The sequence below is a fragment of the Ranitomeya variabilis genome, chromosome 4, assembly GCF_051348905.1.
Source record: "Ranitomeya variabilis isolate aRanVar5 chromosome 4, aRanVar5.hap1, whole genome shotgun sequence".
Classification (NCBI taxonomy): Eukaryota; Metazoa; Chordata; class Amphibia; order Anura; family Dendrobatidae; genus Ranitomeya; species Ranitomeya variabilis.
In genome coordinates this window covers 187,402,719-187,837,046 of record NC_135235.1, presented here as the reverse complement: position 1 = coordinate 187,837,046, position 434,328 = coordinate 187,402,719, and the positions used below count along the sequence as shown (strand labels likewise).

Genomic DNA, 434,328 nt, shown 5'->3' with positions numbered 1-434,328 from the left:
CATTAATAAAATTAAAAGAACTTGATGTTGAGACTATAAATACATGTGTACGTCAGACACATTAGCAGAAAAATTATATCAGAAAAAAAGAGAAAATGCAGGATAACTGCCTTTAGTTGGTGTAATACAAAAGATTAGCATAAACATAAATAGTTTGATGTCAATAAGATAAATATAAGGCAGTAATGGACCTGTAATAAGTGTCCCCAATACAATGTGTAATGTGAGTGCAAAGGATATTAAAACAAGATAAATCATGGTTCATATCATAGCACAAAAAATCCCTACTATTCCGACAGCCGTCCTCACCCGACACATGTTTCGCATTCACCACTTCATCTGGGGGTGAACTGTATTCCCTCTTTTTTCTTTTAGATTTTTTTTCTGACATTATTAGGTCTCTGACTTACATATATAGTTATTTTCTTAATATTGTGTTCTTTTACAATCATTATCATATTTGGACATAGCAAAAAAAAACTTCTGACAGGCTGCAATCCACATCACAACTGATGTGTGGACACGGACAGAAAGGGAGATTTTATTGCCCCTCTGCATCTCAAACTTGGCATAACAAAAGTTGCAAAATCTTTAGCAAGTGATGGGTTGCGCAAAAGATTTTGTAATTCTTGTCATTTTGCTATAGTCCCATAACTTTTCAAAAAGTCGGGGGGGCTTAGAAAAAGGGGATATATTCTATTTCCATGCAACAAATTTAGTATTGAAAATTTGAGTACATTACAGTTGACTAGTGATGAGCGAGTGCGCTCGTTGCTCAAGTTTTCCGAGCATGCTCAGGTGATCTCCGAGTATTTTGGGCGTGCTCGTAGATTATGTTTGTGTCCCTACAGCTGTATGATTTGTGGCAGTTAGACAACCTGAACACACGCAGGGATTGCCTGTTTGTTAGGGATTCCCCACATGTATTCAGGTTGTCTAGCAGCCACAAATCATGCAGCTGCAGAGACAAAAACATAATCTACCATGCCCAAAATACTCGGAGAACACCCGAGCATGCTCGGAAAACTCGAGTAACGAGCGCACTCGCTCATTGCTACAGTTGACATCTATAACAGCTCATATCTGGCATAAGTTTCACTTTCTACACATAGACAGCCCAAAGGAAGAACCAAATTATTAAGAGGCATGAGACTCTTCTAGAGTTTGGTGCACCTTACGCCATCGGTGTACAAGTTTTGCTAAACTTCCGCCTATAGTGTTTAGACATCTTGTGGCAGAAAACCTAAAAATCATGATTTTCAAAGCTCTCAGGCCATGTATCTTAATCTATATGCGTTATATGTAAATAACCCTATAGTATAGGCTATCTGCATGATATTTCCACTGATCCAGAATATTTTAGAACATGGAATGTAGCCTAATTCATTAAATCGAATTTTACAGTATTCATCACACATTATGAGGTCACTATATACTCTTTTTCTGAAAATGGCTAAAAGAAGTGAGAGGTCCATTCTTTAGGTGTCTTCCAATTGGAAGACTCTATTTTACTATACAAGTCAATGGAAAGGCTCAAAAGATGCCTGGTAGGTGTTCCGACATCTTTTTAAGCATTTCAAAAGCATTTTCGCTTTAGAAACTATTACTGGTTACTTCATTGTTGAATTGAGGGAAAACGAATGTCTCGAAAATGATAAAAAATTATTAAAAAATACCAAAGCAAGTGTTCAGGTAGTGATCAAATAATGCAAAAAAAGCATGTTTGGAAATGTCTTCCACCTGGAAAAGTCACCCAAGTTTAAAAGATATCATATACACATACCCCTATGAAAAAGGAATATACAAATTTTGGAAATGAGAGAAAATTAAATAGACCTGTGAGTAGAGGGAGAGACCTGTCAGTCAAGTGAAGAGAGTCGGGAAGAAGCCGCCAGTATCTAACCTTGGGCTAGTCATCCGAGATGCATAGTCTATGGCTTCTTATGAAACACCAAAGCATTTCAGGGTAAAGCCTACATTGTTCAAATTACTCAACTGGTCTCTAGTTTTTGCTGTCCATAGTTGCATGGATCTCATGTTAAGTTCTGTTAAAAGGAAGTCAAACTAAGCACAGGTGCTCGGTGCACTCTTGGCGTGGCCAAATATTGAAGTACACCTTCCCACCTACTTATTTTGCCTCCATATTCACCCTTCTCTTGGTCTATAAAGCCAGAGCTGTCAATCAAACCAATAATACCTATATAACAAGGGGAATTATGCATTATGATGAGTTATTGCACTGAAAATATCCCAGATATTGTGTATATATTCTGTATCATGGTAACTTATCTATTTTTTAGAAGGGCTATACCTAATCTGTATTATGGGAACTTGTAGCTGCGGGCAGTAAGTGCAACAATGACAGTGTATTATGGAATGACAGCTAGATCAACCTTCATATATAAGGCATATAGCAGGCACTGAGATGGATCATGAGAGTCACTGGGAAACCATGCTCATAAGCCTTCCACCACAGGGGTTATGGAGAACATTAGGAGAGCAACATATATCAGTTGAAGGTGTGAAATAAATTAAGAATGATTATGATAGACACAAAGTTTATATATTAGGCCAGGTGTGGGACCAGATGTCTTTACCATCGCTGTGCTGGGAAATAACCTCTGCGGTGAATGCGGTAATGATGAAGTGCACGGAAATCTACCTCCGCCAGTACCCGCTGAGACTCATCCTTTTTATTGGCATAATAGTCATCTATCTCTCTTGTCAAAATAATGTAATGCTAAGGGAAATATGTGTGAAGCTATTACGGTACTTCAGATTTTTACCGGAGTGGTACAAAATATCACAGCAGAGCAGCAATGCCAGGATCACCGGGAAAGGTGCATCACTCAGGATAGAGAGATTCTTACGGGAAATTACGCTAAAATGATTGTAACACTTATTTCCAATGAGCGTATGAAGAGCAACAGAGCAGGAAGCTCAAAAGAGCAAAACCAAAGGGGACATGGAGAAATGGAGAAATAGAAGTAAATTATTCCATCTTATTATGAAAGATACATCTTTACATGTTGTATTATTCCATGTTTATTGGTAGTTGCCAATTTGCCAATCAGTGGCTGATTTTTTCAGTATTACCTAGTATGACGACTCATTGAGTATATTTGCCCTTTCTAGGAAAACATAAGCTGCAGTTCCCTGAGTAGCACAAAAAAAGTGAATTTCCTGTCCATGCTCTACTAACCCTACACTTTTACCATCCAGCATATGGTCTACCCCTCTGTAGACCATACGGTGGAATGGCACATTGATGGCATAGTCTTGAGCCACCATGGAAGCAGCACAGATTATAATTACCTAAAATTGAAGCAGTCATGTTGAAAATGGTATCTCATGTGCAGATGGTATAGAGCTGGAGGAGCTGATCAGATGAATATACATTTTTGTGGGGAATGTTTCAGTAAAACTTAAAATTTATTCATTGAAATCGCTGGCGTTTTTGTGTATATAAGTCCAGTGGGTGGTTCTATGTATATAAGATCAGTGGGCAGTTCTATATATATGAGTTTGGTGGGCAGTTCTATATATATATGAGTTTGGTCGGCGGTTCTATGTATATGAATTCGGTGGGCAGTCCTATGTATATGAGTTTGGTGGGGGGTTCTATGTTTATGAGTTTGGTCGCTGGTTCAATATATATGAGCTTGGTGGGTGGGTCTATGTATATGAGTTTGGTGGGTGGTTGTATGTATATGAGTTCGGTGGGCAGTTCTATGTATATGAGTTTGGTGGGCGGTTCTATATATATGAATTCGGTGGGCAGTTCTATGTATATGAGTTTGGTGGGGGGTTCTATGTATATGAGTTTGGTCGCTGGTTCAATATATATGAGCTTGGTGGGTGGGTCTATGTATATGAGTTTGGTGGGTGGTTGTATGTATATGAGTTCGATGGGCGGTTCTATATATACATGAGTTTGGTGGGCGGTTCTATGTATATGGGTTTGGTGGGCGGTTCTATGTATATGAATTCGGTGGGCAGTCCTATGTATATGAGTTTGGTGGGGGGTTCTATGTATATGAGTTTGGTTGCAAGTTCAATATATGAGCTTGGTGGGTGGGTCTATGTATATGAGTTTGGTGGGTGGTTGTATGTATATGAGTTTGGTAGGCGGTTCTATGTATATGGGTTTGGTGGGCAGTTCTATGTATATGAATTCGGTGGGCAGTTCTATGTATATGAGTTTGGTGGGCGGTTCCATGTATATGAGTTTGGTCGCCGGTTCAATATATATGAGCTTGGTAGGTGGGTCTATGTATATGAGTTTGGTGGGTGGCTGTATGTATATGAGTTTGGTGGGCAGTTCTACGTATATGAGTTTGGTGGGCAGTTCTATATATATGAGTTTGGTTGGCAGTTCTATGTATATGAAATCGGTGGGCAGTTTAATGTATGAGTTTGGTCACCGGTTCTATATATATGAGCTTGGTGGGTGGGTCTATGTATATGAGTTTGGTGGGTGGTTGTATGTATATGAGTTCGGTGGGCAGTTCTATGTATATGAGTTTGGTGAGCGGTTCTATATATGAGTTTGGTGGGCGGTTCTATGTATATGAGTTTGGTGGGCCGTTCTATGTATATGAATTTGGTGGGCAGTTTAATGTATGAGTTTGGTCACCGGTTCTATATATATGAGCTTGGTGGGTGGGTCTATGTATATGAGTTTGGTGGGCAGTTCTATGTATATGAGTTTGGTGGGTGGTTGCATGTATATGAGTTCAGTGGGCAGTTCTATGTGTATGAGTTTGGTTGCCGGTTCTCTATATATGAGCTTGGTATGTGGATCTATGTATATGAGTTTGATCGCCGGTTCTATATATATGAGCTTGGTGGGTGGGTCTATGTATATGAGTTTGGTGGGTGGTTGTATGTATATGAGTTCGGTGGGCAGTTCTATGTATATGAGTTTGGTGGGCAGTTCTATATATATGAGTTTGGTGGGTGGTTCTATGTATATGAGTTTGGTGGGCCGTTCTATGTATATGAATTCGGTGGGCAGTTTAATGTATGAGTTTGGTCGCCGGTTCTATATATATGAACTTGGTGGGTGGGTCTATGTATATGAGTTTGGTGGGTGGTTGTATGTACATGAGTTCGGTGGGCAGTTCTATGTATACGAGTTTGGTGGGCGGTTCTATATATATGAGTTTGGTGGGCGGTTCTATGTATATGAGTTTGGTGGGCCGTTCTATGTATAGGAAATTCGGTGGGCAGTTTAATGTATGAGTTTGGTCGCTGGTTCTATATATATGAGCTTGGTGGGTGGGTCTATATATATGAGTTTGGTGGGTGGTTCTATGTATATGAGTTTGGTGGGCCATTCTATGTATATGAATTCGGTGGGCAGTTTTATGTATGAGTTTGGTTGCCGGTTCTATATATATGAGCTTGGTGGGTGGGTCTCTGTATATGATTTTGGTGGGCAGTTCTATGTATATGAGTTTGGTGGGTGGTTGTATGTATATGAGTTCAGTGGGCAGTTCTATGTATATGAGTTTGGTTGCCAGTTCTCTATATATGAGCTTGGTATGTGGATCTATGTATATGAGTTTGGTGGGTGGTTCTATGTATATGAATTCAGTGGGCGGTTCTATGTATACGAGTCCATTGGGCGGTTCTATATATAGGAGTCCACTGGGCGGTTCTATGTATATGAGTTCAGTGGGCAGTTCTATGTATATGAGTTCAGTGGGCGGTTCTGTGTATATGAGTTCAATGGGTGGTTCTATGTATATGAGTCCAGTGGGTGGTTCCATGTATATGAGTTTAGTGGGCGGTTCTATGTATATGAGTCCAGTGGGAAGTTCTATGTATATCAGTCCTCTGGGTGTTTCTATTCAGTAAATGCCAGTAATCCCTGTTTAACTGTTGATGCAGGCATAGCTGTCAATCACTTAATAGGACCACCCACTGGAGTCATTTACAAACAAACATCAATAGAAAAATCCAAGGTTTACTGAAGTGTTTCCCCAAAAATATGTATCAATCTGATAAACTCCTCTTGCTTTACAACACATCCACAGGTCAGGCTACATATGGAATGTATAAGGTTCCTTTTAAGTCTTTACTGCCCGGTTATGGGCACAATTTCTTGTGATTGAAATGAAGGTATTATCAGAAAATACTTGTTTTCAACCTGATTTGAAACTTCCTTATTTCCCAATAGTCTGTGGTGGTTCCAACATATAGGAAAAATATATTTCATGCAGCATTTAGGCAATGCATTGTGCAAGTGCCATATGGTGGAAGAGGGGGAACTCATGGTATTGCTGTGCGAATGAGACCCAATGCAAATTTGATATCACATTATCTTACAGATCAGTACATATTCTAAACAGACCTTTTTAGCACCCCCCATCAGTGTTTGCGGCTTCTGAGATGGTCAGATGTAAACAGTGTACAAAGCTGGAACAGCACCGTGGCATTCACTGTTCACGTAACCAGAGGCCGACTTACATACATACACCACTCCATACACTGTTTACATTGAGATTGATCGGTGATTGGTGGGGTTGTTAGGCATCAGATTCTATCTGTAGGCCTGAAATACCCCATTAAGTGTAAGACTTGATACTTTTGACAAATAATGATCCTATTATTGAGAAGCAAAAACTAAAATACATGAGTCAAAAGCTCAGATGATGTAATGCACTGTAGCACGTAGCGTAAAATTCCACTACCTCATATGGGGTAATAAAGCTGAATGAAAGTAAAATCTCACATATTTTGCAAATATAAATATATGCACTAGCATGCCTTCATATGTATTTCAAAAAGTGCATGGATCTCGGTATTTCAGTCCTGTTGTTCCTGGTAGTGGTGCTTCCTCCCATTCTGTTGGTGACATTCCTGTAGGCGGTCAGCAGTTTGAGTTCAGCGGCTGAGCCAGCACCTCTAAATCCGCCATAATGGAAAAAGTGGGCTGTTTTAGTTAATATACTGAGCCAGTTATGGTGCATTTACACTGCTAGATAATAGTGAAGGAACATTCTTAATAATGATTGTTCTACGATTTTCTTGTCATGTAATTAGGCTGTTAATAACCCTATCAACAAGCAAAATGTTCTTCGGTAAAATATTTTGCTGAAAACCATGGCAGCCTGCGAGATCTATTAAAAATTGCTCAGTTCACCTCATTTACTTCTGTCTGCTTCTATAAAAAGGCTATTAAAGGATTGTCAGGGACTTTAACATTGATGACCTATCTTTAAGAATAGGTAGTCAATATCTGATTGGTGAGGAAGCAAGACCCAGCACCCCCCACCGATCAGCTGTTCCCAATGTTGGTGGCAGTTGGAACTGCTCAGTTACTGCAGCAGATAAGTACTCTACATCTGCCCCTATTGATTTGAACAGGGGGTGAAAGTGCAGTACCTGGCTGTGGCCACTCTACAGATGATGGCGCTGTGCTGTGCAGCTCCATAACAGTTTTGGCACCGCCTAATCAGCGAGGATGCCAGGTGTCACACACCCACTGATCAGTTATTGATGACCATTCATAAATGATTGGCCATCAATGTTAAAGTCCCAGATAACCCCTTTAAAATGGTAGCCAATCGGGAAAGTTTACCGATTGTCACTTGTTTAGTGCCCCTGGTTCAGTGTCAGCTGACCCTTAAACCCCTTCAAGCCTATCATGTAGAGAAGAGGGAAGAAAGTGTCAGAATTTACAGTAACAGTTGCACAAAGGATGCTCTACTTCTAAAAAACAGCTGACGGGATTGAAATTCAGCGATATATGCACCTTTGAAAGCTAAAGGGAACCTGTCACCAGGTTTGGCCAATAAGAGATGCGGCCATCACCTTTTAGGGCTGATATACAGCATTCTATAAGGCTGTGTATCTGACCCCAAGCTGACCTGTAAGAGAAGAAAAATAACTTTTATTATACTCACCTGCGGGACGGTCCGATTTATGTCACTGGTCTTGGTGCGACACCACTCATCTTCTTACGATCCCCGTCGTGTTGCTTGCTTCATGTGGATGATGCATCTCTTCATCATCCACACAATCTCCTCGGCACAGCGCTCCTGCGCATGTGTACTTCTCTTCCCGGTTGAGAGCAGAGAAAGTACTGCAGTGCGCAAGTGCCGGGGCTCTTTGACCTTTCGCGTCTCCTGCGCACTGTAGTACTTTGCTCTTCCCTCAACAGGGCAGAGAAGTACATCTGCGCAGGAGCGCGATGCCTAGGAGACGCATCATCTACATGAAGCAAGCAGGAGGGCGGCATCACAAGAGGAAGGGATGCGCCGGACTAAGAAGAACGACACCCACTGGACTGGACCACCCTGCAGGTGAGTATAATAAGAGTTATTTTTCTTCTTTTACAGGTTGGGTTGGGGGCATATATACAGCATTATACTGTAGAATGCTGTACATCATCCCTAATAGTTGATGGCGGTATCTCTTATCAGCCAAATCTGGTGACAGGTTCCCTTTAAAGTTAGTTAAAATTGTGCAAATTGTCTCTTCAGAGAGGAAGAGGACTAGAACTCCAGTGCTACCTATTGGAAGTAGCAATCCTAACAGTCAATGTTGACCCTTTAACGAGCCTTGTCACATTAAAAATTGTGCATTCATTTTATGTTTTTCGAAAAATGTTGCTTTTTTTCTCTAGTTGGACAATCTTGTTAAGAACAGTACTGGAAACAAGCAGAAATATCTTCCTGTAGATCTCAAATGACTTGAGCTAATGCAGTGAGTGGTGTCCAAGACCAGGTCTTAGCTGGTTGAACAGTCATCTGTCAGCCATGATCATTTATAATGTCCTCCCGAAAATAACAAGCAGAGAAAGAATTGGTGGTGAGGTCTGGAATCTGCCAAGTTCTCAAGTAAGAGATCTCCTGCTGGTCTACTATTTTAGAACTGTATAAAGGCTCGAGGAAGAAGTGAAGAGAGCGGATATTGAAAATGTGGGTGCTGTTACCAGAAGAATGCTTTTCATGATGAGGTCATTTGCCAATTATTTATGTTCGGTGCATATGGAAGTCTCTAATATGTATAATATGATAAAACTAGTAGTACTGCCTGAAAGGGACATGTCAGCTCTTTTGTCATGTGTGTTTTAGACAGATCCTCAAAAGTAGGCAAATTTAACACATCTTTTCTTTTCTTACATTGTGCTTTCCTATGTTTCTTCTCCTGCAAACACATTATCATTACCCTTGTCAGCCATGTATGTCCCCATAGTGTGTACAAGAAGATTGATAATAAAAATTTTTTAATTAGGGCTTATGTGGATGTTCTGCAAACACGGACCAAGCACGGGCCGAAGAGCGCGGACTGGCCGCGAGTATCTCGACCTGAGCGTGACAGCTTCATATATTTTCCAGGAGGCTATCACGCTTATATTGAGGGATTCATGGCCAGTTCGTGCCTGGCAGTTCGTGCTCGAACTGTGTTACACAAACATCTGCATGAGCCCTAAATTTCATCAATTTCCAGGAGAATAGCACAGCACAAAATTCTAACATTCCTTACAATTCTTACTAAAACAGTCTGATACATATTTTTAATATTAATATTAATGATACTACTTTTACTAATAATTTTAATTTGTATTAATATTAGTTTCCATGTGTCCAATTATAATCTGTAAACTCATATTATCTCCTCTTTTCAATATTTTGAGACCTTTGTGCATATAAAATCTGATAGTCAGTTTATATTTTGTCACTGTGTAATGACTCCGGCCAATCGACTTTGATCGCCTGCTATCTAGTTTCCTGCAAGAACATGAAATTCAATCTTTAGTGCTGAAATGTAAAGCCAGAGCAGTGTCTTGGGTTCTTTTGCCTCACTTGACCTAACCCAACAACCTGAGTCTGCAGCACAAACAATCACCGAGTTCATAAGATCAAAACAGAAATTAAAAAAAATATATAGCTTACATTTCTTTATTTTAATAGACAGGATGGTATTTAATTTTTTTTTCTGGTGTAAATGTGAAAGATTGACATGATGGATTGGGCAATTCTCAACTGTGAAAATAAAGTAAAATATACCTCTTCTGCATAGGGCGAATATCAAAAATCTAAAAATGAGAAAACCGTAGGGACCATAAAACGACGGTACTACAGGGACAATTCAGTGCCTTTTCTTTTATGCCAACACAGCATGCACTTTAGTATCACATGCCTAGATGTGTGCCGGCATCGTTCCCGGGGCTCATGAGATCATATCATGCACATTTCAATAGGTACATAATTAAAGTTAAAAAAATGCATTTACATCAGGGAGCAATACACCATTCCCAATTATAATTTTTCCCAACTTCCCTTCCGATTGATACAGCGATTTACTACAGATCAGACTCATGTCATGGAGAATTGGAATGTTACATAAGGAAAACATTACTGAATATGATACACGTCTGACTGATCTTCTCTGATAGGCAAGAAAAGCTGGCAGCTTGCTTGCTCTACAAATAAATCATCTGAATGTATCATTACGTGTTTCACAAACACGTTTCTCCATCTGGCCAACACGTTTCTCCATCCGGCCAACACGTTTCGCCAACACCTTTCTCCATCAGGCCAACACGTTTTGCCAACACGTTTCTCCATCAGGCCAACACGTTTCGCTAACATGTTTCTCCATCCGGCCAACACGTTTAGCCAACACGTTTCTCCATCCGGCCAACACGTTTCGCCAACACTTTTCTCCATCCGGCCAACACGTTTCGTCAACACATTTCTCCATCCGGCCAACACGTTTCGCCAACACGGTTCTCCATCCGGCCAACACGTTTCACCATCTGGAGGATTTCATCTGCGACCAAGTTTTTTTTTGTTTATTTTTCTCTTGAAATGGAAATTTATTTTATGACTCTGATTCCTGATTGTGGCATTAATGGTGCAGCCTCAGTGCAAAAATAAAAAAAGACTATGTCATGTTTGCCCTGTTAAACTGTGAATATAAAATATACTTAGGGCATGGTAAGCAGTGAGAGTGCACATAGCTGGATGTGGAGGGTGAATGAGTAACATGCGTGTGTTTGTAAAATATGATTACACGTTAACTTAAGCAACCAGTATACTATTACATGGGCTCTCTCTTTCTTTTTCTCAGATAATATTGTTTTTTTGGGTTTTTTTTCATGGCTTGCTAATACATCTTTTAAATATTCATTTGATTTTAGGGACTTTTTTTGGTATCCTATAATGTCTGGTACAGGTCAAAAAAATTCTGTATCTTAGAACTTCTACAAATATATATATATATATAAAAATAAATAAAATAAAAAATGTTCAGAAAAAAAAGCAAAGTAATGGTATAAAATCGACATTAGATTGCACTTTTGCATTGTTGTCATAAGATTTTGTTTTCCATTGTTCTGTTCTCAGTTCTGGTTTGTAGATGTCTGCCCGATTGGGCCATTAAATTGTGATTATTTTCCTTGTAATCGATTTAAGACTATGTGCCAAACTACAAAATACAGCCACATTTTGATGATATATCTCATGCGAACTCTTTGTGTGTACTAAGCATAGGAACAAAACCATTTGCGAAAAAATATATTTTTCCAATCCGATGTAACACAGGATTTCAAATATAAAAATGTGAATTAAAAAGGTTTTAAAGGGGCAAATTTGCATAAAAATGTTTAACGTGGCCACATTCAAAAAGCTATTTTTCATGCAGATATTGTGAGCAGTCTGCAGGTGAAAAGCTAATAAATCATATTAGGCTGGTTTACTGGAAATGCGACTGCAGGGAGAAAGTTAACTTATATTCTCCCTGCAGCCACTCGTGTGCAGTCATCAGGGCAATCCCGAAGGCTGTAACAATTCAGCACACACACTGTATAATGAACAGTGACTTTTACAGCTTCCAGCACCACCCTGATAAATGGAAGCAAGCAGCTTCAAGGAGAATATAGTTCATTTTCTTCCTGTAGCCGCTGTTTAGCTAAACTGCTTAAAATGTTTAACCATATGTGCCTGCATTACCGCTATATCTTACACAGTATTTTTTTAGGTGACAGATTCACTTTAAAATAGATGCACTTTCATAGAAAGACACCGATTTGGCAGTGTTGAGTTTTTGCACCTTTGTGGCATTTTTAAGTTAAAAGAACATTCCAGGCAAAACTGATACATTGTAGATTTGGATTTGTACAGACATTTTTTCTTTTTTTTATGCCACTTTTTCTATGCCTTACTCCGAAGGGTATAATAAGTCAAAATTTTGTCGAATGCATTAAAGAATATGCATCAGCTGATTTTTGCTTTGTAATCAAAGAGCAGCATGATTTCTGGGTAAAGACCCTGGTTCCAGCCATGTGTCAACTGCTAGGCTGTGTGATACAGTTTTAATAAATCCAGTGTTTTATCAGCAGGAAATTATCACTACAGGACAAGTTGACTCGTGCCATGTAGTCCTTCCCTGTATTACCCCACCCCCACTACTGATTGGCAGCTTTCTGATTATGCACAGTGTACATAGAAAGCGTCCAATCAGTGGAGTGGGCAGGGTTATACAGGGCTCAGCATTCAGAGCACTCTGAGATATGCAGCAGATACAACACTGATTTTTTTCAATGCAGTTTTGGCTGAACCCAGGCAACACATTGGAAATGTTTTCTGTACTTTTCTATCTATAAAAGTGTCAGACTACAATTTCAGGTCATAGTTTGCAGCCGACCCAGATTTATCAACATGACGGGCATCCTAAAAGTGTTCAAGATGCCAGCACACCCGATGTCACCAGTTTTAATACATCTCACTCAACGTATATCATTTGCTTTATGTTCCTTTATGGGAAACCAGAGTAGCACATTATAATATGATAATGAGTTGTGCCAAATGACAAATTAATTTTTGCTGTAATTTTAAAGCATTTTTATTTCAGGATTTCTAACAGTATTTTGTAAGATCCACAACATTTAAAGGAATATCCAAACCTTCATATCGAGGAGAACTTTTTCATTGTCTCAGAAGATCACTAACCTCCGTAAAAAAAGAAAATGGAATATTAATGCTAATCGTTAGAATAATAAAACATCTCTTCACATTCTAAATAATGCGGATATATTAAGAACATGTTCTTATTGTAACAATGGAACCAATGTATGACTCATTGTAATCTGCTTAAAAGATTCCTTTTTATGGACATAAAAAGGACTGTTTGTTATATTAAAGCTTACGAACAAGGTGGAGTGATCTCCAAGTCAGAGATTTGTTTCGTTTGTAAAATTGCAAAAATCTTAAAAAAACACCAGTTGGAGCATCTTCTTGAATGTCCTTGTTATGACCTTGTAACCAGACACTACAAATACACTGGTATCGTACTTACCATGAGAGGTTGAATGGGACATATTTGATTTTCTGACAGATGGTCATCAAAATGATCGTTCTGTGATGATAGAATATAATCGTTCTCGGCAGCATATGTCCTGGATTATAGGGCAATGTGCTGCCAAGAATGACTGATTTTTCAAGAGAGCATAAAAATCATTTCATGGAACAAACTTGCATTTTGCTCCCTCATCAGATGGAGATCAGTCTATAGTTTACTAAGGGCAATTCCTAAAGATGGAGTCTACTCATGTAGAACACAACGACTCGTGGCGTGGCACTTACATAGCTAAGTTTTTCAAATAAAATAGAAGCATTCATAGCATATTTTTAAGACTTCATAGTGCTGATGAAATGTTTGCTGAACGTCCGTTGGTCAGGACCCATCACTAAAGAAGGGGGCATTTACGGCATTTACATCGGCCTATGGTGACCGTTAAATGACCTCAATAGGATACATGTAAGACAATCAGTGGTAGTTGAATACCCTATTCAGACAGGCCAATTGCACTTTCATGCTCAGAAAATGATGGTCAATATGATCATTCTTTGATCATAGAATCTATTTGTTCTCAGCAGCACATATTCTGGACTACAGGATAACGTGCTGCCAAGAATGATTGATTTTCAAGATAGCGTAAAAATAATTTCACCCGACATACAAGCATTTTTCTCAGTTGTTAGATAATTAGCAGTCTACAATTTACAATGGTTTCCTGAAGATGGAGTCTACTCACGTGGAACACAATGACTAGGTGAACTTATATATCTTAGCTTTTCACATCACAATATCATAAAAGCATTCATGGTGAAACAGGGTTTATGTGTCCAATTCTGCGCTGCTGATAAAGATGTACGGCAGATGATATTCTTCAAAGCTTTATTTCAAACTGGTTAATAGTCAACGCATTTCAAGGTCATGCAGGACCTCTTCCTCAGGACAAAACCTTACCTTCTGTAAAAGCATTTATAGCATAGCGGAATATTTTTGAGGCTTCCTTAGTATTGGAGAAATTTTTGATAAACGTTAGTTTGGTCAGAACTAGTGTTGAGCGATACCGTCCGATACTTGAAAGTATCGGTATCGGAAAGTATCGGCCGATACCGGCAAAATATCGGATCCAATCCGATACCGATACCCGATACCAATACAAGTCAATGGGACTCAAGTATCGGACGGTATTCCTGATGGTTCCCAGGGTCTGAAGGAGAGGAAACTCTCCTTCAGGCCCTAGGAACCATATAAATGTGTAAAAGAAAGAATTAAAATAAAAAATATCGCTATACTCACCTGTCCGACGCAGCCGGGACTTCAGCGAGGGAACCGGCAGCGTTGTTTGTTTAAAATTCGCGCTATTACTTGGTTACGTGAATTCCCGGCTTGTGATTGGTCAGGTCGGCCATGTTGCCGGGACGCGGACCAATCACAGCAAGCCGTGACGAAATTACGTCACGGCTTGCTGTGATTGGTCCGCGTCCCGGCAATATGGCCGCCCTGACCAATCACAAGCCGTGACGTCACGGGAGGCTGGACACGCGCTCATTTTAAAATGGGCGCGTGTCCAGCCTCCCGTGACGTCACGGCTTGTGATTGGTTGCGCCGCGGTCAACCAATCACAAGCCGGGAGGCTGGACGCGCTCATTTTAAAATGGGCGCGTGTCCAGCCTCCCGTGACGTCACGGCTTGTGATTGGTCAGGGCGGCCATATTGCCGGGACGCGGACCAATCACAGCAAGCCGTGGCGTAATTTCGTCACGGCTTGCTGTGATTGGTCCGCGTCCCGGCAACATGGCCGACCTGACCAATCACAAGCCGGGAATTCACGTAACCAAGTAATAGCGCGAATTTTAAACAAACAACGCTGCCGGTTCCCTCGCTGAAGTCCCGGCTGCGTCGGAGAGGTGAGTATAGCGATATTTTTTATTTTAATTCTCTCTTTTACACATTTTAACATTAATGTTGTTGCGATACCCGATACCCGATACCACAAGAGTATCGGAATCCCGGTATCGGAATTCCGATACAGCAAGTATCGGCCGATACCCGATACTTGCAGCATCGGAATGCTCAACACTAGTCAGAACCCATCACTGAATAAGAGTGTACTTACAGTGACATTAAAACACTGGCAATCCAGTTCATGGAAGCCAATCAGTGGTCAATTAATATCCTATTCAAACAGGCCAAATGTACTGCTATCCACAGAGAAGGATTATCAATACTGTGATCATGGAATCTAAGGCTGCTTTCATACTGTTAGGGCTAGCGGAACACACCAAATTATAAGAGAGATGGTATAAGGTGTGTTCGCAGCCCGGGGTCCACCGTGCAGAGATGGAACCTGCTGCTGAGTAATGACGGACTATATGGCGGTACAATGTGGATACACACACAGGTTAACTTCACCCTGTGTGAAGGAAGCAAACCCTGTTGCATCACAGGGCCGCGGTACCACACCAAGAGCGCAAGCAAGGAGTCTCAGGACTCTATCCCAAGATTCAGGATTAGAGTACGTTAAGACCACTTGCGCTCGACACCGCAACTGGGGTGTCAAAGTAAAAGAAAATATAACAAAGCACAAAAGTGCGTGCTGTGCCGCTTTGGCGGACGCCACTAACCACCCAGACTTAGGATAGGAAAGCGCTCTATAAGCGCACGGTGCTGCACTGGAGGTTACAGCAATAGACGCTTTATCATGTGTCTTTATGTTGACAGCTTAGTCGGGCGCTAGACAGCAAGCATCTGGAGCGGCCCCCAGGACGCAGGGCAGCGGGGTATTCGGTACCGGGTCTCTCTTGGTTCTGGGGGGATCACGGTGGCCTGACCCGGTCCGTGGCCCTGATCAGGGGCGTCCAATTAAAGATGTAGGTGATGGTGTAGGTCACAGTAAATAACGAGGACACAGGGTTGCAGTTTCTTTACTGAAGGCGTCAGCATCCGCAATCCAGAGCACTGCTAACAGGGCTGGCTGAGACCGGCCGGTCCGAAGGCATATCCAGAGTTCCCTTTGCAGGTGGAAATCAGTAGCCTACCTACTAGCGCCTGGGTGTTGTAGTACTTCCCTGCTGAGCACCACGGGATAGTCCTCACAACTGTCATGTATGTTTCTGTTCTTTCTCTCCGTCCCCCAGATGATATGGATAGGACACACCCGTATGATGGGGTAGGCCTGGAGTTATTTTATAGGGACCCTAGAGACGCCCTTCTCCCACAATTGCCTCCGTTGTCTTCATTAGGTGTAAAAGGTGAGACAGCCAACCTAAACTTAACTGCCTTGCCGTAGTTCAAAGTAATGCGTAGAGTCTATTACTTCCTCGGCGTTCCGGCCGCCGGCTACGCGCCTCAGAAGGATGATGCCGATCTCGGGGCATGACTCCTTCTGGTTCTATCGCCTTTGTGCTGTGATCTTGTTTCTCACTTCTCCACAATATACTTTGCTTCATGTCCTTTCTTAAGATGCCGCCGCAATGAGGTGCAGGCACGGCTCCGTAATGATCTATCCTTTGCTAGGCCTCTGCCAGGATCCCACCCCTGACAGGGACCCCCCTTAATCTTCCCAAGTAACGCTCTCCTCTCACAAGATGTTACCTGGGCAAAACCCAGTCAGCTTCTCCCTAACTTCCTATCCAACCCCCAGTTTTACCAGAGTGTGAGGAGTGGCCTAATACATAGAACCTTTTGCTCCCCCTGGTGGACAGAGTGTGAAGTGTAATGTGTGACTATGATACCTGGTCAGGTGAACTCTTTTAGTGCAATCAGACGTACCATCATTCCCCTTAGCGGCAGAGCGATGCCACTGCAACGACCAGGTCTCTGGGGCGCTGCACTCCCCCCCCCCTGTTAAATCCAGTACTCCCGGACTGGGAAAGAAGAACAACAATACATGTTAGCAAAAGACATACAAAATTTTGAAATGCTGTAAACAAGTAAATTTTAACAGTGCTTCCCTTTATGGGAGGTGAGGACACTTGAACGTTACAAACAGAAACATATTTACATTGTGCTTAAGATTTTAAATAACACTTATTAAATAACTGACTATAAATAAGTATCATTACCCAGCTGGGCATTCTATCTACTAAGTGCAAATTCGGAACAATAATTTAACTCTTCCTTTAAGGGCGTAAGGGCAGGTACCCACTAAAGGCATACTATAAAACACTATAGTGCAAATTAACTTTTCTCTATCTTCCTAAGTACAGATTCACCAACCATCTTCTTATGGCTTTCCGGAGGACTCACTAACCGCTATGGGTTCACTTTATTGAAACTCAGTTTTCAACTTTCCTTTGTCCTAAATCTCTAAAGTACGTCATTCATCATTTTTTCTATTACTAGCTAACTACATACTATTCCTATGTAAACATTATTACCATTTAACTTTCCTAAGGCAATGTTATATTTTGGCTAAGTGCAACAATGAACATTCCCTTTAAGAGGGACATCTCAAGTCTCTTTGAGGTAGTGCAAACTATCAATTTGCAAGTCTGCGGTAAACAAGAACTTCTGCACTGTATCCAGGAACAGTCTCTTCAAAAAGCTCTTCTTCTTGTAAAACCAGTAGGGGGCACCTTTAAGAAGGTGCAAACTATATACAGCAACAGTTTGTGAATCATTCACCGTCCATGATTTGGCAGTCTTTTAGAACACTGATGAAGTTGTGCAAAAACAAACATAAAACAATAGGGATCCCGCGTAAACGAAGGGATCCCTTTAAGAACTAACCCTGGTCGGGTTTTAGCAGCAAAAACAGGAAAAATAGTTTTAAAGAACTATTTACAGTTGCGTTGCTCCATGGCTTACTCCGGTAAATCAGGAGGTGGCCTCCACCAGGGCCTTACCTGACAGGTGGCCCTCAGCGGTTTAGGAAGGCTTGACTCCAAGTCCACTCCCGGCGTCAGGTGCACTCCATGAGTTTGTCCTTTCTGCACGACCAGGTCGTGCGCTGCAATGTGTGTCTGAGTGGGCCGGTGGATAACACTGGCAGTGGCGGCAGCTGCTGCAGCCGCTTCAGCGGCGAGCTCTTCTCCTTCGGCTCTAGATACCGCCAGGATGGCTGTACATCTCTGCATATCTCGGGCCCACCAGCGACTCCCCTTGAGATATCGGTGATAAGTCACCACATCTCCAGGCTTCAGGATGGATCTGGCACCGTCTCCGCACAGGCAAGGCTCTACCTCATCCTGGGTAATGCGAACCCTTATTGTCGTCCCAATCTCCAGAACAAAGCCTTTTCCTTCTTGAGGTTGGTAGATGATTACAACACCCCATTTCGGCAGGGAGCTGTCCCGCAGCTCGGCTCATGCTTCCCGCTCCACTTCCCACCAGAACTCCGCAATCAGGTGATTCCGGTACTCTCCCCAAGGGAAGGGCCCAAGGTCAGGCCCCCCCGGTGGTCTGGGGTCAGGCGACGGGTACTCCGGGGCTCCAGCAGTCGCGGCGATAACCGGATCAGGTGCGGAGGGGGGATGGTCCTCCAGATAGCCGCGGCACCGGGTACTTGCGCTTAAGGCGGCTCCTTCCACGCCACTCCTCTGAGGAAGGCGCCAGGACTGGTGTCGACACAGGCAGCGGACTCTCCATCGGCAGCTCCCAGGGGTCCAGGCTCTCCAGCGGTGGCATGTCGGAGTAGTCCTCCGGTGATGGGGGTCTGTGCGGGGCCATTCTTTGTCGGAGGTTCCCTCTGGTTACCGGCTCCGTTCCTTCTGAGTCATAGTTTCGTTTCTTCGGACTCCGCCCACCATAGAGAATTAGGAGGCGTACCTCGGCTGCTGACGGATACGTCCTCAGGATACAGAAATATTTAGACTGGGTGGCCATGGTTCTTCGCACTCTTCAGTCTGTCCACGCCCACAAATCCACGCCCTTCTTCTTCTCCTGCTCTCCTCGTGGCGCTGTAAAGGCGGCGGTTTTGGCTGGAATTTTTGGCGGCAAATAGCAATACACAGTCTTTGCAATAAATCACGATTCAAGCACAATTCAGTCACAGTTCCAAGGCACACATGACCTGATTCCTCAGGCTTAAGTAGATCCTGTTCGTGACGCCAAGTTGGAGCGGCCCCCAGACACAGGGCAGCGGGGTACTCGGTACCGGGTCTCTCTCGGTTCTGGGGATGTCACGGTGGCCTGACCCAGTCCGTGGCCCTGCTAAGGGGCGTCCAATTAAAGATGTAGGTGATGGTGTAGGTCGCAGTATATAACGAGGACACAGGGTTGCAGTCTCTTTACCTCTTTACTGAAGGCTTCGGCATCTGCAATCCAGAGCACTGCTAACAGAGCTGGCTGAGACCGGCCGGTCCAAAGGCACATCCAGAGTTCCCTTTGCAGGTGGAAATCAGTAGCCTTCCTACTAGCTCCTGGGTGTTGTAGTACTTCCCTGCTGAGCACCACGGGATAGTCCTCACAACTTTCGTGTATGTATCTGTTCTTTCTCTCCGTCCCCCAGATGATATGGATAGGACGCACCCGTATGGCGGGGTAGGCCTGGAGTAATTTTATAGGGACCCTAGAGTCGCCCCTCTCCCACAATTGCCTCCGTTGTCTTCATTAGGTGTAAAAGGTGAGACAGCCAACCTAAAGTTAACTGCCCTGCCGTAGTTCAAAGTAGTGCGTAGAGTCTATTGCTTCCTCGGCGTTCCGGCCGCTGGCTACGCGGCTCAGAAGGATGTTGCCGATCTCAGGGCACGACTCCTTCTGGTTCTATCGCCTTTGTACTGTGATCTCGTTTCTCACTTCTCCACAATATACTTCGCTTCGTGCCCTTTCTTAAGATGCCGCCACAATGAGGTGTAGGCACGGCTCCGTAATGATCTATCCTTTGCTAAGTCTCTGCCAGGATCCCACCCCTGACAGGGACCCCCCTGAATCTTCCCAAGTAACGCTCTCCTCTCACTAGATGTTACCTGGGCAAAACCCAGTCAGCTTCTCCCTAACTTCCTATCCAACCCCCAGTTTTACCAGAGTGTGAGGAGTGGCCTAATACATAGAACCTTTTGCTCCCCTTGGTGGCCAGAGTGTGAAGTGTAATGTGTGACTGTGATACCTGGTCAGGTTAACTCTTTTAGTGCAATCAGACGTACCATCACTCCCCTTAGCGGCAGAGCGACGCCACTGCAACGACCAGGTCTCTGGGGCGCTGCACATCCACCTTTTGCGAACAGTCATACACAAGGGAGGGGATTTTAAAGAATAACTTGCACTAATCAACATACACACAATTCCAAATGTACACTAGCGCATGGCCATGCGGCCATGTGAACCTTTTATAGCTACAGCAAGAACAGGACCTTCCCAGAAGGACCAATGGGAGTCAGCCACAGAAGAAGAACACCTTCAGGACCTTCCTAAAGGACCAATGGGATTTGCTGCAGTAACTAAGCATGTGACCCTTAATCTCCAACGAGAGATCTTGCCCTGGGCATGCTCAGAAAGGGAAGAGCAGGACTTAGTCCCAAACACGTCTGCTCGCTGCTGCCCAGTACTGGCTACAATGGCAGAAACTGGAAAGGCAGCAGTAACCAGTCGTCCAGTATCAGCCTGAGCTAGACGCTGGGACCGAAGTCTCCGCTGAGCAGACTCCACTGCGGCTGGAGAAGAATGGGAGACCGCAGCGGGGATGGTTCGAGATTCCCCCTGTGCAGAGGCGGGATCTCGACATCTAACATTGCCCCCCTCCTTGGACCTCACTACGCTCGAAGGCAGCAATGAGCTGTGGAGCTCAAATGTGTTCAGCAGGCTCCCAGGACCTGTCCTCTGGGCCATAACCCTTCCAATCCACCAAATAGAATTTTTTGCCACGTACCACCTTGCACCCCAAAATAGCGTTCACCATGTAACCATCCGTAGATGAACCCGATGTCCCGGCAGATGACTCGGAAAACCGGGACATGTATACGGGCTTCAAGAGGGACACAAGAAAGGTGTCGGTGATACCCAGGCATGGAGGAAGGGCCAGACGGTAGACCACAGGGTTAACCTGTTCGAGGACTTTGAAGGGACCCAAGTAGCGAGGTGCAAACTTAGTGGACTCAACTTGCAGCCTGATGTTATGGGCGGAGAGCCACACCAAGTGGCCAGGAGCAAAGGTCGGAGCGGGGCGCCGAGAGGTCCTCATTCTCTCCTTGGAGGTCCAAATGCCATCCTGAGTGCGGTCCCAAATGTCCCATGCCTCCACAGCCCAGTCTGCCTCTCTGGAGTCAGCAGAAGACATGGGTATGGGCAAAGGTACACGCGGATGCTGGCCGTAATTTAGGAGGAATGGAGTCTGACCGGTGGAGTCAGCTACAGCGTTCTTAAGCGCAAACTCTGCCCATGGTAGCGAGGATGCCCAATCATCCTGCCAGGCAGACACAAAATGTCGTAAATATGTGACCAGGGACTGGTTGGCCCTCTCAAACAAACCATTCGTCTCAGGATGATATGCCGAGGACAGATTCAACTCAATACTGAGTAGATGACAAAGCTCTCTCCAGAATCGAGATGCAAACTGGGGACCCCGGTCACTGACAATTTTGTCCGGCATACCGTGTAGGCAAAAGATATGCTTGATGAACAACACTTCCAGAGCCCGTGCAGAAGATAGCCGTGGAAGAGGCACCAAGTGCACCATTTTGGAAAAATGGTAGGTGATCACCCAGATAATGGTGCAGCTACGAGACTTGGGTAAGCCCACCACAAAGTCTATCCCGACCATCTCCCAGGGCCTGTCCGCCACCGGCAGGGGGTAAAGCAACCCAGCTGGCCGTTGCAGAGGAGACTTGTTCTTGGCGCAAGAGACACATGCCCGAACATAATCTGTGACGTCACGAGCCATATGCAGCCACCAATATGTCCTCGCCAGTAGCTCAGATGTCCTTTTGGACCCAAAATGTCCACCCACCCTGGATGAGTGAGCCCAAGAGACAACCTCCGGACGCAGATTGGATGGTATGAAAGTCTTGCCCGGAGGCACAGACTCGAGCAAAATTGGGGCCACAGTTCTCAGGCTCTCGGTGGGGAAAATAAGCCGAGGCTCCTCTTCCTCCTCCTCAGATGATGCAACGGAGCGAGAGAGAGTGTCGGCACGAATGTTCTTCTCCCCAGAAAGAAAATGGAGGGTGAAATGGAACCAGGAGAAGAACAAGGACCATCTTGCCTGGCGAGAATTTAACCGCTGGGCTGTCTGCAGGTACACCAAATTCTTGTGATCTGTGAAGATTTGGAAGGGAAAATGAGCTCCCTCTAAGAGATGTCTCCACTTCGAGATGGCCAACTTCATGGCTAGCAACTCCCTGTCCCCGATGGAATAATTCCTCTCTGCTGGTGAGAAGGTCTTAGAAAAAAGAAGCAAGGATGCTTCAGACCTTGAGCATCCTTTTGGAAAAGGACTGCTCCAGCACCAATGGATGAGGCATCCACCTCCATTATAAATGGCTCATCTACATCGGGGCGATGTGGGATGGGAGCGCTAGCGAAGTGTGACTTAATGGAGAGAAAGGCCTTGGAGACCTCCTCAGACCACTATTTGGGATTTGCTCCCTTCTTGGTGAGGGCAACCAAGGCAGCTACCAAAGTTGAGAAGTGTGGAATGCACTGGCAATAGTAATTAATGAACCCCATAAAGCGCTGCACCGCTTTAAGAGCATGGGGTTCCTGCCAGACCATCACAGCCTGTAGTTTGTCAGGATCCATAGCCAATCCCTGGGCGGAGATGATATAGCCCAGGAAAGGTAAGGACTCCTTCTCAAACACACATTTCTCCAACTTTGCGTAGAGGGAATTTGCCCATAAGAGGTCGAAGACTCTACAAACATCTCTCCGGTGGGAGTCAATATCTGGAGAGTAGATGAGAATATCATCCAGATAGACTACGACCAAGGTGGAGAGCATATCCCAGAAGATGTCATTCACAAAGTCTTGGAAAATGGCTGGGGCATTACAGAGCCTGAAGGGCATCACCAGATATTCATAGTGCCCATCCCTGGTGTTAAAAGCCGTCTTCTATTCGTCCTCCTCACGGATGCGAATCAGGTTGTAAGCACCCCGCAGATCTAATTTTGTAAATACCCTTGCTCTCCGAAGCCTATCAAAGAGCTCAGATATCAGGGGCAAAGGATACTTATTCTTAACAGTGATGGCGTTAAGACCCCTGCAATCTATGCATGGACATAGTTCCCCGTTCTTCTTCCGCACGAAGAAGAACCCAGCCCCTACAGGTGACACTGACTTCCTAAAGAATCCTCTTGCCAGATTTTCCTGGATGTACTGTGACATCACCTCTGTCTCCGGGAGAGATAACGGATAGACTTGACCCCGGGCAGGCTCAGCACCAGGCAAGAGGTCAATAGGACAGTCATAGGGGCAGTGAGGCGGAAGGGTTTCTGCAGCTCTTCTGGAGAACACGTCCGCATAGGGCCAATATTGCTTGGGGAGAGAGGATAGATCTGCGGGTACCTCAGTAGTAGCAACCTGAACACATTCCCTCTGACATCTACCCAAAGAAGATTCACCCCATCCCAAAATTATGCCTGTGAACCACTCAATATGAGGAGAATGGTACCGTAGCCAAGGCATCCAAAACAGGATCTCGTCAATTCCCTCAGGAATGACAAGCAGAGATATAATCTCCTGATGAGATGGTGAAATGGACAGAGTGAAAGGAATGGTCTGGTGTGTTATCTGTGAGGGCTGTGTCGACCTATTTACGTTGGGCGAAGGCAGATGGCATAAAATTGCCCTCCGCCCCAGAATCCATGCAGAGCTCTACCAAGTGGGAAAATAAGCCTATAGTAATTGTCCCCTAAAAGGACAATTTGGAGGCAAACGTCGCCGTGTCTAGTGTACCTCCACCTACTACCACTAGACGCTGACGTTTCCTCGACCGCTGGGAACATCTGGTGGCAAGATGTCCTGACTGCTGGCAAACATGACAAACCTTGAGTGCACGAGCGGTCCGGGACTTAGATCCCGCTCGTGACACTTCCATGGCTTCATGTGACTCAGAGGCCTGGACTGGAGATTCCAAAGGTTTGGCGAAGGTGGGAGCCAGCCGAAACCTCTGCCTACACTGGGCTCGCTCTAACCTCCGCTCATGAAAACAGAGGTCAATATGAGTGGACACTGCTATTAACTCCTCCAGTGTGGCGGGAATCTCCCTAGTGGCCAGAGCGTCCTTCACGTGCTCAGCCAGCCCCCTCCAAAATATCGGAATAAGGGCTTTATCCGACCACTCCAGCTCAGATGCTAGGGTGCGAAAGTGGACGGCAAAATGGCTGACAAAGGACTAGCCCTGAGTCAATGCCAACAGTTGGAGCGCCGTATCATGGGTGACACGAGCGGCGTAGCCCACTCCAACTCCCTGTCCGACAGGAGAGACACAATAAATCCCACCTTAGCCCACTCTGTGGGGAAACGTGTGACCAGAAGCTCGAGATGTATAGAGCACTGACTCTCGAAACCCCTACAAGACTTACTATCACCAGAAAATTTTTCTGGCAGTGGGAGGCGAGATAGAGTCAGAACAGGGGTGGCAGTGCACAAGGTTGCTGCAGCCATGCTAGCAGCCTGAACAGCAACTGTGGTTACATCCACAACTGAGGTTGTGCGCTCGAGAGCCGCCAACCTACCCTCCAGCTGCTGGATGTATAGCAAGGATTGCTGTTTGTCCGTTGTTACTAGCCAGACCCTGGCGCTAGTGTAATGTTAGGGCTAGAGGAACACACCAAATTATAAGAGAGATGTATAAGGTGCGTTTGCAGCCCGGGGTCCACCGTGCAGAGATAGAACCTGCTGCTGACTAATGATAGACTATATGGCGGTACAATGTGGATACACACACGGGTTAACTTCACCCTGTGTGAAGGAAGCAAACCCTGTTGCGTCACAGGGCCGCGGTACCGCACCAAGAGCGCAAGCAAGGAGTCTCAGGACTCTATCCCAAGACACAGGATTAGAGTACGTTAAAGGGCCACTGTCACCCCCCCCCAGCCGTTATAAACTAAAAGAGCCACCTTGTGCAGCAGTAATGCTGCAGTCTAACAAGGTGGCTCTTTTAGTTTTTGATTCATTTATTACCTCAAAAAAGCGTTTTAAAAATTGGCCACACATACCAGATATTATACCTGGAGGAGGTCCGAAGCGTCCTGTATGAATCCCCCAACTGCCGTCACTCATCTCTTCAGGGCCGATGGTCCCCGTCCCCTGAGCACTGTTATCGTCTGAAATCCGGCGCCTGCGCTGTGCGTGCCTGCCTGGGGCCTGCGCAGTGTTCATTGTCAGTGCAGCCACCCTGTTACTGAATCCCCGCCCCGCACTGTGTTATTCATTATGCACAGTGCGGGGCTGGGGTTCCTGGGCATGCGCACTGCGCTGTTTAGACGCTCCCCAGCTCCGACGCTCCCCAGCTCCCCCGCCTTCCCAGGAACCCCAGCCCCGCACTGTGCATAATGAATAACAGTGCGGGGCGGGGGATTCAGCAACAGTGTGGCCGCACTGACAATGAACACTGCGCAGGCCCCAGGCAGGCACGCACAGCGCAGGCGCCGGATTTCAGAAGATAACAGCGCTCAGGGGGCGGGTACCATCGGCCCTGAAGAGAAGAGTGACGGGCGGCAGTTGGGGGATTCATACAGGACGCTTCGGACCGCCTCCTGGTATAATATCTGGTATGTGTGGCCAATTTTTAAAACGCTTTTTTGAGGTAATAAATGAATCAAAAACTAAAAGAGCCACCTTGTTAGACTGCAGCATTACTGCTGCACAAGGTGGCGCTTTTAGTTTATAACGGCTGGGGGGGGGGTGACAGTGGCCCTTTAAGACCACTTGCACTTGACACCGCAACTGGGGTGTCAAAGTAAAAGAAAATATAACTTAAAGCATAAGAGTGTGTGCTGTGCCACTTTGGCGGACGCCACTAACCACCCAGACTTGGGATAGGAAAGCGCTCTATAAGCGCAAGGCGCCGCACTGGCGGTTACAGCAATAGACGCTGTATCATGTGTCTTTATGTTGACAGCTTAGTCGGGCGCTTGACAGCAAGCATTCACCTTTTGTGAACAGTCATACACAAGGGAGGGGATTTTAAAGAACGACTTGCACTCATCAACACACACACACGATTCCAAATGTACACTAGCGCATGGCCATGCGGCCATGCAAACCTTTTATAGCTGCAGCAAGAACAGGACCTTCCCAGAAGGACCAATGGGAGTCAGCCACAGAAGAAGAACACCTTCAGGATCTTCCTAAAGGACCAATGGGATTTGCTGCAGTATCTTAAGCATGTGACCCTTGATCTCCAACGAGAGATCTTGCCCTGGGCATGCTCATTAAGGGAAGAGCAGGACTTAGTCCCAAACACGTCTGCTCACCGCTGCCCAGTACTGGCTACAATGGCAGAAGCTGGAAAGGCAGCAGTAACCAGTCGTCCAGTATCAGCCTGAGCAAGACGCTGGGACCGACGTCTCCGCTGAGCAGACTCCACTGCGGCTGGAGAAGAATTGGATACCGCAGTGGGGATGGTTCGAGATTCCCCCCTGTGCAGAGGTGGGATCTCAACACCTAACACACACATACGGTTTTTGCTGTCAGGCTCAATCTGGAAATTTTTGAAAAAAAACGGATCCATCACAAATTGTCAAAAACTAATGTGACAGATCCATTTTTTCTCCGGATCTGACTAGCTTATCTGGTCTGGAGCTGAACAGCTGGGTGAAAGAGAGAGAGAGGCTGCTTTGACACATCAGGTTTTTGCTGTCAGGCACAATCCGGCAAATTTTGAAAAAAATGGGTCTAGCAAAAATTGCCACAGGATCCGTTTTTTCTCATAGACTTGTATTAGCAACGGATTGCAACGGATGGTCTCACATTTCATCCGTTTTTCACCGGATCCGTCGCTGTCCGTTTCTTCGCCGGACACAAAAAACAGACATAGTAAAGATTTTTGTGTCCATCAAAAAAACGGACGGAATATGGATATGATATGGATATGATGGAATCCGGCTACGGAGTCCATTTTTTAAACTAAGCATGCATTTTCCATTCTGGGGTCTCTCTCTCTATCTCTCTCTCTCCGGAACAGCTATTCGGCTTCGGACCAGAAAAGCCGGCGAAAACACGGATCCGTCGCATCAGTTTTTCACAATTTGCAACAGATCCTTTTTTTTCAAAATTCGCCGGATTGAGTCTGATGGCAAAAACCTGATGTGTGAAAGCAGCCTAAGGGTATGGCTCCACGGTACGGAGGGGCGGCGGTATCGCCGCAGCGGCGAAGCCGCTCGGCGCTAAGCCCCGCCCCCTTCCTGGGACGCGATCATGCCGGATGTGTTAACTCTTCACATCCGGGATGATCGCTCGCTCCCATAGGGCCCTGTGATATGCCTTGCGGGGACGCTGCGTCCCCGCAAGGTGTACGGACATGCTGCGATCTGAAAAGACGCGCAGCATGTCCGGAGTCGCAGGGCCGCCGCGTGCGGGTTTCCACGCAGAGTGGAGACGGGATTTCATACAATCCCCTCCACTATGCTGGAACATCTGGACGCTGCTTTTTTGACGCTGCAGCTCTGCACAGTGTCAAAAAAGCAGCGTTTCCTGACCTTGGAAACATACCCTTATTGTTCTCAGCAGCATATTTCCTGAACTACAGGACAATGTGCTGTCAAGAATAATGATTTTTAAGTGAGTGTAAAAATAATTTCACCCAGCAAAAAATCATTTTGCTCACTCGTCAGGTGATTAGTCGGCTGTTTAGAAAGGCCCATAATCATGAAACAGGTGATTCTGTGATAGCTTGTTCTCAATCATCACTGTAAAAACACCCAATTTTAGCTTCTTTTAGCCTTATCTATTATGTGATTATTTTTCTACATCATTTTGCTTACTGTACACATACAGGCCTCATTGTGTCCTCCTAACACTGGAAATAATTTATAAGATAACATTCTTGTTATTTGAAAACACCACGAGAGGGCTCATTAAAACTTACTGAATATTGCTTTATTATTGAGTTTGTAATAAATATCATTATGATGTTAGCTTGTCAATTCCGTCTAGTGGTGACTGCAAGCAGATAACATATTAAAGGGGGTGTCCTATGAACAGCAAACATGATATGAACAAAAGTATAGAGACACAAGCACAGAACACCTGCAGGAGATTCTATTATATTCCATTCTAATTCCATAATAATTAGTATGGAGTAAATCCCTATTTTTGGAGCAAAAAACAGCTTCCACTCTTCTGACACTGACATTGGACGAGACATCCTGTCCTCCATTTCCATTCAAATTCATCCCATAGGTAATCGCTGGGGAGGTAGGTGAGTTCTGGACTAGAGATGGGCATACACGGTGGAGTTCGGCCGAACAATTACAAAAAGTTTGGGCTCCCGTACCGGAACTTGAACCTCATTAACTTGACATCCAGTGCTTACCATGCTGTCATGCAGTAGATACTGCTTCTTATTGGTGGTAAAATCATCACTGCCAGTCAGATAGTCGTGGTTCCTATGCTGTCAAATGATAGCATGAGCCTGCAGCTATGACCAGAGGTATAAAGTTTACGTCCAGCCACTGGTGTCAGCTGATGGGACTACTATTCCAATCACCTGCCGCGTGCTGCCACTAATAACAGATTCAGAAATGCTGGTTATCAAGAAATGCTGCCATATTTTTTAATTATTTAAATAAATAATTTAAAAAAATGGATTTCCCCACCCCATTTTTGACAACTAGCCAAGCTAAAGTAGACAGCTGGGGGCTGGTGTTCTCAGACTGGTAAGAGGCCATGGATATTGCCCCCCAGCCTAAAATAACAGCCTGCAACCATCCAGAAAAGGTGCATATATTCTGGCACTTTGCCCGGTTCTTCCCACTTGCCCTGTAGCAATGGCAAGTGGGGTTCATATTTGTGGAGTTGATGTGACCTTTGCATTGTCCGGTGACATTAAGCCTGCAGATAAGTAATGGAGAGGCATCTATAAGACACCTATCCATTACTAATCCTATAGTTAAATGGTAAATAAAGAAACTGACATAACAAAGTTATTAATTTGAAATAAAACAAAACAACAAGCTTTTCCATTTTTATTTAAAAATAACAAACACAGTTATACTCACCTAATGCCTAATTCCACTGCATATCGTGTCTCCTGTAATAAAACAAAAATATAAAACAACAATATCCCTCACTTGTCCATCGCTCTTTCCCATATCATAACCAGAGTCTGGGGATTAGACAGTTTTCAACCTGGACGGGGTCAAGATGCAACTGTCCAGACTGAGAACCACTGATGAATGAGCTGCTGCAAGCTCAGCCTCAGTGACTAGCGGTGACATCATTGATGTCACCTCCGGTCACTGAAGCTGCGTTCCTAGCCTGGCTGAATTGCGGTTACCTCGAGGAAATCCCAGCTAGCACTGTGTGAAAGTCTCAAGGTGCAGAGGCGAGCTCACAGCAGTTTAAATTCACTTCAGTGAAATTCTCAGAGTGAACTCGGCTCTGCACCGTGAGACTTTCTCATGGTGCTAGCTGGGATCTTACCAAGGTCAGACCAACCTTTCTTACAGAAGATGAGGGATTTGGTGGAATTAGGCGTTAGGTGAGTATAACTGTGCTTGTTGCTTTTAACCCCTTAATCCCATATGACGTACTATACCGTCAAGGTGACGTGGGACTTAATTCCCAGTGACGGGATAGTACGTCACATGCGATCGGCCGCGCTGACTATCGCAGCTGACATCCGGCACTATGTGCCAGGAGCGGTCACGGACCGCTCCCGGCACATTAACCCCAGGCACACTGCGATCAAACATGATCGCAGTGTTCCTGCAGTACAGGGAAGCATCGCGCAGGGAGGGGGCTCCCTGTGTGCTTCCCTGAGACGATCGGTACAAGGCGATGTGCTCACCTTGTACCGAGCGTCTCCCACCTGCAAGCCCCGGATCCATAATGGCCGCGGGGCTACTTCCGGGTCCTGCAGGGAGGTGGCTTACCAAGTGCCTGCTCAGAGCAGGCGATGGTAAGCCAGGAGCAGAGCACGTCAGATCGCTGATCTGACACAGTGCTCTGCAAAGTGTCAGATGAGCGATCTGTCACTATACAGTGATGTCCCCCCTGGGACAAAGTAAAAGTAAAAAAAAAAAAATTTAAATGTGTAAAAAAAAACAAAAAACAAATTCCTAAATAAAGAAGAAAATATATATACAGTGGGGCAAAAAAGTATTTAGTCATTCAGCAATAGTGCAAATTCCACCACTTAAAAAGATGAGAGGCGTCTGTAATTTACATCATAGGTAGACCTCAACTATGGGAGACAAACTGAGAAATAAAAATCCAGAAAATCACATTGTCTGTTTTTTTTTATCATTTTATTTGCATATTATGGTGGAAAATAAGTATTTGGTCAGAAACAAACAATCAAGATTTCTGGCTCTCACAGACCTGTAACTTCTTCTTTAAGAGTCTCCTCTTTCCTCCACTCATTACCTGTAGTAATGGCACCTGTTTAAACTTGTTATCAGTACAAAAAGACACCTGTGCACACCCTCAAACAGTCTGACTCCAAACTCCACTATGGTGAAGACCAAAGAGCTGTCAAAGGACACCAGAAACAAAATTGTAGCCCTGCACCAGGCTGGGAAGACTGAATCTGCAATAGCCAACCAGCTTGGAGTGAAGAAATCAACAGTGGGAGCAATAATTAGAAAATGGAAGACATTCAAGACCACTGATAATCTCCCTCGATCTGGGGCTCCACGCAAAATCCCACCCCGTGGGGTCAGAATGATCACAAGAACGGTGAGCAAAAATCCCAGAACCACGCGGGTGGACCTAGTGAATGAACTGCAGAGAGCTGGGACCAATGTAACAAGGCCTACCATAAGTAACACACTACGCCACCATGGACTCAGATCCTGCAGTGCCAGACGTGTCCCACTGCTTAAGCCAGTACATGTCCGGGCCCGTCTGAAGTTTGCTAGAGAGCATTTGGATGATCCAGAGGAGTTTTGGGAGAATGTCCTATGGTCTGATGAAACCAAACTGGAACTGTTTGGAAGAAACACAACTTGTCATGTTTGGAGGAAAAAGAATACTGAGTTGCATCCATCAAACACCATACCTACTGTAAAGCATGGTGGTGGAAACATCATGCTTTGGGGCTGTTTCTCTGCAAAGGGGCCAGGACGACTGATCCGGGTGCATGAAAGAATGAATGGGGCCATGTATCGTGATTTTGAGTGCAAACCTCCTTCCATCAGCAAGGGCATTGAAGATGAAACGTGGCTGGGTCTTTCAACATGACAATGATCCAAAGCACACCGCCAGGGCAACGAAGGAGTGGCTTCGTAAGAAGCATTTCAAGGTCCTGGAGTGGCCTAGCCAGTCTCCAGATCTCAACCCTATAGAAAACCTTTGGAGGGAGTTGAAAGTCCGTGTTGCCAAGCGAAAAGCCAAAAAAATCACTGCTCTAGAGGAGATCTGCATGGAGGAATGGGCCAACATACCAACAACAGTGTGTGGCAACCTTGTGAAGACTTACAGAAAACGTTTGACCTCTGTCATTGCCAACAAAGGATATATTACAAAGTATTGAGATGAAATTTTGTTTCTGACCAAATACTTATTTTCCACCATAATATGCAAATAAAATGATAAAAAAACAGACAATGTGATTTTCTGGATTTTTTTTTCTCAGTTTGTCTCCCATAGTTGATGTCTACCTATGATGTAAATTACAGACGCCTCTCATCTTTTTAAGTGGTGGAGCTTGCACTATTGCTGAATGACTAAATACTTTTTTGCCCCACTGTATATTGTTCCCATAAATACATTTCTTTATCTAAATAATAACAAAAACAGTAAAAGTACACATATTTAGTATCGCCGCGTCCGTAACGAGCCGACCTATAAAACTGTCCCACTAGTTAACTCCTTCAGTAAGCACCGTAAAAAAAAAAACGAGGCAAAAAACAACGCTTTATTATCATACCGCCGAACAAAAAGTGGAATAACACGCGATCAAAAAGACGGATATAAATAACCATGGTACCGCTGAAAACGACATCTTGTCCCGCAAAAAACGAGCTGCAAGACAGCATCATCAGCAAAAAAATAAAAAAGTTATAGTCCTCAGAATAAAGAGAGGCAAAAATGATTATTTTTTCTATAAAATATTTTTTATCGTATAAAAGTGCCAAAACATAAAAAAATTATGTTAATGAGGAATCACTGTAATTGTACTGACCCGAGGAATAAAACTGCTTTATCCATTTTACCAAACGTGGAATGGTATAAACGCCCCCCCAAAAAAAGTAATTCATTAATAGCTGGTTTTTCGTCATTCTGCCTCACAAAAATCGGAATAAAAAGCGATAAAAAAAGTCACGTGCCCAAAGATGGTACCAATAAAAATGACAACTTGTCCTGCAAAAAACAAGACCTCATGTGACTCTGTGGACCAAAATATGGAAAAATTATAGCTCTCCAAATGTGGTAATGCAAAAAATATTTTTTGAAATAAAAAGCGTCTTTTAGTGTGTGACAGCTGTCAATAATAAAAATCCGCTAAAAAACCCGCTATAAAAGTAAATCAATTCCCCCTTCATCACCCCCTTAGTTAGGGTAAAATAAAAAAATAAAAAAATGTATTTATTTCCATTTTCCCATTAGGGCTAAGGTTAGGGTTAGGGCTAGGGTTAGGGTTAGGGTTAGGGTTAGGGCTAGGGTTAGGATTAGGGCTAGGGTTAGGGCTAGGTTTAGGGCTAGGGTTAGGGTTAGGGCTAGGGTTAGGGCTAGGGTTAGGGCTAGGGCTAGGGCTAGGGTTAGGGCTAGGGTTAGGGTTAGGGCTAGGGTTGGGGTTGGGATTAGGGTTGGGGTTAGGGGTGGGGCTAGGGTTAGGGTTGGGGCTAGGGTTAGGGCTACAATTAGGGTTTGGTCTAAAGTTAGGGTTAGGGTTGGGGCTAAAGTTTGAGTTAGGGTTGGGGCTAAAGTTAAGGTTAGGGTTGGGGCTAAAGTTAGGGTTGGGGCTAAAGTTAGGGTTAGGGTTTGGATTACATTTACGGTTGGGATTAGGGTTAGGGGTGTGTCAGGGTTAGGGGTGTGGTTAGGGTTATGGTTGGGATTAGGGTTAGGGGTGTGTTTGGGATAGGGTGTCAGTTAGAATTGGGGGTTTCCACTGTTTAGCCACATCAGGGCTCTACAAACGCGACATGGCGTCCGATCTCAATTCCAGCCAATTCTGCGTTGAAAAAGTAAAACAGTGCTCCTTCCCTTCCGAGCTCTCCTGTGCGCCGAAACAGGGGTTTACCCCAACATATGGGGTATCAGCATACTCAGGACAAATTGGACAACAACTATTGGGGTCCAATTTCTCTTGTTACCCTTGGGAAAATAAAAATTTGGGGGGCTAAAAAAACATTTTTGTGGGAAAAAAATTAATTTTTATTTTCATGACTCTGTGTTATAAACTGTAGTGAAACACTTGGGGGTTCAAAGTTCTCACAACACATCTAGATAAGTTCCTTGGGGGGTCTAGTTTCCAATATGAGGTCACTTGTGGGGGATTTCTACTGTTTAGGTGCATCAGGGGCTCTGCAAATGCAACATGATGCCTGCAGACCAATCCATCTAAGTCTGCATTCCAAATGGCGCTCTTTCCCTTCCAAGCTCTGCCATGTGCCCAAACGGTGGTTCCCCCCTACATATGGGGTATCAGCGTACTCAGGACAAATTGGACAACAACTTTTGGGGTCCAATTTCTCCTGTTACCTTTGGAAAAATATAAAACGGGGCTAAAAAATAATTTTTGTGGAAACAAAATTATTTTTTATTTTCACGGCTCTGTGTTATAAACTGTAGTGAAACACTTGGGGGTTCAAAGTTTTCACAACACATCTAGATAAGTTCTATGGGGGGTCTAGTTTCCAATATGGGGTCACTCATGGGGGGTTTCTACTGTTTAGGTGCATCAGGGGCTCTGCAAATGCAACTAATCTATCTAAGTCTGCATTCCAAATGGCGCTCCTTCCCTTCCGAGCTCTGCTATGCGCCCAAACGGTGGTTCCCCCCCACATATGAGGTATCAGCGTACTCAGGACAAATTGAATAACAACATTTTGGGTCGAATTTCTCCTGCTACCCTTGGGAAAATACAAAGCTGGGGGCCAAAAAATAATTTTTGTGAAAAAAAAAAAAGAATTTTTATTTTCACGGCTCTGCGTTATAAACTGTAGTGAAACACTTGGGGGTTCAAAGCTGTCAAAACACATCTAGATAAGTTCCTTAGGGGGTCTACTTTCCAAAATGGTGTCACTTGTGGGGGGTTTCTGTTGTGAATTCTGCTTTTGGGCTCCCTCCGGTGGTTGTAGGTGGTAATGCAGTTGCCCCTGAGTTGCAGTCCTGGTCAGGTGTATCTGCTGATTGCAGTTCTGACTGGGGTATTTAGGCGTGCAGGATTCATTAGTCCTTGCCAGTTGTCAATTGTTGTTGGGAGGTGTAGGACCTCTGCCTGGTTCCTCCTGCCTTTCTGCCAAATCAGCAAAGATAAGTGTCTGTTTTTTTTTTCCTGTGGCACATATGTTGTGTGCTTCACAATTCAGTGCTATTCTTTGTGTTTTCTTGTCCAGCTTAGATTGTGTCAGTATTTTCTCAGTCTTGTTGGATTCTCTGGAGTGGCAGATATACATTCCATGTCTTTAGTTAGATTGTGGAACTTTTTGTATTATCTGCTGTGGATATTTTTGGAAGGGTTTTAATACTGACCGCCTAGTAATCTGTCCTATCCTTTCCTATTTAGCTAGAGTGGCCTCTTTTGCTAAATCCTGTTTTCTACCTGCGTGTGTCTATTCTTCTCCTACTCACAGTCATTATTCGTGGAGGGCTGCCTATCCTTTGGGGGTCTGCTCTAAGGCAAGGTAGCATTCCTATTTCCATCTATAGGGGTATTTAGTCCTCCGGCTGTGTCGAGGTGTCTAGGGTATGTTAGGCACACCCCACGGCTACTTCTAGTTGCGGTGTTAGTTCAGGATTTGCGGTCAGTATAGGTTCCACCGACTCCAGAAAAAGTTTCATGCGGCTCCAAGGTCACCAGATCATAACAGTACAACTGGCCCAAAATGAGTTAAATACATCTCAGAAGAAGGGAAGAAAGGTGTTGAGACATTTTTTTTCTGCAGTGTGTTTTGACTTTTTTTCCCTCTTTATTAATGGGTGGCTGAGGAGTCTTGTGCCAGCATGGATGTTCAGGAATTAGCTGCTCATGTAGACCAGCTTGCTGCTAGGGTACAGGGTATTTCTGATTATATTGTTCAGACTCCTGCTTTAGAGCCGAAGATTCCTACTCCTGATTTGTTTTTTGGTGATAGGTCCAAATTTTTGGGTTTCAAAAATAATTGTAAACTGTTTTTTGCTCTGAGACCGCGATCCTCCGGTGATTCCATTCAGCAGGTTAAAATTGTCATCTCCCTGCTGCGTGGCGATCCACAGGATTGGGCATTTTCCCTGGAATCTGGGAATCTGGCCTTGCTTAATGTAGACGCCTTTTTTTCAGGCTTTAGGATTATTATATGATGAACTGAATTCTGTGGATCAAGTGGAGAAAACCTTGTTGGCCCTGTCTCAGGGTCAAGAGGCGGCAGAATTGTTTTGTCAGAAATTTAGAAAATGGTCTGTGTTGACTAAATGGAATGATGATGCATTGGCGGCAGTTTTCAGAAAGGGTCTTTCTGAATCCGTTAAAAATGTTATGGTGGGGTTTCCCACGCCTTCCGGTCTGAGTGATTCTATGTCTCTGGCCATTCAGATTGATCGGCGCTTGCGGGTGCGTCAAACTGTGCGCGCTGTGGCGTCGTCCTTAGAGCAAAGTCATTGTGGCGACGCTTCTCATGTCATTTCAGTCTGCCCTAAGCGGACAAAAAGGATCGCTAGTTCATTTACTATCAGTACTGTACAACCTAAATTTCTGTTATCGGTGTCCTTGATCTGCTCATTGTCACCATTTTCTGTCATGGCGTTTGTGGATTCAGGCGCCGCATTGAACTTAATGGATTTTGAGTTTGCCAGGCGTTGTGGTTTTCCCTTGCAGCCTTTGCAGAACCCTATTCCTTTAAGGGGGATTGATTCTACACCTTTGGCTAAAAATAAGCCCCAGTTTTGGACACATGCACATGGCGCCAGCCCATCAGGAAGATTGTCGATTTCTGGTGTTGCATAATTTGCATGATGTTATTGTGCTGGGTTTCCCGTGGTTGCAGGTACATAATCCTGTGTTGGATTGGAAATCTATGTCTGTGCCTAGTTGGGGTTGTCAGGGGGTTCATAATGATGTTCCTTTGATGTCAATCTCCTCTTCTTCCTCTTCTGAAATTCCAGAGTTTTTGTCTGATTTTCAGGATGTATTCGATGAGCCCAAGTCCAGTTCCCTTCCACCGCACAGGGACTGTGATTGTGCGATTGACTTGATTCCAGGCAGTAAGTTTCCTAAGGGCCGACTTTTCAACCTGTCTGTGCCTGAACATACCGCCATGCGGAGTTATGTTTAGGAGTCTTTGGAGAAAGGGCATATTCGGCCATCTTCTTCACCATTGGGAGCAGGTTTTTTTTTTGTTGCTAAGAAGGATGGCTCCTTGAGACCTTGTATTGATTATCGCCTCTTGAATAAGATCACGGTCAAGTTTCAATACCCTTTACCTTTGCTTTCCGATTTGTTTGCTAGGATTAAGGGGGCTAGTTGGTTTACGAAGATTGACCTTCGGGGGGCATATAATCTTGTTCGTATTAAACAGGGTGATGAATGGAAAACTGCGTTTAATACGCCCGAAGGCCATTTTGAATACCTTGTGATGCCATTCGGGCTCACTAACGCGCCATCTGTTTTTCAATCCTTCATGCATGATATCTTCCGGACTTATATTGATAAATTCTTGATTGTATATTTGGACGATATTTTGATTTTTTCTGATGATTGGAAGTCTCATGTGGAAAAGGTCAGGATGGTATTTCAGATCCTTCGTGACAATGCTTTGTTTGTGAAGGGGTCTAAGTGTCTCTTTGGGAGGCAGAAGGTTTCTTTTTTGGGCTTTATTTTTTCTCCCTCATCTATGGAGATGGATCCAGTTAAGGTTCAGGCCATTCATGATTGGATTCAACCCACATCCGTGAAGAGCCTTCAGAAATTTTTGGGTTTTGCAAATTTTTATCGCCGTTTCATTGCTAACTTCTCCAGCGTGGTTAAACCCTTGACTGATTTGATGAAAAAAGGCGCTGATGTGGCGAATTGGTCCTCTGCAGCTGTCTCTGCCTTTCAGGAGCTTAAACGCTGATTTACTTCTGCTCCGGTGTTGCGCCAACCAGATGTTTCTCTTCCGTTTCAGGTTGAGATTGATGCTTCTGAGATTGGGGCAGGGGCCATTTTGTCTCAGAGGGATTCTGTTGGTTCTTTGATAAAACCGTGTGCCTTCTTCTCCCGCAAGTTTTCGCCTGCTGAACGCAATTATGATGTCGGCAATCGGGAGTTGTTGGCTATGAAGTGGGCGTTTGAGGAGTGGCGACATTGGCTTGAGGGAGCTAAGCACCGTATTGTGGTCCTGACCGATCATAAGAATTTGATTTACCTCGAGTCTGCCAAACGGCTGAGTCCTAGACAGGCTCGATGGTCCTTGTTTTTTTCCCGTTTTGATTTCGTGGTTTCGTATCTTCCGGGTTCTAAGAATATTAAGGCTGAAGCCCTTTCTAGGAGTTTTTAGCCTGATTCTCCTGAGGTCCTTGAACCGGTCGGCATTCTGAAAGAAGGGGTGGTCCTTTCTGCTATTTCCCCTGATTTACGGCGGGTTCTTCAGGAATTTCAGGCTGATAGACCTGACCGCTGTCCTGTGGGGAAATTGTTTGTTCCTGACAGATGGACTAGTAGAGTGATTTCTGACGTTCACTGTTCTGTGTTGTCTGGTCATCCTGGTATTTTTGGTACCAGAGATTTGGTTGGTAGGTCCTTTTGGTGGCCTTCGTTGTCACGTGATGTGCGTTCTTTTGTGCAGTCCTGTGGGACTTGTGCGCGGGCCAAGCCTTGTTGTTCCCGTGCTAGTGGGTTACTTTTGCCATTGCTGGTCCCTGAGAGGCCCTGGATGCATATTTCTATGGATTTTATTTCTGATCTTCCGGTTTCCCAGAGGATGTCGGTTATCTGGGTTGTTTGTGACCGGTTTTCTAAGATGGTTCATTTGGTGCCTTTGCCTAAATTGCCTTCCTCTTCAGAGTTGGTTCCGTTGTTTTTTCAGCATGTGGTTCATTTGCATGGTATTCCGGAGAATATTGTGTCCGACAGAGGTTCCCAGTTTGTTTCTAGGTTTTGGCGGGCCTTTTGTGCTAGGCTGGGCATTGATTTGTCTTTTTCTTCTGCATTTCATCCTCAGACAAATGGCCAGACCGAGCGAACTAATCAGACTTTGGAGACTTATTTGAGATGCTTTGTGTCTGCCGATCAGGATGATTGGGAGGCCTTTTTGCCATTGGCCAAGTTTGCCCTTAATAATCGGGCTAGTTCGGCTACTTTGGTTTCGCCTTTTTTTGTAATTTTGGTTTTCATCCTCGTTTTTCTTCTGGGCAGGTTGAGCCTTCTGACTGTCCTGGTGTGGATTCTGTGGTTGACAGGTTGCAGCAGATTTGGGCTCATGTGGTGGACAATTTGGTGTTGTCTCAGGAGGAGGCTCAACGTTTTGCTAACCATCGTCGGTGTGTTGGGTCCCGGCTTCGGGTTGGGGATTTGGTTTGGTTGTCTTCCCGTCATGTTCCTATGAAGGTCTCTTCCCCTAAGTTTAAGCCTCGGTTTATTGGTCCTTATAGGATTTCTGAGATTATTAATCCGGTGTCTTTTCGATTGGCGCTTCCGGCCTCATTTGCTATCCATAATGTCTTCCATAGATCTTTATTGCGGAAATATGTGGTGCCCGTTGTTCCCTCTGTTGATCCTCCGGCCCCTGTTTTGTTGATGGGGAGTTGGAGTATGTGGTTGAGAAGATTTTGGATTCTCGTTTTTCGAGGCGGAGGCTTCAGTACCTTGTCAAATGGAAGGGTTATGGCCAGGAGGATAATTCTTGGGTTTTTGCTTCTGATGTCCATGCTGCTGATTTGGTTCATGCTTTTCATCTGGCTCGTCCTGATCGGCCTGGGGGCTATGGTGAGGGTTCGGTGACCCCTCCTCAAGGGATGGGTTCTGTTGTGAATTCTGCTTTGGGGCCCCCTCTGGTGGTTGTAGGTGGTAATGCAGTTGCCCCTGAGTTGCAGTCCTGGTCAGGTGTATCTGCTGATTGCAGTTCTGACTGGGGTATTTAGGCGTGCAGGATTCATTAGTCCTTGCCAGTTGTCAATTGTTGTTGTGAGGTGTAGGACCTCTGCCTGGTTCCTCCTGCCTTTCTGCCAAATCAGCAAAGATAAGTGTCTGTTTTTTTTTTCCTGTGGCACACATGTTGTGTGCTTCACAATTCAGTGCTATTCTTTGTGTTTTCTTGTCCAGCTTAGATTGTGTCAGTATTTTCTCAGTCTTGTTGGATTCTCTGGAGTGGCAGATATACATTCCATGTCTTTAGTTAGATTGTGGAACTTTTTGTATTATCTGCTGTGGATATTTTTGGAAGGGTTTTAATACTGACCGCCTAGTAATCTGTCCTATCCTTTCCTATTTAGCTAGAGTGGCCTCTTTTGCTTAATCCTGTTACATAGTTACATAGTTATTAGTTACATAGTTATTAAGGTTGAAGGAAGACTGTAAGTCCATCTAGTTCAACCCATAGCCTAACCTAACATGCCCTAACATGTTGATCCAGAGGAAGGCAAAAAAAACCCATGTGGCAAAGAGTAACTCCACCATGGGGAAAAAAATTCCTTCCCGACTCCACATACGGCAATCAGAATAGTTCCCTGGATCAACGCCTTATCAAGGAATCTAGTGTATATACCCTGTAACATTATACTTTTCCAGAAAGGTATCCAGTCCCCTCTTAAATTTAATTAATGAATCACTCATTACAACATCATACGGCAGAGAGTTCCATAGTCTCACTGCTCTTACAGTAAAGAATCCACGTCTGTTATTATGCTTAAACCTTCTTTCCTCCAGACGTAGAGGATGCCCCCTTGTCCCTGTCTCAGGTCTATGATTAAAAAGATCATCAGAAAGGTTTTTGTACTGTCCCCTCATATATTTATACATTAAAATAAGATCACCCCTTAGTCTTCGTTTTTCCAAACTAAATAGCCCCAAGTGTAATAACCTATCTTGGTATTGCAGACCCCCCAGTCCTCTAATAACCTTGGTCGCTCTTCTCTGCACCCGCTCCAGTTCAGCTATGTCTTTCTTATACACCGGAGACCAGAACTGTGCACAGTATTCTAAGTGTGGTCTAACTAGTGACTTGTATAGAGGTAAAATTATGTTCTCCTCATGAGCATCTATGCCTCTTTTAATACATCCCATTATTTTATTTGCCTTTGTAGCAGCTGCCTGACACTGGCCACTGAATATGAGTTTCCTCATGAGTTTGTGTTCTTAGTCTTCAGTAGGAAGACTAAGAACACAATAGTGTTTGAAACGCGTTCAGTGAGGGCTGTTATGTGATCCTCTTTTCAGCCACTTGTTATTGGGATTTATATCATGTTATTCAAAATAAAATTTGGATTTTAACTAAACATATTTCTTTCTCCTGGAGCTGGATTTTTTCAAGTTTTATCAGCGTACTCAGGACAAATTGTACAACAACTTTTGGGGTCCATTATCTCCTGTTACCCTTGGTAAAATAAAACAAATTGGAGCTGAAGGAAATTTTTACCTTTACCATGTAACTATAGGATTAGCAATGGATAGGTGTCTTATAGACTACTCTCCATTTGTAATCCATGGGCTTGATGACAATATAAAGGTGACATCAACCCCACAAATATGAACCCCACTTGCCACCGCTACAGGGCAAGTGGGAAGAGCTGGGCAAAGCACCATAATTGGAGCATCTAATAGATAACTTTTACTGGGCGGCTGCGGGCTGCTATTTTTAGGCTGAGGGTAATATCCATGGCCCCTCACCATCCTGAGAATACCATCCCCCAGCTGTCTGCTTTACCTTGGCTGGTTGTCAAAAATGGGTGGAAACCCACGCCTTTTAATATTATTTATTTAAATAATTAAAACATACAGAGTGGGGACCCTCTATTCTTGATAAGCAGCCTTGCTGAAGCTGACAGCTGAGGGTTGCAGCCCCCAGCTGTCAGCTTTGCTTGGCCAGTTATATAAAATGCAGGGGAACCCATGCCATTTTTGTATTATTTATTTATTCTTCAGGTGCCGACTGATGAATACTCCCATCAGCCCTTCCTGCTCTCACTGTTATTAGCAGCAGCAGGCTTCAGATGATGAGAGCGGTAGTCCCATCAGCCAACACCAATGAACTGATGTCAACTTTTTACCTCTGATTACAGCTGCGGGCTCATGCTGTCATCTGACAGCCTTTGAACTGCGGCTATCTCACTGGCAGTGATGATTTTACTGCCAATCCGAAGCAGTGTTTGCCGCGCTGCCATGACAAACACCCGGTGTTCGGGGGCTCGAACCTGAATGGTAACACGGCCTATTGGTGATGTCCGTGTTCAGTGTCCGTGCCTGAACAGTAGGTACGGACAACGAACTTTACTGTTTGGGTTTGCCCATCTATATTCTGGACTCAGCCAATTTCCTCCACGCAATACTCACCCAATTATGCTTTTATGAATCTTGACTTGTCACTGGGGTGCACTCATACTGAGACAGAAATGGGCCTTCTGTAGAATGTTGAAAGCATACAACTGGAAACATTTAGATTTTGCATCACTTGAACTAAGGAGCCTAGGCCAATTTTCGAAAAATAACACAATAGCATAATCCCTTCTCCATCAAACATTGCAGTTGGCGAAATGCTGTAATGTTCTCCGGGCAATGGACAAATCCAGACTCATCCATCAGATACCAGTTAGAAAAGCATATTCCATCACTCTGCAAAACACATTTCTACTGCTCCAGTGACCAGCAGTGGTGGCTTTAAGTCACTCCATTGAAAGCTTTATTTTGTGCTTGACGATGAATGGCTTGAAAGCAGTTTGATCAACTATGCAAACCCACACCATGAAGCATGACGGTCTTGTGTTGATGTTAATGCCATGCGAGAGTTGGAACTCAGAGCTTTTTCTGCAATTTGCACCTCAGTGATTCACTGTGGAACTTTACGTGGTCTGCTGCTGCTGTGGTTCCTAACCACTTTCACTATTTGCTTATACCACTTACAGTTCATCGTGAAATAATCAGGAGGTAATAAAATCACAAGCTTGTGTTTTACACATGGGGCATCATATTAAAGCATATTAATGTATCACACTCTAATTCAGAGAGCTCTTTAGAAAAATTCACTGTTTCACAAATGCTTGTGAAGGCAGACTGCATGGTTAGGTGCTTTTTATATACAGCTCTGGAAAAAATTAAGAGACCACCACATCAAAACCCTATCATGGGCAGCCCAATATCCAGACCTGAGCCCCATTGAAAACCTCTGGAATGTAATCAAGAGGATGATGGATACTCATAAGCCATCAAACAAAGAAGAACTGCTTACATTTTTTGTGCCAGAAGCAGTGTGAAATACTGGTGAAAGCATGCCAAGACGCATCAAAGCTAAGATTAAAAATCATGGTTATTCCACAAATTATTGATTTCTGAACTCTTCCTGAGTTAAAACATTAGTATTGTTGTTTCTAAATGATTATGAACTTATTTTCTTTGCATTATTTGAGGTCTGAAAGCACTTTTTTAAAACATTTTTTTGACCATTTCTCCTTTTCAGACAGAAAATACAAAATGTATTGCTTGGAAATTCGGAGATATGTTGTCAGAAGTTTATAGAATAAATGAAAAATGTACATTTTACTCAAAAATATACCAATAAAGAGAAAAATTAGACAAACTGAAAATTTTGCAGAAGTCTCTCAATTTTTGCCAGAGCTATATTTGGCATGATAGGTCTGTCTCTCTTTGAATTTAACAATACGGCTACTTTTCCTCACTAAAAAAATCTGAAATATTTCTCCCAATGAGTAAGGATGAGCGAACCCGAAGGCAGACTTCTTACTGTAAGTCCGTGTTACTGTTTGGGTTCGGCAGCCTAATAAAGTTTGTTGAAAGGGTGCAGCCGAGCCAATTAACAAGATTTAAGGCTGTGGGAACTTCCGGTTCCGTCACCGCCTTGCCAAATAATGGCATGACTGATTGGCCAGCCCACCACATGACCTGGCCTGACAGTGTGAAACAAATAAATCAATTTTAACCCATTACTTGCCAAATTAAAATTTTTACAAGTACGGATTTTTCAGAAAAGGGCGTCCCAATATTCAATTAAAAATGACAATGACATGATTTCCTATTTTGAAAACATTCATTTTACAAACACAACACAAAAAATTGGACCTAATTATAAAAATTATAAAATCTTAGTTGCTAGAAGCTAAAGATTAGGCGTCCCAAAAAAAGGACATTGGTAGATAATGGGTTAAGAAAAATAAGTGGTCCCCCCTTTTTTTTAACCAGCCAAGTGAACTCAGACGGCTGTGAGATGGTCTAATTATGCTGGGAAGGGGACACTATCCATGCACTTCCAGCTCATTAATATCAGCCCCTGCTTTGCATTTGCTTGATATTAAAAATGAGACCCTAAATAAAATGACAGTAAAACACAAATGTAAGGCATTCCTCCACTTGGACCTCCACTTCCTGGTTGACTTTTTTTTTTTTTAATTCTGTTATTTTATGTCATTTTCGTATTAACATTTGTTTGCAGGGCAATTATCCTGCTTTTACCCCCATTTTGCTTCCTTTTTCTACCCCCTAGCCCTTACTATGACTATTTTACATCACTAAAACTTGGGTGTGGGGTCAAGTTGACATATATGGTTTCAGGTCCAGGGTCAAGTTTGGGTATCCGAACAGAACTTTGGACTCAAGTTCGACCGCACTCTCCGAACCAGAATTCGCAAAGGTTAGCTCATCCTTACCAGCAAGCTCTAGATTTAAATATGAGTGCAGAAGTAAACTGATCATTCATGATTTTATTCAACAGATGAACCTTTTTTAGGTTGGCCAGATATTATTTAAGGTAAGTGAGATGTGTTACAGCATAACACCCATTAAGATTTCATTCTTGGCTAAGAACATGCAAGTCAACAGGGCATCTACTGCAACCTCCTTCTCTGTGGCCTCCCCTCTAACACTCTCGCACCCCTCCAATCTATTCTAAACTCTGCTGCCCGACTAATCCACCTGTCCCCCCGCTATTCCCTCCCCTCTGTCAATCCCTTCACTGGCTCCCCATTGCCCAAAGACTCCACTACAAAACCCTAACCATGATGTACAAAGCCATCCACAACCTGTCTCCTCCATACATCTGTGACCTCGTCTCCCGGTACTTACCTACACGTAACCTCCGATCCTCACAAGATCCCCTTCTCTACTCCCCTCTTATCTCCTCTTCCCACAATCGTATACAAGATTTCTCTCGCGTATCACCCCTACTCTGGAACTCTCTACCACAACACATCAGACTCTCGCCTACCATCGAAACCTTCAAAAAGAGCCTGAAGACCCACCTCTTCCAACAAGCCTACAACCTGCAGTAACCACCGATCAACCAAACTGCTGCATGACCAGCTCTATCCTCACCTACTGTATTCTCACCCATCCCTTGTAGATTGTGAGCCTTCGCGGGCAGGGTCCTCTCTCCTCCTGTACCAGTTATGACTTGTATTGTTTAAAATTATTGTACTTGTTTTTATTATGTATACCCCTCCTCACATGTAAAGCCCATGGAATAAATGGCGCTATAACAATAAATAATAATAATAATAATAATAATAATAATAATAATCAAGTGATAAGATCATAACCTTGGAGAAAATGTGTTTTATAAAAATTGAATACTTATATCTCCATTTTTACATGGAAGATTAATTAATTGTCATAGTGGAAAATTATCCCAGACTGAAGAGAAAAAATGTAAAGTGATTCAATGAAATATTGCCTTTAACTTTCTCCCATATTTTAATTATCAACATCATAACTGGATAATTTCTAAGTTCTGCATAATTCAGTTGCACTGTTATAAGACATGACAAATATTCTCCTTGTGAAGAATTTTACAGAGATTACTTAAACAGAATGAAGGTAAGTCATTAATCAAACACTTGATCTGAGAAGCCAAAAAGTAAAAGATTGACAATATCAATAATTACAAATTTAAAAGATGTTGTAAAATAAAATAAAAAATCTTTATTTGGAGCTTTTCCTCCTTCAAATCAAATAACTAAGAAGACAATTGAAAAATGTAAAAACTGTGTCCTCACACCAAAATGAGTAATTCCTACGAATAAAAAGGATGTATGGAAATAAGATAATTTTAGGCAGGCTAATCTGTCAATCTTTGATAGGGGAAGAATCCTCCAAGTCTTGATCTTTACTTGAAATAATTTAAGCAGTGGCCTAGCATTAAGTTCTAAATACTCTTCAGGTTTAGTTCAGATGATAATCCCTAAATAACATAAAAAGCTGCTTGGTTCAATTATTTTTATTAATATCAAATCATCTTTGACTAACAGGGAAAACAACAGAAGTAATGAAGACTTCCGACACTTGATTTCAATACCTAAAAATATTTCAAATCTGGCTACCTTATCCAACAAAATTGGCAAATCATCTGGGGAATTAGGAGAGATAAAGCAATGCATTAACTGCATACAATGAGTTTTGTCCTCCCTCTCCACATGTCCACATGATTAATTCTTACAATTTTGCAGTACCAGAATTATCAATTTTTCATGTAATTTGTTATAAGTAGTGATGAGTGAGTATACTCGTTGCTTGGGTTTTCCCAAGCTCGCTCGGGTGACCTCCGAGTATTTGTTAGTGTTTGAAGATTAAGTTTTCATCGCCTCATCTGAATGATTTACAGCTATTAGCCAGGCTGAGCACATGTGGGGGTTGCCTGGTTGCTAGGGAATCCTCACATGTAATCAAGCTGGATAATAGCTGTAAATCATTCAGCTGCCATGATGAAAACTTAATCTCCGAACACTAACAAAATACTCGGAGGTCACCCGAGCGTGCTCGGGAAAACCTGAGCAACGAGTACACTTACTCATCACTAGTTATAAGTAGTGTTGAGCGATACCTTCCGATATGCAAAGGCATCGGTATCGGATTGGATCGGCCGATATCCCAAAAATATCGGATATCGCCGATACCGATACCCGATACCAATGCATATCAATGGGACACAAAATATCGGAATGGTTCCCAGGGTCTGAAGGAGAAGAAACTCTCCTTCAGGCCCTGGGATCCATATTCATGTATAAAATAAAGAATAAAAATAAAAAATATTGATATGCTCACCCCTCCGACGGCCCCGGTTCTCACCGGTCCAAGCGTCTGCCTCCGTTCCTAAGAATGCAGAGTGAAGGACCTTCGATGACGTCGCGGCTTGTGATTGGTCACATGACCGCTCATGTGACCGCTCACGCGACCAATCACAAGCCGCGACGTCATCGAAGGTCCTTCAGTCCCTGCATTCTTAGGAACGGAGGCACCGCTAAGAGCCAGGGTCCGCCGGAGGGGTGAGTATATCAATATTTTTTATTTTTATTCTTTATTTTTTACATGAATATGGATCCCAGGGCCTGAAGGAGAGTCTCCTCTCCTCCAGACCCTGGGAACCATACGCACCGCACACTTCCGATTCCGATTTCCGATATCGCAAAAATATCGGAACTCGGTATCGGAATTCCGATACAGCAAATATCGGCCGATACCCGATATTTGCAGTATCGGAATGCTCAACACTAGTTATAAGCTATTGGAATATTTTTTCCAGAAAATGACTGGATTTCTCCTTTGTATGCCGATGCTCACCAAATTAAAGCAGGACAGGTATTTATCTGTGCTGAGGATTGGTGGCTACTACAAATTTGGTGAGCTGGATATTTGATCTTCCTAGTAAAAATACCATTGTTTGCTGCTCGTATAATAATTTAAGTCATCAAAGCCACCAAAACTGCTTTCCTTTAGAACTGCCCAGAGGAAGGACTACTCCATTCTTTCAAAACTATTAAGAGCGTCAGAATACAGAAGAGAGTAGTCCTTCTTTGCCCCATACTACTGAAGATTATAAAATAGCCTTTTTAAATTAAAATTTGCCAACATATTACTGACAAACTCAGGCTGATCTTCATGGATCAGACCAATGATGATCTCAAATAGTCTGGTTGCTAGAACTTTTGCCAATAGTGTCACATAACAGTTTAATAATGAAAAAGGATAGCATGAATCCATCATAAGTGAGTTTTTTACCATTTTAATGAGTAGAATGGTCACCACCTCTGTCATAGGGTAGAAGTGATTCACTCCCAAAGGCCAATTTTAAGGTCTTCAAAAGTGCTGGCAGTAAGATTGCCTTAAATCTTGAATACATCTCAAATGGAATGCCATCATGGCCCAGTGATTCATAGCTGAGACCTTTGATGACTATTCTACGTTTAACAGGCTTCAAGTAGATCTTTTTGGCTGAATGACATAATTTCACATTGTATACCTGACTGTAATGCTTTTGAGAAATATGCAGTTTGGTATTTATTTATTCCATTTAAAGGCCTTATGCTCAATCTCGAGCCATAGTGACTTCATGGATTAAAGACCTGTAGGAAGACCAATCTTGTACAAGCGTAGATAGGTTTGCCAGTGTCCTCTCCACCATTATCTTGATTGCATAAAGCCATCAGGTTACTGGTCTTCCTCTTTGCCTTGTTCCTTCTTGTCTTCCCACCATGATATCCTTCTTGAGTGATTGCTTTCTTCATATTATTAAAAGAAGGCAAGTTGTAGCTTGGTGATCCTTGCTTCGAGTGGCATGTCTGGCATCTGGCTTGTCTTGTCCCAAAATTGATTTGTATTTTCTCCTTGCCATCCATGGTATTGATAACATCCTTCTCCAGCACCTTTTTTGAAGGCGTAAATTCTTCTGTCTAATGATGAGCGAGCACTAAAATGCTTGGGTGCTCATTATTCGAGTCCAGCAAATCGCAATGCTCGGGTTCTCCACCCGAGTATAACAGAGGTCAATGGGAAAATCAAGCATTTTTTGCCAAGGTCGGAATGGGTCTAATAATTTCTCATTCAATGGAAACAGTGGAAATGGCAGGGGAATGGGGAAGACCCCTGGAAGCATCTATAATCCCCAGGTTGCTGCTGGGAACAATATTGTCAGAGTATTACACCACTTTTACAGACTGATAATAAAACATGTAAAACCAAAGATAAAATGGATTATACTGTAAAAAATGTTAAGAAACATTCTTTCCAGGATAATGACTTATGTATAAGGCAAAATAAATAAGAGGGAAAAAATGCTCCTCCACACCTTAGGTTATGTTCACACAGTGTTTTTGCTGCGTTTTTGCACATTTGCATTGCTTTCAATGGTAAAAAAACATTCATCAGGAAATTTTATTTTAACATGTTACTACCTTATATGGCCATTCAGTGTGTGAGACATGATGAGACACATCCTGTTTAACTTATGAAAGAAGGACTCAAAGAAACAATGTTTTAATTTTCAGGGCCATCAGGTAGCCCTTACTATTTGTAGAGTGCCATCAGGTGGCTCTTACTATTGTTAGTGGGCCAGCAGTTGGCCCTCACTATTGTTATAGGCCTCATTATTGTCAGAGGGCCATCAGGCAGCTCTCACTCTAATAGTAAAGTGCCAGCAGCCTGCCCTCTCTCATCAGTGTTAGAGGGTCAGTAGCCAGCCCTCACTAAGCATTTTTGGAGGGCCAGCAGACGTCTATGCTTTGCATATCTGTATATTGCTACTGCAATATAATTCATACATCTGAGGTGGGCAAAATTTATTTTTCGTATTAATACTGTGAAGTTTGAAACTTGAAAAGCTAGCAAGTGGCCCTCACAATTTAAAGAGGGACAGAAGGAGTCTCCCACTATTTTTAGAGGGCCAGCAGGCGTCTTATGGATAGATGAGATCAAGATAGAGCTTTTTGGTAAAGCACATCATTCTTCTGTTTACTGTAAATGGAATTAGGTCTGCAAATAAAAGAACACAGTGGAGACAATCAAATATGGTCACAATGTAGTACCCAGTGTCAGCGGGTTTGTATCCTAGGTCATGGGTCTTTCAGCAGGACCATGTATTCAACATTTTTCAATAAGCACCCAGAAATGGATGGAATCAAAGCACTGAAAAGTTCAGAAATGGTAATTGCAGCTCTAGTAGCATAGTCTCCCACGGCTACCTGTTATATACAGATGCTACAGAGAAACTGTGAATGGACACATTAAATCAGTTAATTTTGCCTGCTCTGATGAATTTGTCAGTACAGATCACTGTAAAAAATATGATTATGTCAATGAGTGTATGGAAAAACACAATCAAGTTATGGACTGTGGAAGAGATGTATGTGACCAGAATGAACACTCATTTCAAGCAGATGATAACTTACATCTATCCCTACACTAAACACAGCTAACTGTGGCATTAATAGGAAATAGAATAAATGTTACCTTGATTTTCTTTCAGGTTGCATCAGCAATAGTGTTGAGCGATACCGTCCGATACTTGAAAGTATCGGTATCGGAAAGTATCGGCCGATACCGGCAAAGTATCGGATCTAATCCGATACCGATACCCGATACCAATACAAGTCAATGGGACTCATGTATCGGACGGTATTCCTGATGGTTCCCAGGGTCTGAAGGAGAGGAAACTCTCCTTCAGGCCCTGGGAACCATATTAATGTGCAAAATAAAGAATTAAAATAAAAAATATTGCTATACTCACCTCTCCGACGCAGCCTGGACTTCAGCGAGGGAACCGGCAGCGTTGTTTGCTTAAAATTCGCGCTTTAACTTCCTTACTTGAAGTCCCGGCTTGTGATTGGTCGCGCGCCGCCCATGTGACCGCGACGCGACCAATCACAGCAAGCCGTGACGTAATTTTAGGTCCTTCAGGATTTTAAAATTACGTTCCGGCGTTGTGATTGGTTGCGTCGCGGTCACATGGGCGACGCGACCAATCACAAGCCGTGACGTCACGGGAGGCAGGAGACGCGCGCATTTTAAAATGCGCGCGTCTCCTGCCTCCCGTGACGTCACGGCTTGTGATTGGTCGCGTCGCCCATGTGACCGCGACACAACCAATCACAACGCCGGAACGTAATTTTAAAATCCTGAAGGACCTAAAATTACGTCACGGCTTGCTGTGTTTGGTTGCGTCGCGGTCACATGGGCGGCGCGCGACCAATCACAAGCCGGGACTTCAAGTAAGGAAGTTAAAGTGCGAATTTTAAGCAAACAACGCTGCCGGTTCCCTCGGTAAGGTGCAGGCTGCGTCGGAGAGGTGAGTATAGCAATATTTTTTATTTTAATTCTTTATTTTACACATTAATGTTGTTTCGATACCGATACCCGATACCACAAAAGTATCGGATCTCGGTATCGGAATTCCGATACAGCAAATATCGGCCGATACCCGATACTTGCGGTATCGGAATGCTCAACACTAATCAGCAAGGATTATAATTTATAAGGCAATCATCCCTGACTAGATGTTTGTAATAGGCTATCCCTACTGGCACACATCACTGTAGACGAATTGCAAATAAGAGTCGCATTATTATAACAGAATAGAATCTATTTGAATTACAGTGGGTACGGAAAGTATTCAGACCCCTTTACATTTTTCACTTTTTGTTTCATTGCAGTCATTTAGTAAATTCAAAAAGTTCATTTTTACACATTAATGTACACTCTGCACCCCATCTTGACTAAAAAAAGAGAAATGTAGAAATTTGTGCAAATTTAATAAAACTGAAAAACTGAAAAATCACATGGTATTCAGACCCTTTGCTCAGACTCTCATATTTAAGTCCCATGCTGTCCATTTCCTTGTGATCCTTCTTCATTTGAGTCGAGCTATATTAAACTGATAGGGCTTGATTTGGAAAGGCACAAACTTGTCTATATTAGACCTCACAACTTACAGTGCATGTCAGACCAAATGAGAATCATGAGGTCAAAGGAACTGGCCAAGGAGCTCAGAAGCAGAATTGTGGCAAGGCACAGATCTGGCCAATGTGGCCATGGTTACAACAGAATTTCTGCAGTACTCAAAGTTCCTAAGAGATCAGTGGCCTCCATAATCCTTAAATGGAAGAAGTTTGGGACCACCAGAAGCCTTCCTAGACCTGGCCATCCAGCCAAACTGAGTAATCGTGAGAGAAGAGCCTTGGTGAGAGAGGTAAAGAAGAACCCCAAGATAATTTCGGCTGAGCTCCAGAGATGCAGTAGGGATATGGGAGAAAGTTTTACAAAAGTCAACTATCACTGCAGTCCTCCACCATTTGGGCATTTATGGCACAGTGGCCCGACCGAAGCCTCTCCTCAGTGCAAGACATACGAAAGCCCTCATAGTGTTTGCTACACAACACATGAAGGTATGATAAATAAGATTCTCTGGTCTGATGAGACAAAGATAGACCTTTTTGGCGACAGTTCTAAGTGGTATGTGTGGAGAAAACCAGGCACTGCTAATCACCTGCCCAATACAATGCCAACAGTGAAATATGGTGGTGGCAGCATCATGCTATAGGGGTGTTTTTCAGCTGCAGGGACAGGACGACTGGTTGTCATTGAATGAAACATTCTGCATGAAAACCTCTTCCAGAGTGCTCTGGACCTCAGACTTGGCTGAAGGTTCACCTTCCAACAAGACAATGACCCTAAGCACACAGCTAAAATAACAAAGGAGTGACTTCAGAACAACTCTGTGACTATTCTTGACTGGCCCAGCCAGAGCCCTGACCTAAACCCAATTGAGCATCTCTGGAGAGACCTGAAAATGGCTGTCCACCAACATTCACCATCCAACCTGATGGAACTGGGGAGGATCTGCAAGGAAGAATGGCAGAGGATCCCCAAATCCAGGTGTGAAAAACTTGTTGCATTATTCCCAAGAAGAGTCATGGCTGTAGTATCTCAAAAGGGTGCTTCTACTCAATACCGAGCAAAGGGTCTGAATACTTATGATCATTTGATATTTCAGTTTTTCTTTTTTAAAACATTTGCAAAAATTACTACATGTCTGTTTTTTTCAGTCAAGATGGGGTGCAGAGTGTACATTAATGAGAAAAAAATGAACTTTTTTGAATTTACCAAATGTCTGCAATGTAACAAACAGTGAAAAATGTAAAGGGGTATGAATACTTTCAGTACCCACTGTAGCTCTGAAAAAAGCGATTAGTTTAATGTAGCAGAATCAAGGACTATTATTTCATCAACCCTGCTGGGAAATATAGTCGTTTCACATCTACTCAGCCTGATATGGAGGAGACCTGGATCTTCTCTACTTACTGTACAAACTCTCCTATCCCAGCTGTGAAATCCTGTATGCAGCGTGAGAACTCCCTTTGTGATGACCACCTGATGGCCCACAAGAAGGCACTGGATCATATACTAATAGAACCTATTGGTTCAAAAAAATGTTCCTTCAAATCGAAGGAGCATCCGCAGAAAAGCATTTTTTCCTATTATTAAGGAGTAGGGCTCCTACACTGGTAAAACATATGCACTAAAATGCTTGGATGCCGTTTTGAGTAACAAGTATAATGGGAGTCAATAGGAAATCTGAGAATTTTTCTGGCAAACCCAAAATGGAGGTCTGGGGTTGGCAGTGAAAATGTTGGAATGGATGATGTGAGACCAGAGGTGTATCAAGGTTTTCTGGCACCCCGGACAAGAATTCAGTTTGGCGCCCCCCTTACCCCCCAGCACACATTCAATTTGCACAGTCAATGATCAGTGAAAAACTGAAAGAAGAAGGAAGAAAAGCTCATTGTCACAGGACCATAAGTATGAAAATCGCATATGAGTGAAGTGTCCATGTGATGACTACGGGAACCTGCAGAGCTGAATCCTGGCATCACAGGCTTCTGAATTCTCACAACTAATGCACTATACATTTTTTGGATTCTCCCTTGCCAGCGCATGGTCATGTCAGCACAAACATGTGATTTGTTTACTTCTGACCACTCTCCGACTAGATGTGCCCGGCCTCGCTCAGTTGATTTTCATTGAGTGAGGCGACACATGTCTAGTCGGTACATGACCGCATGTTACCACTGGCACCAGAGAATCCTGACAGCATGCAGGGCGCACTGTAAGAATTCAGAAGTCTGCAGTCACAAAGAATGACTGCAGACTCATTACAAACCTGGACATTCCCTTTAATGCTCCTAACAAATAAAAACATGAGAATTAGTTAGTATCACAAATAACATTTACATCCAGGTACCTTATAGATGATGTCGTCTCTGGAGTCATTCTCCTTCTTTTCTTCATCTCGTCCAGACCCTTTGATGAGTTTTCTCATCCACAACCATCTCTGCAGACTTCTATCTTCTCTGGTCTTCTGCAGTACACCCTCACATGATGCCCTTAAAGATAGAAGTGACATTATAATGCTCCTGAATAAAAAATTGCCCCTTACTATATTGGTGTATATTGTCTGTACAAAATATTACTCCCCATGCTATCCCCCTTATGGTACATGCTCTTCACACTGTCCTCTCACACTGTGTCCCCCTATAGGGCCCAGTATTTATACTGTACTCTCTCATTACACTCCCACCTCCTTGGTATACTGCTCCCTCCTGGCTATGCCCTTACACTGTCCCCCCATGCTACGCCTCCACTACTCAGTTTCTATTCTGTGCCAACTCACTTTTCTCCCCCCATATACTGCCTCCTCACACTATTCCCCTCCCACCTCATACTGTCTCCACCCACATTCCTCCTGTTCACCATACTGTCTCCTCATATATCTATCCCCTCAATTTCTATACTGCCTGCTCATACATATCCTCACTGTGTCTGCACACATCCCATCACCCACACTCCCCGTACTCTGTCCACATACATTTTTCACATCACTACTTATACTGTGTCCGCATACATTGCCCCGTACACTCCCCATACTGTCTGAACCCCTCCCCACTCACCATACTTTGTCTGCACCCATCTCCCCATACTATTTCATCATACATGCCCCCCATTCTGCCATACTGTTTCCTCATACATGCTTCCCATTCTCCTGTACTGTTTGCTCATACATGCCCTGAATCTCCCCTTTTGCACCTCATTTTGTGTCCTCAAATCTCCCCACACACATTAAATCCCCCATCCCCACTCCAAATCTCCTCACACACATTAAATCCCCCAATACCCAATCCAAATCTGCCCACACACATCAAATCCCTCCATCCCATCTCCAAATCTCCCCCCACACATTAAATCACCCATCCTCACTCCAAATCTCCCCCCACACATTAAATCCCCCATCCCCATGCCAAATCTCCCCACACACATTAAATACAACCATCCCCACTCCAAATGTCCCAACACACATTAAATCCCCCCATTTCCCACACAGCCCCTCATCATCCCCCCATTCCCCACACAGCCCGTCAACTTTCCCCAGTTCCCCACACAGCCCGTCAACATTCTCCAATTCCCCACACAGCCCCTCATCACCCCCCCAATTTCCCACACAGCCCCTCATCATCCTTCAATTCCACAGAGCCCCTCATCATCCCCATTCCCCACACAGCACCTCATCATCCCCCCATTTCCCACACAGCACCTCATTATCCCCACTATTCCCCACATAGCCCCTCATCCCCCAATTCCCCACACAGCCCCTCATAATCCTCTCATTCCCCACAGCCTCTCATCATCCCCATTCCCTACACAGCACCTCAACATCCCCCCATTCCCCACACAGCACATCATCACCCCCATTCCCCGCACAGCCCTTCATCATCCCCCCATTCCCTACACAGACCCTCATCAGCCCCCATTCCCCACACAGCCCCTCATAATCCTCTCATTCCCCACAGCCTCTCATCATCCCCATTCCCTACACAGCACCTCAACATCCCCCCATTCCCCACCCAGCACATCATCACCCCCATTCCCTACACAGCCCCTCATCATCCCCCATTCCCCACACAGCCCCTCATAATCCTCTCATTCCCCACAGCCTCTCATCATCCCCATTCCCTACACAGCACCTCAACATCCCCCCATTCCCCACACAGCACATCATCACCCCCCATTCCCCACACAGCACCTCATCATCCCCCCATTTCCCACACAGCACCTCATCATCCCCACTATTCCCCACACAGCCCCTCATCACCCAATTCCCCACATAGCCCCTCATCACCCCCAATTCCCCACACAGCCCCTCATAATCCTCTCATTCCCCACAGCCTCTCATCATCCCCATTCCCTACACAGCACCTCAACATCCCCCCATTCCCCACACAGCACATCATCACCCCCCATTCCCCACACAGCCCCTCATTATCCCCCCATTCCCTACACAGCCCCGCATCATCCCCATTCCTCACACAGCACCTCATCGCCCCCCATTCCCCACACAGCACCTCATCATAATCTTCTCTTTGCAGCCCCACTCAAGTAACATTAACCGCTTTCCAAAATCCATCCTCACACTGAGTCCTGGGTCCTGATTCCCTTGTACAAGGGTCCATGGTGCAGCCCCTCAGTCCTCTCCTCACACAGCTCCATGGTGCAGCCCCTTGGTCCTCTCCTCACATGGCTCCATGATGCAGCCCCTCATTTCCTGCTTCTCTTCTCCAGCAGCCTCAGCAGCTTCCTGCTCTCAGGTCTTCACTGGACTGAAGGAGGCCCTGCCCCTTCTGGTGACATCATCGCCTCAAAAAATAAACTCTGTTCTAGTCTCTATCATCATAGCTTCAATTGCACTCACATCTTACAGACACAAGTACAATTGGGAGCCAGCGCGCTGCAGCTTCTCTGTGCCAAGTTCTCTCAATTTGCAACAGGAACAGCATAGCCGGTCTCAGGAGTGCTGAAGGAGAACACAGACATCAGTTAGGGTAAATTTCTCTCAATTTGACAGCCGACACAGAGAACAGCTGGCTCCCTGTCCAGGGGGCATCAGAATGCAGCCGCCGGGGGAGACACTGTGGACCTCCGCATTAGGTGGCCTGACTGCGCCTCCCTGCCGGCTGCGCCCGGGGCACATGCCCTGGCTGCCTCCCCTATATACGCCTCTGTGTGAGGCAGTGAGTGGGATCATATACGAAGGTCGATACGTATCCTGCAGGATTCGGACAGAGGCCTATTAGATGTGCTGGAGTGCCTTGTAATCACGGCAGGAAGCCTGTGAGTCACAAGACAAAGTAAAAGTAAGTGTGGACCTGGTCATGCTATCTGGCCAAGGCAATGTTCAGGAAAACCCAGTAAAGGCTTTTATTGTTGAAGAGGACTACAGCATGGTAGTGGGGTGATCCGATTCCTCCAAATCGGATCTTACAAGTGGCCCATGACCACAGATTCCAGTTAAAAACCCTACAGCATAGGGTTTGTGTGTGTCAGTGTTTGTTTGCAAGTAGCAGAGCAGGTGGCTCTGCAGCGTCCCGCCTGTTTGAGGTAACACAGAGCCAAGAGAAGCAAATGCCTGGCACACCGCAGTGTGATATGGTGTTGCAGTCACCCTTGGAAACCAGTTTTGTGCACGGACTGTTGCGACGCCCCGACTGTGATCCGGAGGATACTTTGTGCAGTGTACTGTGTGAGTTGTTTGGACATTAAACACATTTGCTGTGAACTTTCCTGTGGTCCCTGCCTATCTGCCACACTGCACCAACCCCGCTGCACTACATTTGGTTGGAGAATGTGGGCAGTTTAAATTGAGGCATACCCCAATGTCAGCTGCATGTCTGTCATTAGGCTTGCCACACTGCAACACAGGCCTGCGGACAAAGTGGAAGAAAACCTGAGGCAGCTGGTCTTCACTCAGCAACAGACCAATAACCTGTTCCTTCGAAAATTGCAACCCTGCATGAGGCACCTCCAGCGCCAACCCCGGAATGTCACGAGGCTCAAGACAAGGACCGCTCCGCGGAAACTGAGTCTGGAAGATGATGTGGAAGCTTTCCTCACCGTATATAAGTGCACGGCAGAGCGAGAGAACCTGCCAACTTCCCAGTGGGCCGAAGTGGTGGCTCTGTTCCTGAGGGGTGACATTCTAAAGGCCTATTTTGACCTTAGTCAGGAGTACACCCAATACTACGCCAAGCTAAAAGGTGAGATGCTTGCCCGTCTGGGGGTTAATACCTATGTGAGAGACCAACTGGTGTTTTCATGGACTTTTGTGAAGGCCCAGCTTGCTCGGTCTCAGGTGTATGACTTACTGCAGCTTGTGAAAATGTGGCTCTAACCTAAGACTTTGACTCCAGCCCAGATGGTGGAGATGGTGGAGAAGGGTGTGGTTGACCAGCTGGGGAGAGCTCTGTCAGCGGCCATACAGCATTTGGTGGGGCAATGGGACTCGGGCACTCTGGACAAGGTGGTGAGACTGAGCGGTACACGGCCACTCAGGACTTTATACGGGACATGTCTCCACTACTGCTGTCATGTTGGGCCCCACCAAAGTCCACAACCCTTTACTGGGGCTAATCAGGACGAAGCCCATACTGAGGGGGTATCCTGAAGGGGGAGTGACAGCAGACCCGTGTCCTCTAAGTCGGTCCCAAGGTCCAATTGCACCACAGCTATCAAGTGTTGGTGGTGTCAGGGCCCCAGACATGTGGCTGCCAACTGCCCCCTGCGGGTATACGCATCATGTGTCTATGTATGCTCAGCCAGTATTATTATTATTATTATTGTTATTTATTTATATAGCACCATTAATTCCATGGTGCTGTACATGAGAAAGGGGTTACATACAGAGTTATAGATATCATTTACAGTAAACAGGTTTACAGTGACACACTGGTACAGAGGGGAGAGGACCCTGTCCTTGCGGACTTACATTCTATGGGATAGTGGGGAAGAGACAGAAGGTAGGGGTGAGGCGGCGGCGGCTCTGGCGGTGGTGAGGCGGCGGCTCAGTTATTGTAGGCTGTAGGCTTTCCTGAAGAGATGGGTTTTCAGGTTCCGTCTGAAGGATCCGAGGGTGGTGGATAATCGGACATGTTGAGGCATGGAATTCCAGAGGATGTGGGATATTCGGGAGAAATCTTGGAGGCGATTGTGTGAGAAACGAATAAGTGTGGAGGAGAGTAGGAGGTCTTGGGATGAATGAAGATTACGTGAGGGAAGATAGTGGGAGATTAGTTCAGAGATATAGGGAGGGGACAGGTTGTGGATGGCTTTGTAGATCAGTGTTAGTAGTTTGAACTGGATTCGTTGGGGGATTGGGAGCCAGTGGAGGGATTTGCAGAGGGGAGAAGCAGGGGAGTAGCGAGGAGAGAGGTGGATTAGGTGGGCAGCAGAGTTGAGGACAGACTGGAGTGGTGCAAAAGAGTTAGCGGGGAGGCCACAGAGGAGGGTGTTGCAGTAATCGAGTCCGGAGATGATGAGAGCATGCACAAGAGTTTTGGTAGATTGTGGACTGAGGAAGGAATGGATTCTGGCAATATTTTTGAGTTGGAGGCGACAGGAGGTGGCAAGAGCTTGGATGTGAGGTTTGAAGGACAGAGCAGAGTCAAGAGTTACTCCGAGGCAGCGGATTTCAGGAGCGGGAGAGAGCGTGATGCCGTTCACCATAATAGATAGATTGGGTAGGGGGGATACGTGAGGGTGGGAAAGATGATGAATTCGGTTTTGTCTACATTGAGTTTTAGGAAGCGAGAGGTGAAGAAGGAGGATATGGCTGACAGACACTTCGGGATTCTGGACAGCAGGGAGGTGACATCTGGGCCAGAGAGGTAGATCTGAGTGTCGTCTGCATATAGGTGGTACTGGAAGCCATGGGACTTTATGAGTTGTCCTAGGCCAAGGGTATAGATGGAAAAAAGTAGGGGTCCTAGGATAGAGCCTTGAGGGACTCCAACAGAGAGAGGGTGGGATGAGGAGGTAGTGTGGGAGTGGGAAACGCTAAATGTGCGGTTGGATAGGTATGAGGCAATCCAGGACAGGGCGAGGTCTTTGATGCCAAGGGAAGAAAGAATCTGTAGCAGTAGGCAGTGATCGACTGTGTCGAAAGCAGAGGACAGGTCAAGAAGGAGGAGGATGGAGAACTGTCTGTTAGCTTTGGCTGTGACTAGGTCATTAGTAATTTTTGTCAGGGCAGTTTCGGTGGAGTGGTGGGGGCGGAAGCCAGATTGGAGGTTGTCAAGGAGAGAGTTAGATGAGAGGTGGGAGGAAAGTTGACCATGGACATGCTGCTCAAGGAATTTTGAAGCAAACGGGAGCAGTGATATGGGGCGAGCCAGTATGCATCATAACTACAGGCAATGCCAGCAGCGAACCCCAACTGTGCCAGGTACTTGTCAACGGGTATCAAATGGAGGCTCTCTTGGACTCGGGGAGGTTAGTGACTCTGGTCCATGGGTCTTTTGTTGTTGGGGAGAACCCCAATGGACAGAAAGTGGGGGTGGCGTGCATACATGGGGAACTCCGAGATTACATTTTACACACCATGTGGAGAAATAAAAAATGTGGTGGGAGTGGTAAAGACCCTTCCATATGGGACTGGGCTGTGGAGAGACTTGCCCCTGTTCTGGTCCCTGTGGGAGACCAGTGTAAACCCTCCCAGGGTAAATGTTGTTCTGGGTGCAGAACCCGAATATCCTGAGTCAGGGATGCCTGCCATAGGGATCACCAACCTAGGGACAGAGTGTAACCCAGATAGGTTCCCCTAGAGGTATTGGCAGGAGAAGTCGAGGAGACCCACCGATCCCTGAGCTAGAATTGTTCCCTTGTAAGTTCCGGACAGCTCAGCTCCAGCATCCCTCTCTGATCAGGGCATGGGAAAGAGTAATTGAGGTTAATGGGGTGGCTCAACACCCGGTTGCGGAGACAGTGTTCCCACATATGGCGATCAACCAGGAGTTACAGGGTTGATAAAATCCAGGATGAGATGGTAGAACAATTGGTAGTGCCCCAAGCCTACCGTCGGGCGGTGCTCGACATGGCACACACCCATATGCTGGGAGGGCATTTGCAGGCCAAAAAGATGCAGGACCGCATACATATTTTTGGGCCTGGGGCCTACGCTGATGTCCAGAGGTATGGTGATAGGTGTTGGGAGTGCCAACTAACCTCGCCCATCGCAAACTACTGGAGTCCATTGGAGCCTCTGCCAATTAAATAGGTACCATATGAGTGGATTGCGATGGATCTGTTAGAGCCAATAGTAAATTCTGCCAGGGGCCACCAACACATATTAGTAGTCATAAACTACGCCACCTGGTACCCGGAGGCCATTCCGATTCAGCACACCTCAGCTAAGCTTATCACCCTGGAGCTTATCACCCTGGAGTTGTTTGCCATGTTCTGTCGCCTTGGGCTACCGAAGGATAAGCTCACTGATCAGGGGACTCCTTTCATGTCCAAGGTGACGAAGGAACTGTGCAGGCTCCTCAAGATAAAGCCGTTACACACGTCGGTGTACCACCCTCAGACCGATGGATTAGTCGAGCACTTCAACAAAACCCTCAAATCCATGTTGAAGTAGGTAATCTCCAATGATGGAAGGGATTGGGACATGTTGTTGTCCTACTTGATGTTCGCCATTCGCGATGTAACGCAGGCTTCCACAGGATTTTCACCCTTTCAGCTACTGTATGGCAGACATCCTAGGGGTCTGCTGGATGTAACAAAAGAGATGTGGGAGCAGGAGCCTACGCCACATAGGAGTGTCATTGAGCATATGGCCAATATGCAGGACCAAATTGCAGCTGTCATGCCTATTGTAAAAGAGCATTTGGTGGATGCTCAGGCAGCGGAGGGCCGCGTATATATCAAAAAGGCCATGGCCTGCTCCTTTAAAGCAGGAGATCGGGTGTTGGTTTTGGTGCCCACCACCGAAAGCAAGCTTATGGCAAAGTGGAAAGGGCCATATGAAGTTCGGGAAAAAGTGGTGGAAGTAAACTACCGTGTTTACCAGCCTGGGAAAAGGAAACCTGAACAGTTCTATCACGTTAATTTGTTTAAAGCGTGGAAGTATCGGGAGTGTATGCTTACTGTGGTGACTCCTGACATGTCATCTGGGGACCCTCCTAGGTTGGTCCGGATGGAGGCCGAGGGAGAGGTAAAGATAGGAGACACCCTCTCGAAACAGTGGTGAGAGGGGCGGAAATTGGTACATGAGAATACGGATGTATTCTTAGGATTACCCAGTCATACATCTGTCATCCAGCATGACATTGTCACTGAGCCTCATGTAAGGGTATGAATGAAACCGCACCGTGTGCCTGAGGCCTGGAGACAAGTGACCGCGAGTGAGGTAAAACAAATGCTCCAACTGGGAGTAATTGAGGAATCCCAGAGTGACTGGGCTTGCCCAATTGTGCTAATCCTGAAACCGGAAGGATCATTAGGATTCTGTAATGACTTCTGTAAATTAAATGAGGTGTCGAAGTTCGACCTGTACCCAATGCCCTGGGTGGACAAGCTGATTGAGTGACTAGGTCAGGCCCATTACTTTACCACGCTCGAGCTGACCAAGGGTTATTGTTGGCAAGTGCCTCTTAGGAGTCAGCAAAGAAAAAGACCACCTTCATAACACCAGAGGGTCTGTGTTATGATCCGGTGGTAGGATCACCAAACTGACCTGATAGGTAAACCAGAATATTAGGACGAGCTCTGGGGATGTGGAAACTATACTGACCGCAACACTAAACCTATCCAATACACACTAAAGGCAGCCGTGGAGCGTTACCTAAAAACTTAGACGCCTCGTCACAGCCTGAGGAACTAACTACCCCTAGAGAGAAAGCCAAGCCTCATTTGCCTCAGAGAAATGACCCCAAAGTTTAGACAGCCCCCACAAATAATATCGGTGAGTTAAGGGGAAAATACAAACGTAGTAATGAAAAACAGGTTTAAGCAAACGAGGCCCGCTAAAGCTAAATAGACTGAAGATAGCAAGGGATCTGTGCGGTCAGTACAAAACTATCAAAAACTATCCACGCAGAAAATACAAGAACCCCCACATCGACTCACGATGTGAGGGGCGCACTCTGCACCCCAGAACTTCCAGCAAGCAAAAAATCACATATAAGCAAGCTGGACTGAACTCATCATATAATGAAACATATTTTCAAGAGAAAAATGAGCAACATGAACTAGCAAGACTTAGCTTCTCCGGATGGAGACAGGTCACAAGGACGTCCAGAGAGATCAGAACCAGTACTGAATACAACGACAGCAGGCAACAAACAAAGGTGCAGGTGGAGTTAAATAGGAACCAGCAAAGCAGGAAATGAGGCAGCTGAGCCCATCTCCAGACCCGCAGTATCGCTAAAGGCCACCAGAGGGAGCCCAGACGGAATTCACAACAGTACCTTCCCCTTGAGGAGGGGTCACCGAACCCTCACCAGAGCCCCCAGGCCGATGAGGACGAGCCGAATGAAAGGCACGAACCAAATCGGCCGCATGGACATCAGAGGCGACAACCCAGGAATTATCCTCCTGACCATAGCCCTTCCATTTAACTAAGTACTGAAGCCTTCGTCTCGGAACACGAGAATCCAAGATCTTCTCCACCACATACTCCAGTTCTCCCTCGACCAAGACCGGAGCAGGAGGATCAACAGAAGGAACTACAGGCACCACATATCTCCGCAACAATGACCTATGGAACACATTGTGAATGGCAAATGATGCTGGGAGGTCCAAACGAAATGACACAGGGTTGAGGATTTCCAAAATCTTATAAGGACCGATGAAACAAGGCTTGAACTTAGGAGAGGAAACCTTCATCGGAACATAACGAGAAGACAACCACACCAAATCCCCCACACGAAGTCGGGGACCCACATAGCGACGGCGGTTAGCAAAGCGCTGAGCCTTCTCTTGTGACAACGTCAAATTGTCCACCACGTGGTTCCAAATCTGCTGCAACCTATCCACCACAGAATCCACCCCAGGACAGTCAGAAGGCTCAACCTGACCCGAGGAAAAACGAGGATGAAAACCAGAATTGCAAAAAAAAGGCGAAACCAAAGTAGCAGAACTAGCCCGATTATTGAGGGCGAACTCAGCCAATGGCAAAAAAGTCACCCAGTCATCCTGATCAGCAGAAACAAAACATCTCAGATAAGTCTCCAAGGTCTGATTAGTACGTTCGGTTTGGCCATTTGTCTGAGGATGGAAAGCCGATGAAAAAGACAATTCAATGCCCATCTTAGCACAAAAGGACCGCCAAAATCTGGACACAAACTGGGATCCTCTATCAGACTCAATATTCTCAGGAATACCATGCAAACGAACCACATTCTGAAAAAACAGTGGAACCAAATCAGAGGAGGAAGGCAGCTTAGGCAAGGGCACCAAATGGACCATTTTAGAAAAACGATCACAAACCACCCAGATAACAGACATCTTCTGAGAGACTGGAAGATCCGAAATAAAATCCATGGAAATATGCGTCCAGGGCCTCTTGGGGACAGGCAAAGGCAAAAGCAAACCACTGGCACGAGAACAGCAAGGCTTGGCCCGAGCACAAATCCCACAGGACTGCACAAAGGAACGCACATCCCGCAACAAGGAAGGCCACCAAAAGGACCTAGCCACCAAATCCCTGGTACCAAAAATCCCAGGGTGACCTGCCAACACCGAAGAATGAACCTCGGAAATGACTCTACTGGTCCATCTATCCGAGACAAACAGTCTCTCCGGTGGACAACGATCAGGTCTATTGGCCTGAAATTCCTGCAGTACCCGTCGTAAATCAGGGGAGATGGCAGACAAAATCACCTCTTCTCTGAGGACACCAGCCGGTTCAGAAACTCCCGGAGAGTCAGGCACAAAGCTTCTAGAAAGAGCATCAGCCTTCACGTTCTTCGAACCCGGAAGGTATGAAACCACGGAATTGAAACGGGAGAAAAACAGCGACCATCGAGCCTGTCTAGGATTTAGCCGTTTAGCAGACTCGAGATAAGTCAAATTCTTGTGATCAGTCAAGACCACCACACGATGTTTGGCTCCCTCAAGCCAATGTCGCCACTCCTCAAATGCCCACTTCATTGCCAACAACTCCCGATTACCAACATCATAATTCCGCTCGGCAGGCGAAAACTTTCTTGAAAAGAAAGCACATGGCCTCATCACAGAGCCATCAGAGTTTCTCTGTGACAAGACAGCCCCTGCTCCAATCTCAGAAGCATCAACCTCGACCTGGAATGGTAGAGAGACATCCGGCTGACGCAAGACAGGAGCTGAAGAGAACCGACGTTTGAGCTCCTGAAAGGCCTCCACGGCCGCAGGAGACCAATTCGTCTCATCAGAACCCTTCTTAGTCAAATCCGTCAAAGGCTTAACCACACTGGAAAAATTAGTGATGAAGCGACTGTAAAAATTAGCAAAACCCAAGAACTTCTGAAGACTTTTTACCGATGTAGGTTGAGTCCAGTCATGAATAGCCTGGACCTTGACTGGATCCATCTCAATGGTAGAAGGAGAAAAAATAAAGCCCAAAAAGGAAACCTTCTGGACTCCGAAGAGACATTTAGAGCCCTTCACAAACAAGGCATTGGCTCGCAGGACCCAAAATACCATGCGGACCTGCTTCACATGAGATTCCCAATCATCAGAAAAGACCAAAATATCATCCAGGTACACAATCATAAACCTATCCAGATACTCTCGGAAGATGTCGTGCATGGACTGGAACACAGAAGGGGCATTAGAAAGCCCAAAAGGCATCACCAAGTACTCAAAATGGCCTTCGGGCGTATTAAATGCTGTTTTCCATTCATCGCCCTGCTTTATACGCACAAGATTATATGCTCCACGAAGATCTATCTTGGTGAACCAACTGGCCCCCCTAATCCGAGCAAACAGATGGGACAACAGTGGCAAAGGATACTGAAATTTGACCGTGATGTTATTTAGAAGGCGATAATCTATACAGGGTCTTAGAGAACCATCCTTCTTGGCCACAAAAAAGAACCCCGCACCCAAAGGGGACGAGGACGGGCGAATATGCCTCTTCTCCAAAGGCTCCTTGATATAACTCCGCATAGCGGCATGTTCTGGTACAGACAAATTAAAAAGTCGTCCCTTAGGGAACTTACTACCAGGAATCAAATTTATGGCGCAATCACAATCCCTATGAGGAGGTAGGGCACTGGACTTGGGCTCATCAAATACATCCTGGTAGTCCGACAAAAATTCAGGGACTTCAGAAGGAGTAGAAGAAGCAATTGACACCAAAGGAGCATCGCCATGAATCCCCTGGCAACCCCAACTTGACACAGACATTGCTTTCCAATCCAGGACTGGATTATGAGCCTGCAGCCATGGCAGACCCAACGCGACAACATCATGCAAATTATGTAACACAAGAAAGCGAATCACCTCCTGATGTGCAGGAGTCATGCACATAGTCATTTGAGCCCAGTACTGAGGTTTATTCTTGGCCAATCGCGTGGCATCAATTCCCTTTAGTGGAATAGGGAATTGCAAAGGCTCCAAGACAAAACCACAGCGCCTGGCAAAAGACAAATCCATCAAATTCAGGGCGGCACCTGAATCCACAAAAGCCATAACTGAGTAGGATGACAGAGAGCAAACTAAAGTAACAGACAAAATGAATTTAGGTTGTACAGTACCAATGGTGACAGACCTAGCGAAGTTTTTTGTGCGCTAAGAACAATCTGAGATAACATGAGCAGAATCACCACAGTAAAAGCACAACCCATTCTGGCGTCTGTGATTTTGCCGTTCAATTCTGGTCAGAATCCTGTCACATTGCATAGACTCAGGCTTCTGCTCAGAAAATACCGCCAGATGGTGCACTGGTTTGCGCTCCCACAAACGCCGATCAATCTGAATGGCCAAAGACATTGACTCACTCAGACCTGCAGGCGTGGGAAACCCCACCATACATCCTTAATGGCTTCAGAAAGACCCTTTCTGAAAATCACTGCCAGGGCACACTCATTCCATTGAGTGAGCACAGACCATTTCCTAAACTTCTGACAGTAAACCTCTGCTTCATCCTGACCCTGACACAAAGCCAGCAAGATTTTCTCTGCCTGATCCACAGAATTAGGTTCATCATAAAGCAAACCCAGCGCCAGAAAAAAACGCATCTACATTACGCAATGCAGGATCTCCTGGCGCCAGGGCGAATGCCCAGTCTTGAGGGTCGCCACGCAACAAAGAAATAATAATTTTAACTTGCTGAACCGGATCACCAGAGGAACGAGGTCTCAGAGAAAGAAATAATTTGCAATTATTTTTAAAGTTCAAAAACCTAGATCTGTCTCCGGAGAACAACTCAGGAATAGGTATCTTAGGCTCTGACATAGGACTGCGAACTACATAATCCTGAATGTCTTGTACTCTAGCAGTGAGATGATCCACACTAGAAGACAGACTCTGAAGGTCCATAGCTGCAGCTGAATTCTGAACCACCCAGAGATTAAGGGGAGGAGAGAGGCAAGACACACTGCAGAAAAAAAAAAATGAACTCAGGATTTCTCTTATCCCTCTTTTGCGATGCATTAACTCTTTACTGGCCTGCTGTACTGTTATGATCCGGTGGTAGGATCACCAAACTGACCTGATAGGTAAACCAGAATATTAGGACGAGCTCTGGGGATGTGGAAACTATACTGACCGCAACACTGAACCTATCCAATACACACTAAAGGCAGCCGTGGAGCGTTACCTAAAAACCTAGACGCCTCGTCACAGCCTGAGGAACTAACTACCCCTAGAGAGAAAGCCAAGCCTCACTTGCCTCAGAGAAATGACCCCAAAGTTTAGACAGCCCCCACAAATAATAACGGTGAGTTAAGGGGAAAATACAAACGTAGTAATGAAAAACAGGTTTAAGCAAATGAGGCCCGCTAAAGCTAAATAGACTGAAGATAGCAAGGGATCTGTGCGGTCAGTACAAAAACTATCCACGCGGAAAATACAAGAACCCCCACACCGACTCACGATGTGAGGGGCGCACTCTGCACCCCAGAACTTCCAGCAAGCAAAAAATCACATATAAGCAAGCTGGACTGAACTCATCATATAATGAAACATATTTTCAAGAGAAAAATGAGCAACATGAACTAGCAAGACTTAGCTTCTCCAGATGGAGACAGGTCACAAGGAAGTCCAGAGAGATCAGAACCAGTACTGAATACAACGACAGCAGGCAACAAACAAAGGTGCAGGTGGAGTTAAATAGGAACCAGCAAAGCAGGAAATGAGGCAGCTGAGCCCATCTCCAGACCCGCAGTATCGCTAAAGGCCACCAGAGGGAGCCCAGACGGAATTCACAACAGGTCTGTACCACTATGTCGTCTTGCCCTTTGGACTACATGGGGCCCCAGCCATGTTCCAGAGGCTGATGGACTTAGTGCTGGAACCCCATCGGAAGTATGATTCCAGTCAAAAGCTCTGCAGTATGGGGTTTGTGTGTGTCAGTGTTTGTTTGCAAGTAGCAGAGCAGGTGGATCTGCGGCATCCAGCCTGTGTGAGGTAGCACAGAGCCAAGAGCAGCGAATGCCTGGCACACTGCAGCGTGATATGGTGGTGCAGTCACCCTCAGGCAACCGGTCTTGTGTATTGACTGTTGCAAGCCCCGGCTTTGATCCAGAGGATACCTTGTGCTGTGCACTGTGTGAGTTGTTTGAACACATTTGCTGTGAACTTTCCTGGGGTCCCTGCCTATTTGTCACACTCCACCAACCCCGCTGCACTACAATGGAAAAAGTGCTAAATAGTTAGAGAACAGCATGAGAAAGACCCCTGGAAGCATCTCTGACTCCTAGATCGTTGCTGAGAATAATAGTGTCACACCTTTACTCCACTTTAAGAACTGACAATACAACATTCAAAATTGAAGAGAACTTGGAGTTTACAGAAAAAAAACATGTTAAGAAACATTTTTTCCTGTATGAGAACCTTTATATAAAGCAAAATGTAAAAGGATTTTAAAAAATAATAATTTGAGGCTGCAGGGCTGCTTCTCTCAGATGTCTGCTTTCCTTTAGCTGGTTATTAGGGGGAAACCTACAACTTTTTTTCATTTATTTCTTGCTAATATAAATAATTAAATGGAAACAAAATGTGGGCTCCCTCCTATTTTTAATAACCAGCTGATAGAAAGCTGATAGCCAGGGGGCTGATGTTAATATTCTGAGAAAAGGCAGATATCTATATAGGTTCCCATGCTATTAATATCAGCTCACAGCTGTTTGCTAAGCTTTTACTAGTTATCATTGGAGAGACCCCCCCAACAAAAATGATGTGGAGTCCGCCCATATTAAATAACCAGAAAAGGTAAACAAACCATTGCAGGTTGATATTAATAGCTTAGGAAAGGGCCATGGATATTGGCACCCTCCCAGATTAATAACATAAGCCCCCAACCTACCCAGATATGGCACATACATTAGATGCACCAATTCTAGCTTCTAGCCTTGCTCTTCCCACTTGCCCTTGTATGGTGGCAAGTGGGGAAATATTTCTGGGGTTGATGTCAGCTTTGACATTCCAGCTGATATCTAACCCTGAGGTTAGTAATGGAGAGGCGTCAATAAGAGGCCACCATTGCTAACCTCATAGTCTTATTGCAATAAAGACACAACAAGAAAAACGTCTGGCTGGTGGGAGCCCTCTATTTTTGATAACCAGCTAAATAACTCTGACAGCTAATACCTGTAGCCCACAGATGTCAGTTTTGCCTGCACTGATTAGCAAAAATAGAGGAAATTCCACAACAATTTTTTATTTTATTCATTTATTGCACAAGTGTCGGCTGATGAATATTCTCATGATCATACGCCTGCTTTCGCTGCTATCAGTACTCTCATCGGCTGACACTTGTTACCGGCGGTAACCTTTTTACGACCAGTCACAGCTGTCGGTTCACACGCTGTCATCTGTATGACAGCATGGGAACCATAGCGCTGTGACTGGCGGTAACCTTTTTACCGCCGGTCACAGCTGCTGGCTTACACGCTGTCTTCTGCAAGACAGTTTGGGAACTGCAGTGCTCTGACGAACTCGAACAATAACATGGACTACAGTGAGGAATTCATGTTCGGGGTCCATGCACGTACACTTGGCATGGACCCTGAACTTTAACATTCGGGTTTGCCCATCCCTAATTATCTCATCACAAACCTATATTTTTGAACCAATTCCAAAATGCATTTGAGACAATTTACACAGTGATGATAAATGGCATTGACAGTCCCTTATTTAACATCAAATTCACAGCGATTCACTACATTGACATCATATTGATATGGTCCAATTTATTGCTCAAATGCCATATGACACTTGATTAATAGAAAATGATTATTGGAAAAAAACTACAGACATTTTGATTGGAAACAAAGCTATTAGTAAAATATTTAAGAATTACAGTAATTGGATCGTAATCCACAAGAAGAATCAACTCTGCTGGAAAGGTATTCATGGAATGACTGTAACATAACGATAATAAAGGCCAAATAGAAGACTGCACAATGTTATATCAAAGCCGAGCTAGTTATTACAATTGCATCCAGTAAATGTCTCAGAGTGCCCTTTGACTCTTCATTTGTACCTCCTTTTATAGCATTATGTTGCAGCCGCAAAAGACTTAGATCTGATGCCAGGAGACAGAGCAAGCATTCCTCTACTAAAGACAAAAGTAACAAGCCGGAAGCCTTTCCTGCAATGCACTTATTACTATAGAAGCTTAGCAGGAAAGGCTTGTGATTCTTTTTATGCCATTTGTACAGATTTAAAGGGATTGTATATTTTCTATTATAGTATGTTAAGCGAATGTAAAACATGCAGATAGATAATTTACCAATTATCCCTCTTTGTCAGGAACTAGTTCTCTTTCCTAAGAAGCAGCACGAATATAGTGATCTATGGTTTCATTATCCAAGTGAAATTAGAAGAGAAAGAGAAGACATGTAATATCCAAACGTGCATTATTGTTTCCACTGCCCATAGCTGTGAATTAGTTTTTGCAGATGCTGAATTATAGTTTACTGTGTAGGATGCATAAGCACAAATAGGAGATATGTGATCCTTTATGTGTATTATGTGCTCATGCAGTAGGTGTAAAAGGCAGCAATAGTGCAAAGGAATCCCGAGCAGTGACAACGGGTTAAGTGATAGCAGGGTCTGACACTTGGTATCCCCAACAATCAGCTATTATCAGTGTCGGTGGATGACGGAAGTACGCACTTGCCAAGCTGCTCCTTCTGCTTGGTTTGGCTGTGGCAGGGTACTACACATCTGCCTCCTTTTCAAATCTATAGCAGATGGATGTGTAGTAGCCCGTGGCAGCCACTACAAGTAGACAGAGTAGCTTGGCAAGTGAGTACTTCTGTCAGCCGCCAACACCGATAACAGCTTATCGATGGGGGTGCTGGATGTCCGATCTCGGACGATCTATCCTAATAATAGGTTATCAATGTAAAAGTATTGGATGTGGTGGTGTCAGGCCTGAGCATTCCTACATGAACAATTTCCTGGAAAGTGGATTGATCATCGTGGGCCAGTTGAATGGCCACCAAGGTCTCCTGATCTGACCCCATTAGACTTTTTTCTTTGGGGTCATCTGAAGGCAATAGCCTATGCTGTGAAGATACAAGATGTGCAACATCTGAAACAACGGATACTGGAAGCCTGTGCTAGCATTTCTTCTGCCGTGTTGCTATCAGTGTGTCAAGAGTGGGAGAAGAGGGTTGCATTGACAATCCAACACAATGGGCAGCACTTTGAACACATTTTATAAGTGGTCTAAAACTTGGAAATAACTCATGAAAGAATAAAGTTAGGTTAAAAGCAAGCACACCATTGTTTTTCTTGTGAAATTCTCAATAAGTTGGATGTGTCACATGACCCTCTTCCCATTGAAAAAAATAAAGTTGGATCCAAATGGCCGACTTCAAAATGGCCACCATGGTCACCACCCATCTTGAAAAGTTTCCTCCCTCTCATATACTGATGTACCACAAACAGGAAGTTGATATCACCAAACATTCCCATTTTATTTAGGTGTATCCATATAAATGGCCCACACTGTATAACGTTAAGCCGCGAAAATTAGAAAATCACATTTTTCCCACAAGTATATTTTTCAGCTCCAAATTTAGTAATTTCACAAACGGTAACAGGAGAAAATGGACCCCAAAATTTTTTTTGCAATTTCTCCTGAGTTCACTGATGTAGTTGAACATTAGTTTTGAGGCACAGTGCAAATCTCATCAGGGAAGAAATGCCATATTACAGTGCAGATTTTGCTACACTAGTTTGGGGGTGCCATGTCATATTAGCAGAACTCCTGAGGTGCCAGAACAGCAGCACCTCCATAAGTGACCCCAGTTTACAAACTAAACCTCTCAATGTATTCATCAAGGGGTGCAGTGATTATATTGACACTACAGGTGTGTCACAGAATTCTATACCATTGAGTAGTGAAGAAAAAATAATTTACATTTTTACCACCAAAATTGTGTTAGCTCCAAACTTTACATTTTCACACTGGGAAATGGTAACAATGGCACCAAAACTTGTCCCACAATTTCTGCTGAATGTAGAAATACCCCATATGTGGCTGTGCAGTACTGCTTAGCCATGCGGAGAGACTCGGGAGGGATAGAGAGCTATTTGCCTCCTGGAGCGCAGATTTTCCTAGAATAGTTTACGGACTCCATATACAGAAAACTTAAGTGCTAGAAAAGAAGAATCCTGCCTCAAGTGACCCCATTTGGAAATGGTACTCCTTTGGGAATGTATTTACAGGTGTAGTGCCGATTTTGACTCCATGTGTGTTGTCCAGAAATAAGCAATAGTGGATGTTGCTGAGTGGAAATTGCAAACTGTCATTGTAATGACCAGTATATTAGGCCCATCTCCTGCTTCTGGAAACACGCACCTGTAAATTAGGTGGACTCTCATCACTACAGAAATGCCAAACATGTGGTTTAGGTGCACTGGGGCTAAGCAGGGAGAGGGGCAATTGGATTTGGGAGCTTAGAATATAAATTTCTTTTGGGTGAGGAGCCATTTTGCTTTTCCAGAGCCTTTTGTGCTAACAGTAACATGGAAGCCTCCTACATTTCCGTTAACAGATGAATGACCTGAGTGAGGGCTTGCTTTTTTGTGGATTGAGTGGAAGCTTTTATTGGGAACAATTTACATAACATTTATCACATTTATCCGGCGCTATACGCTGAGAACTTACATTGGGTTTTCCATCTAAATCTCCGAGTGATGTGACAGATGAAACCCCCCGATGGATCCATTCACTGTAATGAGGCAGTAGAGTTACTCTGGACTCTGTGTGGCCTCTGCTTAGCAGTGTCCTTTTCAGAAGTGCACAAAACTGTGCACTTTTAGGCAATCCTAAAAAGATGGACACCACCAGATCACAGGTCCTAAGGCATCCACAGTGCTTCCATCTGCCTCATTATAGGGAATCTTCCATCAGAGGTTCCATCTGAATTACATATTTCAAAGATTTAAACGTAAAACAGGTGTAAGCACTCAGCGCAGAGAGCAGGATAAATGTGCGCTGAGCCATACTGCGATCTTTGGGAGGCAGAATAAAAAAATCAGCAGCATGTGAAGAATTGGATTTATTTTTTACACCGTTCCTGGTGTGGTTAAATGATTAGATAACTTTATTCTTCGGGTTGGTGCGATTACAGCGATACCAGATTTATATTGGGTTTTTGTAAAAATTATAATGGATGACCCAGGAGTCTTCTTGCGTGAAGCAAAGACACTACAGAACACATTTTAAAGGTGAGAAAATCTTTATTATAAACACATCGTGTTGCAAAACAAGTGCAGAGGAAAACTCAAAGTCCATAAACACTCAGTGCTAATATTGAATGAAAACTTAACAAAGTCTGTTGGAAACCTCCGAGTAAAATGCAAACAGCGGAGCAGTCTGTGAAGCGCAGTTTATACATGAGGATGAATGAAGCAAGTCCTTGACTAGTCCATACACGGATATATATATCTATATATATATATCTATATATATCTATATATATTGTAGCATGGCTAAAGGGTGTGTAGTCGACGGGAGATATGTGTCGCATAGGTGGCTTGTTGCTGTAATGTAGCCCGGAGTGTTTCTTTGTTGCACGTAACCATGTATATACTGTATATGTGTTTCAGGACCTGTGGTGATGTCAGACCACATGGCTAATCATGTGATGGGTTACTGCGTGTGGTTAGCTCTATATAAGACAGGCTAATGCTTAACACAGTAGATATGTGTGGAGGTGAAACCCTCCTGAGTGTGTTAAGGCTCCAGGACTGAGCCTGGTGGATTGGACACTTTGTTTTTCTTTTTCTGAACTAAAGGCTATTTGCTTGCTGTTATCTTGCCATGTGGTTTATGAAGTAATAAACCCTGTGAACTCTTAAAGGAACGTGCCTCCTGAGTGTCAGCCATCGCACCTGATTGAGTGAAATCCCTACAATATATATATATATATATATATATAAACACGTAAGTCCATATAGAATAGCAGATGATCCAGGAAGGCCTGGGTAGGAAGTCTCAGATAGTGCAGAACAGCACCGTGCTCTGCATCGACTTAGTAGAAGGAAGAGTCAGAATAGTAACCAGCTTACATGCTTAGCAAATGCAGGTGGGGTCAGAGGCACGGAGGGAGCAGCAAGAGCAGCCAGAAGCAGAAGAAATATTGGGGCTACTTTCACACTTTCGTCGGTACGGGGCCGTCGCAAACCGTCGGCCCGACGTACCGACGGATGTTGTGCTAAATTTAGCACAACGTGGGCAGCGGTCGGAAATGGCGGATCCGACGGACAAAAAAAACATTACATTGAACGTTTTTTTGTCACGATGGACCGCTAAAACACGATGCATCCGATGCACGACAGATGCGACGTGTGGCCATCCGTCGCAATCTGTCGTCCATTAACCCCTTCCCGACCTGTGACACAGCGTATGCGTCATGAAAGTCGGTGCCAATCTGACCTGTGACACATATGCTGTGTCACAGAATGTTCGCGTCCCTGCAGGCCGGGTGAAAGGGTTAACTCCAATTTCACCCGACCTACAGGGACAGGGGTAGTGGTACTTCAGCCCAGGGGGGTGGCTTCGCCCCCCCGTGGCTACGATCGCTCAGATTGGCTGGTGAAAGTGAAACAGCCAATCAGAGCAATCTGTAATATTTCACCTATGAAAGTTGGTGAAATATTACAATCCAGCCATGGCCGATGCTGCAATAGCATCTGCCATGGCTGGAGACCCCGATCTGCCCACCCCCACGATCTCCTCCTCTCCTTCCTGTCATGTCCCATGCTCCCCTCCGTCCTCCTGTCCACTCCCCCATCCTCCTGTCTGCTCCCCCCGTGCTCCGATCCCCCCCCCGTGCTCCGATGGCACCCCCCATACTTACCGAGCTCTGATGTCCCTCCCGGTGTCCTCGGTCTTCTCCATGGGCGCCACCATCTTCCAAAATGGCGGGCGCATGCGCAGTGCCGGCCGGCAGATTCTTTCCAGATACATTTTGATCGCTGTGATAGGTTCTATCACAGCGATCAAAATAAAAAAAATAGTAAATAAACCTCCCCCTTTATCACCCCCATAGGTAGGGACAATAATAAAATACAGAAATTATATTTATTTTCATTTTTCCATTAGGGTTAGGGGTAGGGTTAGGGGTAGGGTTGGGGGTAGGGTTAAGGTTGCACTTAGGGTTAGGGTTGCACTTAGGGTTAGGGTTGCACTTAGGGTTAGAGTTGCACTTAGGGTTAGAGTTGCACTTAGGGTTAGAGTTGCACTTAGGGTTGCACTTAGGGTTAGGGTTGCACTTAGGGTTGCACTTAGGGCTAGGGTTGCACTTAGGGTTGCACTTAGGGATAGGGTTGCACTTAGGGTTGCACTTAGGGATAGGGTTGCACTTAGGGTTGCACTTGGGGTTAGGGTTGCACTTAGGGTTAGGGTTGCACTTAGGGCTAAGGTTGCACTTAGGGCTAAGGTTGCACTTAGGGTTAGGGTTAGAATTAGGGTTAGAATTAGGGTTAGAATTAGGGTTAGGGTTTCAATTAGGGTTAGGTTTACAATTAGGGTTAGGGTTGGAATTAGGGTTAGAACTAGGCTATGTGCACACGGTGCAGATTTGGCTGCGGATCCGCAGCGGATTGGTTGCTGCGGATTCGTAGCAGTTTTCCATCACATTTACAGTATCACGTAAACCTATGGAAAACCAAATCCGCTGTGCCCATGGTGCGGAAAATACAGCGCGGAAACGCTGCGTTGTATTTTCCGCAGCATGTCAATTCTGCTCCATAATAGAAATCCGCAGGTGAAATCCACACAAAAAACACTGGAAATCCGCGGTAAATCCGCAGGTCAAGCGCAGTGCGTTTTACCTGCAGATTTTTCAAAAACGGTGCGAAAAATCCACACACAAATTCGCAACGTGGGCACATAGCCTTAGGGTTAGAGTTGGAATTAGAGTTAGGGTTGGAATTAGGGTTAAGACTAGGGTTAGGGGTGTGTTGGGGTTAGTGTTGGAGTTAGAATTGAGGTGTTTCCACTGTTTAGGCACATCAGGGGGTCTCCAAACGCGACATGGCGCCACCATTAATTCCAGCCAATCTTGCGTTGAAAAAGTCAAATGGTGCTCTCTCCCTTCCGAGTCCCGACGTGTGCCCAAACAGTGGTTTACCCCCACATATGGGGTACCAGCGTGCTCAGGAGAAACTGGACAACAACTTTTGGGGTCCAATTTCTCCTGTAACCCTTGGGAAAATAAAAAATTGGGGGCTAAAAAATTATTTTTGAGGAAAGAAAAATTATTTTTTATTTTCACAGCTCTGCGTTATAAACTTCTGTGAAGCACTTGGGGGTTCAAAGTGCTCACCACACATCTAGATAAGTTCCTTTGGGGGTCTATTTTCCAAAATGGGGTCACTTTTTGGGGGTTTCTACTGTTTAGGCACATCAGGGGCTCTGCAAACACAACGTGACGCCCGCAGAGCATTCCATCAAAGTCTGCATTTCAAAATGTCACTACTTCACTTCCGAGCCCCGGCATGTGCCCAACCAGTGGTTTACCCCCACATATGGGGTATCAGCGTACTCAGGAGAAACAGAACAACAACTTTTGGGGTCAAATTTCTCCTGTTACCCTTGGGAAATAAAAAATTGCGGGCTAAAAAATCATTTTTTAGGAAAGAAAAATTATTTTTTATTTTCACGGCTCTGCGTTATAAACTTCTGTGAAGCACCTGGGGGTTTAAAGTGCTCATTATGCATCTAGATAAGTTCCTTGGGCAGTCTAGTTTCCAAAATTTTCCATTCAAAAAGTCAAATGGCGCGCCTTCCCTTCCGAGCCTTGCCGTGCGCCCAAACAGTGGTTTACCCCCACATGTGAGGTATCGGTATACTCAGGAGAAATTGCGCAAGAAATTTTAGGATTTTATCCTGTTGCCCATGTGAAAATGAAAAAATTGAGGCTAAAAGAAATTTTTTGTGAAAAAAAAAGTACCGTATATACTCGAGTATAAGCCGAGATTTTCAGCCCAAATTTTTGGGCTGAAAGTGCCCTTCTTGGCTTATACTCGAGTCACGGTCGGCGGCAGGGTCAGCGGGTGAGGGGGAGAGGGCGCTGAGGCATACTTACCTGCTTCCGGGGCTCCTGGCGCTGTCCCTGCAGTCCCACGGTCTCCGGGTGCCGCAGCTCTTCCCCTGTTCAGCGGTCACGTGGGACCGCTCATTAGAGAAATGAATATGGACTCCACTCCCATAGGGGCGGAGCCGCCTATTCATTTCTCTAATCAGCTGTGCCGGTGACCGCTGACAGAGGAAGAGGCTGCGGCACCGAAGACCAGCTGTCCGGGGGAAGGAGCGGGACGCCGGGAGCAGGTAAGTATTACATATTCACCTGTCCGCGTTCCACACGCCGGGCGCCGCTCTGTCTTCGCGTCCTCTTGCTCTGACAGGTCAGAGGGCGCGATGACGCATATAGTGTGCGCGGCACCCTCTGCCTGATCAGTCAGTGCAGAGAGACACCGGGACGGGACGCTGAGGAGCTGCAAGCAAGAGAGGTGAGTATGTGTTTTATTACTTTTATTGCAGCAGCAGCAGCACAGCTTTCTATGGCACAGCTTTCTATGGCACATCTATGGGGCAGTAATGAACGGTGCAGAGCACTATATGGCACAGCTATGGGGCAATAATGAACAGTGCAGAGCACTATATGGCACAGCTATGGGGCAATAATGAACAGTGCAGAGCACTATATGGCACAGCTATGGGGCAATAATGAACGGTGCAGAGCACTATATGGCACAGCTATGGGGCAATAATGAACGGTGAGAGCACTATATGCCACAGCTATGGGGCAATAATGAATGGTGCAGAGCACTATATGGCACAGCTTTCTATGGTACAGCTATGGGGCAATAATGAACGGTGCAGAGCACTATATGGCACAGCTTTCTATGGTACAGCTATGGGGCAATAATGAACGGTGCAGAGCACTATATGGCACAGCTATGGGGCAATAATGAACGGTGCAGAGCACTATATGGCACAGCTTTCTATGGTACAGCTATGGGGCAATAATGAACGGTGCAGAGCACTATTTGGCACAGCTATGGGGCCATAATGAATGGTATGGAGCATCTATTTTTATTTTTGAAATTCACCGGTAGCTGCTACATTTTCCACCCTAGGCTTATACTCGAGTCAATAAGTTTTCCCAGTTTTTTGTGGCAAAATTAGGGGGGTCGGCTTATACTCAGGTCGACTTATACTCGAGTATATACGGTACTTTTTCATTTTTACGGATCAATTTGTGAAGCACCTGAGGGTTTAAAGTTCTCACTATGCATGTAGATAAGTTCCTTGGAGGGTCTAGTTTCCAAAATGGGGTTATGTATGGGGGAGCTCCAATGTTTAGGCACACAGGGGCTCTCAAAACGCGACATGGTGTCCGCTAACGATGGAGATAATTTTTAATTCAAAAAGTCAAATGGTGCTCCTTCCCTTCTGAGCCTTACCATGTGCCCAAACAGTGGTTTACCCCCACATGTGAGGTATCAGTGTACTCAGGAGAAATTGCACAACAAATTTTAGGATCCATTTTATCCTGTTGCCCATGTGAAAATGAAAAAATTGAGGCAAAAAGAATTTTTTTGTGAAAAAAAAGTACTTTTTGATTTTTACGGATCAATTTGTGAAGCACCTGGGGGTTTAAAGTGCTCACTATGCATCTAGATTAGTTCCTTGGGGTGTCTAGTTTCCAAAATGGGGTCACTTGTGGGGGAGCTCCAATGTTTAGGCACACGGGGGCTCTCCAAATGTGACATGGTGTCCGCTAAAGATTGGAGCCAATTTTTCATTCAAAAAGTCAAATGGCGCTCATTCCCTTCCAAGCCCTGCCGTGCACCCAAACAGTGGTTTACCCCCACATATGAGGTATCAGCGTACTCAGGACAAATTGCACAACAACGTTTGTGGTCCAGTTTCTCCTTTTACCCTTGGGAAAATAAAAAATTGTTGCTAAAAGTTCATTTTTGAGACTAAAAAGTTAAATGTTCATTTTTTCCTTCCATGTTGCTTCTGCTGCTGTGAAACACCCGAAGGGTTAATAAACTTCTTGAATGTGGTTTTGAGCACCTTGAGGGGTGCAGTTTTTAGAATGGTGTCACTTTTGGGTATTTTCAGCCATTTAGACCCCTCAAACTGACTTCAAATGTGAGGTGGTCCCTAAAAAAATGGTTTTGTAAATTTTGTTGTAAAAATGAGAAATCACTGGTCAAATTTTAACCCTTATAACTTCCTAGCAAAAAAAAATGTTGTTTCCAAAATTGTGCTGATGTAAAGTAGATATGTGGGAAATGTTATTTATTAACTATTTTGTGTCACATAACTCTCTGGTTTAACAGAATAAAAATTCAAAATGTAATGTTATTTGTGAATAATTTCACAAATAAACGCAGAAATTATTGACCTTAATTTTCCACTAACATGAAGCCCAATATGTCACGAAAAAACAATCTCAGAATCGCTACGATCCTTTGAAGCGTTCCTGAGTTATTACCTCATAAAGGGACACTGGTCAGAATTGCAAAAATGGCCAGGTCATTAAGGTCAAAATAGGCTGGGTCATGAAGGGGTTAAAGTGTATGGCAAAAAAAACGGATCCTGCGGGCACATTTGCAGGATCCATTTTTTTGCCATAATGACGGATTGTGATGGAGGCAAAAAGACAGAAGTGTGACAGTAGCCTAACAGGTTTATACAGCAGAATCTCTGAGGGAGGGAAAACCGGATAGCCACACAGGTTTGCAGGAGCAGACAGGAAACCAGGAACAGAGCACAGGCAGAATACTCTAGCACTGACTAGAGGCTGTGGTGGAGTTATAAAGCAGGAAGACAGAGCATATGAGGCAAAGGACACCATCTGGAAAGAGGGCAAGAATGCCCAAAAAGTAATCAAAAATATTCAAAGTCCTGACAGTTTTTATGTTTGGCTTCTGTCACACACTAAGAGATGCTTTTGATGGCGAAAACTGGTTTTTGTATCACCACATTTTGAGAGCTATAATTTTTCCATATTTCGGCCAACAGAGTCATGTTATGGCTTGTTTTTTGCGGCACGAGCTGATGTTTTAATTGGTACCATTTTCAGACACATGACATTTTTTGATCTCTTTCTATTCTGATTTTTGTGGACACAATGAACAAAAACCAGCAATTTAGGAATTGCTTTTTGGTTGTTTTTTTTTAATACCGTTCCGCTTGTGGTAAAATTGGTAAGGCAGTTTAATTCTTCAGTTCAGTACTATTATAGTGATACCATAGTTATATGTTTTTATGTTTTGGCGTTTTTACACAATAAAAACTATTGTATAGAAAAAAAATATTTTTGCATCACTTTATTCTGGGAGCTATAACTTATTTATTTTTCTTCTAACGGAGCTGTGTGATGGCTTGTTTTTCGTGGGACAAGATGACATTTTCAGTGGTACCATTTTTATTTACATTCGTCTTTTTGATTGCGTTTTATTACACTTTTTGTTCAGCAGTATGATGATAGTGTTGAGCATTCCGATACCGCAAGTATCGGGTATCGGCCGATACTTGCGGGTATCGGAATTCCGATACCGAGATCCGATACTTTTGTGGTATCGGGTATCGGTATCGAAACAACATTAATGTAAAAATGTGTAAAAGAGAGAATTAAAATAAAAAATATTGCTATACTCACCTCTCCGACGCAGCCTGCACCTTACCGAGGGAAGCGGCAGCGTTCTTTGTTTAAAATTCGCGCTTTTCTTTCCTTACGTGAAGTCCCGGCTTGTGATTGGTCGCATGCCGCCCATGTGGCGGCGACGCAACCAATCACAGCAAGCCGTGACGTAATTTCAGGTCATTCAGTATTTTAAAATTACGCTCCGGCTTTGTGATTGGTTGCGTCGCAGTCACATGGGCGACGCAACCAATCACAGCAAGCCGTGACGTAATTTCAGGTCCTTAAGGATTTTAAAATTATGTCCCGGCTTTGTGATTGGTTGCGTCGCAGTCACATGGGCGACGCAACCAATCACAAGCCGTGACGTCACGGGAGGCTGGACACGCGCGCATTTTAAAATGGGCGCGTGTCCAGCCTCCCGTGACGTCCCGGCTTGTGATTGGTTGCGGCGCGGTCAACCAATCACAAGCCGGGAGGCTGGACACACGCGCATTTTAAAATGGGCGCGTGTCCAGCCTCCCGTGACGTCCTGGCTTGTGATTGGTTGCGGCGCGGTCAACCAATCACAAGCCGGGAGGCTGGACACGCGCGCATTTTAAAATGGCTTCCCGGCTTGTGATTGGTTGACCGCGCCGCAACCAATCACAAGCCGGGACGTCACGGGAGGCTGGACACGCGCGCATTTTAAAATGGGCGCGTGTCCAGCCTCCCGTGACGTCCCGGCTTGTGATTGGTTGCGGCGCGGTCAACCAATCACAAGCCGGGAGGCTGGACACACGCGCATTTTAAAATGGGCGCGTGTCCAGCCTCCCGTGACGTCCTGGCTTGTGATTGGTTGCGGCGCGGTCAACCAATCACAAGCCGGGAGGCTGGACACGCGCGCATTTTAAAATGGCTTCCCGGCTTGTGATTGGTTGACCGCGCCGCAACCAATCACAAGCCGGGACGTCACGGGAGGCTGGACACGCGCCCATTTTAAAATGCGCGCGTGTCCAGCCTCCCGGCTTGTGATTGGTTGACCGCGCCGCAACCAATCACAAGCCGGGACGTCACGGGAGGCTGGACACGCGCCCATTTTAAAATGCGCGCATGTCCAGCCTCCCGTGACGTCACGGCTTGTGATTGGTTGCGTCGCCCATGTGACTGCGACGCAACCAATCACAAAGCCGGGACGTAATTTTAAAATCCTTAAGGACCTGAAATTACGTCACGGCTTGCTGTGATTGGTTGCGTCGCCCATGTGACTGCGACGCAACCAATCACAAAGCCGGAGCGTAATTTTAAAATACTGAATGACCTGAAATTACATCACGGCTTGCTGTGATTGGTTGCGTCGCCGCCACATGGGCGGCATGCGACCAATCACAAGCCGGGACTTCACGTAAGGAAAGAAAAGCGCGAATTTTAAACAAAGAACGCTGCCGCTTCCCTCGGTAAGGTGCAGGCTGCGTCGGAGAGGTGAGTATAGCAATATTTTTTATTTTAATTCTTTCTTTTACACATTAATATGGATCCCAGGGCCTGAAGGAGAGTTTCCTCTCCTTCAGACCCTGAGAACCATCAGGAATACCGTCCGATACTTGAGTCCCATTGACTTGTATTGGTATCGGGTATCGGTATCGGATTGGATCCGATACTTTGCCGGTATCGGCCGATACTTTCCGATACCGATACTTTCAAGTATCGGACGGTATCGCTCAACACTAATGATAAACCATTGTTTTTTCCTCTTTTTTTATTTATTTTTTATGGTGTTTACTGAAGGGGTAAACTATAGTGTTTTAGAGCAGGTCGTTACAGACGTGGCGATACCAAATATGTGTACTTTTATTGTTTCTTTTTTTATTTATATAAATAAATGTATTTATTTGAAAAATATTTGATTCTTTTTTTCTTTACTGGGGATTTTGTGAAAAGTATTTTAACACTTGTTAATGTTTTTTCTTTTTACTTTTTTACATTGTATTACATCATATCGTTGATCTGATGTTCTGTATTACATCTGCACCGCAGAACATCAGAGCAGCGACTGACAGGCAGAGAAGGCTGCGTCTCAGGTCCTGCCACTGGGAAGCCACCTTCCCTGCAGGACCTCTATGGAGACCATCAGGACAACACGATTGCATTGCGTTGTCCTGATGGAAGCGCGCAGGGAAAACAACATCAGATGGGTTAAATGCCCACAATCGGTGCTAGTACCGATCGTGGAAATTGCTGTGTGATGTCAGCTCTCACACAGGGCTGACACATGCACATGATCGCCGCGGTGCTCAGTGTGAGGCCGTGCAATTGTGCCGCCATACATGTACTGCACCTCCCACAGAGCAGTACATGTACGCAGACCTCCCAACCATCGCAGATCCAGCGGAACAGTCCCGACTTTGAGACTCTGTCCCACTGTCCTGGCCGGGATCTTACTTTTCCCGCACTGCACTGAGGTTGTACCAGCCTCAGGAGAAACTACAGAAGCAGTGCAGTGCGCACGAACACATTGGTCACATGTGTCAGTCTGCAATTAATCAGAACTTGTCTAGTTGGGAACCTGAACACCACCACCTCTAGTGACATCACTCACCTATTTCCGCCACATCTGGAAGCTACAGGAGCTCAGAGTCACTGATAAGGAGTCTTCATTCTCCTCACACGGTGCCTGGTTTTGTCTCTGTTACCGGGGGTGCTGTGTAGTTACCGGAGCCACTCCTGACGCGCTCCCTCCTGAAATGAAGAAGCTTACAACCTGGAGTGAGGTATGTGGGCATGTAAGGGGTCTCGTGGTGTACACATCAGTGTTGTTGTACCACACATTACTAGCACAGCATGCAGTGTCAGTAATCTGTGGTTCACTACTACTCCCAGCATGCAGTGTCAGTAATCTGTGATAAATCTACTACTCCCATCATGTGTGGCGCCTCAGGGTCCTGGTTGTCACAGTGGTATTGCTTTCCTCCAGGGGAGCGTGATGCTACGTTTGGAGGCAAGGAAGGATAACTGCATCCAGGTACCACAAACATGCAACACGTTCACACTCCAGGCCACCAGGAGGAGCTTTTGATCCTATTTACTAGGTGACTCCCCATTTATATATATAACTGGTAGTCTGTAGGGAAAGTTAGTTAGTTCCAGACATCCATCTGAGAAGGACAGAGAGTTAACTGAGCTGTACATGCCCCCAGAGCTGCAGCTCCCAGAAAGAGAAATTTTGAAAGCAGAATTGATTGCAGTGAGCGTGAAGGAAAGCAAATAACAGTAGAGGATACCAGAAGGGGACCAGCCCCGAGCAGTTTGCCTCTTTCTGAGGCGCAGATAACCGGTAGCCAGAACACCGAGGTAGTAAGGACCTCTACGCCTTACTTCAGAGACCGGCAGGACAGCTAATTGCACGTTACCTGTCCGCACCTACACGGCACGGTGACACCCCACAGAGCCGGGTTATCTAAGAGACCAATAAACAGGCTCAAGTCACCAGTCATATGGGTTTTGTCCTATTCTATACAGGGGACAGAGAGAGAGAGATAACAGCTGTGAGGATGTTATTTGAAGCTAAGCAGTAAGGGACTACACCATTACAGCACAAGGGAAGGCTTATATTTCCACCTGGCCAAAGGGGACTCCCAGTGGCGTAACTACAAAGTTATGGGCCCCGGTGCAAACTTCCAAATGGGCCCCCCCCCCGCCCCGCCATACAATTCAATGTAACCCCCATAGAATACAATGCAGCGCCCCTCATAGTATAATGCAGCCCCTCCATACAGGAGCAGTGAGAAAGACACGAGCAAATGGTGACGAGGCGGCAGGGGATAGGGCAAGGAAGACAGGCACAAGGGGACACATGGGGGCTAGGAGGCAGGGGAGAAGGTTACAAGGGGACTAGTGGGCAAGGGAGACTGACACAAGGGGACAAGGGAGACTGACACAAGGGGACTAGTGGGCAAGGGAGCCTGACACAAGGGGCACACGGGGACAAGTGAGCAAGGGAGACTGACACAAGGGGCACACGGGGACTAGTGGACAAGGGAGACTGGCACAAGGGGACACAGGGACTAGTGGGCAAGGGAGACTGGCACATGGGGACAAGGGACACAAGCATAAAGGAGACAGGCTCAAGTGGACACACGGCCCCCTGACCTGCCAGAGCCGCTTGCAGCTGCGACCGTGGTAGTTACGCCCCTGCCTCACACACACTACAGATATCACACACACATCATACTACAGATATTACACACACACACACACACACACACACACACATACTACAGTTATCACACACACACTACAGATAACACACACACACACATACTACAGATATCACACACACACACCAGATACCAGCTCATATACACAACTCACAATCTCCTCTCTGGTACAGGGGTGGCTGATGTAAACCGGCTGCAGCTCCTCAGCTTCTCCTGACTAAAGCAGCTCTGTCCCGCACCTCCCCCCTGCTCTCGCCTTCTATCCCGGGGTTATTTTGGCTTTCTCTTAAATACGATCTCATTCAGAAGTACATGAGATGTATGAGGGGGGAAAAATACAGACTGAGAAGCTGTCTCACCGTGATGACTGGAGCTGCTTCCTGTCTCCCACGTGCCCCGGCTGCCCCCTTCCCCTAGATACGCCTCGGACTGTTGCCGTGCAGGAGGAATCTCCTGCACTGCAACATGGTGTTGGGTGCCAGCACAGCCCACAAAGTAGTATATACAGCACAGCCCGCACAGTGGTATATCCAGCACAGCCCACACAGTGGTCTATCCAGCACAGCCCGCACAGTGGTCTATCCAGCACAGCCCGCACAGTGGTCTATCCAGCACAGCCCGCACAGTGGTCTATCCAGCACAGCCCGCACAGTGGTCTATCCAGCACAGCCCGCACAGTGGTCTATCCAGCACAGCCCGCACAGTGGTCTATCCAGCACAGCCCGCACAGTGGTCTATCCAGCACAGCCCGCACAGTGGTCTATCCAGCACAGCCCGCTGTTGTGAACTCTGTGTTCAGGCTCCCTCTTGTGGTCACTGGTGGTATGGTGTGACTTTTGCTTTGGGCTCCCCCTGGTGGCTTTGCCTGTTATCCTGCTGGTCTCTGGCTATCAGCTGGTTTGTTATCCTCTGGGAGGTTCCTATATAGCTCTGTTTTGCTTCCACTTGTTGCCGGCTGTCGATGTAATCAGTGCTACTCAGATTCCTTCTGACTACCTTGCTCCCAGTCCATCCAGGATAAGCTAAGTTTTGTTTGCTCATTTTTTGATCAGCAGTGTTTATCATGTTTTCTGTTCCAGCTTGCTAAAATGTAATTCCCTCGCTTGCTGGTTGCTCTAGTGGGCTGAGTTTCTCCCCACACACCGTTAGTTGGTGTGTGGGTTCTTGAAATCTCAGGATGGATATTTTGTAAGGGTTTTTTATTGATCGCATAGACCCCTGCTCTATTTTCTGCTTTCTAGTACTAGTGGGCCTCTTTTGCTGAATCTGATTTCATCCCTATGTATGTACCTTCTTCTTACTTCACCGTTAATATTTGTTGGGGGCTTCTATATCTTTGGGGATTATTTCTCTGGAGGCAAGCGAGGTCTTTCTTTCTCTTTAGGGGTAGCTAGTTCCTCAGGCTGGCTCGAGACGTCTAGGAATTTTTTAGGCACGTTCACCGGCTACCTCTAGTTGTTTTGGATAGGTTCAGATTTGCGATCAGTCCAGTTACCATCTCCCTAGAGCTCGTCCTTAGTTTAATCACTTGCTGATCTATCTGTGATCCTCAGCCACTAGGGATCATAACAGTACAGCTGGCCCGCAAAGTGTTAATTGCATGGCAGAAGCAGGAGAAAAGAAGCCTTGAGAATATTTTTTTTTTTCTTGTTGTTGCCGTGTGTCTAGCTGCTGTGCTAACTTCTCTCCTCCTCTTAATCTTGGTGTGGCTCTGAGTTCAGCTGCTGACATGGATGTCCAGAGCTTGGCTTCCAGTCTGGATCATCTTGCTGCTAGAGTTCAGAGTATTCAGGATTTTGTTGTTCACAGTCCTATGTCTGAGCCTAGGATACCTATTCCGGAGTTGTTTTCTGGAGATAGATCTAGGTTCCTAAATTTTAAGAACAATTGTAAGTTGTTTCTTTCTTTGAAACCTCGTTCCTCTGGTGATGCCGTTCAGCAAGATAGGATTATTATTTCCTTTTTGCGTGGTGACCCTCAAGATTGGGCCTTCGCATTGGCGCCAGGGGATCCTGCATTGCTCAGTGTGGATGCGTTTTTTCTGGCCCTTGGATTGCTCTATGAGGAACCTAATCTTGAGAACCAGGCTGAAAAAGCATTATTGGCCCTCTCGCAGGGGCAAGATGAAGCAGAGGTGTTCTGCCAGAAATTTCGGAAATGGTCGGTGCTTACTCAGTGGAATGAGTGTGCCCTGGCTGCAAATTTCAGAGAAGGTCTTTCTGAAGCCATTAAGAATGTCATGGTTGGGTTCCCTACGCCTGCAGGTCTGAATGAGTCAATGACTCTGGCCATTCAGATTGATCGGCGGTTGCGGGAGCACAAACCTGTGCACCATTTGGCGGTGTCTTCTGGACAGACACCTGAATCTATGCAATGTGACAGAATTCTGACCAGAAGTGAACGGCAAAATTATAGACGGCAAAATGGGTTGTGCTTTTACTGTGGTGACTCAGCTCATGTTATCTCAGCATGCTCTAAGCGCAAAAAAAAGGTTGATAAATCTGTCACCATTGGTACTTTACAGCCTAAGTTCATTTTGTCTGTTACCCTGATTTGTTCCCTGTCATCTTACCCGGTTTATGCCTTTGTAGATTCAGGTGCTGCCCTGAGTCTGATGGATTGGTCATTTGCCAGGCGCTGTGGTTTTGATTTGGAGCCTTTAAAATTCCCTATTCCACTAAGGGGAATTGACTCTACGCCATTGGCTACGAATAGACCTCAGTACTGGACACAAGTGACCATGTGCATGACTCCTGTTCATCAGGAGGTGATTCGCTTTCTTGTATTGCATAATTTGCATGATGTTGTCATGTTGGGTCTACCATGGTTGCAGACTCATAATCCAGTCCTGGATTGGAAAGCTATGTCTGTGTCAAGTTGGGGTTGTCAGGGAATTCATGGTGACGCTCCTGTGGTGTCAATTGCTTCGTCCACTCCTTCTGAAGTCCCTACGTTTTTGTCAGACTACCAGGATGTATTTGAGGAGCCCAAACTCATTTCTCTACCTCCTCATAGGGACTGTGATTGTGCTATAAATTTGATTCCTGGTAGTAAGTTTCCTAAGGGACGACTTTTCAATTTATCTGTGCCGGAGCATGCTGCCATGCGGAGATATATAAAGGAGTCTTTGGAGAAGGGACATATTCGCCCGTCCTCTTCCCCTCTTGGTGCGGGATTCTTTTTTGTGGCTAAGAAGGATGGTTCCCTGAGACCTTGTATTGATTATCGCCTTTTGAATAAAATCACGGTCAAATTTCAGTATCCTTTGCCATTGTTAACTGATTTGTTTGCTCGCATTAGGCGGTCTAGTTGGTTCACCAAGATAGATCTTTGTGGTGCGTATAACCTTGTGCGTATAAAACAGGGTGATGAATGGAAAACTGCATTTAATACGCCTGAAGGCCATTTTGAGTACCTGGTGATGCCTTTTGGACTTTCTAATGCTCCTTCAGTCTTTCAGTCCTTTATGCACGACATCTTCCGTGAATATCTGGATAAGTTTATGATTGTGTATCTGGATGATATTCTGTTTTTTTCGGATGATTGGGAGTCTCATGTTAAGCAGGTCAGGATGGTCTTTCAGGTCCTGCGTGACAATGCTTTATTTGTGAAGGGCTCAAAATGTCTTTTTGGAGTCCAGAAGATTTCTTTTTTGGGTTTCATTTTTTCTCCTTCTACTATTGAGATGGACCCAGTCAAGGTTCAGGCTATTCATGACTGGACGCAACCTACATCGGTTAAGAGTCTTCAGAAGTTCTTGGGTTTTGCTAATTTTTACCGTCGCTTCACAGCTAATTTTTCTGGTGTTGTTAAGCCTTTGACGGATTTGACCAAGAAAGGTTCTGATGTGACTAATTGGTCCTCTGCGGCTGTGGAGGCCTTTCGGGAGCTGAAGCGCCGGTTTTCTTCGGCTCCGGTCTTATGTCAGCCAGATGTCTCACTTCCCTTCCAGGTGGAGGTTGATGCTTCCGAGATTGGAGCGGGGGCTGTTTTGTCGCAGAGAAGCTCCGATGACTCTGTGATGAAGCCATGTGCTTTCTTTTCAAGAAAGTTTTCGCCTGCCGAGCGGAATTATGATGTCGGTAATCGGGAGTTGTTGGCTATGAAGTGGGCATTTGAGGAGTGGCGACATTGGCTCAAGGGAGCTAAGCATCGTGTGGTGGTCTTGACTGATCACAAGAATTTGATTTATCTCAAGTCGGCCAAGCGGCTGAATCCCAGACAGGCTCGTTGGTCGTTGTTTTTCTCTCGTTTTGATTTCGTGGTTTCGTACCTGCCTGGTTCGAAGAATGTGAAGGCTGATGCTCTTTCTAGGAGTTTTGTGCCTGACTCTCCTGGAGATTCAGAGCCGGCTGGTATTCTTAGAGAAGGGGTGATTTTGTCTGCCATCTCCCCAGATTTGCGACGTGTGCTGCAAGAGTTTCAGGCGGATAGACCTGATCGCTGTCCACCGGAGAGACTGTTTGTCCCGGATAGATGGACCAACAGAGTCATCTCCGAAGGTTCATTCTTCGGTGTTGGCGGGCCATCCTGGAATATTTGGTACCAGAGACTTGGTGGCCAGGTCTTTTTGGTGGCCTTCCTTGTCGCGGGATGTGCGTTCCTTTGTGCAGTCTTGTGGAATTTGTGCTTGGGCTAAGCCTTGCTGTTCTCGAGCCAGTGGTTTGCTGTTACCTTTGCCTGTCCCGAAGAGGCCTTGGACGCACATTTCCATGGATTTTATTTCAGATCTCCCTGTCTCTCAGAGAATGTCTGTCATCTGGGTGGTGTGTGATCGTTTTTCTAAGATGGTCCATTTGGTGCCCTTGCCTAAGTTGCCTTCCTCCTCCGAGTTGGTTCCACTGTTTTTTCAAAATGTGGTTCATTTGCACGGGATTCCTGAGAACATTGTTTCTGACAGAGGATCCCAGTTTGTGTCTAGATTTTGGCGGACCTTTTGTGCTAAATTGGGCATTGATTTGTCTTTTTCGTCGGCCTTCCATCCTCAGACGAATGGCCAAACCGAGCGAACTAATCAGACCTTGGAGACTTATTTAAGATGTTTTGTTTCTGCTGATCAGGACGACTGGGTTATTTTTTTGCCGTTGGCCGAGTTTGCCCTTAATAATCGGGCTAGTTCTGCTACTTTGCTTTCTCCTTTCTTTTGTAATGCGGGGTTTCATCCTCATTTTTCCTCGGGTCAGGTGGAGCCTTCTGACTGTCCTGGAGTGGATGTTGTGGTTGATAGGTTGTATCAGATTTGGAATCATGTGGTGGACAATTTGAAGCTGTCTCAAGAGAAGGCTCAGCTCTTTGCCAACCGCCGTCGCTGTGTGGGTCCCCGACTTTGCGTTGGGGACTTGGTGTGGGTGTCTTCTCACTTCGTTCCTATGAAGGTCTCCTCTCCTAAGTTCAAGCCTCGGTTTATCGGTCCTTATAAGATTCTGGAAGTCCTTGGCCCTGTGTCATTTCGTCTGGACCTCCCAGCATCATTTGCTATTCATAATGTGTTCCATCGCTCGTTGTTGCGAAGGTATGTGGTGCCTGTGGTTCCTCCGGTTGAGCCTCCTGCCCCGGTGCTGGTTGAGGGAGAATTGGAATACGTGGTGGAGAAGATCTTGGATTCTCGTATTTCTAGACGGAGGCTCCAGTATTTGGTTAAATGGAAGGGCTATGGTCAGGAGGATAATTCTTGGGTTGTCGCCTCTGATGTTCATGCAGCCGATTTGGTTCGTGCCTTCCATGTGGCTCATCCTGATTGCCCTGGTGGTTTTCATGAGGGTTCGGTGACCCCTCCTCAAGGGGGGGGTACTGTTGTGAATTCTGTGTTCAGGCTCCCTCTTGTGGTCACTGGTGGTATGGTGTGACTTTTGCTTTGGGCTCCCCCTGGTGGCTTTGCCTGTTATCCTGCTGGTCTCTGGCTATCAGCTGGTTCGTTATCCTCTGGGAGGTTCCTATATAGCTCTGTTTTGCTTCCACTTGTTGCCGGCTGTCGATGTAATCAGTGCTACTCAGATTCCTTCTGACTACCTTGCTCCCAGTCCATCCAGGATAAACTAAGTTTTGTTTGCACATTTTTTGATCAGCAGTGTTTATCATGTTTTCTGTTCCAGCTTGCTAAAATGTAATTCCCTCGCTTGCTGGTTGCTCTAGTGGGCTGAGTTTCTCCCCACACACCGTTAGTTGGTGTGTGGGTTCTTGAAATCTCAGGATGGATATTTTGTAAGGGTTTTTTATTGATCGCATAGACCCCTGCTCTATTTTCTGCTTTCTAGTACTAGTGGGCCTCTTTTGCTGAATCTGATTTCATCCCTATGTATGTGCCTTCTTCTTACTTCACCGTTAATATTTGTTGGGGACTTCTATATCTTTGGGGATTATTTCTCTGGATGCAAGCGAGGTCTTTCTTTCTCTTTAGGGGTAGCTAGTTCCTCAGGCTGGCTCGAGACGTCTAGGAATTTTTTAGGCACGTTCACCGGCTACCTCTAGTTGTTTTGGATAGGTTCAGATTTGCGATTAGTCCAGTTACCATCTCCCTAGAGCTCGTCCTTAGTTTAATCACATGCTGATCTATCTGTGATCCTCAGCCACTAGGGATCATAACAGCCCGCACAGTGGTCTATCCAGCACAGCCCGCACAGTGGTCTATCCAGCACAGCCCGCACAGTGGTCTATCCAGCACAGCCCGCACAGTGGTATATCCTGCACAGCCCGCATCTCTCCTCCTCCTTCCCCCCCCTGAGAATGTGCCCACAGTCCAGTAAAAAAAAAAAAAACACTCTCCTCACCTTTCCTCTTGCCAGCGTTGCTTCCTGCTCCGGTCTCAGTGGCCACAGTCTACCCGGGACACAGCAGGTGCGCGATGATATGACGTCATCGCGCACCCGCAGTGTCAGAGGCAGAGCGGGGAATGATGCGAGAGGGGGCATCTGTAGACGCTCTCTCCTCCATCATTGCATTCAACTGTATAGTTGAATGTGACGGCAGGGGGGTGAGTCGGTGGCGGCGGATCGAGCGGCCCACGACTGGCACCGGCTGGCTCTTCTGGCATTTGCCAGAAGAGCCGGGTTCCAGTCGTGGGCCGCTCGATCCGCCTCCCCCCGCCGCCACCGACTCACCCCCCTGCCGTCGCATTTAACTATACCGGCGTCTATGTACAGTTGAATGCAATGATGGAGGAGAGAGCGTCTACAGTGTGCTGTATATACCACTGTGCGGGCTGTGCTGTATATACCACTGTGCGGGCTGTGGTGGATAGACCACTGTGCGGGCTGTGCTGGATAGACCACTGTGCGGGCTGTGCGGTATATACCACTGTGCGGGCTGTGCGGTATATACCACTGTGCGGGCTGTAAAATAAAGAGGAGAAATTACGCTGCAGCCGATCACAGCTATGGGCCCCAGGGGCCTGAGCTCCTGCTGCACTGTGCCCCCGTACCTGTCCCTGGTGGTCGATGTAGTAGAAGTACTCCCTGGTCTGGGGGTCGGGGTTCTGGCCCTGGACATAATGAAGGCTCCTGCGGGGGCCCCTGAGGGCCGAGGACAGGCGGCAGAGTCGGAGCCGCAGTGCACGACAGGACATGGCTAGGACGGCCGCGGGTCACTATGGAAACAGGTGCTGCCGCTTCCGGGCACCGCCGGAAACATGGGAACTGAAGAAAGCATCCGCACGCGAGAGCTGGAAGTGCCGGACGCCTCACCAGTCTGTGTAGTGGGCGTGTCAGGGGCGTGGCGGCGGATACAGAGAGCCACCCCCTGCTATGGATGGGAGGAGCCGCTCTGCAGCGTCAGTGAGCCTGCGCACTGCTGCTTATCTATAGATAGAAGTAAGTGACGGAAGTGTGCGGGAGCAGGAGGCGGACATAGTGCGGTGACCAGGGGCGTCTCACCTGCCGGCCCTGGGCCCCTGACCTACCGGGCCCGGTCGCAATGGCGACCGCTGCGACCACGGTAGTTACGCCCCTGGGGACTCCTAACTTGCCTCCAAGCCGACTGGACTCTGCCGGCCATGTGGTCTGCTGCCCTAGACTGTGGCTGCTGAAACCAACAGTAAACAAGGTAAAGAGACTGCAATCCTCTCCCCATATCACCATCTACACACCGGGAGCCCTGGGGATATACTTCACCTGTGGGAAGTTATACCATCTAGCTGCTATAACATTACCCCAGCGGACCCCTTAAAGCAGCGTCGGTCACCCTGACCGAACACCACAGGTGGCGTCACAAACATAAACTTTATCCCTTTAAAGACCTTTCCCTTTTACATGGGTGCCCAGGGCCACGGACCGGGTCGCAGCCACCGTGACATCCCCCTGTGAACAGCAGGACCCAGTACCGAGTAACCCCTAGCTCGTGGGGCGACTCACATGCAGTGTCAGTAATCTGTAATAAATCTACTACTCCCAGCATGCAGGGTCAGTAATCTGTGGTAAAACTACTACTTCCAGCATGCAGAATCAGTAATCTGTGGTAAAGCTACTACTCCCAGCATGCTGTGCTTGTAATACATGATAAAACTACAATTCCCAGCATGCTATGTCAGTAATCTGTGATAAATGTACTACTCCCAGCATGCAGTGTCAGTAATCTGTGGTAAAACTACTACTCCCAGCATGCTGTGCTCGTAATCCATGATAAAAATACAACTCCCAGTATGGTAAAACTACTCAGGGAGTAGTAGCTTTTTCACAGATTACTGACCCTGCATGCTGGGAGTAGTAGTTTTATCATGGTTTACAAGCACAGCATGCTGGGAGTAATAGCTTTACCACAGATTACTGACCTAGCATGCTTGGAGTAATAGCTTTACCACAGATTACTGACATAGCATGCTGGAAACAGTAGTTTTACAACAGATTACTGACATAGCATGCTGGGAGTAGTAGCTTTACCACAGATTACTGACATAGCATGCTGGGAGTAGTAGCTTTACCACAGATTACTGACATAGCATGCTGGGAGCAGTAGTTTTACAACAGATTACTGACATAGCATGCTGGGATTAGTAGTTTTATATATAGTGTAGAGGGTATATGTACAGAGGAAGGGGAATAGTGTGAGGAGACAGTATGTGGGAGAAAAGTGAATGGGCATAGAATAGAAACTGAGTAGTGGGAGCGTAGCACGTACTTGTAAATAAATTTATTTTTTTCTGATTAGAATTATTGTTTATGAAACAGTGTGATCAGCAGTCCTAAATGGGTGTGGTATGGGACAAACTTTGTCCCTCTTTCCCTTCTTCAAGAGTTGGGAGGTATGCATGTACGGCACATGTCGGGAAGGGATTAAAGTTCCGACGCCAGCTTACCTCAGGGTATGTGGTGTTGTGATATCGGGGGGTTTACAATGTCCGCCCACTACTGTGATCTCTGTGATTGCATGTTCAATTTTGAACGGCCGATCGCAGCATTTCTCAGTGTTTCAGGCAATCAGATTGTCTGAAATACTGATGTCCAGCCTAGGATCAGTGCTGTAAGAGCACTGATTATAGGCTGTTGCTTGGCATTGCCAGAATCACCAGGGCTAGCTCTGATCGGTGCGATCGACGATGACATTGATCGCACTAATCAGAGCGCACAGACGCGATCTGACCTTTTTGTGACTGCCCTGTAATTCCTCATTCTAGCTTCAGATTTATACAGGGTGGTCACTCTGTCCATTGCCTGTGACATCAGAGATCCTGCTACTGCTGCTGCTGCCTGTGCATAGCTGCTGAAGAACAAAGAAAGAAATATGAAGACAGAAGTAAAAAGAGTTCCTGATCTCTCCTCACCTCCTCCAATACCCCTCTCACCCTTTCTCAATTAGCCCCTGTACCAGTCTACCCCCTCCCCATCATCCTCTGCTGCCGAGTGCTGATCTGTACTTGATTGCTTGATTTTTGGCAGTTTTTTCTTTTCCTCATGTCTTGCAGTGGCCGAGAGCTGATCAGTGACGCAAATCACTGTTCAACATCCGTGCTCGCTGTTTTCCATAAGTTTTTTTTGTCCCTGTCTATGTTTCTCCCTCCCTTTGCATTACCTCCATGCATGCATGAGTCGCCCGCCAGGGCCGTGGGGTACTCGGTACTGGGTCCTGTGTTCACAGGGGGATGTCACAGTGGCTGCGACCCGGTCCATGGCCCTAGGCGCCCATGTAAAAGGGTAAAGGTCTTTAAAGGGAATAAAGTTTATGTTCGTGATGCCACCTGTGGTATTTGGTCAGTGGGGACCGACACTGCTTTAAGGGGTTCTCTGGGGTGATGTTATGGCAGCTAGATGGTATAACTTCCCACCGGTTAAGTGTATTCCCAGGGCTCCCGGTGTGTAGATGAAAGATGGTGAATGACGCAGTAAAGAACGAGGACGCAGGTTTGCAGTCTCTTTACCTTGTTTACTGAAGACTTCAGACAACCACAGTCCAGAGCACCAGATCATGGCAGGCAGGGTCCAGCCGGCTTGGAGGCAAGTTAGGAGTCCCCTTATCCAGGTGGAAATCAAAGCCTTCCTCTAGCGCCATGGTGTTGTAGTCCCTTACTGTCTATGGCTTCAGATAAGGTCCTCACAGATGTTCTCTCTCTCTTTGTCCCCTATATAGGATAGGACACGACCCGTATGACTGGTGGTGACTTGAGCCTGTTTATAGGGACTCTAGCATGCCCCAGGCTCTAAGGGTGTCACCGTGCCTCCAGGGTACTAAGGCAGACAGGTAACTTGGAGTTCAGCTGTCCTGCCTGTCTCTGATGTAAATTGTGGAGGGCCTTAAATTTTTGCCAAGGACTTTTTGTTTCCTGTCATTTTTAATACGCTTTTTTCAGCACATCCGTGTGTTCATCCTACAGTGCGAGGGCTAATCATTGATGCATATCAAAGGCTGGCATCCAATTGGTGTTTTTTTTCTTTAGAAAAAGTATAAATGTTTGCACCAAGTACTCACACATACACACACAAATAACATTTTAAACAAACATCACATATGTAAAAAAAAAATGTCATCCCACTTGTCCCAAACCTGGTATTCAGTGGAGGAGGCATACGTGTTCCTTGCTGCCGACACTGACAAAGAGGGAGAGGATCCCAACTTCCTTCATTTTTCCTCTGCCTTCTCCTTTTCCTCCAGTGACTCCGAACCACCACATACGTGCCCCAAGACATAGACTGAACCTGCGCGCATCGTTTCTGACCCTGTATGGATTTCACTATCCGAAGATTATGAGCAACTGATTCCTGAATTGTGGCACAATCAGGACTAAAATATGACACCACCAGCCTCACAGAAATAGTCTTTTTGAAGTATTTTTCTCCGAGGAATTTGTAAAACTTGCGGTGAGCCAAACAAATTTGTACGCCTAGCAATTTTTGGTACAAAACTGCCCTTCATCATTTTCTAACTTGACTCCCAGATCAATACCTGGTCATCTAACGGTTAGACGGAGACCTGGAGAGGCGTACAAGCCACAGTGTCTTGCACCCACTGTGAAATTTGGTGGGGGATCGGTGATGATCTGGGGATGTTTCAGCAAGGCTGGAATTGGGCAGGTTGTTCTTTGCGAAGGACGTATGAATCAAACGACATACAAGGTTATCCCGGAAAAACAGTTGATTCCTTCTGCTCAAGCAATGTTCCCCAACTCTGAGGACTGTTTTTTCCAGAAGGACAATACGCCATGCCACACAGCTAGGTCAATCAATTTTTTTCTTGTTTTGCTCTACTATTTACGTGATGACTGCACGGTATCCGAGCTTCCCCACAGCACATGCCTAGCAGGTGAGCTGGTTTCATTTTTTTTTTTTTTTTTTCTTTTGCCAGGTCAATCAAGGTGTGGATGAAGAACCACCACATCAAATCCCTGTCATGGGCAGCCCAATCTCCAGAACTGAACCCCATTGAAAACCTCTGGAATATAACTAAGAAGAAGATGAATAATCACATGCATCAAATTAAGAAGAACTGCTTACATTTTTGTACCAGGAGTGGCATAAGGTCACCCAAAAGCAGTGTGAACCATTGGTGAAAAGCCTGTCAAGACGCATGAAAGCTGTGATTAAAACTCATGGTTATTCCACAAAATATTGATTTCTGAACTCTTCTTGAGTAAAAACATTAGTATTGTTGTTTCTAAATGATTATGAACTTGGTTTTTATGCATTATTTGAGGTTTGCAAGCAATGCATTTTGTTGTTATTTTGACCATTTTTCAGTTTCAGAAAATAAATATAAAATGTATTGCTTGGAACTTTGGAGACATGTTGTCAGTAGTTTATAGAATAAAAGAACAATTTATATTTTACTAAAAAATATACCTATATAGAGAAAAATCATAGAAACTGAAAACTTTGCAGTGGTCTCTTAATTTTTGCCAGAGCTGTATATATTTTTTTCTTAAAATACAAAGAAAATGTGTTATCTTTAACTTTAGGCCTTTTGGAGATCATTTAATCATCAACTTGCTTAACTGCTCATAACAGTAATTTTGAACAGGGGTACCCAATGTTTTACATGTCACTGTAACGTGAAGGAGCTGGAGCAGTTTTGCCTTGAGGAATGGGCAAAAATCCCATTGGCAAGATGTGGAAAGCTCATAGAGATGTATCTAAAGCAACTTGCAGCTGTAATTGCTGCCAAAGGAGGCTCTACAAAGTACTGACTTTAAGGGTGTGAATAGTTATGCACATTGAAGTTTTTTGTTGTTGTTTGCTTTACAAAAATAGAAAATCAAATGTTCACAGTTCTGGATTTTTTTATATGAACTGATGCAAACCCTAAAAAAAGTTAAATTTCAGATTTTGAGGTATCAAACCATGGACAAAGCCAAGGGGGTGAATACTTTTGCAAGCCACTGTATATAGTCCTAACTTGTGTGATACCGTCTGATGAGCCATGTATGTAATCATATCACGTGTGATATGATCCATGTGTCTCATTCGGTCATATGTAATACTGTCCATGTATCTAATCCAATCATGTGTGATACAGTCCATGTATCTAATCCAATCATGTGTGATACAGTCCATGTATATAATCCAATCATGTGTGATACAGTGAGCAGCGTAGTGCCAGCTAACAGAATTTACTGTGTTAGAGCTGGCACCCTGCAGCAACGCCCATGATCGGTGCTAGCACCAAACGCAGTAATTTAACCCCTCTGATGTCGCTGTCAATAATGACAGCGACATGGAGGAGATCGCACGCAGGGAGGGGGCTCCCTGAGGGCTCCCATCAGAACAATATGATGCAATTGCATTATTCTGATGGTCTCCAAGGAGACCCTCAGCCCCAAGATGGCCGTGGGGTCCTTTTGAGACCTGCAGGGAAGGTGGCTTATGAGCACATGATGAGATGCCTCCTTCCCTTCCTGTTTGTTGCTGATCTGATGTTCTGCAGTGCAAAAGCATTGCAGAGTATCAGATCAGTGATCTGTTACTGTACAGTGATGTCCCATAGTGGGACAATGTAAAAAAGTATAAAAAAATTATTAAAAAGTGTAAAAATATTTTTCTAAAACCCCAAAGGAAGAACAATATATATATATATATATATATATATATATATATATATATATATATATATATATTTCCAGTAAATACATTTATTTATGTAAAAAAATGAACAGAAAAAGTACACATATTTGGTATCGCTGCATCCTTAATGACCCGCTCTATAAAACTGTCCCACTAGTTAACCCCTTCGGTGAACACAGTAAAAAAATAAATAAAAGTGAGGCAAAAAAAAATTCTTTATCATTATACCACTGAGCAAAAAGTGCAAAAAAGATGAATGTAAATAAAAATGGTGCCGTTGAAATCATCATCTTGTTCCGCAAAGAACAAGCTGCCAAACAGCTCTATGAGCAGAAAAATAAAAAAGTTATAGCTCTCAGGATAAAGCGATGCAAAATAACTCTTTTTTCTATAAAATAGTTTTTATTGTGTAAAAGTGCCAAAATATAAAAAAAATAAATGAGATATCGCTGTAAACATACTGACTCAAAGAATAAAACTGCTTTATAAATTTTACCACACATGGAACAACAGCAACAACAAAAACAATTCCTGAATTGCTGGTTTTTGTTCATTCTGGATTCCACAAATCAGAATAGAAAGCGATCAAAAAAGGCTTGTGCTCGAAAATGGTTCCAATAAAAACGTCAGCTCGTCCCACAAAATACAAGCCATAACATGACGCTGTCGGCTGAAATATGGAAAAAGTATAGCTCTCAAAATATGGCGATGCAAAAATTAGTTTTTTGCAATAAAAGGCGTCTTTTAGTGTGTGACAGCAGCCAAGCATAAAAACCTGCTATAAATCTGGTATTGCTGTAATAGCACTGACACAAAGAATAAAGTCACCTAATCACTTATACTGCACAAGGAATGGCGTAAAATATAAATAAAACCAATTCTTCACCCGCAGTTCATATGTTCATTCTGCATCTCAAAGATCGCAGTAAGGCTCAGCCCACATTTATCCTGTGCTCTATGCTGAGCGTTTACACCGGGGTTTCCGTGTATAACTCTGAAGTATGTGATTCAGATGGAACCCCCAGAGGAAGATTCCCTATAATGAGGCAGATGGAAGCACAGTGGATGCCATAGGACCTGTGATCCGTCGGTGTCCGTATTTTCAGGATTCATAAAAGTGCCATCAGCCACAGTTTTGTGCACTTTGGAAAAGAAGGACAAAGCTAAACAGAGGCTAGATGGAGTCCAGAGTAACTCTGTTGCCTCATTATAGTGAATGGATCCCTCGGTGTTACATCGGAATCACGTCACTCAGATTTAGATGGACACAGCAAAGTAAGTGCTCTGCATAGCACGCCAGATAAATGTGATCCCCAATGTTATGTAAAATGTTCCCAATAAAAACTTCAACTCAATCCCCAAAAAAGCAAATCCAACCTCAGATGTGTCATCTGTTAACAGAAATATAGGGGGCATCCACGTTACTGGTAGTAAAAAGGCTCTGGAAATGCAAAATGGCTTCTCATCCTCCAAAAGAAATTCAGCAAATTCTGTGCTCTCAAGTCCAAATGCTGCCTACCTTCTGGGCCCCAGTGTGCCTAAAACACATATAGCATTCCCATGTTTGTCATTTGTGTAGTGATGAGTAGAGATGAGCGGTGTTCGAGTCAAACTGTTCCCCAATTTCAAATTCGAGCTGTTTTGGGCAGTGTTCGAGTAGTTCGACGAACCCGAACAATTTGCTTAAAATTCGGCTGTTCGAGTTTCTGTTCGATAACTGTTCATTCACCAAAAGCCTAGCTTGATTTGCACATTAAAACTGTTTATCATTGTTAATGGACTGTTTCAGTGTATAGTGGGCGGGGGATAGATCTGTGCTGAAATAACGCCGATCTCCATTTTTTTTTTCTTTCCCGCATTTACAGAGGGGCGGTGCAGTCTCTCGGCCTATCAGCAGTGCGCACACACACAGCAATGTGCATGTGATGCACACAAGCAAGGGCATGTGTCATTGGCTGTGTATGTCACATGTCCTTGCCCTATAAAAACCAGCCATTTGCCCCGTCGCCACCATTTCCTCACTGCTGCAGCTTAGTGTTAGACGGCACCGCTGCTGCTGTGGGAGCTATACAGTCAAAGAGTCTTTTTTGCCAGCAAATTTTCTGAGAGATAGGTTTAGAGAGTCGGGAGTTGGGACTAGTTGTAATATCAGCCCTTTTCAGGGTAAGTTACAGCAGTTCATAGCACTGTTTGCCAGGCAGGTCTGAGCCAGTGCTGTGCAAGTGTTAGTCACAGCATTTGGTGTAATCTAGCTCAGCCAATCCTTTTGGGCTAGTAGCATTGTCTGATAGTCATCTGAGAAGCCCGCCTGTGAAGCTAGCTACTCCGCCTGTGTATCTCAATTTTTACTGCATCTTATCCAGTTAATAGTTTTGGGGTTTTGGGCTTGGTAGCAGTGTTTGCACGTCAGCAGAGTAGCCCGCCTGTGAAACAAACTACGCCGCCTGTGTATCTCAGTTTTCACTGCATCTAATCCAGTTAATAGTTTTGGGCCTAGGAGCAGTGTCTGCACGTAAGCAGAGTAGCCCGCCTGTGAAACAAACTATACCGCATGCGTATCTCAATTTTTACTGCATCTAATCCAGTTGATAGTTTGGGGGTTTTGGGCTTAGTAGCAGTGTTTGCACGTCAGCAGAGTAGCCCGCCTGTGAAACAAACTATACCGCCTGTATATCTAAATTTTTACTGCATCTAATCCAGTTAATAGTTTTGGGGTTTTGGGCTTAGTAGCAGTGTTTGCACGTCAGCAGAGTAGCTGGCCTGTGAAACAAAATATACTGCCTGTGTATCTCAAATTTTTACTGCATCTAATCCAGTTAATAGTTTTGGGCCTAGGAGTAATGTCTGCACGTAAGCAGAGTAGCCCGCCTGTGAAACAAACTATATCGCCTGTGTACAGGGCCGGCTCCAGGTTTTTGAGGGCCCCGGGCGAAAGAGTCTCAGTGGGCCCCCCCTTTAACACATACCACAATTCATGATCACATATAAACACAGCCATGTAGTATATAACACAGCCCACGTAGTATATAGCACAGCCAACGTATCATATAACAGCCCATATAGTATATAGCACAGCCACATAGTATATAACAAAGCCCACGTAGTTTATAGAACAGCCATGTAGTATACAGCACAGCCCACATAGTAGTATACAGCACTGCCCACACAGTAGTATACAGTACAGCCCACACAGTAGTATATAGCACAGCCCACACAGTAGTATATAGCACAGCCCACACAGTATTATATAGCACAGCCCACACAGTAGTATATAGCACAGCCCACACAGTAGTATATAGCACAGCCCACACAGTAGTATACAGCACTGCCCACATAGTAGTACATAGCACAGCCACATAGTAGTATACAGCACAGCCCACGTAGTATATAGCAGCCCACGTAGTATATAGCAGCCCAGGTAGCATATAGCTGCCCAGGTAGCATATAGCAGCCCACGTAGTATATAGCAGCCCACGTAGTATATAGCACAGCCCACGTAGAAGTATATAGCAGCCCATGTAGTATATAGCAGCCCAGCCCACGTAGTATATAGCAGCGCAGCCCATGTAGTATATAGCAGCCAATGTAGTATATAGCACACCCACGTAGAAGTATATAGTAGCCCACGTAGTATATAGCAGCACAGCCCATGTAGTATATAGCAGCGCAGCCCATGTAGTATATAGCAGCCAACGGAGTATATAGCACAGCCCACGTAGAAGTATATAGTAGCCCACGTAGTATATAGCAGCCCAGCCCACGTAGTATATAGCAGCCCATGTAGTATATAGCACAGCCCACGTAGAAGTATATAGCAGCCCACGTAGTATATAGCAGCCCAGCCCACGTAGTATATAGACAAATAAGCCCAAAATGAAGGGTATATTGGTCAAATAAACCACCATGCTCCGAAACACACTGGAATGAGCACATGGAGGAGAAATAGGTACCAGTAACATGTACCAGGACACTCCAGGCAATTGAATTTAACAGAAAAAATGGAGTAGATGTCCATCAACTAATTAAATAGTAAATTTATTAGATCAATAAGTTACAAAGAATCAATGCATAAGTTACAAACACACAGGTAGTATTACAGATTCATTCAGCTAGAGAAAGCCAGGTAGCACAGATAGAAAACTAGTGTGGAAACAAACAAGACGCCCACTGCATATCATAAAGTGCATAGTGCAACCATGTATAAGTGCATTCCCCTGGGGTATGGTAACAAGGTGATATATGCGCTCACATGAGCCCTGTACACAGGCTCAAAGATAAAATGTGCATAGTAAATAACCTCCAGGTTCTTACCCAGATGCCAGTGTCAGGTAGGGATCCACACCGTTGCCCCAACGCGCGTTTCGCGTCGACTTCATCAGGGGGCCCCCTGACGAAGCCGACGCGAAACGCGCGTTGGGGCAACGGTGTGGATCCCTACCTGACGCTGGCATCTGGGTAAGAACCTGGAGGTTATTTACTATGCACATTTTATCTTTGAGCCTGTGTACAGGGCTCATGTGAGCGCATATATCACCTTGTTACCATACCCCAGGGGAATGCACTTATACATGGTTGCACTATGCACTTTATGATATGCAGTGGGCGTCTTGTTTGTTTCCACACTAGTTTTCTATCTGTGCTACCCGGCTTTCTCTAGCTGAATGAATCTGTAATACTACCTGTGTGTTTGTAACTTATGCATTGATTCTTTGTAACTTATTGATCTAATAAATTTACTATTTAATTAGTTGATGGACATCTACTCCATTTTTTCTGTTAAATCCACGTAGTATATAGCAGTGCAGCCCATGTAGTATATAGCAGCCAACGTAGTATATAGCACAGCCCACGTAGAAGTATATAGCAGCCCACGTAGTATATAGCAGCCCACATAGTATATAGCAGCCCACATAGTATATAGCACAGCCCACGTAGTATATAGCAGCCCACATAGTATATAGCAGCACAGCCCACGTAGTATATAGCAGCGCAGCCCATGTAGTATATAGCAGCCAACGTAGTATATAGCACAGCCCATGTAGTATATAGCAGCCCACGTAGAAGTATATAGCAGCCCACGTAGTATATAGCAGGCCACATAGTATATAGCAGCCCAAGTAGTATATAGCACAGCCCATGTAGTATATAGCAGCCCACGTAGTATATAGCAGCCCAGCCAACGTAGTATATAGCAGCGCAGCCCATGTAGTATATAGCAGCCAATGTAGTATATAGCAGCCCAGCCCACGTAGTATATAGCAGCGCAGCCCATGTAGTATATAGCAGCCAATGTAGCATATAGCAGCCCAGCCCACGTAGTATATAACACAACCCAATCAGTATATAAGAGCCCATACCTTGTCCTCCCAGCCAGGCTCTGCATCCCCCCGGCCCCCGCAATTCTTTGTTCCAGGTGGCAGGTGCTGCACACTTCCTGTTTGGCGACGCTCGGCTCATTCTCCAGGCACTGGACAGTCGGAAGTCACTCTGCTCTGCTGCGTATCCATGGCGACGGATTGTGGGTGGCTCTCCAGCAGCTGCAAAAGTTCCAGAGCTCCGTGCTGCCTCTGCCTCCTCTCTTCTAGCTTGCACCTCAGACCGCAGATGCCTGCCTCAGGGGCCGCATGCAGGCAGCCTGCCCCTAACGCCGGCCCTAAATGGGCCCCCCTGTCTCGCCAGGGCCCCGGCACTTGCCCGGGTACGCCGGGTGCTGACGCCGGCCCTGCCTGTGTATCTCAATATTTACTGCATCTAATCCAGTTAATAGTTTGGGGGTTTTGGGTTTAGTAGCAGTGTTTGCATGTCAGCAGAGTAGCCCGCCTGTGAAACAAACTATACTGCCTGTGTTTCTCAATTTTTACTGTATCTAATCCAGTTAATAGTTTTGGGGTTTTGGGCTTAGTAGCAGTGTTTGCACATCAGCAGAGTAGCCCGCCTGTGAAACAAACTATACCGCCTGTGTATCTCAAATTTTTACTACATCTAATCCAGTTAATAGTTTTGGGGTTTGGGGCTTAGTAGCAGTGTTTGCACGACAGCAGAGTGGCCCGCCTGTGAAACAAACTATACCGCCTGTGTATCTCAATTTTCACTGCATCTAATCAAGTTAATAGTTTTTGGCCTAGGAGCAGTGTCTGCACGTCAGCAGAGTAGCCTGCCTGTGAAACTAACTATACCGCCTGTGTATCTCAATTTTCACTGCATCTAATCCAGTTAATTGTTTTGGGCCTAGTACCACAGTTTGGTCACTCAGTTCTGCTCGGTTTTCATCCATCGGTTGTTGTGCCAACAACTACAGATACAGAGTTGCCAATTAGTTAAGCACTAAAATGAGTGGCAAAAGGCCTGCTGCTGGTGGAATGGGGAATAGGAGTGTTGGAAAAGGAAAGAAAGGTTGTGTCCGTGGGGTAGGTGGTAAAGCAACAGTAACATCTGCAGAAGAAAGACCATCTTCCAGCCAAAATAAGATGTCTACTTCTTTTCGTGGACAATCTGATATGATCCCTTTCTTACGACCATCGCTACAAGCATCGCCAAAAAATCCAGATGAGGCACAAATACAGCAGGTGCTTGAACGGATATCAAGTGCTCGTTCAAGTGGGCTCTCCTCCATGTCAACTTCAACATCACAACTACTCCAGTCCTCAGAGTTGTCACCCCAATCGCACTTGCTTCCTCACAGCTCCCAAGTCTCCAGCTGACTGTCTGAGCATGGGGTAACACACATGGTTGAGTCTGTAGAGCTGTTTACGCATACTATAGCCTGGGAATCAGAGGTCTGCTCCAGAGCTTCTGTGAATCCAGAAGAGAAAATTATCTGCACTGATGCCCAGAATCTTTGTGAGTCAGATCCAGGCCCAGATGAAGAAGGTTCTAAGCATAATGTAGACCCTCGTTCCCAAACTGTAACTCCTGTTGGTGGAGACAATGAGGAAGATGATGATGAAACTGAGATACCTGATTGGAACGAAAACTTGACTTTTCAGTCGGGGCAGGAAGAGGTTGGCACTGAGGACGACAGGTGTGAGAACACACAGAATGATGATTACGAGGTTGTAGACCCCACTTACTGTCAACTCCCAGTCCGCCAGTCCATGAGGTCAGCAGAGGAGGTGGCGGAGGATGCTAGTGACGAGTCTGACAACGAGGTAATGGTGCACCTTCCTGGACAGAGACGGAGTACTGGAAGCACGTCATCAACTGCATCCTCAACTCCAACTGTGCCTCAGACAAAAGTCGTGGTGGCTCTTCAGGTCGCACGGGCTCTAAGCCTTGCATAGCCTGGGCATTTTTTGACATTGCAAAGGATGACCCAACTCATGTTGTCTGTAAGATTTGTCAACAAAATCTCAGTAGAGGCCAAAAAAATCACTAGCTTGAGTACTTCATGCATGAACCGTCACATGGATATGAGGCATAAGTTGCAGTGGGAAGCTCACTGTGCTATAATGTGGCCTAGTGGGCCAGGTCAACCACTGTCTGCCCCATAAAGTGCATCCGCATCCTCTTCATCCTCTGTGACTGAGGGGACAGCAGTCGCACTTGGTTTTGGATGCAGACTATCCATCTCTTTACCCGCAACAGCCAGTGTGATTGGCAAGTCGTCAGGACATTTGCAAGTGGAAACACCTGCTTGTGTTGAGCGCTCTCCGACATCGACACCACATTTTGATCAAGGCAACATAACATCTCCGCCTGCACCTTCCTCACAGACCAGCAGTTTGCTGGGGACACCTTACTCAACTCCGTCTAAGCACGGCAGCCAGCCCTCAGTCCCTCAGATGTGGACAAGTAAAAGGCCATTTCCTCCTAGCCATGACAAAGCTAAGAGGTTGAATTTCTCCATCTGCAAGCTGTTGGCTACAGAAATGCTGCCTTTCCGCCTGGTGGACACAGAGGATTTTCGAGACCTTATGTCCGTCGCAGTGCCCCAGTACCAGATGCCCAGTCGCCACTACTTCTCAAAGAAAGCTGTGCCTGCGCTACACCAGCATGTCGCACACAACATCACCGCTTCCTTGAGAAACTCTGTGTGTGACAGGGTGCATTTCACCACAGACACTTGGATGAGTAGACATGGACAGGGGAGTTACATGTCGGTGACTGGGCACTGGGTAACTACGGCGACATCAGGAGAAGGGGCTGCTGTCCAAGTCTTGCCGACCTCATGAGTTGCTCATCGATCCTCTGCATCTAGAAGTTCCTCCACTGCTTCTGCCTCCTCAACCTCCTCTTGGTCCTCCACCTGCACCCAAAGCCTGTCTGGTAATGCCACCCGCATTGTAACTGCGCAGAAGGAATCCTGCACACCTCCTTACTATGCTGTCACCAGGGCTCAACGGCATCAGGCAGTGTTTACATTGTAATGTCTGGGAAATGTGAGTCACACAGCTGAGGAGTTGTGGTCAGCTCTGGAGACCGAGTTCCATCAATGGTTGTCTCCACTCAACCTGCAGCCAGGGAAGGCTGTGTGCGACAATGCTGAAAACCTGGGTGTGGCCCTTCGCCGGGGCAATGTCACACATGTGCCTTGTATGGCTCATGTTTTGAACCTGGTTGTCCAGCAATTTTTATCCCACTATCCCGGGCTAGATGGGCTTCTGCAGAGGGCACGGTCGCTGTGTGCTCACTTCCGCCATTCGCATCACGCTGCTCGATGACTTGCATCTCTACAGAAGTCGTTGGGCCTGCCAGTTCACCAGCTGAAATGTGATGTGCCCACACGGTGGAATTCAACTCTGCACATGTTGCAGCGACTGTGGCAGCACCGACGAGCCCTGGTGCAATACGTTATCGTATAGCCTGGGCCAACGAGACCAAGAGGTGGGGCAAATCATGCTGCAGGAGTGGTCTCAGATCAGGGACCTATGCACCCTTCTGCACAGTTTTGAAATAGCAACGAAGATGTTTAGTGCTGACGATGCCATTATCAGCATGACCATTCCGGTGATTTACATGCTGGAGCACACCTTACACAGTGTTCAGAGTCAGGTGGTGGAACAAGAGGAGGAGGAGGAACAGGAGGAGTCGTATGCCAAAGGGATCATATCTCCAAGGTCAAGAAGGTTGGCAGCACCAAGGTGGCTGGCATTGGAGGCTGGGGGAGAGGGATAACCAAGGGCACATGGTAGCAGCCAAACTGTTGAGGAAGGTGCAGGAGGAGAGGAAGAAGTGGAGGACGAACTGGCACTGGGCATGGAAGACTCATTAGATGAGGGAGACCTTGATCAAATTTCTGTTGTGCGAGGTTGGGGGGAGAGGGCAGACGAAGGAAGCATGATTCTCACCTCGCCACCACCAAGACAACAAGGACTTGGTCCTCCTGGATGCGCAAGACACATGAGTGCCTTCTTGCTGCACTACCTGCAACATGACCCTCGGATTGTCAGAATCCGAAGTAATGCCGACTCTGGGTTGCCACACTCTTAGATCCCCGGTACAAAAGCAAATTTGGTGAAATAATTCCTGCCATAGAAAGGGATTCACGCATGCAAGAGTATCAGCAGAGACTGTTACAGAATCTAACATTTGCTTTTCCACAAAACACCAGTGGTGCACATAGTCAATCTCTGAGTTCTAACTTGCCAACCGTGGGACTATCGAGTCATCACTCTAACCGTAACAGTAACATCGTATGTGGTGGTAACAGCAATTTTTTCCAATCGTTTCAAGATTTTTTTAGACCATCCTTTGCAAGGCCACAGGAGACAAGAAGTCTGAGGCACAGCCAACGCCTAGAGAGGATGGTACAAGAGTATCTCCAAGTTAACATCGATGCCATGACTGTGGAACTGGACCCTTGCTCATTTTGGGCTTCCAATCTTGAAAAATGGCCTGAGCTCGCCACTCACGCCTTGGAGATCTTGTCGTGCCCCGCAGCCAGCGTTCTCTCTGAATGTGTGTTCAGCGCTGCTGGTGGTGTGCTGACAGATAAGCGCACGCGGCTGTCCAGTGACAATGTAGACAGACTAACGTTCATCAAGATGAACAAGTCCTGGATCCGCAAGAACTTTTCTACCCCTGTGTCATCTTGGGGAGACTAAAAGCTTGATGATTTTTGAAAATCACCTCACCAACCATTTTAAAAAACTCTGGCGAAATTGATGCCACTTAAGTGGTGTCTGTGGCTGATTTTTTTGAAAATATGGAGACTCTTTTATTTAGTCCCCTTGCTGAGTTTTACATGATGTTGCCATCATCAATTCCAGGTGGGTGGGGTCGTCTGCAGAGTTGTTTACTCATACTATGGCCTGGGATTCAGAGGTCAGCTCCAAAGCTTCAGTGTCTGCTAGTCAGCAGAGTAGCCCAGCCACCCACCACCTGTTTACCTAAGTACTATTTTTAACGGCATCTGGCCCATGAAATCCTTTTGGGCCTAGTAGAATTTGGTGCTACTCAGCAGCATACCCCACCCATGAAGCAAGCTACACCGCCTGTTTACCTAACTACTATTTTGTAACAGCATCTAGCCTGGGAAATCCTTTTGGGCCTAGTAGAATGTAGTGCTACTCAGCAGCGTACCCCACCCATGCAGCAAGCTACACCGCCTGTTTACCTAACTACTAATTTGTAACGGCATCTAGCCCGGGAAATCCTTTTGGGCCTAGTAGAATGTAGTGCTATTCAGCAGGGTACCCCACCCATGAAGCAAGCTACACCGCCTGTTTACCTAACTACTATTTTGAAATGGCATCTAGCCCAGGAAATCCTTTTGGGCCTAGTAGAATTTGGTGCTACCCAGCAGCGTACCCCACCCATGAAGCAAGCTACACCATCTGTTTACTTAAGTACTATTTTTTAACGGCATCTAGCCCAGGAAATCCTTTTGGGCCTAGTGAAATTTGGTGCAACTCAGCAGCGTACCCCACCCATGAAGCAAGCTACACCGCCTGTTTACCTAAGTACTATTTTTTAACGGCATCTAGCCCAGGAAATCCTTTTGGGCCTAGTAGAATTTAGCGTCAGTCAGCAGCGTACCCCACCCATGAAGTAAGCTACACCGCCTGTTTACCTAAGTATTATTTTTTAATGGCATCTAGCCCAGGAAATCCTTTTGGGCCTAGTAGAATTTGGTGCTACTCAGCAGTGTACTTCACCCATGAAGCATGCTACACCGCCTGTTTACCTAACTACTATTTTGTAATGGCATCTAGCCTGGGAAATCCTTTTGGCACAATTCCAAACGGGGGTACCACTACGTCTTCTAAGGAAAGTGTTCTGAATGGACCCGCCGCCATTCTACCTAAAGATATTTCTTTTTTTATTTTTTTTTATCAAGATGTCTGGGTGTTGGTAGAGTGAGTTTAGATTTTTACTCCAGCATTTCTTGATTTTAGAAGGGCATGACATGCCTATATCTGTGTTTCCTCCTCCTTTTACTCCTCCACCTCTTTTCTTTTCACAGGACTATATGTAGTTGTGCCTTTTCCATGTGTTTGATGCGTCTTCTGAGCAGTTTGTGAGCTTTTGGACACCTTTTAAGGTGTTTTCTATGTGTTTTCCATGTGTTTGTATGTGTTTGTGTTTGCCTGCCATTGGTTTCAATGGGGTTTGACAGTGTTCGTCGAACGTTCGATGAACAGTTCGTCGAACATCTCCCTGTTCGACGAACCGAACCGAACCCAAACACTAGGGAGGTGGCTCATCTCTAGTGATGAGAGCCCACCTAATGTATGGGTACATGTCTCCTGAAGCACAGTCTGGGCATAATGAACTGGTAACTGCTACGTACTGGTCACTACAACGGCAGTTTGAAATTTTCAGTCAGCAACATCTACTACTGTTTGTTTCTGGAATACACCCATGGAGTCAAAATCGTCATTACATCTGTAGATAAATTTCCAAAGGGTTATAATTTCCAAAATGGGGTCACCTGAATTAGGATTTTGTTTTTCTAGCAATTATGGGCTCTGTATATGGAGTCCACAAACTATTCTAGGAAAATCTGCACTTCAAGAGTAAAATAGTGCTCCATACCCCCTGAGTTTGGCTAAGCAGTACTGTGCAGCTGCATATGGGGTGTTACTACATTCAGCAGAAATTGTAAGACAAATTTTGGAGCCATTTTTACAGTTTTCTCAGTAAGAATATTTAAAATTTGGGGCTAACACAATTTTGGTGGTAATAATGTAAATTATATTTTCTTCACTGCCCAATGGTATAAAATTCTGTGACACACCTGTGGTGTCAAGGTGATCACTGCACTTCTAGATGAATTAATTGAGTGGTTTTGTTTGTAAAATGGGGTCACTTATGGGGGGTTCTGCTGTTCTGGCACCTCAGGGGCTCTGCCAATGTGACATGGCACCCTCAAACCAGAGCAGCAAAATCAGCATTATGACACTACTTCCCTTCTGACCTTTGAACTGTGACTCAAAAGTAGTTTTTGACCACATATGAGGTATTAGTGAAATCAGAAGAAATTAAACAACAAAATATGGTATCCATTGTCTCCTGTTACCTTTGTGAAAATATAAAATTTTGGGCTAAAAAAACATTTTAGTATTTTCACAGCTCAACAATATAAATTTCTGAGAAGCACCTGGGGGTTCAAGGGGCTCAACACACATCTAAATAAGTTCCCCGAGGGGTCTAATTTCCAAAATGGTGTCAATTGTGGGAGGTTTCAACTGTCTAGTCACATCAGGGGCTTTCCAAGCATGACATTGCATCGGCTTATTATTTCATCAAATTTTACATAGTAAAATAGGTAGCCGAGACCCCGGAGAAATTAATTAGTGGCACTGTGCTTTAAGTACCCTTAACTGACGCCGTTAAAAAGCATATCGGTGGTCATTAAGGGGTTAAAGGAGTCTGTGTCATTTTTTCAATTAAAGGACTTTATTCTTGGTGTGTGTATTTTTATGCAATGTGACTTTGGGTATGGAGTTAGTAATGTGGGCGTTTTATTGATGCCTCTCCATTACTATCCTAAGGGCTTGATGTCACCTAACAATACAAATGTGACATCAACCCCACAAATATGAACCACACTTGCCACAGCTACAGGGCAAATGGGAAGAGCCGAGCAAAGCATTGGCGCATCTAATAGATGTGCCTTTTCTGGGCAGCTGCAGGCTGCTCTTTTTAGGCTGGGGGTAAAAAACCAATGCCCCTTACCAGCCTGAGAATACCAGCCTCCAGCTGTGAGCTTTAGCAAGGCTGGTTGTCAAAAATTGTGATTGCCGGCAGAGTAGGGGAGAATGATGAGAGCCTTCTTCAGCACCCAGCGCTGGGGAACAGCACCTACTATAAGGCTTCTACCCTGGCTCCCGTCTGTGTGGTACTGATGCGGCACACGTATTACAAACACGGACACGGACATCTCCTGTACCGCAAATATCAGGATGTGTGAAAAAGGCCTTATAGCGGGTTTTTATGTTTGGCTGCTACCACACACTAAACATGTTTTTTATTGCAAAAATTAGTTTTTGTATCACCACATTTTGAGAGCTACAATTTTTCCATATTTTGGCCCACAGAGTAATGTGAGGTCTGTTTTTTTGCGGAACGAGTTGACGTTTTTATTGGTACAATTTTTTTATCCTTTTTTTATCGCTTTTGGGTGGCAGAATGAACAAACAACAGCAATTCATAAATTTATTTTTTGGGGGGAGGTTTACGCCACACCGTGTGTGTTAAAATTGATAAGGCAATTTTATTCTTCAAGTAAGTACGATTACAGAGATGCCTCATTCATATCTTTTTTATGTTTTGGTGCTTTTATACAATAAAAACTACCTTATAGAAAAAAAAAATATTTTTGCATCACTTTATTCTGAGACCTATAACTTTTTAATTTTTATGCTGATGGAGCTGTATTGTAGCTTGTTTTTTGCAGGACAAGATGACATTTTCAGTGATATGATGGTAAGATGATAAAGCATTGTTTTTTGCCTTGTTTTTTATTTATTTTTTTATGGTGTTCACTAGGGTTGAGCGACTTTTATTTTTATAGGATCGGGTCGGGTTTCACGAAACCCGACTTTCTCAAAAGTCGGGTCGAGTGAAATCGGCCGATCCTATAAAAAAGTCGGGGTCGGGGTCGGCTGAAACACGAAACCCAATGCAGTGCAAAGGGATACTATGGTTCCCAGGGTCTGAAGGAGAGGAAACTCTCCTTCAGGCCCTGGGATCCATATTTAAGTGTAAAATAAAGAATCAAAATAAAAAATATTGATATACTCACCCTCGGACGCGCCCTGGTACTAACTGGCAGCCTTCCTTCCTAAGAATGAGCGCGTGAATGACCTGCGGTGACGTCACGGCTTGTGATTGGTCGTGTGAGCGGTCACATGGGCGGCCGCGACCAATCACAAGCCGTGACATCATCTAAGGCCCTTCACGCGCTCATTCTTAGGAAGGAAGGCTGCCGGAAAGAAGCCGAGGGTGAGTATATTCCTATTAGGTATATACTCACCCTCGGACGCGCCCTGCTTCTTTCCGGCAGCCTTCCTTCTTAAGAATGAGCGTGTGAAGGGCCTTAGATGATGTCACGGCTTGTGATTGGTCGCGTGAGGGGTCACATGGGAGGCCGCGACCAATCACAAGCCGTGACGTCATCTAAGGCCCTTCACGCGCTCATTCTCCCCTCCCTGCATGTTTGGAGCTCATTAGAGAGCCAATGAACATGCAGAGTTTGTCTGCCACACACTGTAATGCCACAGCTATGTTGGTTGTGACATTATAGTGATTGGCTGGCTGCACAGCGTCATCAGGTATATATCAGACCTGGCCCCGTCATGCTCATCACAGACTACTCCGGAATCAGGCAGAGTAGGAAGAGGTGCTGCTGAGCTAGGGAGAGATTTGCTTGTTTCTTAGTTAGTGTAGGTATGCCACAATATATTATACACATATCCATTTCAACTAACAGTCCTTCTGAGGACTAGTCCAGCTGCATAGATATCAGTGCTAGGCAGGCAGGCAGTGTATGTGGCTGACTGCATTGCATATAGCAAGAGGGTTCATTCCAGTTCTGTCTGCTGCTGCTTTTACAGATATTTCTAGACATAGCCCCAGGTATCAGGGGCCAGGTACAATTTTTGGGGGGATTTTAATCCTGATTATTTGCTTAAAAAGCAATATAGAAAACAACGTATCTCTGCTCAATTTGCTTGTTGGCACTGCAGAATACAGCCAGATCATTTCCATATTACAGCACTAAAAATCCATCTATTTAAAACTGTGGTTTGTCCGTCACACAGATCACCTATAAGTTCGCTTCAAATTCAGCCATTTGTAGTGAACATGGAAAATGTTGTTCCTCACTTAAAATGGGCAAGGAGTGTGGGAAGGGACGAGGAACTGGATGAAATGGTGATGTGCATGCAGAGGCTGAGGCCATGGGCAAACTGAAATTGTGCCACAACAAACACCCACATCTTCTAGCCCAACATTTCTGTCCCAATTACTAGGGGGCCACAGCACACCACTATTGAACCCAGAGCAGTGTCAAAAGGTTGTTGATTGGATAGTGAATACTGCTTCCAGTCACTTTGCCACCATGACCATCGTCCTGTCTTCCACACGGTCAAGTCTCAGTAGCCTTGAATCTGGACCGCATATTCCTGACTAGGGTTGAGCGACTTTCATTTTTTTAAGATCGAGTAGGGTTTTGGGAAACCCGATTTTGTCCAGAGTCGAGTCGAGTGCAGTCGGCCGATTATCGCTAAAAGTCGGGGATCGACCGAAACACGAAACCCAATGCAAGTCAATGGGGAAGCATAGTCGGCAGTGAGTGGAGGCCAGGAAAACACCTACAGTGCCCATTTTAATGCCAAAAACATCCATTCTTGTTTCTGAAGCTTGCCAATCTTAATTAACTGTATAATAATAGTTGGGCATAGGGAATTGGGGGAAAGTTGTGGGGGGAGTAGGGCTGGCTCAAGTTTTTCGTGGGCCCAGGAAATGCGGACTACGTCACGGCGGTGTTGCAGGGAAAGGTAAGTATTTAAAAGTTGCAAGTGCTGTGATCCTGAGCAAGCAGGGGGGGGGCCCACTCGTTCGCATTGCCACTGGCACAGGGCCCCTCAAAGTACGGCGGTGTGTTTGCATGGCGGGGGCGCCTCCCACCAGCAGCGACACTTTTGCGTACTCTGAGGGGCCCTGTGCCAGTGACGTCGCCAACGAGTATGCCCCCCCACCTGATGAAGGAACCTGCACTTTCATCTGCACCTTCCTCTTTGTCCCTGTGTAAGGTGGTATAACATGCGGGAAGGGGAACCTTACTTTCAGCAGGGACAGATTCTGGCTGTGTAGAGTACAAGGGGAATGTAGTGGTCTAGGTCAATGTACCAGCAGACTCATTTAGCAGTGGCTGGGCAATGGGCAGGATGAGGAGGAAACAGATATAGGGCCAAAGAATAAAGTAGGCTACATGCAGTTCAAAATTGGTAACAGGACTAAACAGGCGGCATTGCTTTGTTCAGTGGAGTAGCAAACCCAAGAGCAGCAGACACTGTTTCAAGGGCCTAACCACACTAGTAGGCCAAATGCAGTTTAATATCTGATAGTATAGGGCGAAAGCCAGAATGTGGAAGCTCAGCTTTGTTCAGTTGAGGACAACACCAGGGAGGGGCAGACACCTTTAGTAGGCCGGAAAAGCCTATTGCATTTTTTAAAATGGTAATTTGGAGCAGAAGGTTGAAGCTCAGCTTTATTTAGTTGAGGGCAACACCAGGCAGGGGCACACAGACAGACACCTTTAGTAGGCCTGAAAAGCCTATTGCATTTTTCAAAATGGTAATTTGGAGCAGAAGGTTGAAGCTCAGCTTTATTTAGTTGAGGGCAACACCAGGGAGGGGCAGAAGCCGTTAGTAGGCCCTAACCACCATTTTTTTTTTTAAAACCACATAATGAGAGCCGGAAGGTTGAAGCTCAGCTTTATTTAGTTGAGGACAACACCAGGGAGGGGCAGAAGCCGTTAGTAGGCCCTAACCACCATTTTTTTTTTTAAAACCACATAATGAGAGCCGGAAGGTTGAAGCTCAGCTTTATTTAGTTGAGGACAACACCAGGGAGGGGCACACAGACAGACACCTTTAGTAGGCCTGAAAAGCCTATTGCATTTTTCAAAATGGTAATTTGGAGCAGAAGGTTGAAGCTCAGCTTTATTTAGTTGAGGGCAACACCAGGGAGGGGCAGAAGCCGTTAGTAGGCCCTAACCACCATTTTTTTTTTTAAAACCACATAATGAGAGCCGGAAGGTTGAAGCTCAGCTTTATTTAGTTGAGGACAACACCAGGGAGGGGCAGAAGCCGTTAGTAGGCCCTAACCACCATTTTTTTTTTTAAAACCACATAATGAGAGCCGGAAGGTTGAAGCTCAGCTTTATTTAGTTGAGGACAACACCAGGGAGGGGCACACAGACAGACACCTTTTGTAGGCCTGAAAAGCCTATTGCATTTTTCAAAATGGTAATTTGGAGCAGAAGGTTGAAGCTCAGCTTTATTTAGTTGAGGGCAACACCAGGGAGGGGCAGAAGCCGTTAGTAGGCCCTAACCACCATTTTTTTTTTTAAAACCACATAATGAGAGCCGGAAGGTTGAAGCTCAGCTTTATTTAGTTGAGGACAACACCAGGGAGGGGCAGACAGACAGACACCTTTTGTAGGCCTGAAAAGCCTATTGCATTTTTCAAAATGGTAATTTGGAGCAGAAGGTTGAAGCTCAGCTTTATTTAGTTGAGGGCAACACCAGGGAGGGGCAGAAGCCGTTAGTAGGCCCTAACCACCATTTTTTTTTTTAAAACCACATAATGAGAGCCGGAAGGTTGAAGCTCAGCTTTATTTAGTTGAGGACAACACCAGGGAGGGGCAGAAGCCGTTAGTAGGCCCTAACCACCATTTTTTTTTTTAAAACCACATAATGAGAGCCGGAAGGTTGAAGCTCAGCTTTATTTAGTTGAGGACAACACCAGGGAGGGGCAGAAGCCGTTAGTAGGCCCTAACCACCATTTTTTTTTTTAAAACCACATAATGAGAGCCGGAAGGTTGAAGCTCAGCTTTATTTAGTTGAGGACAACACCAGGGAGGGGCACACAGACAGACACCTTTAGTAGGCCGGAAAAGCCTATTGCATTTTTCAAAATGGTAATTTGGAGCAGAAGGTTGAAGCTCAGCTTTATTTAGTTGAGGGCAACACCAGGGAGGGGCAGAAGCCGTTAGTAGGCCCTAACCACCATTTTTTTTTTTAAAACCACATAATGAGAGCCGGAAGGTTGAAGCTCAGCTTTATTTAGTTGAGGACAACACCAGGGAGGGGCAGAAGCCGTTAGTAGGCCCTAACCACCATTTTTTTTTTTAAAACCACATAATGAGAGCCGGAAGGTTGAAGCTCAGCTTTATTTAGTTGAGGACAACACCAGGGAGGGGCAGAAGCCGTTAGTAGGCCCTAACCACCATTTTTTTTTTTAAAACCACATAATGAGAGCCGGAAGGTTGAAGCTCAGCTTTATTTAGTTGAGGACAACACCAGGGAGGGGCACACAGACAGACACCTTTAGTAGGCCGGAAAAGCCTATTGCATTTTTCAAAATGGTAATTTGGAGCAGAAGGTTGAAGCTCAGCTTTATTTAGTTGAGGGCAACACCAGGGAGGGGCAGAAGCCGTTAGTAGGCCCTAACCACCATTTTTTTTTTTTAAAACCACATAATGAGAGCCGGAAGGTTGAAGCTCAGCTTTATTTAGTTGAGGACAACACCAGGGAGGGGCAGAAGCCGTTAGTAGGCCCTAGCCACCATTTTTTTTTTTAAAACCACATAATGAGAGCCGGAAGGTTGAAGCTCAGCTTTATTTAGTTGAGGACAACACCAGGGAGGGGCACACAGACAGACACCTTTAGTAGGCCGGAAAAGCCTATTGCATTTTTCAAAATGGTAATTTGGAGCAGAAGGTTGAAGCTCAGCTTTATTTAGTTGAGGGCAACACCAGGGAGGGGCAGAAGCCGTTAGTAGGCCCTAACCACCATTTTTTTTTTTTAAAACCACATAATGAGAGCCGGAAGGTTGAAGCTCAGCTTTATTTAGTTGAGGACAACACCAGGGAGGGGCAGAAGCCGTTAGTAGGCCCTAACCACCATTTTTTTTTTTAAAACCACATAATGAGAGCCGGAAGGTTGAAGCTCAGCTTTATTTAGTTGAGGACAACACCAGGGAGGGGCAGAAGCCGTTAGTAGGCCCTAACCACCATTTTTTTTTTAAAAACCACATAATGAGAGCCGGAAGGTTGAAGCTCAGCTTTATTTAGTTGAGGACAACACCAGGGAGGGGCACACAGACAGACACCTTTAGTAGGCCGGAAAAGCCTATTGCATTTTTCAAAATGGTAATTTGGAGCAGAAGGTTGAAGCTCAGCTTTATTTAGTTGAGGGCAACACCAGGGAGGGGCAGAAGCCGTTAGTAGGCCCTAACCACCATTTTTTTTTTTAAAACCACATAATGAGAGCCGGAAGGTTGAAGCTCAGCTTTATTTAGTTGAGGACAACACCAGGGAGGGGCAGAAGCCGTTAGTAGGCCCTAACCACCATTTTTTTTTTTAAAACCACATAATGAGAGCCGGAAGGTTGAAGCTCAGCTTTATTTAGTTGAGGACAACACCAGGGAGGGGCAGAAGCCGTTAGTAGGCCCTAACCACCATTTTTTTTTTTAAAACCACATAATGAGAGCCGGAAGGTTGAAGCTCAGCTTTATTTAGTTGAGGACAACACCAGGGAGGGGCACACAGACAGACACCTTTAGTAGGCCGGAAAAGCCTATTGCATTTTTCAAAATGGTAATTTGGAGCAGAAGGTTGAAGCTCAGCTTTATTTAGTTGAGGGCAACACCAGGGAGGGGCAGAAGCCGTTAGTAGGCCCTAACCACCATTTTTTTTTTTAAAACCACATAATGAGAGCCGGAAGGTTGAAGCTCAGCTTTATTTAGTTGAGGACAACACCATGGAGGGGCAGAAGCCGTTAGTAGGCCCTAACCACCATTTTTTTTTTTTAAAACCACTTAATGAGAGCCGGAAGGTTGAAGCTCAGCTTTATTTAGTTGAGGACAACACCAGGGAGGGGCAGAAGCCGTTAGTAGGCCCTAACCACCATTTTTTTTTTTAAAACCACATAATGAGAGCCGGAAGGTTGAAGCTCAGCTTTATTTAGTTGAGGACAACACCAGGGAGGGGCAGAAGCCGTTAGTAGGCCCTAACCACCATTTTTTTTTTAAAAACCACATAATGAGAGCCGGAAGGTTGAAGCTCAGCTTTATTTAGTTGAGGACAACACCAGGGAGGGGCAGAAGCCGTTAGTAGGCCCTAACCACCATTTTTTTTTTTTAAAACCACATAATGAGAGCCGGAAGGTTGAAGCTCAGCTTTATTTAGTTGAGGACAACACCAGGGAGGGGCAGAAGCCGTTAGTAGGCCCTAACCACCATTTTTTTTTTTAAAACCACATAATGAGAGCCGGAAGGTTGAAGCTCAGCTTTATTTAGTTGAGGACAACACCAGGGAGGGGCACACAGACAGACACCTTTTGTAGGCCTGAAAAGCCTATTGCATTTTTCAAAATGGTAATTTGGAGCAGAAGGTTGAAGCTCAGCTTTATTTAGTTGAGGGCAACACCAGGGAGGGGCAGAAGCCGTTAGTAGGCCCTAACCAAAGTTGAAGGCCAAATGCAGTTTAATTTCTGATACTATAGGCCGAAAGCCAGAAGGTGGAAGTTCCGATTTAGACAGTGGAGGACAATTTGAATTAGGGACTGCAGACAGACTTAGTAGGCTGTCCCCTGTGGACCATGCATCCACCACATTAACCCATTGCGCCGTAATGGACACGTAATCTTCCGTGGCCATGCCTACAGGTCCATGCGTCTGTTGTCAGGTGCACCTTTGTACTCACAGATTGCCAGAGTGCATGGACAATGCGGTCTTCTACATGCTGGTGGAGGGTTGGGATGGCTTTTCTCGCAAAAGAAGTGTCGACTGGTTAGCTTGTAGCGTGGTACAGCGTAGTCCATCATGGCCTTATTAATAGTAAATAAAATATATAACTAGGCTCTATGAACTTTTAAATAGGTTCCAGGGGTACACGGGCAGCATTGGTGTGGTCAGTGGAGGAGTATTGCAAGTAGGGGCTGCAGACAGGCTATCAAAGGCCTAACATAACAAACAATAGGCTCATGGCAGTTTCACAGCGGTTACATGGATACACGGGCAGGCAGCTTGGTGGTGGTGAGTGGAGGAGTATTTAAAGTAGGGACCGCAGACAGGCTTCAAAGGCCTAACATAAGAAAATGGGCTGGCTGTAGGCACTTTATAATTGGTTCCAGGGGTACACGGGCAGCAGTGGTCTGGTCAGTGGAGGAGTATTTAAAGTAGGGACTGCAGACAGGCTTCAAAGGCCTAACATAAGAAAATGGGCTGGCTGTAGGCACTTTATAATTGGTTCCAGGGGTACACGGGCAGCAGTGGTCTGGTCAGTGGAGGAGTATTTAAAGTAGGGACCGCAGACAGGCTTCAAAGGCCTAACATAAGAAAATGGGCTGGCTGTAGGCACTTTATAATTTGTTCCAGGGGTACACGGGCAGCAGTGGTCTGGTCAGTGGAGGAGTATTTAAAGTAGGGACCGCAGACAGGCTATCAAAGGCCTAACATAACAAACAATAGGCTCATGGCAGTTTCACAGCGGTTACATGGATACACGGGCAGGCAGCTTGGTGGTCAGTGGAGGAGTATTTAAAGTAGGGACCGCAGACAGGCTATCAAAGGCCTAAAATAACAAACAATAGGCTCATGGCAGTTTTACAGCGGTTACATGGATACACGGGCAGGCAGCTTGGTGGTCAGTGGAGGAGTATTGCAAGTAGGGGCCGCAGACAGGCTATCAAAGGCCTAAAATAACAAACAATAGGCTCATGGCAGTTTTACAGCGGTTACATGGATACACAGGCAGCTTGGTGGTGAGTGGAGGAGTAGTGCAAGGAGTGTCTGTCCCAGTACTCCCAAAATATAAATAGATGTTAATGTCTCGCAAAACAACCAAAACAAAAAAAAAAGGTGGCATACTTAGGTACAGGGGTGGGCTCATCTACTGAGTTTCTGACATAGTAATTTGGCAGTAACTATTTAATGGTGCCAATATAGGACACAGACACAGACTACTTTAAGTTGCATCATAGATGTCTACAAATTTGTATTGTCAGTGCCAGACATTGAATGATGTCAGCGAATAGACTAAAGATTGGTGGAGCTGTGCGACATAATTTTGCACGTGGTAGAGCACATTTTGAGCTGGGGTAGGGGGGAACTCTCTTGAGGCCGGCGGGACCGCCCCAGGGCCCCTCATGTTACAACGGTGTGTCTGACGTTGGGTGCGCACCACCACCGCCAGAGACACTACATTGTACTATGAGGGACCCAGTAGCAATGCCGTCAACCAAAAGCGAGCACACCCACCTCTTCAGACAAACAGCAGTCTCACGGGTGCTTGCGCCAAGTCGCGATACCACGGCCCCGTGTGGGGAGTTTTGCCATTTAGGGAGGTGTAAACATGTCGTATGCTGTACAATCAGCTGCAGCAAATTAGACATTAGAAAAGTAATTCACAGGCAAGAGCTTTTCATAGGAAAGCTAGGTGTCGGCCGGGCAAGGTGGGGCAAAAGATTTCGAAATCCAGTTGTGGTTCATTTTAATGAATGTTAGATCGTCAACATTTTGGGTAGCCAGACGAGTCCTTTTTTCGGTTAATATTGAACCTGCAGCACTGAATACTCTTTCTGATAGGACACTTGCTGCCGGGCAAGCAAGCTCCTGCAATGCATATTCTGCCAATTCTGGCCAGGTGTCTAATTTGGAGGCCCAGTAATCAAATGGGAATGACGGTTGAGGGAGAACATCGATAAGGGATGAAAAATAGTTAGTAACCATACTGGACAAATGTTGTCTCCTGTCACTTTCAATTGATGCAGCAGTACCTGTCCTGTCTGCGGTCATAGCAAAATCACTCCACAACCTGGTCAGAAAACCCCTCTGTCCAACGCCACTTCTGATGTGTGCACCCCTAACACTCCTAGTCTGCTGCCCCCTGGAGCTCGTGTGAGAACGATCACGTGCGCTGTGTGCTGGGAATGCCTGAAGCAAACGGTCAACAAGAGTTGATTGTTTGGTTGCTAATATTAGTTCCAAGTTCTCATGTGGCATAATATTTTGCAATTTGCCTTTATAGCGTGGATCAAGGAGGCAGGCCAACCAGTAATCGTCATCGTTCATCATTTTCGTAATGCGTGTGTCCCTTTTTAGGATACGTAAGGCATAATCCGCCATGTGGGCCAAAGTTCCAGTTGTCAAATCTCCGGTTGTGATTGGTTGAGGGGCAGTTGCAGGCAAATCTACGTCACTTGTGTCCCTCAAAAAACCAGAACCCGGCCGTGACACGCAACCAATTTCCTGTGCCCCCGGGAAAGGTTCGGCATTAAAAATATACTCATCCCCATCATCCTCCTCGTCCTCCACCTCCTCTTCGCCCGCTACCTCGTCCTGTACACTGCCCTGACCAGACAATGGCTGACTGTCATCAAGGCTTTCCTCTTCCTCTGGTGCAGACGCCTGCTCCTTTATGTGCGTCAAACTTTGCATCAGCAGACGCATTAGGGGGATGCTCATGCTTATTACGGCGTTGTCTGCACTAACCAGCCGTGTGCATTCCTCAAAGCACTGAAGGACTTGACACATGTCTTGTATCTTAGACCACTGCACACCTGACAACTCCATGTCTGCCATCCTACTGCCTGCCCGTGTATCCTCCCACAAATAAATAACAGCACGCCTCTGTTCGCACAGTCTCTGAAGCATGTGCAGTGTTGAGTTCCACCTTGTTGCAACGTCTATGATTAGGCGATGCTGGGGAAGGTTCAAAGACCGCTGATAGGTCTGCATACGGCTGGCGTGTACAGGCGAACGTCGGATATGTGAGCAAAGTGCACGCACTTTGAGGAGCAGGTCGGAGAACCCAGGATAAGTTTTCAATAAGCACTGCACCACCAGGTTTAAGGTGTGAGCCAGGCAAGGAATGTGTTTCAGTTGGGAAAGGGAGATGGCAGCCATGAAATTCCTTCCGTTATCACTCACTACCTTGCCTGCCTCAAGATCTACTGTGCCCAGCCACGACTGCGTTTCTTGTTGCAAGAACTCGGACAGAACTTCCGCGGTGTGTCTATTGTCGCCCAAGCACTTCATAGCCAATACAGCCTGCTGACGCTTGGCAGTAGCTGGCCCATAATGGGACAACTGGTGTGCAACAGTGTCATCTGCCGATGGAGTGGTTGGCAGACTGCGTTCTGTGGAAGAGCTGTAGCTTCTGCAGGAGGACGAGGAGGAGGAGGAGGAGGGGGTGCGAACGCCTACAGCCAACTGTTTCCTAGACCGTGGGCTAGGCACAACTGTCCCTAAATTGATGTCGCCTGTGGACCCTGCATCCACCACATTCACCCAGTGTGCCGTGATGGACACATAACGTCCCTGGCCATGCCTACTGGTCCATGCATCTGTAGTCAGGTGCACCTTTGTACTCACAGATTGCCTGAGTGCATGGACGATGCGCTGTTTAACATGCTGGTGCAGGGCTGGGATGGCTTTTCTGGAAAAAAAGTGTCGACTGGGTAGCTCGTATCGTGGTTCAGCGTACTCCATCAGGGCTTTGAAAGCTTCGCTTTCAACTAACCGGTAGGGCATCATCTCTAACGAGATTAGTCTAGCTATGTGGGCGTTAAAACCCTGTGTACGCGGATGCGAGGATAAGTACTTCCTTTTTCTAACCAGAGTCTCATGTAGGGTGAGCTGGACTGGAGAGCTGGAGATCGTGGAACTTTCGGGTGTGCCGGTGTACATGGCAGACTGAGAGACGGTTGGAGACGGTATTGTTTCCGCCGGTGCCCTAGATGCAATATTTCCTCCTACAAAACTGGTGATTCCCTGACCCTGACTGCTTTTGGCTGGCAAAGAAACCTGCACAGATACTGCCGGTGGTGCGGAAAATGGTGGCCTTACAGTGACGGAAGGGATGTTGCGTTGCTGACTAGCTTCATTGGCCGAGGGTGCTACAACCTTGAGGGACGTTTGGTAGTTAGTCCAGGCTTGAAAATGCATGGTGGTTAAGTGTCTATGCATGCAACTAGTATTTAGACTTTTCAGATTCTGACCTCTGCTTAAGCTAGTTGAACATTTTTGACAGATGACTTTGTGCTGATCAGTTGGATGTTGTTTAACCCCTTAAGCCCCGAGGGTGGTTTGCACGTTAATGACCGGGCCAATTTTTACAATTCTGACCACTGTCCCTTTATGAGGCTATAACTCTGGAACGCTTTGACGGATCTTGGCGATTCTGACATTGTTTTCTCGTGACATATTGTACTTCATGTTAGTCGTAAAATTTATTCGATATAACTTGCGTTTATTTGTGAAAAAAATGGAAATTTGGCGAAAATTTTGAAAATTTTGCAATTTTCCAACTTTGAATTTTTATGCCCTTAAATCACAGACATATGTCATGCAAAATACTTAATAAGTAACATTTCCCACATGTCTACTTTACATCAGTACAATTTTGGAACCAAAATTTTTTTTTGTGACGGAGTTATAAGGGTTAAAAGTTGACCAGCAATTTCTCATTTTTACAACACCATTTTTTTTTAGGGACCACATCTTATTTGAAGTCATTTTGAGGGGTCTATATGATAGAAAATACCCAAGTGTGACACCATTCTAAAAACTGCACCCCTCAAGGTGCTCAAAACCACATTCAAGAAGTTTATTAACCCTTCAGGTGTTTCACAGGAATTTTTGGAATGTTTAAATAAAAATGAACATTTAACTTTTTTTCACACAAAATTTATTTCAGCTCCAATTTGTTTTATTTTACCAAGGGTAACAGGAGAAAATGGACCCCCAAAGTTGTTGTACAATTTGTCCTGAGTACGCTGATACCCCATATGTGGGGGTAAACCACTGTTTGGGCGTATGGCAGAGCTCGGAAGGAAAGGAGCGCCATTTGACTTTTCAATGCAAAATTGACTGGAATTGAGATGGGACGCCATGTTGCGTTTGGAGAGCCCCTGATGTGCCTAAACACTGAAACCCCCTACAAGTGACACCATTTTGGAAAGTAGACCCCCTAAGGAACTTATATTGATGTGTGGTGAGCACTTTGACCCACCAAGTGCTTCACAGAAGTTTATAATGCAGAGCCGTAAAAATAAAAAATCATATTTTTTCACAAAAATGATCTTTTCGCCCCCAATTTTTTATTTTCCCAAGGGTAAGAGAAGAAATTGGACCGCAAAAAATGTTGTGCAATTTGTCCTGAGTACGCTGATACCCCATATGTGGGGGTAAACCACTGTTTAGGCGTATGGCAGAGCTCGGAAGGAAAGGAGCGCCATTTGACTTTTCAATGCAAAATTGACTGGAATTGAGATGGGACGCCATGTTGCGTTTGGAGAGCCCCTGATGTGCCTAAACACTGAAACCCCCTACAAGTGACACCATTTTGGAAAGTAGACCCCCTAAGGAACTTATCTTGATGTGTGGTGAGCACTTTGACCCACCAAGTGCTTCACAGAAGTTTATAATGCAGAGCCGTAAAAATAAAAAATCATATTTTTTCACAAAAATGATCTTTTTGCCCCCAATTTTTTATTTTCTCAAGGGTAAGAGAAGAAATTGGACCACAAAAAATGTTGTGCAATTTGTCCTGAGTACGCTGATACCCCATATGTGGGTGTAAACCATTGTTTGGGCGCATGGCAGAGCTTGGAAGGGAAGGAGCGCCATTTGACTTTTCAATGCAAAATTGACTGGAATTGAGATGGGACGCCATGTTGCGTTTGGAGAGCCCCTGATGTGCCTAAACATTGAAACTCCCTACAAGTGACACCATTTTGGAAAGTAGACCCCCTAAGGAACTTATCTAGATGTGTGGTGAGCACTTTGACCCACCAAGTGCTTCACAGAAGTTTATAATGCAGAGCCGTAAAAATAAAAAATCATATTTTTTCACAAAAATGATCTTTTTGCCCCCAATTTTTTATTTTCCCAAGGGTAAGAGAAGAAATTGGACATCAAAAAATGTTGTGCAATTTGTCCTGAGTACGCTGATACCCCATATGTCGGTGTAAACCATTGTTTGGGCGCATGGCAGAGCTTGGAAGGGAAGGAGCGCCATTTGACTTTTCAATGCAAAATTGACTGGAATTGAGATGGGACGCCATGTTGCGTTTGGAGAGCCCCTGATGTGCCTAAACATTGAAACCCCCCACAATTGACACCATTTTGGAAAGTAGACCCCCTAAGGAACTTATCTAGATGTGTTTTGAGAGCTTTGAACCCCCAAGTGTTTCACTACAGATTATAACGCAGAGCCGTGAAAATAATTTTTTTTTTTTTCTCAAAAATGATTTTTTAGCCCCCAGCTTTGTATTTTTACAAGGGTAACAGAATAAATTGGACCCCAAAATTTGTTTTTCAATTTGTCCTGAGTACGCTGATACCCCATATGTGGGGGGGAACCACTGTTTGGGCGCATGACAGAGCTCGGAAGGGAAGGAGCGCCATTTGGAATGCAGACTTAAATGGATTGGTCAGCAGCCGTCACGTTGCATTTGCAGAGCCCCTGATGTACCCAAACAGTACAAACCCCCCACAAGTGACCCCATATTGGAAACTAGACCTCCCAAGGAACTTATCTAGATGTGTTTTGAGAACTTTGAACCCCCAAGTGTTTCACTAAAGTTTATAGCGCAAAGCCGTGAAAATAAAAATTCCTTTTTTTTTTCACAAAAATGATTTTTTAGCCCCCAGTTTTGTATTTTCACAAGGGTAACAGGATAAATTAGACCCCAAAAGTTGTTGTCCAATTTGTCCTGAGTACGCTGATACCCCATATGTGGGGGGGAACCACTGTTTGGGTGCATGACAGAGCTCGGAAGGGAAGGAGCGCCATTTGGAATGCAGCCTTAAATGGATTGGTCTGCAGGCGTCACGTTGCATTTGCAGAGCCCCTGATGTACCCAAACAGTACAAACCCCCCACAAGTGACCCCATATTGGAAACTAGACCTCCCAAGGAACTTATCTAGATGTGTTGTGAGAACTTTGAACCCCCAAGTGTTTCACTACAGTTTATAACGCAGAGCCGTGAAAATAAAACATCTTTTTTTTCCCACAAAAATGATTTTTAGCCCCCCAAATTTTTATTTTCCTAAGGATAACAAGAGAACTTGGACCCCAGAAGTTGTTGTTCAATTTGTCCCGAGTACGCTGATAACACATATGTTGGGGTAAACCCCTTTTTGGGCGCACGGGAGAGCTCGGAAGGGAAGGAGCACTGTTTTACTTTTTCAACGCAGAATTGGCTGGAATTGAGATTGGACGCCATGTCGCGCTTGGAGAGCCCCTGATGTGCCTGGACAGTGGAAACTCCCCAATTCTACCTGAAACCCTAACCCAAACACACCCCTAACCCTAATCCCAACGGTAACCCTAACCACACCCCTAGCCCTGACACACCCATAATTCTAGTCCCAACCCTAATCCAAACCGTAAATGTAATCCAAACCCTAACCCTAACTTTAGCCCCAACCCTAACTTTACCTCCAACCCTAGCCCTAACCCTACCCCTAACCCTAACCCTAAACGTGACTGAAATATGTGGCACTGAAATACGTGGCACTGAAATACGTGGCACTTAAATACGTGGCACTGAAACACGTGGCACTGAAATACGTGATACGTGGCACTGAAATACGTGGCACTGAAATACGTGGCACTGAAATACGTGGCACTTAAATACGTGATACGTGGCACTTAAATACGTGGCACTGAAACACGTGGCACTGAAATACGTGATACGTGGCACTGAAATACGTGGCACTGAAATACGTGGCACTGAAATACGTGGCACTGAAATACGTGGTACTAAAATATGTGACACTGAAATACGTGATACGTGGCACTGAAATACGTGATACGTGGCACTGAAATACGTGATACGTGGCACTGAAATACGTGATACGTGGCACTTAAATACGTGGCACTGAAACACGTGGCACTGAAATACGTGATACGTGGCACTGAAATACGTGGCACTGAAATACGTGGCACTGAAATACGTGGCACTGAAATACGTGGTACTAAAATATGTGACACTGAAATACGTGATACGTGGCACTGAAATACGTGATACGTGGCACTGAAATACGTGATACGTGGCACTGAAATACGTGATACGTGGCACTTAAATACGTGGCACTGAAACACGTGGCACTGAAATACGTGATACGTGGCACTGAAATACGTGGCACTGAAATACGTGGCACTGAAATACGTGGTACTGAAATACGTGGCACTTAAATACGTGGCACTTAAATACGTGGCACTATGACTGTCAGAAAATGTTCATTAAACGGTTAGGGGTAGAGTTAGGGTTAGGGTTTGGATCCCTTTATCACAATGATGGTGGTGGGTGGCTTTTCAGTGTGTTTTCTGTTTTTTTCCAATAAAAACGCATGCGTTTTTAACGCAAACGCATGTGCTTAAAAACGCAAGAAAATACTGCAGGTTGTATTTCTGAAAATGAACGCATGCAGAAAAAAAACGCATGCGTTTGAAAACGCGACCAAACGCGTACAAAAAACGCATGCGTTTTCAATGTTAAATATAGGGAAAAAACGCATGCGTTTTTTTGTGCAAAAAACGCTGCAGACAAACGCAAGTGTGAAACCAGCGACGCTTTTTATAGCAAAAAAGTTTTTGCGTCTCCACATTTTGAGACCTATAATTTTTCCACATTTTGCTCCACAGAGTCATGTGAGGTCTTGTTTTTTGCGGGACGAGTTGACGTTTTTATTGGTAACATTTTCGGACACGTGACCGCTTTTGATCGCTTTTTATTCCGATTTTTGTGAGGCAGAATTACCAAAAACCTGCTATTCATGAATTTGTTTTGGGAGAGGCGTTTATACCGTTCCGCGTTTGGTAAAATTGATAAAGCGGTTTTATTCGACGGGTCAGTACGATTACAGCGATACCTCATTTATATCATTTTTTTATGTTTTGGCGCTTTTATATGATAAAAACTATTTTATAGAAAAAATAATTATTTTGGTATCGCTTTATTCTCAGGACTATAACTTTTTTATTTTTTTGCTGATGATGCTGTATGGCGGCTTGTTTTTTGCGGGACAAGATGACGTTTTCAGCGGTACCATGGATATTTATATCAGTCTTTTTGATCGCGTGTTATTCCACTTTTTGTTCGCCGGTATGGTAATAAAGCGTTGTTTTTTGCCTCGTTTTTTTTTTTTTTTTCTTACGGTGTTTACTGAAGGGGTTAACTAGTGGGGCAGTTTTATAGGTTGGGTCGTTACGGACGCGGCGATACTAAATATGTGTACTTTTATTGTTTTGTTTTTTTTATTTAGATAAAGAAATGTATTTATGGGAATAATATATATTTTTTTTTTATTATTTATTTAGGAATTTTTTTCTTTTTTTTTTACACATGTGGAAAATGTTTTTTTTTACTTTTTTACTTTGTCCCAGGGGGGGACATCACAGATCATTGATCTGGCAGTGTGCACAGCACTCTGCCAGATCTGCGATCTGCTGTGCAGGGCTGCAGGCTTACCAAGTGTCTGCACTGAGCAGACACTCGGTAAGCCACCTCCTTCCCTGCAGGACCCGGATGCCGCGGCCATCTTGGATCCGGGACCTGCAGCCAGGAAGGAGGTAGGAGACCCTCGCAGCAACGCGATCACATCGCGTTGCTCCGGGGGTCTCAGGGAAGCCCGCAGGGAGCCCCCTCCCTGCGCGATGCTTCCCTGCACCGCCGGCACATCGCGATCATGTTTGATCGCGGTGTGCCGGGGGTTAATGTGCCGGGGGCGGTCCGTGACCGCTCCTGGCACATAGTGCCGGATGTCAGCTGCGATAGGCAGCTGACACCCGGCCGCGATCGGCCGCGCTCCCCCCGTGAGCGCGGCCGATCGCGTATGACGTACTATCCCGTCACCCGGAATTAAGTCCCAGGTCACCTTGACGGGATAGTACGTCAAACGGGATTAAGGGGTTAAAAAAATGCCAGACTGCACTCTTCCTAGACTCGGATCCCTTTTCAGGGATTGCAGACTGAGCTTTAACCGGATGGCAACGCTGTGCTCCAACAGGTTTTGGCTTTGACACGCGTTTTGGTCCAGATACGGGCCCGGCAGATGGAACCTGTTGCGATGTTGATGCCTGCTGCGGCCCCTCCTCCACCTCCGCTTCTGAACTACTGCCGCCTGCACCCTGTTCCCCCAATGGCTGCCAATCGGGGTCAATAACTGGGTCATCTATTACCTCCTCTTCGAGCTCGTGTGCAACTTCGTCTGTGTCACTGTGTCGGTCGGTGGTATAGCGTTCGTGGCGGGGCAACATAGTCTCATCAGGGTCTGATTGTGGATCTGTACCCTGAGAGGGCAATGTGGTGGTCTGAGTCAAAGGAGCAGCATAGTACTCTGGCTGTGGCTGTGCATCAGTGCACTCCATGTCAGAATATACTTGTAATGGGCATGGCCTGTTAAATGTTTCACTTTCTAAGCCAGGGACGGTATGTGTAAAGAGCTCCATGGAGTGACCCGTTGTGTCGCCTGCTGCATCCTTCTCTCTTGTTGTAGTTTTTGCTGAGGAGGACAAGGAAGCGACTTGTCCCTGACCGTGAACATCCACAAGCGACGCGCTGCTTTTACATTTACCAGTTTCGGAAGAGGAGGCAAAAGAGCTAGAGGCTGAGTCTGCAATGTAAGCCAAAACTTGCTGTTGCTGCTCCGCCTTTAAAAGCGGTTTTCCTACTCCCAGAAAAGAGAGCGTTCGAGGCCTTGTGTAGCCTGACGACGAAACTGGCTCCACAGCTCCAGACTTAGGTGGAATATTTTTATCCCCACGACCACCTGATGCTCCACTACCACTACCATCATTACCAGCTGACAATGAACGCCCACGACGACCTCTTGCACCAGACTTCCTCATTGTTTTAAAATCTTAACCAAAGTAACTTTATTTGTTGCTGTCAAACAACTTACATGGTGAGCTATAACTTCAGTATGATTTCAATATCCCTTAACAGGTTGGTGAGACCACAAGGAAAATCAGGCACAATGTTACACACTCTGTTTTCTGTGGCACAAAATCACAGAGATGACACACACGCAGGACTGTCACTCAAGCACTAATGTCAATATTAATCTCCCACCTAATTTATTTTTTTTTTTTTCTCAGGGAGACTTTAGAAACCAAATAATATTAAAAAAAAAAAAATAAAAGGCTTTCTATGGCCCACAATTAGAGAGAGAGAGGTGGCACAACCAGGAGTCAAGACTGGCGCACAAGCTGAAAGGGCAATATTACTCTCCCACTGTTTTTTATGTTTTTTTTGTTTTTTTCAGGGAGACTTTAGAAACCAAATAATATTAAAAAAACCAAAAAAAAAAAAGGCTTTCTATGGCCCACTGAATGAGAGGGAGAGAGGTGGCACACCCAGGAGTCAAGACTGGCACACAAGCTGAAAGGGCAATATTACTCTCCCACTGTTTTTTTATGTATTTTTTGTTTTTTCAGGGAGACTTTAGAAACCCAATAATATTTAAAAAAAAAAATAAATAGGCTTTCTATGGCCCACTGAATGAGAGGGAGAGAGGTGGCACACCCAGGAGTCAAGACTGGCACACAAGCTGAAAGGGCAATATTATTCTCCCACTGTTTTTTTAGGTTTTTTTTTTTTTTTTCAGGGAGAATTAGAAACCAAATAATATTAAAAAAAAAAAAAATAAATAGGCTTTCTATGGCCCACTGAATGAGAGGGAGAGAGGTGGCACACCCAGGAGTCAAGACTGGCACACAAGCTGAAAGGGCAATATTACTCTCCCACTGTTTTTTTAGGTTTTTTTTTTTTTTTCAGGGAGACTTTAGAAACCAAATAATATTAAAAAAAAAAAAAAAAAAAAAAAAAATAGGCTTGCTATAGCCCACTGAATGAGAGATAGCACACACAGCAGTGGCACACAAGCCCTGACTGAGGCCAATATTTTTCTCCCACTGATTGATGTAGTGTTTTTGTGTTGAGGTAGAATTTAGAACACAAATCACGGAAAAAATAAATAGGCTTTCTATGGCCCACTGAATGAAAGGGAGAGAGGTGGCACACCCAGGAGTCAAGACTGGCACACAAGCTGAAAGGGCAATATTACTCTCCCACTGTTTTTTATGTTTTTTTTGTTTTTTTCAGGGAGACTTTAGAAACCAAATAATATTAAAAAAACCAAAAAAAAAAAAGGCTTTCTATGGCCCACTGAATGAGAGGGAGAGAGGTGGCACACCCAGGAGTCAAGACTGGCACACAAGCTGAAAGGGCAATATTACTCTCCCACTGTTTTTTTATGTATTTTTTGTTTTTTCAGGGAGACTTTAGAAACCCAATAATATTTAAAAAAATAAATAAATAGGCTTTCTATGGCCCACTGAATGAGAGGGAGAGAGGTGGCACACCCAGGAGTCAAGACTGGCACACAAGCTGAAAGGGCAATATTACTCTCCCACTGTTTTTTTATGTATTTTTTGTTTTTTAAGGGAGACTTTAGAAACCCAATAATATTTTAAAAAAAAAATAAATAGGCTTTCTATGGCCCACTGAATGAGAGGGAGAGAGGTGGCACACCCAGGAGTCAAGACTGGCACACAAGCTGAAAGGGCAATATTATTCTCCCACTGTTTTTTTAGGTTTTTTTTTTTTTTTTCAGGGAGAATTAGAAACCAAATAATATTAAAAAAAATAAATAAATAGGCTTTCTATGGCCCACTGAATGAGAGGGAGAGAGGTGGCACACCCAGGAGTCAAGACTGGCACACAAGCTGAAAGGGCAATATTACTCTCCCACTGTTTTTTTAGGTTTTTTTTTTTTTTTCAGGGAGACTTTAGAAACCAAATAATATTAAAAAAAAAAAAAAAAAAAAAAAATAGGCTTGCTATAGCCCACTGAATGAGAGATAGCACACACAGCAGTGGCACACAAGCCCTGACTGAGGCCAATATTTTTCTCCCACTGATTGATGTAGTGTTTTTGTGTTGAGGTAGAATTTAGAACACAAATCACGGAAAAAATAAATAGGCTTTCTATGGCCCACTGAATGAAAGGGAGAGAGGTGGCACACCCAGGAGTCAAGACTGGCACACAAGCTGAAAGGGCAATATTACTCTCCCACTGTTTTTTATGTTTTTTTTGTTTTTTTCAGGGAGACTTTAGAAACCAAATAATATTAAAAAAACCAAAAAAAAAAAAGGCTTTCTATGGCCCACTGAATGAGAGGGAGAGAGGTGGCACACCCAGGAGTCAAGACTGGCACACAAGCTGAAAGGGCAATATTACTCTCCCACTGTTTTTTTATGTATTTTTTGTTTTTTCAGGGAGACTTTAGAAACCCAATAATATTTAAAAAAAAAAATAAATAGGCTTTCTATGGCCCACTGAATGAGAGGGAGAGAGGTGGCACACCCAGGAGTCAAGACTGGCACACAAGCTGAAAGGGCAATATTACTCTCCCACTGTTTTTTTATGTATTTTTTGTTTTTTAAGGGAGACTTTAGAAACCCAATAATATTTAAAAAAAAAAATAAATAGGCTTTCTATGGCCCACTGAATGAGAGGGAGAGAGGTGGCACACCCAGGAGTCAAGACTGGCACACAAGCTGAAAGGGCAATATTATTCTCCCACTGTTTTTTTAGGTTTTTTTTTTTTTTTTCAGGGAGAATTAGAAACCAAATAATATTAAAAAAAATAAATAAATAGGCTTTCTATGGCCCACTGAATGAGAGGGAGAGAGGTGGCACACCCAGGAGTCAAGACTGGCACACAAGCTGAAAGGGCAATATTACTCTCCCACTGTTTTTTTAGGTTTTTTTTTTTTTTTCAGGGAGACTTTAGAAACCAAATAATATTAAAAAAAAAAAAAAAAAAAAAAAATAGGCTTGCTATAGCCCACTGAATGAGAGATAGCACACACAGCAGTGGCACACAAGCCCTGACTGAGGCCAATATTTTTCTCCCACTGATTGATGTAGTGTTTTTGTGTTGAGGTAGAATTTAGAACACAAATCACGGAAAAAATAAATAGGCTTTCTATGGCCCACTGAATGAAAGGGAGAGAGGTGGCACACCCAGGAGTCAAGACTGGCACACAAGCTGAAAGGGCAATATTACTCTCCCACTGTTTTTTATGTTTTTTTTGTTTTTTTCAGGGAGACTTTAGAAACCAAATAATATTAAAAAAACCAAAAAAAAAAAAGGCTTTCTATGGCCCACTGAATGAGAGGGAGAGAGGTGGCACACCCAGGAGTCAAGACTGGCACACAAGCTGAAAGGGCAATATTACTCTCCCACTGTTTTTTTATGTATTTTTTGTTTTTTCAGGGAGACTTTAGAAACCCAATAATATTTTTTAAAAAAAATAAATAGGCTTTCTATGGCCCACTGAATGAGAGGGAGAGAGGTGGCACACCCAGGAGTCAAGACTGGCACACAAGCTGAAAGGGCAATATTACTCTCCCACTGTTTTTTTAGGTTTTTTTTTTTTTTCAGGGAGACTTTAGAAACCAAATAATATTAAAAAAAAAAAAAAAAAATAGGCTTGCTATAGCCCACTGAATGAGAGATAGCACACACAGCAGTGGCACACAAGCCCTGACTGAGGCCAATATTTTTCTCCCACTGATTGATGTAGTGTTTTTGTGTTGAGGTAGATTTTAGAACACAAATCACGGAAAAAATAAATAGGCTTTCTATGGCCCACTCAGTGAGAGATGGCACACACAGGGATGGCACTGTAGCAGAAATGCCAATCTTAATCTCCCACAAAAAACAAACAAAAAAAAAAAAAAAACTGTCCTACAATTACTATCTCCCTGCAGTAATGTAAGCCAGGTATGGCAGGCAGCAATAGGAGTGGACTGATGCACAAATTAAATAAAAAGTGTGGACAAACAAAAAAGATAGCTGTGCAGAAAGGAAGGAACAAGAGGATATGTGCTTTGAAAAAAGCAGTTGGTTTCCACAGTGGCGTACACACAGCAATACAGCTATCACGGAGCCTTCTAGGGCAGCCCAATGAGCTACAGCGCTGAGGGGAAAAAAAAAAAAAATAGCTTCCACAGTCCCTGCACACCGAAGGTGGTGTTGGACAGTGGAAATCGCTGCAGCACAAGCGGTTTGGTGGTTAGTGGACCCTGCCTAACGCTCTCCCTGCTTCTGACGAAGCGGCAGCAACCTGTCCCTAAGCTCAGATCAGCAGCAGTAAGATGGCGGTCGGCGGGAACGCCCCTTTATAGCCCCTGTGACGCCGCAGACAGCAAGCCAATCACTGCAATGCCCTTCTCTAAGATGGTGGGGACCAGGATCTATGTCATCACGCTGCCCACACTCTGCGTTCACCTTCATTGGCTGAGAAATGGCGCTTTTCGCGTCATTGAAACGCGACTTTGGCGCGAAAGTCGCGTACCGCATGGCCGACAAGCACAGGGGTCGGATCGGGTTTCATGAGACGCCGACTTAGCCAAAAGTCGGCGACTTTTGAAAATGATCGACCCGTTTCGCTCAACCCTATTCCTGACCCTGATCCTCCTTCCTCCCACCGTGCCAAGTGCCCAGGGACAACTGATTCCAGACTTGGACACTCTGAAGAGCTGTTCATTTATACATTTTGGCCTCTCACCCGGTCCACTTGAAGCGGGGCAAGAGGAGATCGCAAGTAGCGATGCCCAAATATTTGAGCAGCCATGGTCACAGAAAGACGACGGTGGAAAAGTGTTACAAGAGGTGGATGAAGATAAGACACAATTGCTAGAAAGTCAGGAGGATTACCAGGGTGTGAAAGTGAAAGATGAGGTGGTGGATGATACAGTAACTGACCCAACCTGGCAGGAGGACATGCAGAGTGAGGACAGCAGCACACAGAGGGAGGCGAAGCACCCCAACAGGCAGGAAGAAGCAGTGTGGTGGCCACAGACAGAAGGCAACCATTCCCCACAACCACAACGCCAACACAATGGACATTGCCAGTACAACTGTTAGGTCTTCCCGGTTGTTTTTTAATGAATCAGCTTATAACCCTAAAAAGGCCATTTGAACCACCTGCCAAGTGTCCAACAACATTAGCCATGCCCTCAACAATGCAGTTACTGGGAAAGTCCACCTTACCATGGACACGTGGACAACTGCTAGTGGGCAGGGATGGTACATCTCACTGATGGCACACTGGGTTAAAATAGTGGAAGCCGGGACCCAGTCAGACCTTGGGATTAGGGTTGAGCGAAACGGGTCATCCATTTTCAGAAGTCGCCGACTTTTGGCAAAGTCAGGTTTCATGAAACCCGACCCGACCCCTGTGTGGGGTCGGCCATGAGGTCGGCGATCTTCTGAATCTGGTATCGGAATTCCGATACTGAGTTCCGATATGTTTGCGATATCGGAAATCGGTATCGGAATCCACATTTAAGTGTAAAATAAAGAATTAAAATAAAAAATATTGATATACTCACCTCTCCAGAGGCCCCTGGACATCGCCGCTGGTAACCGGCAGCCTTCTTTGCTTAAAATGAGCGCGTTTACGGCCTTCCATGACGTCACGGCTTCTGATTGGTCGCGTGCCGCTCATGTGACCGCCACGCGACCAATCACAAGCCGTGACGTAATTCTCAGGTCCTAAATTCCTAATTCTAGGAATTTAGGACCTGAGAATTACGTCACGGCTTGTGATTGGTTGCGTGAGCGGTCACATGGGCGGCCGCAACCAATCACAAGCCGTGACGTCATCTAAGGCCCTGAACGCGCTCATTCTTAAGAAGGAAGGCTGCCGGAAAGAAGCAGGGCGCGTCCGAGGGTGAGTATATACCTAATAGGAATATACTCACCCTCGGCTTCTTTCCGGCATTCTAGGAATTTAGGACCTGAGAATTACGTCACGGCTTGTGATTGGTCGCGTGGCGGTCACATGAGCGGCACGCGACCAATCAGAAGCCGTGACGTCATGGAAGTCCCTGAACGCGCTCATTTTAAGCAAAGAAGGCTGCCGGTTACCAGCGGTAAGGTCCAGGCTGCGTCGGAAAGGTGAGTATATCAATATTTTTTATTTTAATTCTTTATTTTACACATTAATATGGATCCCAGGGCCTGAAGGAGAGTTTCCTCTCCTTCAGACCCTGGGAACCATAGTATCCCATTGCACTGCATTGGGTTTCGTGTTTCGGCCGACCCCGACTTTTTTATAGGATCGGCCGATTTCACTCGACCCGACTTTTGAGAAAGTCGGGTTTTGTGAAACCCGACCCGATCCTATAAAAATAAAAGTCGCTCAACCCTACTTGGAATGGAACACGTCCTCCCAATGCCAAGGATTTAAAGCCCTAGGTCAATCAGGGTTGCCCCCACAGTCCCTTTAAAAGCAATATATTTATTAATTACTCATTAAAAATCACCACCCAGTGTGAAGACAAAAACCGTGTTCAGAAGAACACCAAATAATAAACAATACATAGACTGATACTCTAAAAAATACCTAATAGTCCTTGAGTCATCCCTATATGACCCCTACCTGGCTGTGGGGTTTGGCACCCTAAAAGATATGCTCCACGGCTAGTGTTGAGCAATACCATCCGATACTTGAAAGTATCGGTATCGGATAGTATCGGGCGATACCCGAAAAGTATCGGATATCGCCGATACCGATACCCGATACCAATACAAGTCAATGGGACACCAAGTATCGGAAGGTATCCTGATGGTTCCCAGGGTCTGAAGGAGAGGAAACTCTCCTTCAGGCCCTGGGATCCATATTACTATGTAAAATAAAGAATTAAAATAAAAAATATTGATATACTCACCTCTCCGGAGGCCCCTGGACATCACCGCTGGTAACCGGCAGCCTTCTTTGCTTAAAATGAGCGCGTTTAGGGCCTTCCATGATGTCACGGCTTCTGATTGGTCGCGTGCCGCTCATGTGACCGCCACACGACCAATCACAAGCCACGACGTCATTCTCAGGTCCTAAATTCCTAGAATGAGGAGTTTAGGGCCTGAGAATAACGTCACGGCTTGTGATTGGTCGCGTGGCAGTCACATGAGCGGCACGCGACCAATCAGAAGCCGTGACATCATGGAAGGCCCTAAACGCGCTCATTTTAAGCAAAGAAGGCTGCCGGTTACCAGCGGTGATGTCCAGGGGCCTCCGGAGAGGTGAGTATATCAATATTTTTTATTTTAATTCTTTATTTTACACAGTAATATGGATCCGATACCGATTCCCGATACCACAAAAGTATCGGATCTCGGTATCGGAATTCCGATACCGCAAGTATCGGCCGATACCCGATACTTGCGGTATCGGAATGCTCAACACTATCCGCGGCGGCTATCCCAACCTATCCTTAAAAGACCCTGTCGTTAATGCAGATGGGAAAACATTCAGCCTTAAAAGAGATGAAGTATAGAAAAAATACAAGGTAAATGACAGTTTTTGTATTTATGAATAGACAAAACTCGGAACCTTGCGGTATACATGCCCTGAGGTACAATTAAAACCTTAGGGTATGCTTGAAAATCACAGAAATATTTTTAATAATATACCCTCTTCTATCAGAGTAAATAATTGTAATAATCCTAATTGACCTAAAATGAGAAAGGCTTATTCTGATTTAATGTCAAAAACTGAGAAAAACATGCAGATGTGTCTTTTTATATAGTGTTTGTAAACTTCTGGTTTCAACTGTAAATCGTGACAAAGACATGACTAAAAGTCTACAATAAGATAGCATTGGTAGTGTGACTTTGTTTTGGAACAGTCTTTAGATTTTGTTGACAACATTTAATAAGAGTGCTATAAGACCCATTCATCTGAAATTCTGCAATACAATCCAGGAAGACATAGATAACATTTGCCCAGTTATTCTGGTTTGTATTTCTGTATCACTGGAGCTGGAGGCGGTTTTGTTTCTAACAGTGCATTACTGAGATGCTCTACCATTTTGTGAGAGCTCACACACTTTTAACCACACAGTCACAGTGAAAGCTATTTCTTCCTATTAGCAGCTTAGGTTTTCCCTTGAGTATTTATCCAGATTAAAAGAAAAATCTTAAGAGTCTGTTTGTTCCATGTATTCGCCAATCAGTCTGAATGTCCTCCATTGAAATCAATAAATAATCTGCCGAGAGACATTTCACAAACAAGCAGCCAAGATACTTGCTTGTGTTTTCTCCAAAGTGCATTTATTTTCATTCTATGTTTGGTTTTCATAAATTAGAGATGGAAGTCTAAATCAATATTCGGTCCAAGGAAGTGTGGACGCCAGGAGAAAATAAGGTCCTTCTGATCTCCAAAGAAGCTACAGTTACGTGTGACTGTGAAGTGTGAGTTGCTCTGAGATTTCAGCTCTACTGCAAGAAGCTGAAATGATAGTAGGAGCAGAATACAATCCAGCATAGATACAGCAGATAACCATGAGAACATGAAGCACAGATACAGAAAGATACAAGGCAGGTGCACATATTATTGAAGGCTGGACCGGGATAAGTGAACTTCATTTTGTCTTAGCCTCATTCTGATCTCTGTCGCCTGTGCACGAGGCAAGTGCCTTTAAGGGAACCTTAAAATAACAGCTCTGCCTCGGAGATGTGATGAATGTAACAGGTGCAGAGATTATTTCCAGGCCATGTGTGTGCGTCTGTGTGTAACAGCAAGAGGGGGAGAGAGAATGCAGAAAAGGAGAGAGCACATTGATGTCCCTGCTACGTCTCCTTAGCCTGTGAAACTTACAGCAGATTGCCTTCGAGCAACCTAAATACTAAAGAAAAAAAGAGAAGAAAGATCGGAGAAGAGAAGAGGGTGTACACATCAAGGGTTATTTACATCAATTTCTTGCTATTGACGGAAAAAAAGCCTCACCACACAAATGATGTGGCCTAATTTTTTCATGCAAGAGGAGGAGCAGCGCTTCTCGGGAAGAGGTAGAGGACAACGTGGAAAAGGCTTGACTGATGCACAAGAGGGCAAGATCAAATTGGCCTTTTTTGTGGCCCTTGTTGGGGTGACACTGTCTGTGCTAGCTGTTGGGACAGAGTTTTGGGTGGAGGTGAATACCTATAAGCAGAACCACAGTATGACATGTGAAGCTGCCCATTTTGGGCTATGGAAGTTCTGCTACAAGAAACTGTGGATCTCGGATGTGGATGAATACCGTCCAACTTGTGGCCCGGCAGAGCTACCTGGAGGTATAGTACTTTTATTACATGTTGTAGTTGTGCTGTTGTTATACAAGACCCCACACAACTGGCATTGTAAAGTTTAGAGGTGAGTAGATCAATCTCACAAAAGTAAATGTCCAAATAGATAAACCCACTGAATTCGAATGTAACAAATTAAGCAAAATGGTCCATAAACTAACGAAAGAATTCAGTGTTATTTCTATTTCATGCATTCAGTGATTCTAATTATAACTTACGGATAAATCTTTGTGGATGGCTTGTTGGATGACTGTGGATTCTAAACATGTCTTGTTAAAGATGGATAAGAATACAGTTGTTAGGGATGGATTTAATGGACAGAATAATTCAGCTCTAGTTGCTCTGCAAAATAACCTTTCTAGCAATCTACACATGTATTTTTGCATACACAACATTTGACAATGCACCTGTTGATGTTCTTTTGCAATGTGTTTGTCCAAAGAGCGTTGCTAGGTTTCAATATTTCTCATCGAATACTTATTTTTAATCATTTCAAAATAGTCAGTCGGAGGATTCCTAAAAGTGGTCATGAAAAATGAAGAAGTAAACTGAGTAGGTGCCATATCAGAAGCTTATTCTTTAAAAAGAAAAAAAAAAAAAAAGTAGAGTCAAGCTATTCCCTCCGTTGTGGCTGTTTTCTTTTGCTATTTAAAGCAGGTTCCTACATAAAATAGCTTGACATATGTTCATCCAGATGCACCTTGTTTGCCTTTCAAGATGCTACATATACCATGGTAAATATGTTGAGAAAGTATCTCGAATATACTGGGTATGTGAATTAAGGTTTCAAACGGGCAACCAGTTTTTGTTAAGGTAAAATTGTAGGAGTATAGAATCCAAAATACTCCAATGTTCCCCATGGAGAAAAGGAATTTTGAAACAATCACAAAAACTGCGACATTAGTGGTAGTAAGCGCTTACAACTTCTACGAAGAAGGACAGAAGTCACACTGACCTCAATAGTCGATATCCACGAATAATCACTAGGTAGCATTCTTCACATTCCACATGGCATGTATTTTCTGTCCTGCAAGGCAAATTCTTGTGTGTCTTTGTTTGAATTCAAGTTACCATAATAAAATTTTAAATAATGGAACATTTTCAACATTTTGCTGCATTCAGTTTTGACTTTAACCTAGAATTTCTTAAGCTATTTTTCTTTTGGTTGGGAAGTTACCCATTTTTTTCCCTTCGGTAATACTCCTCCGATCCCTTGTGACAGCTTTTATTCATATGTCTATAATAATCATTAAAGGAAAGTTCATAATAAGAGAATATTTCATCTTTTATCATTTTACGAAAGAATATCCTATTTCATCTTAGAATGATAATAATGTGAAGCTATAAAGCAGTAATGTGGGAAAATTGTCTAAATATTTCACATTCATATATCTAAATGGATGAAATATGTCAAGAACTGATGCTTCTAGGTGACCTGAAAAGACTCCCAGGAAGTTTTAGTGCCTCAACAGTTGTAAAGTAATATGTACAACATCAGAAATGTTTCTAAACACTTAATAAAAGTTAGCCTACTATTTTTGACATGTTGAAATGGAAACAATTGATATTTGAGAAGCACTTGTAGTTTCTAGTACACCTTTATTGTGAGCAAGAATTCGATATTGGTGATAACCCAAGAGATTATTTCACAGAAAGAAAATGTGAATTCGGTTCCATGCATACACTCACTAAAGAGAAACCAAGTTAAAAGGAAGCTATTACTCAAGAAGGTGAACTATTTAAATATCAAAATATTTTTCATAAATGACAAATTTCCTTTTCTGGTGGTCGGGACACCTAAAGTATATATTGTGTCAAATAAATGTATATATTTATAAGGCAATAAGCAAACAAAAACGGCACTGTCTGAGCAAAGCTGAGGCTACTCCACTCCTGGAGCCAGGTGTCATTCAACAGCCATTAGGCTATCAGCCACACATCGTAAAACCGGGTGCTCTTCAAAAGAAAAAACAGACGATTCCACTGGTGAATGCAAGAAAAAAGAATATGCTGACCCGTAGAAGTGCAAGCACAGCACGAAACGGCCGTCGTTTGCTCCTGCTCACAAGAGCTCCTTTCCTCACTCCCCCGGCCATGAAGTTTTTATGAAGATGAAATAAAGTTGGGAATTTTAGACCAGTGAGTGCATTCCCTTTTTTCTTGCAAATACCAGTATATATTTATAAGTTAGAATAGATGTTAGATTAATATTGTTCTAATAGTCATAGAGATAGTGAAAAATTTGTGAAAATTCTTTTTTTTTATTTTTTTTATTCTGAAATGATTTATGCAAAAAAATGACATATTAATTAAAGATTCTGGGTGACTTGGGATTCTGGTGCTTTCAATTTCTCAAAAAAAAAAAGAAAAAATTATGAGCCATGCCTGACCTGGCTTGTGATGGCAACCAACAGAGGAGAATCCAAAGCAGTGTCCACTCGGTTAGGTTTACACGACCTAATAAGGCTGATGGAAGGGTTTTTCTACTCTAGTCTCCATTTCACTATCAATTATTATATTTGTGGTTATAAGATATAAGGCACAACAGCTTACCCATGACCGAGAAGTCCTGGTTTATATGATCCTGGAGGATATTTGTCCAGCCGGTGATTGCGGCAAAGTAGAAGCACATGAGGGGGAGGGTGAGGTTCAGCCCGACCATCCAGGTGATGAAATTCAAAATTTTATTGGGTGAAAAACATAAAATTTAAAAACAAAACCTGACGCATTTCTGGTACGTAGGACTAAGGGCAATGCCGTACCAGAAATATGTCAGGTTTTGTTTTTAAATTTTATGTTTTTCACCCAATAAAATTTTGAATTGTATCCCTTGAATGGTCATGCTTGACCTCCCCCTCCCCTCCTGTGCTCCTATTATATCTGTGCTACAATATATTTGAGTATTAACCAAAATGAAGTAAGGATTGGCACAGTAAAATGTTAAAATGTCACTTTTATTATGATATAAAAATTGGTTAATATTTTTGCACATGTCACAGTACATAGAGTAGTTATAACCTATGATGATAACCTATCAAAAACCTAATATCACATTTACATCCATAACCAAACCTAATAATTCAACATGTCTTTTAGCTTGCTGTTGTGCAACCTTACCCTACTCTTTTTGGTAGAAATCTGTTATGTTAGACTCATTTATAATTTTACATTCATGAATTGCTCATGCAAGGGCTTGGCTCTCGGCCTTTATTGGTTTTATATCTAGACTTTGATTATGGCAATCTGAATGTTTACTTATGATTTTTTCAGATTTGTTTTTTAAATAGAAGAGACCAATTTGCTTTTTTAAAGAAATATTCCTTTCTGATATGGGTTGGCTTAAGTTCTACCTTTCAATCATTCATGAACTTGTTATCAAAAATGAATTGATGGCTTAGGGTACGTTCACACAGGACTTTTTTGCTGCGTATTTTTGCTGCGTTTTTTTATGCTAATTTTCAGCTGCTTTTTACAGTACCAGCAAAGCCTATGAGATTTCAGAAATCTCATGCACACACATTGGGTTTTTGTTTGATCAGTATTTTCTGCTTTGCTGCGTTTTTTGGACATAGGGCATGTCACTTCTTTCAGCGTTTTTGCTGCGTTTTTGCAGCGTTTTTTCACCCATTGACATGAATGGGTGATGGAAAAAACGCTGCAAAAACGCTGCAAAAACGCATGTAGCATTATTTGCTGCGGTTTTTGTGCAGAAAAATCATGGCCAGCAGGAAGTGATCTCACAGCCAAGAGCTTAGGGGTGTGGTTAGTGAGGTGTGAAGAGCCATTGTGAGCCATAGTGAGGTGTGAAGAGCCATTGTGAGCCATTGTGAGGTGTGAAGAGCCATTGTGAGGTGTCCTGACTGTGATCTATTGTGAGGGAGTTTCTGGTAGTGAGGTGTTAGCCATGTCTTGGTATAGGAGGATGAGCATTAATGTTTCCCAACTAATCATGGAGGTAATATTTTTTTTAATTTGTGATATATCTATCTATCTATCCGATTGTTTGCAATGGTACACTTTGCGATGCTCATGTGCTGTTATGTACATGTTCATGTGTTCTGCATGTGTATGTTTGTATCTTCCTTGCCATGAATGTTGGCTTCATTTCATCTTGCATTTGGTAATTACTTTTTCATTTATTTTTCCAAGGTGGAAGCAATGCCTGTAATTTGGGATGTAGCTTGCCCAAACTACAGTGATCGTCAAAAAAAGGCCGATGCATGGCATGTAATTCGCCGTAAATTGTTCCCCCGCTGGGATGAAGGAAGCGATGCTAAGCTCCACTGGGGTCACTCAACTTTATTATCATGCACAAATAGACAAAAAAAAACACCAAAACCGCACAAAAAATGCATCTATAAGCAGCTGAAAATTGGCATAAAAAAACGCAGCAAAAATACGCAGCAAAAAAGTCCTGTGTGAACTTACCCTTATAGTTACATAGTTACATAGTTAGTAAGGCAGAAAAAAGACATTTGTCCATCCAGTTCAGCCTATATTCCATCTTAATAAATCCCCAGATCTACGTCCTTCTACAGAACCTAATAATTGTATGATACAATATTGTTCTGCTCCAGGAAGACATACAGGCCTCTCCTGAACCCCTTGACTGAGTTCGCCATCACCGCCTCCTCAGGCAAGCAATTCCAGATTCTCACTGCCCTAACAGTAAAGAATCCTCTTCTATATTGCTGGATAAACCTTCACTCCTCCAGACGCAGAGAATGCCCCCTTGTGCCCGTCACCTTCCTTGGTATAAACAGATCCTCAGCGAGATATTTGTATTGTCCCCTTATATACTTATACATGGTTATTAGATCGCCCCTCAGTCGTCTTTTTTCTAGACTAAATAATCCTAATTTTGCTAATCTCTCTGGGTATTGTAGTTCCCCATCCCCTTTATTAATTTTGTTGCCCTCCTTTGTACTCGCTCTAGTTCCATTATATCCTTCTTGAGCACCGGTGCCCAAAACTGGACACAGTACTCCATGATAACCACCCATACTTTTGCAGTGTCGGCTTCATCATGGAGTTCAGAGAAGCCTGTTGTTATTTGGATATTTCCGGTTGTGTTGGCCTTGACATGAGCCTGCTTTTGGCAAGTAGATCAATGTTCCAAGCACTTTACTTTAGGAGATGATGACTTCCATCGTCAAGTCCCCAAATCTTCTAAAGGCCTTTGTAACCTTTTCCAGCCTGATGTCTTACAAGATATATTTCTCTTTTCTTTTTGCATTCCTTTAAATCACGGCAGCGTTTTTGTGGGAAGAAAATTTGTAGGTTTAATCAACAAGGATTACAATTAGTATTATAATGAAGATTAAATAAAATTATAGGAAGAATTTAGTCTCAGATCTTGAAGTGGTAAAGTTAGTTGACAAATTTAAAAGGAGTTATTATTTTTTTACAATGATTACATGAGTGTTAACTTACACAAAGTCATTAACGTTACATCAATCTTATTTGTTACCCTATATGTGATAAAAGAACATACTTTGCTAGGCTGAAAAAAGGTCTATCCTACAATGTTGGTCCAAAGTACCGTATATTTTGTACTGCAGGACCTCAGGTAATTAAAATTTCTCTGTTGGTGTAAAGAATTGGATATTACAAATTTCAATGCAGGACGGTAGGATAGGGAGGTAACAGATATATTGCAGATCTATTGAAATATGTTTATTATACACTTAATATGCACAACATTTCTGCATGTACCATCAACTCACATTGATGCCATATACACATACAGCGTTGCTACATACACACAAACATGCAGTACTGGTACACACAATTCTGCTACATACACAGCTCAGTTACATGCGCACACCCACAGCTCTGCTAAATACACACACTTTGTTACATCAACACACAGCTATGCTACATCAACACACTCACGCACATCAAAACTCATACTTATGATGCAATTTACATTTTGAACTTCTTTCTAGACATGTGACTGATCACCTAAATGGCCCTTATAAATAGTCAGGACCTAAACAATCTGTGCTTTAGTGATGTGCAAGTCCTGATAGCAATCTCTCCTGCCCTGCAATGATCAGGCTGATACTTGTTGGACATAGCTCTTTCAGTGTTCACCATTCTCCTCAATTATAGAGAATTGCCTCCGGACTGTACGATGCCTACTTTTTTTGGCAAGATTATTTTTAGAGTCCAAAAATACAGTAATTTAAACTCTCTCCTTAGACAAAGGCCAACATTTCTCATGTTAGAATCCACAAATTCCTAAATCAACAACCTTTCTTTGGGAATCTTGTAACCATAACTGGCAATATTATTGTAATCAAGAACACTTTTAATCTCTTTCAGTACTATGTGCTTTCCTTTACAAGGAAAAAGGTAAAAAAATGTTTACTTCTGTCACCCAATTCTATGATGTTGTAGAAACATTCTTTCTCCTACACAAACAATGCCTATTGTTACAGTTACAGTCCTGGGAATAAACAGATGATGGGAGAGATTTATGTCGATTTTTGGACTGTATGTGCAATAATTATAGTTCATTTTTAACATATAAAATATTGATCTGTTGTGATCTGGCAGTGATATATTTTTCTTTTAATGAAAATAACACATAACTCAGTTTTAAAAACAATTGTCTGTCTGATAATGAAATGACAGGCTAAGTCTCCCCAGATCGAGATACACTTTTTATAGTCACTGTTGGTTCTGGTAAAATATTAGGATCCTATAACTGGGTGTGACGCTGGTCGCTTCTCAAGGCTAAGCCATGAGTCAGAGTGGTCAGGGAGTCCAAGGTCAGAAGCCAGGAGGGTACGTCATAAACAGAAGGAAGAGACAAAAGCGTAGTCAGGGAACGTTCTGAGGTCAGAGTACCGGGAGGATAACGGATCAGAGCTTAAGGGGTTAAACAGGTGGATGTTCAGAATAAAGTCCAAGGTCAAGCAACAGATCAAGCTTATAGAACTCAAGGTACAGGGAGCACAAAGCACAAACCTCACAAGATAAATGTACGTCTGGCAGTGGTCTGAGAGAAGCTGCTCAGTTAAGTAGCATGGCAATTACCTGGGATAGTGAACACCTGGAGACAGCCGACGCCTCCCAGTCACAGATTGGATAGTTGAGCTGTCAATAAACACACTGACAGCTCAGCACATGCCTGTACAAGATTGGATGGTCATGCTGTCAATCAAAGTACTGACAGCTTCAACACACCCCTGTACCAGATTGGATGGCCGAGCTGTCAGTAGCTGCATCCCAGACACCATGAGGGGTGGAACCATGACACCAGGGCTGTTAATTATTTAGAAACAAACCTTTACCTGTTACAATGACAGAACTATTGACATGAGATCACCAAACGTGATATTAAGTGAGTTAAACTTGCTACTAAAATCCGACCCAATGAATATCGGCCAAGGTGCACAATACCAGGGCAGAATAGAACAGCACTTTTGAGTTTTTTAGAGTCACGTGTTGTATCCTACGATCGAGCCAGCAAGCAGCTTTTAGGAAGATCATATGACATGTTCTCCATGGATCATCACAAGATCCTTTTAAGTGCTGTTGATGATGAGCTTTATTAGAAGTTCTCGTGTTTGGCACTTTGAGTGACTTTTTATTTTGTTTTACTACTATAATTTTGCCCTAATTTACAGAGGCCTGCCTCTTTGTCTATAAACAGGCTAAAGCAAGATAATCCGAGAAAGGTATTTATTAATATCAGCAATACCTCTTTAGGCTATGTGCACACGTCAGGATTCCTTGCAGAAATTTCCTAAACAAAACCGGACATTTTCTGCAAGAAATCTGCATGCTTTTTTTTCATGTATTTCTCATGTGTTTTGCGCGTTTTTTTGCGGATTTTTTGCGTTTGCTTTCGGAGGTTCCCAATGCAATAATAAGTGGGAAATCCGCAAAAAATTCGCAAAATTAATGAACATGCTGCGTTTTTTTACTGTGATGCGTTTTTTTAGTGGAAAAAAAATGCAACATATGCACAAAAATTGCGGAATGCATTATAAATGATGGGATGCATATGTATGCGTTTTTTAAGCGTTTTTATCGCGTTTTTACAGCGGAAAAACCTGAATGCATGCACACAGCCTTAATCAATTGCACATATTCAGTACCAAACCAAAAAAGTACATGAGAACAAAAAACAAAACAATTTTCATACAGCATTACTAGGGAGGGCTAACATTACATTGCATTCCTATCACAAGATACATACTGTGTAAAGCAGCTCAAAGTTAATATTTCCGCCATGCCAAGTCTGGTTGTAAATCAACACAGTATACTAAATGTGAAAAGGTGCAGTTACTTAGAAGTTATGAATTAAAGTGGCTCCTGTCCGACCCCACATTTTCTTACAGCCTACATCAAAAATCCATGAAGTTAAAATGTCCACATTGCTACACTCCAGATCTCATCCCATCCTTGGCCATCCGCAGATGTAGTACAATGGGTCTTCATCTTCATTTTGCAACTTTTCTCTCTACATGTTTTGCTCTCTCCATGTTTTCCAAGTAGGTGGGCTCTTTCCTCATAACATGCAGTCTCACACAATTGAAGGAAAGATATTGCAGCTGCATCTCCCCATTATGCAGAAAAGTGAATCTTTCACCAGGATTTTGGTACTTTATCTGAGAGCATCATAATGTAGGAAAAGAAACCCTGAATCCAGTGATGTGTCACTTTGATTACCAGGTGCAGCAGTTGTGATATAATCAGAGTTTTTAGCAGTAGTCAGAAAGCTAACCCCACCCACACCCCTGATTAGCAGCTTTCTGTTTACATTGTTTTTTTACAGTAACCTGCTAATCAGAGCTTGGGGGCAGAGGTGGACTAGATTTACAGGGGCGCCTAGTCCAGCAGTGATAATCTCCTGCTGATAAAACACTCACTGTATTGGACCAGCAGGAAACAGCCTAATAAGTGACACATCCCTGAAATCAGTGTCTTAGTCTCTACCTCACGCTGCCCTCAGATTACATAGCAAAAGCTGCAGAAAGATTCCCTTAACATTTACAGAGAAGCACTAAAAAGTAAAGTAACAGGCTGTTGGAAGGTAAAAGGGCAGTATCCCCTACATAGATAGCAGCTGTTTGTTAGGGGTACAATAAGGGAAGCATTTTGTGATCTGTAATTTGATTAAGGGTCAACAATGTTGGAATGTTCAAAGACAGAACTTCTTTAACCCCTTTACCCCCAAGGGTGGTTTGCACATTAATGACCGGGCCAATTTTTACAATTCTGAGCACTGTCCCTTTATGAGGTTATAACTCTGGAACGCTTCAACGGATCTTGATGATTCTGACATTGTTTTCTCATAACATATTGCACTTCATGATAGTGGAAACATTTATTTGATATAACCTGCTTTTATTTCTAAAAAAAATGGAAATTTGGCAAAAAATTTAAAAATTTCGCAGTTTTCCAACTTTGAAGTTTTATGCCCTTAAATCACAGAGATACAGTACAGACCAAAAGTTTGGACACACCTTCTCATTTAAAGATTTTTCTGTATTTTCATGACTATGAAAATTGTACATTCACACTGAAGGCATCAAAACTATGAATTAGCACATGTGGAATTATATACTTAACAAAAAAGTGTGAAACAACTGAAATGATGTCTTATATTCTAGGTTCTTCAAAGTAGCCACCTTTTGCTTTGATGACTGCTTTGCACACTCTTGGCATTCTCTTGATGAGCTTCAAGAGGTAGTCACTGGGAATGGTTTTCACTTCACAGGTGTGCCCTGTCAGGTTTAATAAGTGGGATTTCTTGCCTTATAAATGAGGTTGGGACCATCAGTTGTGTTGTGCAGAAGTCTGGTGGATACACAGCTGATAGTCCTACTGAGTAGACTATTAGGCTATGTGCACACATCGCTTTTTTTCCGTGTTTTTTTGCCGTTTTTCGCTATAAAAACGCTATAAAACCACTAAAAAAACGCTCACATTAAGCATCCTACTTAATAGAATGCAATCTGCATTTTTTGTGCACATGCTGCGTTGTTTTCCTGAGCAGAAGCGCTTTCCAGAAAAAAATGCAGCATGTTCATTAATTTGCAGATTCCGCACACCTAGGAATGCATTGATCTGCTTTCTTCCCGCATGGGGCTATGCCCACCATGCGGGAAGTAAGCAGATCATGTGCGGTTGGTACCCAGGGTGGAGGAGAGGAGACTTTCCTCCACGGACTGGGGACCATATAATTGGTAAATAAAAAAAGAATTAAAATAAAAAATTGTGATATACTCACCTTCTGATGGCCCTGGAGTCTTCCCGCCTCTCAGTGGTGCATGCTGCCGCTTCCGTTCCCAGGGATGCTGTGTGTGTGAAGGACCTGTGATGACGTCGCGGACCGCGATGACGTCACGGTCACGTGACCGTGATGTCATCGCAGGTCCTGCACACACAGTATCTATAGGAACGGAAGCCGCTGAGGAGATCGGGGGCCATCAGAAGGTGAGTATAACCATTTTTTTATTTTTTTATTATTTTTAACATTATATCTTTTTACTGCTGATGCTGCATAAGCAGCATCAACAGTAAAAAGTTGGTCACACTTGTCAAACACTATGTTTGACAAGTGTGACCAACCTGTCAATCAGTTTTCCAAGCGATGCTACAGATCGCTTGGAAAACGCTAGCATTATGCAAGCTAATTATGCTTGCAAAATGCTAGGAATATGCATGCAATTCCGCATGCGATATACCCACAGCAGGAGTTGCAGAATTTCCCCGGAAATTTCCGCGGCAATTCTGCAACGTGTGCACTTAGCCTTAGAATTTGTATTATGGCAAGAAATGTCAGAAAGGGGTTAAAGCATATGTGTCACAAGATAGCACAATACAAACTATGTACATTACTACATACACTTCAAAAGGAGCCTGGAGACCCACCTCTTCGGACAAGCCTACAACCTGCAGTAACCACCGATCGACCAAACCACTGCACAACCAGCTCTATCCTCACCTACTGTATCCTCACCCATCCCTTGTAGATTGTGAGCCTTCGCGGGCAGGGTCCTCTCTCCTCCTGTACCAGATATGACTTGTATTGTTTAAGATTATTGTACTTGTCTGTATTATGTATACCCCTCCTCACATGTAAAGCGCCATGGAATAAATGGTGCTATAACAATAAATAATAATAATAATAGATATCTTAGAAAATATGTTGCTGTGTATTTACTTTGAAAAGCAATGGGGATAAATAATCCATTCTGACTATTAAAACCCTTAACCCATGGAGCATTTTCCTTTTTTGCATTTTCGTTTTTTGCTCCTTTTCTTCTCACAGCCATAACTTTTTTTATTTTCATATCACGATGTGTGGCTTGTTTTTTGCGGGACAAGTTGCACTTTTGAACAGCACAATAGGTTTTAACATATCGTTTACTGGAAAACGGGAAAAAAAGTTCCATTTGTGGTGAAATTACAAAAAAGTGAAATTCCACAGGGGTTTTTTTGCTAGGTTCACTAAATTCTAAAACTGACCTGCCATTTTGATTCTCCAGGTCATTACGAGTTCATAGACACCAAACATGTCTACGTTATTTTTTATTCAAATGGAGAAAGAAAAATCCACAATTTGTTAAAAAATAAATGGCGCCATTTTCCAAAACCTGTAGTGTCTCCAGTTTTCATGATCTCGGGTTGAGTGAGGGCTTATTTTTTGTGCGCCGGGTTGGTGTTTTTATTGATAAATTTTGGTTTTTTTCTTGTTACGTCGTTTACCGATGGTTGAGGTTAATTTTTTTATATTTATTAATCGGGCGACTCTGAATGTGGTGATACCAAATATGTGTGTATTTCATGTTTTTATTGTTTTATTTTTAATGGGGCAAAAGTGTGGTGATTTGAACTTTCACATTTTTTAAACTTTTTTCAAAAACATTTTTTCTACTTTTTTCATGCTTTAATAGTCACCATGGGAGACTAGAAGCTGCAGTTGTCTGATTGCCTCTGATACACACAGGCGATGATCAGACCATAGCAATCTGGCAATGTCAATCACAGTGGTCTGCTCCATACTTGTCATTAGTAAATAGATCAACTGACCGAACAATATATATATATATATATATATATATATATATATATATATATATATATATATAAATAGTTTGTAGCCAAAAAAAGTCAAATATACAATAGATCAATGGCCAAACTTATATGTGCTAAAAAACAGGGAAATGTGAAATATGTGAAATATGAATAGCATACTGGCTTATGAACTTTATGAACAAACACATGAGATTTTTAGCACAAGATTTGCAAACGTTGTGAGCCCATTCACCAAAACGTCAAGGTAATCTCAGATCGAATGGGTAACTACACTGACTGTCTGGTGTGAACACTTACCTATGGTATCTGAGCTGAATGCCTAATGTGAACACTTGCTTATGGCTAATGACAGGGTAAAGCCTACTTATATAGGAGGCTCAGAACCAACTGTGTTGTGATGTAATACTTGTCATTGTCATGCCGACCCATCGGTGAATAGCGATTATGTGACGTGGTCACCGATAAGCGGAGCAAGTGATGTGCTCCCTGCAAGCGTGAGTTAAACGTTCCTGTCAGAAATTGACAGCGGCATCTAACTAGTTAACAGCCACTGGTGGATCGCGATTCCACCCCTGGCTGTTGCGGGCACATGTCAGCTGTATAGATCAGGTGTCATGTGCCAGGAAAGGTGTGGGCTCAGCACCAGAGCTCGCACAAAACAGAGGGAATCCGACATATGTGTATTATTAAGGCACATGTCAGAAAGGGGTTAAACTTATTCTTCGCCCACCGAGCATGAGTGACAGCTCTTCAGTCTTCCTCCAAGTCAGTAAAAGCTGCAGCGATCAATCACAACGGGTGGGCGGAGACCACATAAACACCTATAGCAGATCTATTTATTAAAGGGGTTATCTATAACTTTACCATTGATGGCCTTTCCTTCATATGTCATCAATGTCTAATAAGTGGAGGTGTGGCACCTGACACCCCTATTGATGAGCTTCTCCCAGTATTGGTGGTGGCACAGTTCTGTCAATGGAATAGTGTCCATGGCTGGGGACTACTATTGATATGAATACGGGGCAGATATGCAGTATCAGGCCATGGCCACTATACAGTAGACAGAACTGTGCAGCTCAGTAACTGAGTAGTTCTGGCCACCATCAACAGCAGGAATGGCTGATCGGCAGGGCTGCTGGGTACCACACTCCCAACAATCTGACATTGACGACCAATTCTAAGGATTGGCCATCAGTGTTAAAGTCTGCAACCCTTTTAATGTGACAGATGACAGATCGTCATTAAAGGAGTAACCAACCACTACTGTACAACTCCTACTTAATGAATTCAGTGCTCCACAGAAAATGAAAACAATATATACGTATATATCTTCCAGCAACATCATTCCAGGAAAGTCGGGGCAGATATTCTTGCCTGGTAAAATCACATTGTTGTATTCTGTGACCACTGCAGCCAATCAGTGGTCACTGTTGATCAATCATTCCATCAGAATGCTCCAATCTGACAAAATAGAAAAGTCTGCATCCAGTCAGCCACAGTCGATAATTAAAGGGAAAGGTGTGCACTCTGTTGGAGTGAAGCTGGTGCAGGCTGAACCTGGATTGGATCCAGTAAATTCATAGATTTGGACAAACAACCGCACTCAGACAATGTATTCAGATTGCATCAGAAGTGTGAAGTATTTATTGAGTAACACCACAGTGGTCAATAGAGTTCTGAGGTAACGTTTCGACCCTTTGGGTCTTTATCAACCCTCACACAAAGTATCCAAGAAAGCTGGGAAGTGCGGGGGTCCGGTATGGCACGGACAGGGGGCAGCGTTCCTAGAGGCACTGTGGGTCCAGCAGGAGGGAGGAAGGCGGTAGTCGATACACAGTCGATAGGCTGCAATGATCATGTGACACCATAATGTCACATCACTCACTGGGAACAGAAAATCTGAATAAGGTGGAACGGTCTTGCTGTGGGAGGTGAATATACATACATTTTATTTTCTAAGGGGACCTGAGTTCATTAAGAGATAGACAAGCACTTTAAAGTTCAGGTGCATCTCTCTTACAAATTAAATAGCTTGTTTTTGAATATTATTAACCATTTCACGACATGCGCCATACTAGTATTGCTCATGTTGTGTCTCCCCGTTTGATGCAGACTCCTGTGCTGAGCCAACATCTTATCCGGCACATGTTAGTTGTTTTGAACAGCTGACATGTGCCCGTAACAGCCGTGGGTGGAATCGTGATCCACCCACTGCTATTAACCCATTAAATGACGCTGTCCAACTCTGACAGCAGCAGTTAACATGCGTTTACGGCAATTGTGCCAGAAATCTGCCCATCGATGAACACTGTCAAGTGGTCGTGGGTCACCGATGAGTAGGCATGACAACCAGAGGTCTCCTGCTGTCCTCTATGTTGTCAATGCTGGGTTGCTATGAGCGCCGCCCGATGATCGGTGCTCATAGCAACTGAGGTATTCTGCTACATTAGGCGATTACCAGTGATCAAAAGATCGAATCTACACTAAAATGGCATCATTAAAAACGTCAGCTCAGCATGCAAAAAATAATCCCTCACCCAACCCCAGATAATGAAAAATTGAGACGGTACGTGTATCAAATAATGACGCAATTTCTTATTTTTTTTTTACAAATTTTGGATTTTTTTTCACCACTTAAATAAAAAAGAACCAAGACATGTTTGGCTTTTATGAACTCGTAATGATCTGGAGAATCATAATGGCAGGTCAGTTTTAGTATTTGGTGAACAGGGTAAAACCAAATCCAAAAAACTGCTGTGGAATTGCCCTTTTTTTGCAATTTCACCGCACTTTGGAATTTTTCTTTCCATTTTTGAGTGCAAGATATGGTAAAATCAATGGTGTCGTTCAAAAGTACAACAAAAAACAAGCCCTCACAAGGCCACATTCACCGTAGTCAGTGATGTTTACTCAATTTTGGTGAGATATATATCTGGTTTTGGGGTGCCAATTTCAGTGATATTCTCACAAGGCCATATTGACAGAAAAATAAAAAAAGTTATGACTCTGGGAATAAGGGGAGCGAAAAACAGAAACGCAAAAACGAAAAAGGGCTCATTCTTAAAGGGGTTAAAATTAGTAATTACATGTCTATGGCTCTGGAATACCAGATGAACTAGTAAACTTTTCCTGAAGTAATTTATTTACATTTGTAGCAGTTTCTCAGTTATCTATTTTACAAAATGTGAATTAATTACTTAACTTACAGAATCACATTTTTCATGAAACCGTTTAACTGCTTTTTTTCTCATTTGTCCTCATGTCAATTTTAAAATGGCGCCAGCCGCGCCCAAGGCAGTATCAGCTATTGGTATATGTAGAGGGGATCGCCGATAGCTGCTACTGTGCAGGAATGGGTGGTGCCATCTTGGAGAAGGAATTTTTTTTTCTTGTTCTGCCTGTGCAATACAAGCTAACAGATCACTTCTATATACATCGATAGCTGATACTGCGCAAGCATGGCGGGCGCTATTTTAAGATTGATCAGGTATCACTGTTTGTAGGTTACTGTGCACAATCCTGTGTGTGAAAATGTGTTTGCCCCCTTCTTGATTTTCTATTCTTTTGCATGTTTATCACATTTAAATGTTTCAGATCAACAAACAAATGTAAATATTAGACAAAGATAACACAAGTAATCACAAACTGCAGTTTTTAAATGAAGGTCTTTATTAGTGTTGAGCGATACCGTCCGATACTTGAAAGTATCGGTATCGGAAAGTATCGGCCGATACCGGCAAAGTATCGGATCCAATCCGATACCGATACCCGATACCAATACAAGTCAATGGGACTCAAGTATCGGACGGTATCCTGTATGGTTCCCAGGGTCTGAAGGAGAGGAAACTCTCCTTCAGGCCCTGGGATCCATATAAATGTGTAAAAGTAAGAATTAAAATAAAAAATATCGCTATACTCACCTCTCCGACGCAGCCTGGACCTCAGCGAGGGAACCGGCAGCGTTGTTTGTTTAAAATTCGCGCTTTTACTTGGTTACGTGAAGTCCCGGCTTGTGATTGGTCAGGGCGGCCATGTTGCCGGGACGCGGACCAATCACAGCAAGCCGTGACGAAATTACGTCACGGCTTGCTGTGATTGGTCCGCGTCCCGGCAACATGGCCGCCATTAACCAATCACAAGCCGGGACGTCACGGGAGGCTGGACACGCGCCCATTTTAAAAAGCGCGCGTGTCCAGCCTCCAGTGACGTCTCGGCTTATGATTGGTCACGGCGCCATGTTGCCGGGACGCGGACCAATCACAGCAAGCCGTGACGAAATTACGTCACGGCTTGCTGTGATTGGTCCGCGTCCCGGCAACATGGCCGCCATTAACCAATCACAAGCCGTGACGTCACGGGAGGCTGGACACGCGCGCATTTTAAAATGGGCGCGTGTCCAGCCTCCCGTGACGTCCCGGCTTGGGATTGGTTGCGCCGCGGTCAACCAATCACAAGCCGGGAGGCTGGACACGCGCGCATTTTAAAATTTTAAAATGGGCGCGTGTCCAGCCTCCCGGCTTGTGATTGGTTGATCGCGGCGCAACCAATCACAAGCCGGGACGTCACGGGAGGCTGGACACGCGCCCATTTTAAAATGCGCGCGTGTCCAGCCTCCCGTGACGTCACGGCTTGTGATTGGTTGCGTCTCCCATGTGACTGCGACGCAACCAATCACAAAGCCGGGACGTAATTTTAAAATCCTTAAGGACCTGAAATTACGTCACGGCTTGCTGTGATTGGTTGCGTCCCGGTCACATGGGCGGCACGCAACCAATCACAAGCCGGGACTCACGTAAAGGAAAGAAAAGCGCGAATTTTAAACAAAGAACGCTGCCGCTTCCCTCGGTAAGGTGCAGGCTGCGTCGGAGAGGTGAGTATAGCAATATTTTTTATTTTAATTCTCTCTTTTACACATTTTTACATTAATGTTGTTTCGATACCGATACCCGATATCACAAAAATATCGGATCTCGGTATCGGAATTCCGATACAGCAAGTATCGGCCGATACCCGATACTTGCAGTATCGGAATGCTCAACACTAGTCTTTATTATTAAGGAAAATAGAAATCCAAACCTACAGGGCCCTGTGTGAAAAAATGATTGCCCCCTAAACCTAATAACTGGTTGGGCCAATCTTAGCAGCAAAAATTGCAACCAAGCATTTGCGATAACTGGCAAAGAGTCTTTTACAATGCTCTGGAGAAATTTTGGCCACTCATTCTTGTAGAATTGTTGTAATTCAGCTACATTGGAGGGTTTACAACCATGAACCACCTTTTTATGGTCATGCCAAAGCATTTTTATAGGATTAAGGCCAGGACTTTGACTAGGCCACTCCAAAGTCTTAGTTTTGTTTTTCTTAAGCCATTCAGGGGTGGAATTGCTGGTGTGTTTTGCATCAGTGTCCTGCTAAGTAACCCAAGTGCGCTTTAGCTTGAGGTCACGAACAGATGGGCGGACATTCTCCTTCAGGATTTTATGGCAGACATCAGAATTTATGGTTCCTTTTACCAAGGCAAGTCTTGCAGGTCCTGAAGCAGCAAACAGCCCCAGACCATCATGCTACCACCATTTTACAGTCGGTATGATGTTCCTTTTCTGAAATGCTGTGTTACTTCTACACCAGATGTAATGGGATATAAACTTTTCAAAAGTTTAACTTTTGTTTTATCAGTTCACAGATTATTCTCCCAAAAGTCTTGGGGATCAACAAGATTTTTTTTTGCTAAACTGAGATGAACCTTAATATTGTTATTGCTTAGCACAGGTTTCTGTCTTGGAGCTCTGCCATGCAGGCCATTTCTGATCAGAATCTTTATTATGGTGGAGTCATGAACACTGACCTTAACTGAAGCAAGGGAGGTCTGCAGTTCCTTGGATGTTGTTGTAGGGTCTTTGTGACCTCTTAGATGAGTCACTCGCTGCTCTCTTGGGGTAATTTTGGTCAGTTGGCCACTCCTAGGAAGGTTCATCACCACTGTTCCATGTTTTTGCCATTTGTGAATAATGACTTTCACTGTTGTCCGCTGGAGCTCCAAAGCTTGAGAAATGGCTTTATAACCTTTTCCAGACTGGTAGATTTCAATTATTTTGTTTCTCACTTGTTCCAGAATTTCTTTGCATCGCGACATGATGTTTAGCTTTTGAGAATCTTTTGATCTTCTTCACTTTCTCCGGCAGGTCCTATTTAAGTGATTGCTTGATTGAGAACAGGTGTGGCAGTAATCAGGCATGCATGTGGCTAGGGAATTTGATCTCCGCTTCCCAAAGATGTGAGAAACTCCAGTTAATTTATGTTTTAAGAAGGAAGTAAATCACTTTTTCACACAGAACCCTGTAGGTTTAGATTTATTTTTACCTTATTAATGAAGACCTTCATTTAAAACTGCATTTTGTGATTACTTGTGTTATCTTTATCTAATATTTAAATTTGTTTGTCAATCTGAAACATTTAAGTGTGGCAAACATGCAAAAGAATAGGAAATCAGGATGGGGCAAACACTTTTTCACACAACTGTACATCTATATATATGTAGTATGATTAGTCTATTTTAAAACAATTAATTAAAGGCTAAGTTTTATTAGTATCCAACCGCTATAGTTGTTCTATATATATATACTAGATGTTTCCAGCCAGCTAACGCTCGGCATGCTCATTGCTATCTAATTAACGCTGCTGGTGATTAAACTAAAGTAAATAATGACAACAATCAATAGCGTTTACGCAGGTGGTAAATTAACTTAAAACAAAGTTAATAACAATAGTGTGGTGATGTGTTGGGGGCAGGATTATGTGTGGTGATGTGATGGGGCGGGATTATGTGTGGTAATGGGGTGGGGGGCAGGATTATGTGTAGTAATGTGGTGGGGGCGGGATTATGTGTGGTGATGTAATAAGGGGGCAGGATTATGTGTGGTGATGTGGTGGGGGCAGGATTATGTGTGGTGATGGGGTGGGAGGTGGGATTAAGTGTGGTGATGGGGTGGGGGCGGGATTATGTGTGGTGATGGGTGGGGGGCGGGATTATGTGTGTTGATTTGGTGGGGGGCGGGATTATGTGTGGTGATGAGGTGGGGGGGCGGGATTATGTGTGGTGATGGGGTGTGGGGGCGGGATTATGTGTGGTGATGGGATGGGGGCAGGATTGTGTGTGGTGATGTGGTGGGGGGCGGGATTATGTGTGGTGATGTGGTGGGCAGGCGGGATTGTGTCGTGATGTGGTGGTCGGGCGGGATTATGTGTGGTGATGTGGTGGGGGTGGGATTATGTGTGGTAATGTGGTGGGGGGGTGGGAATTATGTGTGGTAATGTGGTGGGGGGCTGGATTATGTGTGGTAATGTGGTGGGGAGAGGATTATCTGTGGTAATATGGTGGGGGCGGGATTATGTGTGGTAATGTGGTGGGGGTGGGATTATCAGTAGTAATGTGGTGGGGGCGGGATTATCAGTAGTACTGTGGTGGGGGGTTAGGATTATCTGTGGTAATGTGGTGGGGGGGCAGGATTATGTGTGGTAATGGGGTGGGGGTGGGGTTATGTGTGGTGATGTGTTGGAGGGTGGGATTATGTGTGGTGATGTGGTGGGGGTGGGATTATGTGTGGTAATGTGGTGAGGGGCAGGATTATGTGTGGTAATGTGGTGGGGGGTGGGATTATGTGTGGTGATGGGCAGGATTATGTGTGGTGTTGGGGTGTAGGGGTGGAGTTATGTGTGGTAATGTGGTGGGGGCGGGATTATGTGTAGTAATGTGGTGGGGGAGCGGGATTATGTTTGGTGATGTGGTGGGGGCCGGATTATGTGTGGTGAGGTGGTGGGGGGTGGGATTATGTGTGGTAATGTGGTGGGGGGCGGGATTATGTGTGGTAATGTGGTGGGTGGGGATTATGTGTGGTAATGTGGTGGGGGGCAGGATTATGTGTGGTAATGTGATGGGGGGGCGGGATTATCTGTGGTAATGTGGTGGGGGGTGGGATTATATGTGGCATTGTGGTGGTGGGTGGGATTTTCTGTGGTAATGTGGTGGGGGGCAGGATTATGTGTGGTAATGTGGTGGGGGTGTGATTATGTGTGGTAATGTGGTGGGGGGCGGGATTATGTGTGGTAATGTGGTGGGGGGCGGGATTATCTGTGGTAATGTGGTGGGGGGTGGGATTATGTGTAGTAATGTGGTGGGGTGGCGGAATTATGTGTGGTGATGTGGTGGGGGGCGGGATTATGTGTGGTAATGTGGTGGGGGGCGGGTTTATGTTTGGTAATGTGGTGGGGGCGGGATTATGTGTGGTAATGTGGTGGGGGGCGGGATTATGTGTGGTAATGTGGTGGAGGGACAGGATTATGTGTAGTAATGTGGTGGGGGGGCGGGCTTATCTGTAGTAATGTGGTGGAGGGCGGGATTATGTGTGGTAATGTGGTGGGGGCAGGATTATGTGTTGGTAATGTGGTGGGGGGGCAGGATTATCTGTGGTAATGTGGTGGGGGGCGAGATTATGTGTATTAATGTGGTGGGGTGGCGGGATTATGTGTGGTAATGGGGTGAGGGGGTGGGATTATGTAGGTCATGTGTTGGGGGGCGGGATTGTGTGGTGATGTGTTGGGGGGCGGGATTATGTGTGGTGATGTGTTGAAGGGGCGGGATTATGTGTGGTGATGTGGTGGGGAGGCAGGATTATGTGTGGTGAATTGGTGGGGGGTGGAATTTGTGGGGGCGGGATTTGTGGGGGGCGAGATTGTGTGTGGTGATGTGGTGCGGATTGTGTGTGGTAATGTTGTTGGGGTTGGATTGTGTGCGGTGATGTGGTGGGGGGCGGAGCTACTGTGCAGGTGTCTGGATTAGCGAGTAATCACGATGCCTCTTATATATATAGATTGCCTAACTTTTCACCCCACATCTATTTGGCTCAGTTTGATTTGTATTATCAAACATGTCAATTAACCCTTTTCTGCCATTAGACGTATTATTCCGTCCATGTCACCCGGGCCCTACTTCCCATGGATAGAACAGTACATCATAGGCAATTGGCTGCGCTCCTGGGGGGAGCATGGCCGATCGCCACTGGGTGTCAGCTGATTATTACAGCTGACATCCGGCTCTATGTGCCAGGAGCGGTCATGGACCACTCCCGACACATTAACCCCCGGAACACTGTGATCAAACACGATCGAAATCAAATAAAGTCCAGCTCACCATGGTTGACATCCTTGGAAACTTGGAGCATGGAACCGCTGTGTCAGGGCATGGAGGAATCAAAGAAATTATGAGGAATCCAGCTCAACGAGGTAGTGAAAAAAAGGGTGACTAAGGGTGCTTGATCACCAGAAAGACGTTGATATCTCATTTTATTCTCTGTTATTGCTGATGTTTTTATCCTCCACTGAACACATTTTTCAAGTGAATAAAGAAAAGGTTTTTTTCACTACCTCATCGAACTGGATTTCTCATAATTTCTTTGATCAAACATGATTGCAGCATTCCGGCGGCATAGAAAAGCATCGTGCTTCCCTGAGACCCTCAGAACAACGCGATGTGATTGCGTTGTTTAGAGGTTCTCCTATTTCCTAATGCCTGCAGGCCCCGGATCCAAAATGGCCACGGGGCTCCTTCCGGGTCCTGCAGGGAGGTGGCTTGCAAGCGCTTGCTCAGAGCAGGTGTCGGCAAGCCTGGAGCACTGCCTGTCAGATCACTGATCTGACAGTGCTTTGAAAAGTGTCAGATTAGCGATCTGACACTAGCATGATGTCCCACCCTGGGCCAATGTAAAAAAGTAAAAAAAAAATATGTACGTGTGTAAAAAAAATAAAAAAATTCCTAAATAATGAAAAAACAAATATTGTTCCAATAAATACCTTTCTTTATCTAAATAAAAAACAATAAAAGTACACATATTTAGTATCACCGCATCCATAATGACCCAACCTATGAAACTGTCTCACTAGTTAACCCCTTCATTGAACACCGTAAAAAAAGATGCAAAAAAACAACGCTTTACTATCATACCGCCGAACAAAAAGTGGAATAACACGCGATCAAAAAGACAGATATAAATAAACATGGTACTGCTGAATACATCATCTTGTCCCGCAAAAAACGAGCCACCATACAGCATTATCAGCAAAAAAATAAAAAAGATATAGTCCTCAGAATAAAGCGATGAAAAATAATTAGTTTTTGTATAAAATAGTTTTTATAGTATAAAACTGTCAAAACATAAAAAATTATATAAATGAGGTATCGCTGTAATCGTACTGACCCGAAGAATAAAATTGCTTTATCAATTTTATCAAAAGTGGAACAGTATAAACTCCCCCCCAAAAGAAATTCATGAATAGCTGGATTTTGGTCATTCTCCCTCACAAAAATCGGAATAAAAAGCGATCAAAAAATGTCACGTGCCCGAAATTGATACCAATAAAAACGTCAACTCATCCCACAAAAAAAAAGACCTCACATGACTCTGAGGACCAAAATATGTAAAATGTATAGCTCTCAAAATGTGGAGACTAGTGTTGAGCGATACCGTCCGATACTTGAAAGTATCGGTATCGGAAAGTATCGGCCGATACCGGCAAAGTATCGGATCCAATCCGATACCGATACCCGATACCAATACAAGTCAATGGGACTCAAGTATCGGACGGTATTCCTGATGGTTCCCAGGGTCTGAAGGAGAGGAAACTCTCCTTCAGGCCCTGGGATCCATATAAATGTGTAAAAGAAAGAATTAAAATAAAAAATATCGCTATACTCACCTCTCCGACGCAGCCTGGACCTCAGCGAGGGAACCGGCAGCGTTGTTTGTTTAAAATTCGCGCTTTTACTTGGTTACGTGAAGTCCCGGCTTGTGATTGGTCAGGGCGGCCATGTTGCCGGGACGCGGACCAATCACAGCAAGCCGTGACAAAATTACGTCACGGCTTGCTGTGATTGGTCCGCGTCCCGGCAACATGGCCGCCATTAACCAATCACAAGCCGTGACGTCACGGGAGGCTGGACACGCGCGCTTTTTAAAATGGGCGCGTGTCCAGCCTCCCGTGACGTCCCGGCTTGTGATTGGTTGCGCCGCGGTCAACCAATCACAAGCCGGGAGGCTGGACACGCGCGCATTTTAAAATTTTAAAATGGGCGCGTGTCCAGCCTCCCGGCTTGTGATTGGTTGACCGCGGCGCAACCAATCACAAGCCGTGACGTCACGGGAGGCTGGACACGCGCCCATTTTAAAAAGCGCGCGTGTCCAGCCTCCCGTGACGTCACGGCTTGTGATTGGTTAATGGCGGCCATGTTGCCGGGACGCGGACCAATCACAAAGCCGGGACGTAATTTTAAAATCCTTAAGGACCTGAAATTACGTCACGGCTTGCTGTGATTGGTTGCGTCTCCCATGTGACTGCGACGCAACCAATCACAACGCCGGAACGTAATTTTAAAATCCTGAAGGACCTGAAATTACGTCACGGCTTGCTGTGATTGGTTGCGTCCCGGTCACATGGGCGGCACGCAACCAATCACAAGCCGGGACTCACGTAAAGGAAAGAAAAGCGCGAATTTTAAACAAAGAACGCTGCCGCTTCCCTCGGTAAGGTGCAGGCTGCGTCGGAGAGGTGAGTATAGCAATATTTTTTATTTTAATTCTCTCTTTTACACATTTTTACATTAATGTTGTTTCGATACCAATACCCGATATCACAAAAATATCGGATCTCGGTATCGGAATTCCGATACAGCAAGTATCGGCCGATACCCGATACTTGCAGTATCGGAATGCTCAACACTAGTGGAGACGCAAAAACTATTTTTTGCAATAAAAAGCGTCTTTTAGTGTGTGACAACTGCCAATCATAAAAATCCGCTAAAAAACCTGCTATAAAAGTAAATCAAACCCCCCTTTATCACTACCTTAGTTAGGGAAAAATAATAAAAATTAAAAAAAAAAAATATTTCCATTTTCCCATAAGGGTTAGGGTTAGGTTTGGGGCTAAAGTTAGGGTTAGGGTTGGCGCTAAAGTTAGGGTTAGTGTTGGGGCTAAAGTTAGGGTTAGGGTTGGGGCTTAAGTTAGGGTTAAGGTTTGGGCTAAATTTAGGGTTAGGGTTGGGGCTAAAGTTAGGGTTAGGGTTGGGGCTAATTTAGGGTTGATCCTAAAGTTAGGGTTAGGGTTTGGATTACATTTACGGTTGAGAGTAGGGTTGAGATTAGGGTTAGGGGTGTGTCAGGGTTAGGGGTGTGGTTAGGGTTTTGGTTGGGATTCGGGTTAGGGGTGTGTTGGAGTTAGGGGTGTGGTTAGGGTTGGGGTTAGGGTTAGGGGTTTGTTGGGGTTAGGGGTGTGGTTGGGATTAGGGTTAGGGGCATGTTCGTGTTAGGGGTGTGGTTAGGATTATGGTTAGGGTTGGGATGAAGGTTAGGGGTGTGTTTGGGTTAGGGTTTTAGTTAGAATTGGGGGGTTTCCACTGTTTAGGCACATCAGGGGCTCTCCAAACATGGCGTCTGATCTCAATTCCAGCCAATTCTGCGTTCAAAAAGTAAAACAGTGCTCCTTCCCTTCCGAGCTCTGCCATGCGCCCAAACTGTGGTTCCCCACATATGGGGTATCAGCGTACTCAGGACAAATTGGACAACAACTTTTATGGTCCAATTTCTTCTGTTACCCTTGGGAAAATACAAAACTGGGGGCTAAAAAATAATTTTTGTGGAAAAAAAAAAGAATTTTTATTTTCACGGCTCTGCGTTGTAAACTGTAGTGAAACACTTGGGGGTTCAAAGTTCTCACAAAACATCTAAATAAGTTCCTTAGGGGGTCTACTTTCCAAAATGGTGTCACTTGTGGGGTATTTCAATGTTTAGGCACATCAGGGGCTCTCCAAACGTGACATGGTGTCCTATCTCAATTCCGTTCAAGTTTGCATTGAAAAGTCCAACGGCGCTCTTTCTCTTCTGAGCTCTGCCATGCAGCCAAACAGAGGTTTACCCCCACATGTGGGGTATCAGTGTACTCAGGACAAATTGCACAACAAATGTTGGGGTCCAATTTCTTCTGTTACCCTGGGGACAAAAAATTGGGGGCGAAAAGATCATTTTTGTGAAAAATATGATTTTTATTTTTACAGTTCTATATTATAAACTTCTGTGAATCAAATGGTGGGTCAAAGTGCTCACCACACATCTAGATAAGTTCCTTAGGGGGTCTACTTTCAAAATAGTGTAACTTGTGGGGGTTTTCAATATTTAGGCACATCTCAATTCCAGTCAATTTTGCATTGAAAAGTCAAATGGCACTCCTTCCCTTCCGAGCTCTGCCAAGCGCCCAAACAGTGGTTTACCCCCACATATGGGAAATTAGCATACCCAGGACAAATTGCAAAACAACTTTTGTGGTCTAATTTCTTCTGTTACCCTTGGTAAAATAAAACAAATTGGAGCTGAAGTAAATTTTTTGTGACAAAAAGTTGTGTCCATTTTTTTTAATATGCAAATTGCCTCTTCTGAGAAAAAGAGGACTTGACTCTATAGCACCACCTGTTGTAAGTAGCGATCCTACAAGTCACAATCAACCCTTTAACGAGTCGTGCAATATGACAAAAGACTCGTTAAAGGGTTGATTGTGACTTGTAGGATCGCTACTTCCAACAGGTGGCGCTATAGAGTTAAGTCCTCTTTTTCTCAGAAGAGGCAATTTGCATATTTAAATTCCCAGAGGAGCATTGCACGGCAAATAAGCCTCCTTACCTTGACAAGCCAGCCAGTATGTCACTCTCCATAAGAAGAAACGTTACCCATTTTTTAAAAAACATTCCAAAAATTCCTGTGAAATACCTGAAGGGTTAACAAACTTCTTGAATGTGGTTTTGAGCACCTTGAGGGGTGCAGTTTTTAGAATGTTGTCACACTTGGGTATTTTCTATCATATAGACCCCTCAAATGTGATGTGGTCTCTAAAAATAAATGGTGTTGTAAAAATGAGAAATTGTTGGTCAACTTTTAACTCTTATAACTCCCTAACAAAAAAAAATGTTTTTCCAAAATTGTGCTGATGTAAAGTAGACATGTGGGAAATGTTACTTATTAAGTATTTTGTCTGACATATCTCTGTGATTTAAGGGCATAAAAATTCAAAGTTGGAAAATTGCAAAATTTTCAAAATTTTTACCAAATTTCCTTTTTTTTCACAAATAAACGCAGGTAATATCAAAGAAATTGCACAGCTGTCATGAAGTACAATATGTCACAAATAGTGTTGAGCAATACCGTCTGATACTTGAAAGTATCGGTATCGGATAGTATCGGCCGATACCCAAAAAGTATCGGATATCGCCGATACCGATACCCGATACCAATACAAGTCAATGGGACACCAAGTATCGGAAGGTATCCTGATGGTTCCCAGGGTCTGAAGGAGAGGCCCTGGGATCCATATTAATGTGTAAAATAAAGAATAAAAAAAAAAATATTGATATACTCACCTCTCCGACGCAGCATGGACCTTACCGATGTAACCGCTAGCCTCCGTTCATAAGAATGAGCGCTTGAAAGTCCTTAGATGATGTCACGGCTTGTGATTGGTCGTGTTGCGGTCACGTGACCGCTCCGCGACCAATCACAGGCCGCGACGTCATCTAAGGACTTTCAAGCGCTCATTCTTATGAACGGAGGCTGGCGGTTACATCGGTAAGGTCCAGGCTGCGTCGGAGAGGTGAGTATATCAATATTTTTTATTTTATTTTACACAATAATATCGATCCCGATACCGATTCCCGATATCACAAAAGTTTCGGATCTCGGTATCGGAATTCCGATACAGCAAATATCGGCCGATACCCGATACTTGCGGTATCGGAATGCTCAACACTAGTTACAAGAAAAGAATCTCAGAATCATCAAGATCCGTTGAAACGTTCCAGAGTTATAACCTCATAAAGGGACAGTGGTCAGAATTGTAAAAATTGGCTTTACCCATGGGGGTAAAGGGGTTAAATGGCGTAAAAGTATGATTACATTTTTCTATAGAAAGAGATCTTGGTAGAATAGTTATGTATCAGAGTGCACGTTTTTACAATAGGAGTAAATAGAAGGCATACAGAATAAAACTATATAGGACACACATGCAGAAGTAGCTATGTGTATTGGGACACTTTACATTAGCTTCTATGACTTTATCCCAATCAGCGGTCCAGCATGGCAAGTCAGCACCCTGGCAGCCTCAGATCCATTATCATGATGACGGCATGTCAGGGCAGCACTCAGCTATTAATACCTTTGGCAGATTTGCTATTACACATCTGTGCTTCCAAGTTTTTAGGGCAAAGGAATTCCAAGACAGTGCTAAAGTACATGGGTGTTGTTAATCCAACATGGAGATGGAAATACGGAGAGCAGATGACATCTCAATTACAAAATGTCATAGCAATTAGAAAGGTTTAGAACACTTTGCTACCAAGATGCCATGTCAGATAAACATACTTATTGTCAGGGACAAAACTGCAGGAAAAAACGGTTCCTTATGCAATAGATGTAACATGAATAAACTAAAATTTACTATATTGTTATTAGTAAAGTATACTCATATTGTTTCACTGTTAATTGCTGTGTATTTCATATCCAGCAAGGTTAAAAAAAATATGCTTGTACTAGAGCCTAGTTGGTGTTTTTTTGTGAAAGCAGATCAGTGACTACTGTTGATGTGATAATACACATGAATCAGTAACCGCTAGTCCTATAAGCCACCTGACAATATGTGACTTTAGGAATTACCTACTTAAAATATGCTGTTATGCTTGAATGGCGCACCCTGAAGAAGCTTTTATGTGAAACGCATCTTGGATAGTGTAGCCTATGAGCAGACTTTCTGAGAGATGGGCAAAACTTTCAATCTGAATCTCTGACCAAACCTTTTTTCGATTTACTGTTACTTAATGAGAATCTATCACCTACTTTATGATTCTTAATATCAGAACAGCATAATGTAGAGAAAGAGACCCTGATATCAGCAATGAGTCATTTACTGGGCTGTTTGCTGTAGTTTTGATAAAATCACTATTTTATCCGTTGGAGATTATCACTAGAAGACTTAGAGGGCAAATAAACCTGCTACAATGAAGTCATCCATAGTCAGCAGCTTTGTATAGCTTCTCCTCCTCACTGATTCCAGCTTTCTGCCTATGTACAGTGTACACAGAAAACTGTCCAACAATAATGTGGGCAGAGTTATACGTAGCTCAGCATTTTGATAACTGATAGATCTGCCTTAAGCAGCCTGGTAAGCGATATATCACTGAAATCAGTGTCTTTCAGATGGTGTAGCAAAAACCTCCTGACAGACACCGTTTAAGTGGCCAGTAGTGTTGAGCGATACCTTCCGATACTCAAAGGTATCGGATGGGATACCCGATACCAATGCAAGTCAATGGGACACAAGTATCGGAAGGTATCCTGGATGGTTCCCAGGGTCTGAAGGAGAGGAAACTCACCTTCGGGCCCTGGGATCCATATTCATGTAAAAAATAAAGAATTAAAATAAAAAATATGGATATACTCACCCCTCCGGCGGCCCCTGGACCTTAGCGATGTAACCGGCAGCCTCCGTTCCTAAGAATGAGGAGTGAAGGACCTTCGATGACGTCGCGGCTTGTGATTGGTCGCGTGACCGCTCATGTGACCGCTCACGCGACCAATCACAAGCCACGACGTCATTGCAGGTCCTAAACTCACTGCATTCTTAGGAACGGAGGCTGCCGGTTACATCGCTAAGGTCCAGGGGCCGCCGGAGGGGTGAGTATATCCATATTTTTTATTTTAATTCTTTATTTTTTACATGAATATGGATCCCAGGGCCTGAAGGAGAGTCTCCTCTCCTGCAGACCCTGGGAACCATACACTGGGAACTTCCGATTCCGATTTCCGATATCACAAAAATATCGGAACTCGGTATCGGAATTCCGATACAGCAAATATCGGCCGATACCCGATACTTGTGGTATCGGAATGCTCAACACTAGGTCAGGTTATGCTACAAAAAGTATTTTTGGGGGGAAGATCTTTGGTATAGCACTAAAATACCATTTATTACTGAGTTTTTGGTACTGTAAAGGTTTTTTACTGTTATTGAATACCAAAGGAAACATTTCTCTCTTTTGCTACTTTACTTTGCTTTGGTCCCACTTTGCCGTATTCTGTGTTAGCCATTACATTTTTGCCACTCCACCTGTTATGATGCTGTGACCTCATGTTCTGACCTGGCTTATGTTTTACTAATTCTCCGGATTAACCTCTGAATACCAATACCTACTTGAACTCTGAATTAACATACCGGTATGTTTCTGATTATGTCCTTGTAGATAAATTCTATACTTTTGCGTTATTATTTCTCGCTTAACGTCTTAAGGGTGAATGATAGGGAACTCCTTCGACTCGAAACAGAGTGGCCATTGAAAAATATGTATCTATATAGACCAGTATGTTTAAGGTCGTTGTCCTGCTGAAAGATGAGCCTATACCCCAGTCTAAAGTATATGCAGCCTCTAAAAGGTTTTCCTCCAGGATTGTCAAGTATTTAGCTCCATCCTTCTTCCTATAAACTCTGACCATCTTCCCTGTCTCTGCTGAAAAAAAGCATCCCCTCATCATGATGCTGCCACCACCATGTTTGGCAGTGGTGATAGTGTTTTCAAGGTGATGTGCAGAGTTAGTTTTCTGCCTCACCATTTTGCACTTAGCCCCAAAAGTTCTAATCTGATCAGAGCACATTCTTCCACATTCTAGCTGTGTCCCCTAAGTGACTTTTTACAAACTCCAAATGGAACTTCTCATGACTTTCTTTCAAGAATGGTTTTCTTCTTACCACTTTTCCATAGAGACTAGATTTGTGGAGCATACGACTAATAGTTGCCCTGTGGACAGATTCTCACTCCTGTCCTGAGCTGAAGATCTTCGCAGCTTCTCCAGAGTGACCATGGGCTTCTTGGCTGCTTCTCTAATTTGTGCTTTCCTTGCTTGGGATGTCAGTTTAGGTGGACCACCATGTCTTGGTAGGTTTGCCGTTGTGGCATACTCCTTCCATTTTTGGATGATGGATTGAACTGTGCTTCATGAAATGTTTAGAGTTTTGGCTATTTTTTATAACCTCACTCTTCTCCACAACTTTATCCCTGACCTGTCTTGTGTGTTCTTCTGTTTTCATGATACTGTTTCATCCCTATTATTCTGAAACAAACCTCTGAGACCTTCACAGAACAGCTGTAGTTATACTAAGAAGAAATTACACATACGTGGATTCAATTTACTAATTATGCAATTTCTGGAGGCAATTGGTCACATAGGATTTTATTGAGAGGTATGAGATTACAGAGGGCGGAATACAAATGCATGTCACAATTTTCAGATTTATATTTATAAAATAATTATAAAATCATGTATCATTTACTTTATGTTTCAGAAATACTTATTACTTTGTCTGGTGTTGCCCCCCAAAAATAAGACCAAAAATGTAGTTAACCAATGTGAATAGTTCCATTCATCCTTGCTTTATACTAAAATACCAGTTGTCTGGTAAGGTATGTGAGATGGATATTCTGTCGATATTACAGATACTTGTCAACCAGCATCTGGTAAACCGATGGTGGATGAGATCATATTTCTGCTGTCTAGTAGAAAAGGTGGGTTTTATGACTTCCAATGAGGGATCAGATAAGGTAATAATTAGTGTTGAGCGATATCGTCCGATACTTGAAAGTATCGGTATCGGATAGTATCGGCCGATACCCAAAAAGTATCGGATTTCGCCGATACCGATACCCGATACCAATACAAGTCAATGGGACACCAAGTATCGGAAGGTATCCTGATGGTTCCCAGGGTCTGAAGGAGAGTAAACTCTCCTTCAGGCCCTGGGATCCATATTACTGTGTAAAATAAAGAATTAAAATAAAAAATATTGATATACTCACCTCTCCGGAGGCCCCTGGACATCACCGCTGGTAACCGGCAGCCTTCTTTGCTTAAAATGAGCGCGTTTAGGGCCTTCCATGATGTCACGGCTTCTGATTGGTTGCGTGCCGCTCATGTGACCACCACGCGACCAATCACAAGCCGTGACGTAATTCTCAGGTCCTAAATTCCGAATTCTAGGAATTTAGGACCTGAGAATTACGTCACGGCTTGTGATTGGTCGCGTGGCGGTCACATGAGCGGCACGCGGCCAATCAGAAGCCGTGACGTCATGGAAGGTGCTGAACGCGCTCATTTTAAGCAAAGCAGGCTGATGGTTACCAGCGGTGATGTCCAGGGGCCTCTGGAGAGGTGAGTATATCAATATTTTTTATTTTAATTCTTTATTTTTTACATGGATATGGATCCCAGGGCCTGAAGGAGAGTTTCCTCTCCTTCAGACCCTGGGAACCATACACTGGGAACTTCCGATTCCGATTCCCGATACCACAAAAGTATCGCATCTCGGTATCGGAATTCCGATATCGCAAGTATCGGCCGATACCCGATACTTGCGGTATCGGAATGCTCAACACTAGTAATAATTGCTGTGTTGGAAGAACATGTAAATACATTTTTGTTTGGTAGGTGTACTGTGGTTGTAAATAGATAGCTCCTCAATGCCTATTGGAGGATAGATTTATATATTATAGTAGATCATTTCACTGGGCTGCTTAATGAGGTAGTCACAGGAATGCTTTACGCTTAAATTTTCAACTGGTTTATTAAAAAGAAAGGCTTTATAAACCTGTGGAAACAAAATAATTAGACATTCTCAGTCTTCTAGACATAAACAAAAAGAATAGCACTCACTGTAGTCCTTGTTACTGCTGAGATCCGCCCGCCTAGGCTGCAGCTCTGCTTACCAACAGTCCAGCTCTGGAGGTCAGCTCCTTCAAAGTACACAGAACACTGAATGATCACAAAGGCTCCACATTTTGCTTTTGGACCACACCCTGGGGTGGAGATAAGGTGAACAGCCTCCTACCAACTCTTCAGATGTTCACTAAAACCCAGCATTTAACATGGCTGATTAACCCTTCTCAGCGCTTAGTATGCTGGAGCATTTTCCAGGTTCATATCACTGAGTGATACACATTTCTGTGGCACCCCAGGAGTTTGGGTACCACAGTGGCATTGCCTTCCTTTTGAGGAGGGCGATGCCATGCCTGGAAAAGAGGAAGATCCCTTTAACAGGTAGCACAATACATGCAACATGTTCTGACTCCAGGCCAGAAGGGTGAGCTCTGAACCCGGTTTCAGGTGAGCTGCCCTAGATTTGTGTTCTGGCTTGGAGGAGGAGTTAGGATAGTCTGTAGAGAGTGTGTAGGAGGAAGGAGCTCAGGAGAAGTGAGGACCTGGAGGGGAGCTGCGACTGGGCTCCCTCCACGCTGAAGAGCAGGAATGGACACTGGGAGTCCAAGACTGTGTGGGACTGTATGCCCCACAGCAGAAACCGGAGGGCAGGAGATTGAAAGTTAATTGACCACATCTACACCTGAAGGCACAACAGCACACAGAGCCTGCAGTCATAGTAAATACAGACACCTGTAAAAAGGCTCGTGCTGACTGCTATGCGGGTACTGTCCTAGAACAGAGAGAGAGAAAGAGAGAGGACATTGTAAGAAGCCATAGGCAGCAAGGGACGCACCTTACAGCGCAGCAACGAAGGCTCCTAATCCCACCTGGCTAAAGGGATCCCTATTCATTTCCAGGCTGCCTGGACCTCACCATCACCTGTTACCGGTATCCTGGACTGTGGCCATAAACCACCAGTAAACAGGTGAAGAGACTGCAACCTTGTGTCCTCTGAATCTTTGTGGCACCACACCATCTTTGCCTATTACATTGGGAGACCTGGAGACCCAGCTTCACCTGTGGGAAGCCATACCATCTGCAGTGCCATCACCCCCAGAAGACCCCTTTTAAGCAGTGTCGGTTATCCCTGACCGAACACCACAGGTGGCGTCGCGAACACTCTTTATTCAAATAACCCTTTAAAGTCCTTTTCTTTTTCTTGGACACCCAGGGCCACAGACCGGGTCACTGCCACCTTGACCACCCCTTTAACGACCACCGTACCCGGCCCAAGTACCCCAGGGCCCTAGCAGGCACTCCATTTCCATTCCAGTATTTTACCAGTGACCATCTCACAATATTTTCAATGCTAGTCTTAATGATTCAAGGCCTTGATATTCAGTCAACTGAAGGTTTAATGAGATAAGCAAAAATTGACCAAGCACTTTGTTTCTAATTGGGAGAAATGTATTGCAACTCAACCTTTAGCTTTGAGGCAAGCATCACTCAACTATTTTTAATTCACTGGTTGGCATATGAGGAAACTTTAACTGGAAAGAATCCCATATTGATACTACAGGGTGGGCTATTTATATGGATACACCTGGGTGGGCCATTTATAAAGTTGGATCCAAAATGGCCAACTTCAAAATGGCCGTCATGGTCACCACCCATCTTGAAAAGTTTTCCCTTTCCCACATATTAATGGTCCACAAAGAGGAAATTGATATCACCAACCATTCCCATTTTATTTAGGTATATCCATATACATGGCTCACCCAGGTGTATCCATTTAAATAGCCCACCCTGTATAATACTTATTACATTGAAAGGAGTTTGCGAATATCAATATTCTCCTTATGGTTTGGGCTTGTTATTTTACACTCCAAATGACATTACTCTTCATAATATTTCCATTTGGGTTCACTGAGGAGGGTTGGATGTATATGAATACGTAAAATTTTATAACCACCTAAATTGTTGTATCTTTGTTGGATGACCAGATAAAGAGAAGGTAGAATGGCATTGTGTCCACTGGTTTCCACCCATTGTTTGCTCTGCCATTGGATTAGATATCTGGTACTAGCAATGTCATTATGTACAGTGCTTTCATGATGATATCAGATCATGTACACAAAACAATTAACAGGACAAGTGAAAACGGATCTGCTGCTCTGCCACGCTAGCCTTTGAACTATGTTTAAGCTTTAAGTATAAATGTCCTGACCAGGATTTCTCTACTGATATGATCAGCACGTTACCGAAATTACTTTTTTCCTTGCTCCAATGCATTTAAAATAAAAATAAGTAACTTTTCAAACCTTATAAACTATAAATCAAATCCCGTGAATCTGTTTTTACAAAAATGCTGGCTGCTTGGGTGCCATATAGGGCATCCAGAGTGGTGTCAGAAGAGACGCTTAAGGGAAAGCACTGTCGTTTTCGTGAAGCATCTTCTGCATAAAAAACAATGTACACTGACATCAAAAATATGCTATGTCCCCATGCGCTAAAGATGTCCTGTGCTATATGGGGCTAAACATTCACGACAAGAGCAGAAAGTTCATGGATTGGATTTTTCCAAAGATTCCTAAGGTGCTCTCTTTAACTCCTTTCTGACATTAGACATACTATCCCGTCGAGGTGGGGTGGGCCCGTATGACCACCGATGGGATAGTACGTCATATGTGATCGGCCGCGCTCACGGGGGGAGCGCGGCCGATCGCGGCCAGGTGTCAGCTGACTATCGTAGCTGACATCCAGCACTATGTGCCAGGAGCAGTCACGGACCACCCCCGGCACATTAACTCCCGGCACACTGCGATCAAACATGAATGCAGTGTTCCTGCGGTATAGGGAAGCATCGCGCAAGGAGGGGGCTCCCTGCGTGCTTCCCCGAGACTCCCAGAGCAACGCGATGTGATCGCGTTGCTCCGAGGGTCTCTTACCTCCTCCTCCCTGCAGCAGGCTCGGATCCAAAATGGCCGCTGCATCCGGGTCCTGCAGGGAGGTGGCTTCACAGCGCCTGCTCAGAGCAGGTGCCGGGAAGCTTGGATCTGTGCACGTCAGATCGCCGATCTGACACAGTGCACAGCAAAGTGTCAGATCAGCGATCTTACACTATAACATGATGCCCCCCCCCCGGGGGCCTGAAGAACAGATGTGGGTATAAAAAGGGACCTCTATGCTGCATAGAGACTCTACAGAACAGCAGCCAGAGAACCATGGCTCCAACCATGGCTCCATAGAGACAGGCTACAGGAGGGAGTCAGCCCTGGAAGCTCCAAAGTCGCAGCTGCTCTAATCCCGGTGAGCCAGCAGAAGGGTGAGACTCTAATTTCCACCATCTTGTGTACTTGCTGTTACTGTACTGCATGTTACTGTCTGTTGGTGGTTCAATAAAATATTGCCAAACTGTTTTATCCTCACCCTATGTTGTCTGAGTAGTCTTATGCCCATGGGAAAGAAGTACAGACATTCAGTGGGATGAGCCGTGGTCCATGCGGTCTTTCAAAAGGCAGTCGAGCCAGTGGACGAGAGCACCCACTTACCCTCGTGTCTCCACAACTTAATTTTAAGGCCGATTAGCATTTTTTTAATAATTTTAGATATAATAAAGCAGATGTGGACATACCCTTTAAATGGGAATTAGTTTAACCCCTTCACGACCAAAGGTATTTCCATTTTCACGTTTTCATTTTTTGCTCCTCTCCTTCCCAGAGCCAAAACTTTATTATTTTTCTGTCAAAATGGGCATGCAAGACCTTTTTTTGGCAGGACAAGTTATCCTTTTGAACAACAACATTGGTTTTAACTTATCGTGTACTGGAAAACGGGAAAAAAATTTCAAGTGCGGTGAAATTGCAAAAAAAAGTGCACAGTTGTTTTACTTTTCACCATGTTCACTAAATGCTAAAACTGACCTGTCATTATGATTCTATAGGTCATTATGAGTTCATACACACCAAACATGTCTAGGTTATTTTTTATGTAAGTGGTGAAAAAAAGTCCAAAATTTGGTAAAAGAAAAAAAATGGTACCATTTTCCGAGACCCGTAGCGTCTCCATTTTTTGTGATCTGCATGAGGGCTTATCTTTTTGCGCGCCGAGCTGATGTTTTTATTAACACCATTTTGGTCTAGATATGATCTTTTGATCACCCGTTATTGCATTTTATTGCAATGTAGCGGCAACCAAATAAAGTAATTCTGACTTTTTGAATTTTTTTCTCTTTACGCCTTTTAGTGATTGGACTAACTCTTTTTTTTATATTGATAGATTGGGTATATTTGATATTTTGTTATATTTTTGATATTGTGTATATTTGATTTTTTTATGGCTTTATTTTGAATGGGGCAAAACTTTGAGCTTTTATATATATATTTTATATTTTTTTAAACTTTTTTTTACTTTTTGCATGCTTCAATAGTCTCCATGGGAGACTAGAAGCTGCAGTACTTCGATCACCTCTGCTACACACAGGCAATTATCAAATCACCTCTGTGTAGCAGAAATGCTTACTTGCTATGAGCACCAACCACGGAGCAGCGCTCATAGCAATCTGGCAATGACAACCATAGAGGTCTGCTTCAGACTTCTGGTTGTCATGCCAACCCATCTGTGACCTCTTATTATGTGATGGGGTCGTCGATGGGCGGGATTTATGACGTGCTTCCGGTAAGTGCAAGTTAAATACAGCTGTCAGAGACTGGCAGCTTTTAACTAGTTAGCAGCCGCGGGTGGATTGCGATTCCATCCACGGCTATTGTGGGCACATGTCAGCTGTATAGATCAGCTGTCTTGTGCCCAAAATGGTACTGTCTCAGTGCAGGAGCCCGCACCAAACTGGGGGAGACCGACATCGACTTACTATGATGCCCAATGTCGTAAAGAGGTTAATAATAATTGTGTTCATCATGAAATAACAATTCTGTAACATCCTAAAATTATTTGTTGTTCTGCTCTTCTGATATTCCTCCTAGCAATGTATGAATTAATTAACAACACTGTGTTTGTGTTTTTGAAGAGCCGAGATTGCCGCCCATAAGAATTTTATGAAAGTTGTGTATATAGTGTGTACATAAAAGATAATAGAAGAAAAAAATTAAAAAGGTGAATGTGAAGCTTAGGAATGTGAGTATTGTATGCCTGTTCTAAAAACAATGATAGATGCCAGTGTGTAGCTGTAGAATCATCATCTGGTAGTCTAGTAATATTTGTCCAGTAGTGCAGCGTGTAAGGTTATTTCAGGTCTAAGTGACATAATGAGTACCAATGTGAGGTCCAAAAATAACTAAATTTGTTTATGGCATAATAATATCCCTCATAATTGTCAACAACTGGAATTATTCTAATCATCCTCCTAATTTAGAAGTCATTCTGCCATACAATCATTATCATCCATCTACTGAATTTCCAAAGACTATAAAGTACTGTATGTTTTTATATACAAATGTGGAATTTCTATTTATTATGGACAGATATTTAACAATGTGGGTATGGAGGGACAGAGTGGGTGGAAGGTATGCAATACTGGGTATGAATTATGTTACTATTGAACCAGCTACATACTTTACAAGGCAGTGAAGGGTGAAAGGAGAAAGGGTGAACTGGTTTTAGGTTACATATCATGCAACTCTTCCCCAGCGCCTGCCCCATACTCCTGATCAACAACCTCCTCAAATATCAAGCAGAATTCTTACTCTGAGAAGTAGGAGTCAAGTGCACCATGCCAATGTTATATTCAATTATATTCACATGTTGTCTGTGACCACTGATGATGCAGTTTACTTACTCTAATGGTATTACAGTAGTATGAATGCCTTTATTTCCCAGGAGGCCTCTCAGTGGTATTATGATGGACTCTGGACCACTAACCTATACCTTACACTAAGCACTTTAATCTGGGATTTGGTACCATATTTTAGGTACATCAAGAATCAATACACTTGATACTGCATTTTTTCACTTTACTTATTTATTGTTTTTAGAGATGAGCGAATCTTTAGAAATTCAAAATGGCCGACTAGCTTGAATTTTACCCCAAAATTTGATTTGAGGCAAATAAATTAGCACAAATTTCAATATTGAAAGGCTTGTAATTGCCTACAAAACACACGTGGGGAAGAGAAGAGAAAGAGAATTGCATTTATCATAAGAGCTTTACAGCTTAAAATTTACAGGCAAGAGAAATAGAGAGAGGAACCTGCTGTCTATAAGAGCTTACACTCTACAGGAGAGAGAGAGAGATAGAGAGGACCCCATTGACCATTAGAGCTTACACTCTACAGGATAGAGGACCCCACTGACCATAAGAGCTTAGACACTATAGGAGAGAGAGTAACTCACTGACCATAAGAAATTACACTCTACAGGAGAGAGAAAGAGAGAGAAAGAGAGGGGACACTAGTGACCATAAGAGCTTACACTCTACAGGAGAGAGGACCCCACTGACCATAAGAGCTTACACTATACAGGAAAGAGAGAGGACTCCACTGACCATAAGAGCTTACACTATACAGGGGAGAGAGAGAGAGAAACAGACTGACCATAGCAGCTTACAGTATAGAGGAGAGAGAGAGGATCCCACTGACAATAAGAGCTTCCACTCTAAAGGAGAGAGAGAGGGGACCCCACTGACCATAAGAGCTTACACTGTACAGGAGAGAGAGGACCACACTGACCATGAGAGCTTACACTCTACAGGAGAGAGAGAGGGGACCCCACTTACCATAAGAGATTACACTCTACAGAAAAGAGAGAGAGGACCCCACTAACCATAAGAGCTTACACTCTACAGGAAAGAGAGGACCCCACTGACCATAAGAGCTTACACACTTCAGTAGAGAGAGGACCTCGCTGACCATAAGAGCTTACAGTCTAAAGGAGAGAGACTTACCCAGTGACTCTGGAGATGCAAAACAACTTTACAGGAGAGAGAACCCCACTGACCGTAAGAGCTTAGACACTACAGGAGAGAGAGGACCCTGCTGACCATAAGAGCTTACACTCTACAGGAGAGAGATGACCCCAGTGACCATAAAAGCTTAAACTCTACAGGAGATAGAGGACCTAACTGACCATAAGAGCTTACATTCTACAGGAGAGAGAGGACCCCACTGACCATAAGAGTTTACACTCTACAGGAGAGAGAGGACACCGCTGACCATAAGAGCTTAAACTCTACAGGAGAGAGTACCCCACTGACCATAAGAGCTTACAATCTACAGGAGAGAGAAGACCCCAGTGACCACAAGAGCTTACACTCTACAGGAGAGAGGCCCCCACTTACCATAAGAGCTTACACTCTACAGGAGAGAGGCCCCCACTTACCATAAGAGCTTACACTCTACAGGAGAGAGAGGACTTCACTGACCATAAGAGCTTACACTCTACAGGAGAGAGAGAGGACCCCACTGACCATAAAATCTTACACTCTACAGGAGAGAGAGGAACCCAATGACCATAAGAGCTTACACTCTACAGGAGAGAGAGGACCCCGCTGACCATAAGAGCTTACACTCTACAGGAGAGAGAGAGAGGACCCCACTGACCATAAGAGCTTACACTCTACAGGAAAGAGAAAGAGGACCCCACTGACCATAAGAGCTTACACTCTACAGGAAGGAGAGAACCCCGCTGACCATAAGAGCTTACAAACTACAGGAGAGGAGGACATCGCTGACCATTAGAGCTTACACCCTACAGGAGAGAGAGGACCCTGCTGACCATAAGAGCTTACACTCTACAGGCGAGAGAGGACCCCACTGACCATAAGAGCTTACACTCTACAGGGAAGAGAGAGAGGATTCCACTGACCATAAGAGCTTACACTCTATAGGAGAGAGAGGACCCCGCTGACCATAAGAGCTTACACTCTACAGGAAAGAGAGAGAGGACCCCACTGACCATAAGAGCTTACACTCTACAGGAAAGAGAGGACCTTGCTGACCATAAGAGCTTACACTCTACAGGAGAGAGAGGAGCGCACTGACTATAAGAGTTTACACTCTACAGGAGAGAGAGGACCCCGTTGACCATAAGAGCTAACAGTCTACAGTAGAGAGTCTTACCCAGTGACCATAAAAGCTTACACTCTACAGGAGAGAGAGGACCCCACTGACCATAAGAGCTTACACTCTACAGGTGAGACTACCCCACTGACCATAAGGGTTTACACTCTACAGGAGAGAGAGGACCCCACTGACCATAAGAGCTTACACTCTACAGGAGAGAGAGGACCCCACTAACCATAAGAGCTTACACTCTACAGGAGAGAGAGGACCCCGCTGGCCATAAGAGCTTACACTCTACAGGAAAGAGAGAGAGGACCCCACTGACTATAAGAGCTTACACTCTACAGGAAAGAGAGGACCTTGCTGACCATAAGAGCTTACACTCTACAGGAGAGAGAGGAGCCCACTGACCATAAGAGTTTACACTCTACAGGAGAAAGAGGACCCCGTTGACCATAAGAGCTTACAGTCTACAGTAGAGAGTCTTACCCAGTGACCATAAAAGCTTACACTCTACAGGAGAGAGAGGACCCCACTGACCATAAGAGCTTACACTCTACAGGTGAGACTACCCCACTGACCATAAGGGTTTACACTCTACAGGAGAGAGAGGACCCCACTGACCATAAGAGCTTACACTCTACAGGAGAGAGAGGACCCCACTAACCATAAGAGCTTACACTCTACAGGAGAGAGAGGACCCCGCTGGCCATAAGAGCTTACACTCTACAGGAAAGAGAGAGAGGACCCCACTGACTATAAGAGCTTACACTCTACAGGAAAGAGAGGACCTTGCTGACCATAAGAGCTTACACTCTACAGGAGAGAGAGGAGCCCACTGACCATAAGAGTTTACACTCTACAGGAGAAAGAGGACCCCGTTGACCATAAGAGCTTACAGTCTACAGTAGATAGTCTTACCCAGTGACCATAAAAGCTTACACTCTACAGGAGAGAGAGGACCCCACTGACCATAAGAGCTTACACTCTACAGGTGAGACTACCCCACTGACCATAAGAGCTTACACTTTACAGGAGAGAGAGGACCCCACTGACCATAAGAGCTTACACTCTACAGGAGAGAGAGGACCCCACTGACCATAAAAGCTTACACTCTACAGGGAAGAGAGAGAGGACCCCACTGACCATAAGAGCTTACACTCTACAGGGAAGAGAGAGAGGACCCCAATGATCATAAGAGCTTACACTCTACAGGAGAGAGAGGACCCCACTGGCCATAAGAGCTTACACTCTACAGGGAAGAGAGAGGACCCCACTGACCATAAGAGTTTACACTCTACAGGAGAGAGAGGACCCCGCTGACCATAAGAGCTTACACTCTACAGGAGAGAGGACCCCACTGACCATAAAAGCTTACACTCTACAGGCGAAAGAGGACCCCACTGACTATAAAAGCTTACACTCTACAGGGAAGAGAGAGAGGGCCCCACTGATCATAAGAGCTTACACTCTACAGGAGAGAGAGGACCCCGCTGACCATAAGAGCTTACACTCTACAGGAAAGAGAGAGAGGACCCCACTGACCATAAGAGCTTACACTCTACAGGAAAGAGAGGACCTTGCTGACCATAAGAGCTTACACTCTACAGGAGAGAGACTTACCCAGTGACTCTGGAGATGCAAAACAACTCTACCATAAAACTGTGCTGCTCTGAGTACTGCTGATTTCTGATGACTCAGATACTGACCACCACTGTACTAGATATGATAAGCCATATGATGCCATTGCTACAAGAATTATGGAGAACAATACACGTAAACCCAGACTCATCTTGCAAGATGTCCAGGAACCATATCCTGGCCACTATGAATACTACTCTCAACAAATACTTATACAACAAGGAGGAAACAGGAGCTTTCAATGTTTGTATGAAAAATTGATGTACAAAAGTTTATGTATAAAAAATTGATGTAAAAAAGTTTGACTTCCCCTTGATAAAGCGAGCAAACACTTGAGCAAAACGTGCGTCAGGGTGTCACCCAATTGAGTCTGACTCCTGTAATCGGTAAGAAGGTTAATATGGTTTTCTTATGACAACTCTTTACGCCAGTTGGCATGTCATTAATATTATGTTATGGGTTTTTCCATAGTCCACTCTGAACCCTGGATCCATCGACCTTTATAGGTCTAGATATATGCCAGACTAAGCACTGATCATGGACAGTATTATAAATTGATCCTTATGTGGGTTTCGGATGGGGTACACCTTCTTATCTAGGTTAACATATGATCTATGGGCTGGGTATTATTCATTGTATTGACTTTATTACTGGGGTCAGCTTTTGGTGTTCTGTTTTATGTATGTATATGTGTGTTTTTTGTCTTACTTTTTTCAAAGTAAACTTTTGTACATCAATTTTTTATACAAACACTGAACACTCCTGTTTCCTCCTTGTTGTATAAGAATTATGGAGAAGTCCGCGTTGCCGCACATAATGACATTTGCTTGCTCTTTGGTGCTTCAGAAGTGTGGGAAATGTTGCCATGCAAGTTTTTTTTGTGAACCATGAATATAATGTTAAATTGATCGAATTGGCTTGAAACCACAAACTTAAGGAAATTTGACTGAAATTCAATCTTTCGCGAACTGATCCACTTATCTCTGATTATTTTCTATATTGCACTATTCCACTGTCTCTATTGTGGCTTTAATACATTGTGGATTTGTTGTATAAGGTTGTCCATCATGTATGTTGTACACTGGGTTGGTCTTTTTTGGCAGGATCAAAGGCTTTGTTTTTCTTCTTTTGCTGTTTCACTATTTTCAAATCTTTTAGTTTATCTACTATTCCTGCACTATTTTGTTTTTCTTTAGTTTTGTAATAAAGCGTCATTTCCTGTGTTTTGATGTGCGGCTCCCAAAGTGTTTGTTATCTGTTTTCTTTTGTAGGTTTTTGGACTATGTTGTACCTAAGGCCTGCACTCAATTTTTTTATATAATATTGGGATGCTTATTTTATTCATACTTTGGTTGTATACTCCTAGAAAACATACATTTGGTAGGTCAACAAGGCAGGATGAACAGATGGAAGGGAATATGACTGAAGAATTGGATTTTTTTTAGACTATACTCCATCTGAGAGCAGCATGATGTGGGGGCAGGGACCCTGATTCCAGTAATGTGTGACTTATTAGACTTCTTGCAGCAGTTTTATTTACTGCAAATCATGCAGTTCTCTGAATGATGAGCCCTTTATAACCCTGCCCACACCACTGATTGGCAGATATCTGTGAACGCTGTGCATAGGCAGAAAGCTGCCAATCAGTGGTGGGGCGGGGTTATACAGAACTCATGACTATGGAAGACTACCTGGCATTGGGTTAAGGTCACCTAGTGATAATCTCCTTCTGATAAAACACTGATTTTATCAAAACTATAGCAAGCAGCCCCGTGGCACATAAATGGAATCAGGGTCTTTGTCTCTATATTGTGTTGCTCTTTCATTAGGTGTTAACAAATTCCCTTTAAGAGAATTTGGACAAAAAAAGAGTTTTCTCTTGCAAAGATGCATTGATAGACTTAAATTTCCCTCTTTTTTTTAATAAAATATGTATAAATTAGCAATTGGAAACACGTTAAACTATTGTACAATAAGTTATACAGCTTCAATATTAGATTTGTAATAATAAAGGACAACAGTTACATTTTTTTTTGCTTAACTTTATGACAGTACCAAATATGTATAGCTTTCTTTTTTCTGTCATTGTAGCTATTAAAGCTTTATTTTTGAGCAAGACATTTTTTTTTTTAAAAAAAGAACATTTTTACAGCAAATATAAATTATTGAATAACTTTTATTATTGTGATTTATATAGCAATATTACTTTATTTCTATAGGTCATTCTGACTGGCAATACTAAATACTGAATCTTATTTATTCTAGCATTTTTGCAATAAAAACAATAGTTAACGAAATGTTCTTTTATTTACTGTGAACACTTCAACTTAATCTTATTAAACTTTAATAATTCTTGTTAATCCCACTAATTGAATTATTTAATTACTTCTATAAGACTTTGGTATACTTGGTCCATTAAAGCATTATTCCCTATCAGTAATAATCCAACAGGCTTTTGCGTCCTTCGATCACCATGACGTGCTGGGATTTCCTCCCACGCTCCAATATATACTCAGGGGTTAATTGCTTTTCAGTGGAAATCGTGTCTGGGATAGGAAATCAGATATTCGAATAGGAATACGGGCTGATGGGAGTAATTTATTTGTGAACATAGCTGTTACATATGTCATACACACTAAGTAACAATGGAAAAAGGTTTAGGAAAAAAATTCTGAAAGTGAAGCTGCCATTATTGGAATGGCTGAGACTTTGTATTTTGCATCTGCTTTTTTATTTTTTATATTGAAATAATATTGATAACACTGGTCAACAGCATTTTTGGTGCCAAAGATATTTCATCGAATTTAGGGTATTTTTGGGGTCCTGATTCTGAATATGTCATCAGTTTTGCCAGATTGGCTCAAGTTTTTGAGATTTTTGGTATCTTATTTATAGCACTTGTTGGTAAATGCGACGCATCATCTCATTAATTTCTTTGGATTAGTACTTGAACTGAGCAGTTCTCAATATAGTTTTGTGTTAATTAGTGTTCTAAAAGTTTGTTCATAGCTTGATTTTTGCACTAACTTTATGTTGTTGTCTATTTTCCAGTGAAAAGCATGAACTCATCAAGAAGAAGTTGTCTTAACGATCCAGACTCATTCTGTTACATTTGTGGTGAATACACACTGCCAAAACATAGAAGAAACATAACAGACTTCGTAAAAAAAGTGTATTTTGCCTATTTTGGGGTTATGCTTGGGGACCAAGACAAGTTTTGGGCACCACACATAGTGTGCAAAGCATGTATCGAATTATTACGAAAATGGAGCAAAGGACAAAGAAAAAGCTTCAAATTTGGTGTTCCAATGGTGTGGAGAGAGCCAAAAAATCATCATGATGACTGCTATTTATGGTAAACACAGGTACAGGCACATCTTCACAATGAGGGACAGGCCTTCTTGCAGATTCCATGTTACTCCCATTTTCGTTTCTTATGCTTATTGAATCCTTGCACTTGCACTGCACAGAAATAACAGTCATCATGATGATTTTTTGGCTCTCTCCACACCATTGGAACACCAAATTTGAAGCTTTTTCTTTGTCCTTTGCTCCATTTTCGTAATAATTCGATACATGCTTTGCACACTATGTGTGGTGCCCAAAACTTGTCTTGGTCCCCAAGCATAACCCCAAAATAGGCAAAATACACTTTTTTTTACGAAGTCTGTTATGTTTCTTCTATGTTTTGGCAGTGTGTATTCACCACAAATGTAACAGAATGAGTCTGGATTGTTAAGACAACTTCTTCTTGATGAGTTCATGCTTTTCACTGGAAAACAGACAACAACATAAAGTTAGTGCAAAAATCAAGCTATGAACAAACTTTTAGAACACTAATTAACACTAAACTATATTGAGAACTGCTCAGTTCAAGTACTAATCCAAAGAAATTAATGAGATGATGCGTCGCATTTACCAACAAGTGCTATAAATAAGATACCAAAAATCTCAAAAACTTGAGCCAATCTGGCAAAACTGATAGCATATTCAGAATCAGCACCCCAAAAATACCCCAAATTCATTAAAATATTTTGGACATCAGAAAAAAAAAAATTTTTTGTTGACCTGTGTAATCTGTGTGTAGTGCTTCATTATTCTAAATGTTTTCTTGTATGCAATTTTACGATGAATTGACAGAATGGTTTTCATAGTGCAGATTTGTGAGAATAAAAGTAAGAAGAGTTTTATCCGATAGATGCTACTGCACACCGTTGGCGCTATCTTGGTGGAGACAATTATTTTTTTATTCTAGGAAGATGGTGCCGGCGGCGCCTGCGCAGTAACATCTATCAGATCACCGGCGCCATTATGAGAAATATTTTTTTTTTCAGAATCAATGTATTTGACTAAATAAAAAAAATTAATGCACATCATACATGTGATTATGAACAGCATATGTGCCTACTTAAGGGGATTTTTTTTATCAATACATATAATAGTCAGTGTGTAAAATAGGGGGCTAATCAGAGCACCACATAAAGCCCCCATCCATGGGCCGCCCCGGAGCATGAGCATATCATTAACTCAATACTGAAAATAAAGATTAAACAACAACCACAAGATGGATTTCATCACCAGTATCATTAATCTGTATAACGGCGCCGACCTGACACTGTCTGTAGGTTACTGTGCACAATCCTGCTGACAGGTTCCCTTTAAAATGATTCTGTCATCAGGATTTCAGCCCCCGAATTATTTATATGCACATGTGGCTCTTTCTAAGACAAGTCCAGTAATACCTTTAAATGGCAAGTCCATTCCTCTGTTACTGAGAAATCAGTGCTAGAATTGAAATGCAAATGAGGCTGTAGATCTAAAGCCTCTGTCAATCCAACTCTATTTCCTTTCCAGTGTCTCCTCCTGCTGCTTGACAGCCACCTCATTTGTCTGAAGTCCAGCATACAGGCTGCCAGTCAAGCAAAAGGAGGTGATCAAATTTGGGGCAATTGGTGTGACAGAGGCTTCACATCTACAACAGTTCTTCAGACTCCTTAACATACCAATTAACAAGCTGATTTCTTAGTAACAAAGCAATGGACTGATCATATAAAGATAATGCCAAACTTGCCTTAATAGCTCTATAGTCACATAAAAACAGTATGAGCGGTGAAGTCCTGCTGACAGATTTCCTATAAATGTTGTAAAACTATTGCACAAAGTAATAACACTGGTCACTATGATCATTATTACCAGGGGTGGACATACTGCATGTACAGCTGGTGCGGCTGCACTGGGGCCCAGAGGCTCTGTAGGGCTTCTTCAGGGTGGCTAATAATGAGGGCAATTGCCCTTATGTGCAGCGGGCAGGGAGATATCCCTGCAGCTCCACTGCCTGCAAGAGAAAATGGCAGTGGAGCTGCAGCGATCCGTCCTGCTTCCTGCCTGCACTTCCTGTCTCACACAGCAGTCAGCAGTGTGGCTGGATGACATCATCATTCAGCGCTGCGGCCACTGTGCCAGTGAGAGGAAGCTGCTGGTAATGGTGATGCTGTAGCTGTGGGAGAGCGTGCGGAGAGGTGAGAGGTGCTGTCTGCTGTGTGTGTGTGTACGTACGTGTGTGTGTGTAGAGATGAGTGGTTGTGTGCCTGTTTGCGTGCATGTGTATCGCTGTGGGGAACATACAGAGAGGTGAATGGTGCTGTGTGCATCTGTGTGTGTGTAGGTGAAGGAGAGGGCAATGATGGGGGTGATGGGGAGAAGGCAATGATGGGGGTGATGGAGAGGGAAATGATGGGGTGGTGGGGGAGAAAGCACTGATGGGTGTGGTGGAAAGGGCAATAATGTGGTGTGGTGGAGGAGGAAATGATGGAGGTGGTGGAATGGGCAATGATGGGGGTGGTTGGGGGAAAAGGCAATGATGATGGTAGTGGAAAGGACAATGATAGTGGAAAGGGCAATGATGGGGGTGATAGGGGAGGAGGAAATGATGGAAGTGTGGAATGGCCAATGATGGGGGTGGTGGGGAGAAAGCAAAGATAGTGGTGGTGGAAAGGGCAATGATGGGGTGCTGTGGAGAAGGCAGTGATGGGGTGGGGGAGTGGACAATAATAGGTGTCATGATCTCTGCGGGCAGAGATCATAGCAAGCCTATAGAGGGACAAGCTCTCGGAAGATGGAACTATACTGACCATGAACTAAGCCTGCCGCGCAACTAGAAATAGCCAGGTAGCATTTCCTATTTATAGCTAGATGCCCAGCTCTGGCCTAAGACCTAAATAGCTAGCAGAGGGAAATATAAGACCTGGCTCACCTCTAGAGAAATATTCCAAAGAAGACAGTAGTCCCCCACATATAATGACGGTGAGTTCAGATGAAACAACAAACGCAGCAGGAAAATAGTCTTAGCAAATTTGAGGTCCGCTTACTAGATAGCAGAAGACAGATAGTATACTTTCATGGTCAGCAGAAAAACACTAACAAAACACCATCCAGAGATTACCTTAAACTCTGGCATTAACTCATAACGCCAGAGTAGCAATCCCTGATCAACGAGAGCTTTCCAGACACAGTAACAAAACTTCAGCTGTGAACTGGAACAAATAGGCAAAATGAAACATGGACAAAAGTCCAACTTATCTAGTAGTTGTCAGAAGCAGGAACAAGCACTGAGAGGCATCAGATAACATTGTTGACCGGCAAGAAACCACCAGAGAAATGAGCTTAAATAGCGACACCCACTACTGATGGAACCAGGTGAAACAGGAAAGAGGATGACAAGTCCAATTCCACAAGCGGCCACCGGGGGAGCCCAGAATCCAAATTCACAACAGTACCCCCCCCTCAAGGAGGGGGCACCGAACCCTCACCAGATCCACCAGGGCGACCAGGATGAGCCCTATGGAAGGCACGAACAAGATCAGAAGCATGAACATCAGATGCATTGACCCAAGAATTATCCTCCTGGCCGTAACCCTTCCAGTTGACCAGATACTGGAGTCTCCGTCTGGAAACACGAGAGTCCAAAATTTTCTCCACAACGTACTCCAACTCACCCTCAACCAACACCGGAGCAGGAGGCTCAACTGAAGGTACAACAGGTACCTCATACCTGCGCAATAACGACCGATGAAAAACGTTATGAATGGAAAAGGACGCAGGGAGGTCCAAACGGAAAGAAACAGGATTAAGAATCTCCAATATTCTATAAGGGCCGATGAACCGAGGTTTAAACTTAGGAGAAGAGACCCTCATAGGGACAAAACGAGAAGACAACCACACCAAATCTCCAACACAAAGCCGAGAACCAACACGACGATGACGGTTGGCAAAACGCTGAGTCTTCTCCTGGGACAACTTCAAATTGTCCATAACCTGCCCCCAGATGTGATGCAATCTCTCCACCACCGCATCCACTCCAGGACAATCCGAGGATTCCACCTGACCGGAGGAAAATCGAGGGTGAAACCCCGAATTACAGAAAAACGGGGACACCAAGGTGGAAGAGCTGGCCCGATTATTGAGGGCGAACTCTGCCAATGGCAAAAAAGCAACCCAATCATCCTGGTCAGCAGAGACAAAACACCTCAGATATGTCTCCAGGGTCTGATTAGTCCGCTCGGTCTGGCCATTAGTCTGAGGGTGAAAAGCAGATGAAAAAGACAAATCTATGCCCATCCTAGCACAGAATGCCCGCCAAAATCTAGACACAAATTGGGTACCTCTGTCAGAAACAATATTCTCAGGAATACCGTGCAATCGGACAACATTCTGAAAAAACAGAGGAACCAACTCAGAAGAAGAAGGCAACTTGGGCAGAGGAACCAAATGGACCATTTTAGAGAAACGGTCACAGACCACCCAGATGACAGACATCTTCTGGGAAACAGGCAGATCTGAAATAAAATCCATCGAGATGTGTGTCCAAGGCCTCTTAGGAATAGGCAAGGGCAACAGCAGTCCGCTAGCCCGAGAACTACAAGACTTGGCCCGAGCACAAATGTCACATGACTGCACAAAGACTCGCACATCTCGTGAGAGGGAAGGCCACCAGAAGGATCTTGCCACCAAATCCCTGGTACCAAAAATTCCGGGATGACCTGCCAATGCAGAAGAATGTACCTCAGAGATGACTCTACTGGTCCAATCATCCGGAACAAACAGTCTATCAGGCGGACAACGATCCGGTCTATCCGCCTGAAACTCTTGCAAGGACCGCCGCAGATCAGGAGAAACGGCCGACAAAATTACTCCCTCCCTAAGGATACCTGTGGGTTCAGCATTACCAGGAGAGTCCGGGTCAAAACTCCTAGAAAGGGCATCTGCCTTAACATTCTTAGAACCCGGTAGGTATGACACCACAAAATTAAAGCGAGAAAAAAATAAAGACCAGCGCGCCTGTCTAGGATTCAGGCGCCTGGCAGTCTCAAGATAAATCAAATTTTTGTGGTCAGTCAATACCACCACCTGATGCTTAGCCCCCTCTAGCCAATGGCGCCACTCCTCAAACGCCCACTTCATGGCCAAAAGCTCCCTATTCCCAACATCATAATTCCGCTCTGCGGGCGAAAATTTGCGAGAAAAGAAAGCACAAGGCCTAATGACGGAGCAGTCGGAACCTTTCTGCGACAACACTGCCCCAGCTCCGATCTCCGAAGCGTCAACCTCAACCTGAAAAGGCAGATTCACATCAGGCTGACGTAACACAGGGGCAGAGGCAAAACGGTGCTTAAGCTCCTGAAAGGCCTCTACAGCATGAGGGGACCAATTAGCAACATCAGCGCCATGTCTGGTCAAATCAGTCAGTGGTTTAACGACATCCGAAAAACCAGCAATAAATCGGCGGTAAAAGTTGGCAAAGCCCAAAAATCTCTGAAGACCCTTAAGAGAGGAGGGCTGAGTCCAGTCACAAATAGCTTGCACCTTGACGGGATCCATCTCAATGGAAGAGGGAGAAAAAATATACCCCAAAAAGGAAATTTTCTGGACCCCAAAAACGCACTTAGACCCCTTCACACATAAAGAATTAGACCGCAGAACCTGAAAAACTCTCCTGACCTGCTGGACATGAGAGTCCCAGTCATCAGAAAAAATCAGAATATCATCCAGATATATTATCATAAATTTATCCAGAAAATCGCGGAAAATATCATGCATAAAAGACTGGAAAACTGAAGGGGCATTAGAAAGACCAAAAGGCATGACCAAATACTCAAAGTGGCCCTCGGGCGTATTAAATGCGGTCTTCCACTCATCCCCCTGCCTGATCCGCACCAAATTATACGCCCCACGAAGATCAATTTTGGAGAACCACTTAGCACCCTCTATACGAGCAAACAAATCAGTAAGCAATGGCAATGGGTATTGGTACTTAACAGTGATCTTATTCAGAAGCCGATAATCAATACATGGTCTCAAAGAGCCGTCCTTTTTTGAGACAAAGAAAAACCCAGCTCCCAAGGGAGAAGAAGATGGACGAATATGTCCCTTTTCCAAAGACTCCTTTATATATTCCCGCATAGCAGCATGTTCCGGCACAGACAGATTAAACAAACGACCCTTTGGATATTTGCAACCCGGTATCAAATCTATGGCACAATCGCACTCACGGTGCGGAGGTAACGACCCAAGCTTGGGTTCGTCAAAGACGTCTTGATAATCAGAGAGGAACTCAGGGACTTCAGAGAGAATGGACGACGAAATAGAAACCAAAGGTAAGTCCCCATGAATACCCTTACATCCCCAGCTCAACACAGACATTGCTCTCCAGTCCAAGACTGGATTGTGAGACTGCAACCATGGCAATCCCAGTACCAAATCGTCATGTAAATTATACAGCACCAGGAAACGAATAATCTCCTGGTGATCCGGATTGATACGCATGGTTACTTGTGTCCAGTATTGTGGTTTATTATTAGCCAATGGGGTGGAGTCAATCCCCTTCAGAGGAATAAGAGTCTCCAAAGGCTCTAAATCAAAACCACAACGATTGGCAAAGGACCAATCCATAAGACTCAGAGCGGCGCCAGAGTCAACATAGGCGTCCGTGGCAATGGATGACAAAGAGCAAATCAGGGTTACAGACAAAATAAACTTAGACTGAATGGTGCCAATGGAAACAGACTTATCAAGCTTCTTTGTACGCCTAGAGCATGCTGATATAACATGAGTAGAATCCCCACAATAGAAGCACAATCCATTCTTCCGTCTAAAATTCTGTCGCTCGCTCCTGGACAGAATTCTATCACACTGCATACTTTCTGGCGTCTTTTCCATAGACACCGCCAGATGGTGCACCGGTTTGCGCTCCCGCAGACGCCTATCAATCTGAATAGCCATTGTCATGGACTCATTCAGACCTGCAGGCACAGGGAACCCCACCATAACATCCTTAACGGCATCAGAGAGACCTTCTCTGAAAGTTGCCGCCAAGGCACACTCATTCCACTGAGTAAGCACAGACCATTTACGGAATTTTTGGCAGTAAACCTCAGCTTCGTCTTGCCCCTGAGATAGTGCCATCAAAGTTTTTTCTGCCTGAAGTTCCAAATGAGGTTCCTCATAAAGCAAGCCCAAGGCCAGAAAAAACGCATCCACATCGCGCAACGCAGGATCCCCTGCTGGCAATGAGAAGGCCCAATCTTGAGGGTCACCCCTGAGCAAGGAAATCACAATCCTAACCTGCTGAGCAGGGTCTCCAGCTGAACGAGACTTCAGGGACAAATAAAGCTTACAATTATTTCGGAAATTCTGGAAGCTAGCTCTATTCCCTGTGAAGAACTCCGGCAAAGGAATTCTCGGCTCAGATACTGGAGCATGTACCACAAAATCTTGTAAATTTTGTACTTTCGTGATGAGATTATTCAAACCCGCAGTTACACTCTGAAGATCCATTATCGTCAGGTGCACACAGAGCAATACAGAGATTAGGAGGAGAGGGAGAAAAAAGACTGCAGCAAGGCAAACTGGAGAAAAAAAAAAAAAAAAAAATTCCAGCAGACTTCTAATAACTCTCCTTTCTCAACCTGGGTCTTTAACACTTTACGGGCCGGTCAAACTGTCATGATCTCTGCGGGCAGAGATCATAGCAAGCCTATAGAGGGACAAGCTCTCGGAAGATGGAACTATACTGACCATGAACTAAGCCTGCCGCGCAACTAGAAATAGCCAGGTAGCATTTCCTATTTATAGCTAGATGCCCAGCTCTGGCCTAAGACCTAAATAGCTAGCAGAGGGAAATATAAGACCTGGCTCACCTCTAGAGAAATATTCCAAAGAAGACAGTAGTCCCCCACATATAATGACGGTGAGTTCAGATGAAACAACAAACGCAGCAGGAAAATAGTCTTAGCAAATTTGAGGTCCGCTTACTAGATAGCAGAAGACAGATAGTATACTTTCATGGTCAGCAGAAAAACACTAACAAAACACCATCCAGAGATTACCTTAAACTCTGGCATTAACTCATAACGCCAGAGTAGCAATCCCTGATCAACGAGAGCTTTCCAGACACAGTAACAAAACTTCAGCTGTGAACTGTAACAAATAGGCAAAATGAAACATGGACAAAAGTCCAACTTATCTAGTAGTTGTCAGAAGCAGGAACAAGCACTGAGAGGCATCAGATAACATTGTTGACCGGCAAGAAACCACCAGAGAAATGAGCTTAAATAGCGACACCCACTACTGATGGAACCAGGTGAAACAGGAAAGAGGATGACAAGTCCAATTCCACAAGCGGCCACCGGGGGAGCCCAGAATCCAAATTCACAACAAATAGGATGTTGGGGGGAGGAAGATAATGAGGGGTGTGTGGGATTGGGAGGGGAGAAAGGGGGATTTATAATGGATTTAGGAACAGGAGGAGGTCGAGGAAGACGTTATCGCTTATTATGTTTAACACAGTCCCTTAGTATTTATTGTACTCACTTATTATTCATAGCACAGCCCCTTAGTATATAGTGTACTCACTTATTATGTACAGTACAGTCCTTTAGCATATAGTGTACTCACTTATTATGTATAGCGCCATCTCTCAGTATATAGTGTAGTCACTTTTTATTTATAGCACAGTCCCTTAGTATATAGTGTACTCACTTATGTATCTACTATAAAATTGTCTAAGGGTCACTTCCGTCTTTCTGTCCTTCTGTCCTTCTGTCTTTCTTTCTGTCATGGATATTCATTGGTCGAGGCCTCTGTCTGCCATGGAATCCAAGTCGCTGATTCGTCTCGCCAGCTGCCTGCCATGGCTGCCGCGACCAATCAGCAATGGCCACTGTCCGATTAGTCCCTCCCTACTCCCCTGCAGTCAGTGCCCAACGCCCGCTCCACACTCCCCTCCAGTCACCACTCACACAGGGTTAATGCCGGTGGTAATGGACCGCGTTATGCCGCGGGTAACTCACTCAGTTACCGCTGCTATTAACCCTGTGTGACCAAGTTTTTACTATTGATGCTGCCTATGCAGCGTCAATAGTAAAAACATCTAATGTTTAAAAATAATAAAAATAATAAAAAATCATTATATACTCACCTTTCCCACTCCTCCCGATGCTCCGGTGACCGCTCCATGCAAGCGGCAGGTTCCGGTGGCAAGGATGGTCTGCGAGAAGGACCTGCCATGACGTCACGGTCATGTGACCGCAAAGTCATCACAGGTCCTGCGCTTGCGCGAGAAGGACTTGCGTGATGTCACGGTCATATGACCGTGACACAGTCATGTGACCGCGACGTCATCACAGGTCCTGCGCGCCTGCGCGAGAAGGAGGCGACAGGACTACAAGGGGCCCTGGAAGGTGAGTATATGTTTATTTTTTATTTTTTAACCTGTGACATACGTGGCTGGGCAATATACTACGTAGCTGGGCAGTATACTACGTGACTGGCCAATATACTACGTGGCTCTGTGCTGGATACTACTTCGCTGTGCAATATACTATGTGGCTCTGTACTGTATACTAGGTCACTGGGCAATATGCTACGTAACTGGGCAATATACTATGTGGCTCTGTGCCGTATACTACGTCACTGTGCAATATTCTACGTGGTTGGGCAATATACTACGTGGCTGGGCAATATACTACATGACTGGCCAATATGCTACGTAGCTGGGCAATATACTATGTGGCTCTGTGCTGTATACTACGTCACTGGGCAATATACTACGTTACTGGGCAATACACTACGTGGCTGGGCAATATACTACGTCACTGGGCAATATACTATGTCACTGGGCAATATACTGCGTCACTGGGCAATATACTACGTGGCTGGGCAATATACTACGTGGGCTGTGCAATATACTACGTGGGCTGGGCAATATACTAGGTTGGCTGGGCAATATACTACGTGGGCTGTGCAATATACTACGCGGACATGCATATTCTAGAATACCCGATACGTTAGAATCGGGCCACCATCTAGTAACACCATAATTAGTTACATAGTTTCCTCTTTTATCATGTATAACACCATCCCTTATTACATACAATCCTCTCTAGTTATATATGGTGCTGTACCTTATTATATAGCTTCCTCTGCTGTTATGTACAGTGCTATCTACATAGTGTATTCTTGTTATTTTTATTATTCACAGTGCCCTCTTTTATTACTTAGTCCGCTCTCTTGTAGATATAAAATGACTGCTGACGGAGGAGCCAGTGACCAGACGACCAGTCCATCATCTCCTCCATTAGAAAAGAAGCTTTCCCATGCTCCATCAGCCATCATTGCATTATATATCTAACAAGAGAGGATGGTATGTAATAAAAACAGGGCTCTATATAATCCAATATGTAAGGGAGGGTGCTGTACATAACAAGATGGGCACTGTATAAGGGACAGCAATATACATAATAAAGGAGACTATGTAATATATATACATGTATGTATGTCTGGATATACACTGTGTGCAGAATTTTTAGGCAAGTTGTATTTTAGAGGATTATTTTCATTATTGATCAACAGCTATATTCTCAATCAACCCAAAAGACTCATAAATATCAAAGCTTAAAATTTTTTTTAGTTGGAGCGTTTTTTTTTTTAGATTTGGCTATCTTAGGAGGACATTTGTTTGTGCAGGTAACTATTACTGTGCAGAATTATTAGGCAACTTAGTAAAAACCAAATATATTCCCATCTCACTTGTTTATTTTCACCAGTTAAACCAATATAACTGCACAAAATTTAGAAATAAACATTTCTGACATGCAAAAACAAAACCCCCCAAAAATAGTGACCAATATAGCCACCTTTCTTTATGATGACACTCAGCAGCCTTCCGTCTATAGATTCTGTCAGTTGCTTGATATGTTTACGATCAACATTGCGTGTAGCAGCCACCACAGCCTCCCAGACACTGTTCTGAGAGGTGTACTGTTTTCCCTCCCTGTAGATCTCACATTTTATGAGGGACCACAGGTTCCCTATGGGGTTTAGTTCAGGTGAACAAGGGGGCCATGCCATTATTTTTTCTTCTTTGAGACCTTTACTGGCCAGCCACGCTGTGGAGTAGTTGGAGGCATGTGATGGAGCATTGTCCTGCATGAAAATCCTGTTCTTCTTGAACGATACCGACTTCTTCCTGCACCACTGCTTGAAGAAGTTGTTTTCCAGAAACTGGCAGTAGGTCTGGGAGTTGAGCTTCACTCCATCCTCAACCCGAAAAGGTCCCACAAGTTCATCTTTGATGATACCAGCACATACCAGTACCCCACTTCCACCTTGCTGGCGTCTGAGTCGGAGTGGAGCTCTCTGCCCTTTACTGATCCAGCCTCTGGCCCATTCATCTGGCCCATCAAGAGTCACTCTCATTTCATCAGTCCATAAAACCTTTGAAAAGTCAGTCTTAAGATATTTCTTGGCCCAGTCTTGACGTTTTAACTTATGTTTCTTGATCAAAGGTGGTCGTTTTTCAGCCTTCCTTACCTTGGCCATGTCCCTGAGTATAGCACACCTTGTGCTTTTTGTTTCTCCAGTAACGTTGCAGCTCTGAAATATGGCAAAACTGGCATCTTGGCAGCTTCACGCTTGATTTTCCTCAATTCATGGGCAGTTATTTTGCGCCTTTTTTGCCCAACAAGCTTCTTACGACCCTGTTGGTTATTTGCCATGAAACGCGTGATTGTTCGGTGATCACGCTTCAAAAGTTTGGCAATTTCAAGACTGCTGCATCCCTCTGCAAGACATCTCACAATTTTGGACTTTTCAGAGCCCGTCAAATCTCTCTTCTGACCCATTTTGCCAAAGAAAGTAAGTTGCCTAATAATTAAGCACACCTTATATAGGGTTTTGATGTCATTAGACAACTCCCCTCCTCATTACAGAGATGCACATCACCTGATTTACTTAATTGGTAGTTGGCTCTCAAGCCTGAACAGCTTGGAGTAGGACAACATGTACAAAATGTATCATGTGATCAAAATACAACTTGCCTAATAATTCTGCACACAATGTATATATGTTTATATATGTAGATTTGTTGCCATTAAAGGAGAGGGCCCAGACACATTTCTTGCAAAGGGGCCCCAACCTGTCTGTGTCCACCCCTGATTATTACTATTATCACTCAATAGTGAATCAAAAATATTTCCATAGTGTTACTGAATAACAAAACTAAACAAAGACCAGTATTACCAACATATCATGACCATATAGTGTTAAGCAATCAGATCTACAAACATGCTCTGCGGACCATTTGATGATGAGGAATCTGTCAGCTGGTTTTTACTATGTAATCTGAGGACTAGTGTTGAGCATTCCGATACCGCAATATAGGGTATCGGCCGATATTTGCTGTATCGGAATTCCGATACCGAGATCCGATACTTTTGTGATATCGGGAATCGGTATCGGGATCGATATTAATGTGTAAAATAAAGAATAAAAAAAAAAATATTGATATACTCACCTCTCCGACGCAGCCTGGACCTTACCGATGTAATCGGCAGCTTCCGTTCCTAAGAATGAGCGCTTGAAAGACCTTAGATGACGTCGCGGCCTGTGATTGGTCGCATGAGCGGTCACGCCATTACCATCTAATTAATTTTAACCATTTGTAATTTTTTAGTCCTGTTGTGCGCACAATTGTTGTATTTATATGGCCAATCAGATATAATAAAGGCATTTTTATATCTACTTTCTGTTTGGTGGTCTTTCTGGGTATCTATATTTTGGTTGTGTTTGTTTTCTCCTTGTACAAGTGGTTCCTCACTTTTTTTCACTGAGCACCAATTACTGGGTTGTGATTTATAATATATTTTCCTACTATTGAGGATTTTATTCAGTATTTATTGGTGAAGTGTTTGGTCCATCTGTGTTCTTTTTAACCTTTTTTAACCCTGGCACGGTATGTGTAAAGAGCTCCATGGAGTAACCTGTAGTGTCGCCTGCAGCATCCTTCACTTTTGCTTTGGGTGAAGGATACAAGGAAGCGACTTGTTCCTGCCCGGGAGCATCCACTTACGACTCGCTGCTTTTATATTTCGAACTTTCAGAAGAGGAGGCGAGAGAGCTAGAGGCTGAGTCAGCAATGAAAGCCAAAACTTGTTCCTGCTGCTCCGGCTTTAAAAGCGGTTTTCCTACTCCCAGATAAGGGAGCCTTCGAGGCCTTGTGTAGCCAGACGATGATGCTGTCTGAACAACTCGAGCCTTAGGTGCTATTGTGCTTTTCCCACTACCACCAGATGCTCCACCACCACCACCACCATCATTACCAGCTGGCAATGACCGCCCACGGCCTCTTCCACCAGACTTCCTCATTTTTGGGACAACATTTTTTGGGGAGACTGCACCCAAACTCAGGCCCTGCGTATTACACTACACAATGTAAGTGGCAGAAAGTGGCTGACAGATATACAACAAACAGAACTGACGCAGATCCACTTAGTGGCAATTTAAATCTCCCTTTTTGGGGGGTTAAACTGCAGCAAAACTCAAGCCCTGTGTCTTACAGAACACAATTTAAGTGGCTGAACGTGGCTGGCAGATAAACGACAAACAGAACTGACGCAGATTCAGTTAGTGGCAATTTAAATCTCCCTTTTTTGGGGGTGACACTGCACCCAAACTCAGGCCCAGTGTATTACACTACACAATGCAAGTGGCAGAACGTGGCTGGCAGATATACGACAAACAGAACTGACGCAGATTCACTTAGTGGCAATTTAAATCTCCCTTTTTGGGGGGTTAAACTGCAGCAAAACTCAAGCCCTGTGTCTTACAGAACACAATTTAAGTGGCTAAACGTGGCTGGCAGATATATGACAAACAGAACTGACGTAGATCCACTTAGTGGCAATTTAAATCTCCCTTTTTTGGGTGGGAGACTGCTGCAACAATCAGGCCCAGTGTATTACACTACACAATGTAAGTGGCAGAAAGTGGCTGGCAGATATACGACAAACAGAACTGACGCAGATTCACTTAGTGGCAATTTAAATCTCCCTTTTTGGGGGGTTAAACTGCAGCAAAACTCAGGCCCTGTGTCTTACAGAACACAATGTAAGTGGCAGAACGTGGCTGGCAGATATACGACAAACAGAACTGACGCAGATTCACTTAGTGGCAATTTAAATCTCCCTTTTTTGGGGGGAGACTGCACCCAAACTCAGGCCCAGTGTATTACACTACACCATGTAAAATGGCAGAACGTGGCTGGCAGATATACGGCAAACAGAACTGACGCAGATTCACTTAGTGGCAATTTAAATTTCCCTTTTTTGGGGGTGACACTGCACCCAAACTCAGGCCCAGTGTATTACACTACACGATGTAAAGGGCAGAACGTGGCTGGCAGATATACGGCAAATAGAACTGACGCAGATTCACTTAGTGGCAATTTAAATCTCCCTTTTTTGGGGGTTAAACTGCAGCAAAACTCAGGCCCTGTGTCTTACAGAACACAATGTAAGTGGCAGAACGTGGCTGGCAGATATACGACAAACAGAACTGACGTAGATCCACTTAGTGGCAATTTAAATCTCCCTTTTTTGGGTGGGAGACTGCTGCAAAAATCAGGTCCAGTGTATTACACTACAAAATGTAAGTGGCAGAACGTAGCTGGAATTCTTATAAAAAAAGGGACTGTACTACAATAACAATCTCCCTACAATGATCTCAGGACAAGTATGGCAGCCAGCAATAAAAAGGACTGCTGCACACAAAAGTGTGGACAAATAAACAATAGAACTGTGCAGAAAGGAGCAACAGGATTTTTGCTTTTAAAAAAGCAGCTGGTTTGCACAGTGGTGTACAAACAGCAATGCAGCTATCAGGGAGCCTTATAAAGCAGCCTAATTAGCTACAGAGCTGATGCACAAAAACTAGCCTCCACTGTCCCTGCAAAGAAAAGGTGATGTTGGACAGTGGAAATCGCTACAGCACAAGCAGTTTGGGGGTTAATCTTCCCTCCCTTATTATATCCCTGCTTCTGACGAAGCTGCAGCAACCTCTCCCTATGCTCAGATCGGCAGAAGTAAGATGGCGGTCGGCGTGCACACCCCTTTATAGCCCCTGTGATGCCGCAGAAAGCAAGCCAATCACTGTCATGCCCTTCTCTAAGATGGTGGGGACCGAGACCTATGTCATCATGCTGCCCACACTCTGCGTCCTCCTTCATTGGCTGAGAAATGGCGCTGAAAGCGTCATACGAAACGCGACTTTGGCGCAAAGATCGCCGACAGCATGGCCGATCCCACACTGGGATCGGGTCGGGTTTCATGAAACTCGACTTTGCCGAAAGTCGGCGATTTTTGAAATTGTCCGATCCGTTTCGCTCAACCCTATTTATGGTAGTTAGATGGTATACCTTCCCACAGGTGAAGTGTATCCCCAGGGCTTCCCGGTGTGTAGATGATGGTATGGTGAGAGGCGCAGAGAAGAACGAGGACACAAGGTTGAAGTCTCTTTACCTTTACTGAAGACTTCAGCATCCACAGTCCAAGGCACCAGATCACAGGGCAGGCAGAGTCCGGCCGGTTTGAAGGCAAGTCCAGAGTCCCCTTGTCCAGGTGGAAATAAAAGCTTTTCTCTAGCGCCGTGGTGTTGTAGTCCCTTACTGCTAAGCATCTCATAAGGTCCTCACAACTGTTGTAGATGTTCTGTCTTTCCCTGTCCCCCAGATAGGATAGGACAAACCCGTATGACTGGTGGCTTGAGGCGGTTTATAGGGACTCTAGCATGCCCCAGCCTCTGAGGGGTGCCACCGTGCCTCCTGGGTGTAGGGGCGGACAGGTAACTTGCAATTAGCTGTCCTGCCGGTCTCTGGAGCAAAGCATAAAGGTCCGTACTCCCTCGGAGTTCCGGCTACCGACATCCTGCACCTCAGAAGGAGGCAGCCTGTGCAGGGCTGGTCCCCTTCTGGTATCCCCTCCTTTGCTCTGACTTCCTTCACGCTCACTGCAATATGTTCGGCTTTCTGAATATCTCTTTCAAGGAGCTGTTGCACTTCAGGCTGCACGGCTCCTCTGCCTCCTTTTCCTCTATCTTTCTGACAGGAAGTGACTCTTTCCCTCCAGATCAGGATGTTCTTATAGGGAGTTCACCTAAAACAGGCTTAGAGCTCCCCCTTCTGGTCTGGAGTGTGAACATGTTGTATGCATTGTGTTACCTGGATGCAGTTATCCTTCATTGCCTCCAAACGTAGCATCACTCTCCTTGAGAGGAAAGCAATACCACTGCAACGACCAAGACCCTGGGGCACCACATAACTATAACCTACAATGTTATGTGTATTGAGGAAATCATCCAGCCCTTTTTTAAAGCTGTTATAGTGTCAGCCATTACTACCTCTTGTGGTCGGCATTCCACAATCTGACCGCTGTAACTGTAAAGGACCCTTTCCTGTTTAGCTGTCAGAATCACCTTTTTCCATCCGTAATAAGTGCCCCCTGGTCATTAGTATGTTCTTTGGAATGAATACATCATGTGCCAGACTGCCAGTCCTTTGTGCTGACCACACATGTATAAACACATATAAATGAGATCTCCTCTGAGGCGTCTTTTTTCTAAGCTAAACAAGCCCAATTTTTCCAACCTTTCATCATTTGAGAGAGACCTTCCATCCCTTGGAGTAATCTAGTTGCCGCCTTTGAGCTGATGCTAACTTCTGAATATGATTTTTAAATTGTGGAGAATAAAACTGGTTGCCATATTGTATATGTGGCCTGACCAGTGATTTATAAAGGGGTAATAATACGTTGGGATCGCAGGATTTTATCTCTTTTTATACACCCTAAAATCTTGTTTGCATTTGCAGCTTCTGCTAGACATTGATGACTACTGCTCAGCTTATGTGTAACGAGAATCCCCAAGTCATTCTCCTGTTCTGTATTCACACGAGTATGGTCCCATCTTAATATATACTTACCTTATAATGTCTTCACATCCTGTTCCATCCAGATGTGTCCGTATCCCCGAATTCCAAGCGGTGGAAGTTCACCGACCGCCATATTGGGACACCCAATTGATGGGTGTCTCAATATGGAAACTGCTTGTGGTACCAGCCCCTTGCGCGGGCTGGTACCCATACGCACCACACACACACAAACACACACTGTGTATGCCGTACGTACCACACACACACACACACACACACACACACTGTATATGCCATACGCAGCCTCTTGTTCTGTACCACCAGTGGAACACCGTCGCGACCACGCTGCCGCTGGGATCAGCCAAATGATTCACTGACCGTCGCCATCTTTGTTCAGGAGGAGCGCATGTGCAGTTTTAATGTGACCGCTGCTATCTGTCTCCACAAAAATGGCGGTGGTCTGATTTATTGCGCCTGCGCGAATTCTGCGCAGGTGCAGTGAATCATTCGGCTGATCCTGGCTGCCGTTGCGCAACGTGTCCACAGGCAGAGGAAGCTGGTCACATTAAAGGGGTTTTCCCATGAACAAAAGTTAATTTTAAAAATTGTCTGTGTCTGACCGTGTACGAGAGCTCATGGGGTACACAGGTCAAAGAAGAGATGACATGAAAGGAGAAGTGTTGTAATTTACCTTTTGGCTCCCTCTAGTGGCTACTAGTGATTTGACTCTGGGTATGTCATTCATCCCTTGTATGCTCACCTGGGTCGTTAGGTCAGGGGTGTTGCTATATAAGCTCCCTGGACCTTCAGTTCAATGCCTGGCAACGTTGATATCAGAGCTATCTGTAGTGCTCTTGTCTACTGATCCTGGTTCCTGTGTTGATTAAGCTAAGTCCGCTTTCTTGCTTTTTGCTATTTTGTTTTTGTTTGCATTTCTGTCCAGCTTGTATATAATCTGTATCCTGACCTTGCTGGAAGCTCTAGGGTGGCTGGTGTTCTCCCCCCGGGCCGTTAGACGGTTCGGGGGTTCTTGAATCTCCAGTGTGGATTTTTGATAGGGTTTTTGTTGACCATATAAGTTATCTTACTACATTCTGCTATTAGTAAGTGGGCCTCTCTTTGCTAAACCTAGTTCATCCCTGTGTTTGTCATTTCCTCTTACCTCACCGTTATTATTTGTGGGGGGCTTGTATCCTACTTTTGGGGTCCTTTCTCTGGAGGCAAGAGAGGTCTTGTTTTCCTCTTCTAGGGGTAGTTAGCTCTCCGGCTGGCGCGAGACATATAGCGACCAACGTAGGCATGTTCCCCGGCTACTTCTAGTGTTGGCGTTAGGAGTAGATATATGGTCAACCCAGTTACCACTGCCCTATGAGCTGGATTTTTGTACTTCGCAGACTTGCTGATATTTCTGAGACCCTCGCCATTGGGGTCATAACAGTTTGCCAGGCCAGTATTAAATGTTAAATGCATTGCAGAAGCGGGATTATAAGAAAGAAAGTTCTGAGTTTTTTTTTCTCTCTCTCATTTTTTTTTCTTTTCCCCTTTACCTCTGAGTGGCTTGTGATTGCTGCAGACATGAATGTCCAGACCTTGATTACAAGTGTGGACCAGCTTGCTGCTCGTGTGCAGGGCATACAAGATTATGTTACCAGAAATCCTATGTCAGAACCTAAGATACCGATTCCTGAACTGTTTTCCGGAGACCGATTTAAGTTTAGAAATTTCAGGAATAATTGTAAATTGTTTTTGTCCCTGAGACCCTGTTCCTCTGGAGACTCCGCTCAGCAAGTGAAAATTGTTATTTCTTTTTTACGGGGCGACCCTCAGGATTGGGCTTTCTCGCTGGCGCCAGGAGATCCGGCATTGGCTGATATTGATGCGTTTTTTCTGGCGCTCGCTTTGCTTTATGAGGAACCCAATCTTGAGATTCAGGCAGAAAAAGCCTTGCTGGCTATGTCTCAGGGCCAGGACGAGGCTGAAGTGTATTGCCAAAAATTTTGGAAATGGTCCGTGCTGACCCAGTGGAACGAGTGTGCATTGGCTGCAAATTTTAGAAATGGCCTTTCTGAAGCCATTAAGAATGTGATGGTGGGTTTTCCCATTCCCACAGGTCTGAATGATTCCATGGCCCTGGCAATTCAAATTGACCGGCGGTTGCGGGAGCGCAAAACCGCAAATTCCCTCATGGTGTTGTCTGAACAGGCACCTGATTTAATGCAATGTGATAGAATCCTGACTAGAAGTGAGCGGAAAATTCATAGACGCCAGAATGGCTTGTGTTACTACTGTGGTGATTCTACACATGTTATCTCAGCATGCTCTAAACGTCTTACTAAGGTTGTTAGTCCGGTCGCCATTGGTAATTTGCAACCTAAATTTATTCTATCTGTAACTTTGATTTGCTCACTGTCATCGTATCCTGTCATGGCGTTTGTGGACTCAGGTGCTGCCCTGAGCCTTATGGATCTGTCATTTGCCAAGCGCTGCGGATTTGTTCTTGAGCCATTGGAAAATCCTATCCCTCTTAGGGGTATTGATTCTACGCCATTGGCAAAAAATAAACCGCAGTTTTGGACACAGGTTACCATGTGCATGACTCCCGAACATCGGGAGGTAATACGTTTTCTTGTTCTGCATAAAATGCATGATTTGGTTGTTTTGGGTTTGCCATGGTTACAGACCCATAATCCAGTCTTGGACTGGAAGGCTATGTCAGTGTCTAGTTGGGGCTGCCATGGAATTCATGGAGATTCCCTGCCCTTGTCTATTGCTTCTTCTACGCCTTCGGAAGTTCCGGCGTATTTGTCTGATTATCAGGATGTCTTCAGCGAGTCTAAGTCCAGTGCACTGCCTCCTCATAGAGAATGTGACTGTGCAATTGATCTGATTCCTGGCAGTAAGTTTCCTAAGGGGAGACTGTTTAATCTGTCGGTACCTGAACATACTGCGATGCGTTCATATATCAAGGAGTCTCTTGAGAAGGGGCATATCCGTCCTTCTTCTTCCCCTCTTGGTGCAGGATTCTTTTTTGTGGCCAAAAAGGACGGATCTTTGAGGCCTTGTATTGACTATCGGCTTTTAAATAAGATCACTGTCAAATTTCAGTATCCTTTGCCGCTGTTGTCAGATTTGTTTGCCCGGATTAAAGGTGCCAAGTGGTTCACCAAGATAGACCTTCGTGGTGCGTACAACCTTGTGCGCATTAGGCAGGGCGATGAATGGAAAACCGCATTCAATACGCCCGAAGGTCATTTTGAGTACTTGGTGATGCCATTTGGGCTCTCTAATGCACCTTCAGTTTTTCAGTCCTTCATGCATGACATTTTCCGGAAGTATCTGGATAAATTTTTGATTGTTTATCTGGATGATATTCTGGTTTTTTCTGATGATTGGGACTCGCATGTGGAGCAGGTCAGGATGGTTTTTGAGATTTTGCGTGAAAATTCTTTGTTTGTAAAAGGCTCAAAGTGTCTCTTTGGTGTACAGAAGGTTCCCTTTTTGGGGTTCATTTTTTCCCCTTCTGCTGTGGAGATGGATCCAGTCAAGGTCCGAGCTATTCATGATTGGACTCAACCCTCGTCAGTTAAGAGTCTTCAGAAGTTCTTGGGTTTTGCTAACTTCTACCGTCGTTTTATCGCAAATTTCTCTAGCGTTGTTAAACCGCTGACGGATATGACCAAGAAAGGCTCTGATGTAGCTAACTGGGCTCCTGCTGCCGTGGAGGCTTTCCAGGAGTTGAAACGCCGGTTTACTTCGGCGCCTGTTTTGTGCCAGCCTGACGTCTCACTTCCCTTTCAGGTTGAGGTGGATGCTTCGGAGATTGGGGCAGGGGCCGTTTTGTCGCAGAGAGGCCCTGGTTGCTCTCCTATGAGACCTTGTGCCTTTTTCTCTAGGAAGTTTTCGCTGGCAGAGCGAAATTATGATGTGGGCAATCGGGAGTTGTTGGCCATGAAGTGGGCATTTGAGGAGTGGCGTCATTGGCTCGAGGGTGCTAAGCATCGTGTGGTGGTCTTGACTGATCACAAAAATCTGATGTATCTCGAGTCTGCTAAACGCCTTAATCCTAGACAGGCCCGCTGGTCATTGTTTTTCTCCCGTTTTGACTTTGTGGTCTCGTATTTACCAGGTTCTAAGAATGTGAAGGCCGATGCTCTGTCTAGGAGCTTTGTGCCTGATGCTCCTGGAGTCGCTGAACCTGTGGGTATTCTTAAGGAAGGAGTTATCTTGTCAGCTATTTCTCCAGATCTGCGACGTGTGTTGCAGAGATTTCAGGCTGGTAGGCCTGACTCTTGTCCACCTGACAGATTGTTTGTGCCTGCTAAATGGACCAGCAGAGTCATTTCCGAGGTTCATTCCTCAGTGTTGGCAGGGCACCCGGGAATTTTTGGCACCAGAGATCTGGTGGCCAGGTCCTTTTGGTGGCCTTCCTTGTCAAGGGATGTGCGGTCATTTGTGCAGTCCTGTGGTACTTGCTTGCTGTGGTACAGCGGGTTGCTCTTGCCCTTGCCTGTCCCGAAGAGACCTTGGACACACATCTCTATGGATTTCATTTCGGATCTTCCGGTGTCTCAGGGCATGTCTGTCATCTGGGTGATATGTGATCGTTTCTCCAAGATGGTCCATCTGGTTCCTTTGCCTAAGCTGCCTTCCTCTTCTGATCTGGTTCCTGTGTTCTTCCAGAACGTGGTTCGTTTGCATGGCATTCCTGAGAATATTGTGTTGGACAGAGGATCCCAGTTTGTTTCCAGGTTCTGGCGATCCTTTTGTGGTAGGATGGGCATTGATTTGTCGTTTTCGTCCGCTTTTCATCCACAGACTAACGGACAAACGGAACGAACTAATCAGACTCTGGAGGCGTATTTGAGGTGTTTTGTCTCTTCTGATCAGGATGATTGGGTGACCTTCTTGCCGTTGGCTGAATTTGCCCTTAATAACCGGGCTAGTTCTGCCACCTTGGTTTCGCCATTTTTCTGCAACTCTGGTTTCCATCCTCGTTTTTCCTCGGGACATGTGGAGCCTTCTGACTGTCCTGGAGTGGATTCTGTGGTGGATAGGTTGCAGCGGATCTGGAATCATGTGGTGGACAACCTGAAGTTGTCACAGGAGAAGGCTCAGCGTTTTGCCAACCGCCGCCGCGGTGTGGGTCCCCGACTTCGTGTTGGGGATTTGGTATGGCTGTCTTCTCGATTTGTTCCTATGAAGGTCTCCTCTCCCAAATTTAAGCCTCGATTCATTGGTCCTTACAAGATATTGGAGATCCTTAATCCTGTATCCTTTCGCCTGGATCTTCCGGTGTCGTTTGCCATTCACAACGTATTTCATAGGTCCTTGTTGCGGCGGTACATTGTGCCTGTGGTTCCTTCTGCTGAGCCTCCTGCTCCGGTGTTGGTTGAGGGCGAGTTGGAGTACGTGGTGGAGAAGATCTTAGATTCTCGTCTCTCCAGGCGGAGGCTTCAGTACCTGGTCAAGTGGAAGGGCTATGGTCAGGAGGATAATTCCTGGGTGGTCGCCTCTGATGTGCATGCGGCCGATTTAGTTCGTGCCTTTCACGCCGCTCATCCTGATCGCCCTGGTGGTCTTGGTGAGGGTTCGGTGACCCCTCACTAAGGGGGGGGTACTGTTGTAATTTACCTTTTGGCTCCCTCTAGTGGCTACTAGTGATTTGACTCTGGGTATGTCATTCATCCCTTGTATGCTCACCTGGGTCGTTAGGTCAGGGGTGTTGCTATATAAGCTCCCTGGACCTTCAGTTCAATGCCTGGCAACGTTGATATCAGAGCTATCTGTAGTGCTCTTGTCTACTGATCCTGGTTCCTGTGTTGATTAAGCTAAGTCCGCTTTCTTGCTTTTTGCTATTTTGTTTTTGTTTGCATTTCTGTCCAGCTTGTATATAATCTGTATCCTGACCTTGCTGGAAGCTCTAGGGTGGCTGGTGTTCTCCCCCCGGGCCGTTAGAAGGTTCGGGGGTTCTTGAATCTCCAGTGTGGATTTTTGATAGGGTTTTTGTTGACCATATAAGTTATCTTACTACATTCTGCTATTAGTAAGTGGGCCTCTCTTTGCTAAACCTAGTTCATCCCTGTGTTTGTCATTTCCTCTTACCTCACCGTTATTATTTGTGGGGGGCTTGTATCCTACTTTTGGGGTCCTTTCTCTGGAGGCAAGAGAGGTCTTGTTTTCCTCTTCTAGGGGTAGTTAGCTCTCCGGCTGGCGCGAGACATATAGCGACCAACGTAGGCATGTTCCCCGGCTACTTCTAGTGTTGGCGTTAGGAGTAGATATATGGTCAACCCAGTTACCACTGCCCTATGAGCTGGATTTTTGTACTTCGCAGACTTGCTGATATTTCTGAGACCCTCGCCATTGGGGTCATAACAGAGAAGACAGCAGATGGGGGAGAGAGAAAGCGCACAGGGGTGAGAGAGAAACAGCACAGGGGGGAGACAGCTCAAATGGGACAGCACATGAGGGGAGAACACAGCACAGGAAGGAGAGAGACAGCAGACAAGGGGGATAGCTGTTATGACCCCAATGGCAGAGGGTCTCAGAAGTAATTACCAAGTCTGCAAACACAAAAAAACAGCTCATAGGACAGTGGTAACTGGGCCGACCGTATAACTAATCCTAGCACCACAAATAGCAGCAGCCGGGGAACGTGCCTACGTTGGTTCTAGACGTCTCGCGCCAGCCAGAGAACTAACTAACCCTAGAAGGGAAAAGATAGACCTTTCTTGCCTCCAGAGAAAAGACCCCAAAAGTTGGATACAAGCCCCCAACAAATAATAACGGTGAGGTAAGAAGAAAAGACAAACGTAAGAATGAACTAGATATTTAGCAAAGAGAGGCCCACTGACTAATAGCAGAATATAGTAAGATGACTTATACGGTCAGCAAAAACCCTATCAAAATTTCCACGCTGGATATACAAGAACCCCCGAACCGTCTAACGGCCCGGGGGGAGGATACCAGCCACCTAGAGCTTCCAGCAAAATCAGGAATCACATTTAGTACAAGCTGGACAAATAAATAAGAGCAATGCAAATAACCAAAAAACAAGGAAGCAGGACTTAGCTTAATTTTGCAAGAACCACGACCAGCAGACAGGAGCAAACAGAAAGGAACTGATTACAACGATGCCAGGCACCAGACTGAGAATTCAGGAAGTTTATATAGCAACACCCCTGGACTAACGACCCAGGTGGGTGCCAAACTAGGGAAAAACAATCCCAGAGTCATATCACTAGTGACCACAAGAGGGAGCCAAAAAAGTCTAATTCACAACAGTACCCCCCCTTTAAGGAGGGGTCACCGAACCCTCACCAAGACCACCAGGGCGATCAGGATGAGCAGCGTGAAAGGCACAAACTAAATCGGCCGCATGCACATCAGAGGCAACCACCCAGGAATTATCCTCCTGACCATAGCCCTTCCACTTGACCAGATACTGAAGCCTCCGCCTGGAGAGACAAGAATCCAAGATCTTCTCCACCACGTACTCCAACTCGCCCTCAACCAAAACCGGAGCAGGAGGCTCAACAGAAGGAACCACAGGTACAACGTACCGCCGCAACAAAGACCTATGGAACACGTTGTGAATGGCAAACGACACAGGAAGATCCAAGCGAAAGGACACGGGATTAAGGATTTCCAATATCTTGTAAGGACCGATGAAGCGAGGCTTAAATTTAGGAGAGGAGACCTTCATAGGAACAAATCGAGAAGACAGCCATACCAAATCCCCAACACGAAGTCAGGGACCCACACCGCGGTGGCGGTTGGCAAAACGCTGAGCCTTCTCCTGTGACAACTTTAAGTTGTCCACCACATGATTCCAAATCTGCTGCAACCTATCCACCACAGAATCTACCCCAGGACAGTCAGAAGGCTCCACATGTCCCGAGGATAAACGAGGATGGAAACCAGAGTTGCAGAAAAATGGCGAAACCAAAGTAGCGGAACTAGCCCGATTATTAAGGGCAAACTCAGCCAACGGCAAGAAGGTCACCCAATCATCCTGATCTGCAGAAACAAAACACCTCAAATAAGCCTCCAGAGTCTGATTAGTTCGCTCCGTTTGTCCATTAGTCTGAGGATGAAAGGCAGACGAAAACGACAAATCAATGCCCATCTTAGCACAGAAGGATCGCCAGAACCTGGAAACAAACTGGGATCCTCTGTCAGACACGATATTCTCAGGAATGCCGTGTAAACGAACCACATTCTGAATGAACAAAGGAACCAGATCGGAAGAGGAAGGCAGCTTAGGCAAAGATACCAAATGGACCATCTTGGAAAAGCGATCACATACCACCCAGATGACAGACATGCCCTGAGACACCGGAAGATCTGAAATGAAATCCATGGAAATGTGTGTCCAAGGCCTCTTCGGGACAGGCAAGGGCAAGAGCAACCCGCTGGCACGAGAACAGCAAGGCTTAGCTCGAGCACAAGTCCCACAGGACTGCACAAATGACCGCACATCCCGTGACAAAGAAGGCCACCAAAAGGACCTAGCCACCAAATCTCTGGTGCCAAAAATTCCCGGATGCCCTGCCAACACCGAGGAATGAACCTCGGAAATGACTCTGCTGGTCCACTTATCAGGAACAAACAGTCTGTCAGGTTGACAAGAGTCAGGTCTACCAGCCTGAAATCTCTGCAACACACGTCGCAAATCCGGAGAAATGGCTGACAAGATTACTCCCTCTTTAAGAATACCAACAGGTTCTGCGACTCCAGGAGAGTCAGGCACAAAGCTCCTTGAAAGAGCATCAGCCTTCACATTCTTTGAACCTGGTAAATACGAGACCACAAAGTCAAAACGGGAGAAAAACAATGACCAACGGGCCTGTCTAGGATTCAGGCGTTTAGCAGACTCGAGATACATCAGATTTTTGTGATCAGTCAAGACCACCACACGATGCTTAGCACCCTCGAGCCAATGACGCCACTCCTCAAATGCCCACTTCATGGCCAACAACTCCCGATTGCCAACATCATAATTCCGCTCAGCGGGCGAAAACTTCCTAGAGAAAAAAGCACATGGTCTCATTACAGAGCAACCAGGGCCTCTCTGCGACAAAACGGCCCCTGCCCCAATCTCAGAAGCATCCACTTCAACCTGAAAGGGAAGTGAGACATCAGGCTGGCACAAAACAGGCGCCGAAGTAAACCGGCGCTTCAACTCTTGGAAAGCTTCCACGGCTGCAGGAGCCCAGTTAGCAACATCAGAACCTTTCTTGGTCATATCCATCAAAGGTTTAACAACGCTAGAAAAATTAGCGATAAAACGACGGTAGAAGTTAGCAAAACCCAAGAACTTCTGAAGACTCTTAACTGACGTGGGTTGAGTCCAATCATGAATAGCTCGGACCTTGACTGGGTCCATCTCCACCGCAGAAGAGGAAAAAATAAAACCCAAAAAGGGAACCTTCTGTACTCCAAAGAGATACTTTGAGCCCTTAACAAACAAAGCATTCTCACGCAAAACCTGAAACACCATCCTGACCTGCTCTACATGCGAGTCCCAATCATCAGAAAAAAACAGAATATCATCCAGATAAACAATCATAAATTTATCCAGATACTTCCGGAAAATATCATGCATAAAGGACTGAAACACTGAAGGAGCATTAGAGAGCCCAAAAGGCATCACCAAGTACTCAAAATGACCTTCGGGCGTATTAAATGCAGTTTTCCATTCATCTCCTTGCTTAATGCGCACAAGGTTGTACGCACCACGAAGATCTATCTTGGTGAACCACTTGGCACCTTTAATCCGGGCAAACAAGTCCGACAACAGAGGCAAAGGATACTGAAATTTAACAGTGATTTTATTCAGAAGCCAATAGTCAATACAAGGTCTCAAAGATCCGTCCTTCTTGGCCACAAAAAAGAATCCCGCACCAAGAGGGGAAGAGGATGGACGGATATGCCCCTTCTCCAGAGATTCCTTGATATACGAACGCATTGCGGTATGCTTAGGTACAGACAGATTAAATAATCTTCCCTTAGGAAATTTACTACCTGGAATCAAATCTATAGCGCAGTCACAGTCCCTATGAGGAGGGAGAGCACTGGACCTGGACTCGCTGAATACATCCTGATAATCAGACAAATACTCAGGAACTTCCGAAGGAGTAGAGGAAGCAATAGACACCGGGGGGGAATCACCATGAATTCCCTGACAGCCCCAACTTGACACAGACATTGCCTTCCAATCCAAGACTGGATTATGGGTCTGTAACCATGGCAGACCCAAAACGACCAAATCATGCATTTTATGCAGCACAAGAAAACGAATCACCTCCCGATGTTCAGGAGTCATGCACATGGTTACCTGTGTCCAAAACTGCGGTTTATTTTCCGCCAATGGCGTAGCATCAATACCTCTAAGAGGGATAGGATTTACCAACGGCTCAAGAACAAAACCACAGCGCTTGGCAAATGACAGATCCATAAGACTCAGGGCAGCACCTGAATCCACAAACGCCATAACAGGGTAGGAGGACAATGAGCAAATTAAAGTCACAGACAAAATAAATTTAGGTTGCAAATTACCAATGGCGACAGGACTAACAACCCTTGTTAGGCGTTTAGAGCATGCTGATATAACATGTGTAGAATCACCACAGTAAAAACACAACCCATTCTGACGTCTATGATTTTTCCGTTCATTTCTAGTCTGAATTCTACCACATTGCATTAAATCAGGTGTTTGTTCAGACACCACCAGAGGATTAGCGGCTTTGCGCTCCCGCAAACGCCGGTCAATTTGAATAGCCAGCGCCATGGAATCATTCAGACTTGTAGGAATGGAGAAACCCACCATCACATTCTTAATGGCTTCTGAAAGGCCATTTCTGAAATTAGCGGCCAGAGCACACTCATTCCACTGAGTAAGCACGGACCATTTCCGAAATTTTTGGCAATACACTTCAGCTTCATCCTGGCCCTGAGAAATAGCCAGCAAGGCTTTTTCTGCCTGAATTTCAAGATTGGGTTCCTCGTAAAGCAATCCGAGCGCCAGAAAAAACGCATCAATATTTGCCAATGCCGGATCTCCTGGCGCTAGCGAGAAAGCCCAATCCTGAGGGTCGCCCCGCAAAAAAGAGATAACAATTTTAACTTGCTGAGCTGAGTCTCCAGATGAACGGGGTCTCAGAGACAGAAACAATTTACAATTATTCCTGAAATTCCCAAACTTAAATCGGTCTCCAGAGAACAGTTCAGGAATAGGTATTTTAGGTTCAGACATAGGACTACTAGTAACAAAATCTTGTATGCCCTGCACACGAGCAGCAAGCTGATCTACACTTGTAATCAAGGTCTGGACATTCATGTCTGCAGCAAGCACAAGCCACTCAGAGGTAAAGGGGAGGAAGAAAGAAAAAAAAAAAAAAAAAAACTCAGAATTTCCTTTCTTATTATCCCACTTCTGCAATGCATTAAACATTCAACTTTGGCCTGGCATACTGTTATGACCCCAATGGCAGAGGGTCTCAGAAGTAATTACCAAGTCTGCAAACACAAAAAACCAGCTCATAGGAAAGTGGTAACTGGGCTGACCGTATAACTAATCCTAGCACCACAAATAGCAGCAGCCGGGGAACGTGCCTACGTTGGTTCTAGACGTCTCGCGCCAGCCGGAGAACTAACTAACCCTAGAAGGGAAAAGATAGACCTTTCTTGCCTCCAGAGAAAAGACCCCAAAAGTTGGATACAAGCCCCCAACAAATAATAACGGTGAGGTAAGAAGAAAAGACAAACGTAAGAATGAACTAGATATTTAGCAAAGAGAGGCCCACTGACTAATAGCAGAATATAGTAAGATGACTTATACGGTCAGCAAAAACCCTATCAAAATTTCCACGCTGGATATACAAGAACCCCCGAACCGTCTAACGGCCCGGGGGGAGGATACCAGCCACCTAGAGCTTCCAGCAAAATCAGGAATCACATTTAGTACAAGCTGGACAAATAAATAAGAGCAATGCAAATAACCAAAAAACAAGGAAGCAGGACTTAGCTTAATTTTGCAAGAACCACGACCAGCAGACAGGAGCAAACAGAAAGGAACTGATTACAATGATGCCAGGCACCAGACTGAGAATTCAGGAAGTTTATATAGCAACACCCCTGGACTAACGACACAGGTGGGTGCCAAACTAGGGAAAAACAATCCCAGAGTCATATCACTAGTGACCACAAGAGGGAGCCAAAAAAGTCTAATTCACAACAGATAGCACATGGGGTAGACAGGTCAAAGAAGAGAGCACAGACAGGAGAAGTCAGCACATGGGGAAATAGAAAGTGGATAGGTGGGTGAGCACATGGGGGAGAGATTCTCAACGCTGCAAAGCCTGCCCCATAGCGACATTACCGCCCTCCCGATGCGATAGCTTTGGGCCTCCATCTAGATTAATGTATATTCAGCAATAGGATTACTCCTTCCATGGTGCATTACTTTACATTTATGAACATTAAATCTCATTTTCAAGTGTTTGCCCATTCAGACACCTTATTCAGATAGTTTTGCAATATTGTACTGTCAGATTTTAGTATCCTCCATAGTCTAGTGTCATTGGCAAAGACTGACACTTTACTCTCAATCTCATCCACAAGGTCATTAATAAAGAGGTTACAATTTCATACAATAAAGGTTTTATTACAGGGAGATAATTACTGCTCGAACTACAATGCATACCAGTTCTGCACACAACAAGCCCTCCTCTGATTAGCAGCTTACTGTCAATAGACAATGTGCAGAGAAAGCTGTGGCGTAGAAGGTGTCAGCTTTCTGAGCTCTGCTACATGTTACATCTAAGAACTTTGATTGTGTCACAACTGCAGCACTCAGAAAACTAAATCGTATATTGTTGGAATCAGGGTCTCCGCCCTTACAATGAGCTGCTCTCAAGTGAGGTAGCAAAAACATGGTGACATATTCTCTTTAAATGTAGAATTGTTACATTTAATGACTCATGTTTTTTTTTTTTCTATGAAGCTCAGGCAGCCAAAAACATTTCTCCCAGTCATCATATACGTACCTGTAACGACTCAGCTTATTCCAGAGCAATCCACACTTTTCTTAATATGTAAATGAGCTGTTAAGATCTATGGGCCGGACACATATCTACCTGAGAATCTGCCTCCAAAGATATGTAGATCAGGAGAGCAAACTGTCAGATATTACATGTCTCAAATAGGTAACTCGCCCTTTTATTTAAAATAAGCTCTGGAGGCAGATTCTCAGTGAGATCTATGTCTGGCCCAGAGATCTTACCAGCTCATTTACATATTAAGAAAAGTGTGGTTTTCTCGATAATAAAATATCATATCACAGGTGTCAAGGTATCATTTTATTCATCTTCCTATGACCTACATGCCCATATAGATGGCTTAGGAGGGTTGATCCTACTGGCAGACGTCTTTTAATAGTGTAACATAAAATTATGCTGTAAAGAAGCTAAATGTAAGTAGGAATTACTGTATCTAACTGTCCAGCACTAAATACATTTAGAAGATATCCGTGCTATCAGTCCATGTAACAGTTTCTGTTTACTTTTCTAATATTTGCCTTCGTAAATGCTTCATTTGCCGACCTAAATTGAAATTTAAATATAAGTTCATATCTAATTTAGATCCTGTGAAATCTAGAAGCAAATTGGTTTACTTCTGACCTTCATAGCTGAAAGATTTATTGCTCAACTAATTGCTTCCAAAGAAGTCAACAAAAAAGGAAGGAAGAGAGATTTACACATTTAAACGATCCTGTACTTATTTTCTCAAGGGCTCAAACGAGATTATAGAGTTATAGCATGCAATTCCTTGTACTGCTTCCTGGAAGCTTAAACCTACTTGCTAGGCGGACCGAATTCTAAAGATGATGTCATTCGCTAAGTTGCCGTATAAAGGGCTCGCTGATGTTACCATGGCAACAACGATTCTGAAATTAACCCGAGAAAGACGAGATAATCAATGCAAGACGCTGCAAAGAGCTACAGTTTCTGAGTGTCGGAATTGCAACCATAGGGTGACGCTCAAAGTGGAATTTAGGGGGCGAAAATTCTTTTCATAACGAATGTTGGCGCAGAATGTAAAATATGTAAATGATTAAAAGGTGATTAAAATACAAACAAACCAAAATGTTACAATAAATGAGCGCAGGATATATAAAATGCTCAGGTTTGCCTCTTTTTCCCGGATGTCTGAGCTGAATTTTCCCTGGTTTAGGCTCCGCGGTAAGTGAACAAGCACAGTCCAACTGAACGGTAACATGACATCCAGTTACCATGGAGACACAAATAAAACAGTCGGATTCCATTCAGCCGATACCATATATGGTCATCAGACTTATCCACAGGAACCAGGACACAAAACAACTTTTCTTCAGGGCAAACAATTGGCATTATTACAGCTCACATGACATGAGGGTTCGTCACCGGCATCAGAACACGGAAGTGCTTCGGATGGAGACAGATACATAGCAGGACATGAAATGTGGCAGCATTAGATTGCACTGGTTCAGCACTTTCCATGATAGCAGCAGTCCCCATATGCAGATAACACTAATTGCAATATTTCTTTATATGTCAGCTCTAAAATATTGGCAATATGCATAAAAATAATAATCAGCAAGGAATGCATCCGGTATGGAAACAATCCATGAATGTCTTAAAATAGGTGTTTAAAGTTTTGGGTGCTGATTCATGAAGTCGTGAGTCAGGGTACGCGTTAGTAAGGTACGGCAAATTAAAGGGAAATTTGCTACGAACAGCACCATCCCAGATGATTGACAGATCCTGCATTAAGTGCACAACTGAGAAAGACCGGTCAATCATCTAGAGCAGTACGGGGAGAAGCTCATCTTTTCCCATGGTCCACAGCTAGATTTTCAAAGCAAAGCAAAGTTTTCTGAAATGCCGGAGCGTTCATACTACCCATGGTTTTGACAATGTGCATCAACTGACCGGTCAGAAATGTGCTTCAGGCTTTTCTATTTAAAAATGTCAGTTGTAAAATTTTGGTGCAACTACAAATTGCGCAAACATCTTGCAACGTCTCAGTTTTTTTTTATGCCAAATTTATGGTGGAGATGTTTTGATGAATCGGATCCTTTTCTGAAAGAAAAAATATCTACACTTTAAATTAAAAAAAAACTCCCAAAGGCAAGAAGTATTAAATGCTTACCTAAATACAACATGTTCGTACACATACTTGTTTTTGCAATAACAACGGTCTTCTGCGAAGAGCTGCCCTACTCTGCATGACTTAGGCCAGATTGTTATATACAGAAATACTCTGGATCTGATTCTTTAAGACTTGGGTTCTGCACACTGGTCTTAATGATGGGAATCATAGAATGAGATGTGCCTAATTCATTAATAGGCGCGTGTCAATGAATGAGTTCTCAAATCTTACAAAACAGATTGTGCTTCCATCAGAAATGTTCTTCCAGAGACTGGAAAGACTGGAGTAACATTTGGGGTGTACGGTATGCCACAACTTTTCATGAAGTTATCAGGTGGGTTTTTCCACGCCCCTTACCACTTTTGCTCTATTTTATAAAAGGGCATTATGTAATGTCATATTTCTTCTGTAGTGGCCTGAAACTTTATAACAGCCAAAGGTGTAATGAGAAAGTACTAACCCACATTATAACCACTTGTTTCTAGAACTGACAATCTTTCCGCAGTGTAAAAGGTCAAAACTGTCATGTCGGACGTTATTCACACTAGGGCGTCCGACAGACAGCAGTAATTCCACATTCGTCCACTATACGCTCAGTGGCGCCGGCTAGACTTTATCCAGGTTGTTCGGGGTTAATCTAGCTGGTAATCAGGTTGTAGGCTGGGTCACGCCCGTGGCCTTTAAATAGTCATTCTGGACTTTGGGCATCACCGATTATAGCTTGTGTCTTGTGCCTGGTGATTTCGGTCTGGAGTGGTGGTCTTGGAGAAATATTATCGTATCTGGTGGTGTATTATCCTTTGTCATATTTCTCCTTCCTATATTTGTATTTGTTTTGCCCTGTGCACATTATAGTGTTTTCCTGTGTGTCTGCGTGGTGGTGCGTTTTTAGTTTTCCCTGTCTGTGCTTTCTGTAGGGGTTGGTGTGTGGTCTTATCACTGGGTGGCGGGTGGAGGTTTCAGCATAGGACTGAAACAGGAGTCAGGGTCAGGCCTGGTGGCCCAGACAAGCACACCATCAGTGTAAATTCTGGGAGAGGGACAGACAGGGTTTTCCCTAGTCAGAGGGATATCGCAGGGGCCCGGGTAATCAGCCGTAGTCTACCCAGTACCCGCATGACAAAAACGCGTAAAATGCGCAAAGACTGCTCTCACTAACCTGATTAAGAACAATTAAAGCTGTGATCTGATTAGCCGGTATAACAACTCTACTATTAGTTGTAAGACATAAGTTACCAAATAAGTCAATGGCGTGCCTTTTTCTGAAGGAACACGGAACACACCGGATTCAAAATGTCTTCACTTGTGGGCACTATCTTCACCAAAATAAAAAGTCATGCCAGAGCTAAAAAGCCTGATTGTCTGACATATATGGTGTAACCCTGGAAAACATAGTCACCTGTAGTGTTGGGGATGTAGGCTTAATCTAAAAGAGCTATCACAATGGTCAATGAAAGTTGACTGCTATATTGCTTCCTTGTAATGACTCACAAAAAGAGCAAGAAAGCTCACTGAGTATAATTCTAAAATAATATTTATTAAAGTTGAATTAAAATACAAAAACAGATTAAAAAACAGACTACTACGCAAAGTGCTGGAAGCATGGAGACTGACCAACTAAAGTGCACAGTGCATCATGATAGATAATTCAGCCATATAAAACTGCAGGAAATATACCTGGAAAAAGTGATAGGTAAGTACAGAAAAATGGAGTCCACATAATAAATGCACAAATTAAGCACTGCTATGACCTAACACAAGGTGGCTGGATAAAACCAGGCACCATAGGGACCGGCAGAAAGGGTCTCTAGGCTGAGACAATCAAAGACACTGGAGAAATCACGATGTCATGAAATCAAGCCGGGAGGGCTTCAGGAAATGAAGTACTTACAAACAATAGTGTCAGTCAATGCACGCTTAGTCAAAACTTCATCAGGAGACCCACTCACAGCTGCTTTCACTGTGACTAATTATGCTATAGATATCAATTGCTGGAGCCATGATGGTTAGTTGCTCTCATGTAGAGGAGTAGTGGTTATTACTTTTCTTAAAATATCTGAATTTATGAGTATCCTGCACTGATCACAAGCACTTCACCTACATATTTAATGGTGTACATTTATTTTAGAATTGCAGGGTTTAGTCTGCTCAGCTGAAAGCTTCTAGAAGCTTTCCTGCATGAAGGCTCTCAGATGTGCACTGTTAGTCACTCCCATCTCCTATATAAACTGGGTCTTGCCTAGCACTCATTGTCAGATAGCTTATGCTGCATGGCTGGAGGTTGTTGTTGATTATCATTGGAAAAGGCATTTGGTGGATTTATCTGTGACTGTTGCTAGGTTTTGAGTGTGTGATAATTCCCTTTCTTCTCTTACTTTGGTTTAACCCCATCCTCCACTCCCCGATGCATTCCTCAGTTATATGGATGAGTATATTGCATGATTGGTAATTTTGTTATCCTTGTTCGCATTACCTTGTAGGTCTCGTTGATGTATTAAGGTTCACTACTACTACGCTCTTCCCTGGGTGGGGGAAGGGTACAGACTGAGTGCGGATTCAGAAGCAAAGGCAAGATAAGTGGCCCCGGCATCTTCACCATCAGAATTGATCCAGGTAGCAGGGCGAGCAAGGGCATCCCTAGCATTAGGTACCGGGAACCCCAACAACAGAGTCGTGACATGTGAGCTTTACACTAAATTCAGTAATAAATAAGAAGGCCAAATATTTGGTGACAGATTTTTTTTATCTAAATAAAAAACTTATGCAGCTTTGTCAAATGTATCCAAACTTGCCAGGTTTCCTGCCATAAGATATTTCTTGGTGATCCAGACGCTAAAAGCAACAATCAGTTGCCTTCATTGGAGAAATTCAATGTTTATGCTTAATTTTACTCCAATGATGTAACACGGAAAGCAAAGCATGACCAAGGATCACAATGTGTTCTATAAAAACCCATGCAATCCATTATTTTTTTAAACTTTCTTTACTTCCTCAGTGCTGACACCCAAGTCAAACCTAGCTTACAGAAGGAAACCATGTAAAGGACCTTATGGTTTTGGTAAACATTGGCTAGACATAGATATAGCCATAGAAATAATTCATATTGCCAAATTTTAAATGGATGCTCTTTTATTAGAAAACCAACGACACACTGGATTTCCTTTTTTACAATTTGTTGTTCCGAATACAGCCAAGGAAAACGCTGCCAAAAAGTTAAAAAAATGCAATGTATAAAGGAGAGGAGATTTGAGATTAGTGAGCCTAATTTTCTAGCAATTCATCTTGAAGCACCACTGGAGGTTCTACTTTACTGTGATCATCAAGATTTATGAGAGCAATTATTAGGAGCTGTACATATCCTACATGGCAATAAAGGCGCATTCACGCCTACAGATATATGTTCAGTGGTCTTGCGCTGCTTTGTAGCCTTATTGTTTTCTCATATAAACTCCAATAAACTTTTACTGCTTTCACAATTAAGCATCAAATCCATAATCCTTATACCTAACACAGCAGGTTTCCCAACCATCTCCTTTCATTTTCATCCACTCTTTACATTGTGGGAATAATGATTGTAAAGAGTCCATGTTGAGAGTTTAAATTCAGCAATTTTACTTTTCCCTCGTTGTGAGTTACAAAGGATACTTGATAAATAAGCAGCAATTATTTATTTCATTTTCAATGTATTTGACAGGTTTATATATTGCCTATTGAAGAGCTTGGTTTTATGTGGTTCTGTGTTCTGACCACAGCGGTCAAGCCTGATCTCCATGATTTATTGAAATAAATGTTTATTACTATAACTAGAGGTTTTTCAGCTTATCAGCCATTTAAACAAAGACCGTGATGTTTACCGGTATTTATTCCATCGATTTCATGGATGGAGTCCAAACTAGGAAGCAGCTGGCAGTTTATAAAGTCAATGTTACTAGCATATACAATTTCCAGACCATCTTGCTAGTATTAGCACTAAAAAACCATCCCTCGATCAAAACTGTGCCGCTAGTTATAGACCTGTCTCTAGTCTTCCCTTCATCTCTAAACTCTTCGAATTGCTGGTCCACTCCCGTCTTACCCGCTATCTCTCAGATAACTCTCTTCTCGACTCTCTTCAATCTGGTTTCTGCTCTTTACACTCTACTGAAACTGCCCTCACTAAAGTCTCTAATGATCTACTAACAGCTATATCTAATGGTCACTACGCCATGCTAAATCTCTTGGATCTCTCCACAGAATTCGACACTGTGGACCATCAGCTCCTCCTCACTATGCTCCGCTCCATTGGCCTCAAGGACACCGTTCTCTCCTGGTTCTCCTCCTATCTCTATGATCGCTCCTTCACTGTATCTTTTGCTGGTTCCTCCTCCTCTCACCTTCCCTTTACTGTTGGGGTTCCTCAAGGATCAGTCCTAGGCCCCCTCCTCTTCTCTTTGTATAGTGCCCCTATTGGACAAACAATCAGTAGATTTGGGTTCCAGTACCATCTCAATGCTGATGACACACAATTATACACTTCTTCTCCTGATCTCATGCCTGCCTTTTTAGAAAACACCAGTGATTGTCTTACCGCTGTCTCTAACATCATGTCCTCCCTCTATCTGAAACTGAACCTGTCAAAAACTGAATTCCTCATGTTCTCTCCCTCTACTAACCTACCGTTGCCTGACATTGCCATCTCCGTGTGTGGTGGTTCCACCATTACTCCCAAGCAACATGCCCACTGCCTTAGGGTAATACTTGATTCCGAGCTTTCCTTCACCCCCCACATCCGATCATTGGCTCGCTCTTCTTATCTGCATCTCAAAAACATTTCTAGAATTCGCCCTTTTCTTTCTTTAGACTCTGCAAAAACTTACTGTTTCACTTATTCATTCTTGTCTGGACTATTGTAACTCTCTCCTAACCGGCCTCCCTCTTACCAAACTCTTCCCGCTCCAAACTGTACTGAATGCAGCTGCCAGGATTATATTCCTCACCAACCATTACACCGATGCCTCTACTCTGTGCCAGTCATTACACTGGCTACCCATCCACTCCAGAATCCAGTGCAAAACTATTACCCTCATTCACAAAGCACTCCATGGCTCAGCACCACCCTACATATCCTCCCTGGTCTCAGCCTACCACCCTACCCGTGCTCTCTGTTCTGCTAATGACCTGAGGTTAGCATCCTCAATAATCAGAACCTCCCACTCCCGTCTCCAAGACTTTTCACGTGCTTCACCAATTCTTTGGAATGCACTACCCAGGATAATATGATTAATCCCCACAGTTTTAAGCGTGCCCTAAAAATGCATTTGTTCAGACTAACCTACCGCATGAACGCATTAACCTAATTATCCCTGTGTGGCCCATTCATATAAGTTAAACCAAAATCAGGTTCCTCGCATCATGTTCTCATGCAATTTATGCAGTTAATATCCCTCTGTGTCTGTACTGCTACATACTTAGGCTGTTAACTGGTTCATGCATCTTTACATGAACACTCGATCCTTACACTATGGCTGGTCCGAACAACGAAAGCAATTGCTACCATCCACCTCTCGTGTCTCCCCTTTTTCCTCATAGTTTGTAAGCTTGCGAGCAGGGCCCTCACTCCTGTTGGTATCTGTTTTGAACTGTGATTTTTGTTATGCTGTAATGTCTATTGTCTGTACAAATCCCCTCTATAATTTGTAAAGGAGTGTGGAATATGTTGACGCTATATAAATAAGATTATTATTATTATTATTAGATGGAGAAGGACAAGAATCCATTTTGCTTAGTGGTTGACCAAACTGGTATTTATATTAGTAGATGTGGCTGTTACAATTAAATAGCCAATGATGGTCAAAAATGGGTGAGAATGTTGTCTCCTAGTTAGCAACAGTTTTGTCATGTGCTTAAAATTTTACATTGTAAAAGTCCATAATCTCCCCTAATTCTTTCACTCTTTTGCATTTTGCTCCATTATAGAGATATTCACATTTGTTTGTTTTGCAGCACAGTATGTGAAATCTCTGGTTGTAATGCACTTGGGGGTTTCTTCAGCGTTTTCTCTGGGGGCATACACTTTCATTTCTCCCTCCAAGCTGTTGCCCATAACAGCTTAGCAGTATATCTAGAAATCTCAGACACTACCAAGCTACAATTCACAGTGTATAAAAGGGGTGAAAGAGCCTACCCTAGAGAAGAATCTGAAGAAATGCCCAATTTAAACACAAACAGAGATTTCACATAATGCATTCCAAAAACAACAAATGTGATTATCTCAGCAATGAAACGACACTGTGCAAAATGGTAACCAATAGAAGAATCAGGAGAGTCCAGGAATTTTTATCAAACATGTGTAATGAAAGGAAAAAAGAAATACACTGACAAAAATCCTTGGCACCTCAAACAATACATTTTTTTTATTATACAATAAAAGAATATTGAACAAGAAAATTCTCATTAAAAACATTTAATTTAGCAAAAGAAGCCAAAAAATTTCTATTTTAGCATATAATAAAGCTAAAAAATGGTAATAATACCCACATTTTATGTCCAAAAATATGGACTAATAAATATGCAAATCCGTATACTGATATTAGGCATCAAAGAATATAACATGAAATAATCACAAAATATACACTGCTCAAAAAATATAGGGAACACAACTTTAAAATACCACATCCTAGATATAACTGAAGGCAATATCATATGGTGTACTGGCCTGTTTCCAGGTATCTGCTCCATGCTATGGACAGTGTGCTGAAAGACACAGCTACCCTTCTTGCCATAACTTGAACTGATGTGCCACCATGGATGAGCTGCACTACCTGAGCAACTTGTGTGGGTTGCAGACACTACCTCATGCTACTGTACCTTTAGTGGTGAGAGCATTTACACTACTGAGCATGATTTCCTTGTCTTGAGGCATTTTCACCGAAGTTGAATCTTCCTGTAATTTGATTTTCCACTTTGATTTTGAGTGTGAACTCAAATCCAGACCCCCATGGGATATTGATTTTGATTTACATTGATCATTTTTATGTTTTATTGTTCTCAACTAGAGATGGGCGAACCAAACAGTAAAGTTCGGTGTCCGTACCGAACACCTACTGTTCGGGCATGGACATAGAACACTAACTTCATCAGGAAGACTGTGTTACTGTTCAGGTTCAGCCCCCCGAACACAAGGTGTTTCTCATGCTGTCATGTGCATGACAGCGCAGCAAACACTGCTTATGACCAGTGGTAATGACAGTGTGAGTCCGCAGCTATGGTCGGAGGTATAAAGTTTACCTCCGGTCACTTTCGTCGGCTGATGGGACTACTGCTCCCATCGGCCTACGCTTGCTGCCGCTAATAACAGCAAGAACAGGAGCAGCTGGTGGGAGTATTCATCAGCCAGGGCATGTGCTCTCAACAAACAATTAAAAGAAAAAAACAGGTGAGTTCCCCTGTATTTTTACTAACCAGCCAGGCAAAACTGACAGCTAAGGGCTGCAACCCTCAGCTGTCAGCGTTAGCAAGGTTAGTTATCAAAATAGAGGGGTCCTCACATTGTCTTTTTAAATTATTTAAATAAATAATTTGAAAAAAAAAATGATGTGAAGTCCCCCTATTTTTGGCAATCTGCCTTTCTAAAACAGTCAGCTGGGGGCTGGTATTGTCAGGCTGTTAAGTGGCCATTGATATTGACCCCAAGCCTAAAATCAGCAGCCTGCAGCCACCCAGAAAAAACACATCTATTAGATGCACCAATTTTAGTGCTTTGCCTGGCTCTCCCCACTTGCCCTGTATCGGTGGCAAGTGGGGTTCATATTTATGGGGGTTGATGTCACCTTTATATTGTGCGGTGACATCAACTCGACTCCTGTAATTAAAACAAAACAAAAAACAACCATATCCCTCACATGTCCATCATTCTGTCCCACATAGTAATTCATGTCTGGGTATAAACAGGTTTCAACCATTACGTTGACAAGATGTGACTGTCCATGCTTAGAACAACCAATGAGTGATCTGCTGCGAGCGCAGCATCAGTGAGCAGTGGTGACTTAATTAAGGTTACCGCAGGTCATTAAGTCTACATTCCCAGCTGGGCCCCTGAACTGCGGGGGCCTAGGTGAGATCCACTGTGCTCAGAGAGTTCACCGCATTTCACTGTGAGGAATTTCTTCTAGTGAACTCTTTGCTGCACCGTGAGGCTTTTTCTCACTGTGTTAGCAGGGATCTCACTGAGATCATCGCAGTTCAGGGGCTCAGCTGGGAATGCAGCCTCAGTGACCTGTGGTAACCTCGATGATGTCACCGCTAGTCACTGATGCTGTCCTCGCAGCAGCTCATTCTCCCAGTGGCATCTTGGCACCATCCAGGTTGAAAACTGTTTATCCCCAGACATGGATTACTGCACTGAACAGATGGACAAGTGAGGGATATGGTTGATTTTTATTTTTGCTTTATTACTGGAGACGATGGCTTCAATGGGTGATTACATGGGCATGGATTAATTTAGATTCATTAAAGGAGTCTGTGTCATTCTTTCAATTATAGGACTTTATTTTGGCTGTGTGTTTCTTTACAATACAACTATAGGATTAGTAATGGACAGGTGTCTTATAGACGCCTCTCCATTACTAAGCCATGGGCTTGATGTCACCAGACAATACAAAGGTGACATCAACACCACAAATATGAACCTATGAAACCCACTTGCCACCACTACAGGGCAAAGCACCAGAATTGGTGCTTCTAATAGATGTGCCTTTTCAGGGCGAATGTGGGCTGCTGTTTTTAGCTGGGAGGGAAAAATATCAATGGCTCCTTAATAGCCTGAAAACACCAGCCCCCAGCTGTCTGCTTAAGCAAGGCTTGTTGTCAAAACTGGGGGGAGCCCATGCCATTATTTAAAATTATTTATTTAAAAAACAGCATGGTGACCCCCTCTTTTCTTGATATCCAGACCCCCTGCTGTCAGTTTTGCCTGGCTGGTTATGAAAAATACAGCAAAACTCACGTCTTTTTTTTTTACATTATGTATTTAGATCGCAGGCGCTGGCTGATGAATACTCCCATTAGCCGTTAGCAGCAGCAGGCATAGGCTGATGGAAGAAGTAGTCCCGTCAACTGATGCCAGTGACCGGAGGTAAACTTTATACCTCCGATCACAACTGCAGGCTCACACTGTCATTTGACAGCGAGGGAACCGCGGCTGTCTGACCAGCGGTAATGATTTTACTGCTGATCAGAAGTGGTGTTTGCCACGCTCTCATGCAGATGACAATGTGGCAAACCCTGCATGTTTGGGCCCCCCATTCAAGTGAATCATTTGCTATTTTTGCTATTTAAAATATTTTTAATGAGATTTGTCCTTGTTTTTCAATATTCTCTGATTGCATAATAAAAATGTGAGTCTTGGATGGGCCAAGATTTCTGTGGATATATCTCTTATCTCTTTTCTCCTTTTATCCCAAATACACCCTTACCTGTGCACTCCTGCTACATGCATTATCATCCATGCTGCCCACTTAAGCTTCTTTGTCTATTTTCACAAAAATAGTAAACTCAATTTTTTTTTAGCAAATCTTAAGGCCTCAATGATGGCACATCCACTCACTATGGCTCAAGTCAATACTAACACCCAAAGGCAGACCATGTATGAAGCCAAGGTGCTGTGTGTGGCATTGTATTACAGGGACTATAAAAGAATATATCCTTATTATGAAACCTAGTGCAGTATAACAACTTTTTTTCTCTATTGGATTCTGTATGTTTAACTTAAAAAAACTTAGCTTAACCTTAACTTAAAAAAAACATGGCATGCTCTATCTGAGACATACAATGTGTAGTAACAGTGAGACCTCACAGAAGAATATAAGTGGTCCATTACATCTTATGGTTTGTCCATGAGGCCATTATTAGACGGTCAATGTTAATAGTAATCCCTGGGGAAAAAAAACTCTTAATTTTCTAGAGCACTATAATAGTCTATTGTGCAAAGAAAATAAAAGTAGTTCATATTACATAAGTTACATTAACACTTTTTTTTTAACTTGCTCTTCTTTTGATGTTAGTCATGACTAGAGGTAGGTAAAATATAATTTAGATTATATCTTTTGGCTAAATAACCAGAAAGAAAATGATAAAATTGATGTCTCTGTCTATTCAGATATAGCTAATATTCTAGTTGTTCAGGTTTCTCCTGTATACAACGCATGGTTCTGTAGAAAGGTTGCATAATATAGCTCCAACTTTCACCACAAATATGATGAATATTTAGCAAATTGCTTTAAAGTGACACTGTCCTTTACATGCCACCACATGATTGACATCTCCAACCTTTGGCGTGCAGAACATTCCTGTAATTTCTCCCTGTACTATTAAGGGATAAGGCGCGCCAGTTTTGCTCCCAATCATAGACACCCTCTTATAATAGAGACCAAAGAGTCCTCTAACTTCCACAGCTAACCCCTTTGCAGGGCTGCAACTTGCTTTTTTCACTTAAATAGTACTGTTTTGTTTTTAAAAAGCCATCAATAGCAATTATAAGAAGAAATTTGAAGGTGTTCCTACTTGTACTGTCTGGTATTGTGAATTCTGGTCTGGGGTTCACAAAGGCAATCTGACCAGATGGAAGCTACATCCTAAAATATTGACTCTTTTACGACTCTTGTCTCATGACTTAGGTTAAAGAGCCAAACTAGACACTCCATTTGCAGACACATGTTGTGGGGTATTTGCCACTCATCAGTGCAAAGCAAGAGGTCAGATTTGGCTGCCAGAAACTTTTGGCAGGGAGTCTATGGAGGACATTTTTTCCTTGTAGAGAGAACCATCTAGTGTAAACACACTTATATGCCATGCAGTGCTCCTCTGGGAAAAACTGTTCTATAGACAATGTTTCTCCATGTGAAAATTGCCAAGCTGACTTAAAAAGCAATTCAATCAAAGTTTTTTCCTCTTAATATATTGCAATAATTTGAAAACAGAAGTCAAAACAATGCTAATAAAACCAGCTATGCCAACAGTACTAGCAATACTAACAATGCCAACTATGCCAACAGTACTGACTATATCACATGTACCAATAGTAGTGACCATGCCAAGTGCACCGATAGTTCTGCCAATACCACCTGTAGCAACAATACCAAAAGTACTCTTTCACCATTCGTTGTCTATATCCTTGAGCATAGAATCTTTGTTTTAGGTTGATAGTGTGTTTTTCAAAATCCTATAAACAAATTTGTCCCAGACGAAGGAATTGTCCGGTGGGAATAGAATGAATCATGAACCGTGGATGCAAGGAGGAGGCATAAAGTACAGTATTGGCAGAAGTCGGTTTCCGATAGATATCTGTCTGTAAATTATTAGTGGATTCTGATTTCATTAGCACATCAAGGAAATCAATCATATGGGATCACAATGACAAGTGATATAAATATTATGATCATTTGTATTTACCATGGTCATGAATTCGTGAAGAGACTATGTCGAACCCTGCCAGATCGAAAAAATGTTGTTGGTGTACCACGCCCAAAAGAGAATGCGACTAATCGATGAACAAATATCTCTTAAACAGCCCAAGGAACTGGGTTTTTTAATCTTATATATTATAGATATTTTTCATCTTACATTTTTTGTTTATTTTTTCTCCATGTATTCATTTTTATTTGCATTTGCAAATGAAACCAGGCTTCTTTCTCCAATTGATTATGCTGTGATACCCGAGGAAGCAATATGTAACATCACTATCACAATATAGATGTTTTCCTTTCTGTAAATGGACTGACCGGGGAGTACGTATGCTTGCCTTGGACCCAGGATCCCTGGCTGTAGCTGTGTCTTTATGTGGTTTGTGATGTCGGGTCACATGAGTCTCGAGTGATCTCAAAGTCATGGGTCACATGACAAGGGTAATGGCAAATCTCCCGACTTCCTTGGTGATGCATGCGTCTCACCATGTCCAGCCACTCCATTAGTCGGTGACTCTTTTTCATACTCCTGCCACCTTGATGATGCCACCCCTGAAGAAGCAAAGCAACGAAAATATCAACAATCTAAATAACAGATGGATGATGATTAGTGATGAGCGAGCATACTCTGGTCCTATTAGAGCATCTTGCGCATGCTCAAATAATATATTCAAGTCTCTGTGGATGCATGCAGGGATTGCCTGTTTGTTTGCCATCCCCGCTTGTGTTGCGGCTGTCTAACGCCGCAACACATGCAGCCGTAAGGACTCGAATATATTATCCTTACATGCCCAAGATACTCTAATAATGCCCAAGCCCATGTTATCCGAGCCCATTCGCTCATCACTAGTGATGAGCGAGTGTGCTCGTTACTCGAGATTTCCGAGCATGCTCGGGTGTTCTCAGAGTATCTTGGGCGTGCTCGTAGATTTTGTTTGTGTCGCCGAAGCTGCATGATTTACAGCTGCTTGAAAGCCTGAATACATGTGGGGATTGTCTAACAAACAGGCAATCCCTGTATGTGTTCAGGTTGTCTAACAGCTGCAAGTCATGCAGCTGTGGGGACATAAACATAATCTACGAGCACGCCCAAAATACTCGGAGAACATCTAATCATGTTTGGAAAACTCGAGTAACGAGCACACTCGCTCATCACTACTCATCACTAGTGAGGATTTAATAAAAGATGATAAACGGTAGCCTAACCTGTTTTAGCTTGAATAATACTATTCTCAGTTTTTGTATTTACACTACAATTACATTATTGTTTAACTGCTTGATATTGTGTGCATCTTTTTTGTGTTTCTGTTATGGGAAGAGTCATGCATTAGTAATTGTTCAATCAATTTTCAATAGTCCCTTGATAGCCTGCCACGAAGAACAAAAGATGCTTGCATGGCGCACAGAATGTCCCAGCTTTAATTAATGACTTATTATCAGGAAAACGGATGCAATACATCCTGCAAATGATTATACCAAACTGTTTACTGCACAATCTCACCGGATGAGAAGATAGAGCTTCTTTTTCAGCAAAATGCCCTTTACACCTAGTTTCACACACAGCACTTAAAAAAATTTTTTTTTTTCATTGTGTTCTTTTATATGTAAAATATTCATGTATGTGTCTGTGTGTGTGAGATCGCAAATGTTGCCATCCAACCTAATACTAGCTCTTGATCATGGCCTTGGGGTAGAGTGATGTAATTTATTTAATAAGCATTACTTGACATCGAAACATTGACACTTTCATTCTCTGGTGCGATAACTATATAAAAGATGGCATAAAAGGGTTAATAATCTATATAGCCAACATGGATTTAATCCAGTTTTATGTCTAAATCTAGCCATAACTGGTCATAACCATGCTTTACTCGGAATATTCACCATGCCACCTAATTATTAGTCCACAAATTATTAACGCACCTGAAAAACTGTGGATATTTAAAAAAAAAAAAATGCAGCAGAACAAATTTTGTTTTTGAATTCAAATGCAAATCTGCCACAGAAATCCTGAGCTTTGGAGACAGATATCTTCCATTAATTTAACTGAAAGTGTAACTAATGTTTTGAAACAGTTTTTATGTATTACAGGCACTGCACACTGTTACTGATTGGTGGGGCTCCAGGTTCTGAGACCTTTACCAATCAGTCAAACAAGCTCTATCAAGTACACAGAGCAGTGCATGTGCTCAATAGTAAGTCTATCGGTCTTTAAGTTGTGTCTAAATTTTGCAACTTTTGGCATCTTCGCTCCAGTTCCTCTGAACTCTGCCAAAATGGGCAAAGCTGGGGTGAGACAGGGTCATCACAATTCGTCTAAATTATTCTGAGCAGTGACATTCCCCAGGCCAGAAATCTCAGTGCAGTACATGGCTGGAGTGAGATTTCTCTTGTAGCTCATGAAGGTCCATGCCACTTGCCAAACTGAGTGTGCATGCACCTCTTTTTGAGTCAAGAACATATGACTCCAGCTCATCAAGACCAGCATGAACAACGCCAGACTTGATGAATTGGACCCTATGTTTTTCAGTAGAGAGACCTTATGTGAGTGGAAATTAGTCATAAACATTCAATGACTTGATAAATCTCTACTTAAACATTTTCCAAAAATGGAACGCATCAGCATGTGCTAGGTCAGGAGCCAGCTCTAACACAAAAGTACAAAGCTGCTGTCAATCTTTGAACTGTTGTTTTTAAGTCAACTTACCTCTCCCCAAAATGCAATGAAACGCATTTTTGTTATACAATATATACTTCAAAATGGTACCAGTAAAAACAACAACCTTCTGGAATGTTTTTCAGTACATACTGTAATTTCAAACTGGCCAAAAGAGTGACAGATGAACCCCCTGATGGACCCTGTTATGACCCCAATGGCGAGGGTCTCAGAGAAATAGGTAAGTCTGCGAAGTACAAAAATCCGGCTCATAGGGCAGTGGTAACTGGGTTGACCATATATCTACTCCTAACGCCAACACTAGAAGTAGCCGGGGAACATGCCTACGTTGGTCGCTAGATGTCTCGCGCCAGCCGGAGAACTAACTACCCCTAGAAGAGGAAAACAAAGACCTCTCTTGCCTCCAGAGAAAGGACCCCAAAAGTAGGATACAAGCCCCCCACAAATAATAACGGTGAGGTAAGAGGAAATGACAAACATAGAAATGAACTTGGTTTAGCAAAGAGAGGCCCGCTTACTAATAGCAGAATGTAGTAAGATAACTTATATGGTCAACAAAAACCCTATCAAACATCCACGCTGGAAATTCAAGAACCCCCGAACCGTCTAACGGCCCGGGGGGAGAACACCAGCTCCCTAGAGCTTCCAGCAAGGACAGGATACAGATTAAGTACAAGCTGGACAAAAATGCAAACAAAAACAAATAACAAAAAGCAAGAAAGCAGACTTAGCTTAATCTAGCAGGAACCAGGATCAGTAGACAAGAGCACAACAGATTAGCTCTGATTACAACGTTGCCAGGCATTGAACTGAAGGTCCAGGGAGCTTATATAGCAACACCCCTGAACTAACGGCCCAGGTGAGCATACAAGGGATGACTGACATACCCAGAGTCAAATCACTAGTAACCACTAGAGGGAGCCAAAAAACAAATTCACAACAGTACCCCCCCCTTAGTGAGGGGTCACCGAACCCTCACCAAGACCACCAGGGCGATCAGGATGAGCGGCGTGAAAGGCCCAAACTAAATCGGCCGCATGCACATCAGAGGCGACCACCCAGGAATTATCCTCCTGACCATAGCCCTTCCACTTGACCAGGTACTGAAGCCTCCGCCTGGAGAGACGAGAATCTAAGATCTTCTCCACCACGTACTCCAACTCGCCCTCAACCAACACCGGAGCAGGAGGCTCAGCAGAAGGAACCACAGGCACAACGTACCGCCGCAACAAGGACCTATGAAATACGTTGTGAATGGCAAACGACACCGGAAGATCCAGGCGAAAGGACACAGGATTAAGGATTTCCAATATCTTGTACGGACCAATGAATCGAGGCTTAAATTTGGGAGAGGAGACCTTCATAGGAACAAATCGAGAAGACAGCCATACCAAATCCCCAACACGAAGTCGGGGACCCACACCGCGGTGGCGGTTGGCAAAACGCTGAGCCTTCTCCTGTGACAACTTCAAGTTGTCCACCACATGATTCCAGATCTGCTGCAACCTATCTACCACAGAATCCACCCCAGGACAGTCAGAAGGCTCCACATGTCCCGAGGAAAAACGAGGATGGAAACCAGAGTTGCAGAAAAATGGCGAAACCAAGGTGGCGGAACTAGCCCGATTATTAAGGGCAAATTCAGCCAACGGCAAGAAGGTCACCCAATCATCCTGATCAGAAGAGACAAAACACCTCAAATAAGCCTCCAGAGTCTGATTAGTTCGCTCCGTTTGTCCATTAGTCTGTGGATGAAAAGCGGACGAAAACGACAAATCAATGCCCATCCTACCACAAAAGGATCGCCAGAACCTGGAAACAAACTGGGATCCTCTGTCCGACACAATATTCTCAGGAATGCCATGTAAACGGACCACGTTCTGGAGGAACACAGGAACCAGATCGGAAGAGGAAGGCAGCTTAGGCAAAGGAACCAAATGGACCATCTTGGAGAAACGATCACATATCACCCAGATGACAGACATGCCCCGAGACACTGGAAGATCAGAAATGAAATCCATAGAGATGTGTGTCCAAGGTCTCTTTGGGACAGGCAAGGGCAAGAGCAACCCGCTGGCACGAGAACAGCAAGGCTTAGCTCGAGCACAAGTCCCACAGGACTGCACAAAAGACCGCACATCCCTTGACAAGGACGGCCACCAAAAGGACCTGGCCACCAGATCCCTGGTGCCAAAAATTCCCGGGTGCCCTGCCAACACCGAGGAATGAACCTCGGAAATGACTCTACTGGTCCACCTAGCAGGCACAAACAATCTGTCAGGTGGACAAGAGTCAGGCCTACCAGCCTGAAATCTCTGCAACACACGTCGCAGATCCGGAGAAATAGCTGACAAGATAACTCCTTCCCTAAGAATACCCACAGGTTCAGCGACTCCAGGAGCATCAGGCACAAAGCTCCTAGACAGAGCATCGGCCTTCACATTCTTCGAACCTGGTAAATACGAGACCAAAAAGTCAAAACGGGAGAAAAACAATGACCAGCGGGCCTGCCTAGGATTCAGGCGTTTAGCAGACTCGAGATACATCAGATTTTTGTGATCAGTCAAAACCACCACACGATGCTTAGCACCCTCGAGCCAATGACGCCACTCCTCAAATGCCCACTTCATGGCCAACAACTCCCGATTGCCCACATCATAATTTCGCTCTGCAGGCGAAAACTTCATAGAGAAAAAGGCACAAGGTCTCATAGTAGAGCAACCAGGACCTCTCTGAGACAAAACGGCCCCTGCCCCAATCTCCGAAGCATCCACCTCAACCTGAAAGGGCAGTGAGACATCAGGCTGGCACAAAACAGGCGCCGAAGTAAACCGGCGTTTCAACTCCTGGAAAGCCTCCACGGCAGCAGGAGCCCAGTTAGCTACATCAGAGCCTTTCTTGGTCATATCCGTCAAAGGTTTAACAACGCTAGAAAAATTAGCGATAAAACGACGGTAAAAGTTAGCAAAACCCAAGAACTTCTGAAGACTCTTAACTGACGAGGGCTGAGTCCAATCATGAATAGCTCGGACCTTGACTGGGTCCATCTCCACAGCAGAAGGGGAAAAAATGAACCCTAAAAAGGGAACCTTCTGTACACCAAAGAGACACTTTGAGCCTTTAACAAACAAAGAATTTTCACGCAAAATCTTGAAAACCATCCTGACCTGTTCTACATGCGAGTCCCAATCATCAGAAAAAACCAGAATATCGTCCAGATAAACGATCAAAAATTTATCCAGATACTTCCGGAAAATGTCATGCATAAAGGACTGAAAAACTGAAGGCGCATTAGAGAGCCCAAAAGGCATCACCAAGTACTCAAAATGACCTTCGGGCGTATTGAATGCGGTTTTCCATTCATCTCCTTGCTTAATGCGCACAAGGTTGTACGCACCACGAAGATCTATCTTGGTGAACCACTTGGCACCTTTAATCCGGGCAAACAAGTCTGACAACAGCGGCAAAGGATACTGAAATTTGACAGTGATCTTATTTAAGAGCCGATAGTCAATACAAGGCCTCAAAGATCCGTCCTTTTTGGCCACAAAAAAGAATCCCGCACCAAGAGGGGAAGAAGACGGACGAATATGCCCCTTCTCCAGAGACTCTCTAATATATGAACGCATAGCGGTATGTTCAGGTACCGACAGGTTAAATAATCTTCCCTTAGGAAACTTACTGCCTGGAATCAACTCTATTGCGCAGTCACACTCCCTATGAGGAGGCAGTGCACTGGACCTGGACTCGCTGAAAACATCCTGATAATCAGACAAATACTCCGGAACTTCCGAAGGCGTAGAAGAAGCAATAGACACGGGCAGGGAATCCCCATGATTTCCACGGCATCCCCAACTTGACACTGACATGGCCTTCCAATCCAAGACTGGATTATGGGTCTGCAACCATGGCAACCCCAAAACAACCAAATCATGCATTTTATGCAAAACAAGAAAACGTATAACCTCCCGATGTTCAGGAGTCATACACATGGTAACCTGTGTCCAAAACTGCGGTTTATTTTCTGCCAACGGCGTAGCATCAATACCTCTAAGAGGGATAGGATTTTCTAATGGCTCAAGAACAAAACCACAGCGCTTGGCAAATGACAGATCCATAAGACTCAGGGCAGCACCTGAATCTACAAACGCCATGGCAGGATAAGATGACAGTGAACAAATCAAAGTTACAGATAGAATAAATTTAGGTTGCAAATTACCAACGGTGACAGGACTAACAACCTTAGTTAGACGTTTAGAGCATGCTGAGATAACATGTGCAGAATCACCACAGTAGTAACACAAGCCATTCTGGCGTCTATGAATTTTCCGCTCATTTCTAGTCAGGATTCTATCACATTGCATTAAATCAGGTGTTTGTTCAGACAGCACCATAGGTGAATTTGCGGTTTTTCTATCACATTGCCTTAAATCAGGTGCCTGTTCAGACAACACCATAAGGGAATTTGCGGTTTTGCGCTCCCGCAACCGCCGGTCAATTTGAATAGCCAGGGCCATGGAATCATTTAGACCTGTGGGAATAGGGAAACCCACCATCACATTCTTAATGGCTTCAGAAAGGCCATTTCTAAAATTTGCGGCCAGTGCACACTCGTTCCACTGAGTCAGCACGGACCATTTCCGAAATTTTTGGCAATACACTTCAGCCTCGTCCTGGCACTGAGACATAGCCAGCAAGGCTTTTTCTGCCTGAATCTCAAGACTGGGTTCCTCATAAAGTAAACCGAGCGCCAGAAAAAACGCATCAATATCCGCCAATGCCGGAACTCCTGGCGCCAGCGAGAAGGCCCAATCCTGAGGGTCGCCCCGTAAAAAAGAAATAACAATTTTCACTTGCTGAGCGGAGTCTCCAGATGAACAGGGTCTCAGGGACAAAAATAATTTACAATTATTCCTGAAATTTCTAAACTTAAATCGGTCTCCGAAAAACAATTCAGGAATCGGTATCTTAGGTTCTGACATAGGATTTCTGGTAACATAATCTTGTATGCCCTGCACACGAGCAGCAAGCTGGTCCACACTTGTAATCAAGGTCTGGACATTCATGTCTACAGCAAGCTTGAGCCACTCAGAGGTAAAGGGGAAAAGAAAAAAAAATGAGAGAGAGGAAAAAAAAAAACTCAGAATTTTCTTTCTTATAATCCCGCTTCTGCAATGCATTTAACATTTAATACTGGCCTGGCAAACTGTTATGACCCCAATGGCGAGGGTCTCAGAGAAATAGGTAAGTCTGCGAAGTACAAAAATCCGGCTCATAGGGCAGTGGTAACTGGGTTGACCATATATCTACTCCTAACGCCAACACTAGAAGTAGCCGGGGAACATGCCTATGTTGGTCGCTAGATGTCTCGCGCCAGCCGGAGAACTAACTACCCCTAGAAGAGGAAAACAAAGACCTCTCTTGCCTCCAGAGAAAGGACCCCAAAAGTAGGATACAAGCCCCCCACAAATAATAACGGTGAGGTAAGAGGAAATGACAAACATAGAAATGAACTTGGTTTAGCAAAGAGAGGCCCGCTTACTAATAGCAGAATGTAGTAAGATAACTTATATGGTCAACAAAAACCCTATCAAACATCCACGCTGGAAATTCAAGAACCCCCGAACCGTCTAACGGCCCGGGGGGAGAACACCAGCTCCCTAGAGCTTCCAGCAAGGACAGGATACAGATTAAGTACAAGCTGGACAAAAATGCAAACAAAAACAAATAACAAAAAGCAAGATAGCAGACTTAGCTTAATCTAGCAGGAACCAGGATCAGTAGACAAGAGCACAACAGATTAGCTCTGATTACAACGTTGCCAGGCATTGAACTGAAGGTCCAGGGAGCTTATATAGCAACACCCCTGAACTAACGGCCCAGGTGAGCATACAAGGGATGACTGACATACCCAGAGTCAAATCACTAGTAACCACTAGAGGGAGCCAAAAAACAAATTCACAACAGGACCCCTTGTGCAGTAGTGTGCCCCACTTTACTCCCACATGAGCATATGTGTAGGCTGAGATTATATAAACATGCAGTGACAGATTACAAACCATATCCATCTTCCACATGATACAATGGTCTCAGTTTCAGCAATCATCGTACATCTTGTTATTGCTTAAAGTGGTTATTCAGCATTATCCAGAGTGGTTGTCCTTGGGATCGGAGATGTCTTGTTGATTCATGGGATTATGCTCAAGAATTGAGCCATTCATTTGCTATGGGGCTGTTGTCCACTGCGCTATTTCCAGCAGCCTCTTAGAAAAGTGATGGAGCTGGGCTTGAGCATCTGAGCCATTTTTGTAATAGAGATTAAATACTGCCCATCAGGGATAATATCTTCTTGATCTGCTGATTGGTGTGGCTCCCAGCTGTGGAATGACCACTGATCAGTGAATGGATTCTTAATCTTACTGCAGATAGGTAATAAGTAACTTGTTTTAGCTAGAGAATACTATTATGCTTGCTGCTGACTGACAGTGTGAGCATGTACCCTTAACTCATAAAGTTAAGAGGCCCTTAGGGTACCGTCACACATTGAAATTTCCATCGCTACGACGTTACGATTCGTGACGTTCTAGTGATATCGTTACGATATCGCTGTGTCTGACACGCTACTGCGATCAGACACCCTGCTGAGAATCGTACGTCGTAGCAGATCGTTTGGAACTTTCTTTCGTCGCTTGATCACCCGCTGACATCGCTGGATCGTTGTGTGTGACAGCGATCCAGCGATGTCTTCGCTTGTAACCAGGGTAAACATCGGGTAACTAAGCGCAGGGCCGCGCTTAGTAACCCGATGTTTACCCTGGTTACAAGCGAAAACGTAAAAAAACAAACCGTGCATACTCACCCGTCGGTGTCCTTCAGGTCCCTTGCCGTCTGCTTCCTGCTCTGAGTGCCGGCCGGAAAGTGAGAGCAGAGCGCAGCGGTGCGCTGGTAACCAGGGTAAACATCGGGTTACTAAGCGCGGCCCTGCGCTTAGTTACCCGATGTTTACCCTGGTTACCCGGGGACTTCGGCATCGCTCCAGCGCCGTGATTGCAACGTGTGACCGCAGTCTACGACGCTGGAGCGATGATTATACGACGCTGCGATGTCACGAATCGTGCCGTCGCAGCGATGAAAATTTCAATGTGTGACGGTACCCTTAGGCCAAGACAGGAGTAGGCAATATTTTAACAATGAAAAAAGTGAGTGTCCTTTCTCTTTTGGATTTAGAATAAATTCACATTCTTAAATAGGGGAACTGATTTTGTTTATCAAACGTAGCATAAAACAAAAGTACAAGATAATGTGAGAAAGTTTATTATCTTTTTATCAGAGAAATGTTCTTTCTTCACTTCTGAGTCACTTCCTGCTCTCCCCTCACTCCCTGAATTCATCTGCTTTGAAAAAAACAGCTCAAATACATCTTGTTGAAGACAAAACAAACTGCTAGCCTACCTACAACTCATATTATACTCTATGGAGGGAGGAGGAAGGAGTGAGAAAACAGGGACAGGAAGATAAGGCTGAGCATTCTAACAAGTCTTTTACCTCCAATCAGAGCTGTATTCACATCCACATTGATTAGTACTGCTACATAATTTCTGTCTGTGTGCTAATTAAGGAATAAAAAGCAGGAATGCATGCCATGGCAGGTATGGGAGACTTCATAGCAACTAGAGTTTGATTCGTTAAGTAGTTTTTTTTTATATAAATCTTCTTGAAATAATGTTTGTGGTTTTTATGCCAGCTCTGCAAACTCCCTAACACTGTTATATTGCATGACCTATCCAGCCAGTCAGCAGAGCTTGTGACATGGGCTAGAGAAAACTGCATGTGATCAGTAAATGCTAATTAGCTGCAGCAGTCATGTGATGTTATAATGTCACATGACAGCAAAGAGACATAGCACCAATATTGAAGGAGCATCTCTGCTGACTATTCTAGTAGAAAACAACCTCGTTAAGGTGAAGTTTCAATCATAAAGGATTTTTGCACACATTTGGGGGCTGAACCCCTTGAATAGTGCCACAGACCATCTGTTGATAGTTTTTAATTGCTAAAGAAAAGGTTAAGCTATAGAGTTTTGGTTTATTTTTATTTGTCACTTTTAACTAGTACTTAAACCCTTCATGGGTTCTACCAATTCAACCCTTGGTGGAGGAGTTTAAAGGGTTTGTATGAGATATGTAAAATGCTGCACACAGGCAGCAATGGTGGTAAAACATTGAAATACTATTCACCGTTCATTCCAGTGCTGTGTCCCGACGTTACAGCCAGTATATCCCACATGGTGTCTGCAGTCTTTCACTGGCCTTCATGGCATAAATCTCCAAACATTACATGGGGTATGTGCATGTGATATCTGCAGCCAAAGAAAACAGTATACTGGCTGGGAGCCTTGGGGCATAACGCTCGTAAGGAGGGTGAGTATTATTTCATTGTTTGAGCCCTACAACCGCCTGCTTGCAGCTTTTTACATACATCAAACAACTCTTTCATCCTTCACTGTGTTCTTCTGGAGAAGGTTTGGGTGGAGGAAAGTTGTCATCAAGCTGAAGAAGAAGTGAGAGCTGTCACCATTACTGTCAGTTATAACACTCTTAACTCCCATTTAGAAGAGCATATCATATGAACATATGCTGTCAGTGTTAAAATCAGACAGCGCACAGACCGATGTAATTCAATAGGGCTGTTCAGATAACAGTTTTGTCACGCAGACTGTGTGTCCAAGTGAAAAAAAAATCGCAGTGTGCACTATTCCCTTCCATATCTCACGTTGCAATTTTTGACATAGGAAATTGTATTTGTACATGTATTTTTTTTAATTGTTTCTGTATAAGAACGTCTTTCATATTGTCACAGTGTCAGACTGGGATGTCAAGGGCCCACCAGTAACCAACTCCAGGGCCCCACTTTTCAGCTTCATGCAAATTTAACATTATCCTCAATCACAAATGTATATAACAATGAACTGGGTAGATTGTTAAATTATTAAGAAGCTGCCTTTGTCTATATATATATAGCGAATCAAGTATATTGTGCCAAGTACTGCACATAATAGAGGGTGGTGGCACACTCTTGGACAGGGGCCCACCAGAGGATTCTCTTGCTATCCAGTGAGCCAGTCCAAGCCTGCATATTGATGTCATACAGATTTCAAACTTACAATTTAAATGAGCAAATATATTCGAGTGCAATAGAATTCTATTTGAATTTTACAAAAATCAAAATTCGACAAAATGCTGATTTTATTTTTGTCATATGCTTCTGCGTAAAGTCTGCAAAATAGCTGCCATTTTACCGAACCAGAAAAATCCATCGAAAGGCTAAAAGTAAATAAAAATCCTCTTTACCACCTTACCGCTCACCTCATCAGCCTTTCTGATCCTCAACTTTACCAGTCCAGTTCTCATTGCATCTTCTTACTGTTGCCACGAGTGATGAAATCCTGGGCCCCATTGTGTTAAGCTTGGAACGCTGACCCTTTTGAGGCCTCGATGGGTCTGTAAATTTGCACGTGAAGTCACAAAATGAGCCGTGACTTTACCTGAATCATCCCAAGCCTCATCAGACTCAGAAGTCCTGACCTGGTGCGAAGAGGATTTCCAAGCTCAAGGTGATGATAAGAAAATGCGACAAGGACCAGTCAGCTTATGGTGAGGAGCTCAGGGGCCGGAAAGGTGAGTGGTAAGGTGAGTGTAAGTACTGTTTTTATTTTACATGCTACATTTCATATGCTCGGGGAGCTAGAGAGAGCATAACACAGGACATTAAATTAGTAGAGAATAACTTGCTGTGAACAGGCTCGGACTGGCCCATAGGGGAACAGGGAATCCCCTGGTGGGCCCCTGTGCAAATCTGGACCCCCAACCTTACTGTATGGGCATTACTTGTCATAATTCACTTAATTCACTTTGTACAGAAAAAAAGCAGCATCTCATTCATTAACGAAACTACCCAGTTTATTATTATATAGCGATATAGGTAAATGCCTGAACCAGGGTCATGTAATATTTGCATGCAGTTGAAAATTTGGCCCCCAAAGTAAATGTTACTGGTGGGCCCTTGGCACCCCAGTCCGACACTGGCTGTGAATATAGCATATACTGTGTATAAAGCACAGATTGCATATAGGATGGACTGTCTCTATATTGTAGCATGCACAGAATATAGCACAGACTGTGTTTATAGCCTAGATTGTATATATTGCATACATAGCATTAAATTTTATAAAGTATAAAATGCGTATATAGCATAGATTGTGTAAAGCGCGAGCCTTGTATATAGCATAGATTTTCTACACAGCATAGATTGACTTGAGTTGAGATGAGCCACAGTAGGCAGAATGTTGTTGTCAGAGCAATACTTAGTAGAAAATAAGGCTTACAGCTCCAAGCAGTCTGTTAGCATTTAAGAAAATAGTTTAACAGTTTCATTTGGAAAACTCTGTTCTGTGCTGCAGTGTGATATTTGTTTGTCTTTCCTCTAATGGTATTTGGTGCTGCGCTGGGGTAATTCTTTATTTCTACTAGGAAAGGATTTTATTCTGCACTGAGATATTTTGGTGACATTGTGAAAGTATTTCATACTTCACTGCGGTATTTGATGCATCTGAAGAGGTATGTTGTGCTGGGCTAGAGAATACGCATGTTCTGACAACTCTACACTGTGACGCTAGACAGGACTAGAAAGTAGGGATGAGCGGACCCAGGGTAAGGCAGGTTCAGCCAAACTTGAATCCAAAGTTCAGCTCGGGTAACCCGAACTGACCTAAATATGACCCTGGACCTGAACCCCTATATAAGTCAATTGGGACCCAAGCTTTGATGTTGTAAAATAGCTGTAAAATGGTCAGAGTAAGGGCTAGGGGTCTGCAAAGAAAAGCAAAATTGAGCTAATAGCACGACAGTTGCCCTGAAAACACATTAAAATGACTTGTAATAACAGAATAAAAAAAAATAATAGTAATCATGAACTAGGAAGCAAATGTCCAAGTGGAAGAGTGAAGCAGTGCCTTGAGTGTGTATTTTACTGTACTTGTAACAATAAATAAATGAAAAAAACACTTGAGGTCTCCCTATTTTAATACACAGCCAAGGGAAAGCAGACCACTGTGAGCTGGTCTTATTATGCTGGGAAAGGGCCAATATCCATGGAGCTTCCCAGAATATTAATATCAGCAAACAGCTTTCTGCTTTGCCTTTGCTGGTTATTAAAAATGTGGGAACCTTAAAAAAGGATGTGAGGTCCCCCTTATTTTTTATAACCAGCTAAGGCAAAGCAGAAAGCTGGGGGCTGATGCTAATAGGCTGGCAAGGTCCATGGATTTAATCCAAAAATCTAAACATGGATGCAGGCCCCCATCTTTCTACTTAACAAAGAAGAACAGGCAAAGAGGAACGTCTAATATATCCCTTAGCAAGATTCAAAGATGTAATCTTTCATGGCCTGCCTTTCAGGACCAGATAGATTGTATAATCTGGTAGAAAACTTGGCACTTAGGTAAATATTACCAGAATATAATTTTATTGTGTTCAGGCAATACAAAAATAAAAGAAAATGTTTTGGTCTTATGACCTTTATTAGTCAGACAGATTGCAGTGTGCAAAAGAACACAAGTAATAAAGATTGCTCTGGATCAGCAACATGTGCTGCGTCAGTATGTGTGTTCAACAACAATTCTCATAAGGGTAGCTTGAGTACCGGATTTATGAACGGTCAATTCACCTTTCATTAGTCTGGTGCTCTTGCTTCCCTTGTGAGAATTGCCCACTGTGAACTGAGGTAACCTTAATGATGTCAACTCAGTTCACAGTGGCCGGGTCTCACTGAGTATAGCGTGAGACCCGGCAGCAGCTGCTGCTCCAGTCTATGGAGCTTTGTTCTCTGAATGAAGCTCCATACACTGAATGACAAAAACAGATATCATTGTGAGACCTCCATTTGGATTCAGCTGGACCCTGTTGATTACTTTTTTTGCTAATAAATGGTTAAGAGTGGGAAATAGGTTTTATTTACAAATAAAGAGCATTTGCAAGCTTGTACTTATCTATTTTGACTACGGGGTAATTAATGGTGGTGTCTAGACACCTCTCCATTACTAATCCTTGGGTTTGATGTCAGCGGACATTACACAGCTGAAGTCAATCCCAAAACAATTACCCCAATACCCACTGCACCAAAGCAATCGGAAAAGGCCGAGGCTAAAAGTCAGAATTTTGTGCATCTAATGGATATGCCAAGTCTGGTGCAGTTGAGGGCTGGTCTTATTAGGCTGGGAAGGGGCCAATATCCATGGACCTTCCCAGCCTACTAATATCATTCCCCAGCTGACTGCTTTGCTTTAGCTTTTTATTAAAAAATAGGGTGAACCCACATCATTTATTTATGGTCCACAGATTTTTATTAACCAGCAAATGGAAAGTCTGTGGACTGATAATAATAAGCTTGGAAGGTCCATGGATATTGGCCCATTCCCAGCATAATAAGACCAACTCACAGCTGTCTGATTTCTCTTGGCTGGTTATAAAAAAATAGGGGGGACCGTAGGTGGTTTGTTTAAATTAATTAATTATTTCATGTCAGGCGTGGTCACATGCTGCACCAGTCAATCACAGCCACACTAATACTTGGCATTGCTCTGAAGACGGCACATGTGCCCACAGTCTAAATGCTTGTTGATTGGCTGAGCTGCAACCTTCTAGCAAGATTTATTAGGCTGTCAAACCTGAACAGTAAGGCTGCTTTCACACTAGCGTCGCTTGCTGTACGTTGCAATGCGTCGTTTTGGAGAAAAAAAGCATCCTGCAAAGTTGCCCGCAGGATGCGTTTTTTCTCCATAGGCTTGCATTAGCGACGCATTGCGACGTATGGCCACACGTCACATCCGTCGAGCGACGGATGCGTCGTGTTTTGACAGACCGTCGGCACAAAAAAACATTACATGTAATGCTTTTTTGTGCGTCGTGTCCGCCATTTCCGACCGCGCATGTGCTGCCGGAACTCCGCCCTCTCCTCCCCGGGCATTACAATGGGGCAGCGGATGCGTTGAAAAACTGCATTCGCTGCCCCCGTTGTGCTACTTAACACACTGTCCGTCAGGCCGACGGTTTGCGATGGCCCGTACCAACGGACTAGTGTGAAAGTAGCCTTAAATGGAAGTACAGCGAAAGTCCGTGTTTGGGATTTAGTACTGGACACCCGGTAATTGGTGCGAACCCCAAACTTTAGACTTCGGGTTTGCTTATCCCTACTAGAGAGGTCAAAAACATGTTTTTATGAGAAATTTAGGGTTCAGCAATAGGACCTACATCTCACAGATATTTATGGCATATTTATATGATGTCTAATATGACAATTCGGATTTAACCATTTAACAGATGTGTCAGAAAAGAAGACAGAACTTATCAATTATCTACACTTTGTGTGTTGTTACAGTATCTCTCTGTGATGGACAGTGGAAATTTATTATGTGGGCTGGTGAGGTTTATGTGCGAGGGCTGCTATTTAATCTTGACCTTGGTTTAAGTGTCCTGCGGACTACGAAGCTCTGATCCTGCCACCTACGCAATACCTTTTGCCCATATTTATTACTTGCTGCACTACTGTAAAGTTTATGTTAACAAGTACGATACAAGCAAAAAAAAACATTTAAAAAACATTTAATGATATTAAGCTTCTTTTCTTATAGAAAAAATATAGAATTTTCCTTCGGAACAAACGTCATTGCAGAAAATAACAGGAAATGCATTTTGCTTTTAACTTGTCTTCTTTTCTTCTTTTTTACTGTAATTTTCCAAAGCAGCGAACACACTTCCTTAACATTCCAGTTGTCATGGCAACATGAGCTAGTTCCAGTGCACTCTGGGTAATTCCAAGATGATGTCAGCAAGGTACACACAGTGTACATATATATATGTACGGTATATGCTGCTGTATACGCAATGAACACTAAAAATACAATACTATGAGATACACGTACTTGCAATCATCTACACATTCAATTTATGTGAAAGATAATGTTGGGGTTAGAAAGATTATCAAAATACGCAGCAGGAGTCTGAAGCCATAACTCTGCATTGCTGATAACAAAGACTCACAAAAACATGGCAATGTTATCATCAGCTGCTGTGAGGTTATTAGGCTTAAAAATGTAGCTTAAAGTATGGGTATTATTTGGTGTTCATGCTGCCCTAGGCAACTGAAGTTGTCACAATGCCTACTGGTATGTCAGACTAAGGGTGTGCACACTACATCTTTTTCTGGTGAATCTGCTCTGTAACGTGCCAGAAAAAGTGCTAAGTCAATTTTAAAAAGACTAAGTATATGTGCTGCAGAGTAAAATTTATTTGCTGTTAACTCATACTGTTGGTGGTTCTGTGATGTATTCATGTATTGACAGTGATTCTGGTGATGTATTCATGCACTGACAATGGTTTTGGTAATGCACTTATGTACAAACGATGGTCCTGGTAATGTATTTATGTACTGATAATGGTTCTGGTGATATATTTATGTACTGATACTGCTTCTGTAATGTAGTTGTGTACTGATCATGGTTCTAGTGATTTATTACTGTAGATTTTGTAATCATTAATTTATTAGACATGATACTTGGTCATTATAGGGTCAATGTGCTGACCTGAAAATTCAGCTGCCTGAGTTTGGCTGTATTTTTTAGCCAAAAAAGTGTCTGACTAATGCCTCCATACATTGTACACAGCTGTCTGATCTTCTGACCGGAAGCTATCCCACCCAGTCAGGTGAGATAGCTTCCTGTCAAAAGATCAGACAGCTGTATAAAATGTATTCAGGCATTAGTAAAACACTTGTTTGACAGCTCCAATATACAGGATTATTACCTTTGCCTAGTGCTAAGTGCTAATGCATTCTCTATGTGAGAAGCGCTGCCAGAAATCTAATTAAGAGAACAATAGGATCTTGAGTCCTAATTAGGAAATACCGGATCCTTATCTTCCTTGACATACAGTCAGAGCCACCCATATGCATTAGACTGTAGGTTAAACTGGTCAATATTGGAGGAATAAAGGTACCGTCACATTAATCGACGCTGCAGCGATATAGACAACGATGCTGATCGCTGCAGCGTCGCTGTTTCGTCGTTGTGTGGTCGCTGGAGAGCTGTCACACAGACAGCTCTCCAGCGACCAACGATGCCGAAGTCCCCGGGTAACCAGGGTAAACATCGGGTTACTAAGCGCAGGACCGCGCTTAGTAACCCAATGTTTACCCTGGTTACCAGTGTAAATGTAAAAAAAAAAAAACACTACATACTTACATTCCGGTGTCTGTCGCGTTCCCTGCCGTCCGCTTCCCTGCACTGTGTAAGCGCCGGCCGTAAAGCAGAGCGGTGAAGTCACCGCTGTGCTCTGCTTTACGGCCGGCCGGCGCTGACACAGTGCAGGGAAGCAGACGCCGGGGGACGCGACAGACACCGGAATGTAAGTATGTAGTGTTTGGTTTTTTTTACATTTACATTTACTCAGCGATGTCAGCGGGTGATCCAGCAACGAAATAAGGTGCTGGCCTTCTAGCTCCGACCAATGATATCACAGCAGGATCCTGATCGCTGCTGCGTGTCAAACACAACGATATCGCTATGCAGGACGCTGCAACGTCACGGATCACTATCGTTATCGTTGTTAAGTTGTTCAGTGTGAAGGTACCTTTAGACAACTTCAGTCTCATGTATGGGAGGGTTTAACTGCTATCTAAAGTGTAGGGCACCTTTTAGATGTCTCCAAATTCAATGGTATAAGAGGCAAGTTTTCTCCTTGTGGAGATTGACATACCAGCTCTGGCTTGTCAAGGTAAGGGAGGCTTATTCGCCGTGCAATGCTCCTTTGGGAAATTTAATATGCAAATTGCCTTTTCAGAGAAAAAGAGGACTTGAACTCTATAGCGCTACCTATTGGAAGTAGCAATCCTACAAGTCACAATCAACCCTTTAACTAGTCTTGCAATATGACTTAGGATAAGAGCCAAATCAGTATCTCATTTCGCAACCACAGTGTTTTGGGCTGTTGGCCCTCGTCAGTGCGAAGCATGAGAGCTGATTTGGCTAGGTGAGAGGCTCTGGACTGAGGTCTAAGGGGTAAGGTTTCTCCTTGTGGAGAGTGACTTACCAGCTGATTTGGCTCTTATCCTAAGTCATATTGCAAGACTCGTTAAGGCCGGTTTCACATTTGCGGTTGTGTCTGCAGCGTTTCTTCTGCAATTATCCGCATGCGTTGTGTATTCCTATATTTAGCATTAGGGACACATGTGTCTGCGTTCGGTTGCGTTTTGCCGCGTTTGGCGACGCATGCATCGTTTCATCGTCTGCGGTTTGGCGCGGTAATCGCTACATGTAGTAATTTTAGAGGCGTCAATTTGCCGCCTAGAAACGTATGCGGTTGTTAGCGGATGGAATGAGGCCAAAAAACACATTGCTGTCTATGTGAACGCATGCGGCCGCAAGCACATGCGTTTACTTGCGTTTGTGAACGCATGCGTTGCACCAGAGAAAAACATGTCTAGACACTAATTAGCCACCCCCCACATACAAGGTGATAAAGGGAGGGAGTGGAGATTTACAGGTCACTACTCAGCAGACAGAGAACCAGACCAGAATGCAAAAAGCAGCTTGGAGGAAACAAGACTGAACATTGTGAGCATATTCTAGCCAATGCCTTTATTTTCTATTTTCTGTCTCTACGTGTCCTAATTTCTGCCATTTCTTTCTTTCTGCATACATCAGAATGTCATCTTCTTCTGATGAGGAGCAACGCCATGGGCCTTCTCAAGACGAACATGTCAGTGAAGTGAGTACTCAACTCCTCAGATTGGTAAGTATTCACTGTCACATCTACACATGTGACAATTTTTTTTTCCTTTTTTTAGAGTCCTTCTTCCACTGCGGCAGAGGGTGAGCAGGAGCAGTAGGGTCACGGTCGGGTGGCAAGGTGGCAGCGTGTAAGTATACCTGGCTGACTGTTTACTGTATACTCACTTTAGTATTCTTGAATCTTCCTTTCTTTACTTTCCTCTTTCTTTACATTTTTCTTCTGGACTTTTTTATCTTGACTTTCATTATTCATGCATTTCTCAGCCTCTGCTTTCTTTCTTTTCCTTATGTTAATGTATCCAACATTAATGTCTTCATTTATTTTTTAGGTATCAAAACGGGATGAGGACCTCAATAACAACGATATCCTCATCTCCCTGGTCCATGAGCGAGTCCCGTTGTGGGACACCTGGGTTCCACAGCACTCGGACAACGTGACGATCCGGTGGCTATGGAATGAGGTGGCCAAAGCGATGTTGGATGGCTGGAACAATGCCCCGACTCGGGTCCGAAATGCATTTTGTAAGTATTGCAGTGCCGTGTGAAGCAGACAACTTGGCCGTGCTCACACAACTGTGTGTGATGAGAGAAACTCTCAGGAGTTTCTCTCATCACACACAGTTGTGTGAGCACGGCCAAAAGTCCATTGTCTAACCATTATTTTTTGTTTTTTTCAACAGTGCTCAAAGTCAAAACATGTTGGCGTTCGATGAAGGACCACTTCAACAAGGACCTGCGTCAAGACAGCTGTGTTCCCAGTGGTTCTGGAGCAAGGATCCGAAAGTATAAATACCACCACATTCTGGCATTTTTAAGATCGGTCCTTGCCCAGAGAACGTAAGTATTTTTCCAGTGTATTAGGTTGTGTTGTATTGCCATAATCTGTATGTTTCTATTCAACAGGAATTGGCGTTTTTTAAGTTTTTGGTATTATTTTTTTTCCTTTTTTCACAGCACATGGAGCAGCACTGTTGACCCAGGTTCTGGAGCGGTCCTTCATCAGACAGCCACGGACCCGTCCCAGCCATCCAGCAGTGCTGCAGCAAGTGGGCCTGCCACACTAACTGTAGACCAGGAAGCTGGTCCATCAGGTGTTCCCCTTTCCCAGTCCTCTGCCTCTGCCCCTTTTTTTGGGGGCTCCTCCCGGCAGCAGCACAGGGCATCGGACAGGTCACTCATATCCGAGTTTTTGCACTTGAGCTCGGTTTTTCACGATGGACTCAAGGCTTTGGGTGACTGATTGGATACTGCCATTAGCCATATGAATACACGTATCCAGGAGGTCAACAAAAGCCGTGACCAAGTAAAAGCGGACCTCCAGAGGCCAGCACATCATTTTTTTAACCAAATTGAACAGGGCATGTCGGAACACCTTACTCCTGATCTCCAGATTAGTGTCATGCAGGCCTGCAATGCTGCTTACCTGCAGGCTATGCAGCAGAGTCAGTATTTTCAGCAGACACTGGCAGCATATCCACCTGTGCCTACACTGTCACGCTTGACCTCAATGCCGACCTCTGCTGTATACCACTGCATGGCCACCTCCATTCCAAGCACTGCCAGACACCACTACAGCACCACCACCATGCCGAGTGCTGTAGGACAGCCCACCGCCACCACCATGACAACTGCTGCTCCTGCTTGGACCTCCTCCACTGACACCACCATGCAGCAGCAGGACCCAGGCATGGCCTCCTGCTCCACCACCACGATGCAGCAGGACCCTGGCATGGCCTTCTGCTCCACCACCACGATGCAGCAGGACCCTGGCATGGCCTTCCGCTCCACCACCATGATGCAGCAGGACCCTGGCATGGCCTTCCAACCTGCTACCGCAACCATGCAACAGCAGCAGCGGGACAAAGTCACTGACAGTTCGGCCACTATGACCAGGCCGCAAGAAATGAGCCTGCCGAGGTTCCCTAGACCGCAGCGCCGATCCCAAAAAGGGAACAAAAAAAGCGGACTATTTCTATTCCTCCCCCCTCATCTCCCAATGTGTCTGTAATGTCAGGTTTGTCTCACCCTTCCAGTGTGTCTCAGCCCTCTCATGCGTCGAGCCCCATCGCTGATCTGCCAGACCCCAGTAACTTAATTGCCCCTTCTCCTGCCACCCCTGTGTCATCCACAGTTAGTCAAGCTTCACAGCTACATACCCCCTGTTTCCAGCACTCTACCCCAAGCAGGCGCAGTTAATTTTTTTATTTTTGTTAACAAAATAAATAATAATTTTTTTGCCCCCCAAACTGTTTGGTTAATTGTGTATTTCGCCGCCGGCAACACACACCATGCGCCAAATAAAACACTGCGCCACACACTTTATTTTTTGGCCACATCATAGCTCCAGTAGTTAGCAGGTACAACACTGCAGCTTTGTGTGTCTTTAGTATACAGATATGAGCTGGGCCAAAAAATTTATACTTGTATTTTCTCCATAATCTCTTCCTTCTGCTTAGTCTGTGACTAGTGTTGCAGACTGAAGAGAAAATGGCGGCAATACAATGCAGAACTATACTCAACAGGTCATGTGTCCAAAAACTAATTAGTTAGGACACCTGACCTGGTGAGTAGAGAACTGCCTTGTATAACCTACATTTTCTCTTCTGTGTACGTTATCTATTTCACACAAAGTGAAGGGACGATGGCGGTAATACAAGGCATATCTACGCTCACATGGCCATGTGTCAGAAATAGTGAATTCATGAGGCTGTTATATGTGCATCATGAATTCACTATACTGTTTTGTATTAAACAGCCATCGTCTCTTCAGTCTGCGTCCAATAGATACTGCAGAACAGAATCGGGCCGCAATGATGTCAACAACCTTAGCACTAACAACCTAAGGCTGCCGTCACACTAGCAGTATTTGGTCAGTATTTTTCATCAGTACTTGTAAACCAAAACAAGAAGTGGAACAATTAGAGGAAAAGTATAATAGAAACATATTTACCACTTCTGCATTTATCACCCACTCCTGGTTTTGGCTTACAAATACTAATGTAAAATACTGACCAAATACTGCTAGTGTGATGGCAGTCTTGATTTTTAGAGGAAATACATAGGAGACACGGTCAAGATACCAAAAAATACAGTTTATTAACAACAAATATTAGGAACATTTAAAAAAATAACTGATACAGACCAAATCCCAACAGGACATTAACACAGCATTGTCCTGCCATGACACACGTCCAATATCAGAATCAAAAAAGGCAGCAAATTGGTCCCGCATGTGGCCAACTTCAGCAGTTTACCGCAGCGGGTGATGCTGGTAATCTGGCAATGGGTTTCCAACTGGTTCATCCAGTTCAATATTGGGTTGCTCCTTAGCCATTATGTAATTGTGGAGAACCACACAGGCTTTGACCACCTCATCGACTGTCTCCATTTTTAGATTAATGGCTGTTGCAAGAATGCGCCATTTTGAGACTAGAATCGCAAAGGTACACTCTACTGTTCTTCGTGCCCTGGTCAGTCTGTAGTTAAAGATCATTTTAGTGTGGTTCAAGTCCCAACTGGAATATGGCTTCAGTAGGTTTTCACACATCTGAAAGGCCTCATCCCCAGCCATAACAAATGGCATCGGTGGACCTTGAGTGTTGGGAAGAGGTCGTGGCCGTGGAAAATTAAAATTTTTGCCATACACACGGCGCCCCATATCCGAGTTCCTGAATATCTGGGAATCGTTGCCACGGCCAAAAGCTCCAATGTCCACGGCGATGAAGCGACAGTCCGCATCTGCTATTGCCATGAGCACAACAGAAAAATATTTTTTATAGTTGAAGTACTCCAATCCTGTTCTGGCTGGTTTGATAATGCGGATGTGCTTTCCATCCACCGCTCCCAAAGTGGAGGGATGATAAATTCTCTATGGTTGCCAGAAAGCTGTAATAAAATAAATTAAAAAAAAATTAGCAATCAATTCTATTTATGGTGTTGTTCTGCTAAAAACATCTAGGAAAATACAAAGAATACATGTCAGAACAACCAAAATTAGGACTGGCATTTGTTTAGAATTGTTACGTACCTTAATGTAACCAGCAGACGTTCCTGTGGTGGAATCGCTCTACGGAGCTGGGTGTCCTGTCTCCGGATGGCTTCTTGGACAAGACCAAGCAAAATCCGGAGAGAGTCTTGCAACATACTTGTATATTCTGGGAATTTGTCCGGGTTGGCATTAAGCTCGCCATATAGCGTGTGATAGGCTCCATGGTTCTAACGTAGTTCGATAATGGGGTGTCGCCAAAAACGCCTACGCTGTGTCCTTCTCCATCTTTCGTGATTTATGTGTTGCTCCCAAGCAAACGCACAGGCAAGAAACAGCCTGATGCTTAAATCCAAGTTGAAATAAAAGCTCTCTATGTGAAGATCCATCATGACACAGGATACAGTAGCACACTGTTAAGATTTCAGCAGTCCTAGGGTCTATATATTAATATCCCATAATATACGCCCTCTATAGTCCCATTGGCGGTGTCTGGTTATTGAGATTTTTCTCTTGTAAAATTTTCCACCATGCGCACAAAAAACGCAAATGCATGACAAAACGCATGGAAAAGCGTGAAAACGCAGCGTTTTATTAACTGCATACTTTCCCGCATACGTCTAAAAAATGCTGCATTTGTCTGTGTTTCTATTGGTTTTTCCTGCACTTGCGGATGCGAGTTAAATGCTGCGGATTCGAACGCAAATGTGAAACTAGCCTAAGGGGTTGATTGTGACTTGTAGGATCGCTACTTCCAACAGGTGGCACTATAGAGTTCAAGTCCTCTTTTTCTCTGAAGAGGCAATTTGCATATTAAATTTCCCAGAGGAGCATTGCATGGCGAATAAGCCTCCTTACCTTGACAAGCCAGCTGGTATGTCACTCTCCACATGGAGAAACCTTACCCCTTAGACCTCGGTCCAGAGCCTCTCACCTAGCCAAATCAGTTCTCATGTTTCGCACTGACGAGGGCCAACAGCCCGAAACACCGTGTCTGCGAGCTGAGATACTGATTTGGCTATTTATCCTGTCATATTGCAAGACTTGTTAAAGGGTTGATTGTGACTCGTAGGATCACTACTTCCAATAGGTGGCGCAATAGAGTTCAAGTCCTCTTTTTCTCTGAAGAGGCAATTTCCAAATTCAATGAATTTTCCAGGCAGAAGATGCTTCAAGACTGAATCTTTTGCACTAAAGCTACTTTTTTAATTCTTCTTTTCAGTCTTCTTTTCCAACATCTTTTGGCCACTGGTTTTAATTAAATTGCATTCAATAAACTAGTGAGCATCTTCCAAAGCAGAATTCACCCGAGGAATGGTCAGGTCACTTCATTTAATAGCTTTGCATCTTTGGAAACCTGATGCGGTTAAAAGACATTCAAAAGACTAAATATAAGTGATTAAACTAAAATATTTTTCATAGTCATTTAGGCCCCCGTCACAGGTCCATTTTTTTGTGTCCGTATGAGGTCCGTTTTTTAAGGGCCATGAATACAGACACACGCACACCCTTTGTATTCAGTGGTGGTGTGCACGTGTCCCATTTCTCACATGGACCATGTGTCTATGTGAAAACCTGCAGACATGTCAGTTTTTTTATCAGCAGAACAATCAAAATGTGTGCCGCACACTTGCACAATGACGACACATGAATGAGATCTGTATGTCATCAGCATGACACATACCGGTGCCTGGGAAGAAGCGGTACAGTGCATGCTGTTCCCAGGTGCCGGCTGCTGAACGAGCTCTCATTATTGTCGCTTGCTCCTCCAGAAATCAGCATGACCAGGCGACAATGATGGAAGTTGTATTCAGCACCTGATGTGTCCCTCCTGTGTAGAATAAAGATTTAAAAGTAAAAAAAATGATGTGGGCTTATGCGCAATTTTCATAATGAGCAGAGGGAAAGCTCACAGCTGGGGGCTGATGTTTATAATCTGGGAGAGAGGACAATATCGTAAAAGGTTCCCAAGCTATTAATAACAGCTCACAGCTGTTTACTTAGCCTTTACCGGTGAATTTACAGAGGACCCCAGAAAAAAAAATTCATAGGGTCCCCTGTAAGTTCAAACCAGCAAAGGCTAAACATACATTTATGGGTTGATATTACACTGTGTTCCAAATTATTACGCAAATAATATTTCCTCATATTTTCTCTAAATTACCTATCTGAATTGCAGTCATTGTTATTTTCCAGTCATCTACTATTCTATTATAATTGCAATGTTTTGGAACAAACTGCCTATGAAAACAGTATCTTTAAAAAAAAAAATAAACACTCACAATGCATGTTCCAAATTATTATGCACAGCAGAGTTGTCAACCTTTTTTTTTTATTTTGAACAAAAAAATGGTCAATTGTGAAGATATAAGCATTATCAGCTTAAGTTATTACAAAATGAAATCAAACAGTTTTCAAGTGAAAACTTTATTCTAGGTGATGTTACATTTGCACATAGGACCCCTTGTTTGAAAGAAGCTTCTGAACTCTCTCGTCCATTGAATTTGTCAGTTTTTGGATGGTTTCTGCTTCAATTGTTTTGCATGTTGACAGAATACCCTCCCAGAGCTGTTGCTTAGATGTGAACGGCCTCCCGCCATTATAGACACTCCTTTTGATGATGCTCCAGAGGTTCCCAATGGGGTTGAGGTCAGGGGAAGATGGTGGCCACACCATAAGTTTGTCCTCTTTTATGCCCATAGCAGCCAGAGATGCAGAAGAGTTTTTTGCAGCATGAGACGGTGCATTATCATGCATGAAAATGATCTTGCTGCGGAAAGCACGGTTCTTCCTCTTGAACCATGGCAGGAAGTGTTGTTTTAGAAACTCCACATAGATTATGGAGTTCATCTTTACCCCTTCAGGGATCATAAAGGGGCTGACAATCTCTCTCCCCATGATTCCAGCCCAAAACATTACTCCACCTCCTCCTTGTTGGCGCCTTAGCCGTGTTTTCATGGGGTGTCCATCAACCAGCCATCCTCCACTCCATCCATCTGGACCATCGAGCGTTGCACGGCACTCATCGGTGAACAAAACAGTTTGGAAGTCAGTCTTCATGTATCGTTTGGCCCACTGGAGCCGTTTCTGCTTGTGTGCAGTGGATAGAGGTGGGCGACAGGATGGCTTACGCACAGCTGCAAACCTCTGAAGGACCCTGCATCTTGTTGTTCTGGGGATGTTGGAGGCACTAGCAGCTCCAAAAACGTGTCTGCTGCTATGACAAGGCATTTTTGCAGCTGCTCTTTTAACCTTATGCAATTGCCTGTTGGAAAGAGTCCTCAATTTTTCCTTATCAGCACGCACACGTGTGTGCTGGGAATCAGCTACATACTTCTTGATTGTGCGATGATCACGATGAAGTGTCTTGGCTAGGGTTGAGCGACACGGATTGGACAAATTAAAAAAACGCCGACTTTCGGCAAAGTCAGGTTTCATGAAACCCGACATGATCCTAGTGTGGGATCGGCCATGCGGTCGGCGATCAGCGTGCCAAAGTCACGTTTCGTATGACGCTTTCAGCGCCATTTTTCAGCCAATGAAGTAGGACGCAGAGAGTGGGAAGCGTGATGACATAGGTCTCGGTCCCCACCATCATAGAGAAGGGCATGACAGTGATTGGCTTGCTTTCTGCGGCGTCACAGGGGCTATAAAGGGGTGTGCACATCTTACTTCTGCCGATCGTAGCATAGGGAGAGATTGCTGCAGCTTCATCAGAAGAAGGGATATAGTTAGGGAGGAAAGATTAACCCACAAACTGCTTGTGATGTAGCGATTTCCACTGTCCAACACCACCTTTTTTTTGCAGGGACAGTGGAGGCTATATCTTTGTGCATCAGCTCTGTAGCTTATTAGGCTGCCTTATAAGGCTCCCTGATAGATGCATTGCTGTTTGCACGCCGCTGTGCAAACCAACTGCTTTTTTAAAAGCAAAAATCCTGTTGCTCCTTTCTGCACAGTTATCTTGTTTATTTGTCCACACTTTTGTGTGCAGCAGTCCTTTTTGTTGCTGCCATACTTGTCCTGAGATCATTGTAGGGAGATTGAAATTGTACTACAGTCCTTGTATTTTTTCATACATCTTCCAGCCACTTTCTGCCACTTACATTGTGTTGTTTTATACACTGGGCCTGAGTTTTGGTTCAGTCACCAAAAAAAAGGGAGATTCAAATTCTCACAAAGTGGATATATTTCAGTCATTTTAGTATGTCGTATATCAGCCAGCCACTTTCTGCCACTTACATTGCGTTGTTTTATACACTGGGCCTGAGTTTTGGTTCATTCTCCCCCCAAAAAAGGGAGATTATAATTCTCACAAAGTGGATATATTTCAGTCCTGTTAGTTTGTCATATATATCAGCCAGTCACTTGCTGCCACTTACATTGCGTTGTTTTATGCACTGGTCCTGAGTTTTGGTTCAGTCTCCCCCCCAAAAAAGGGAGATTCAAGTTCTCACAAAGTGGATATATTTCAGTACTGTTAGTTTGTCGTATATCAGCCAGCCACTTTCTGCCACTTACATTGCGTTGTTTTATACACTGGGCCTGAGTGTTGGTTCAGTCTCTAAAAAAAAGGGTGATTTAAATTCTCAACAAGTTTATATACACCTTCTACCTTGTTTTACAGTACCATATAAGGGTTGTTATTTTGCTTAGATTTTCCCCAAAATGAGGAAGTCTGGTGGAAGAGCCCGTGGGCATAGGTTGCCAGCTGGTACTGATGGTGGAGGTGGTGCATCTGGTGGTAGTGGCAAAAGCACAATAGCACCTATGGCTGGAGGTGTAGAGCCAGCGTCATCATCCGGCTACACAAGGCATTGAAGGCTCACTTATCTGGGAGTAGGAAAATAGATTTTAAAGCCGGAGCAGCAGGAAAAAGTTTTGGCTTTCCTTGCTGACTCAGCCTCTAGCTCTTTCGCCTCCTCTTCAGAAAGTTAAAAAGCAGCGAGTCATCAGTGGATGCTCCCGATCGGGAACAAGACATTTCCTTGTGTCCTTCACCCAAACTGAAAGTGAAGGATGCGTCAGGCGATACTACAGGTTAGTCCATGGAGCTCTTTACACATACCATGCCTGGGTTAGAAAGGGAAATTGTTAACTGCCCATTACAAGATGAATCGGACATGGAGTGCACTGATGCACAGCCACAGCTTGATTATTATGCTGTTCCATTGACTCAGATCACTACATTGCCCTCGCAGTGTACTGAGCCAGAATCTGACCCTGATGAGACTATGGTGCCCCGTCTCGAACGCTATAGCACCTTACACGGTGACACAGAGGAAGGTGCACATGACATTGAATAGGAGGTGATAGATGACCCAGTTGTTGACCCAGATTGGCAGCCATCGGGGGAAGAGGGTGCCGCTGCCAGTAGCTAAGAAGCGGAGGGGGATGATCCGCAGCAGCCATCTACATCGCAACAGCTGTCATCTGGCAGGCCCGTATCAGGCCAAAAATGTTTGTCAAAAACAAAAACAATTTTAGGACAGCGTGGCCATCCGATGAAAGTAGCACAGCGTGCAATGCCTGAAAAGGTATTCCATAGTAGGAAGAGTGTAGTGTGGCAATTTTTTTACCAAGATCCGTATGATCAGTGCAAAGTTATCTGTTAGAAATGCTCAAAGACCTTTAGCAGAGGGAAGAGTCTTCAAAATTTAAATACAACGTGCATGCTTAGACATTTAACTAGCATGCACTTGCAAGCCTGGACTAACTACCAAATGTCCCGTACCGTTGGTGCACCTGCTCAGAATGAAGGTAGTCAGCAACACTACATTGCTTCCATCACTGTAAGCCCACCGGTTAGGACACCACCAGCAGCAAATGTGGAGGTATCATCGCAAGGCCAAAGCAGTCAGGGAATCACAAGGTTCTTGGTAGGAAACACTGTATATAGGCCAACATCAAGAATACCATCACCAACCCTCTCTAAATCCGCCATGTACACCACCCCCACCGCTAGTTCCATCATATGCAGCTCTCCAGTCCAGCTTACCCTACAAGAGACTCTCGTTAGGAAGAGAAAATACTCATCCTCTCATCTGCGTACACAGGGTTTGAACGCCCACATTGCTATACTAATCTCGTTCGAGATGATGCCCTACCAGTTGGTTGAAAGCGAAGCATACAAAGACCTAATGGCCTACGCAGTACCACGCTATGACCTACCCAGTCGGCACATCTTTGCGAGAAAAGCCATCCCAGCCCTCCACCAGCATGTCAAAGACCACATTGTCCATGCACTGAGGCAATCAGTCAGTGGAAAGGTGCACCTCACAACAGATGCATGGACCAGTAGGCATGGCCAGGGACGTTACATGTCCATCACGGCGCACTGGGTTAATGTGGTGGATGCAGGGTCCACAGGGGACAGCCATAGTGGGACAGTTCTACCCAGCCCACGATCTAGGAAACAGTTGGCTGTAGGCATTCGCCACCCCTCCTCCTCCTCCTCCTCCCCCTACAGAAGCGAAAGCTCATCCACAGAGCGCAGTAGCACGACCACTCCATCCGCAGCTGCCAGTGTTGCACACGAGGTGTCCCATTATCGAACAGCTAGTGATAAGCATCAGCAGGCTGTGTTACAAATGAAGTGTTTGGGCTACAACAGACACACCGCGGAAGTACTGGCCGAGTACTTGCAGCAACAAACACAGTCATGGCTGGGCAGTGTACATCTTGAGGCAGGCAAGGTAGTCAGTGATAACGGAAGGAATTTTATGGCTGCCATAGCCCTTTCAGAACTGAAACACATACCTTGCCTTGCTCAAACCTTGAACCTGGTGGTGCAGTGCTTCCTCAAAAATTATCCAGAGTTACCAGCCCTGCTCCTGAAGGTGCGAAGTCTTTGCTCGCACATCCGCCAGTCGCCCGTACACTCCAGCCGTATGCAGAACCATCAGCAATCGCTGAATCTTCCCCAGCCCCGCCTAGTAATCGACGTTGCAACAAGGTGGAACTCCACACTGCACATGGTTCAGAGGCTGTGTGAACAGAGGCGTGCTGTAATTAATTTGTGGGAGGATACACATACACGGGCAGGCACTTGGATGGCAGACATGGAGTTGTCTGGTGTGCAGTGGTCGAAGCTACAAGACCTCTGTCAAGTCCTTCAGTGTTTTGAGGAATGCACATGGCTGGTAAGTGCAGACGACGCCATCATAAGCATGAGCATCCCACTAATGCATCTGCTGATGCAAAGTTTGACGCACATGAAGGAGCAGGCGTCTGTAGCCAAAGGAGGAGGGAAGCCTTGATGACAGTCAGCCATTGTCTGCTCAGGGAACTCTCCTGGACGAGGTGGCGGATGAAGAGGAGGAGGAGGAGGATGATGGAGATGAATATTTATGGGAGGAGGATGCTTCTCAGGGGGCAATAGAAACTGGTGGTGTTGCAAGGTCAGGTACAGGGTTTTTGCGGGACACAAGTGATGTTAATTTGCAAGAAAGTGCTCCTCAACCCAGCACAAGCACTGAATTGACACCTGGAACATTGGCCCACAAGGCTGAGTATGCCTTGCGTATCCTTAAAAGGGACCCCCACATTATCAAAATGATGACCGATGACGATTACTGGTTGGCCTGCCTCCTGGATCCATGATATAAAGGAAAATTACAAAATATCATGCCACATGAGAACCTTGAGCAAATATTGGCTACCAAGCAAGCAATTCTTGTAGACCGTTTGTTCAGGCATTCACAGCACACAGCGGTGGTGATGGTTCTCACACGAGCCGTAGGGGGCAACATGGCAGAGGTGTTAGAGGTGCACAAATCTGAAGTGGCGTTGGACAGAGGGGTTTTATGACCAGGTTGTGGAGTGATTTCGCAATGACAGGTACTGCTGCATCGATTCAAAGTGACAGGAGACAGCATTTGTCCTGTATGGTTACGAACTACTTTTCCTCCCTTATCGATGTTCTCCTTCACAGGTCATTCCCCTTTGCTTACTGGGCATCTAAAATAGACACCTGGCCTGAATTGGCAGAATATGCATTGCAGGAGCTCGCTTGCCCTGCTGCTAGTGTGCTATCAGAAAGAGTCTTCAGTGCTGCTGGTTCAATACTGACCAAAAAAAGGACACGTCTGGCTACCCGAAATGTTGATGATCTAACCTTCATTAAAATGAACCAATCATGGATTTCAAATTATTTTGCCCCACCTTCCCCTGCTGACACATAGCTTGCCTGAAAAATGTCTTGCTTTTGGCCTCCTCTTACTGACTGCTCCAATTCCTCCATTTGCAGCTGCTGAATGTCCACCATAGGCCATTTTTATACCTCCCTAAATGGGCTGACTCCCCCCACAGGGCCGTGGTCACCACCTGGCGCAAGCACCCGTGCGAGTGCCGTTTGCCTGGACAGGTGGGTGTGCCCACTCTTGGGCGACGGCACTGGCACAGGGTCCCTCATAGTACAATGAAGTGTCTCTGATGGTAGTGGTGCACAACCAACATCAGACACACCATCGGAATATGAGGGGCCCTGTGCCAGTACCGCCACCCACGAGAGAGTGTTCCCCCCAGCTCGAACAGTGCTCTACCACTTGCAATACTTCCCTCTCCCTGCTCCATCACTGTGTAGTCTGTGCTGTTAAATCCTTCAATGGCACTGCCAATACAAATTTGTTGAAATGATAGATGATAGTTAAAATATACAGGGGCCCTGGCCTCCATTTAGACCAGTTAAAACTTTGCGCCTACTACCACTGTCTGCTACTCAGCAGAGGAGCCCACCCCTGTACCTAGCTATGCCACCTGTTTATTTATGAATAGTGTTGAGCGATACCTTCCGATATGCAAAGGTATCGGTATCGGATTGGATCGGCCGATATCCAAAAAATATCGGATATCGCCGATACCGATACCAGATACCAATGCATATCAATGGGACACAAAATATCGGAATGGTTCCCAGGGTCTGAAGGAGAGGAAACTCTCCTTCAGGCCCTGGGATCCATATTCATGTATAAAATAAAGAATAAAAATAAAAAATATTGAAATACTCACCCCTCCGACGGCCCCGGCTCTCACCGGTCCAAGCGTCTGCCTCCGTTCCTAAGAATGCAGAGTGAAGGACCTTCGATGACGTCGCGGCTTGTGATTGGTCGCGTGACCGCTCATGTGACCGCTCACGCGACCAATCACAAGCCGCGACATCATCGAAGGTCCTTCACTCCCTGCATTCTTAGGAACGGAGGCACCGCTAAGAGCCAGGGTCCGCCGGATGGGTGAGTATATCAATATTTTTTTTTTTTATTATTTATTTTTTACATGAATATGGATCCCAGGGCCTGAAGGAGAGTCTCCTCTCCTCCAGACCCTGGGAACCATACGCACCGCACACTTCCGATACCGATTTCCGATATCGCAAAAATATCGGAACTCGGTATCGGAATTCCGATACAGCAAATATCGGAATGCTCAACACTATTTATGAACAATTTTTTGGCAGACATTTAGCCCACTTTATTATTTGGGCCTACTGACTGTGTCTGCCACTCATTACAGTTGTTCTCCACTGAACAAAGCAATGCCGCCTGTTTAGTCCTGTTACCAATTTTGAACTGCATTTAGGCTACTTTATTATTTGGGCCTACTAACTGTGTTTGCCACTCATTACAGTTGTCCTCCACTGAATAAAGCAACGCCGCTTGTTTAGTCCTGTTACCAATTTTGAACTGCATTTAGGCTACTTTATTATTTGGGCCTACTAACTGTGTCTGCCACTCATTACAGTTGTCCTGCACTGAACAAAGCAATGCCGCCTGTTTAGTCCTGTTACCAATTTTGAACTGCATTTAGGCTACTTTATTATTTGGGCGTACTAACTGTGTCTGCCACTCATTACAGTTGTCCTGCACTGACCAAAGCAATGCCGCCTGTTTAGTCCTGTTACCAATTTTGAACTGCATTTAGGCTACTTTATTATTTGGGCCTACTAACTGTGTCTGACACTCATTACAGTTGTCCTCCACTGAACAAAGCAATGCCGCCTGTTTAGTCCTGTTACCACATTTGAACTGCATTTAGCCCACTTTATTATTTGGGCCTATATATATATTTGTTTCCTCCTCATCCTGGCCATTGTCCAGCCACTGCTAGATGAGTCTGCTGGTACATTGACCCAGACCACTACATTCCCCTTGCACTCTACACAGCCAGAATCTGACCCTGCTGAAAGACAGGTTCCCCTTCCCGTATACTATACCACCTTACACGGGGACAAAGAGGAAGGTGCAGATGAAAGTGCAGGTTCCTTCATCAGAAGGGGGTGCTAACTCGTTGGCAACGTCACTGGCACAGGGCCCCTCAAAGTACGCAATAGTGTCTCTGCCGGTGGGAGGCGCCACCTGCCGTCAAACACACCGCCGTACTATGAGGGGCCCTGTGCCAGTGCCAATGCCAACGAGTGGGCCCCCCCTGCTTGCTCAGGTCACAGCACTTGCAAAGTTGAAATACTTACCTCTCCCTGCTCCGCCGCCGTGACGTATTCCGCGTTTCCTGGGCCCACGAAAATCTTGAGCCAGCCCTACCCCCCCACAACTTTAGCCAAATGACCCCCAGTTCTCAATGCCTAACTATTATTATAAAGTAAATTAAGATTGACAAGCTTCAGTAATAAGAATTGATGTTTTTGGCATTAAAATGGGCACTGTAGGTGTTTTCCTGTCCTCCACTCACTGCCGACTTTAATTCCCCATTGACTTGCATCGGGCTTCGTGTTTCAGTCGGCCCCCGACTTTTCGCAATAATCGGCCGATTTCACCCGACCCGACTTTTGACAAAGTCGGGTTTCGCGAAACACGACTCGATCCAAAAAAATTAAGTCGCTCAACTCTAGTCTTGACAATGTTGATTGTAGTCATGCCTTGACCTAAATACTCCACAATTTGTTGCTTCTCAGCAGCCGAAACATCTTTTTTCTTTCCCATTTTGGCAAAAAATGTAGGCTGCTTAATAATGTGGAACAGCCTTCTTAATTAGTCTTGCCTTTATTTGGACACACCTGCCAAACTAATTTACACAGGTATCTGCAATTGCTTTCAGTGATATAAAGAGCCCTGACACACATCACCATCAATGAGTTTAAATGACAAACAAAAAATTCTAACCTTATCACTCCTAAACTCTTTGTGCATAATAATTTGGAACACAGTGTAATAGCCTGGGAAGGGACCACAGATATTGACACCCCTCCCAGGCTACCAATATCAGCTCTCAGCCGCCTCAGAAATGGCGCATCCATAAGATATGCCAAATCTGGCACTTAGCCTCATTCTTTCCACTTGCCCTGTGGCATTGGCAAGTGGTGTAAGAGGGTTGGGGTTGCTGTTCTCTATGTATTATAGTCCGGGCACAACTCCTTTGTCCAACCCATCCTATTGAAGTAGCTGTACATCTTCCTCCAGTAAGTAACTTCACATAAGGAATTATAAAAAACATTGTCAGCAAGATGCCAATCCGTGGTGAGGGTAGGGTTCCCACAGATTAGCTGAACTGCCTGGCACATAACACTTTCCTGAGGACAAAACACTGATTGTTTTAAAACTACAGCAAGCTGCTAAACAAGTGACATCCATACATACATTATGGGTCTCTTAGATTACTTAGCATAAGTCTGCTGACAGATTCCCTTTAACAATGGATTAGTGAAAGACAGATGAAACATGGATAAAACAGTGAAATAAAAATTATGTATTTTGCTCTTCAAACCTGCTTAACAGCATTGTACATGCCAACAGAGCCGAGACAAGGTATTTTGGTGCCTCAGGCCAATGAAGCTGATGGGGTCCCCCTTCACTCCAATAAACCCTCAGCCCCCAAGTAAAAGAATGGTTTAGAAAATAAGCTAACAGGACCCTTAATACACCCCCTCCCTCTCCGATGGGTCAGCAAACAAGCTCTGATGACCACTTCCAATAGAATTGTTATCTTTTTTACCAAACAATACCAGCAAAAGTAAAAAGAAAAGTGACATATTTTAGGGGTGAGACTCAACATGGAGTTTGTTTTTCAAATTTGATATAGAATTAATCATTGTTTGGGAACCATTTACACTATATCAGAGACAAATAGCGACATTCATCCCTGACATACTATATTTTATATGTCAGACACAAGGACAATCATTTCAACTAATATTACTTAAATACAATGGGGGACAATTGTATTCATTTAAGGGGTCCAGCATCCATCATAGATAAAGGCATACATTGTTAGGGCTGGCGGAAGTAATAAGGTGCATTCGCAGCCCGGGGTCCACCGTGCAGTGATGTTACCTGCTGCTCGGTAATAGCGGACGCTATATGGCGGTATAATAGATGAACACACGTCACCCTGTGTGAACAGAAGCGGACTCTGTTGCTTCACAGAACCGCACCACCCAGGAATCTACAAGGCCGTAACCTGATAAAGCTCACAGAGCTAGGAAAAGTGGGCGCTAGTGTATAGTCACAGGGCTCTACCCTAAGGACACAGGGTTAGAGTCCCTCTAGACCCACAAGCACTTGGCGCCACAGCTGCAGTGCCAGGGAGAGACTATGCTAAAGATTTAGCGCACTACGTGCATGCAGCGCCGCTCTGGCAGATGCCACTAACCACCCTGACTAAGGCCTGGAAAGAGCATTAATTGCGCACGGCGCCGCACTGAGGGTCGCTGCTTGATATTACGCAGTATACTCGTGCCTAGTGCTGGATGGCACAGTCTGGCGCTAGTTAGCTCAATCTGCCAAGTACATGCAACAACGCTAGGGAGGGGAATGATTAGGAGCTTTCACCAGAACAATTACACATACACACACATACGAGTTCAGTTTTATACTAGCGCATGCCTGAGCGGCCATGCAAGCCTTTTATAGATGTAGCCTTCCAGGACCCCATTAATGGTCCAATCGGAGCTGCTACAAGACCTGAGCATGTGAACCACGAACTCCAGTGAGAGGTCGTCCCACAGGCATGATCTGAAGATGAAAAGCAGGACTTAGTCCCTGGAACGTCTGCTCGCTGCTGATCAATACCGGTTCCAAAGGACTGAACCGGGGGCGGCATCCGTAACCAGACTCACAGTATCAGCTTGAGCCAGACGCTGGGACCGACGTCCTGCTGAGCAGACTTTACTTGTAAATACACACCTGTACTTTGTATTTTCCCCACGTCATTGTAGATTGTAAGCTCTCACGAGCAGGGTTGACTAATTTTGATTTAATTATTGCATTGTTTACATTATTAAATATGACTTGTGTTTCGAAACTGTTAAACTGTAAAATGCTGCGGAATATGTTGGCGCTATGTAAATAAAGATTATTATTATTGTTATTATGTAGTCATGAAGTTATGGTTGTTCTGGTGCTGTTGTTATGTACTACTGATGGCTCTGGTGATATATTCATGTATTGATTATGGTTATTGTGATGTAATACAAAACAAGAATCATCACTAGTACATAATAGAACACCAGACCCATCAACAGTACATGAATATGGTACCAGAACCACTATCAGTACATGAATCTATATGTAGATTAATGAGTCACCAAAACCTCAATCAGTACATGAATACATCACAAGAACCATCGTTAGTAAATAAGTACAACACCAGTGTCACGATTCCTTTGCTCAGTGCATCTTGGATGCAGTGAGTGACAGCTCAGCCATCCAATCTAATGCAGGAGCATGATGAGCTGTCGGTATTTTAATTGACAACTCAGCCATCCAATTTGAGACTGGGAGGTGCTGAGCTTTCTTCAAGTGGTCCTTGTTCTAAGTGAGTACCTAGTTACGTAGATAAGCTGTCAGTCATAGATCTCTGCCAATCACAGCATTTGCTCGGTGGTGCATGTTTGCTTTGTATTCTTGTGCTTTGTGTGTTCATCTATTGTTGCCTGACCTTGAACCTTGTTCTGATCATTCGTTTGCCTAGCCCATTTGCTCTGATCCTCTATCTTCCTGGTATTCTGACCTTGGACCATAGCCTGATTACACCTATGTCTTTCGCCTTTAGTTTACAAAGTGCTCTCTTGGTATCTGAGCCAGGAACATTTGACTACCCTGCGTCATGGATTGTTTGTGTTTAGTGACTAGCATCACAACCAGTACATGTATATTTGACTAGAACCACCATCAGTACAAGAATACAGAACCAGAACCACCATCAATACATTAGTGCATCACTAGTACCTCAATCAGTATATGAATATATCACAGGAGCAACCATTAGTATATCAATACAAGACTAGTACCATCATCAGTACACGTGTACGTCATCAGAACCACCATCAGTAAATTAATATATCACCAAACAACTTATTGCAATGATCAATTGTAATGTCAAGTCAGGCCCATATACATTTGTATCTCAAGAACTTACAACTCCCAGTATGTCCTTAACAAGGGTAAGGAGATGCTGGGAGTTGTTGCTATCAGTCTTTATCAGACTGCAGACCATACAAGAACCACAGCACTGATGAAACATTATTAGTATCAAGAAGTTAATATTTACATCCAGGTACCTTATAGATGACCTCTGATCTCTAATTTAATAATTTCTTGTTTTTTGTCTCTGCCCTTTTCTGACGCAATGATGACTTTTCATATCCACAGCTCTTGTCTCAAGATTCCCTCTTCTCTGGTGTTCTGTAACACATCCCAACATACTGGCCTTAAAAATAAGAGTGTTGTTAAAAGGCCCTGTGCATAAAAAGATATGTCCATATTTCTACCTAAATAAGCCTCATATGGTATATGGCCTCCACACTGTCCATCTTAATGAGCTATAACCAACATACTGTTCAACATTATCAGCTATAACAGCATCCGACCTTTTGAACCATAGCCAATACCATAGCTGTCCCCTCTCTATCGTTCGACTTGTACTCTCTATATCTCCACACTGTCCCCCACCATGCTAAATTCTTCCCATACTGTGTCCCCATTTCACACTGCCCTCTCTTCATATCTATTCTGTGCCCCCTTTTCACACCATGCCCTCATACTGCCCACAACACTTTGTCCTCTCCAAACTGTACCCCCTCCTCAAACTGTCCCTACATGGTATGATGGTCACCACAGCCGTCCATACAGTATGATATCGACAACAGCCCCCCAATATACAGTATGATGTGCACCACAGCCACATATACAAATGGTCATCACAGACCCCTTTATAATATGGTGACCACAGCCCCCTATACAGTATAATGTCCTCAACAGCCCCGATACAGTATGGTCACTATAGCCCCCTTTACAGTATGATGTCTCCAGAGCCCCCAGTGCAATAGTCCACACAGTCTCCCATATATTATGATGTCCCCCACAGCCCCTATTGTAATGTCCCCACAGCCAGCCCCATTTGTTGTCACCACAGTTAGTCCCACGTATGTCTCCACAGCCAGCCCCACATGCATCTCTTCAGCCAACCCCAACTTTGTCTCCTCAGTCAGACCCACTTATGTCACACAGCCAGCCCCATATACAGATGAAACCAGAAGTTTACATACACTATATAAACAGACACATATGCATGTTTTCTCAATATCTGACATGAAATCAGAATAAACCTTTCCCGTTTTAGGTCACTTAGCATTACCATAATTACTAATATTTGCCAAATGTCAGAATAATGAGAGAGAGAATCTTTTAAAGCATTTTATTACATACTGCAAAGTCAAAAGTTTACATACATTTCATTATTATTTGGTACCATGGCCCTTAAACTGAAAGACTTGGGTCAAACGTTTGGGATATTCTTCCACAAGCTTATCACAATAGTTGGTCAGAATTTGGGCCCATTCCTCCTGACAAAACTGGTGTAACTGATCCAGGCTTGTTGGTCGCCTTCCTTGCACCGGCCTTTTCAGCTTTGCCCATACATTTTCAATAGGATTGAGATCAGGGCTTTGTGATGGCCGCTCCAAAACATTGACTTTGTTATTCTTAAGCCACTTTGTTACCATTTTGGCAGTATACTTTGGGTTATTGTCCATTTGGATTACACAAGCTTTAACTTCCTGCTTGATGTCTTGAGACGTTGCTTCAATATTGTCACATAATCTTCTTTCCTCATGATGCCATCAATTTTGTGAAGTGCACCAGTCCCTCCTGCAGCAAAGAACCCCACAACATGATGCTGCACCCCCGTGTTTCATAGATGGGATGTGTTCTTAGACTTCCAAGCTTCTCCCTTTTTCCTCTAAATGTAGCAATGGTTATTATGCCGAAAAAGTTCAATTTTAGTTTCATCAGACCACAGGACGCCTTCAAAAATTAAGGTCTTTGTTCCTGTGTGCATTTGCAAACATTAATCTGACTTTTGTATGTTTCTTTTGGAGCAATGGCTTCTTCTTGGCAGAGTGGCCTTTCAGACCATGTTGATACAGTAATCGTTTCACTGAGGATATTGACAGAGTCTTACCAGCTTCTGCCATCATCTTCACAAGGTCTTTTACTTTTGTACTTTTGTTGATATGCACATGTCAAACCAGAGCACATTAATTTCTGGGACACAGAATCTGTCTCCTTCCTGAGCGGTATGATGGCTGGATATTCCCATCTTGTTTGTACTTGTGTATAATTGTTTGTACAGATGAACGAGGTACCTTCAGGTATCTTGACATAGTACCCAAGGATGAGCCAGACTTGTGCAAGTCCACAATTCTCTTCCTGATAAATTAGCTGATTTCTTTAGACTTTCCCATAATGCTACACAAAGAAGCAGAGTGTTTCAGGTGTGCATTAATATACATCCACAAGTGTGTCTCTAATTTACTCAGATGTTGTCAAAAAACCAGAAGCTTCCAAACATATGACATCATCATATGGGCAGTCCAGAATCATTTAAAGGCATAGTTATCTTAGTGTATGTAAACTTTTGATTTTGCAGTAAGTAATAAAAATGTGTTAAACATTCACTCTCTCTCATTAGTCTGACATTTGGGAAATATTAATAATTATGGTAATCCTAATTGACTTAAAGGTAAGGTTTATTCTGATTTCATGTTAGAAATTGAGAAAAACATGCATATGTGTCTTTTTATATAGTGTATGTAAACTTCTGGTTTCAACTGTATGTCCCTATAGCCAGCTCCACTTATGTCCCTATAGCCAGCTTCACATATGTCCCCACAGCCAGTCCTACTTATGTGCCCCTCAGCCAGGCCTACGTATATATCTCCACAGTCAGGCCCATGTATGTCCCTACAGCCCCACATTTGTCTCAACAGACAGCCCCATGTATGTCCCCACAGACAGTCCTACGTTTGTCAAAGTAGGCAACCCCACGTATGTCACACTAGTATCTGTAGCCAGCCCCAGATACAGTGTGTCCCCACAGCTAGTTCTATAGTCAGCCACTCATACGTCCCCACAACCAGCCCCACTAATGTCTGCACATGTAGCCCACATATGTCACCACAGCCAGCCCCACATATGTCTCCACAGCCAGACCCTCTGATATCACCACAGCCAGTCTCTCTTGTAATGTTCCCAATTAATTGGCAAAGTTATTTAAGATAAATAAAAAAAAAGGCTTTTACTCACCTTGTCGTGCGCAACTCCAGCTCCCCTTCTATCCTGTACAGCAGTTGGCGCTGGATGGCTCAATTACAATACTGCATCACGCCACCCTACGCCCTCTGCATGCACCATCTCACTTTCAGTGTGAAAGCTGGAACTGGCCTGCATTCTGCTGGAGTTCATGGCAGAAGAGGAAGTTTGTTACAACTCTTCTGCTCCTGTGCCGCTGCCAGGCAGCACTCAAAGCAATTATATTCATGTCTGACAGATGGGCATATAAGGCTGCCATCACACTAGCAGTATTTGGTCAGTATTTTACGTCAGTATTTGTAAGCCAAAACCAGGAGTGAGTGATAAATGCAGAAGTTGTGCATATGTTTCTATTATACTTTTCCTCTAATTGTTCCACTCCTGGTTTTGGCTTACAAACAATGATGTAAAATACTGACCAAATACTGCTAGTGTGATGGCAGCCTAATTGAGAGCAGGGAGGGAGCGACGGCCATGGTGCAGGCATGAGGGGGTGACACCGCTCACTTGTGTGCCTGTGCCCCAGCTATCAATGTGCTGAATGCCTGCGGCCAGAGGAAGGGACAGGACGGCCACAGGCATTCAGCATTGTCAGTTTTTTTTACTCCCAAAGTGCACCTACCCTCAAATAGGGAGGTCGTAAGCACCCTAGTAGGGTTCCCATCCTGCCTACCCCTTGTTACAGCTCTGCTTGCCAAGATATATGCCAAGTGTCACTTTTCTGGATCAGGGTTTGGCTACATTGTGGGATGTAAATCTTATGTTGCTGTGGACCCTCTCATCCCTTAGCATCACAGACTTGGCCCTATCCTGGATCTCGTCATACCTAACTGACCGGACATTCAGCGTCTCCAAGTCACACACCACCTCCTCACCTCGCCACCTATCTGTCGGAGTCCCGCAAGGCTCAGTTCTAGGGCCCCTGCTTTTCTCCATTTACACTTTTGGCCTGGGACAGCTCATAGAATCTCCCAGTTTTCAGTATCATCTCTATGTTGACAATGCACAGATCTACATCTCTGGACCAGATATCACCACCCTACTAACCAGAATCCTTCAATGTCTATCTGCTATTTCATCCTTCTTCTCCACTAGATTTCTAAAACTTAACATGGACAAAACAGAATTCATCGTCTTTCCCCCATCTCATGCGACCCCCCCAATGAACTTATCCATTACAGTAAACGGCTGCCCACTCTCCCCAGTCCCACAAGCTCGCTGTCTCGGGGTAATCCTTGACACTGATCTCTCCTTGAAACCGCATATCCAAGCCCTTTCCACTTCCTGCCACCTTCAACTCAAAAATATTTAATGGATCTGTACATTCCTAAACTGCATAAACCCTAGTCCATGCCCTCATCCTTTCCTGACCTCGACTACTGTAACCTCCTGCTCTGTGGCCTCCCCTCTAACACTCTCGCACCCTTCCAATCTATTCTAAACTCAGCTGCCCGACTAATCCACCTGTCCCCCCGCTATTCCCCTGCCTCTCCCCTCAGTCAATCCCTTCACTGGCTCCCTATTACCCAGAGACTCCAGTACAAAAGCCTAACCATGACATGCAAAGCTATCCACAACCTTTCTCCTCCATACATCTGTGACCTCGTCTCCCGGTACTTTCCTGCACACAACCTCCAATCCTCACAAGATCTCCTTCTCTACTCCCCTCTTATCTCCTCTTCCCACAATCGCATACAAGATTTCTCTCACGCATCATCCCTACTCTGGAGCTCTCTACCACAACATATCAGACTCTCATCTACCATCAAAACATTCAAAAAGAACCTGAAGACCCACCTCTTCCGACAAGCCTACAACCTGCAGTAACCACCAATCGACCAAACCACTGCACAGCCAGCTCTATCCTCACCTATTGTATCCTCACCCATCCCTTGTAGATTGTGAGCCCTTGCGGGCAGGATCCTCTCTCCTCCTGTACCCAGTTGTGACTTGTAGTGTTCAAGATTATTGTACCGTATATACTCGAGTATAAGCCGAGATTTTCAGCCCAAATTTTTGGGCTGAAAGTGCCCCTCTCGGCTTATACTCGAGTCATGATCAGTGGTGGGGTCGGCGGGTGAGCACTGTCATATACTTACCTGCTTCCGGGGCTCCTGGCGCTCCCCCTGCCCGTCACACTGTCTCCGGGTGCTGCAGCCTCTTCCCCTGAGCGGTCACGTGGGACCGCTCATTAGAGAAATGAATAGGCGGCTCCACCTCCCATAGGGGCGGAGCCGCCTATTCATTTCTCTAATCAGCGGTGCCGGAGGAAGAGGCTGCGGCACCGAAGACAGCTGTCCGGGGGAAGGAGCGGGACGCCGGGAGCAGGTAAGTATCGCATATTCACCTGTCCTCGTTCCACACGCCGGGCGTCGCGCCATATTCCCGGCGTCTCTCTGCACTGACTGTGCAGGTCAGAGGGCGCGATGACGCATATAGTGTGCGCGCCGCCCTCTGCCTGATCAGTCAGTGCGGAGAGACGCCGGGAAGATGGCACCGAGGAGCTGCAAGCAAGACAGGTGAGTATGTGTTTTTTTTTTTTTTTTATTGCAGCAGCAGCACAGACTTATGTGGAACATCTATGGGGCAACGGTGCAGAGCACTATATGGCACAGCTATCTATGGGGCAACGGTGCAGAGCACTATATGGCACAGCTATGGGGCAACGGTGCAGAGCACTATATGGCAGAGCTATGGGGCAACGGTGCAGAGCACTATATGGCACAGCTATGGGGCAATGGTGCAGAGCACTATATGGCACAGCTATGGGGCAACGGTGCAGAGAACTATATGGCACAGCTATGGGGCAACGGTGCAGAGCACTATATGGCACAGCTATGGGGCAACGGTGCAGAGCACTATATATATGGCACAGCTATGGGGCAACGGTGCAGAGCATTATATATATGGCACAGCTATCTATGGGGCAACGGTGCAGAGCATTGTATATATGGCACAGCTTTCTATGGAGCATCTATGGGGCCATAATGAACGGTGCAGAGCATTATATATGGCACAGCTTTATGTGGAGCATCTATGGGGCCATAATGAATGGTATGGAGTATCTTTCTAATTTTGAAATTCAGCGGTACCTGCTGCATTTTCCACCCTAGGCTTATACTCGAGTCAATAAGTTTTCCCAGTTTTTTGTGGCAAAATTAGGGGGGTCGGCTTATACTCGGGTCGGCTTATACTCGAGTATATACGGTACTTGTTTTTATTATGTATACCCCTCCTCACATGTAAAGCGCTATGGAATAAATGGCGCTATAATAATAATAAATAATAATAATAATATGTAGGAATTGTAAAATCTGTATTTGCTATGAGTTGCTTTTCACCCATCACTTTTATTCTTATCATACAGTAAATCCAATTCTGATCAGATACATTGAGGCAAAATAATTATTTACATTTAATAACTTATAGGTGACATCTCCACTGATTTGAATTTGTTCTCTTTTTGAAAAGGTACAAGTTATTCTCATTTTGGAAACTATACCAGGTAATGAATTTATATAGGGCAGTGTTTCCCAAATTTCAGCCCTCACAGCCCCCAACAGATCATGTTTTCAGGATTTTCTTTGTATTGCATAGATGATGGAATTGCTATCAAGATATCAGAAATTGATGCAGGTTCTCTCACCTGCGCAATACTAAGGAAATCCTGAAAACATGATGTATTGGAGGCCATGAGGAGTGGAGTATAGGAAACACCGATATAGGAGTTGTAGTAAAGCCAGGTAGGCTAGGATTAAATTCTAGCACTACAAGTACTGACTAGATGCCCCTGGTTAGCTATGACTAGAACCAGGTCAACTTTTCAATGGCCTTTCAGATGTGGGAAGCAGAGCAGAGTGGGTTGTGTTGGAGTTGGAGATCAACAAGTTCAATCTTTCTCTAAGAATAGTCTACACAGGCCATGTGTACCAAATTGCAAGTATTACTGGTTGCTAAGGCTAGGTTCACATTGCGTTAGGGCAATCCGTTTAGCGCTAGCGCTAGCGGATTGCGCTAACGCAATGTATTTGTAGGGGTCGCGTTTAGGGGTCGCGTTAACATCCCCGCTCTCGCAGATCCCCGAACTGCGAGAGCGGGGAACGGACCTTGCAGCGTCCGCGGCGCGCCACAAAAGAACGGCACATCGCTAGCGCGAGCCGAAAAAGGCACGCGCTAGCGATGCGCTTCAGGCAGAAACAACATTGCTGTCAATGGGTGCGCTAACGGACCCGTTGCATGGCGTTAATTGCGACATTTTCGCCGTGCAACACTGTCCGTTAGTGATCACCCAATAACGCAATGTGAACCTAGCCTAAGACTGATAGCTGCTTTGTGTGACTTAACTGGGACTACCCCAGCAGTGTCGCAAGTAGCCAGGGCTTGTATTGTTTCCAAAGATATACTGATAGGGAATTTAGATTGTGAGCCCCATTGGGGACAGCGATGATAATGTCTGCAAACTGTAAAGCGCTGCGGAAAATGTTAGTGCTGTATAAAAATAAAGATTATTATTATTATTATTATTAGTGCCTGGTCAAGGCTAGAGATATTTTGATTATGGTTTCGTTTTGGTGCTGTACAACCTGTGTAAATAAACATTATTCAGTGTGTGATATCAAAACCCTGTGGCTTGATGTTCCAAGTGGCTACCTAAAAGTTTGAACCCCTACAGGGTGTAGGGAGCATTTTCAACTGACAGGTGCTTCACGGAATTTTATGACATTGCAAAATGAAAATGTTAAAAAACCAACTAAAATGTTGCTTTATCCCTAATTTTTCTTTTCAATTTCACAAGAGATAAATGGAGAAAAAGGATTTTACAATATGTTATGAAATTTCTCACAAATGCGGCAATACCCCATATGTTGTCAGAAACTACTATTTGGACACATGTAGGGCTTGGAAGTTAAAAAGCGCTATGGGACTATTGTAGTACTAATTTGTCTAGATTGTGGATGTCATGTTACATTTACATAAACCCTTAAGGTTCGAGAATTACATACCGTATATACTCGAGTATAAGCCGACCCGAGTATAAGTCGAGGCATCTACTTTTGCCACGGAAAACTGGGTAAGCTTATTGACTCAAGTATAAGCCATGTATGCATTGTTCCCTCATCCCTGTCCTGCTACGCATGGCTCCCTTTTCCATGTCTTGGTATGAATGTCTCCCCATCCCTGTCCCAGTCTGCATGCTTCCCATGTCCCTGTCAATGTATGCATGTCTTCCTCTTCCCTGTTCTGTTATGAATGCCTTGCCCGTTCCGTCCCTGTATGCATGCCTCCCCCGTTCAGTCCCTGAATGCATGCCTCCCCCTTCCCTATCCTGGTATAAATGCCTCCCCGAATCTGTCACTGTATGCATGCCTCTTTATCCCCTATCCCTGTTTGCATGTTTCCTATTGAAAACATCATACTCACCAACCTGCGCGCCCTTGGTGCTGGCACTGCATCTCGTTCTGGCTGCCGGTGCCTGTCTGCAGCTCTTCCTGTGCTCAGTGGTCATGTGGTACCACTCATTAAGGTGATGAATATGCGCTCCATGCCTATGGGAGTGGAGACACATCTATATTCATCACCTTAATGAGCAGCACCACGTGACCACTGAGCACAGGAAGAGCTGCAGACAGGTGCCGGCGGCCGGAACGAGATGCAGTGGCAGCACCGAGGGTGTGCAGGTAGGTGAGTATGATGTGTGCGTCTGCTCCTGAACCCGCTGCTTCGCCACCCCCCTCCCCTGCCCGCTTTCTGTACCGTGACTCATCTATAAGCCGAGGGGGGGCGTTTTCAGCACAAAAAAAGTGCTGAAAAACTCTGCTTATACACAAGTGACTCCATTTTATAAACGAAACCGCTCAAAGAACTAAACCAGAAGTGTAGTGAGCATTTGGAGCCACAGGTATTTAAACAGTATTTTATAGCATTGGGCCATGAAAACGAAAACATAAGTTTTATATCCACTACAATGTTGCTTTAGCCTTAAATTTTTCATTTTCTACTAGCAGCACTGTATGAGGACTTGATTTTTGATGTGCTGAAGCTTTTGTTGGTACCAATTTGGGTTAAAGAAATTTTTTTGATCATTTTCTATTCTGATTTTTGTGAGGCAGAATGAACTAAAAAGCAATAAAGGTATTGCTTTTTTTTTCCTTTTACGCTGTCCATCATGTGGTAGTAGTTTTTAAATTTTGTTGTTTGTTTTCTGCAGATTGAGGTAACATTTTTAATGATACCACTTTTCATTGCATAAAACATTTTGATCACATTTTATTCCACTGTTTATGTGAAGGTATGATGAAAAAATTGCTGCTTTTTTCATTTATTCTTTATAGCATTCAAATGCAGTTTATTTATATTTTTACATAAAAAATGCTTTTTTTAACTTGTAAAATATTTTACTGTTAGTTTTAGTAATTTACTACTTTACTTAGTCCCACTCTGAAACTTGAGCACTGAATAATCTGATCTCTGCTCTAAAACAATGCAACAATTATGCATTACAGTACATAGGACCTGTCAGTTCGATCAGACAGACCATTATACCTACAGATTTGGAGGTCATTGTTTGACCTCTGGTTGCGAGGACAGCCATCAGCACCACATAATCATAGTGGGGGGGGGGGACCATTGAGATTAAACAGGGAGTTGTCATAAAACTTCTAGATAGAGTTGTCATTACTAACCATGGCAGGTAAAGGGTTAAACAGCAAGGATTGGTTCTGGCCTCAAACTTGATTTTGCTGCGGCAGCTCGGCTGTCATTTAAGATGAGCTCCCATGGTGATCACACCAGGTACAGTCCCAGAGTGATTGGGTCTGCCTGTCCCAATTTGTGGGAACACCTATTAGGTCCAGTTTTGGAAAGGGTTTAGACCTTCACCAAAGGCTGCCAGATCACAATGTTCATCTTCAGACTCAACGAGAAACAAATATTTTATTCTGAGTCTATAATTTTGCAAAGCATGGCTCAAAAAGTTTTTTTTTATATATATGCTGCTTTTATGTACTTGACCATTAACCCTTGAGACTATATCAAAGACGGCCTGTCACCAAGAGAAGCAGATGGATGTGACAATATTCCAATAGAACTAGAAAAGTCTTCTGAAGCAGCAGTTGATGTCACCTCATGCCAGTGTAAACAAATATGGACAACAGGTAAATGTCCCAATGATTGAACAAGATTAGTGGGTTTCTTTTATTTCGAAGAAACGAGATGCAACAGACTGTGGAAACTATCGAACTATTGCACTAATACCTCATGGCAGCAAAATACTACTGAAGATCCTACAAAGATGGTCACAGCCTTGCTATGACAAAGAACTGCCAGAGGAACAAGTAGGATTCAGAAAAGGCAGAGGAGCAGGAGAGATGATTGCCAACATTAGATGGATAATAAAAAAGGCCAAAGTATACAACAAGGAGTTCTATTTTTGCTTCATTGACTACATCAAAGCCTTTGACTGAGTTGATAACCAAAACCTTTGGAGTACCATGAAGGATTTGGGTGTGCCAAACCATCTGATCAGCTTCATTATGAACCTTTACGCCAAATAAGAAGCTATAGTCCAAACGGAACATGGTGACACAGCATGGTTCAAAGTACAGCGAGGCGTACTACAAACTCTGATAGCAGCATTTACAAGCGCTTCCGACAATCGTGCCAGAAATCCACCCACTGGTGACCTGCGTAACGTGATTGTGGGTCACCGGTGTGTTGGCATGACAACAGGAGGTCTCCTGGAAACCTCTATGGTTATCAGTGCTAGATTGCTGTGAGCTCCACTCTGTGGTCAGCGCCCACAGGCAAGTGAGCAATTCTTCTACATAGAGGCGATCTGATCATCGTCTCTATGCAGTAGAGCTGATCAGGTTATGGCAGCTTCTAGCCTCCCATGGATACTAGTGAAGCATGCCAAAAGTAAAAAAAAAAGTTTTAAATATAAAAAAAATATATAAAAGTTCAAATCACCCCCCTTTCGCCCCATTCAAAATAAAACAATAAAAAATTCAAACCTACACATATTTGAAATCGTTGCATTCAGAATAGTCAGATCTATCAATAAAAAAAAGATTAACCTGATCACTAAACGGTGTAGTCAAAATGCCAGAATTAAATTTTTTTAGTCAACGTGACATTTAATTAAAATGTAATAACGCGCGATCAAAAGATCATATATGCACCAAAATTGTATCATTAAAAACGTCAGCTCAGCACACAAAAAATAAGCCCTCACCCAACCCCAGATCACGAAAAATGGAGACGCAACGGGTATCGGAAAATTGCACATTTTTTTTTTTTTTAACAAAGTTTGGAATTTTTTTTCACCACTTAGATAAAAAAGAACCTAGACATGTTTGATATCTATGAACTCGTAATAACCTGAATAATCATAATGCGGTAGAGTAAATGATAAGCACAGTCCAAGGGTGGAGGTGCCGAAAGAGTAGGTGCCCAGACCTTGAAATATAGTTTAGGATATACTTGGCACACTTGTATGGGTCTGATGCAAAAATGTGTTTATTATATACATACAGTATTCACAAGATTCAAACGTTTCGTTCTACCAAGGACCTTCATCAGTGTGCTCTATGGAGAGCAGGAAGAGGGTATAAAGCATAGACCCTTGAGAGTGATGTTGCATCAAGATAGTAGGATAAACAGGAAATCCTGAAATAGAGGGCTCTAAACCAGCCAATCAAGCGGCTGCCATTCAGCTTCTGAGACCCGCGGTGGATGCCACGTCTGTTCCTCTCTTCAAACCTTCCTCCAAGGCTTGATCGGCTGGTTTAGAGCCCTCTATTTCAGGATTTCCTGTTTATCCTACTATCTTGATGCAACATCACTCTTAAGGGTCTATGCTTTATACCCTCTTCCTGCTCTCCATAGAGCACACTGATGAAGGTCCTTGGTAGACCGAAACGTTTGAATCTTGTGAATACTGTATGTATATAATAAACACATTTTTGCATCAGACCCATACGAGTGTGCCAAGAATATCCTATACTGAATAATCATAATGGCAGGTCAGTTTTAGAATTTAGTGAACCTAGTAAAAAAGTCAAACAAAAAACAAGTGCGGGATTGCACTTTTTTGCAATTTCACCGCACTTGGAATTTTTTTTCCCGTTTTCTAGTGCTCGACATGGTAAAACCAATGGTGTCAAAAGTACAACTCGTCCCGCAAAAAACAAGCCCTCACACGGCCATATTGACGGAAAAATACAAAAAATTATGGCTCTGAGAAGAAGAAGAGCAAAAAACAAAAACGCAAAACTGAAAAAAGCTGCAGGGGTTAAAATTATTTATTTATTAAAACCAGGCTAAAAACATCTGCATAAATGCACTTACGATACATGTGCTCTTTCTTTAACTGCGGATTTACCACATCTAATCCAAGTCTATGGTAAAATTCTGCACAGAAGGATGAGCGTTCCCGCAAGAGAAATTGACATGCTGTGGCTCGGAAACCCACACCGCAGGTCAGTTTACGCAGTGTAAAAAAGAAGCACAGTGGGCATAAGGTTTCTATTAGTCCCATCCACTGTACTTGTACTGCACAATGCAGTGTTTTGGATGCAGCTAAAATACTTTGCATCCAGAATGCTAGTAATCCTGATCGTGGCCACGCAGTCTAAAGGGTGGGGAAGGCGTTTTTTTCTCTCTTTTAAATTATGCCTTATTTACAAGCCATTATACAGTAAATAATATTTCCTAACTTTTTCTTATAAAATCCATTTTGTATTCTTTATTGTTAGAGTGGAGTAATATTTTGACAACATTGTTCCCAGCAGTCACCTGGGAGTCTTCCCCTTGCTGTTCCCTTACCATTTGAGCACTGTTTCCATCCATTCAGTTATTTTCCTGCCTCCCCAGTCCTCCCGTTAGGTTCTCCAGGAAAAATGCTTGAGTTTCCCATTGTCTTCCATTATACTCAGTACTCGAGTTGTGCCCTTCCCGAGCGTCCGACCTGCTCAATTCGAGTACCGAGCACTTGAGCATATATGTAGTGTTTGATTATCACTAGATACTATTAATGAAAGCAAGTATCTGAACAGGGTAGGAGAACTGTTTTCTGGGTTGTGTACTGATATTGGTCCAACGATAGACTCTGAGAAGTCACACATTTCTCAGTTTATGCAGAGATGTAACATAATATGCCGTAACTACAGAAAATATTTGGGGAATTGAATTACCAAATCTACAAATTTAGCCTTGCTGCTTCTTTGTATTTTAATACCATGACTTGAGCACTGACATCATTATCGTATATATCCAAAGCACACAGATGACCTCCATACTATTATGGCACCCATCTCACGGAGGCAGAGAAACCCCCAATTTCTGAGCAGCAATATTTAGTCAAATTAAATATGATTGTTATAATAATGACATTTATTGCACAATAGGACATGGGCAAACGGGAGGCCTCTTTTCAGAGAACCCAGAAATTATATTGGTAGCCAGCCAAGATACTTGCTTGCCTTGTAATAGCAAGACATACTTGAACAATGTCAGGGTTTCAGTAGAGGATTTAAACTGATTAAAAGATTATTACATTCTATTTTTGAGAATTTGTTGGTTTAATTCAGAATTCATTGTTTCATCAATGATGGCAAGCCATCCTGGCCCAGATGCAGCAAAAGATGCCCAATCCATGTTGCTACCACCAATGTGTTTTATTGACAGTGTTAGGACTTTATATTGTAATGCAATGGGTTTTTCTTGTCCAAACGTAACATTTCTTATTTAAACAAAAAACAACAACACTTTTTTAGTCTCATCTTCCTACTAAACATTGTTCCAGTAGATTTCCATTTTGTCCAGTTGATCTTCAGCAAACTTCAGACAGGCAATAATGTTCTTTTTGGAGAGCAATCCTCATGCACACAATTGTTTTTCAGTGTCCTCCTCATGGTGGACTCATGAACATTGACATTATCTAATGTGAGAAAGACCTTTAGTTGCTTAGTGGTTAACTTGGGTTCCTTTTTGACCTTGTAAATTATTATACATCTTACTTTTGGAGTGATCTTGGTTGGTTGACCACTTCTGGAGAGAGTAATAATGCACTCAAATTTCCTCCATTTCTACTCAATCTGTCTGAGTGTGGATTGGTGGAATTAAACATTTTTATAGACTGTTTCGTAAACTTTTCAAGCCTGATGAGCATCAACTATTCTTCTTTTGAGGTCCATTGAAATCTTCTGATGTGAAGATTGTACTTTGATAGATCCCTGTTCTTGACATAAAACAGGTTGCCTACTCACACCTGATTGTCATCCCATTGATTGAAAACATTAGGCTCTTAATTTGACTTTCAAATTATCTGTTAATCCTGTAGATTCACATGCTTTTGACATTCACAGACATGATATGTTGGATCATCTTTTTCAAAATAAAATGACAAAGTCTAACATCTGCAGAAATAATGAAAAATGTGAAGGGTTTATAAAACTCTCAAGCACCAATGTATATGTTTGACATTATGCGTATAGAAAATTCCTGACTAATAAAGTAATCCTATCTTTACTAGTCCCATTAGACATTTGCAGTGCATGATTTCTGGCAAAGTGTGTAATTTTCTGAAGAAATGTTGTTTTCGAATAACATTCTAAAAGATAATTTAGTACTGACGATGTTAATATAAACTACGTAACGTCTGAAATTCTATTAAACAGGGTGTTAATTCTCTGGTATGAAATCTGGTATTCTGCAGCAATGTGTGGCACTTTATGATATACTATTACCTCTTTATATATGTGACATAATAAACAGAAACATAATGTTTATAATCAGAGAGTCCATGTCATGGCTTATATGCAGTGAACTGATGTAAGCGCTTTACAATTCATTAGATACAGCAGTCTATTGGAAGGCAGAACGCCCCGCAGCGAAGATTATAGGCAGTAGCTACTGCTCTCCGTGCATTGTATGGAAGCGCCTGGCCTGTGGCACTGTCATATATGCAGGATCCAATCCCCAATGACTTCGAATTTTGTAATTTATACTTACCAGCAGCATACACAATTCATATCAAAAGAAAAGCTTGTAGAATCTGGAAGAAAAGTCAATGTAAAAAAATCACATCACAATAACGTTCATTGTATTTCAAATGAAAGTAGAAATATAAAAGGAATAAACTGATATAAATGCTTTCGGTGCAAATGAAAGGTTCTTTTTCAGAAAAATATATTTTGTATTCTTATTACTCTTAAATAGTGGGGTAAATACAATGTTTTAATCCCTTAACCCCCGGAGCTTTTTTTGGTTTTGCGTTTTCGTATTTCGTTCCCCTTCTTCCCAGAGCCATAACTTTTCTATTTTTCCATCAATATGGCCATGTGAGGGCTTGTTTTTTGCAGGACAAGTTGTACTTTTGAATTACACCATCAGTTTTACCATGTTATGTACTAGAAAAAGGTAAAAAAATTCCAAGTGCGGTGAAATTGCAAAAAAGTGCAATCCCACACTTGTTTTTTGTTTGGCTTTTTTGCTAGGTTCACTAAGTGTTAAAACTTGTAGGATAGCTGCGGAGACACCATCACGTGTTTCTCAACGCAAGCAGTGAATAGCCAGACCTTTCCCCGGGAAGGAACAACCACGGGAAGGGCAGCACCCAATAAAGGAAAACATCCAATACAGGAAAACCACCTATGCCAAGCATGGTATCCATCCACAGACAGCTGTTTCGGGGTGTTTGCCCCTCATCAGTGTGGAGTAGGAATCTGGCTATTAGGAGCAGTGCCTAGTAAAAGGCTGTGAAGGAACAGATGATTGGCCTCGGGGAGACCAAAACATCCAACACCGCGGAGACACCATCACGTGTTTCTCAATGCTGTTATCCAGAACACTGCCCCCATCCCTTATGGGAAATATGCAAATGCATGTAGGATAGCTGCGGAGACACCATCACGTGTTTCTCAACGCAAGTAGTGAATAGCCAGACCTTTCCCCGGGAAGGAACAACCACGGGAAGGGCAGCATCCAATAAAGGAAAACATCCAATACAGGAAAACCACCTATGCCAAGCATGGTATCCATCCACAGACAGCTGTTTCGGGGTGTTTGCCCCTCATCAGTGTGGAGTAGGAATCTGGCTATTAGGAGCAGTGCCTAGTAAAAGGCTGTCAAGGAACAGATGATTGGCCTTGGGGAGCCAAAACATCCAACACCGCGGAGACACCATCAGGTGTTTCTCAACGCAGTGATCCAGAACACTGCCCCCATCCCTTATGGGAAATATGCAAATGCATGTAGGATAGCTGCGGAGACACCATCACGTGTTTCTCAACGCAAGCAGTGAATAGCCAGACCTTTCCCCGGGAAGGAACAACCACGGGAAGGGCAGCATCCAATAAAGGAAAACATCCAATACAGGAAAACCACCTATGCCAAGCATGGTATCCATCCACAGACAGCTGTTTCGGGGTGTTTGCCCCTCATCAGTGTGGAGTAGGAGTCTCCGCAGCTATCCTACATGCATTTGCATATTTCCCATAAGGGATGGGGGCAGTGTTCTGGATCACTTCGTTGAGAAACACGTGATGGTGTCTCCGCGGTGTTGGATGTTTTGGTCTCCCCGAGGCCAATCATCTGTTCCTTCACAGCCTTTTACTAGGCACTGCTCCTAATAGCCAGATTCCTACTCCACACTGATGAGGGGCAAACACCCCGAAACAGCTGTCTGTGGATGGATACCATTCTTGGCATAGGTGGTTTTCCTGTATTGGATGTTTTCCTTTATTGGATGCTGCCCTTCCCGTGGTTGTTCCTTCCCGGGGAAAGGTCTGGCTATTCACTGCTTGCGTTGAGAAACACGTGATGGTGTCTCCGCAGCTATCCTACATGCATTTGCTTATTTCCCATAAGGGATGGGGGCAGTGTTCTGGATCACTGCGTTGAGAAACACGTGATGGTGTCTCCGCGGTGTTGGATGTTTTGGTCTCCCCGAGGCCAATCATCTGTTCCTTCACTAAGTGTTAAAACTGACCTACCATTATGATTCTCCAGGTCATTACGAGTTCATAGACACCAAACATGTCTAGGTTCTTTTTTATCTAAGTGGTGAAGAAAAATTCCAAACTTTGTTAGAAAAAAAATTGCGCTATTTTCCAATACCCGTAGCGTCTCTATTTTTTGTGATCTCGGGTTGGGTGAGGGCTTATTTGTTGCACGTCGAGCTGATGTTTTTATTGATATCAGATTTGTGCAGATACGTTCTTTTCATTGCCCATTATTGCATTTTAATACAATGTCACAGCAACCAAAAATATGTAATTCTGGCGGTTTTACTTTTTTCTCCCTACGCCGTTTAGCGATCAGGTTAATCCTTTTTTTATTGCTAGATTGGCGATTCTGAACACAGCGATACTGAATATGTGTATGCTTGATTTTTTTATTGTTTTATTTTGAATGGGGCGAAAGGGGGGTGATTTAAACTTTTATATATTTTTTTGTGTTTTTAAAAACATTTTTTTTACTTTTAGCATGCTTCAATAGTCTCCATGGGAGACTAGAAGCTGCTATAACCTGATCAGCTCTGCTACATAGAGGAGATGATCAGATCGCCTCAGTGTAGTAGAATTACTCACTTGCTATGAGCACCAACCACCAGGTGGCGCTCAGAGCAATACTCTGGTTGTCATGCCAACCCACCAGGGACTCATTATCACGTGACGGGGGTCATTGTTAGGTGGATTTCTGGCACAATTGCTGGAAGTACTTGTTAAATGCCGCTGTCAGCATTTGACAGCAGCATTTTACGGGTTAAAAGCTGTGGGTGGATTACGATTCCACCCGCGGCTGTTCCGGGCACATGTCAGCTGTTCAAAACAGCTGACTTGTATCTGGAAAGATGTGGGCTCACCGCCGGAGCCCACATCAAAGGGAGGAAGGCCGACAATGGCATACAAAAAAAGTCTGATGTCGGAAAGGGGTTAAAAGGGTTTTCCAGGGTTTCTCAATGTGTATATAGAACGTTGTAGTAAGAAATATCTACCCCTTTGATTATCCTGGTGTTTCGCTCTGGCATTCTGGAAGTCCCTATTGCTTCCACTAGTGATGATGTCCTATCCATCCTGATCAATTAGCCACATTGGTTATGTTTGTGCATAAAGTACGTTAATGGCTGAGGTCATGATTGGCTGCAGTGGTCACATGCAACCACTGAGGCCCGTGATTTGTTAGTGTGATTGTGCACGACAATGGCTTATCATGCCGGTAGCCAATTATTCAGCGACTGTCTGGGAGCACCAAATATGTTTCTTACTCTAAAAGAAAATTTACTTTGCACTTTAAATGCATAAGGGTAAATTCATCTAAATCGGCTCTAAATAGAAATAAAAGGGTTTTCTGGCATCAGCTCAATTTTTACAGTCACGCTATGCAACCTGGTGACTATTGGTGAATCCTGACAGCATGCATTATGCACACCATCAGGATTCCTCTTGATTGCCAAATTGAGTAGATGGTCATGTGACTACCAGCATGGGGTTTCCGTATTTTTTTTAAAAGAAGCTGATGAGAATCTACTTGATTTGAGACTACCACTATGCAAATCGCATATTGGCTGTCATGTGATAGAAATATATATATCATGTAGATCTCACTTGCATGTATACTCCTCTATAATCATATATACTCACAGCTAATATATACATTATAATCAATGGCTTAAAATGGCTGACATAAACTGATATAAGCCAGACTGACTGTATGGGGGTTTTCCAGGCAAAAGCGGAACAACGCCAGATGTATTAAGTGCTGATCAGATGTCTCAACTCTGTCCTAGATGCAGAAAGATGCAGAGAGCTCAATTTTAGTTGCTTAATCAGCATTCATATGTGCATTAATCACAATATTCCATATACATTTAGCCAATAACAGAGGAGCTAGATAATATGGTAATTAACTAACCACCCCTAACCACCCCTTTCTATATGCAATTATAAAACCATGTATGTACAATAAATCGGCAGTATTGATGGAATGTTATTGACACAATGTTGTGCAGTCTCATTCTTGAGCGCTCAAAATACTCAGTCTTATTGGGAACGGCCGCAGCACACACAGGGATTAATTTATCCAAACCAAATTTCCATGACAGTCACATGACCACTTGCTCAATCTGGCAATTAAAGGGAATCCAGTGTGCATGATGCACACTGTCTGGAATCGCCAATCTGCAGTCATGTATAGTTACTGTAGAAATTTATCTAAAGCCACTTTTAAGTTAAGTGACAATTTGAAATGCTTAGAATATGCCTTATAGATGTTTTGTTATGTAATCTGACAGCAGTATAATGTATGGGCAGATACCCTGATTCTAGTCATGTCTCCCTTGCCCAGCAGCTTGTTTCAATAAAATCAGTCTCCTCATTGAAGTTGTCTTCCTGCTCTGTGTAACTCTGCCAACACCACTGATTGGCAGCTTTCTGCCTATGCACAGTGTACACAGAAAACTACCAATCAGTGATGTGGTTGGGGTTATACAGAGCTCAGCATTTGAGCACTGGTGAATCTGCTGTAGACAAAGCTGTGATTTCATCAAGCAGCCCAGTATGTGCTACATCACTGGACTTAGAGTCTCTAACCTTCAGTATGCTTCTATCAGATTACATAGCAAAAATATGCTGACAGATTCCTTTTAAAGAGCAGCCATCATCAGATCTCAAGTGGCTTGCTTTTTTCTCTTGTTTTAATTCCTACTGCCCTCTTCATAACTCTAAAATCGTATGACAGATATATTTTTTTTTAAATGGATTACACAGAGAGCAGCAGGAAAAAAAATATACCAGAAAGCAGCCACTTTTGTCCTGGTGATGGGTCCTCATCTTGTAAATGAGCTCCTTTGTGTGGTCTTACGTTTTCCAAAATTGTCCTTAAATCTTATAAAAGCAGTTTTGACGATGCGGAGACCAGCGTAGGACGCAGCTTGTGGCATTTTTTTTTCCGTATCGTCAAAACGACGCATGCGGAAGCATCCGCATACTGCGGCACGACCTGCGTACCTAATGTTAAATATAGGTACACAGGCTGCATGCCGGCCGCATGCAGAAATAGGCGGAGCTAGCGGCGGAGGGCGGGGCTTCACGGAGGAAGTCCGCAGCCCTCCGCAGCTGCTACAAACGCCAGTGTGAAACCGGCCTGGGGCTTATTTTTCAATATTTGCCTTTTAGTTCTTACTTTTTTGTCATGATTCCGCCACTCACTGTGTTCTAGAAATTTTTGAGACAGTTCAGCTGCCCTATGGAAAGCTGGGGCATGTTGGGCTGTCAGTGCTGTGAGTGAGAGCTCAGCTGCCCTATGGATAGCTGGGGCATGTTGGGCTGTCAGTGCTGTGAGTGAGAGCTCAGCTGCCCTATGGATAGCTGGGGCATGTTGGGCTGTCAGTGCTGTGAGTGAGAGCTCAGCCGCCCTATGGATAGCTGGGGCATGTTGGGCTGTCAGTGCTGTGAGTGAGAGCTCAGCTGCCCTATGGATAGCTGGGGCATGTTGGGCTGTCAGTGCTGTGAGTGATAGCTTGGCCATTCTATGGATAGCTGGGGCATGTTGGGCTGTCAGTGCTGTGAGTGAGAGCTCAGCCGCCCTATGGATAGCTGGGGCATGTTGGGCTGTCAGTGCTGTGAGTGAGAGCTCAGCCGCCCTATGGATAGCTGGGGCATGTTGGGCTGTCAGTGCTGTGAGTGAGAGCTCAGCCGCCCTATGGATAGCTGGGGCATGTTGGGCTGTCAGTGCTGTGAGTGATAGCTTGGCCATTCTATGGAAAGCTGGGGCATGTTGGGCTGTCAGTGCTGTGAGTGAGAGCTCAGCCGCCCTATGGATAGCTGGGGCATGTTGGGCTGTCAGTGCTGTGAGTGAGAGCTCAGCCGCCCTATGGATAGCTGGGGCATATTGGGCTGTCAGTGCTGTGAGTGAGAGCTCAGCCGCCCTATGGATAGCTGGGGCATGTTGGGCTGTCAGTGCTGTGAGTGATAGCTTGGCCATTCTATGGATAGCTGGGGCATGTTGGGCTGTCAGTGCTGTGAGTGACAGCTTGGCCATTCTATGGATAGCTGGGGCATGTCGGGCTGTCAGTGCTGAGAGTGACAGCTCAGTTGCCCTATGGATAGCTGGGGCATGTTGGGCTGCCAGTGCTGTGAGTGAGAGCTCAGCTGTCCTATGGGTATCAGGGGCATGTCAGACTGTCAGTGCTAATAATCGCCAAACATAAATTCGGCACAAATATGGCACATTCGGATTCGTTATCGGAAACACGAGCACATTTTCATAAAATCAGGAAAAATCTGTAAATTTTGGTAAAAGTGCAGGAAAATATTTGTGCTGCCACTAAAGTATTTTTAACCCCTTAATCTCATATGACGTACTATCCCGTCAAGGTGACCTGGGAATTCCCAGGGACGGGATAGTATGTCGTAGCGATCGGCCGTGCTCTCGGTGGGAGCGCGGCCGATCGCGGCTGGGTGTCAGCTAACTATCGCAGCTGACATCCTGCACTATGTGCCAGGAGTGGTCACGGACCGCCCCCGACACATTAACCCCCGGCACATTGCGATCAAACATGATTGCAGCGTTCCGGGGGAATAGGGAAGCATCGCGCAGGGAGGAGGCTCCCTGCGTGCTTCCCTGAGACCCTCGGTACAAGGCGATGTGCTCACCTTGTACCAAGCGTCTCCTCCCTGCAGGCCCTGGATCCAAAATGGCCACAGGGCTGCATCCGGGTCCTGCAGGGAGGTGGCATACCAAGCGCCTGCTCAGAGCAGGCGCTGGTAAGCCAGGAGCAGTGCATGTCAGATCGCTGATCTGACACGATGCATTGCAAAGTGTCAGATCAGCGATCTGACCTTATAACATGATGCCCCCCCCCCCCCCCCCCTGGGGCAATGTTATAAAGTAAAAAAAAAAATATTTAGATGTGAAAAAAAAAAAAATGTTCCCATAAATACATTCCTTTATCTAAATAAAAAAAACAATAAAAGTATGCATATTTAGTATCGCCGCGTCCGTAACAACCCGACCTATAAAACTGTCCCACTAGTTAACCCCTTGAGTGAACACCGTAAAAAAAAAAACGAGGCAAAAAACAACGCTTTGTTATCATACCGCCGAACAAAAAGTGGAATAGCACGCAATCAAAAAGACAGATATAAATAACCATGGTACCGCTGAAAACGTCATCTTGTTCTGCAAAAAACGAGCTGCCATACATCGTCATCAGAAAAAAATTAAAAAAGTTATAGTCCTCAGAATAAAGCGATGCAAAAATAAATCTTTTTTCTATAAAATAGTTTTTATCGTATAAAAGCGCCAAAACATAAAAAATGATATAAATGAGGTATTGCTGTAATCATACTGACCCAAAGAAAAAGGCTATGTGCACATGTAGGAAATGTGGTGCAGAATTTTCTGCACTAAATCTGCATCTCCTGGCAGAATCCGCAGGTGTGGTTTTGATGCGTTTTTATGCAGTTTTAGTGCATTTTTTGTGTGGAATTGATGCGGATTTTGTGCAGTTTTTGTGCAGTTTTTACCACTGCGGATTTCTATTCATGGAGGGGTGCAGAAACGCACAAAAGAAGTGACATGCACTTCTTTGAAATCTGCAGCATTTCTGCGCAGATTTTTCTGCACCATGTGCACACCTTTTTTTTTTCACATTGATTTACATTGTACTGTAAATCACAGTGCAGTTCTGCAGCGTTTCTGCAGCAGAAAAATCCGCTGCAGATCTGCACTAATTCTGCACTAAACCTGCATCGTGTGCACACAGCCTAAAACTGCTTTATCCATTTTACCAAACGCAGAAAGGTATAAACGCCCCCCCCAAAAGAAATTTATGGATAGCTGGTTTTTGGTCATAATGCCTCAGAAAATTCGGAATAAAAAGCGATCAAAAAATGTCACGTGCCCGAAAATGATACCAAATGTTACCAAAAACGTCAACTCGTCCTGCAAAAAACAAGACCTCACATGACTCTGTGGACCAAAATATGGAAAAATTATAGCTCTCACAATGTGGTAACGCAAAAAAAAATTTTTTGAAATAAAAAGCGTCTTTTAGTGTGTGACAGTTGCCACTCATAAAAATCCGCTAAAAACCCACTATAAAAGTAAATCAAGCCCCCCTTTATCACCCCCTTAGTTAGGGAAAAATAAAAAAATAAAAAAATGTATTTATTTTCATTTTCCCATTAGGGTTAGGGCTAGGATTAGGGTTAGGGCTAGGGTTAGGGCTAGGGTTAGGGCTAGGGTTAGGGCTAGGGTTAGGGTTGGGACCAGGGTTAGGGTTATGGCTAAGGTTAGGACTAGGGTTAGGGTTAGGGTTGGGGCTAGTGTTAGGGTTGGGGCTAGGGTTAGGGTTTGGTTTTGGTTTACATTTACGGTTGGGATTAGGGTTAAGGGTGTGTCCGGGTTAGGGTTGTGGTTAGGGTTATGGTTGGGATTAGGGTTAGGGGTGTGCTGGAGTTAGGGGTGTGGTTAGGGTTGGGGTTATGGGTGTGGTTGGGATTAGGGGTGTGTTGGGGTTATGGTTTCAGTTAGAAATGGGGGTTTCCACTGTTTAGGCACATCAGGGCTCTCCAAATGCGACATGGCGTCCGATCTCAATTCCAGCCAATTCTGCATTGAAAAAGAAAAACAGTGCTCCTTCCCTTCCGAGCTCTCCCATGCGCCCAAACAGGGGTTTACCCCAACATATGGGGTATCAGCGTACTCAGGATAAATTGGAAAACAATGTCTGGGGACCAATTTCTCTTGTTAACCTTGGGAAAATAAAAATTTGAGGGGCTAAAAAACCATTTTTGTGGAAAAAAAATGTTTTTATTTTTATTTTCATGGCTCTGCATTATAAACTGTAGTGAAATACTTGGGGGTTCAACGTTCTCACAACACATCTAGATATGTTCCTTGGGGGTCTAGTTTCCAATATGGGATCACTTGTGGGGGGTTTCCACTGTTTAGGTACATCAGGAGCTCTGCAAATGCAACGTGACGCCTGCAGACCAATTCATCTAAGTCTGCATTCCAAACGGCGCTCCTTCCCTTCCGAGCTCTGCCATGCGCCAAAACAGTGATTCCCCCCACATATGGGGTATTAGCATACTCAGGACAATTTGGACAACAATTTTTGGGGACCAATTTCTCCTGTTACTCTTTGGAAAATACAAAACTGGGTGTTAAAGATAATTTTTGTGGAAAAAAAAGGATTTTTTATTTTCACGGCTCTGCGTTATTATCTGTGGTGAAACACTTGGGGGTTCAAAGTTCTCACAACACAGCTAGATACATTCCTTGGGGGGTCTAGTTTCCAAAATGGGGTCACTTGTGGGGGGTTTCTACTGTTTAGGTACATCAGGGGCTCAGCAAATGCAACGTGACGTCCCATCTCAATTCCAGCCAATTTAGCATTGCAAAGTCAAATGGCGCTCCTTCCTTTCCGAGGTCTGCCATGCACCCAAACAGTGGTTTACCCCACGTATGGGGTATCAGGGTACTCAGGACAAATTGTACAACTTTTGGGGTCCATTTTCTCCTGTTACCCTTGGTAAAATAAAACAACTTGGAGCTGAAGTGAATTTTTTGTGAAAAAAATTAAATGTTCATTTTTTTTAAACATTCCAAAAACTCCTGTGAAACACCTGAAGGGTTAATAAACTTCTTGAATGTGGTTTTGAGCACCTTGAGGGGTGCAGTTTTGAGAATGGTGTCACACTTGGTTATTTGCTATCATATACAGTGGACCCCTCAAAATGGCTTCAAATGTGATGTGGTCAATAAAAAAATGGTGTTGCAAAAATGAGAAATTGCTGGTCAACTTTTAACCCTTATAACTCCCTAACAAAAAAAATGTTGTTTACAAAATTGTGCTGATGTAAAGTAGACAAGTAGGAAATGTTACTTATTAAGTATTTTGTGTGACATATCTCTGTGATTTAAGGGCATAAAAATTCAAATTTGGAAAATTGCGAAATTTTCTAAATTTTCACCAAATTTTCATTTTTTAACAAATAAACACAGGTAATATCTAAGAAATGTTACCGCTATCATGAAGCCCAATATGTCATAAGAAAACATTGTCAGAATCACCGGGATTCATTGAAGCGTTCCAGAGTTATAACCTCATAAAGGGACAGTGGTCAGAATTGTAAAAATTGGCCCGGTCATTAACGTGCAAACCACCCTCGGGGCTTTAGCGTTAACACTTTGGCTAGGATAATGATGGTGTGTGAAGAGCGGGGTGCACGTGTTTGATGAGGGGAGGGGTTGGGGAGAGCTCAGAGTAGCAATGTGCTTGAAAATGTATTTTTTTATAACTTTTTGTATACACTTTGCGGCTAGCCAATCATGGCTCAGGAAACATCCACAATATTCAGACACAACAGCTTGTGCCATTGGCTGTTGAAATTACATGTCCCTCTCTATGTAAAGAGTGGACATCTTTGTTTAGCACCCTTTGGTCAGTATAAAAGCACAGGGAGGCTGCCCCAACGCTGCTCCTGGGTGCTGATAGGTTTTAGCTAGTTAGCTAGGCGTTTGTTTCTATGTCAGATAGTTCAGATAGCTAATGTTGTGTGTGGCTGTGAAACTGACTTCCAGATTTTGTGCCATTAGTGAAGCCCACACATAAAGACAGTAGGGCACATTTCATAGAATTGTGTTGTGCACTGCTTCTATTGTGCTGCATGCACAAAACCTACTTTTTCAGTTGCTAAACATGATTCAGCAAGGCATATGTCACCTTCTCATTTAGTGCCACAGAACTTAATCTGTGTGCAGAGCTGTTGCAGAGTAAAAAAAACTTTTTTTGTTACAAATGTGATACAGCATGCCATATTACACCTGTCATTTAGTGGCAATGAAAATAATCTTTGTGCAGAGCTGTTTCAGAGTAAAAAAAAACTATTTTTTTCTGTTACTAGCGTGATACAGCATGCCATATCCCTCCTTCTAATTTTGTGTTGGTGAAATTCAGCTGTGTGCAGAGCTCATCCAGAGAAATGTTTTTTCTTTCTGTGTCAAACATGACACAGAAGGCTAGATCTGAGTTTGAAATTGTTTGAGTATATATTCTATTGTATACAAGCCTCATCCACACTAAAAAGACTTTCTTCTGTTACAAAAGTAATACAGTAAGAGAGATCTCTGTTTAAAATTGTTTAGAGCATATCTTCTTTGTCATATAGGCTTCATCCCCAGTCAAAAAATTATTTCTTCTGTTACTAACGTGATACAGTAGGGGAGATGTCACTTTGAAATTGTTTGGAGCATATATTCTTTGTTATACAGGTCTCATCCACACTGAAACTATTCTTTCTTCTGTTACTAATGTGATACAGTAAAGGAGATCTCTGTTTAAAATTGTTTGGAGAACATATTCTTTGTTATACATGCCTCATCCAAACTAAAGCTGCCATGCCATTCTAAAATTTGTACTGTGCATCAATTGAGGCCACTTTCCTGTCTTTAAGTTGATGTGTTTTAACAGCATTGGGGCCCGTTTGAAGGTGTTGTGTATGTGTTTTTATGTCTCCCTCTGAGTCAGTGAATATTCGTTGAATAATTAGGCGAATATTGCAAATTCGGCGATCGTAATCCGAATCGAATTTTGAAATATTAGCTCATCTCTAATTCTGGTATTTTGTTGCCGGACCTTTGATTTGCCTTTTGACTACTCGTTTGTATAACCCCTTTTGCCATTGGCATATTCTGTCTTTAGATAACAAACCCTTGACTAACCATTTGTCGTATCCCTCTGTCTTTGACATATACTTCCTGGCTTTTGACTTTGGATCATTTGACCACTCTGCTTCATGGCTGGTCCATGGGTATTTACTAATGTCACATCTTTGTTGTGACAGTTCCATATAATCATGAAAGGTTGTTTTAGGCTTTTTCTGTGCACAAACTGTTTCTTTAAAAAAAATCATATATCATATAAAATCATGCTTTCCCTTTAAGAATGTTAAAGATGATCATGGGAAGAATTTTATAGTAGGATGCCACATGCAGAGAAGTAAGCAAGTGACAAGCTGTAAAACACTTTTCATAGAACAGATATTGTCCCATAGCTTTCCTAATCCTTTCTGTTAGATGTATGACATACCATCGAATCTAAAGCCAGCAGTACAGCTGTTTTACTGTTAGTGGAGATGGATGTCTTACATTTACGTGTTCACATTTTTTGGAAGAGGACAATAGAAAATACAGACAGACGACTAATACGGGATTAATATATTTCTGAAATGACGAGATGCAAAGAAAAATAGCAGAGCTGTAGTTTAGGATTTTTTTCTTTAAGGCAAAGATTCTATTTGCCATTTCCCATCAATAATACACAAAGTCTTAAATGGAAATTAACAAAATTTAATTACACCATAACTAAAACTTAATATACAATACATGTCCCCATTCCGCACACATGCACAATACGCCTATAATACACACAAACATAAAACCACTATGCCACTATACCAAGTATAGAAAGCTGCTGTCCGTAACATAAATACATTATTTACACACAAATACCAAGCCTCCCAACAAACCCAAATCTACCAGAGATACAGTGGGGAAAATAAGTATTTGATACACTGTCGATTTTGCAATTTTCCCCACCTACAAAGTATAGAGAGGTCTGTAATTTTTATTGTAGGTACATTTCAAGTGTGATAGACAGAATCTTAAAAAAAATCCAGAAAATCACATTGTATGATTTTTACACAATTAATTTGCATATTATTGCATGAAATAAGTATTTAATTTAACACAAAAATAGAACTTAATATCAGGTACAGAAACCTTTGTTTGCACTCACAGAGGTCAGATGTTTCCTGCAGTTCTTGACCAAATTTGCACACACTGCAATAGGAATTTTGGCCCACTCCTCCTTGCAGATCTTCTCCATATCTTTCAGGTTTTGGTGCTGTCACTGGGCAGCATTGAGTTTTAGCTCACTCTAAAGATTTTCTATTGGGTTCAGGTCTGGACACTAGCTATGCCACTACAGGACCTTTAAATATTTCTTACAGAGTCACTCCTGAGTTACCCTGGCTGTGTGTTTTGGGTCATAGCCATGCTGGAAGACCCAGCCTTGACCCATCTTCACAATTCTTACTGGATGTTTCCCCCACTTTGCATGGTTGGGAAAGTGTTCCTGGGGTTGTACTCATACTTTTTCTGCATCCAAACACAGCGAGTGGAGTTGATGCCAAAAAGTTCTATTTTGGTTTCATTTGACCACATGACCTTCTCCCATGCCTCCTCTGGATCATCTACATGGTCATTGGCGAACTTCAAGCGAGCATGGACATGTACTGGCATGAGAAGAGGGACCTTGTGTTCCCTGCTGGATTTTAATTCATGACAGCGTAGTGCTTTACTAATGGGGATAATTGATTCTGTGGTCCCATCTCTCTTCAGGTCATTGACAAGGACTTCCCATGTAGTTCTGGGCTGATTCCTGACTTTTCTCAGAATCATCCTTACCCCACGAGGCGAGATCTTGCATGAAGCCCGAGACAAAGGATGACTGACAGTCATGTTTCTTCCACTTTCAAATAATTGTGTCAACGGTTGTTGCCTTCTCACCAAGCCGCTTGCCTATTGTCCTGTAGCCCTTGCGTAGGTCTACAATTTTGCCCCGGTGTCCTTATACAGCTCTTTGGTCTTGGTCATGGTGGAGAGGTTGGAGTGTGGTTGAATGTGTGCAATTAATACAGGCAATATGTGCAGAGTAGGAGGGATTCTTAAAGAACAACTAGCAGGTCGGTGAGAGCCGCCAGAATTCTTACTGGTTGAAGTGTACCTACAATAAAAATCACAGACCTCTCCATTCTTTGTAGATGGGAAAACTTGCAAAATCGGCAATGTATCAAATACTTATTTTTCCCACTGTAGCCTAAATTTGGGAGGTTAGGAGTATATCCAAAATTCAACTGTACAAAAATGTATCTTTGTCTATTTAAAACAGATCTAGCTGAATGGAATAATGGTCAAGAGGGAAAATGTCAGATCCCTGCTCTATTATCTCATCTTGTAAAGACTGAAGGAATTGCAAGGATTCTCCATCTTCTACTGTTTGTAGTAAGAGAAGACAAAGCTAGTGAAGAAACCAATGATTAAGGATAAGCCTACTCAAGGTTGTACTCTTACTATTGAGAAGCATAAATCACAAATATAAAATAATGTGATCATTTTCATGGAGACTCGTTTGTAATTTAACCCCTTAACGACCGCCGATACGCCTTTTAACAGCGGCAGTTAAAGGTACTTAAACCACAGCACAATTAACGGCGCTGTGGAAAAAGTGAATAGCACCCCCCAGACTCAGATTTTCTCTGGGGTCTCAGTTACCGGGGGTAGTCAAGACCCCAGAGAACAGGTTTCGGTGGTTGTTTACCAACCCGTGGGTTGCGATCGCTGGTAATTAACCGTTTACCGGCGGTCGCAAAAAAAAAACAACGCGATTTCCCATTTAATTTCTCTGTCCTCCAATGTGATCGCACATCAGAGGACAGAGAAATGGGGTCCCCGATCGCTCCCCGATCGCCCCCCGATACTCACCTGTCTCCCCCGGTGCTCCTCGTGGCTTCCGATGGGCGCCGCCATCTTGTTACGGACAAAAAATGGCGGGCGCATGCGCAGTGCGCCCGCCGGCCAGCACCAGGAAGATCTTTGGGGTCTCAGCTGCTGAAGGTAGCCGAGACCCCAAAGAACATGATCGGGGTCGGTTTTTACCGACCCCTGTTTTGCGATCGCCGGTAATTAACTGTTTACCGGCGACCGCAAAAAAAAAAGCGATGTGTCATTCTCTGTCCTCTGATGTGATTGTACAACAGAGGACAGAGAAATAGGGGGATTCGGGGACTCTGCTATACTTACCGGTGTCCCTGGGTCCTCTATGGGAGGTGGAGCCGCATATTCATCACTGTAATGAGCGGCACCACGTGACCACTCATACAGGATTAGCTGCGGCGCTGAGAGGAAGCATCGAGGGAGCTGGGTGAGTATTTTATTTCCAGCGGGCGGGCGCACAGGGGGTGGGAGGGGGGAGGTGACAAGGAACTTGATTTTAAAGGCAAAAAGAATAAAAAAAAATAGATTTTTCATTCCTTCTCTCCAGCGAACGCTGCTGGAGAGAAGGGATGAATGGTGGCTTCAGCACCACGATGGGGACAGCGCTTACTGTAGCACTGTCTCCTGCACGGCACACGGATGGCACACGGACAGCATCCGTGTGCGGTACGTGTTTTACACGGACCCATTGACTTTAATGGGTCCGCGTGATCCGTGCGCTCCCACGAACACTGACATGTCTCCTTGTTTTTCAAACGGACACACCGTCATGAAGAGGTTAATATAGAGCAAGTGGCAAGAGAAACCTGAGAGGGAAAAACTCAGAAACCACGAATTTGGTGAAATTGTTCCTGTACTGTGCATCTTATCTGAAAATCATATTTTTTTTCCCCTGGCTTTTTTGAGCCAAATATTATTTGCATGTTATTGACTTATTAGTACTCTATGGTGTTGAGAAAGCATATCTTCCCTTACAGGAATAAGGGCTTTGTTTGTATATGTTTTATATACTGTATATGTTTTGTGTGTTACTGTAGGCCATATTTTTTGATATAGACTCATTTTAAATTATTTAGTAAAAGTTAAGTTTAAGTTCCTCATTTTATGCTGTCTTCCACCTACATGTTCATCCAACTAGATCCAGCTTTCCAAATAGTCTTCATTAAAGGGAACCTGTCACCTGAATTTGGCGGGACCAGTTTTGGGTCATATGGGCGGGGTTTTCATGTGTTTGATTCACCCTTTCCTTACCCGCTGGCTGCATGCTGGCCGCAATATTGGATTGAAGTTCATTCTCTGTCCTCCGGAGTACACGCCTGCGTAAGGCAATATTGCCTTGCGCAGGCGTGTACTCCGGAGGACAGAGAATGAACTTCAATCCAATACTGCGGCCAGCATGCAGCCAGCAGGTAAGGAAAGGGTGAATCAAACACCCGAAAACCCCGCCCATATGACCCAAAACTGATCCCACCAAATTCAGGTGACAGGTTCCCTTTAAGAAAAATCTACTGCTTTGCATCTGTAAATCATATATCTAACTGAATTATTTTGCAAAATTTACACAAATCCTTCAGAGTTCCTTCTTCATGTTCCATTGGCATTTTATGGTCTCCTTTCCCTTCTCTCAGTGTTAAAGATAGCAGCAGGGAGGGGGTGGTGGTTGCACACAGATCTCCAATGTAGAGGAAAAAACTGTACAGTCATAGGGAAAGGAAAAAAACAGGCTACAGATAAGGAGAAATGCGGGTGAAGAGAAAATAAGTGCAGGAAAGAAGCTGTGCTTATAAAAAGGAACTAAGTACCGGATAGAAGCTGTGCTTATAAAAAGGAAATAAGTGCAGGATAGAAGCTGTGCTTATAAAGAGAAAATAAGTGCAGGATAGAAGCTGTGCTTATAAAAAGGAAATAAGTGCATGATAGAAGCTGTGCTTGTAAAGAGGAAATAAGTGCAGGATAGAAGCTGTGCTTATAAGGAGGAAATAAGTGCAGGATAGAAGCTGTGCTTATAAAGAGAAAATAAGTGCAGGATAGAAGCTGTGCTTATAAAGAGGAAATAAGGGCAGGATAGAAGCTGTGCTTATAAAGAGGAAATGAGTGCAGGATAGAAGCTGTGCTTATAAAGAGGAAATAAGTGCAGGAAAGAAGCTGTGCTTATAAAGAGAAAATAAGTGCAGGATAGAAGCTGTGCTTATAAAGAGGAAATAAGTGCAGGATAGAAGCTGTGCTTATAAAAAGGAAAAAAGTGCAGGATAGAAGCTGTGCTTATAAAGAGAAAATAAATACAGGATAGAAGCTGTGCTTATAAAGAGGAAATAAGGGCAGGATAGAAGTTTTGCCTATATATAGTTAATGAAGCACCCTGCAGCACCCAAGATAAAACTTTCTATTCGGCCTATATAACAAGGAGGGTCGTTCATACAAGATAAAAATCTATAGCTTCAATTAGGCTGCAGACTGCATATCAGAATGGCTGAAAAGACATGAAGGAATGAAATTTGCAGGCTTAAACTAAAATTGTATTAACTAAAGGTAGCCTCTAACATATGTGAACAATATTTTTATGTCAAAGGTGTTCATACCTTTTAAAGCCAAATCTAATGTTTAGTTTTCATGCTAGAAAAGAAAAAGGGAGACAGCAAGATGCACATCATGAAATAATGTATTTTACAAGTGAACTCCGGGTTGAGAGGGTTGTTCACCTGATTGGGTTGTATATGTCACAGTTGCCGCAGTCAAATCTGCAAGTAACAGAGGAACTTCTGCTTGTACGGTACATTAAGGAGAAGTAGGAGAGAAAGGTTCTGGTAGACCCAGCTGCTGTGAAAAAGGGTAACTCCAGGTGTGGTATTAATTTTAGTAGCATGTATTAACGCATTTCAGATTTGCACTTAGTTTTTATGCTAAACATATTTTCTGAATTAACATCACCGTATATAACATTTTTTTATTAAATCTAAATCCTTTAGTTAAAGGTGTAACATACGTATTGTTAAGATGCACGTTATTGTAGGATGTTACCCAGTTAGACATAAACTGGTGCATTCTGATTCATAAACACACAACTCTGCGGTATACGTATGTATACACACACTGTTGAATGTAAACGCATATATATACTATATATGAATACACACATACAGTATACAGATGTGCTCAGAAGCTTACATACCCCGGCAGAATTTTTGCTTTCTTGGCCTTTTTTCAGAGAATATGAATGATAACACCAAAACCTTTTCTCCACTCATGGTTAGTGGTTGGGTGAAGCCATTTATTGTCAAATTACTGTGTTTTCTGTGTATAAATCATAATGACAACCCAAAACATCCAAATGATCCTGATCAAAAGTTCACATAACCCATTTCTTAATACCATGTATTATTGCCTCCTCTAACATCAATGACAGCTTGAAGTCTTTTGTGGTAGTTGTGGATGAGGTTCTTTATTTTCCCAGCTGATAAAGCTGCCCACTTTTCTTGGCAAAAACCCTCCAGTTCCTGTAAATTCCTGGGCTATCTAGCATGAACTGTGCGCTTGAGATCTCCCAAGAGTGGCTCAATGATATTGAGGTCAGGAGATTGATATGGCCACTCCAGAACCTTCACTTTGTTCTGCTGTAGCCAATGACAGGTCGACTTGGCCTTGTGTTTTGGATCGTTGTCATGGTGGAATGTCCAAGTACTTCCCATGTACAACTTCAGTGATGATGAGTGCAAATTTGCCTTCAGTATTTGCTGATAAGGTTTTGCATTCATCTTTCCTTCAACTTTGACCACGTTTCCTGTGCCTTTGTAGCTCACACATCCCCAAAACATCAGCGGTCCACCTCTTTGCTTTATAGTAGGAATGGTGATCCTTTCATCATAGGTCTTTTTGACCTCTCTCCAAATGTAACGTTTATGGTTGTGGTCAAAAAATTCAATTTTGGTCTCATCACTCCAAATTACCTTGTTCCGGAAGTTTTGAGGCTTGTCTCTGTGCTGTTTTGCGCATTGTAGGTGAGATACTTTGTGGCATTTGCACAGTAATTGCTTTCTTCTGGCAACTCGACCATGCAGCCCATTTTTTTTAAGTCCCTCCTTATTGTGCATCTTGGAACAGCCACACTGCTGGCTTTCAGAGAGTCCTGTATTTCAGCCGATGTTATTTGTGGATTTTCCTTTGCATCCCAAACAATTTTCCTGGCAGTTGTTGACAACATTTTTGTTGGTCTACCTGACCGTGGTTTTGTTTTTACAGAGCCCCTGATTTTCCATTTGTTAATCACAGTTTGAACGCTGCTGACTGGCATTATCAATTCCTTGGATTTTTGTATCCCTTTCCTGTTTTATACAGTTCAGCTACCTATTACTGTAGATCTGCTGACAATTCTTTTGCTTTCCCATGTCTCACAATCCAGAAACGTCAGTGGCTGGATGAAAGATGCAAGAGTCTGTCTGGATCACAGACACTCACTCAGCTTTTATGCACATGTAGGGGACAGGGACCTGGTGAGCTGTGCAGACGGGTGGAACCATTGTTGCCGGGAGTCGGGGTTCCGGGGGACGGATTTGAGGGGCGCATGGGAAGCCAGGCTCAGGTGACAGGAGGCAGAGTGACGCAGGGAGAGAAGAGGATAAAAAGAAAAACGCGCGAAAGCAGGGACAGAGAAGCGCGGGAAAACTCTGAGGAGAGGAAACTGCAGCGCAGTTGTCGTGTGTGTGCAGGCCGCAGTGAGACTTGCTGGAAGCAGGGGGAAAACGTACAACAGACACTGCGGGCAATTACCAGAGCCCCCAAAAAGAGGCGCATTCGTCGTCAGCGACCCCCCAGGCAGAGGGGTAGTGCTGATCAGCTCGGGGACAGTATTACCGCGCTCCCCGGGAGCATCTTGCCACAGAGTGCTCCGGATCCTCCTGGGTTTTTCTTAGCTGTGACTGATACTGATAATTCTGCTAATTCTCCTCAAAAAGACTCCTCTCTGGACGTGGAAATGGTTATCCCGGATCAACGTCCGCCTGCGGGAGGTAACGCAGCACCGCAAAAGACATTCTGGACTCGAATCTACACCTGGGTTCGACGTCGGAGGACACCGCCTTCCCTCACCACTAGGACTACGTCGCTGACGGAGCCTCACCACCGGGACTACATCGCTGAGACAGCACTGATAAGTGAACGTTGTTGACTTTACCTTAGTAGGAGAGGTACTAGTGAGGCGCGGCCGCGTTCTTCGGGTATAGTTCAGGCCTCCTATATAGTAGTTAGGATTTACTGTGATATTGTATACTTGTACTCAAGTTCCCTGCGTGGAAAACTGTTGTTATATTTTTGGGTTGGGAGTTAAAAGAAAAGTTAAAAACGCTGTTTGCTTTCTGGCTCCCATTTGTCCCTGCATCCTTCTTTACCTGCGGTCTCTACATTTGGCGTAGTCGGCAGGATGCAGGATCCAAAGAGGGAGCCAGAAGATACGGAGGATGGGGCTGGCCCGAGAGCGTCTCTCTCATTGGGGGCCATGTTGAATAACCTGCCCAAGTTTAATGGGAGCAACATGTTGTTGTGGAGTTGGACTGAAAGGATGCGGGGGCTGCTGAGGATGCATCCTATGACCCCGGCCCTGGAAGCAGAGGTGGCCATTATGGCCTTAGACGGAGAGGCCCGAGATTCAGTGATGTTGAGACCCCCCACAGAGCGGAATACTTTTACCGGGGTGTTAAATGTGTTAGAGGGGACGCACGGGGATCCCACCGACGTGGGAGAGCTGCGGGCCCGGTTGTTTGGACGGCGACAAAAAGAAGGCGAGACTGTCACTCAGTACATGAATGCTCTGCAAGAGCTAAACATTGCAATCGTGCGGAAAGATGGTATGGGGATGGGACATGTTGACGTGACCCTGCGCGACCAACTGGTGACGGGACTGCGAGATGAGTTGACCAAACAGGCTCTACGTGAACGAGTGCGGGTCGACCCGCGCCTGACTTTCTCCGACATAGGCAATGAGGCCCGCACCCGGGAGCAAGAGAGGGGGGTGACGGTCCTGACAGGAGAGACTCGGGTTATCCAGACCGCTGCACCAGGAGGGGGTGAGCCGTCGTGGGTTCAGGAGATGCGGCAGGAGCTCAAACAAATCAGGGACGAACTGGCTGAAGTTAAAAAGAATGCGCGAAGCCCAAGGGAGCTACCCCGGGGGCAAGGGTCTGGGAGTCCAGCTCGTGGCGCTCATCCAGGATATTATCCGGTCCCCGGTGCTTGTTATGGTTGCGGGGAGGCAGGACATTTCGCACGGGAGTGCCCCCGGAGAGGGAGGGCCTCGTCCCGTCAGGCGTTAAACTAGAGGGCTCCGAGCTAAGGGGACGACGCTCGGAGCCAGAGTCCCCGCGAATGGGTGGTGAAAGTCCCGGAAATTTGGTTGCCAGCTGCCCCCTGGTTTGGGCAGAGTTTGAAGGGCGGGCTGTCCGTTGTCTGGTGGACACCGGGTCCCAAGTCACGACTATGCCCGAGGCTTATTTTAGAAAACACTTTCCTTTGACAGTCAGACCCCAATGGGGTCCCGTAATTCGGTTACAGGCCGCCAATCAGCTGCCCATCCCAGTGGAAGGGGTCACCTGGATGCAAATATCTTTATGTGGGAAGGACCAGGGCCGCCGGGGGGTTGTGTTAACTCGGGGAGATCCCAGCCCACAACATACCGTGACCTTGGGGATGAACGTATTGAAAGATTTTGGCAGTTTTCTGTTAGGGGAGACTACGCAAGAGACACTCAATCAGTGGGGGACCAGTACACCTCAGGGCTCCGTGTTCAGACAGTTAGTGAGAGAAGTCCGGGTACAAGAGACCTGTCAAGAGGGAGACATACTAGGGAGAGTGATTACTTCCCCGACACCTAAGGTGACGTTCCCCCCAGGACAGACTGTTATATCCCTGCCCATACGAGCCCGCATCCCTCTAGAAGGAGTACAAGTACAGATTGAGCCCACCTTTACATCCCCTTTGCCCACAGGACTGCTGGTGGCCCGATCTCTGGCTACTGTTAAAAATGGAGCCATACCAGTGCGATGTGTGAATGTGGACGAATACGATGTCGTGCTACGGGTCCGAAGTGAGATGGCCAAAGTGTTACGACCTTTAGAAGTGATGCCCCCTCCAGATACTTTGCAGTTAACGGTGGATTCCCCTGATCCCTGGATTGTCAGAGTCCGGTCTACGCAGGATCCTGAGCCAATAGCGTTTGAAAGGGTCAAACTATTCTGGAGCACATGCGGACGGAATTGTCGGGCCTGGATCCATCACAGATCTCACAAGTGCAGTGACTCCTTGGACATTATGCTAAAGTGTTCGCACAACATGAAGATGATTTTGGCTGTACCACGGACATCGAACATGGAATTCCGACCGGAGATACAGTGCCCATCAGGGAGCGGTACAGACAGATTCCCCCGCAGATGTACCAGGAAGTAAAGACGTTGTTAGGCCAGATGCTACAAAAGGGAGTGATCCGCGAGAGTCAGAGCCCATGGGCTGCCCCGATCGTGCTGGTGCGGAAAAAGGACGGCACGCTCCGGTTCTGTGTGGACTATCGTAAGCTAAATGCATGCACCGTCCGAGACTCTTATCCACTTCCCCATATCGAGGAGTCTCTCTCCGTGCTGGGTCGGGCCAAATATTTTTCCACCTTAGACCTAGCCAGCGGATACTGGCAGGTCCCGATGACAGAAGCAGATCGTCCTAAGACAGCGTTTATCCTTCCCATGGGACTATTCGAGTTCAATCGAATGCCGTTTGGGCTGGCCAACGCTCCAGGCACCTTCCAACGATTAATGGAGCGGTGTCTGGGGGATTTGAACTTCGAGGCCACTCTCATTTATCTGGATGACATCATCATCTATGCTCCAACATTCGAGGAACATCTGTGCCGACTGGAGCAAGTACTAGACCGGTTGCTGCAATACGGGCTTAAGGTGAAGCCCCAGAAGTGTCACTTGTTCCGGGAACAGATCGAGTACCTGGGGCATGTGGTGTCCGCCGAAGGAGTCCGGCCATCGCAGGAGAAGATTGCCGCAATCCAGGAGTGGCCCACACCGGAGACCGCCAAGGATGTACGGGCGTTCTTGGGCCTCGCTGGGTACTACCGGCGCTTCGTGAAGAACTTTGCTCGCCGTTCTCACAATCTACAAGTCCTGCTGAAAGGAAGCTCCCCCAAGGAACGGGGAAAGAAGATACAACGGCAGGAGCCACAAGAAGCAGCGTTCCGGGACTTGAAGACAGCTCTCATGGAGCCGCCGGTGTTGGCTTATGCGGACTATTCGCAACCGTTCATCCTACACACCGACGGCAGCTCTCAGGGATTGGGGGCTGTGTTGTCTCAGGTTCAGGATGGGCGGGAGAGAGTGATCGCCTATGCGAGTCGGTCTCTTCATGACTCTGAGTTGAACCCGGACAATTATAGTTCTTTCAAGGTGGAGCTGTTGGCCGTGGTGTGGGCTATGACGGAGCGGTTCGCTGAGTACCTGGCCGGTTCCAAGGTGCTGATACGCACGGATAACAACCCATTGGCACATCTGGAAAATGCGAAATTGGGTGCCCTGGAACAGCGCTGGGTAGCCCGGATGGCCAAGTACAGATACCGTATCCTCTACAAGCGAGGAGCGGAGAATGTTCATGCTGACGCGTTATCTCGTCTGCGGAAGAACCCCCCAAGAACTAACCGAGATGAGGAGCTGGAGGGAGAAGAAATCCCCTACGCCATCGGGGGCGCTGCTCGGACGGCTGTGAGCCGGGAACAGACCGGGAACGGAACGGCTACAGGACTGTTGGTTCAGAGTCGGGACGAATGGATACGGCTGCAACAGGAAGACCAGGAACTAGCTCCATTGCGACAGTGGATAACGAATGGTCTATTGCCCGTGAGAACCCCTGGACAAACTCTCCCGTCAGACCTGAACCTTCTTCTGCGGCAGTGGGAGCGCCTAACTCTGCAGGACGGGCTCTTATGCCACTTAACCATGGCTCAGGCAGATTCCGAGCCGACCTGGCAGATGGTCTTACCAGGGCCCGTGGTGGCCGCAGTTGCTAAAGAAGCTCATGAGTCCGGGGCACACTTCGGAGTGAAGAGGACGTTTAAGTGGCTGCAAACTCGGTTCTATCATCCTCGGCTGCTTGCGGAAGTACAAACTGCCTGTAGACAATGTCGACAATGTGAGCTAACCAAGTCACCGGAGGAAAGGGCGCCTGTGCAGAGCATCACGACGTCTGCCCCTTTTGAAGTATTATTGATAGACTACATTACCATTGGAGCAGCGCATCAAGGCTACGAACACTGCCTCGTTATGGTAGATCATTTTTCAAAATTTGCGGTAGTCACCCCTACCCGTGATCAGACGGCTGAGTCGGCGGCGAGCGCTATCTGTAAGAACTTTATTCAAGTTTACGGCTGTCTGAGGCGAATACATTCGGATCAAGGCGCCTGTTTCTTGGGCAAAGTCATGGAAGAGCTGCATCGCCTCTACGGCATTGATAAGTCACGCACCACACCGTATCACCCCCAGAGAAATGGGGCTTGTGAGCGGTTTAACCGGACTTTGCTTCAAATGCTGCGTGCGCTAGAACAAGATCAGAAGGCCCGCTGGCCGGAGTATGTGTCTGACCTAGTGTGGGTCTACAACAATAGAGTTCATCAAGTCACAGGACGCACCCCGTATGAAGTGGTTTTTGGGCGCCCAGGAAAAGGCATGACAGATCTGGAACTGTCTTCGGAGGAAGAAGGCCCCCGAACAGGGATGGCTTCGTGGGTGCGTGATCATCGGCATCGGCTGCAGACCTTACACCGACTGGTACACACTCGAATTCGGGAAGTGGAGCATCGGAGCACCCCTACAGCAAAACCCCCAGAGTTCCGGCCAGGTGATCGAGTACTCGTTCGAGAGCAAAGACCGCAAAACAAGTTAGACCATCGTTGGGAAAAAACACCCTATTGGGTGCTTCGCCGTATAGACCCGCATGGACCTGTATATGAAGTGCAGTCTGAGGCCCACGGAAGTACAGGTACTCGCATTCTTCATCGCAACATGCTCCGGTTGTGTCGCTCTGTTGACTCGGACACCCCGGAATCCGCAATCAGGGAAGAGCCACCTACGACTGAGTCCCCCAACAACCATTGGTGGGATGAAGAAGATGATGAAGAAGAAGAACGGCGTCAAAATACTCCCCCTATCTCGACTACTACACTACCCCTGACCAGTCACCCTTCCGCTGACGACATTCCCCCAACACCCCCTACACAGGGACCCGAGCCACGACGTTCTGAACGTTCTACTGCCGGTAGACCCCCAACTCGCTACAGTCCTGACTTACACACTAGACAGACCCAAGTGTGGAACAACCCGTCAGATGGGCGACCTGTCAGTGCGAAGGCCTCGCCCGGGGACTGGCGAGCATACAGGGTGGGGGAATGTAGGGGACAGGGACCTGGTGAGCTGTGCAGACGGGTGGAACCATTGTTGCCGGGAGTCGGGGTTCCGGGGGACGGATTTGAGGGGCGCATGGGAAGCCAGGCTCAGGTGACAGGAGGCAGAGTGACGCAGGGAGAGAAGAGGATAAAAAGAAAAACGCGCGAAAGCAGGGACAGAGAAGCGCGGGAAAACTCTGAGGAGAGGAAACTGCAGCGCAGTTGTCGTGTGTGTGCAGGCCGCAGTGAGACTTGCTGGAAGCAGGGGGAAAACGTACAACAGACACTGCGGGCAATTACCAGAGCCCCCAAAAAGAGGCGCATTCGTCGTCAGCGACTCCCCAGGCAGAGGGGTAGTGCTGATCAGCTCGGGGACAGTATTACCGCGCTCCCCGGGAGCATCTTGCCACAGAGTGCTCCGGATCCTCCTGGGTTTTTCTTAGCTGTGACTGATACTGATAATTCTGCTAATTCTCTTCAAAAAGACTCCTCTCTGGACGTGGAAACGGTTATCCCGGATCAACGTCCGCCTGCGGGAGGTAACGCAGCACCGCAAAAGACATTCTGGACTCGAATCTACACCTGGGTTCGACGTCGGAGGACACCGCCTTCCCTCACCACTAGGACTACGTCACTGACGGAGCCTCACCACCGGGACTACATCGCTGAGACAGCACTGATAAGTGAACGTTGTTGACTTTACCTTAGTAGGAGAGGTACTAGTGAGGCGCGGCCGCGTTCTTCGGGTATAGTTCAGGCCTCCTATATAGTAGTTAGGATTTACTGTGATATTGTATACTTGTACTCAAGTTCCCTGCGTGGAAAACTGTTGTTATATTTTTGGGTTGGGAGTTAAAAGAAAAGTTAAAAACGCTGTTTGCTTTCTGGCTCCCATTTGTCCCTGCATCCTTCTTTACCTGCGGTCTCTACACACACACACACTGATTACGACCAAACAGGTCACAAGTGAGGATGTTAACTTTAGTAGCCATTCAAACCCATTTGTGTCAACTTCTGTGCATGTTATCAGGCCAAAATCACCAGGGTATGTAAACTTTTGATCAGGGTCATTTGAATGTTTTTGGTTGGCATTATGATTTAAAAAGAGAAAACACAGTAGTTTGACAATAAATGGCTTCACCCAACCACTAACCATGAGTGGAGAAAATGTTTTGGTGTTATCATTCATATTCTCTGAATAAAAGGCTAAGAAAGCAAAAAGTCTGCCAGGGTTTGTAAACTTTTGAGCACAGCTGTACATCTATACTGCAACCTAATTTTTCCCTGTTCTTTCCAGTTTTCTCAAGGCCTGCCAGTTCAATCCTGTGCTTTTTCAGAACCTGTAGCATAGTGAGGGCTGCGTGTCCTGTTCAAAGCCAGTAAAATGAATGTTCAGCTTCCTCTTCTGACCTGCACTGATCAGGTAGATTATTGGTAGACAGGATACAAGAGAACTGTGCTGTTGCATAATTTTCTCAGTGATTGGAAAATACACAATATGAGTTTTCATCTTGATCTAAGATGCACACACTTTTTAGCAAGATTTTTACTTGCTAAAAAGTATGTCCTGTGGTCAGAAAATTGCCAGTATTTTTTGCTACTACAAATTCTATTAGCAATTATTCATGAAAACTTGAATGCATACATGCTGTACAGTCTTAAAAAGTATTTACTGACATTATTAGCAAATGATTACATGTGGATATGTGTCTCTACAGAATATTGCCATTTATAAATTTGTAAGACATGTAAATGACATGTTCACGCAGTTGAATCATTTGCACGCTAGGCAATCATGCTGTATTGTATTTCCTGTGACTTTTCTAAATCTTGGTAACACGGTTGCAATTTTCTCATAATTTCCAAAATCGCAGTAAAAATTATTTAACTCGATTTTGGAAAAACATAGCAAAAACGTAGTGAAAATTAATTGTGTGCACACCCTTATTAAAGAGAATCTGTTGGTAGGATCATCCCTCTTAAGCTATTTGGGCATCTAAGTAATAGAAAGTTGAATAAAATGATACCTCAATATCTGAGATCCGATGTCATATTGCAGAGAAATCCTTATTTTTCTTCATATGTATATGAGCTGTTAAGATCTATGGTCAGGACATAGATCTCCCTGAGAATTTGACTCCAGAGATTATTTTAAATCAAAGGTGACATTACCAGTGTGAGACCTAGAATTACAGACAGATATATATGTATCACATTGGTAATGCCCCCTTTAATTTTAAATAGGATCTAGAGGCAGATTCTTGGGGAGATTTGTGTCCCGCCCATAGATCTTAACATTTCATTTACATAGATTGCATTTACAAGACATTGGATCACAGATATCAAGGTATCATTTTATTCAGCTTCCTATCATCTACCTACCCATTTGCCTTGGGAGGTTTATCCTACTGACAAATTCCCTTTAGAGAAATAGGTTTGCATTTTTACCAGAGCATCATAGGCATGAATTCTGTTCCTTTTAGGGTATATTTATACATAAGTATCTACTGTAAGAGGCATGAAGCATAAGGAGGAACATGTCTCATTCTGAAGAGTGCCAAGACAGTGTAAGAAGACTTTTAGGTCATACAACTGGTACACCCGCCAGGGCCGTGAGGTACTCGGTACTGGGTCCGGTACTTAAAGGGATGTGTCACGGTGGTGGTGACCCAGTCCTTGGCCCTGGGTGCCCAAGTAAAAGGAACGGTTAAAGGAGTTTGTGAAATAATAAAAGTTTGTGACGCCACCTGTGGTACTTGGTCAGGGGTGACTGACACTGCATAAAAGGGATGATGGGGTGATGTTATGGCGGCTGGGATGATATAGCTTCCCAAAGATGAAGCTGGGTCCCCTGGGCTCCCGGTGTAGTAGGGACAGGTGGTAGGTGGTGTAAAAAGAAATGGAGGACACAGGGTTGCAGTCTCTTTACCTCTTTACTGATGAATTAAGGCAGCCACAGTCCAGGGTACCTGATCACAGGTACAGGTACGGTCCGGCTGGCTTGGAAGTGAATCTGGACTCTCCTTTACCAGGAGGGGTTGGAAGCCTTCCTACTACCGCTGTGGTGTAGTCCCTTGCTGCCTTAGGCCTCACACAAGGTCCTCACGTTTCTTCTCTGTCCCCCTTATTGGTAGGATACTACCCGTATGACATGTAACCTGAGCCTTTTTACATGATCTCTATCATGACCCAGGCTCTATCTGCTACTGTGTCCTCAGGTGTCAATGGTAGACAGGTAACTTGCAGTCCACTGTCCGCCAGTTTCTGCCATGGGGCATAGAGTTACTTCCACATCCGCAGTCTTCCGCTACCGGTATCTGTGCTCAGCATGGAGGAAGCCCAGTCGCAGCTTCTCTCTCCAGCTCTTAACTCTCCTTTGCTCCTTTCTCTTCTTCACTGTCTCTACAGACTGTTCTGTTCTCATTCCTTCTAGGAGCTGCAGCACCTCTTGTGGCTGCACGGCCCCCTCCTCTCCCTCAGACTCTCACCGTCTGCTTTCTCTCTGTTCTGTTCCTCTGACAGACTGTCTAACTCTTTCCCCAGACCAGAAACCAGAATTATATATATATATATATATATATATATATATATATATATATACAGGTAAGCTCCCCTGAAACTGAGCTCAGAGCTCCCCCTTCTGGCCTGGAGTCAGAACTGTGTTGCATGTATGTGAATACCTGATAAAAGGGATCCTTCCTCGCTTCCAAGCATGACATCACTCTCCCCGTGAGGAAAGCAAAGACACTGTAACAACCAGGAACCTGGGGTGTTACACAATGCTGCTGTGAGAATTTAAACATGCAAACAGCCTCTTCAGAGAAGAAGTGAACAGGAACTTTAGTGCCACATTTTGAAAGGTAGCAATCCTGAAAGTCAATATCAACCTGTAAATGAGACTTCTGCATGACTTAGGATAAGACGCAAAATCATAGACTCCATTTGAAATCACATTTCTGGGTATTTGAACCTCATCAGTGCAAAGCAAGAGGTCTTATTTGGCTAGATGAAACTGCATAAACCACAGTGGATTTCTAGTCCATTCATACCTAAAATAAGAATTAGATGTTCCTACTTGCTTCCATTTGACGAGAAAATTAAGTGTTTTGCTGAATAGAATTGCAATATGCATTATTAGGAATGGAAAGAATTCTGTGTAGCAACCAATCGTGACCAGAGAGTGTAAATGAGATGTACATGGCGTACCAAAAGAAAGGAAAGGATGTCATTTTTTATAGTTAACAAAAAAAAAAGTACAGCTACTGTGCAATCCAGAGAACATGTGTAATCGGGGTAGGAAAAGATAAGGCTTCAGAAAGTGCTGTGATTGTACTTCCTGCCATAACAAAGTTGCTTGCTCTTCCATTTTCTCCTATTCTGATGAATGCTTTTCTACTTGGACTTCCGACTGCAGTAGTGTGCTATTATCTCTTGTGCTGCCTGCAGGTGAAGCTTTACGCAGGACGCCCACTCAAGCCAACAAGCATAGTAGGACATAGAGCGGGGAAGCGAGCAGCAAGAATGACTAAGCTCTGAATGAGCAATGGGCCTAATTTCCATTCACTCACATCCCAGCAATGATTGAGCTTTGCATACAAATACTTTTTAAATGTAAATCCCATGGAAATTGTTTAAGTTGCTTTTTGCCTGAAAATTAGAGGAAATGTGTTCAACATTGAATTGTTTTTTTGTCGTGATGACATAAAGTCATTCTACTTAAGAAGTTGGACTTCAGACGCCGGATTTTGTTTCAATTCTCTCCTGAGCACACAATTAAATAACTTTTACTGAAGTAATCATTAAGTTTCCCAATTTTAAACCCTTCACTATGAGGCAAATTTGCATTTTTAGTTTTTGCTTTATCCTCCCTTTCTTTTTGATTTTTCTGTCCACTGTGATGGCGTCACTGGCGCTGTATCTGAGTGGAGACATGTGTCGCAAAGATTGTTATCCTGCTTGATGTGAAACCCATGAGTGTCCTTCCATCATGATATACTATGGTAAGCATAAACCAGTTGTTATCAGGGTCCGTTTCATGGTGAGTAGGTGTAAGAGATGGGAGGGGACACCTACTCACCATATCTCCACCTCAAGGGTGTGGATGTAGGGAGTTAAATGTCCAGTCAGGGCCCATATCTGTAGAACAATATTGGTGGATTTACAGAAAACAGAATATTTTGGCGAATAATGGGAAAGAAATAAGAGAAAACTTAACCACTTTTGTCCTGATGACAGATCCTCTTTAATATCTACAATCACAATGTTAATTCATTTTTACGCTTAGTGATGGCCTATATTCTCTCATCTTAAGTGAATATTTATTTACTTTCCAGCTTCTCTAAATCCCACTGTGAGTTATAATCTTCTTGTGCTAATTTTTCTGCATGATTTAGCTTCCTATTTTAGCTTCTAAAAATTCATTAACATGTACACATGCAGCAAGACTAAATACAATTTCACATAATAAACAGGAGCAAAATCATTTCACTTTATCATGGAAATAGTGGAGCCCATTAACTGTAAAATGGCACAACAAAATGACTGAGCGTATTTTTCTTAAAGGGCTCATATTTTCAATAGCAGCAAGTCATATCTACTAATTCATGAAGGGCAAACTTTCCGAGTGTTAAAGGGATTCATCACCAGATGTTTGCTACCCATCTGACATCAGCGTAGTATAGGAGCAGAGATCCTACTTTCAGTGATGTGTCACTTACTGGGCTGTTTGCTGCAGTTTTGATAAAATCACACTTTTATCTGCTGCAGATCTAGCAGTTCTCTGAGCTGAATTATGTGTAACTCCGCCCACACACCACTGATTGGCAGCGTTCTGTGTATACTGTGCATAGGCAGAAAGCTGCCAATCAGTTATGGGGGTGGGGTTATACAGAGGTCATGAGTTTGAAGGCTACATGGCAGCAGGTGTATTATTAGTTAATAATGGGGGAGTCTTATTGATGCCTCAACGTTATTAACCTCAGGGCTTGATGTCAGCTGACAATATAAAGGTGACATCACCCCCCCCCCCAACTCTCACCCCACTTGCCATCCCTACGGGGCAAGTGGGAAGAGCGAGGCTAAGTGCCAGAATTGGTGTATCTTAGAGATGTGTGTTATGACCCCAATGGCGAGGGTCTCAGAGGAACGTGGAAGTCTGCAGAATACAAAAATCCAGCTCATAGGGCAGTGGTAACTGGGTTGACCATATATCTACTCCTAACGCCAACACTAGAAGTAGCCGGGGATCATTCCTACGTTGATTCTAGATGACACGCGCCAGCCGGAGAATCTAGCTACCCCTAGTAGAGGAAAACAAAGACCTTTCTTGCCTCCAGAGAAGGGGACCCCAAAGCTGGATAGAAGCCCCCCACAAATAATGACGGTGAGGTAAGAGGAAATGACAAACACAGAAATGAACCAGGTTTAGCACAGAGAGGCCCGCTTACTGATAGCAGAATAAAGAAAGGTAACTTATATGGTCAACAAAAACACTATCAAAATCCACACTGGAAATTCAAGAACCCCCGAACCGTCTAACGGTCCGGGGGGAGAACACCAGCCCCCTAGAGCTTCCAGAAAAGGTCAGGATATAGATTAGGAACAAGCTGGACAAAAATACAAAACCAAAACAAATAGCAAAAAGCAAAGGCAGACTTAGCTGATATAACTGGAACCAGGATCAGTAGACAAGAGCACAGCAGACTAGCTCTGATAACTACGTTGCCAGGCATAGAACTGAAGGTCCAGGGAGCTTATATAGCAACACCCCTAACTAACGACCCAGGTGCGGATAAAAGGAATGACAGAAAAACCAGAGTCAAAAAACTAGTAACCACTAGAGGGAGCAAAAAGCAAATTCACAACAGTACCCCCCCCTTAGTGAGGGGTCACCGAACCCTCACCACGACCACCAGGGCGATCAGGATGAGCGGCATGAAAGGCACGAACTAAATCGGCCGCATGAACATCAGAGGCGACCACCCAGGAATTATCTTCCTGACCATAGCCCTTCCACTTGACCAGGTACTGAAGCCTCCGCCTGGAGAGGCGAGAATCCAAGATCTTCTCCACCACGTACTCCAACTCGCCCTCAACCAACACCGGAGCAGGAGGCTCAGCAGAAGGAACTACAGGCACAATGTACCGCCGCAACAAGGACCTATGAAATACATTGTGAATAGCAAACGACACAGGAAGATCCAGACGAAAAGATACAGGATTAAGGATTTCCAATATCTTGTAAGGCCCAATAAAACGAGGTTTAAATTTGGGAGAGGAGACCTTCATAGGAACAAAGCGGGAAGAAAGCCATACCAAATCCCCAACGCGTAGTCGGGGACCCACACCGCGGCGGCGGTTGGCAAAGCGCTGAGCCTTCTCCTGTGACAACTTCAAGTTGTCCACCACATGATTCCAGATCTGCTGCAACCTATCCACCACAGAATCCACCCCAGGACAGTCAGAAGGCTCCACATGACCCGAAGAAAAACGAGGATGGAAACCAGAGTTGCAGAAAAAAGGCGAAACCAAGGTGGCGGAACTAGCCCGATTATTAAGGGCAAACTCAGCCAACGGCAAGAATGTCACCCAATCGTCCTGATCAGCAGAGACAAAACACCTCAAATAAGCCTCCAAAGTCTGATTAGTTCGCTCCGTCTGTCCATTAGTCTGAGGATGGAAAGCAGACGAAAACGACAAATCAATGCCCATCCTACCACAAAAGGATCGCCAGAACCTGGAAACGAACTGGGATCCTCTGTCTGACACAATATTCTCAGGGATGCCGTGCAAACGAACCACGTTCTGGAAAAACACAGGAACCATATCGGAAGAGGAAGGCAGCTTAGGCAAAGGAACCAAATGGACCATCTTGGAAAAGCGATCACATATCACCCAGATAACGGACATGCCCCGAGACAGCGGAAGATCAGAAATGAAATCCATGGAGATATGTGTCCAAGGTCTCTTCGGGACAGGCAAGGGCAAGAGCAAACCGCTGGCACGAGAACAGCAAGGCTTAGCTCGAGCACAAGTCCCACAGGACTGCACAAATGACCGCACATCCCTTGACAAGGAAGGCCACCAAAAGGACCTGGCCACCAGATCTCTGGTGCCAAAAATTCCCGGGTGACCTGCCAACACCGAGGAATGAACCTCGGAAATGACTCTGCTGGTCCACTTATCCGGGACAAACAGTCTGTCAGGTGGACAAGACTCAGGCCTATCAGCCTGAAATCTCTGCAACACACGTCGCAGATCCGGAGAAATAGCTGACAAGATAACTCCATCTTTAAGAATACCAACAGGATCAGCGACTCCAGGAGCATCAGGCACAAAGCTCCTAGAAAGAGCATCGGCCTTCACATTCTTTGAACCTGGTAAATACGAGACAACAAAATCAAAGCGGGAGAAAAACAATGACCAGCGGGCCTGTCTCGGATTAAGGCGTTTAGCAGACTCGAGATACATCAGATTTTTGTGATCAGTCAAGACCACCACACGATGCTTAGCACCCTCGAGCCAATGACGCCACTCCTCAAATGCCCATTTCATGGCCAACAACTCCCGATTGCCCACATCATAATTTCGCTCGGCAGGCGAAAACTTCCTAGAGAAAAAGGCACAAGGTTTCATAACAGAGCAACCAGGGCCTCTCTGCGACAAAACGGCCCCTGCCCCAATCTCCGAAGCATCCACCTCAACCTGAAAGGGAAGTGAGACGTCAGGCTGGCACAAAACAGGCGCCGAAGTAAACCGGCGTTTCAACTCCTGGAAAGCCTCCACGGCAGCAGGAGCCCAGTTAGCTACATCGGAGCCCTTCTTGGTCATATCCGTCAAAGGTTTCACAATGCTAGAAAAATTAGCGATAAAACGACGGTAGAAGTTAGCGAAGCCCAAGAACTTCTGAAGACTCTTAACTGACGAGGGCTGAGTCCAATCAAGAATAGCTCGGACCTTGACTGGGTCCATCTCCACAGCAGAAGGGGAAAAAATGAACCCCAAAAAGGGAACCTTCTGTACACCAAAGAGACACTTTGAGCCCTTGACAAACAAAGAATTTTCACGCAAAATTTTAAAGACCAACCTGACCTGCTCCACATGCGAATCCCAATTATCAGAAAAAACCAAAATATCATCCAGATAAACAATCAAAAATTTATCCAGATACTTCCGGAAAATGTCATGCATAAAGGACTGAAAAACTGAAGGCGCATTGGAGAGCCCAAAAGGCATCACCAAGTACTCAAAATGACCTTCGGGCGTATTGAATGCGGTTTTCCATTCATCACCTTGCTTAATGCGCACAAGGTTGTACGCACCACGAAGGTCTATCTTGGTGAACCACTTGGCACCCTTAATCCGGGCAAACAAGTCAGACAACAGCGGTAAAGGATACTGAAACTTGACAGTGATCTTATTTAAAAGCCGATAATCAATACAAGGTCTCAAAGATCCGTCCTTTTTTGCCACAAAAAAGAATCCCGCACCAAGAGGGGAAGAAGACGGACGAATATGTCCTTTCTCCAGAGACTCCTTGATATATGAACGCATAGCGGTATGTTCAGGTACCGACAGATTAAACAGTCTTCCCTTAGGAAATTTACTGCCTGGGATCAAATCTATAGCACAGTCACAGTCCCTATGAGGAGGCAGTGCACTGGACTCAGACTCACTGAAGACATCCTGATAATCAGACAAATACTCCGGAACTTCCGAAGGCGTAGAAGAAGCAATAGACACAGGCAGGGAATCCCCATGAATACCACGACAGCCCCAACTTGAGACTGACATAGCCTTCCAGTCCAGGACTGGATTATGGGTCTGTAACCATGGCAGCCCTAAAACAACCAAATCATGCATTTTATGTAAAACCAGGAAACGTATCACCTCGCGGTGTTCAGGAGTCATGCACATGGTAACCTGTGTCCAATACTGCGGTTTATTTGCTGCCAATGGTGTAGCATCAATACCCCTAAGAGGAATAGGATTTTCTAATGGTTCAAGAGTAAAACCACAGCGCTTAGCAAATGAGAGATCCATGAGACTCAGGGCAGCACCTGAATCTACAAACGCCATGACAGGATAAGATGACAGTGAGCAAATCAAAGTTACAGACAGAATAAATTTAGGTTGCAAATTACCAACGGTGACAGGACTAACAACCTTAGCTATACGTTTAGAGCATGCTGAGATAACATGTGTAGAATCACCACAGTAGTAGCACAAGCCATTCCGGCGTCTATGAATTTTCCGCTCATTTCTAGTCAGGATTCTATCACATTGCATTAAATCAGGAACACCATGAGGGAATTTGCGGTTTTGCGCTCCCGCAACCGCCGGTCAATTTGAATAGCCAGTGCCATATGGTATCATTGAGACCTGTGGGAATGGGAAAACCCACCATAACATTCTTAATGGCTTCAGAAAGGCCATTTCTAAAATTAGCGGCCAGTGCACACTCGTTCCAATGTGTCAGCACGGACCATTTCCGAAATTTTTGGCAATACACTTCAGCCTCGTCCTGCCCCTGAGACATAGCCAGCAAGGCCTTTTCTGCCTGAATCTCAAGATTGGGTTCCTCATAAAGTAAACCGAGCGCCAGAAAAAACGCATCAAGATCAGCCAATGCCGGATCTCCTGGCGCCAGCGAAAAAGCCCAATCCTGAGGGTCGCCCCGTAAGAACGAAATAACAATTTTTACTTGCTGAGCAGAATCTCCAGATGAACAGGGTCTCAGGGACAAAAACAATTTACAATTATTCACGAAATTCCTAAACTTAAACCTGTCTCCGGAAAACAGTTCAAGAATCGGTATTTTAGGTTCTGACCTAGGATTTCTGATAACATAATCTTGTATGCCCTGCACACGAGTAGCCAGCTGGTCCACACTTGTAATCAAGGTCTGGACATTCATGTCTGCAGCAAGCATAGCCACTCTGAGGTAAAGGGGAAGGAGAAAGAAAAAAAAAAAAACTCAGAATCTTCTTTCTTATAATCCCTCTTCTGCAATGCATTAAACATTTAATACTGGCCTGGCAAACTGTTATGACCCCAATGGCGAGGGTCTCAGAGGAACGTGGAAGTCTGCAGAATACAAAAATCCAGCTCATAGGGCAGTGGTAACTGGGTTGACCATATATCTACTCCTAACGCCAACACTAGAAGTAGCCGGGGATCATTCCTACGTTGATTCTAGATGACACGCGCCAGCCGGAGAATCTAGCTACCCCTAGTAGAGGAAAACAAAGACCTTTCTTGCCTCCAGAGAAGGGGACCCCAAAGCTGGATAGAAGCCCCCACAAATAATGACGGTGAGGTAAGAGGAAATGACAAACACAGAAATGAACCAGGTTTAGCACAGAGAGGCCCGCTTACTGATAGCAGAATAAAGAAAGGTAACTTATATGGTCAACAAAAACACTATCAAAATCCACACTGGAAATTCAAGAACCCCCGAACCGTCTAACGGTCCGGGGGGAGAACACCAGCCCCCTAGAGCTTCCAGAAAAGGTCAGGATATAGATTAGGAACAAGCTGGACAAAAATACAAAACCAAAACAAATAGCAAAAAGCAAAGGCAGACTTAGCTGATATAACTGGAACCAGGATCAGTAGACAAGAGCACAGCAGACTAGCTCTGATAACTACGTTGCCAGGCATAGAACTGAAGGTCCAGGGAGCTTATATAGCAACACCCCTAACTAACGACCCAGGTGCGGATAAAAGGAATGACAGAAAAACCAGAGTCAAAAAACTAGTAACCACTAGAGGGAGCAAAAAGCAAATTCACAACAGATGTGCCTTTTCTGGGGTGGCTGAGAGCTGATGTTTTCAGACTGAAGGTGCAGTATCTATGGCCCTATCCTAGGCTATTAATATCAGCCTGCAACTGACTGTATAGCCTTTGCTGGTTATTAATTATAGTGGGTCCCTACATCTTTTTTTTTTAGGGCCAGTAAAGGATAACTATACAGTTGTGAGCTGATATTAATAACCTGGGAAGCTGAATGGGTATTACCCCCTTCCTAGGCTACAAACATCTGCCCCCAGCCATTGGCTTTCCCTCTTCTGGTTATGAAAATTGCACGGGAGCCCATGCGATTATTTTTCAAAAATGAATCTTTTATTAATTAAATACATGTAATGTAATTTGCGCACACACTGCACTAATAGTATTTGTCACAGACATCTATATATCTACCTATTCTGTTTGCATTTACTGTATGTAATCCATCTCTTCTATCCTGTCAGCTCCTGAAGAGATTTTACAGTACACAGCCCATGAATTGCTGGCTATTCTTCTATCTATCTATGCAATATAAAACACATATATATACAGTACAGACCAATAGTTTGCACACACCTTCTCATTTAAAGATTTTTCTGTATTTTCATGACTATGAAAGTTGTAAATTCACACTGAAGGCATCAAAACTATGAATTTTTCTTGGTCAGCTAGCCCTTACACAGCCTGGAGGTGTGTTTGGGGTCATTGTCCTGTTGAAAAATAAATGATGGTCCAACTAAACGCAAACCGGATGGAATAGCATGCCGCTGCAAGATGCTGTGGTAGCCATGCTCAGTAAGCTCAGTATGCCTTCAATTTCGAATAAATCCCCAGCAGTGTCACCAGCAAAGCACCCCCACACCATCACACCTCCTCCTTCATGCTTCACGGTGGGAACCAGGCATGTAGAGTCCATCCATTCACCTTTTCTGCGTCGCACAAAGACACGGTAGTTGGAACTAAAGATCTCAAATTTGGACTCATCAGTCCAAAGCACAGATTTCCACTGGTCTAATGTCCATTCCTTCTGTTCTTTAGCCCAAGCAAGCCTCTTCTGCTTGTTGCCTGTCCTTAGCAGTGGTTTCCTAGCAGCTATTTTACCATGAAGGCCTGCTGCACAAAGTCTCCTCTTAATAGTTGTAGAGATGTGTCTGCTGCTAGAACACTGTGTGGCATTGACCTGGTCTCTAATCTGAGCTGCTGTTAACCTGCGATTTCTGAGGCTGGTGACTCTGATAAACTTATCCTCAGAAGCAGAGGTGACTCTTGGTCTTCCTTTCCTGGGGCGGTCCCCATGTGAGCCAGTTTCTTTGTAGTGCTTGATGGTTTTTGCCACTGGACTTGGGGACACTTTCAAAGTTTTCCCAATTTTTCAGACTGATTGACATTCATTTCTTAAAGTAATGATGGCCACTCGTTTTTCTCTACTTAGCTGTTTTTTTTTTGCCATAATACAAATTCTAACAGTCTATTCATTAGGACTATCAGCTGTGTATCCACCAGACTTCTGCACAACACAACTGATGATCCCAACCCCATTTATAAGGCAAGAAATCCCACTTATTAAACCTGACAGGGCACACCTGTGAAGTGAAAACCATTCCGGGTGACTACCTCTTGAAGCTCATCAAGAGAATGCCAAGATTGTGCAAAGCAATCATCAAAGCAAAAGGTGGCTACTTTGAAGAACCTAGAATATAAGACATATTTTCAGTTGTTTCACACTTTTTTGTTAAATATATAATTCCACATAGTTTTGATGCCTTCAGTGTGAATTTACAATTTTCACAGTCATGAAAATACAGAAAAATCTTTAAATGAGAAGGTGTGTCAAAACTTTTGGTCTGTACTGTATATATATATATATATATATATATATATATATATATATATATATATATACATACATATATCTATATATAATTGTCTAAGGGTTTTTCCGTCTGTCTGTCTGTCTGTCTGTCTTTCTGTCTGTCTGTCTGTCCTGGAAATCCCGCGTCTCTGATTGGTCGAGGCCGCCAGGCCTCGACCAATCAGCGACGGGCACAGCATGGCGACGATGATGTCATAATGGAAAACCCGGCCTCGACCAATCAGCGACGGGCACAGTATCGACGTAGATGTCATAATGGTTGCCATGGCGACGATGATGTCATAAAGGTTGCCTCGACCAATCAGCGACGGGCACAGTCTGCCGCGAATTCTGGAATCATCATTGTCCATATACTACGGGGACATGCATATTCTAGAATACCCGATGCGTTAGAATCGGGCCACAATCTAGTCTATATATAATTGTCTAAGGGTTTTTCCGTCTGTCTGTCTGTCTGTCTGTCTGTCTTTCTGTCTGTCTGTCCTGGAAATCCCGCGTCTCTGATTGGTCGAGGCCGCCAGGCCTCGACCAATCAGCGACGGGCACGGCATGGCGACGATGATGTCATAAAGTTTGCCTCGACCAATCAGCGACAGGCACAGTCTGCCGCGCATTCGCCTCGACCAATCAGCGACGGGCACAGTATCGACGTAGATGTCATAATGGTTGCCATGGCGACTATGATGTCATAAAGGTTGCCTCGACCAATCAGCGACGGGCACAGTCTGCCGCGAATTCTGGAATCATCATTGTCCATATACTACGGGGACATGCATATTCTAGAACACCCGATGCGTTAGAATCGGGCCACAGTCTAGTATATATATATATATATATATATATATATATATATACATATATATATATATATGTATATATATATATATTTATGTGTGTGTCACTGACATCTATAAATCTATGTATTCTATGTGTATTTATCTATTCTATCTATTCTATTCTAACCTGTCAGAGTGATTTTACTGTATGCGGCACATGAATTGCTGACTTTTCAAAGGATACTGGTGCATAAAAATCGGACAGCACTCGCATGGTCCGAGTGCTGTGCCATTTTTGTTTTCTCGCACCCATAGGTTTGCATTGGTGAGTCTTGGCTGAGTCTCAGTGACAATCGCAACATGCTGTGATTTTACACGCACGCTAAATACGCTCAAGAAAATAAATGGTGATGTAAGCTGCCCCATAGATTAACACTGGTCCGAGTGCTATGCGATGTTTTCTCGCATAGCACTCGCCCGTATTCTACGGTAGTGTGACGCCAGCCTGCCTCATGCACATTAGACTAAAAGAAACAGTCTGTGGATAGACATAATTCAAGTCAAGAGGGTAATGAGGCTCAAAGAGGATCAAGTTCCCTAAAGCACAAAGGGTAGGAACCCACATCTGTCTTTTTGGTCCCAGTGCTATCCGTTAAAAACCACCCCGCACTCGAACCAATGCTATTCATCAGGGCTGTGCAGATGAGCGATTATTTTTACTGATTGTGGAAAAACAATGGTTGATTTTACCATACAGTTTATTGAGTAACAGGAAAAAAGTGCAATTCCACAGCTGATTTTTGTTTTTTTTATTTTACCATGTTCACTAAATGCTAAAACTGATTTGCCATTATGATTCTGCAGGTCATTTCAAGTTCACAGATACCGAACATGTATAAGTTATTTTTTATTTAAGTGGTGAAAAATCCAAATTTACAAGAAAAAATAACCCTGAGACCCATAGCTTCTCTATTTTTCGTGCTCTGAGGCTGAGTAAGGGCTTATTTTTTGCGTGCCAAGCTGACGTTTTTACTGATACCATTTTAGGGTAGGTACGACGTTTTGATCGCCTGTTACAGTGTTTTGATTTTTTTCTCTTTACTTGGTTTGCCATTTGGATTAATTCTTGATATATTTTGGTAGAGCGGGTGTTTCTGAAGGCAGCGATACCAAATGTGTTAATTTTTTATTGTTTTATTTTGAATGGTGTAAAAGTGGGGCGATTTGAAATTATATATTTTTTTTTTCTATTTTGAAAAAGGATTTTTTTTCATATATTTTTAAAGACGTTTCCATAAGATGCACCAATTCTAGCACTTAGCCTCATTCTTCCCACTTGCCTTGGTGCAGTGGCAAGAGGGGTGATAATATTCGGGTTCATGTCATCTTTGTATTGTCAGGTGACATCATACTCAGGGGTTAGTAATGGAGAGGTGTCTATAACAGGCAAGGCTAAGTGTCAGAATTGGTGCATCGTAAGGATACCCCTTTTCTGGGGCAGCTGAGAGCTGATGTTTTTATCCATATCCATGGCCCCTTCCTAGTCTATTAATATCAGCCTGCAGCTATCTGTCTAGCCCTTGCTGGTTATTAAATATTATAATATATTATATTAAATACATTATTTTTTCTGGGGTCCCCCATTTTAATTACCAGGAAAGGCTGAGAGTTGATATTAATAGCCTAGGAAGATCCCCTTCCCATGCTATAAACTCTGCTGGTTAATAAAATGTCAGGGGATCCCACACAATTTTTTTCAGAATATAATTTACAGAGTAATAAAATACATATACAGCAAGCTACACAAGCACTGTACTAATTATTTATGTGCCTGACATCTTTTTATCTATCTATTCTATGTGTATATATGTATTCTATCTATTCTATTTTGTTGGTTCATCCAGCATGCTGCAATTTTTTTCCCATCCTGATCTGTGCTGAGAAAAAAATTGCAGATGAGCAGGGACTCATAGATTAACAATGGTCAGGATTTACTGCATATATTGTTTAGGTCATTTTACTCTGCTTCAATTACTAATCCTACTGGCACCACTATTACCCTGATGACAAATGGAAGCAAAGAGAAATGTCTGCTTTAATGTCAGTGATTACAAGGTCAGACAGTGTGAAATTTCATCATGACCAGTGACTGACAAGTTGTACCCAGTTTATGGCGCTCAGCCGATTTAACAATTTTTACATCATTATAAGATAAACATTATAAGATTTTATTTCTTAAAAGTGAAATTGAAACCTATATAGTCATAGACATCACTTATTATAGGGCCTTAATATCCTTTATAATTTTTGTGTTTCGAATCTTCATAATTTTTCAGTATACGTTTGCCAGCCTTAGGTAGGGGCGAAATGAAAGCTATTAAATCTGTATGAAATTGATTTTAAAAAAAGAACAACAAACATAGAAAAGGTCTCTTTTTTTCAGGAACTTTTCTATATATAATTAGGTTGCTTAATTTTTCAATTTTTCGAAATTATTGTATGATTCACAGATATCCTTGATAAAGGCCATAAGCCTAAACGTTGGATCATTTTGTCTGTATTTCCATATGGTTGGTAAATTTTTGAATAAAACTTTCAATATCCGTTTACTGTCTCATCTGCTGTACCAAAAGTTATAAATTTTCTAAGGGGTGATAAGTCTTCTTTAAGGCGCAACTGTGAAACATGATCATGCTCAAATAGACAGATATGATGCAGTTAGCTCATGTTAGGAGACCTGGCAGTAGGGTAAACTATTACAATCCTAGCATGGCTCCTATTTGATGGACATGAAGGCCCAACCTATGGGCTCATTCACACATCAGAGATTTTTTTGCGCTCGAAAATTTGTCAGAATTTCAGCACTTATATATTTCTGGCCAAGCGGAAATTATCAGGATGTGTGGGCTGAGCCCACAAAAAGGATGAGATCCAGAGAATATAAGCAAGGCTTTTTATTTTGAGTAAGGCTACTTTCACACTAGTCCGTCGGTACGGGCCGTCGCAAACCGTCGGCCTGACGTACCGACGGACAGTGTGTTAAGTAGCACAACGGGGGCAGGGAATGCGGTTTTTCAATGCATACGCTGCCTCATTGTAATGTCCGGGGAGAAGGGGGCAGAGTTCCAGGCCGCGCATGCGGAAATGGCAGACACGACGCACAAAAGAAGTTACATGTAACTTTTTTTGTGCTGACGGTCCGCCAAAACACGACGCATCCGTCACACGACGGATGCGACGTGTGGCCATACGTTGCAATGTGTTGCTAATGTAAGTCTATGGATAAAAAACTAATCCTGCAGACAACTTTGTTTTTTCTCCTAAACGACGCATTGCGACGTATTCCAAACGACGCTAGTGTGAAAGTAGCCTAAGGCACTAGTCTGGTGCCAAAATGTGTTGGTGAATATTTAAAACCATGTCTATACTCTCCATACTACATCCTTTATGTGAGTGCAGCCCTAACATTGTGATAGCCTTCACTTTACCAATCTGTTATCTGGACGATACTCTCCTCCATCCGTAGAGCCGCAGCTATGGCACATCATGCTTCTACGCGTACATGTGTTGTGTCCTTACACACCCCTTACAGGTGAGCGCTACCATCACGATCACCCCCCGTTCTGGTTACACTTGTCCAGTAAATTGTTCGTCAGAGTCTCATCTGAGTTTGGTCAGTGTGTGAGGGTTTTGCTATCTGAATTTGGTCATAGTTCTATCAGTTTTTCTTGAATGAGAAACAAAAAACTAAACAAAAAAAGGTTTATCTATCTTTTCCTATTTTGCAGTCCGAAAAAAAATGGACAGTAATCGGATGGCATAGGTAAAGCAAGGATAACACTCGCACACAAAAAATGTACCGTATTTTGTGGATTATAAGACACACTGGATTATAAGACGCACCCCAAATTTTGAGGAGAAAAATATGAAAAAACTTTTTTTTTAATAAAATGGTGGTGCTTCTTATAATCCATGCATCTTATTGCTTACCGGGGTGGTGGTTATGTTGAAGTGGGGTCCCAGGGTAGCTGTTGGAGGAGGCAAGAGTGGGGAGTTGCTGTAGGCCGCAGGCTGGGATGATTGGGTGTTTGGATGTGCGGCGCGCCACTGTGGGTTTTCGGTGCTGCGGGGGCTCTGCCGACATGGTTTACTATGCGGTTGACTCAAGGAAAATGGCTGCCAGGGGCGGCGCATGCGCAGATGGAGATCTCGGCACCAAGATCTCCGGAGATGAGATCTCAGCGCTGAGACCTGTGTACATATAACTTTCTACAAAACTTTGTAATAACTCTTTATGGAATTGAATAAAAAAAACAGCAATTCTGTTGTAGTTTTTGACGTTTTACATTTACTGTGCTACCCAAATAAATTGTTACCTTTATTCTATGGCTCTGTTTGATTATGGCGATAATACACTTATGTACATTGTGGCCTTATTTGTGTTTTATCACACTTGTTCAGTAAATACACTGTTTAAAAAAAAACTTTTATTGTGTGTTGCTATATTCTGAGAGCTGTATTTTTAACAATTTTCCATCTACGGAGCTGGGTGAGGACTTGTGTTACAAGATATGTCATTTATAGAGCTCTGTATTTATTGCAACAAGCTATAGGTTTTGTTGATGCTCTTTTTAAATCTGTATAAACTTTTTGATCACTTTTTATTTCATTTTTTTTTGTGTGTAGTGAAATAATCAAAGCAGCATTTCTTGCAATGTTTTCTGCTATTTTTTTGTGGCCTTCACTATGCAGGATAATGATATAGTGTTATAATATGCATTGCTAGAGATGCAGCAATATGAAATATATGTTGTTTATTATTTTTTTTATTCTGAGAATTGGAAGTTTGCTTTTTTTATTTATTTGTTATGCTTTGCTTATATTGTGCTATCATATTCCACAACACTTTACAGACATCATCATCGCTGTCCCCATTGGGATTCACAATCTAAATTCCCTATCAGTATGTCTTTAGAGTGTGGTAGGAAACCGGAGTACCCGGAGGAAACCCACACAAACAAGGGGAGAATATGTTATGCTTAAAGGGAACCTATCACCAGGCTTGGCCGATAAGAGATACGCCCATCACCTTTCGGGGCTGATATACAGCATTCTATAATGCTGTATATCTGCCCCACATCTGACCTGGAAGAGAAGAAAAACAACTTTTATTATACTCACCTGCGGAGCGGTACGGTCTGATGGGTGTCGCTCTTCTTGGTCTGGCGCCTCGCTTCTTCTTACGATGCCCCCTTCTCCTTGACACCGCACTCCGTCGCAGGCATTCTTCTCTGCCCAGTTGAGGGCAGAGCAAAGTACTACAGTGCGCAGGTGCCGGGAAAGGTCAAATAGCCCCAGCGCATGTGCACTGCAGTACTTTGCTCTGCCCGAGAAGTACGCCTGTGCAGGAGTGCTGTGCCGAGGAGACTGTGTGTGGATGACGAAGGGACACGTCATCCATACGAAGGAAGCAGGAGAACGGGGATCGTAAGAAGTATGAGCACCACATGCAGAAGTTCCAGCGGCCTTGGCTGCTTTCAGAAAGGTTATTAGTGGTTGTCTGAATGTTCTACAATGTTAAATGAAGGTTGGCATACAATTCAACAATATCAGTTTGCAATTGCCGACCAATATTGTCCCAGATGTGCTCAATCGGAGACAAATAAAGGAGACTCTGCAGGTCGTCTCAGCACATTTACACAATGCAGGATGCTCATAGTAGCATGATAAACATGCAGCATGGTGTTGTCATGCTGAAAACCGGCTCCTGGGATAATTTGATGAAACGTACATAATCTACTGGCTCCATGACCAAATAAATGTAACGCCGTGCTTTTAATGTACTTGAACTGAAGACTGGAGGTGTTTGTCTATCATACATAATGTCAACACACACCATTATCCCGAGAGTAAGTTCCCTCTTGAAGACCTCTTATTGGCATTGCCAACATAGTCTCCAAGTCAATCTGCAGTTATCATTGCATCCAAGACAAAAATTATGACTCATCACTTAAGAGTATAGATCTCCATTTCCTAGCTGCCATTGTGGCAATCCAGCTTCTGGTCTCTTTGGAAAGCATGTTGGCAACACCATGGAAAGGTTTTCACTAGGGAACATCACACCAGTCACCGGTCCTGCTTTAGCATAATGTATGGACCCCTCTAGTCTTCATTTCACATACACTTACAGCTTGGCATTACATTTATTTGGTGGTGGAACAATCATTTCTACAAAGTGTCCCAGGAGCTGTTTTTCAACACAACACCAGGACACATGTTGCTCGTGCTACTGTGAGCAGCCTGCATGGCCCAAACGCACTACCATGACCTGCAGCATCTCCAGACTTGTCTTCAATTGAGCACATCTGGGACATAATTGGTTAGCAGTTGCAAAAGGTGCTGCCAGCTGTGGATCCTGATGATTTGCCAGTGTCTGAGAAATGCCGCCCTGAATGCAATCATTAATAACCTCATTGAAAGCAGCCATGGAGGTAGGTACAGGGATATCTGTTTATTATGCTAACACTCAATACTGAATAAATCAAGATGATTTAACACTAGAACTACTGAACTCGTGACCCCCACTAGAACTACTGAATGTAGTCATTTTGACTACTAACTTGTTTTCGTTTATTTTTTGAGTTTTATTTGTGCTTATTTATTAATATTTTTAATGTATTATTATTGTGAGATCCAACAGTAATGCTTTGGAATGTTTTTTTTTCAGATTTTTCAGATTTTTCTACAGGAAATAAAAGTAAACTAAGTAAAACAATAATAATAGATGTATAATGTTCGTTCATTTTTGACTGGACCTATAAAAGTCTTGATGTTTTAGCTAATTTATACATTTTTTCGCAGAATTATACTGTATGTGAACATGGTTGATCATAAGCAAAAGAAAAATGAAAGAAAAACACGTATTTTTTATTGTTTTCGCGTCATAAACCATTACATTGCATTATCGCTGTATTCATGCATATTGCCCATTTGCAGGTAAAAAAATATTCTTTCTAGCTGTAAACTATAACTAATAACATCAAGCTGTATGCAAATATAGTTTTTCCCCAAAAAAATTGCTGCTTCACACTATACAGTACAAAATAATTGAATAATATGACAATAAAATGTTGTATCTGCTATATACTTGTATGAGTTTTTTGAGCTCTTATGTCTGCATGTGTTCGCTTTGTCTCTTCAGCTGAACTGAAAGTAAACTTACTATCCAGACTACTGTCTACTGCTAGGACCAGAGAAAAACAACACCCTTCTGTAGCATAAGAGCCTACAGTATTTCAAACAAACTCTTTTCAGTTCAGCATTACACAGTATGCATGAGACAGGGATTGGATTATGTAACCCATGCTTTACACTACACCTCTTCTCTGTGAGGTCAGTGCTATGGTAGGTGACGTTGGATAAGGCTACTTTCACACTTAAGGTCGTTCGACGCACATCGCAATGCGTCGTTTTGGAGAAAAAAACGCATCCTGCAAAGTTGCCCGCAGGATGCGGTTTTTCTCCATAGACTTTCATTAGCGGCGCATTGCGACGGATTGCCACACGTCGCATCCGTCGTGCGACGGAAGCGTCGTGTTTTGGCGGACCGTCGGCACCAAAAAACGTTCCATGTAACTTTTTTTGTGCGTCGTGTCCGCCATTTTCGACCATGCATGCATGCATTGCATGCAATGCAATGCATGCATTTTCGCATGCGCGGCCGAAACTCCACCCCCTCCTCCCCACAACTCACAATGGGGCAGCGGATGCATTGAAAAACTGCATCCGCTGCCCCGTTGTGATTTTATTTCACAGGATGCGTCGGTACGTCGGCCCCACGCACTGCGACGGGTCCGTACCGACACTAGTGTGAAAGCACCCTAACACAAGGAAAATGTGAAAAATTGCCATCTGAATTGAACTACATCTATATGAACATCAGGGTAAATAAGAGACAGTTAAAAAATTATGCACAAAACTTTACAGCAACATTTACTGATAAAAAGACAGCAAAATATAGTAGGTAGTCAAAATGACTACCTTTAGTAGTTAAGGTAAATTTTGAAAAAAACGCACAATTTTATTCACTAAAATTATTTATTGTCACAAAATCTTTTTTTAACATCCTATTTTAGGAAAAGTCACCGAGTCTCAAGCCGGAATTCCAAAAAATGTAGTCACAGAAGAGAAATAAAAAATGAAAGTAGTCAAAATGACTATACCAGTAGTTCTCGTGTTAAAACTCTATTCATCCACTGATTTCCATAGTTATGCAACTTGTCCTTCTAAATGTAAGGGTATGGCTCCACGGTACGGAGGGGCGGCAGTATCGCCGCAGCGGCGAAGCCGCTCGGTGCTAAGCCCCGCCCCCTTCCTGGGACGTGATCATGCCGGATGTGTTAACTCTTCACATCCGGGATGATCGCTCGCTCCCATAGGGCCCTGTGATATGCCTTGCGGGGACGCTGCATCCCCGCAAGGTGTACGGACATGCTGCGATCTGAAAAGACGCGCAGCATGTCCGGAGTCGCAGGGCCGCCGCGTTTCCACGCAGAGTGGAGACGGGATTTCATACAATCCCCTCCACTATGCTGGAACATCTGGACGCTGCTTTTTTGACGCTGCAGCTCTGCGCAGCGTCAAAAAAGCAGCGTTTCCTGACCGTGGAAACATACCCTTAGGGCTCATTTACAATTCACTTTTTTACATATGAGTGCTATCTATTTTTTTAACTGATAGCTGTGGTAGTTCGGCTCACTTGGGTGAACACGGAGATAGACACAGGTACAGTGTCTTTTAAAATCTTCCTCTGGCTTATCTATATATATAAGAGGCATCGTGATTACTCGCTAATCCCGCCCCCTGCACAGTAGCTCCGCCCCCACATATCACCACACATAATCCCGCCCCCCACTCCATTATTACACACAATCCTGACCCCCACCACATTACCACACACAATCCCGCCCCCCACCACATTACCACACATAATCCCGCCCCCCACCACATTACCACAGATAACCCTACCCCCTGCACAGTAGCTCTGCCCCCACCCCATCATCACACATAATCCCACCCCCCACCACATTGCCACACATAATCCCGCCCCCACAACATTACCACACATAATCCCGCCCCCCCACCACATTACCACACATAATCCCGCCCCCACCACATTGTCACACATAATCCTGCCCCCCACCACATTACCACACATAATCCCACCCCCATCACATTACCACACTTAATTCTGCCCCCTACCACATTACCACACATAATCCCGCCCCCCACCACATTGCCACACATAATCCTGCCCCCAGCACAATACCACACATAATCCTGCCCCATCACATTACCACACATAATCCCACCCCCCACCACATTACCACATAATCCCGCCCCCACCACATTACCACACATAATCCTGCCCCCCCACCACATTACCACACATAATCCTGCCCCCCACCACATTACCAGAGATAATCCCGCCCCCTGCACAGTAGCTCTGCCTTCAACCCATCATCACACATAATCCCACCCCCCCACCACATTGCCACACATAATCCCGCCCCCCACCACATTACCACACATAATCCCGCCCCCCACCACATTGCCACACATAATCCTGCCCCCCACCACATTACCACACATAATCCCACCCCCCATCACATTACCACACTTAATTCCGCCCCCCACCACATTACCACACATAATCCTGCCCCCCACCACATTGCCACACATAATCCTGCCCTCATCACATTACCACAGATAATCCCACCCCCCATCACATTATCACACATAATCCCGCCCCCCACCACATTACTACACATAATCCTGCCCCCCGACCACATTACCACACATAATCCTGCCCCCCCACCAGATTACCACACACAACCCCGCCCACCACCACATTACCACACACAATCCCGCCCCCCCACTACATTCCCACACATAATCCCCCCACTACATTACCACATATAATCCCGCCCTCCATCACATTACCACGCATAATCCTGCCCTTCAACCACATTACTACACATAATCCTGCCCCCCACCACATTACCACACATAATCCCACACCCCCACCACATTACCACAGATAATCCCACCCCCTGCACAGTAGCTCCCCCCCACCCCATCCCCACACATAATCCTGCCCCCACATTACCACACATAATCTCGCCCCCCACCACACTACCACATATAATCCTGCCTCCCACCACATTACCACACATAATCCTGCCCCCCCACCACATTACCACACATAATCCTCCCCCCACCACATTACCACACATAATCCCGCCCCCCACCACATTACCACACATAATCCCGCCCCCCACCACATTACCACACACAATCCCACCCCTAACCACATTACCACACATAATCCCGCCCCCCCACCATATTACCACACATAATCCCACCCCACACATTACCACACAAGGCTCCGTCCCCAAACATTACCACACTAGGCTCCATCCCCCACATTACCACACGAGGCTCCGTCCTCACACATTACCACACGAGGCTCCGTCCTCACACATTACCACACGAGGCTCTGTCCCCACACAGTACCACACGAGGCTCTGTCCCCACACATTACCATACAAGGCTCCATCCTCACACATTACCACATGAGGCTGCATCCCCACACATTACCACATGAGGCTCTGTCCCCACACATTACCACACGAATCCAGTTTGCTTTTGATTTTACACTGTGAATAAAATGTATTAGTATTATTCTGATTTTTAATTATTATTATTGTTATTAACTTCATTTTAAGTTAATTTACCACCTGTGTAAGCGCTATTGAATGTTGTCATTATTTACTTTAGTTTAATCACTAGCAGTGTTAATTAGATAGCAATGAGCATGCCGAGCATTAGCTGGCTGGAAACAGGTAGTTATACATATGGCATAAAACAATGCAAAGTGAAAAATAAATACGGACCTTCTGGCAAAACAGGAAAACAAAGCAAAATGGTATACAGTTCTCTGCAGCTGTAGGGATCTGCCTGCTCAGCATATAACAACCATGTTCAGTACGGTTTAACACAAAAAACACTTATTTGGAGCTACCTGCTCCACACCCACTGAACACTGAATGCCTCTGGAGGCAGACTATTTACTCCCAGACCACACCCTGGGGTAGATATAAGGTGGAAAACCTCCAACCCACTTTATGGTTGTTCCCAAAAAACCAGGCCTTAAAATGGCTGACTAACCCCTCTCAGCACATAGTGTGCTGGAGGAAACTTCTGGGTTTCAAATCACCGATGCTAATAGCCTCAGTGAAACGTATCTCCCCTCCAGCAATTTTCCTGTGACTTTGTCACAGTAAATATGGCAGTCTAAGGAGCTGTTCACATGTCAGACTTTTTCCAAAGACCGAGTGGTGAGTGCAAAATCACAGAGACATGTCCAATATTGTTCCAAGTAGTGGATTAAAATTAACTTGCAAGTCTATGGGTTAGTGAAAAAGTCAGAAAGCATTTGAGCATTTGGATGCCAAGTTAAATTGATGATTTTTTAACCACCAAGTCACCTCTCAAACTCATGCGCATTTATTTAAGAACTAGTTACAGCTATAATTTTTAAGACATTGATATAAAGACTCTCAATTTCTTTAATATATGTACATTTTTTTTTACTAGTTTTATGTGTTTGTACATTATATTTACTTCAGTATTTTTCCTTTTTTTTCTAGATTCCAACTGTTCGTATTTCAAGTTCTTTACTACTGGGGAAAATGCTTACATATTTCAGCGTGTTACACACAAAGGTAAGCTCTAAGTTGGTCTATTATGCATTGTATGAATGGGTGGTATTAAAATGTATATAAAAGCAGTATCAAACAATTTAATATTTTTTCTCCACAAATGTAAACAATTCTACATTTTCAGTCCTATATACAGTATAGACATAATGGAGCCTTGTTCTAGGAACGACATTGTGTTTCGGGAACGGATAATAAATTCAGGCTTTTTTAACACTAAGGGTCCCTATCAACTTGCGAGATAAAAAACGGTCCGTAATCTGGACCGAAAAAACGGATGGAACGTATGCGATTTTCATGCGAGTGTCATGCGAGTACAATGCGATTTTTAATCGCATCATCCGTTTTTTATACTCGCATCATCCGTATGACATCCGTATTACTGTCCGATTTGTACGCACCGGTGTCCTTTGAAAAGCCGGCAATTCAGCGCAGTGTACAGTAAAATCACACTGACAGGTTAGAATAGACTAGATATATACACATAGAATAGGTATATATACATATATATATGTCAGTGAGACACCTATATATGTATATTTATATTTAATGCAGCGCAAGATAGCATAAAAGCCACTAATTCAATTGCCGGCTTTTAATTTCTCCTTCCCAAACCCGACAGGATATGAGACATGGTTTACATACAGTAAACCATCTCATATCCCCCTTTTTTTTGCATATTCCACACTACTAATGTTAGTAGTGTGTATGTGCAAAATTTCAGCGCTGTAGCTATTAAATTTAAGGGTTAACTCGCGGAAAAAATTGGCGTGGGCTCCCGCGCAATTTTCTCCGCCAGAGCGGTAAAGCCAGTGACTGAGGGCAGATATTAATAGCCAGGAGAGGGTCCATGGTTATTGGCCCCCCCGTGGCTAAAAACATCTGCCCCCAGCCACCCCAGAAAAGGCACATCTGGAAGATGCGCCTATTCTGGCACTTGGCCACTCTCTTCCCACTCCCTGTAGCGGTGGGATATGGGGTAATGAAGGGTTAATGCCACCTTGCTATTGGAAGGTGACATTAAGCCAGATTAATAATGGAGAGGCGTTAATTATGACACCTATCCATTATTAATCCAATTGTAGGAAAGGGTTAAAAAACACACACACACATGATTACAAAGTAGTTTAATGAAATAAACACAGCGGTTGTTGTAATAATTTATTGTTCTCCCATTCCATTTCCAGGACCTCGCTTGGCAACATAATAAACGCACAAGATACATACCTTCTGCTGTCAGATCTCGTCCCACGAAGTAATCCATCTGAAGGGGTTAACTAATATTACAGGCAGGAGCCCTGCAAATGCAGCTGTGCTCCGTGCTTGTAATCCCCGGGGAATGAATGAAATGTAGGTCATTGACCTACATTTCCTTCAGTCGCGGTGATGCGCCCCCTGGTGGATGTCCTCATATGACCTGGAGCGTGGGAAAAAGTTCCCAGGCTGCAGTTCATGAGAACATCCAGCAGGGGCGCATCACCGCGACTGAAGGAAATGTAGGTCAATGACCTACATTTCATTCATTCGCTGGGGATTACAGGCAGGGAGCACAGCTGCATTTGCAGGGCTCCTGCCTGTAATATTAGTTAACCCCTTCAGATGGATTACTTCGTGGGACGAGATCTGACAGCAGAAGGTATCTATCTTGTGCGTTTATTATGTTGCCAAGCGAGGTCCTGGAAATGGAATGGGAGAACAATAAATTATTACAACAACCGCTGTGTTTATTTCATTAAACTACTTTTAAATCATGTGTGTGTGTGTTTTTTAACCCTTTCCTACAATTGGATTAATAATGGATAGGTGTCATAATTGACGCCTCTCCATTATTAATCTGGCTTAATGTCACCTTACAATAGCAAGGTGGCATTAACCCTTCATTACCCCATATCCCACCGCTACAGGGAGTGGGAAGAGAGTGGCCAAGTGCCAGAATAGGCGCATCTTCCAGATGTGCCTTTTCTGGGGTGGCTGGGGGCAGATGTTTTTAGCCACGGGGGGGCCAATAACCATGGACCCTCTCCTGGCTATTAATATCTGCCCTCAGTCACTGGCTTTACCGCTCTGGCGGAGAAAATTGCGCGGGAGCCCACGCCAATTTTTTCCGCCATTTAACCCTTTATTTCAGCAGCTACAGCGCTGAAATTTTGCACATACACACTACTAACATTAGTAGTGTGGAATATGCAAAAAAAAAGGGGATATGAGATGGTTTACTGTATGTAAACCATGTCTCATATCCTGTCGGGTTTGTGCAGGAGAAATGAGAAGCCGGCAATTGAATTAGCGGCTTTAATGCTATCTAGTGCTGCATTAAATATAAATATACATATATAGGTGTCTCACTGACATATATATATGTATATATACACATTCTATGTGTATATATCTACTCTATTCTAACCTGTCAGTGTGATTTTACTGTACACCGCGCTGAATTACCGGCTTTTCAAAGGACACCGGTGCGTAAAAATCGGACAGAACTCGCATGGTGCGAGTGCTGTGCGATTTTTTTCTCGCACCCATTGACTTGCATTGGCGAGTCTCGTCCGAGAATCGCAGCAATACGCAGCATGCTGCGATTTTTTTCTCAGCCGATCCAGATTTTTCTCAGTCCGATTTCGGCTGAGAAAAAAATCGCAAATCAAAAGACACCTATTAACTAACATTGGTCCGAGTGCAATCCGATTTTTTATCGGATTGCACGCGTCCGTTTTCCTCGCAAGTGGAAAGGGACCCTAAGTCCCATGCTTAATAAGCATCACCATTAGGCTATATTCACATACTTGTGTCCATTTTTACATCAGTAAAAACTGTTTATTTCTCATGTGTCATCCATATTTTCTGTGTTTTGCATCAGTGTTCCTATTTTTCTCATCCATTTTCAAAAAACTCATGGAGATAGACTGTCTGAGCTTTGATTTATCCATTTACTCTTAATGGATCAGCGGAAAATGCATGAATCATGGATAGAACAATGAAGTCAATGCCTGCCTTCCACTATGCATCCATTGTATACAGATCCTCACAGACTTTAATGGATGAGTCTGGTCCTGAAAATGAATGAGAATAAAATGTTGTGAATCTCTCTGACCCAGAAACATGGATTTATTTTTAAAATACATGTCAATAGATCAATGAAACGTTGTAGGTCTGTGTGCTGTCCAAGGAAAATACTGACAGCACTTGCACGTTTCAGATGGATGCTTGACTATAGCCCAAATTGAATGCTAAATTAATCTGTCAGTTGTTTTTTGTCACCTAAAATTCCACCACGACCATGAAGTGCTGTTCTAATACTCTACATCTCAGATTTTCTTTCCTGTATCAGTAGCCTTATTAGATAAAGCAAAAGTTTAAACATAGCTTGGGTTGTATACAAATTATGAAGTCAAGGAGGTAGACATTCTTGTGTCTCATCTGGTGAGATGGATCTTCTGGTTCTTTGGTCTCGATGAGCAGTTGCTGTGCAGCATTGACATATGATGTTATTGTAGCAGGGTGGACTGGTTGGAACAATGAAAGTGGATGACACTGGACACCAACTGGAGGAGATAATAATAATAATAATTTTTATTTATATAGCGCCAACATATTCCGCAGCACCTTACAATTAAGCGGGGACATGTACAAACAATAAATTCGGTACGAGTTAAGACAATTTAAACAGTGACATTAGGAGTGAAGTCTGTTGTGAATTCCGTCTGGGCTCCCTCTGGTGGCCTTTAGCGATACTGCGGGTCTGGAGATGGGCTCAGCTGCCTCATTTCCTGCTATGCTGGTTCCTATTTAACTCCACCTGCACCTTTGTTTGTTGCCTGCTGTCGTTGTATTCAGTACTGGTTCTGATCTCTCTGGACTTCCTTGTGACCTGTCTCCATCCGGAGAAGCTAAGTCTTGCTAGTTCATGTTTGCTCATTTTTCTCTTTAAAATATGTTTCATTATATGATGAGTTCAGTCCAGCTTGCTTATATGTGATTTTTTGCTTGCTGGAAGTTCTGGGGTGCAGAGTGCGCCCCTCACATCGTGAGTCGGTGTGGGGGGTTCTTGTATTTTCTGCATGGATAGTTTTTGATAGTTTTTGTACTGACCACACAGATCCCTTGCTATCTTCTGTCTATTTAGCATTAGCGGGCCTCATTTGCTTAAACCTGTTTTTCATTACTACGTTTGTATTTTCCCCTTAACTCACCGTTATTATTTGTGGGGGCTGTCTAAACTTTGGGGTCATTTCTCTGAGGCAAGTGAGGCTTGGCTTTCTCTCTAGGGGTAGTTAGTTCCTCAGGCTGTGACGAGGCGTCTAGGTTTTTAGGTTACGCTCCACGGCTGCCTTTAGTGTGTATTGAATAGGTTCAGTGTTGCGGTCAGTATAGTTTCCACATCCCCAGAGCTCGTCCTAATATTCTGGTTTACCTATCAGGTCAGTTTGGTGATCCTACCACCGGATCATAACAGAAGTCCCTGCTCGCAAGCTTACAATCTACAAGGAAATGGGGGGACACAATAGGTGAAAAGTGCTTGTTATTTCAGGTCTGGCAATTATAATACATAGGGATTTTCATACAAAGCTGCATGATCCGGTCATCAGCCCGTGTGTTTAACCCCTTCATGCCGCGGCCCTTTTTCGTTTTTGTGTTTTCGTTTTTCGCTCCCCTCCTTCCCAGAGCCATAACTTTTTTATTTTTCTGTCAATATGGCCATGTGAGGGCTTATTTTTTGCGGGACGAGTTGTACTTTTGAACAACATCATTGGTTTTACCATGTCGTGTACTAGAAAACGGGAAAAAAATTCCAAGTGCGGTGAAATTGCAAAAAAAGTGCAATCCCACACTTGTTTTTTGTTTGGCTTTTTTGCTAGGTTCACTAAATGCTAAAACTAACCTGCCATTATGATTCTCTAGGTCATTACGAGTTCATAGACACCTAACATGACTAGGTTATTTTTTATCCAAGTGGTGAAAAAAAATTCCAAACTTTGCTTAAAAAAAAAAAAAAAAAAAAAAAAAAAAAGGTGCCATTTTCCGATACTCGTAGCGTCTCCAATTTTCGTGATCTGGGGTCGGGTGAGGGCTTATTTTTTGCGAGCCGAGCTGATGTTTTTAATTATACTATTTTGGCGCAGATGCGTTCTTTTGATCGCCCGTTATTGCATTTTAACGCAATGTCGCGGCGACAAAAAAAACGTAATTCTGGCGCTTTGGATTTTTTTCTCGCTACGCTGTTTAGCGATCAGGTTAATGCTTTTTTTTAATTGATAGATCGGGCGATTCTGAACTCGGCGATACCAAATATGTGTAGGTTTTTTTTTTATTATTGTTTTATTTAGGATGGGGCGAAAGGGGGGTGATTTAAACTTTTATATTTTTAATATTTTTTTCACATTTTTAAAAACTTTTTTTTTTCACTTTTGCCATGCTTCAATAGCCTCCATGGGAGGCTAGAAGCAGGCACAGCCCGATCGGCTCTGCTACATAACAACGATCATCAGATCGCTGCTATGCAGCAGAAATGCAGGTGTGCTGTGAGCGCCGACCACAGGGGGGCGCTCACAGCAGGCCGGCATCAGTAACCATAGAGGTCTCAAGGACCTCTATGGTTACCATTCTGATGCATCGCCGACCCCCGATCATGTGACGGGGGTCGGCGATGACGTCATTTCCGGCCGCCCGGCCGGATGCGGTAGTTAAATGCCGCTGTCTGCATTTGACAGCGGCATTTAACAGGTTAATAGCGGCAGGTGAATAGCGATTTCACCCGCCGCTATTTCGCGCACATGTCAGCTGTACAAAACAGCTGACATGTCGCGACTTTGATGTGCGCTCACCGCCGGAGCGCACATCAAAGCAGGGGACCCGACATGCGCCGTACATGTACGGCGCATGTCGCGAAAGGGTTAAGTGCAATAGTCAAGTATCAAGTGCAGGTATCATGTGCATGGAGGGTGTGGAGACAGATAAATAGTAGGGTGCAGATTCAGAGTAATATTTGGAAGGAGGGAACAGGGCAAAGTTAGTTTACTCAGTAGTTGATGTGGTAGGCTTATTTGAAGAGATGGGTTTTCAAAGCGCGCTTGAATAGGTCGGGGCTAGGTATTAGTCTGATTGTCTGGGGAAGTGCATTCCAGAGAGCTGGCGCAGCATGAGAGAAGTCTTGGAGATGGAGGTGTGAGGTTCGGATTAAAGGGGATGTTAGTCTTAGGTCGTTTGTAGAATGGAGGGCACGTGTAGGTGCGATAGACAGAGATGAGAGAGGAGATATAAGGCGGTGCTGGACCCTGTAGCGAATGGGTAGCCAGTGGAATGACTGGCACAAGATGGAGGCATCGGTGAAGCGGCTGGACAGAAATATGACTCTGGCTGCAGCATTCAAGATGGATTGGAGAGGAGAAAGTTTGGTAAGAGGGAGACCGATTAGAAGAGAGTTGCAGTAGTCCAGACGAGAATGAATAAGAGCGACAGTAAGAGTCTTAGCAGTTTCAACGGTGAGAAAAGGTCGGATTCTGGAGATGTTTTTAAGATGCAAGTGACAAGAGCGAGTGAGTGATCGGATATAGGGAGTAAAGGAAAGTTCGGTGTCGAATATGACCCCAAGACAGTGGGCATGCTGCTTGGGAGTTATGGTTGAACCCTCCAGGGTAATTTCGATGTTGGGTAGAGTGAGGTTAGTAGAAGGAGTTCCGTTTTGGAGAGATTTAGTTTCAGGTAGAGGGAGGACATGATGTTAGAGACAGCAGACATACAATCCTTGGTATTTTGAATTAGGGTAGGGGTGATGTCGGGGGAAGAAGTGTATAATTGGGTGTCATCAGCATAGACATGATAATGGAACCCAAATCTGCTGATTGTTTGTCCAATAGGGGCCGTGTAAAGAGAGAAGAGGAGGGGGCTTAGGACAGAGCCTTGCGGAACCCCGATAGTAAGGGGACGAGGAGAGGAAGAGGAGCTTGCAAAGATACAGTGAAGGAGCGGTCAGAGAGGTAGGAGGAGAACAAGGAGCGGGCTGTGTCCCTGAGGCCTATAGAGCGGAGCATAGTGAGGAGGAGCTGGTGATCCACAGTGTCAAATGCAGCAGAAAGATCCAGGAGAATCAGCAGAGAGCAATGACCTTTGGATTTAGCTGTTATTAGATCGTTAGAGACTTTAGTGAGGGCAGTTTCAGTGGAGTGTAAAGAGCGGAAACCAGATTGTAAGGGGTCAAGAAGAGAGTTATCCGAGAGATAGTGGATTAGACGGGAGTGGACCAAGCGTTCCAGGAGTTTAGAAATGAAGGAAAGGTTAGAGACAGGTCTGTAGTTAGAAGTACAGTTCTGGTCCAGGGATGGCTTTTTAAGTAAAGGGGTTATGATGGCATGTTTAAATAAGGAGGGAAAGATACCTGAAGAAAGAGAGAGGTTAAATATTTTAGTCAGGTGAGTGGTGACCACTGGTGAGAGAGACTGCAGGATATGTGAAGGAATGGGGTCACTGTTGCAGGTTGTAGGCCGAGCAGAAGCGAGGAGCTTGGAAACTTCTTCCTCTGAAACAGGCTTAAAGATGTCTAGTGAGCTTGAGGTGCGGCAGGGAAGGGGATCCAGGCACTGAGGAGATTGCGCTGAGATATCCTGATGGATGTGGTTGATTTTTTCTAAGAAATAAGTGGCCAGATCCTCACTGCTGAGGTTGGTGATAGGGGCCTGTACTTTAGGTTTCAGGAGGGAGTTTAAGGTTTCAAAAAGTCGTTTTGGGTTGTTGGATAGTGAGGTGATGAGGGTGGTGAAGTAGGATTGTTTGGCCAGATAAAGGGCAGAGTTATAGGTTTGGAGCATGAACTTATAGTGGATGAAGTCTTCTGCTAAGAGAGATTTTCTCCACTGCCGCTCTGCACACCTTGAGCAACGCTGAAGAAAGCATGTTTGCATAGTGTGCCAGGGCTGCCGTTTTCTGTGTCTGGTCTTTCTGCGTGCAGAAGGTGCTGCTTCATCTAGGGCATTCTTCAGTGTATTATTGAAGTGTGACAATGCTAAGTCTGGACAGGAGAGGGATGAGATGGGGGCTAAAGATGTGTGGAGATTGTCCACAAGCAGCTGGATATTAATGGTACGTGTATTCCGATAACTGTGGTAAGTGGGGGTGTACCGGGTGAGGAGACAATTCTTGACAGAGAAGGAAAGAAGGCTGTGGTCCGAGAGCGGGAGAGGGGAGTTAGTAAAGTCGTGCAGCGATCTGGGATGGGAGAAAACCAGGTCCAGAGTATTCCCGTCCGCGTGCATAGGAGAATTAGTAAACTGTGAGAGGCCGAATGAAGAAGTTAGAAAAAGAAGATGAGAGGCAGATTGGGAGAGGGGATCATTGATGGGGATGTTAAAGTCACCCATGATGAGGGCGGGGATGTCACAGGATAGGAAGTGGGTAAGCCAGGTGGCAAATTGTTCTAGAAACTTTGCGTGAGGAGCCTGGAGGACGATAAACAACTGCCACTAGCACGGAGAAGGGCTTAAAGAGTCTGACAGAGTGGACATCAAAGGAAGGAAAGGTGAGTGAGGGAACCGGGGGGATGACCTGGAAAGCATATTGTGATAAAAGGAGCAAACCAACACCTCCACCCTGTCTGTTTTCAGGTCTAGTGGTATGTGAAAATTTCAGCCCACCAAACGAGAGCAGCCAATCAACAAGCTTTGTTGGTGTGGGCACTAACAGCTAAATAACAGCCATGACAATTATTGGCATGGCTATGATTGCCCGATGCACACTGTGTAAAAAAAATGACATGCAGTCCCCTCCATTTTTGCTTACCAGCGCAAGTAAAGCTACAGCTCTCAGCTGTCAGCTTTATTTTGGCTGGTTATCAAAAATATACATGTCCCATATAATATTTTTTAATTTTTTATATAAATAATTTAAAAACAACATTTTTGACAACCGGCCAAGCTAAAGCAAGTAGGTGGGGGCTGGTATTCCCAGGCTAGGAAGGGGTAATACATTTTTTCCCTCCACAGCCTAAAAAATAGCAGGTCACAATCTCCCAAGAAAATACACATGTATTAAATGCGCTCATTCTGGCACTCTGCCCAGCTCTTCCCAATTGCCTTGGTGTGGTGGCAAGTGGTATAATATTTCTGGGTTTTATGGTAGCTTTGTAATGTCAGCTGACATCAAGCCCACAGGTTAGTAACAGAAAGGCGTTTATAAGACGCCTCCATTGCTAACCTCATAGTGAAAATTAAATAAAGAAACACACAGAAAAAAGTCCTTTAAATTGAAATAAACACACAGAAAAACTCCTTTATTGGAAATAATCACTCCCCACCCTCTTTTACCTATTTATTAATGTACAATTACTTCACTTGCCATCGCACCAGGGTAGGTGGGAAGGGCAAAATGTTAGAATTTGCACATCTAATAGAGGAGCCTCTTATGGAGCGACTGCAGGCTGCTATTTTTAAGCCCATTCCCAGTCTGAAAATACCAGCCCCAGCTGGTAGCTTGGCTGGTTATCAATAATGGAGGGGACCCCAAGCCAAACCTGACAGACCCAAACATCAATGGGTCCGCTCATCACTAATTCTTACAAGCCCAATACACCTTGATTGACATCCCTAGGGACACAACACAACATACAGTACAGACCAAAAGTTTGGACACATCTTCTCATTTAAAGATGTTTCTGCATTTTCATGACTATGAAAATTGTACATTTATACTGAAGGCATCAAAACTATGAATTAACACATGTGGAATTATATACTTAAAAAAAAGTGTGAAACAACTGAAAATATGTCTTATATTCTAGGTTCTTCAAAGTAGCCACCTTTTTGTTATGGTTCCCAATGGCAGGGGAACATCAGAAACATAGAAAAACGGACAAGCTCTCGGGTGATGGAAACTAGAGCTGACCGCGATGCTAAACCTATACACACAACTAATAGTAGCCAGGGAACGTGCCTACGTTTTCGCTAGACGTCTCGCACCAGCCGGAGGACTAACTACCCCTAATAGATGAAACACAGTCCTGGCTTGCCTCCAGAGGAAAATTCCCCACAGGAGATAGTAGCCCCCCACATATAATAACGGTGAGTTTAGATGAAAAGACAAACGTAGTATGAAAACAGATTTAGCACAGCGAGGCCCACTAACTAGATAGCAGAAGGATACAATAGTGGACTTCGCAGTCAGCTACAAAACCCTATCAAAAACCATCCTGAAATTACCTTAAACTCATGTGCCAACTCATGGCACCGGAGTGGCAATTTCAGCCCACAAGAGCTTCCAGCTGCAGAGAATCACATAACTGCAAACTGGACAAAACATACAAAAATAGACTAAGGACAGAAATGTCCAACTTAGCTGGTCAGCAGACTGGGAGCAGGTACATGCAACAGAAAGACTCTGGTTACATTGATGGCCGGAATTGGAATGACTGAGGAACAAGGCTAAATAGGAAACTCCCACATCCTGATAGAAACAGGTGAAAAGCTCACAAGACACCAGTACCACAAGCGACCACTGGGGGAGCCAAATAACCGAATCACAACAGTACCCCCCCCTTAAGGAGGGGGCACCGAACCCTCACAAGAACCACCAGGGCGATCTGAATGAGCCCTATGAAAGGCACGGACCAAATCAGAGGCATGAACATCTGAAGCTGAAACCCAAGAATTATCCTCCTGACCGTAGCCCTTCCACTTAACCAGATATTGAAGTCTCCGTCTGGAAACACGGGAGTCCAAGATTTTCTCCACCACGTACTCCAATTCACCCTCAACCAGCACAGGAGCAGGAGGCTCAACAGAAGGCACAACTGGCACCTCATACCTCCGCAATAACGACCGATTACCGAAAACATTATGGATAGCAAAGGATGCTGGGAGGTCCAAACGAAAAGACACAGGGTTAAGAATTTCCAAAATCCTATAAGGACCGATGAACCGAGGCTTAAACTTAGGAGAAGAGACCCTCATAGGGACAAAACGGGAAGACAACCACACCAAGTCCCCAACATGAAGACGAGGACCAACACGACGATGGCGATTAGCAAAATGCTGAGTCCTCTCCTGGGACAACTTTAAATTGTCCACCACCTGACCCCAAATACGATGCAACCTGTCCACCATAGTATCCACTCCAGGACAATCCGAAGATTCCACCTGACCAGATGAAAAACGAGGATGGAACCCCGAATTGCAAAAGAAAGGGGAAACCAAAGTGGCAGAACTGGCCCGATTATTAAGGGCAAACTCTGCCAACGGCAAAAAGGTGACCCAGTCATCCTGATCAGCAGACACAAAACACCTCAAATAAGTCTCCAAGGTCTGATTAGTACGCTCCGTCTGGCCATTCGTCTGAGGATGAAATGCAGACGAAAAAGACAAATCAATGCCCATCCTGGCACAAAACGCCCGCCAAAATCTGGACACAAACTGAGATCCCCTGTCAGAAACTATATTCTCCGGGATACCATGCAACCGAACCACATTCTGAAAAAACAGAGGCACCAACTCAGATGAGGAAGGCAACTTGGGCAAAGGTACCAAATGAACCATCTTAGAAAAACGGTCACACACCACCCAGATGACAGACATTTTCTGAGAAACAGGGAGATCAGAAATAAAATCCATAGAGATGTGTGTCCAAGGCCTCTTAGGAATAGGCAAGGACAACAACAATCCACTAGCCCGAGAACAACAAGGCTTGGCCCGAGCACAAACATCACAAGACTGCACAAAAGTACGCACGTCCCGAGACAGGGAAGGCCACCAGAAGGACCTAGCCACCAAATCCCTGGTACCAAAAATTCCCGGATGACCTGCCAACGCAGAAGAATGAACCTCCGAGATGACTCTACTGGTCCACTCATCCGGCACAAACAATCTACCAGGCGGACAACGATCAGGCCGATCAGCCTGAAACTCTTGTAAAGCACGTCGCAGGTCAGGGGAGACAGCAGACAATATCACCCCATCCTTAAGGATACCCGTAGGTTTGGAATCACCAGGGAAATCAGGTTCAAAACTCCTAGAAAGGGCATCAGCCTTCACATTTTTAGAACCTGGCAGATACGAGACCACAAAATTAAACCGAGAGAAAAACAACGACCAGCGCGCCTGTCTAGGATTCAGACGTCTGGCCGACTCAAGATAAATCAAATTCTTGTGATCAGTCAAGACCACCACCTTATGTCTAGCACCCTCAAGCCAATGACGCCACTCCTCGAATGCCCATTTCATCGCCAAAAGCTCCCGATTACCAACATCATAGTTTCGCTCGGCGGGCGAAAATGTTCGAGAAAAGAACGCACAAGGTCTCATCACTGAACCATCTGAACTTTTCTGTGACAAAACCGCCCCCGCTCCAATCTCGGAAGCATCAACTTCCACCTGAAAAGGAAGTGAAACATCAGGCTGGCGCAACACAGGGGCAGAAGAAAAGCGGCGCTTAAGCTCTCGAAAGGCCTCCAGAGCAGCAGGAGACCAATCGGCAACATCAGCACCTTTTTTAGTCAAATCAGTCAAAGGCTTGACCACGCTAGAAAAACCAGTTATGAATCGACGATAAAAATTAGCAAAGCCCAAAAACACACTTTGCACCCTTTACAAACAGAGAATTGGTCCGCAAAACCTGAAAAACCTTCCTAACCTGTTGAACATGAGACTCCCAGTCATCCGAAAAAATCAAAACATCATCCAGATACACAACCATGAATTTATCCAGATATTCACGGAAAATATTGTGCATAAAAGACTGAAAGACCGAAGGGGTATTTGACAAACCAAAAGGCATTACCAAATACTCAAAATGGCCCTCAGGCGTATTAAATGCGGTTTTCCACTCATCCCCCTGCTTAATTCGCACCAAATTATACGCACCGCGAAGATCAATCTTAGAGAACCACTTAGCTCCCTTAATGCGAGCAAATAAATCTGTCAGCAATGGCAAAGGATACTGATATTTGACTGTGATCTTATTTAAGAGTCTATAATCAATACAAGGTCTCAAAGAACCATCTCTTTTGGCTACAAAAAAGAACCCTGCTCCTAAAGGAGACGAAGAAGGACGAATATGTCCTTTTTCCAAGGACTCCCTAATATACTCTCGCATAGCAGCATATTCAGGTACAGACAGATTGAATAAACGACCCTTAGGAAATTTACTGCCAGGAATCAAATCTATGGCGCAATCACAATCTCTGTGAGGGGGAAGAGAATTAAGAGTAGACTCCTCAAAAACATCACAATAATCAGACAAAAAAGCCGGGATCTCAGAGGGAATAGATGAAGCAATGGAAACCAAAGGTGCGCCCCCATGATTTCCCTGACATCCCCAGCTTAGTACAGACATTGTTTTCCAGTCAAGGACTGGGTTATGGGTTTGCAACCATGGCGATCCCAGCACTAATACATCATGTAGATTAAACAACACAAGGAAGCGAATCACCTCCTGATGGTCTGGAGTCATACGCATAGTCACTTGTGTCCAGTATTGTGGTTTATTACTAGCCAATGGTGTAGAATAAATACCCTTTAAAGGTATAGGGACTTCCAGAGGCTCTAGATCAAACCCACAGCGCCTGGAAAAGGACCAATCCATAAGACTCAAAGCGGCACCAGAATCCACATAAGCATCCGCGACAATAGAAGATAACGAACAAATTAAAGTCACAGACAAAATAAACTTGGACTGCAAAGTGCCAATAGCAGAGGATTTAGCAACTTTGTTTGTTCGTTTTGAGCATGCTGATATAACATGAGTTGAATTCCCACAATAGAAGCACAACTTATTTTTGCGCCTATAATTCTGTCGTTCGCTTCTGGACAGAAAACTATCACATTGCATACTCTCTGGTACCCTCTCAGAAGACACCGCCAAATGGTGCACAGGTTTGTGTTCCCGTAAACGCCGATCAATCTGAATAGCCATTGTCATGGACTCATTCAGACCCGTAGGCGTAGGAAACCCCACCATGACGTCTTTTACGGCATCAGAGAGACCTTCTCTGAAATTTACCGCCAGAGCGCACTCATTCCACTGAGTAAGCACAGACCATTTTCGAAATTTTTGGCAATATATTTCGGCTTCATCTTGCCCCTGAGAGAGGGCTATCAAGGCCTTTTCAGCCTGTATCTCTAAATTACGTTCCTCATAAAGCAACCCTAAGGCCAGAAAAAACGCATCCACATTGAGCAACGCAGGATCCCCTGGCGCCAATGAAAATGCCCAATTTTGAGGGTCACCCCGCAATAATGAAATCACTATTTTAACCTGCTGTGCAGGATCTCCAGCAGAGTGAGATCTCAGAGAAAGAAACAATTTACAATTGTATTTAAAATTCAGAAAACAAGATCGATCTCCGGAGAAAAACTCTGGTAAAGGAATTTTAGGTTCAGACCGAGGAGCATGTATAACAAAATCTTGTATATTCTGAACTTTAGCAGCAAGATTATTCAAATTTGTAGCCAGACTCTGGAGATCCATATTTCAACAGATAAAATCTGAGCCATTCAGGGGTTAAGAGGAGAGGAAAGCAGGAGACTGCAATTAGAGCTGGAGTGCAACTTCAGAGAAAAAAAAAAAAAATTCCACACAGTTCCTTTTTCTCTCCTGCTTCAGCCCATAGATTAAACATATAGGCCGGCCATACTGTTATGGTTCCCAATGGCAGGGGAACATCAGAAACATAGAAAAACGGACAAGCTCTCGGGTGATGGAAACTAGAGCTGACCGCGATGCTAAACCTATACACACAACTAATAGTAGCCAGGGAACGTGCCTACGTTTTTGCTAGACGTCTCGCACCAGCCGGAGGACTAACTACCCCTAATAGATGAAACACAGTCCTGGCTTGCCTCCAGAGGAAAAATTCCCCCCACAGGAGATAGTAGCCCCCCACATATAATAACGGTGAGTTAAGGTGAAAAGACAAACGTAGTATGAAAACAGATTTAGCACAGCGAGGCCCACTAACTAGATAGCAGAAGGATACAATAGTGGACTTCGCAGTCAGCTACAAAACCCTATCAAAAACCATCCTGAAATTACCTTAAACTCATGTGCCAACTCATGGCACCAGAGTGGCAATTTCAGCCCACAAGAGCTTCCAGCTGCAGAGAATCACATAACTGCAAACTGGACAAAACATACAAAAATAGACTAAGGACAGAAATGTCCAACTTAGCTGGTCAGCAGACTGGGAGCAGGTACATGCAACAGAAAGACTCTGGTTACATTGATGGCCGGCATTGGAATGACTGAGGAACAAGGCTAAATAGGAAACTCCCACATCCTGATAGAAACAGGTGAAAAGCTCACAAGACACCAGTACCACAAGCGACCACTGGGGGAGCCAAATAACCGAATCACAACATTTTTGCTTTGATGACTGCTTTGCACACTCTTGGCATTCTCTTGACGATCTTCAAGAGGTAGTCACCAGGAATGGTATTCCAACAATCTTGAAGGAGTTCCCAGAGATGCTTAGCACTTTTTGGCCCTTTGTCTTCACTCTACGGTCCAGCTCACCCTAAACAATCTCAATTGTATTCAGGTCTGGTGACTGCGGAGGCCAGGTCATCTGGCGTAGCACCCTATCACTCTCCTTCTTGGTCAAAAAGCCCTAACACAGCCTGGAGGTGTGTTTGGGGTCATTGTCCTGTTGAAAAATAAATCATGGTCCAACCAAAAGCAAACCAGATGGAATAGCATGCCGTGCAAGATGCTGTGGTAGCCATGCTGGTTCAGCATGCCTTCAATTTTGAATAAATCCCCAACAGTGTCACCAGCAAATCACCCCCACACCATCACACCTCCTCCTCCATACTTCACGGTGGGAGCCAGGCATGTAGAGTCCATCCATTCACCTTTTCTGTGTCGCAGAAAGACACGGTGGTTGGAACCAAAGATCTCAAATTTGGACTCATCAGACCAAAGCACAGATTTCCACTGGTCAATTGTCCATTCCTTGTGTTCTTTAGCCCAAACAATACTCTTCTGCTTGTTACCTGTCCTTAGCAGTCATTTCCTAGCAGCTATTTTACCATGAAGGCCTGCTGCAAAAAGTCTCCTCTTAACAGTTGTTGTAGAGATGTGTCTGCTGCTTGATTTCTGTGTGGCATTGACCTCGTCTCTAATCTGAGCTGCTGTTAACCTACGATTTCTGAGGCTGGTGACTCGGATAAACTTATCCTCAGAAGCAGAGGTGACTCTTGGTCTTCCTTTCCTGGGGCGGTCCTCATGTGTTAGGGTTGGCAGAACGCATCGAATATATTTATTAGGTGAGATAAGTGCATTCGCAGCCCGGGATCCACCGTGCAGGAAAGAACCTGCTGCTAGGTAAGGCGGTGAAGTAAATTAGTATAAATGAACTCTGTTACTTCACAAAGCCCATAGTAAAGAGAATGTTGTGCCCTGTTTAGCTCACAGGGGACAGAGCTACTGAGTAGAGCCGACAGTGGTCATGCAGTCCAAACCAAACATGCAGCTCCTCTCCGGTGGAGCCAGAATTCTAATGGCTATTAGCCAGCCCTGAATTCACTCATAAGAAACTCCTCACCGGAGGTGCCAGCATTCTAGGGGCTTATTTCAGCCGGGTCCCTGACCACACACACGATCACACTGGCGCTGAGCTCATACATAAATTGATACTAGCGCATGGCCATGCAGTCATGAGAACCTTTTATAGCTGCAGCAACTTCAGGACCTTCCCAGAAGGACCAATGGAAGGCTGCCACAGAACTTGATCAGGTACAAGACCTTCCTGGAGGACCAATGGAAGCTGCTGCAGTACCTGAACATGTGACCCTTGATCTCCTTTGAGAGATCTTACCCTGGGCATGCTCAGTGTGTGCAAAGCAGGACTTAGTCCCAGAAAAGCCTGCTCAGACCAGTGCAGGGTACAATAGCAGAGCCTGGAGAGGCAGCAGTAACCCTTTGCACAGTATCAGATTCAGTGAGATGCTGGGACCGATGTCTCCGCTGAGCAGGATCCACTGCGGCCAATGCAGAATGGGAGACCGCAGCAGACATGGTTTGAGATTCTCCCTGTGCAGTGGCGGGAACTCAACTCCTAACATCATGTGAGCCAGTTTCTTTGTAGAGCTTGATGGTTTTTGAAACTTTACTTGGGGACACTTTCAAAGTTTTCCCAATTTTTCAGACTGACTGACCTTCATTTCTTAAAGTAATGATGGCCACTTGTCTTTCTTTACTTAGCTGCTTTTTTCTTGCCATAATACAAATTCTAACAGTCTATTCAGTAGGACGATCAGCTGTGTATCCACCAGACTTCTGCTCCACACAACTGATGGTCCCAACCCCATTTATAAGGCAAGAAATCCCACTTATTAAACCATAAGTGAAAACCATTCCCGGTGACTACCTCTTGAAGCTCATCAAGAGAATGCCAAGAGTGTGCAAAGCAGTCATCAAAGCAAAAGGTGGCTACTTTGAAGAACCTAGAATATAAGACATAATTTCAGTTGTTTCACACTTTTTTGTTACGTATATAATTCCACATGTGTTAATTCATAGTTTTGATGCCTTCAGTGTGAATTTACAATTTTCATAGTCATGAAAATACAGAAAAATCTTTAAATGAGAAGGTGTGTCCAAACTTTTAGTCTGTACTGTACATTACCCAAAACTGTTCTAAAGCCTTTGCTAATTTGATGCATTCTTTATGTGCGTACGTAATGCAGCAGGCGTTGAGCAGTGCAGTAATGCTGCCAGAGCAACAATACTCTGCTTGACTTATAGGGTGTGTTTATAATTTCAGGATTGCCAAATAAATAAATATATTACTATTACATTTAATTTACATGCATTTTATGCAGGTTAGTAATTACTAAGAACTCTTATCGATGCAAGTTGCCTATCCTCCTAGTACTTTCTGGGGAATCTGTCAGATGTTATTGTTGGGTTTCACTGTTTTTGCTGTCCATATGAGGAAAACGTACATTATACTACAAGCCAAATTGGGCAGCTCAGTTTCCAACTCCACAATCTCAACTATCAGTGACAGCAAGGTCTAATGATAGCCTAGATCTAAAAAGAGCATGGGCAAAAATGATATGTTGCCCTGTTTTAATATTCCATAGTATATAGACATTGACAAACGAGCACCTTGAAAAAGAGCATTGATAAAAAGTTGTTGAAGCTGCCAGATTGTGTTCAAAGTAGATATAGTTCAAAGCCATTTCAAATGGAATGGCTGATCAGATGCTTTCAAAAAGCTACTCATATGGATCTGTCATGCAGCACTTTCCTAGCAGCTAACCTGTTTCTTCTTACTCAGGTGCTTAGATTACAACTGAACTTTTCTGAACAAAGAACAAAAGTAAAAAGCAAGAATGATTATTTCACTACAGATTTCACCCTTTGCAATTCATAGGATAAAATCTGCTGCAAATCGCCTCTGAAATCCACAAGTTTAAATGTATCCACTTATATGGGGATTTTGCTGTACATTTGCTGCATATTTTGCTTGGATTCTCTGCAAACCTGCAAAACACATTTTGGATTCCAATGTTTCTGTTTGAACCATGTTTAGAAATAGCAACAGCATGGAGGACACAATACAAAAGTACAGAGCATTGTAGATGTGAATCCAGTCTTGTGATTAGATAAATCACTAACCATGTTATGGAAATTTGGTTTTGATAAATCTATCTTTGTGTGTGCTGCAGCCGTTCCCAATTAGACTGAGTATTTTGAGCGCTCAAGAATGAGACTGCACTATGCAATATTGTGTCAATAACATTCCACCAATACTGACGATTTATTGTACATATATAGTTTTATAATTGCATATAGAAAGGAGTGGTTAGGGGTGGTTAGTTAATTACCATATTGTCTAGCTCCTCTGTTATTGGTTATCTAAATATATATGTAATATTGTGATTAATGCACATATGGATGCTGATTAAGCAACTAAAATATAGCTCTGCATCTAGGACAAAGTTGAGACATCTGATCAGCACTTAATACATCTGGCGTTGTTCCGCTTTTGCATGGAAAACCCCCATACAGTCTGTCTGGCTTATATCAGTTTATGTCAGCCATTTTAAGCCATTGATTATAATGTATATATTAGCTGTGAGTATATATGAGTATATATGATTATAGAGGAGTATACATGCAAGTGAGATCTACATGATATATATATATTTCTATCACAAGCCCCCCTTAGATATAACTTGCCCTAATCCTAGCCCCCTGTCCCAAAGCGCTGCAACTCTTTTGTGCTGCCGGTGATCTGACGCAAGCCTAGCGCCTACGCCCCACTCCGTACAGACTTTTTGCAAATGGGCGGTCAGGAGATCTGTCCCTAATGGGGGTTCGTTGCAATCAGTCTCTTAGTCAATAGCATGTGTAGTTTATTCTTTATCAGGTAGGTCATCTATTCGGTCAGGCAGGGCATCCACAACATCATTCTGGCTTGGGTGTCATCTTCTGATAGAGCAGCTTTCTTGCAATGCGATGAGTGGATCCAAGTGGGTCTTTCCTCCAGGTTCACAGAGGTTGGTGTCGTCAGCAGCACTTGAACAGGACCATCAAATCTGGGATCGAGTGGTGTTCTCCTTACAAACTTTTTCACCAACACCCAGTCGCCTGGCTTCAAGGAGTGCCTACCGGACACTGAATCTGGATCTGGCAATGAAGAAAAAAACTCGAGAATGGATATTAGCTAGTGTTGAGCATTCCGATGCTGCAAGTATCGGGTATCGGCCGATACTTGCTGTATCGGAATTCCGATACCGGGATTCCGATACTCTTGTGGTATCGGGTATCGGGTATCGCAACAACATTAATGTTAAAATGTGTAAAAGAGAGAATTAAAATAAAAAATATCGCTATACTCACCTCTCCGACGCAGCCGGGACTTCAGCGAGGGAACCGGCAGCGTTGTTTGTTTAAAATTCGCGCTATTACTTGGTTACGTGAATTCCCGGCTTGTGATTGGTCAGGTCGGCCACGTTGCCGGGACGCGGACCAATCACAGCAAGCCGTGACGAAATTACGTCACGGCTTGCTGTGATTGGTCCGCGTCCCGGCAATATGGCCGCCCTGACCAATCACAAGCCGTGACGTCACGGGAGGCTGGACACGCGCCCATTTTAAAATGAGCGCGTCCAGCCTCCCGGCTTGTGATTGGTTGACCGCGGCGCAACCAATCACAAGCCGTGACGTCACGCGAGGCTGGACACGCGCCCATTTTAAAATGAGCGCATCCAGCCTCCCGGCTTGTGATTGGTTGACCGCGGCGCAACCAATCACAAGCCGTGACGTCACGGGAGGCTGGACACGCGCCCATTTTAAAATGAGCGCGTGTCCAGCCTCCCGTGACGTCACGGCTTGTGATTGGTCAGGGCGGCCATATTGCCGGGACGCGGACCAATCACAGCAAGCCGTGACGTAATTTCGTCACGGCTTGCTGTGATTGGTCCGCGTCCCGGCAACATGGCCGACCTGACCAATCACAAGCCGGGAATTCACGTAACCAAGTAATAGCGCGAATTTTAAACAAACAACGCTGCCGGTTCCCTCGCTGAAGTCCCGGCTGCGTCGGAGAGGTGAGTATAGCGATATTTTTTATTTTAATTCTTTCTTTTACACATTTATATGGTTCCCAGGGCCTGAAGGAGAGTTTCCTCTCCTTCAGACCCTGGGAACCATCAGGAATACCGTCCGATACATGAGTCCCATTGACTTGTATTGGTATCGGGTATCGGTATCGGATTGGATCCGATATTTTGCCGGTATCGGCCGATACTTTCCGATACCGATACTTTCAAGTATCGGACGGTATCGCTCAACACTAATATTAGCAAGTTTCTTGGTGAGTTCAATTACATAAACAGACAAAGTATCATATTGCATAGTCAGCTGCCGAGGGAAAGGATACCCCTAACCTGGGGCTAGACCCAAACAAAATTTCATATGGTGACAGCTTTTCTGGTCCTCTGGAAGTGTGCCTAACACTAAGTAGTGTGATTGGGAGTGTCTCCTGCCAGGGTTTGCGTGTCTCTTGGGCAACTTTCAACATCCTGTTCTTAAGTGTCCCATTCAGTCTTTCTACTTTCTCGCTACTCTGGGGATTGTAGGGAGTGTGTAGGCCTAAGTCTGACCCTACTGCTGACCAGATCTCTTGTGTGAGATTTGCTGTGAATGCGGGTCCCTGGTCACTCTTTATCACTTCAGGGACCCCATATCTGCATATCTCATTTCTGAGAGTAGCTTCTTTGCAGTAGTCTTTGCTGACTGGTTCCTCACTGGGAAAGCTTCTGGCCATCCTGAAAACACGTCCACGACCACAAGGGCATATTCGAATCCTCCACTTGGCGACATTTGGATGTGGTCTATCTGGACCCTCTGGAAGGGGTACAGGGGTCTGGCAAGATCATGTGTGGGAACTTTCTCCATTCTTCCGGGGTTGCATTTGCCGCAGGTCAGACAGCTGCAAGTGAACTTGGCTGTTAGGGTAGAGATCCCTGGAGCGAACCAGTAAGCACCAATCAGATCATTCATCTGTGTCTTTAATCTGCGTGTGTGCCCATGTGCCCACTGGACCACCATAGGGTACATGCTTCGGGGTAAACAGGGTTTGTAGTCCATGGAGTATACCCTTCTTTCTTCATGTGTTGCTCCCTTCCGCGCATCCAGCATTCCTTCTTGTCCTTTGGGGCTTGCTCTTGCAGCTTTTTGAGCAGATCCCAGGACATCATCTGGTCAGGTTTCTTTTCTTCAGTCGTCATGTAGTAGCCATCTGGCTCTACGAACTCTCCCACTTCTCCATATTGTCTTCCTTTGACTGCTTCTTTGGCTGCCATATCCGCCATGTTGTTGCCTCGTGCCTCTACTGTGTTTAGTTTTCCATGCGCTTTTAGTACTGCCACCATTTTTTTAATGTTGAAGTGTGTTCAGCAGGTCCTTAATGGCTCCATAATGCTTCACGGTTGTTCTGCTTGCTGTGATGAAGTCCCTTGCAGCCCAGATCGGTCCAAAGTCGGGTGCTATGCCATACGAGTACCTCGAATCGGTATACATGTTTGCACTCTTGTCTTCTGCCATCTGGTAAGCCTTCATCAGCGCTATCAGTTCTGCTTCCTGGGCTGACAGACTAGGCAGCAGACTTCTGGACCACAGGATCTCTTGATTGCTGGTCACTGCACATCCCGTGTGGAATCTTCCTTCATCATCTGAAAATCTGGAGCCATCCACATAGAGGATCAACTCTGGGTTGGTCAGCGGCTCTTCTGCCACCTTGGGTAGTCCTGCTGTTTCCTTGTTGCATGATGCTGAAGCAATCATGGTCATCCGTCCGGAGCAAATCCAGATCCCTGCGGAAGGTATCATGCAGATTTTGATCAGAAATTTTATCTGAGAGTCCATATCTGTATCCCCCCTTGGGAGTGGGACTTGTTGTGAATTCTGCTTTTGGGCTCCTTCCGGTGGTTGTAGGTGGTAATGCAGTTGCCCCTGAGTTGCAGTCCTGGTCAGGTGTATCTGCTGATTGCAGATCTGACTGGGGTATTTAGGTGTGCAGGATTCATTAGTCCTTGACAGTTGTCAATTGTTGTTGGGAGGTGTAGGACCTCTGACTGGTTCCTCCTGCCTTTCTGCCAAATCAGCAAAGATAAGTGTCTGGTTCTTGTTTCCCTGTGGCACACATGTTGTGTGCTTCACAATTCAGTGCTATTCGCTGTGTTTTCTTGTCCAGCTTAGATTGTGTCAGTATTTTCTCAGTCTTGCTGGATTCTCTGGAGTGGCAGATATACATTCCATGTCTTTAGTTAGATTGTGGAACTTTTTGTATTATCTGCTGTGGATATTTTTGGAAGGGTTTTAATACTGACCGCCTAGTTATCTGTCCTATCCTTTCCTATTTAGCTAGAGTGGCCTCTTTTACTAAATCCTGTTTTCTACCTGCGTGTGTCTATTCTTCTCCTACTCACAGTCATTATTCGTGGGGGGCTGCCTATCCTTTGGGGGTCTGCTCTGAGGCAAGATAGCATTCCCATTTCCATCTATAGGGGTATTTAGTCCTCCGGCTGTGTCGAGGTGTCTAGGAAGTGTTAGGCACACCCCCCGGCTACTTCTAGTTGCGGTGTTAGTTCAGGATTGCGGTCAGTACAGGTTCCACCAACTCCAGAGAAAGTTTCATGCAGCTCCAAGGTCACCAGATCATAACAGGGAGTAGAGTGGATGGATTGAGGACTGTGCACTGCAGATGGTGACAATGTCGGGCAGGAGTAGAGAGCACTGGAGGCGAAGATACCTGGCGGTGGAGAGATGTTTTGGCTGGGTTTGGTTGAGGATTGCTGAGATGTCATGTGGAGCCAGGATTTCCAATGGTTTTTCCAATGATTTCAGCAGTCCTGTCCAGGAGGGTGTGTGCTGTAACTGCTGCTCTCATGTGAGAAGAAGAGGCTCCCCTTGGATCCAGGCGAGCTGAAAAGTAGTCTAAAGGTCTTTGCTTTCCCCCCTGAATCTGCGTCAGGACTCCAGTAGCAAGGCCTACTTTTTCCATCAAGTAGAGACGGAATGGCTTCTCGTAGTCAGGTAGGCCTAGTGCTGGCGCTGAGACTACAGAGCCTTTTAACATCTTGAATGAGCTGAAGGCTGCATCTGTCAGGAGGAACGGGGTCACACTGAGTCACACAGAGGCTGCATTAGGACTGAGGCATCAGGGATCCAGGCTCTGAAATACGAAACTAGACCAAAGAAGGCCTGTAGCACCTTTGGAGTTGTTGGAGGAACCATCTTCTCCACTGTGGTCTTCCGGACATCTGTCAGGTGTTTCGCCTGGTGAGCAATACAGTGTCTCTGGAACGTAACTCGCTTCAGACACCACTGGACTTTTGTTCTTTGAGACCTTGCAGTGCTGCTCTGCCAGGTAGAGTAGAAGAGACAAGAAATGGGCTTTACACGTGTCAAAGCCAACTGCACAAAGGAATAGATTGTCCACAAGTTGTAGCAGGGTTACTTCTGCATGTTCTGTGACCCAGTTGGTGTGGACTGTGGACATTGCTTTGGTGAACTGTGAAGGGCTGTTCTGGGCCCACTGTGGCATCACTGTCCATGTGTGCTGTGCCCCCTGGTGTGTTAAGGCAAACAGGAACTGGCCTTCCAGATGAAGGGGAACACTGGAGAAAGCATTAGCCGGGTCGGTCACTGTGAACACTTTTGCTGTGGCAGGCACATTCGAGAGCAGAGTGTGCGGTTTTGGCACAATTGGAGTTTCAAACACCATGGCGTCATTCACAGCTCTCAGGTCATGTACCATTCTGAACTTGGCTGGCTCTCCTTTTACAGTCTTTTTCTTGACCGGGAAAAGCGGGGTATTGCAAGGCGATGTGCAAGGAACAATGATTCCTATTTCCAGGTAGACCTTCAGTTGGTCAGAGGCAGCTTGACTCTAGGCCTTACGAGGGTACGGGGTACCTGGCTTGAGTGACACCCGCACTGGGGCAACTTGAGGTTTTCCCACGTCCAGGGGTCCCTTAGACCATAGACTTTCTGGTACTACATCCAGTACCTCCTTGGGTAGGCCTCATTGGTTGTTTGAGGTTCCTTTAGGGCCGCCAGCATGACTGACTCTTCCTGGGTCAGAGGTGAAGAAAGGGTCACGGTCCCATCTTCCTGGAACACTATGGTTGCCTTTAGCTTCTGCAGTAGGTCGGCTCCCAGCAGGGTGAGTGGCAGATCCTTGACACCACAAACTGGGACAGGATAGAGTGTCCTGGCTGAGTGCACATGCTCAGAGGCTTTGTAAGCTGGGAATGTCTGACTTGACCATCAATGCCCATGGGAAACACAGAGGATTCTGATAAGCAGGTGGGATCAGGGAGTTCCACAGGTCTCATCACACTTCTGGCTGCACCAGTGTCCACAAGAAAAGACCCGACAACGCCATCCATTTTAAGGGTAATTTGAGGTATTGGTCCTGCAGATGAGGTTTTACATGTCAGGAGCGTAGTGTCTTGTGGACCTGGCTTGCTTGCCCCTGTCCTTTGGATGGGGTACTTCACTGCTTTCTGCACTTCTTCCTTGACCTGTTTCTCTGGACCAACTCTTGGGTTGCATGGGTGCTCTGCACTGGTTCCGGAAATGGCCAAACTTGCTACAGTTGTAACACTTGACACTTCTTCTGTCTTTGTAGGGTGGTTGCCTCTTCAAGGTCAGTGGTCACCATGAGAGGGGCTGTCTTCTGCACCCCTGGTTGGGACTCAATCCCTTTGGCTACTGTGGACAATGGCATGATGGGCACTGTAGCGGTGGCGGGGTCCGGCCTGCTGATTGAAGCTGCGGTGGTAAGATGGGGCCTGCAGGTGCATCCGTGGCGAGGCCCGGGGGTGCCATGAGACTGGCGGCTGCATCCAACCCAAGGTCTTGGGGCATTACAGGGACTGCGGCTGCATCTGCCATCACTTCTTCACCTCGCTCTGACATAGCTTCTCCCCTTTGCTAACCTTATTGAGGTCAGTGTCTCCTCTCCAGAGTCTTCAGCGATTCTTCCGGTGTGTCACTCGGCACTTTGCAGCGTCTTCAACTCTTGCTCCCCTTTTAGCGTTCTCAGCAGCACGGCAGTTTTGGAGACAATTGGCAACAAACAGTCTTCTAGGCGCACATAACCCGTTTTGCTGGGTCAGTCCACTGCCATTGACCTGTTCTCAGACCTAGCCACTATCAGTGGCTTCCTGATTGGCTGTCTCAGTCCATGCACAGAGGCATGTGCCAACATTTGCCTGTGTATCTGGTCATGAATGGTGAAGCCCAAGTCTTGGAAAACTAGTATTACTCTGCCATGAAACTTCTTTACAGACTCTGTCTTGTCTTGGCTCATGTCATGTAAGCTGAGGGCTTGTCCTGCCAATCTGCCTTTGGCCCACTCTCTGAGCTGTTCAATTAGCTGTGACCCTGACTCCCAAATGTGTACATCTAATTTTGCCAGAAGTCTGAATTGTTCCTTCATGATTGGCCAGAGTGCATCACCTGCTTTTGTTTCCATTTATGGCCCAGAGATCATTCCAGGTGGCTGCATATGTTCGCTGGTTCTGCTGCATTCTTCTGTAAAATGGCATGGGATGCATCCCTGGGTCTGGAAGATTGTTGAGAATGCTGGTCACCTGACTTGAAGTGCACATAGTGTAATGGTGGTGCCTTTATCTGCCCCTGCATTCTTGGTGCCTGTGGGTTTCTTTTCCTAGTACTGGGCAGCATGTATGATGTTCCCTCTTAATCTTCATCAGAGGAATAGTTGTGATAGCTTGTACTGGGGTCATACACTGGCTGATTTTGGACTTAGAAGTTGCCTTTTTATGTGAGGATGTCTCCCCCCTTACTGAAGCATAGGCTTATAGCTCTATGTTGTGAATGTAGGCAGCTCTGACCGGTGCTGAAGTTGTACATTATCAGCAGATGATGATGATGTCCTCCCCCCTCTGCACCCAGGGCTGAGCTGTCTGCTGCCTGATGTGTCTTGGGGTTTGCCTACTGCATTGTGTGTAGGGGGATTTTCACCTTCTTTCCCCGATATCACAACTGGCAATGGCTGGACTGTGCCAGGGACATAGAAGGGGAGCCTTGTGCTGTAAGCACCACATTGTTTGAATTGGGCATTGTCCCAGCCTGCAAAGAAGAAGAAGAAGAATAAGGAAGAAGAAGGAGGAGGGGTTGATGAAAAGAGTATAGGAGGAGGAGGTGAGGAGTGAGGAAAAGAGGGAGGAGAAGATGGGAGGTGTGGAAGAGAGAGAAAAGGAGGAGAAGAGAGGCGTGGAGATGGGTGTGGAGAAAGAAGAGCAGGAGGAGATAGGTGTGGTGGGGTAGTGAAGAAGGAGGAGAGAAGGAGGAAAGAGGTGTAGAGAAGTAGGATAAGGAGGAGTAGAGGTGTAGAGGAGAGAGATAGAGAGAGAGAAGGAAAAAAGGTGTGGAGAAAGAGGAGAGGAAAGGAGAGTGAGAGAGAAGGAGGAAAGAGGTGTGGAGAAGTAGGAGAAGGAGGAGTAGATGTGTAGAGGAGAGAGATAGAGAGAGAGAGAAGTAAAAAAGGTGTGGAGAAGAGGAGAGGAAAGGAGAGTGAGAGAGAAGGAGGAGATAGATAGAGAGAGGGAGGGAGAGAGAGAGAAGAGAAAAGTGTGGAGAAAGAGGAGAGGAAAGGAGAGTGAGAGAGGAGGAGAGAAAGAGTGACAGAGAAAAAGGAGGATAGAGAATAACAACAAGAACAATAGAGAGGAGCAATGATGCCTTCTCCCTGTAGGGAGGGACGGGGCGCGCCACATACTGTGCAAAAAACTCCCTATACCATGGATTGTGCTGAGAGCAGACTGCACATGCCCAATGTATGGGGAGGCGCTGATGGCTTAATACCTTTTCCCATCTTAGGCCTCTTTCACACGTCAGTGTCTCCGGTACGTGTAGTGACAGTTTTCTCATGTACCGGAGGCACTGACACACGTAGACACATTAGAATCTATGTGTTTCTGCACATGTGCGTGTTTTCACACGGACCGTATGTCCGTGTGCAAAACACGTAGACATGTCATTTTTTTCCGGCAGCACATACAGCAATACGTCCTGCACACGTGCACACGGAGAACCGTGTGCACTCTCCTCCGTGTGCATGTACCCCCCGCAGGAGAGACAGTGCTACACTAAGTGCTGTCCCCCCCGCTGTGGTGCTGAAGGTGGCATTCATCTCTTCTCCCCCGCAGGAGAGAAGAGATGAAAGATCAAGTTTTTGTGAAAAATAAAGTTTGCATGTGACCCCCGCCTCTCACCCCCAGTGCGCCGCCTAGCCCCTTGCAGAAGAAATACTCACCCAGCTCCCGCGATGTCTCCACTCTCCTCTCAGCGCTGGCCCCTTGTCCTGTGTGAGCGGTCACGTGGGACCGCTCATTACAGTGAGGAATATGCGCATATTCCTCACTGTAATGAGCGGTCCCACGTGACCACTCACACAGGACAGGCTGCCAGCGCTGAGAGGAGAGTGGAGACATTGCGGGAGCTGGTGAGTATTTCTTCTACAAGGGGCCGGGCGGCGCACTGAGGGTGGGAGGTGGGGGTCACATGCATACTTTATTTTTCACCACACAGAGGGGACAGCGCTTAGTGTAGCGCTGTCTCTCCTGCACGGTCCGTGTGGTCCTCAGGCGGCACACGGGCAGCACACGGATGCCGCACATGTGCCACACTGATGTGCCACGTGAGCACACGGACACACGTACACGAATAACTCCGGTACCGATTTCTCCGGTACCGGAATTATCTGGACGTGTGGAAGAGGCCTCATACACACAAAAATCACTTCCTGGTTTGCTCACATATCTTTCTGTACCACCTAAACGATGTAAACTCTGCTGCTACTTTATACCATGTATTAGCATTCAGCAATTTAACATCAGCTAACTTCTCTTATTTTCCTTTCTACGTCATGCCATTCCGAAGCTTGAAGTCTGCCATTCTTATGAATTTCATATACTTTATGTGCAGCGCCCCAGAGTCCTGGTCGTTGCAGTACTGTGGCTCCGCCACTAAGGGGAGCTATGGTACGTCTGATGGCACTGAAGGAGTTCATCTGATCAGGTATCACAGACACCAATACATTTCACAGTCGGGCCTCCGGGGGGAGCTAAGGGTTCTATTCACTAGGCCACTCCCCACCATAGTGGGTAAACTGGGGGTCAGGCAGGAAGTTAGATCAGAAAGCTGACTGGGTTGGAACCAGGCAACACCTTGTGGCAGAGGGTGTTGTGGGGGAAGATACAGTAGGGTCTCTGTCAGGGGTGGGATCCTGACAGAGGCTTGGCAACTTGAGCGAACGTAACGGGACCGTGCCTGCTCAGGATAGCGGCGGTGCCCAAGGAAGGACGAGAAGCGAGATAGATTGTGCTGAGTGAGAAACGAGATCAAGCAATAAGGAGAATACCAGTAGGGGTCGTGCCGTAAGACCGAGGCAACACCCTACTGAGGCGCACTACCGGTGGCCGGAACGCCGAGGGAGTATTACAACATCCAGCTTCAAGCGATACTCTAAACAGCGGCAGGACAGTCAGTCTAAGGTGGGCTGTCTCACTTAAATCACCTATGCAGTCTTGGGGGGCAACTTGTGGAGAGGGGCGACTCTAGGGTCCCGGAAGAGCTTCGAGCCTACCCGTCAAACGGGTGCCGTCCTAACCGTAACATCAGGGAGGGACGGAGGATTAGCAGAACATCATCTAATCGAGTTGTGAGGGAACTTAAGAAACAGACACAACAGTTGTGGGGACTTTCCGTAAGCACAGCAGGGAAGGACCGCAACACATAGCGCTAGAAGGAAGGCACAGATTTCCACCTGCTAAGAGAACTCTGGAGGTGCCATTGGACCGGCCGGACTTGCGCAGCCTGGTTATCCAGATCCTGGACTGAGGACCCAGAGATCTTCAGTAAAGAGGTAAAGAGACTGCAACCTGGTGTCCTCGTTATTTACTACACCGCACCACTACAGCCTCGCTACCACTACCATCCGTCATTCCATTCACTGTGCGCCCCTCGGCAGGGTCACGGACCGGGGCCTAGCCACCGTGACAACCCCAGAGCAGAGACTCAGAGGCCCGGTACCGGGTACCCCTCGGCCCTGTGGCGGTGGGGGCGCTACAACTTGGCGTCACGAACAGGATCTACTTAAGCCTGAAGAATCAGGTCATGTGTGCCTTGGAACTGTGATTTATTATACTTGGACTGTACTTTATTGCAAAGACTGTGTATTGCCACTTGCCGCCAAAAGTTCCCGCCAAAACCGCCGCCATTACAGCGCTAAGGAGAGCGCAGGAGAAGAAGAAGGGCGTGGAAGTGGGCGTGAACAAGCTGAAGAGCGCGAAAGACAATGGCCGCCCAATCTAAATATTTTGGCCCCTTGAGGACGTGTCCGTCAGCAGCCGAGATCCGCCTCCTCATCCTCAATGGAGGGCGGAGACAATGAAAACTAAACCGCCCACGAAGGAGAGAGCGGGAAAAGGACCAGGAAGAAGAAGTCAGTGACATGGAGGACGCCATGGCCAGCCGCTCGGAGCCGGAGCGTGGGGTCGGAGCCGAGGACTCCCCCAGCTACCTGGAGAGGCACCGCAGCCAGACCTCCACAGTTGGCGCTGACCTCCTGCAGACCGGAGCGGACGGGCTGATCCACCAACTCCCGCGGACGCAGCCAAGCACTGAGGCCGGGTGGAAGAAGACCATCATCGGGAGCCTCGCCAGACGTCTGCCGGCAGCCTCGTCTGGTCCGGAGCAAGAAAGAAGTTCCCGCGCTCCGAAGCCAGAAAGCAAGGCCCTGCCGGAAAGCGAGATGCTGCAAACGGAGATGACAACGCCGCAGCGCAAGGCCCCGCAACCAGCGTTCCAGACCCCAGCGGAGACGGAGCAGACCGGCACCGGAGGAACCACATCTGAAGCAGGTAGGAAGGATGACCCTGCCCTGACGACTGACACTCCTCCAGTGACTGAGAGTGCCACAGCTGCTGACTCCGTTCCAGTGACTGATCTTGCAGCAGCCACTACCTCTGCAGCAGCAAATGTCCATACTCAAGCTGCGCAGACCTCCATCGCTGCGCATGATTTAACCGTACATGAAAGATGGATTAACGGCGTTTGTCCAGCACTGGGTGTAACCCTGGACCTCACCTTTCCCAGGCCAGGAAGGGTTAAGTGCCAGGTGCAGCCCTGGAAGCCGTTCAACTAAACCTCGGAAACCTGAAACTGTACATAGTTAACTGCTTGTTTCCCTGTTTTTTTTGCTACTAATACCCGACCTGGGTTATTCTTAAAGGGATCCATTAGTTTACCCGGGATCCCTATTGCTTTTATTTTTGTTTTTATTTTCCTTTTGCTCCTTGTTTACCCAAGTTTACAAAGAACTGCTGGATCATGAACAATGCATGATACAAACTCCTTGTATATAGTTTGCACCTTATTAAAGGTGCTCCCTACTGGTTTTACTTCAAAAAGAACTCTTTGTGAAGATACCACACTGGAACCTTTGATGAATACGGACTGGTAGCTTGAGAAGATATGCTACCTCCTAGAGACTGGGTCCCCTCTTAAAGGGGATGTTCATTTGTTGCACTTAAATGGTGATATTGCTTTAAGACAGGTAGCAATAATGTTTTGACGAAAAGAAAGTGATGATACTGTTTGTATGAGAAAGTTATATGTATCCAACTAGTTAATTGTACAGAAATGCTGATAATGTTTCCTGAAAGAAAGTGAAAGCTAGAAGAAGGATGCAGTGGGCCCATAGGGGTAGACGTAGTGTCCTGCATACGTGTTAGTAAGAAGGTAATGAGAAGGTTTAATGTTATATAAAAAAAAAATGTTTGATAATGTTGATAGACAACGAGGACAGAAGGTGAACCCTGAGTCCTCCTAGGAGTCATGTAGAGATGGCTCGGTGCTCTTAAACTGAAAGTAATGTTATGTTCTATACTGTGTATAGTAGTTGAAAAGACAGAAGGCTCGGGCTGAAAGGAGCGGTCCTGTAAGAAAGGAGAGGCAGTAGGTCTGGTGCCGTTAGGACAGGCGGTCCTGCAGATTTAAAGAAGGGGAATGTAAAAGTTAAATTGCCTTATAATGTGATTATAAGAAGGTCTTTAGCGGATTCAGAGTGTACATCCTTAAGGACAACGTTAACTTATTATTCAAAAGTTTGCACTAAATAGAATACCCGGTTGGGTAACAGGAGTTATTTATAGCCTGTAATTTATAATGTTAACCATGTTTGTAACGTTCAAGCGTCCTCACCTCCCATAAAGGGAAGCTTTGTTCAAATATGCTTATTGTTATCACACTCAACAAAACTGTATGTCTTTTTGCTAACTTGTATTGTTGTTTTCTTCTCAGTCCCGGAGTACTGTGTTTAACCAGGGGGGAGTGCAGCGCCCCAGAGTCCTGGTCGTTGCAGTACTGTGGCTCCGCCACTAAGGGGAGCTATAGTACGTCTGATGGCACTGAAGGAGTTCATCTGATCAGGTATCACAGACACCAATACATTTCACAGTCGGGCCTCCGGGGGAGCTAAGGGTTCTATTCACTAGGCCACTCCCCACCATAGTGGGTAAACTGGGGGTCAGGCAGGAAGTTAGATCAGAAAGCTGACTGGGTTGGAACCAGGCAACACCTTGTGGCAGAGGGTGTTGTGGGGGAAGATACAGTAGGGTCTCTGTCAGGGGTGGGATCCTGACAGAGGCTTGGCAACTTGAGCGAACGTAACGGGACCGTGCCTGCTCAGGATAGCGGCGGTGCCCAAGGAAGGATGAGAAGCGAGATAGATTGTGCTGAGTGAGAAACGAGATCAAGCAATAAGGAGAATACCAGTAGGGGTCGTGCCATAAGACCGAGGCAACACCCTACTGAGGCGCACTACCGGTGGCCGGAACGCCGAGGGAGTATTACAACATCCAGCTTCAAGCGATACTCTAAACAGCGGCAGGACAGTCAGTCTAAGGTGGGCTGTCTCACTTAAATCACCTATGCAGTCTTGGGGGGCAACTTGTGGAGAGGGACGACTCTAGGGTCCCGGAAGAGCTCCGAGCCTACCCGTCAAACGGGTGCCGTCCCAACCGTAACATCAGGGAGGGACGGAGGATTAGCAGAACATCATCTAATCGAGTTGTGAGGGAACTTAAGAAACAGACACAACAGTTGTGGGGACTTTCCGTAAGCACAGCAGGGAAGGACCGCAACACATAGCTGTCATGATTCCCAATGGCAGGGAAACATCAGAACACAAAAATAACGGACGAGCTCTGGGTGATGGAATCTCGAGCTGACCGTGAGCTAAATCTACCACACAACTAATAGTAGCCAGGGAGCATACCTACGACTTCCTAAATGCCACGCGCCAGCCGGAGGACTAACTACGCCTGGTAGAGGAAGGAACAGACCTGGCTTACCTCTAGGGAAATACCCCAAAAGATGATAGCAGCCCCCCACATGTAATAATGGTGAGTTAAGAGGAAAAGACATACACAGTATGAAAGTAGATTTAGCAAAGAGAGGTCCACTTACTAGATAGCAGAAGGATACAAAAGAGGACTTCACGGTTAACTGAAAACCCTTTCAAAAAACCATCCTGAAATTACTTTAAGACTCCTGTGTCAACTCATGACACAGGAGTGGCAATTTCAGCCCGCAAGAGCTTCCAGCTACAGAGAATAACAAATACTGCAAACTGGACAAAAGATACAAAACAAAAGGACAAAGTCCACTTAGCTGATCAGCAGACTAGTAGCAGGAACATGCAACCGAAGGCTCTGGTTACAATGATGACCGGCAAGGAAATGACTGGAGAGCAAGGCTAAATAGGAAACTCCCAAACACTGATGGGAGCAGGTGAACTGAGACAGCAAAACACACACAAGTCACCAGTACCACCAGCAACCACCAGGGGAGCCCAAAAAGCGGATTCACAACAGTACTCCCTCCTTAAGGAGGGGGCACCGAACCCTCACGAGAACCGCCAGGGCGATCAGGATGAGCCCTATGAAAGGCATGAACCAAATCCGAGGCATGAACATCAGAGGCAGTTACCCAAGAATTATCTTCCTGACCATAGCCCTTCCATTTAACCAGATATTGAAGTCTCCGTCTGGAAATACGGGAATCCAAGATCTTCTCTACAACGTACTCCAATTCAACCTCCACCAGCACAGGAGCAGGAGGTTCAGTAGAAGGAACCACCGGTACCTCATATCTCCGCAACAACGACCGATGGAATACATTATGGATAGCGAAAGATGCCGGGAGGTCCAAACGAAAGGACACAGGGTTAAGTATCTCCAAAATCCTATAAGGACCGATGAACCGAGGCTTAAACTTAGGAGAAGAAACCCTCATAGGGACAAAACGGGAAGACAACCACACCAAGTCCCCAACACGAAGGCGAGGACCAACACGACGACGGCGGTTAGCAAACTGCTGAGTCCTCTCCTGGGACAACTTCAAATTGTCCACCACTTGTCCCCAAATCTGATGCAACCGATCCACCACCACATCCACTCCAGGACAATCCGAAGATTCCACCTGACCAGATGAAAAACGAGGATGAAACCCTGAATTGCAAAAGAAAGGAGAAACCAAAGTGGCAGAACTAGCCCGATTATTAAGAGCAAATTCTGCCAACGGCAAAAAGGCAACCCAGTCATCCTGATCCGCAGACACAAAACACCTCAAATAAGTCTCCAAGGTTTGATTAGTTTGCTCCGTCTGGCCATTAGTCTGAGGATGGAATGCAGACGAAAAAGACGAATCAATGCCCAACCTGGCACAGAATGCCCGCCAAAATCTAGACACGAACTGGGTTCCCCTGTCAGAAACGATGTTTTCCGGAATACCATGCAAGCGAACCACATTTTGAAAAAATAGAGGAACCAACTCAGATGAGGAAGGCAACTTAGGCAATGGTACCAAATGAACCATTTTAGAAAAACGGTCACACACCACCCAAATGACAGACATCTTCTGAGAAACAGGGAGATCAGAAATAAAGTCCATAGAGATGTGCGTCCAAGGCCTCTTCGGAACAGGCAAGGGCAACAATAACCCACTAGCCCTAGAACAACAAGGCTTGGCCCGAGCACACACATCACAAGACTGCACAAAAACACGCACATCCCGAGACAGGGAAGGCCACCAGAAGGATCTAGCCACCAAATCTCTGGTACCAAAAATTCCAGGATGACCTGCCAGCGAAGAAGAATGAACTTCCGAGATGACTCTACTGGTCCAATCATCAGGAACAAACAGTCTACCAGGCGGACAACGATCAGGTCTATCCGCCTGAAATTCTTGCAAAGCACGTCGCAGATCTGGGGAGACAGCAGACAAAACCACCCCATCCTTAAGGACACCAGCAGGTTCAGAATCCCCAGGAGAGTCAGGCTCAAAACTCCTAGAAAGTGCATCTGCCTTAACATTTTTAGAACCCGGTAAGTATGAAACCACAAAATTAAACCGAGAAAAAAACAACGACCAACGTGCCTGTCTAGGATTCAGGCGCCTGGCAGACTCTAGATAAATCAGATTCTTGAGATCCGTCAAAACCACCACCTGATGTCTGGCACCCTCAAGCCAATGACGCCACTCCTCAAATGCCCACTTCATGGCCAAAAGCTCCCGATTACCAACATCATAGTGTCGCTCGGCGGCCGAAAATTTTCGAGAAAAGAACGCACAAGGTCTCATCACTGAGCAGTCGGAACTTTTCTGCGACAAAACCGCCCCCGCTCCGATCTCGGAAGCATCGACCTCAACCTGAAAGGGAAGAGAAACATCAGGCTGGCGCAACACAGGGGCAGACAAAAAGCGGCGCTTAAGCTCCCGAAAGGCCTCCACAGCAGCAGGGGACCAATTGGCAACATCAGCACCCTTTTTGGTCAAATCCGTCAGAGGTTTAACAACGCCAGAAAAAACAGTTATAAATCGACGATAAAAATTAGCAAAGCCCAAGAATTTCTGAAGACTCTTAAGAGAAGTAGGCTGCGTCCAGTCACAAATAGCCCGAACGTTGACAGGGTCCATCTCAATAGAAGAAGGGGAAAAAATGTACCCCAAAAAGGAAATCTTTTGAACCCCAAAAACACACTTTGAACCCTTTACACACAAAGAATTCTCCCGCAAAACCTGAAAAACCCTCCTGACCTGTTGAACATGAGACTCCCAGTCATCAGAAAAAATCAAAATATCATCCAAATACACAATCATAAATTTATCCAAATATTCACGGAAAATATCATGCATTAAGGACTGAAAGACTGAAGGTGCATTAGAAAGGCCGAAAGGCATTACTAAATACTCAAAATGGCCCTCAGGCGTATTAAATGCGGTTTTCCACTCATCCCCCTGCTTAATTCGCACCAAATTATACGCCCCACGAAGATCAATCTTAGAGAACCACTTAGCCCCCCTTATGCGAGCAAACAAATCAGTCAGCAAAGGCAACGGATACTGATATTTGACTGTAATTTTATTCAGGAGTCGATAATCAATACAAGGCCTCAGAGAGCCATCCTTTTTAGATACAAAGAAAAAACCAGCTCCTAAAGGAGATGAAGAAGGACGAATGTGTCCCTTTTCCAGGGACTCCTTAATATACTCTCGCATAGCAGCATGTTCAGGTACAGATAAGTTAAACAAACGACCCTTTGGAAATTTACTGCCAGGAATCAGATCTATGGCACAATCACAATCTCTGTGGGGAGGGAGTGAACCAATTTTTGGCTCCTCAAAAATATCACGATAATCAGACAAAAATGCCGGAATCTCAGAGGGAATAGATGACGAAATGGAAACCAAAGGTATGTCCCCATGAGCCCCCCGAAATCCCCAGCTTAACACAGACATTGTTTTCCAGTCAAGGACTGGGTTATGAGATTGTAACCATGGTAATCCAAGCACCAAAACATCATGCAAATTGTACAACACAAGGAAGCGAATCACCTCCTGATGGTCTGGAGTCATACGCATAGTCACTTGCGTCCAGAATTGTGGTTTATTACAAGCCAAAGGCGTAGAATCAATACCCTTCAGAGGTATAGGGACTTCCAGAGGCTCTAAATCAAACCCACAGCGCCTGGCAAAGGACCAATCCATAAGACTCAGAGCGGCGCCAGAGTCCACATAGGCATCCACGGTAATAACTGATAATGAACAAATCAAGGTTACAGACAGAATAAATTTAGACTGTAAAGTGGCAATTGAAATAGACTTGTCAGCCTTCCTTGTACGTTTAGAGCATGCTGATATAACATGAGCAGAATCACCACAATAGAAGCATAACCCATTTTTACGCCTATAATTCTGCCGCTCGCTTCTGGACAGAATTCTGTCACATTGCATTTTCTCTGGCGTCTCTTCAGAAGATACCGCCAAATGGTGCACGGGTTTGCGCTCCCGCATACGCCGATCAATCTGAATAGCCATTGTCATGGACTCATTCAGACCTGTGGGCGCAGGGAACCCGACCATAACATCTTTAACGGCATCAGAAAGGCCCTCTCTGAAATTTGCCGCTAGGGCGCACTCATTCCACTGAGTAAGCACAGACCATCTACGAAATTTTTGGCAGTATATCTCAGCTTCATCTTGCCCTTGAGATAGGGCTATCAAAGCTTTTTCAGCTTGAATCTCCAAATTAGGTTCCTCATAAAGCAACCCTAAAGCCAGAAAAAACGCATCCACATTGAGCAACGCAGGATCCCCTGGTGTCAATGAAAATGCCCAATTTTGAGGGTCACCTCGCAGCAAAGAGATTACAATCTTAACCTGCTGGACAGGATCTCCAGAGGAGTGAGGTCTGAGAGAAAGGAACAATTTACAATTATATTTGAAATTCAGGAACCGAGATCTATCTCCGGAAAACACCTCTGGTGTAGGAATTTTAGGTTCAGACATCGGAGTATGTATAACAAAATCTTGTAAATTTTGAACCTTGGTAGCAAGATTATTTAAACCTACAGCCAAACTCTGAGGGTCCATCTTTAAACAGGTGAGATCAGAGCCATTCAAGGATTAGAAGGAGAGAAAGGCAAAGGCTGTAATTAGAGCTGAAATACAACTGATCCAACTATGGGGCAAGCATCGGGGGAAAAAAAAAAAAATCTACAGACTTCTTTTTTCTCTCCTTTCTTCTGCCAATAACTTTAACATTGGCCGGTCATACTGTCATGATTCCCAATGGCAGGGAAACATCAGAACACAAAAATAACGGACGAGCTCTGGGTGATGGAATCTCGAGCTGACCGTGAGCTAAATCTACCACACAACTAATAGTAGCCAGGGAGCATACCTACGACTTCCTAAATGCCACGCGCCAGCCGGAGGACTAACTACGCCTGGTAGAGGAAGGAACAGACCTGGCTTACCTCTAGGGAAATACCCCAAAAGATGATAGCAGCCCCCCACATGTAATAACGGTGAGTTAAGAGGAAAAGACATACACAGTATGAAAGTAGATTTAGCAAAGAGAGGTCCACTTACTAGATAGCAGAAGGATACAAAAGAGGACTTCACAGTCAACTGAAAACCCTTTCAAAAAACCATCCTGAAATTACTTTAAGACTCCTGTGTCAACTCATGACACAGGAGTGGCAATTTCAGCCCGCAAGAGCTTCCAGCTACAGAGAATAACAAAAACTGCAAACTGGACAAAAGATACAAAACAAAAGGACAAAGTCCACTTAGCTGATCAGCAGACTAGTAGCAGGAACATGCAACCGAAGGCTCTGGTTACAATGATGACTGGCAAGGAAATGACTGGAGAGCAAGGCTAAATAGGAAACTCCCAAACACTGATGGGAGCAGGTGAACTGAGACAGCAAAACACACACAAGTCACCAGTACCACCAGCAACCACCAGGGGAGCCCAAAAAGCAGATTCACAACACATAGCGCTAGAAGGAAGGCACAGATTTCCACCTGCTAAGAGAACTCTGGAGGTGCCATTGGACCGGCCGGACTTGCGCAGCCTGGTTATCCAGATTCTGGACTGAGGACCCAGAGATCTTCAGTAAAGAGACTGCAACCTGGTGTCCTCGTTATTTACTGCACCGCACCACTACAGCCTCGCTACCACTACCATCCGTCATTCCATTCACTGTGCGCCCCTCGGCAGGGTCACGGACCGGGGCCTAGCCACCGTGACAACCCCAGAGCAGAGACTCAGAGGCCCGGTACCGGGTACCCCTCGGCCCTGCGGCGGTGGGGGCGCTACATATACCTTCTAAAATTCTTCACATACTTAACACCTTCGTGTTCTGCCACTATCTGGGGGGCCGTTTTCTCATCAGAAAGCAAAAGGCTCTCCTGTTGCTTGGCCACTTTATTTCCCATTGCAAAAATAAAAATAAAAAACACAACAATAAAAACCTCAAGGAGGTAAGTATATAAAACCACAAAAAAATGAAAAGAAAAGGACACCTTCAAAAAATTGATGCAAGAAGTTGAAACCAAAACAAAGGAAAACCATCAAAAACTTGGTACGCGATCAAAAACTCAAGATCTTTATACAAAAGGAAAAACTTTTTTAAACAAAAAAAGAAAGAAAACTTAAAAAAAACTTTAAAATGTAAAAAGACAGAAGGAAAACCTTCAAAAGAGTAAAAAGTTAAAACAGCTATTTTTTTTCCTCTGCGATCAATGCAGTCAGAGACACACCCTTCCCCTTTTCTTATGCTATTGTCTCCAATGTCACTAAAATTACGTATCTGAAAACACGTATGTCGCAGCGAAAATGATAGATACTATTTAGTTTCACTTCTTCAAATAAATGCTATACCATAGCCAGATTGCAAAAACAGGAAACTTAGCAAAAAAAAAGAAAAAAAAGAAAAAAACAGATGTGACAGTGTGATTTACAATGCATATATCTCTCCTAGCAGCGTGGAGGAGGGGAAGTTCAGAAAAGGGGGAAAAAAACCCTTTCCTTTACAATTGTATGCACTTACAACCGTTATCACTTAAAGCAGCAATACTTTGACATTAACAAACAGATACACGTCTGGGAGAACCGATGCCCTTTTTATTATTTTGTGACATGTGCATGTTGCGCTGGGAACAGACTACTGCCAATCGCACTGGGCACACCTGTGCCCCGGCTGCCTGAGTGAGAAACACAACAAGCGGGAAATCTACCATCCCGGTCCGGTCGTCCTAACTGACTCGCCAGCACTACGGGAATCTGCAGTAGCCCTCTAAGTTATCACTATCCGAGCCTGGAACATGGGACTACCTGTCACGGGACCACCTGTCCCTCCTATGCACGGGAATCTTGCAATAACTTATCGAGTGATTTGACCTCCTGTGGTCTGTTACCCAGCCACCACAAGCCAAACAGTCACCATTCCAGCTTTTCTCCCAGATCTCACACAAACATGGAACACATACACGGCACACAGCAGACACCTTGACTTATATCCCAGGATTTGTTGGATACGGGCTTGGACTTTTTACACTACCTGGGAATGCGGTGGTGGCCACACCTGACCGGCAAGAGGTATAGACCCGGACTCGGCACAGGGGACTTTCAGGTAAGATGATAACATTTTCTTACCTTACTTATGGAGCTGCGCTCTCTCCGTCCCGTGAACCAAGGCCGTGGCCAACACCTCCGTCTCTCCAGTCAGCAGGGTCCCCTGTGTGTTTCGTCCACGCCTCGCGGTAGGCGCCAGTTGCTATGGAAATTTGGTTTGGATAAATCTATCCTTGTGTGTGCTGCGGCCGTTCCCAATTAGACTGAGTATTTTGAGCGCTCAAGAATGAGACTGCACAATATTGTGTCAATAACATTCCACCAATACTGACGATTTATTGTACATACATAGTTTTATAATTGCAAATAGAAAGGAGTGGTTAGGGGTGGTTAGTTAATTACCATATTGCCTAGCACCTCTGTTATTGGTTATCTAAATATATATGGAATATTGTGATTAATGCACATATGGATGCTGATTAAGCAACTAAAATGTAGCTCTGCATCTAGGACAAAGTGGAGACATCTGATCAGCACTTAATACATCTGGCGTTGTTCCGCTTTTGCATGGAAAACCCCCATACAGTCTGACTGGCTTATATCAGTTTATGTCAGCCATTTTAAGCCATTGATTATAATTAGGGTTGAGTGACTTTCATTTTTTAAAGATCGAGTCGGGTTTTGTGAAACCCGACTTTGTCCAGAGTCGAGTCGAGTGCAGTCGGCCGATTATCGCTAAAAGTCGGGGATCGACCGAAACACGAAGCCCAATGCAAGTCAATGGGGAAGCATAGTCGGCAGTGAGTGTAGGCCAGGAAAACACCTACAGTGCCCATTTTAATGCCAAAAACATCCATTCTTGTTTCTGAAGCTTGTCAATCTTAATTAACTTTATAATAATAGTTGTTCAATGGAACTTGGGGGTCATTTGGCAAATTTGTGGGGGGTAGGGCTGGTTCAAGGTTTTAGTGGGCCCAGGAATCGTGGACTACGTCACGGCGGTGGAGCAGGGAGAGGTAAGTATTTCAACGTTGCAAGTGCTGTGATCCTGAGCAAGCAGGGGGGCACACTTGTTCGCATTGGCACTGGCACAGGGCCCCTCAAAGTACAGCGGTGTGTTTGCACAGCGGGGGCGCCTCCCACCAGCAGCGACACTTTTGTGTACTCTGAGGGGCCCTGTGCCAGTGACGTCGCCAACGAGTATGACCCCCCCACCTGATGAAGGAACCTGCACTTTCATCTGCACCTTCCTCTTTGTCCCTGTGTAAGGTGGTATAACATGCAGGAAGGGGAACCTTACTTTCAGCAGGGTCAGATTCTGGCTGTGTAGAGTGCAAGGGGAATGTAGTGGTCTAGGTCAATGTACCAGCAGACTCATCTAGCAGTGGCTGGGCAATGGGCAGGATAAGGAGGAAACAGATATAGGGCCAAAGAATAAAGTAGGCTACATGCAGTTCAAAATTGGTAAAAGGACTAAACAGGCGGCATTGCTTTGTTCAGTGGAGTAGCAAACCCAGGAGCAGCAGACACTGTTTTAAGGGCCCAAACACACTAATAGGCCAAATGCAGTTTAATATCTGATGCTTTAGGCCAAAAGCCTAAGACTGAAGCTCAGCTTTATTTAGTTGAGGGCAAACACCAGGGAGGGGCAGACACCGTTAGTAGGCCCCAACCACCAATTTTTAAAAACACAGCACTTAATGAGAGCCAGAAGGTTGAAGCTCAGCTTTATTCAGTTGAGGACAAACACCAGGCAGGGGCAGACACCGTTAGCAGGCCATAACTGTTATGACCCCAATGGCGAGGGTCTCAGAGGAACGTGGAAGTCTGCAGAATACAAAAATCCAGCTCATAGGGCAGTGGTAACTGGGTTGACCATATATCTACTCCTAACGCCAACACTAGAAGTAGCCGGGGATCATTCCTACGTTGATTCTAGATGACACGCGCCAGCCAGAGAATCTAGCTACCCCTAGTAGAGGAAAACAAAGACCTTTCTTGCCTCCAGAGAAGGGGACCCCAAAGCTGGATAGAAGCCCCCCACAAATAATGACGGTGAGGTAAGAGGAAATGACAAACACAGAAATGAACCAGGTTTAGCACAGAGAGGCCCGCTTACTGATAGCAGAATAAAGAAAGGTAACTTATATGGTCAACAAAAACCCTATCAAAATCCACACTGGAAATTCAAGAACCCCCGAACCGTCTAACGGTCCGGGAGGAGAACACCAGCCCCCCTAGAGCTTCCAGCAAAGGTCAGGATATAGTTTTGGAACAAGCTGGACAAAAATACAAAACCAAAACAAATAGCAAAAAGCAAAAGGCAGACTTAGCTGATATAACTGGAACCAGGATCAGTAGACAAGAGCACAGCAGACTAGCTCTGATAACTACGTTGCCAGGCATTGAACTGAAGGTCCAGGGAGCTTATATAGCAACACCCCTAACTAACGACCCAGGTGCGGATAAAAGGAATGACAGAAAAACCAGAGTCAAAAAACTAGTAACCACTAGAGGGAGCAAAAAGCAAATTCACAACAGTACCCCCCCCTTAGTGAGGGGTCACCGAACCCTCACCACGACCACCAGGGCGATCAGGATGAGCGGCATGAAAGGCACGAACTAAATCGGCCGCATGAACATCAGAGGCGACCACCCAGGAATTATCCTCCTGACCATAGCCCTTCCACTTGACCAGGTACTGAAGCCTCCGCCTGGAGAGGCGAGAATCCAAGATCTTCTCCACCACGAACTCCAACTCGCCCTCAACCAACACCGGAGCAGGAGGCTCAGCAGAAGGAACTACAGGCACAATGTACCGCCGCAACAAGGACCTATGAAATACATTGTGAATAGCAAACGACACAGGAAGATCCAGACGAAAAGATACAGGATTAAGGATTTCCAATATCTTGTAAGGCCCAATAAAACGAGGTTTAAATTTGGGAGAGGAGACCTTCATAGGAACAAAGCGGGAAGAAAGCCATACCAAATCCCCAACGCGTAGTCGGGGACCCACACCGCGGCGGCGGTTGGCAAAGCGCTGAGCCTTCTCCTGTGACAACTTCAAGTTGTCCACCACATGATTCCAGATCTGCTGCAACCTATCCACCACAGAATCCACCCCAGGACAGTCAGAAGGCTCCACATGACCCGAAGAAAAGCGAGGATGGAAACCAGAGTTGCAGAAAAAAGGTGAAACCAAGGTGGTGGAACTAGCCCGATTATTAAGGGCAAACTCAGCCAACGGCAAGAATGTCACCCAATCGTCCTGATCAGCAGAGACAAAACACCTCAAATAAGCCTCCAAAGTCTGATTGGTTCGCTCCGTCTGTCCATTAGTCTGAGGATGGAAAGCAGACGAAAACGACAAATCAATGCCCATCCTACTACAAAAGGATCGCCAGAACCTGGAAACGAACTGGGATCCTCTGTCAGACACAATATTCTCAGGGATGCCGTGCAAACGAACCACGTTCTGGAAAAACACAGGAACCAGATCGGAAGAGGAAGGCAGCTTAGGCAAAGGAACCAAATGGACCATCTTGGAGAAGCGATCACATATCACCCAGATAATGGACATGCCCTGAGATAGCGGAAGATCAGAAATGAAATCCATGGAGATATGTGTCCAAGGTCTCATCGGGACAGGCAAGGGCAAGAGCAAACCGCTGGCACGAGAACAGCAAGGCTTAGCTCGAGCACAAGTCCCACAGGACTGCACAAATGACCGCACATCCCTTGACAAGGAAGGCCACCAAAAGGACCTGGCCACCAGATCTCTGGTGCCAAAAATTCCCGGGTGACCTGCCAACACCGAGGAATGAACCTCGGAAATGACTCTGCTGGTCCACTTATCCGGGACAAACAGTCTGTCAGGTGGACAAGACTCAGGCCTATCAGCCTGAAATCTCTGCAACACACGTCGCAGATCCGGAGAAATAGCTGACAAGATAACTCCATCTTTAAGAATACCAACAGGATCAGCGACTCCAGGAGCATCAGGCACAAAGCTCCTAGAAAGAGCATCGGCCTTCACATTCTTTGAACCAGGTAAATACGAGACAACAAAATCAAAGCGGGAGAAAAACAATGACCAGCGGGCCTGTCTCGGATTAAGGCGTTTAGCAGACTCGAGATACATCAGATTTTTGTGATCAGTCAAGACCACCACACGATGCTTAGCACCCTCGAGCCAATGACGCCACTCCTCAAATGCCCATTTCATGGCCAACAACTCCCGATTGCCCACATCATAATTTCGCTCGGCAGGCGAAAACTTCCTAGAGAAAAAGGCACAAGGTTTCATAACAGAGCAACCAGGGCCTCTCTGCGACAAAACGGCCCCTGCCCCAATCTCCGAAGCATCCACCTCAACCTGAAAGGGAAGTGAGACGTCAGGCTGGCACAAAACAGGCGCCGAAGTAAACCGGCGTTTCAACTCCTGGAAAGCCTCCACGGCAGCAGGAGCCCAGTTAGCTACATCGGAGCCCTTCTTGGTCATATCCGTCAAAGGTTTCACAATGCTAGAAAAATTAGCGATAAAACGACGGTAGAAGTTAGCGAAGCCCAAGAACTTCTGAAGACTCTTAACTGACGAGGGCTGAGTCCAATCAAGAATAGCTCGGACATTGACTGGGTCCATCTCCACAGCAGAAGGGGAAAAAATGAACCCCAAAAAGGGAACCTTCTGTACACCAAAGAGACACTCTGAGCCCTTGACAAACAAAGAATTTTCACGCAAAATTTTAAAGACCAACCTGACCTGCTCCACATGCGAATCCCAATTATCAGAAAAAACCAAAATATCATCCAGATAAACAATCAAAAATTTATCCAGATACTTCCGGAAAATGTCATGCATAAAGGACTGAAAAACTGAAGGTGCATTGGAGAGACCAAAAGGCATCACCAAGTACTCAAAATGACCTTCGGGCGTATTGAATGCGGTTTTCCATTCATCACCTTGCTTAATGCGCACAAGGTTGTACGCACCACGAAGGTCTATCTTGGTGAACCACTTGGCACCCTTAATCCGGGCAAACAAGTCAGACAACAGCGGTAAAGGATACTGAAATTTGACAGTGATCTTATTTAAAAGCCGATAATCAATACAAGGTCTCAAAGATCCGTCCTTTTTTGCCACAAAAAAGAATCCCGCACCAAGAGGGGAAGAAGACGGACGAATATGTCCTTTCTCCAGAGACTCCTTGATATATGAACGCATAGCGGTATGTTCAGGTACCGACAGATTAAACAGTCTTCCCTTAGGAAATTTACTGCCTGGGATCAAATCTATAGCACAGTCACAGTCCCTATGAGGAGGCAGTGCACTGGACTCAGACTCACTGAAGACGTCCTGATAATCAGACAAATACTCCGGAACTTCCGAAGGCGTAGAAGAAGCAATAGACACAGGCAGGGAATCCCCATGAATACCACGACAGCCCCAACTTGAGACTGACATAGCCTTCCAGTCCAGGACTGGATTATGGGTCTGTAACCATGGCAGCCCTAAAACAACCAAATCATGCATTTTATGTAAAACCAGGAAACGTATCACCTCGCGGTGTTCAGGAGTCATGCACATGGTAACCTGTGTCCAATACTGCGGTTTATTTGCAGCCAATGGTGTAGCATCAATACCCCTAAGAGGAATAGGATTTTCTAATGGTTCAAGAGTAAAACCACAGCGCTTAGCAAATGAGAGATCCATGAGACTCAGGGCAGCACCTGAATCTACAAACGCCATGACAGGATAAGATGACAGTGAGCAAATCAAAGTTACAGACAGAATAAATTTAGGTTGCAAATTACCAACGGTGACAGGACTAACAACCTTAGCTATACGTTTAGAGCATGCTGAGATAACATGTGTAGAATCACCACAGTAGTAGCACAAGCCATTCCGGCGTCTATGAATTTTCCGCTCATTTCTAGTCAGGATTCTATCACATTGCATTAAATCAGGTGTCTGTTCAGACAACACCATGAGGGAATTTGCGGTTTTTCTATCACATTGCACCGAATTAGGTGTCTGTTCAGACAACACCATGAGGGAATTTGCGGTTTTGCGCTCCCGCAACCGCCGGTCAATTTGAATAGCCAGTGCCATAGTATCATTCAGACCTGTGGGAATGGGAAAACCCACCATAACATTCTTAATGGCTTCAGAAAGGCCATTTCTAAAATTAGCGGCCAGTGCACACTCGTTCCAATGTGTCAGCACGGACCATTTCCGAAATTTTTGGCAATACACTTCAGCCTCGTCCTGCCCCTGAGACATAGCCAGCAAGGCCTTTTCTGCCTGAATCTCAAGATTGGGTTCCTCATAAAGTAAACCGAGCGCCAGAAAAAACGCATCAAGATCAGCCAATGCCGGATCTCCTGGCGCCAGCGAAAAAGCCCAATCCTGAGGGTCGCCCCGTAAGAACGAAATAACAATTTTTACTTGCTGAGCAGAATCTCCAGATGAACAGGGTCTCAGGGACAAAAACAATTTACAATTATTCACGAAATTCCTAAACTTAAACCTGTCTCCGGAAAACAGTTCAGGAATCGGTATTTTAGGTTCTGACCTAGGATTTCTGATAACATAGTCTTGTATGCCCTGCACACGAGTAGCCAGCTGGTCCACACTTGTAATCAAGGTCTGGACATTCATGTCTGCAGCAAGCATAGCCACTCTGAGGTAAAGGGGAAGAAGAAAAAAAAAAAAACTCAGAATCTTCTTTCTTATAATCCCTCTTCTGCAATGCATTAAACATTTAATACTGGCCTGGCAAACTGTTATGACCCCAATGGCGAGGGTCTCAGAGGAACGTGGAAGTCTGCAGAATACAAAAATCCAGCTCATAGGGCAGTGGTAACTGGGTTGACCATATATCTACTCCTAACGCCAACACTAGAAGTAGCCGGGGATCATTCCTACGTTGATTCTAGATGACACGCGCCAGCCGGAGAATCTAGCTACCCCTAGTAGAGGAAAACAAAGACCTTTCTTGCCTCCAGAGAAGGGGACCCCAAAGCTGGATAGAAGCCCCCCACAAATAATGACGGTGAGGTAAGAGGAAATGACAAACACAGAAATGAACCAGGTTTAGCACAGAGAGGCCCGCTTACTGATAGCAGAATAAAGAAAGGTAACTTATATGGTCAACAAAAACCCTATCAAAATCCACACTGGAAATTCAAGAACCCCCGAACCGTCTAACGGTCCGGGAGGAGAACACCAGCCCCCCTAGAGCTTCCAGCAAAGGTCAGGATATAGTTTTGGAACAAGCTGGACAAAAATACAAAACCAAAACAAATAGCAAAAAGCAAAAGGCAGACTTAGCTGATATAACTGGAACCAGGATCAGTAGACAAGAGCACAGCAGACTAGCTCTGATAACTACGTTGCCAGGCATTGAACTGAAGGTCCAGGGAGCTTATATAGCAACACCCCTAACTAACGACCCAGGTGCGGATAAAAGGAATGACAGAAAAACCAGAGTCAAAAAACTAGTAACCACTAGAGGGAGCAAAAAGCAAATTCACAACACATAACCAAAGTTGAAGGCCAAATGCAGTTTAATATCTGATACTATAGGCCGAAAGCCAGAAGGTGGAAGCTCAGCTTTATTTAGTTGAGGGCAAACACCAGGGAGGGGAAGACACCGTTAGTAGGCCCTAACCACCAATTTTTTAAAAGACAGCACTTAATGAGAGCCAGAAGGTTGAAGCTCAGCTTTATTCAGTTGAGGACAAACACCAGGCAGGGGCAGACACCGTTAGTAAGCCCTAACCACCAATTTTTAAAAACACAGCACTTAATGAGAGCCAGAAGGTTGAAGCTCAGCTTTATTCAGTTGAGGACAAACACCAGGGAGGGGCAGACACCGTTAGTAGGCCGTAACCAAAGTTGAAGGCCAAATGCAGTTTAATTTCTGATACTATAGGCCGAAAGCCAGAAGTTGGAAGCTCAGCTTTATTCAGTTGAGGGCAAACACCAGGGAGGGGCAGACACCGTTAGTAGGCCCTAACCACCAATTTTTAAAAACACAGCACTTAATGAGCGCCAGAAGGTTGAAGCTCAGCTTTATTCAGTTGAGGACAAACACCAGGCAGGGGCAGACACCGTTAGTAGGCCCTAACCAAAGTTGAAGGCCAAATGCAGTTTAATATCTGATACTATAGGCCGAAAGCCAGAAGGTGGAAGCTCAGCTTTATTTAGTTGAGGGCAAACACCAGGGAGGGGAAGACTGTTGTGAATTTGCTTTTTGCTCCCTCTAGTGGTTACTAGTTTTTTGACTCTGGTTTTTCTGTCATTCCTTTTATCCGCACCTGGGTCGTTAGTTAGGGGTGTTGCTATATAAGCTCCCTGGACCTTCAGTTCAATGCCTGGCAACGTAGTTATCAGAGCTAGTCTGCTGTGCTCTTGTCTACTGATCCTGGTTCCAGTTATATCAGCTAAGTCTGCCTTTTGCTTTTTGCTATTTGTTTTGGTTTTGTATTTTTGTCCAGCTTGTTCCAAAACTATATCCTGACCTTTGCTGGAAGCTCTAGGGGGGCTGGTGTTCTCCTCCCGGACCGTTAGACGGTTCGGGGGTTCTTGAATTTCCAGTGTGGATTTTGATAGGGTTTTTGTTGACCATATAAGTTACCTTTCTTTATTCTGCTATCAGTAAGCGGGCCTCTCTGTGCTAAACCTGGTTCATTTCTGTGTTTGTCATTTCCTCTTACCTCACCGTCATTATTTGTGGGGGGCTTCTATCCAGCTTTGGGGTCCCCTTCTCTGGAGGCAAGAAAGGTCTTTGTTTTCCTCTACTAGGGGTAGCTAGATTCTCCGGCTGGCGCGTGTCATCTAGAATCAACGTAGGAATGATCCCCGGCTACTTCTAGTGTTGGCGTTAGGAGTAGATATATGGTCAAACCAGTTACCACTGCCCTATGAGCTGGATTTTTGTATTCTGCAGACTTCCACGTTCCTCTGAGACCCTCGCCATTGGGGTCATAACAGTTTGCCAGGCCAGTATTAAATGTTTAATGCATTGCAGAAGAGGGATTATAAGAAAGAAGATTCTGAGGTTTTTTTTTTCTTCTTCCCCTTTACCTCAGAGTGGCTATGCTTGCTGCAGACATGAATGTCCAGACCTTGATTACAAGTGTGGACCAGCTGGCTACTCGTGTGCAGGGCATACAAGACTATGTTATCAGAAATCCTAGGTCAGAACCTAAAATACCGATTCCTGAACTGTTTTCCGGAGACAGGTTTAAGTTTAGGAATTTCGTGAATAATTGTAAATTGTTTTTGTCCCTGAGACCCTGTTCATCTGGAGATTCTGCTCAGCAAGTAAAAATTGTTATTTCGTTCTTACGGGGCGACCCTCAGGATTGGGCTTTTTCGCTGGCGCCAGGAGATCCGGCATTGGCTGATCTTGATGCGTTTTTTCTGGCGCTCGGTTTACTTTATGAGGAACCCAATCTTGAGATTCAGGCAGAAAAGGCCTTGCTGGCTATGTCTCAGGGGCAGGACGAGGCTGAAGTGTATTGCCAAAAATTTCGGAAATGGTCCGTGCTGACACATTGGAACGAGTGTGCACTGGCCGCTAATTTTAGAAATGGCCTTTCTGAAGCCATTAAGAATGTTATGGTGGGTTTTCCCATTCCCACAGGTCTGAATGATACTATGGCACTGGCTATTCAAATTGACCGGCGGTTGCGGGAGCGCAAAACCACAAATTCCCTCATGGTGTTGTCTGAACAGACACCTAATTCGGTGCAATGTGATAGAAAAACCGCAAATTCCCTCATGGTGTTGTCTGAACAGACACCTGATTTAATGCAATGTGATAGAATCCTGACTAGAAATGAGCGGAAAATTCATAGACGCCGGAATGGCTTGTGCTACTACTGTGGTGATTCTACACATGTTATCTCAGCATGCTCTAAACGTATAGCTAAGGTTGTTAGTCCTGTCACCGTTGGTAATTTGCAACCTAAATTTATTCTGTCTGTAACTTTGATTTGCTCACTGTCATCTTATCCTGTCATGGCGTTTGTAGATTCAGGTGCTGCCCTGAGTCTCATGGATCTCTCATTTGCTAAGCGCTGCGGTTTTACTCTTGAACCATTAGAAAATCCTATTCCTCTTAGGGGTATTGATGCTACACCATTGGCAGCAAATAAACCGCAGTATTGGACACAGGTTACCATGTGCATGATTCCTGAACACCGCGAGGTGATACGTTTCCTGGTTTTACATAAAATGCATGATTTGGTTGTTTTAGGCCTGCCATGGTTACAGACCCATAATCCAGTCCTGGACTGGAAGGCTATGTCAGTCTCAAGTTGGGGCTGTCGTGGTATTCATGGGGATTCCCTGCCTGTGTCTATTGCTTCTTCTACGCCTTCGGAAGTTCCGGAGTATTTGTCTGATTATCAGGATGTCTTCAGTGAGTCTGAGTCCAGTGCACTGCCTCCTCATAGGGACTGTGACTGTGCTATAGATTTGATCCCAGGCAGTAAATTTCCTAAGGGAAGACTGTTTAATCTGTCGGTACCTGAACATACCGCTATGCGTTCATATATCAAGGAGTCTCTGGAGAAAGGACATATTCGTCCGTCTTCTTCCCCTCTTGGTGCGGGATTCTTTTTTGTGGCAAAAAAGGACGGATCTTTGAGACCTTGTATTGATTATCGGCTTTTAAATAAGATCACTGTCAAATTTCAGTATCCTTTACCGCTGTTGTCTGACTTGTTTGCCCGGATTAAGGGTGCCAAGTGGTTCACCAAGATAGACCTTCGTGGTGCGTACAACCTTGTGCGCATTAAGCAAGGTGATGAATGGAAAACCGCATTCAATACGCCCGAAGGTCATTTTGAGTACTTGGTGATGCCTTTTGGTCTCTCCAATGCGCCTTCAGTTTTTCAGTCCTTTATGCATGACATTTTCCGGAAGTATCTGGATAAATTTTTGATTGTTTATCTGGATGATATTTTGGTTTTTTCTGATAATTGGGATTCGCATGTGGAGCAGGTCAGGTTGGTCTTTAAAATTTTGCGTGAAAATTCTTTGTTTGTCAAGGGCTCAAAGTGTCTCTTTGGTGTACAGAAGGTTCCCTTTTTGGGGTTCATTTTTTCCCCTTCTGCTGTGGAGATGGACCCAGTCAAGGTCCGAGCTATTCTTGATTGGACTCAGCCCTCGTCAGTTAAGAGTCTTCAGAAGTTCTTGGGCTTCGCTAACTTCTACCGTCGTTTTATCGCTAATTTTTCTAGCATTGTGAAACCTTTGACGGATATGACCAAGAAGGGCTCCGATGTAGCTAACTGGGCTCCTGCTGCCGTGGAGGCTTTCCAGGAGTTGAAACGCCGGTTTACTTCGGCGCCTGTTTTGTGCCAGCCTGACGTCTCACTTCCCTTTCAGGTTGAGGTGGATGCTTCGGAGATTGGGGCAGGGGCCGTTTTGTCGCAGAGAGGCCCTGGTTGCTCTGTTATGAAACCTTGTGCCTTTTTCTCTAGGAAGTTTTCGCCTGCCGAGCGAAATTATGATGTGGGCAATCGGGAGTTGTTGGCCATGAAATGGGCATTTGAGGAGTGGCGTCATTGGCTCGAGGGTGCTAAGCATCGTGTGGTGGTCTTGACTGATCACAAAAATCTGATGTATCTCGAGTCTGCTAAACGCCTTAATCCGAGACAGGCCCGCTGGTCATTGTTTTTCTCCCGCTTTGATTTTGTTGTCTCGTATTTACCTGGTTCAAAGAATGTGAAGGCCGATGCTCTTTCTAGGAGCTTTGTGCCTGATGCTCCTGGAGTCGCTGATCCTGTTGGTATTCTTAAAGATGGAGTTATCTTGTCAGCTATTTCTCCGGATCTGCGACGTGTGTTGCAGAGATTTCAGGCTGATAGGCCTGAGTCTTGTCCACCTGACAGACTGTTTGTCCCGGATAAGTGGACCAGCAGAGTCATTTCCGAGGTTCATTCCTCGGTGTTGGCAGGTCACCCGGGAATTTTTGGCACCAGAGATCTGGTGGCCAGGTCCTTTTGGTGGCCTTCCTTGTCAAGGGATGTGCGGTCATTTGTGCAGTCCTGTGGGACTTGTGCTCGAGCTAAGCCTTGCTGTTCTCGTGCCAGCGGTTTGCTCTTGCCTTTGCCTGTCCCGAAGAGACCTTGGACACATATCTCCATGGATTTCATTTCTGATCTTCCGCTATCTCAGGGCATGTCCGTTATCTGGGTGATATGTGATCGTTTCTCCAAGATGGTCCATTTGGTTCCTTTGCCTAAGCTGCCTTCATCTTCCGATCTGGTTCCTGTGTTTTTCCAGAACGTGGTTCGTTTGCACGGCATCCCTGAGAATATTGTGTCAGACAGAGGATCCCAGTTCGTTTCCAGGTTCTGGCGATCCTTTTGTAGTAGGATGGGCATTGATTTGTCGTTTTCGTCTGCTTTCCATCCTCAGACTAATGGACAGACGGAGCGAACCAATCAGACTTTGGAGGCTTATTTGAGGTGTTTTGTCTCTGCTGATCAGGACGATTGGGTGACATTCTTGCCGTTGGCTGAGTTTGCCCTTAATAATCGGGCTAGTTCCGCCACCTTGGTTTCGCCTTTTTTCTGCAACTCTGGTTTCCATCCTCGCTTTTCTTCGGGTCATGTGGAGCCTTCTGACTGTCCTGGGGTGGATTCTGTGGTGGATAGGTTGCAGCAGATCTGGAATCATGTGGTGGACAACTTGAAGTTGTCACAGGAGAAGGCTCAGCGCTTTGCCAACCGCCGCCGCGGTGTGGGTCCCCGACTACGCGTTGGGGATTTGGTGTGGCTTTCTTCCCGCTTTGTTCCTATGAAGGTCTCCTCTCCCAAATTTAAACCTCGTTTTATTGGGCCTTACAAGATATTGGAAATCCTTAATCCTGTATCTTTTCGTCTGGATCTTCCTGTGTCGTTTGCTATTCACAATGTATTTCATAGGTCCTTGTTGCGGCGGTACATTGTGCCTGTAGTTCCTTCTGCTGAGCCTCCTGCTTCGGTGTTGGTGGAGGGCGAGTTGGAGTACGTGGTGGAGAAGATCTTGGATTCTCGCCTCTCCAGGCGGAGGCATCAGTACCTGGTCAAGTGGAAGGGCTATGGTCAGGAGGATAATTCCTGGGTGGTCGCCTCTGATGTTCATGCGGCCGATTTGGTTCGTGCCTTTCATGCCGCTCATCCTGATCGCCCTGGTGGTCGTGGTGAGGGTTCGGTGACCCCTCACTAAGGGGGGGGTACTGTGTTGAATTTGCTTTTTGCTCCCTCTAGTGCAGGGGTCAGGAACCTTGGCCCTCCAGCTGTGGGAGAACTACAATTCCCAGCATGCCTCAACTGCTGCAAGTTGCTAGGGCATGCTGGGAGTTGTAGTTTTATAACAGCTGGAGAGCCGAGGTTCCCCACCCCTGCTCTAGTGGTTACTAGTTTTTTGACTCTGGTTTTTCTGTCATTCCTTTTATCCGCACCTGGGTCGTTAGTTAGGGGTGTTGCTATATAAGCTCCCTGGACCTTCAGTTCAATGCCTGGCAACGTAGTTATCAGAGCTAGTCTGCTGTGCTCTTGTCTACTGATCCTGGTTCCAGTTATATCAGCTAAGTCTGCCTTTTGCTTTTTGCTATTTGTTTTGGTTTTGTATTTTTGTCCAGCTTGTTCCAAATCTATATCCTGACCTTTGCTGGAAGCTCTAGGGAGCTGGTGTTCTCCCCCCGGACCGTTAGACGGTTCGGGGGTTCTTGAATTTCCAGTGTGGATTTTGATAGGGTTTTTGTTGACCATATAAGTTACCTTTCTTTATTCTGCTATCAGTAAGCGGGCCTCTCTGTGCTAAACCTGGTTCATTTCTGTGTTTGTCATTTCCTCTTACCTCACCGTCATTATTTGTGGGGGGCTTCTATCCAGCTTTGGGGTCCCCTTCTCTGGAGGCAAGAAAGGTCTTTGTTTTCCTCTACTAGGGGTAGCTAGATTCTCCGGCTGGCGCGTGTCATCTAGAATCAACGTAGGAATGATCCCCGGCTACTTCTAGTGTTGGCGTTAGGAGTAGATATATGGTCAAACCAGTTACCACTGCCCTATGAGCTGGATTTTTGTATTCTGCAGACTTCCACGTTCCTCTGAGACCCTCGCCATTGGGGTCATAACAGTAGACACCGTTAGTAGGCCCTAACCACCAATTTTTTAAAAGACAGCACTTAATGAGAGCCAGAAGGTTGAAGCTCAGCTTTATTCAGTTGAGGACAAACACCAGGCAGGGGCAGACACCGTTAGTAGGCCCTAACCACCAATTTTTAAAAACACAGCACTTAATGAGAGCCAGAAGGTTGAAGCTCAGCTTTATTCAGTTGAGGACAAACACCAGGCAGGGGCAGACACCGTTAGTAGGCCGTAACCAAAGTTGAAGGCCAAATGCAGTTTAATATCTGATACTATAGGCCGAAAGCCAGAAGGTGGAAGCTCAGCTTTATTCAGTTGAGGGCAAACACCAGGGAGGGGCAGACACCGTTAGTAGGCCGTAACCAAAGTTGAAGGCCAAATGCAGTTTAATATCTGATACTATAGGCCGAAAGCCAGAAGGTGGAAGCTCAGCTTTATTCAGTTGAGGGCAAACACCAGGGAGGGGCAGACACCGTTAGTAGGCCCTAACCACCAATTTTTAAAAACACAGCACTTAATGAGAGCCAGAAGGTTGAAGCTCAGCTTTATTCAGTTGAGGACAAACACCAGGCAGGGGCAGACACCGTTAGTAGGCCCTAACCACCAATTTTTAAAAACACTGCACTTAATGAGAGCCAGAAGGTTGAAGCTCAGCTTTATTCAGTTGAGGACAAACACCAGGCAGGGGCAGACACCGTTAGTAGGCCCTAACCAAAGTTGAAGGCCAAATGCACTTTAATTTCTGATACTATAGGCCGAAAGCCAGAAGGTGGAAGCTCAGCTTTATTCAGTTGAGGGCAAACACCAGGGAGGGGCAGACACCGTTAGTAGGCCCTAACCACCAATTTTTAAAAACACAGCACTTAATGAGAGCCAGAAGGTTGAAGCTCAGCTTTATTCAGTTGAGGACAAACACCAGGCAGGGGCAGACACCGTTAGTAGGCCGTAACCACCAATTTTTAAAAACACAGCACTTAATGAGAGCCAGAAGGTTGAAGCTCAGCTTTATTCAGTTGAGGACAAACACCAGGCAGGGGCAGACACCGTTAGTAGGCCCTAACCACCAATTTTTAAAAACACAGCACTTAATGAGAGCCAGAAGGTTGAAGCTCAGCTTTATTCAGTTGAGGACAAACACCAGGGAGGGGCAGACACCGTTAGTAGGCCGTAACCAAAGTTGAAGGCCAAATGCAGTTTAATTTCTGATACTATAGGCCGAAAGCCAGAAGGTGGAAGCTTCGATTTAGACAGTGGAGGACAATTTGAATTAGGGACTTTAGTCGACTCTTCCGTGGCCATGCCTACAGGTCCATGCGTCTGTTGTCAGGTGCACCTTTGTACTCACAGATTGCCAGAGTGCATGGACAATGCGGTCTTTTACATGCTGGTGGAGGGTTGGGATGGCTTTTCTCGCAAAAGAAGTGTCGACTGGTTAGATTGTAGCGTGGTACAGCGTAGTCCATCATGGCCTTATTAATAGTAAATAAAATATATAACTAGGCTCTATGAACTTTTAAATAGGTTCCAGGGGTACACGGGCAGCATTGGTGTGGTCAGTGGAGGAGTATTGCAAGTAGGGGCCGCAGACAGGCTAACAAAGGCCTAAAATAACAAACAATAGGCAGGCATGGCAGTTTAAAATCGGTTACATGGATACACAGGCAGGCACTCCAGGCAGCATTGTGGTCAGTGGAGGAGTATTGCAAGTAGGGGCCGCAGACAGGCTATCAATGGCCTAAAATAACAAACAATAGGCAGGCATGGCAGTTTTAAATCGGTTACATGGATACACAGGCAGGCACTCCAGGCAGCATTGTGGTCAGTGGAGGAGTATTGCAAGTAGGGGCCGCAGACAGGCTATCAAAGGCCTAAAATAACAAACAATAGGCAGGCATGGCAGTTTTAAATCGGTTACATGGATACACAGGCAGGCACTCCAGGCAGCATTGTGGTCAGTGGAGGAGTATTGCAGGTAGGGGCCGCAGACAGGCTATCAAAGGCCTAAAATAACAAACAATAGGCAGGCATGGCAGTTTAAAATCGGTTACATGGATACACAGGCAGGCAGCATTGTGGTCAGTGGAGGAGTATTGCAAGAAGTGTCTGACACAGTTAGTACTCCCAAAAAATAAATAGATGTTAATGTCTCGCAAAACAACTATAAATAAAAAAAAGGGTGGCATGCTTAGGTACAGGGGTGGGCTCATCTGCAGAGTTTATGACAAAGTAATTTGGCAGTAAATTAGTATTTACTGGTGTCAATATAGGACACTGACCCAGACTACTGTAACTATCATCATAGATGTCAACAAATTGGTATTGATTGTCAGTGCCAGGCATTGAATGATGTCAGCGCATAGACTAAACATTGGTGGAGCTGTGCGAGATAATTTGGCACGTGGTAGAGCACAGTTTCAGCTGGGGGGGGACTCTCTTGTGGCCGGCGGTACCGCCCCAGGGCCCCTCATGTTACAACGGAGTGTCTGACGTTGGGTGCGCACCACCACTGCCAGAGACACTACATTGTACTATGAGGGACCCAGTGGCAGTGCCGTCGACCAAAAGCGAGCACACCCACCTCTTCTGACAAACAGCACTGTAACTAACGGGTGCTTGCGCCAAGTGTCGAGAGTGAGACAACGGCCCCGTGGGGGGAGTTTTCCCATTGGGGGAGGTGTAAGCATGTCATATGCTGGGCAAACAGCTGCTGCAAATTAAGAGATTTTAACTCTCAGTAAGACCAGTCCACAAGCAAGACCTTTTTATAGGAAAGCTAGGTGTCAGCCGGGAAAGGTGGGGCAAAATAATTTGAAATCCAGGAGTGGTTCATTTTAATGAAGGTGAGATCATCCACATTTTGGGTAGCCAGACGAGTCCTTTTTTCGGTTAATATTGAACCAGCAGCACTGAATACTCTTTCTGATAGCACACTAGCTGCTGGGCAAGCAAGCTCCTGCAATGCATATTCTGCCAATTCAGGCCAGGTGTCTAATTTGGATGCACAGTAATCAAATGGGAATGACGGTTGAGGGAGAACATCAATAAGGGCTGAAAAATAGTTAGTAACCATACTGGACAAATGTTGTCTCCTGTCACTTTGAATAGATGCTGCAGTACCTGTCCTGTCTGCGGTCATTGCGAAATCACTCCACAACCTGGTCATAAAACCCCTCTGTCCAATGCCACTTCTGATCTGTGCACCTCTAACACCTCTGCCCTGTAGCCCCCTGCAGCTCGTGTGAGAACCATCACCGGCGCTGTGTGCTGGGAATGCCTGAATCAAACGGTCTACAAGAGTAGCTTGTTTGGTTGCTAATATTTGTTCGAGGTTCTCATGTGGCATAATGTTTTGCAATTTGCTTTTATAGCAAGGGTCAAGGATGCAGGCCAACCAGTAATCGTCATCGCTCATCATTTTAATAATGCGTGGGTCTTTTTTGAGGATACGTAAGGCATAATCCGCCATGTGGGCCAAAGTTCCAGTTGGCAAATCTGCGGTTGTGCTGGTTTGAGGGGCAGTTACAGGCAAATCTACGTCACTTGTCTCCCTTACAAAAACAGAACCCGGCCTTGCAACGCCACTAATTTCTGTTGGCCCAGGAGAAGCTTCCTCAGTAAAAAAGTACTCATCCCCATCATCCTCCTCGTCCTCCTCCTCCTCTTCGCCCGCTACCGCGTCCTCTACACGGCCCTGACCAGACAATGGCTGACTGTCATCAAGGCTTTCCTCTTCCTCGGCTGCAGATGCCTGCTCCTTTATGTGCGTCAAACTTTGCATCAGCAGACGCATTAGGGGGATGCTCATGCTTATTATTGCGTTGTCTGCACTAACCAGCCGTGTGCATTCCTCAAAACACTGAAGGACTTGACACAGGTCTTGTAGCTTCGACCACTGCACACCTGACAACTCCATGTCTGCCATCCAACTGCCTGCCCGTGTATCCTCCCACAAATACATTACAGCACGCCTCTGTTCGCACACTCTCTGAAGCATGTGCAGTGTGGAGTTCCACCTTGTTGCAACGTCGATGATTAGGCGATGCTGAGGAAGGTTCAAAGAACGCTGATAGTTCTGCATACGGCTGGAGTGTACAGGCGAACGGCGGATATGCGAGCAAAGTCTGCGCACTTTGAGGAGCAGGTCGGGTAACCCCGGATAACTTTTCAGGAAGCACTGCACCACCAGGTTTAAGGTGTGAGCCAGGCAAGGAATGTGTTTCAGTTGGGAAAGGGCTATGGCAGCCATTAAATTCCTTCCGTTATCACTCACTACCTTGCCCGCCTCAAGATGTACAGTGCCCAGCCATGACTGAGTTTCTTTCTGCAAGAACTCAGACAGAACTTCCGCGGTGTGTCTGTTGTCCCCCAAACACTTCATTGCCAATACAGCCTGCTGACGCTTGCCACTAGCTGTCCCATAATGGCACACCTGGTGTGCAACAGTGGCAGCTGCGGATGGAGTGGATGTGCGACTGCGGTCTGTGGACGAGCTCTCACTTCTGCAGGAGGAGGAGGAAGAGGAGGGGGGGCGAACGCCTACAGCCAACTCTTTCCTTGACCGTGGGCTAGGCAGAACTGTCCCAATATTGCTGTCCCCTGTGGAGCCTGCATCCACCACATTCACCCAGTGTGCCGTGATGGACACGTAACGTCCCTGGCCATGCCTGGTCCATGCATCTGTTGTCAGGTGCACCTTTGTAGTCACAGACTGCCTGAGTGCATGGACGATGCGGTCTTTAACATGCTGTTGGAGGGCTGGGATGGCTTTTCTAGAAAAGAAGTGCCGACTGGGTAGCTTGTAGCGTGGTACAGCATAGTCCATCAGCGCTTTAAAGCTTCGCTTTCAACTAACCGGTAGGGCATCATCTCTAATGAGATTAGTCTAGCAATGTGGGCGTTCAAACCCTGTGTACGTGGATGCGAGGATGAGTACTTCCTTTTCCTAACAAGAGTCTCATGTAGGGTGAGCTGGACTGGAGAGCTGGAGATCGTGGAACTAGCGGTGGTGCCGGTGGACATAGGTGAGTGAGAGAGGGTTGGAGATGGTATTCTTGCCGGTGCCCTACATGCAGTGTTTCCTACTACTAACCTGGTGATTCCCTGACTGCTTTGGCCTGGCGACGAAAGCTGCACAGATACTGCAGGTGGTGTGGGAAATGGTCGGCTTACAGGGAGGGAAGGGATGTAGCGTTGCTGACTAGCTTCATTGGCCGAGGGTGCTGCAACCTTTAGGGACGTTTGGTAGTTAGTCCAGGCTTGCAAATGCATGGTGGATAAATGTCTATGCATGCAACTTGTATTTAGACTTTTAAGATTCTGACCTCTGCTTAAGGTAGTTGAACATTTTTGACAGATGACTTTGCGCTGATCATTTGTATATTGTTTAAAAAAATGCCAGACTGCACTCTTTCTACTATCGGATACCTTTTCAGGCATTGCAGACTGAGCTTCTTTAACCGGATGGCCACGCTGTCCTCCAACTGGTTTAGGTTTTGCCACGCGTTTTTGGCCAGATACGGGCCCGGTAGATGGAACCTGTTGTGATGTTGATGCCTGCTGCGGCTCCTCCTCCTCCGCTTCAGAACTACTGCCGCCTGCACCCTGTTCCCCCAATGGCTGCCAATCAGGGTCCACAACTGGGTCATCTATGACCTCCTCTTCCATGTTGTGTGCAACTTCGTCTGTGTCACCGTGTAAGCCGGTGGTATTGCGTTCGTGACGGAGCACCATAGTCTCCGCTGGTTTTGATTCTGCCTCAGTACACTGCGAGGGCAATGTTCTGGTCTGAGTCAAAGGAACAGCATAGTATCTGGCTGTGGCTGTGCATCTGTGCACTCCATGTCCGATTCAACTTCTAATGGGCATAGCCTGTTAACTGTTTCACTGTGTAGCCCTGGAACGGTATGTGTAAAGAGCTCCATGGAGTAACCTGTTGTGTCGACTGACACATCCTTCACTGTTGTTTTTAGTGAAGGACACAAGGAAGTGACTTGTTCCTGACCGGGAGCATCTACTGACGATGCACTGCTCTGACATTTGGCACTTTCCGAGGAGGAGGCAAAAGAGTTAGAGGCAGAGTCAGCAATGAAAGCCAATACTTGTTCCTCCTGCTCCGGCTTCAAAAGTGGTTTTCCTACTCCCAGAAAAGAGAGCGTTCGAGGCCTTGTGTAGCCAGACAACGAACCTGGCTCAACAACTCGAGACTTACGTGCTGTACTGCTTTTACCACGACCACCTGATGCTCCACCACCACTACCATCATTACCAGCTGACAATGACCGCCCACGGCCACGACCTCTTCCACTAGACTTCCTCATTGTTTGCAAAACATAACCAAAGTAACGCTATTTGTTACTGTAAAACAACTTATCAGGTGAACTCAAACTTCTGTAGGATTTATATATACCTTTATAGGTGCCTGACACTGAAAGGAAAATCAGGCCCAATGTTACACACTAGGTTTTCTGTGCCCCAATAATTTGAGACAGATGGCACACACAGGACCAGCACTCAAGCAGAAATGCCAATCTTAATCTCCCACAATTTTTTTTTTTTTATGGGAGAATTTAGCAAAAAAAAAAAAAAAAATGGCCAAGTATTACAGTGTTTTCGGTGGCACACAATGAGAGACAGATACCACACACAGCAATGGCATGGAGGCAGACTTGCCAATATTTATCTCCCACTAATTTTTTTTTTGGAAAAGGGAGAATGTACTCCCCCCCCAAAAAAAAGGCCAAGTATTACACAGTGTTTTCGGTGCCACACAATGACAGACAGATGCCACACACAGCAATGGCACGGAGGCAGACTTGCCAATATTTATCTCCCACTAATTTTTTTTGGGGAAAAGGGAGAATTTAGCAAAAAAAAAAAAAAAATGGCCAAGTATTGCACAGTGTTTTCGGTGGCACACAATGAGAGACGGATACCACACACAGCAATGGCACGGAGGCAGACTTGCCAATATTTTTCTCCCACTAATTTTTTTTGGGGAAAAGGGAGAATGTACCCCGAAAAAAAAAAAAAAGGCCAAGTATTACACAGTGTTTTCGGTGGCACACAATGAGAGACAGATACCACACACAGCAATGGCACGGAGGCAGACTTGCCAATATTTATCTCCCACTAATTTTTTTTTTGGAAAAGGGAGAATGTACCCCGAAAAAAAAAAAGGCCAAGTATTACACAGTGTTTTCGGTGGCAGACAATGAGAGACAGATACCACACACAGCAATGGCACGGAGGCAGACTTGCCAATATTTATCTCCTACTAATTTTTTTTGGGGAAAAGGGAGAATGTACCCCGAAAAAAAAAAAAAGGCCAAGTATTACACAGTGTTTTCGGTGGCACACAATGAGAGACAGATACCACACACAGCAATGGCACGGAGGCAGACTTGCCAATATTTATCTCCCACTAATTTTTTTTTTGGAAAAGGGAGAATGTACCCCGAAAAAAAAAAAGGCCAAGTATTACACAGTGTTTTCGGTGGCACACAATGAGAGACAGATACCACACACAGCAATGGCACGGAGGCAGACTTGCCAATATTTATCTCCCACTAATTTGTTTTTTGGAAAAGGGAGAATTTAGCAAAAAAAAAAAAAAGGGCCAAGTATTACACAGTGTTTTCGGTGGCACACAATGAGAGACAGATACCACACACAGCAATGGCACGGAGGCAGACTTGCCAAGATTTATCTCCCTGCAGTTATCTCAGAAAAGTATGGCAGGCAGCTATAAAAAGGACTGCTGCACACAAAAGTGTGGACAAACACACAAGATAGCTGTGCAGAAAGGAAGGAAAAACAGGATTTGTGCTTTGAAAGAAGCAGTTGGTTTGCACAGAGGCGTACACACAGGCACAGCAACGCAGCTATCAGGGTCAGGGAGCCTTCTAGTGCAGCCCAATGAGCTACAGCGCTGAGGAAAAAAAAATGTAGCTTCCACTGTCCCTGCAATCAAAAGGTGGTGTTGGACAGTGGAAATCGCTACAGCACAAGCGGTTTGTAGCTTTATGTACCCTGCCTATCACTATCCCTGCTTCCGAAGAAGCTGCAGCAACCTCTCCCTACGCTCAGATCAGCAGCAGTAAGATGGCGGTCGGCGGGAACGCCCCTTTATAGCCCCTATGACGCCGCAGAAAGCAAGCCAATCACTGCAATGCCCTTCTCTAAGATGGTGGGGACTGAGATCTATGTCATCACGCTGCCCACACTCTGCGTCCACCTTCATTGGCTGAGAAATGGCGCTTTTAGCGTAATTGAAACGCGACTTTGGCGTGAAAGTCGCGTACCGCATGGCAGACCCCACACAGGGATCGGCTCGGTTTCATGAGACGCCGACTTTGCCAAAAGTCGGCGACTTATGAAAATGAACGATCCGTTTCGCTCAACCCTAATTATAATGTATATATTAGCTGTGAGTATATGAGTATATATGATTATAGAGGAGTATACAGGCAAGTGAGATCTACATGACATATATATTTCTATCACAACCACAGCACAATCTGCCTGTTTCTGTCTGTTTGTTTCCTCCCTCTGCTCCTCATTGTCTTGATAGTCCATGTTGCTTTGACAAAGATGGATTTCAGTTTTGTTTATTTCAGAGCGAATGACTAGTTTAGATAAAAGGGCATAAAAAGAAGAGGCTCATAAGTAGAGAAAGAAGATGATTTCTTTTAAAAGATATGCTACAGTAGTGTATTAAGCTCACTTGTCCTATTACTATTTATGCAATGTTTGAAATGACAGAGACCGTTTCACCTGATCACACACCCTGCATTGTTGTGTAGTGTTATTTACTGCATCATGCCATAAAAGTACAGCATGAGATTGGAGCGGGCACAAAAGCTGTGCTGCCGCCATTCAAAGTGGCAGACAGCTGTTTAACTCTTTACATTCCATAGTTGCTACTGACTGCACATGTAAGAGGGAAAATGCTCCCTTTGTCAGTAAATCTGCTTTCCCATCGATGGGTTTCATGGCAACCATAGGCCTAACAATGTCTATCATGTCTGCCACACACTTCAGTATATCAGGTCTTGAAGGAGGCTGGCCCGCTATGCTGATAGTTTAGATAATGATTTTATAGTTCTACATAATTTCCAAGAGGGTTCCTTGGTCTTCTCAGGTTTTGTGGGATGTAGTGATAAGAAACGGTCACAGGAGCACTGGAAAGAAATGCTGACACAGGAAAGGGTTTAGCCACGAGCCTGGGTTTAGGGTGATGTTACTGGGTGCAACAAAATTGCGTAGCGAGTAGTGTTGAGCATTCCGATACCGCAAGTATCGGGTATCGGCCGATACTTGCAGGTATTGGAATTCCGATACCGAGATCCGATAGTTTTGTGGTATCGGGTATCGGTATCGAAACAACATTAATGTGTAAAATAAAGAATTAAAATAAAAAATATTGCTATACTCACCTCTCCGACGCAGCCTGGACCTCACCGAGGGAACCGGCAGCGTTCTTTGCTTAAAATGCGTGCGTTTACTTCCTTCCGTGACGTCACGGCTTGTGATTGGTCGCGTGCTGCCCATGTGGCCGCGACGCGACCAATCACAGCAAGCCGTGACGTAATTTTCAGGTCCTCAATGCCTAATTCTAGGCATTCAGGATTTTAAAATTACGTTCCGGCTTGTGATTGGTCGCGTCGCGGTCACATGGGCGACGCGACCAATCACAAGCCGTGACGTCACGGGAGGCAGGAAACGTGCGCATTTTAAAATTACGTCACGGCTTGTGATTGGTTGCGTGCCGCCCATGTGACCGCGACGTGACCAATCACAGCAAGCCGTGACGTAATTTCAGGTCCTGAATGCAGAATTAGGCATACAGGACCAGAAATTACGTAACGGCTTGCTGTGATTGGTCGCGTCGCGGTCACATGGGCGGCACGCAACCAATCACAAGCCATGATGTAATTTTAAAATGCGCGCGTTTCCTGCCTCCCGTGACGTCACGGCTTGTGATTGGTCGCGTCGCCCATGTGACCGCGACGCGACCAATCACAAGCCGGAACGCAATTTTAAAATCCTGAATGCCTAGAATTAGGCATTGAGGACCTGAAAATTACGTCACGGCTTGCTGTGATTGGTCGCGTCGCGGCCACATGGGCGGCACGCGACCAATCACAAGCCGTGACGTCACGGAAGGAAGTAAACGCGCGCATTTTAAGCAAAGAACGCTGCCGGTTCCCTCGGTGAGGTCCAGGCTGCGTCGGAGAGGTGAGTATAGCAATATTTTTTATTTTAATTCTTTATTTTACACATTAATATGGATCCCAGGGCCTGAAGGAGAGTTTCCTCTCCTTCAGACCCTGGGAACCATCAGGGATACCGTCCGATACTTGAGTCCCATTGACTTGTATTGGTATCGGGTATCGGTATCGGATTAGATCCGATACTTTGCCGGTATCGGCCGATACTTTCCGATACCGATACTTTCAAGTATCGGACGGTATCGCTCAACACTAGTAGCGAGCGGTTCCTACAGAATACCATTCTAGGAAGAGAGGGGATGTGTCTTGATAGTATTGGGTCTCCTTTAAGGATAAACCAGTACTTAAAAAGGAGCTTCTTGATCAATCCGTGGGATTGGTTGAAAGTAGTAATGAAACTCCATCTACCAAGTTAAGTACCTTGAGGCGATGAAGCTTTATTATTATTAATTCTGCTAACTAGGGTTGAGCGACTTTTGCTTTTTTAGGATCGAGTCGGGTCTCGTGAAACCCGACTGTCTCGAAAGTCGGATCGTGTGAAATCGGCCGATTATTGTGAAAAGTCGGGGGCCAACCGAAACACGAAACCCAATGCAGGTCAATGGTGATATTTTTTTTTCTTCTCTCCTTCTCTCTCTCTCTCTCTCTCTCTCTCTCCTCCGTCCCTGCAAAGTTTGTGTTTCACTGTGCAAATCGCTATATCCCAAACGTTAAGATGGCGGTTTTACCCCCTGTGACGCCACACAAAGCAAGCCGAAACCTATGTCATCACGCTGCCCACACTCCTTCATTGGCTGAAAAAATGGCGGGGAAAGCGTCATATGAAACGCGACTTTGGCGCGAAGATCGCCGACCGCATGGCCGATCCCACAGTGGGATCGGGTCGGGTTTCATGAAACCCAACTTTGCTGAAAGTCGGCGACTTTTGAAAATGTTCGATCCATTTCGCTCAACCCTACTGCTAACACAATCTTTCTGGGTGAAGGCTTTAGCTCTGAAAAATGCATCATGGACCAACTTCTTTGGATACCCTCTTTGTTGGAACCGTTGACTCAAAACTTTAGCCTCATTGAGGAAGTCAGTATCTCATGTACAATTTTTTTCATATTCGCCAGTATTGCCCATAAGGAATATTTTTAATCACTTTGGGAGATGGCCACTGTTGAAACTTAGGTAGCTGTTCACATCTACTTTTTTAAAATGTGTGGTGGCGGAGAAACAGCCCAATTCATCAACATGTACAATGAGATCCAAAAATTGAACAGACACATTGTAAATGTTGGCTGTGAAACACAAACCCCAGGGGTTCATGTTCAGATTACAAATGAATTTGAGAGCTTCCCCCTCTGTACCGGTCAATATAATGAGCAAAACATCTATGAAGCGATGGAAAAATGCTATTTTACCAGATGCCAGGTCAGACTGCGCGATGAAGATGGACTCAAACGCCCCATAAATAAGTTTGCAAAACTGGTAAAATAGCATTTTTCAGTCGCTTCATTTTTGGATCTCCAAGGGATGCCAAGGGATGAAAGGGTCTGTAGTAATAGGGAATGGTCCACTGTGTCAAAGGCAGAGGACAGGTTCAGGAGGAGGAGGACAGAGTAGTGTCGCTTGCTCTTGGCTGTTAATAGGTCATTGGTGACCTTAGTTAGGGCAGTTTCAGTGGAGTGGTGTGACCAGAAGCCAGATTGTAAGCGGTCAAAGAGGGAGCAAGAAGAGAGATGGGAGGAAAATTAAAGATGGACGTGTTGTTCCAGTAGTTTGGAGGCATAGGGGAGAAGTGATATAGGGCTATAGCTAGATACAGAGGATGGGTCAAGAGAGGGCTTTTTGAGGATAGGTGTGATTGAGGCTTGTTTAAGGGTATGTGCACACGGCCGGATTTCTTGCAGAAATTTCCTGAAGAAATCCGGAAATTTTCTGCAAGAAATCCGCATTTTTTTTTTTGCGTTTTTTTTCCGTTTTTTTCGCGTTTTTTTTAGCATTCTGCAAGCGTAATTAGCTTGCAGAATGCTAAAGTTTTCCAAGCGATCTGTAGCATCGCTTGGAAAACTGACTGACAGGTTGGTCACACTTGTCAAACATACTGTTTGACAAGTGTGACCAACTTTTTACTATAGATGCTGCTTATGCCGCATCTATAGTAAAAGATAGAATGTTTAAAAAAAATTTAAAAAATAAAAAAAATGCTTATACTCACCCAGACATCTCCTCGGCGGCGTCCGTTCCTCTTCCTATAGCTGGTGTGTGTGCGCAGGACCTTCCATGACGTCACAGTCACGTGAGCGGTCACATGACCGCTCACGACCAATCACAAGAAAGTGACGTCATCGGCAGGTCCTTCACCGCACACCAGCTACAGAAACCGAAGCGGCAGCATGTAGCGGAGAGGCGGGAAGACATCGAGGGTGAGTATAGGACTATTTTTTATTTTAATTCTTATTTTTTACCACTTATATGGTGCCCAGTCCGTGGAGGAGAGTCTCCTCTCCTCCACCCTGGGTACCAACCGCACATAATCTGCTTACTTCCCGCATGGTGTGCACAGCCCCGGAAGTAAGCAGATCAATGGACTCCTAGGTGTGCAGAATCCCCTGCAATTCCGCATTTTAATGAACATGTTGCTTTTTTTTCCGCTATGCGATTTTTTCGCGGAAAAAAAGGCTACATTTGCACAAAAAATGCGGAATACACTGAAAATAATGGGAGGCATATGTAAGCGTTTTTTTCGCATTTTTTCACTATAAAAACGTGATAAAAACGCGAAAAATACTGAACGTGTGCACATGGCCTAAAGCTTGAGGGGAAAACACCAGTTGTTAGTTTATCTACACTAAACTTGAATTGCCATTTATCAGATTGAGCCTCCAGCTCACGTAAACATGCACTTGCAGATACTGAAATTCTACTCTGTATGTCTTCTACAAAGTCATTAGTAAATATGTTAAAAAAGAGGGCCTAATACTGACTCCTGTGGTAGGACATTGTTAACTGCGACTCATTCAAAGTGCGCTAGATTAATAAACCGTCCTTGGTTGATGTCTCAGAGCCAATTGGTATTCCAATTACACATGTTTTCTCTTAGTCCCATTATTCTAATTTTTTGTCCAACGCGTTTTAACGTTAACAGTTTGTTTGTTCTGAGAAAAAAGTTTGTTAACTTTGAAAAGGATTGACAATAAAACGACACTTAAATCTCTCCTGGTTTCGTAGCTTCTTCTACAATGATCTTTGCTAGTAATGCTGGTAATCCCGACAGTCCATTAAAACCCCATTACTTTTTTATTTTGTCATATTAAATTGTGATATACATATGGATAGATCCATCTATGCAACTCACACAAAGTTAGGGACGACGAAGTCTATGGAAAATATTAAAAGCTCACGCTTCAGTGATATTTTATCATGAAAGTAGGGCATTTAATTAGAAGCATGCAATCGTGATAACCTCATGTCAAACAATTTATTGACACAAAAGTCAACAGCAGTAGTGGGTATACCCCCACAAAAAATCCCAATGTCTCAATAACTTGTCATATGGCCTTGAGCAACGGTGTCTCATGTTGTTCACAAGTCGAATTATTGTCTCCTGAGGCATGAGGCTCCTAGTATTCTTCAAGGGCGGCCGTCAGGTCATTGAGGTTCTGGGGTACACAGCTACGAGCCTCTACACAGCGACTAAGGTTTTCTATACAGGAAAGATATATATCTTGGTCCCGTGTTAGCCAGTAGATAGAAAAATATAAAGAACTAGATGGTGGCCCGATTCTAACGCATCAGGGATTCTAGAATATGTATGTAGTTTATTTATGAAGATTTGAGAATAATGCAATGAATACACAGCATTCGGCCGGCCGGGCGTGACCAATTAGCGAAGCCAGGGCGAGCTCCAGGTTTTTGAGGGCTCCAGGCAAAAGAGTCTCACAGCCGACGTAGCATATAACACAGCCCACGTAGTATATAGCACAGCCATGTAGTATATGGAACAGCCAAGTAGTATATAGCACAGCCACGTAGTATATAGCACAGCCACATAGTATATTACACAGCCACATAGTATATTGCACAGCCACATAGTTTGTAGCATAGCAGCCACATGGTATATAGCACAGCCCACACAGTATATAACATAGGCCATGTAGTATATAGCACAGCCGAGTAGTATATTGCACAGCCACGCAGTATATAACACAGCCACGTAGTATATAGTACAGCCGCATAGTATATAGCACAGTCCACATGGTATATTGCATAGCGATGTAGTATATAGCACAGCGATGTAGTATATAGCACAGCGACATAGTATATAACACAGCCAACGTAGTATATAGCACAGCCCACACAGTATATAACACAGCCCACGTAGTATGTAACACAGCCACATAGTATATTGCACAGCCCACGTAGTATACAGCACAGCTACATAGTATATAACTCAGCCACGTAGTACATAGCACAGCCACATAGTATATTGCACAGCCACATAGTATATAGCGCAGCCACACATTACGTAGCACAGCTACATAGTATATAACACTGCCACATAGTATATAGCACAGCCATGTAGTATATTGCACAGCCACATAGTATATAGCATAGCCACATAGTATATTGCACAGCCACGTAGTATATTGCACAGCCACATAGTTTATAGCACAGCAACCACTAGACTTGAGCGAAACGGGTTGGCAATTTTCAGAAGTCGCCGACTTTTGGCAAAGTTGGGTTTCATGAAACCCAACCCGACCCCTATGTGGGGTCGGCCATGAAGTCGGCGATCTTCTGAATCTGGAATCGGAATTCCGATACCGATTCCCGATATGTTTAAGATATCGGGAATTGGTATCGGAATTCAGATTTAAGTGTAAAATAAAGAATTAAAATAAAAAATATCGCTATACTTACCATCTGACGGGCCCTGGTACTTACCGGGAACCTTCCTTCCTTAGAATCAGCCTTCCAGGACCCTGCAGTGACGTCACAGTGACGTCGCGGCTTGTGATTGGTCACGCGGCCGCCCATGTGACCGCTCGCGACCAATCACAAGCCGCGACGTCACCGTGACGTCACCAAAGGTCCTGGAAGGGCTGATTCTTAGGAATGAAGGCTGCCGGAATGAAGCAGGGCGTGTCCGAGGGTGAGTATATACCTAATAGGAATATACTTACCCTCGGCTTCGTTCTGGCAGCCTTCCTTCCTAAGAATCAGCCCTTCCATGCGAGCGGTCACATGGGCGGCCGCGCGACCAATCACAAGCCGCGACGTCACCGTGACGTCACCGTGAGGTCCTGGAAGGCTGATTCTAAGGAAGGAAGGTTCCCGGTTAGTACCAGGGCCCGTCAGATGGTAAGTATAGCGATATTTTTTTATTTTAATTCTTTATTTTACACTTAAATCTGAATTCCGATACCAATTCCCGACTTTTTTATAGGATCGGCCGATTTCACTCGACCCGACTTTTGAAAAAGTCGGGTTTCGTGAAACCCGACCCGATCCTATAAAAGTAAAGGTCGCTCAACCCTAGCAACCACGTAATATATAGCACAGCCCACATAGCATATAGCACAACCCATACAGTATATAACACAGGCCATGTAGTATATAACACAGCCACCTAGTATATAGCACAGCCACGTAGTATATTGCACAGCCACGTAGTATATAACACAGCCACATAGTATATAGCACAGCCACGTAGTATATAGCACAGCCCACATATTATATAGCACAGCCACACAGTATATAGCACAGACCACATAGTATATTGCACAGTGATGTTGTATATAGCACAGCAATGTAGTATATAACACAGCACACATAGTACATAACACAGCCACCTAGTATATAACACAGCCATGTAGTATATTGCACAGCCCACATAGTATATAGCACAGCCCATGTAGTATTTAACATAGCCCACGTAGTATATAACACAGCCACATAGTATATAGCACAGGCCACGCAGTATATAACACAGCCATGTAGTATATAACACAGCCACGTAGTATATTGCACAGCCTACATTGTATATAGGACAGCTCATGTAGTATAAAGTTAGAAACAAAGAGAGAGGGGAGCGCACATGAATGGTATCAGCCGGGAAAAGAATGCAGAAAGGTCATAGACCTACTCACCGCAGACAGTTATGCTGAACAAGCATAACAATGTGGAATGGCTCAGAAGGATTCCTAGTCCTGTACGACAGATGAATGGCAGCTCCCAGACCTCAACACGGAAGGCACAGGGCAATGATGGATGGTTGAAGTCTGGAGATGTGCCGGCGTGCAGGAGACTCCGAGTACTGCGTCCCACGTGATCAATGACCTGTTGGTCACGTGGTGGAAGGTCCTGGAGCAGTGAAGGGCGATTTGGCTTGTCAACTGCAGCTCCCACCGCAGTCCCTCAAGGAGGGAGCAGCAATGCAAATAAAAAGAATATAGTGGTCTAGGTGGAGCGCTGATGACAGAGGCCACCGGAGCACATATTTAGGGGTTTAAAATCTTTAATCACAACGCATTTCTACACTGTGTTCCAAATTATTATGCACATAGAGTTTAGCAGTGATAAGGATAGAATTTTTTTGTTTGTCATTTAAACTCATTGATGGTGATGTGTGTCAGGGCTCTTTATATCACTGAAAGCAATTGCTGATACCTGTGCACATTAGTTTGGCAGGTGTGTCCAAATAAAGGCAAGACTACTTAAGAAGGCTGTTCCACAGTATTAAGCAGCCTACATTTTTTGCCAAAATGGGAAAGAAAAAGTATGTGTCGGCTGCTGAGAAGCAACAAATTGTGGAGTATTTAGGTCAAGGCATGACTACAATCAACATTGCCAAGACACTTCATCGTGATCATCGCACAATCAAGAAGTATGTAGCTGATTCCCAGCACACACGTGTGCGTGCTGATAAGGAAAAATTGAGGACTCTTTCCAACAGGCAATTGCGTAAGGTTAAAAGAGCAGCTGCAAAAATGCCTTGTCATAGCAGCAGACAAGTTTTTGAAGCTGCTGGTGCCTCCAACGTCCCCTGAACAACAAGATGCAGGGTCCTTCAGAGGTTTGCAGCTGTGCGTAAGCCATCCTGTCGACCACCTCTATCCACTGCAACAAGCAGAAACGGCTCCAGTGGGCCAAACAATACATGAAGACTGACTTCCAAACTGTTTTGTTCACCGATGAGTGCCGTGCAACGCTCGATGGTCCAGATGGATGGAGTGGAGGATGGACACCCCATGAAAACACGGCTAAGGCACGAACAAGGAGGAGGTGGAATAATGTTTTGGGCTGGAATCATGGGTAGAGAGATTGTCGGCCCCTTTATGATCCCTGAAGGGTAAAGATGAACTCCATAATCTATGTGGAGTTTCTAAAACAACACTTCCTGCCATGGTTCAAGAGGAAGAACCATGCTTTCCGCAGCAAGATCATTTTCATGCATGATAATGCACCGTCTCATGCTGCAAAAAACACATCTGCATCTCTGGCTGCTATGGGCATAAAAGAGGACAAACTTATGGTGTGGCCACCATCTTCCCCTGACCTCAACCCCATTGAGAACCTCTGGAGCATCATCAAAAGGAGTGTCAATGATGGCGGGAGGCAGTTCACATCTAAGCAACAGCTCTGGGAGAATATTCTGTCCACATGCAAAACAACTGAAGCAGAAACCATCCAAAAACTGACAAATTCAATGGACGAGAGAGTTCAGAAGCTTCTTTCCAACAAGGGGTCCTATGTGCAAATGTAACATCACCTAGAATAAAGTTTTCACTTGAAAACTGTTTGATTTCATTTTGTAATACGCTGATAATGCTTATAACTTCACAATTGACCATTTTGTTGTTCAAAATAAAAAAAAAGTTTGAAAACTCTGCTGTGCATAATAATTTGGAACATGCATTTTGAGTGTTTATTTTTTTTTTAAAGATACTGTTTTCATAGGCAGTTTTTTCCAAAACATTGCAATTATACTAGAATAGTAGATGACTGGAAAATAACAATGACTGCAATTCAGATAGGTAATTTAGAGAAAATATGAGGAAATGTTATTTGCATAATAATTTGGAACACAGTGTACAGCCAATCGCTGTCTTCTTCAGGTGGCAATAATTATTTATTTATTTATTGCCACCTGAAGAAGACAGCGATTGGCTGTTGAAATGCGTTGTGATTAAAGATTTTAAACCCCTAAATCTGTGCTCCGGTGGCCTCTGTCATCAGCGCTCCATCTAGACCATTATATTCTTTTTATTTGCATGTAGTATAAAGCACAGTGACATAGTATATATCACAGCACACGCAGTATATAACACAGCCCACACTATATATAACACAGCCCACTTAGTATACAGCAATGTGGGCATCATATCCCTTTAAAAAACAAGAATTAAAATAAAAAATAGTTATATACTCACCTTCTGGCGGCTCCCGGATCCAACCCAGGCCTTTAGTGATGCTCCTCGTGACGCTCCGTTTCCAGTAATGCCTTGCGGCAATAACCCGTGATGATGTACGTCATCTCCGTTCATTGCCGCAATGTATTCTTGAGACCGGAGCATCGCGAGGAGCAGGAAAGGCTGGCTTGGACGGCGGAAGGTGAGAATATAATGATTTTTTTAATTATTTTATTTTTAACATTTTATGTTTTACTATTGATGCTGCATAGGCAGCATCAATAGTAAAACGTTGGTCACACAGGGTTAATGGCACTGTTAACGGATTGCATTACACCGCGTTATGCCGCGGTGTAACGTAGTCCGTTAACGATATGTGGGTGCTGACTGGAGGGGAGTATGGAGGGGGTACTGACTGGAGGGGAGTAGGGAGGGGCGAATTCGCGACCGGACTGTGCCTGTCTCTGTTTGGTCACGCCCAGCCGGCTGCGACCAATCAGCGACGCGGGATTTCCGTGACAGAGAAACAGACAGACAGACAAACAGATGGAAGTGGACCTTAGATGATTATATAGATAGATTGAGAGTCCTCAGTGGTTGATACCTTTTAATGGCTAACTGAAAGATGGTAACAAATTGCAAGCTTTCAAGACTACTTAGGTCTCTTCAACAGGCATAAACTAAAAGAAATTCTGGGCTGCATTGTGCATAAATATGTGATTCTTTAGAATTTCTTTTAGTCTATGCCTGATGAAGAAACCTAAGTAGTCTTGAAAGCTTGCAATTTGTTACCATCTTTTCAGTTAACCATTTAAAGGTATCAACCACTGAGGACTCTCAATTCTAAATATTTTTCAGGTTTTCTATGACATTCAGGTCTGGAGAAAGTGCAGGCAACAACATTTGAGGTACTCCAGTCTCCAGCAGTCATTCCATAATGATGTGATCTCAATGAGATTGAGCATTGTCATCCATAAAAATGAAATAAGGCTGTGCTGTTTATATAGAGGCACAAATACTGAATTAATTATGTTATTCAAATAGTAGGAGCTTGCCACAGTACCATTCACAAAGTGTAGGGTAATTCTGTATTGACTAGACACACCTGCCCACATTGTAGCATAACCACTCCTGGTGACAAAAGTAGCTGATGAACAGTGCTCTATTTGACGTCTCCAAGATTGTTGGCTGCCATCATTTCTGCTTAGTGTCAATCACCTTTATCAGTGAATAGTAGTGTTGAGCATTCCGATACCGCAAGTATCGGGTATCGGCCGATACTTGCAGTATCGGAATTCTGATACCGAGATCCGATACTTTTGTGATATCGGGAATTGGTATCGGATCCATATTACTGTGTAAAATAAAGAATTAAAATAAAAAATATTGATATACTCACCTCTCCGGAGGCCCCTGGACATCACCGCTGGTAACCGGCAGCCTTCTTTGCTTAAAATGAGCGCGTTTAGGGCCTTCCATGACGTCACAGCTTCTGATTGGTCGCGTGCCGCTCATGTGACCGCCACGCGACCAATCACAAGCCGTGACATCATTCTCAGGCCCTAAACTCCTCATTCTAGGAGTTTAGGACCTGAGAATGACGTCGCGGCTTGTGATTGGTCGCGTGGCGGTCACATGAGCGGCACGCGACCAATCAGAAGCTGTGATGACATGGAAGGCCCTAAACGCGCTCATTTTAAGCAAAGAAGGCTGCCGGTTACCAGCAGTGATGTCCAGGGGCCTCCGGAGAGGTGAGTATATCAATATTTTTTATTTTAATTCTTTATTTTACACAGTAATATGGATCCCAGGGCCTGAAGGAGAGTTTCTTCTCCTTCAGACCCTGGGAACCATCAGGATACCTTCCGATACTTGGTGTCCCATTGACTTGTATTGGTATCGGGTATCGGTATCGGCGATATCCGATACTTTTCGGGTATCGGCCGATACAATCTGATACCGATACTTTCAAGTATCGGACGGTATCGCTCAACACTAGTGAACAGCACTGAGGGCCACTGGTCCCTCTTCCAGCGTGGATGCTTCCTGGCCCATGATGGTGTGGTCAGGTACCCTTGCAAGTTGACTAGCACACAGACCATGCTGATGTAAATGGTTTTGAATGGTCTGACGTTACACTTGGATGCCTATCACCTCCCTTAAATGTGCCTTGAGTTGTGTGGCATTTATCATACAGTTCTGAAAGGCATTGTTCACAATGAAGAGGTCATCAGTGTGGGATATGGCCAAAGGTTGTCCATTTCTCTGTCTTTCTGTGACTCTTCTAGTCTCTCCATAACTCTGTGGCAACATACTAATATGTATTTATTTGTTAGGTTCAACCCAACTCTCCATCCTATAACAACTGTTCCTGAACTGATTCCTGAGGACAGTGTACAGAGCCTCGTGTGTTGGAGTCTCATGTAAGATCCAATGACGTGATGCAGCTAGCCAATCACAGTAATTCCAGTACCCAACATGGCTACGATATTACTCTGTATGGCAAGCAATCATCGCATATTTATTGCCTATCTAATAGCCCCAAAACATGTGGGTCTGGAACTCAAGCATTGTGCTCAAGAACCCACGATACTCAATTAAGTAATGAACGATCTCGAGTACTACGTTGCTCAATCAAGTATTGAGCAGTGTCATGCATGCTCACCCATCCCTAGTAAAGCTAAAGACCTGCCGTCCATTAGGTAACCATTGGGGATTGTATCTTATTGTGTAAGGTCTGATGAATAGAGGAACAAGGTGATATTGAAGTAGAGAAAAAGCCTCCCCAACATGTTTCACCCTTACAGGCTTAATCAGGGTAATGAGGCATATGAAAAGAGCAAAACCAGCTGAATGTGACTGTAGACAATTATATAGAACGTGAATAAATTGGTAATAGATTGCAAGCTCATGTACCAATATTGGCCAAGAATTGTTTGGACAGTTATAGTATGTTACTGTGAGATATCTGAAAAAAAAGTTACACTTGCACGACACTTTTACATATAAATCTTTATACTCAGTCATGACAATAATGTTGTTGATCTCAAAGGCAAAACTTTAATTTTTGAATCAGTCATGTGTAAATATTAATATAATTAAGAATACAATTTACATTTTCTTTCCACAGATCTAAACATTACTGCTGCTGTCCTGTCTCTTTTGAGTATAACTTTTATGGTAATGGGATCAATATGCATCACTATGGTTCTCAGCAAAGGTGTGGAGTTCCTTCTGAAGCCTGCTTCATTCTTCTTTATCCTTTCTGGTAAGGACAGAAAATATTTCATATCTATATATTAAAACTCTTGAACACAGTTCTGTCTTGATCTGCCTGTCACACAACTATGACATCACAGAAATTTTAGTCATAGTGGCCCAAGTTTTAATGTATATACAGAGATGCACCGGCTGAATGAACAGCCAGGTTCAGTCATAGCTAGATAGCATTCTTTTTGCAGTCAGACACCCTGATCCCCAATTCTTTGGAACTCTTGGTTAGCAAACTGGATCAGTGACTAAAACTGGCCAAGTTTTTTATGGGCGCCCTGTATTCAGCATGGCCGATGGTCTTGTAACACCTAAGCAAATCAGGTTATCCCCAACAAGCAAGAAAAACCTTACACTTGTCAAAATTAATCAAGCATGGATCAGTGCAAACTTTTATTCCCCTATGACTGGTGCCAGTCATTAACCCCTTCACCCCCGGAGCTTTTTCCGTTTTTCCATTTTCGTTTTTCGCTACCCTCCTTCCCAGAGCCATAACTTTTTTATTTTTCCGTCACTTTGGCCATGTGAGGGCTTATTTTTTGCGGGACGAGTTGTACTTTTGAACGACATCATTGGTTTTAGCATGTCGTGTACTAGAAAACGGGAAAAAATTCCAAGTGCAGTGAAATTGCAAAAAAAGTGCAATCCCACACTTGTTTTTTGCTTGCCTATTTTGCTAGGTTCACTAAATGCTAAAACTGACCTGTCATTATGATTCTCCAGGTCACTACGAGTTTATAGACACCTAACATGACTAGGTTATTTTTCACCTAAGTGGTGAAAAAAAATTCCAAACTTTGCAAAAAACAAAACAAAACAAAATTGCGCCATTTTCCGATACTCGTAGCGTCTCCATTTTTCGTGATCTGGGGTCAGGTGAGGGCTTATTTTTTGCGTGCCGAGCTGGCGTTTTTAATGATAGCATTTTGGTGTAGATACGTTCTTTTGATCGCCCGTTATTGCATTTTAATGCAATGTCGTGGCGACCAAAAAAACGTAAATCTGGCGTTTCGAATTTTTTTCTCATTACGCCATATAGCGATCAGGTTAATGCTTTTTTTTTATTGATAGATCGGGCGATTCTGAACGCGGCGATACCAAATATGTGTAGGTTGGTTTTTTTTTTTATTGATTTATTTTGATTGGGGCGAAAGGGGGGTGATTTAAACTTTTATATTTTTTTTATTTTTTTCACATTTTTAAAAACTTTTTTTTTTTACTTTTGCCATGCTTCTATAGCCTCCATGGGAGGCTAGAAGCAGGCACAGCCCGATCGGCTCTGCTATGCAGCAGTGATCATAAGATCGCTGCTACACAGCAGATTTGCAGGTGTGCTGTGAGCGCCGACCACAGGGTGGCGCTCACAGCCACCGGCAATCAGTAACCATAGAGGTCTCAAGGACCTCTATGGTTACCTTCCTGACACATCGCCGACCCCCGATCTTGTGACGGGGGTCGGCGATGCACTCATATCCGGCCGCACGGCCGGATGCGGTAGTTAAATGCCGCTGTCTGAGTTTGACAGCGGCATTTAACTAGTTAATAGCGGCGGGTGATCGCGATTTCACCCGCCGCTATTGCGCGCACATGTCAGCTGTAAAAAACAGCTGACATGTCGCGACTTTGATGTGCGCTCACCGCCGGAGCGCACATCAAAGCGGGGGTCCCGACATGTGACGTACTATACCGTCACATGTCGGGAAGGGGTTAATTCAGCCATATCAGCTGCCTGACTAATTGTCTACTTAAATCCGGAAGTTATTTTGTTGCTATTTTTCTACCATGCAGCTTCCGCCATTTTCACTCCACAGCCAAACCAACCAGTCCTCTGCTGGTTATCTTCCTATTGCGTTTTACAGTACTGCTGCTGGGAAACAAACTGTTTTGAAGAAAAATAAACATGACACAGCTTCCAAAACAGAGCCAGTTTTTTGAAAGACTTATTGATAAGCCAATGGTTTTTCACAAAACAGCTAGCCTATTTCTGTTCCAGAATAAAGGGATAATTTTTGGAAGGCTTAATATAAAAATTTTAAATTCTTTAATCATTTATAGAAATACAAACCTGTTGCAAATGCCAAAAAAGGATATTTTTTTCACGTATAGTTGAAAAGCCATTGCTTCTTTTCTTTCAAAACACAGCATCTGTTTTTGCTCCTTAAATAAAGGGATAATTTTTGGACAGCTTGTGAATAGCTATCACTACTTCATCTAGCAAACAAAATTGTTAATAATACTGCACAATTAAGGATAATAATTAGACTTCCTCGTTTGAAGAAACCTTTGCTTTCTTTTTATACTCCCGTGTATTAACAGCTGCAAAGCAGACATCAACCCCCCCAAAAAATAAATTTTTACAATTTAAGTAGTCTAAAAAGTCTGATCCTGCAGTGTGTTGTTAAAAATGTTGCTTGTTACCATGGATTACCATTCATTTTACATTATCCAGATACATTGAGGTGTTTGTGTTAAAGATTTCAAAAGGAAGGAGTTCAGTACAGTTTTACGACCCTATAAAGTGGCTGTTTGATGCTTTGTATTATTGCAGTTCACTGCAAATTTCTTGGAGAAGCGCATTGAAGCTAGCATTAAGCAGATTAGGCAAAATTTGAATTCACCTGTTCATGCAGAATTTCCCAAGAAATTTGATTTACATAGAAAGTCTTCTCTACCGACTAAATGTCCCTTTTTAAGGTCTGGGGTCTTTCCTGACAACAGTGTATAAGAAGTATCAGATGAAAAAAAATAAAAATTACTTATACTCGCCTCATCATTTCTCCAGCCACTCCGCTCCTTACCATCAGCCATCTTGTTCTATTACATATTCTAATCTCTGAGAGCTGAATCTTCGTAAACATAGGGTCACAACACTATGACTTTCCAACATGCACTGTGATCTTGCACATTCATGCTTTGAAACTTCCTGGGCCGCACCAGAGCCGTAATTCCTGGCCTAACGTGAAGAGGCATAGGGGTTCAGAGCTCACATCAATGATAAGAAGATGTGATGAGGACTGAATGGGTGGTGGTGAGGAGTAGAGAATCAAAAGAGGTGAGCAGTAAGGTGAGTACAAGTTTTTTTATCCTATTTTATGGCCCTATACAGATCAGCAAAATGTCAGCTAAATCCTAAATCCTCATGGAAGTGAATTAGAAAAAATCCTCATTTTGGAGAATGCTAATTTTTGGAAAATTTAGGTTGAACTCAAATAATATATTCGATAATCTATTTATATAATTGCCTTGTAATGTTTTCATTTCCTGTTCTGTCCAGATGTTACCGTATCACAGAATTCCAAGCGGAGGAAGTTCACCAACCACCATATTGGGACACCCAAGTGATGGGTGTCTCAATATGGAAACTGCTGTTGGTACCAACCTATTGTGCGGTACCACCAGTTGAACGCCGTCGGCACCACAAACGCACACACACTCTATATGCACCACAAACACATGCACTCACACTCACACACTCACGCAGCCTCTTGAGCGGTACCACCAGCGGAACACCATTGTGAACACGCCGCTGCTGGGATCAACCAAATGATTCACTGACTGCCGCCATCTTTGTACAGGAGAAGCGCATGCACAGTTTTTATGTGAACGCCGCTATCTGTCTGCACAAAGATGGTAGAGGTCTGATTTACTGCGCCTGCGCGAATTACGCACAGGTTCAGTGAATCATTCAGCTGATCCTGGCAGCAGATGCGCAACGTGTCTACAAGCAGAAGAAGCCAGTCACATTATAGGGGTTTTCCCATGAACTAAAGTTAATTTTAAAAATTAACTGTGTACTACATACTACATCTCCTGGGTAGGGGAGGAAGCAAAAGACAATACTGACATTACAGCAGGGGATCACAGTGGATTCATTTTGTGAGGTAAATTATTTCACTGACTGTTTTTAAAAAATACTTAACCTTACAAAATGTAATGTAATGTCAGTATTGTCTTTGAGGGGAGAACATAGCACAGGAAGGAAAGAGACAGAGAGAGGTCAAAGAAGAGAGCACAGATGGGAGAAGTCAGCAGATGGGGAAAGAGAGAGTGGATAGGTGGGTGAGCACATGGGGGGGAGAGATTCTCAACGCTGCAAAGCCTGCCCCATAGCGACATTACCGCCCTCCCAAAGCGATAGCATCGGGCCTCCATCTAGTCTCTAATATTTGACATTACTTTCCATAAAATATCATGGAACCCTCACTGTTTAAGTATAGTATTTTCTAATTTGATGCATAAACTGCATAAAAGATGCAGCAGCAGGCTGTCTTGATGCAAAAACTGATCACCAAACATGACATGTTTTGTGGGTTGTCCAGTAGTAAGGGTCAATTTATAGTTTTCTGCATGATGATATTTTTCTGCATAATGGAAAAATTGTGTGTTAAGATAAAGTCTCATCTTTCTTACCCGACACAGAAACTTCTCAGTATACTTAATTGTGTCTGGCACTGTAGCTCAATCCTTTCCAGTGCCATACCCCCCTTCATTAATGATTGATGGAAACTCTAAGAATAGACAACAATGTTTTTGGTTTTGACCCAGAATTCCCTTTTAAAGTTCCTAGAAATTGTCGTTGCTAAAATTTTACTTTGTTGTCAGAACTTATTCAATTTATCACGTATCCTTTTTTGGGGTGGTGAAAAAACTTTTCAATAAAAAAAAAACAAAACATGAGATGAAGTTTTTAAAATATTTTCTCTTAATTTATCTTTTACAGGTATATTTGTCTTAATCACTATGGCAATATTCCATCAAGCTGTCGGCTGGCTAATGGCAAGCAATCAGAACGTGCAGCTAGAATATGAGTATTCATGGTCCGTGGCCTGTGCGGCGGCAGCAGGAGGCATCTTAATTTTTGGTGGAATATGTTGCATTTTCTTGGTATTGCCGTCATTGCCCAAAAAGCCTTGGGAGTACTGCATGAAAAAGGGAAATAGCTCATAAATCAAGAACCGGAGATTACAATTGCTTAATCATCTAGCACATGAGCTAGAGAACATTCACTCACTGCCGGGTTCCCAACCGTAACGTCCTTTGCAAAATGAGGACAGTTGTTTGTTTACGTCATTGTAAGTTTATGCACCAAATCCAGAGTAACAGTCAGTATTCAGACTATAGGAGTTGTATCAAATGCAAAGGATGAGGCTTCAACATAAGGACAGACTATTTCTATCCTATTACGAACTGGATGTTTCATTTTTTCCTTTTGTAAATAAGCTTTGTAGCATCCAGAACTCTGTCGATGTATTTTATTTGGGGAGGGTTATTGTATAGAAACTATTCATTTTTTTTTTTGCTGTTATAATATATTGTGCTATTAAAAGTTATTTTTATTCTGGAGATTCTATGCTTGTTTTTACTTTCCAATATTCAATAAGAGCTTTTGGGAAATATATGTGTGCTTCATGTAAGCCAAAGAAAAGAAATCAGGTACATGCCAAAAAAATGGTGCATATCGCCAAGAAAAAGTTGTTTATTATGAAACAGATTAGTTGGTTTCCAGGTTGCTTAGAGAAGAGAACAGAGAGATGGAAAGGGAATTGTGGACCGGATAATTGGAGAGGAAAGTCATGTTATTGATGTGCTCAGCCTTAAATTTCTATGAATTTTGTTAAGGACTCTTACAATACAATTTCAATACATTGAACTCGTAGCGTAAACTAATCTAGACAGAGTAAAGCTAAGGCTATGTTCACATTTTGCTTTTTTACTCCTTTTTTTACTGCTGCCAAAGTCTGATCTCTTGGTAGTAAAGAAACTGCAGCCAAAACTCAGGTTTTGCTCCTTTTTTTGCTCCTTTTCTTACATTTTTTGTTGTGTTTTTCAGAATCCCAAACTTCAGCTTTGCTTCCACCTTGCAATTCTGAACAATGCAAGGTGTTAGGCCACTAAAGCAACCGGTCTTTGAAGCTATAAAACATTTTTAGGATAAACAGCACTTTTATCAACTTATTTAGGGGTAAAAGTTTTTAATGTCTGAAAAACTGGTGACTATTCTGAACAAAAAAAGCTGGATTCACATATGAAGTACAGCCATGAACTAGCGTTACATAAATTCATGAAAATAAATACACAATTGCAAATGTAAAAACAGTGTGGGAAGTTGAATCGGTCGGGCATCGTTTACTTTTACACATTGGTATGTCATTGAATTGGTAGGGCATTGTTTACTTTAATATATATCTCTAACTTAATTAAAATATACTAATATTAATTGCCATCTTAGGTAAGGATTTCCTAGACATTATAGTTATATTTAACCCCTTCGTGACCAAGCCAATTTTGACTTTAATGACCCCGCCAAATTTTACTATTCTGACCACTGTCAGTTTATGTGGTAATAACTCTGGAACACTTCAACGTATACCACTGATTCTAAATTATTTTTTTTTGTGACATATTGTACTTCATGATAGTGGTGAAATTTCTTCGATATGACTTGCATTTATTTATTAAAAAAAATTGGAAACTTGGCAGAGGTTTTGGAAATTTTAAGATTTCAAAATTTAATTTTTATGCCCTTAAATCAGAGAGTTATCTCACGCAAAATAGTTATTAAATTAAACATTTCCCAAATGTCAGTTTTACATCTGCACAATTTTGGAAACATAATTTTATTTTGTTAGGAAGTGAGAAGGCTTAAAAGTGGACTGGCGATTTCTCATTTACCAACAAAAATTATAAAACCTTTTTTTTAGGGACCACGACACAATTTAAGTGACTTTGAGGGGCCTATATGACAGAAAATATCCAAAAGTGACACCATTCTAAAAACTGCATCCTTCATTGTGCTCAAAACTACATTCAAGAAGATTATTAACCCTTCAGTTGCTTCACCGGAACTGAAGTAATGTGGAAGGAAAAAATGAACATTAAACTTTTTTCACAAAAAAATGTACTTTAGATCCAAACTGTATTTTAAGAAGCGTAGCTGGAAAAAAATGTACCCTAAAATTTGTTGTGTAATTTCTCCTGAGTATGCTGATACCCCATTTGTGGGGGAAATCTACTGTTTGCGTGCACGGGAGGGCTCAGAATGGAAGGAACACCATTTGACTGTTTAAACGCCATGTCACGCTTGGAGATCCCTTGATGTGCCTAAGGCTGTATGCACACGTTCAGGTTTTTTCCAGTTTTTTTGCTGTTTTTCACTATAAAAATGCGATAAAACGGCAAAAAAAGCATACATTAAGCATCCTATTATTAGAATGCAATCCACACAATTTTTGTGCATATGTTGCGTTTTTTTCCGCGGCGGAATCGCATTTTGGAAAAAAATGCAGCATGTTCATTCTTTGAGTGGAATCGCATGATGGGCATGTGCAGTTGGTACCCAGGCCCTTGGAGCCATATAATTGTTAAAAAAAAGAATTAAAATAAAAAATCATGATATTCTTACCTTCCGGCGTCCCTCGCAGTCTTCTCGCTCCTCGCAGTGCTTCCGTTCCCAATAATGCATTGCAAGAATGACCTGTGATGACATACGGTCTCGCGAGGCCGCTACGTCATCTGAGGTCATTGCCGCAATGCATTATTTGGACCGGAGCATCGCGAGCAGCGGAATGACTGCCGTGGACGCCGGAAGGTAAGAATATCATGATTTTTTATTTTTTTTTTATTATTTTTAACGTTCTACATTTTTACTATTGATGCTGCATGGCCAGAATCAATAGTTAAAAGTTGGTCACACTTGTCAAGCACTATGTTTGACAAGTGTGACCAACCTGTCAATCAGATCTGTAGCATCACTTGGAAAACGCTAGCATTCTGCAAGCTAAAAACGCTTGCAAAACGCTAGTGTTTAGCAGGAATACGCATGCCAATTTCGCATGCAATATATCCACTGCAGGAGTTGTGGAATTGCCACGGAAAGTTCCGTGGCAATTCTGCAATGTGTGCACTTAGCTTAAATGGTGGAAACCCCCCACAATTGACCCCATTTTGGAAACTATTCCCCTCAAGGATATTATCCGGGGTATTTTGAGTATTTTGAAAATACAGGTATGATACAGAATTTGATAAAACTAGGTTGTCATATTGAGTATGTCCTCATTAATGTTGTGAGCAAATGCTTGCTACTCCAGTTTGCATCGAGTGCTTGAGTATGCACCGAATATCCCAGTTGCTCAAGTGATATGCTCGAGTCCTCACCCCTGCATGTTTTGCAGCTGTTTGACACAAAAAAAAATGAGGTAGTCCTCAATACTCCGTGCATACCTGAGAACTCTTTTGATCACTGTGATAGGGTACCAGACAGCAGATCTTGAAAAATGATGTTTGCATGCGCCCACCATTTTTTCCAGATAGATGGAGCAGGAGGGACCAGACGAAGGCTTAGGTGCCGGAGAGGCTTGGGGGACCTCATTTATCTCTCCTCTGACATATATATCATATCAGAAGAGAGAGAAATAATTTTAACTGAATAACGACGATCATGTGGTCAAAGACCGGAAAATCCAGCCCTAATCATGTTCTCGAGGGTCTCAGCTACCTCCGGTAGCCAAGATCCCAGAGATTTTCTGACTCTGGGAGCGCTATACTCTTGTTCCCAGTTGCCATTTTAAAACAGCAGTTAAGGAATAAGGACCCTTAGCAGCCGCCGTTTTAATGCTTATCAATGGTTGTTAAGGATTTAAACTTGGGAAAAATCACCCCAAAAAATGGTTTTCACAAATTGCTGTAACTGATTTTTTACCAAAAATGCTGCAAAAGCTAATAGCAGCCTGTCTGCTGATATTTTTTTTCCATTTACTCTGCCCTTCTGTGCGTGAAAAACACTGCAAAAAAGCAAGAAGTGACAGACTGCAGTTTTCTAAAATGCAGCAGTTCTCCAATTTAGTCAGGAAAAAAAAATGAGTGTGTGCATGAGAGTTCTGAAATCTCATAGCGTTTGCTGATACTGTAAAAAACAGCTTTTCAGAAAAAATGCAGCAAAAAGGTAATAATAAGTGAAGATAGTCTAAATCAGTTTTATTTTATTTTTTGGAGAAGCTGGTTATTTCATATTTCCCATCTTAAAATATCTGTAACCAAATAGAAAGGGAAGAAAAAAAACATGTTTTTTATTTCAAACTTGCATAATGTTCTTTACAGCATGGTTACAGTTTCTAGACTCAAAAGTAAAAAAACAACAAAAAGAAACCATACTAATTAGTGTATAGTAAGAGTGTTTTGACATAAGTCATACTCATCTATCCACGAGAGCAATCCTATTCCTCATTGGTCCTTCATATCCTCCACTGGAGGACCTCCAGTTCAATCGGAACCATCTGTACTTTTACAGCCTCTGAGGTGGGAAGTTGTGTGCTCATTCAAACAACCACTGATCTATAAAAAGCTTCTACGAAAACCCATTTTGTAGATCTAGGTTTCAACGGCTTATGTATTTTCCATGATATCAACATGAAAGAATTTTTTACTCTTGGCTGTCACAGTTCCTTATGCAGTGGAATGAGTGGTTGTTGGTGCTTCTAGATGTACTCTGTGCTAATTTAGTCTATGCTTTCTTCCACTGGAGTTTTAGAACATTAACCAGAGTTTAGTAAACAGTCCTGTCAAAGACGCAGCTCTTGAGAGAAAGCTTTTTGCTTCCTATTTGGAACTGCTATGCCTACCCTGATATCTCAAAATGGCATCCTTTTCTAAAGCTTCAAACAAAACGTAGAAAACGTTATTTTAGTTTTGACCTCAGGTAAAAATGACTGTAGAAAAGGATTGATAAAAATAAATAAAATAATGTGTACTCGAGCGTCAGCCATGTCACTGGTCTACAGAAGATAGGCAGGGATGACATCCTGTTCTTTGTTCACCTAACCATTGAGGTCAGTGATGAGCTGCAATGAGCATAGGACTTAAAAAGTCCTATGTTCCTCCAAGAGTTCCTCTAAGTGTTCCTCCAGTAGCACACTTGATGACAAGGTGTTCAAGACATCAGACTGTGCAGTCAATCATAAGCCTCATCGAACACGTGTCTAAAGAACGAGATGTCACCACTTACTGTCCTACTGGAGGCCACTTTAGCATAGTGCACCAATGCTAGAGATAGCTAAATCCCCTAAATATGCTAGATTACTGTTGGCCGCATGATGCTTCAACCAATCGTTTGGCTAACAGTCATCTTAGCAACTCTTCCTTACACAGAAGAGCTCATTCGGCCTAGTGCACTTATCTTCTCTATGAGAAAGCCAATGGCTGATTTATCTGCAGGAGGTTTATCTCCAGGAGAACAATGCGATCAGCAGACCGAAATTGGACCTGCCCGATTGACATCATTCTCAACAATCCATTGGCCAGTGCCACCAAACGAATTAAAGGGAACCTGTCAACAGCAAAAACACTATTAACCTTCAGATATGGGCTTAAACTTCTGGTTAATAGAGTTATTAATCTGCCCAGCTCCTACACGTAAATACTAAAGAGGGAAACCCTACTAAGAAGGCCAGATAAAATTCAGAAAGCTTTATATAAACAATCAATATTAAAACCATTGCATAAGTAGTATATGCTTAAAAAAAAAAAAAACACAGATGAGGCAGTTGGTGAGTGTACCTGGACAATAAAGTATATAACAAAAGCTACATAAACACCATGTACATAATATTAGCAATATTTTCTTGCAGTGTCAAAAAAAGATAACAGAGACACAATCAGGTGTAAGTACAAATGCTTGTGTGTCCATATCCATATGAATATTAAATCACACATGGGATGATGAAATAAAGAATACTATACATAGACTATTCAATCATTATGTTATGTCTAACATACATATGTATACTCGACTAGGAAAATAAATCTATATACAATATCAGAGAAAATATAGATTCAGAAGTATCATGTGTGTCATCATCAGCCATATACATAAATACATCACATGGAGCGGTGAGATAGGGAAAAATGCACAAAAAATGTCATTTATTTAGAGTAAGTGAGATATCTGGCAACTCACGTTTATACCTAGAAACAGGCTATAAGTATACCCATATTACTCACCATGTCATATTGATATGCATATGCACATCTATATGACACAACATGTTATGCCCATGTATCTATATACTGTATATAATTGTCTAAGGGGTACTTCCGTCTTTCTGTCTGTCCTTCTGTCTGTCCTTCTGTCTGTCACGGATATTCATTGCTGCCTGTCATGGCTGCAGCGACCAATCAGCGACGGGCACAGTCCGATTAGTCCCTCCCTACTCCCCTGCAGTCACTGCCCGGCGCCCGCTCCATACTCCCCGCAGTCACGGCTCACACAGGGTTAATGCCAGCGGTAACGGACTGCGTTATGCCGTGGGTAACTCACTCCGTTACCACCGCTATTAACCCTGTGTGACCAAGTTTTTACTATTGAGGCTGCCTATGCAGCCTCAATAGTAAAAACATCTAATGTTAAAAATAATTAAAAAAAAATAACAAATCATTATATACTCACCTTCCGCCGCCTTTCCGACGCTCCGGTGACCGGTCCGTGCAAGCGGCAGGTTCCGGTGCTAAGGTTGGTGTGCGACAAGGACCTGCCATGATGTCACGGTTATGTGACCGCAACGTCATCACAGGCCCTGCATGCCTGCGCGAGAAGGACTTGCCATGACGTCACAGTCATGTGACCGCGACGTCATCGCAGGCCCTGCACACCTGCACGAGAAGGACCTGCCGTGACGTCATGGTCATGTGACCGTGACGTCATCACACCCTCGGACCGGAAGCTGCCGCCTGAACCGAACACAGGCGACAGAACTACAAGGGGCCGCTCGGAAGGTGAGTATATGTTTATTTTTTATTTTTTAACCTGTGATATACGTGGCTGGGCAATATACTACATGGCTGGGCAATATACTACGTGGCTCTGTGCTATATACTATGTGGCTCTGTGCTGTATACTACGTCACTGGGCAATATACTACGTGGCTCTGTGCTGTATACTATGTCACTGGGCAATATACTACGTGGCTCTGTGCTGTATACTACGTCACTGGGCAATATACTATGTGGCTCTGTGCTGTATACTACGTCACTGGGCAATATACTATGTGGCTCTGTGCTGTATACTACGTCACTGGGCAATATACTATGTGGCTCTGTGCTGTATACTACGTCACTGGGCAATATACTACATGGCTCTGAGCTGTATACTATGTCACTGGGCAATATACTATGTCACTGGGCAATATACTACGTCACTGGGCAATATACTACGTGGCTGGGCAATATACTACGTCACTGGGCAATATACTACGTCACTGGGCAATATACTACATGGCTGGGCAATATACTACGTCACTGGGCAATATACTACGTAACTGGGCAATATACTACTTAACTGGGCAATATACTACATGGCTCTGTGCTGTATACTACGTAACTGGCCAATATACTACATGGCTCTGTGCTGTATACTACGTAACTGGGCAATATACTTCGTAACTGGGCAATATACGCAATATACTACGTGGCTGTGCAATATACCACGTAACTGGGCAATATACTACGTCACTGGGCAATATACTATGTAACTGGGCAATATACTATGTCACTGGGCAATATACTACGTCACTGCGCAATATACTACGTGGACATGCATATTCTAGAATACCCGATGCGTTAGAATCGGGCCACCATCTAGTATTAAATAATTACCTAGAATATATGATGTCCAGGGACTTAACACGTCCGAATTGCGTTTCACATTGAAATGCTTCATCCAGGGGTGACTGCATGAAGCCAAAAGCAGCAGGGAGAAAATTAACTTTATTCTTTTTTTTTGTTGGTGACAGTTTCCCTTTAAATTGTGAAATAAATTGGTTGATATTGGTGAGTTCGGCAGACATTGGTTTAATGTTTATATGGGATTTTTAGAGCTTGGGAAAATATATAATTTTATTATTTTGCTCCCATCCCTCGTTGCTCATGGAACCTCTTTAATTTTCTTCACATTAAATAGTAAACATAAGATAAATCACCAAAATGTTTAATGTCCTTCTAAGCTCAGCCTAAATACATTTTGTAAATTTCACTGCAGTGATAATTCACATAAGACCTGACATATTCATTGGTCACTGGCTATAAATTTGTGATGATTTATGCTGCGTTTAAGCATCACGAGTAATAAAATAATTTTTTACAAAAGACATCATCAATTCCAAAAAAAGTCCTTTACAGACTTTTTCTTTTTATTTGGGGCAAGTTAACAAGTTAGTTTTTTTTCTTTTTACAACTGTAGCCTTTATTATGGATGTGACAATAAAACATTTACATACGATCATTTTTGTCCAGCCTGCGTGTACAAGTCGCTATAATTCTACTATTCATGATCAGGAGAATAGACTAAAGTCATCATTTATGCATCTCTCATTTCTTTCTGAAATTAACTATTATTAATTGATTGATCATTAACCCGGGAATCTCAGTTCCATTCTTGGAATAACCAAATGTGTCACCAATATATAATGACTAGTGATGAGCGAATATACTCGTTGCTCGGGGGTCCTCCGAGTATTTGTTAGTGTTCGGAGATTAAGTTTTCATCGCTGAAGCTGCATGATTTACATCTGTTTGCCAGGCTACGCACATGTGGGGGTTTCCTGGTTGCTAGGGAATCTCCACATGTAATCAAGCTGGCTAGTAGCTGTAAATCATTCAGCTGCTGCGATGAAAACTTAATCTCCGAACACAAACAAATACTCGGCGGTCACCCGAGCAACCAGTACACTCGCTCATCACTAATAATGACGAAACAGCATTAAAATATGTGTAATTGGAGATACCCTGGGTTTGCATTACATACGTTATATAACACATTGGCATCTACTAATTTCGAAATGATAGCAGTTTAATGGGTCCTATGTTTCCCGACAAGGCAGATAGATAAGTAGATGGATACTACAGGGGTGGGACACATCATTGATGCCTCGGTCCACCAAAGTAGGTGGAATATCATGAGCCATTGCATAGGGCCAATATATTGTTCTCCCACAGGGTCCATCTTCTGTCTGTGTCTGCTAATGGATTGATACAGAGTTCATTCTAAATATTTGCTCATGCTGGGCTAAGAATTCCAGTGGGCATTTCTTTTAGGATATGGGCACATGGTGTCTTTCAGACGACGTCATACTTGCATTGGATTTGAAGCATAAGACCCATCAGGAAAACTCTGGCAGTGTTTTCTGAAACTTCTTTTCTGACATCTTTTTAGAATTTTTTTTGTCTTTAAAGTCGATATATCAAATAGGGGAAGTCACCAGAAGAACAGACTGATTCCTCTTCTTAGTGTCCCACATTTTTCAAAGCCTGAAGAGATTAAAAGAAGTTACAAAAGACGGAAGATGTGCACAACAATGCCACTTTGATATGGCTGTGCATATGTTCTCTTACAGGTATTTAGGATTTGCTGGCAACCTGCACTACTGGAAGTGTGTCCACAAAATAATTCAATCCGGTATAGAGGGTAACAGTGATGTGGCTCTCCTGGTTAAGACGTGGGAGCACTTTGAAATGCTTCGAGAATAAACCGCGCTCTTACCCGCTATACCGGATAGGATTTTTGAGGATACACTATGAGCAGCGCAGGTTACTCGCAAATCCTAAATACCGGAATTAAATGTTGTACTTGCCAACTTGTGGGATTACAGGAGCTAGGAATTTTTCTCTATAAAACCTATATTATGCTGCCTCAATAAATCATATCAAGTCAGCAGTACTACCTCTCACCTTACCCTGATATCTCAAAAACACTCTGCAGCTAATTCTTATGTGGTCTTTTTGGCATTTTTTGAATTGTTTTTCAAACAGGTTCTAGCAAATTCCACCTGAAAAAGTCAAGTGTACATACTCTAAGTGTAAGCCAGCCTTTCTGGTAGAAGTGTGCATGAAGACATAATGGTCAATCACATTAGTACGGCTCTCAACTTGATTCCTAAGCCCAGAATGACAGAAATGTATGTACGGTAAATGAAATTCATGCTATAATGATCCTTTTCGAGCCAGTTTAGCTCCTGAAAAAGGATGCCAGCTCGTTGGATTGAATTTTAGAATATGATGGATTTCCTTTAACAGTAGCATTATTTTTGATTGATTCATTTTCATTTTTTTATTGATTCACCTGAATATCTCCCTCTAAAAACAAGTGAAAGCCAAACACTGTCCTTCAAAGAGGTTTTGCCACAGATAAACATTATAAGGTGAAGGTTCAACATCTGAGATCTTAATCTGTATTAAAAACTGAGATCCTTTTTATACATTTCCACTAGCTACAGTTATGAAAGCGTGTGGAACGTTGCTCCATATTGAAACCTCTAAGACTTCTACACCTCCGACATTTAGGTTATGTTTCAACAAAATTTTTTCAGGATTACAAAAACCTTGAGTTTTCAAGCAGAAGCTGCCTTATGAAATTCTCTTTTTTTGAGAAGTTTTTAAGGAGTTTCTCTGTTCCACAATGGTTTCCTGAAGTGGGTTTGGAGGTTTGTTTGTATCCTGAAGAATTCTTTACTGCCTTTTGCTTGGATAGTGTATAATTTGGTGAGTTTTTTTCCAGGTCAATTTTAGATAAGTGAAAGCCTTTTTCTTTTATTTCACCAGAATTTCACCAAAGCCTATTTAAGAAAAAGAAAACTGAAAAACAACTCATACAGTACAGTAGAATTTTTAAAGCAGATTTAGAGAAAGATTTTGGAGAGTTTAAGGTTGTAAACACCTCTTTAATAAAAACAACTGAGAGTGAACATAGCCTTGTATTCACAGGTCTATAACACATTTTTAGGCTCCTAATAGAGATAAACTCTTTCTGAATACCATCAATGTCAGTGTTTTCCAAACTCCAGTCCTCACAGGCCCCAGTAAATCATGATTTTAGGATTTCCCTAATATTGCACAGATGATGGCATTATTATCAAGGTAGAAGAAACTGCCACAGGTCCTCTCCCCTGTGAAATACTAAGGATATCCTGACAATATGGTCTGTTGGGGACTACAATGACAGGGTTTGAGAAACACTGATCTATACACTATTGTAGAATGAGCCGCATTTGTTGATAGGCTGCTGTGCAGCTCCAATCATCAGATATCACCTGCCACTTTCCTATTTTTAAAGGGACTCAGTCAGAACAGAATGACTGTTCAAACCAAGTACAGATGATCGGTGCACCATGTCAAAGCCAAACATTTTAGTGCATCATCCTACCAGTTTGTTTTCCATCTATCTCCACCCTTCTCTGGCTCTATGAAGCCAGAGTTGTCAATCAAAGAAGAGGGTCAACAAGCAGGTGGGAAGGTGGAGCTAAATGTTTGACCATGTCATGGTGCACCTAGCACCTGCACTTGGTTTGAACAGTCATTCTGTGCAGAAAGAGTTTCTTTAATGATAGCTAAGAATACAATAAATGAGTAAATTATGTATCTTATGCTTCCATACTATGTTTCCAGACTACTTTCACGTTTTCATTATTTTATCTCTATCAGTAGATTTTTCTTCAAAGTCCTTAGACTACAATGCCAACTGAAAGGGAATCTGTGGTGCATGATCTTATAGCAGAATGTTACACAGCAGGAGGAGCTGATCAGATTGATATGCAGTGTCATTAGAAAGATTTCAGTAAAACTTGCATTTAAAAGCTTGAAATTGTTGGTGTTTAAATGCATTAGAGTCCAGTGGGAGGTCCTTCTCAGTGATTGACCGTCTTCCCTGTATGACTCTACATGTAGCAATAGCTGTCAGTCATCAAGTAGGAAAGCCCACTGGACTCATACTTACACGCATCTGGGTTTGAACCCTTGAGCTTGCTCTTTGTGGCTGGCTTTGCTATCTGCCGAGCCACAACAGTTGCACCTTTCTCTGGGCGTTTAGCTTTTGTTATCCGTGATTCAGCCTTTTTAGGTTGACATTGTGTTTTCATTTACTCATTTGCCTGCCACATCACCTTCCAGGTGCATCTTTATATGCTTTCCCCCTGCTGGTATTTCTTTCTGGTGATAGTCTCATTTGGATGTTCAGCCATACTGCCGTGATTAAAGCCAGTCAGTGAAAGACCAGCTAGGGTTTATCTCTCTGCTGTTTATGCTTTTTTTTCCTGCACCTGTCTTGTTTTTTTTTATGAATGAGGAACATGAACCGCTCAATAACCTTTGCGGCAGCATAGGTCTGAGTTGCCATTGTCTAGTGAAAGCTATCTCAACTCTCACAGGAACCACTAGGGTCTGTAGAGTCAGGATCTATAGTCCCTACAGGAACCGGCATGGCTAATTGCAGTTCTTAATGTATCTATTTTCCCGAGTGAGTTGCTATACTATCATAACAAATACATACCAACTCCATGGATTGCAGTTAATAAAATACAAGTTATATTCAATCTTTTCCAACAAACCTTTATATAAATCTGCTCACCTTCCTTTTCTTTACCATGTTTTCCATAGATCAGACTGCATGTACACCATGACAGGTTCTTGTTAGTTGAAGCCCACATAATGCCGAAGTAGCCTGCTGACAAAGTTATTCTGAGTCATAGGGGCTACAACTTTATGATTACATAAAAGATACTTAAACTGCTCCTAATAATATAACAGTCACTGTCTCCTATAATATAAATCTAACTAACATATTGCACTAACGTGCACAGTGTAAAGGCCTAGTATGGTCATTTCAGATGGAAGGGGAATGTAATCTTTTTTAATCCCTGCACATTAAATACCCTTTTAATGGTGGAGACTTTACAATAATAGAATTGCTTATGTTGCAGTAATACAAGTCGCTGCTGTCCTGCACTCTCCAAAACACGCTGTGCAGAGCAGGCTTCCTATAAAGAAAATGAATCAAGGTTAAATGCTGAGGTAAGCATTCTAGGTACTATTTTTTTGAAAAATGATCCTTATACAAGTGATTCGGGATCCAGAGAAGACTGGTTAAAGCTGGGAAATCGTATCAGTCTCCGCTGTAAAGCGTTCGAGAAATAGTTGTGATCTCAGCCAGGCTCTGGTTACATCTTGCTGCGCAGTAAACAGGCTCCATTTCTTTCCCTGAAGTTCTCTGCCTTATGTCTGCAACTTGTCAGTGCTCGATAGAAATGGCATTTTTACTATGTCACACTTATGGGCTCTACTGTACATTACAACGCACGTGATTTAAAACTTTGACGTCATGTGATTTTCAATAGTCAATCAACGGGAAAATAATGCACAGTAACTTTTACAGCCAAACTGACTACAAGTGTAACACCCCAGGTTAACATTTGTTACAGTGGCATTGCTCTTGAGGAGGGTGATGCCATGCTTGGAAGAGAGGAAGGATCTCTTTAGTAGGTAACAAGTACATGCAACACTGTTCTGACTTCAGGCCAGAAGGGGGAGCTCGAGACCCGGATTCAGGGGAACTTGCCTATATATTCTGGCTGGAGGAGGAGTTAGTTGGTTAGTCTGTCATCGGGGCAGAGGAGAGAGGAGTCGTCAGATAGAGAGAGTCTGAGAGAAGAAAGCTGGGGCCTTGCAGACAAGTGGTTCTGCAGCTCCTGGATGGAGAAAAGGGAAACAGGGCAGTCTGTAGGAGACTAATAGGGAAGGAGAAGTGTTATGGTTCTCAATGGCAAGAGAACATAGCCCAGCAAACATAAGTACTAGCTCTTGGAAGGATGGAAACTAAACTGACCATGAACTAAACCTGCCGCACAACTAACAGTAGCCGGGTAGCGTTGCCTACGTTTTTTATCCCTAGACGGCCAGCGCCGGCCGGAGGACTAACTAATCCTGGCAGAGGAAAATATAGTCCTGGCTCACCTCTAGAGAAATTTCCCCGATAGGCAGACAGAGGCCCCCACATATATTGGCGGTGATTTTAGATGAAATGACAAACGTAGTATGAAAATAGGTTTAGCAAAATTGAGGTCCGCTTACTAGATAGCAGGAAGACAGAAAGGGCACTTTCATGGTCAGCTGAAAACCCTATCAAAACGCCATCCTGAAATTACTTTAAGACTCTAGTATTAACTCATAACATCAGAGTGGCAATTTCAGATCACAAGAGCTTTCCAGACACAGAAACGAAACTACAGCTGTGAACTGGAACAAAATGCAAAAACAAACGAGGACTAAAGTCCAACTTAGCTGGGAGTAGTCTAGCAGCAGGAACATGCACAGAAAGGCTTCTGATTACAATGTTGACCGGCATGGAAGTGACAGAGGAGCAAGGTTAAATAGCGACTCCCACATCCTGATGGAAACAGGTGAACAGAGGGGATGATGCACACCAGTTCAATTCCACCAGTGGCCACCGGGGGAGCCCAAAATCCAATTTCACAACAGTACCCCCCCCTCAAGGAGGGGGCACCGAACCCTCACCAGAACCACCAGGGCGATCAGGATGAGCCCTATGAAAGGCACGGACCAGATCGGAGGCATGAACATCAGAGGCAGTCACCCAAGAATTATCCTCCTGACCGTATCCCTTCCATTTGACCAGATACTGGAGTTTCCGTCTGGAAACCCGGGAGTCCAAGATTTTTTCCACAACGTACTCCAACTCGCCCTCAACCAACACCGGAGCAGGAGGCTCAACGGAAGGCACAACCGGTACCTCATACCTGCGCAACAATGACCGATGAAAAACATTATGAATAGAAAAAGATGCAGGGAGGTCCAAACGGAAGGACACAGGGTTAAGAATCTCCAATATCTTGTACGGGCCGATGAACCGAGGCTTAAACTTAGGAGAAGAAACCCTCATAGGGACAAAACGAGAAGACAACCACACCAAGTCCCCAACACAAAGCCGAGGACCAACCCGACGCCGGCGGTTGGCAAAAAGCTGAGTCTTCTCCTGGGACAACTTCAAATTGTCCACTACCTGCCCCCAAATCTGATGCAACCTCTCCACCACAGCATCCACTCCAGGACAATCCGAAGATTCCACCTGACCAGAAGAAAATCGAGGATGAAACCCCGAATTACAGAAAAAAGGAGACACCAAGGTGGCAGAGCTGGCCCGATTATTGAGGGCAAACTCCGCTAAAGGCAAAAAAGCAACCCAATCATCCTGATCTGCAGACACAAAACACCTCAAATATGTCTCCAAGGTCTGATTCGTCCGCTCGGTCTGGCCATTAGTCTGAGGATGGAAAGCAGACGAGAAAGACAAATCTATGCCCATCCTAGCACAGAATGCTCGCCAAAATCTAGACACGAATTGGGTTCCTCTGTCAGAAACGATATTCTCCGGAATACCATGCAAACGGACCACATTTTGAAAAAACAGAGGAACCAACTCGGAAGAAGAAGGCAACTTAGGCAGGGGAACCAAATGGACCATCTTAGAGAAACGGTCACACACCACCCAGATGACAGACATCTTCTGAGAAACAGGAAGATCCGAAATAAAATCCATCGAGATGTGCGTCCAGGGCCTCTTCGGGATAGGCAAGGGCAACAACAATCCACTAGCCCGAGAACAACAAGGCTTGGCCCGAGCACAAACATCACAAGACTGCACAAAGCCTCGCACATCTCGAGACAGGGAAGGCCACCAGAAGGACCTTGCCACCAAATCCCTGGTACCAAAGATTCCAGGATGACCTGTCAACGCAGAAGAATGAACCTCAGAAATGACTTTACTGGTCCAATCATCAGGAACAAACAGTCTACCAGGTGGGCAACGATCAGGTCTATCCGCCTGAAACTCCTGCAAGGCCCGCCGCAGGTCTGGAGAAACGGCAGACAATATCACTCCATCCTTAAGGATACCTGTAGGTTCAGAGTTACCAGGGGAGTCAGGCTCAAAACTCCTAGAAAGGGCATCCGCCTTAACATTCTTAGAACCCGGCAGGTAGGACACCACAAAATTAAACCGAGAGAAAAACAACGACCAGCGCGCCTGTCTAGGATTCAGGCGTCTGGCGGACTCAAGATAAATTAGATTTTTGTGGTCAGTCAATACCACCACCTGATGTCTAGCCCCCTCAAGCCAATGACGCCACTCCTCAAAAGCCCACTTCATGGCCAAAAGCTCCCGATTCCCAACATCATAATTCCGCTTGGCGGGCGAAAATTTACGCGAGAAAAAGGCACAAGGTCTCATCACGGAACAATCAGAACTTCTCTGCGACAAAACCGCCCCAGCTCCGATTTCAGAAGCGTCGACCTCAACCTGAAAAGGAAGAGCAACATCAGGCTGACGCAACACAGGGGCGGAAGAAAAGCGGCGCTTAAGCTCCCGAAAGGCCTCCACAGCAGCAGGGGACCAATCAGCAACATCAGCACCCTTCTTAGTCAAATCAGTCAATGGTTTAACAACATCAGAAAAACCAGCAATAAATCGACGATAAAAGTTAGCAAAGCCCAAAAATTTCTGAAGACTCTTAAGAGAAGAAGGTTGCGTCCAATCACAAATAGCCTGAACCTTGACAGGATCCATCTCGATGGAAGAGGGGGAAAAAATATATCCCAAAAAGGAAATCTTTTGAACCCCAAAAACGCACTTAGAACCCTTCACACACAAGGAATTAGACCGCAAAACCTGAAAAACCCTCCTGACCTGCTGGACATGAGAGTCCCAGTCATCCGAAAAAATCAAAATATCATCCAGATACACAATCATAAATTTATCCAAATAATCACGGAAAATGTCATGCATAAAGGACTGAAAGACTGAAGGGGCATTTGAAAGACCAAAAGGCATCACCAAATACTCAAAGTGGCCCTCGGGCGTATTAAATGCGGTCTTCCACTCATCCCCCTGCTTAATTCGCACCAAATTATACGCCCCACGGAGATCTATCTTAGAGAACCACTTGGCCCCCTTTATGTGAGCAAACAAATCAGTCAGCAGTGGCAACGGATATTGATATTTAACCGTGATTTTATTCAAAAGCCGATAATCAATACACGGCCTCAAAGAGCCATCTTTCTTAGCCACAAAGAAAAAACCGGCTCCTAAGGGAGATGACGAAGGACGAATATGTCCCTTTTCCAAGGACTCCTTTATATATTCTCGCATAGCAGCATGTTCAGGCACAGACAGATTAAATAAACGACCCTTAGGGTATTTACTACCCGGAATCAAATCTATGGCACAATCGCACTCCCGGTGCGGAGGTAATGAACCAAGCTTAGGTTCTTCAAAAACGTCACGATATTCAGTCAAGAATTCAGGAATCTCAGAGGGAATAGATGATGAAATGGAAACCACAGGTACGTCCCCATGCGTCCCCTTACATCCCCAGCTTAACACAGACATAGCTTTCCAGTCAAGGACTGGGTTATGAGATTGCAGCCATGGCAATCCAAGCACCAACACATCATGTAGGTTATACAGCACAAGAAAGCGAATAATCTCCTGATGATCCGGATTAATCCGCATAGTTACTTGTGTCCAGTATTGTGGTTTATTACTAGCCAATGGGGTGGAGTCAATCCCCTTCAGGGGTATAGGAGTTTCAAGAGGCTCCAAATCATACCCACAGCGTTTGGCAAAGGACCAATCCATAAGACTCAAAGCGGCGCCAGAGTCGACATAGGCATCCGCGGTAATAGATGATAAAGAACAAATCAGGGTCACAGATAGAATAAACTTAGACTGTAAAGTGCCAATTGAAACAGACTTATCAAGCTTCTTAGTACGCTTAGAGCATGCTGATATAACATGAGTTGAATCACCGCAATAGAAGCACAACCCATTTTTTCGTCTTAAATTCTGCCGTTCACTTCTGGACAGAATTCTATCACATTGCATATTCTCTGGCGTCTTCTCAGTAGACACCGCCAAATGGTGCACAGGTTTGCGCTCCCGCAGACGCCTATCGATCTGGATAGCCATTGTCATGGACTCATTCAGACCCGCAGGCACAGGGAACCCCACCATAACATCCTTAATGGCATCAGAGAGACCCTCTTTGAAATTCGCCGCCAGGGCGCACTCATTCCACTGAGTAAGCACAGCCCATTTACGGAATTTCTGGCAGTATATTTCAGCTTCGTCTTGCCCCTGAGATAGGGACATCAAGGCCTTTTCCGCCTGAAGCTCTAACTGAGGTTCCTCATAAAGCAACCCCAAGGCCAGAAAAAACGCATCCACACTGAGCAACGCAGGATCCCCTGGAGCCAATGCAAAAGCCCAATCCTGAGGGTCGCCCCGGAGCAAGGAAATCACAATCCTGACCTGCTGAGCAGGATCTCCAGCAGAGCGAGATTTCAGGGACAAAAACAACTTGCAATTATTTTTGAAATTTTGAAAGCAAGATCTATTCCCCGAGAAAAATTCAGGCAAAGGAATTCTAGGTTCAGATATAGGAACATGAACAACAAAATCTTGTAAATTTTGAACTTTCGTGGTGAGATTATTCAAACCTGCAGCTAAACTCTGAATATCCATTTTAAACAGGTGAACACAGAGCCATTCCAGGATTAGAAGGAGAGAGAGAGAGAGAAAGGCTGCAATATAGGCAGACTTGCAAGAGATTCAATTACAAGCACACTCAGAACTGAAGGGAAGGGAAAAAAAAAAAATAAAAATCTTCAGCAGACTTCTCTTTTCTCTCCTTTCTCTGTCAATTAATTTAACCCTTTGGGGCCGGTCAAACTGTTATGGTTCTCAATGGCAAGAGAACATAGCCCAGCAAACATAAGTACTAGCTCTTGGAAGGATGGAAACTAAACTGACCATGAACTAAACCTGCCGCACAACTAACAGTAGCCGGGTAGCGTTGCCTACGTTTTTTATCCCTAGACGGCCAGCGCCGGCCGGAGGACTAACTAATCCTGGCAGAGGAAAATATAGTCCTGGCTCACCTCTAGAGAAATTTCCCCGATAGGCAGACAGAGGCCCCCACATATATTGGCGGTGATTTTAGATGAAATGACAAACGTAGTATGAAAATAGGTTTAGCAAAATTGAGGTCCGCTTACTAGATAGCAGGAAGACAGAAAGGGCACTTTCATGGTCAGCTGAAAACCCTATCAAAACGCCATCCTGAAATTACTTTAAGACTCTAGTATTAACTCATAACATCAGAGTGGCAATTTCAGATCACAAGAGCTTTCCAGACACAGAAACGAAACTACAGCTGTGAACTGGAACAAAATGCAAAAACAAACGAGGACTAAAGTCCAACTTAGCTGGGAGTAGTCTAGCAGCAGGAACATGCACAGAAAGGCTTCTGATTACAATGTTGACCGGCATGGAAGTGACAGAGGAGCAAGGTTAAATAGCGACTCCCACATCCTGATGGAAACAGGTGAACAGAGGGGATGATGCACACCAGTTCAATTCCACCAGTGGCCACCGGGGGAGCCCAAAATCCAATTTCACAACAGAGAAGCAAAGGAAAAGTTAAGAGCTGGAGGGGAGCTGTGACTGAGCTCCCTCCATGCTGATGCGCAGAATACCAGAGGCCGGATGTCCGAGGTTGTGGGGGTAACTGTATGCCCCACAGCAGAAACCAGTGGACAGGAGACTGCAGGTCGCCTGCCCTCCATTAACACCCGAAGGCACAGCAGCACATAGAGTCATACATAGAGACACCTGTAAAAAGGCTTGAGTTGCCTGCCATGTGGGTAGTGTCCCACTTAAAATAGAGAGAGAGAAAGTGAGGACCTTGTTTAAAGCCTAAGGCAGCAAGGGACTACAACACAGCGCAGAGAGGAAGGCTTCCAAACCCACCTGGCTAGGGGGATTCCCAAATCGCTTCCAAGCTGGCAGGACCTCATCATCACCCGTGATCCGTACCCTGGACTGTGGCTGATTAATACAGTAAAAGGTAAAGAGACTTCAACTGTATGTCCTCTGATTCTTTCTGGCACATCATCTTTGCCTATTACATCGGGAGCCCTGGGGATCCAGCTTCACCTGTGGGAAGCCATACCACTCCTGCTGCAGTACCATCATTCCCAGTGGACCCCTTTAAGCAGCGTCGGTCATCCCTGACCAAATGCCACAGGTGGCGTCACAAACATTCTTTATTCCGAATAATCCCTTTAAAGACCTTCCCTTTTACTTGGATTCCCAGGGCCACGGACTGGGTCACTGCCACCATAACCACCCTTTTAAGAACAGAACCGAACTGGTACCGAGTATCCTACGGTCCTAGCGGGTGCTCCACAAGCTATGGAGGAAATTTATTTAGGCTATGTTCACACGATCCTTTTTTTGATCCTTTTTTTGATCCTTTTTTTTTCAGGTCCTGATTTGGAAAACCCGCAGTGCAAAACTGCACTGCTGATTTTCCTGCAGTTTCTTCTGCAGATTCCTCTGCGGGTTTTCAACAGCACTTTCCTATTGGTGCCTGTTGAAAACAGGAGCTGAATCCGCAGAAAGAAGTGACATGGTACTTCTTTTTTTCTGCAGGCAAATCCTCGCGGATTTGCCTGAGAAAAAAAGGATAGTGGGCACAGCGGCTTTTGTTTTCCATAGAGTAACATTGGACTGTACCCTGCATGGAAAAAGGACCTGAAAAAAAAAGGATAAAAAAAGGATCGTGTGAACATAGCCTAAGAATGTGTGCAAAGGAAATATTGCAATTAATAGCATTGGTTATTTAACCTCTTTCTGACCTCGGATGAGATAGTACGTCCGAGGTCAGATCCCCCGCTTTGATGCGGGCTCTGGCGGTGAGCTCGCATCAAAGCCGGGACATGTCAGCTGTTTTGAACAGCTGACATGTGCCCGCAATAGTGGCGGGTGAAATCGCGATTCAACCGCTGCTATTAACTAGTTAAATGCCGCTGTCAAACGCTGACAGCGGCATTTAATCGGAGCTTCTGGATGGGTGGCCGGAAATGAGCGCATCGCTTACCCCCGTCACATGATTGGGGGTCAGCGATGCTTCTGCATTATAACCATAGAGGTCCTTGAGACCTCTATGGTTACTGATGACGGCCTGCTGTGAGCGCCCCCCTGTGGTCGGCGCTCATAGCACACCTGCATTTCTGCTGCATAGCAGCGATCTGATGATCGCTGCTATGTAGCAGAGCCAATCGCGAGCCAGCTTCTAGCCTCCTATGGAGGCTATTGAAGCATGCAAAAGTAAAAAAAAAGTAAAAAAAAATGTGAAAAAAAAATATATAAAAGTTTAAATCACTCCCCTTTTCGCCCCATTC

The 434,328-nt window shown here is 44.3% G+C and overlaps 1 protein-coding gene and 1 long non-coding RNA gene across 3 annotated transcripts; both read left to right on the top strand.

The window, feature by feature from the left end:
• The first annotated feature begins 138,830 nt into the window (after positions 1-138,830).
• Positions 138,831-413,595, top strand: CACNG6 (calcium voltage-gated channel auxiliary subunit gamma 6). The gene is made up of 4 exons (XM_077259478.1): positions 138,831-139,611; positions 332,174-332,248; positions 408,113-408,250; positions 412,973-413,595. Exons 1-4 carry the CDS (start codon positions 139,293-139,295, stop codon positions 413,197-413,199), a joined length of 759 nt encoding a protein of 252 aa, XP_077115593.1. The 5' UTR covers positions 138,831-139,292; the 3' UTR covers positions 413,200-413,595.
• LOC143770149 (uncharacterized) lies at positions 143,394-219,227 on the top strand. 2 transcript variants are annotated; one of them, XR_013214557.1, is made up of 3 exons: positions 143,394-143,578; positions 194,681-194,807; positions 219,038-219,227. It is a non-coding gene; the product is annotated as an uncharacterized LOC143770149 (long non-coding RNA). The 2 variants fall into 2 exon arrangements; XR_013214558.1 differs by lacking the exon at positions 219,038-219,227 and adding an exon at positions 196,972-197,123.
• Positions 413,596-434,328: the final 20,733 nt, after the last annotated feature.

Coding starts and splice junctions, on each gene's coding strand:
- CACNG6 (XM_077259478.1), top strand. CDS start 139,293: ATGATGTGGCCTAATTTTTTCATGCAAGAGGAGGAGCAGCGCTTCTCG. Junction 139,612..332,173: donor CCCGGCAGAGCTACCTGGAG/GTATAGTACTTT, acceptor TTTTTTTTCTAG/ATTCCAACTGTTCGTATTTC. Junction 332,249..408,112: donor TCAGCGTGTTACACACAAAG/GTAAGCTCTAAG, acceptor TTCTTTCCACAG/ATCTAAACATTACTGCTGCT.